Consider the following 460421-nt stretch of genomic DNA (forward strand, 5'->3'; position numbering starts at 1 on the left):
GTCCTTGTGCATGTTGTACAAGTTCTCTGTATTTCAGTTTCCTCATCTGTACAGTGGGAATTATAATAGAACCTACCTTATATGTTTTTTGAGAAGATTAAATTAACACGTTAAGTGCCAAGTAAAGTACCTGAGACATAGTAAAGACTCAAAAAGTTAGCTATTACTATTGGGCCATTTTCAAGTAACCAACATTGTCTTTGGACAGCTGTGTTAACAGTGACTGGTATGTAAACATTTGTACAACCACATACCTCCTCTGGAAGCACTTTTCAGGCTCTTTTTTTTTTTTCAAGGGCAGGCACCGGGAATCGAACCTGGGTCCTCTGGCATGGCAGGCAAGCATTCTTGCCTGCTGAGCCACTGTGGCCTGCCCGTTTTTCAGGCTTTTTACGTCTCTGAGTTCCAAATGTTTTTGTACTTTGGACACCTTATAATTGTTAATGAATTTTGGTATTTCTTTTTCTTCAAAAAAAGAAACTAGGTGATAGCTCTTTTTCATCAAAGTGAATTAAATTAATTTGGTTTTAACAATGTTGTGACACTGGTTAAAGTAACTGCTAAATATATAGGGTGTTGTGTAGTCAAGGAAGGACATGGTATCAAAAGAACCTGTCAGGGTAGATACTCTGAAAAATAAAGTGAATGAATGTTTCAGTCATTAAAAAAAATCCTCCTGACCTTTTCCATTTCTTCCTTTTTTTATCTTTTCTGATGAAATTTTGTTCATTAGTGGGTTACCTCATATCACCTAATAAAAATTAAAATTAAGCAGACACTCAAACATCTCTTTAGTCAGAAAATGGTCATTTTAAAAAGAAAACGTTATTAGTCCAACTTGGTTGAACTTTAGCTTCATTCTTGTGGCCATAGTCTGGCTAAGTCTGCTGGGGAAGTGCGTGGATTAACATGTCCTTAATATTCTCAACTCTTTGAGGGGTATGTATTCCACTTTTTTCTTTATTCTATCCACATTGTAGTTTACTAACCCAGTTTGTCTCTAAATTTCCACAACTTTATAAAGCTGTACCAAAAAAAAATTGTCATAAAAACATAGAATGACAGGGCTCTGTCCTCCCACAGATGCTTTTAACAACCAGCAAGAACTGGTAGAAACATCTTTTTCAAAGCTCCAGAAAACTGTTCAAGGACTTCAGTAAAAGGCTGAGTGCTGAATAAAGAGACCACTTAAAAGCAGTAGGCTTCTCATGGCACTTTGGCTGGCTTCTCCCTCACCCCTCACCAATTGAATGTGGTGCAGCCTGGGCCCCCAGTTGGATCTCTGGGCCCAGTTCTGCAAGGGGCAGAGTAAACCAGGTACACATACTGAAAGCCTGTAAATATTGGGCTCAATCTGATTGGTGATAGCCTGAAGGACTCACTATCCCAGTCCTTACCCTGCTATAGAAGGTAACTCACTGAGCTCTCTTATAGAAGCTATGGGAGAGCAATCAGTTGGCTGCCTGGGGCAAGGGGTTGCTAGATGTAAAATATACAGTGTAGTGTCCAGACCATGAGGAAACAGTTTCCTAGGAAAGAGAGTAGAAAACTTTTGTATCCACATAAGTAGGAATATTCCAGGGCTACCTGTGTGTGCCTAAAATAAGCATGTGCAGAAAGAAACAAGATGGCCCCTATGCTGTGCCCTGGAGCTATTCTCTATTCTCTACTCTCTGAACTCATTGTATGGATAAATCCTGATGAAGAGCACTCACACAGGTCAGTCTGCCAAGACTGGCATGTATTCTCTTTCTCTTTTTTTTGTTAGCTCCTGGAAAGCTCCATCATAACTCTAGCTAGATAAAAGCAGTTGGAACATATGCCTCAGAATTTAAATTACAGTAATAACACAGTAAAATATTAAAATATCCAGGTTTCTGTAAATTACAAATCATGCAAAGAAAATGAAATGATGACCCAGGGAAAGGTGAAAACTAAAGCATTAGAAACCATTGATGAAGAGAAAACAAAGCTAGGATGTACTAGGCGAAGACTTGAAAAAATGGCACTAAATATGCTTAAAGAATTAAGATCAGGACAATGACAGATGAACATAGAGATTATCAGTAGAAAAACAAAAATTTTGAGAAGGAATCAAGCAGAGCTGAAGACCACAGTAACAAATTAAAAATTCCCAAAGGAATTCAACAGCAGATTGTAGCTGGCAGAGGAAAGATTCAGTGAACTTGATCAGACAATTGAGATCAACCAGTCTGAAGAGCAGAAAGACAAAGATGAAAGTGAGCAGACCCCCTGAGGAACCTGTGGGACGACATCAGGCATACCAGTATACATATTGTGGGAGTCCCAGAAAGAGAAGGGCAGAGAGAATACTCAAAGAAATAATGACTGAAAACTTCCCAAATTTAATGAAAGACATGAATATACACACCTAAGAAACTCAATGAACTGTCAAGCAGGATAAACCCAAATAGACCCAGTCATAGCATATTATAATCAACGTGTCAAATTCCAAAGATAAAAAGAGACTTCTGAAATCTGCAAGAGAAAAGCAACATGTCACATACAAGGGAGCCTCAAAAAGGTTGTCCCAATTTACATCAGAAACCATGGAAGCAAGAAGGCAGTGGAATGATGTTCTAGTTTGCTAGCTGCTGGAATGCAACATACCAGAAACAGAATGGCTTTTAAAAAGGGGAATTTAATAAGTTGCTAGTTTACAGTTCTAAGGCTGAGAAAATGTCCCAATTAAAACAAGTCTATAATATGTCCAGTCAAAGGCATCCAGGGAAAGATACCTTGGTTCAAGAAGGCTGATGAAGTTCAGGGTTTCTCTGTCAAGTGGAAGGGCACATGGTAAACACAGAGTTTCTCTCTCACCTGGAAAGACACATGGTGAACACAGTCAGGGTTCCTCTCTCATCTGGAAGGGCACATGGCGAACGTGGCTTCATCTGCTAGCTTCTCCTGGCTTCCTGTTTCGTGAAGCTCCCCAGGAGGCATTTTCCTTCTTCATCTCCAAAGGTCACTGGCTCATGGACTTTGTTTCTCGTGGCTATGCCATTCTGTTCTGCTGTCTGAATCTCCTATTCTCCAAAGTGTTTCCTCTTTTATAGGACTTCAGAAACTAACCAAGACCCACCCAAATGGGTGGAGACACATCTCTCCTAATCCAGCTTAACAACCACTCTTGATTGGGATTCATCTCCAGGGAGATGGTCTAATTACAGTTTCAAACATACAGTATTAAATAGGGATTATTCTGCCTTTATGAAATGGGATTTAGATTAAAACATGGCTTTTCTAGGACATACATCCTTTCAAACCAGCACAGATGAAATAAAGTGCTGAAAGCAGAAAAAAAACTACCAACCAAGAATTCTATATCCTCACCAAGAATGAGAGAAAGACTTAAGACATTCCGAGATAAACAAATGTTAAGGGGTTCATCACCAGTATACCAGCCTGTTTCAGTTTGCTAAAGCTGCCAGAATGCAATATACCAGCAATGGATTGGCTTTTATAAAGGCGATTTATTAAGTTACAAATTGCAATTATAAGGCCATGAAAATCTCCAAATTAAGGCACCAACAAGAGGATACTTTGTCTCAAGAAAGGCTGATGATGTCTGGGGTTTCTCTGTCACATGGGAAGGTACATGGCAACATCTGTCCTCTCCCAGCTTCTGTGCTCAAACTGTTCTCTCTGCTCCTGCATCTCCATATGTCTGTGTCTTGGTTTCATCTCCCTGCCTTCAGTGTTGGCTCCAAGTTCTCTCTCATGAAGGATTCTAGGAAAGGATTAAGACCCACTGTTCTAGTTTGCTAGCTGCCAGAATGCAATATACCAGAAACTAAATGGCTTTTAAAAAGAGGAATTTTGTAAATTGCAAGTTAACACTCTTTAGGCTGTGGAAATGTCCCAATTAAACCAAGTCTATAGAAATGTCCAATCTAAGGCATCCATGGTGTGCTGGTTTGAAAGGATATATGTCCCCTAGAAAAGCCTTGTTTTAATCTAAATCCCATTTCGTAAAGGCAGAATAATCCCTATTCAATACTGTATGTTTGACACTGTAATTAGATCATCTCCCTGGAGATGTGATTTAATCAAGAGTGATTGTTAAACTGGATTGGTTGACATGTCTCCACCCATTCAGGTGAGTCTTGATTAGTTACTGGAGTTCTATAAAAGAGGAAACATTTTGGAGAATGAGAGATTCAGAGAAAGCAGAGAATGCTGCAGCACCACGAAGCAGATAGTCCACTAGCCAGCACTTTGGAGATGAAGAAGGAAAATGCCTCCCAGGGCGCCTCATGAAACAGGAAGCCAGGAGAGAAAGCTAGAAGATAACGCCATGCTCACCATGTGCCCTTCCAGCTGAGAGAGAAACTGACTGTGTTTGCCATGTGCCTTCTCATTTGAGACAGAAACCCTGACCTTCATCAGCCTTCTTGAACCAAAGTATCTTTCCCTGGATGGATGCCTTTGATTGGACATTTCTATAGACTTGTTTTAATTGGGACATTTTCTCGGCCTTAGAACTGTAAACTAGCAACTTATTAAATTCCCCTTTTTAAAAGCCATTCCATTTCTGGTATATTTCATTCCAGCAGCTAGCTAACTAGAACACAGATAAAGATATCTTGATTCAAGAAGGCCGATGAAATTCAGGGTTTCTCTCTCTAGTGGAAAGGCACATGGCAAACATGGTCAGGGTTTCTCTCTCATCTGGAAAGGCACATGGTGAACATGACATCATCTGCTAGCTTCCTCTCCAACTCCCCAGGAGTCATGTTTCTTCATCTCCAAAAGTTGCTGGCTGGTCAATTCTCTGCTTTGTGGTTCTGCAGCATTTTGCTCTCTCAGAATCTCATGGCTTTCTCTCTTGTCATTCTCTAGTTTTTTCCAAAGTGCTTCTTTTAAAGGACTCCAGTAAAACCAATCAAGACCCACCTGGAATGGCTAGAGACACATCTCTGTCTAATCAGGTTAATACCCACACTGATTGAGTCACATCTCCATAGAGATAATCTAATTAAAGTTTCCAGCGTACACTACTAAATAGGGATTAGAAGAAATGGCTGCCTTTACAAAACAGAATTAGGATTAAAACATGGCTTTTCTAGGGTGCATGCATCCTTTCAAACCAGCTTGAATACAATACATCCATACATCCTTTCAAACCGTTCACCCGCCTTGAATGGGCAGGGTCAGATCTCCATGGAACCAATCCAATTTAAAGTTCCCACCCAATAATAGGTCTGCCCCCGCAAGATTAGATTAAAATAACATGACTTTTCTGGGGTACATAACAGCTTCAAACCAGCATACAGCTTTACAAGAAATGCTAAAGAGAGAGTTCTACAAGTTGAGAGGAAAGGACAGTAGATCTCAGCTGCATGAAGAACTAAGGATAATAACAGGTAAATATAAATACAAGTACTATTAATTATATTTTGGTTTGTAACTCCACTTTTTACTTCCTACGGCATCTAAAAAGGCAGGTGTATAAAATGTAGTGATAAATCAGTGGTTTGCTATTCAATATATAAATATGTAATTTGTGACCACTGCATAGAGGTGGGGGGAGAGAGGGGTATAGAACATAGTTCATTTATACTATTGTAGTTAAATTTAAATGTCAGCAAATGAGATTGTTAGAGATTTAGGATATGAAATACAAGCCCTATGGTAAAAATTACTGGAGAATACACAAGTTCACAGAGATAGAAATTAGAATACAAATTGCCAGGGGTGAGGGTGTCAGGAAAACTAGTTAATTCAAAGTGGGTATAGTTTCTGGTTTGGGAAATAGTGAAATTTCGGTAATGGAGAGTGGTAAGGTTACCACAATATTGTGAATGTGACACATTGAATGGTATGCCTGGGTGTGGTTGAGATGGAAAATTTCTATATATGTTTCTACAATTAAAAAAAAAAAAGGCAATGAGAAAGTGGATGACAAAGGCAATACATAATCCAGGGCAGGGTCTAACAGAGGAGGACATTATTGAGATATATGAAAACATTGGAATATAGACTAAGCTTTATATCAATGTTAAAATTTTTTAACTTGATAATTGCACTTAACTTGATAAATGTATACGTAAGTGTGTATCCTTGTTCTTAGGAAATGTATATGGCAATATTAAGAGTTCAGGGAACATTATGTGTACAACCTACACTCAAAGTTTTCAGAAAATGGATTAAGAGATAGATGGATAGATAGAATGACACGGCAAATATGTCAAAATATTAAAATTGGTGGATCTGGGTATCTGGGGTATAGCAGCATGTTGGAATTCTCTGTACAGGGTTTTGTACCTGTTTGAATCTGTCATGGACCCCAGAAAAGCCATGTCCTTTAATCCTCATTCAGTATTGCTGGGTGGGAGTTTTTTTGTTTTTTTTTTAGTTAAACATAGCATACAAACACAAACATTCTTACCATATGATCATTCCATTCTTTTTTAAATTATTTTTTAAATTTTTATTAATAAAACCAATCAACATACAATATAAACACTTTTTTTCATCACATAATTGTATACTCATCCTGATCATTTCTTAGAACATTTGCATCAATTCATAAAAAGAAATTGGAAAAAAAATTCATACATACCCTACCACTTACCCCTTCCTTTCACTGATCACTAGCATTTCAATCTACTAAATTTATTTTAACATTTGTTCCCTCTATTCTTTACTTTTAATCCATATGTTTAACTCATCTGTCAATAAGGTAGATAAAAGAAGCATCAGACACAAGGTTTTCACAATCACACAGTCACATTGCGAAAGCTGTATCATTATACAAACATCTTCAAGAAACATGGCTACTGGAACACAGCTCTACATTTTCAGGCAGTTCCCTCCAGCCTCTCCATCACACTTTAACTAAAAAGGTGATAGCTATATAATGCATATGAATAACCTCCAGGATAACCTCTCCACTCTGTTTGGAATCTCTCAGCCATTGACACTTTATTTTGTCTCATTTCACTCTTCCCCCTTTTGGTCGAGAAGGTTTTCTCAATCCCTTGATGCTGAGTACCAGCTCATTCTAGGATTTCTGTGGGTTGAGAGCTTTTTGATTCTTCCCATGGACATGTGTTTCTACTCAGTCAAGGTAGGGTTGCTTACTGGTGGACATGTGTTTCTACTCAGTCAAGGTAGGGTTGCTTACTGGTGGACATGTGTTTCTACCCAGTCAAGGTAGGGTTGCTTACTGGAGCCCTTTAAGAGGGACCCATTTTGAAAAGAGCTTTAGAGCCCATGCAGCCAGAGACCTTTGGAGATGAAGAAGGAAAACATCCCTGGGAGCTTCATGAAACAAGAAGCCTAGAGAGAAGGCGAGCAGATGTCACCATGTTTGCCATAAGCCTTTCCAGTGAAGGTAACCACTTACGGTGCTGTGAATTTTTACTGCTTTTTTTGTCTATATGTTATTTTTCACTAAAAAAGAAAAAAGTCAATTGCAATGATGAATGCACAGCTATATGATGATATTGTGAACCGTTGATTGTACACTTTGGATGATTACATGGTACCTGAGTATATAATATATTTCAATTAAAATAAATAATTTCAACAAAGATCAATGGGGAAGGTGGAGTTATAAAAGAGAAGATTTGATTTAACAAATGTGTATGACTTCTGAATCATTATATTGATATTTCTTTTAGTCTCCAGTGTCTTGGAGCAGCCAGAAGGAAAAACTTAAAATCATGGAATGATAAACCAAATCAAATTCTGAAATCTGTTCTATAATTAATTGTCATGGTGTGCTTTGAAATTTATTGCTTTTTTGTATCTATGTTATTTTTCACAATAAAAAAGTTTATAAATTAATACAATGAATGCACAGCTATATAATGATACTTTGAACCACTGATTTTACACTTTGGATGATTATATGGTATGTGAATATATTGTATATATATATGTATATATCTCAATAAAATTACATTTAAAAAATCCTGTCAGACTCACCAATATAACACCACTTACAGCACTTTAGGTAAATGAGTTTATACCTGCATTTACCTATTTAAAAAATAAAACAAAAGCTTTCCCTGTCTACAACTAGAAACACAATTAAGAGTTGGGAAATCCTTCAGAGATCACCAAAAGCAGTTTCCTCATTTTGAAAGTGAGGAAATATATTGGGGGGGGGGGGGTATTTTTCTGCATTAACTAACATAACTAGTTTATTACAGAAAAAGAGTACTAGTCTCTTGAGTGCTTTTCTGGTATGTCTTGCTGTCTGCTCTAGCCCTTGCTGATCTCCCTTTTCCACTAATTCATTGATTTCTTACATTGTTGCTGATTATTTTGTGTATCTTAATTCCTTCTCATAAGTTTTTGCATTTTCAAAGGCATTCCTCTATATTTTCGATAGCACTTCACACAGTATTTGGTGCAAAACTGCTTTGTTCATTCATTCAACAATATATTGAGTGTTCTCTAAGTGCCAGGCACACTGGAATAATGGACGTAGAAATACAAATTTTTATCCTTGTCCTAAACATAGCTCAAAAAGACAATAAAGCCTCTAATTCATTTGTCTACCTAATTTGAAGCCATATTTAGATTTCCTTTCCTATTATTGCTGTTTCTTGGAGCATAGCCTCAGCAGTGGGTGATCTATGCCCTCCTGCTCAGGTATAAGTAGGACTGTCATATCTTCAAGCCCTGTGTTAGATAAACTGAGAGATCCTTTTTGCTTGCCTTCTGTTGATGACAGATTCTGCTACATCTGACATCTATGGTTGGGATTGCTCTGAGTTTTGGGGGATCTTTTAGAAAAGATGTTCTGCCCTGGCATTCTCTCTCCTATTCCTGTCAACAGAGTCCCATGCCAAACTGTCAGTGTCTTGAAAGCATAGGCCATTTGTTTTTTCATATCACTAGTAACTGCTACAGTGCCTGGCACACTTAATGTTAGTTGAACCGAATTGAACTTGTCCAGGGACCTGAATACACTTTTCTTAAAATCCAAATGTGTTGCCGCCAGTGTATTTCCCATTAGAATGAGTTCAATTTAATTTCCTATCTATTTTAATATTTGTGATGTCCAGCTATAAATCCATGTAACTTCCATTCCTTCTTCCAACAACCATTAGTACTATCTATCCTCTATCCTTTCCAGAAACATTCCCTAACCCTAACCCCATTGGAAGGCAGGTGTTTCCCTGGTGCTCAAGAGAAAACGCATCAGGATGATTTGTGTTAATCAAGGATTTCCTTATTACAAAGTCTGATGCAAACCAGACCCCTGGTACTGATAGACTATACTCCCCTTGGTTCAAGGATTTCCTTCATTTATCCAGAAACATGAGTATATTGCATGATGAAGCAGAAGAGAGCTTATGCTTGAGAGTTACAAATACCTGCTTTCAAATCCTAATTCTGTCCCCCACCAGCTATGTGATATTAACTAAGTCACTTAAACACCCTGGCCCTCATTTTCCTTATTGGTAAATTTAGAATAATAATGTTTATCTCTAAATCCTCACAACACTGTGAAAATCCTTAGCATATTATAACTGCTCTAAGAGCATCCACAAAGTGGTTTATAAATGAATGAACAGCTTTCCAAAGCAGCAATACTTATTTATAGAAACTTGTGCTACCAGTTTCTGAAGACGAAAGAAAACTAGGTTTCTTAGTGGCTTGCCTTGGCCTGTCCCTAGCACTTTAGCTTTGGAACATTGTACTCTTGAGGTGTGTCATAGAATGTCCTGATCAAAGGCCAAGTCTATTCCAATTATGTAGTTATGTAAGGATCTCTCTTACTAGACTCCATGAGATCTCAGAGATGACAAGGTAGTCTCTGGCCTTTAGGTGATAATGCCTATTTTAGTTTCCCAGCTAAAGCAAATACCTTACAATGGGTTAGTTTAACAACAGGAATTCATTGGCTCATAACTTCAGAGGCTAGAAGTCTGGATCTTCTGGCTGAAAGTACACATAGTGGGGGCTTCTTTCCCATCTGGGTTCTGTTAACTCCCAGCTTCTTGCTCTGCCCATGGATTATCTTTCTGTGTGCAATTTCCTTTGATTATAAGGACTTCAGCCTTACTGGGTTAAGGCCCACCCTCACTCAGTTTGGGTACAGCTTAACTGGTAAATATCTTGAAAATTTTTATTTGACCCATAGACCAGGGATTGGGACCTGAAGATGTTTTAGGTGGGGGACATGATCCACTCTCCAATGCCACCTATCAGGAAATAGAAGACACTTACATAAATAACAATTATGTATGGTTAAAAACAGTATTACATGAGAAATGTATAGAGAAAATGGCATAGCAATTTGGTAAAGAAAAATTTGCAACTGGAGAAGATCAAAACTGGGTTCACACAGTCAGTCAATAGCAATTTATTATAGATGTTTTATTGTGAATTATGAGGATTATGAGAATATAAAAAGGGCTACGTAAGAAGTAATGGGGGGAAGAGCCAAGATGACAGCTTAGTGAGGCTTGGGATTTAGTTAGTCCTCTAGAGCAGCTAGTAAATAGCCAGGAACAGTACAGAGCAACTGCTGGGGCCACATCAGTAACCAGACACACAGTGTACACCAGTGTGGACAAGCTGGACCAGCTGCAAACCCACCTAGAACTCTGAGTCACCAAAGGTACAGAGGCCAGTGCCCCTTCCCCACAGGCTGGTTCCCAGAGGGGAAAAGAAAGGGACTTCACTAGCACCAAGGGGCTAATCTCTACCAAGCTCCAATTTGTGCAATTAATTAACAAATTCTGACTACTAAAAATAGGCCCCCAGTTCAGCTGAAACTGGAGTAAAAGCTGAGGTTTCTGGTTTCTGACCCAGCACAGAGGGGGCAGGGCTGATGGAAAAAACAAACAAACAGGTATTTTTGGATCAGACAGCACAAAATACTTAAAAACAGGCTGGGCCCTGACGAAAAGGAGGAGTCAAATAGGAGATACACAGAACAAGGTAAAAACTTAAGCTCTTGCTTGGCAAACTTGAGGAATGGGGATCCTGCTCTGAAAAGGAATTCTTTTTTTCTTCTCTTTTTTGTGGCTGTGTTTCTAAAGCTTCAGTGCTCTTTGGAAACAACTGCAAGGCTTCTCAGGCAGAATTAAGCTTATATGAAAGCTTGTCTGGATGCTGTGCCTTCCCCAGGAGAGGGGTGGGGCCCAACTCAGGTGGTATCCCTCCCTCAAAGAATTCAGACCTCAGGGTCTGGAAAACTGAAGCAATTAAAGCCAGCCTACAACCTCTCCTCTCTCTCAACCACAGCCCAAGCAGGGAGAGTCTGCTGAAGTTAAAGGTACCACCTCACCTTATGTTGGTGGGACCCACAGTTGGATTAGCACCACATACTGGGCAGGATAGTAAAAACACAGAGTCTAGAGGCTTCATAGGAAAATCTTTCAACCTGCTGGGTCTCAACCTTGGGGAAAACTGACACAGGTGACTCTTTCCTCCTGAGAGAAGGCAAATTTGGTCTGGGAAAATCTGACTGGGGTCTATAATACTTAAGTCACCCTCCTGGGGGGAGGGGGGGGAAGCACCATACAGGCAGGGCAAGAAACAAGGAAACAAGAACTGAAAAATTCTGATCTGTTAAACAAAACCTAAGCTAGAGGTCTAGAATAAGCTGACTGAACATCAAAGAACAGATAAACAACAAAGTCATTGAGAAAGAAAATCCTACATAAAAAAAAAAGGTGAAAACAAATTCCAGAATAAACTAATTAAGGAAATTAAATGCCTAGATGTCAGCAAAATATAATGAATCAAACTAGGAAAATTGAAGATATGGTCCAGTCAAAGGTACAAACTAACAATTCAAATGAGATACAGGAGTTGAAACAATTAGTTCAGAATGTTTGAACTGACATGGAAAACCTCATCAAAAATCAAATCAATGAAATGAGAGAGGATATAAAGAAGGCAAGGGATAAACAAAAAGAAGAAATCAAAAGTCTGAAAAAGCAAACCACAGAAGTTATGGGAATGAAAGGTACAGAAGAAGAAATGAAAAAAAAAAAAAAAGAATGGAAACCTACAATGTTAGATTTCAAGAGGCAGAAGATAGGATTAGTAAACTGGAGGTCAGGACATCTGAAATCCAACAAGCAAAAGAAAATATAGGAAAAAGAATGGAAAAATGTGAGCAGGGACTCAGGGAATTGAATGACAACATGAAGTGCATGAATATACATATTGTGGGTGTCCCAGGAGCAGAAGAGAAGGGAAAATGAGGAGAAAAACTAATGGAGGAAATTATCACTACAAATTTCCCAACTCTTATGAAAGACTTAAAATTACAGATCCAAGAAGTGCAGCATACCCCAAACAGAATAGACCCAAATAGACATACTCCAAGACACTTGCTAATCAGGATGTTAGATGTCAAAGAGAAAGGGAAATTTTGAAAGCAACAAGAGAAAAGCAATCCATCGCATACAAGGGAAGCCCAATAAGACTGTGCATAGATTTCTCAGCAGAAACCATGGAGGTAAGAAGACAGTGGTATGATGTATTTAAGATTCTAAAAGAGAAAAACTGCCAACCAAGAATTATTTATCCAACAAAATTGTCCTTCAAAAATGAGGGGGAAATTAAAACATTTTCAGACAAAAAAAAAAATCACTGAGAGAATTGGTGACCAAGAGACCGGCTCTGCAAGAAATACTAAAAGGAGCACTAGAGCCAGACAGGAAAAGACAGGAGAGAGAGGTGTGGAGAAGAGTGTAGAAGTGAAGACTTTCAGTAAAGGTAAAAAGAAAGAAAATTAAATATGACATATAAAATCCAAAAGGCAAAATGGCAGAAGAATGCACTGCCCTTACAGTAATAACACTAAATGTTAAAGGATTAAACTCCCCAATCAAAAGACATAGACTGGCAGAATGGATTAAAAAACAGGACCCATCTATATGTTTTCTACAGGAGACACAGTTTAGACCCAAGGATAAATATAGGTTGAAAGTGAAAGGTTGGGAAAAGATATTTCATGCAAACAACAATCAAAAAAGATCAGGGATAGCTATATTAATATCCAACAAGTTAGACTTCAAATATAAAACAATTAAAAGAGACAAAAAGAATACTATGCATTAATAAAAGGAACAATTCAACAAGAAGACATAACAATCATAAATATTTATGCACTGAGCCAGAGTACTGGAAAATGCACGAGGCAAACACTGAAAAGAGAAATAGACACATCTACCATAGTAGTTGGAGACTTCAATTCCCTGCTCTCATCAATGGACAGAACATTTAGACAGAGGATCAATAAAAGAAAAAGGAATTTGAATAATAGAATAAACAAACTAGACTTAACAGATATTTGTAGAACATCACACTTCACAACAGCAGGAAACACCTTTTTCTCAAGTGCTCATGGATCATTCTCAAGGTTAGACCATATGTTGGGTCATAAAGCAAGCCTCAATAAATTTGAAAAGATTGAAATCATACAAAACACTTTCTCAGATCATAAAGAGTAAAGTTAGAAATCAATAAAAGGCAGAGGGCCAGAAAATTCACAGATACATGGAAGCTCAACAACATATTTTTAAACAAGCAGTGGGTCAAGGAAGGAGTTACAAGGGAAATTAGTAAATATCTTGAGGCAAATAAAAATGAAAACACAACATGTCAAAATTAATGGGATGCAGCAAAGGCAATGCTGAGAAGGAAGTTTATTGCCCTAAATGCCTATATCAGAAAAGAGGAAAGAGGAAAAATGGAGGAATTAACTGTTCACTTGGAAGAACTAGAGAAAGAACAGCAAACGAACCCCAAAGCAACCAAAAGGAAAGAAATGATGAAGATTAGAGCAGAAATAAATGAAATTGTGAGCATGAGAACAATCAGGAAAATCAACAAAACCAGAAGTTGGTTCTATGAGAAATCAATAAGATTGGTGTACCCTTAGTAATATTGACAAAATGAAGAAGAGAGAGGATGCAAATAAAATCAGAAATGGAAGAGGAGATGTAACCACTGACGCCACAGAAATAAAGGAATTAATGAGAGGATACTATGGACAATGGTATGCTAATAAACTAGACAATGTAGATGAAATGGACAACTTCCTATAAAGGCATGAACAACCAACATTGACTCAAGAAGAAATAGACGACCTCAACAAACCAATCACAAGTAAAGAAATTGAATTAGTCATTAAGAAGCTCCCCAAAAAGAAAAGTCCAGGACCAGATGGCTTCACATGTGAATTCTATCAAACATTCAAGAAAGAATTAGTACTACCTGCTCAAACTCTTCAAAAAAATTGAAGAGAAGGGAAGGCTACCTAACTCATTCTATGAAGCCAACATCACCCTCATAAAAGCCACACAAAGATACTACAAGAAAGGAAAACTACAGACCAGTCTCTCTAATGAATAAGGATGCAAAAATCCTCAACAAAATTCTTGCAAATTGAATCCAGCAGCACATTAAAGGACTTAATATTATGACCAAGTAGGGTTCATCCCAGGTATGCAAGGATGTTTCAGCATAAGAAAATCAGTTAATGTAATACACCATAACAACAAATCAAGGCACAAAAATCACATGATCATCTCAAGTGATGCAGAAAAGGCATTTGACAAAATTCAACATCCTTTCTTTTTGGAAATACTTCAAAGAATAGGAATAGGAGGGAGCTTCCTCAACATGATAAAGGGAATATATGAAAAACCCTCAGCTAACATCATTGTCAATGGGGAAAAACAGAAAACTTTTCCCCCCTAAAATTAAGAACAAGACAAGGGTGTTTACTATCACCATTGTTATTCAACATTGTGTTGGAAATTCTAGCCAGAGGAATTAGACAAGAAAAAGAAATACAAGGCATCAAAATTGGAAAGGAAGAAGTGAAACTCTCACTGCAGATGATATGATACTATATGTCAAAATCCAAAAAAATCCACAGCAAAACTACTAGAGCTAATAAATGAGTAGAGCAAAGTGGCAGATTAGAAGATAAATGCTCAAAAATCTGTGGTGTTCCTATATACTTCCAATGAACAATCTGAGGGGGAAAACAAGAAAAAAATTCCATTTACACTTGCAACCAAAAGAATAAAATATTTAGGAATAAATTTAACTAAGGATACAAAAGGCCTATACTAGAAAACAACAAGAAATGGCTCAAAGAAATCACAGAAGACCTAAATAAATGGAAGGGCATACCGTGTTCATGGATTGGAAGACTAAAGATAGTTAAGATGTCAATGCTACCTAAATTGATTTATAGATTCAATGCAATACCAATTCAAATCCCAAAAACTTACTTTTCAGAAATAGAAAACCAATAACCAAATTTATCTGAAAGGGCAGGGTGCCCTGAATAGCTAAAAATATCCTGAGAAAGAAAAATGAAGTTGGAAGTCTCACACTACCTGACTTTAAGGCATATTACGAAGCTATAGTGGTCAAAACAAAATGTTACTGGCATAAAAATAGATATACTGACCAATCGAATAGAATAGAGTGTTCAGATGTAGACCCTCTCATCTGTGGACAATTAATCTTTGATAAGGCGTCAAGCCAACTCACCTGGGACAGAACAGTCTCTTCAATAAATAGTGCCTAGAGAACTGGATATCCACATGCAGGAGAATGAAAGAAGATCTATATCTCATACCCTATACAAAAATTAACCCAAAATGGATCAAAGACCTAAACATTAGATCTAAGACCATAAAAAGTTTAGAAGGAAATATCTTTAAAATTTTATAATAGTAGGCAGTTTCTTAGATCTTACACCCAAAGCATGAGCATTGAAGAAAGAAATAGGTAAATGGGAACGTCTCAGAATCAAACACTTTTATGCATCAGAACATTTTGTCAAGAAAGTAAAAAGACAGGGGGCCAAGATGGTGGCTTAGTAAGGTACGTGCATCTTAATTCCTCCTCCAGAACAACTACTAGGTGAACAGAAACAGTGCAGAACAGCTCCCGGGGCCACGGCAGGGAATGGACACACAGCGTACCCCAGTCTGGACTGGCTAGTCTGACTGCGAGACTCGGCTGCGGTGAGATCCCCGAGCGGCGTGCGATTTCCCAAGCAGCGGCAGCTGTGGCGGCCGGAGCTCCTCCCTCCCTCCTTCCCGGGCCAGCTGAGAGTCTCGGAGAGGCAAGTTTCCCAAGCCGCGGCGGCCGGTGCCCCTCTTTTGCGGGCAGCTTCCTGGACCAGCTACGAGTCTCGGATCAGAGGGCTACCCAAGCCGCAGTGGCCCTCCCCCGTGGGTGGCTTCCTTGTCCGGTGGTGAATTTCCCAGGCCGCGGCAGCCGGTGACCGACGTCCCTCCCCCACGGGCGACTTCCTGGTCCAGTGGCGAATTCCCCGGGCCCGCTGCGGCCTGCGACTGGCACCCCTCCAGGGAGAGGAGGGAATTTCCGACAGTGGCAGGGACTGGGTCCAACCAAACACCAATAGGGGAATTAATAAAGGAGCCACAGGGTCCCCTCAAGCCACGGCGGCTGATGCCCCCACCACACGTGCCCCCCGAACCAACTGAGAGAATTGGATCAGAAATCCCCAGGCCGCGGAGATTGGTGACCGGGGGGATCCCTTCCAAACACGTGAGACAAACATGTGCCACGAGCGCCACCTACTGGGCAGGATAAGAAAAACAGATCCCAGAGATTTCACACAAAACTCTTCCAAATTGTTGGGTCCAGCACCCAGGGAAATCTGACTAAATGCCCAGACGCCAGCAGCAGAAGATAACGGTCCACGCTCAGAAGATTGAGAATATGGCCCAGTCAAAGGAACAAACCAATAGTTCAAATGAGATACAAGAGCTGAGACAACTAATGCTGAATATACGAACAGAAATGGAAAACCTCTTCAAAAATGAAATCGATAAATTGAGGGAGGACATGAAGAAGACATGGGCTGAACAAAAAGAAGAAATAGAAAAACTGAAAAAACAAATCACAGAACTTATGGAAGTGAAGGATAAAGTAGAAAAGATGGAAAAAAACAATGGATACCTACAATGATAGATTTAAAGAGACAGAAGATAGAATTAGCGATTTGGAGGATGGAACATCTGAATTCCAAAAAGAAACAGAAACTATTGGGAAAAGAATGGAAAAATTTGAACAGGGTATCAGGGAACTCAAGGACAATATGAACCGCACAAATATACGAGTTGTGGGTGTCCCAGAAGAAGAAGAGAAGGGAAAAGGAGGAGAAAAACTAATGGAAGAAATTATCACTGAAAATTTCCCAACTCTTTGGAAAGACCTAAAATTACAGATCCAAGAAGTGCAGCGCACCCCAAAGAGATTAGACCGAAATAGGCATTCTCCAAGACACTTACTAGTTAGAATGCCAGAGGTCAAAGAGAAAGAGAGGATCTTGAAAGCAGCAAGAGAAAAACAATCCATCACATACAAGGGAAACCCAATAAGACTATGTGTAGATTTCTCAGCAGAAACCATGGAAGCTAGAAGTCAGTGGGATGATATATTTAAATTACTAAAAGAGAAAAACTGCCAACCAAGACTCCTATATCCAGCAAAATTATCCTTCAAAACTGAGGGAGAAATTAAAACATTCTCAGACAAAAAGTCACTGAGAGAATTTGTGACCAAGAGACCAGCTCTGCAAGATATACTAAAGGGAGCACTAGAGTCAGATACGAAAAGACAGAAGAGAGAGGTATGGAGAAGAGTGTAGAAAGAAGGAAAATCAGATATGATATATATAATACAAAAGGCAAAATGGTAGAGGAAAATATTATCCAAACAGTAATAACACTAAATGTTAATGGACTGAATTCCCCAATCAAAAGACATAGATTGGCAGAATGGATTAAAAAACAGCATCCTTCTATATGCTGTCTACAGGAAACACATCTTAGACCCAACGATAAACATAGGTTGAAAGTGAAAGGTTGGGAAAAGATATTTCATGCAAATAACAACCAGAAAAGAGCAGGAGTAGCTATACTAATATCCAACAAATTAGACTTCAAATGTAAAACAGTTAAAAGAGACAAAGAAGGAACAATTTCTAATTTATCTACTAATAAAAGGAACAATTAAACAAGAAGACATAACAATCATAAATATTTACGCACCGAACCAGAATGCCCCAAAATACGTGAGGAATACACTGCAAACACTGAAAAGGGAAATAGACTCATATACCATAATAGTTGGAGACTTCAATTCCCCACTCTCATCAATGGACAGAACATCTAGACAGAGGATCAATAAAGAAATAGAGAATCTGAATATTACTATAAATGAGCTAGACTTAACAGACATTTATAGGACATTACATCCCACAACAGCAGGATACACCTTTTTCTCAAGTGCTCATGGATCATTCTCAAAGATAGACCATATGCTGGGTCACAAAGCAAGTCTTAACAAATTTAAAAAGATTGAAATCATACACAACACTTTCTCGGATCATAAAGGAATGAAGTTGGAAATCAATAATAGGCGGAGTGCCAGAAAATTCACAAATACGTGGAGGCTCAACAACACACTCTTAAACAACGAGTGGGTCAAAGAAGAAATTGCTAGAGAAATTAGCAAATACCTCGAGGCGAATGAAAACGAAAACACAACATATCAAAACTTATGGGATGCAGCAAAGGCAGTGCTAAGAGGGAAATTTATTGCCCTAAATGCCTATATCAGAAAAGAAGAAAAGGCAAAAATGCAGGAATTAACTGTTCACTTGGAAGAACTGGAGAAAGAACAGCAAACTAATCCCAAAGCAAGCAAAAGGAAAGAAATAACAAAGATCACAGCAGAAATAAATGAAATTGAAAACATGAAAACAATAGAGAAAATCAATATGACCAGAAGTTGGTTCTATGAGAAAATCAATAAGATTGATGGGCCCTTATCAAGATTGACAAAAAGAAGAAGAGAGAGGATGCAAATAAATAAGATCAGAAATGGAAGAGGAGACGTAACTACTGACCTCACAGAAATAAAGGAGGTAATAACAGGATACTATGAACAACTTTACGCTAATAAATACAACAATTTAGATGAAATGGACGGGTTCCTGGAAAGACATGAACAACCAACTTTGACTCAAGAAGACATAGATGACCTCAACAAACCAATCACAAGTAAAGAAATTGAATTAGTCATTCAAAAGCTTCCTAAAAAGAAAAGTCCAGGACCAGACGGCTTCGCATGTGAATTCTATCAAACATTCCAGAAAGAATTAGTACCAACTCTCCTCAAACTCTTCAAAAAAATTGAAGCGGAGGGAAAACTACCTAATTCATTCTATGAAGCCAACATCACCCTCATACCAAAACCAGGCAAAGATATTACAAAAAAAGAAAACTACAGGCCAATCTCTCTAATGAATATAGATGCAAAAATCCTCAATAAAATTCTAGCAAATCATATCCAACAACACATTAAAAGAATTATACATCATGACCAAGTAGGATTCATCCCAGGTATGCAAGGATGGTTCAACATAAGAAAATCAATTAATGTAATACACCATATCAACAAATCAAAGCAGAAAAATCACATGATCATCTCAATTGATGCAGAGAAGGCATTTGACAAGATTCAACATCCTTTCCTGTTGAAAACACTTCAAAAGATAGGAATACAAGGGAACTTCCTTAAAATGATAGAGGGAATATATGAAAAATCCACAGCTAATATCATCCTCAATGGGGAAAAATTGAAAACTTTCCCCCTAAGATCAGGAACAAGACAAGGATGTCCACTATCACCACTATTATTCAACATTGTGTTGGAGGTTCTAGCCAGTGCAATTAGACAAGAAAAAGAAATACAAGGCATCAAAATTGGAAAGGAAGAAGTAAAACTATCACTGTTTGCAGACGATATGATACTATACGTCGAAAACCCGGAAAAATCCACAACAAAACTACTAGAGCTAATAAATGAGTACAGCAAAGTAGCAGGTTACAAGATCAACATTCAAAAATCTGTAGCATTTCTATACACTAGCAATGAACAAGCGGAGGGGGAAATCAAGAAACGAATCCCATTTACAATTGCAACTAAAAGAATAAAATACCTAGGAATAAATTTAACTAAAGAGACAAAAAACCTATATAAAGAAAACTACAAAAAACTGTTAAAAGAAATCACAGAAGACCTAAATAGATAGAAAGGCATACCGTGTTCATGGATTGGAAGACTAAATATAGTTAAGATGTCAATCCTACCTAAATTGATTTACAGATGCAACGCAATACCAATCAAAATCCCAACTACTTATTTTTCAGAAATAGAAAAACCAATAAGCAAATTTATCTGGAAGGGCAGGGTGTCCCGAATTGCTAAAAACATCTTGAGGAAAAAAAACGAAGCTGGAGGTCTTGCACTGCCTGACTTTAAGGCATATTATGAAGCCACAGTGGTCAAAACAGCATGGTATTGGCATAAAGATAGATATATCGACCAATGGAATCGAATAGAGTGCTCAGATATAGACCCTCTCATCTGTGGACATTTGATCTTTGATAAGGCAGTCAAGCCAACTCACCTGGGACAGAACAGTCTCTTCAATAAATGGTGCCTAGAGAACTGGATATCCATATGCAAAAGAATGAAAGAAGACCCATATCTCACACCCTACACAAAAGTTAACTCAAAATGGATCAAAGATCTAAACATTAGGTCTAAGACCATAAAACAGTTAGAGGATATGTAGGGAGATATCTTATGAATCTTACAATTGTAGGCAGTTTTATGGACCTTAAACCTAAAGCAAGAGCACTGAAGAAGGAAATAAATAAATGGGAACTCCTCAAAATTAAACACTTTTGTGCATCAAAGAACTTCATCAAGAAAGTAGAAAGACAGCCTACACAATGGGAAACAATATTTGGAAATGTCATATCAGATAAAGGTCTAGTATCCAGAATTTATAAAGAGATTGTTCAACTCAACAACAAAAGACAGCCAACCCAATTACAAAATGGGAAAAAGACTTGAATAGACACCTCTCAGAGGAGGAAATACAAATGGACAAAAGGCACATGAAGAGATGCTAAATGTCCCTGGCCATTAGAGAAATGCAAATCAAAACCATAATGAGATATCATCTCACACCCACCAGAATGGCCATTATCAACAAAACAGAAAATGACAAGTGCTGGAGAGGATGCGGTGAAAGAGGCACACTTATCCACTATTGGTGGGAATGTCAAATGGTGCAACCACTGTGGAAGGCAGCTTGGCGGTTCCTCAAAAAGCTGAATATAGATTTGCCATAGGACCCAGCAATACCATTGCTGGGAATCTACTCAAAGGAATGAAGGGCAAAAACTCAAACGGACATTTGCACACCAATGTTTATAGCAGCGTTATTTACAATTGCAAAGAGATGGAAACAGCCAAAATGTCCATCAACAGACGAGTGGCTAAACAAACTGTGGTATATACATACGATGGAATATTATGCAGCTTTAAGACAGGATAAACTTATGAAGCATGTAATAACATGGATGGACCTAGAGAACATTATGCTGAGTGAGTCTAGCCAAAAACTAAAAGACAAATACTGTATGGTCCCAACGATGTGAATCGACATTCGAGAATAAACTTGGAATATGTCATTGGTAACAGAGACCATCAGGAGTTAGAAATAGGGTAAAATAATGGGTAATTGGAGCTGAAGGGATACAGACTGTGCAACAGGACTAGATACAAAAACTCAAAAATGGACAGCACAATAATACCTAATTGTAAAGTAATCATGTTAAAACGCTGAATGAAGCTGCATCCGAGCTATAGGTTATTGTTTTGTTTTGTTTTGTTTTTACTTTTATTACTTTTATTTTTTTCTCTATATTAACATTCTATATCTTTTTCGGTTGTGTTGCTAGTTCTTCTAAACCGATGCAAATGTACTAAGAAAGGATGATCATGCATCTACGTGATGATGTTAAGAATTACTGATTGCATATGTAGAATGGTATGACTTCTAAATGTTGGGTTAATTTCTTTTTTTCTGTTAATTAATAATAAAAAAAAAGAAAGTAAAAAGACAGTCTACACAATGGGAGACAATATTTGGAAATGATATTTCAGATAAGGATCTAGTATCCAGAATGTATAAAGAGATTGTTCAACTCAGCAACTAAAAGACAACCCAGTTACAGAATGGGTAAAAGACATGAACAGACATTGCTCAGAAGAGGAAGTACAAATGGCCAAAAGGCACATGAATAGATGCTCAACATCACTGGCTATTAGGGAAGTGCAAATCAAAACCACAATGAGATATCATCTCACACCCACCAGAATGGCCATTATCAATAAACATAAAATTATAAGTGCTGGACAGGATGTGGAGAAAGAGGCACACTTATCCAGTTTTAGTGGAAATGTAAAATGATACAACTGCCGTCGAAGGCAGCTTGGTGGTTCCTCAGAAAGCTAAGTATATAGAATTGCCATATAATCCGGCAATACCATTGCTAGGTATATACTCAGAGGACATGAGGGCAAGGGCACAAATGGACATTTGCTCACCAATGTTTATAGCTGCATTATTTACAATTGCCAAGAAATGGAAACAGCCCAAATGTCCATCAACAGATAAGTGGCTAAACAAGCTGTGGTATATACATACAATGTAATATTATGGAGCTGTAAGACAAACTAAAGTGATGAAGTATATAACAACATGGATGGACCTTGAGGACATTATGCTGAGTGAGATTAGCCAGAAACAAAAGGACAAATACTGTATGGTCACAATGATATGAACTAGCATTAGTGAATGAACTTGGAGAATTTCAGTGAAGAACAAAGACCATCAGGAGATAGAAATAGGGCAAATTTTGGGTAATTGTAGCTGAAGGGATACGGATTGTGCAAGGATTGATTGTAAAAATTCAGAAATGGATAGCACAATACTGCCTAACTGTAAGACAATAGTATTAGTACACTGAATGAAGCTGAATGTGAGAATGATAGAGGGAAGAGGGCGGTGGGCACAAATGAAATCAGAAAGAAAGATAGACGATAAAGACTGAGATGGTGTCATCTAGGAATACCTAGAGTGTACAAAGATAGTGACTAAATGTACAAATTTAAAAATGTTTTTGTATGAGGAAGAACAAAGGAAAGTCAATATTGCAGGGCATTGAAAATAGAGGTAATTCATATTTTAACACTTTAACTTGTGTGTGAGACTAAAGCAAAAAATGTTTATCTGGTACAAAATTTATTTTTTGAATAGTGCATCTCCTAATATAACTTATATGGACAGTTTAATTGAACACCATAACTACGTGGAACCTTGAGTAGGGCATGAGATTTTATAAGTTTTTCCAAAGTGATGCCCTGATGAATCCCAGAGTGATTTGAACAGTGAATAAAAGAAGTATTTGCAAAGTCCCCTTGGGAGAATGGTAAGAAAGAGGGAAAATTCAACTTCCCCAAATGGAGAAAGCCTGATATTCTCACGAGTAGTGAAGACAAAAAAATCAGTAGGCTGTACCCTCAATCTTGGGTTTTTTTCATATGAAACATATTCCTGCAAAAAATAGGCTAAGCCTACTTAAAATTAGGCCTCAGAGTCACCCCCAGAGAACCTCTTGTGTTGCTCACATGTGGCCTATCACTCAGCCAACCCAGCAAGCAAACTCACTGCCCTCCCCCTCCCTACTTGAGACATGACTCCAAGGATGTAAACCTCCCTGACAGTGTGGGACGGAAGTCCTACAACGAGCTGGGACTCAGCACCAAGGGATAGAGAAAACCTTCTTGACTGAAAGGGGGAAGAAAGGAATGAGACAAAATAAAGTGTCAGTGGCTGAGAATTTCAAATTTTCAAATTTCAAATTTCAAAATTTCAGAGCTTATCCTGGAAGTTATTATACATTATATGGATAACCCCTTTTTAGTTTAAGGTATATTAGAGAGGTAGAGGGAAGTGCCTGAAACTGTAGAGCTGAGTTCCAGTAGCCATGTTTCTTTAAGATGATTGTATAATGATATAGCTTTCACAAGTAACTGTGTGATTATGAAAATGTTGTTCTGATGCTCCTTTTATCTATGGTAAGGACAGATGAGTAAAAAATATGGATCAAAAATAAATAAATAATGGGGGAACAAGTGTTAAAATAAGTTGGTTAGAGGGAAATACTAGTAGTCAATGAGAGGGAGGGGTAAGGGGTATGGTATGTATGAGGTTTTGCTTCTTTTTTTTAATTTCTTTTTCTTGAGTGATGTAAATGTTCTGAGAAATGACCATGGTAATGAATTTTCAACTATGTGAAGATATTGTGAGCCACTGATTGCACACCAAATATGGAATGTTCATACATGAAGAATGTTCAAATTGTATGTTGATGATTTATAAAAATTTTAAAAATAAAAAAGGTAATGGGATCATGTCAAATATGGTAGGAAGAATAGAAGGGGGAGGCCAAGTGGAAGAAGTGTTGCTGACATGGATATACTGTTATTGACAACCAGAGTGTCTAGAGGATGGTGTACCATTAACAGAAGTGAGAAACTTAAAGATGTAGTTGGGGGGAAGTGAAAAATAAATTCTGATTTGGACATACTATTTTTTTTTCATACATGTCTTTATTTTACTACTCATCTAACCGTGCTCTGGATAAAGGGAATGCCCATCATAAGGTTTATTCAATCACATGGTCACATGATAAAAGCTATATAGTTATACAATCATTATCAAAGATCAAGGCTACTATATTACAGTTCAACAATTTCTGGTTTTCCTTCTGGCTATTCCAAAATACACTAGAAAGTAAAAAGAAACATCAATACAATGTTTCAGTAGTCATAATAATTTGCTAAATCCTAATATCTCAGTTATGCTTCCTCCCTCTCATTTGAATCTCAGTTATGCTTTCTCCCTCTCATTTGATCATTCTCTCAATCTTCATGGATATCTGGATGTGCCAGTTTGAACCTGTTATGTACCCCAAAAAAGTCATGTCTTTTTCCTGATCCATCTTATGGTGGCAGCCATGTTTCTTTTCAATCCTGATTCAATATTGTAGGATGGGAACTCTTTAACTGGATTGATTCCATGGGGATGTAACAACCTAGTTGTAGGTGTGACCTTTTGATTATATGGAGATATGACTCCACCCATTCAAGGTGGGTCTTGATTGGTTTACTGGAATCTTTTGAAAGGGGAAACATTTTTGAGGAAGCAACAGAGCCAACATGAGACTCAGATGTTTGGAGAGGTAGGAAAAAAACACCTCCAGGGAAGCTGTTTAAAACCAGAGGCCAAAGACCCCAGCACATGCCAGCCATGTGAGTTCCAAGCTGGTGTTCTGAGCCCATCAGTCTTTTCTTGAGTCAAGGTATCTTTCCCTGGATTCCTTATTTTGGACATTTTTATGGCCTTAGAACGGTGAAACTTGCCACTTAATAAATTCCCTTTGTAAAAGCCATCCCATTTCTGGTATATTGCATTCTGGCAGCTTTTCACAAGCCAAAACACTAGGCAATAGCCAATTTAAATTCTTCATGCTGGAAAGGGGTGTCAACCTTCTGGGGTAGAGAAATGAACCTGGTTTATGTTCTCGGTAATTCTAGGTTTCAGGGCTTATCTGGCATAGGAACAATCAGGAGGCCTTAAGTTTCTGAAAAAAAAATAAACTTGTTAAGTAAAGCTTTTATAGAGTCTTAGATAGAACCCAGGGTATTCTTTAGGATTTTCAGGCATACTGGTGGTTGGGGCTTGGCATACTGTGGCACTTTGCAATATCTGGCTGAAGCTTGTGTAAGAGTAACCTCCAAAATGACCTCTTGACTTTAATGAAATCTCTTAGCCACTGAAACTTCATTTTGTTTCATTTCTATTCCCTCTTTTGGTGAAGAAGGTGTTCTCAATCCCATGATGCTACAACCAGGCTCATCCCCGTGAATCACGTTCCGTGTTGCCAGGGAGACTTACACCTCTAAGAGTCATGTCCCACATGGACATACAATTTTTGAGAGTCTTAAAGAGAGCAGTTTCTGTACATGGCAGAAATAAACAAAATGGGATAGTAGTTAAGGAGTGAAAAAGTAGAGGCAGCAAATGTAACTATTCCTTTATGAATTCTGGCACTGAAAAACAGGTGTACAAGGATAATAGATTGAGGGTTTCCATTTTAGGATGGATTGGGGAGGTTTGAAATTGCTTGTAGGTTAAAGGGGAAAACACAGAGGAGATGAAAAACTAAAGGTGAAAAAGAAGTGAATAATTGATGGACAAGGTCATGGTATCAGATGTATGGGCTGAGGAGGTAGCCTTGGAAGAGATGAAATATTTCTATGACAAGAACCTCCAGGGATAGGAGATAAGCAATCTCGGATTCTACATCAGATGATTTCACATTCTTATTTTTTTCTTGTTTGGAAAATCACACCCCATTTAATTTTTTTCATTTCCTTGGCAATTAAATCAATTTCTGTCTGCCTTACAGCATTTCCAATAGTAAGAGACATTTTGCTGAAATAGAGTGAAAATTGTATATTGCTTTCCCTGATATTCCTCCTGCAGAGAGCTATTATTTCAAGTATTTCAGGTTTGATATCACAGTTCAATCTGGATAGATGTTGATTTTTACAACTTTCCTAACTCAGATATTTTAAAAGTCAAGAAGAAAACAATAAAACTTCTTGAAGAAAACATAAGAGAACAGCTTCATCACCTTAGAATAGGCAATAATTTTTAAAAATTGAACAGAAAAAGCACTAACCATAAAGAAAAAAATTGGTAATTGGACTACTAAACAATTTAAAATTTTGATCCTCAAAAGATATTAAGTCAGTTAAAAGGAAAGCCACAGAATGAAAGAAGATAGTCTCAATACATAAATTAGAAAAAAAAAAAAAGTCATGCCTACTTGTGCTGGTTTGAAGCTATTATGTACCCCAGAAAAGCATGTTTGTTTCTTTTTTAAATATTTTTATTGAGAAATCTTCACATATATAGTCATCCATAGTATACGATCAATGGCTCACAGTATCATCACATAGTTGTGTATTTATCACCATGATCATTTTTAGAACATTTTCATCACTCCAGAAAAAGAAATAAAAACTCATACATCCCATACCCCTTACCCCTCCCTCTCATTGACCACTAGTATTTCAATCATCCATTTTTTTTACCCTTTGTCCCCCCTATTATTTATATTTTATCCAAATTTTTACTCATCTATTCATACCCTGGAAACAAGGAGCATCAGACACAAGGTTTTCTCAGTCATGCAGTCACATTATAAAAGCCAGCACACGATCATATACAATCATGAACAGCTATGTTTTAGTCCTGATCCAATCATGGGGGGGGGGGGCAGCTGTTTCTTTTAATCCTGATTCAGTACTGTAGGGGAGAAATTTTTATTACATTATCTCAACAGAGAGCTGGCACTCCAATTGTGGGTGTGGCCTTTTGATTAGATGGAGATGTGACCCCACCTATTCGAGGTGGGTCTTGATTAGTTTACTGGAGTCCTTTAAAAGAGGGAAAATTTTTAAAGAAATCACAAAGAAGCTGCAGACCCTTGGAGAACAGTTGCTTCATAGACACAGATGTTTAGAGATTCTTGGAGGGCCTACTGTGGGTGAAGATGCCTAGACATGGGCAGAGCCTAGCAGACATCACCACATGCCTTTCCCATTAGATGCTAAGCAAGGCCAAACCCAGAATTATGTCCTAGAGTTGTGAGTGAAGGCCCAGACAAGCCAAGTGAGGAACTCCCATAGGGAACTGAAGTTGAAAGCAATGAACTGGGAGCAAAGACCATCAGAAGTACTGGAGAAGTGGGGTGCTCCTGTGGTTTGCCATAGCAAACATGTTGGAACAGCTTTTTAAATGGATAAGGTGGCCATTCTGGAAGATTTGTGAGGATTTTGAAAGAGAAGGCCTGAATTGCTTTTAGGAGACTGTTGGCAAAAATGTGGACTCTAAAGATACCTTTGACGAGGCTTTAGACAGAAATGTGGAATGTGTCCTTGAAAACTTGGAGGAAGGCAATCTTTGTTTTCACGTGGTGAAAATTTGGAAAAATTAGGTGCTGGAATTGGATGGAAGGCAGAATGTGAAAGTGATGGACCTGGATATTTACCAGAAGTGGTTTCCAAACTAAATGTGGAAAATTCACTCTGGCTGCTCCTTGACGCTTATAGTAAAATGCAAGAAACAAGAGATAAATTGAGAACTGAACTCTTGCATAAAAGAAAACAAAAATTCGTTTTCTGGAATCCAAATACTGGGCTTCCAGAAAGTGAGACTCCAGTAAATAAGACCCAATGTGAGGATTTACCCAAACATGGAAGCAGTCAGCCATTATAGGACAAGCAAGGATTTGAGATGGAGTTATCTAGAAAGGATCTGTGGAAAGTCCTATTGTCTGATGGGTATTATCCATAGAAATAAATAATATCCATAGAAAACTATGCACTATACTGGGATAATAAGAGTGTTGTAGGGTCTGTATAAATGAAACCACTGCCAGTCTGGAATAAAAGGGACAAAGGGAAGGAAAAATGGCTTCAGAGGCAGAACCATGAAAGCTAAGATATGAAGCCAAGAAACTTCTAGCCAGGAGAGCAGACTCACCCATGTACTTGGAGGGCATGAGTTTGCCCCAAAGACAAAGGGCAGGCCTTCCACCTCGATGATCAGGAAGAGTTGTGCTGCCACAGGCCTCAGAGAGGGTGGAGCACATTCCTTGGAAATTGGGGATAGTCTTGCTGTCACTACATTGTTCTGAGGGCGTTGAGTGTGTGCCCTAGAGATACCCGAGATCCCAGGGGCTACCCTGAAGCTTGATGAGGGTGGAGCCAAGAAAATGTGGTTCCCCACTATCTCTCAAGGTTGCAACTGACATCCCAGCACTTGCAGAGAGCAAAGCCACATAGTCCCTTGGAAAGTTAGCACTGCTGCTTTCTAAAGCCCTGAGGATGAATGACTCTCAGACTTTGGAATCTAATGGAGTTTGCTCTCTAGGTTTTCAGAGCTGTTTGGGTCCAGTGACCCCTATTTACCTTTCACTTTCCCCCTATGGCAATAGAAACATGTATCCTATGACTGTCCTTCCTTTGTTTATAGGAAATAGACAGCAGATAGCACATAATTTGTTCTGAGTTTCACATGTCCAGAGCCAGAGAATTTTTGCCTTAGAACAGACCGTACCAGTTCTGACTTTGAATTGTTCAAAGTCGCTGACTTTGATGAGATTTTGTAATGATTTTTTTAACTTTGTATTGTATTTGTATTGTTCCAGAAATGGCTTAAGGCTTTATGATATTGTAATAGAGTTAATATATTTTGTATATGGAAGCAACATGTCTTTTTTTGCGTACAGAGAGCAGAGTGTGCCAGTTTGAAGGTATTATGTACCCAAGGAAAGCCATGTTTTAATCCTGATCCTCTCTTGTGGGGGGCACTGTTTCTTTTAATCCTGATTCAGTATTGTAGATGGAAACTTTTGATTATATTTATCTGCATGGCGAGGTGACGTGCCCAATTGTGGGTATGACCTATTGAGTAGATGTAGATGGGACTCCACTCATTCCAGGTGGATCTTGATTAGTTTACTAGAGTCCTTTAAAAGAGAAAACATTTTATAGAGAGCCAACAGAGAGAGCAGAGGTAGAGGCTTGGAGAACGGTTGCTTCAGAGAACAGAGACAGGGATGTTGGAGATGCTTAGAGCCCATAAGATGTTGCCATGAGATGTTAAACATGCCAGAACCTGGAGAGAGCTAAGAGAAGCCAAGAGGTGAATGCCAGATCTGGAGAAAGAAAGTGAGGAACCCCCACAGAAATGAAGCTGAAAGCAATGAAACACAGTCACAAGGGACCAGCAGATGCCAGCCATGTACCATCCCAACTCACAGAGGTCTTCTGGATCCATTAGCCTTCCTTGAATTAAGGTACTTTTCCCTGAATGTCTTAGTTTGGACATTTTTATGGACTTAGAACTGTAAATTAGCCACCTATCAAATTTCCTTTTTAAAAGCCCTTCCATTTCTGGTATATTGCATTCTTGCAGCTTACAAACTAAAACAAGTTCAAAGGCCCTGAAAGTGTCCAAATTAAGGTACTCACAAGAGTTTACCTTCACTCAAGAAAGGCTGATGCCATCCAAAACACCTCTGTCAGCTGGAAAGGGATGTGGCTGGCATCTGTTTCTCCCCTGCTCCTGGGCTCCATTGCTTCCAGCTTCTGATGCCAGTAGTTCCCTCTCTAAGCATCTATGGTCATTCACTTAACTCTTCCGGGACACAACTCTGGGTTTGGGCTTGCTGAGCATCTCATGGGAAGGCACATGGCAATGTCTACTGGGCCCTGCATCTGCAAACATCTGAGTCTTGTGTTGGCTCTGTCAGCTCTGAAGCAACTTTTCTCTAAGTCTCTGCATCTGTATTTCCAAATATCTGTGTCTGAATCTGCATCTGAGTCAGCTCTGAGCTCTCTCTAAAATGTTTCCTCTTTTAAAGGACACCAGTAAACTAATCAAGACCCACCTTGAATGGGTAGAGTCATATCTCTATATAACCAAAAGGCCAGACCCACAATTGGGAGTGCCACATTCCTGTGGACATAATCTAACCAAAGAGTTTCCACCCTACAGTATTGAATCAAGATTAAAGGACATGACATTTCTGCTGTACACAACACTTTCAAACCAGCACACCCACAATGTATAATGCTTTTTTTTTTTTTACAAGTATAAAAGAAGACAACAACAAAATCAGAAAATGGGCAAATAAATTGTACAGGCATTTCATAAAAGAGACTATGCAAAGTGTTAATAAACATTTTAAAAGGTACTCAACATCTTTAGTCATTAAGGAGATATGTATTATTACCACAATGAGATGTCACTACATGCTCATCAAGATAACTACAATGAAAAGGACAGAAAAATATCAAGTGTTGACAAGGGTTTGGAGCACTGTAACTCTCATACACAGCTGTTGTAAGAATAAATTGGTACAATCACCTTAGAAACGTCAGTGTTTACTAAAGCTGAACAAATGCATACCCTATGACCCAACAATCCTGGATATCTATCCACCAAAAACAACTAGATTCTATGCAAACATCCAACAGTAGAGTGGATGAACAAATTGTGGTATGTTCATATGACATAGTACCATTTCACAATGAGAATGAATGAACCTCAAGTATGTACAACAATGTGGGTGAATCACACAATATAATAATGAGCAAAAGAAGCCAGAGTAAAAGAGTTGATAATGCATTTTTCCATTTATATGAAGTTCAAAAACAAACAAAGGCAATATATTCTGTTACAAAAGAGAGTAGTAGTTCCCTACATGTAGGAGGAGTGCAATGTAGTGACTGGAAGGGGTACAATTTCACAATGAGAACGAATGAGCCTCAAGTATGTACAACAATGTGGGTGACTTGACTTTTTGACTTTCTATTTCTTGATCTGGTAAATAGGTGAATTCATTTTGTGAAAATTCACAAAATTAATTTATGATTTGTTCATTTTTCTGTATGTGTGCTATACTTAAGGGAAAATTTTTATAAAAAATCAGAGGCCTCAAGTCGTTCAATCTTTTTTTCACAATAGGTTTTAATCAAGACAAGACAATTGTAATTGATCATTTTACTCTGATATATCTATTCATGCTTCTAATTGATGTTTTCCTTCCAAATCTCCTAACTGCCCAATTCTCTACAACTTGAAATTCTTTAATAATTTCCATACAATAGAATAAGTTCTGGGCTTTGTGGTCCCTTCAGTTGTTATAGGATGTGGAGTATCTCCCCTAAAATTCACAACAAATAAACAGATAATATCCATTTAATTTGAAGTCCATAGCCATAAAGAAAGCCTAGCACTACAGCTGTAGATACATATACACTTTGGTCAACGCTTTGTTGCCACCCTTTAGTCTTTTGGTCTTTTTGAAGACATTTGGACATTAACATCAAGTTCACGAGGAAATAATGATGGGTGGGAGAGTCTGGAGATCAGAAATCCCTTGTTTTTTATAGCTTTCTTATTTATAATTTACCCACCATTTGGGAGAGACAACTATACAAAAATACCTTCAGTATGAACATATGGATTGTAGAGAGGAAACAAATGAAAAATAAACTAAGTCTTAAACAGTAAAACTGCCCAGCCTCAGTCTGCTGTTTGGATCCTCTTCTACATTTTCTACGGTTGCTCATCTGACTCCCAGCAGCCAAGATGGTGCAGAAGATCAACAGCAAGGAATATTTTTGGGAAGCCTTGAAAGATGCTGGAGATAAACTTGTAGTAGGTTGATTTCTCAGCCATGTGGTGTGGGCCTTAGAAAATGATGAAGCCTTTCTTCCATTCCCTCTGAAAAGTATAAAAAGGTGATGTTCCTCAAGGTAGATGTGGATAACTGTTAGGATATTGCTGCAGAGTCTGAAGTCAAATGCATGCCAATTTATCAGTTTTATAAAAAAGGGACAAAAGGCAGGTGAATTTTCTGGCACTAATAAGGAAAAGCTTGAAGTCACCATTATTGAATTAAGCTAATCATGTTTTCTGAAAACATAACCAGCCATCAGCTGTTTAAAATTTAACTTCTAATTTTTTTATTTACAAAAAAGAAAGATCATGTATGAAGACTATAAATCCATCTGCCATCTTATTATAAATGACAATAAAAGATTAAATCCATCCTTTAAAAAAATGAGTAAAAGTAAATTAATATCATAATTTATATCATAATTTCCTGATTTCAAAAATAATACATTGAGTGATGTCACAAACATATCCAAGAAAACTTTCCCAGAGATTCAGCAGAACAAAAAAAAAAATACAACCACAAATCTCCCTTGGTTAGAACTCCAGAGGAAGGTAGAGACTGGAGAAGGATTCCACATATGTTGAATCAAAGAAAGAGAAAAATATTAGGTAGGAAACTTGTATCCCAGATTGGCCAGTCCGCTTCCCTCCTCCTCCCAGCCAGTTTGTGAAGCACCAGAGGCAGCAGCCAGGATTGCTCCCACTGTCCACTGGGGACACAAACTAAAAATAAAAAAATTAAAAAGACACAGCAGTGATTTAGATGCTCAAACATATCCAGACAGTGGGATCCAAGTCCACAGAGACCCAGGGCAGTACAAAAGTGCCGAGCAGTGCTGAGTAAAACGGGGCCCTAAGGAGGAGCTTCCAAAATGGAGGAATTATGGAGTGAATGGCAGAATCTACTTCTTTCCCAAAAGCAGTGAGTAGCCAGGCAGAAACTGTCCAAATAACTCTTTGGTGATCCAGGGAACAGGGGAGGACAGTACAACACCCAGGGGAAGTGTGGCATGAAGAGACTGAGAAACCAATGGCAGAGGCTGTATTTTGTAATGTGGCTCCTGGCGCTCATATTACCCTTGAGAGAAGCAGCAGCCGGGTCCCTGACCCTTGCTTGGTGGGCAGCTGTGGACTTGGATGGCTGTGGGAGTCCTCTGCCTCAAGTATAGAGGGAGACACAGCCCAAAACTGAGTCAAATATTGGTGGTGAAATGAGAACACAGGATCCCCATAACTTTAGCCCCTCCAGTCAGACACTGTTGGGCACCAGTGTTCCAATGGCTCCAGTGTGAAATGGTAGCTGAAGAGCACCATCTGCTCAGCAGGCCAGAAAGTGAAAAAGAAGGACTTTTTGAAGACTTTCCACACTCTGTCATAGGGCATATTGGAACTGATCCATGCCCTCTACAATGTTACTCAGTCATGGTTTGGTTGGTGAATACCAATGATCCAAATGTCAAAGAAGTGCCTATATACAACACAAAAAAGAAACTGAAAAATCCTAGACAAGAAAAACTGACCTCCAGAATAAACCTATTAAGATCGCCACATGACCAGATACCAGCAAGAAATCACTAGGTATACTAAAATGGAGGAAGATATGGCCCAAAGGAACAAATTAAAAAGTTAGAGGAGACATAGAATTTGGAACAACTAATCAAAGACATTCAAACAAATTTCCTAAGCAAATTCAAGGAGATGGCTAAAGAGATAAAAGATATTAAGACTCAATGTGAGTAAAGAAGAATTTGAAAGAATAAATAAAAAAATAAAAGATCGAAAGAGACACTGTAGAGGAAATTAAAAATATACTAGAAATGTCTATTTCTAGTCTACTGAACATACTATATACAATATACTAGAAATGTATATTTCTGTCTACTAAAAAACCTTTCACCAGACATTTAGGAAAAAAAGGACAAATCTCACTTGCTCCGAACCCTGGAGGAAGTTAAAGAATGGAGAAGGATCCTACAAATGGAGAATGAAGAAAGAGAAACATATCATGCAGGAAATTTCCTTCCCAGATCAGGTGGTCCTCATCCTTTCCCCTCACAGAAGTCCCATAGAGCTTGGGTGGTACCCAGAGGCAGCAGCCATGATCTCTCCCACCTCCCACCAGGGACACAGACTAGAAAATATCTCACAGCAGTGAAATAGATCACCACATATATCCAGACACAGGGCCCCAAGTCCAGAGAAATCCAGGGCAGGACACAAGCTGCTGAGGAGTGTGGAATACAAAAGGGTACCAAGGAGGGGCTTGCAAATTGTAGGATTAGGGAGAGAATGGCAGCACTTACTTCTTTCCCCAAAGCAGCAAGTAGCCAGGCAGAAAGTGTCTGAATCAATGGTTTGGGGGCTGAGGAGACAGGAGGTGATATTTCAAAGCCCATGTCAGTGCGATACAAGGAACCTGAGAAAACGTGGACAGAGACTGTAACTCCAGCCTGACTCCAGTTGTCCATTCCCCACCCTCAAGGGAAGCAGCAGCCGGTGGCCTGATCCTTGCCTGGAGGACAGCTGAAGATATGGAGCAGCAGGAGCCCTCCAGCCCAAGGAAAGAGGGGGACAAAATCCAACACTGAGGAGGATATTTGCTGGCGAAGTGAGAAGAAAACGGGATCCCTGCAGTTTCAGACCTGCCTGGTCAGATGCTGCTGGGCTCCAAATAGCACCATCTGCTGGGCAGGCTGGAAAGTGCAGTGATGGAAAAAACTGCTTTTTGAAATCTCTCCAGACTCTGTCCCTGGCCCATTGGAGCTTGCCTACACCCCCTGCACGGGTACCTAGCCCTGTTTTGGCTGGGAAATACTGACATTCCAACTCTTGAAACAGTGCCCTAATACAAACCCAAGCAACAACTAGATCCCAGACAAAAAAAAAAAAAGAAACCAATCTTTAGAAAAGACCAATTAAGATAATCAGATGATAAAATACCTGCAAAAAATCACAGGGCGCACTGTTATGGTCAGGTTCATGTGTCAACTTGGCCAAGTAGTGGTACCTGTTTGTCTGGTTGGGCAAGTGCTGGCCTGTCTGTTGCAATGAGGACATTTCATAGAATTAAATCACAAGTATGTCAGCTGTATCCACAGCTGATTCCATTTGTAATTAGCCAAGGGGCATGTCTTCTGCAATGAATGATGCTTAATCTAATCACTGGAAGCCTTTTAAGGAGGATTCAGAGGAGACAGGCTCTCTTCCTGGTTCAGCTGGTGAGCCTCTCCTGTGGAGTTCGTCCAGACCCTCCATCGGAATCATCAGCTTCACAGCCTACCCTGTGGATTTTGGACTCTGCGATCCCACAGTCATGTGAGACACTTCTATAAATTTTATATTTACAAGTGTTTCCTGTTGATTCTGTTTCTTGAGAACCCTAACTAATACATACACTGAAGCACAAGAAGATATGGCGCAGCCAAAGCAACAAATTTAAAAGTAAAAAAAGATCCAGAATTTGGAAATACCAAAGATGTTCAAACATTTATCTTAAGTCAATTCAAGAAGATGAAGGAAAATATGAATAAATAGATAAAGGACATTAGAAAGTGGGTGAGCATAAAGAAGAATTTGAAAGACTATATAGAAAAATAACAGACTTTATGGAAACAATAGACATTATAAATGAAATTTAAAATATGCTAGAAACACACTACAACAGACTTGAAAAGGCAAAAGAAAGGATCAGTGAGTTAGACGACAGAACAACCAAATTTGAACAGCCAAAGGAAAAAATGAGAAAAAAATTGAAAATTTGATCAGGATTTCAGGGAAATGATTGACAACATGAACTGTACAAACATATGCATTATAGGTGGCCCAGAAGGAGAAGAGAAGAGAAAAGGGCCAGGAAGAATATTTGAGGAAATCATGGCTGAAAATTTCCCAACCCTTAAAAAAGACAGAAATATGCAAATCCAAGAAGCCCTCTGCCCTCCAAACAGAATAAATCTGAATAGACCCACTGCAAAACACAGTAATCAGATGCCAAATGCCAAAGAGAATGAGAAACTTCTAAAAGCAGCAAGAGAAAATCAATTCATTGCATACGAGGGAAGTAAAATAAGACTAAGTGCTGATTTCTCATCAGACAACATGAGATAAGAAGACAGTGGAACAATATATTTAAGATATTGAAAGAGAAAAATTGCCAGCAAGAATTCTCTATCCTGGGCGGGCCACGGTGGCTCAGCAGGTAAGAATGCTTGCCTGCCAAGCCCAAGGACCCGGGTTCGATTCCCAGTGCCTGCCCATGTAAAAAAAAAAAAAAGATAGAAAAAAGAATTCTCTATCCAGCAAAGCTATCTTTCAAAAATGAGAGTTTAAAATATTCACGGATAAACAGATATTGAGAGAATGCATTAGTAAGAGACTAGCCCTACAAGACTACTAAAAGGGAGCTCTGCCAGCTGAAAAGAAAACACAGAAGAGAGAGGTTTGGAGTAGGGTTCAGAAATGAAGAGAATTAGTGAGGATACCTAAAAGGATAAAAAGACAGGGAAAAAATAGATCTGACAAATAAAAAGGGAAGATAAAATTGTTGAAGTACTATATTTACAGTAATAACTTTGAATGTTAATGGATTAAGCTCCCCAAGCAAAAGATATGGATTGGCAGAACACAAAAAGAATTATGCTCCATGTATATGCTATTTACAAGAGACTAATTTTAGATGCAGAGCTACAAATAAGTTGAAACTGAAAGGTTGGAAAAAGCATATTCCATGTAATCAGTAACCAAAAAACAGCTGGGGTAACTATACTAATATCAGACAAAATAGACTTTAAAAGCAAAAATTCCATGAGATAAAGAAGGACACTATATATTAATAAAACGACAATTCACCAAGAAAATAACAAATATAACATTTATGCTCCTAATCAAAACTGAAGGGAGTAATACATATTTCTAAAATAACGGTAGAAGACTTCAACACACCACTCTCTTTAATAGATAGAACATTTAAACTCAGGATTGATAAGGAAACAGAGTACTTAAATAATATGATAAATGAGCTAGAACTAATAGACATATATAGAACACCACACCCCAAAACAGCAGGATATACCTTCTTCCCAAGTGCTCATGGAAAATTCTCGAGGATAGATGACATGTTAGGGCCCAAAAGAGGTCTTAAGAAATTTAAAATATTGAAATTATACCAAGCACTTTCTCTCAACATAATGGAATGAGGCTGGAAATCAATAATATTTATTGATGGATAATAAATATTATAAAATATTTATATATTTTATATAAATTCCTTATTGATCTTGAGTTTAAATGTTCTATCTATTGAAGAGAGTGGTGTGCTGAAGTCTTCTACCATTATTTTAGAAATATGTATTACTCCCTTCAGTTTTGATTAGGAGCATAAATGTTATGTTTGTTATTTTCTTGGTGAATTGTTATTTTATTAATATATAGTGTCCTTCTTTATCTCATGGAATTTTTCCTTTTAAAGTCTATTTTGTCTGATATTAGTATAGTTACCCCAGCTGTTTTTTGGTTACTGATTACATGGAATATGCTTTTTCCAACCTTTCAGTTTCAATTTATCTGTATCTCTTCATCTAAAATTTATTATTTATATTTATTATATAAATGTATATATTTATTATAATATTTACTATCTATTTATATATAAATAAATATATTTATATATAAATAATAAATATTATTTATTTATTCCATCAATAACTAGGAATTTTCCAGTTATCAACATAATGGATAACTGGAAAATTCCTAAATATATGGAGGTTAAACATCACACAAATAAACACTGAGTCAAAGAAGAAATTGCAGAAAACATCAGTAAATAATCTAAACAAATGAAAACAAGCACACAACATACCAAAACTTAAGGGTTGCAAGGAAGGTACTGCTGAAAGGGAAGTTTATAGCCCCAAATACACACATTAAAAATGAAGGAAGAACTAAAATGAAAGACCTAAATGAACACTACGGGAAGCTAGAGAAAGAACAGTGAACTAATCACAAAACAAACAGGGAAAAGAATAAATATTAGAGTGGAAACAAATGGAACAGGAAAAAAAATAGGAGAGAATCAATATTAGTCCAACACCATAATCATATGTTATCTTAAATAGGGAGTGATAGCTTGTTGGTTTCTACAGGTTAATATGATGCCCTGATACATCCCAGAGTAATTTGAACAGAGAGTTTGAAAAGTATTTGCAAAGTCTTCTTGGGGTACTGGGGAGGAAGGAAGAACTATTAAACATCCTTCCCCATCTGAGGAATTGCTGATATTCTTGCAAGCAGTGGGGACAACCAATTCAATAGGCTGAGCCCTCCATCTTGAAGCATGCCCCTATGAAATTTCTGCAAAGGATAAGCTAAGCCTACTTATAATCATGCTCAAGAGTCACCTCCACAGAACCTCTTTTATTGCTTAGATGTGAGCAATCTCTAAGCCAATTTGGCAGGTGAACTCACTACCCTCTTCTATGTGGGACATGACTCACAGGGGCATAAATCTCCCTGGCAACATGTGACGTGTCTCCCAGGAATGAACCAGGACCCTGCATCATGGGATTGAGAAAGTTTTCTTGACTAAAAGGGGGAAGAGAAAAATGAGACAAAATAAAGTTTCAGTGGCTGAAAGATTTCTATCAGAGTTGAGAGGCTATCCTGGAGGTTATTTTTACACATTATATAGATACCTCTTGCACTGGTTTGAAAGGATGTATGTACCCTAGAAAAGTCATGTTTTAATCAAAATCCCATTTCATAAAGGTAGAATAATCCCTATTCAATACTGTATGTTTGAAACTATAAACAGATTATCTCCCTGGAGATGTGATTTAATCAAGAATGGGTTAAACTGGATTAGGTGATGACATGTCTCCACCTATTTGGGTGAGTCTTGATAAGTTTCTGGAGTCCTATAAAAGAGAAAACATTTTGGAGAAGGAAGGAGATTCGGAGAGAGCAGAGGATGCTGCAGCACCACGAAGCAGAGAGTCCACAAGCCAGTGACCTTTGAAGACAAAGAAGGAAAATACCTCCTGGGGAGCTTCATGAAACCAGAAGTCAGGAGAGAAAGCTAGCAGATGATGCTGCGTTCACCATGTACCCTTCCAGCTGAGAGAGAAGCCCTGACCGTGCTTGCCATGTGCCATCTCACTTGAGAGAGAAACCTTGAACTTCATCGGCTTTCTTGAACCAAGATATCTCTCCCTGGATGGATACCTTTGATTGGACATTTCTATAGACTTATTTTAATTGGGACATTTTCTTGGCCTTAAAACTGAAAACTAGCAACTTATTAAACTCATCTTTTTAAAAGTTATTCCATTTCTGGTATATTGCATTCTGGTAGCTAGCAAACTAGAACACCCCTTTTTAGTTTACAATGTATTGGAGTGGCTGGTGGGAAGTACCTGAAATGGTTGAACTGTGATCCAGTAGCTTTGATTCTTTTTTAAACAAAAAACAGAAGAAATTTATTTTCTCTGAAGGCTAGAGTCTGAAATCAAGGTGTCCACACAGGACCACACTTCCTTCAGGCCTTCAAGGGCAGTATCCTTCCTTACCTCTTGTAGCTTCTAGTGGCTCCAGGTGTTCCTTGGCTTTTGGCTGCATCCTCTAGTCTCTGCTTCCATTTTCACATGGCCTCCTCTCTGGGTCTTCTCCTCTTCTGTCTCTTATAAGGACATGTCACTGGATTTAGGGCCCACCCTGGTAATCCAGGATGATCTCATCTTAAGATCTATAACTTGATTACATTTGTAAAGACCCTTTTTCCAATAAGGTCACATTCACAGGTTCTGGAGTTTAAGATACAAGCATATCAGTTTTTTTGTTTTTGTTTGTTTTTTTCTTTATCAAAGAAGTTCTGGTTTGCAGAACAATCGTGCATAAAATACAGGATTCTCCTATACCACCCCACCATGGATACCTTGCATTTGTGTGGAATATTTGTTACAATTGATGATAGCACATTTTTATAATTGTACTATTAAAGTCCATGTTTTAACTTAGGTTTCACTGTTGGTGTTATGAAGTTCCATGGATTTAAAAAAAAATTATTCTAACATATACACTCTCTAACATTTCCCCTTTTAATCATATTCCAGATACATATCTCAGTGCTGTTAACTGTGTTCACAATGTTGTGCTACCATCACCAGAACATTTCCATCATTCCAAAAAGGAATACTACACATTTTAAGCCTTAACTTCTCATTCCCTACCTCCATCCCATCCCCTGATAACCTATATTCTAGATTCTGACTCTTTATGAGTTTGTTTATTCTAATTATTTCACATTGGTGAGATCATATAATATTTGTACCTTTTTGTCTTATTTCACTCAACATGATGTCGTCAAGTTTCATCCATGTTGTTGCATGTATCAGGACTTCATTCCTTTTTACAGCTGAATAATATTCCATTGTATATACATATCACATTTTGTTTATCCATTCATAGGTTGATGGACACTTGAGTTTTCTCCATCTTTTGGCTGTTGTGAATAATGCTGCTGGAAGCTTCGATGTGCGAATATCTGTTTGAGTCTCTGTTGTCAATTATTTTGGGTGTATACCTAGAAATAGGTTTGGCTGGTCTTGTGATAACTTCCTGAGTAACTGACAAACTGTCTTCCACAACCACTGCACCATTTTATATTTCCACCAACAATGATTGAGTGTTCCTGTTTCTCCACATCTTCTCCCACACTTGTTATTTTCTGTTTTTTAAATAGGAGCCATTCTAATGGGTATAGAATGGTACCTTGTGGTTTTGATTTGCGTTTCTCTAATGGTTAAAGATGTTGATCATCTTTTCATGTGCTTTATGGATATTTGTTTGTTTTCTTTGGAGTGATGTCTGTTCAAGTCTTATCCCCACTTTTAAATTGGGTTGTGTTCAGTTTGAAAGCTGCCAGAATGTGATATACCCTAACATGTGGTGACAGCTAGGCTCTCTCCAAACCCCAAGGAATGTGCTCCACCCTCTCCAAAGCCTGAGGCAGCAGGACTCTTCCACTGCAAGGAGGTAGAAGGCCCATCTGCTGCCTTCAGGGTAAACTCACCCTCTCCAAGTACTTGGGTGGGTCCGCTGTCTTGGCCCAAGGCTTCTTTCTATTCAGTAGAAACAAAACAAAACAAAACAAAATCCTTTTCAGAGCAGGACTCCTCAGGTTTGTGAATCAAGAGCTTATGTTGGTACCTTGCTCTATGTATCTCCAGGTTCTATGTGTCCCTCCCCCCCTTTTTTTAAGGTCCAGCCCTTTTCAAGAATTTCGTGCTGTTTGTTTTTTTTTCATCAGCCCTGCCCCTCTGTGCTGGTGCAAAAACTTCTAGTACCTTTAGCTCTTATTCGAGCTTTATCTGAGCTGGGGGCCTATTTTCAGTAGTCAGAATTTGTTAATTAATACCACAATTGGAGCTTGGTTGAGCTCAGCCCCTGCTGCTAGTAAAGTCTCTTGCCTATCTTCTCAGGGAAACAGCCTGTGGGGGAGGGGCACCAACCTCTGTGGCTTGGGGGACTCATGGTTCTGGGTGGGATCACAGCTGGTCTACCTTGTCCACTCTGGTGTACGCTTTCTGGTCACTGATGTTCCCCCAGCCATTGTTCTGTACTGTTCCTGGCTTTTTACTAGCTGCTCTGGAGCACAAACTAAATTCCACACCTCATTAAGCCACCGTCTTGGAACCTCTTAGCCCAAGGCTTCTTGACGTCAGACCTCAACCTCCATGGTTCTGCCTCTTTAAAAATAAAGATATTTTACCTTCACATTGACCCTTTTCTGAGTCTTTTAGTCCAGACTGACAGCGGTTCCATTTATACAGGTCCCACAGAACTCTTGTTGGCTTTGAGTCATAAGTAAGGATCATGCCAATCAGACAAAAGGAATTTCCACAAATCCTTCCTATATAACTCCGTCTCCAATCCAGGCCTTTTCTGTAATGGCTGACTGGTTCCACATTTGGTTAAATCTTCACGTGGGGCACTATTCTCTGACCAGAATTTTCCAGAACATCAACTTCAGGTTTCTTTGTACCCAAGAGTTCAGTTCTCAGCTTATCTCTTTCCTGACACATTTCACTATAAGCTGCAAGGTAAAACCAGCTGTACTTTCCAAATTTACTTTGGAAATCTCTTCTAAACATCCAAGTTGATGGCTTTTAAAATCTGCCTTCCAGCCAAACCACTAGTTAATTTTGCCAGATTGCCTTCCTACTAGTTTACAATAACACACACGTCATTTCTGTCTAGAACCTGGTCAGAGATATCTTTAGAATCCATATTCTACCAACAGTCTCTTCAAAGAATTATAGGTCTTCTCCATCAAGCTCCTCACAACTCCCCCAAAATCTTCCCCTTATGCATTTAAAATGCCTTTCCAATGTGTTTGGTATTTGCAAACTGCACCTGCACCCCTCTTCTCCAGTACTAAAATCTGTTCTAGTTTGAAAGCTACTGGAATGTGATATACCAGACACAGAACAGCTTTTAAAAAGAGGAATTTGATACATTGCAAGTTTACAGTTCTAAGGCTGTGAAAACGTTCAAATTAAAGCAAGGCTGTAGAAATGTCCAATCTAAGGCATCCAGGGAAAGATAATTTGGTCAGGAAGGCTGATAAAATTCAGGGTTTCTCTCTCAACTGGAAAGTCACATGGTGAACATATTGACTTCTGCTAGCTTTCTCTCCAGGCTTCTTGTTTCATGAAGCTCCCCCAGCGGCATTTTCCTTCCCAGTAGCCTTGATTCTTGAAGACAACTGTATAGCTTTTACAATGGGACTGTGTGATTGTGAAAATCTTGTTTCTGATACTCCTTTTATCCAGAGTATGAACAGATGAGTGAAAAAAAAAAGTATGTTTTGGGGAAATAAATAAATAATAGGGGGCATAAGGGTTTAAAATCCTGTATTTAGAAAGATATCAACAAACTCTGAGAAAGCCATTAGAGCTAATGACCAAGTTCAGCAAAGTGGCAGGATACAAGATGACACACAAAAAATCAGTAGTGTTTTTATACACTAGTAATGAGCTATCCAAGGAGGTAATAAAGAAAAAAAAATCCATTCCCATTAAGGAACTAAAAGAATCTAATATCTAGGAATAAAACTTCCCAAGGAGGAAAAAGGATCTGTATACAGAAAACTACAAAATATTGCTAAATGAAATCAAAGAGGACCTGAATAAATGGAAAGACACTCCGTGCTTATGGATTGGAAGGCTAAATGTAGTTAAGATATCAATTCTGCATAAATTGTTCTACCAGTTCAATGCAATACCAATCAAAATTCCAATAGCCTACTTTTCAGAAATGGAAAAACTAATTATCAAATTTATTTGGAAAAGAAAGAGGCCTTGAATAGCCAAAAATATCTTGAAAAAAAAAAAAGAAATGGGAGGACTCATGCTTCCTGATTTTAATGCATATTATAAAGCCAAGTGATCAAAATAGCATGGTACTAGCATAAAGATAGACATATTGATCAATGGAATCAAATTGAGAGCTCAGAAGTAGACCCTCAGACTCAGCATCAAGGGATTGAGAAAACCTTCTCGACCAAAAGGGGGAAGAGTGAAATGAGACAAAATAAAGTGTCAATGGCTGAGAGATTCCAAACAGGGTCGAGAAGTTATCCTGGAGGTTATTCTTATGCTTAAATAGATATCACCCTGTTAGTCAAGATGTAATGGAGAGGCTGGAGGGAACTGCCTGAAAATGTAGAGCTGTGTTCCAGTAACCATGTTAATTGAAGATGATTGTATAATGATATACCTTCACAATGTGTCTTTGTGATTGTGAAAACCTTGTGTCTGATGCTCCTTTTATCTACCTTATCAACAGGCGAGTAAAACATACGGAATAAAGATAAATAATAGGGGGAACAAATGTTAAAATAAATTTAGTAGATTGAAATGCTAGTGATCAATGAAAGGGAGGAGTAAGGGGTATGGTATATATGATTTTTTTTTCTGTTGTCTTTTTCTTTCTTTTTCTGAAGTGATGTAAATGTTCTAAGAAATGATCATGATGATGAATACGCAACTATGTGATGATATTGTGAATTACTGATTATATATGTAGAACGGGAAAAAAAAAGTAGACCCTCAGATCTAAGGTTAATTAATTTTTGACAAGGCTCTTAAGTCCATTCAATTGGGTCAGAACAGTCTCTTCAATGTGGTGTTGGGAGAACTGGATCTCCATATCCAAAAGAATGAAAGAGGACCCTATCTCACTCCCCATACAAAAATTGTCTAAAAATTAATCAAACTTAAATATGAGTCCATCCCATAAAACTCCTACAAGAAAATGTAGGGAAACATCTTCAAAATCTGGTGATAGGCTGTAGTTTCCTAGACATTATGCCCAAAGCACAAGCAACAAAACAAAACAAAAAAGATAGACGGGACCTCCTCAAAGAATAAATATTTCTGTACTTCAAAAGACTTTTTGTCAAAAGGATGAAAAGGCAGCTAACTCAATGTGAGATAATATTTGGAAGCCACGTATCTGATAAGACTTTGATATCCAGAATATACAAAGAAATCCGTCAACTCAACAATAAAAAGAAAATCCAAATGAAAATAATGGGCAAAGGCGTGAATTAACATTTTTCCAAAGAGGAAATACAAATGGCTGAAAAGCGCATGAAAACATTATCATTCTAACTAGTTATTAAGGAAATGCAATCAAAATCACAATGATTTATCATTTCACACTTACTAGAATGACCACTATAAAACAAACAGGAAACTATAAGTATTGGAGAAGATGTAGAGAAATATGAACACTTATTCTCCACTGGTGGGAATGTAAAATTGTACAGCTGCTGTAGAAGACAGTTTGGTGGTTCCTCAGACAGCTAAGTAAAGAGTTGTCTTTCAATCCAGCAATCCTTCTATTCAGTGTATACCCAGAAGAACTGAAACCAGGGACGCAAACAGACATATACATTCCGATGCTCATAGTGGCATTATTCACAATTGCCAAAAGATGGAAACAACCCAACTGTCCATCAACTGATGAATGGATAAGCAAAATGTGTCAGTGAAATAAGTCTGACACAAAAGGACAAATATTGTATGTACTTGTTCTAGTTTGCCAAAGCTGCCAGAATGCAACACACCAGAGATGGATTGGCTTTTAATAAAGGGGATTTAATTAGTTAAAAATCTATGTTCTTCGGAGGAAAGGCAGCTAACTTTCATCTAAGGCTCTCTCTTACATGGGAAGGCACAGGGTGATCTCTGCTGGGCTTCTCTCAAGGTTTCTGGGCACCAACAACTTTTCCCGGGTGCTTCCTTTCTGCATCTCCAAAGGGCTGGGTTGAGCTACGAGTTCTGAGATGAGGTATGCTGAGCTGCTTGAGCTGTGCTGCGTTGAGCTCTCATTTAAACATCCAGCCAATTAAATCAAACATCATTCATTGCCTCAGACACTCACCCTAGCTGACTGCAGATGTAATTGATACAGATGAGTTTCACATGCCATTGGCTCATGTCCACAGAACAGAACTAGGCACCTTCACCTAGGCAAGTTGACGCCCAAACCTAACCACCACAGTACTCACTAATATAAACTAATTATAATATGTAAACTTATACACATAGAATGTACAATATCGATTACTAGGAGATAAAGTGAGGCTAGAGGGTGGGCCACAGTGGCTCAGCAGGCAGAGTTCTCACCTGCCATGCTGGGGACCTGGGTTTGATTCCCGGTGCCTGCCCATGCAAAAAATTAAAAATAATAATAAAAAAAAAGAGGCTAGAGAATGGGGAATTATTGCTTAATATGTGCAGAATATTTAACTAGGGTGAATTTAAATGTTTGGAAATGGATAGAAGTGATGTTAACATGTTAATTGTGAGTATGATTAACAATGATGAATTGTGTGTGAATTTGGTTGATTGGGGAAGTTTAGAGTCACGTATGTCTCCAGAAGGAAAGCCAGAGGTTAAAGCATGGGACTGTATAACTCATTAAATCTTGTGGTGGATGATAATTGTGATTAACAGTGCAAATATAAAAAATTTCTTTCATGAACTAGAACAAATACGTGAAACTATACACGGAGTTAATAATAGAGTGTTATGTAGGGAAAAAACTCAATATTACAAACTATGACTATAGTTAACAGTAATATCTTAACATTCTTTCATCAACAGTAACAAATGCACCTCACCAATGCTAGAGATCAATGAGTGGAGGCCGGGGATAAGGGGTAATGGATGTTTTTCATTTTCTGTATTTTTTTTCTTTGAAGTAAAGAATATGTTCTCCAATTAATTGTGGTGATAAAGGCAAAACTATGTGATGATACTGCAATTACATTCTGGGATGATCGTGTAGTGTGTGAATATGTCTCAACAAAATTGCATCAAAAATACATTACTGGTCAGAGGATGTACACATTTTTATTGGAATTGAATTACCCAAAATGGGATTTGGAGAGAATTGATGTTTTATAGTGTTCCATTTTCCCATATAAGAACCTGGTGTTTCTTTCTATTCTTTTTCCTTTAATGTAAACTTTTGATGATTTCTCGTTTAGGTCCTGCCCATTTCTTGTTAGTTTAATTAACTTCTAATTAAGCACAAGGGATGACTTTGTGATTTTTGAGATTCAGTGTTCCCAAAGGACCCAAGTGGGAGGAAAATGGATCCCCTTCAATGTTTAAACTGTGTGTGTCTTGGTACAATTCAACAAGGAACAGATAGCTCTTTACTATTTACATCATCTCAGATAAATCCATCTTTTGATTTTGAGGAAAAGGAAGATGAGAAACATGTGGTTGTGTTTCACTATTTTTATTGTTAACGTGAAAATTCTAAATATATTACTGAATTATATACTTAAAAGTGGTTAAAATGGATTGTATATATGTTACTACAAAATGGTTTTTGAAAATTTTAATATGTATTTCTAATCAGCTAATTTTGTTATTATTATTGTTCCTCTACAATACTACCATTAGTCTGAGGCAGCAGATGCTTTGCCATAGGCTCCATGCTGTAGTAGACACGATACCATCATAATAATGAAGGTATTAATTATTAAATAATGCAGAATGTCTCTGACATTCAGAATCCAGTGAAACCCTAAACAACCACTCCTGTGATTAATCCTATCTAATTCCAGGGAAGAACTTTTCCATGTCTCTTTCCCTAAGTCTTTGAAGCAAAAGGCAACTGTGTTCAAATGCCAAAAAGCAGTTCTTAAATTCTTTAAGATTCCTTTCACTCTTAAAAATTACTGAGTGTAGGGTGGGCCATGGTGGCTCAGCAGGCAGCATTCTTGCCTGCCATGTCAGAGACCTGGGTTTGATTCCCGGTGACTGCCTGTGCAAAAAAAAAAAAAAATTACTGACTGTAACTTTTTTAAAGAGCTATTGTTTATATAGGTTATATCTATTGCCATTCACCATAATTGAACTTAAAGCTTGAAATTTAAAAATATTTATTAAATAATTTAAAATAACAATAAACCCATTACACTTTAATGTAAATAATGTTTTATGAAAAATAATTATATTTTCTGAAACTAAGGAAATTATTGAGGACAGCGATATCGTTTTACATTTTTGCAGATCTCTTTAATGTCTGGCTTAATAGAAGACAGACTTTCATATCTGCTTCTGCATTCAGTCTGTTGTGATATCACACATCAAATCGACTGGAAAACTCCATTATACATTTGTAGGAGAATGAAGGTGAAACAAGTGAATGATGTGTTAGTATTTTGATGAAAATAGTTTCAACTTTGTGGACACCCTAAAGGGAATTGGGGACCCTCTGGGATCCCAGACCACAATATGAGAATCACTGCCATATAGGATTGTAGGTTGTACTGAGGGTAACCAACTTTCCTGATTTTCCTGGAACTTTCCTGGTTTTAGCACTACAAGTCCTGTAGGAAGCCTCTCAGTACCAAGCAATCTGGGACTGTGACTGCTACTGCTACTGATTCCAGTGAGAAAATGTTCTAGAATGCAAGCAGGAATAGTGTAATAGAAATCCTTACGAAAAAGAAGAGAAAAAAATGATTAAAATCATGAAATGAGTTAGGTAGAGTTCTGTACTAGTTTGCTAGCTGCCAGAATGCAATATACCAGAAAGGGGAATGGCTTTTTAAAAAGGGGAATTTAATAAGTTGCTGTGTTACAGTTCTAAGGCCGAGAAAATGTTCCAGTTAAAACAAGTCTATAGAAATGTCCAATCTAAGGCATCTAGGGAAAGATACCTTGGGTCAAGAAGGCCGATGAAGTTCAGGGTTTCTCTCTCAAGTGAGAAGGCACATGGTGAACACGGTCAAGGTTCCTCTCTCATCTGGAAGGGCACATGGTGGACACGGCATCATCTGCTAGCTTGCTCTCCTGGATTCCAGTTTCATGAAGCTCCTCGGGAGGCATTTTCCTTCTTCATCTCCAAAGGTTGCTGGCTTGTGGACTCTCTGCTTCTTAGTGCTGCAGCATTCTCTGTTCTCTCTGAATCTCCATTCTCCAAAATGTTTCCTCTTTTATAGGACTTCAGAAACTAATCAAGACCCACCCAAATAGGTGGAGATATGTCGTCACCTAATCCAGGTTAACAACCACTCTCGATTACATCACATCTCCAGGGAGACGATCTAATTACAGTTTCAAACATACAATGTGAATAGGGATTAGAAGAAACGGCTGCCTTTACAAAATGGGATTAGGATTAAAACATGTCTTTTCTAGGGGGCATACATCCTTTCAAACTAGCACAAGTTCCTTTTTCCTCAATTTTCTGGAAAAGTTTGAGCAGGATTGGTGTTAGTTCTTTCTGGAATGTTTGATAAGATTCCCCTATAAAGCCATCTGGCCCTGGGATTTTCTCTGTAAGAAGATTTTTGGTGACTGATTGAATTTCATTGCTTGTGATTTGTTTGTTGAGATCTTCTATTTCTTCCTAAGCAAGTGCAGTTTGTTTGTATGTTTCCAGGAATTTGTCCATTTCATCTAAGTTGTCTAGTTTGTTGGTGTATAGTTGTTCATAGTATCCTCTTATGATTTCTTTTATTTCTTCCGGGTCTGCAGTAATGCACCCCTACTCATTTCTGATTTTGTTTATTTGCATCTTCTCTCCTTTTTTCTTTGTCTTGCTAGTGGCCCATCAATTTTATTGATTTTCTCAAAGAACCAACTTTTGGTTTTATTGATTCTTTCTATTGTTCTTTTGTTCTTCCATTCAATTAACTCTGCTTTAATCTTTGTTATTTTCCTTCTATTTGCTTTGGGGTTAGTTTGCTGTTCTTTTTCAAATTCCTCCAGGTGAGCAGTTAAGTCCTCGATTTTTGCTCTTTCTTGTTTTTTAATATAGGCATTTAGGGCAATAAATTTCTCTCTCAACACAGCCTTTGCCGCATCCCATAAATTTCGATAAGTTGTATTCTAATTTTCGTTCATCTCCAGATAGCTACTGATTTCTCTAGCAATTTCTTCTTTGACCCACTGGTTGTTTAAGAATGTGTTATTTAATCTCCATATATTTGTGAATGTTCTCATTCTGTGGTGGTTATTGAGATCCAGCTTCATTCCATTGTGATCAGAGAAAGTGCTTTGTTTTTTTTGTTTTTTTTCAGGTCTCCATTTTCTTTTATTTTTAAAAAGTAATTTCTCTCCTTTACAATGTGTTGTCACACACACATATGTGCACGCTTACACACAACACACATGACTTGAGATGGACAGAGAAACAAGGATAACCTACAGTTTTTGTTGTTGTTGTTGTTTTACAAAATTCAATGTAGATTACATTTATGTGCTTTTCAGTCATTATATAACATACAGACATGATCCATTTAATGATTTATGCTCCCCACATGGTTAAACAATGAGGATTTTCTATGAAAGTATACATAAAAGCTTTTTAGAAGCAAAGTCCTGTTTTCTGCAAAAAAACAGAGAGAAAGTGCTTTGAATAATTTCAATTTCAATTTATAAGGACATGTTCTGTGCCCCAGCATATGATCTATCTTGGAGAATATTCCGTGAACACTAGAGAAAAATGTATATCCTGGTGTTTTGGGGTGAAATGACCTATATATGTCTTTTAGGTCTAATTGATTTATCAAGTTGTTTAACTTCTCTATTTCCTTGTTGATCTTCTGTCCGGTTGTTCTATCTGTAGAGGAGAGTGATGTATTGAAGTCTCCTAGTATTATTGTAGCACCACAATTAGTTGTAGAACATATTTCAGAGTTTGGTATGGGTTACAATTCCACTATTTTAAGTTTTTACTTTAGCTGCTCTAAGATACTGGAGACAAAAAGAAATACCAATTTAATGATTCAGTAATCCTATTCATATGTTAAATCCTACCTTCTCTGTATAACTCCACCATCACCTTTGATCTTTCTGTCCTACTCTTTAGGGGTATTTAGGCTATGGCCATTCTAGCTTTTTTCATGTTGGAAGGGACTGTCAATAATATGGGGTGGGGAGATGGAACTAGCTGATGTTCTGTAGAGGCTGCACCCTCTAGGTTTCAGGGCTTATCTGGTCCAGGGATCATCTGGAGGTTATAGGTTTTTGGGAAGTTACCCTAGTGCATAGAATCTTTGTAGAATCTTATATATTGCCCTAGGTGTTCTTTGGGATTGGCTGGAGTGGTTTTGGTTGGGGTTTAGCAAGTTATAATAGTTACCAATGTTTTACTGAAGCTTGTGTAAGAGTGACCTCCAGAGTAGCCTCTCAACTCTATTTGAACTTTCCCAGCTACTGACACTTTATTAGCTACACTTCTTTTCTCCCTTTTGGTTAGGATGGAATTGTTGATCTTACGGTGCCAGAATTGGACTCCTCCCTGGGATCATTGCACTATGTTTTGTGTTTAAGATTTTCTATAATAAAAGTATATTTTTCATACCCTCATGGGTACAGTATTGGAAATAGCCTGCTCTTTCTTGATATATGAATCCCTATCTTTCATCATAACTGGAGCTTCATACTCAAAATCTCTAAAAGACTTAATCCAATACCTGAAAAGTCTCTGCAAGATAAACTTTAAACTATGTAGCAAATACAACGCTTTGCTAATTTAACCTGAAATGTTTAAGCAAGATTAATAGAGACCTTTCAGACTCCAGAAAGTACATCATTTCCTCAAGTACCACTTAAAATCTAAAATATTAAGATTAGTTGTTCTTGGTTGATAGTTATGACCTGCAGCAGGAAAGTATTTCCAAACTAGATACAGAAACACTCTGCTTGCCCTCTTTTTTCTCTCTTCAAATAAATATTTCTTATGTCAATTTGCTGCTTCTTGGACAATTATCAAAAGCTAAATGGGCCCTTTCTGAAAATATTTGCTTGAAATTCAGTTTTTCTAAGCTAATTCCCCCTTGTGCTTCAATCTATAACCACAGGAAAGTTCTTTCCCACTAACCAAATGTAGACTTCGTTGTTGAGGATTTGTTCTGTCATTAACGGAAATTCTCAACTTTACATTAACTGAGAACTTCCCTGTATAACTTAACTCTATGAATTTTTATCTCTAAGTCTCAGACTCATGTATCCAGTTTCAGTAGGCATCTAACTCCAGGGGTCTCCCCATCAGTCAAATCTAACAAATCAAAACTTGAATTGCTGCCGCTTCTCCCCAACCTGATACTCTTCTGAGATTCCCCATCTCAATAAATGGCTCCACCATTCACCTCATGGTTCAAGTTAGAGACTTCAGGGCCACCCTTGTTTTTTCTCTCCCCCTATATCTCCCCTCTCTTTACCTCCTCTCTCTTTTCCTCTACTGTCAGCCTGGCTGAAAGCCACAAACATCTCAACCTGAGTACTGTTTAACATTTTAAGCAGGTAAGTTTTATTTTCCAATTAGTCAAATATTTCTTGCCTACCATGCGGTAGAGATTCAAATAAGATTTTTTTTTAAGGAGAGAAAAAGATTGTTAATCAATAATTCCATAAATATGACTAGTGCGTAAAAGAAACATTTATGTACAAGGTTCAACAGAACCCGGAAAGAGCTGCTTATTTCTGCCTACCTCCTTCAAAGAGCCCAGGTGAAGACTGAACTTTGTTTTGAAGGATGAGACATTTTCTAGGTGGACAGGTAGTATAAAGGCACAGTGGCATAAAACAGTATTCCAAGCTCTTAGAATGATCAGAGTCAGTATAAAGGAGGAGAGGGTGGGTGTATAAAAATGGCAGGCAAGGCTAGCTAAGTTGACAACCGCCAGATCATGAAGATCCTTGTAGATATGCTAAGGGATTTGGCACTGATGTATAGACAATGGGAAAACATATAGATATAGATGACTTGCGGGAACTTTATATATTTATTTATGTGTCTGAAGAATTGGACTGAATAACTTGAAAGCTATCGAGAAATAAACTGTAGTTTAAATTATGAGATGAATGAAATTCCTCAGGGAGAAATAATAGTGTGAGATGGGGAAAGGACTCAGGGTAGAACCATGGGAGACATTAGCATTTTGGGTGTGTGTGAAGGAAGTGATGCCTTTGAAGTAGGCTGCTGAGGAACTGTCCAATAAGAAGGAGATGTACCAAGAAAGCTTGGAGTCATAGAAGTAAAAGGAGGAGAAAGTTAGAGCAGATGCCAGAGAAAGACCAAGAAAGATAAGGACTAAAATGTCTCCATCGAATCTTGCATTTAGGAAGTCCTTGGTGACTTTAGCAATAAGAGTTACTTCTGATAGAGAAGCAAAGAAAGAGACAACCTGAATGTAGGCATTCTTTTAAGAATCATGTATCTCCAAACATCTCTTTTTCCAAAACGGTTCCCTCTGAAAGAACTCCAGTAAGTGGATTAAGACCCACTTTGAATGGGCAGAGATACATCTCCATGGAAAGCACCTAATCAAAAGGGCCCACCCACACTTGGGTGGGTCACATCTCCATGGAAATAACTTAATAAAAAGATCCAACCCAACAATAGGTCTGCCCCTGCAAGATTGGATTACGATAAAGAATATGGCTTTTTGGGGGGGATACATTAACAGTTTCAAACCAGCCAGGTATGTTCAGCAATAAGGTCTCCTCTTTCTAAATAAGATGGCTGTGGCTAAGAGAAGTTCATAGTTTACCTATCCATTGTTCTTTTATTACCCATGGGTTACTGGTAGAGTCTCTTAGGAAATGACAGGATTTGATACCTTAAACCAACAAAATTATTTGAATGGTGGGGATTTTAGATATCCGTGTCACATCAGTTGTGAATATACATTTTAGGTAAAGGAACTTTCTGGAACAGCTCAAATTATACCATATACCCACTCTGCTTACTCAATAACTTAATGCTAACCTTTTTTAAAGTAGACACACATTTGGAAAAACAGCATCAACTGCTGCATGGTGAGAAAAGAGATTCTGAGACATAGTCATTTATGATTAGTAGCCAAAATATAAAATACTTCCCAACAAAATATAAATATTGTTAGTCAGAATCAGAGAGAGTTGACCAATTTTAATTGTAAAATTATTGAAACAATGATTATGAAAGAATAGTTTGAGTCTATAATAAAATAGCCTTCTAAAATTTATTTTTAAATTTCAGTTTGGGAAAAAGAGTCCATCCAAAATAATTATGTATGAACATAGTACTAACAAAGAGTATCAATTTTCTGGATCAGTGGATGGAAAGTTTAAACATGTATGTATAGTATGAATGTGTATTTGTATGTAGGTATAAATAGGTGAATTACAAAAGTCCTTGGGGAGATTGATTCCAATCAAAACAGGGAAGCTTTAACACGTATACCTTCCTTTCTACTCGCTTGTTCCCCTTTGATGGGGAGGGATTCATATATTCATATCGCTTTGTGCTCACTTTCAGCTGCCCAAGGTCTTCCTATGAAATCTTGATTCCTATAACACTCATATCTTTCTTATCCTGACTTTCCAATTCTGTCTAAGATTACTTGTCCTGTGTTTAATTCTCTCTCATTAGTAAAAGGCTGCCTGATTTGGAAAAATAGTTAATGCTAGGACAGAAGGTAGTCACAGAGATGCTACCAGAATGGCATACTGATGGATTTAGAATTTAAAAATTTTCCAGGAATAAGATTTATAAGCTTCCCAGCAACTGTTTAAGGGATCTTGTCATCTAATGAAAATTTCAAAAACTTTACATAAGATGTTTCACAGAGATTAGCCAGAAACAAAAGGACAAATACTGTATGGTCTCACTGATATGAGCTAACATTAGTGAATGAACTTGGAGAATTTCAGTTAAGAACAGAAACCATCCAGAGATAGAAATAGGGTAGATTTTGGATAATTGGAGCTGAAGGGATACAGATTGTGCAACAGGACTGATTGTAAAAATTCAGAAATGGATAGCATGATACTACCTAACTGTAATACAATAATGTTAGTACACTGAGTGAAGCTGAATGTGAGAATGATAGAGGGGAGAGGGCTGGGGGCACAAATGAAATCAGAAGGAAAAATAGACAATAAAGACTTATATAGTATAATCTAGGAATGCCTAGAATATACAATGATAGCGACTGAATGTACAAATTAAAAAATGTTTTTGCATGACGAAGAACAAAGGAATGTCAATATTGCAGGATGTTTAAAACAGATGGTAATTTATGTTTTAAAACTTTAACTTTTGTGGGAGACTAAGCAAAAAATGTTTATTTGGCTCAAAATTTATATTTTGACTAGTGCATTTCTTAATACAATTATGTGGACAATTTAATTGAACACCATAAGTACATAGAACCTTGAATAGGGTATGAGATTTTGTAGGCTTCTCCAGAGTGATGCTGTGATAAATTGCAGAGTGATTTGAACAGTGAATAAAAAAGTATTTCCAAAGTCCCCTTGGGGGAATGGCAAGAAAGGGGGAGAATTCAACTTCTCCATGTGGAGAATTCCTGATATTCTCACAAGCAGTGGGGAAACCAAAGCAAAGGCCGATCCCTCAATCTTGGAAACTTATCCCTGCAAAGGATGGGCTAGGCCTACTTAAAATTAGGCCTAAGAGTCACCCCCAGAGAACCTCTTTTGTTGCTCAGATGTGGCCCCTCTCTCTCTCAGCGAACATGACAAACAAACTCACTGCTCTCCCCCTCTCTATATGGGACTTGACTCCCAGGGGTGTAAATCTTCCTGGCAACATGGGACAGAAATCCTAGAATGAGCTGGGACTCAGCATGAAGGGATTAAGAAAGCCTTCTCAACCAAAAGGGGGAAGAGTAAAATGAGACAAAATAAAGTGTCAATGGCTGAGAGATTTCAGAGTCAAGAGATTATCCTGGAGGTTACTCTTACACATTAAATAGATATCACATTTTTATCCAAGAGGTAATGGAGAGACTGGAGGGAACTGCCTGAAAATGTAGAGCTGTGTTCCAGTAGCCATGTTTCTTGAAGATAATTGAATAATGATATAGCTTTCACAATGTGACTGTGTGATTGTGAAAACCTTGTGTCTGATGCTCCTTTTATCTACGGTATGGACAGATGAGTAAAACATATGGATTAAAAATAAATAAATAATGGGGGAACAAATGTTAAAATTTAGTAGATTGAAATACTAGTGATCAATGAAAGGGTGTTGTAAGGGGTATAGAAAAAATAGGGGAAACAAAGGTTAAAATATATTGGGTAGATGGAAATACTAGCAGTCAATGGGGGGGGTAAGGGGTATGGTTTGTAAGAGTTTTTTTCCTTTTTTCTTTTCTTTTTATTTCTTTTTCTGAATTGATGCAAATGTTCTAAGAAATCATCATGGTGATGAGTATACAACTATGTGATGATATTGTGAGTTATTGATTATATATCAAGAATGGAATGATCATATGGTAAAAGAATGTTTATGTTTGTATGTTTTTATGTTTTAAAAAAAGAAATGACTCACAGATACCTATTTAACATGGAAATTCAGATTGAAGAGAATGTTTTCACATGACTGGATGAAGTAGTTTTTCTTCAGGTGGAGTCCATGATCACCAATATCAGAATCATCCTGGACATTTCTTTCAAATGCAAATTCTTCTCTCCATCTCCTTATCTACTGAATCCTAATCTCAGAGATTGGTTCTTATGAACATTTGATGGGAGATGCACTAATCTGTCTGTTGGGTAAATTCAGCATTCTTGGGTTAACATCAGGCAACCTAGCAACAAGCTGGTTCTGCAGAGAGGCTGTAAAGACTCAGGTCGAAACCAGTGTTGATAAAGAAAACTCCCAAGATGACAGTGTCAAACAGCTTGTTTGTAAAACCAACAAGATTGTGGCCCCTATAGGAATATTGCTTTCCAAATTTGCCAGTGATCCCTGTTCCCTCCCAACTCCTCTATAGATATGTGAGGTGTCAGTGTGCCAGGATCCCTCTTCTGGAAAAGTACCCTGGTGCATCTAGTCATGCCATGCCCAAGCACAGCTATCCATGGTTTGGTTAACAGCAGGAGAATCCTGTGCACTCAGCTGGCCCAGGTCTATGAGTTTCTGTTTTGTGCCTGCACTGTGTGTTCTTGTGTTGTTTATTTAGCATATTCTCATATTGCTTAACAATTCCAATATTTGAAAACTACCAGAGCATGCATTATTTAATACATGCATCAATGATTTGGAAGAAATAAACACATCATCAAAATTTGCACCATAGATGATCTTATACTACTCTAGGTACTAAGGAGTTATATAAATGGGAATAAATTGCAGATGGATTTTTTTTTAGAATTTTGACCTAAAGAAATATCTTCTTTAAATTAGATGCTTCCTTAAGACATCACTATGGCTAAAACAATATTTTTGTAAGTATATAAAAGAGGTGTAAGAATGTATATTGATTCTATGCTCTCAACTCAATACAGTTTTGGCTCAACAGTTCCTGTGGCTATTGAACAGGATTTACTTTTTGCCAGTTAATGTTAGCATGACCAAATTGCAGAAACTCTTTTTAAGAAGTTTAATTAACTCCTTGATGACCTAAGGAGGCGAAAATTTTGTGATAGGGTCAACAAATTAAAAACTTTCTTTCATCTGGGATAAAACTATGTTCATCTTCATTTGTAATATTGTATTCTGAACATTACATCTGCGAGGAAAATCTAAAGTAGAGAATATCCAAAAGAGAAAGCAATAATTGGAATTGGGAACCAGTGAAGGAGAACATAATAATCAGGTTCAAACTCTTTAGAGCAGATGGAAAAAAAAGGCCAGAGAGGATAAAAGACCTAATTCTGTAAAATCATGAAAGAATGAAAACGATAGACACAAAATTGTTCACTAAATCCTAAAGCATAGAGTGAGGGAGCATCCCTAAAAGGTAGGTCAGTTTAGGCCAACTAGATAGAAGTATGACTTCACATAAAAAATAGAACTTGTATTACCCTAAGTGGTGATTTAATTGATTTTTTAAAAGTTAAGATAAACCAATGGCTGATAGAGTCCCTGTGAAGTACAGGAGTGGCAAGGACCTAATCTTTGAGGTTGAAATCCAGGACAACAGCCAAACTTCCCACCCTTTGTCTGTATAACTCTTAGAGATAAAATGCTGTGTCTGACAGGCCATACATCTGACCTAAGTTAGTAATCAGTGTGGCTTTAGGAGATAAAAAACAGATGGCTAGAAAAGAGTGATAAATTAGCAAAGGAACCACAGGGTACTCGTGCTTTAATTAAAACACCATTAGGATGTTTACAGTGTTATTACTTGTATCATATGTATGAAAGGTATTTTTTTCATAAAATATTAGCATGTGATTCACACCTTGTATTATTCTGGGATCAGCATGTCTCAGTGGACTACAAGGCCCTCATAATCTGTTCTCTACCTCCTCTGCTCCACTCTAAGATCATCTTCTGAAATGCTTCCATTACTCACTCTTTGCCAGCCATACTGAACCTCCTTACATTTCCTCTGGCATACTAACTTTTTCCTGCCTTGTCGCCTTTACCTGTTTTGTTCCCCCTGGCTGGGTACTCTTCTCTCACATGTACCCATGGCCAGTTCCCTCTCATCACCAAAGTCTTTGTAGAAATGTCACCTTCTCAGAGAGCCCCTCTCTGACTATTCCATCAAAATTAGCACCCTGTTGTCCCACTAGTACCTTACCCTGTTTTATTTTTCTTCTTATCTCTTAACAACACTTGACATAGCATATATGTACTTGTTTATGATCTGTCTCTTCCACCAGAATAGAAGTAAGCTTTGTGTTGAACAGGGACTTTATATCCCCAAAGTCTATAACAGAACCTGGAATAGAACATGCAGTTAATACACATTTGTTGCTGTATGAAGGATGAGTCAGGTTCCGTAAGTTTTGGACTACTGCTTATGCTGGATAGCACATGGATTGAAACTGTGATCAAATAAAGGCTATGCCTTCTAAACCGCTAGTGACTACTACTTCTTAGATTCTAGGTACCACATATTCTGTACATATATAAGTTGTTACAACACTTATTTGAAAGAGAGCCAGGATCTATGATTCCATTCAATAAGCAGTTTTTATCTAGGTAACCTTGTCCTTTAAAAAACTCTTATTCTACAAATTTTGAAAAGTCTAAAATGTGTTTCCTAAGTACATACTTGTTTCCTGCTTTTTGCGAATGACTTGTGTTTTAGCAAACTTTACTGAAATTTTAGGGAAGAAAAGGAGGTAACCCAACTTACTGGTGGGTATTGGGGCAGTGTTACATCAGAGCGACAAAAATAATTTTTTTTGCTATTTATGGAATTTATGGAATCCTATTTATTAAAATCCTTTTGCCACTCCACCTTCGGAAACTTTTTTCCATTGGCTGATTCACTTCTATGGCTTCTCTCTCTTTCGCATCACATTCTTGCCCTTCTTCTCTCTCTTAGATTGTCTTCAGAGAATTCCAAATTCCTCTCCCTCTGTCTTTCTTTGGTTCCTACTCTCAAACTTTGCTCTGGGCTTTTCTTTTCATTCCCAAAGTCATTAATGTGTTCAGTAGGAGAAAACTATCCTTTCATAGGATCCACTCTCAAAAGACAGTCGCAGTTTTAATATTTTTTTCCTCAGGTATGAAAAATTTACTAAGGCTTCCTGTTTATTTAATAATTTAAGGGATTACAATATATTTCTTATATCAATCAACTCTTTGGGAGAAACAGTGTATAACTTAGGTCTTTATTGAAAGACTAGTATACGTGAAGCATTATGGTAAAAGGGGCTTTCCATTATTAGTTACAAATGTAATGAACACCTATCTTCCATGCACTTAAGACATTTACACTTCACCTTCCAGATTACCCAGCCATGAGACACCTGGACAGTTCCTGTGACCTTAGTGACCATGGCTGACAGCTTCAAGCAAAGCAACTTTTGTTTACACATATTTGGAGCATCTAATCACCTTTCTCTACGAGAGTACAAAGATCGCCAAAAATTTCAGACATCTAGTTTTGTTTTCGTAGGACTGGGCCTTCCACGTTAAATGTGTACATATGATGTGTTGTATGGTTATGTCCGTTCTTTTTTGACCAGAGGCTTGGCTTCAGAGAATGAGTTAAACTTCAAGCCACAAATTCCACGGAATTAAAATCTTTCTTTTAGTTAGTCCTAAATTTCCAATCTGACAAGAAAAATAACGTAGTTATGAGACACAAAAGCAATACTGCTTCCTCCCCCTCAAGGCCCGGGACGCGAAGTAACACCACGGAGGGCCGGGGAACGCGGGGAGCGGCAGGAGACCTGGACCGGGCTAAGCGCACCGTGGAAGAGGCGGAGCCCCCTTCGCCCACCAAAATCTTTCTCCTAGCCTTTTCCTATCCTCGGCTCCGCTCCCACGCAGCCCTCCCAGGTCCGGCCGGGAGTTGGACAGTGGAGGTGGGAGGGGTTAAGGCGAAGCCCCTCCCCCACAGTGACGTCTAGAGACGCGACGCGACGCGACGCAGTGCAAATCGGGAAAAGGGGATGAACTGGGCTGGCTTCCGTCGGTATAGGGAAGGGCTAATTCTTCCTCGGGCTGGTGGGAAATGGGCCTTTGGCGAGGAGGCTGGTGTTAGTGAAGTACCCCCGGCGCCCCGGTGAGTATGGGACTGGGTCCTGACCTGTCGTCCCCGGGAAGTCGTCCTCAGTGAGCCCCCTTTCCTTCCGCCGGCTGCTGGTCACCCCGGAGGTAAGCCCTGTCCACCGAGAGGGGTAGCACAATCCCCAAACAAATAACCGACTATAGAAGCAAGGGCCCAGCCTTGAGTCTTTCCCGCCGTTCACTTAGCGTTGCCTAGCGAGTTTCCTGTGGACTCAGGTTTTCCTCTTTTAGAAGATGCCATGGTCATTCCCTCTGGACGCTCAGACTAGAGTTTGACCTCCTTCCGCTTGCCTCCTTGTTCTGATCTTCTGCTGTCAGTCTGCAGTCACAGGCCTATCAAATGCTCAGTGTTTCCCAATCCTTCCTCTGCCCCAGTCACACTTTATTTTAGTCAAGTTGCATGTATGAGTTTAAAGACTATTAAGTTCATCCAGTTAAAACTGTGACTTCTCCAGCTCCAGAGCGTTCTTTCCTAAACTGTGCCTTTTATCCTAGAGTTGTAGGGTAAGTTAATTTCATCTCCACACCACCTTGGAAATTATTAGAATCCTGAATTGCATTATGTGCATTTATCCATAAAGCTGCAGAGCACACTCCTGGATTCATTTATTGCCTCTAGTTCAGTGACCTTGAAGCAAGTCCCTTAATCACCAACAGAAAATTTACTACATTCACAGAGATGTTGCGGATCCTGAGGGAATTTGATATTTGTAAAGAGCTCTGAATGTTTCAGATGAAAGGAATACCTAAGGATATTACTCTTTTTGAATCTGCGTGCATCCTTAGTTTAGTGTGTATCTTGCTGCAGCCATTAAAAAGGTCAAGTGATATTTGTTAAGGAAGTGTTCCTGTTTTTGGCTTGCTCTGCGGCTTTGCTTTGTAAGCAAATTTTGCATTTCAACAGATTCTGTTTAAGGATCATTTTTTAATATCTCTTTCATGATGGATTTAGATAATTTTTCTGTCTTCACAGTTCTGGGCCAGTTTATCTGAAAGGTGATGTAGGTTGTGCTATGTCTTTACCTTGTGATCCAGCTATCTTGAAATGTGTATTCCTTTCTTGTGACACATTAGTTGCATTTTAAAAATTAAAATACTAAGGATCCTATAAGAGTAAAAAAAATGAAACTACTATTAATGAAATTGTGTCCCATAGGTATACATTTTATTTTTTGAGAAGACAGCGTATGAAAAAAATAAAACCATTTTAAAGATGATTTTAAATTTTAATTTTTTATATATTTTTTGTACTTTATTAATCATTGTGGGCATTTGTTTGTAAGTCTGAATATAATGGAACATAACCAAAGTGGCTTTTGTAGATTTAAAGAGTTGGGAAATAAAGCCAGTACATCAGATTTTTTTTAGACATTTTCACAAAGTATCTATGTTATATTTTATAATGGTATTTTATTTATTATAAATATATTTATTTTGAACTTTCTGCAAGAAAATTCACTTTTGTATAGGTAAAAGGAAGAAAAAAAGTGAGTACTTATAAGAGTAAATATCATTAAAGAAGCATTTTTTTCGTATCTTATTCATTGTCCCACTTACATAATGCTGTGTAACAAATCACCCCAAAACATAGTGTCTTGAAATTGCATTTTTCATTTCCCTCATGTTTCTTTAAGTTGGCTGGATTCAGCTGCATGGGTCTCACTTAAGTGAATCTCATACGTTTGTAATCAGGTCAGCAGCTAGGGTTGGAGTTATCTGAAATCTCAACTAGGCTCAGTATCTAGAATGACTTATTTATATGGATGGTAGTTGATATTAGCTCAGAGCTGGGTTGGGATGTCAACTAAGAGCCTCCATGTGGCCTCTTCATGGGGCTTGGGTCTTCTCATAGTATGGTGACTGGGTTCCAAGAACAAGTGATTGAAGAGACAGGAAGTGGGAGCTGCCAATCTCTTAAAGCCTGAACCTAGAAATTGGTATAGCATTGCTTCTAACATTTGCTCTTGGTCAGAGAGGTCAAAGAGGCCTCCCCACTCTGCGACAGTAGATCCCTGTCTCTTGAAGGGAACAATGTCAAAGAAATTGTGGCCGTCTTTAGCCTACCATAATTATGGTGAAAAATTGTATTGGACCAATGTTTGGATTTATATAGTAGGTGCAGAATATGGTACACTTCTGATTTATTTGAACATAATGCTTTTTATCTTCATGATATATTCAGAGCATTTTTCTGTATATATATTTTTCATCTGTACCTCTTCAGAAGCAGATGTACATGCATACATACATCCCATACCCCATACCCCTCCCTCTCATTGACCACTAGTATTTCAATCTACCCAATTTATTTTACCCCTTACTCCCCCTAATATTTACTTATTTATTTTATCCATATTTTTAAACTCATATGTCCATACCTTGGATAAAAGGAGCATCAGACACAAGGTTTTCACAGTCACACAGTCACATTGTAAAAGCTGTACAGTTAGACAATCTTCTTCAAGAATCAAGGCTACTGGAACACAGTTCAACAGGTTCAGGTACCTCCCTCTAGCCACTCCAATACACCATAAATTAGAAAGGGATATCTATGTAATACGTAAGAATAACCTCCAGGATAAACTCTGAAGTCTGTTTGAAATCCCTCAGCTACTGAAAGTTTATTTTGTCTCATTTCTCTCTTCTCCCTTTTGGTCAAGAAGGCTTTCTCATTCCCATGAAGCCAGGTCCTGGCTCATTCTGGGGAATCAGGTCCCACATTGCCAGGGAGATTTACACACACCCTTGGGAGTCATGTGCTATCCTATGTAGAGGTGGGGGAGAGCAGTGACTTCTGCCAAGTTGGCTTAGAGAGAATGGCCACATCTGAGCAACAAAAGAGCCTCTCTGGGGGTGAGATTATCAGTAGGCTTAGCCTCTGCTTTGCAGAAATAAGCATCATGGGGCAAGCCCCAAGATTGAGGGCTCAGCCTATTGAGTTGGTTGTCCCCATTGCTAACAAGAATATCAGGAATTCCCAAGATGGGGAAGTTCTCCAGTTCCAGTCCTCCAGCTGTTACTGATTTTCACCTTCATTCCATTATGATCAGAGAAAGCTGTTTGTATAATTTCAGTCTTTTAAAATTGATTAAGACCTCTTTTGTGCCTCAGCATGTAGTCTGTCCTGGAGAATGTTCAATGAGCACTTGAGAAGAATGCCTATCTTGCTGTTTTGGGGTGTGGTGTTCTATATTTGTCTGTTAGGTCTAGTTCATTTATGGTTTTATTTAGGTTTTCTGTTTCTTTATTGATCTTCTGTTTAGATGGTCTGTCTATTAAAGAAAGTGGTGTATTCAAGTCTTCCACTGTTATGATAGAAATGTCTATTACTCCCTTCAGATTTTCCAGTGTTGGCCTCATTTACTTTGGGTCACCTTGATTAAGTGCATAAATATTTATGATTGTTAATTCTTTTTGGTGAATTGCTCCTTTTGTTACTGTGTAGTATCCTTTGTTTCTTATAATGTTTTTGCATTTAAAGTCTATTTTGTCTGTTATTAATATAGCTACCACAGCTTTTTTTTTTTTTGGAGACTGCTTGCATGCAGTATCTTTTTCCATCCTTTCACTTCAAGTCTGTGTCTTTGTATATAAAAATGAGTTTCTTGTAAATAGCATATAGATTGATCATATATTTTTCTTATACATTCTGACAATCTATACCTTTTGATTGGGGAATTAATCCATTAACATTCAGTGTTATTGCTGTAAAAGCAGTCCTTTCTTCAACCATTTAACCTTTGGCTTTTATTTATCAGATCTCTTCCTGCCTCCTTGGTGGCTCATGAGAAGTCAGAGCTTAACCTTATGTGGCTTCCCTTGGATGTTGTGAATCACTTTTCTTTTGCTACTTCTAGGATTTTCTCATTGTCTTTGACATTTTACAGTCTGATTAGTATGGTCCTAGAGGGGGTCTATTTGAATTTCTCTGTTTGAAGTATTTTGGGCTTGTTCAGTTTGCATATTATGTCTTTTATGGGAATTGAGAAATTTTCAGCCATTATTTCCTCAGTCTTCCTGGCCTTTCCCCCTTCTCTTCTTTTCCTGGGATACGTATGATGTATATGTTTGTACATTTGTGTTGTCAGTCATTTCCCCAAGACCCTGTTGAAATTTTTCCATTTTTTCTCCATTTGCTCTTTTGTCTGATAGAAATCATTTGCTCTGTCTTCTCACTCACCAATCCTTTCTTCTGCTCTTCAAATCTGCTGTCATGTGTCTCTGGTATATTTTTAATTTCATCTACCTTGTCATTCATTTCCATAAGATCTGTTTTGCTATGCATTCTTTCAAATTCTTCTTTATGCTCTCCTGTCTTTTTAATAGCTTCATCTCCTCAGCCATCTTGTTTAAATTATTTAAGAGATTTGTTTGAACATCTCTGAATAGCTGTTCCAAAATCTGTTTCTCCTCCAACTTTTTAATTTGACTGTTTGGCTTGGCCATATCTTCTTTTTTCATAGTTTATCTTTTAATTTTTTGCTGGTGTCTGAGCATCTGATTATCTTGATACAATTATTTTGAAAGTTGGTTTCCTTATCTGGTCTACAATTTTTTTGTTGCTTGGTGTTTTAGTTTGCTAAAGCTGGCAGAATGCAATATTCCAGAAATGGATCAGCTTTTATAAAGAGAATATATTAAGTTACAGGTTTACAGTTCTGAGGCCATAAGAATGTACAAACTAAGACATCCAGAGAGAGATAACTTGACTTCAAAGAATGGCCGATGTCTGTCACATGGGAAGGCACATGATTGGCATTTGGTGGTCCTTGTTCCTGGTTCCATTGCTTCCAACTTCTAATTCCAATGACTTCCTCTCTGAGCAGCTGTGGGCCCTTACTAACTGCTCCTGAGCAAAACTCTGGGTTTTATCTGTTAGCTTAGCATTTCCCAAGGCTGGAGATTTCTTCTCTTCAGGTTTTGGCTATTTTTGTGAGTCCTTGCTTAGCACCCAGGCCTTTACTATCTTCATCTCCAAATGTCTGTATCTATGTTAGCTCTTTTAAGGATTCCAGTAAACTAATCAAGACCCACTTTGAATGGATAGGGTCACATCTCCATCTAATCAGAAGGTCACATCCACAATTGGGTATGTCACATCTTCATGGAAGCAATCCAATCAGAAGGTACCCCCCCCCCCTTCAGAATTGGATCAGGATTAAAAGAACATGGCTGTCTCCACAAAATATGACTAGGAGCAAAAGAACATGGCTTTTCTGGGGTACGCAATAATTTCAGATCAGCACTGTTGGGTTTGTGTTAAAGGGCTTATTTGGCCCTTGGTTCATTAGTATTTCACAGCCAAAGCAGGGCCAGGTTCCCATGCAAGGAGTGTGACCCAGTTCTAAAGGGCCTTAGGTAAAGGCTTAGGAAAGCAGCTTCCCAAGACCACACTTTCCCAGCCTTCTCTGCAGGTGCTGTTCTTTGGCAGCTTATTCCCCACAGCCATACAAATGCGAGTTATTTTTAGCCCTCATCCCCTTTATTTCTGAGGCAGGTGGAAGTAATGGACCATGATGCTACGAGTGCCTGTACAGAAAGTAACAAGGCTGTGGGACCCCACAGTCAAATTTGGCTGACCAACAAATAAATCAGAACTATGCTGCCTCCCCCTCTGTTTCCAGGTGGGTGGACTTATCTGACTGTCCCAGTCCATAGTAGACAGTCCTGTGAGACTGGGCTGACCAGTAGCTCTTGGCCTTGCAGGTAGGGAATGTGCACTGGGAGCCTCAGTGGTATTGAGTCACTTACTGCAATTTCTCATGACTCCACAGGCTCCCAGTGCTCCTGCCTTGAAAGGGTCAAGTTTTCAGATCCTAGAGGGTCAGCTTCACTGGATAACAATTAGATTAGGTCTGTGCTGTGGCCTCCTCTTTTCCTGGGGAGAAGGCCTCCTTATCTCTCTCAGCCTGCAGCAGCCAGCTGGGCAAGAACCATGCCACCCTGAAGCTGCTGGCCTTGGAAGTGGACGATGGGCACCAGGAGCCATGGCTGAATTCAGTCCCTCACTGCGGTTTCTTTTTTGTGGTTTCTTCATTTCTTCAACTTGCTCTTCATTATATGTTGCAGTGGTCCTCCGTCTCTCAAGCCTGAAACCTGTTGCTTTGGGCAGTTTGCCTGTTCTCTAGATGTTTTTGGTGGAGGAATGAGTTCTGCCTCTTCTTATTCCACCATTTTTCCAGAAGTTGCTCTGAATAGATTTTTACAGCACTGCTCTCAGGCAGTGTTTCTGGTCATAAAATACCAGAAGCTTTAGCAGTGATTAATTCCTCAGAGGGTTGAGCCTTTTTTAACATTTAGGATTATTTCAAAACAGATTATTTCATCAATACTTACTTGACTGTGGCATTTTAACTAGAATGAGAGTACAGTGGATTACATGATGCTTACCTAGTCAGAGGATGTAACGAGTACTGTTGATGCCTACTGGGGAGAGATGGTGGGTGGCCAACAAAGAAGAACTTTGCTTTCTTTTCAGCTTTGCCAAGTGCCTCGACAGTGGCAGGTGTAAAGTCCTAGTGAAAATATCAGGACTCCCCTTCTCACCACCCTGTAAGTCCTCAACCGCCACCCCACCCCGCATTCCCAGAGTGCACTGCACACTGCGTCCCATCCCACCTCCATGCCTGGGCTGTGTGTCAAACTTACTCTCCGTGTTCCTTTCCCCTCAACCTCCCTCTCCTACTGTACTAAAGCAACCTGAAGCTGGCCAGTGGGCACAGCACTAACACAGGCACAGGCACGGGCATGATCACAGGCAGCTGCCTGGAAGAAGAGGTCCAGATGCTTTTTTTTCAGTGGTCTCCCTATGGACGTTGAATCCATAGATCTCTACCTGCTCTCCCGCTCGTTGAAGGGATTTGAAGGATCCCTGATCTAGCTCATGTCAAGACAGCTTCTTGCTTGCAATCTTTGACAGTTGGGCAGGAGTAGAAGTGGCCAAGAATGTATAGAGGAGAAGGGGCCAAGAATGTGTTGAATAGTATTCACTTCAGTCCTGAGAACCTGCAGACTTTGAGGTTGGCGTTTGCTAAAGCCAGGAGCAAGATGGTTAAGAGCAAGCTCATGGCAACACCAAATCCCACCAGTGTTCACTCCATGCTAGAAGCCCACTTCATCATACAGGACCCTTATGACCAGGTGGTAGCTGCTTTGATTCCATCATCCCCATAGACTCGGACTTCCTACCCTCTGTATACCACAGAGCTGGCCCCAGGCATCTCATATGCTACATTCACCTACCCAGATGCCACTGCTGCCGCCACTGCTATCCTTCCTCAGACACCTCCCAGCAAGGATGGAAATACCATCAGTTCTGTTAGTTTTTCAGTCTTGTCATCACAGCTTGAAACCTGTGTCACACAGAGGGGCACTTCCAGGAGTCAGTTTTGGGAATTAAGAGCTCCCATTGACCCCAGGCACCCTTTGGATAACTGCTGCTTCCTTCCAAAGTCTGTGAATTTAAGCCTGACTTGGTAGACTGCTTCCTGTTTCCTTTCTGTCTTCTTCCTCAGCTCTGCCCTCCCCATAGCCTTTCCCTAAGGCCCGCTGGGAAAATTCATGGGCCTTCTTGTCTGGGACACCCAGACCCAGCTCAGAGGCCTCCTGTCCAAAGTTGCTTCTGTAATTCCACCTGAAGAAAATTAGGCATTTAACTTTGTATGTTTTCTGGCATGAATTAAGATGCAAACATATATATGTGCTTGTATAGTTTGTTCTCACATTGGTGTTACTGTAGCAACAGTTGCTGGGCATAAATGGTTTCTCATTCCTGGTCCTTCACTTTTCATTACTTCCCTGTGTAACCACCCAGCCCCAGCAAGGACACCTCTCTCAGCTCTGAGCCTGCTCCGCCCTGACGGCCCAGTGCCTCTACCCCGCGCCCCCCCCCGCCCCCACTTCCAAGCTGAATAGCAAGAGCAAAAACCCAGCAAATACAGTCTGTTAATTTTTCCATTTCAAATCAGGGTCCTCTGCTTCCTTCTCCTCAGATGGGCCAACAACTCTAATGAAATTAATTCTTTCTCTGCCCACCTGGCATACCTCTCCATGGTTCACCCACTTCTACCACTGGTCCTCATTCTTTCCAAACTTCCAAAGCCAACCGTAAAGCAAAAGTATTTTGTACCCTGTGTAACAATATTTATGCATCATAAATGATTTTTCACGTGTGCAATTAAAGAGACCTTGTTTGCTCTATCATATAAGTTTAGTGTTTAGTTTGAGGCATGGAGAATAAAAGGATTTCTGTTCTTTAGCATTGAGCCTTTCTGTCAGATGTTAGTTTAAATAAATGAAGGAAAAATTGTGCAATTTTGTTTTGTGAACATATCAGTGTTTTGCCTTTAGCTGCAGCTATGACTGCCTTGCTGTTTTCTCACTGGGGAAGCTAGATGGCTACTGTTATTGCTGGTCCTGTGAGAGTGTAAAATTGTTTAATATATGAAATGCAAAATAAAAAATATATATGTTGGGCCTAGTTTGAATGACCACACACTTCAGTCTTCACTTTTTTGCTTTTTAGTGTCCTCTCTATGGTTCATGTCTTCTAATTCCTGTTCCTTCTTTTTGAAAGGATCAGAAGATGTCGGAGAAAAAGAGTACATGCACATTGCTCTCTGTGTTCTAGTCTAGAGCGTAAAACTAGAGTTCTTAATTATTACCAGGTTTACACATTTTAAGAAACCTTGTTTTTTTGTACATAGAAGATCTTTTAATTTCCTTGCTTATTTTTTTTACTTACAATCTTTTAAAGCACGATATAGTTTCAATGGATTCTGTGTTATATTTAATTTGTTCTGGATCTAATATGTAAATTCTAATGTGGATTCTAATATGTAAATATGAGTTTGTTGTTATTGTTTCTGCTGCCATTTGCAGACTAGGAAATTACAAATTCATTCAGTTGTTTTGGCTGTGATTTTCTTTGTCAGTCTATTTCCAGACTTCTTTAATGGTAAAATGTAGCAGAATGACTTATTAAAAATTTAATATATTAAACTTCACATAGACTGAGTTGAATATGTATTCTTTGCTCTCTTATTTGTTTAGGGAAAAATACCTTTGCCTTGTGCTTTGACTTCTGCAGAGAGTGTAATTTAAGAAATAGCAATTATATAACAATGCCCAAAATATTTTTAACACCAGGCATCATTTGACAGTGTAATTTAAAATATAGAGATTTGTTAATGGAAATAGAAGCAATTGTGGTCCTTTGACAGACTTAGACATTATCAGTAAAGGTTGTTACTTATTTGAACTATTCTCAGAAATCAAATAACAACAGAAAAGGTAACTTGAAAAATGTACAATCTTTGTCCTAGAAACCCTTATTAGCAAGCTTAGTGTCTCCGTAATCTCATCCTTCTACTCCGTAATCTCATCCTTCTACTTTTCCTTTCTGTGTCTAATTGTTTACCAAATATTGTTATTCTGTTTTTGCAGTGTCTTTTGTATCTGCCTCCTCTTTTCTATCTCCATTGCCCTAGTTCTGACCACCATCATCTTTCCCTAGGATCATTGTGCTAGATAACTAGTTTTTTCCCTGTCTCCAGTCTACTAAAGCCTAGCTTTATATGTTTGTTAGTTTCAATCACCTAACTCCCTTCTTCAGACCCCTACTATGACTTCCCACTACCTTTGGAAATCAAAGTAAATGTTTTAACATGTTCCTAGACTATTTTTTCAGGTTTCACTGCCCAGTAGATCCTTGTTCATTCTGTATACTGCCTACTTTCTGAAGATGTTCTCTACGTTTTGATTCTTTCCTCATACTGTTCCTCATTTCTATGAAAAGTCTTCTCCCGCTAAAATTGACATCAAACTATAATGCCTTCCAAGATCCCTCATCATAATTAATCTTTCCTCTTAATTTCTCTTTTAGTACATGATAACTCATAGTATGAGTTTGATATCATATTCTGTTGTGTTACTACTGCTTACAACTTTCTCTTTCACGTTAGATTATTAAACTTTATGAGGAAAAGGATTACATGTTATCTGAATTCTTGAAGCACAATGTCTTCTATGCTCCAGAACATCAGTGAATGATTGAATTCAATTGAACTTTGAAGTGGCTAATGATTTATTATTTTACATTGCCTTAGTAGCATATGTAGTTTTTATTTTTGTCTTTTGAAGATCTAACCTTCTTAGGTAATAATGAGAAACAAATTATACTGAGAACATATTCTAGACCTTCCTTTTAGATTCCAACTCAAAAGCTTTCTTTCCCCTGCCAAGAAACCTAATTGTCATGGATTATAAACTAGATGCTACTTAATACATTGAATATTAACTCTGTAGTTAGACTACTAGTACTTATGGCCCAGAGATGAGATAAAATTGGAAAAACAAATACCAATGAACTGTTACTTAGTCACTCTGCCCAACTCTACCAACACCTTATCTTAGTATGCTTAGTGTCACGACCAAAAAATGGTTGAACTTTTTAGGAATTTCAGTTCACAAGCTGACCTGTATCAGGGGATCAAACGTCAGCTTTCTATGGATGAGTAAAATTAAGACCCTAGTGATGTAGTTCAGGCCAGAAAAATTGGGCTGCCTCTTGTTATTGTTATCTTTCTGTCCTCTGGCTCTTATTAATAGTCCAGGCTTCAGGGTCTTAGTGATGTCTTATTGATGTCTTTATGGCCTCCCTCAGACATCAGGGTTTCCTTAAGCTCTGTCCTGAAAAGATTGTTTCTAAATCCTACTGTGCTTTCTCTTTGTCAAAAGTTTTATTCCTCAACTTTTGCTTCCTATGTCGCAGTAGAAATCATGTTCCTGTAGCACCATTCTACTTTACCCCATCTTTTTCCATTTTTTGTCATTAAAGTTTTCATTCTCTTTGTTTACAATTTGTTCCCTTTGTTTATGTTCATTTCTTAATGCTTCTGCTCTTGCTTCCGCTTATTCTACTATACAGAAGCTATACTCCCCAAGGATAGGGTCTTTCAGTTTACCAAATTTGTTTTTTGGTATAAAATTTATATTTTGACTAGTGCATTTCCTAATTTAACTTGTATGGTCAGTTTCTTGAACACTGTAAGTACATAGAATCTTGAATAGGGCGTATTTTGTTGGTTTGTCCAGGTTAGTGTGATGCCCTGATAAATCCCAGAGTGATTTGAACAATGAATAAAGAAGTATTTGCCAAGACCCTTTGGGGAATGGCGATAAAGGGGGAAAAATTAAACTTCCCCATTTGGAGAATTCCTGATATTCGCTCAAACAGTGGGGACAACCAAATCAATTGACCAAGCCCTCGATCTTGGGGTTTGCCCCTATGAAGCTTATCCCTGCAAAGTATAGGCTGCTTAAAATTAGGCCTAAGAGTCACCCGTTAGAGAACCGCTTTTGTTGGTCAGATATGACCTCTCTCTCTCTCTAAGCCAGCACAGCGAACAAACTCCCTGCCCTCCCCCTGTACATGGAACATGACTCCCAGGGGTGTAAACCTCCCTGGCAACATGGGGTAGAAATCCTGGGATGAACTGGGGCTCGGCATCAAGAGATTGAGAAAACCTTGACCAAAAGAGGGAAGAGAGAAATGAGACAAAGTAAAGTGTTAGTGGCTGAGAGATTACAAAGAGTTGAGAGGTTATCCTGGAGATTATTCCTATGCATTATGTAAATATCCCCTTTTTAGTTTATGATGTATTAGAGTGGCTAGAGGGAAGTACCTGAAACTGTAGTGCTGTGTTCCAGTAACCATGTTCCTTGAAGTTGACTGTATAATATAGCTTTTACCTTGTGACTGTGTGATTGTGAAAACCTTGTGTCTGATGCTCCTTTTACCTAAAGTATGGACAGATGAGTAAAAAATATGGATAAAAAAATAATAATGGGAAACAAAGGTTAAAATATATTGGGTAGATTGAAATACTAGTGGTCAATGAGAGAAAGAGGTAAGGGATATGGTATGTATGAGTTTTTTTTTTTTTTTCCTTTTTTATTTCTTTTGCTGGAGAGATGCAAATGTTCAAAAAATGATTATGGTGATGAATACACAACTATATGATGATATTGTGAGCCATTGATTGTACACCATGTATAGAATGTTTGTATGTTTAAGATCTACAATAAAAATATTTAAAAAAATAGTACGGTTATAACAATAGTCTTGTATCTGTTGTAACAAAGGTACCATATAAATGCGAAGTGTCAATAATACGGAAAACTGCGTGAGAGAGTTATATGGGAACTCTGTATTTTCTGCATAGTTTTTCGTTAACCTACAAATTCTCTACTAAATAAAATTTAAAGCATTTGTATGTTACAAGACACTACCAAGAAAGTGAAACGATAACCTACAGAATGGAAGAATATTACTGGAAACTATGTAGATCATAAAGGTTTAATATGGTGTTTAAACAACTGTGAGAATGCAACATCAAAAGTTGGATGAAGAACTTTTATCCAATTTAAAAATGGATGAAGAACTTGGATAGGCATTTATCTAATGAATATATATAAATGGGTAATAAGCACATGAAAATATGCTTAACATGATCAGTCATCAGGGAAATACAAATCAAATCCACAATGAAATACCACCTCACACCCATTAGGATGACCATTATTAAAATAAAAGAAAAAAAGTTGTGGTAAATATACAGAGTAATAGGAACAATACTTTGTTAATGGCCCTATACAATGGTGCAGCAACCGGGGGTGTCAGTTTGGGTGGTTACTCAATAAGGGTAAAAATAAAATTACTAAATGACGTGGCAATCCCATTTCTTTGTTGGTACCAAAAAAATTGAAAGCAGGGATTAAAATAAAAGCATTTGTACACCAGTGCTTACTCTGCCATTATTCACAGTAGCCAAAAAGTGAAAGCACCCATACTGTCTATCGGTAGATGAATGGATAAACAAAATGTGGTGTAGTATACACTCAATGGAATATTACTCAGCCATAAAACGGAATGAAGTTCTGATGCATGCTACCATGCCTATCTCCCTTACATTGGAGTTCAACCTCATTAGCTAACAGTTCACCCATCTCTAGCTTTTGTGTATCTCTAAGTCCCTTATATTCTGTATTAGAAGCCTCTTATTATACCTTTATGCTGGTCATAAAAGTGCAATCATACAGTATCTGTCCTTTGTGTCTGGCTGATTTCACTCAGCATTATGTCCTCAAGGCTCATTCATCCATCTTGTCATATGTTTCACTTCAGTTTGTCTTAACTGCTGCATAATAGTCCATCGTATGTATATTTCACATTTTGTTGATCCACTTGTCTGTTGATGGGCATTTGGTTTGTTTCCATCTTTTGGCGATTGTGAATAATGCTGCTGTGAACATGGGTATGCAAATGTCTGTTTGTATCATTGCTTTCATTTTTTCTGGGTATATACCAAGTAGTGCTATTGCTGGGTCATAGGGCAGCTCAATATTTAGTTTCCTAAGGAACCACCAATCAGTCTTCCATAGTGGCTGCACCATTATACATTCCCAGCAGCAGTGCATAAGTGTCCCAGTTTCTCCACATCCTCTCCAACATTTATAGTTTCCTGATTGTTTAATAACAGCCATTCTTATAGGTGTGAGGTGGTATCTCATTGTAGTCTTGATCTGCATTCCCCTTATAGCCAGTGAAAATGAACATCTCTTCATGTGCTTTTCAACTATCTGTATTTGCTCTTCAGAAAAATATCTTTAGCTCATTTTATAATTGGATTGTTTGTTCTTTTGTTGTTGAGTTATATGATTTCTTTGTATATACAGGAAATCAAACCTTTGTCTGATTTGTGATTTCCAAATATTTTCTCTCATTGAGTTGGCTGCCTCTTCACCTTTTTGACAAAGTCTTTTGAGATGCAGAAGCATTTGAGTTTGAGGAGTTCCCATTTTTCTATTTTTTCTTGTGTTGCTTGTGCTTTCAGTATAAAGTTTAGGAAGCTACCTCCTATTACTGGGTCTTGAAGATGTACCCCTACATTTTCTTCTGGAAGATTTATGGTGCTAGTTCTTATATTTAGGTGTTTGATCCACTCTGAGTTAATTTTTGTGTAGAGTTTAAAGATAGAGAGGTCCTCTTTCATTCTCTTGGCTATTGATAGCAAGTTCATCCATGCCCAATTATGAAAAGATCATTTTGTCCCAGTTCAGAGGATTTGGGGACCTTATAAAAAATCAGTTGGTCGTAGAATTCATGGTCTGTTTCTGTACTCTTAATTTGATTCCATTGGACCATGCTTCTATCTTTGTGCCAGTACCATGCTGTTTTGACCACTATGGCTTTATTATAGGTTTTAAAGTCAAGGAGTGTTAATCCTCCCATTTTGTTCTTTTTTAGGATGCTTTTAGCTTTTTGGGTTCTCTTTCCCTTCCAGATGAATTTGATAGTTAGCTTTTCCAAATCTTCAGAGTAGGTTATTGGAATTTTGATTGGTACTTTGTTGAATCTGTAGATCAACTTGAGGAGAATTGACATGTTAACTATATTTAGCCTTCCTATCCATGAGCAGGAAATGTCTTTGAACCTGTTAAGATCTGCTTTGATTTCTTTTAGCAGTGCTTTGTAGTTTTCTGTGTACAAGTCCTTTATGTCCCTAGATAAGTTCTTTCCTAAGTATTTGATTCTTTTAGTAGCTATTTTGAATGAAATTTTTTCCTTAACTGACTCCTCAGCTAGTTCATTGCTAGTGTATAGAGACGTTACTGATTTTTGCAGATTAATTTTATATCCTGCCACCTTGCTGAATTTATTAGCTCACGTAACTTTGCTATAGATTTCTCAGGATCTTCCAAGTATAGTATCATATCATCTGCAAATGATGAGAATTTCACTTCTTCCTTTCTAATTTGGATACCTTTTATTTCTTTGTCCTGCCTGATTGCTGTAGCTAGAACTTCTAGCACAATGTTGAATGGTAGTGATGACAGTGGGCATCCTTGTCTTGTACCTGATCTTAGGGGGAAGACTTTCAGTCTCGCTCCATTGGGTACGGTGCTGGTTATTGGTTTTTCATATATTCCCTTTATCATACTGAGGTAGTTACCTTTGATACCTAACTTTTGGAGTGTTTTTATCAGAAAAGGATGCTGAATTTTGTTTAATGCTTTTTCAGCATCAATCGAGATGATCATGTGATTTTTTCCCCTTTTGATTTGTTAATGTGCTGTATTACATTAATTGATTTTCTTGTCTTGAACCATCCTTGCATTCCTGGTATAAATCCCACTTGGTCATGGTGTATAATTCTTTTGATGTGCTGTTGGATTCGATTTGCTAATATTTTATTGAGAATTTTTGCATCTATGTTCATTAGGGAAATTGGCCTGTAGATTTCCTTTCTTATGGCATCTTTACCCGGTTTTGGTATTAAAATGATGTTAGCTTCCTAAAATGAGTTAGGTAGAGTTCCTTTTTCCTCAATTTTTTTGGAAAAGTTTGAGCAGGACTGGTGTTAGTTCTTTCTGGAATGTTTGATAAAATTTCCCCTGTGAAGACATCTGGCCCTGGGCTTTTCTTTGTAGGAAGATTTTTGATGACTGATTGAATCTCTTTACTTGTGATTGGTTTGTTGAGATCTTCTATTTCTTCCTGAGTCAGTGTAGTTTGTTTGTGTGTCTCCAGGAATTTGTCCATTTCATCCAAGTTGTATAGTTTGTTGGTGTATACTTGTTCATAGTATCCTCTTATGATTTCTTGTATTTCTTCAGGGTCTGTGGTAACACACCCCTTCTTATTTCTGATTTTGTTTATTTGCATCCTCTCTTTTTCTTTGTCAGTCTTGCTAGTGGCCCATCAATTTTACTGATTTTCTCAAAGAACCAACTTTTAGTTTTTTTGATTCTTTCTGTTGTTCTTTTGTTCTCCCATTCATTTAACTCTGCTTTATTCTTTGTTATTTCTCTTCTTCTGTTTGCTTTGGGGTTAGTTTGCTGTTGTTCTTTCTCAAGTTCTTCCAGGTGAGCAGTTAAGTCCTTGATTTTTGCTTTCTTGTTCTTTAATATAAGCATTTAGGGCAGTAAATTTCCTTCTCAGCACAGCCTTTGCCACATCCTATAAATTTTGCTAAGTTGTATTCTCATTTTCATTCATCTCCAGATAGCTACTGATTTCTCTAGCAATTTCTTTGACCCACTGGTTGTTTAAGAGTGCATTATTTAATTTCCATATATTTGTGAGTGTTCTCATTCTGTGGTGGCTGTTGAGATCCAGCTTCATCCCATTGTGACCAGAGAAAGTGCTTTGAATAATTTCAATATTTTTAAGTTCATAAAGACCTGTTTTGTGCTCCAGCATATGATCTATCCTGGAGAAAGTTCCTTGAACTCTAGAGAAGGATGTATAACCTTGTGCTTTGGGGTGCAGTGATTTATATATGTCTGTTAGGTCTAACTCATTTATCAAGTTATTTAATTTCTCTATTTCCTTGATAATCTTCTGTCTGATTATTCTATCTATAGAATAGTGTGGTATATTGAAATCTCCTACTATTATTGTTGAACCATCTATCGCTCCCTTCAGTTTTGCCAGTATTCGATTGATTTGCTTTGGAGCTCATAAAAGCATAAACATTTATGATTGTTATATCTTCTTGGTGAATTGACCCTTTAATTATTATATAGTGTGCTTCTTTGTCTCTGATGATGTCTTTACATTTGAAGTCTATTTTCTCCGATATTAGTATAGTTACTCCTGCTTTCTTTTGGTTACAACTTTTGTAGAAAATGTTTTTCCATCCTTTCACTTTCAATCTGTTTGTATCCTTGTGTCTAAGATGAGTCTCCTGTAAGCAGTATATAGCTGGATTACATTTCTTAATTCAATCTGCCAATCTGTATCTTTTAATTGGTGAGTTTAGTCTATTAACATTCAAAGTTATTACTGAAAAGGCGTTTCTTGGTTCCATTTTCTTATCTTTTTAATTTTATTTGTCAGATATATATATATTCTTTTCCCACTTTCTCTTTACATTCTTTTAATTACCCTTAGTGTTACTCTTCAATTCTGTCCCCTCCTCCAGACTTACCTTTCCTGTCTTTTTTTTTCAGCCAACAGAGCTCCTTTTAGTATTTCTTGTAGGACTGGTCTCTTGTTGACAAGTTCTTTCAGGACTTCTTTGCCTGTGAAAACTTTAGTTTCTCTCTCAGTTTTTTTTTTTCTTAATATTTTTATTGACAAATCTTCACAAACATACAGTCCATACATAGTATACAATCAGTGGCCCACAATATCATGATATAGTTTTATATTCTTCACCATAATCATTTTTTAATGAAACATGACCACATACAAACACAAATATTTTTACCATACGATCATTCCATTCTTGTTATATGATCATATCTCACAAAATCGTCACATAGTTGTATATTCATCATCATGATCATTCTCAGAATATTTGCATCAATTCAGAAAAAAAAACAAAAAGAAAACAGAAAAAAAATTCATACATACCATACCCCTTTCCCCTCCCTTTCATTGATCACCAGCATTTCAATCTACTAAATTTATTTTAACATTTGTTCCCCCTATTTATTTATTTTTAATCCATATGTTCTGCTCGTCTGTCGATAAGGTCAATAAAAGGAGCATGAGACAAAGATTTCACAACCACACAGTCACAATGCGAAAGTTAAATCATTATACAATCATCTTCAAGGAACATGGCTACTGGAACACCGCTCTGTATTTTCAGGCAGTTCCCTCCAGCTTCTCCATTACACCTTAACTAAACACGTGATATCTATTTAATGCATAAGAATAACCTCCGGGATAACCTCTCAACTCTGTTTGGAATCTCTCTGCCATTGACACTTAATTTTGTCTTATTTCACTCTTTCCCTTTTTGGTCAAGAAGGTTTTCTCAATCCCTTGGTACTGAGTCCCAGCTCATTCTAGGATTTCTGTCTCACATTGCCAGGAAGGTCCACACCTTGGGAGTCATGTCCCATGTAGAGAGGGGGATGGTAGTGAGTTTGCTTGTCATGTTGGCTGAGAGAGAGAGGCCACATTTGAACAACAAAAGAGGGTCTCTTGGGGGTGATTTTTAGTACTAACTTTAAGTAGGCTTAGCCTATCCTTTGTGGGGTTAAGTTCATATGAACAAACCCCAAGATTGGGGGCTCAGCCTATTGCTTTGGTTGTCCCCACTGCTTGTGAGAATATCCAGAATTCTCCACTTGGGAGAGCTGAATTTTCCCCCTTTCTCACCATTCCCCCAAGGGTACTTTGCAAATACTTTTTTATTCACTGTTCAAATCCTTCTGGGGTTTATTGAGGCATCAGTATGGACAAACCTACAAAATCTCCTGCCCTACTCAAGGTTGCACGTACTTATGGTGTTCAATTAAGCTGTCCGCATAAGTTATATTAGAAAATGCACTAGTCGAAATATAAATTTTGTACCGAATAAACATTTTTTGCTTTAGTCTCTCACATAAGTTAAAGTTTTAAAATATTACCATTTCAGTCTTTATCTTTTATCTTTCCTTCTGATTTCATTTGTGCCCCCAGTCTTCCTCCCTTTCTCATTCTCACATTCGGCTTTATTCAGTGTTCTAACATTTATTGTATTGCAGTTAGGTAGTATTGTGCTATCCATTTCTGAATTACAATCAGTCCCATAGGTTCCTAATTCTTAAGGTGAAATGATACAAATAATAATCCATTTAGTTAGTGAAAATTTGATACAAAAATAATGTTGTTCATTGATACTCTAAATATCATAATCTCCAAAAATAGATATTCAATATAATTAAAAATTAACCCTGTTAGCAAAAGACAAAATTTAGAAATTTTATTTTCTCAATTGTTCCCTTGTTTTGTTAGTGATGAAAAATTCATGAAATTTTTTTGTGTTTGTTGTTTCAGGAAAACTGCTTCTAATGAAGTAAGCCATCCATTGTGAAAGTGGGAAAGTAAAGATTGTTCATCATGCCTGCTGTCGCTTCAGTTCCTAAAGAACTCTACCTCAGTTCTTCACTAAAAGACCTCAATAAGAAGACCGAAATCAAACCAGAGAAAATAAGCACTAAGAAGTATGTATCTTTTGCTAGTTTGATTGTGGCATATTATTAATTTTTCATATTATTCAGATTAGATGAATAGTCCATTTAACATTTATTTGAAAAACAGTATCATCATATAAATAAAGATCTCCTTGGGGAAGTTATGCATATTATCTGTTTTAAGAGGCAGAGATTGTGAAACTTCTACAAAAATCATTGTCACAAATTTCTGTCTTTTCATAAAACAATATAAAAGTAATTATTAACCATTTTTATTCTTATGCATTATATATATACTTTATAATCCTGGCTTCGTTTTTTTGTTTGTTTGTTTTAAAAAAGGAGAGGTATGTATTTTGCTCAGTATTCAAGAAAGTATTAATTTGTGCCAATTAGACATGAACTTTTAACCCAATGATTTATTTATTTATGTATTCATTTTTTTAACATTTTTTTATTGTGAAAAACAGCATACATGCAAAAAAGTAAAAAATTTCCAAGTACACCCCAGTAAGTAGTCGTATAGTATATTCCAAAGTTTGGCATGGCCCACAGGTCCCCAGTGATTTGTTTTATGCATTTTATTTTTGAAGATGTATACTCTGTGTACATGCTAAGGCAGAGGCTAGAGTTGATATCTTCCCGATAGAGATTACAAAATCTGTACTGAGACAAAGTATACTACTGATGGAAAGGTTCATCTACATAGATATTTACTAAAAGTCTCATCTTGCTAAAAATAGGGTATCATTAAAATTGTTAACCTGTTGATAATTTTATCACTGATAAGGGATAGGAGGCAGTAGGGAACTTTTATATTTTTATTATATACAACGAACCAACATGCCAACATTCTTTTTTTAAATCTTGTTTAAGCAGTTTATCATTATTTTTTCAATGCGTTTTATTGAGATACACTCACACATCATACAAACCATCTGAAGTATACAAGCACTGGCTCACAGTAGTATCATGTAGTTGTGGATACATCCCCATGATCAATTTTGGAACATTTTCATTTCTCCAGAAAGGAAATAAAACTAAAAAGTAAAACTCAAATCCCCCCATGCCCCTTATCCCTCCCCCTACCCAACCACCCATTGACCCATATAGCATTGGTGTGGTACATTTGTTAACAGTTACCGAAAGAATATTAAAATATTACTGTTAACCATAGTCCATATTTTGCAATAGGTACATTTTCCCCCATGTATCCATCTATTATTATAATTTTTTAAACATTTGTTCCCCCTATTATTTATTTATTTTTAGTCCATATGTTTTATGCATCTGTCCATACTGTAGGTAAAAGGAGCATCAGACACAAGGTTTTCACATTCATGCAGTCACATGCGAAGCTGTATCATTATACAATTGTCTTCAAGAAACGTGGCTACTGGAACATAGCTCTGCAGTTTCAGGCACTTCCCTCTAGCCTCTCTAATACACCTTAGACTGAAAAGGGGATATCTGTATAACGTGTAAAAATAACCTTCAGGATAACTTCTCAACTCTATTTGAAATCTTTCAGCCACTGACACTTTATTTTGTCTCCTTTCTCTCTTCCCTTTTTTGGTCTAGAAGGTTTTCTCAATCCCTTGATGCTGAGTCCCAGCTCATTCTAGGATTTCTGTCCCACATTGCCAGGGCTCCCCTTGGAGTCACGTCCCACATAGAGAGGGTGAGGGCTTTGAGTTTGCTTGCTGTGTTGGCTGAGAGAGAGGCCACATCTGAACAACAAAAGAGGTTCTCTGGGGGGTGACTCTTAGGCCTAATTTTAAGTAGGCTTAGCTTATCCTTTGCAGGAATAAGTTTCATATGAACAAACCCCAAGATTGAGAGCTTGGACTCTTGATTTGGTTGTCCCCACTGCTGCGAAAATATCAGGAATTCTCCAAACGGGGAAGGTGAATATTCTCCCTTTCTCACCGTTCCCGCAAGAGGACTTTGCAAATACTTCTTTATTCACTGTTCAAACCACTCTCGTATTCATCCGGGCATCACTCTGGACAAACGAACAAAATCTCATTCCCTACTCAAGGTTCCATGTACTTATGGTGTTCAATTAAGTTGTCCATATAAGTTATATTAGGACGTGCACTAGTCAAAATATAAATTTTGTGCCAAATTAACATTTTTTGCTTTAGTCTCACACATAAGTTAAAACTTTTTTTTAATTAATTAAAAAAAAGATTAACACAACATTTAGAAATCATTCCATTCTACATATGCAATCAGTAATTCTTAACATCATCACATAGATGCATGATCATCATTTCTTAGTACATTTGCATCGGTTTAGAAGAACTAGCAACACAACAGAAAAAAATATAGAATGTTAATATAGAGAAAAGAAATAAAAGTAATAATAATAGTAAAAAAAAAAAAAACCTATAGCTCAGATGCAGCTTCATTCAGTGTTTTAACATGATTACTTTACAATTAGGTATTATTGTGCTGTCCATTTTTGAGTTTTTGTATCTAGTCCTGTTGCACAGTCTGTATCCCTTCAGCTCCAATTACCCATTATCTTACCCTGTTTCTAACTCCTACTGGTCTCTGTTACCAATGACATATTCCAAGTTTATTCTCGAATGTCCGTTCACATCAATGGGACCATACAGTATTTGTCCTTTAGTTTTTGGCTGGACTCACTCAGCATAATGTTCTCTAGGTCCATCCATGTTATTACATGCTTCGTAAGTTTATCCTGTCTTAAAGCTGCATAATATTCCATCGTATGTATATACCACAGTTTGTTTAGCCACTCGTCTGTTGATGGATAAGTTAAAATTTTAAAATATTAATTACCATCTATTTTCAACACCCTGCAGTAATGACATTCCTTTGTTCTTCCTCATGCAAAAGCATTTTTAAAATTTGTACATTTAGTCACTATTTTCTACACTCTAGGCATTCCTAGATTATACCATCTCAGTCTTTATCGTCTCTTTCTTTTTGGTTCCATTTGTGCCCCCAGCCCTCCTCCCTCTATCATTCTCACATTCAATTTCATTCAGTGTTTTAACATAATTTTATTATAGTTAGATGGTATTGTGCTATCCATTTCTGAATTTTTACAGTCAGTCCCATTGCACAATCTGTATCCCTTCAGTTCTAATTCCCCAGTATCTACCCTTTTTCTGTCTCCTGTTTGTCTCTGTTCTTAACTGAAATTCTCCATGTTCATTCATTAATGTTAGTTCATATCATTGTGACCATACAGTATTTGTCCTTTTGTTTCTGGCTACTCTCACTCAGCATAATGTCCTTAAGGTCCATCCATGTTGTTACATACTTCATAACTTTATTGTGTCTTACAGCTGCATAGTATTCCATCGTATGTGTATACCACAGCTTGTTTAGCCACTCATCTGTTGATGAACATTTTGGCTGTTTCCATCTCTTCACAGTTGTAAATAATGCTGTTATAAACATTGGTGTGCAAATATCCATCTGTGTCCTTGCCCTCATGTCCTCTGAGTAGATACCTAGCAATGGTATTGCCAGGTCATATGGCATTTCTATACTTAGCTTCCTGAGGACCTGCCAAACTGCCTTAACAGCAGTCGTGCCTTTGACATTTCCACCAACAGTGGATAAGTGTGCCTCTTTCTCCACATCCTCTCTAGCACTTGTCGTTTTCTGTTTTATTGATAATGGCCATTCTGGTAGGTGTGGGATGATATCTCATTGTGGTTTTGATTTGCATTTCCCTAATAGCCAGGGACATTGAGCATCTTTTCATGTGCCTTTTGGCCATTTGTATTTTCTTTTCTGAGAAGTGTCTGTTCAAATGTTTTGCCCATTTTGTTATTGGGTTGTCTGTGTTTTTGTTGTTGAGTTAAACAATCACTTTATATATTCTTGGTACTTGGCCTTTATCTGATATATCATTTCCAGATATTGTCTCCCATTGTGTAGGCTGTCGTTTTACTTTCTTGTGAACTTCTTTGATGCACAAAGGTGTTTAATTTTGAGGCGTTCCCATTTATTTATTTATTTCTTCAATGCTCGTACTTTGGGTGTAAGGTGTAGGAAACTGCCTACTGTTATAAGATTTATAAGATATTTCCCTCCATTTTCTTCCAACAGTTTTATGGTCTTAGATCTAATGTTTAGGTCTTTGATCCATTTTGAGTTAATTTTTGTATAGGATATGAGATATGGATCCTCTTTCATTCTTTTGCATGTGGATCTCCAGTTCTCTAGTCACTATTTATTGAAGAGACTGTTCTGTCCCAGGTGAGTTGGCTTGACTGCCTTATCAAAGATCAGTTGTCCATAGATGAGAAGGTCTATATCTGAACTCTCTATTCGATATATTGGTCAGTGTATCTATCTTATGCTAGTACCATGCTGCTTTGACCACTGTAGCTGCATAAAATGCCTTAAAGTCATGTAGTGTGAGACATCCAACTTCATTTTTCTTTCTCACGATACTTTTAGCTATTCGGGGCACCCTGCGCTTCCAGATAAATTTGATTCTTGGTTTTTCTATTTCTGAAAAGTAAGTTTTTAGGATTTTAATAGGTATTGCATTGAATCTGTAAATCAGTTTAGGTAGAATTGACATCTTAACTTTATATATGGTTTTCCAATCCATGACCATGGTGTGACCCTCCATTTATTTAGGTCTTCTGTGATTTCTTTTAATAAGTGAGAGTTTTATTTCTACCTTTCCAATTTTGATGCCTATATTTCTTTTTTCTTGTCTAATTGGTCTGGCTAGAACCTCCAACACAATGTTGAATAACAGTGGTGACAGTGGACATCCTTGTCTTGTTCCTGATTTTAGGGGGAAAGTTTTCAGTTTTCCCCATTGAGGATTATGTTAGCTGTGGGTTTTTCATATATTCCCTTTATTATGTTGAAGTTCCCTTCTATTCCTATCCTTTGAAGTGTGTTCAACAAGAAAGGATGTTGAATTTTGTCAAATGCTTTTCTACATCAATCGAGATGATTGTGTCATTTTTTTTCTTTGATTTGTTGATATTGTATATTACATTAATTGATAATCTTTTGTTGAACCATCTTTGCATACCTGGGATAAATTCAACTTGGTCATGGTGTATAATTCTTTTAATGTGCTGCTGGATTCTATTTGCAAGAATTTTGTTCAGGATTTTTGCATCTACATTCATTAGGGAGATTTGTCTGTAATTTTCTTTTCTTGTAGTATCTTTGGTTGGCTTTGGTATGAGGGTGATGTTAATTCATAGGTGAGTTAGGTACACTTCCCTCCTCTTCATTTTTTTGTAGAGTTTGAGCAGGATTGGTACAATTCTTTCTTGAATGCTTGATAGAATCACATGTGAAGCCATCTGCTCATGGACTTTTCTTTTTTTGGTAGCTTCATAATAACTGATTCAGTTTCTCTACTTGTGATTGGTTTGTTGAGGTTGTATTTTTCTTCTCGAGTCATTGTTGGTTGTTCTTGCCTTTCTAGGAAGTTGTCCACTTCATCTATGTTGTCTAGTTTATTAGCATAAAGTTGTTCATGTTCTTTCATGTCCTAGTTTGCTAGGTGCTGAAATGCAAATATACAAGAAACGGAATTAAGGTGAATTTAATCAGTTGCTAGTTTTCAGTTCCAAGGTTGAGAAATCCCAATTAAAACAAGTCTATAGTACTGTCAAATCTAAGACATCCAGGGACAGATACCTTGGTTCAAGAAGGCCGATAAAGTTCAGGATTTCTCTCTCAAGTGAGAAGGCACATGGCAAACGCAGAGTTTCTTTCTCATCTGGAAATGCATATGGTGAACACAGTCAGGGTTCCTCTCTCATTTGGAAGGGTACCTGGTGAACACGGCATCATCTGCTAGCTTCTTCTCCTGGCTTCCTTTTTCATGAAGCTCCCTGGGAGACATTTTCCTTCTTCATCTCCAAAGTTCACTGACTGGTGGACTCTGCTTCTCATGGCTATGTCGTTCTGCTCTGCTCTCTTTGAAGCTCTCATTCTGCAAAATGTTTCCTCTTTTATAGGACTTCAGAAACTAATCAAAACCCGCCCAAATTGGTGGAGACATGTCGCCACCTAACCCAGCCTAACAACCACTCTTGATTAAATCACATCTCTAGAGAGATAATCTAATTATACTTGCAAGCATACAATACTGAGTGCGGATTAGAAGAAATGGCTACCTTTCCAAAATGATATTAGAATTAAAATATGGCTTTTTTACAGTACATGCATCATTTCAAACCAGCACATCTCATTACCTCCTTTATTTCTGTGGGGTCAGTGGTTATGTCTCCTCTTCTATTTCTGATTGTATTTATTTGCAGCCTCTCTTTTTTTATGAACCTTGCTAAGGATCCATCAATTTTATTGATTTTCTTGAAAAACCAACTTCTGATTTTGTTGATTTTCTCAATTGTTTTCTCATTCTCATGTTCTCAATTTCATTTGTTTCTGCTCTAATCTTTTTTTTCCCCCCACATGGGCAGGCACCAGGAATCAAACCCAGTTCTCCAGCATGGCAGGCGAGAACTCTGCCAGTGAGCCACCATGGTCCACTCTGTTTCTGCTCTAATCTTTTTCAGTTCTTCCCTTTTGCTTTGCTTTGGGGTTAGTTTGCTGTTCTTTTGTTAGTTCTCCCAAGTGAACAATTAATTCTTCTATTTTTGCTCTTTCTTCTTTTTTGTGATAGGCATTTAGGGCAGTACATTTCCCTCTTAGCACTGCCTTTGCTGTATCCCATAAATTTTGTCATGTTGTGTTTTCATTTTCATTTGCCTCGAGATATGTGTTCTCTTGTAATTTCTTCTTTGACTCATTGGTTGTTTAAGAGTGTATTGTTGAACCTCCATATATTTGTGTATTTTCTGACCCTTTGCCTGTTATTGATTTCCACCTTCTTTCCTTTATGATCCAAGAAGGTGTTTTGTATAATTTCAGTCTTTTTAAATTTCTTGAGACTTGCTTTGTGACCCAGCATATGGTCTATCCATGTTAATCATCCGTGAGCACTTGAGAAAAATGTGTATCCTGCTGTTGTGGGGTGAAATGTTTTATAAATGTCTGTTAAGTCTAGTTCACTTTTATAGTAATATTTTCTATTGTTTCTTTATTGATCCTCTATCTAGATGTTCTGTCCATTGATGAGAATGGGGAATTGACATCTCCAACTGTTATGGTAGATGTGTCTATTTCTCTTTTCAGTGTTTTCAGTGTTTGCTTCATGCATTTTGGAGCACTCTACCTCGGTGCATAAATATTTATGATTATTATGTCTTCTTGTTGAATTGTTCCTTTAATTAATACATAGTGTCCTTGTTTGTCTCTTTTGTTTTACATTTGAAGTCTAATTTGTTGTATATTGGTATAGCTACCCCTGCACTTTTCTGATTGTTGTTTGCATGAAATATCTTTTTCCAGCTTTTCACTTTGTTCAACCTCAACCTGTGTTTGTCCTTGGGTCTAAAATGTGTAGACAGCATGTAGATGGGTCCTGTTTTTTAATCCATTCTGCCACTCTGTGTCTTTTGATTGGGGAGTTTAATCCATTACCATTTAGTGTTATTACTGTAAGGGCAATATTTTCTTGTATCATTTTGTGTTTTAGATTTTGTATGTCATATCTAATTTTTTCTCTTTTTACCTTTACTAATATTCTTCATTTGTACACTCTTCTCCACACTGCTCTCTCCTGTCTTTTCCTATCTGCCCCTAGTGCTCCCTTTGGTTTTTCTTGCAGATCCAGTCTCTTGGTCACAAATTCTGTTCTGGGATTTTTTTTTTTTCTCAAAATTGTTTTAATTTCCCTTTCTTTTTTTTTTTTCCCTTTTTTTTTTTTTTTTTTTTGTTTTTGTTTTTGTTTTTTCTTGGCATGGGCAGGCTCTGGGAATTGAACCTGGGTCTCTGGCATGGCAGATGAGAATTCTGCCACTGAGCCACTGTTGTACTGCCTACCCCCTCATTTTTGAGTGACGATTTTGCTGGATATAGAATTCCTGGTTGGCAATTCTTCTCTTTTAGAATCTTAAATATATCAGACCACTGTCTTCTCACTCCATGGTTTCTGCTGAGAAATCTACACATCATCTTATTGAGTTTTCATTGTAGGAATTTTGCTGATTTCAAAATTCTGTCTTTTTGACATCTGACATTCTGATTAGTAAGTGTCTTGGAGTGTGTCTATTTGGATCTGTTCTGTTTGGGTTACGCTGCACATCTTGGATCTGTCATTTTAATTCCTTCATAAGAAATGGGAAATTTTCAGTGATAATTTCCTCCATTAATCTTTCTTTTACTTTTCCCTTCTCTACTCCTTCTAGGATACCCACAACATGTGTATTTGTGTGCTTCATGTTGTCATTCAATTTCCTGAATTCCTGCTCATATTTTTCCATTCTTTTTCCTATGTTTTCTTTTGGTTGTTGGATTTCCGAATGTCCCATCCTCCAGTTCACTAATCCTTTCTTCTGCTTCTTGAAATCTAACATTGTAGGTTTCCATTGCTTTTTTTTTTTTTTTAAATCTCTTCTCCTGTGCCTTTCATTCATCCTGAAGTAGCTGTTTCAACTCCTGTATCTCATTTGAATTGTTGGGTTATTCTTTTGACTGGGCCATATCTTCAGTTTTCCTAGGATGGCTTATTTTTTGCTGGCATCTAGACATTTAATTTCCTTAATTAGTTTATTCTGGAGATTGTTTTCACTCTTTTACCTAGGTTTTTCTTGCTGGATAGCTTTGTTCTCTGTCTGTTCTTTGACATTCAGTTCAGCTTATTCTAGCACTCTAGCATAGGTTTTGTTTAACTGTTCAGAATATTTCAGTTCTTTTCTTGTTTCTTGCCCTGCCTGTATGGAGCCTTTTTTTTTTTTTTTCTTAGGAGGGTCTACATAGATATTGTAGACCCAGTCAGATTTTCCCGGACCAGACTGGCCTCCTCTCAGGAGGAAAGAGTCACCTACATCAGTATTCCCTGAGGTTGAGACCCTGCAGGTTGACAGACTTTCCTGTGGAGCCTCTAGACTTTGTGTTTTTTGTATCCTGCCCAGTATGTGGCGCTTGTCTGCCTGTGGGTCCCACCAGCATAAAGTGGTGTGGTACCTTTAACTTTGGTAGACTCTCCCAGCTAGGGGTGTGATTGAGACAGAGGAGAGGTTGTAGGCTGGCTTTAATCGCTTCAGTTTTCCAGTCCCTGGGGTCTGAATTCCTTGAGGGAGGAATTCCACTTGAGCTGGGCCTCACCCCTCTCCTGGGAACCACACAGCCTCCAGGAATTAACTCCTTTCACCTGACCAGCCTCTGTCTCTCAGACAAGCTGAATTCCTCCCTTGCTTGGGGCAGTTGGAGACTGAGAAGTCTTGCAGTTGTATCTAATGAGCAGTTAAGCAGTAGAAACAAAGCAAAAATAAAAAATCCTTTTCAGAGCAAGAGCCCAGTTCCTCCGGTTTGTTAATCAAGAGCTTAAGTTGATACATTGCTCTGTGTATCTCCAGGTCCTATGTACCCCCCCTCTTTTTCTTTCTTTCTTTTTTTTTTTTTAACAGTTCAGACCTTTTCAAGTATTTTGTGCTGACTGATGCAAAAAGCCTCCATTTCTTTTTTCCCCCATCAGCCCTGCCCACTCTGTGCAGGGACAAAAACTAGTACTTTTAGCTCTTATTCGAGGTTTATCTGAACTGAGGGCCTATTTTCAGTAGTCAGAATATGTTAATTAATTCCACAATTGGAGCTTGGTTGAGCTCAACCCCTGCTGCTAGTAAAGTCTCTTTTCTTTCCCCTCTGGGAACCAGCCTGTGTGGGAGGGGCACTGGCCTCTGCAGCTTGGGGGACTCACAGTTCTGGGTGGGATCGCAGCTGGTCAGGACTGTTGTACACTGTGTGTCAGGTCACTGATATGGCCCTAGCAGTTGTTCTATACTGTTTCTTTATATTTCCTAAATGCTCTGGAGGATGAACTAAATTCTGCATCTCACTAAGCCACCGTCTTGGAAGGAGTTCAGTAGGGAACTTTTCTTCTGAATTTATTTTGACCAACAAAGAAGAAGATTTGAAGATAAACAAGTAACCACATTGTTATAAACGTAGAAATAATGTTTACAGAAAGAAAGGTAAGTCTGTCCCAGACTTTGGGAAAGCAGATTTAGAAATCAAGTGAAAAATACATGTTCCATAGTAGAAATAAGAGGCTTGTTCTAGTTTGCTATCTGCTGGAATGTAACACACCAGAGATGGATTGGCTTTTAATAAAAGGGGATTTATTTTGTTAGTTTTTCAGAGGAAAGGTAGCTAACCTTCAGCTGAGGTTCTTTCTTACATGGGAAGGCACAGGGTGATCTCTACTGGCCTTCTCTCCAGACCTCTGGGTTCCAGCAACTTTCCCCAGGGTGATTTCTTTCTGCATCTCCAAAGGCCTGGGCTGAGCTGCGAGTGCTGAGATGAGGTATGCTGAGCCGCTTGGGGTGTACTATGTTGAACGCTCTCATTTAAGCGCCAGCCAATTAAATCAAACATCATCCATTGCAGCAGGCACACCTCCTAGCTGACTGCAGATGTAATGAGCAACAGATGAGGTTCACAGCAACAGAACTAAGCACCTTCACCTGGCCAAGTTGACACCTGACCCTAACTACCACAAAGCTCTAAAAAGTGCTATGGATGATCCCAAATGAACCCATGAAGAGGTCTCCAAAGAAAACTATGATTGCACAGGGGCATCGTTGTAAGTCGTGTTCAAAAGAAAATAGAAGATAGGAGGAAAATAAAACATCAAGGATGAAGACAAGAGAAAGTAGAAACTTTAAATAAGGCCATGAAGGAAAAATCCCAGAATGGGCTCACATTTCTAACCATTACTAAGGATAAAATGGGCTTTTTCAAAAGAAATCTTTTGAAGGACAGGAAGGATTGGTCTACTTTTGGGGCTTATTTGGAAATGTTGATGGAATGACAGAAAAAGCAGTTCTGTTTAACTTCCGTTGACTGATTTTCAAATAGGGGATGTTGTGAAAGATAAAACCTCCTTGAGGCTTTTCTCAAAGAACTTCATTCAACCCTAAAATAGATCAGTCATCTCTTGCAATATCTGGCTTAGCACTAGTACTACCCTGATCCCAGAGGAAGTGGTATCTAGGAAGGGCTTCCTAAATATACCACGACAAACTCATGTTCTTGCTATGTCATAGCTCTACTCTAGAGAATTTTAGCCTCCTTTCAGGGGGCTTGGCTGATTCACTGAACTACCATTGGTATTGTAGCCGTGTCAGCTTGATGAACACCTTGAGGTGTGTATGAATCAGGGTGAAGAAGTTGGAGAAAATCCACTGGCTTTTGTACCCTGTCCTAACTCTTCTAGGAAATCTTACTAGCTTTTGTTTGATTTACTTCTCTTTGAGGACTATGATGCCATCCTGGGCATGGCATACATACTGGCTGATATGATCCTGGTCTAGGACCCTTTTGTCCTACATACCTCTTTGGCTCTGTTGCTTTGTGAGGTGTTTTAGTTCCTTGGCCTGACTAACTTCATCATTTATTCATATCCCAATCGGGAACACAGTATGACAAAGATAGAAAAATAAGATGCACTGCTTTTTGTAATTATGCTGTTGATAAAACATTATACATAAGCATTTACTACTATGACTTTGTCAAAACCTTAGTCTGAATTCCTTTTGCAGAAATGCCTGTTTTATTAATTTGCTTAAATAAACCCAGAAAAATGGCCTTGTTATCAGTGCCACAAGATTTGCAAGTTATTTTAGTTGAGTGAAATTTTTCTTTCTTTCTTTTTTTTTTTCTAATGGGCAGGCACCAGGAATTGAACCTGGGTCTCAGGGATGACAGGCAAGAATTCTTCTACTGAGTCACTATCCCACTGCCCTATTTGACTGAAATTTTAAGATGACATATTTTTAGGTTTTAAATCCCTTTTTTCTCCAGAACCAGTGGAGTTAACCATTTTGTAGAAAACTTATCCAAGTAAAAAGATTGAGCTCATCTCCCCTTTCCTAATCTTAGTTTCTTGGATTTTAGGTACAATTTTGCTTTATGGTTAGAAAGGAATGAGTAGAATTGAAAGGTATTTGTATTTAGCTCTCCTCCATCAGTATAAATGGTATATAGTTATGTTGTTTCATTATAGAGTTTGGCTGTTGTATGAGTGATCAAGTACTATTGCTCAGCATTTTCTGTTATAGGAAATAGAAACTGATTAGGAATACGTTTTTCATAATGTTAACAGTTTGTACATAAATAACTGTTATGAAACAAGTATTTATTTGTAGCATAAGGGAAAATTTCAGGTTGTATTTAAACTTTGTGTCCATCTTTGTAACAGTACTAAAGTAGTACAGTCTAAGTTATGAAATTTATTGTATCAAGGTCCTCTGTGGATTTTGTATATGACTTGTTATTTTTCTTTTTAAATGTCAAGTGTTTTAATTATTTTTTTCCTCTAATTTTAAGCTATGTACAGAGTGCCCTTAAGATCTTCAAAACAGCAGAAGAATGCAGATTGGATCGTGATGAGGAAAAGGCTTATGTTCTATATATGAAATATATGACTGTTTATGATCTTATCAAAAACAGACCTGATTTCAAGCAGCAGCAGGTATCTTTTGTTTCTGCATTTTATTTGCTAAGTTATTTTTGCTCACTGGAGCTACGGATTTCCTCTGGAAGTTTTAACTTCCAGAGAATAAAAGTTAGATCAGATCATGTGGCAAACTCAGGCAGAAAGAAAAATAAAACGAAAAAATTAGTTTCATAATTTGCATATATGTACACACATACACATACATAATAAACTTTTGATTAGTATGGGTTTACAGCAGCATACAGACTCGTAGTCTGTTATCGTTTATTATAAGTCATTGCCATGTCAAGTGGAAGGATTCAGTTTTCTGAGCATTAAATGAGAAAAATATGACCGTATTTGCAATTGTGCCCCCACAAGAGTCAAAGATTAGTCACTTAAGTTTTTTTTTTGCCTCCCAGGTTTCCTGCATGGAGGCAAGCATTCTACCACTGAACCACCCATACACCCAGTCACTTAAGTTTTTGTGACAACTTTTTATATTTGACTGGCAGTGTGACCATACTAGAGATCTAGATCACATACAAGGTCTGTTTGCAAAAGTAATCCTCATTACTTCCAAAATCATTTGTTTCATTATTAATCCTTTGAGCATGTGCCAGTCTTCTCCTTTGCTGAGGTCATGGGTGAAGAGGGTGGGTGGGGGCGGTGTAAATGAGTAAAAAGAGAACTGATGACTAGGGTAAGTGTTGCTAGAGAAAATGGTTGTTTTTTGATTGTATCAGAAACAAGCAAAAGAAGAGCCTAGAGGCCAGGTTAAAGAAATGGAAAGAATATTGTATTGATGATTCCACCTTTATTGAAGAACTATTTTATTACTAGACGGTAGTAGCAAAGTATTGCCTACAGATTTCTTACCTCTAGAGAAGCCATTCTTGAATTAATATTGAGATTTTATTTTGTTCTCTGGTGATTGTCTCATTTACAATAACTTGAACAACCACAACCTCTCATTCTTTGATAAAACTTTTTTTTTTTTCAAAGTAAGTTAATATACAATTTCTTTGTTTGTTAAGGGGTAATTTTAATGAGTTTTACTTAATGGCAATTGAATCATTGCTGGTGTTTTGTCTAACCGGCAAAGTAATGCATGCTAATAATAGTTATTGGATTTTAGATTCACCTTTGAAGAGGTGGTTTCTTGCAGTCAGAGGTTCATCCACCTGTCCAAAAATGGCTGGACTCATTCTGCCTTGGAGAAACATCTTGAACATACACTTACCTGTAGATAAGAGACAATGGTCTGCCTAAATACAAACATGTTTTTGCATTAACTTTGATGGTTTCTACAGTATCTGTTAAAGTGGAATTGCTTAAAAAGAAGCATAGACGTTCTTACCAAAATAAATGTTTTTGAAACACAAATTTGGATAACTTTGGTAGTTTTGGGGTTTGTTGTTTTGTCTACTTTAATAGGGCTATTTTTATATACTTTTTGCTTTTTGCTTGCTTTTTTTAAATTGATAGTTACTATTTTTCTTGGTCAAGATTGGAGTGTTTTTACAAGTGCCTTGTTTTCCTTGAGAAGTTTGGGATATATTTTAATGAAGAAGAAATTTTTTCCATTTCCCCATACCATTGCATTTTCAAAAGGAGTATCTAGTTGGATGCTCTGATTAGAAATTTCCCTGCAAAGCCCCAGGCTGTTGCTTCAAATGCTGCAGTTAAGTTACTGATTTTCATTAGAAGACTTTTTTCATCAGTTCAGGGTATTTCATCTGCTTCTGTCTTAGAATTATTTTTTGTTTTATTTAGTCCAACCTCGCCAGTATAATTCTAGTGCTTGAGAGATTAAACTTACTTTCTATTTTCTGTTTTTTTTGCCCTTTAAATCAAATAGGGACAGAATGTTATGTCACTTATTTTTAAAAATTTGTATCTTTTCTCTTGTTTTATACTAGAGAATTTCACGATTTAGATAAAACTTGTTAACTTCTGTCTAGCTAGAGAGGGCACAGTAAATGTATTTAGTGCTTACTCACTGAAAAAAATCAGTTTATGAACAATTTTTCATGTTCATCTGAGAAAGGGAAGAAGGGGTAACATTGCAAATATTAGTATAGCAAAGTTAAGACAGAATTAGAATTATATTTTAAAATCTCCAAAACATTTTTGATTATTGATCCTTAATATTTGCTAGTAAACCTTTTTTTAGGTGGTCATGAGAGCTATGTGACTTTATATGTTTAGAAGTGGAAAAGTTCTGCCTGGTAAACTAAGGAGCAAAAGTTTTTGTTCTTTAAGAATTGGGTGTTTTTTTTAATGTTGTTAATTGTCATGCTATCAAAAATTTGAAAATGTTTAATTTGACTGTAAACATAATTATTTTCCTTTAAGTACACAGAAAGATATAATCATTGACAAGAAATTTCACCAGTATTAGGGGAGTGTCTCCTGATAGTTTGTAGCAGGCACACTCCAGCAGAGACATTTTTTTTTCAGCATTTATGCAGGGTCAGACTGGGTTTGTAGGCTGGCTTTTTCATGGGTTCAGGTCTAAAATTGAATAAAACAAGCCATAGCATTTTTGTTTTTTGCTTTGTATTTTGTTTTTCTCAGAAACATCTTACAGTAATGATAAATTTTGTTTTGTATTTTAAAAATGTTGCATCAGTAGTCTGGACATTCTGGTAATTGACATACAGTTTCCACAGTAATGTTTTACAGTATTGAACAAACTGTACAATTTTATTAGAATTACATAGTGCAGGACCCATTTTACGTATTTACACATCTTTACTCTGGTGGAATAAGCTCAATCAAAATGTGATCTGATTTTCGACTAGATGGACATAATAGCTTTTATTAGTAGATTTTCTTTTGATGACTATCTCTCGAAGAGCCAAAACCTTTTGACCTCCTAGCCCTTCTTTTTACAAATTTTGATTACTACCATTTGTAGACTGTGCTGGTAGGTTTGTTTTCAGAGTCATATTGACAAGTTTTGGCTTATTATTGAAGCCAGTAATCATTTAGCCAAGTGTCTCTACATTACCACCTTGTTGAACCACCCCTGATTTGAAAATATCTCTGAGAGCAAAATATAATGAGTAACCTCTTGGAGTAGTAATTTTTAAAAAAAATTTATTATGCTTATTAGTGAATATGAGATCAACACTTAAAAAAAAGTGTATTTTTTTATTGAAATATCTTCACACACTATACAGTCCACCCAAAATATACAAGAGCCAAAACTTTTGCCTTTTTATTTTATTTCATTTTTAAGGTAAATGATATTATTGATGATTTATTTTCTATCATTTGATTTTTAGTTATTCAAGTTTTCCTCAAGTGCAAACTTGCTTAGTGTATCAGAAGCCTTTTGAGAGGCTGGTAGCTGTTATGTTTAAAACAAGTAAAACAAATCCCATGCTATGTATCTACACACAGTTTGCTTTAGTGTTTCTGAATCTAGAGAAAAAAGAAAACTAGATAACGTTTGTAATAGGAAAATATATTTTGCTCTTGAAAGCTTTGCTCTTTAGCACTTATTCATTAATAACAATAAAAACAGTATTTACACTTCTTAATGGTGTCTTACAAGTAAGTAAAAGTTATTACCCAGTGGATTTTTTTATCATAATATGGTATGAAGAGATAGTTTTGAAACATTTGGAGATAAATTATACATTTATATAGGTTAATTTTTTTTTTTTTTAACATGGGCAGGCACTGGGAATTGAACCCGGGTCTCTAGCATGGCAGGTGAGAACTGTACCTGCTGAGCCACCGTGACCTGCCCTCGGTTAAAATTTAAAAAGTACTCCATTTAATAATAATTATGTTTTCATTTAAATGACTTTCCATAAAAATCATGATTTTAATGGTTTTAGCATCAGTGCTGTGTTCTCTGGCCAGTACTAACAGTATGGGATGGTTTTCCTATAATTTTAGGACTACTTTCTTATGATGCTTGGACCTGGAAACATCAAAAAAGCTATTGAAGAAGCTGAAAGACTTTCTGAAAGCCTTAAACTCAGGTACAGACATTATTATGAAATATTAAAGAGAATGTAAATTTAGAAGTTAAAAATAATATTTAGGTTTGGTTCATTTATATCTGATTAAATATAATGCCCCAATCCTAGAAGTAAGTCTTAACATTAAGTGGGACACAAAAATTAAAATATTTTACTGTCACCTATATCATAGTCATGTATTACCATTTATATTCTTTATGGAAGTTTAAAAAGTGATTAGAATGATAGATTGGTAAGGTAAGCACTGATAATACTAGATTAGAGCTAAGGTCCAGTGTTCCATTTGTAAGTTTCTGACATGATTCTTCTGAAAAATTTAATTCCTCATATGCCCCTTGTTGTACCGTACTAGTGGGCACTGGTCTTATAATAATGAAGTACTCATTGTTAGTTTTGGTCTTCCTATTTGCAGAAGTTATATATGTCTTAAAAATTTTTGTGTTAGGGCAGTTGCATGTTTACAGACAAATCATTCAGAAAGTACAGAGTTCCTAAATACTCCCCATTCATACACCCAGTTTTCACTGTTATTAACATTTTGCATTACTATGGTACCTTTTTAACAATTGATGAAACAAAATTTTACATAGTTTACATTAGAGTTTGCTCTTTGTGTGGTACAGTATAAATGTTTTTTAAAAACATCTGCTTCTAGTATTTGCCATGACTTGCTTACCAGTCTTATAAAATGATTACAAATTTAAAACAGTGTGTTTCAATTTTTAGTCATTAGTCATTCTGCACATAAGATAAAAAGGGAAATATTTCTAGTTAAGTATTGTCTTCATGGTTTTTCATATTTTGATCGAGTAGCTATTTACTACATCATATTCTCTACTTAGAAATTATCTTATTTCAAATAGTATATTCCCTTTTCTCTTCCATAAATTGTTAATCTTGAGGCTGGAATGTATTAAGGTGGATCATATCATTTAGAGTCACCATTCTCTTCCTTCTTCTGTTGTCTCTTGGATTTGCCTGGTTTTTCCCTGATCATATGACCGCCTACAACAATCATGTTCTTTATTACTCTTAATTATCTTCTAGGCTTTAGGTTCTTTCTCTTGCTTATTTGATGTCTGTACTTGTAATATTCTGAACTACGTTATAAGTAAATCAATCCTCATGGCTAATTATTTTTAAATAAGAGTGTTATTTAAATATGATTCACATTCCATACAGTTCACCCATTTAAGATGTGTGTATGTATATTATTCATTGGTTTTAGTATATTCATAGAGATGTGCAGTCATCACCACAGTTAGTTATAGAGCATTTTTTGTCACCCCAAAAGAAACCCTGCACCATCACTCTCTATTTTCCCCAGCCTCCCTCTCTTCCAGCTCCAGGCAATCATTATATAGGTTCTGTAGAATCTGTATGTTTAACAGATCTATCTATTCTGGATGTTTCATATAAATGGAGTTATATAATATGTCTTTTGTGACTGGCTTCCTTCACTTAGCATAACATTTTCAGGGTTCATCCCTGTTGTAACATGTATCAGTACTTCATTCCATTTTATTGCCAAATAGTGTTCTGTTGCATGGATATAGTTAATTATTTTTTAAAAATAAAATGAAACTTAAAAAATGTAAATCTTTAATATTTGAATAAGTCTGCTTAATAAAATCTAATGTTCTGCTTCGTATGAAAAATTAAGATGTTCTTGTTTCACAATGTGAATTAAACTACTTTATGTATGAGACTTTGTGTAAAAAGTACCTATCTAAATTTTGAATCATTTTCTGTTCAAAAGTTAAGAGAGATTTTCTTTAAGGAAAAAAAAAGGATCAATTCATTACAGAAAATTGTTTTCTCCAAGAGGCATTCCATCTTTTGTCGTTGTAAGCTATATGTATTTAATGTTCTAGTGCTATATACTGCAAAAAATTCTCTTCACACAAACATTGCACATTTTTAAAAGAAGTACACATAAAAATATCTCACAGTAAAGTGTAATGCACTAGAATTTTTTCCTGTGTGCATAGTAATCAATTAGGGTTATAGGAATAAAGCAAGTTATATAAGGAAATTTTTCCAACTGAATAATTTATATGTGAATCATTACATATTTATTAGTTTGCCTTCTGAAGAATTCAGCAACCACAAGATTTTCTTCTCCTCTTTATTACAAAGGCAATAAAATACCAATAGTACATAAACATTTTAAAATAGAAGTCATCAATAATTCCACCACCTGAACACAACCATTTTATTTTTGCATGTGCATCTTTTAAAAACATATTTCAAATTTTTTATTTAAATAATTTTTAAATATAAATAACATATCTGTATATTCTTAGTAAGCATAATTTAAACCAGTACAGAAATATGTCAACCTGGATGAATCTTCTGGATTTCCCCTTCTGCCTGTTATCTGAATTGCAAATCTGTCAGTTTGCTTTTTCCAATAACCGGTCTTTGGCAGTTTATACCACATGGAGTCTGTTCAATTGTTAATATTTCCCCTATATGATATTAGTGGGAATGCTTTTGCTTTATCCATTAATAATTTTCATGCTGTAGATATGGGCAGAGATTCATTTACTAGGATCTTCATTACCGCATTTTGTTGTGCATAATAATAGCAATTTAAAATAATCTAAAAGTCAGGGTTGACTAAATTATGCTCCATCCAGTAATGAAATGCATGTATTGTTTATAAATGAGGATATTATATAATATTAAATGAAAATATTCATAAACTAGTAAGTTAGGGTGTGGGTTAAACAGGTTAAGTAACATAGAAAATGGTTCAATTTCTGTTGAAGAAGTAAATGCCATCTATCTATCTGTAAAATACATGAACACATATACACAATAATATTAAGAATGGTTTGGATTTCAAATAATTTATTTTCTTTGCATTTTCTTATAACCCAATTTTTAAATTATATTTTATTTTTATGATGAGCAAAATTACAGATTTTAAATGTATTCCAGCCTCTTCATCATTATCACATGTAATTGATTGACTTTTTAAGAGTATGAGTGAATATATGAAGATTACCGTGCCAAGTATTAGAAAGTTGGGAACAAACAGCTCTTTAGAAGAGGAAATTTTATCATAGTATTATGTATATGGCAGATTTCTTTGTATTTTTGCAGGGGCTGTCATAAAGAAGAGTCTTTCACATTAGTTCGGAGCTAATGTGTGAAAGTGATAAGAAGCCATATTTTAATTTGCTCATTAAGAAAGCAGCCCGAGTCATAGAATCATAGAATAGTTGTAACGGGATTCCTGTTACTGAGTGGGAAGTTTGCCTGAATGAACTCTGGGTGCTTTGTAATTCCAAGACTTTTTTTTTTTTTTCTTAAATATGCTCTGAATTTTCCCTGCAATGTGGATTACTTTGCAACTAGTTTGGGGGAATCTTTTCACTCTTTGTTATCCTCCTACTATGCCTCCTCCACTGCCCTGTTTGTTAGGTTTCTTTCATTGACATTTAGGGTAGCCCTATATTGACATATCCTCACACCTGTCCAATCCTAATTCCCTAATAGTGAATCAAGCACAGAGGTCTTCTCCTTTTGATTTCTGAAATATACCTGATGAGGATTTCTCTTTTGTGAGGCCAGCAGTCTGAGAAAGGGCATCAGGGATTGTAGGATAGATTTCTAGCTTTAAGGTGAAAGCCTTGGACATCTTGGGGTAATTTTTCTGCTAAACTCTGCTCATTCACCTGGTGGGTAATATATCTCTTCACTCCAAAGGCAGACATAATTTCAGATTCCCATAAACATTTTGTCCGTAGTTGCTGTGCAGAGGCTGACTACAAATACCTTCAACAATGGGAAGCAAAAAAGACCTTATAAGTGACTGAGAAAACAGATTTCTGCATTATTTGCTATTAGGGAATAGTTGTCAAATGTTTATTCACTTACCCATTTCCTTTACTTCCCTAGGGACAGTCTTGGATTTAATTTGGGCCAAATCTGGAGATATGTCAGAATCCTAGAGAAAAGGATTGGATGGTAGGCAGACATAGGAACCAGAAGTCACTGTCAGATGGAGAGCAGACATTTATCTCACTTCAGTTTGCCAACTGAAGTTCCAAAGTGGAAGAGACATCATTTTTATTTAAGTGGATTTATGGAGAATGTAGAAGTGGGATAAATGGCTGGTTATAGGGGGTAAGACGTGGATAAGAGAAGAAACAGAAGGAAAGGCAGCTTTGTTTTTCCCTTCTTTGCCCTTAAATTGGATTCAGCCTCACCATGCTTAGGCAGACAAGTAAGACCGACTAAGAGCAACTCATCTGGAAGCAGATGCTACAGCTCCTTCTGTATTTTTCTGTCTCCTTTCATGGGTCCTATTTGGCTCTACATTACCTTCCTGTTTTGGTGTTAATTAATGCTCAGTCTCTCTTTCTGCTTTGGGGCCTCTCCGTTAAAGAATTCATCTCTCTCTCTTTTTTTTTTCTTTTTCGTTTTAGATAGTGACCTCCATATTTCCATTTCCAGGTCTGATCTCTTAATTGAACATTCCTCTGTCCAGACGTATTAACACTTAGGTGTGCTACCATCATCTCAGCCATGGATGTCTATATTTTCCTCTCTTCCCCCCAAAATACAAAGAATTTAGAAACTGTCTAGATTCTATTTCTGACTTCTCTACCGTGATTGATAATGTCACTGTCTCTCATACAGTCAGTTATATTGAAACATTATTGGATTTTGTTTACCCTCTGTATCTAATCAAGTTAGCATCTATTATTCATTTTACTCTGTGGTGGTAATGGCAAGTTAAATAAAGCATGTTCTTTGCTGTTGAACTCATAATTTAGCTCATACAGGTAAAGAATTAACCAGGATACTATGTCATAAATACCATGGGAAAACATTTAAAAGAGGAATTACTGCTGCTGAACTTTGAAGAATGAGTAGGAGATAGTTATGACAATGGGATCCAAGACAGAATGAACAACATACACCAAGGCATAAATGTATATAATGAATTGGTAGAAAACAGTAAGACATCCAGGGTAGCTTAAACAATAGGTTTTATGTTTGAGCATGATTAGAGATGAGACTCAAAGTATGGACTGAGATTTCAGGTGATAAAGGATCCTTTGTGATATTGTCCATATTGTTGTCTTAAATTTACATCCCTTTCCTTAGAAGTCCCACTGCCACCACTGTAGTCTGTGCTTTTAACACTGTATGTCATCATAACTTCCTGTTCTCCATCTATTCTACCAGTGTACTCTACATTCTTGCCAGGGGATTGTTTTATTACTCCATACATGTCACTCCATTCACCAGAAACATGGCCATCCCCACAGTGCACTTTTGCTTACACCTCCTCTACCTTTCTGAATCGTGTTACTTAAGGCTCACATTCTCCATATAATCTTCATGGAGCATCGTAGTCTACCTTGAATACTCCCCCTGCTGAGCTACTACAACCCTCCTCTAGAACCCTTATTTGAAAATACTCCTACAGATGTCAGCTGACATTATTATTGTTTGACGTCTTGATTATATCGTAAGTTAAAGGATAGGGGTTACCTGTTAATACTTAGTATAGTATCATACTTATTAAAAAACTGTAAGCTCCAGAGGATCCCATGATAAACTAGTTGTGCCTCTCCCTTGTAGGAAGGAAAGTGTCTGGAGAGACCCATCTTTCTGGCTCAGAAAACACTGTGTAGAATTTATAGTCCTTTGGGTTGTTTTGCTTAATGAGGCAGATAATATAATTTAGTTTTTTTAAAATAAATGTACAGATAAACATTTTAAGCAGCATGAGAGGGTATAAATGAAAAGTAAATTTTCATCCCAAATCCCTGATCTCTGACTAAAAGGCAACTGCTATAATTAGGTTCTTAGGTATCTTAACAAAATGATCTATGTACTTATGTGCATGTAAATCACCTTTTTTGGTTCATTCAAATTGAAGACTGCATATGGTGTTCTGTACCTGATTCGTTTAGAGATTCAACCTCCTGTTTTCTTTCTCAGGGCATCTTTCTTCCTTTTAACTGTTTATTTTACTTTTTTGTGAAATATAATACTTGCATAGAAGTGCATAAAATATAACACATACAGGAAAGTACAGCTTAATAAAATACTATAAACACACATGAAAATACCTGTCACTTTGTAAGTAGAACATTGCCAGCACCCTAGAAGTTCCCTGTCTGTCCCATCCCTTTTCCCATTCCTTTTCCTCTGCACGGAGATAACCACTATCCTAACTTTTATAGCAGTTATCTCCTCACTTTGCTATCTAACTATGCATTCTTGGGGATATTTATAAAGGAGTCAGTGAGGCTCAGGAAGGAAGCACCAGGCAGCTCCTACCAAGTTTAAAAAGCAAATGAATGTGCAGTTGATTTAGACCAAACCAAAGTGTCTCTCAGTATATATTCCTGTATACAGGGCTTCCAGATTCTGTGGATTCTGGATGTTCAAACCTAAGATATTTGAAATAGTCCTAGTCTTTGGAGTGAAATGAAATAGGAGGTAAGATCTCCATACAGAATCTCTAAATAGTGTAGGACTAACTGAAAACTCCTGTTTTAAATAAAGTACTGTGCCGCTTAATCAGTTTACCTCTGACCTTTAAATCCTCACTACTTTACCCTGCTTTGTGATTCTGAGCCAGACCTTGTCACCATGTTTCCTTTGCCACTGACATGGTGTTAGACTTTGTCCATAGAGATCCCGGAAAGACACTACAAGGTTCTTCCGTTCTTTCTGGTTCCAGTGTGCTCTTTTTACCATGGGCTTACTCAGTAGCACTTACCATACGAGCTGTCCCATATTAGCATGAGATTTTGAAGGTTTGTCCACAGTGATGCCCCGATAAATCCCAGAGTGATTTGAACAGTGAATAAAAAAGTATTTGCAAAGTCCCCTTGGGGGAATGGCAAGAAAGGGGAAAAATTCAGCTTCCCTATGTGGAGAATTCCTGATATTCTCACAAGCAGTGGGGACAACCAAAGCAATAGGCCAAGCCCTCAATCTTGGGGTTTGTTCATATGAACATTTATCCCTGCAAAGGATAGGCTAAGCCTACTTAAAATTAGGCCGAAGAGTCACCTCCAGACAACCTCTTTTGTTGCTCAGAGGTGGCCTCTCTCTCTCAGCCAACACGACAAGCAAACTCCCCCTCAACATGGGACATAATTCCCAGGGGTGTGGACCTTCCTGGCAACATGGGACAGAAATCCTAGAATGAGCTGGGGCTCAGCATCAAGGGATTAAGAAAACCTTCTCAACCAAAAGGGAGAAGAGTGAAATGAGACAAAATAAAGTGTCAGTGGTCGAGAGATTTCAAACAGAGTCGAGAGGTTATCCTGGAGGTTATTCTTTTTTTTTAAGCTTTAAGATCTTTTTTTTATAAGCATTTTTTATTAATTAAAGAAAAAAAAGAAATTAACACAACATTTAGAAATCATACCATTCTACATATGCAATCAGTAATTCTTAACATCATCACATAGGTGCATGATCATCATTTCTTAGTACATTTGCATCAATTTAGGAAAAGAACTAGCAAAAAGAACAGAAAAAGATATAGAATGTTAATATAGAGAAAAAAATAAAAATAATAATAATAGTAAAAAAAAGACACAAACAAACAAACAAACAGACAAACAAAAAAAAACCTACAGCTCAGATGCAGCTTCATTCAGTGGTTTAACATGATTACTTTACAATTAGGTATTATTGCGCTGTCCATTTTTGAGTTTTTGTATCTAGTCCTGCTGCACAGTCTGTATCCCTTCAGCTTCAATTAACCATTATCTTACCCTGTTTCTAACTCCTGATGGTCTGTTACCAATGACATATTCCAAGTTTATTCTCGAATGTCGGTTCACATCAGTGGGACCATACAGTATTTGTCCTTTAGTTTTTGGCTAGACTCACTCAGCATAATGTTCTCTAGGTCCATCCATGTTATTACATGCTTCATAAGTTTATCCTGTCTTAAAGCTGCATAATATTCCATCGTATGTATATACCACAGTTTGTTTAGCCACTCGTCTGTTGATGGACATTTTGGCTGTTTCCATCTCTTTGCAATTGTAAATAACGCTACTATAAACATTGGTGTGCAAATGTCCGTTTGTGTCTTTGCCCTTAAGTCCTTTGAGTAGATACCTAGCAATGGTATTGCTGGGTCGTATGGCAATTCTATATTCAGTTTTTTGAGGAACCGCCAAACTGCCTTCCACAGTGGTTGCACCATTTGACATTCCCACCAACAGTGGATAAGTGTGCCTCTTTCTCCGCATCCTCTCCAGCACTTGTCATTTTCTGTTTTGTTGATAATGGCCATTCTGGTGGCTGTGAGATGATATCTCATTGTGGTTTTGATTTGTATTTCTCTAATGTCCAGGAACATTGAGCATCTCTTCATGTGCCTTTTGGCCATTTGTATTTCCTCTTCTGATAGGTATCTATTCAAGTCTTTTTCCCATTTTGTAATTGGGTTGGCTGTCTTTTTGTTGTTCAGTTGAACAATCTCTTTATAAATTCTGGATACTAGACCTTTATCTGATGTGTCGTTTCCAAATATTGTCTCTCATTGTGTAGGCTGTCTTTCTACTTTCTTGATGAAGTTCTTTCATGCACAAAAGTGTTTAATTTTGAGGAACTCCCATTTATTTATTTCTTTCTTCAGTGCTGTTGCTTTAGGTTTAAAGTCCATAAAACCGCCTCCAATTTAAGTTTCATAAGATATCTCCCTACATTTTCCTCTAACTGTTTTATGGTCTTAGACCTAATGTTTAGATCTTTGATCCATTTTGAGTTAACTTTTGTATAGGGTGTGAGATACGGGTCTTCTTTCATTCTTTTGCATATGGATATCCAGTTCTCTAGGCACCATTTATTGAAGAGACTGTTCTGTCCCAGGTGAGTTGGCTTGACTGCCTTATCAAAGATCCAATGTCCATAGATGAGAGGGTCTATATCTGAGCACTCTATTCGATTCCATTGGTCGATATATCTATCTTTATGCCATTACCATGCTGTTTTGACCACTGTGGCTTCATAATATGCCTTGAAGTCCCGCAGCGTGAGACCTCCAGCTTCGTTTTTTTTCCTCAAGATACTTTTAGCCATTTGGGGCACCCTGCCCTTCCAGATAAATTTGCTTATTGGTTTTTCTATTTCTGAAAAATAAGTTGTTGGGATTTTGATTGGTATTGCGTTGAATCTGTAAATCAATTTAGGTAGGATTGACATCTTAACTATATTTAGTCTTCCAATCCATGAACACGGTATGCCCTTCTATCTATTTAGGTCTTCTGTGATTTCTTTTAACAGTTTTTGTAGTTTTCTTTGTATAGGTTTTTTGTCTCTTTAGTTAAATTTATTCCTAGGTATTTTATTCTTTTAGTTGCAATTGTAAATGGGATTCGTTTCTTGATTTCCCCCTCAGCTTGTTCATTACTAGTGTATAGAAATGCTACAGATTTTTGAATGTTGATCTTGTAACCTGCTACTTTGCTTGATCATCATTTCTTAGTACATTTGCATCAATTTAGGAAAAGAACTAGCAAAAAGAACAGAAAAAGATATAGAATGTTAATATAGAGAAAAAAATAAAAATAATAATAATAGTAAAAAAAAGACACAAACAAACAAACAAACAGACAAACAAAAAAAAACCTACAGCTCAGATGCAGCTTCATTCAGTGGTTTAACATGATTACTTTACAATTAGGTATTATTGCGCTGTCCATTTTTGAGTTTTAACAGTTTTTGTAGTTTTCTTTGTATAGGTTTTTTGTCTCTTTAGTTAAATTTATTCCTAGGTATTTTATTCTTTTAGTTGCAATTGTAAATGGGATTCGTTTCTTGATTTCCCCCTCAGCTTGTTCATTACTAGTGTATAGAAATGCTACAGATTTTTGAATGTTGATCTTGTAACCTGCTACTTTGCTGTACTCATTTATTAGCTCTAGTAGTTTTGTTGTGGATTTTTCCGGGTTTTCGACGTATAGTATCATATCGTCTGCAAACAGTGATAGTTTTACTTCTTCCTTTCCAATTTTGTTGCCATGTATTTCTTTTTCTTGTCTAATTGCTCTGGCTAGAACCTCCAACACGATGTTGAATAATAGTGGTGATAGTGGACATCCTTGTCTTGTTCCTGATCTTAGGGGGAAAGTTTTCAATTTTTCCCCATTGAGGATGGTATTAGCTGTGGGTTTTTCATATATTCCCTCTATCATTTTAAGGAAGTTCCCTTGTATTCCTATCTTTTGAAGTGTTTTCAACAGGAAAGGATGTTGAATCTTGTCAAATGCCTTCTCTGCATCAATTGAGATGATCATGTGATTTTTCTGCTTTGATTTGTTGATACGGTGTATTACATTAATTGATTTTCTTATGTTGGACCATCCTTGCATACCTGGGATGAATCCTACTTGGTCATGATATATAATTCTTTTAATGTGTTGTTGGATTCGATTTGCTAGAATTTTATTGAGGATTTTTGCATCTATATTCATTAGAGAGATTGGCCTGTAGTATTCTTTTTTTGTAATATCTTTGCCTGGTTTTGGTATGAGGGTGATGTTGGCTTCATAGAATGAATTAGGTAGTTTTCCCTCCACTTTGATTTTTTTTAAGAGTTTGAGGAGAGTTGGTACTAATTCTTTCTGGAATGTTTGGTAGAATTCACATGTAAAGCCGTCTGGTCCTGGACTTTTCTTTTTAGGAAGCTTTTGAATGACTGATTCAATTTCATTACTTGTGATTGGTTTGTTGAGGTCATCTATTTCTTCTTGAATCAAAGTTGGTTGTTCGTGCCTTTCCAGGAACCCGTCCATTTCATCTAAATTGTTGTATTTATTAGCGTAAAGTTGTTCATAGTATCCTGTTATTACCTCCTGTATTTCTGTGAGGTCAGTAGTTATGTCTCCTCTTCCATTTCTGATCTTATTTATTTGCGTCCTCTCTCTTCTTCTTTTTGTCAATCTTGCTAAGGGCCCATCAATCTTATTGATTTTCTCATAGAACCAACTTCTGGTCTTATTGATTTTCTCTATTGTTTTCATGTTTTCAATTTCATTTATTTCTGCTCTGATCTTTGTTATTTCTTTCCTTTTGCTTGCCTTAGGGTTAGTTTGCTGTTCTTTCTCCTGTTCTTCTAAGTGGACAGTTAATTCCTGCATTTTTACCTTTTCTTCTTTTCTGATATAGGCATTTAGGGCAATAAATTTCCCTCTTAGCACTGCCTTTGCTGCGTCCCAAAGGTTTTGATATGTTGTGTTTTCATTTTCATTCGCCTCGAGGTATTTACTAATTTCTCTTGCAATTTCTTCTTTGACCCACTCGTTGTTTAAGAGTGTGTTGTTGAGCCTCCACGTATTTGTGAATTTTCTGGCACTCCGTCTATTATTGATTTCCAACTTCACTCCTTTATGATCCGAGAAAGTGTTGTGTATGATTTCAATCTTTTTAAATTTGTTAAGACTTGCTTTGTGACCCAGCATATGGCCTATCTTTGAGAATGATCCATGAGCACTTGAAAAAAAGGTGTATCCTGCTGTTGTGGGATGTAATGTCCTATAAATGTCTGTTAAGTCTAGCTCATTTATAGTAATATTCAGATTCTCTATTTCTTTTTTGATCCTCTGTCTAGATGTTCTGTCCATTGATGAGAGTGGTGAATTGAAGTCTCCAACTATTATGGTATATGTGTCTATTTCCCTTTTCAGTGTTTTCAGTGTGTTCCTCACATATTTTGGGGCATTCTGGTTCGGTGCATAAATATTTATGATTGTTATGTCTTCTTGTTTAATTGTTCCTTTTATTAGTAGATAGTGTCCTTCTTTGTCTCTTTTAACTGTTTTACATTTGAAGTCTAGTTTGTTGGATATTAGTATAGCCACTCCTGCTCTTTTCTGGTTGTTATTTGCATGAAATATCTTTTCCCAACCTTTCACTTTCAACCTATGTTTATCTTTGGGTCTAAGATGTGTTTCCTGTAGACAGCATATAGAAGGATCCTGTTTTTTAATCCATTCTTCCAGTCTATGTCTTTTGATTGGGGAATTCAGTCCATTAACATTTAGTGTTATTACTGTTTGGGTAATACTTTCCTCTACCATTTTGCCTTTTGTATTATATATATCATATCTGATTTTCCTTCTTTCTACACTCTTCTCCATACCTCTCTCTTCTGTCTTTTCGTATCTGACTCTAGTGCTCCCTTTAGTATTTCTTGCAGAGCTGGTCTCTTGGTCACAAATTCTCTCAGTGACTTTTTGTCTGAGAATGTTTTAATTTCTCCCTCATTTTTGAAGGACAATTTTGCTGGATATAGAAGTCTTGGTTGGCAGTTTTTCTCTTTTAGTAATTTAAATATATCATCCCACTGTCTTCTAGCTTCCATGGTTTCTGCTGAGAAATGTACACATAGTCTTATTGGGTTTCCCTTGTATGTGATGGATTGTTTTTCTCTTGCTGCTTTCAAGATCCTCTCTTTCTCTTTGACCTCTGACATTCTAACTAGTAAGTGTCTTGGAGAATGCCTATTTGGGTCTGTTCTCTTTGGGGTGCGCTGCACTTCTTGAATCTGTAATTTTAGGTCTTTCGTAAGAGTTGGGAAATTTTCAGTGATAATTTCTTCCATTAGTTTTTCTCCTCGTTTTCCCTTCTCTTCTCCTTCTGGGACACCCACAACACGTATATTTGTGCACTTCATATTGTCCTTCAGTTCCCTGTTCCCCTGTTCAAATTTTTCCATTCTTTTCCGTATAGTTTCTGTGTCTTTTTGGAATTCAGATGTTCCATCCTCCAATTCACTAATTCTAACTTCTGTCTCTTTAAATCTACCATTGTAGGTATCCATTGTTTTTTTCCAGCTTTTCTGCTTTGTCCTTCACTCCCATAAGTTCTGTGATTTGTTTTTTCAGTTTTTCTATTTCTTCTTTTTGTTCAGCCCATGTCTTCTTCATGTCCTCCCTCAATTTATCGATTTGGTTTTTGAAGAGGTTTTCCATTTCTGTTCGTATATTCAGCATTAGTTGTCTCAGCTCCTGTATCTCATTTGAACTATTGGTTTGTTCCTTTGACTGGGCCATATTTTCAATTTTCTGAGCGTGATCTGTTATCTTCTGCTGGCGTCTGGGCATTTAATGAGATTTCCTGGGGTGTAAGACCCCGCAGGTTGAAAGATTTTCCTGTGAAATCTCTGGGCTCTGTTTTTCTTATCCTGCACAGTAGGTGGCGCTCATCTGTGTGTGGGTCCCACCAGTAAAAGATGCTGTGGCCCCTTTAACTTTGGAAAACTCTTGCTGTGGGGGGGGTCGCCAGCCGAAGCAGCTTGGGGGAGTGCCAATCCGAATCTCCCAGCCGTCCCGGGGATCCGTGTGCGGGGAGGGTCGCCGGCCTCCACGGTTTGGGGGAACTGCTGTCCAAATTTCCCAGCCGGTCCGGGGCGCCAAGCGTGACGGGGGCGGGCACTAGCCGCCGCGGCTTGGGGAAGTGTCTATCCACCGTTCCCAGCCGGACAGGAAAGCCATGTGTTTGAAAGGGACCCCAGTCGCTGTTCTCCGCGGCTTGGGGATCTCCGATCCAATTCTCCCAGCTGGTCCGGGGGGCCGCGCGTTGTGGGGGGGCGCCAGCCGCCGCGGCTTGAGGGGACCGCCTGTCCAATTCTCCCAGCTGGCCTGGAAAGGAGGAAGGGAGGGACTGCGGCCGCCTGCCGCCCCGGCCCGGGGAAGCCCGCGCCCCTCGGCGATCTCACCAGAGCGGGTTCTCCCAGCCACTCAGCCGATTCAGAATGGGGTACGCTGTCTTCTTGGTCTCTGTCGTGGCCCCGGGAGCTGTTCTGAATCGTTTTTACTTCTCTAGTAGCTGTTCTGGAGGAGGAACTAAGACCCGCGCGTCTTACTAAGCCGCCATCTTCTCTGGAACTTTAAGATCTTTTTAACCAGTGTTGGAGGTTATTCTTAACGCATTATACAGATATCACCTTTTTAGTTAATGTACAAGAGAGGCTGGAGGGAAGTGCTGAAACTGTAGAGCTGTGTACCAGTAGCCATGTTTCTTGAAGGTGATTGTATAATGATATAGCTTTCAGCGATTGTGAAAACCTTGTGTCTGATGCTCCATTTATCTACCTTAATGAACAGATGGGTAAAACATACAGATTAAAAATAAATAATAGGGGGAACAAATGTTAAAATAAATTTAGTAGTTTGAAATCCTGGTGATCGGGAAGTGGGAGAGGGTATGGTATGTATGAATTTTTTTCTTTTTATTTCTTTTTCTGGATTGATGCAAATGTTCTAAGAAGTGATCGTGGTGATGAATATACAAATACGTGATAATATTGTGAGTTATTGATTATATAACAAGAATGGAATGATCATATGGTAACAGTGTTCGTGTTTGTATGTTGTTATGTTTAAAAAATTAAAAAATTAAAAAAATATAACCTTTTTTGTTATAAAAATGAAACTGATACCTAAAACTGTGAAAACACAAATGTATAGCTTAATGAATTATTATAGGGTGAACATCCTTGCAGCCACCCATAGATAAAAAAATCAACTTTACTTACCACTGCAGAAACCTTTTCACTCTCACCCCTTCCTTACCCTCAAAAGTAACTTTTCTTTATGTGTGTTTTTTTTAATGTGTTTGTTTATAGTATTATCACCCAAGTATGTATTCCTGAACCCCATAATTTAATTTTGCCCATTTTTAAAAGGTGAGGGGTCTCTTAAGTATTTTTTAAATCTTTACATGCACCCCCATTTCTATTTTCTTTATAATGTATCTGTTGAAGAATCCAGGGTATTTGATGTATGGATTTTCTTATAGTCTATATTTTCCTGATGCATGGTTCAATTCAGCATGTTCCTTTGTCCTCTCCATTTTGACATGCCCCCCATCTCTATTTTCTTTATAATATATCTGTTGAAGAATCCAGGATATTTGACGTATGGATTTTCTTTTAGTCTATTTTCCTGATGCATGGTTCAATTCAACATGTTCCTTTGTCCTCTCCATTTCCTGCAAATTGGCAGGTAGATTCAGTCTTGATCATAATCATTTTCAATCCTTTGACAAGATGGCAGTCTGCTCTTACATCAGGACACAAATGATAGTCTAGTTGACACTTTTTTGTGATGTTAGCTCAGTGCACAGATCCATTAATTCATTGAACATTGCAAAATGGTGATAGTCTAATTCTATCATCTCTTTTCATTATTAATAATAACTATTATATAAAGAAACATTTTCTCTTATTGACTATTTAGTTATACATTTAGTGCAAATCATAATGGAAAGGCAAGATAAATGTTTTATTCTTTCCTGTTTTTAGGTTTTTAAAAATTCTTATAAATTCATAGATTTAAACATTTCTGATGGGTTTTGATCCATTGCCATGATTCTTTCTTGAAGCTCAAATTATCCCATCTTTGGGCAACAGGATTAGAATCCTGAGTTTTTCTGATCGGATTCTAATAGTCTTTGATAACTTCCTTGCTGTCTTATAAGATGTTCCATGTTTATTTTGAACATTTTTCATCCCAGGCCTGGAATCAGCCATTTCCAAGTATCTATTTTAAAAATAGAATCAAGTATGATATTTTTACATGTCCTCTCTAAGGAACCTTTTCCTAGAAAGCTTTCATTTAAAATGTTATTTTCCTAAGCTGTGAAGTGCTTCGATAATGAAATATCTGTTTCAACATTGTTTCAGTTATTTCTACACTGGTGATAGAACAGGAAAGAGGGAAAACTCATTGGATGGATTAAATGAGGGAGTGAGCATAGAATGGTGAGCATGGAATGCTTCTAAATTTCTAATATGCCAGAGAAATAATAACTTATTTACATACATTTTGTAAGAATGTATCTTATATAGATGTAAGCTTTGTCTAAGTTGATTGCAGACTCTTCTAATTTTCCATTGCTGTTATATGCTTGCTTTTTTACTAAACGACAGATAGAATATTATTTGTGCACTCTTCAAAGATTATTACCATAAACTGTCAGCACAGTAGCATCGCTATTAATGGATTCCTAGAAATCCAAAGGTTTCCAAGGCTCTTATAATCCAGATTGGCAGCAAGAATTACAGTATTTAGGCCTCATCAGTAATGGAGTTACAGATTACTGAACCATATAATGCCACGAGAATATGCAGGCAATGTGAGACTTGTCCTGTATTGAAAGCAGCAGATCAAAACAGGTTGAGAACAGGAGAATATAATATCTTGATTAAAAAAAAAAGTGAGAAATAAAAACTTGGTTTGGACTATATAAAATTTCATGTCAAAGTTTACTACAAACTGAATGTGAATGCATGAATCCTCTACAGTTGGTCACTTAGAAATTGGAAGTGAATCTTGTGTTTAAAAAGAAAGCTAGCGGCGTTCACAATTACATTTCATTTAACATTCCAGCATAAAATACTACTAGAGAAGCAATTTAAATCTGGTAAATATACAGAACCAGACTCCTGGATTTGAATCCCAATTCTTCCACTTACTGTGTGATCTTGGTCAAGTTACTTAGCCTCCCTGTGCCTCAGTTTACCCATTTGTAAAATGAGGATAATAAAACCTACCTTAGGATTGTTGAAAAATTAACACATTAATTAAATCAGTGCTGGGTCCATAGTAACTACTCAGTAAGTGTTTGCATTATTCTTGCTATTGTTAACAGTGGAAACATTTTCTGTAACACCCTTCTTCTTGGCACTGTTATGATTTGTGTTGATGTGTGTGGTAGTTAGATTCGGTTGTCAGCTTGGCCAGGTGGAGGTACCTAGTTCTTTTGCTGTGGACATGAGCCAATGGTACATGAACCTCATCTGTTGCTAATTACATCTGCAGTCGGCTAGTAGGCATGCCTGCTGCAGTGAATGATGTTTGATTTAATTGGCTGGTGCTTAAATGAGAGACTCAGTGTAGCACAGCCCAAGCAGCTCAGCATACCTCATCTCAGCACTTGCAACTCAGCCCAGGCCTTTGGAGATGCAGAAAGAAGAGAGGCCAGCACAGACCATCCTGTTCCTTCCCACCTAAGAAAGAACCTCAGTTGAAAATTAGCTGCATTTCCTCTGAAGAACTAACAAAATAAATCCCCTTTTATTAAAAGCCAGTCTGTCTCTGGTGTGTTGCATTCCAGCAGCTAGCAAACTAGAACAGTGAGCTCAAGTAAAACAATTGCATAATCTTGCATCTTGTTACAAGTCTCTCATTTCTGTTAAAATGGTGAAATTATTGCTGGTATATGACATAGGCAGAAAAATGTGGGGTTGATAATACTGTAGAAATAACAGGTGGTGATACCTGATAGCTATTCTAGCAACATGTTCTCACACAATGCCATAGAGAAATAGGGGCAATGAATACATCAGTAAACATCCCTTTAAATATTTGAAGATCTTTTTATCACAGGTTATTGTCTGAGCAGATATGATAAATAGTGAAACATCTGTTTTTGTCAAATTCTGTATGAAGTTGTCATTCACTTTTTTTTTAACTTTTTTATTATATAAGGTATATACAAAGCAAAGATAGTTAAAAACAATCGTTTTCAAAGCTCTTCACAAAGTAGTTACAGGACAGGTCCAGAGTTTGTGTTTGTAATGGGCTACCATTCCATCATCTCAGATTTTCCTTCTACCTGCTCCAGAACATTGGAGACTAGAAGGAATGTATATAGATTCTTTTTTGAATTTTTAATTGTACAGTATGACATATATACAAAGCAAAGAAATAAAAAAGTAATAGTTTTCAAAACACTCTTCAACAGGTAGTTACAAGTCAGATCCCAGAGTTTGTCATGGGCTACCATACAATCCTCTCACATTTTTCCTTCTAGCTGCTCCAGAATATAGGAGGTTAGAAGGCTTAAATATTTTTTTTATCATCATAGTTGACTTTTTTTCTTTCTTTTTTTTTTTTGTGAAAAATAACATATACAAAAAATCAATAAATTGGAAAGCACAGCACCACAAGTAGTTGTAGAACTTATTTCAGATTTTGACATGGGTTACAGTTCCGCAATTTTAGGTTTTTACTTCTAGTTGCTCTAAGATACTGGAGACTAAAAAGGATATCAATTTAATGATTTTCAGTAGTCATATTCATTTGTTAATCCTTTCTTCTCTGTGTAACTCCATCATCACCTTTGATCTTTCCATCCCTCTCTTTAAGGGTGTTTGGGCTATGACCATTCTAACTTTTTCATAATGGAAGGGTCTGTCACTAATATGGTCTAGGCAGATGGAATCATTTGATGTTCTGGAGAGGCTGGGCCCTCTAGGTTTCAGGACTTATCTGGTCCAGGGACCCATCTGGAGGTTGTAGGTGTCTGGAAAGTTTCTCTAGTGCATGGAACCCTTGTGGAATCTTATATATTGCCCAAGGTGTTCCTTAGGATTGGAATGGTCCTGGTGGGGGTTTGGTAGGTTATGATAGATAGCAATGTCTAACTGAAGCTTATATAAGAGCAACCTCCAGAGTAGCCTTTTGACTTTATTTGAAGTCTCTCTGCCACTGATACTTTATTACTTACACTTCTTTTCCCCCTTTTGGTCAGGATGGAATTGTTGACTCCATGGTGCCAGGGCCGGACTCATCCCTGGGAATTATCTCGTATGCCACCAGAGAGACTTTCTCCCCTGGGTGTCATGTCCCATGTAGCGGGGAGGGCAATGATTACATTTGCAGAGTTGGGCTTCGAGAGAGTGAGGCCACATTTGAGGAACAGAAAAGGTCCTCTTAGACTACCTATAGGTCTAATTTACTCTGCTACCTACATAAGCTTCACAAGAGTGGCTGGCATCCGCAGTGACTAGCACCCTTAAGTAATGGAATCAAAGAAGTAATAAATAGATAATTATTGTCCTCTGTTATTTTTTCTTTTAATTAAAAAAATTTTTTTAAACATGGCAGCATACAAACATGAACATTGTTAGTGTATGATCATTCCATTCTTGGTAACTCACAATATCATCACATAGTTGTATATTCATCACCACAATCACTTCTTAGAACATTTGCATCAATCCAGAAAAATAAATAAAAAGGAAAAAGAAAAAAATTCATTCATACCATACCCTCTCCCCCTCTCCAATCACCAACATTTCAGTCTACCAGATTTATTTTAACATTTGTTTCCCCATTATTTATTTATTTTTAATCCATATGTTTTGCTCATCTGTTCATAGGTAGATAAAAGGAGCATCAGACACAAGTTTTTCACAATCACACAGTAACATTGTGAAAGCTATATCATGATACAGTTTTCTTCAAGAAACGTGGCTACTGGTACACAGCTCTACAGTTTCAGCACTTTCCTCTAGCCTAATACACCTTAATCTAAAAAGGGGATATCTATATAGTGTGTGAGAATAACCCCCAGGATAACCTCTCGATTCTGTTTGAAATCTCTCAGCCACTGATTTTATTTTGTCTCATTTCTCTCTGCCTCCCTTTGGTTGAGAAGGGTTTTCTTAATCCCTTGATGCTGAGTCCCAGCTCATTCTAGGATTTCTGTCCCATGTTGCCAGGAAGGTCCATGCCCGTAGGAGTCATGTCCCACCTAGAGAGGGAGTTTGCTTGTCGTGTTGGCTGAGAGAGAGAGGCCATATCTGAGCAACAAAAGAGATTCTCTGAGGGTGACTCTTAGGTCTGATTTTAAGGCTTTAAAAACCTAAGGCTTTGTCTATCCTTTGTAGGAATAAGTTTCATATGAACAAACCCCAAGATTGAGGACTTGGCCTACTGATTTGATTGCCCCCATTGCTTGTGAGAATATCAGGAGTTCTACAGATTGAAAGTTGAATTTTCCCCATTTTCTCGCCATTCCCCCAAGGGGACTTTGCAAATACTTTTTTATTCACTGTTCAGATCACTTTGGGATTTATTGGGGCTTCACTCTGAGATTTATCGGGCATCACTATGGACAAACCTCCAAAATCTCATGCCCTATTCAAGGTTCCATGTACTTATGGTGCTCAATTAACCTGTCCATATAAGTTATATTAGGAAATGCACTAAACAAAATATAAATTTTGTACCAAATAAACATTTTTTGCTTTAGTCTCACACATAAGTTCAAGTTTCAAAATATGAATTACCATCTGTTATCAACACCCTGCAATAATGACATTTCTTTGTTCTTCCTCATGCAAAAGCATTTTTTAGTTTGTACATTTAGTCACTATCATTGTACACTCTAAGCATTCCTAGATTGTACAATCTCAGTCTTTATTGTCTCTCTTTCCTTCTGGTTTCATTTGTGGCCCTAGCCTTCCTCCCTCTGTCATTCTCTCATTCAGCTTCATTTGGTGTACTAACATTATTGTGCTACAATTAGGAGGTATTGTGCTATCCATTTCTGAATTTTCACAATCATTCCTGTTGCACAGTCTGTATTCCTTCAGTTCCAATTACCCAATATCTACCCTATTTCTAGCTCCTGATGGTCTCTGTTTTTAACTGAAATTCTCCAAGTTCATTCATTAATGTTAGTTCATATCAAGGAGACCATACAGTACTTGTCCTTTTGTTTCTGGCTAATCTCACTCAGCATAATGTCCTCAAGGTCCATCCATGTTGTTACATTCTTCATGACTTTATTCTATCTTACAGCTGCCTAATATTCCATTGTATGTTTATACTGAAATTTGTTTAGCCACTTGTCTGTTGATGGACATTTGGGCCAATTCCATCTCTTGGCAATTATAAATAATGCTGCTATAAACATTGGTGTGCAAATGTCCATTTGAGTCCTTGTCCTCTTATCCTCTGAGTAGATACCTAGCAATCATATTGCTGGATCATGTGGCAATTCTATGCTTAGATTCCTGAGGAACCACCAAACTGCCTTCCACAGCAGTTGTACCATTTTACATTCAAACCTACAGTGAATAAGTGTGCCTCTTTCTCCACATTTGCAGCAATTTTGATGAGGAATTTTGCATTTATATTCGTTAGAGAGATTGGTCTGTAATTTTCTTTTCTTGTAGTATCTTTGTCTGACTTTGGTATGAAGGTGATGTTGGCTTCATAGAATGAGTTAGGTAGTGTGCTGGTTTGAAAGGAAGCATGTCCCCTAAGAAAAGCCATGTTTTAATATAAATCCCATTTCATAAAGGTAGAATAATCTTTATTCAATACTGTATGTTTGAAACTAATGAGATCATCTCCCTGGGTGATGTGATTTAGTTAAGAATGGTTGTTAAACTGGATTAGGGGATGACATATCTCCACCCATTTGAGTGGATCTTGATTAGTTTCTGAAGTCCTATAAAAGAGGAAACATTTTGGAGAATGAGAGATTCAGGGAGATCCAGAGAGATTCAGAGAGAGCAACACTACAAAGCAGAGAGTCCACCAGCCAGCGACCTTTGGAGATGAAGAAGGAAGACACCTCCCGGGGAGCTTCATGAAATAGGAAGCCAGGAGAGAAAGTTAGCAGATGATGCCATGTTCGCCATGTGCCCTACCAGCTGAGAGAGAAGCCCCGACTGTGTTCGCCATGTGCCTTCTCACTTGAGAGAGAAACCCTGAACTTCATCGGCCTTCTTGAACCAAGGTATCTTTCCCTAGATGCCTTAGATTGGACATTTCTGTAGACTTGTTTTAACTGGGACATTTTCTCAGACTTAGAACTGTAATCTAGCAACTCATTAAATTCCCCTTGTTAAAAGCCATTCCGTTTCTGGTATATTGCATTCCAGCAGCTAGCAAACTAGAACAGATAGTCTTCCTTCCTCTTCATTTTTTTTTTTTTTTAAGCTCTTTTTTTTTTTATTAATTAAAAAAGAATTAACAAAACAATTAGAAATCATTCCAATCTACCTGTACAATCAGTAATTCTTAATAACATCACATAGTTGCATATTCATCATTTCTTAGTACATTTGCATCGATTTAGAAAAAGAAATAAAAAGACAACAGAATAAGAATTAAAACAATAATAGAAAGAAAAAGAAAAAACAAACAAACAAACAAAACCTATACGTCACATGCAGCTTCATTCAGTGTTTTAACATAATTGCATTACAATTGGGTAGTATTGTGCTGTCCATTTCTGAGTTTTTATATCCAGTCCCGTTGTACAGTCTGTATCCCTTCAGCTCCAATTATCCCTTCTCTTTTTTTTTTTTTTAATTAACGGAAAAAAAGAAATTAACCCAACATTTAGAGATCATACCATTCTACATATGCAATCATTAATTCTTAACATCATCACATAGATGCATGATCATCATTTCTTAGTACATATGCATTGGTTTAGAAGAACTAGCAACATAACCGAAAAAGATATAGAATGTTAATATAGAGAAAAAAATAAAAGTAACAATAGTAAAATCAAAACAAAACAAAACAAAAACCTATAGCTCAGATGCAGCTTCATTCAGTGTTTTAACATGATTACTTTACAATTAGGTATTATTGTGCTGTCCATTTCTGAGTTTTTGTATCTAGTCCTGTTACACCGTCTGTATCCCTTCAACTCCAATTGGCCATTATCTTACCCTGTTTCTACCTCCTGCTGGACTCTGTTATCAAGGACATATTCCAAATTTATTCTCGAATGTCTGTTCACATCAGTGGGACCATACAGTATTTGTCCTTTAGTTTTTGGCTAGACTCACTCAGCATAATGTTCTCTAGGTCCATCCATGTTATTACATGCTTCATAAGTTTATCCTGTCTTAAAGCTGCATAGTATTCCATCGTATGTATATACCACAGTTTGTTTAGCCACTCTTCTGTTGATGGAGATTTCGGCTGTTTCCATCTCTTTGCAATTGTAAATAACGCTGCTATAAACATTGGTGTGCAAATGTCCGTTTGTGTCTTTGCCCTTAAGTCCTTTGAGTATATTCCCAGCAATGGTATTGCTGGGTCGTATGGCAATTCTATATTCAGCTTTTTGAGGAACCGCCAAACTGCCTTCCACAGTGGTTGCACCATTTGACATTCCCACCAACAGTGGATAAGTGTGCCTCTTTCTCCGCATCCTCTCCAGCACTTGTCATTTTCTGTTTTGTTGATAATGGCCATTCTGGTGGGTGTGAGATGATATCTCATTGTGGTTTTGATTTGCATTTCTCTAATGGCCAGGGACATTGAGCATCTCTTCATGTGCCTTTTGGCCATTTGTATTTCCTCTTCTGATAGGTGTCTGTTCAAGTCTTTTTCCCATTTTGTAATTGAGTCGGCTGTCTTTTTGTTGTTGAGTTGAACAATCTCTTTATAAATTCTGGATACTAGACCTTTATCTGATATATCATTTCCAAATATTGTCTCCCATTGTGAAGGCTGTCTTTCTACTTTCTTGATGAAGTTCTTTGATGCACAAAAGTGTTTAATTTTGAGGAGCTCCCATTTATTTATTTCCTTCTTCAGTGCTCTTGCTTTAGGTTTAAGGTCCATAAAACCGCCTCCAGTTGTAAGATCCATAAGATATCTCCCAACATTTTCCTCTAACTGTTTTATGGTCTTAGACCTAATGTTTAGATCTTTGATCCATTTTGAGTTAACTTTTGTATAGGGTGTGAGAGATGGGTCTTCTTTCATTCTTTTGCATATGGATATCCAGTTCTCTAGGCACCATTTATTGAAGAGACTGCTCTGTCCCAGGTGAGTTGGCTTGACTGCCTTATCAAAGATCAAATGTCCATAGATGAGAGGGTCTATATCTGGGCACTCTATTCGATTCCATTGGTCGATATATCTATCTTTATGCCAATACCATGCTGTTTTGACCACTGTGGCTTCATAATATGCCTTAAAGTCAGGCAGCGCGAGACCTCCAGCTTCGTTTTTTTTCCTCAAGATGTTTTTAGCAATTCGGGGCACCCTGCCCTTCCAGATAAATTTGCTTATTGGTTTTTCTATTTCTGAAAAATAAGTTGTTGGGATTTTGATTGGTATTGCATTGAATCTGTAAATCAATTTAGGTAGGATTGACATCTTACAATCCATGAACACGGTATGCCCTTCCATCTATTTAGGTCTTCTGTGATTTCTTTTAGCAGTTTTTTGTAGTTTTCTTTATATAGGTTTTTTGTCTCTTTAGTTAAATTTATTCCTAGGTATTTTATTCTTTTAGTTGCAATTGTAAATGGGATTCGTTTCTTGATTTCCCCCTCAGCTTGTTCATTACTAGTGTATAGAAATGCTACAGATTTTTGAATGTTGATCTTGTAACCTGCTACTTTGCTGTACTCATTTATTAGCTCTAGTAGTTTTGTTGTGGATTTTTCCGGGTTTTCGACGTATAGTATCATATCGTCTGCAAACAGTGATAGTTTTACTTCTTCCTTTCCAATTTTGATGCCTTGTATTTCTTTTTCTTGTCTAATTGCTCTGGCTAGAACCTCCAACACAATGTTGAATAATAGTGGTGATAGTGGACATCCTTGTCTTGTTCCTGATCTTAGGGGGAAAGTTTTCAATTTTTCCCCATTGAGGATGATATTAGCTGTGGGTTTTTCATATATTCCCTCTATCATTTTAAGGAAGTTCCCTTGTATTCCTATCTTTTGAAGTGTTTTCAACAGGAAAGGATGTTGAATCTTGTCGAATGCCTTCTCTACATCAATTGAGATGATCATGTGATTTTTCTGCTTTGATTTGTTGATATGGTGTATTACATTAATTGATTTTCTTATGTTGAACCATCCTTGCATACCTGGGATGAATCCTACTTGGTCATGATGTATAATTCTTTTAATGTGTTGTTGGATACGATTTGCTAGAATTTTGTTGAGGATTTTTGCATCTGTATTCATGAGAGAGATTGGTCTGTAGTTTTCTTTTTTTGTAATATCTTTGCCTGGTTTTGGTATGAGGGTGATGTTGGCTTCATAGAATGAATTAGGCAGTTTTCCCTCCACTTCGATTTTTTTGAAGAGTTTGCTCTTCATTTTTTTTTTTTGAAGAGTTTGAGCAGAATTGGCACTAATTCTTTCTTGAATGCTTGGTAGAGTTCACATGTGAAGCCATCTGGTCCTGAATGTTTCTTTTTTGGAGAGCTTCTTAATGACTCATTCAATTTCTTTATTTGTGATTGGTTTGTGAGGTCGTCCATTTCTTCTCAAGTTGATGTTGATTGTTTATGTCTTTCTAGGAAGTTGTCCATTTTATCTACGTTGTCTGGTTCATTAACATAAAGTTGTTCATAGTATCCGCTCATTACCTCCTTTATTTCCGTGGGGTGTGTAGTTATGTCTCCTCTTCCAGTTCTGATTTTATGTATTTGCATCCTCTCTCTTTTTGTCAACTTTACTAAGGGTCCATCAATTTTATTAATTTTCTAATAGAACCAACTTCCGGTTTTCTTGATTTTCATGTTTGTTTTCTTGTTCTCAGTTTTATTTATTTCTGCTACAATCTTTGTTACTTCTTTCCTTTCACTTGCTTTGGGGTTAGTTTGCTGTTTTTTCTCTAGTTCTTCCAAGTGAACAGTTAATTCCTCGATTTTTGCTCTTCTTTTTTTTGATATGGACATTTAGGGCAACGCATTTCCCCCTTAGCACTGCCTTTGGTGCATCTCATAAATTTTAATATGTTGTGTTTTCATTTTCATTTTCCTCGAGATATTTACTGATTTCTCTTGTAATTTCTTCCTTGACCCACTGGTTATTTAAGAGTGTCTTGTTGAGCTTCCATATATTTGTGAGTTTTCTGGTCCTCTGCCGGTTATTGATTTCCAACTTCATTCCTTCATGGTCCGAGAAAGTGTTTTGTAAGATTTCAGTCTTTTTAAATTTAGTGAGACTTGCTTTGTGACCCAGGATATAGTCTGTCCTTGAAAATGATCCATGAGCACTTGAGAAAACGGTGTATCCTGTTGTGGGTGTAATGTTCTATAAATTTCTTTTAAGTCTAGTTCATTCATTGTAGTATTCAAATTCTCTTTTTCTTTATGATCCTCCATCTAGATGCTCTATCCATTGATGAGAGTGGGGAATTGAAGTCTCAAACTATTATGGTAGATGTGTCTATTTCTCCTTTCAGTGTTTTCAGTGTTTGCATCACATTTTTGAGCACTCTGGCTTGGTGCATAAATATTTATGATTGCTATGTCTTCTTGTTGAATTGTTCCTGTTATCAATGAATAGTGTCCTTCTTTGTCTCTTTTAATTGTTTTACATTCAAAGTCTAATTTGGGGGATATTAGTATAGCTACTGCTTCCCTTTTCTGATTATTGTTTACATGAAATATCTTTTCCCACCCTTTCACTTTCAACCTTTGTTTATCCTTAGGTCTAAAATGTGTCTCCTGTAGACAGCAGATAGATGAGTCCTCTTGTTTAATCCATCCTGCCAGTCTTTGTCCTTTGATTGGGGAGTTTAATCCATTAACATTTAGTGTTATTACTGTAAGGGCAGTACATTCTTCTACCATTTTGTCTTTTGGATTTTACATGTCATATCTAATTTTTCTTCTTTTTACCTTTACTAATGGTCTTCATTTCTACACTGTTGCCCACAGCTCTCTCTCTCCTGTCTTTTCCTGTCTGTCTCTAGTGCTCCATTTAGTATTTCTTGCAGAACTGGTCTCTTGGTCACAAATTCTCTCAGTAATTTTTTGCCTAAAAATGTTTTATTTTTCCCCTCATTTTTGAAGGACAATTTTGTTAGATATAGAATTCTGTATATAGAATATATCATACCACTGTGTTCCCACCTCCATGGTTTCTGCTGAGAAATCTATGCACAGTCTTATTGGGCTTCCCTATCTATATATGATGGATTGCTGTTCTCTTGCTACTTTCAAGATTCTCTCTTTCTCTTTGACATCTGACATTCTGTTGTACATCTGTTTAAATCTATTCTGTTTGGGGTATGCTGTTCTTCTTGGAACTGTGATTTTAGTCTTTCATAAGAGTTGGGAAATTTTCAGTGATAATTTTCTCCATTAGTTTTTCTCCTCCTTTCCCCTTCTCTTCTCTTTCTGGGACACTCACAGCACATATATTCATGCACTTCATGTTGTCATTCAATTCCCTGAGTCCCTGCACATATTTTTCCATTCTTTTCGCTATATTTTCTTTTGCTTGTCAGATTTCAGATGTCCCGTCCTCCAGGTCACTAATACTAACTTCTGCCTCTAGAAAATCTAGCATTATAGGTTTCCATTTCAATTCCCATCTTTTTTTTCATCTCTTCTACTGTGCCTTTCATTCCCATAACTTCCGTGATTTGTTTCTTCAACCTTTTGATTTCTTCTTTTTGTTTGTCCCTTGAGTTCTTTGTATCCTCCCTCAATTCATTGATTTGATTTTTGATGAGATTTTCCGTGTCCGGTTGAACATCCTGAATTAATTGTCTCAACTCCTGTATCTCATTTGAATTGTTGGTTTGTTCCTTTGACTGGTCTATAGCTTCAATTTTCCTAGTATGATTTGTTATTTTTTGCTGGTGTCCAGACATTTAATTTCCTTAATTAGTTTATTCTGGAGATTGTTTCACTTTTTTACTTAGGAATTTTTTCCTGAATGACTTTGTTGTCTGTTCTTTGACATTCGATTCAGCTTATTCTAGACCTCTAGCTTAGGTTTTGTTTAACAGATCAGAATTTTTCAGTTTGTGTTTTCTTGTTTTTTCTCCTGCATTTGTAATGCCTTTTTTTTTTTTTTTTTTTTTTTTTTACCTTAGGTGAAGGTTAGGTATTATAGACCCCAGTCCGATTTTCCCAGAATAGACTGGCCTCCTCTCAAGAGGAAAGAGTCACTTGCATCAGTTTTCCTTAAGGGTGAGACCCAGCAGGGTAAAAGATTTTCCCTTGAAGCCTTTTGACTCTGTGTTTTTCCTGTCCTGCTCAGTATGTGGCTTTGTCTGCCTATGGGTCCCTCCAGCATATAGTAATGTGATACCTTTAACTGCAGCAGACTCTCCCTCCTGGGTGCATGGTGTAGATAGAGGAGAGGTTGTAGACTGACTTTAATGCTTCAGTTTTCCAAACGGGCCTGAATTCCTTGAAGGAGGGATTCCACCTGAGCTGTGTCCCACCCCTCTCCTGGGGAAGGCACACCCTCCAGGAAATTACTTCCTTTCACCTGACCAGCCTCTTTGCCTCTCAGACAAGCTTAATTCCACCCTTACCTGTGGGCAGTTGGAGCCTGAGAAGCGTTGCAGTTGTATCCAAAGTGTAGTGAAGCCACAGAGATACAGCCACCAAAGAAGAAAAAATCCTTTTCAGAACAAGAGCCCTGTATCTCAGGTTTGCCAATCAAGAGCTTAAGTTGGTACGTTGCTCTTAAGTATCTTCAGGTCCTATGTGCCCCCTCCTTTTCTTCAGGTACCAGACCCTTTCACCTATTTTGTGATGTCCGATCAAAGAAGACTTCTCTTTTGGGGTTTGTTTGTTTTTTTTTCATTTTTCTTTTTTCTGTCAGAAAAAGACCCTCTCTGCACTGGGTCAAAAACCAACAATCTTGGCTTTTTTTTACTCGAGGTTCAGCTGAGTTAGGGATCTGTCTTTAATAGTTAGAATTTGTTATTTAATTCCACAATTGGAGTTTGGTTGAGCTCAGCCCCTTGCTGCTGGTAAAGTTCTTCCCTTTCCCCTTTGGAAATCATCCTGTTGGGAAAGGACGCCAGCCTCCATGGCTTGGGGGACTCATGGTTGTGGGTGGGATTGCAGCTGGTCCAGCTTGTTCAGACTAGCATACGCTGTGTGTCTGGTCACTGATGTGGCCCCAGCAGTTGTTCTGTACTGTTCCTGGCTATTTGTGAACTACTTTGCAGGACGGACGAAATTCCACACCTCACTAAGCCACCATCTTGCTTGCTACCATCAACTTTTGAATTTGTATAATTCTTTTAATGTGTTGTTGGATTTAGTTTGCTGGTATTTTGTTGAGAATTTTTACATCTATGTCCATTAGGGAGATTGCCATGTAGTTTTTCTTTCTTATAGCATCTTTACCTGGTTTTGGTACTAAAATGATATTAGATTCATAAAATGAGTTATTGTAGTGTTCCTTTTTCCTCAGTTTTTTTCTGAAAAGTTTGCTCAGGATTGGTGTTAGTTCTTTTTGGAATGTTTGTTAAAATTCCCCTGTGAAGCCTTCTGGCCCTGGGCATTTCCTTGTAGGAAGATTCTTGATGACTGATTGAATCTCTTTACTTGTGTTGGTTTGTTAAGATCTATTTCTTCCTGAGTCAGTATAGCTTGTGTATTTCCAGGTATTTGTCCATTTCATCTAAGTTGTCTATTTGGTTGGCTTATAGTTGTTCATAGTATCCTCTTATCATTTCTTTTATTTCTTCAGATTCTGTGGAAAATGCACCCCTTCTCATCTCTGACTTTGTTTTTTTGCATGCTGTCTCTGTTTTTTTCTTTGTCAGTCTTGTTAGTGGCCCATCAATTGTATTGATTTTCTCAAAGAACCAACTTTTGATTTTATTGAGCTAATACATTTTTGAACATCCATTTTAATATTTTCACTCTAAATCATAAACATAAGTTTGATATTTGGATTATTTCTTTTGCAGAGAGAATTAGGGGCTTATTAGTCTTTAAAAAATGTAACTGCAACAAATCTGAATCATTAAGAGATTGAAATTAATGGGAGGAAAGAACATTAAACAACTTCAGTTTGAAAACATGGTTTCATTTCTAGATTTCTGGACATTTAAAATGCTTACAGATGGCCTAAGAGGGCAAATTTATAACTTGTCGTTTGTAGTGTAACACTGGCATAGTCCAATTTTAGAATTTCAGTTGAAAGGAGAGAGTATGCTACCGTATAATACCCCTGTGCCGGTCTAACTCTGTGGTGGACCCCAGAAAAGCCATGCCCTTTGATCCTCATTCAATATTGCTAGGTAGGAGCGTTTTGATTCTTTCTATGAAGATGTGACCCCAATTGTGGGTGGTAACTTTTGATTAGATGATTTCCATGGAGGTGTGTCTCCACCCACTGAAGGTGGAGTTGCTTGCTGGAATCCTTTAAAAGAGGAAACATTTTGGAGAGAGTCCCTTTTGGTAGAGCCACATGAAAGCCAGGAGATGCCGCCATGTTCGCCATGTGCCCTTCCAGATGACAGAGAAACCCTGACTGTGTTCACCATGTGACTTCTCACTTGAGAGAGAAACCCTGAACTTCCTCAGCCTTAGAACTGTAAACTAGCAACTTATTAAATTCCTCTTTTAAAAGCCATTCCATTTCTGGTATATTGCATTCCAGCAGCTAGTAAACTAGAACAACCCCAAAGCAGGGTACTAATTTATGGAGCTGGAATTCCTTTTACTTTCTACAATCATACCAATTAAAGACATCTTTTTTTCCAACTAGATATGAAGAAGCTGAAGTTCGGAAAAAACTTGAAGAAAAGGACAGGCAGGAAGAAGAGCAGCTTCAACAGCAGAAAAGGCAGGAAGCAGGAAGAGAGGATGGTGGCATGTTGGCCAAAAGTTCTTTGGAAAATGTATTGGGTGCAAAAGACAAAACCCAAAAGGTATTTGAAATTTATTTTGCCAGGTAAAAGTCTGGTTCTGTTTGTCTTCTAATTTTCTTAAGAAGACTTGAGCTACCACTATGAAGTTCTTTCAGACAATTAGAAAGTAGAAATTGAGTGAAATATTCTAGCTTCAGATGATTCCAGGTTTTTCTGTGAGCAACCACAGAAATCTGTTCTGTGCATTAATTACTTTTTTTTTTTCCTCCAAACTTGATTTGGGCAGTAGAAATAGCAGTTGAACTGGAAGTCAATGTATCTGAGTTTTGGTCCTATGTCTAGTCTTGCTTAACCTTTCTGGTACTCAGTTTCCTCATTTGCCATGAGTGTCCTAAAATAGATGATCTTTGAGGTTTTTTCTTGTCTAATAAGTGTAATTTACAATAAAAGAAAGATTTGATATACTACTTCTTTGATGCCAAACCTCAGTTCTCATTCTCTTCCCTTTGCTTTTTCCTTCTTTTTCTGCCACCGTTTTCCCTTCCTCTTTCTCTCCCTCTGTTTTCATGTTGTTCAGCAACTACTTGTAATATTTTCAGCTATATTTTGTTTGTCAGAAGCCATCCATAACTCAGTCTGTACCTGCCAGGTAACACTGTATCTCCTTTCCTTTATCTCCTCCGAAAGTATTCCTAAAATATAATTGAAGTCCATGGGAAGAGTTCTGCTTTAATTTTTCTTGAGAATGTTCTAGCTTTCAGCTATCATTTATCTATCACAGCTATCATATGTGAATCAGTTTTATTAAGAAATAATGTTGAACTATTTGTGACATTGGGCTAAACACGTTGGGAAAAAAAAACCCGATAGGGACTTATGGGAAGATGGTGGAGCGGGGTGGATTAAGTTCATCTCTGCTCCATAGGACAAGATAGGGGATGGGAAGAGAATGACTAAGATTGCATTCTTGGGTGGGAGCAGGGCAGGAGTGAGTGATCATAGGGGGTCTTCAGTGATTCTTGGGGAGGAGAGAGGCAGGGGGATCAGGATAGGGAGAGTAGAGTGGGTTGGAATGGTAATGATCCATGCCAGGGGAGGATTGGAGGGAACTCTCCTCTTTCTGCTCCAGCCCGCCTGAGCTGCTGGTTTGGGAAACCTCCCCACATGGCTCATGGCCAGAAGTGCCATGAAGAGCCCAGAGGCATGCCAGGTTGTCTACCTGTAAGAACTGGGCCTCCGGGCATTGGGAGCAATTGTCTGACTGGGTGTCACAAATACCCAGCCCATCAGGTGTGGTGTGTGGCAGATTTACCAGGCACTGGGCGTTACAAGTCAGCTGCTATCCCTGGTGCTGTTGTCCCCTCCCATGTCCTTCGTCAGGACTGGGAGCAGTCTCCCCACTGCGTCTGCTTTTGTCAAGGCAGGGTGGCTGCTGTCAAGGAAGGGTGGGCCTGAAAGAGGATATGCCTAGGGGGTGCCACCTGCTGATGAAAAGTGGTAAATGCATGCTGGCAAACTCGCTACCTGCTTAGGGTTTTTTTTTTTCCCATTTCTATTTTTTTTTTAAAGCTGTTCCCAGATTTATTTCCATTTTAAATATCTTTTCTCTGATATAAATTCTCAGATGAAGGGGGCTTTTTGCCCACCAAGGAAGTGCTTGATATGCTAGCAATATTCCCTTTATTTTTTAATTTTAGTGTAATTTACTTTGTATTATCGAACCAAAACAAACATACAAATATGAACATTCTTAACATGCAAACATTCCTTTTATGGTGTACAATCAATGGCTCACAATATCATCACATAGTAGTATATTCATCACCATGACCAATTTTTAGAACATTTGCCTCACTCCAGTAAAAGAAATAAAAAGAAAAAAGAAAAACTCACTCATACCATGCCACTTACCCCCCCCATTGACCACTAGTTTTTCCATCTACTCAATAGATTTAACCTTTGTTCCCCCTATTTTTTTCTATACCCTTACCATTCCCTATCATTGTTCACCAGTATTTCAGTCTACTCAATTTATTTTAACATTTTTCCCCCTATTATTTATTTATTTTTAATCCATACTTTTTACTCATCTGTTAATATCATAGATAAAAGGAGCATCAGACACAGGTTTTCACAATCACATAGTCACATTGCGAAAACTGTATCATTATACATTCATGTAATGTATAATGTATATATTTTTAAATATATTTTTTCTTTCTCTATTTTTTATTTTTAAAATTTTATTAATATTTTGTATATCTTTATTTTTTAATTTTGTCATTATTTTTAACTTTTTTTTAAATTGTGAAATATAACATATATTCAAAAAAGCAGTAAATTTCCAAGTGCATTTTAGCAAGTAATTATAGGACAGATCTTAAAGTTTGATATGGGTTAGAGTTCCACGATTTTTTGTTTTTACTTATAGCTGCTCCAAGACACTGGAGACCAACAGAAATATCAATGTAATGATTCAGCAGTAATACTCATTTGTTAAATCCTGTCTTCTGTGTTATACTCTTCTCTTTAAATAGCATATACATAAAAGCAATAAATTTCAAAGTACATCACAACAATTAGTTGTAGAATAGATTTCAGAATTAGTTATGGGTTACAATTCTACAATTTTAGGTTTCTAATTCTAGCTGTTCTAAGCTACTGGTAGTTAAAAAAAAAAATCAGTATAATGGTTCAGCACTCATACTCATTTAATACACCTGACCTTCTTACTCCCTTCTTTGGGCACCAGTTTGAGTTCATTTGAATGTCTCCTTCTGACTTTGGGAGCCAACTACTGTTGAGATGTGGGTTTTTTGTTTGTTTGTTTTTTTCATATTTTTATTTTATCTTAAGTTAATTTTATTTTGGGGTGCATGGGCCAGGAATCACGCCGGGGTCTTCCATGCAGTAGATGGGTATTCTGCCACCGAAATACCTGTGCACCCTTGCCTAGCCTTTGATAGACCCTCAGTGGAACTGAACTCCTTACATGAGATCCAGGACTTTGTTTGGCAGGGAATTACTGACAAACCAAGTATAAAAGGAACCTTTCAGTGCAAAACCAAGTAAATACAATACTTTAGATGAGTGAAAACCAAGTAAATGCAAAACTTTGGACTAGTGAAAAAAACCAACTTGCAAAATAACATTACTAAGTTAAGCAAATGTCCCGAACACAACAGAAAATCACAAATTATGTGAAGATCCAAGCAGAAATGGCCAAGGCAAACGATTAAATCAAAACTCTAGAGGGGATGTAGAATATGGAACAACTACTCAAGAATATTTATAAAGGAAAAAAACCTGTCAGGAAGATACTAGTAGAGCATAAAGAAGAATTTGAAAGATTAAGTAGAAAAATTGTAGAGCTCACAGAGATGAAAGATACAGTAGACCAAATTAGAAATATGCTATAGACACACAATAGCAGATTCAAAGAAGCAGAAGGAAGAATAAGTGAACTAGAAGACAGAACAATTAAACTAGAATGCACAAAAGAGCAAATGACAACAAAAAAGGAAAAAATGCAACTGAATCTTAGGGAAATGATGGACGACAAGAGGCACACAAATATTAGAATCATTGGTATCCCAAAGGGAGAAGAGAAGAATAAAGTGTTGGGAAAGTTAGTTGAAGCTATAATCATGGAAAACTTCCCAACCTTTATAAAAGATGTAATATGCAAGTCAAAGAGGCCCAACAAACTCCAAATAGAATGACTCCAAATAGGCCAACTCCAAAATACATGCTCATCAAACTGTCAAATGTTGAAGAGAAACAAAGTCCTGAAAGCAGCATGAGAAAAGCAATCTACTACATACATGGGAAAACACATAAAACTGACTTCAGGCTACTCAGTAGGCAGCATGGAAGCAAGAAGACAGTGGTATGATATCATTAAGATCCTGAACAAGGAGGACTTCCAACCAAGAATTCTTTTTATAATTTTTTTTTGGCATGGGCGGGCTCTAGGAATCGAATCCAGGTCTCTGGCATGGTAGGCGAAAATTCTGCCACTGAGACACTGTTGCATTGCCCTAGCCAAGAATTCTTTATCCAGCAAAGTTGTCCTTCAAAATTGCGGGAGAGTTATTTTTCACAAAATGGAAAAAAGCAAATAAACAGAAAGGACTTAAAAAAAAAAGAAAGAAAAATTGAGGGAGAAATTAAAACCTTCAAAGACAAGCAAAGATTGAGAGAACAAGTCAGCAAGTACTTCTACAAGAAGTACTAAAGTGAGTCCAGTTCACTGAAAAAAAAAAAAAAATAGGAGAGGGAGATCTGGAGGAGGGCCCAGAATTGAAGAGTACAGTAATGGTAATTGTAAAGGATAAAAAAGAAAGCGGGGTGGGGGAGGGGGGCAAAGAATATGTAGATCTGACAAATAAAAACTAGAAGATAAGATGTTAGATTCAAGGACTTTTTCTGCAGTAATAACTTTGATTATTAATGAACTAAACTCACCAATTAAAAGATACAGATTGGCAGAATGGGTTAAAAAACTATGACCTATCTGTATGCTGTTTACAAGTGTACCTGGCCCATTCTCCAGGATACATTATATGCTGGGGCATAAAATGAGTCTTAATAAGGTTGAAATTATCCAAAGCACTTTCTCAAATCACAGTGGAATGAAGCTGGAAATTTAATCAGCAGAGAACCCTAGTTTTCACAAATATATGCAGATTAAGTGACACACTCTTAACTAAAATCAGTGGGTCAAAGAAGAAATTGCTAGAGAAATCGGTAAATATCGACACAAATAATGAGAATCTTATACCCAAGGACACAAATAGATTGAAAGTGAGAGAATGGAAAATGGTCTTACATACAAGCTGTAGCCAAAAGAAAACAGAAATAGCTATAGTAATATCAGATAAAATAGACTTTAAATGTAAAGCCATCATAAGAGACAAAGAAGCATGTACATATTAATGAAAGTGCTAATTCACTAAGAGGAAATAACAGTCATAAATAAATAGTTATGCTTCCAGTCAAGGGGCTCCAAAGTATGAGACAAATGACAAAACTGAAGGGAGCTACGGATATTTCAGTAATAATAGTGGGAGACTTCAATATACCACTCTCCGCTATAGATAGAACAACCAGACAGAGGCTCAACAAGGAAATAGAGAACCTAAACAATGTGATAAGTGAATTAGACCTAATAAAATTAGACCTATAATGAATATATAGATTATTACACCCCAGAAATACCAGGATATACATTCTTCTCTAGTGTACCTGGCCCATTCTCCAGGATACATTATATGCTGGGGCATAAAATGAGTCTTAATAAGGTTGAAATTATCCAAAGCACTTTCTCAAATCACAGTGGAATGAAGCTGGAAATTTAATCAGCAGAGAACCCTAGTTTTCACAAATATATGCAGATTAAGTGACACACTCTTAACTAAAATCAGTGGGTCAAAGAAGAAATTGCTAGAGAAATCGGTAAATATCGACACAAATAATGAGAATACAACATATCAGAACTTATGGGATGTGGCAGAGGCAATGTTGAGAGGGTAATTTATTGCCCTAAATGCCTATATTACAAAAGAAGAAAAGCAGAAATCTAGGACTTAACTGCTCACCTGGAGAATTTAGAGAAAAAACAGCAAATTACCCCAAAGCAAATAGAAACAAAGAAATAAAAGATTAAAGCAGAAATAAACAAACTGGAAAACAGTAAAACAGTAGAACGAATCAACAAAATCCAAAATTGGTTCTTTGAGAAAGTCAATAAAATTGATGGACTCCTAGCTAGACTAACAAAGAAAAAAAGAGCTCACAAATAAACAAAATAAGAAATGAGAGTGGATCTTGAAGAAATTTTTTAAATCATAAGAGAATGCTATGAACAACGATATGCCAACAGACTAGACAACTGAGATGAAATGCACACAAACTACCTATACTGACGCGAGAAGAATAGAAGATCTCAACAAAGTAATCACAAATAAAGAGATTTAATCTGTCATGAAAAAGCTTCCTACGAAGAAACGCCTAGGGCCAGATGGCTTCATGGGAATTTTATCAAACATTTCAAAATGAACTAACACTGATCCTGTTCGAAATCTTCAAAAAAAATTGAGTAAAAAGGAACACTACCTAACTCATTTTGTGAAGCTAACATCACTCTAATACCAAAACCAGATAAAGATGCTAAAAGAAAGGAAAACTACAGGCCAGTCTCCCTAATGAGCACAGATGAAAAAAACTCATAACAAAATTCTAGTAAATCAGGGTGGGAAACAGTGGCAGAGTTCTCGCCTGCTGTGCTGGAGACCCGGGTTCGATTCCCAGAGCCTGCCCAGCAAAAAAAAAAAAAAAAAAAATCCTAGTAAATCAAATCCGCCCAAAAGTGCAAGGGTGCGTCAACACAAGAAAATCAATCAAATAATACAGCACATTAACAAATCGGAAGTGAAAAATCACATAACCGTATTGATTGATGCTGAAATAGCATTTGACAAAATTCAGCATCCTTTCCTGATAAAAACACTTCAAAAGGTAGGAATTGAAGGAAACTTCCTCAGATTCATAAAGAACATGTATGAAAAACCAATAGCCCTCATCATACTTAATTTCCTATCCTAAGATAGGAAATGAGACAAGATGCCCACTGTCACCACTATTCAATACTATATTAGAAGTCCTAGCTGGAGCCATTAGACAGGACAAAAAAATAAAAGGCATCCAAATTGGAAAGGAAGAATAAAACTTTCATTATTTGCATATGACATGATCCTATACTTAGAAAACCTGAGAAATCTATGACAAACCTACTTTAATAAATTCAGCAAAGTGGCAGGATAAAGATTAATGTACAAAAATCAGTAATATTTCTATGTGCAAGCAATGACTATCTGATGAGACAATTAAGGAAAAAATTCCATTGAAAATAGCAACCATGAGTCACATTTCTAGTAATAAGCCTAACCCAGGATGCCAAAGACTTGTACATAGAAAACTACAAAACACTGCTAAAAGAAATCAGAAATGACCTAAGTAGAAGGAAAGAGATTCCATGCTCATATAGAAGAAGGTTGAATGCTGTTAAGATGTCATTTCTACCCAAATTGATCTATTGAGTAAACACAATACCAGTCAAAATCCCAACAACTTACTTTGAAAACTTGGAAAAGCTAGTTACCAAATTTATTTGGAGGGGAAGGAGACCCTGAATAGCTAAAGATCTCCCAAAAAAGAAGAGCAAAGTGGGAGGACTATCACAGTAATTCCTGATTTTAAAGCTGTAAAGCCACAGTGGTCAAAGTAGCATAGTACTAACGCGGAGATGGAAGTATTGACCAATGGAATTGAATCGAGAATACGAAGATAGACCACCAAATCTGTGGACAGTTAATCTTCGATAAAGTCCCCAAATCCACTGAACTGGAATAGAATAGTCTTTTTAATAAATGGGCATGGGGGAATTGGATATCAATAGCCAAAATAATGAAAGAGGCATCCTACCTTACACCCTACACAAAAATTAATTCAAAATGGAAATTAAAAACCAAAATGTGAAAGAGCCAGTACCACAAAATTTCTAGAAAAGAATTCAGTGAAACATCTTCAAGATCTAGTAATAGGAGGTAGCTTTTAAAAACTTTACACATAAAGCACAAGCACTGAAAGAAAAAATAGACAAATAGACTCTTTTAAGATTAGAATTTCTGTGCCTCAAAGGACTTTGTCAAAAAAAAAAGCAGCCAACTCAATGGGAGAAAATATTTGGAAACCACATATTGGATAATAGCTTGATATCCTGTGTACATAAAGAAATTAAGACAGCTGAACAACAAAAGAACAAACAACGCAATTATAAAATGGGCAGAGGATATGTATAGACACTTTTCTGAAGACCAAATAGAGATGGTTAAAAAGCTCATTAAGAGTTGTTCATTTTCATTAGCCTTAAGGGAAATGCAAATCAAAATGACAATGAGCTGTCACCTCACACCTAAAAGAATGGCTGCTATTAAAGTGAAAGCTACAGTTGTTAGAGAGGATGTGGAGAAATTGGAACACTTATTCTTTGTTAGTAAGAATGTATGATGATACAGCCACTGTAGAAAACAGTTTGGCAGTTCCTCAGAAAACTAAATATTGAGTTGCCCTATGACCTGGCAGTACCAATACTCGGTATATTACCCAGAAGAGCTGAAAGCAGTGACATGAACAGACATTTGCACATTGATTTTCATAGTGGCACTATTCACAATTGCCAAAAGATGGAAACAGCCTGAGTGTCTATCAACAGATGAGTGGATAAACAAACGGTAGTATATGCATATGAGGAAATGTTATGCAGCAGAAAGATGAAGTGTGGTCCCAACGTATATGACCATGTGGATAAACCTTGAATACATAATGGTGAATGAGATACGTCAGACACTGAAGACGGAACCTATATGACTTTGCTGTTACGACTCTGGTAAAGGTAATCTCAGACGTTATACTGTAAAATATAGTAGACCTAGTAGTACACAAAAGCTCCAGATAGGGGAAGGCTACCCAATAAGGTTGAACCTAGATGCAAGGGAACTTATAGAATTAATGGTAAGAAATTAGCAAGGTTATAAGTAACATTACATACTGAAGGTAAATATGATTGAAAAGAGATGTATAGTGCCATGTGTCCCACTGATTAAATCTGTCATTATAGATAAATTCACACACGAACTATTTCAAAGGTTTGAAAGTGGACAAAGAATCAATAGTAGAGGGGCGTGGGGGAAAACTGAGAATGTATGGTATGGCCTGTAGTTAACAGGAAAACATCAACAGTACCAAAGCAATATGAGGGGCAACTAGTTGGGGGAGAGTGACAAGTGATAAGGGGTAGTTTTGATTTAACAGTTGGTGACACTGTGTTTGTCAGTTCTTTGTTGCCATGCACCAATGAAAATTGTCTAAAATTGAGAGTGCCACTGATTGTAAACTGTGTGAGGAGACTGTACTGTTTATTTTGGACATTATCAATAATGACCAGTAGATTGAGGGAGCCAAAAGGTACAATGACTGAAAAGCAAAATGGCAAATTGTGATACATTTATATGATGGAATATAAATGTATTTATAGGGAAGGATGTTCAGAGTCATGCAGTGAACTAAATGAACCTTGGGGATGGTGTGTTGTGCAAAATAAACCAGAAACAAAAGAACAAATATGCCAAGGTCTCTTTTAGAAAATACTTATAAGAAAATTGGAGCCTAGCTTTGTAAGTCCTTATAGCAGACACACTGAGTCTAATGTAAATGTATTTCTAGATTCTGAGACACTGAGCTTTATGTGCACCAGCTGGTATTTCCCAGCTGGAACTTTGAATAACTCTGTGACATCTAAGACCCAGAAATGGAGTGCTGCAGCCCTGAAAGTTAGCATAGATATATATAATAAACAGTTAAACGAAAAAGAGATCAGGTCACAATTAGAATTGAAAAGGAAGCCATCTATCTGACTGGGTCTAAGGTAAATCAGAATGCAGGGTAAAAGAGGATAGTGTATGTACTCTAGACCTTCAGCTACTGTATGAGACCAAAGCAGAGAGATTTATTGTGTCTAGAACGTAAATTTTTGCTAACATTGGATAGTTCATTTAAACAACCCAGACTCTTGGAGTTCAGAGTGGGAATAAGGTCTTGTAATTCCGTATAGTTTAATGTAATACCTGGATACATTTCAGAATATGGTGGGCAGATAATTTAAGTGTATTGGTAGAGTACTTTGAGGGACCAGGATATAAATATATGTTTATATGAAACTTACTTCTGTAGGGGAGAAGCTAAGACTGCCCATAATGTGGCCTAAGAGTTTCTTCAGGAAACCTGTTTTGTTACTCAGATGTGGCCTCCCTCTAAGCTCACCTCTACTAGGAAAATCATAACCTGCCCCTCCCCCCGAGGTGATAGAATGATAGCCCATGACAAACTCTGGAATCTGTTCTTTAACTACTTGTTGAAGTGTGCTTTGAAAATTATTGTCTTTTCTTTCTTTGCTTTGAATATATGGTATTTTTTTTATATATTAAAAAAAAGAAGTGAAGAAATGTAATCTTTTGATTCTAACAGCTTATTATATAAGATACATAATGCTGCCTTAGGGAGATGCTGATTTATAGGCTGATATAAAGCACAGTAAGATTTGAAAGAATTATATGAAGAAGGCTTTTTAATCTTTTCTTTTTGTTGCCTTTCCAACAGCAGGGCAGACTGCTTTTTGGTTACTCTAATTTTTATTCACACACTTTATTTATTTATTTATTTGGGGGGTGTATGGGCTGGGAATCAAACCCAGGTCTCCTGCATGGCAGGCAAACATTCTACCACTGAACCACTCGTGTACCCCTCATTCGTTTTATTTTGATAAGAGAATACTATGAACCCCTCATCTAGCTTCAGTAATCAACTAAAGTGCTGCCATGTTTTTCATCTGTCCGCTTCCCATTTTCTTTTGCTGGATTATTTTAAAGCAAATTCCAAATAAAGGGATATGCTCTTAATAACTACAGTATTATTTTTCAACTTCACAAAGTTAATAATAATTCTCTATATAATTGAATATCCAGTTGATACTCAGATTTCCCCAGTGGTCTCAAAATGTCTTTTTATAGTTGATTTATTTGACTCGGGCTCTAGTCAAAGTCTGCTCATTGTCTTTTGGTTGTTATGTCTCTTAAGTCTCTAGTAACTTTTGCCTGAATCCCCCTCTCATTTTTCATTTTATACTTTTGATTTTTTAAATTCTGGTTCAGTTCTGTAAAATGAACCACATTATGGATTTGTATGATTTTTTTCCTCCTGGTGTCATTTAACTTGTTTTTCTCCTATATTTCCTATAAGCTGGGAGTTTGATCTGAAGACTTAGATTCAGCTTCAAGTGTTTTTTGGCAATAATGCTTCTTAGATGATACTGTGTACCTCATATTGTATCATATTAGGAGGCACATAATATATTCTTTCATACATTGAAGCGAGGCTAAAATTAATAGGTTCAAGTGGGTTCTTATTTTTCCATCTGTAAAATGGGTTAATACTTTACAGAATTATCTCATGTTATATTGGTTAAAAAGTGTAGATTATGTAAGTTTATTATTTCACATTGCTGAATTTTTCTTTAACTGTGTCGTAGAGGAAACTGGATGGAATAACCAGGATTTTTGTTTTGTTATAAGAGATGCTTATTTACTTTCTAATTAAATTAAATATTAAACTTCTTTAACATCTTGTGCTTTTGCATTATTTTTGCCCTTTGAAGAAAACCTTGAGGAAATGCCATATGATTCTGATACGTAACTTATTATTTTAGCTATTGTCTACACCACAATAACCTGGTTATGCCATTACTATTTATTTGTATTTTATAAAAGGCCAGTATTTTGTCCACTTATTATCCTAGGCTTTCAGTTTCAATTAAATAGTCAGGTTGAACTTTGTGTTTTTATGGAAGTTTTTGTTTCTGTTAAAAGTTGAAACTTTTTATTTCTATCATAGATCAATGGCAAAAAGAATGAAAAAAGTGAAACAACAGAGAAAGGTAAGTATGTGTAGAAAGAGAGAACTTTTGGGTTATTATTGAGATCTTTTAATCAGAATAAGCATCACATTTTGCACAGTGCAGCTCTTATTATGTCTTATCTCTATGTAAGGTTTATCATTTTTCCTACCCTATATGATTATATTGAAAATTTATTGATATGTTCTCTATATATCATGGGGAATATTTTATGAATAATTTTATCGTAACTGACATGATACATTACTATAGTATTCAATTGAAAACATCAAAACCACAGTTTGTACTGTCATTGTTTTTATTCTCGAGATGTAATTTAACTTGATGGTTAAAAGCATGGACTTTTAGGAGTCTGACTGCTGGATTTGAATAATGGCACTTCCTCTGAGTTTGCATGTGATCTGGATCAAGTTATTTAACTTTTCTGTCTTGTTTCTCCCATCTGTAAAATTGAGATAATAATAATAATATTCATAGGGTTATTGTGAGGATTGAAACTCTTAGAGTGCGTAGTTAGTTTTATAAAAGTATTAGCTGTTGTTATTTATGACTCTAAGTTGTAGACTTAATTATTTAAGAGGCTTCTTTACCTGCCTCAAAAAAAACTAAACCAGTAATTTGGATATCATCGGTAAGTAGTGTTGTTGTTCTAGTCACGAATATCTGGCCCATACAGCAAGACTTAGGCAGTTGCTTTTGCCTGGTAGAAAATTTTTCTTCTCTTAAAGAAAATTTAACTTAAATATAATTGTATGTAAACAATAACATAAATTCTCTATTTAAAATACTGCCATATAACTACTTAAAAAATAAACTATGAGTGCGGTAAGGTACCTTCTTAAATCTGTTATCACTTCCTTCTAAGATTAGTTTCAACCCATAAATTTCTTTGTCTCTCATCCTGTTAGACGTTATCCATCTCAGTGGTTTGTTCTCAATTTGTTTAGACTGTTTTGATATCAAAATGACCTTGTTGCTTAGAAAGGGAAGTAGGATGGTTATTAGCAGGTCTGGTTGTTTTAGCTTTGAAATTGCTGTGACTCCATCTCACAATTTACTGCTTAAGCAATACCTTACTTATTTAAGCCATTTCGTAGTGCTTTTTAATCTTTCTGTTGAGGTGGTGAACGCTAAAAGAGAAAAAAGTAAATAAATGAAAGTATTCCACAAGCTTTGTTTTTAGCTTCTTGTTTGTCTTCCTTTAAAAAAATAAAACTTAGATAATCTTTTTTCCTTTGTGGCTGGAAGCTAACTAAAGAAGCATCATTTAGAGCAAGAATCCAAAACCTTTTTTTTTCAATGCTAAATAGTAAATTTTTTAAGTTTGGGGGCCCCATGGGCTCTTTTGCTGATATTCAACTCTACTACTATAGCATAAAAGCAGCCATAGTTAATTTTTAAAATAATTGAGCGTGTCTGTGTTCTAGTAAAAACAGGTGGCCATAGTTTGCAAACCCCTGATGTGAAACACAAATAACACCTTTTGGCTTGTTAGTTTAGGAATATTCATTAATCTAAAAGTTTTTCCAATAGCTCCCATAAAACCCTATCAGAGACTTTTTTGAAAGAATTTAGAACCTTAAGAGCATTTTTGATCCTTACATGTTTTTCTGGTTAACATTTTTCTAATAGCTTATTTTTAAAAATTGTAATAAGAATATTTTCATAAGATATTTACATTAATTTCTTTTTATTTTATGCCAGTAACAGAGCCAGCACTAGATGTAGTTGTAATCTTAATAGCAAGTTTTGATATTTGAGTCCTTATAAGCAGAGCATTGAACTGGTTTCTTGATAAATGTCCAATATATAAGCTTAAACTATAATTAATTTTAGTTAAAAGGTGATAAATGGTTTGATGGAGTAGCATTTAAAAGGCAGTAATGGTCTGATGGAATAGCAATATATGACATCCACTTACCTTGGCACTTTTCTGAACAGGTATGTCTATCCTGTGTTTAGTGATATGATAGCACACAGAACTGGGTGTTTTCTTGTCACTTATACTCTTTCTCTCAATTCCAAGGAGCAATCACAGCAAATGAACTATTTACAATGATGATGGATAAAAACATCAGCTTGATTATAATGGATGCTCGAAAAATGCAGGATTATCAAAATTCCCATATTTCAAATTCTCTCAGTGTTCCTGAAGAAGCTATCAGTCCAGGGTAGGTCATTATATATTTAGAAAAATGGTAAACTGTGAACATTAATTAGTAAATGTTATGACTTAGCATCCAGGCCACATGTGGTAGTCTTTCCTTGTTGACTTTTCATTCTTTGTCCTTAATGGCACACCTTACTCTTTCTGAAAAGGTAGTATAGGAGACATTCCAGTTTGGCCATATGTTCTACTTCTAGCATTTGGAGTCTTATTAGAAGAGAAATGAAGCTGCCTTTGTGTGCCTTCTCTCCTCAAGAATTTGTTGGCTGATTTCTCCTACTGTTTACTATTTGTGAGCGTTTGAAGCAGATACACCAAATTGACTAAAACTGTGAACCTAATTGTTTTATGTCTTGAAATTTTCCACGCTATTTTTACTTAGGTAAAAGAGTCTATACGTTTTTCTTTTTTTTTTAAGAAACGGTGTATATAAGTGTTTTAAGAAGAAAGGCTCTAAAGCCAGGCAGTATTCAGGTCATAATTCTGTCACTTTGTAGCTATATTACTTCTAGCTAGTAATTGGAAATTAGGAAAATTACCTGATTTCCCACAAGCCCATTTTTCTGTCAAATGAGTAAAATAATAGTGCCTATCTTACAGAGTTTTGAGTTAGTTTAAATGAAAAATTATATATGTACTTAGCACTAGTAAGAAGTTACTAAAAAATATTTTCTTTCTTTTTTGGCAAGAAGGCTTTTAACGTATAAAATAATTTTTTTTTTAAACTTTACCTTGCTATGTGGGAAACCTGAATCAATTCCTGGAGCCTGCCAATGCCAAAACAAAAAAAAAGTTTTCTTGCATGGGTGGATAGTATATTAGAAATCATTATGACGTGATGACAGAGCTAAAAATCCAGAACACAATTTCAGGTATTCTTATACAAATCATATAACCTTTCTGGGTCTCAGTTTAAGGGATTGGGTATAATCTGTAGCCCATTCTAAGGATATAAGCAACATTAAAAATATATATATTTAAATCTTGGTAATAAACCTTACATAGTTCTTGGCACATTTAGATGCTTGGTAAATGTTTGATTAGAACCAGAAGAGTGTTTTGTAAATATGCTTTATAAAAATGTGATTAGAGGGCGGGCCGCGGTGGCTCAGCGGGCAAAGTGCTTGCCTGCTATGCCGGAGGACCTCGGTTCGATTCCCGGCCCCAGCCCATGTAACAAAAACAAAAAAACAAAATACAATAAAACAAGAAAATGTTTAAAGATGTTTCCCTTTCTTCCTTCCTTCCTTCCTTCTATCCTTCCTTCCTTCTCTCTGTCTTTCCTTTAAAAAAAAAAAAAAAAAAAAGAAAAAAAAAATGTGATTAGAGTCCTTAGTCTAGTCAAGTAGATATGAATATATAGCTAGGATTCAAAAAGGCAAAAGTTGTAATTAGTCATGGGTGGGTGGTCTGTCCATACTAACCGAAAGATGGGAGGTCTTTATTGAGTTTAGCTCAGTGTTTCCCTAAATGTGAGATTTGACTACTTTGGAACTTGAGTTGATTTTAGATTGACAGTTAATAATGCATTCTTTAGCAAGAAAATTTGTTTGACGCCTTCTGAGTAGTTGAAGAGAGTCTCAGTTTAGTGCTAATATCATTTTAATATTTGGTTATCTTCCTTTCTTAAGAGATAAGACCTCGAGAGTTTTCTGTAGGCAACAGTATCTACAGTTAGCTGGTGTTGATTACTATATATATATATATATTTTTACATGGGCAGGCACCAGGAATCGAACCCGGGTCCTCGGGCATGGCAGGCTAGCACTCTTACCTGCTGAGCCACCATGGCCCGCCCCGATTACTATATATTTTTCATTGTGTATTTATTTTTTTAATTCAATATAGTAGGCATACAAAGCACTCCTATCCTTTCAGCCAAATGAATTTTCGTAAATTGGAATAGTAGTTCATTAACTATCATCTGGACTAAGAAACAGAACATTACCATAACTCCGAAAGCCCTGATATGCCTCCTATATCCCCATCCAAGACAGCCCCCAAATTCTAACAGAATAAATATATTTTGTCTGTGTTTGTATCTTATATAAATGGAAGCAGGCAGTATATAGTAGTTTATGTCTCGCTTCTTTTATTCTTCCTGTGTTTGTGAGAGTCATCCATAGTACCATGCATAGTTGCAGTTCATTGATTCTCATTGTTACAGCACAACTTTTCTATTTTATTCTGTTTCTTTGCTTTTCTATCTTGTTTTCTTCTGGGTAACTTTTTTTTTTTTGCATACAATGTTTTTTTTTTCCATGGATAGGGAAAAACAGTTTTTTAGGAAAAACGTTATGGGGATATACAGTTTCTTCTTAAAGTGCACTCAAGTAGAAGATCATTTTCAACAAATATTAAATAATAGGACAGGTAGAACAGAGTTGCAGCAAATTGTGAGGTGATAAATGAATGGCTGATGTTTGAGAAACATTGGTTGATACTCTTTTTTCCCCAGTGTTTTCTTTTGAATTCTTTATAATCAAAACAGTATTTAGGCAAATATATCCCTAGGGCCAAAAGTATTCCTTAAGAATATTATAACATTTCATATTTCCTCATTCTTTGTTGATCAAACATCCTTCTATTGTCTAATTATGTATCAATAGAGACTATTAAAAGACTATTAATCTTAAAAGAATGTTAATCTTCTCTTCACTCCTGCTCTTCTTTTCCTTCCCCTCCTCTTTTTTTTCTCCTCCTCCTGCTGCTTTTTATTTCTTAGAAGATACAGTATTCAGCATTATGATATACAGGAATGGAATTGGGAGGATAGGGGTGTAGGCTAAACTATTTTGCTTTACTTGTGGATAAAAGTTTCACCAATACTGTTGAACTTGGTCATATCAGCAGCTAAATATTGAAATGCCTACTATTGCTAAAAATACAATGGAGTTCTTTACCTGGAGAAGCAAATCTCTGTTATTCTTTTGTTTGATAGTTACTGAAAATTTACTGTGCTTCTTAGTGCTGTGGCTAAACCACTGAAGAGGCAAAAATCTTTGCTTTCATGGAGCTTGTATTTTAAAGGGGAGTAGGGAGAGGTGGGACAGACAATAGATATGTAAAATATATATGTTTTATGTTGAGAAGTGCTATGGAGATGGGAGTATCCAATGTGTGTAATTGGATGGGTATTAAAATGTTAATCCAGGAGGGCCTCATGGAGAACTTGAGCAAGCCTTGAGGAAGTAAGGAATGAGTGTTACAGATAACTGGGGGGATCAGGGTTCCAGACAGAGTTGACAGTAAGAGCAGAGACTCTTAGACAGGACTAGAACTGTAAGAGCATGTAATTACAGTGTAGTCAGTGGCTGGAGTAGAGTGACTCAGAGAGCAGGTTTTGGAGCTGAGGGAATGGAAGTAATAGGATTTGATGGTGGGGGATCACAGATTCTATAGGACCATTAGGCCAGTGTAAGAACTTTCACTTTTAAGAGCAAAAGAGGAAATGAACAGCATGCTTTAATGTAGAGTTGTTATTTTTCAATGTAGTTGATAATTTAAGAGGCAGCCAAAGAAGGGGATAAGAACATGGACATTAGCCAGATTACCTGAGTTTGAATTCTGGCTCAATTTATCAAGTTAACTTGGGCGAATTACTTAAACTCTGTCTCAGTTTCCCCATTTGTAAAATGAAGATAATATCTACTGTACAGTATTGTTGTGAGAATTCAGTGAAATACTTATAAAGCATTTAGAATAAACAGTACCTGGCATGTAGTAAGTGCTCTCTGTGTTTGATAAATGAATAAACATTTTGGTATTTGGTTAACTATTAACTATCTGTACAGACATAGGAAAACTGAAATATGAATTAACCTAGGTGATCCCCCATTTGTTTATTTTTAGCTGAGCGATGTGCTTAAATAACTTCCTCTGTTTCAGCTTTCGCCCTCCTTTTATTGGAATTGTCTACTTCTTTTATTCTCTAATATTTACTGAAATATATTCCAGTATTATACTGTAGTGGTTAAACATTTTAGACTGTTTAATATCTTAATGTGTAGTCTGACCTTAGAAAAGAATCTGTCTTAAAGTTTATTATGGTGTGCTACAATCTGTAGAACAAAACTCAGTGTCATATATTAGTATATTAAGACTTCTCATCTACTTTTGCCCCAAATCAAATGTTAATACATTTCAGAGTCACTGCTAGTAGAATTGAAGCAAATCTCCCAGATGATTCTAAAGACCTGTGGAAGAAGAGGGGGAATGTGGATTATGTGGTACTTCTTGACTGGTTTAGTTCTACAAAAGATTTGGAGCTTGGAACAACTTTACGGAGTCTGAAAGATGCACTTTTCAAGGTTAGCAAGTTTCCTTGTTAGTTTACTGTAATTGCAAGCCTACTCTTATTATTAGAAAGAAATGTTGACCAATTTTTTTCTTAAGGACAAGAAGACTTAAGCTTAGGTTGTAGAATTTTTTTTAAATTCATATTTAAAAGACCTGTTTTGAATTACCAAGTAACAGTAAGATGAACTAATCTATATAAACAGGATAAGAGAATTTTCAGAAATATAAACTGTCTGAAAAAAATGTGTTGTTTTTTGTTTTGTTTTGTTTTAAGGATTAGATTTTAAAATATGGAAATATTAAGTTTTTCCACCAGAGAAACCCCTGATACTGTCTCAAATATTAGGGACTCCCAGCTCAGTAGGCCAAGCCCTTGATTTTGAGGCTTGCTCTTGTGAAGCCTATATCTGTAATGGATATATCCATTTATCTGTAAGCTAAATCTTCCTGTAGTTATATCTGAAAGTTACTTTCAGAAAACCTCTTTCGTTGCTCTTTTGTTTATTTATTCTGCAAATGAAATCATTACCCTCCCCTCTACATGGGACATGACATCCAGGGGTTAAAGTCTTCCTGGTGACATGGGATATGACCCCCAGGAATGAGCCTGGCCCATGGGATCGACATCATCTTCCTGATCAAAAGGAGGAAAATAAATGTAACAACATAAGGTATCAGTGGCCGAGAGATCAAGTGCAGTCAAGACGCTATTCTGGAGGCTACTCTTATGCTAGGGTTAGGTAGATATTCCTAATTACCAGGGTTTTCCAGACCCCAAACCAAACCATTCCTGTCAACCCTAAAGAACACCTAGAATGTTATATGAGATTCTACAAAAGTTTCATGCAATAAGATTACTTTCCAGAAACCTACAACCTCCAATTGGGTTCCTAGGCCAGATAAGTCCTGAAATCCAGAGGGGCCAGCTTCTCCAAGAACATCACGTAGTTCCATCTTCCCATCCCATATCATCAACACCCCTTTCCAAAATGAAAAGGTTAGAATTGGCATAACCCAAATACACTTAAAGATTGGGAGAAGAATCATAGTAGAAGGGGGAGTTATAACAGAGAAGATAGGATTTAACAAATGAGTATGACTGCTGAATCATTATATTGATTTTTTTTTGGTTTCCAGTGTCTAGGAACAGCTAGAAGCGAAGACCTAAAGTTGTGAAACTGTATCCCATACAAAACTCTGAAATCTGTTCTGTATCTACTTGGTACAGTGTACTTTGAAATTTATTGCTTTTTTGCATGTATATGTTATATATCATAATTAAAAATGTTAAAAACAAACTATATAGTAAAGCATAAAGGCGAAGAAAAAGTCACAAAGCAAAATAAGTGATATATTTGACTTCATAAAATAAAAACTTAAATGTGAAAAGTTATTAGAAATAAAAACTATTTGCAAAAATATGACAGGGTTTAGAGCACCTAAAAGTCAAAGGGCTTTTACAAATAAATTAAAAAATTACTTAAGATGAAAGAGTAAAACAAGCAGTAGGCATAGCAGACATGAACAGAAGACAGAGTGAACATAAACATAAAAATGGTCAGCTTTGCTATTAATCAGACTCTGCACTTGGCTGGTAGGGTTGATTGATGTGACATTGCTCTCAGAGCAATTTGGTATTACATCTTAAAAGCCTTAAAACAGTTTGTGCTTTAAAGTAGGTAATCTTTTTTTTTTTTTAATATTTTTATTGACATATCTTCACACATATACTGTGTGTACATGGTGTACAATCAGTGGCTCACAGTATCATCACATAGTTGTATATTCATCACCAGAATCATTTTTAGAACATTTGCATTACTCCAGAAAAAGAAATAAAAAGAAAAAAAAAAACTCATACATCCCATACCCCTTACCCCTCCTTCTCGTTGACCACCAGTATTCCCATCTATCCAATTTATTTTACCCTTTTCCACCCCCTATTATTCATTTATTTTTTATCCATATTTTTTTACTCATCTGTCCATACCTGGATAAAAGGAGCATCAGACACAAGGTTTTCACAATCACATAGTCACATTGTAAAAGTTAAATCTTTATACACTCATCTTCAAGATGTACTGGAACACACCTCGAGAGGTACTGGAACATAGCTCATCAGTTTCAGGTAGCTCCCTCCAGTCACTCCAGTACACCCTAAGCAAAAAAGGGAAATTTACATAATGCATAAGAATAACCTCCAGGATAACCTCTTGACTGTTTGAAGTCTCTCAACCACTGAAACTTCATTTTGTCTCATTTCGCTCTTCCCCCTTTTGGTCAAGAAGGCTTTCTCAGTCCCATGGTACCAGGTCTTAGCTTATCCCAGGATTTCTGTCCCATGATGCCAGGGAGATTTATACACCTGGGAGTCATGTCCCATGTAGGTCGGAGGGCAATGAGTTCATCTATTGAATTGGCTTAGAGAGGCCACATCTGAGCAACCAAAGAGGTTCTCTGGAAGTGACTCTTAGACCTAATTTTAAGTATGCTTAGCCTATCCTTTGCAGAAATAAATTTCAGAGGAACAGATCCCAAGATCAAGGGCTCAGCCTATTGATTTGGTTGTCCCCACTGCTTGTGTGAGAATATGAAAAATCCTCCAAATGGGGAAATTGAAAATTCGTTTCCTCCTTTTTTCCCTATTTCCGCAAGGGGACTTTGCAAATACTTCTTTATTCACTGTCCACATTACTCTGGGATATATTGGGGCATCACAGTAACCTGGACAAACCAACAAGATCCCATGCCCTGTTCAAGATTCCATGTACTTATGGTGTTCAACTGAACTGATCATACACATTAAATTAGGTAATGAACTACCCAAAATATAAATTTTGCACCAAATAAACATCTCTCTGTCTTTGGTTTCACATAGAAGTTGAAGTTTTAAAATATGGATAATATCATCCTTTACCCTGTATTCTGATCTAAAATAGGGAATCTTAAATGTACCCCAGAATAGATTGATTATATGAAACTGCCGATATTCAACTGTTTTTGACTTATAAAGGTAGCAGTTTCATAAAGTTTGACCTAAGATACATGAAAGTTTCATTTTTTGATAAGGATAACATAACATAAATCAGTGAAGAGAAGAAGGTTTGAAATGAATGGTTTGAGGACAAATAGCTAGCCAGAAAGTCAAAGTGGATCCCAGTCTTATCCCTTAGAACAATATAAATTCCAAATGGATCAAAGATATAATTGTGTAGATTGAAATAGTGTGAAAAACCAGAAGAAAACATGGTAGATATTTTTCTTATCTTGATTCTAAACCAAGAAGCCCTACAAGAAAATTAATGCATTTGTCTGTGTACAAAACACCATGAAGTAAAAATCAACCAGGAAAATATTTGTAACATATATGACAAAGGTCTTTTTCCTCTAAAATTCAAAGAACATTCATTTTTCACTAAGAATATAGAAAACAATTCTATAGATAAATGGACAAAGGATAAGATTAGTTAAGCCTAGATAGAAAAATATATATGGTTAAAAAGCATGAAAAAATGCTCAACGGTACTAATAAAGAAATGCTAACTAAAACAAGATACCACTTTTAGTCCATCAGTTTGGTAAAAATTATAAAGATTTGTAATGGATATTCTCATACACATTTGGTTAGTGTGTACATTGGGTTAGTTTTTTTGAAGGGCGATTTAACACCATCTCCCAAAGTTTTAATTGCAAACACCCTTTAAACCAGTATTTCTCCTAGGGATTTATCCTAAAGAAATACACTTTATTTTTTTAAAGATCATTTCCAAGATTGGCAGTATATATATTAAAAGCTTTGAAATGTTCATGTGCTTTGACTCAGCAAGTCCCCCTCTGGGCATTTATTCTAAGAGCATTATTTGGATGTGTGCAGGTGTAAGGGTCTTTTTTTTTTTTTTTAATCTAAGCATTGTTAATAATAAAATGGGAAGAAAAAGCTCTAAATATACAAATGATGGATTAGATTAGGGTGTGTGTGTGTATAAGATAGGCTATTATCTAGTCATTACAAATGATGATACAAACCTTTATTAGTAAAAGATGTCCAAATAAGAAAGAAAAGCAGCATTATAAAAATTTGATTGTTTTGTAAAAAGAAAAAGAAATGTGTGTATTTACAGAGAAAAATATCTGAGAATAATCTCCACAGTTATAGTGGTGTCTGTAGGTGGTGAAGTAATGGGTAATTTTTATTTTATATTTGCTTATTTATTTTCTAATTTTTCTTCTAAGACTATGGGTTATTTAGAGGTGTGGTTATTTTGAAGTTACCCTTATTTTATTGTGAAAAAATTTAAAAGTACAGATAAGCAAAAATAAAATAATTATGTCTTTCAAACCACATGAGATCTCAGAGAAACAATAATATTTTATTTATAATATATATAAAATATATATTATATATAATAATATGTATGTAAAATATTTATAATATTTTTGGGTATACAAAGCCCAGGTATTTTCATAATGATACATGACTGTATCATCTTTTTTTAATAAAAGTGAGAACTTATTTTGTGTGTGTGTTTTGTTTTTGTTTTTGTTTTTTTAATTTTTATTTTTTTTACATGGGCAGGCACTGGGAATCATACCCGAGTCCTCTGGCATGGCAGGCAAGCATTCTTACCTGCTGAGCCACCATGGCCCACCCTATTTTGTGTGTATTTTTTAAAACGTCATCTATATATATATAGGTCATTTAATGCTGATGTTTGAAAGCAGTTCCCAGTTTTTTCATCATTTAGATAATGTAAAAAATAAATCTCATCTTTAAGGGAGTAATTTTAAAATTCAGTCTTACGTTTTTAGCTATGAAGAAACTGCTGCCATATTAAAAATAGTATTTCCTTATCTTATAGTGGGAAAGTAAAACTGTCCTGCGAAATGAGCCTTTGGTTTTAGAGGGAGGCTATGAAAACTGGCTCCTTTATTATCCACAGTTCACAACAAATGCTAAAGTCGTTCCACCTACACGAGGCAAGAATGAAGAGGTGTTTATCTCATGTATGTATGTGAAAATTTTTGTTTAAAGTTGCTTTGGTAAAATACCCTTTAGAATAAGTTACTTTTATTTTCAAAGTAAAAGTCTTGGTTGTGTGTGCATTTGTCCTATTAGATAGCCATTTGTTTTCAGAAACTAGAAACAGAAGGTAGTCAACTTAGAAGTTAATGTTTTCTTTAAGACTGTTATGGTTGTTACTTCATTTAGTTTACATATAACTATTACATATAATATGCATGAGATATGTGAATTCTATTTATGGGGTTTGCTAATCTTAAAAAACTACTATTATTCTTTTGCAAATTTTAGTGGACTTTACTTATCCCACACTGGAAGAAACAGTTCCTTCTAAGCCTGCCACCCAGATACAGCCTTCTCCTTTAGAAGTGGATGAAAATATAAAATTGATAAATGATCAAGTTGAGCATATGGGACCACTTAATATATCAACTCTAAATGAACCAGTTGCTGATTCTAAATCTGATGCTTCACCTGTAATTCAACCAGTGCTTATCCTAAAGAATATTCCACAGGTGTGTTTTTTTTAATATTCTTTTAACTTTGTTGCCTTTTTTGTTTTATTATATTAAATGTATAGTACAGAATTGAATTTTTTGAAGAAAGAAAAATACCAGTGAGAAAAAGCTGTATCTTTTTGTTGTAATAATTTTTTCATTACAGTTAAGTCCTATTGCTACAGCTAATATTAACATATATATATATATGTATATATATAGGCAGTATCAATAAAAAGATTGTATTTCCACAGTGAACTTGCACAAACCTTTCAAGTTTTTTGTGCTGTGATTTCACCCATAGCATTTTAACTTTATTTCCACTTCCTTAGAATTAACACATAAATAACTGGCATTATTTAATAATCGTTTTCTAAATGGTTTTGTGTAACTAAAATGTTACAATAAAAAAATAGCGACTGTTTCCTTTTCACTGGATTTTATTTAAAGGAAAGCTTAATTTAATTCTCCCATATACATTCTCCATTAATATCTTTTTTTAACATTCCTTAAAGAAATTTTTTTCAAATATATTTAAATAGTAGTCCACAATTTGTTGATACATTTGATGTGTGGAGGAAGCTGGGAATAAGAAATTTGATAATTTTTGCTTTTAAAATGAGCTGGTTCACTTCATTTTTAAAAGGTCTTCTGCTTTTTTTTAAAATTTTTTATTAATTAAAAAAAATTACAAGACAGAAACACAAACATTCTTAATATTGCTCATTCTGTTCTACATATATAATCAGTAATTCACAATATCATCATCACATAGTTGCATATTCATCATCATGATCATTTCTTAGAACATTTGCATCAATTCAGAAAAAGAAAAAGACAACAGAAAAATAAAATGAAATCAGAAGAAAGAAAAAATTTTGTATACCATACCCCTTACCCCTCCCTTTCATTGATCACTAGCATTTCAAACTGAATTTATTTTAACATTTGTTCCCCCTATTATTTATTTTTATTCCATATGTTCTACTCATCTGTTGACAAGGTAGATAAAAGGAGCATCAGACACAAGGTTTTCACAATCACACAGTCACATTGTGAAAGCTATATCATATAATCATCTTCAAGAAACACGGCTACTGGAACACAGCTCTACATTTTCAGGCAGTTCCCTCTAGCCTCTCCATTACATCTTGGATAACAAGGTGATATCTACTTAATGCGTAAGAATAACTTCCAGGATAACCTCTCGACTCTGTTTGGAATCTATCAGCCATTGACACTTTGTCTCATTTTTCTCTTCCCCCTTTTGGTCGAGAAGGTTTTCTCAATCCCTTGATGCTGGGTCTCAGCTCATTCTAGAGTTTTTCTCAATCCCTTGATGCTGAATCTCAGCTCATTCTAGGATTTCTGTCCCACGTTGCCAGGAAGGTCCACACCCCTGGTAGTCATGTTCCACGTAGACAGAGGGAGGGTGGTGAATTTGCCTGTTGTGTTGGCTGGAGAGAGAGGCCACATCTGAGCAACAAAAGAGGCTCTCTTGGGGATGACTCTTAGGCCTAATTTTAAGTAGGCTTGATCTATCCTTTGTGGGGTTAAGTTTCTTATGAACAAACTCCAAGACTGGGGGCTCAGCCTATAGCTTTGGTTGTTCACACTGCTTGTGAGAATATCAAGAATTCAACTTGGGGAAGTTGAATTTTCCCCCGTTCTCACCATTCCCCAAAGGGGACTTTGCAAATACTTTTCCACTCACTGATCAAATCTCTGTGGGATTCATCGGGGCATCACCTGGACAAACCAGTAAAATTTCATGCCCTACCCAAGGCTCCATGTACTTATGGTGTTCAATCAACTATCTACTTGAGTTATATCAGGAGATGCACTAGTCAAAATATAAATTTTGTACCAAATAAACATTTTTTGCTTTACTCTCACACATACATTGGAATTTAAAAATATTAATTACCATCTGTTTTCAACACCCTACAGTAATGACATTCTTTTGTTCTTCCTCATGCAAAAACATTTTTTAAATTTCTACATTTAGTCACTATCATTATACACTCTAGGCATTCCTAGATTGTACCATCTCAGTCTTAATCGTCTATCTTTCTTTGTGATTTCATTTATGCCCCCAGCCCTCCTCCCTCTATCGTTCTCACATTCAGCTTCATTCAGTGTTTTAACATAATTGTATTACAGTTAGGTAATATTGTGCTGTCCATTTCTGAGTTTTTATATTCAGTCCTGTTGCACAATCTGTATCCCTTCAGCTCCAGTTACCCAATATCTTACCCTATTTCTATCTCCTGATGTTCTCTGTTATCAACGAAATATTCCAAGTTTATTCACTAATGTCAGTTCATATCAGTGAGAAGGTCTTCTGCTTTTAATATTGCAGATTAAAATCTTAAGACTACATAGAATTTGATTAAACTGCTTTTCTTAAATTACAAATTTAAGAGCTTCTAAAGAGAAAGTAAATTATTACATGTAATTTCTACTTAGCGTGATATATGAACCCTAATCCTTGATTTTCTGAGATATGTGCAATTTGTCAAACATATCTTGAGGATCTTCTTTATGACAGACGTCATGAAAGATTACAAGTATGAATAAGATGGATTCTGTATGATCTTTAGAAGAGGCCTGTACAAAATCAGTCGTAGCATGCAATGGAATAACATAAATGCTCTTTGTCACTGGATCACAGAGCAGGGGGAGAAATTGTAGCTCATTTGTTCACTTTCTTCATTGTATTCTAATGGGAAAATATAAAATACACTTTGTAAGAATACTGCAGATTACTGACAATTGTTTTCATAAGTTCTCATTCGTGTTTCAGTAAACTGTATTCTCAAGAGATGATGTTAGTGTCTCTCCTAGCAAAAGTGCAGAATTAAATTAAGGCAATAAACATTTAACTCATATCATAGGAATTTAGGTAATTATTACTCAGAGGATACCAATTAAATCTCAGTAAGTATTATAAGGGAAAGGAATTAGCAGAGCATGTATCAGGTTTTGGCTAGTTTTGGATTCAAGGAGGTTTTTTTTCAGAAGAGCAAAGGAGAATGGTATCTTTGAAGAGTTTTCTTTAAAATGCAAGTGATTGGTTTAAGAATAATATGAGATGAGACTGGAGAGGTAGCAGAGATAAGACCACACACAGGGTCTTCCAAGCCATGGTAAGGATTTTTGATGTAATCTGAGTACAGAGTGTATACATGATAGTGGGATTGCCAAGTATTTTTTTTTCATTGCTTGTGCTTTCAGTGTGAGGTTTAAGAAACCACTACCTGTGACAAGATCATCTTGAAGATGCTTTCCTACATTGTTTTTTGTAAGTTTTGTGGTTCTGGTTCTTATATTTAGGTCTTTGATTATTTTGAGTTAATTTTTGTATAAGGTGTGAGGTAGGGATACTCTGTCATTCTTTTGGATATGTTTATCAAGTTCTCCCAGCACAGTTATTGAAGAGACTGTTCTGTCTCAGTTGGGTGGACTCAGCAGCCTTGTCAAAAATTAGTTGACTTTGATTCCCGGACCCTGCACTTGCCCCCCCACACACACAAAAAGAAAGAATCAATTGACTGTAAAGGTGCAGGTCTATTTCCAAACTTTCAGTTTGATTCCATTGATCAGTATATCTCTCTTTACACCAGTACCATGCTACTGTTGTTTTTTTTAATTAATTAAACACTTTATTCACACACTATATATTCCATCCAAAGTGTATAATCAGTGGCACTGGGTATAATCAGAAAATTGTGTATTCACCACCACAGTCAATTTGAGAACATGCTCATTGCTCAAAAAAAAAAAAATTAGGGGTGTATAAGTGATTTTTTTTCCCTTTCTTGTGCTGTTTTGACCACTGTCGCTTTGCGATATGCTTTAAAGTCAGGAAGTTTGAATCCTCCTACTTTATTTTTCTTTTTCAATATGTTTTGGCTATTCAGGACCCTTCCAAATACATTGATAATTGGCTTTTCCATTTCCTCAAAGTAGGCCATTAGAGTTTTCATTGGGATTGTGTGATTCAGGAAAACATTTTTGGCAGAAAAAAAGGATCCTTTTTGATGGCTCTCCAAAAGGTGTGCTTTCCTGGCCTACCCAGCAGATGGTGCTCTTCAGCAGTCTCTTCCCTGCAACCCTAAGAAGACAGGCTAACCCTTTAGCTCTCTGGCAGTTCCATTTCTGATACAGGTCAAAACAGTGGTGCAGGCGGTACCTGTCTGGGACTGGCTAAAGCAGTGGGACCCTGGTCTAAATTCACCAGTCAGTGGTTGAATCCGTACCGGACTGTGTGTGTCTCTGTTCTTGAAGAGGAGCTTCTGCCTGTTCTACTTTTGTTAATATGCAGCAGCTGCCAGGCAGGGACCAGGCCTACATCAGATTTGTGTTTTAAAATGATTACTCTGGTTACAGTGTGGAGAATAGATTTGTATGGAGGGGCAAAAGAAGACAGAGGATAATTAGAATGTAGGCTGTAGTTTTGGGGAGGGAGAATGTTGTCATTAACTTGGCTGGTGGTACTAGACTTGGAGGGACAGATAATAGGAAAATCACTACTGTAGCAGAATGGGGGAGAATATATAATGGAAGACTGTAAGGTTTCTGGTTTAAACAACTATGTAGATAGTGTTTATGTCCAAGAGATAAGGAACAAGTAAAGGGTGACAGTGTTTGTGGGGGAAAAGAAATTCATTTTTGGTCATATAATTTATTTTATTTTTTATTAGAGAAATTGCAGGTTTATAGAGACATTATGCATAAAATACAGAGTTCCCATAAATCACCTTATTATTAACTCTTTGCATTAGTGTGGTACATTTATTGCAATTCATGAAAGAACATTTTTATAATTGTAATATTAACTATATTCCATCATTGACGTACATGCGTGACACTTACATGGCAGTATTGAGTAGGCAGTTGGATATGTGGAATGCCCAGATCCAGGTTTTAAAATTTAGAATGAAAACATTCTTAATGCTTCCATATACAAAATACATGGTAAATTGAAGGTGTTGAATCAAGAGGAAGTGACAGTGATGTTTGACTATCTCTCATTCAAGTTCTTCCTTATGAGAAATCTTGACATTGAATTTAAAAATAGATGTTATCACCATGAAGTGATGATTATTTTATCACATCATGATTACAAGAACTGAGGTTACATTCTTGAATTTTGACAAAAGTCTGTCTGTGTTCTATTTTTGTTTCTCCAGATTGATCGTACTAAAAAACCAGCCGTCAAATTGCCTGAAGACCATAGAATAAAATCTGAAAGTCCAGACCATGAGCAACAGTCTCCTCAGGATGGAAAGGTTGTTCCTGATCGTTCTGCAAAGCCAGTATTTGCCCCAACAACTGCCATGTTAACAGATGAAGAAAAGGTTCGTATTCATGTAGAAACTGCTCTTCTAATGGAAAAAAACAGACAAGAAAAAGAACTTCGGGAAAGGCAACTAGAGGAGCAGAAAGAGAAAGTGAGAAGGGAAGAACAAGAACAAAAAGCCAGAAAGGAACAAGACACAGAAGAAAATGAAATCTCAGAAAAGCAAAAAAATACAAAAGAATTAGAAAAAAGAGAAAATGAACAGGCCAAGAAAGAAGATAAAGAATCTTCAGCAAAGAGGGGCAAAGAAACAACAGGCATAAAAAGACAGAGTAAAAGTGAACATGAAACTAGTGATGCCAAGAAATCTGTGGAAGATAGGGGGAAAAGGTGTTCAACGCCAGATATGCAGAAGAAGTCAACAGGAGATGTGCCTCATGCATCTGTAACAGGAGATTCAAGTTCAGGCAGGGTAAGCTGAAATAAGCAGTACAAATTGCCAACCTAGTGAGATAAATATACAGAGAAACATATTAACACTGGTGCCATTTGTTAAACTGGGCAGTTTCTAGGGGCTGATACATTTGTATCAATCTGTACACATTAGTTCACATTCCCTCCTTTTGAGGGCCGTAACATGCATTTATGAAATGATTGGGAATAGAATTGCTTTTTGTGTCTATAGAATATAGCTTTTTTTTTTCCAAATGCAAAATACATTCATTCCATAACAACATCAGAAAGCCTTAATTCATTTCAGTTACAATACAAATGCAATACAAAGTCAGAAAGAGTACAAAATCTTATCAAAGTCAGCTACAGCCGTGATCTGTCCTAGGGCAAAAAGCTCCTCTGGTTCTAGGAATATAGCTTATTTTTAATAATTGAGATAAAGAGTACATTTTTTTTTTTACATGGGCAAGCACCAGGAATCGAACCCGGGTCCTCGGGCATGGCAGGCAAGCATTCTTACCTGCTGAGCCACTGTGGTCCGCCCTCATTTTTCATTTTTATGTTTGGTGAATGATCATCAAAAGATCTAGAATGAAACATAATCTTCCTCTCAGTATAGAGGAGTTAGGTGCCAAATATTATAGGATAGAATTTATATTTACTTAGATATGTTCAAAATCAATAGTATCTATATGGCCCAACATGTATCTGTGAAATGATGAGTTTTTGTCAGGTCTTTGTCATTTTGTCTTATTTCACCTGCTGAAATAATATTGGCAATAACCCAGTTAATGTTTCATTTTTCTATCCTTGGTTACACACCCAAAATCAATTCCCATAATTTTGAGAGACATTTTTGTGTTGTTCTTTTTTAATCTAATAATACAGTGCTTCTCATTTTTTCCCCTTCTTTATGTAGCTAATAATGTTTTTTTTCCTTTTGAACTCTAAATAAGTTTTTTTGTTTGTTTGTTTGTTTGATTTTTGCATGGGCAGGCACTGGGAATTGAACCCGGGTCTCCAGCATAGCAAGCAAGAACTCTGCCTGCTGAGCCACCATGGCCTACCCTAAATAAGTTTTTATAATAGCAGGAACAGGTGTATATTTCTCAAGCAGCAGTTCAGACATATTACAAAATTAACCATTCAGTAATACTACACTTATCTAGGAAGGCTGTCCAAAATGTAGCTCCCATGCAAAAATCTTTCTAAACACTCAAAATTGGGGACATGAAGTCCATAGGTGAAAACTCATCTAACTTTATTCATCAGAGAGTCAGAGTGTGAGCTCTTATTTAAGATACAGTTTAAATATTGTTCATTGATTAGTTATTGTTTGCCAACTATTTTTCCTCCATTGTCTTATTTATTCTTAATTGTAACCTCATGAGGTCTTCATTTTACACATGCAGCTGAAACTGAGCAGTTATTTGCCTAAGATCATGATATAGGCAGTGAAATTCCAAAGCCACATCCTTTCTGTCTTGCTGTATTAATTTAAAGCACTCATATTTCTGGAGTCATTTTGTATAGTTGCCAAATATCCCTACAAATCTAAATAGTCCTGAGATTATCACAGATAGTTACTGATGTTATAAAATAGATTAAAAAAAACTGTTTACATTGTATACATTGCATTCTGCTTTTTAAAAATAGTTGAAATATGTAATTTATTAAAATTCTAATTTTTGAAAATTTTTCTTCACTATAATTATTTTTTTAAAAATATATAAAATTAAAGTAGTTTTAAAGAACCTATGATATGTTCCAAGAAGATATAAAATGGAATTTTGAATATTGCTCTGTATAAAGTTCTGTAATCTCTTCATTCTTTTTAGTACTTTAATTATTTGACAAATGACTCCTTTTGTCAACCAAAATCATATGGGACTTAAAAGGATAGGGTCAGATGAGACCATGGTGAGTCTACCAGTTTGAAAATATTATGTACCCCGGAAAAGCCATGTTTTAAACCTGATTCAGTCTTATGGAAGTAGCCATTTCTTTTAATTAGATTATCTCCATGGAGATGTGACACACCCAACTGTGGGTATTAACTTTTGATTAGATGCAGGTGTGACTCTACCCATTCCAGGTAGGTCTTGTTTTAGATTATTAGTGTCTTTAAAGGGCGAGATGTTTTGGAGAAAAGATAGAAACAACAGAACCTAGAGAAATGACAGACGCCTTAGAGCTGACAGAAAGAAACTTCACAGCAGAGCTGACACAGATGTGGACACGTGGAGAACAGAAACATGGACGTTTGGAGATGCTTGGAGCCCAGCAGACGTTGCCATGAGATGTTAAGCAAGCCAGAGCCTGGAGAGAGCCAAGCAAAGCCCAGAGATGAAAGCCAGCCCCAGAGAAGCAAAGTGAGGAGCCCCCATAGAAACAGATGCTGAAAGCAGGGGAGCCCAGGAATGAGGGACCAACAGATGCCAGCCACGTGACTTCCCAGCTTCTAGGGGTGTTCTAGACCCATGGGCCTTTCTTGAGTGAAGGTAACCTCTCATCAGTGCCTTAATTTGAACATTTTCACTTCCTCAGAACTGTAAATTTGTACCTTATTAAATTCCCCTTTTTAAAAGCCATTCCAGTTCTGGTATATCACACATAGCTTGCAAACTAACACAGATTTGGTACTAGAGAAGTTGGGTGCTGCAGTTTGCAAATAACAAACATGTTGGAACGGCTTTTTTAAATGGATAAGGGGAAGATTTTGGCAGAGTAAGGAGCTTGATAGAGAAGGCCTAGAACGCTTTGAAGAGACTGTTGGTAGAAGTGTGGGTTCTAAAGATACCTCTGATGAGGCTTTAAACAAATGTCTTTGAAAACTGGAAGGAAGGAATTCTTTGTAGATGGAAGTCAGAATTTGAAAGCAAATTGGATATTTAACAGAAGAAATTTCAAAACTGAATGTGGGAAATGCAGACTGGCTGCTCCTTAAAGCATGTAGTAAAAATATGAGAGGAAAGAGATTAGCTAAGAACTGAACTTTTTTGGGTACAAAGAAAACAGAAATTGGTGTTCTAGAAAATTCTGGGTTTCCAGAACGTGAGACACCAGTGAATAGGGCCCCACATGAGGATTTGTCCAAGCATGGAAGCAGTCAGCCATTATAGGATGTATTAATTAGGGTTCTCTAGAGAAATAGAATCAACAGGGAATACTCGCAAATATAAAATTTATAAGTGTCTCACATGACTGTGGTAACGCAGAGTCCAAAATCCGCAGGGCAGGCTGTGAAGCTGATGATTCCAATGGAGGGTCTGGACGAACTCCACAGGAGAGGCTCTCCAGGAAGCAGGAAGAGAGCCTGTCTCTTCTGAATCCTCCTTAAAAGGCTTCCAGTGATTAGATTAAGCACCACTCATTTCAGGAGACACTCCTCTTGGCTGATTACAGATGGAGTCAGTTGTGGCTGCAGCTGATGTGATCATGATTTAATTCTATGAAATGTCTTCATTGCAACAGACAGGCCAGCACTTGCCTAACCAGACAACAGGTACCACCACTTGGCCAAGTTGACACATGAACCTGACCATGATACAGGACAAGCAAAAATTTGAGATGGAGTTATCCAGAAAGGATTTGTTGAATTTGTCTGATGGGCATGACCCCAGCATATTGCATAGAAAGCCAACACGAGTGTTGTGGGATCTGTATAAACGGAACCACCGCCAGTCTGTACAAAAAGGAGCAGAAAAGGGACAAATTGGAAGAAAATTAACTCAGAGGTAGAACCATGGAAGCTAAGGTCTGAAGCCAACCTCGTGCCAGGAGAAAGGACCCACCCATCCATGTGAAAAGGAAGCGATTGCCCAGAAGGCACAGAGTGAGCCTTCTACTTTTGCTCAGGAAGAGTTTTGCCACCTTAGCCTTGGAGAGGGTGGAGCAAATTCCCTGGGATTTGGGGGGAGCCTGGCTATTACCCGGTTGTTTTGAAGGGGTTAAGCATGTACCCTGGAGATGGCAGAGAGTCTGGGCACTGCCCTGACACTTGGAAAGGGTGGAGCCAAGAAAAAGTTGGTCCCCCCAATGTTCCCCAGTATTGCAATCTTCACCCCAGCATTTGGAGAAAGCAAGACCGCTGCATAGGCCCGTGGAAAGGGTGTAACTGCTCCTTTCTAAAGCCCCAAGAATAAATACTATCAGGCTTTGAAATCGATTGGAGTTTGCCCAACAGGTTTTTGGAACTGTATGGGTTTAGTGACCTGTTTCCAGTTTTTCCCTATGGAAATGGGAACATGTATCCTACTACTGTCCCTCCTTTTTATGTTGGCAGCAGATAACTTATTCTGTTTTAATGTCCACAGCCAGAAGAGAATTTATTTTTGCCTTAGAACAGACCATGCCTGTAACAGACTTTGACATTTTACACTGTTCTAACTTTGTGTTTTTAATGAAATGTTTTAATGCTCCGTGACATTGTGATGGAGTGAATGTATTTTGTATGTGGAAAAAACATGTCTTTTTTGGGGTCCAGAAGGTGGAATGTGCTGTTTTGAAAATATTATGTACCCCAGAAAAGCCATGTTTTAATCCTGATTCAATCTTATGGGGGCAGCTGTTTCTTTTAATCCTGATTTAATAATGTAGGTTGGAATCTTTTGATTAGATTATCCATGGAGGTGCGCCACACCCAATTGTGGGTATTAACTTTTGATTAGATGCAGATGTGACTTCACCCATTCCAGGTGGGTCTTGTTTAGATTACTAGAGTCTTTAAAGGGGGAGACCTTTTGGAGAAAAGACAGGAAAACCACAGAACCTAGAGAAATGACAGACACTTCAGAGCTGACAGAAACTTCACAGCAGAGCTGACACAGATGTGGACACATGGAGAACAGAAACATGGACGTTTGGAGGTGCTTAGGGGAGCCCAGCAGACGTTGCCATGAGATGTTAAGCAAGCCAGAGCCTGGAGAGAGCCAAGCGAAGCCCAGAGATGAAAGCCAGCCCCAGAGAAGCAAAGTGAGGAGCCCCCACAGGAACAGAAGCAGAAAGCAGGGGAGCCCAGGAGTGAGGGACCAACAGATGCCAGCCACGTGACTTCCCAGCTTCTAGGGGTGTTCTAGACCCATGGGCCTTTCTTGAGTGAAGGTAACCTCTCATCAGTGCCTTAATTTGAACATTTTCACTTCCTCAGAACTGTAAACTTGTACCTTATTAAATTCCCCTTTTAAGAAGCCATTCCAGTTCTGGTATGTTGTATTCCAGCAGCTTGCAAACTAACACAGTGAGTATATCCTAATGACTAGAATCATCTCCCACCCCCTCACCCCCAAATGTAGTTGAAGTGTTCTTCATGCTTCATCTTAGTGTGTTCAGAAATTCCAAATGAACCATCTTTGATTAAAAGTATCTATTTTGAAATTTTTTCATTAGAGAAGTTGTGCATTTACAGAACAGTTGTGCCTATCTATTTTGAATTAGACAATAAAATGGAATAAAATTTTCAGGGGCCTTTTGCATTTGAATTTGTTTGAATTAGCTAGCAATAGATCTATATTGTGGGAAAGTTAATGCTTTCTTTTGCTTATGAAGCTTTGATAATTTTACAGCCTGTTAAAATTAAAGGACATCCAGAAAGTGGAATTCTAAAGACAGGAACTTTCAAAGAGAATACAGAGGATGCTGAAAGAAATAAAGTAAGTAGTTCATTTGGGAGGGGGTGCAGGGGGGACAAACTGAGAAAAAACATGGATTATAACCGTATGGTTATCTTTACTGTATTGACGCTCTCCATCTTGAGATCTGTTCTCTGAAGGGGATCTTTGCAAAAATGTCTCCCCTTCTGGCTTGTCTTTTCATTTTCTTAAATGGTGTCTTTTGAAGGACAGAAGTTTTTGTTGAAATCCAGCATATCAATTTTTTCTTACATGAATCCTGCTTTCAGTATTATATCTGGTGAACTCTGTGCCAAACTCAAAATCATGAAGCCATCAAGATTTTTTCCTATGCTTTCTCCTAAAAGTTTTACAGTTTTAGCTCTTATAATTGGGTCTGTAAGTCATTTTGAGTTAATTTTGTGTATGGTGTGATCTAAATTTTTATCTTTGCATATGGCTATCCAGATGTCCTACTTGTCAGAATTTTTTTCCCAGCATAGAGTCTGTACTACATGTTTGTATTCAGCAGAATGTATATATTTTAAGACTGAAGAATATAAAGGTAGAAATTGGGTGGTTTACTATGAGGCTTTTTATTTCTGATAGAATTTTCATCAAGGAGTGGAAGTATCTTGTGTTGTTATTATTGGTGCCTCGTCATATTGATCTGTATTACAGAACATTTCATAAATATTTTCTGGAATGAATAAATGTAGAAAATTTGATAGGAGGTCAAGATAACTAGTAGAAAATGCCATGGTATGTATTTTTTAGCCTTTCTGGTTTAATCTTGGATCCAATTGTCCTCTTCCCTATCACCTCCCACCTGAGACCGTCTACTTCCACTATGTATATATAGAGTTGTGAATACGGGCAACTATTCTGTCTGCAAAGAATGATCAATACATTCATTACAATTCCCCAAACAATATTTTGTTCAGATGTATTCCAGTTTCATTCCCCATCCCTTTTTTAAATGTTTTTTTTAATAGTTGAATGCATAATCAAATGGTGGCATTTCTATACAATGAATTTTTATCTTTTTTTGGTTCTTTAATCAAGGTGATATAAAAGTTCTTTTTGGTGTAGCAGTCATTGAACTTTGAGTAAAACAAATACAGACCTTCATCTTTAAACCTGTTGTAAAAGAATATATTACAGGCAGCCTAGGCCTTTGACTCTTTTGAAATAAGTAGCATAAGTAGTTAGTGTGTGGCAAAACTTAATTAACAAGTCCTATTTTTTCTTTCAACTAGGCTCAACGAGAGCCTTTGACAAGAGCACGAAGTGAAGAAATGGGGAGGATTATACCAGGGCTGCCTACAGGATGGGTCAAGGTAAAAGTCAGAATTAGCCCATAAATAAATAAAATGGTCACTGTCTTCTAAAGAAGAATCTTTGTTTAGTCTACATATTTCTTAATGCAGAGTCAATCCTATTTCTTAACTATAGAGGACATAGCTCCTTACCCTAATTACAGCAAGGTTAGATTTCTCAATACCCAGCCTGGAATGATGGCTAGAATATCTTAGCATTTCTGGAACTTATCATTTAGAAATTGTGCATTCTTAAAAACCTAAATTTCTTTCAAAATTTAATTATAGAAGTGATTACTATTATATTAATTTATTTTTTATCTAAAAGTAAATTCAGCAGTGAAATAATTTTGAGTGATTTTCTCTTTATCTAATGGTCATTTGGGTTTCGACCTGTTTGCTTTTTTCCTTTTCCATGGAAGTTTCTTGACTCAACCACCGGAACCTTTCGTTATTATCATTCACCCACCAATACTGTTCACGTGTATCCACCGGAAATGGCTCCTTCATCTGCACCGCCTTCCACTCTTCCAACTCATAAAGCTAAACCACAGATTCCCACTGAGCGGGACAGGGAACCTGCTAAACTGAAGCGCTCCTACTCCTCCCCAGATATAGCCCAGGCTGTTCAAGAGGAAGAGAAGAGAAAGCCAACAGCAACTCCAGCAGTCAATCGGGAAAACAAGTAAGTTTATCTTAACTCCTTGGACTAGAATAACCTATGTTTTTAACGTCAATTCAGATTATATTAGCATATTAATGTCAGGAAATCAGAAATTTCTGTGGATGGCTATACCAGTCATTGTCATACCACATGAGAAAAAACACAGAAAACGTTCTTGGTTTTTCCCTCAGGTGCTCACTTAAATACATGAAAGGATTATCATAAGTATTAATGTTCCTATAAAAATGCACACATCGTTAGGGTGTGCAGGTGGTTCAGTGGTAGAATGCTCGCCTTCCATGCAGGAGACTTGGGCTCAATTCCCAGACCATGCACCCCCCAAAAAAGAAGTATACACATTGTTATACTTTGAGGCAGCAACCATGGTGTACCTACAAGTTTTTCATAGACTTCCTGTGGTCCCTAAATCTCCCTTTGAAGATAATAATTTAGAGGATTATTACATTTGCCTTGTTGCAGTACTCATACTCTCAGGTTTTTCCCCAGCCCATAATGTCGGAACAAAGTTACCATATAGTATTAAAATAACAAGCATTGTAGTGTATCAGCCCCTAATCCTTGTTCTGTTCTTTTTTCTTTCATTGCACTTCTGCTATTCTATTTGCAAAGAATGATCAATACATTCATTTACATTTCCCCAAGCAATATTTTGTTCACATGTATTCCAGTTTCATTCCCCATCCCTTTAAAAAATAATGTTGTTTTTTAAAATAGTTGAATGCATAATCAAATGGTGGCATATCCATGCAATGAATTTTTTTGGAGGGGTCTTTATTTAATCAGGGTGACATAAAGTAGAAGAGTTAACATGATTTTAAAAAGACAGTTTTTTTTTTAAAGTGAGGAGGCCTTATCTAAAACAGGAAGAAGATGGTCATCATACATATCAGTAAGTATATTGGTCTGATAAGACATAGAATCTTTGTCATCTAGGCAGATTACCCCATCCCTTTTTAAATCTTCTAATGGTCCTGGTTTATGACTTAGAATTATATCATCTTCAAGTTTACCTATCACTTCTAATGTTTACTTAGGAGTGGGGGAAGGAGATAAAAAGCATAGATAAATGGGTTTGTTTTTTCATTCATAATACACACTCTCAATTGCTAAAGAATTCCAATGAAGCTTTTTAGCCCCTTTGGTAAAACACATCCTGGGAAAGTACCTGCTGTTTTTTCTCCCTGAGAACTTACCCCGCCAGGTATGAAATTATTTGGTGTAGCTTTTTTAGAATTCTTTAAATCTAGCTACAGATTGTGAGATTTAATTCCTTCTTGAGTCATCGTTTTTATTAACCGTTAATTTGACAGTATTTTAAAGACTATCTCATTCGTAGTTCATACATTTTTATATGTATTGGACAGAGAAAGTGCCTGAGTACATGTACTTAAGCATGTGTAAAGAAAAGCTGATTGAAATTTAGTGTGTTCTCAGTATTCCCTTTCAGGGGGAAGGAATGGTTGGGACAAATAATAAAAGAAAAATACCTTTCAGTTAAGTCCTTTATGCCATGACACTTTTAGAATGTATAAATAAACTAAATATCTTAAGGCATTCTGTCCAGTGCTGTCCAGAAGATCTTTCTGTGCTGATGGAAATGTTCTCAATCCATGCTATCCATATGGTATATGGCTATTTTGAAATGTAGCTGGTACAATTGAAATACTGAGTTTTAAATTTTAGTTTAAATTCAGATAGCTAATGGCTAACATGTTTGTCAGCACAGCTCTATTATCTAGGTAACAGTACCCGATTAGCCCCTTCCTCCTTTGATATCTATTCCATAGGAATACATAGTTTTTATACCTTGCTTTTATCCTGGTTAAGTTCAAACATTTGGTAGTGGTAAATTTGCTGAGACCAGTTAGGAGATTTTGAAAGAGTCTTATAGAATTCTCAGTTCATGAGAAACCAGAGTCCATTTCAGGGGGGTCTGTAAGAACCATGGCCCCACATAAGAGCTTAGAAGTATTTGTTCCTTTGGAGGCTCAGAATACGATCAATGTTACGTGTATACTCACTAGATATTCCCCTTTGAGATCCAGTATCTTGTGAGTTATTAACTGTACAGGTGCTAAAGTGGATTGTCCATTTGTAGTCTGAACCTTAATTTCAGATGCTCTGCATTTTAAGACATAGTGTACATTTTTTCCTCCTCAGGCCAATGTGCTACCCTAAAGCCGAAATCTCAAGGCTTTCTGCTTCTCAGATTCGGAATCTCAATCCTGTTTTTGGAGGATCTGGACCAGCTCTCACCGGACTTCGTAATTTAGGAAATACTTGTTATATGAACTCAGTATTGCAGTGCCTTTGCAATGCTCCACATTTGGCTGATTATTTCAACCGAAACTGTTATCAGGATGATATTAACAGGTAAAGAAATGTCATACTATTGCAACAATATTTAAAGGATTATCTAACCATACTAACTTAACCACCCAGCTCTAGAGATATCATATTAGGAAAGGAGGAAATATCTTTACTCTTAAGAAAAATGGAGAGAAAAGTCTTCTGTGATTACTAAAAGAAAGATGGGAAAGGAGCAATGCAAGAAGGCAAAGCCTCAGTTATAAATTATAACCTATTAACAATTAGAAGGAGACAGTGCAAGGCCGGCAGCTAGAAGAGGAGGTTGGAGGGGTGTCATATCAAAGTATGGTTCAGATGATGGCCATTTTGTAATAAAACTGCGAATAAATAAGTCTTTTAGAATAGAGTTAATTTTGATATCAAGAACCCACTGTACCTTTAACTTTTGGGGGGAGGGGTAACTTACTTTTTATAAATTTCCTTTATTGCTTTTTTTTGTTACTAATTTTATTTACAAAGGTCAAATTTATTGGGGCATAAAGGAGAAGTGGCAGAAGAATTTGGTATAATCATGAAAGCCCTCTGGACAGGACAGTACAGGTATATCAGTCCGAAAGACTTTAAAATCACCATTGGGAAGATCAATGACCAGTTTGCAGGATATAGCCAGCAAGATTCACAAGAACTGCTTCTGTTCCTTATGGATGGTCTCCATGAAGATCTAAATAAAGTAAGACGTTTGGCTTATCTAAGTGCCGAAGGCTCTTTAGGGTTCCTCAATATCACTGTAATCTTTTTTAATAACAATATAAAATTATAGTGATTGTTCAGTGCTAATTTATTCAAATCTAGTGACTTTGTACTGAGACATGAATTTAAAACAAATGTATTTCCTAGGAATAATATTTGAAAAGAAGTATATGTAGTTTGTAGTTACTTACTAAAATGTAGCAGGTTTAATTACCTTATTGCTGAGAAATTTGCCAAGTGTTAACATAGTCATTGGAGATTTTCTGTTTGTGACCTAATATGTATGTAAAAATAAAATTATAAACACATGACTTTTTTATTTTTTGCATGGGCAGGCACTGGGAATCAAACCCAGGTCTTCAGCACGGCAGGCGAGAACTCTGCCTGTTGAGCCATCGTGGCCTGCCCTAAACACATGACTTTTTAAAAACAAATCATGAGTTATAAACATCCTGGACATCTTTATTATTATATATTGTATTAAATCTTTATTCTTACACTGATTTTCTAAACTTATAATTATTCCACATAGCCAAATGATGTATGTGAAGAGTTGTTACTGAGGCATGTATCTACATAAATGACACTCTCCATCTGTATACTACAGCTTCTTTTTAGCACTAAGTGGTTATTTCTCAGATACGTTTGGGAATACCATTTTATTACTGAACATGTGTGAGTGTGTTTATCTGAGTGTGCAAAAGCATAGCTCTATCTGTGAGGCAAGAACAAAGATATTACATCTGTCTAGATGTTTAGGGCTAAACACCTAGTTATATGTGAGATGTCTTCTGTTTTCAAACTGGACTTTTCAACTTTTTAAATAAAGATTTATAGAGAAATCTCAACAAGTCATACTTTTAGGATAAAGTGGTAGGACCTGTGTTGTTTTATCTTTTGGGGGGCTAGACTGTTTTCTCATAGCATTTAAATAAGATCAGAACTCCTTTATGAGAACTAGAATTGTTTCTAAAAATGCAAAGTATTTTTATTTAATTTCATTCTTTCAATTTCACATGTAAATGTTGTCTTTGAGATATTAATATGGACTTTAAATAATCTTATTTCCCAGGCTGATAATCGAAAGAGACATAGAGAAGAAAATAATGATCATCTTGATGACTTTAAAGCAGCAGAACATGCTTGGCAAAAACACAAGCAGCTCAACGAATCTATTATTGTTGCACTTTTTCAGGGTCAATTCAAATCCACAGTACAGTGCCTCACGTGTCACAAAAAGTCTAGGACATTTGAGGCCTTCATGTATTTGTCTCTACCACTAGCATCGACAAGTAAATGTACATTACAAGTAAGTTTAAGATGGAGAGAAAATTATTTGTTGGATAAAAATGCTATTATACTCATGTAGAAATGTACACTTTGTTCAACAATTTCTCTGTAAACATAGGTAAAACAACGTGTTAATTGTTTTAGTTAGACCTCTAGAGATTAGAAAGAATTTGATTTCTTTTCAGATATGTTTCTAATAAATATTCTTTAATGTTTTTTAAATTTTATTGAGATATATTCACTGATCACATAAACCATCCAAAGTATACAATCTTTTGTTCACAGATCATCACATAGTTGTGTATACATCCCCCTGATGAATTTTAGAACATTTTCATTACTCTGGAACAGAAATAAGAATAAACAATAAAACCCAGATCCTCCCATACCCCTTTTCTCCCTTGCTATTGCTGACCAATACTATTGGTATAGTAAATTTGTTACTGTTGATGAAAGACTATTAATATGTTTTTAAAAGTTTTTATTTTTAAGAAGTTTTATAAGTTCATTTGGTAAGTCGTGTGCTGAATTTTACATTGGCCTCCTTTTTACAAGAGCTTGTTTTACATGAAATGTCAGATAAGCATCCTGTTTCCCACACAGTAGCAACATAATTTGCATAGCTTGCTGATATGTTTAGTTTCAGCTTCTTCTTGATATCATTTCCTCCAGGAAGTCTTGCCTGATTCTTCAAGTCCAGATTCGAGGTCTTTCCCACATGCTCTCATGACACAGTACTTCTTCCCACTACCACAACACATAAAATGATCTGTTTTGTCTGTTCACTTGACTGTATTCCTCATGAGACCCTAAACTGTGTGACAGCAGGAGCTGTTCTGTTTTAGTTTTCTGTTGTATCAATAGAGCCTGGCAAAGTGGTTTTATTGAATAGGTGATATTAAGTTGAAGAAAGGAATTAATAACTATCTGCTACTTGTTCCCCACCCCCAGGATTGCCTTAGATTATTTTCCAAAGAAGAAAAACTGACAGATAACAACAGATTTTACTGCAGTCATTGCAGAACTCGACGGGATTCTCTAAAAAAGATAGAAATTTGGAAGTTACCACCTGTGCTTTTAGTACATCTGAAACGGTAAAAGGGACAAATATTTCTCACTGTTAAATTGAGATGAAAAAATTCTAATACACTGCTCTAATTCTGAGTCTTTGTGTTTGAAATGGATTTTATTGTTTTGGCTAAAAATCCTGATTGTTAATGAATACATAAAGGTTCATTCTTGTGTCTTTGGTCTGTCATTATAAATTCTCTAATATTTCTCTCTGCAGTTTTTCCTATGATGGAAGGTGGAAGCAAAAATTACAGACCTCTGTGGACTTCCCATTAGAAAATCTTGACTTGTCGCAGTATGTTATTGGTCCAAAGAACAATTTGAAAAAGTACAACTTATTTTCTGTTTCAGTAAGTATCTCATTGGACTAAGTACTTTTTTCAAAGCAAACTATAAAATCAAGAGTTTTAAGTGGTTTCTTACCCTTAATAGAGTCAGAACAGCATAAAACTTTGAAATTATTGAATAAAAATTTAGTTTATATTGATTTTCTATCTGTTTGATACAGAATCACTACGGTGGGCTAGATGGAGGTCACTACACTGCCTATTGTAAAAATGCAGCAAGACAGCGGTGGTTTAAGTTTGATGATCACGAAGTTTCTGATATCTCCGTTTCTTCTGTGAAATCATCAGCTGCTTATATCCTCTTTTATACTTCATTGGGACCACGAGCAACTGATGCAGCCACATAAGGAGAAGTAGGTAGTAAGCTTGTTGTCTTTGAAGAGGTATAGCAGCACAGCTCTTGAATTGCTTATAGATTGGATAAAATGGATAGTGATAACTGGCCATTTAGAGGAATTCCAGGAAAGTGGGAGCTGTGTTACAGCATATATTTTAGATCAGTATTCTTATCAAAATCTGACTAATAACATCTCACAAGTATTGCAGTAAGACTCTCTTACAGGTACCATTTATTTCAAAAGAATTTTTTTAGTCGCTCCAAAGTCAAAATAATTACCTAGTTAAACATCATTATTCTACTGATCTAAAAACCACTGTATCCTTTATTCTCCTTTTCACTATTATGACCTTTTCACATTTTTAATCCTAGCTTGACTGACTCTGAGTACTCTAGAATGATGTAAAGCGGATAGGAATGTATGTGTATATATTTATTGCACACTTGCACATCAATTCAATGTATATAGATAGAATAATATGTGGTCCTTTTGTGAAGCTTAGAACTCAGAGGATTGCTTTTCCTTTGCCTATTCTGAGTAACTGCCATGCTTTCTTAGGGAAATGACAGGGCAAAGCTATTTTTCTGTTGGCTTTGGGCTGTTTTTGTGCACTAAATCTTTATTTTAAAAAAATAAAAATGGAAATTTTTCTTTAATTTTTTAAATGAGAATTTCATTTACACCTACTTTAAAATCTTAATGATAAAAACAATTTAAAACCCTGTAAGTGTTCTGTCTTTAATGCTACATTGTTTTTTAATGCTTACATTAAACGTTATATTTAATGTTACACTAAAGCCGTAGGTTTTATACACATACACATATTACATTGCTGCACTGGACTTAAAATTTAGTTTATTTTATCCTATTGCATCAGGACTCAATTCCATTCTTCTTGCAAGTTGACACTGGAACTGGAACTGAATGTGGCACTTAGGAGTCTCAGAGTTGGAAGATCAAGTAAGATATAACAACTTAGCACTCAGACTCATTCTTTCAGGAGTAGTGGAATCCTTAGTAACAAAGTGGTGTATTAAATTGGATAAAGGAGCTTAGAATTTATGACATACCTCAGGGAATTCTGTTCCTATAGATGAAGTCAATAAAAAACACTCCATATGAAAATAAGATTCTAATAGTGCTTCTGAAAGACATCACCATTAATGGACTCTCAAAGAAAAAAAAAAGGATGGGTTTTGAATTGTACAGTTGACAACTTCTCTATTCTGTTATTGGTCTAAGAGTCTTGTAGCTCCTTGGCTAAACTATTTTCTGGATTAAATATTTTCAAATCATATTACTGAGCTCAGAGAGTCATTTGAGAAAAAATTGTTTTAGTTTAACTCCATGAACAATTATTTATATATATATATATAAATATAATATAATATATATAAACATATATAAATACATAATCATGAGATTTTATGAAATAAATCCACCCTAATATAAACATTGGATTTTGAAACCTGAACCCAGTGCATAATTTGCAGTACTTTGAAAGCTCCCTTCCATTAGTATTGCATTATTTTCACTCGAAGTTTGTCAGTGGGCCAGGAACAGTTTTTCTGGTAAGACCTACCCTGTTATAAAAGGCTGCATAATATATTAAAAAGACTTAAAAATGTTAGTGAGGCAAGAGTTTAATGACAAAGCAAAACTTAATTGCCAATTTCTGATTGCCTGTTCTGAAATTTTCAGGAAACATTATTTTCGTAGCACTTGCATTTTTGTATAGGTATAGAAAAGGGCTGGTAGCTATAGAATAGGAGATATGCTGTCGGAGTTTGAACTGAAGTATCTGGAATCTCACTGACTCGAGTATCATCAAAGCTATACCAGGCCTGGGGAACTGAGTTCTTGCAGAAAGCAGTGTAGTGGCCACCATCCAGATCACCAAAGTGGTTCTATGGGAAGAAGGAACATAAAGCTTAGTATTCACATGCAAATGCTCTAACTACTGGAACAAAAAAGGTAGGCCAAGACATACATTTATAGTTGTGCCCAGAAATACTTTTATAATTGTGCCTTATACTAAATTAAAAGGAAAGTATAGTTTTGTTAATCTAACTCATAGGCTGGCTACTATGTTTTTCATTTCATTGCAATTGCTTATATTATGCCCACTGTCTATTTTACAGAATCTGAATGAACTAAGACAGTATTTGGGAGCATGCTAACTAATATTTATCAGTTAATACTTACTGAGTACCTATTGAACACAGATATACTAAGCATTAAAGGAAATTTTTAAAAAGTTAATAATCTTATCTAAATGAACTTATAGTCTAATTCTGAGGTCAGGCAAAGATACAGAAAGACATTTAACATTGGTAAAAGACAGGCAACTGCATTTTGCTACAACACAATTTGGTCTAAGAGTCTTGTAGCTCCTTGGCTAAACTATTTTCTGGATTAAATGTTCTGCAACAACAGTCCCCTCAGTTACCCTGTGTCCATAAAAGAACTTATCCAATTCTCCCCTTTATACGTCTTTCATAAACCAGTAAAGGATTATATGAAACAAAGGTATTGGAGAACCTCACTTCCAGGGAAGCAGAATGGCACAGAGCATGGGTTAACAAACCATGGCCCACAGGCCAAATTCAGCCCACCACTTGTTTTTGTATGGTCTGTGAGTTAAGAATCATTTTAATATTTTTATAAGGTTTAAAAAAAAACACAAAATAAATTTTGACCTATAAATTCAAATTTCAATGTCCATAATAATTTAACTGAGAAGGCACACTTACTCATTTATATTTTTTCATTGGTGACCTTCACTACAGTGACAGAGTTAAATAGTTGCACCAAGACCATACGGTCTGCAAAGCCTAAAACATTTACTATTTGGTCTTTTGCAGAATAAATTTGCCAACCCCTGGTACAGAAGGAGGAAAATGGATATGTATAGTCAATTTTTTTAACTCAGTTAATACACAGTGACCTTAGGGAGATTATTTAACCTCTCTTAGCTTTAATTCCCCATTTATTAAAAATGGGATAATAAGGAGATCTTCCACGGAAGATGGTGGAGTAGGGAACTACAATATATACTCCTCCAAAATCAGGTAGTTGACAGAAACTGAGACAATGGTTCTGGAGTGCTGGAGACCAGTGGAGCACTGTACAACACACTATACATCATCCAGGAAAGAGCGGGGTGGGGAGACTAAAAAGTGATGGCAAAAAAGCCATAGGTGGACAGTGCTATGACAATGGCTAGTACCCATTCCCCACTCTTGAGGCACGCTGGCTACTGCAGATGGAGAGGGACACGGAGGCCTTCCTCTGTAGGAACAGGAAAAGGCACAGCCCGTGCCAAGCATGGCTTCTGATCAGCAAGTTTGGAATGCTGGGTCTTGGCTTTGAATTGCAGTTCCGGCTGCCCCAGACAGGGTCCATCCTGGGCATTGTTTCAACACTGTCCCCATCAATGGTGGAGTCTGTGCAGGCTGAAAAAACACACTCCCTCCTTAGGGTTGCAGGGAAGAGTTTCCTGAAGAGCATCATCTGATGGGCTGTCAGGGAGCTGACAAAAAGGCTTTCTGGTAGCTTTCCAAACCTTCTCCCCAGGCTCCACTGGAACTGATCTGCACCCCATTTCTATACCTCCAGCCCTGTTCTGGTCAATTAAACATGCACAGTTCTAAAGATCTAGCATAAGTTAAAAGTGTCAAAGCAGAGCCTTACTCAAAACCAATCAGCAATAAAACCTTAGGCAAGAGAGAGAAACTGACAATCAGAGTAAACTCATCAAGATAATCAGATGCCTAGGCCATCGTAGTACAAGCCATCCTAAGAAACAGGAAGCTATGGCCCAAAAGAACAAATTAAAAAGTCAGTGAAGACAGAATTTGGAACAATGAATCAAAGATGTTCAAACAAATTGCCTAAATCAATTCAAGGAGATAAAATATGGCTAAAGAGATAAAAGATTTTAAGACATTGGAATTCCTGGGATCTAGGTGTTGCCTTCAGAGGAAGGACCAATGTCCACATCCCTTGGGACCTATGCAGGCAGCTTCCATGGCTCTGGGACTACTCAGGATGTATTCTTGGAGACCCTGACTGGAAAAGCTAAGAAAATGAGACACAGAGAACTGAAGACCAGACGACCAGAGCAAAGAACCTAATGCGTCCCTCTCCAAATGGAGGCCCGAAGCCCCTTAGGAGTGCACAGACAGGGAAATGGGGGCTAGGAAGTAAGCCAAGCCATGTTCCTTGAACCCACCATACCCACGTGTGCCACCCAACCCCCATGACACATGACCCCACATCCAACACACCCAAGCATAGCCCACCCCTGCAACCTGCTGCTCCTTGTGCCCCATGCACCCAAACCCCACTCCCGGCATCCCAAGCCACCAACCCCCACCCCAGGACCTAAGTATCCTTGCCCCGGCTCTGCCCCCAGTACATGTGCACATGCTTGCCCCACTCCTCCCCAACCCTGCAGGCATTTTACCATGTATCCATACCACACACACCTCCACCCCAAATGCACACACCTGCGCTCCACCTAACCCCACCCTTCCACCCAGGTGCATATCTGCACCCCCAACCCTTCCACAACTGCACACACATTCCAGGCCTCCCCCACCTCTCCGATGATCTGAATATGTATGCTGAAACCCCTCCATGCATTGCGCACCTGTGCCCCATCCTTGTGCATCCACTTCCTGGGTTCCTCCCTCCTCCCCCCACACAGGTGCTCATGTGTACACCAGCACCTGTACACCTGTGCCAGGCTTGTCCCCCACCCCACCCCATATCCATGCCCACTCACCCCACTCCAATACCCTCATCCCCTGTACAGGCACACACCCATCTTCCTGTTTATGCCCCAACCTCCACGCCCTGATACCCAAAACCTCGATCTCCATGTGCACAACCACACCCTGTCCACACACCTGTCAGCACACAGCCACACAGCCACCCTGACCCACCTCCTGCCTCACCCTGCCTCCGTGTCCCCCATGCCATGCCCTGCCCAAGCCCAAGGCCTGCTCAAGCTAAAACCTGCCTCCACAGGTCCCCTGCTCCACATCTTGCCATATGCCCATCATGCACGCACCAAACTTTAGACTACTGAAGGAAATCAACTTCCAAACTAACCCCATCAAGATAATTTCATGCCTTGAAGGCAAGAGAAAATCACAAAGCATATGCTGATGCAGACAGTTATAACCCAGCCTAATGACCAAATTAAAATGTGGGGGAGATGCAGGCTTTGGAACAACTAATCAAAGATGTTCAGACAACTCTACTAAATAAATTGAACGGGTTGGCTGATGACATAAAGGAAATCAAGAAGACACTACAAAAGCATAAAGAAAAATTTGAAAGAAATAGAAAAAAATAGACATCACAGAGATTGAAGATGCTGTACACTGAAGCAAAAATATACTAGAAACACACAACAGCAAATTTGAAGAGACAGAAGAAAGAATAAGCAAACGAGAGGACAGGACAATTGATTGTGAATGCACAAAAGAACAAATAGCAAAAAAAAAAAAAAAAAAGATGGAAGTTTTTGAATTGGATCTCAGGAAGTGATGAATAAAACGAAGTGTACAAATATAAGAATCATTAGTGTCCCAGAAGGAGAAAAGAAGAGTAAAGGGCTAGGAAGATGAGGAGATAAAGGGGGAAACTTCCCAATCCACATAAAAAACATACATATTGCCAGAGGACCCAGGTTTCAATTCCCAGTGCCTGCCCATATTAAAAAAATAAAAATAATAAAAATCAAAGAAGCACAATGAACCCCAAATAGAATAAATCCAGATATGCCTACTCCAAGACTCATACTCATCATCTGTCAAATGTAGAAGAGAAGGAGAAAATCCCGTAAGTGGCAAGAGAAAAAGCGATCTCCATACAACAAGGGAAACAACATAAGACTGAGCTGGTAGTATTCAACAGGCACGTGAAGGTGAGAGGCAGTGGCATGATATTTTTAAGATCCTTAAGGAAAAAGACTTCCAACCAAGAATTCTGTACCCAAATTATCCTTCAAAACCGAGGAAGACATTAAAACTTTCATAGACAAACAAATGCTGTGATAATTTGTTAACAAGAGACCAACCCTACAAGAAATACCAAAGGGAGTTTTGTTGGTTGAAAAAAAAAAAAGTCAGGAGAGGGGGGTCTGGAGGAGGGCACAAAATTGAGGAGTACCAGTAAGGGTAATTTAAAGGATAAAAAGAGAAAGGAAGGAAAAGAATATATAGGTCTGGCAAATAAAATCTAAAGGATAAGATGGTAGATTAAAGAAATGCCTTTACAGTAATAACTTTGAACGTTAATGGACTAAACTCACCAATTAAAAGATGCAGATTGGCAGAATGGATTAAAAGTATGATCCATCTATATGCTGCTTACAAGAGACTCATCTTATACCCAAGGATACAAACAGATTGAAAGTGAAAGGATGGAGATAACTGTGACATGCAAGCTGTAACCAAAAGAAAGCAGGACAAACTATACTAATACCAGACAAAATAGACTTTAAATGTAAAGACATTATAAGAGACAAGGAAGGATACTACATATTAATAAAAGGGACAATTCACCAAGAAGAAATAACAATCATAAATGTTTATGTTCTGAATCAAGGTATGGGATGAACATAGGCAAAACTGAAGGAAGTGACAGATGTTTCAACAACAATAGTAGGAGACTTCATTAAAGCAGCCTCCTCTATAGATAGAATAGCCAAGCAGAGGATCAACAAGGAAGTAGAGAACTTAAACAATTTGATAAATGAATTAGACCTAACAGACATATATAGATTGTTAAACCACAAAACACCAGGCTATACATTCTTCTGTAGTGCTCATGGAATGTTTCCCAGGATAGAACATATGCTGTGGCATAAAACAGGTCTTTAAAGATGGCTTCATAGGGGAATTTTATCAAACATTCCAAAAAGAACTAACACAAATCCTGCTCAAATTTTTCCAAAAAAAAACTGAGGAAACAGGAACACTACCTAACTCATTTATGAAGCTAACTTCACTCTAATATCAAAACTGGATAAAGACACTATAAGAAAGGAAAACTAAAGGCCAATCTCCCTAATGAATATAGATGCAAAAATTCTCAACAACATACTAGAAAATCAAATCCAACGATATTAAAAGAATTATACACTATGAATTATACACTAGTATAAAGTGGGATTTATACCAGGAATGCAAGGGTGGTTCAACACAAGAGAATCAATTAACATAATGAAGTATATTAACAAATCAAAAGGGAAAGATCACATGATTATTATGATTGATGGTGAAAAAGCATTTGAAAAAATTCAGCATCCTTTCCTAATAAAAATATTTCAAAAAGTAGGAATTGAAGGAAACTTCCTCTGTATCAAAAAGGGCATACATGAAAAACCCACAACCAGCATCATACTCAGTGGTGAGAGACTGAAAGCTTTCCCTCTAAGCTGGGAATGAGACAAGGATGCCATCTGTCAGCACTATTATTCAACATTCTACTAAAAGTTCTAGCTAAAGTAATCAGGCAGGAAAAAGAAAGAAAACTCTTCCAAATTGGAAAGGAAGAAGTAACACTTTCATTATTTGCAGATGACATGATACTCTACTTGGAAAATCCTGGGAAATCTACAACAAAACTACTTAAGGGTAATAAAATTCAGCAATGTGGTGGGGATAGATTAATGTATAAAAATCAAGTAATGTTTTATACACAAGCAATGACCTATGTGTCAATGCTTAATGAGTCAACTGAGGAAAAAATAGCAACTAAAAGAATCAAGTATCTAGGAATAAACTTAACTTGGGATATAAAAGACCTGTACACAGAAAACTATATAACATTGTTGAAAGAAATCAATGAAGAACTAAATAGGTGGGAAGACAATCCCTACTCATGGACAACAAGGTTAAATGTAGTTAAGATGTGAGTGCTACCCAAATTGATCTACAGATTCAACACAATAACAATCAAAATTCCAACAACCTACTTTGAAGACTTGGAAAAGCTAGTTATCAAATTCATGTGGAAGGGAAAGAGACCTTGAATAGCTAAAAGCATCCTACAAAAGAATAATAAAGTGGGAGTATTAACGCTTCCTGATTTCAAAGCTTATTATAAATCCACAGTGGTCAAAACAGCATAGTACTGGTACAAAGACAGAATTGACCAATGGAATCAAATCGGGAGTGTGGAAATAGATAACAAAATCTATGGTCAACTGATCTTTGACAAGGCCCCCAAATCCACTGAACTGGGACAAGATAATTTTTTCATTAAAAGGGCACAGGAGATCTGGAGATCAATACCCAAAAGAATGAAAGAGGACCCTTACCTTACACCCTATACAAGAATTAACTCAAAAAGGATCAAAGACCTATAAAGGAAATGCAGACCAATACTACAGTGAGATGCCACCTCACAACTTAAGAACAGCTGCTTATATTATACCAACAGGAAACTACAAGTGTTGGAGAGAATGTGGAGAAATTGGGATAGTTATGCACTGCTGGTGGGAATGTATAATGATACAGTTGCTATGGAGGACAGTCTGGCAGTTCCTTAGAAAAGTAAACACCAAGTTGCCCTATGACCCAGAAGACCACTACTTGGTATATACCCACAAACAGACACTTACACACCAATGTTCACAGCTGCATTATTCCCTCTAAGATTAGGAACAAGACCAGGATGCCCACTGTCACAACATTTATTCAACATTATGCTAGAACTGCTAGCCAGAGCAATTAGGCAAAAGAAAGAAAGGCATTCACATTGGAAAGAAAGGAGTAAAACTTTCACTATTTGTAGATGATATGATCCCATATTTACAAGATCCTGAAAAATCTATGACAAAGGTACTGGAGCTTATAAATGAGTTTGATTATTTCCATGGAGATGTAACCCACCCGGTTGCAGGTGGTAACTTGATTAGATGGTTTTCATGGAGATGTGTCTCTACCCATTCAAGGTGGGGTTGCTTATTGGAGCCCTTTAAGAGGGAACCATTTTGGAAAAAGCTTTAGAGCTACCAGAACTCACAAAGCCAACAGAACAGACAGAGCCCCAGGGAAGCCATTGAACAAGCCTTGAGAGAAAGCTAGGAGAAGTTGTCATGTTTCTTTCCAGCTGAGAAAGAAACCCCAAACATCATATCTGAGAAAGTTATTCTCAGATAAACAAAAACTAAGGGATTGCATCACCTATAGGTCTTGCCCTACAAGCAATTGTAAAGGGAATTTTCAGACTGAAATGAAAGGACACTAGACAGTGGTTCAAAGCAGGATAAAGAAGTAAAGATCTGTGATAAAGGTAACTATTAGGTAATTATAAATGCCATTATTATGGTATTGTGTGGTATGTAACTCCACTTCTTACTTCCTACAGGTGCCAAATGCAAATGCATAAAAAGTAATGATAAATCTAGGTTTATGGACATAAAATGTACAAAGATATAAGTGATAACTAATAAAAAGAAATGATGGGAGGAGACTATAGAAAAGTATATGTGCATGCTATTCAAGTTAAGTTTGTATCAAACCAAATATAATTGTTACATATTTAGGGTGTAAACATTTTAACCCGATAGTAACCACAAAGAAAACATGAAAAATATACCCAAGATAGAAATGAGAAGGCACTCAATATAATGGAGCACAAGAAAGCAAATAAATATAAAGTAGGGAGGGACAGAAAAGATATTAGACTTACAATGGCTAACTTGCAAAATGACAGAAGAAAGACCTGTTTCATGAGCAGTGACCTTAAATGTAAGTAGATTAAACTCTCCAGTCAAAAGGCTGAGATTGGAAGAATGGATAGAAACATGACCCAACTATATGCTGTCTTTAAGAGACTTACCTTGAAATCAAAGATACAAGTAAGCTGACAGAGAAAGGACAGGAAAAAATATACCATGCAAGTAGTAACCAAGAGTTCTGGGGTACTCATAGTAATATCAGATAAAATAGACCTTAAATCAAAAACAGTCATGAGGGACAAAGATGGTCATTACACACTGAAAAAGTGAACAGTTCAACAGGAAGGTTATATAACAATTATATATTTATAACAATTATAAATACATATGTACACCTAACAGCATAGCCCTAAAATGTATGAAGCAAAAGGTCCATTGGTGGTTCCAAGGTAGAATGCTTGCCTTCCATGCAGAAGCCCTCGCAGAAAAATTTTTTTTGTATTATACTAAAATATATGAAGCAAATACTGACAGATTTAAAGGGAGAAAGTGACGGTTATATGTTAATAGTAGGAGATTTTAACACATCACTCTCAGTAAGGATAGAACGTCTAGTTAGGAGATCAATAAGGAAGTACAGGACTTGAATGTAACACTAAAATTACTAGACCTCACAGATATATATAGAACACTGCACTCAATGAAAATGGGATACACATTCTTCTCAAATGCACACAGATCATTCTCCAGGATAGAACCAAATGTTGGGCCACAAAACAAGCCTCAATAAATTTAGAAATATTAAAATTGTACAATGTATGTTCTCCAACTACAACAGATTGAAGCTAGAAATCATTAAGAGGGAGAAAAGGAAAATTCACTATGTGGAAATTAAACAACATACTCTTATACAACCAATGGATTAAGGAGGTGCTCAGATGTGTAATTAGGGAATAACTTGACAAAAATGAAAATGAAACTACAACTATCAAAACTCATGAGATGCAGTAAAGGCAGTACTAAGAAAGAAATTTATAGCTCTAAATGCTTATATAACAAAAGAAGAGAGGGCAGTGCAATGATGGCTCAGTGGCAGAATTCTTACCTGCCATGCTGGAGACCTGGGTTCAATTCCCAGAGACCACTCATGCAAAAAATAAAAACAGCTCTCAAATCAGACACTTAAATTCAAAACTGGAAGAACTAGAAAAAGCGCAAACTAACCCAAAACAAGCAGAAGGAGGGAATTAAAGATTAGAGTGGAGATAAATGAAACAGAAAACAAGAACAAAAAAAACCAATAGAATCAACAAAACAAAATTCTGGTTCTTTGAAAGATCAACAAAACTGATAAACCTTAGGCTAGCTGGACAAAAAGAGGATACAAATAATTAGAAATGAAAAAGAAAATACTAATTCTAACCTCGCAGAAATAAAAAGGATTGTAAGTGAGAGCTATGAATAACTGTATGCCAATAATTTAGATAAATAGATGAAATGGAAAAATACTTAGGAACACACTATCTACATGATTTAAGAAGAAACAGAAGAGACTTCCAGGCCAAGATGGAGGCTTAGCAATGTGCGCGTTTTAGTTTGTCCTCCAGAACAACTACTAAATAACCAAAAACAGTACAAAACAGCTCCTGGGGCCACATCAGTGATCAGACACACAGCATACACAGTCTGGACCAGCTGGACCGACTGCAAGCCCCCCCAGAACCATGAGTTCCCCAAGCTGATGTGGCCGGCGCCCCTCCCCCATAGGCTGCTTCCCAGAGGGGAAAGGAAAGAGACTTTACCAGCAGCAGGGGCTGAGCCCAACCAAACTGTGGGCTGTTGTGGAATTAATTAACAAATTCTGACAACTTAAAATAGGCCCCCAGCTCAGGTGAACCTGGTCAAAGCAGAGGTCGCTGATTTTTGCCCCGGCGCCAAGGGGGCAGAGCTGATGGAAAAAGGAAACAGGTTTTTGTGGCTGTGTTTCTACAAAGGCTTGACTGCCTTTGGATACAGCTGCAGGGCTTCTCAGGCTGCAACTGCTCCAGGCATAGGCAAAAACAAGCTCGTTTGAGGGCTTCTCCGGAGCCTGTGCCTTCCCCAGGGGAAGGGTGAAGCCCAACTCAGGTGGAATCCCTCCCTCAAGGAATTCAGACGCCAGGGCTTGGTAATTTGAAGCCATTAAAACCAACCTACAACTTCTTCTCTGTCTCCACCACTTCCCCAGCAGGGAGAGTCTGACAAAGTTAAAGGTGCCACATCATTTTATGCTGGTGGGACCTGCAGGCAGACAGGCACCACATACTGGGCAGGATAAGAAAAACAGAGCCCAGAGACTTCATAGGAAAGTCTTTCAACCTGCTGGGTCTCACCCTCAGGGAAAATCGATGCAGGTGACTCTTTCCTCCTGATAGGAGGCCAGTTTGGCCTGGGAAAATCAGGCTGGGGTTTATAATACCTAAGTAGACCCTCCTAAGGGGTGGGGGTGGGGGTGGGGGGGCGGAAAGGCACCATAGAAGCAGGGCAAGAAAACAAGAACTGAAAAACAAAACTGTTAAACAAAACCTGTTAAACAAAACCTAAGCTAGAGGCCCAGAGAAAGCTGAACTGAATGTCAAAGAACAGATAGACAAAAAATTCATCCAGCAAGAAAACCCTAGGTAAAAGAAGTGAAAGCAATCTCCAGAATAAACTAGGTAATTAAATGCCTAGACGCCAGCAAAAAATAACAAATCACACTAAGAAAATTGAAGATATGGCCCAGTGAAAGGAACAAATCAACAATTCAAATGATATACAGGAGCTGAAACAATTAATTCAGAATATAAGAACAGACATGGAAAACTTCATCAAAAACCAAATCAATGAATTGAGGGAGGATTTAAAGAAGGCATGGAATGAACAAAAACAAGAAATCTGAAGTCTGAAAAATCAAATCACAGAACTTATGAGAATGGAAGGCACAGTAGATGAGATGAAAAAAACAATGGAAACCTACAATGGTACAGAGGCAGAACATAGAATTAATGAACTGGAGGACGGAACATCTGAAATCCAACAAGAAAATATAGGGAAAAAAATGGAAAAATATGAGCACAGACTCAGGGAACTGAATGACAGTATGAACCACACAAATATACATGTTGTGGTTGTCCCAGAAGGAGAAGAGAAGGGAAAAGGAGGAGAAAAACTAATGGAGGAAATTATCACTGAAAATTTCCCAACTCTTATGAAAGACTTAAAATTACAGATCCAAGAAGTGCAGCATACCCCAAAGAGAATAGATCCAAATAACGTACTCCAAGACATTTACCCTAATCAGAATGTCAGAGGTCAAAGAGAAAGAGAATCTTGAAAGCAGCAAGAGAAAAGCAATCCATCACATGCAAGGGAAGCCCAGTAAGACTATGCATAGATTTCTCAGCAGAAACCATGGAGGTGAGAAGACAGCAGGATAATATATTTAAATTATTAAAAGAGAAAAACTGCCAACCAAGAATTCTATACCCAGCAAAATCATCCTTCAAAAATGAGGGAGAAATGAAAACATTTTCAGACAAAAAATCACTGAGAGAATTTGTGACCAAGAGACCAGCTCTGCAAGAAATACTAAAGGGAGCACTAGAGACAGATATGAAAAGACAGAAGAGAGAGGTGTGGAGAAGAGTGTAGAAAGCAAGACTATGAGTAAAGGTAAAAAGAAGGAAAATTAGACATGACATATAAAATCCAAAAGGCAAAATGGTAGAAGAAAGTACTACCCATGCAGTAATAACACTAAATATTAAATAACACTAAATAAACACTCCCTAATCAAAAGACATGGACTGGCAGAATGGATTAAAAAAACAGGACCCATCTATATGCTCTCTCTACTCAAAGGACATCAGGGCAAGGACACAAACGGACATTTGCACACCAATGTTTATAGCAGCATTATTTACAGTTACCAAGAGATGGAAACAGCCAAAAAGTCCATCAACAGACGGGTGGCTAAACAAACTGTGGCATACACATAAGATGGAATATTATGCAGCTCTAAGACAGAATAAAGTTATCAAGTATGTAACAACATGGATGGACCTTAAGGACATTATGCTGAGTGTGATTAGCCAGAAACAAAAGGACAAAAAACTGTATGGTCTCATTGATATGAACTGACATTAGTGAATGAACTTGGAATATTTTGTTGGTAACAGAGACCATCAGGAAATAGAAATAGGGTAAGATGTTGGGTAATTGGAGCTGAAGGGATACAGATTGTGCAACAGGACTGAATATAAAAACTCAGAAATGGACAGCACAATATTACCTAACTGTAATACAATTATGTTAAAACACTAAATGAAGCTGAATGTGAGAATGATAGAGGGAGGAGGACTGGGGACATAAATGAAATCAGAAAGAAAGATAGATGATAAAGATTGAGATGGTATAATCTAGGAATGCCTAGAGTGCATAATGATAGTGACTACATGTAGAAATTTAAAAAATGTTTTTCATGAGGAAGAACAAAGGAATGTCATTACTGCAGGGTGCTGAAAATAGATGGTAATTAATATTTTAAAGTGTCATCTTATGTGTGAGACTAAAGCAAAAAATGTTTGTTACAAAATTTATATTTTGACTAGTGCATTTCCTAATATAACTTATGTAGATAGTTGGTTGAACACCATAAGTACATGGAATCTCAGGTAGGACATGAGATTTTCCTGGTTTGTCCAGAGGGATGCCCTGATGAATCCCAGAGTGATTTGATCAGTGAGTGGAAAATTATCTGCAAAGCCCCCTTCAGGGAATGGTGAGAACGGGGGAAAATTCAACCCCTCCCCCCCAAGTTGAATTCTTGATATTCTCACAAGCAGTGTGGACAACCAAAGCTATAGGCTGAGCCCCCAGTCTTGGAGTTTGTTCATATGAAACTTAACCCCACAAGGATAAGTCAAGCTTACTTAAAATTAGGCCTAAGAGTCAACACCCCCAAGAGAGCCTCTTTTGTTGCTCAGATGTGGCCTCTCTCTCCAGCCAACACAACAGGCAAACTCACCACCCTCCCCCTGTCTACATGGGACCTGACTTCCAGGGGTGTGAACCTTCCTGGGAACGTAGGACAGAAATCCTAGAATGAGCTGAGACTGAGCATCAAGGGATTGAGAAAAACCCTAGAATGAGCTGAGACCCAGCATCAAGGGATTTAGAAAACCTCGACCAAAAGGGGCAAGAGTGAAATGAGACAAAGTGTCAATGGCTGAGAGATTCCAAACAGAGTTGAGAGGTTATCCTGGAGGTTATTCTTATGCATTAAGTAGATATCACCTTGTTATCCAAGATGTAATGGAGAGGTTGGAGGGAACTGCCTGAAAATGTAGAGCTGTGTTCCAGTAGCCATGTTTCTTGATGATGACTGTATAATGATATAGCTTTCACAGTGTGACTGTGTGATTGTGAAAACCTTGTGTCTGATGCTCCTTTTAGCTACCTTGTCAACAGACGAGTAGAACATATGGAATAAAAATAAATAATAGGGGGAACAAATGTTAAATTTAGTTTGAAATGCTAGTGATCAATGAAAGGAAGGGGTAAGGGGTATGGTTTGTATAATTTTTTTTCTGTTTTCATTTTATTTTTCTGTTGTCTTTTTATTTCTTTTTCTGAATTGATGCAAGTGTTCTAAGAAATGATCATGATGATGAATATGCAACTAAGTGATGATATTGTGAATTACTGATTATATATGTAGAACAGAATGATCATATGTTAAGAATATTTGTGTTTCTTTCTTGTAAGATTTTTTTAATTTAAAAATTAATTTTAAAAAAGAAGAATAAGAAACAGAAGATCTCAACAAGGAATCAGTTATAAAAACCTTCCTCCAAAATATTTGGAAATCACTCATCGGATAAAGGTTTGATACCCTGTATACATAAAGAAATCATACAACTCAGCAACAAAAGAACAAACAATCCAATTATAAAATGCTCTAAAGAAATGAATAGGCATTTTACTGAAGAGCAAATACAGATGGCTAAAAAGCACATGAAGAGATGCTCATTTTCATTAGCTGTAAGAGAAATGCTGATCAAGACTACAATGAGATACCACCTCACACCTATAAGAATGGCTGCTATTAAACAAACAGGAATCTACAAATCCTGGAAAGGATGTGGAGAAATTGGGACACTTATGCACTGCTGGTGAATGGTACAGCTGCTATAGAAGACTGTTTGGCAGTTCCTTAGCAAACTAAATATTAAGTTGCCCTGTAACCCAGCAATACCATCACTGAATATATACCCAGAAGAGCTAAAAGCAGTGACACAGACAGACATTTTGCACACTGATGTTCATAGCCGCTCTATTCACAATTGCCAAAAGATGGAAACAATCCAAGTGCCCATCAACAGACAAGTGGATTAAAATGTGGTATATACATACAATGGCATATTATGCAGCAGTAAGAAGAAATAATGTCCTGAAGCACATGACAAGATGGATAACCCCTGAGGACATAATGCTGAGTGAAATAAGTCAGACACAAAAGGATAGATACTGTATGATTCCACTTTTATGTCCATGGTAAAGGTAAAATCAGAGGCTTATCTATAGAACATAGAGGACATACAGATACACGGATGTATTAGGGTTCTCTAGACAAACAGAATCAACAGGGAACACTTGCAAATATAAAATTTATAAAAGTGTCTCACGTGACTGCAGGAATGCAGAGTCCAAATCCACAGGGCAGGCTGCAAAGCCGACGACTCCAATGGAAGGTCTGGATGAACTCCGCAGGAGAGGCTCACCAGCGAAGCAGGAATGGGGCCTGTTTCCTCTGAGTCCTCCTTAAAAGGCTTCCCGTGATTAGATTTAGCATCACTAATTGTAGAAGACACACCCCTTTGGCTGATTACAAATGGAATCAGCTGTGGATGCAGCTGACGTGATCATGACCTAATCCTATGAAATGTCCTCATTGCAACAGACAGGCCAGTACTTGCCCAGCTACCACAACTTGGCCAAGTTGACATACGTCCCTAACCATGACAACGGATGTTAGAGATGGGTGAATGGTTAGCTAATGAGGTTGAACTCAAACGTAAGGGAATAGATAGAAGTGAGGGTGGTTCATTGGTGGGGTCTCTAAGTAATATTGCCATATTGAAAGTAAACATGATTGAAATGGATTGTATAGACCTGTGTCCCACTGATTAACACTAGAAATATAAATAAGTTTTTGCAAGAAGTACTTCAAAGGTATGATTCGTGTCCAAAAGTGCTTTAAGTTCACAGTACAGGAGGAAAACTGCTATTGCATGCTATGGGCTATGTTTAACAGGAAAACAGCAGCAATACCACAGCAACAGCAGGGGTTAATAAGGGGGGAAGGGACAAGAGTTAAGGGGAGGTTTTGATTTCCTATTTGGTGAAAATAAATTAGTTTTTAAAAAGAATGAACAAGGGGTACTAGTTCAGTGGTAGAATTCTTGCCTGCCATGTGGGAGACCCGGGTTCGATTCCCAGCCCATGCACTTCCACCAAAAAACAAGCAAACAAGCAAAACAATTCAACAAATGGTGCTGCAATAACGGGATACTCACATGGAAAAATAATGAAATGTGATCCTGTCATACAGCATACCAAATAAATAAATAAATAAAAATAAAAGAATGAACAAAGAAAAAACAAAGAATACAATAGATTCTTTAAATATTAAGAAAAATGTGAGCAACTTTATGCTGGTGAATTTGAAAGATAAAAAAATGGACCATTTTCTAGAAAAAATATGATTTAAAAAGCCATGTAAAGGTAAAACAATAAAGCTTAAAGAATAAAACATAGGTGAATGTCTTCATCTTTGGGTACAGGAAAATTGCTTAGATAAAACGCATGCAAAAAAAGTAAATCATAAATGAAAAATTTTGCTAAAGTAGACTACATTAAAATTAGGAGCTTTGATTCATTAAAAGGCACCATAAAGACAGTGAAAAACAAGCTACAAACTGAGAGTAAGACAATTAAAATATTCTTTCAGAAACACAAATATCTAGGATTTATAACTACAAGTCAATAAGAGAAAGGCAGGCAGCATAATAGGAAAATGAGCGAAAGACTTTGATAGGCATTTAACAAAAGAAGATATCCAAATGTCAACAAAAATATGGAAAAGTGCTCAACTTACTTTGTTTTCAAAGAAATGCTAATTTAAAACATGGTATCATAGTACTATGTAACCAACCAGAATGGCTTAACAAAACAAAACAAACAAAAAAGAAACAAATATATACTCAGGGTTGGAGCAAAGATTCAGAGTGAAACTTTCATTCACTAATGAAGACAGTGTAAATTGGTAATAATAATCTTGGAAAACTATTGGGCCATATTTACTAAAGCCAAACATATGTATATCCATGAATCAGCAGGACGATTCACAGGTATAGTCTCAAAAGAATTCTGTACATATGTACTAGAACATTAGTAATGACGCTATTCCTAATACCCAAAGGCTGGTAACTTCCCAAATGCCCATCAAAAGTAGAATAAGTAAATTGTGGTATTTTCACATAATAGAATACTATACTGAATGAGAATCAGTGTACTACAGCATATGCAGCAACAAGGATGAAGACTGCATAATTTTGAGTAGAAGTGAGACAGAAGTCTACATTACATTTCTACAAATTACAAAAACAGGCAAATCTATTCCGTTAGAAGTCAGTGGTTTCCCACACTAAAAGGGTGCACACAAGATAGTGGGGTGCTGGTAGAATTCTGCTTGAAATGAATTCTGACTACATGGACGTGTTCCCTTTTTGAAAATTTATGGTGTGGAACACTCATGGTTTGTACATTTTGTGTATGAGTTACTTCAATAAAAAGTTTATTTAAAAAAAATGAAGAAATAGAAATTCCAAATAGTTCTATAATGATTAAAGCAAACTGAATCAGAGTTCTGGGAAGATGGCAGAAGAGGATAAGTCAAGTTCACCCCTGCTCCAAGAAAAACTAGAGAAGTGATGGGAAGGTGACTGGGATGGTGACTCCAGGGTGTAGGTGACCTGGAAAGATCTACACCACATAGGGAAGCCATGGTTGCAAATGCTGAAGAATTAAGATGCAGAGAACCAGAGACCATCCAGCTAATGCAAACACCTAGCATGCCCATTTCCAAACCAAGGCCATGAGCCCTTAGGAGTGCACGGATAGGGAGATGGGGACTAGGAAGTAAGCCAAGCCGTGATCCTTGAACATGCTACCCCCCTGCGCACCGCCCCTGCCCTGCAACCAGCAACTCCCCTACATTCCACACACCTGAACCCCATCACCTGCCCCCCTACCACGCTCCAAGTGCTCCCGCCCTGCCTCTCAACCCCATGCGTGTCTCCACCCTGCGTGCAAACACACACCTGACCCAGCCCGACCCACCTCTCCTGCAAGCTCAGTCTCACCCCGCTCCCCCCCGGAAACCCGTGCACCTGTGCCCAGCCACTGGACCCCACCTCCCCTTCCCTGCCCCCCAGAGGCGGTTGCCTGTACATCCAGGCCATGGCCGCTCACCTTCATACCCGGGCTGCCCCCCCCAGCCCATATAGTCATGCAGCCCCGACCTGACACCCCCTGAGCTCTGTGCATGTGTACATCAGTATAAGGACCTCCCAGATATGCATACATGCATGCACACACCCAAGCCACACACCCCAGTTCTGGTCAAGGGCTTACCTGCACATGCGGACCACACCTGCTCCCCAGCCCAAGCAGGCACAACCTCAGCTGGCTGTCCCTGATCCCTACGCATGCGCACACCAGGGTTCTGCCCCCTACACATACGTATACCATGGTCCTGCCCCACAGACCCACCCATGATCACAGCCACATACTCCCCATCAGGTGCCCACACATCCACACACCAACCTCTTGACCCCTGCATCCCAACCCCCTGCACTGCACACATGCACATCCTTGCCCCACCTCCAGCACAAGTGCCCTGCTCCCACACCTGGCAGGTGCTCACATAGGCATCTGTGCTACATGGCCCCACTACACACACATGCCACCCTGTTTCAAACCCTCCCCCACAAAAGCACACCTGCACCAGGGCCCCACTCACCTGACATCTCCTGCACCTGCCCCATGTCCTGTAACCCCTGCAACCTGTGCCCCGCCCCTACATATTCGTGCCTCCACATCCTGGGCTCCCTGAGCCCCTTCACCTATGCAAGGACATACCTCTGCCCTGCCCTCCCTGTGTCCTGCCCTCTGTGACACCTACCCCACACCCTGATACCAGTGCCACCACATTCCATGCACCCACCCACATCTGCCTGCTCATCAACCCCCGTGCATCCTCTCAGTGCCCCCATGTGCCACCCGCTGTGCCCTAACTCTGTTTCCTCTACACTGCCCCCTGCTTCTGCAATCCAAGGCCTGTCTGAGCTGCACCCCGCCTCCATGAGCTTCACACCATAACTCCACAACCTCACGCCCCACACCACACACTTACAGGCACCAGCATAGCATCTCGAACCCCTGCCTATACCTGTGCTGCAACCCATCACTGCACTGTTGTCCCCCATAATCTGCTTCACATCCATCCCGCAAATACAAAGCTTTAGCCTACTGAAGGAAATCAACTTCCAAAGTAACCCTATCAAGATACTTACATGTCTTGAGGACAACAGAAGATCACTAAGCATATCATGATGCAGACAGATATAGCCCAGCCTAAGGACCAAATTAAAACACCAGAGTAGACACAGACTTTGGAACAACTAATCAAGGATGCTCATATAAGTATACTAAATAAAATCAATGGGATGGCTAATGACATAAAGGAGATCAAAAAGACACTAGAAACTGTAATACAATTATGTTAAAACACTGAATGAAGCTGCATGTGAGAATGATAGAGGGAGGAGGGCTGGGGACATAAATGAAATCAGAAGGAAAGACAGATGTTAAAGACTGAGATGGTATAATCTAGGAATGCCTAGAGTGTATAATAATAGTGAAATGTACAAGGTACAATTTAAAAAATGTTTTTGCATGAGGAAGAACAAAGGAATGTCATTATTGCAGGGTGCTGAAAATAGATGGTAATTAATATTTTAAAATGTCACCTTATGTATGAGACTAAAGCAAAAAATGTTTATTTGTTACAAAATTTATATTTTGACTACTGCATTTCCTAATATAATTTATGTAGATAGTTTGATTGAATGCCATAAGTACTTGGAATCTCAGGTAGGACATGAGATTTTGTTGGTTTGTCCAGAGTGATGCCGTGATGAATCCCAGAGTGATTCGATCAGTGAGTGGAAAAGTATGTGCAAAGCCCCCTCCGGGGAATGGTGAGAATGGGGAGAAATTCAACTTCCCCAAGTTGAATTCTTGATATTCTCACAAGCAGTGTGGACAACCAAAGCTATAGGCTGAGCCCCCAGTCTTGGGGGTTGTTCATATGAAACTTAACCCCACAAAGGATAGGTCAAGTCTACTTAAAATTTAGGCCTAAGAGTCACCCCAAAGAGAGCCTCTTTTGTTGCTCAGATGTGGCCTCTCTCTCCAGCCAACACAACGAGCAGTCTCACCACCCTCCCCCTCTCTACGTGGGACATGACTCCCAGGGGTGTGGACCTTCCTGGCAACGTGGGACAGAGATCTTGGAATGAGCTGAGACTCAGCATCAAGGGATTGAGAAAAACCCTAGAATGAGCTGAGACTTAGCATCAAGGGATTTAGAAAACCTCGACCAAAAGGGGCAAGAGTGAAATGAGACAAAGTGTCAATGGCTGAGAGATTCCAAACAGAGTTGAAAGGTTATCCTGGAGGTTATCCTTATGCATTAAGTAGATATCACCTTGTTATCCAAGATGTAATGGAGAGGTTGGAGGGAACTGCCTGAAAATGTAGAGCTGTGTTTCAGTAGCCATGTTTCTTAATGATGATTGTATAATGATATAGCTTTCACAGTGTGACTGTGTGATTGTGAAAACCTTGTGTCTGATGCTCCTTTTAGCTACCTTGTCAACAGATGAGTAGAACATATGGGATAAAAATAAATAATAGGGGGAACAAATGTTAAAATAAATTTAGTTTGAAATGCTAGTCATCAATGAAAGGGAAGGGTAAGGGGTATTGTAGGTATAATCTTTTTTTTTTCTTTCCTGTGTTCATTTTATTTCTTTTTCTATTGTCTTTTTATTTCTTTTTCTGAATTAATGCAAATGTTCTAAGAAATGATGAATATGCAACTAAGTGATGATATTGTGAATTACTGATTATGTATGTTGATGTTTTATTTGGTTTCTTTATTTTTAATTAATAAATAATTTTTTAAAAAAAGACACTAGAAGAGCAGAAGGAGGAATCTGAAAGAATAAATAGAAAAATAGCAGATATCACAAAGATTAAAGATGCAGGAGATCAAATAAACCATATACTAGATGGGAGACCTGGTTCAATTCCAGGTCCATGCATTTCCCAAAAAACAAACAAACAAGCAAAACAAACAAAAATTCAACAAATGGTGCTGTAATAATGGGATACTCACATGGAAAACAATAAAATGTGACCTTACTATATAGCTTACAAACATATACAGATATATACTAGAGATACACCATAGCAGATTTGAAAAGGAAGAAGAAAGAATAAGTGAACCAGAGGACAGGGCAATTGATTTCGAATACACAAAAGAGCAAATGGCAAAAAAGATGGAATAATTTTATTTGGATCTCACAGAAATGATGGACAAAACAAAGCATGCAAATATTAGAATCATCAGTGTCCCAGAAGGAGGAGAAGAGTAAAGGGCTAGGAAGATTAGCTGTGGATACAACTACCTTCAAACCCTTATAAAGGACATAAACATGCAAATCTAAGAAGTCCAATGAACTCCAAATAGGATAAATTCAAACAGGCCTTCCCCAAGGCACATGCTAATCAAGAAATTGCTAAAAGAAGTCACAGAAGACCTAAATAAATGGGAGGGCATACCATGTACATGGATTGGAAGACTAAATTTAGTTAAGATGTCAATTCTACCTAAATTGACTTATAGATTCAATGTGATACCAATTAAAATCCCCAAAACTTACTTTGGAGAAACAGAAAACCAATAACCAAATTTATCTGGAAGGGCAGGGTGTCCCAAATAGCTAAAAATATCCTGAGAAAGAAAAATGAAGTCAGAGATCTCACACTACCTGACTTTAAGGCGTACTGTGAAGCTACAGTGGTCAAAACAGCATGGTACTGGCATAAAGATGGATATACTGACCAATGGAATTGAATAGAGTGTTCAGATATAAACCCTCTCATCTATGGACAGTTGATCTTTGATAAGGCAGTCAAGCCAACTCACCTGGGACAGAACAGTCTCTTCAATAAATAGTACTTGGAGAATATCCACATGCAAAAGAATGAAAGAGGATCCATATCTCACACACCATACAAAAATTAACTCAAAATGGATCAAAGACCTAAACATTACATCTGAGGCTATAAAGCTTTTAGAAGAAAATGTAGGGAAATGTCTTATAAAATTTGTGATAGGAGACAGTTTTCGAGATCTTACACCCAAAGCACGAACACTGAAGAAAGAAATAGATAAATGAGAACTCCTCAAAATTAAACACTTTTGTGCATCAAAGAAGTTCGTCAAGAAAGTAAAAAGACAGCCTACAGAATGGGAGACAATATTTGGAAATGACATATCGGATAAGGGTCTAGTATCCAGAATATATAAAGAGATTGTTCAACTCAACAACAAAAAGACATACAACCCAATTATAAAATGGGCAAAAGACATGAAGAGACACTTCTCAGAAGAGGAAAAACAAATGGCTAAAAGGCACATGAAAATATGCTCAACCTCCTGGGCTATTAGGGAAATGCAAATCAAAACCATAATGAGATATCATCTCACACCCACCAGAATGGTCATTATCAATCAAACAGAAAATGGCAAGTGCTGGAGAGGATGTAGAGAAAGAGGCACACTGATCCACTGTTGGTGGGAATGTCAAATGGTACAACCACTGTGGAAGGCAGTTTGGCGGTTCCTCAGGAAGCTAAGTATAGAATTGTCATATGATCTGGCAATACCATTGCTTAGTATCTATTCAGAGGACACAAGGTTGAACACAAATGGACATTTGTGTTCAACAAATGTTGAACATTTGTTGAATTATTAGCAGCATTATTTATAACTGCCAAGAGATGGAAACAGCCCAAATGTCCATCAACCGATGAGTGGCTAAACTAGCTGTGTTATGTATATGATGGGATATTATGCAACTATATGACAGAATAAAGTCATAAAGCATATGACAACATGGATGGACCTGAAGGACATTATGGTGAGTGAGATTAGCCAGAAACAAAAGGACAAATACTGTATAGTCTCACTGATATGAAATAACATAAATGAATGAACTTGGAGAATTTCAGTTAAGAACAGAGGCCAACAGGAGATAGAAATAAGGTAGATTTCGTGTAACTGGCGCTGAAGGGATACAGATTGTGCAACAGGACTGACTGTAAAAATTCAGAAATTGATAAAAAAAAATACTACCTAATTGTAGCACAATAATGTAAGTACACTGAATGAAGATGAATGTGAGAATGATAGAGGGAGGAGGGGGTGCACATATGAAACCAGAAGGAAAGACAGATGATAAAGACTGAGATGGTATAATCTAGGAATGCCTAGAGTGTACAATGACAGTGACTAAACGTACAAATTGAAAAGTGTTTTGCATGAGGAAGAACAAAGGAATGTCAATATTGCAGGATGTTGAAAATAGATGGTAATTCACATTTTAAAACTTCAACTTCTTTGTGAGACTAAAGCAAAAAATGTTTACTTGGTACAAAATTTATATTTTGACTAGCACATTTCCTAATATAACTTAAATGAACAGGTTAATTGAGCACCATAAGTACATGGAACCTTGAATAGGGCATGAGATTTTGGTAGTTTGTCCACAGTGATGCCCCGATAAATCCCTGAGTGATTTGAACAGTGAATAAAAAAGTATTTGCAAAGTCCCCTTGGGGGAATGGAGAAAGGGGGAAAATTCAACTTCTCCATTTGGAGAATTCCTGATATTCTCGCAACCAGTGGGGACAACCAAATCAATAGGCTGAGTCCTCAATCTTTGGTCTGTTCATATGAAACTTATCCCCACAAAGGCTAGGTTAAGCCTACTTAAAATTAGTCCTAAGAGACACCCCCAGAGAACCTCTTTTGTTGCACAGATGTGACCTATCTTTCTCTCAGTCAAAACAGCAAATGAACTCACTGCCCTCCCCCTCCCTATGTGGAACGTGACTCCTAGGGCTATAAACCTCCCTGGCAATGTTGGACAGAAATCCTAAGAATGAGCTAGGATTCAGCATCAAAGGATTGAGAAAACCTTCTTGACCAAAAGGGGGGAGAGACAAATGAGACAAAATATAAAGTGTCAGTGGCTGAGAGATTTCAAACAGAGTAAAGAGGTTATCCTGGAGGTTATTCTTAAGCATGTTATAGATATCTCCTTTTTAGTTTAAGATGTGTTTGATTGGCTAGAGGGAAGTGTCTGAAACTGCAGAGCTGTGTTCCAGTAGCCATATTTCTTGAACATGAATGTATAATGATATAGCTTTAGCAATGTAACTATGTGATTGAGAAAACTTCATGTCTGATGCTCCTTTTATTTACGGTATGGACAGATGAGTAAAAAATATGGATTAAAAATAAATAAATAATAGGTGGAACAAATGTTAAAATAAATTTAGTAGATTAAAATGCCAGTAATCAAAAAAAAAAATGCCAGTAATCAATGAAAGGGAGAGGTAAGGTGTATGGTATATATGAATTTTCTTCTGTTTTAATTTCTTGTTCTGAATTGATGCAAATGTTCTAAAAAATGATCATGATGATGAATATATAACTATGTGATGATATTGTGAGTTATATATCAAGAATGGAATGATCATATGGTAAGAATGTTTGTGTTTGTATGTGGTTAAGTTTAATACACACATTTTTAAAAATTGAAAACAAAACAAAACCAGATTGGTCCTGGCACACAGATAAAAGTATTGGCCAATGGAATTCAATCAAGAGCGCAGAAATAGACCACCAAATCTATGGCAAACTGATCTTTGACAAGGCCCCCAAATCTACTGACTCGGGAAAAACAGTCCTTTCAATAAATAGGCATGGGAGAACTAGATGATCAATAGCAGAAGAATGAAAGAGGACCCTTACCTTACAAGCTATACAGAAATTAACTCAAAGTGGATCAAACAAATAAATGTAAGAACCAGTTTCATAAAGCTTGTAGAAGAAAATGTAGGGAAACATCCTCAAGACCTAGTAATAGGAGGTAGCTCCTTAAACTTTACACCCAAAGCACAAGCAACAAAAGAAAACATAGATAAATGGCAACTCACCAAAATCAAATACTTTTGTGCCTCAAAAGATTTTGTCAGGGTGCACAGGTGGTTCTATGGAAGAATGCTTGCTTCTACCTGGGCTCAATTTCCAAACTATGCACCCCCTCAAAAAAAAAAAAAAGATTTTGTCAAAAAAAGTGAAGAGGCAGCCAACTCAACGGGAGAAAATATTTGGAAATCAAACATCAGATAAAGGTTTGATAACATGTATACATAATAAAATCATACAACTCAAAAATAAGAGAATAAGCAACCAAATTATAAAGTGGACTAAAGGGATGAATACACATTTTTCTGAAGAGCAAATACAGCTGGCTAAAAAGCACATATAAGATGATCATTCTCATTAGCTATAAGGGAAATGCAGATCAAGACTACATGGGATACCACCTCACACCTATAAGAATAGCTGCTATTAAACAAACAGGAACCTACAATTGTTGGAGAGGATGTGGAGAAAATGGGACAGTTATGTGCTACTGGTGGGAATGTATAATGGTACACCTGGTATGGAAGACAGTTTGGCAGTTCCTTAGGAAACTAAATATCAAGTTTCCCTATGACTTGGCAATACCACTACTCAGTATATACCTAGAAGAGCTGAAAGTGCCACAAACAGACATTTGCATACCAATGTTCACAGCAGCTCTATTCACAATTGCCAAAAGATGGAAACAATCCAAGTGCCAATCAACAGACAAGTGAATTAAGAAAATGTGGTATATACATATGATGGAATATTATGCAGCAGTAAGATGAAATGATGTCCTGAGGCACGTGACAAGATGGATGAACCTTGAGGACATAATGCTGAATGAATTAAGTCAGACACAAAAGAATAGATACTGTATGATTCCACTTTTATGACCATGGTAAAGGTAAAATCAGAGGCTTATAATACAAAATATAGGGGGCCTAGAGATACACAGAAGCTTGAGCTAGGTGAACAATTAGCTAATGAGGTTGAACTTAATTGTAAGTGAACAGATAGAAGTGAAGGCAGTTCACTAGTGGGTCTATAAGTAATATTACCGCATTGCAGATGAACATGATTGAAAGAGGTTGTATAGACTCATGCATCCCACTGATTACCACGGCAAATATAAATAAGTTCTTGCATAAACTACTGCAAAGGAATGGATCTTGAATGTAATTTACGTGGTATATATGGTAATAGAATAAAATTTTTTTTAAATCCATGGAATTGTATTACACAAACAATAAACCCTAAATTAAACCATAGACTATAGTTACTAATATAATCATAAAATGTGGTTTTATCAATTACAATAAATGTACCACACTAATGCATAGTGTGGTTTGTGGGTAATAATAGGGTGTTATATGAGAATCCTGTTATTTTATGCATGATTGTTCTGTAAAATTGCAACTTCTCTAGTAAAAAAAAAAAGCACTATGTATCAATGTGAATTAATATCATAAAAATAACACTGAGCCATAAATAAAGCAATTATACGATACATATACACAATATATATTTTCTGTGAATCCAGATATATAAAACATGCAAAACAATACTACGTAGCATATATAGATACATAAATATGTAGGAAAACTATAAAAGAATGCATGGTAATAATACACACCAAATTCAGAATATTAAGGAACAGAGAAGAATAGATCATTAAAGATATATAGGGACCTTCAATTTTATCTACAATAATTTATTTCTTAACATACATGGAGGGTAATGCTTAACTACATTCTGCTCTGCTTTCTGTGCCTGGAATATTTCATAATTTTTACAATTAGTCTTTCTAGAAGTCAATCATTTGATGGGGCTGTAAGGAACAAAATAACATTAGCCTATAATTGCTATTTTCAAATATTTGAAGCAACATCATGTATTAGTAGAGAGTAGGGCTTTCTAGAACCATACTGCCTGGATTCAGGTTTCTGCTCAGCTGTTGTAGGCTGTATGATTTGGGGCAAATTATTTAACTTATATGTGCCTATCTCCCCATCTGCAAAATGGGGATAATAGTGCCTACCTTTTAGGTTTACAATAAGGATTAAATGAATATTTGTAAATAACTTAGAACAGTGCCTGGTACATAAACATTATATAAGTTTTGTAAAATAAACAAAAATTCTGGCAAAGAGCCTGCTGTGCAAAGCAGCAAGTTCTTCAAAGACTCATGGAAAGGGTGGATAAATTTCTTTTAAGGATGTTGTAAAAGGTTTAGTTTAGATGAGTACTTCTCAAACTTCAATGCGCGTAAGAATCATAAGGGAATAAAATGCATATTTTCAATCAGGAAGTCTGAGATAATCCTGAGATTCTGCATTTCTATCAGGTGGTCCCTATGCCACTGGTCATCTGGGGACAACATAGTAAGGAGCAAAGTTCTAGATAGGCTCTTCCTATGTATACACATTGTAATTTTAAAGATGCTTAGCTCTTATTTCTGGTGAAACATCAATTTGCAGTAAACTCTACGTGTATTTCTCTTTCTGAACCATCTCAGCTTCTCAATTAACCAATAATAATTTAAATACTAAAAGGATTAAGAATTTATAGGAAGCTTGGGGTGATTTTTTTAATACAAACGTATATATATTTTTCAAAATGCAGCTTATTGCCATATGATTTTTTTTATAAATTCAGGTTTTCATCTTTTGGATTTTCTTAAAGCAGAAACACCTATATTGAGACATTAGGGCAGTAAAATATAGAGGAGGCAGTTTCTGCAGTATTTTGGAATTTACTTTAGAGTCTTTATTTGATGTGACAGAGGAGGTCACTCTAGATTTCCAAATAGGGGGAGTGGAAGAAGAAAAGCCATATTTGGGGGCAGGATAAATTGGAAAGGAGAATGTCAAAGCTTGAGGTGAAAAGAAAAAGAAGTGATTATTTTTTAAAGTTTCAAAGTATGGCTCTGAGAGACACTAAAAAAGGAAGATCAGTAGGATTAAAATATTAATTCAATAATAAGCTGAAAAGGAAAATTAGACTTCAATATATCAGAGTACTTTGTGAATCATATTGAGCTCTGGTGCAAGTCCCACATATCTGATATAGACACAACTGAACCTTCAAGACCAATCTGAAATATAAGTGTGGTTCTGAAGCAAATCCTAAATGCCATGAACCTGACTAGAAACCAAGAAAATGGTTTGGTATTTGGAGATGTAGGAAGTTCTGACTGGCTTGGTCTAAATTATACTCCATGCTTTCTTTCCTTCAGGGAATCCTGACTGATCACCACTGGCTTAGAGACAAAGAGGAACCCCAGAGTGTTCCTAGGACTGGAAGTATATAGGCATTGAGTCTTGTGACCAGTATATACCTAGTGTTTTAAGGGCTTTGGCCACCAAGTTCATAACTTAAAACTATTTGTACAGATTTCTGCTGCCTCCAGGAACATAATTTGCAATATCCCTAGATCTGAAATAGCTCATGAATGGCGGGAAAGTGAGGAGGCAGTAAACAGGGAAACAGGGAATTTTATTTGTTCACTGCTCTCGTGTTCCAGATCAAAGCAGAGAGTTTACACACTCTATATTTTGTTTTGATTTTTTAAAAGGAAGATATAGGAGAAGTCAGGGAGAGATGGAAGGAATAGAGATTTAAAAAGATAAGTCTAGTTTTCTTTAAAAATGTGTTAATTTTAATAATGTTAGTATTTTACTCACCACTACTGCACAGAGGTTGTATTTAGGATGTTTCCGGAAAATTGGACAGATATAAGGAGTAAGATCCAAGTTGGTGAGTGGGTAATGAATATCTGTTCTCAGTTTCTTTTTCATTGTACCCTGAATGTCAAACCTGGGGGAATAATAAATTGTGGTAAATAAAATAAATGTGTGTACTACTCATGAATGAAGTCCACATTCCTTGACAAATTCCAAGTACAGTTAAGAGTATTTTCTTGGGAAGATTTTTTGGTATAGACCTGTACATACATTACTTTTTTTCTTGTTGGGTTTATTAAGAAACTGCACCACATGCCTCACCAAAACTGATATTGGAGTAGGACAGGAAATTGAGTAAGGCTGTGATAAAATGTAGATTCAAGCTAAACTGATAACTGGGAAGTGGGGGGACAAAAGTAAAGGACTAACCAGGAAAAAGCAAATCTCAGCACTTAGGGAAGTGGGAATCACACTGCCTGAGAACTTTGCTCCAGCTGACACTATTCATTCTAACCAAGCCGTCTCAGCTTTTGCCTTATCTTGATTTCAGCACAAGTTGTCTTGGCAGTGTCTTGCTTTCGAGCTCTGAGATTTTAATACAATGTTTTAACAAGATAAAATGCTATGAAAATCTTGTCACATTCTGTATTTATTATATATATATATCAACAGTCCTCAAATCACCTGAGGAACTGGGGTGGTATAACCTAGCAATACCTGAGTGGATAATGATGGTGATTAAATACACAAATACAAGAATATATTTGCATGAGGGAGAGCAAATGAATGTCAACATTGCAAGGTGATGAAAATAGGATGGTATGGGGGGGGAATACAATCAATGTAAACTAGAGTCTATGGTTAACAGTAACACAGTAATATACTTCCATTGAATGTAACAAAGGCAATATGCCAAAGCTAAATGTCAGTAAGTGGGGATAAGGTGGAGGGATTCTTTGCAGAGATTGTGGTGGTGAAGGCATGGCTATGTGATTACATGGAGAACCACTGATTTTTTTACTTAGGTTAGATTGTAGGGTATGTGAGTAAAATTGTTTAGAAATGAACAGAAAGAGGGCAAGGGAAGATAGCAGCATAGTGCGGTATGGAATTTAGTTTGTCCTTCAGAGCAGCTAGTAAATAGCCAGTAACTGTACAGAATAACTACTGGAGGGACATTGGTGACCAGATACACATCAAACATCTGCCTGGAATGGGTGGAACAGCTAATATCCCACAGAGAACTGTAAATTTCCCAAGTGGCAAATGTTAGCGCTTCTTCCCCACGGGAATGACAGGTTGGTTCACCAAAGGGGAAGGAATCAGACTTTACTAGTAGCAAGAACTTAGCTTGACCAGGCTCCAATTAAAGAATTAATTAACAAATTCTGACTACTGAATACAGGCCCAAGTACAAATAAACCTGGAGTAAGCACTAAAGAAACTAGAAGTTTTCACCCTGGCAGAGGGTGAGTGGGGCTGACAGGAAAAAAACAAAAACAAACAAGAAAAACCCCAGAAGCTTTTTCACTTGGACAGCACAAAATAATGGAAAAAGGCTGGACCTCAAGAAAGAGAGGCATATAAAGCCTGAGGTCACACAGAGCTGCATACCAACTCTAGCTCTTGATTGGCAAAGCCAAGGAGCAGGGGTCTGGCTCTGAATAGGCTTTTTAAAAAAAAAAAAAAAAAAACTTCTTAACAACTCATTAGATAGAACTGCAAGCACTCTCAGGCCCTGGCACTGGCCCAGGCAAGGGGGGAATTAAGGCATATATGAGAGACAAAGTAAATAGGCAGGTGGATGGGGCAATTCCCTAAAGGGTATATCTTCCCCCCCCAAAAGGGTGGGAAGGGCCTAGCTTAAGTGAGGCCCTTCTTCAGGGAATTCAGACCCCAGGGGCTGGAAAACAGAAGCAAAGAAAGTCACCTACCACCTCAGCCTGGGTCTCCACCATGCCCCTGGCAGGGAGAGGCTGCTAAATTAAAGGCGTCACATAACTTAACACTGGTGGAAGCTAAGGGCAGACAAGCACCACATGCTGGGCAGGACAGGAAAAGCACAGAGTCTAGAGGCTTCATAGGAAAGTCTGATAACCTGCTGGGTTTCACCCTCGAGGAAACTTGATACTGGCTACTCTCTCTCCTGAGATGACAGCCTTCCTGACTGGGAAAATCTGACTGAGGTTGATAGTATGTGAAGAGACCTTCCTCAAACAAAACAAAAAAACGGCTCCATATAGGCAGGGTAAGAAATAGAAAAACAAGAACTGAAAAATTCAGTTAAACAGAACCTATGCTAGAGGCCTAGAATAAGTTTAACTGAATGCCAAAGAGCAGATAGAGAACAAAGCCATACAACAAGAAAACCCTAGGTAAAAGAGTAAAAACAACCTCCAAATGAACTAATTAAGGAAATCAAACGTCTAAATGCAAGTAAAAAATAACAAGTCCTACAAGAAAAGCAAAAATATGGCCCAGTCAAAGGAATAATCAAACATTTCAAATGGGATAAAATAGTTGAAACAACTAGTTCAGGATGTTTGAACAGACTTGCAAAAATTCATCAAAAGTCAACAAGTTGAGGGAGGATATAAAGAAGACATTGGGTGAACATAAAGAAGAACATAAGGGGAGGTCCATGGTGGCTCAGTGGCAGAGTTCTCACCTGCCATGCCGGAGACCCAGGTTCGATTCCCAGTGCCTGCCCATGCAAAATAATAATAATAATAATAATAATAATAATAATAATAATAATAATAAAGCTAGAAATCACCCTAATTAAAAACAAAGAATTTTTTTAAAAAAAGAAGAACATAAAAGTTTGAGAAAACAAATTGCAAACTGTATGGGAATGAAAGGCATAATAGAAGAGCTGAAAAGAACAATGATACCTACAATAGATCTGAAGAGGCAGAAGAAAGAATTGGTGAACTAGAGGACTGGACATCTGAAATCTGACACACAAAAGAAAATATAGGGAAAAGAATGGAAAAATATGAGCAGGTCTCAGGGAACTGAATGACAACATTAAGTGAATGAATATATGTGTTATGGGTGTCTCGAAAGGAAAAGGAGCAGAAAGACTAATGGAGGAAATAATCATTGAAAATTTCCCATTTATTATGAAAGACATAAAATTATAGACCCAAGAAGTGCAGTGTACTCCAAACAGAATAGATCCACATACACCTACTCCAAGACACATACTCATCAGATTGTCAAATGTCAAAAACAAAGAGAGAATACTGAAAGCAGTAAGAGAAAAACAATCCATCACATACAAGGGAAGCTTGAGAAGACTATGTGTAGATTTCTTGGCAGAAACCATGGAGTGAGAAGGCAGTGCTATGATATATTTAAGATTCTGTAAGAGAAAAACTGCCAGCCAAGAATTCTATAACAAGCAAAACTGTCCTTCAAAAACAAGAGAAGGATCAAAATATTTTCAGACAGAGAGTCACTGTGAGAATTATGACTAAAAGATTGGCTTTACAAGAAATATTAAAAGGAGCACTATAGGCAGATAGGAAAAGACAGGAGAGAGAGATCAGGAGAAGAGTGCAGAAATTAAGATTATCAGTAAGGGTAACTAAAAGGGTAAAAAGAGAGAAAGAAAAATAAAATATGACATATAAAATCCAAAACACAAAATGGAAGAAGAAACTATTGTCTTTACAGTAATAACATTGAATGTTAATGGGTTATACTCCCCAATTGAAAGAAATAGAATAGCAGAATGGATTAAAAAAAACCCACCCATATGTTGTCTACAGGACACTCATTTTAGACTCAAGGACAAACATAGGTTGAAAGTGAAAGGTTGGGAAAAGATATTTCATGCAAACAACAATCAGAAAGGAACAAAGGTATACCAATTAACAGCGACAAATAAAAACACCATGTATTACTAAAAGAAACAATTCATTAAGAAAACATAACAATCATGAATATTTATGCACTGAGCCAAATGCTCCAAAATACATGAGGCAAACACTGATAACACTGAATGGAGAAGTAGACACCACCACTGTAATAGTTGCAGACTTCAGTTACCTGCTCTTGTCAGTGGATAAAACATATAGACAGAGGATCAATAAGGAAGCAGATTTTGAATAATACCATAAATGAACGGGAGTTCACAGACATTTAGAGAACATTACACCCCACAGCAGCAGGACACACATTTTCCTCAAGTGCTCATGGATCAACAGACCATATGCTGGATCACAAAGAAAGTCTCAATAAATTTAAAAGATTGAAATTAAACAAAATGCTTTCTCAGATAATAACGGGATGAAGGTGGAAATCAACAAGAGACCAAGGGCTAGGAAATCCACAAAATATATGGAGGCTAAACAACACACTCTTAACGAGTCAGTGGGTGAAGGAAGAAATTACAAGAGAAATCAGTAAGTATCTCAAGGCAAATGAAAATTAAAATACGACATATCAAAATTTATGGGATGCAGCAAAGGTGGTGCTGAGAGGAAAATTTATTGCCCTAAACACCCATATTAAAAAAGAATAAAGAGCAAAAATCAAGGAATCAATTGTTCACTTGGAAGAACTGGAGAAACAACAGCAAAGTAGCCCAAAGAAAACAAAAGGAAAGAAATAACAAGGGTTAGAGTAAAATTAAATGAAATTGAGAATATAAACACATAGAGAAAATCAACAACACCAGAAGTTGGTTCTTTGAGAAAATCAATAAGATCGATGGACCCTTTGCTAGGTTGACCATAATAATAATAATAAGAGACAGGGAGAGAGAAAAGATGCAAATAAATAAAATCAGAAGTGAAAGACGAGACATAACCACAGCCTGCAGAAATAAAGGAGGAAATGAGAGGATACAATGAGCAACCATATGATAATAAACTACACAAGGTAGATGAAATGGACAACTTCCTAGAAAGGCACGAATAACAACATTTACTCGAGAAGAAATAAACCGCCTAATAAACCCAGTCATAAGAGACTGAAGCAGTCATCAAGAAGCTCCAAAAAAAGAAAAGTCCAGGATCAGATAGCTTCATATGTGAATTCTACCAAGCATCCAAAAAAGAATTAGTATCAATCTGACTCAAACTCTTCAAAAAAAAAAAAAACTGAAGAGGAGGGAAAGCTACCTAACTCATTAAACTCAGTATATGAACCCTACCATAATACCAAAGCCAGACAAAGATACTAAAAGAAAAGAAAATTACATGCCAGTCTCTTTAATGAATATAGATTAAAAAATCCTCAACAAAATACTTGTAAATCGAATCTAGCAACACATTAAAAGAATTACACACCATGACCAAGTAGTTTCTATTCCAGGTATACATGGCTGGTTCAACACAAGAAAATCAATTAATACAATACACCATATCAATAAATCAAAGTGGAAAAACCACATGGTCATCTTGATTGATGCAGAAAAAGCATTTGATGAAATTCATCATTCTTTCCATCTTTCTTTCTTTCTTTTATTTGCATGGGTAGGCACTGGGAATTGAACCCGGGTCGCTGGCATGGCAGGTGAGAACTCTGCCTGCTGAGCCACCAAGGCCCACTCTCATCATCCTTTTTTGATGAAAACAGTTCAAAGGATAGAAATAGAAGGGAACTTACACAACATAAAAAAGAGAATACATGAAAAACCCACAGCTAACATCATCTTCAATGGGGAAACACTGAAAGCTTTCCTTTTAAGATCAGGGACAAGACAAGGATGCCCACTGTCACCACTGTTATTTAACATTGAGCGGGAAGTTCTAGCCAGAGCAATTAGACAAGAAAAGGAGGCAAAAAGCATCCAAATTGGAAAGGAAGAAGTAAAACTCTCATTGTTTTCAGATGATATGATACTACATGCCAAAAATCCTGAAAAATCTACAACAAAGCTACTAAAGATAATCAGTGAGGCAGGGTACAAGACTAACACCCCCAAATCAGTCATGTTTCTATCCACTAGTAATAAGCAATCCAGGGAGGAAATTAAGAAAAAAAATTCCATTTGCAGTAGCAACTAAAAGAATAAAATATTTAGGAATAAATTTAACTAAGGATACAAAAGATATAAATTAAGAAAAGTACAAGAAATTGCTAAAAGAAATCATGGAAGACCTGAATAAATAGAAGGGCATACCATGCTCATGGACTGGAAGACTAAATATAGTTAAGAATTATTCTACCCAAATTCATTCGTAGATTCAAAGCAATACCAATTAAAATCTCAACAATTTACTTTTCAGAAATAGAAAAACCAATAATCAAATTTATTTAGAAGGGCAGGGCTACCCAAATAGCTAAAAATATCTTGAGAAAGAACAATGGAGTGGGAGTCTTACACTACCTGACTTCAATACACATTATAAAGCTACAGAGGTAAAAAAAAGCTACAGAGGTACTGGCATAAAGATAGATATATTGACCAATAGAATCAAACTTACTGTTCAGAAATAGACCCTCTCATCTATAGACAATTGCACCTTTGATAACGTGGTCAAGCCAACCCAACTGGGACAGAGCAGCCTCTTCAATAAATAATTTTGGAGAACTGGATATCCATATGCAAAAGAATGAAAGATGGTCCATATCTCACACCCTATACAAAAATTAACTCAAAATGGATCAAAGACCTAAACATTAGAGTTTAGACCATAAAATTATTAGAAGAAAATGTGGAGAAAAATCATATAAATATTGCCTTAGGAGGTGGTTTCCTAGACCTTACAACCAAAGCATGAGATATGAAAGAAGAAATCGATAAATGGGATCTCCTCAAAATTAAACACTTTTTGTACATTAAAGAACTTTGTCAGGAGAGTAAAAAGGTAGCCTATGCAATTGGAGACAATATTTGGAAACCACATATCAGATAACGGTTTAATATCCAGAATATATAAAGAGATTCTACAACTCAACAACAAAAAGATGAACAACACAATTTTAAAAATAGACATGTATAGACACTTTTCAGAACAGGAAATACAAATGGCTAAAAGGCACATGAAAAGATGCTCAACTTCACTTGACTATAAGGGAAATGGCAAATCAAAACCACATTGGGATATCTCACACCCACTAGAATGGCCATTATCAAAAAAATAGAAAAATAGTTCAGAGGAACTGAAGGCAAGGACACAAATGGACATTTGCACACCAATGTTATAGCAGCATTATTTATGAGTGCCAAGAGATGGAAACAGCCCAAATGTCCATCAGTGGACCAGTGGCTAGACAAGCTGTGGTATATACATATACAATAGAATATTATGCAGCTGTAAGACAGAATAAAGTCCTGAAGTATGTAACAGCATGGACGAACCTTGTAGACATTATGCTGCAAGAAATTCACCAGAAACAAAGGACAAATATTGTATGGTCTCAATAATATGAAGTAATATTAAGTGAACTTTGAGAATTAAAGTTAAGAACACAGGTTATCAAGGAGATAGAAGGAGAGTTGAGATTGGGCATCCGGTGTTGAAGAAATACAGAATCTGCAACAGGACTGATTGTAAAAATTCAGAAATGGACAGCAAAATACTATCTGATGGTAACACAATAATATAACTGAATGGAGCTGAATGTGAATATGATTGAAGGAGAAGGGCTGGGGGCATGTACAACACCAGAAGGAAAGACAGAGGATAAAGACTGAGACAGTATAACTTAGGAGTGCCTAGAGTGGACAGTGATGTCGACAATGTACAAATAAAAAAACGTTTTTACATGGGGGAAAACAAATAAATGCCAACATTGTAAGGTGCTGAAAATGGGATGGTATACAGGAAAAAAAATACAATCAATGCAAACTAGGGTCTATAGCCAACAATAACACTGTATTATGCTTCCATTAATGTAATAAAGGCATTATGCCAAAACTAGATGACCACAAGTGGGGGTATGGTGGAACGGTATGGATTCTTTGTGGAAGAAAAGGAAATGTTTTCACAGGCATTATGTTGGTGAAGGTGTGTCTATTTTGTGTGAATAAAACTGTTTAAAAATGAATAGAGGGGAAGATGGTCGAATAGAGTAGCTAGAGATTAGCCCTGCTCCACGGAAAAGTTAGAGAAGGGACAGGAGGATGACTGAGGCAGTGACTTGGGAGTGTGACTGACCTGGGAGAGCCTTCTGCACCACATGGGACAGCCCTGGTGGCAGAGGCTGAGGAACTGAGAGGCAGAGGGCTGGAGCCTGGCGTGGAGGCACAGAGCCTGCAGGAGTACACAAACGGGAGCCCAGGACTAGGAAGTAAGTCAGGCAGCATTTCTTGGTCATGCTAGCCTCACCTGCACAGCCCAGTGACCAGTGACTCACCACATACTCCACACACCCGAACCCCGTCATCTGTTCCCATTCCTCACACTTCAGGTGCCCCCACCCCATCAGCCTCCAGCACACGTACCTGATACCCCCACCCCCACCCCAAGTGCAGCCCAACTCACATCTCCTGCACCCATCCCAAGCACTACTCCCCCTGCCCCCCATGTTCCCTGCAGGCTGTTGTTAGCACATAAAGGCTAAAGGCACTAACCTCCAGACCTAGGCTACCCTTGCCCCCATGCCTATAGTGTTGCAAGCCTCACCCACCCCCCTAAGCTCTGCACATCTGTTTTCAGCACTCCTAAGCCCACGCATGTGCACGGGCCCCCAATCACATCACTCAGCTCTGGGAACCACACTTAACAGCAGTCCTAGAACCACGCATATGCATGGCTCTCAGCCACACTCTCAGATTTAAAAAAGTGCCAACCTGTGCAGCTGGGTCACATCTGCCCCCAATCCACAAAGGCATAATGCTACCTGCTGCCGCAGCTCTATGCACACAAAGGGCCCCATGCCTTAAACCAGCACGCACCAGGGTTATGCCCCCCAACCAGTGCACCCGCACAGCTACATCGTCCCTGGCCGCTGAGGGCCCACGTTCACAAACATCATCATAACATCTCCAACCTGTTCCTATACCTTCCCTGAAACAAATCACCACACTAAGTGCTCTACCCCATACCCTAATCCCTGCTGTACAACCATCCTACAAACATAAGGCCTTAGACTACCGAAAGAAATCAACTCCCAAAGTAAATCAATCAAGATATTTACATGTCATGAAGACAGAAGATCACTAAGCATATCACAATGCAGATAGATATAGCCCTGCCTAATGACAAACTTAAAATACCAGAGGAGACACAGACATTGGAACAACTAATCAAAGATGTTCATACAACTCTACTTAATTAAATAAGTAGGACAGTGAATGACATAAAGGAGATCAAGAAGACTGAAGAAGAGCACAAAGAGGAATCTGAAAGAATAGAAAAATAGCAGGTATCTCAGAGATTAAAGACTCTGTGGGACAAATAAAAAACATACTATAGGCACATAAAACCAGATTTGAAGAGACAGAAGAAAGAATAGTGATACAGAGGACAGGATAACTGACTTTGAAGACTCAAAAAATGGCAAAAAAGATGGAAAAAATTGAATTGGATCTCAGGGAAATGATAGACAAAACAAAGCATACAAATATAAGAATCACTGGTGACCCAGAAGGAGAAGAGAGGAGTACAGGGCTAGGAAGAGTAGTTAAGGATATAATGGGGGAAAACTTCCCAACCCTCATAAAGGACATAAATATACAAGTCAAAGAAGCCTAATGAACTCTAAACAGAATAAATCCAAATAGGCCTTTCCCAAGGCACATACTAATCAGTCTGTCAAATGTTTAATAGAAGCAGAAAATCCTGAAAGCGGCAAGAGAAAAACAAACTACTACATACAAGGGAAGTCAAATAAGACTGAGTTCAGACTACTCAACTAGCACCCTGGAGGCAAGAAGGCAAGAAGGCAGTGGTATGATATATTCAAGATCCTGAAAGAGAAAGACTTCCAGCCAAGAATTCTGTACCCAACCAAATTGTCCTTCAAAACTGAGGGAGAAATTGAAGTTTTCACAGACAAAGAAATCCTGAAAGAATTTGTCAATAAGAAACCAACCCTACCAAAAATACTAAAAGAGTTCTGCCAGCTGAAAAAAATAGACGGGAGAGGGAGGTCTGGAGGAGGGGACAGAATTGAAGAGTACCACTAAGGGTAATTTAAAAATACAAAGAGAAAGAGGGAAAAGAATATATGGATCTGACAAATAAAATAAAAAAGATAAGATGGTGGAATCAAGAAATGCCTTTTCAGTAATAACGTTGAATGTTAATAGACTGAACTTACCAATTAAAAGATGCTGATTGGGGGCGGGCCGCGGTGGCTCAGCGGGCAAAGTGCTTGCCTGCTATGCCGGAGGACCTCGGTTCGATTCCCGGCCCCAGCCCATGTAACAAAAACCGGAAAAACAAAGTACAATAAAACAAGAAAATGTTTAAAAGATGTTTCCCTTTCTTCCTTCCTTCCTTCCTTCTATCCTTCCTTCCTTCTCTCTGTCTTTCCTTAAAAAAAAAAAAAAAAAAGATGCTGATTGGCAGAATGGATGAAGAAACATAATACAGCTATATGCCACTTAAAAGAGACGCATCTTAGACACAGGATACAAATAGATTGAAAGTGAAAGGATGGAAAAAGATTTTCCAAACAAGTTGTAATCAAGAGAAAGCAGGAGTAGCTATACTAATATCGGACAAAATAGACTTTAAATGTAAAGACATCAAACAAAAGACAAAGAAGGACAATACATACTAATTAAAGGGTCAAGTCACCGAGAAGATATAACAATCATAAATGTTTATGCTCCCAATCAAGAAGCTCCAAAGTACATGAGACAAACATCAAAACTGAAGGGAGTGATAGATGTTTCAACAATAACAGTAGGAGACTTCAATATACCACACTCCTCTATAGCTAGAACAACCAGACAGAAGATCAAGAAAGAAAGAGAGAAGTTAAATAACTTGATAAATGAATTGGACCTAACAGATATATATAGGTCACTGTACCCCTAAGCACAAGGATATACATTTTCTCTAGAGCTCATGGAACATTCTCCAGGATAGATCATATGCTGGGGGACAAAACAGGTGTTTATAAATTTTAAAACATTGAAATTATTCAAAGCACGTTCTCTGATCACAATGAGATGAAGCTAGATCTCAATAACCACCAAAGAACGAGAACATTCACAAATATATAGAAATTAAATAACACTCTTAAACAACCAGTGGTTCAAAGAAGAAATTGTTAGAGAAATCAGTAGCTATCTGGAGATAAATGAAAATGAGAATACAACTTATCAGAACTTATGGGATGCAGCAAAGGCTGTGCTGAGAGGGAAATTTACTGCTCTAAATGCCTATATTAAAAAACAAGAAAGATGGAAAATTGAGGACTTAACAGCACACCTGGAAGAACTTGAGAAACAACAGCGAACTAATCCCAAAGCAAACAGAAGAGAAATAACAATGATTAAAGCAGAGATAAATGAATGGGAGAACAAAAGAACAATAGAAAGAATCAATAAAACCAAAAGTCCGTTCTTTCAGAAAATCAATAAAATTGATGGGCCACTAGCAAGACTGACAAAGAAAAAAAGAGAGAGAATGCAAACAAACAAAATCAGAAATAAGAAGGGGTGCATTACCACAGACCCTGGAGAAATAAAAGAAGTCATAAGAGGATACTATCAACAACAATACACCAACAAATTAGACAAACTGAGATGAAATGGACAAATTCCTGGAGACACACAAACAAACTTACACGGACTCAGGAAGAAATAGAAGATCTCAACAAACCAATCACAAGTAAAGAGATTCAATCATCAAAAATCTTCCTACAAAGAAAAGCCCAGGGCCAGATGGCTTCACAGGGGAATTTTATCAAACATTCCAAAAAGAACTAACATCAATCATGCTCAAACTCTTTCAAAAAATTGAGAAAAAAGGAATTCTACCTAATTCATTTTATGAAGCTAACATAATTTTAATACCAAAACCGGATAAAGACTATAGGAAAGGAAAACTACAGGCCTATCTTCCTAATGAACACAGATGCAAAAATTCTCAATAAAATTTTAGCAAATCTAATCCAATAAAACATTAAAAAAATGGTACACCACGACCAAGTGGGATTTATACCAGGATTGCAAGGATGGTTCAACACAAGAAAATCCATTAATGTAATACAGCACATTGACAAATCAAAAGGGAAAAAAATCACATGATCAACTCGATTGATGCTGAAAAAGCATTAGACAAAATTCAGTATCCTTTTCTGATAAAAACACTCCAAAAGATAGGAATCAAAGGTAACTATCTCAATATGATAAAGAGAATATATGAAAAACTGATAGTCAGCATCATACTCAATGAAGTGAGACTGAAAGCTTTACCCCTAAGATCAGGAAGAAGACAAGGATGCCCACTGTCACCACTATTATTCAACATTGTGCTAGAAGTTCTAGCTAGAGCAATCAGGCACAGCAAAGATATAAAAGGCATCCAAATTGGAAAGGAAGAAGAAAAACTCTCATTATTTGCAGATGATATGATACTATACTTGGAGGATCCTGAAAAATCTAGAGCAAATTTACTTGAGGTAATAAACAAATTCAGCAATGTGGCAGGATATAAAATTAATGTGCAAAAATCATTTCTATACACATTTCTATACACAAGCAGTGACTTAGCTGAGGAGTCAGTTAAGGTAAAAATTTCATTCAAAAATAGCAACTAAAAGAATCAAGTACTCAGGAATGAACTTAACTAGGGACATAAAGGACTAGTACATGGAAAACTACATAACATTGCTAAAAGAAATCAAAGGAGATCTAAATAGGTGGAAAGACATTCCCTGCTCATGAACAGGAAAGCTAAATATGTCAATTTTCCCCAAATTCATCTACAGATTCAACACAGCAACAATCAAAATTCCAAAAACCTTACTTTGAAGATTTGGAAAAGCTAACTACCAAATTCATCTGGAAGGGAAAGAGACCCTGAATAGCTAAGAACATCCTAAAAAAGAAGAATCAAGTGGGAGGATTAAAACTCGCTGACTTTAAAATCTATTATAAAGCCACAGTAGTCAAAACAGCATGGTACTGGCACAAAGACAGAAGCACTGACCAGTGGAATCAAATTGAGAGTGTAGAAATAGACCACCAAATTTGGTCAACTGATTTTTGACAAGGACTCCTAAATCCTCTGAACCAGGACAAAATAGTCTTTTCAATAATTGGGCATGGAAAAACTGGATAGCAATAGCCAACAGAATGAAAGAGGACCTTTATCTTATACTCTGCACAAAAATTAACTCAAAGTGGATCAAACACCTAAATATAAGAACTACCACCATAAAGCTTCTAGAAGAAAATGTAGGGAAACATCTTCAAGACCTAGTAATAGGAGGTAGCTTCCTAAACTTTACACCCAAAGTACAAACACTGAATAAATAAATAAATGGGAACTCCTCAAAATTAAACACTTTTGTGCATGCATCAAAGAACTTTGTCAAGAAAGTAAAAAGACAGCCTACACGATGGGAGACAATATTTGGAAACAATATATCAGATAAAGGTCTAGTATTCAGAATATATAAAAAGACTGTTCAACTTAACAACAAAAAGACAAACAACCCAATTACAAAATGGGCAGAAGGCATGAAGAGAAACTTCTCAGAAGAGGAAATACAAATGGCCAAAAGGCACATGAAAAGATGCTCAACTTCCCTGGCTATTATGGAAATGCAAATCAAAACCACAATGCAATATCATCTCACACCTACCAGAATGGCCATTATCAATAAAACAGAAAACAACAAGTACTGGAGAGGATGTGGAAAAAAAGGCATACTTATCCACTGTTGGTGGGAATGTCAAATGGTACAAGTGCTGTGGAAGGCAGTTCCTCAGGAAACTAAGTATAGAATTGCTATATGGTCCGGCAATGCCATTGCTCAGTATCTACTCAGAGGACATGAGGGCAAGGACAGAAACGGAAATTTGCACACCAATGTTTACAGCAGCATTATTTACAATTGCCTAGAAATGGAAACAGCCAAAATGTCCATCAATGGACGAGTGGCTAAATAAGCAGTGGTATACACATATGATGGAATATTATGCAGCTGTAAGACAGAACAAAGTTATGAAGTATGTAACAACATGGGTGGACCTTGAGGACATTATGTTAAGTGAGATTTGCCAGAAACAAAAGGACAAATACTGTATGGTCTCACTGATATGAACTCACATTAGTGAATGAACTTGGAGAATTTCAGTTAAGAACAAAGACCATCAGGAGATATAAATAGGGTAGATATTGGGTAATTCGAGCTGAAGGGATACAGATTGTGCAACTGGATTGTAAAAATTCAGAAATGGATAGCACAATACTACCTAACTGAAATACAATGATGTTAGTACACTGAATGAAGCTGAATGTGAGAATGATAGAGGGAGGAGGGCTGGGGGCACAAATGAAATCAGATGGAAAGATGGACAATAAAGACTGAGATGGTATAATCTAGGAATGCCTAGAGTGTATAATGATAATGACCAAATGTACAAATTAAAAAATATTTTTGCATGAGGAAGAACAAAAGAATGTCAATATTGCAGGGTGTTGAAAATAGAGGGTAATCCATATTTTAAAATTTTAACTTATATGTGAGATTAAAGCAAAAACGTTTATTTGGTTCAAAATTTATATTTTGACTAGGGCATTTCCTAATATACCTTATGTGGACAGTTTAATTGAACACCATAAGTACATTGAACCTTGAGTAGGGCATGAGATTTTGTAGGTTTGTCCAGAGTGATACCCCAATAAATCCCAGAGTGATTTGAGCAGTGAATAAAAAAGTATTTGCAAAGTCCCCTTGGGGGTATGGTGAGAAAGGGGGAAAATTCAGCTTCCCCATTTGGACAATTCCTGATATTCTCAGAAGCAGTAGACCGAGCCCTCACTAGGCTGAGCCCTCAATCTTGGAAACTTACTCCCTCAAAGAACAGGCTAAGCCTACTTAAAATTAGGCCTAAGAGTCACCCCCAGAGAACCACTTTTGTTGCTCAGATGTGGCCTCTCTCTCGCCAACACAACAAGCAAACTCACTGCCCTCCACCTCTCTATGTGTGACATGACTTCTAGGGGTATAAACCTTCCTGGCAACGTGGGACAGAAATCCGAGAATGAGCTGGGACTTAGCACCAAGGGATTGAGAAAACCTCAACCAAAAGGGGAAGAGAGAAATGAGTCAAAATAAAGTGTCAATGGCTGAGAGATTCCAGAGTCAACAGTTATCCTGGAGGTTATTCTTACGCATTATATACATATCACCTTTCTAGTCAAGGTATATTGGAGAGGGAGTAGGGAAGTGCCTGAAAATGTAGAACTGTGTTCAAGTAGCCATGTTTCTTGAAGATGATTGTATAATGATAAAGCTTTTGCAATGTGACTGTGTGATTGTTAAAACCTTGTGTCTGAAGCTCCTTTTGTCTACGGTACAGACAGATGAGTAAAAAACATAGGTTAAAAATAAATAAATAATAGGGGGAACAAATGTTAAAATAAATTTGGTAGATTGAAATGCTAGTGATCAATGAAAGGGAGTGGTAAGGGGAATAGAAAAAAATAGAGAGAACAAAGGCTAAAATATATGGGGTAGATGGAAATACTAACAGTCATGAGAGGGAGGGAAAGGGGTATGGTATGTATGAGTCTTTTTATTTCTTTTTCTGAATTGATGCAAATGTTCTAAGAAATGATCATGGTGATGAATATACAACTCTGGATGATACTGTGAATTAATGATTATATACCAAGAAAGGAATGATCATATGGTAAGAATGTTCATGTTCGTATTTGTTATATTTAAAAAATTAAAAATAAAAAATAAACAGATAAAAAAATTGATTGTGATAATGATTATGCAACTATATGATACTGTGAACCAATGATTGTACACTTTGCATGATTATATGGTATGTGAATATATAACATATCTCAATAAAATTGCATTTTGTATGAAAGAATCTGGGCAGTTCAGTGGTAGAATGCTTGCCTTCCATGTGGGACACCTGGGCTTGATTCCCAGACGATGTTCCCCACACCCCACACCCCCCAAAAAAGAATTATTTGAGGAGCTCTTTTTAAAATAATTATGCTTATTTTGGGGGACATGGCTGGTTTAGGTTTGGGACAGGGAAATAATTAGTGAACCAGAAAGCAAGAAAACTTGTTTTCAAAAACTAATGGAATACCATATGACCCAGCAATCCCAAGCCTAAGTATTCTCCCCAAGAAAGAAAAAGACTTAATGTTCACATAAAAATTTCATGTTAATGTTTATAGCAGTTGTGTTCATAATTGCCAAAATTAGAAACAACTCAAATTTCTATCAGTTGGCGAATATCAATAAATTTGGTATATTTATTTAAAAAGAAATACTACACAGCAGTAAAAAGAAAGAGACAAATAATACATGCAACAGCATTATGGTAATTAAAGATGCCAAATTCAAAAGTCTACATATGGTATGATTACACTTATAGGATATTCGAGAAATGCAAAACTATAGGGATGAAAATCAGATTAACAATTTCCAGGATTTGGGGATGGGGTGAGGGGACTGGTTTTTAATGAGACACAAGCTTTTGGGGTGATGGAAATATTGTATACTTGACTTTTTGGATTTTGCATTTGACAAAATTCACAGAATGGTACACCTAAAAAGAATGGTATTTACTGTATGTAATTATATCTTAATACAAACTAAGTAATGGGGGTCACAGGAACTGATTTGAAGTGGCTCCCACTGGCCAATCTTGAGCAATTTGAACAAGAAAACGAATAATGACAGTAATGGATAATATCACACTAAAAAACAGCCATGAGTCCAAAGGGGAAAATATAGCTTTAAGTGATGAAATCTTATGAGCACTGTCTTAACCAAATGATCAAACTTGTCATCATCAGAAGTAGGACAAACTGATATTATGTTCCTTCTGATGCAATGCAATGAAAAAGTAAACAATATCACCTATATCTGATTCTTGCTTAAAAAAAAAAGAGTTTACCTTAAATCTAAATATGAGAAAACAATTAGACAAAATCCAGAATGGGGGACATTTTCTAAACAATGGACTCTTCAAAAACAAAAATAAAAGGGAGAGGAGACGTTCTATGTTAAGAGACTAAAGAGACAACTGAAAGCTATTTTTGGCTGTTGAGTAGATCCTAGATTGAGAAGAAAAAACTAAGGCAGACATTTTTGAGATAGAGGGGATATATGAGTCATATCTTAGATGATATGAAATTATTGCTAAATGTCTTAGCTGAGGTAATGGTGTCATTACGTAAAAGAACGTCCTTATTGTCAGGTGATGCATGAAGTGCTTAAACATGACATGCCAGGGTGTATGCATTTTAATTCAAATCATTCAGCTGAAAAAAGGGAGAGAGGAAGGAAAGGTGAGAGGGAATATGGGATAGAGAAACGGAGGGATGGAGGATACTAGCAGAGACAGAAAGAAAGGAAATGTGGCAAACTGTTGCCAAATGATGAAGATTCTAGATGAAGGGTATATGGATATTCATTATATGGTCTTTCAACTTTTCTATAGGCTTGAAACTTTTAAAAATAAAAAGCGAGGAAAAGCTTTTTAAAATGTAATTTAGAACCCATATCAGACCTTTGGAATCAGAAGTCAAAAGGGCGGGGGGTGGGGGGGAGACAAGGAATCTACTTTTTAAAAAAAATTTATTTATTAATTTAAAAAATCAACAAATGAAATAAAAATTAATATAGATAATCAGTAATTCACAATATCATCACGTAGTTGCATATTCATCATTTCTTAGAACATTTGCATCCATTCAGAAAAAGAAATAAAAAGACAATAGAAAAATAAATAAAACAAAAACAGAAAAAAAACAAAATTATACCTACCATACCCCTTACCCCTCGCTTTCACTGATCACTAGCATTTCAAACTAAATTTATTTTAACATTTGTTCCCCCTATTATTTATTTTTATTTTATATATTCTACTCATCTGCTGACAAGGTAGATAAAAGGAGCATCAGACACAAGGTTTTCACAATCACACAGTTACATTGTGAAAGCTATATCATTATTCAATCATCTTCAAGAAACATGGCTACTGGAACACAGCTCCATTTTCAGGCAGTTCCCTCCCACCTCTCCCTTACATCTTGAATAACAAGGTGATATCTACTCAATGCATAAGAATAACCTCCATGATAACCTTCGACTCTGTTTGGAAACTCTCAGCCACTGACGTCTCATTTCACTCTTCCCCCTTTTGGTCAAGAAGGTTTTCTCAATCCCTTGATGCTCAGTTTCAGCTCATTCTAGAGTTTTTCTCAATCCCTTGATGCTGAGTCTCAGCTCATTCTAGGATTTCTGTCCCACATTGCCAAGAAGGTCCACACCCCTGGTAGTCATGTCCCACGTAGACAGGGGGAGGGGGGTGAGATTGCTTGCTGTGTTGGCTGGAGAGAGAGGCCACATCTGAGCAACAAAAGAGGCTCTCTTGGGGGTGATTCTTAGGCCTGAATTTTAAGTAGACTTGACCTATCCTTTGTGGGGTTAAGTTTCATATGAACAAACCCCAAGACTGGGGGCTCAGCCTATAGCTTTGGTTGTCCACACTGCTTGTGAGAATATCAAGAGTTCAACTTGGGGAAGTTGATTTTCTCCCCGTTCTCACCATTCCCCGAAGGGGGCTTTGCAGATAATTTTCCACACTGATCGAAACACCCCGGGATTCATCAGGGCATCCCTCTGAACAAACCAGCAAAATCTCATGTCCTACCTGAGATTCCAAGTACTTATGGTGTTCAATCAAACTATCTACATAAGTTATATTAGGAAATGCAGTAGTCAAAATATAAATTTTGTAACAAATAAACATTTTTAGATTTAGTCTCACACATAAGATGACATTTTACATAATTAATTACCATCTATTTTCAGCACCCTGCAGTAATGACATTCCTTTGTTCTTCCTCATGCAAAAACATTTTTAAAATTGTACCTTGTACATTTCACTATTATTATACACTCTAGGCATTCCTAGATTATACCATCTCAATCTTTTAACATCTTTCTTTCTGATTTCATTTATGCCCCCAGCCCTCCTCCCTCTATCATTCTCACATTCAGCTTCATTCAGTGTTTTAACATAATTGTATTACAGTTAAGTAGTATTGTGCTGTCCATTTCTGGGTTTTTGCATTCAGTCCTGTTGCATAGTCTGTATCCCTTCAGCTCCAATTACCCAATGTCTTACCCTATTTCTATCTCCTGATGGTCTCTGTTACCAACGAAATAGTCCAAATTTATTCACAAATGTCAGTTCATATCAGTGAGACCATACAGTATTTGTCCTTTAGTTTTTGGCTAGTCTCACTCAGCATAATGTTCTCAAGGTTCATCCATGTTGTTACATACTTCATAAGTTTATTCTGTCTTAGAGCTGCATAATATTCCATCGTATGTGTATACCAACAAACTGTGGTTTGTTTAGCCACAGTTTGTTTAGCCACTTGTTTGTTGATGAACATTTTGGCTGTTTCCATCTCTTTGCAATTATAAATAATGCTGCTATAAACATTGGTGTGCAAATGTCTGTTTGTGTCTTTGCCCTTATGTCCTTTGAGTAGACACCTAGCAATGGTATTGCCGGGTCATATGTCAATTCCATATTCAGCTTTTTGAGGAACCGCCAAACTGTCTTCCACAGCGGTTGCACCATTTGACATTCCCACCAACAGTGGTTAAATGTGCCTCTTTCTCCGCATCCTCTCCAGCACTTGTCTTTGTTTTGTTGATAATGGCCATTCTGGTGGGTGTGAGATATCTCATTGTGGTTTTGATTTGCATTTCTCTAATGGCCAGGGACATTGAGCATCTCTTCATGTGCCTTTTGGCCATTTGTATTTCCTCTTCTGAGAGGTGTCTGTTCAAGTCTTTTTCCCATTTTGTAATTGGGTTGGCTGTCTTTTTGTTGTTAGGTTTGAACAATCTCTTTATAAATTCTGGATACTAGAACTTTATCTGATATGTCATTTCCAAATATTATCTCCGATTGTGTAGGCTGTCTTTCTACTTTCTTGATGAAGTTCTTTGATGCACAAAAGTGTTTAATTTTGAGGAGTTCCCATTTATTTATTTATTTCTTCAGTGCTCTTCCTTTGGGTGTAAGGTCTATAAAACCGCCTCCAATTATAAGATTTATAAGAATTTCCCTACATTTTCCTCTAACTGTTTTATGGTCTTAGACCTAATGTTTAGATCTTTGATCCATTTTGAGTTAACTTTTGTATAGGGTGTGAGATATGGGTCCTCGTTCATTCTTTTGTATATGGATATCCAGTTCTCTAGGCACCATTTATTGAAGAGACTGTTCTGTCCCAGGTGAGTTGGTTTGACTGCCTTATCAAAGATCAAATGTCCACAGATGAGAGGGTCTATATCTGAACACTCTATTCTATTCTATTGGTCAATATATCTATCTTTATGCCAGTACCATGCTGTTTTGACCACTGTGGCTTCATAATATGCCTTAAAGTCAGGCAGCATGAGACCTCCAGCTTCGTTTTTTTTTCCTCAAGATACTTTTAGCAGTTCGGGGACCCTGCCCTTCCAGATAAATTTGCTTATTGGTTTTTCTATTTCTGAAAAGTAAGTTGTTGGGATTTTGATTGGTATTGCGTTGAATCTGTAAATCAATTTAGGTAGAATTGACATCTTAACTATATTTAGTCTTCCAATCCATGAACACGGTATGCCCTTTCATCTAATTAGGTCTTCTGTGATTTCTTTTAACAATTTCTCATACTTTTCTTTGTATAGGTCTTTTGTCTCTTTAGTTACACTTATTCCTAAGTATTTTATTCTTTTAGTTGCAATTGTAAATGGAATTCATTTCTTGATTCCCCCTCAGATTGTTCATTACTAGTGTATAGAAACACTACAGATTTTTGAATGTTGATCTTGCAACCTGCCACTTTGCTGTACTCATTTATTAGCTCTAGTAGTTTTGCTGTGGATTTTTCAGGGTTTTCGACATATAGTATCATATCATCTGCAAACAGCGAGAGTTTTACTTCTTCCTTTCCAATTTTGATGCCTTGTATTTCTTTCTCTTGTCTAATTTCTCTGGCTAGAACTTCCAACACAATGTTGAATAACAGTGGTGATAGTGGACATCCTTGTCTTGTTCCTGATCTTAGGGGGAAAGTTTTCAGTTTTTTCCCTATTGAGGATGATATTAGCTGTGGGTTTTTCATATATTCCCTTTATCATTTTAAGGAAGTTCCCTTGTATTCCTATCCTTTGAAGTGTTTTCAACAGGAAAGGATGTTGAATTTTGTCAAATGCCTTCTCTGCATCAATCGAGATGATCATGTGATTTTTCTGCTTGATTTGTTGATATGGTGTATTACATTAATTGATTTTCTTATGTTGAACTATCCTTGCATACCTGGGATGAATCCTACTTGGTCATGATGTATAATTCTTTTAATGTGTTGCTGGATTCGATTAGCTAGAATTTTGTTGAGGATTTTTTCATCTGTATTCATTAGAGAGATTGGTCTGTACTTTTCCTTTTTTGTAGTATCTTTGCCTGGTTTTGGTATGAGGGTGATGTTGGCTTCATAGAATGAATTAGGTAGCTTTCCTTCCTCTTCAATTTTTTTGAAGAGTTTGAGCAGGATTGGTACTAATTCTTTCTGGAATGTTTGGTAGAATTCACATGTGAAGCCGTCTGGTCCTGGACTTTTCTTTTTAGGAAGCTTTTTAATGACTGATTCAATTTTTTACTTGTGGTTGGTTTGTAGAGCTCATCTATTTCTTCTTGATTCAAAGTTGGTTGTTCATGCCTTTCTAGGAAGTTGTCCATTTCATCTACATTGTTGTATTTATTGGCATAAAGTTGTTCATAGTATCCTGTTATTAATTCCTTTATTTCTGTGGGGTCAGTGGTTATGTCTTTTCTTCCATTTCTGATCTTATTTATTTGCATACTCTCTCTTCTTCTTTTTGTCAGTCTTGCTAAGGGCCCATCAATCTTATTGATTTTTTCAATTGCTTTCATGTTCTCAATTTCATTTACTTCTGCTCTAATCTTTGTTATTTCTTTCCTTTTGCTTGCTTTGGGGTTAGTTTGCTGTTCTTTCTCCAGTTCTTCCAAGTGGACAGTTAATTCCTGAAATTTTGCCCTTTCTTCTTTTTTGATATAGGCATTGAGGGCAATAAATTTCCCTCTTAGCACTGCCTTTGCTGCATCCCATAAGTTTTGACATGTTGTGTTTACATTTTTGTTTGCCTCGAGATATTTACTGATGTCTCTTGTAATTTCTTCCTTGACCCACTGGTTGTTTAAGAGTGTGTTGTTGAGCCTCCACATATTTGTGAATTTTCTGGCGCTCTGCCTGTTATTGATTTTCAACTTTATTCCTTTATGATCTGAGAAAGTGTTTTGTATGATTTCAATCTTTTTAAATTTGTTGAGTGTTGTTTGTGACCCAGCATATGGTCTGTCTTTGAAAATGATCCATGAGCACTTGAGAAAAAGGTGTATCCTGCTGTTGTGGGGTATAATGTCCTATAAATGTCTGTTAAGTCTAGCTCATTTATTGTAATATACAAATTCTCTGTTTTTTATTGATCCTCTGTCTAGATGTTCTGTCCATTGATGAGAGTGGGAATTGAAGTCTCCAACTATTATGGCAGATATATCTATTTCCCTTTTCAGTGCTTGGAGTGTTTGCCTCATGTATTTTGGGGCATCCTGGTGCGGTGCATAAATATTTATGATTGTTATGTCTTCGTGTTGAATTGTTCCTTTTATTAGTACATAGTATCCTTGTCTCTTTTAACTGTTTTACATTTGAAGTCTACTTTGTTGGATATTAGTATAGCTACTCCTGCTCTTTTCTGGTTGTTATTTGCATGAAATGCCTTTTCCCAACCTTTCACTTTCAACCTATGTTTATCTTTGGGTCTAAGATGTGTTTCCCGTAGACAGCATATCGAAGGATCCTGTTTTTTAATCCATTCTGCCAGTCTATGTCTTTTTTTTTTACATGGGAAGGCACCGGGAATCAAACCCGGGTCCACTGGCATGGCAGGCAAGCATTCTTGCCTGCTGAGCCACTCTGGCCCGCCCCAGTCTATGTCTTTTGATTGGGGAGTTTAATCCATTAACATTTAGAGTTATTACTGCACGGGTAGTACTTCTACCATTTTCCCTTTTGTATTTTATATGTCATATCTAATTTTCCTTCTTTCTACACTCTTCTCTATACCTCTCTCCTCAGTTTTTTCGTATCTGTCTCTAGTGCTCCCTTTAGTATTTCTTGCAGAGCTGGTTTCTTGGTCACATATTCTCTCAGTGATTTTTTGTCTGAAAATGTTTTAATTTCTCCCTCATTTTTGAAGGACAATTTTGCTGGGTATAGAATTCTTGGTTGGCAGTCTTTCTATTTTAGTAATTTAAATATATCATGCCACTGTCTTCTTGCCTCCATGGTTTCTACTGAGAAATCTATGCATAGTCTTATTGGGTTTCCCTTGTACGTGATGGATTGCTTTTCTCTTGCTGCATCAAGATCCTCTCTTTCTCTTTGACCTCTGACATTCTGACTAGTAAGTGTCTTGGAGAACGTCTATTTGGATCTATTCTCTTTGTGGTACACTGCACTTCTTAGATCTGTAATTTTAGGTCTTTCATAAGAGTTGGGAAATTTTCAGTGATACTTTCTTCCATTAATTTTTCTCCTCCTTTTCCCTTCTCTTCTCCTTCCAGGTCACCCACAACACGTATATTTGTGCGCTTCATATTGCCATTCAATTCCCTGAGTCCCTGTTCATATTTTTCCATTTTTTCCCCTATAGTTTCTGTTTCTTGTTGGATTTCAGATGTTCTGTCCTCCAGTTCACTAATCCTAACCTCTGTCTCTTGAAACCTACCATTGTAGGTTTCCATTGTTTCTTTCATCTCTTCTACTGTACCTTTCATTCCCATAAGTTCTGTGATTTGTTTTTTCAGACTTTCCATTTCTTCTTTTTGCTCATTCCTTGCCTTCTTCATATCCTCCCTCAATTCACTGATTTGTTTTTTAATGAAATTTTCCATGTCTGTTCGTATATTCTAAATTGTTTCAGCTCTTGTATCTCAGTTGAACTATTTGTTTGTTCCTTTGACTGGGCCATATCTTCAATTTTCCTGGTGTGATTTGTTATTTTTTGCTGGCATCTAGACATTTAATTATCTTAATTAGTTTATTCTGGAGATTGCTTTCAATTCTCTTACCTAGGGTTTTCTTGCTAGATGAATTTGTTGTCTATCTGTTCTTTGACCTTCAGTTCAGCGTTTTCTGGACCTCTAGCTTAGGTTTTGTTTAACACAGGATAATTTTTCAGTTCTTGTTTTCTTGTTTCTTGCCCTGCTTGTATGGTGCCTTTTCCCTCCCCACCCTTAGGAGGGTCTACGTGGGTATTACAGACTCCAGCCGGGTTTTCCTGGACTAAACTGGCCTCCTATCAGGGGGAAGGAGTCATCTGTGTCAGTTTTCCCTGTGGGTGAGACCCAACAGGTTAAAAGACTTTCCTGTGAAGTCTCTGGGCTCTGTTTTTCTTATTCTGCCCAGTATGTAGTGCTTGTCTGCCTGCGGGTTCCACCAGCAAAAGATGTTGTGGCACCTTTAACTTCGGAAGCCTCTCCCTGCTGGGGGTGTGGTGGAGACAGAGAAGAGGTTGTAGGCTGGTTTTAATGGCTTCAAATTGCCAAGCCCTGGGGTCTGAATTCCTTGAGGGAGGGATTCCACCTGAGTTGGTCTTCACCCCTCCCTTGGGGAAGGCACAGGTGGGAGACAGCCCTGAAAGCAGTCCATTTCTGCCTATGCCTGGGGCAGTTGCAGCCTGAGAAGTCCCGCCACTGAATCCAGAGGTAGCCTAGCCTCCATAGAAAGACAGCCACAAAAACCTCCATTTCCTCCCCTTTCCTCTTTTTCTGTTAGCCCAATGAGTGACCTCCACCTTGACCAGGTTTAGAGTCTCTTTCCTTTCCCTCTGGGTAGCCGCCTGTGGGGGAGGGGTGCTGGTTGCCAGCTGCCGCGGCTTGGGGAACTCACCGTTCTGGGGAGGCTCGCAGCCAGTCAGCTGTTCCAGACTGGGGTACGCTGTGTGTCCGGTCACTGACGTGGCTCCGAGAGCTGTTCTGTACTGTTTCTGGTTATTTAGTAGTTGTTCTGGAGGACGAACTAAATCGCGCACATTGCTAAGCTGCCATCTTGGCCCCTCCCCATATCTGTTTCAGTTCTTATAGTTAAGACTTTGATTTATTTTCAGTTAATTCTTGTATATAGTGTGAAGAAGAGGTTTGCTTTAAATCTTGCATCTATATATAAATCTTTTGAGGAACTGCCACACTATTCCAAAATAGCTATACCATGTTACATTCCTACCAGCAGTGTATAAAGGCTCCAATTTCTCCACGTTCTTGCCAACATTTATCTAATTATAGTCACCCTAGTGTGTGTTAAATGTAATCTTATTGTAGTTTTGATAGTCATTTTCCTCATGGCTAATGATATAGAGCGTAATTTCTCATGCCTATTGGCCATTTGCTTTTCTTCTTTGAAGAAATGTCTATTCAGAGCCTTTGCCCATGTTAATTTTTCTTTATATATTCTAGATACAAATCCCTTATCAGATACAACTATTCTTCCATTCTGTTTTTCCCCCACTTTCTTGATGATGTACTTTTAACATAAAAGTTTTAAATTTTGACGAAATTCAGTTTTTCTGTTGTCTTTCTTTTGGTTGTTTGCAATTTTGGTGTCATATCCAATCAACTATTACCTAATCCATGGATCACAAAGATTAACCCCTATGTTTTTTTCTAGGAGTTAGTTTAAGAATCTTAGCTCTTACATTTAATTATTTGGACCATTTTGAGTTCATTTTGTATACGGTGTAAGGGAGCAGTTGAAATTCTTTTACATGTGAATATCCAATTTTTCCCAACTCCATTTGTTGAAGAATACTTTTTTCCTTATTGAATTGTCTAGTAGGTGACCTTTCTGAGAATCAACTGACTGTAAATGTGAGAGGTTAAGTTCTGGACTCTCAATTCTATTTCATTGCTCTGTATGTCTATCATTATGCCAGTTATCATGTTGTCTTGATTAACTAATTGTAGCTTTATGTAAAAAGGATTTATCTAAAATCCTTTTAGATAATTGTGGATATTATTTGAACAATAACAAAATAAGACAAGTGGTAGTTTACTAAAGGTGAGTTGCAGTCTAAAATATATAACTTTTCCTAGTCTGTTATTAATAATATCTTATATTCTGAACAGATCTTTTACTCATGCATGATTTTGTAATACCATGCATGGGTTATATGGAAAATATGAGTTATGTTTATCTTCCAAATGTTGACATATTTCATTATACATTACAAAAACAATCACCACTGTTAATATCAACACTGATTTCATTAGAAAAATATCGGAAAGCTGTCACGTACGTTCCTGGCGTTGAGACATGTGGTCTATGGACCACTCTGAGAACCACCAACCCATAATATCAAAAAGAAAGTCAACCAGATAGGTTTCCTAACTGGAAAAATACACTACCAATGAAGCATTCTTGCCAAAAATTCAATTCTGGACCTGGTCAAGCCTCTAGATCCAATGACTAGTTTATGATTTGTACAGGAAACAGAGAAACATATCAACTCTTAAGGGATACAATCAGCAAAATCTAGAATGTGGGAAACGTTTCAGGACAAAAAGCCAGTTCTTCAGAAAATAAATGTAAAAAAAAAAATTAAAAGATGAAGAGGAAATCTATATACTTTTAAGAGTCTTGAAAGACATCCCAAGCAACTGGTATTATGAATCTTTTCTAGATCTTACTTCAAATAAATTGTACCCTCCTCCCCCAAAAAAACCTTTGAGAACAATGACTATATATTTAATGATATTAAAGAGTTAAGTTTTTAGACTTGATAATAATAATATGTGATTATGGTTCTTACCTTTTAGAAACATACACTAAAATGAAAGAAAAGTTCCATAATGTGGGATTGAATAGGAATTTCAAAGGAAAAATGAGAGCACTGAATGTTGGGTGGGGCAAGGAAAGAAAGTATCCTGTTGATTGGTGCCCTTTGTTTAGTATAAGCTGGAGTGCTTAGCTTTTCTAAAGTGTAACCAGGAATTAACCTCAACCCCCACTCCCACCAAGGTAGAATCATGGACCCTGGATAAAAAGAACTCTGCTTTGAGGAATTTAAAGTACTTGGAAAAGGAAATCATCTCCCAGAAACAAAAAGAACATTGGAGCTTGGGACTTTCCTAAAGAAAAGCTTAAAGATCAGCTAATACTGAAAATCTTCTGTTGTACTTCAACACATATTACTGAATTCCTAACTCTATGCCAAAACCTCCATCAGGTTCTAAGAGAAATACAAAAAAAAAGAATACATTTCTTAGTGGATAACACAATCAAGTTTTGAGGGGAAAATAGTGTTCAAGAAGTTTCATTCATTCATATAATACATAATTACTAAGTACTAGTTGTGCCACTTCTGAGAATCTGGGAGCTACAAATTCAGGTGCCTTTTGGGTAACCCAGTCAGGAAACAACCAGAACATGTGGTAAATAAGAAGAACATGTGATAAAAATCCCTGTACTGTAGAGGTTATTTTTCTGCAAATAATTAACTTGCTCTCTCTACCAAGTGACTGGAGTATTTATTGGATATCCTTGTCTTGATCATCTACTGAAAGACTACATCATCATGATCTAACTTCCTCAAGAGGCAGTTTTGTACAGTGAAACAACACTTTAATATCTCTCAGCTTTTTATTGCATGTGTATCATGCACCATGTGTCATGCAAGGTGCTGGGTGCTGGAGAATTCAGTAATGAAAAATCCTAAAGGTCCCTTCCTCTTTGAAGCTTACAGTCTAGTGGGGTGATAGCCAGATGGTGACTATGAAAGCAATATAATCCAACTTGATGGTAGGAGAGAAGATAGGTTTTGGTTGTTTTTTTCTTTTCCATACATCTTAATACAACAAACATACATAAATCACCAGGTTAGAGAAGATGTCCTATTAAATATTAAAGAATATGTAGGAGTATTTCACACTTTATGAAACATTTTGTTCTCAGTAGGATGAACTGAGAAGAAATGTTAAAGATTAAGGAAATGACAGACTTAGACTACCTATTTCATAAATTATGATAGGATTAAAAAGGTTAATATATGTAAAGTGTCCCCATATATTAAGCACTAAAATGTTAGATATTATCTTGTAAAGATAATCAACATAAAAGTAAACATCAGCAGGCAATTCATATATCCCTTTCTTGCAGAAACAGGGAAAAAAAAAAAGACCCTATACAATAGGCAGCCAGGATCCCTTAAACACAGTACAGGATATATCATTACAAAATTTACATGTACAAAAACTCCATTAAAAAAAATTGATATTATTAAAAACAAGATGAAACTCTGAAAATGTCAGGTAATTTACAGAATGATTAAATTCACTAAACATCTGTAAACAAGAATAAATTTATTTAATTACTTTTAAAGATTTAATGATGTACAAAATGTATACAGTATAATATTTTTAATACACTTTTTCTTTCTTTCCACATTATCAATATTAAACACTATTTAAACAGTTTATCTCTTCTTGCCTTCTCTGTATCTATGAGATACACTACTGAATACAAATGTTTACACAGCTCCTTTCCAAATAAAAATTATAATTAGTATCTAGGAAACAAAAAGAAACAAAGAAAGGAAGAAGGAAAAAAATATTTTAAAAAATCAAAGCATAAAACTTTAAATGAGCTTTTTTTGTTGCGTATTCAAAAATATCTGGGGCAGTTAAATTACAATTTATTGGCATAAAGTGGCATTGCAATCTCCCGACATCACATAATAATAATCCAACTAAATTTCTTAAATAAGTACCACAAACAATATTCATGTTCAAATGTTCCTACACAATTGTAAATATATGCAAGAGTTCATATTTATATTCTGATTTGATATACCAGTCAATAAAATCTTTGGAGAAGTATAGACTTCCAGGTTGTCACTATAGATATAGACAGGAAAAAGTATTCTAATTTTCTCACAAGGTAACTTCTTCTGAACAGTGAATTAAATTTTTCCTTTTATATGTTATTTCAGTCTACAATGGCTTTCTTCTACTTTCACAGTGACTTGATAAAACAATATAAAAAAATCTAACACTTTTGCAAAATTTGGGCTCTACTTAACAAAAAAATGGCTCTATCTTTAAATATGGAGCCTAACCCTGATTCATAAATAAAGTCCCTCTTGGAAAATGATCTTCCTTTTATCCCTGTGACTCTAGAGTTATAACAAGTAATCTCCTTTTCAATGGTCAAAAAGCATCTACCTGGGAACTAGTGATATCATCGCTAGGTTTCCCACTGAAGAACCCCTTTGACTTCCACTTAAGCAAAAGGCTGGATGATTTCTACATTTCTCTAGCTGAATGGTAGTAGACCAGCTGCCAACTAAAACCTGCATTAACACCTAACTTTGGTTAATGGTATTGCACCACATAAGAGGGCATCACCCTTGTCAGAACATAGTCAAATGAAATCTTCTGGTCAAATGAAACCTTCTGCTACAAAGAGCCCTTTAAATAGTTATAAATACTAATTTTCCTTTACCTTTAACTTTTATCAGCTATCATTTGTATTCTATAGGAAGTTTCTGACTGACCAGTTTAATTAGGTCAAAAAAATATTGACCTATTAATCATGTTGGAGTGGGCAAATTCAATTTGCACACACCTTTCTCTATTGCCAAACAATTGCCTCCTGAAGGAAAACTGACAAAATAGCATTTTTATGAGGTGTAGGCAAAACCAATGATTCAATGATATTATAACATCAGTTGAATAGAATTAGTTGGTTCTGATTCTTTGGTGGAATTTCCAGACTGAAGCATCAAATCTGAAGGCTCATCCTGAGGAAATATAATTTTATCAGGCGTATAGTCATTCCTCTTCAGATCTACATTCACCGCCCCCCCACAACAGAAACAGAAAAAAGAAAAAAAAAAGTCAATTATTTCTTAGAAATAAGAGAATTATGAACATTTTCTAAATTAATTTGTCTCTAAAGTATCAAATCTATTTTCTACCAGGTTAAGTTATAAGTTCAGTAATCACAAAATTTATATAAAAATTGAACATTAATTAATTCAGCAAATAATTATTATCACTGACCATGAGCCAATAATTGTTTTGTAGCAATGAACAAGGCATACAAAAATCTTGCTCTGAAGGAGTTTATATTCTAAGAGGATGAAGAGAAAAACAAGCAAATAGAAAAATGTTAGCATTTCAAGTAGTCATAAGTGCTTTAAAGAAAACAGAGTGAGATGAGGGCTAGAGGGGCGATAGTATTGGGTGATTCTTTTAGACGGGGCTGGGCAGAAAAGCCAGGGGAGGAAGTACTTGAGTAGAAATCTGCATACCAAGGAGTAACCTATCTAAGCTCCAGCTAGTGCTTCTAGAAAGAAGGAACATTTACTGCAAAGAAGGAAATGGATTTAGTGTGTTCTAAGAATGAAAAGAAGGCAGCATGGCTTGCATATAGTAAATGAAGGTAAGATGGGTTAAAAAAACAAAGAGTGAGAGATCAAAGAAACAGTTAAGGCCCAAATCTGCCCTGGCACTTGTTGTATAGAGTTTTTATTGGAACACAGGCATGTTCATTTATTTACAGGTTGTCTATGACTACTTCTGCACTACAATGGTAGAGCTACGTAGCTGAAAAGACAGTGTGGTCCATAAAATCTAAAATATTTACTACATTGTTCCTTAAAGAAAAAGTTTGCAAACCCCAATGTAGAGGACGAAGCTATGGCAATGAAAAGCCACCAGAAAGTTTTTAAGCAAGAGAGAACATGATCTATGTTTTAAAAGACTATTCTAATTGCCACATAGAGTCTAGCTAGGGGAAAAATACACGAATTCTAGGGATATTTTAGAATTAGAGCTTGACAGGATTTGACAGATTGGTTATGGAGGGTAAGGGAAAAGAGGAAGCAGAGATAGCTAGGGCCCAAGCACTTGGGTAACCCTTAATTAAATGGAGAAACAACTTGGAGAATAGGAGTGGGAGACTGAAATCAAGAATACTAGAATGGATATGTTACCATAAAGATGCTTTTGGGTATCCAAGTAGAAATGCAAGTCACTGAACATAAGAAACAGGAGTTCATGAAAAAAGTTAAGCCTTCAGATATATTTTGTATTACCTACATTTATAATTATGCAACAGGATGAAATCACTTAGGGAGTTATAGACATAGATGATAATAGTTACAGAATTGGTAAACTTAATGCAGTGACATCAAATTTGTAATTTAAACTAACCATAGTCATGCATATGCCGTTAAACTTTATCTCTTTCTAAAACAAAACTGACATTCAGAATACGAACTAATTTTAATTTGAGAAACAGCCCATATTCAAAAATTGAACTAATTTACTACGGTATGAATTATTTTTGAATAATATTTTATTCAAGCCTATGCAAGTATGGCCTTAGAGGGTACAAACTAATTAGTACAAACTAATTAGTAGCCATAATGTAGAAAGGATAGTGGACAGACATGGAATTATATTTCATATCCTGATCATGCTGTTAACTAATGAGACCACGGGCAAATCATCTATCTCCAATTACATCATTTGTAAAACAAGGGATCTGGGGCTGGACTGCTTCTAACATCCCTTTTGTGAAATCCCCTTTATGATAACGTAAAAAGTGTATTTGCTATTTAAATTGTACTGCCCTTCACGTATGATACCAGAAGGAAAGATAAAGGATAAAGACTGAGATGGTATAACTTAGGAATGCTTAGAGTGGAGAATGATAATGACTAAATTGGCAAATATAAGAATGTTTCTGCATGAGGGAGAACAAATGAATGTCAGTGCAAGGTGTTAAAAATGGGATGGTACTGGGGAAAAAAAAATCAATGCAAGTAGGGTCTATAGTTAACAGTAACATTGTAACATGCTTCCACTGGATGTTACAAAGGCATTATGCCAAAACTAAATGTCAATAAACAGGGGATACGTGGGAGGGTACAGAATTCTTTGTGAAAGAAAAGGAAATATCCTCATATAGATTGTGGTGGCAAGGGCATAGCTATGTGATTATACTGGGAATGACTGATTTTTTACTTAGGTTGGAGTGTATGATGTACGAATAAAACTGTTTAAAAATGAACAGAGAGATACAAGTGCTGGAGAAAATGTGGAGAAAGATGTATCTATTCACTGTTGGTAGGGAAGGAGAGTGGTGCGGTCCCTCTGAAGAAGGGCAGTGTGGTGGCTACAGAGGAGGCTAGAGGTAGGGATGCCATCATGATCCTGCAACCTGGTTGTCAGGTGTATACTTGGAAGAACTGAGAGTGGGGACACAAATGGATATCTGTACACTGGTATTTATGGTGGCAGTGTTCGCGATTTGCAACGGATGGAGGTGGCCTAAGGGTACATTGACTGAGGAATGGAAGGAGGGAACTGTGGTGTGTACATACATTGGACTATTGCATGACTGCAAGAAGGAATGAAGATGTGAGACATAACTAGATGAAAAGACAAATGTTATCATGCCTCACTCATGTAGACTAACTATAATACACAAACTCACAGAACTGAAGTCAAGAGCATGGGTTATCATGCTGAGGCTTATCGTAAAGGTTCTTAGACTGTAAGTTTTTACAGCAGTCACATCTACTCCAGAATTCTGTTACTTCTAAATTCTAAGATGCAGAGCTATTTATATATAAATTAGCTGTTCCCTACAACTTTGGGTTTTTGTGTGGCACCTAAGATTCAAGAGTTAGAGCTCTAGAAGCTATGAAAATCCACATTATCCATATAGCAACTGTTTAAAAAAGTTGAAAAAGTGACCAGACTTCAACTAGAGATATCAATGAAGCTGATCTGGACTTCAAAGTCCAGAGGAAGAGATGTTTATTTGGTACAAAATTAATATTTTCAGTAGCACATTATCTAATTTAACTTGAATGGTAAGTTTATTCAAACACTACTAATTACATGGAATCTTGAATAGGGAGCAAGATCCTGTTGTTTTGAACAGGTTAGTGTGATGCCCCAATATATCATAGAGTAATTCGGGCAGAGAATTAAAAAGTATTTGCAAAGTCCCCTTGTGACAATGAGGAGAAACGAAGAAATATTCAACTTCCCCATTTGGGGTATTCCTGATATTCTTGAAAGCAGTGGTGACAACCAATACAACCTGCCCATTTGGGGTATTTCTGAAATTCTTACAAGCAGTGGTGACAACCAATACAATAGGCTGAGCCCTTATCTTGGGGCTCAACCCTATGAAACTTATTCCTGCAAAGGAAAAGCTAAACCTATTTATAATTATGCCTAACAGTCACCCCCAGAGAACTTCTTTTGTTCCTCAGATGTGGTCCCTCTAAGTCAACTTGGCAAGTAAACTCATTGCCCTCCCCCCTATTTTGGACATGACCCCCCGGGGTGTAAATATCCCTGGCAACGTGCCACAGATTTCCAAGATGAGCCAGGCTCTGGCATCATGGGATTGAGAAAGCCTTTTTGACCAAAGATAGGGAGAGAGAGAGATGAGGCAAAACAAAATTGCAGTGACTGAGAGTTTTCAAACAGGGTCCAGAGGTTATCTTGGAAATTTTTCTATGCATTATACAGATAGCCATTTATCACTTATCATGTATTGGAGTGGCTAGGGGGAAGTATCTGAAACTGTTGAACTGCATTCTAGTAGTCTTCACTATTGAAGAAGATTGTATAACTATAGAGCTTTTACAATGTGACTCTGTGATTGTAAAAATCTTGTCTGATGCTCCTTTTATCGAGGGTATGGACACATGAGTTAAAAATAATGGCAAAACCCAAGTGATTTGAACAGTGAATAAAGAAGTAATTGCAAAGTCCCCTTGGCAGAATGGTGAGAAAGGAGGAAAATTCAACTTACTCATTTGGAGAATTCCTGGTATTCTTGCAAGCAGTGTGGACAACCAAATCAAGAGGCCAAGCCCTCAATCTTGGAGTTTGTTCCTATGAAACTTGTCCCCACAAAGGATAGGCTAAGTCTGCTTAAAATTAGGCCTGAGAGTCACTCCTAGAGAACCTCTTTTGTTACTCAGATGTGGCCTATCTCTCTCTCAGCCAACACGGCAAGCAAAAGCACTGCCCCTCTCTACATGAGACATGATCTTCCTGGAAATGTGGGACAGAAATCCTAAGAATGAGCTGGGACTCAGCATCAATGGATTGAGAAAACCTTCTTGACCGACAGGGGGAAGAGAGAAAGGAGACAAAATAAAGTGTCAGTGGCTGAGAGATTTCAAACAGAGTCAAGGGGTTATCCTGGAGATTATTCTTAATGCATTTTATAGATATCCCTTTTGTAGTTTAAGGTGTATTAGAGAGGCTAGAGGGAAGTGCCTGAAATTGAAGAGCTGTGTTCCAGTAGCCATGTTTCTTGGAGGTGAATGTATAATGATTAGCTTTCACAATGTGACTGTGTTGTTGTGAAAATCTTGTGTCTAATGCTCCCTTTATCTATGGTATGGACAGATGAGTAAAAAAATATGGATCAAAAATAAAAATAATAGAGGGAAGAAATGTTGAAATAAATTGAGTAGACTGAAATACTAGTGATCAATGAAAGGGAGTAAGGGGTATAGAAAAAAAATAGGGGGTACAAAGGTTAAAATATACTGGGTAGATGGAAATTCTAGTGGTCAATGAGATGGGGGTAAGGGGTATGGTACATATGAGTTGTTTTCATTTCTTTTTCTGGAGTGATGCAAATGTTCTAAGAAATGATTATGGTGATGAATATACTGTGTGGTGATATTGTGAGCCACTAACTGCATACCATATATGGAATGTTTGTATGTTAAGAATGTTTGTATTTGTATGTTGTTTTGGTTTGTCAATTAAAAAAACAGCTTTGAGTTAGAAAAAATAAAAATAAAAAAAATAAGGACAAGGATGGTATGGTAGCCCATGACAAACTCTAGGATCTGTCCTGTTGAAGACTGCTTTAAAAACTATTGCTTTTCTCTTTCTTTGCTTTGTATGCCTATTATATTATACAATAAAAAAGTTAACAACAGCAACAAAAATAAGGACAAAAAAATAAATAAGATGGGGGATAACAGGTAAGAAAAATTGGGTAAACTGCAATACTAGTAGTTAATGAGAGGGAATGGCAAGGGTATGAGATGCATAGTTTTGTTTTTTTCTGGTATGTTGGAAATGTTCTAAAAATGATGATGGTATAGATTACAGTATGGCCTGGAAACATCCTAGAGTATATTAAGCAGATAATCAAAAAGTATTGGTAAAGTCCCCTGAGGGAGGGGAGAAAGACTATGAAACTATTAAACCTTATCATCAAGGAATACCTTGATACTGTGTCAACTTTAGGGACACCCAAATCAATAGGCGATGCCCTCGATCATGAGGCTTACTCTTGTGAAGCTTATGTAGGTAGCGGAGAAGCTTAGACTACCCATAGGCATGCCTAAGAGTTACTTCTGAAGGACCTCTGTTGTTGCTCAGATGTGGTTTCAGTCCCTCTAAGGCCAACTCTGCAAGTGAAATCATTGCCCTCCCTGGGTGGGACATGACATCCAGGGGTGAAAGTCTCTCTGGCAACCTGGGAGATGACTCCCTGGGATGAATCCAGACCTGGCATCGTGGGATTAAAAATTCCATCCTGACCAAAAGGGGAAAAAGATGTGTAATTAATAAAATATCAGTGGCAGAGAGAGTTCAAAGAGAGTCGAGATGCTACTCTGGAGGTTGCTCTTATGCAAACTTCAGTTAGACCTTGATACCTGCCAACCCCCAACCAGGACCATTTCAGCCAATCCTAAAGAACACCTAGGACAATATATAAGATGCCACATGGGTTCCAGGCACTAGAGTAACTTTCCAGAAACCTACAACTTCCAGACGGGTCCCTGGTTCAGATTAGTTCTGAAACGTAGCCCAGCCTCGCCAGAACATCAGATAGTTTCATCATCCTACCCCATATTAGTGACAGACCCAGTGACAGACCCATCCAATATCAAATATTTAGCATTGCCATAGCCCAAACAACCCCAAAAAGAGGTGTGGAAAGATCAAAGGTAATTATACACAGAAGATAGGACTTAACAAACGAATATGAATGCTGAATCATTAAATTGATATCTCTTTTAGCCTTCAGTATTTTAGAGCAGCTAGAAGTAAAAACCTAAAATTGGAAATTGTAACCCATGTCAAAGTCTGAAAAATGTTCTACAAGTAATTGTGGTGCTGTGCTTTGTGTTTACATGTTATCAGAATTAAAAAATTTAAAAACTCATCAAACTATACAACACAGAGGAAAGCCTATTGTAAACTATGGGCTACAGTTAATAATATAATTATAATAATACTGGTTCATCAATTGTAACAAAGATACCTCACTAATACAAAATGTTAATAACTGGGAAAACTGTATGTATGAGAGGTTGGGGGGGGGGTAGAATATGGGACTCCGTGCCTTATGCATGGTTTTTCTATAAAAATGCAACTACTCTAATGTTTTTAAAAAGCTCCCTTGGTACTTCTGCTGTAGAAGGTATACCCAACCAAACACTGAGAAACCCTAATAAAAAAAATATTTTTCAAATGGAGTGAGGACACTCCAGCTTATTTCTCCGACTGGTTACAAGTAAAAATCACCACAAGATGCATAAAGCAACTATTCACAACTTCTGAATAGTAAGGAGACAGACTAGGAAAGAAAATCATGAGATGGCAGCAAGTTTTCTGTTTACTATTTCCTCCCATAGTGCCAGGCTTAGCCTTGAAGACAGCCTAATCCCACAAATAAACAGCAAACACTGGCAGAAAACACTCCTAGAGAAGCCCTCTCTTTCTGCCCACAGGATCAGAAAGGGGGGCCTCTATGAAACGGAGAGGGTGAGGGGAATGCTCATTTTTCTCTTTTTTGCTTCTTTGGCAAAAAACCCTGAAGACAAGCCCTGGTCACAAAGAGGCACTCCTGTGGTGGTGGCACCTGTGCAAGCACATAAAACTCTGAGAGAAAATTTTCTCTGACCAGAAGAACTAGGAAAGGATACTTCAGCAGTGCAAAGAATATATCTGTATCTTTTTTTAGCCTTGCCACTGAGCATCAGAGCTGGGTCTAGTTGTAGGAAATGTTTGACAGCTTAGGAAGGCCAAAATCCTGGCTTTCTTGCCAGAAGATCAAAAACAAGAGGCTGTTTGGAGCCACAGAACACGGAGAAAATCATAGAGAACACGATAATGAAGAAAGGGTTTCCTAAATTTTTGGATGATGTCCCATGCTCTTTCCCTGAGCACAGTAAATGCTTTGGGAACTAAGCTATGGGACAGACTATCACTCAGGTCCCAGACCAGCCTCTGGATGGTACACATGTGAAAAGCATTTGAATGCTATTGCAAAGGCTTTAAAAACTTAACTGACATTGGAATCACAGCTACAGACATTAGACTGTAACTTATAAATTGAACATAATCAAGCTGATTGCCTGCTAAAACACAAAAACAACAAAAGCAACATTCTCTTCAAGGATTTTAAACAAAATCCAGAATCTCATAACACAGTATTTAAAATATCAAGGAAGAAGAAGTTGTGAGCGGTCACTTGTTGGTGAACGAGCGAATGAATGCCAGAATGAAGAGGAGGGCCCTGAAGGGCTCTGAATGTCAAGTAAGATAATGTGGCCTGGATCTTACAGGATATGAGCTTAGAGCAGAGGAGTGGGGCTAACTAGCCCGAAGCTCTTGGTTGGAGAGAGAGAGGTAGGCAGGGTAGGTAGAGGAACCAAATCATCAAGGTCAGGAGAGCCAGGCAGGGCTGTCCCCAACCCTTGCAGGTGGTTAATCCAGGGAGGAGATGGTTGCATCATCTGGAATAGAGGTAAAGGAAGATGGGGTGGGTGTGAGGGGGACAAAGGAGGTAAAGGGGTCAGGACATGGCTTGGCTTTTAAAGATGAGGGTGAGGGCCAGGAAAGTGGTGATAGCTGGGGTCACCAGAAGTACCTGCAGGAGGAGCAGATTCAGGGACAGGTGACAAGCTCAGTTAGGGATGCTCTGACTCTCTGTGTTGGAGGTCAGGGTGCCAGGGAACATTCTGGGGGAGTGTATCGGAGACCAGAGAACATAGAGACTAGGGATCAGCAACTTGGGGAGGGAAAATGATATGGTATAAATCAGTGGCTCTCAGCTGGAGCAAACTGTTATGGGGGACAGTTTAGGACTCTGTGAGAGCATTTCTGATTGTCAGAGTGATAGGATTATGGCTGAAATTTAGTGGGTAGGTGTTCATGGGTACCGAACTTACATACAAGTCACTGTCCAGGCTGGAGCTTGGCACTTCACCCTATAAGCCACTTATGCATATGCTAAACCTGTTTATAATCATTGGAATCTAGAACCAAACCTTATTTTATATATAAACAGATTTTTTCTTGGTGGTGGTGGTGACTCTTGCATTTTCCAGGTAAGCTATTACTGTGTCAAGAGAGATTTTAGTTTTGTTCCAGTATCACTGAGAGTTCTTCGACATTCTGAAAACTGCTTATGGTGTCTGAGTGGTAATGTCTTAGTATTGGCTTGCTTTGGGGTTGCCATGCTGACTGAGACACACCTGTGTGCAAGTAGGAGCACTTGGGTGTTGCAGGGCTGCAGGCCCTGGCTCTTCCATAGTGATGTGTGTTTTATCATAAAATGGCATATAAGACCAGTAGATTTTTAAATAATAAAAAAACAAACCTATATGGACCCAAATATATGCTGTCTACAAGAAAGACATTTTAAATATAATTATAAATATATCTACAAAATAAAAGGATGGAAAAAGATAATACCAAGAAAACACTAATCAAAAGACAGCTCAAGTGATTATACTAATATCAGACAAAGGAGACTTCAGAATAAGAAAAATTACCATGGCATTTACATAACGGTAAAACAATCAATTCACCAAGAAGACATAACAATCCTAACCATGGATACACCTACGAATACACTTCTTCAAAGTACATGAAGGAAAATTCATAGAATTGAATGGTAAAACAGACATATCCACAACCAGCAAGGAAACAGAAAAAAACTAATAGAACTAACAAACTTGACTTATTGACATTTAGAGAATACTTCATCCAACAACAGCAGAATATGCATTCTCTTAAAGGAAGCACAAAACATCCAATGGGGAGAAATTATCTTTTAAAATTTATTATTAATTTATTTTTAAATTTCTCTTTTCAAAAATTTTATTTTTATTTTTCTGAGTTTTAAGGTTAGAAAAAATTTTTAATTGAAATAATACGAAGTCTGTTCTCTTATCAATAATACAGGAATTAAACTAGAAATCAATAACAGAACAGTATTTGGGAAATCTACAAATATTTGGAAACTAAACAAGATACTTATCCATAGATCAAAGAGGAAATTTGAAGAGAAATTAGAAAATAATTTAAAGTACATGAAAATGAAAATAAAACATAAAATTTGTAGCATGCAGCTAAACCAGTGCTTAGAAGGAAGCATTAAACATTTATGTTAGAAGGAAGATCTCAAATTAATACTCTAAGCATCTACAATAAGAAACTAGAAAAAGAAAAACAAGCTAAACCCTAAACAAGTAGAAAGATGGAAATAATAAAGAGAAGGTGAATCAAAGAAACTGAAAACAGAAAAGTGGTCCAGTGAAAACAATAAAAACAAGAGCTGGTTCTTTGAAAGGAACAATAAAATTGATAAACCTCTAGCCAGACTAACCAAGAAACAAAGAAAGACAGGCATAAAAATAGTGGTATCAACTCAAACCTCATAACATTAAAAGAATAAGTTTAATAACAGTACAAACAGAAGTATGCCCATAAATCTGACAATTTAAATAATAATAACCAACTTCCTGAAAGATACATATTAACAATCACTCAAAAAGAAACTGATAACCTGAACAGTCCTCTATCTATTAAAGAAATTAAGTTCTTAGGTAAAGGGCAGGCAATGGTGGTGCCGTGGCAGAGTTTTTGCATGCCATGCCAGAGACCAGGTTCAATTTCCTGTGCCTGCAAATGTTTAAAAAAAAAAAAAAAGTCTAATAAAAAAACTTCAGGCCTAGATGATCTCAATGGATAAGTCTACCAAACTTTAAATGCAGACGCAGTATCAATTGTATGCTACATATTCCTGTAGGTCAGAACACTTCCCAACTTATTTTGTAAGGACAGTAGTGTTCTGATACCAAAACAAGACAGAAACAGTACAAGAAAATTCTAGACTGTCATGAACATAGAAAAATCCTCAACAAAATATTAGCAAGTTGAATTTAATAATACATAAAAGAGATAACGTTTCATGGCCAAGTGAAGTTCGTTACAGGAATTAAAGGCTGCTTCAACATTCAAAAACCAATCAAAGTAATCTACTATACTAACAGATTAAAGGAAATAAAAACCACATGATCATATAAATTATTACAGATTAAAGGAAATAAAAACTACATGATCAGAAAAAGTACCTGACAAAATTCAAGTCAATCAGGAAAAAAATTCTCAGGTGGAGAGAAAATTTCCTCAATCTGCTAAAATGAATCTAGAAGAACCTTACAGTTAGTATCATACTTATTAATAAGAGATTGCATATTTTCCCCTTAAGATTGGGAAGAAAAGCAAGGATATCAACTCTCACTAGTTACACTAACCATTGCACTGGAAATCCCTGCTGGTGCAAAAATATAAGAAAAGGAAATAAAAGGTACATAGATTCCAAAGGAAGTAATAATATTCTCTCTAATGACTGAAAAAACCCTCAAGGAATCCACAAAAAAAGCTCCTAGAACTAATTAGTGAGTTTATTAGCAAGATTGCAGAACACCAGGGCAACACACAAAAATCAAAAGTATTTTGCATACTAGCAATGAACCATCAGAATTCCAAATTTAAAACCAGTACTCAAATGGCTTAAAAAGAAATGCTTCAGTTAAACAAAATATGTGATGGGTCTATATGCTGAAAACCATAAAATATTGGTGAAAGAGATCAAAGACAAATAAATGGAGAGAAATATCATGTTTATGGATTGGAAGACTCAATATTGATAAGATGTCAATTCTATACATTTCAGGCAATTCTATCAAAATCTCAACAGGATTTTTTGTGGTTTTTTTGGGCAGATCAACAGCTGATTTTAACAACTCTATGAACTAGCAAAGGAACTGGAAAAGACAACACAATTTTGAAAAAGGAAGAACAAAGTCAAAGGCCATATCTGATTTTAGCTTTATGATACAGCAATCAAGACAGTGTAGGATTGCTAAAGGACTGACACACAGACCAAAAGAAAAGAACTGACAGTTATAAACAGACCCATGCAAACATGATCACTTGATCGTTGATAAAAAAAAGTACAAGAAAATTCAATGAAGGATAGTCTTTCCATCAAACGGTGCTAAAACAATTGCACACGATATGCTACTCACCTCCCAAAATGAATCTCAAACTGTATCTCACATTTTACACAAAATTTAACTTAAAATAGACTATAGATCTAAATGTAAAACATAAAACTTTTGGAAGAAAACACAGGACAAAACAGTCATGACTTTGATTTAGGCAAAAAGTTCTTAGATATGACATTAAAAGCAAAATCCATGAAAGAAAAAACTGATAAGTTGGGTATCAGAACTACAAACTTGTACTGCAAAGCTTACTGTTAAGAAAATAAAAAGACAAGACACATACTAGGAGAAAATACTTGCAAATCATCTGTCAAAGGACTTGTATTCAGAGTACATAAAGTCTCAAAACTCAACAATGAGAAAATAATCCAGTAAAAACTGGGCAAAAGATCTGACAGACATTTTCAAGCAACATATATGGATAGTAAATAAGCACATGAACAGACAGTCAACACCATTAGTTATTAGTAAATTAAAAACTAAAACCAAATAAGGAACCACCACATGCCTACTAGAATGACTAAAAACAATCAACCAGCCAACCAACCAAAAAAAAACAAAAATACAAAATGACCCAGAAAACTGAGAATAGCAAAACCTGGGGAGGATGTGAAGCAAGTGGAATGTTCCTACTTTGCTGGTGGGATGGAAAATGGTACAACCACTTTGGAAAGCAACGTGCAATTTTTTTAATAGGCAAACACACTGACCAGTAATCCCCCTACTGTGCATTTACCCTAGAGAAATGAAAATGTGTGTTCACACAAAAACCTGTATGTGAATATTTATAACATCCTTATACATAAGCACCAAAAGCAGGAAACAATTATTCTTCAATAGGTGAATGGATAAACAAAATGTGGTATATCCATATAATGGAAAAATATTTGACAATAAAAAGGGACAAATCACTGATTTATGCAACATGGAATAAGAATTTCAAATATTTGACATTAAGTGAAAGAAGCCAGACTCAAAAAATGGCATATGATTCCTATATATGATCTTTTTAAAAAGGGTAAAGTATTGAGATGGAGACCAGATCTGCAGTTGCCAGGGGTTAGCAGTAGAAGGAGATACTCACAACAAAGAAAAGGGGGTTAGAGGGAGGGCTATAAGGCAAATGTTCTCTATTCTGACTGTGTTGGTAGTTATATGACTCTATACATCTGCCTAAACTCAAAAAAGTGGATACTTCCAATAATGCATTTACAATATATAAATTAAAAAGCAAAACAAAAGCAGCCATAATTTCTATCACTGCTAATTTTTACTACCACCACAGAATTAAAAACAAAGATTTAAAAATAAGGTCAACAGACATACATCTTACATACTTTACCAGCATAATCCTGACACCACAACACAACTACTTTTTATATTTATGTATTTCTTGTCAACTTTGTTCATAAACGTATTTTATACACTTGGTATCACAGTGTACTTTATCTTCCTTCTTTTCTTCATTCTTCTCTCCCTCATTCTTTTTTTTTTAGCATTTCAATCTAAATTTATTTTAACATTTGTTCCCCCTATTATTTATTTTTATTCCATATGTTTTACTCATCTGTTGATAAGGTAGAGAAAAGGAGCATCAGACACAAGGTCTTCACAATCACACAGTCACATTGGGAAAGCTATACCTGTATACAATCATCTTCAAGAAACATGGTTACTGGAACACAGCTCTACATTTTCAGGCAGTTCCCTCCAGTCTCTCCATTACATCTTCACTAACGAGGTGATATATATTTAATGCATAAGAATAACATCCAGGATAACCTCTCGACTCTGTTTGGAATCTCTCAGCCATTGACACTTTATTTTGCCTCATTTCGCTCTTCCCCCTTTCGGTCAAGGTTTTCTCAATCCCTGGATGCTGAGTCTCAGCTCATTCTAGGGTTTTTCTCCCTCATTATTTATTTATTATCCTCTATGGGTCTTTTTTCATGTTGCCACAGTCTTCAAATGAATGGTTTTTAATGTACAATATTTCATTTAACAGATACACCATTATTTACTTAGCCATGATCATTTCAAAACAACCAAAACAATGCTGACTAAATTAAATACCTGAGATTCCCTTCATAGATTTGTGGTGAAAAAATTCAGTTAAGTCTTAAAATTAATGATTAGCTATAGAGTAAATCTCAGTCTCTTTGTTGTTGATATAAGAGGACAGGTGAAAGGGAGAAACATACTGAGTACTTAAGTCTGTTACATAGATTTACAAAATATTCTTTCACATACTTCATCTTTCAATTCTTACATCATCCGTAGGAAATACAAATTATACTCCCTCTGTATACATGTGAAAAAAAAACGACCCTCAGAGGTTAAATAAATTGCTTAAAGGCATACAGCAAAACAGGGAACAGTTCTCAGGCCTTCTCTACTATTCCATGCTTTCGCCCAAGAGAAGGAATGATGTGTTCATACTATATGTTCTTGGCAATTTTTTTTAGCATTTATGCTGCTAACTAATGCTGCAGAATCTGAAGACCAGAGCTAGCTAGGTTAAACAATAAATTTTCGCGAGAATAAAAGTGAGAACAAGGCTCTGAAGCCCTTTTCCCCATGAATGAATTTTTCTCTTATTCAATGGTTCTCAATTCTGGCTATTTAAAAAACATGATAAATTTCCAAATAATGTTTATCATGTGCCTGGCACTGTTCTAAGTGCTTCACAAATATCAACTCATTAATCTGCAAACAACTCTATGATAATGTTATTCTCTGAAGCTATGCAGTCTGGCTCCAGAGTCTAAACTCATTACTGCTACATTATTGATCATAATTAGAGGAACTTCAAAAAATAAGGCTTGAAATTGTGCCCCAGGCAGCTGTAATGCAGAGGAATCTGATGCATACCAAAGGGTTTGTGTTATAACTTGCAACTCAATAATAACTTGTTGTAATTCTTCAAGTACAAATATGATGTTACTACAATGAGAAAATATATTTGCAATTCTGACTCCTGCATCATGGAGCAGTCTTTTCCCAAATTTTCAGCAGGCTAACTGAAAGACCTTCACTTTCCAGGTCTAGGTCTAGACATTCTTTTGTCAGTTATCCCAAACAGCATCCCCTGAGTTCCAAGTTTGAGTGAAAGGGTCTGCTTACATTTCTATAGCATTCTATTATTTTCTTCCTCTGTCTTGGCATTTACCATGGTCCTGTTACTGCCTGTTAATCCTGTCAATATACAATATCTGATTCAACTTCATTAGGGCGGGGACCATGTCTGTCTTACTCACCATTTTATTTTCAATACCTAGTGCAATTCCTAGCATCCAGAAGACATATAACAAATATTTATTAAATGAACAAACTTCGAATTTTCACAAGTAATGAAAGAAATTACTGATCCATTTCTATTTTCCTGCTAGCTCCATTTATAATCATCAACATGCATTTGTGAAGGAGCTGCTGACACTAACACAATTAGAGGCTATTTAGAAATTAAAGTTTTGTGCTTCTGGCCTTTTAAGGTATTATAATAACCAACTCTGGTAACAATTATATGTTATACTGATTAAGAAAATGTTTACCTGGAAGTTTAAGCTTTCTACAACAAGAATTACAGTGATGTTTTGCTCTGAAGTTTTTTATTGCATCTTCTCCTAAATTTGCTGGGCCAAAAACCATATCACAGGATCTGTAGAAGTGACAGTTAAAAAAGAAAAGGGCAGTTCATACAAGAAGGAATGTACAATTTAAAATTATGAAAATACGTCTTAATGAAATTGTTAAAACTCCAGTATTACCTTTTTTCTTCTGCTTTTATCACAGATGGGTCAGTCAAATTTTCGCCCACACCTTTATATATTATAGATTTAAAAAAGACAAATAACATATTACATAATTGATAAAAACATTGGTATGTGCATAATAAAAATAGTCCTGAGATATTTATCAACCATTATGATGTTAAATTATTTTAAAAAGTGGTTTTTCTCTATTGATATTTTATAACTTGACTTAGGACCTCGGCATTCCAACAAAAACAAATAAAGTTCCTTTAATATAAACAAGTAACAAAGGTCAGACTTAGGAGCTAGGCACGTAAGCTCCTACTGGTACTCAACTTTTGATGCAACAGGGAAATGGTTGCAAACAAACATCTTCTTAGTAAAAGGTGTATACAATATGCCCCTGTTTTGCCTTAGATGGCAAAGGACACTTTAGCACACTAAAGCAAATTCCATGAGCCTTTTAAAAGAAGTGCTTCAGATTTTTTTTTAAGTTTTTAAAAAAAATTTTATTAATAAAACCAATGAACATACAATATAAACATTCTTTTCTTATCACACAATTGTATATTCATCATCATGATCACTTCTTGGAACAATTACATCAATTCAGAAAAAGAAATAAAAAGAAAACAGAAAAATAATTCATCCATAACATACCCCTTACCCCTCCCTTTCACTGATCACTAGCATTCCAATCTACTAAATTTATTTTAACATTTGTTCCTCCTATTATTTATTTATTTTTAATCCATATGTTTTACTTATTTGTCCATAAGGCAGATAAAAGAAGCATAAGACACACAGTTTTCACAGTCACCCAGTCACACTGCAAAAGCTGTATCACTGTACAATCATCTTCAAGAAACATGGCTACTGGAACACAACTCTACACTTTCAGGCACTTCCCTCCAGCCTCTCTGTTATGCCTTAACTAAAAAGGTGGTATCTATTTAACGCGTAAGAATAACCTCCAGGATGACCTCTCGACTCTGTTTGGAATCTCTCAGCCATTGACACTTTATTTTGTCTCATTTCGCTCTTCCCCCTTCTGGTTAAGAATGTTTTCTCAATCCCTTGGTGCTGAGTCCCCGCTAATTCTAGGATTTCTGTCCCATGCTGCCAAGAAGGTCCACACCCCTGGGAGTCAGGTTCCAAGTAGAGAGGGGAAGAACAGTGAGTTTGCTTGTCGTGTTGGCTGAGAGAGAGAGGCCAAATCTCAGCAACAAAAGAGGTGCTCTTGGGGGTGACTCTTAGGCCTAATTTTAAGTAGGTTTAGCCTATCCTTTGAGGGATTAAGTTTCAAATGAACAAACCCCAAGATTGGGGGCTCAGCCTACTGCTTTGGTTGTTCCCACTGCTTGTAAGAATAACAAGAATTCTCCACTTGGGGAAGTTGAATTTTTCCCATTTCTCACCATACCCTCAAGGGGACTCTGCAAATACTTTTTTATTCACTGTTCAAATCCTTCTGGGATTTATCGAGGCATCACTCTGGACAAACCTACAAAATCTCATGTCCTACTTAAGGTTCTATGTACTTATGGTGTTCAATTAAGCTGTCCACATAGTGCTTCACATTGTTAAAATTCATGCAATAACATATGAATACCAATTCCTGTAAAAGATTCAGATTATATAAAGAGTAAAACTATGAAAATCTTCCTTCACCTCCACCCCTCCCTAGAGCTGTTAGAGCATAGTTAAGGTTTAAAAAAAAAAAGTGTAGTTAAGGGCCACAGTGGCTCAACAGGCAAAGTTCTCGCCTGTCATGCCAGAGACCTGGGTTCAATTCCTGCTGCCTGCCCATGCCAAAAAAAACCAAAAGAGTAGTTAACTCTTTTTAATCTCTTATATATTCACTCATGTATATAAATGAATAAAACCTATAGATATCTGCAATAATCACAAAAATTTAACCCTGGAAGAAAATCTAATAAAATCGTTACAAATTCACATAAGGAAAAACTAGAATTAAAACAAGATACCAACTTCCGCCCATCAGACTGGCAAACATTAAAAGATTATGAATATTCAATAACAGAGAGATCATAAAGAAATGGGCACTAGCACACAGTACTGAGAATAAGAATTCCTACAAAGTTTTGCAAAAATAACTAGCAGTATCTATTAAACTTAAAATTATATTAATCTCTTCTTAGTAAGCCAATTTAGGAACTTGGAGATAAAACTATAAGTTTATGAATATGCTTGTTATAACACTGTTTAGAACTAGCAAAAAAATTAAAACAGGATGAATGTCTATCAATAGGGGATTTAAAGCATGCTACACTTCTATACTACAGGCTATCCGTACAGCTGTTCAAAGGAATTCAGATTTATGAGTAATGACCTAGAAGATGTCCATTATAAACTGTTAAGTGAATATATATATAATGGCCCCATTTGGGGAAACATCACAGTGAAACAAAACAAAATGATTAAAAAAGAAAGAAAACATCTTCTTTTGTGTATATACATTTTCACAGAATAGAGAAACAGTAAGGATGGGAAAACAATTTGTTTTCACTACCTATATGACAATCATTTATAAAAAATGATTAACTCTTGAAAAAAAATTATTTTTATACAGATTTTCATTCTTGTGCTCAATCAATATTGTTTGCTTTTCAATAAATCTTTAAATCTGTATACAGAAAGGAGCCAGAGTAATAATCATTCTAGCAATTGTTCTTATATGTTTTGAAGTCTGGTCTATATTAACATTTTAAATTAAGATGTCCTTCGAGGTGAAAAATTATGGAAGCTTTATTGTGAAAGTATACAGGTAGAGCTGGCAACTTGCTCAATTTAATTTTCCTTTGCCCCTGCTGTGAAGGTGATTAGACACCACTCTAGGTAAAGCTGTCCTGTCCCATCCACCTTCATGTATATGACAGAATCTGTCCACAAAGACAGCTATGATTTTTCCCTACCTGTCCACATCCCGCAACACCCATCAAGAGCTAGAACCTACTTTCCTTCCCCTTGAATCTGGGCTGTCTTTGTAACTTGCCTTGACCAATGAATGTGGCAGAAGGGACCTGGGCCAGTTGTGGGTATAGCTTGAAGAGTTTCCACTGACTGTCTGGATGAATCCAGCTATCATGTTAAGTTGCTCAACTATCTGAGACTCCCATGATATGAGAAAACTCAGGCTCTCTGTGTATTGTTCATAAATACATGGACAGGTGAGAAACCTACTGTACAATTTCCTCTAAGCACTTTTTAATTATTTTAAAATATTTTTCTGAAAAATCTTCACATGCATACATTCCATACATGGTGTACAATAAATGGCTCACAACATCGTCACGTAAGTTACATATTCATTACCATGATCATTTTTAGAACATCTGTATCATTCCAGGAAAAAAAAGAATAAGAAAAAAGAAAAAACTCATGCATACTATACACCTTATCCTTCCCTTGCACTGACCAACAGTATTTCCATCAACCCAATTTATTTTACCCTTTGTACCTCTATTATTTATTTATTTTTTAATCCATATTTTCCTTACTCATCTGTCCATACGCTGGATAAAAGGAGGATCAGACACAAGGTTTTCACAATCATACAGCCACACTGAAACTTTATATCTTTATGATCGTCTTCAAGAATTAAGGCTACTGAACACAGTACTTCACTCAATCCAATATACTATAAACTAAAAAGAGATATCTACATAACGTGTAAGAATAACCTCCAGGGTAACCTTTCAACTCTGTTTGAAATCTCTCAGCTACTGAAACTTTATTTTGTCTCATATCTCTCTGCCCACTTTTGGTCAAGAAGGCTTTCTTAATCCCTTGATGCCAGGTCCTGGCTCATCTGGATTTCTGTCCCATGTTGTCAGGGAGATTTATACCCCTAGGAGTCAAGACCCAAGTAGGAGGGAGGACAGTGAGTTCACCCTGCTGAGTTGGCTTAGAGAGAGAGGCCCCAACTGAGCAATAAAAAAGGTTCTCTAGGGATGACTCCCAGGTCTAAATTTTTTTAAACTTTTTTTTTTATTGTGTGATGTAACATATATACAAAGCAAAGAAAGAAAAAAGCAATAGTTTTCAAAGCACTCTTCAACAAGTAGTTACAGGACAGATCCCCAGAGTTTGTCATGAGGTACAATACCATTATCTCAGATTTTTCCTTCTAGCTGCTCCAGAACATTGGAGGCTAGAAGGAATATTTTTTTATCATCAGAATTGCCTTTTTTGTGAAAAATACCATATAATCAAAAAAGCAATAAATCTCAAAGCACAGCACAATTAGCTGTAGAATAGATTTCAGAGTTTGGTATGGGCTACAATTCCACAATTTTAGGTTTTTACTTCTAGTTGCTGTAAAATGCTGGAGATTAAAAGAAACATCAATATAGTGATTCAGCAATCATACTCGTTTGTTATACCCTACCTTCTCTTCACCTTCACTTCTGATCTTTCTCTCACTCATTAGGGGTATTTGGGCTATGCCCATTCTAAGATTTTCATGGTGAAAAGGGCTGTCAATTATATGGGGTAGGGAGATGGAACTAGCTGAGGTTCTGGAGAAGCTGGCCCCCATAGATTTCAAGATTTATCTGGTCCAGGGATCCATCTGGAGGTTGCAGGTTTCTGGAAAGTTACCCTAGCACATAGAATCTTTGTAGAATCTTATCTATTGCCCCATGTGTTCTTTAGAATTGGCTGGAATGGTTTTGGTTGTGGTTTGGTAAGTTATGATAGACTGCAATGTCTAACTGAAGCCTGTATAAGAGTGATCTCCAGAGTAGCCTCTCGACTCCATTTGAACGCTCTCAGACATGAACACCTTATTTGTTACACTTCTTTCCCCCCTTTTGGTTAGGACAGCATTGTTGATCCGATGGTGCCAGGGCCAGACATCCCGGGGAGTCATCTCCCACGCCACCAGGGATACTTTCACCCCTGGATGTTATGTCCCATGCAGCAGGGAGGGCAATAATTTCACCTGTAGAGTTGGGCTTAAAGAAAAGTGAGGCCACATCTGAGCAACAAAAGAGGTCCTCCAGAGTTAACTCTTAGGCATACCTACAGATAGGCTAAGCTGCTCTGCTACATAAGTAAGCTTCACAAGAGCAAGTGTCAAGATCAAGGGCTTGGCCTATTGATTTGGATGTCCCTAATGTTTGACACAGTATCACTGGGGGGTGATAAAGTTTAATAGTTCCATATTTTTTTCTCCTATTCCTCAAAGGAATTTGCCAATACTTTCCTTTACTTTTTTATGTTTTAAAAAAATATATTGAAAATAATTGTACCTGTGTTGGCCTAATTTTAAGTAGGCTTAACCTATCCTTTGCAGGAATAAGTTTCATAGGGGTGAACCCCAAGATCAAGGGCTCAGCCTATTGATTTGGTTGTCCCCACTGTTTGTGAGAATATGGGAAATTCTCCAAATGAGGAAGTGAATATATCCTCCTTTCTCCCCAGTCTCCCAAGGGGACTTCGCAAATACTTTTTTATTCACTGTCCAAACTACTCTGGGATATATCGGGGCATCACACTAACCTGGACAAATCAACAAAATCTCATGCCCTATTCAAGATTCCATGTACTTACGGTGTTTGATTAAACTGACCATACAAGTTAATTAGGAAATGCACTACCCAAAATATAAATTTTAAGCACTAATTTTACAAATTTACCTTGTAAATCAAGCACCAGTAGTTCCCCTCTTGTATATTCATAAGTCCAGTGGCTAAAGGCTAGCATAATCTCTTCCAGTGTATTGGTCGGAATAATCTCATCACCATTATTATTATTGTATTTTCTAAATTCTCCAGTCATACACTCTTCAACAGCAAACCACTGTCCTGCTGAATGGCAATATAGCAGGAAAACTTCAAGGAACCTTATAAAAAACAGTTATATATATTACTAAAAGCTTTTTTAACAAAATTCTCATTGATCTATAAAATGGGTAAATAAACTTTCAGCATCGATCATGAAGGTCAAAACAGACTGCTGTCGAGTGGGCCACGGTGGCTCAGCAGGCAAGAATGCTCGCCTGCCATGCCAGAGGACCCGGATTCGATTCCTGGTGCCTGCCCATGTAAAAAAAAAAAAAAAAAAAAAAAAGAAGACTGCTGTCCATAACATACTAAAAGACTCTACAAAAATTTAAAGATTTACCTTGGAGAATATGGTATGGATTTAGGTTTCATTTGGTTGAAGGCAAACGTGAGCTTTTGTGCTGCTCTCTGTTGCTGAATTTCCTAAAAAAAGGAGCAAAAAACCCTGTACAATATTTAAACTAAGATTTTATTTGGTTTATCATACTTCAGAAGTGAAAATGTTAACTCAAATTATGACTCACTGTTATATTTACTACTACTTACTCTGAGACAGAGATGCAGAACTGTATCTTCTTTATAAATACTTGACCATGTGTTAACTACCTCAGGAAGAAAGGATTTGATGATATAAAGATGCCCTGATTTGAGGATATCATGTTCAGACCAGGTACACTGTACTTTAACAGCTCTTCGTAAACCTCCTCCCATCTCCTCTTTACTTAAAAACTCTATTTTGGCACAAAGGCCTAGCTGTGACCAAGAAGACATGCTGTTATTCAGTATGTTGGGGGAACTCTCTTCTAAGCGATACACAGTGACAGGCTCACCTGCAATATGAAGAGACATTTTAAGCTCAAATTAGTGACAAAGTAGAATAAAAATCTGCAGGTATCACTGCTTAGGATTAAGTAAGGAAAAGAAGTTGTAATTTTATAAAAAGTAATCTAAGAGCAACAAATACTAGGAATCTATTTCCTATGAAGATATCAAGAATCTATTTCCATAACATCTCTGGATTCTTATGTATTTATTAATGATGACCAGTAGGCATTTTTGAAATTCTAAACACTTTCAAGCAAAACGTTAAAAAAGGAGGACTGAGCTATTTGTTCCACTGATATCAATTTAACCTAGGCTTTCCTTACTAGTCAGGGTATCATGGGCTTTTCTAATTTAGAAAATACTGATGTTTCTGGATATCCCAGTAATAGAAATTCAGTACTTAATGATGCTTCCTTCTTCTACTTATACATACTTGACCTTTATAACACTTCAACTAATGAAGAATTTATAAGAAACAGACACTTCTTTAATATGATTCCTTCTCTTTCGTTCTCAAGTCATATTCTATGTCACTGCTAAAAAACAAGTATCAATAAAGGCTTCCCCTCTACCCACTTTTTTTGATTTACCTCTTGGAGGCACAGGTGTGAATGGAATGCTTTGCGATAACCTCATCAAATTATTTCTCTCCACAGCTATATAAAAATGAAAGAGAAATAATGAAATATCTGAAAGTCGAAAACATTACTAAAGTTTGTTTTAAGTATAGCTGACCTGAGTAATAGTAATTTGTATCCATTGCTGGCTTAAATGGAGAAGCAAGACCTAAAATGGCAAGCAAATGAGACATTTAAAAGTATTAGTGCAGAATAAATTTTTGTGCAGACATCTTAAGTTTCATAATAATCCTTTAAGTAGACTTTCCTCAAGATAAAAACAAAAACAAAAACAATAAAATATGACCAATATATGCTATATTACCTTATTGTATTATATCATATTAGTGGTCACTGTGCAAACAACTGGAAAGAAAGAAGTACGATGATGTCTTCTATTCTATCACTACCATAAATGCATTCTTCCCATAGCTCCTTTCCCCCACCCCCAACTCAAAACAAAAACAAACAAGCAAAAACTCTTAGTTTCTGATCTTTGGAGATGGCCATGTAAATGTTTTGGCAGGTCTACAGTGTAAGTAGGCCTACCATGGGTAGATGACATTCTAAATGTGAAATATACAAAAAAAGGCCCTTGCCGATCATTAAACTGTGTTTGAGGCTATTGCTTTTAATTGTAGCAACAACAAAAAAATGGGGGATAAATCAAATCTGCTATGTGCTAAGTTTCCAGAACACAAATAAAAAGGAAATTATCACCTGGCAGAAAACAGCCAACAGTTTTATTTTTTATTTATTTATTTTGTCTTTCAGCCAATAGTTTTAACACTGTGATAATTACAAATATATATGTATATACATACACAAACACAAACATACGCACTATAGGACTATAGAGGAGGGATACCTAATGCCTCCTGGTTCAAGAGAGGTTGAAGGCTGTCACAGAGGAAGAGAAGGGAAAAAACAGTAGTTTGGAAGGTAGTGGTGTGTTCCAGGCAACGTTTACAAAGGCATGGCAGTGTTAAAGTTCATTCTACATTTGGGAAGCTAAAAGTACTTTAGTATGAACAGGACAGTGGTTTTCAACACTAATTACATATTACAATCACTTGTGGAGTTTTTCGAACATGTTACACACTTCAAAATATCCTATTTCTGTAAATATATGTCATTATACAAGTAATTCTCTATAAGTCATTCACATATGAAGCCAAGGTTCAAATTAATAGCAAGAGTATAAGCATACCTACCAGGAGAAGGTGAGGCTCCAAAAACAGTGAATACCAAACTGTTAAGAGTCTAATATGCTATGCTAAGAAAGGGAATTGGATTTTATCCAAAGACAACAGGAAAAATGTAAAGCAGAAGAAATGACATGATCAGATCCGTTAAAGGGGGAATTAATTTGGTGGGAGAATGCTGGACTTGGAGGTGAAACTCCAAGCAGAGAGCCCAAACTGGCAGAACCACTTTGAAAACCTACTTGGTAATAACCACTAAAAGTGAACATATGCATAACCCATAACCGAGCAATTCCACTCCTAGGTACATGCCTAACAATAAACAAACATGTATGTTTATCAAATTAATAGATACAAGAATGTCCATAACAGAATTATTCATAAGAACCAGTCATTGCAAGCTACGAAAATACCTATCAATTCCTGGTGCCTGCCCATGCAAAAAATAAAAAATAAAAAAATAGCTATCAAACACTAGGATAAATAAATACAGTATACCTGAATTGTACAAACTACCACTATGCATAGCAATATTGATGAATCTCATAAGCATATGTTAAGAGGAAGAAGCCAGACACAAAATAGTACATGTTATATGATTCCATAAATAATCCACCATGTCAGTCAGGGGGAGAGTTTATATAAAGAAGAGTACAGAAAGGAGCTGGGATATTGGTAATACTGTCAGTTTTATGATCTGAGTTCTGATTATATGGACATGTTTACTTTGTGAGAATTCACCGAGGTATAGGTTTATCAGTTGAATGCTTTTCTGCATACACATTATATACTTTAATAAAAAGGATAAAAATGATAAATAAAGGCAACAATGGAATGTACCATGAAGAATGGATTCTGGAGATATTTTTAAGAGGAAAATGCAACATGACTTTCTGGGTGAAAAGGCAAGGTAGTCAAAGATAACTCACTCTCAGGTTTCATCCAGCTGAATGAAAGTGTGCCATTCATTAAAACAGGGAATACAAGAGGAACAGATTGAAATTGCACATAAAAGGGAGGGTGAGAAAAAGATAATCATTCTCATGTGAATTCATGAAACCTCAATATTGAAGAGAAATTGTCTGAGGGAAAAACTTTCCAATACTGTGACTTTTTAAAACATTATTTCTAAAATCCCTTACCAAGGAGAATGTGGTAATATTTGCTATCATAGACCATTCATGATTCTCAATTTTTCACATTAAATTTACTACATGAACTCACCATTTAATGCTCCTTCTTCAGGTGGCCTAAAGAAACACCCAAAAATAAAATTTAAGTTGTGCAACAATTTTAATTTTGACCATTAATCAATCATTTAATGTTCTGATTTTATAAAGTTAAGATTACCTAGTGTAATATTATTAAAGGAATTCTGAGATTCACCCTTGTTTGAATATTCATCATTTTCCTTAAGTCAGCCTCAAGTCCTTACACAGAATACCCATGTATCTATCCCATCAACAACTTCTATCTCTAAGATGTTAGCTACAGAAATACTTTCAGGAGTTTGGTGACAAACTGAAGGCTCAGCATTGGAAACCACATTTTGCAAAAGGACGTCTATTTGCTTTCTCTCAATTCATTACTCATCAATTTTGTTGAAATATTTTTAGAATCACGCAGTCTTTTTAAGACATTATTAAACTACTGGAAGGAATCTCCATACATAAAGAAGTCATGGAATATTAGCAATCATAATTGTAATATGACTAGAGCTTTAGAAAATGATATTTACATATTAACTTATAATAAATTATTTCCCCCAATCTCTTCTATATAAAAGGTGCTAGAATAAATACCACCCAAAGATAATCAAGTGAAATGGATAAAATGGCAAGTTTTATGTTATGTGTTACGCCTCACCCCCGCCACACACAAAGGAGCAGTAAAGAGATGATGCAAAGAGCAGAAAAAAGCAACTAGCTATGAATATTATATATGAATATATATATTTTATATATACTATATTTTTAACTATAGTATATATACTTAATATACTTTTCAAGCTAACAAAGCTTACTTACATGTGTCTGTTTGATGGTCTATCTTGTAACCAATCCTTTAGTTAAAACAAACAAACAAAAACTTGAACAAAATGCTCTAGTTTAAGCATAACTAATTCTGTTTTGTTTCCTGTAGTATGTTTTAGAAAATGAAGGGCTGAAAATTAATATGAAATCCTCTTTCAGGCAACTGAACTAATAAAATAACAGATAGTTATAAGTACCATAAGGCTATTTCACAAGGAAGGACTTTATGAACATTATTGTCTAGAACATATTATATAGTCTTGCTGCTCACATGTCAGCACTTTAAACATTTTGCTTCTAAAAAATTTCATTCTCTTAAAATATAGATTTGTTTTTATGATTCAAAAATAATATTTCCTTTATTATAGAAAAAGCCAAGTGCAAAAATGAAAATCAAAATTATGCAAATTGTGAACATTCAAAGACAGTCACTGATAATATTTAGGCATATTTCTATGTGCAGATGCTTTTTTATTCTGCAATTTTAACATGATGTTTCTAGGTGTGAAATTATTTTTACTTCTCTTGTTTGGGACTCATGCTTCTTAAATTTGAATCTTCACATATTTCATCAATTTGTAAAATTCTAAGCTATTCAAATTGTTTCTACCCTCTCAAAACCAATTAGACATATTTTCCATGTTGCCTTACTCATAACACAGTTCCCATCTACTTACAATTCTTTGTTGCATCCTGGCCCAGTTACTAATTCTCTGTTCAGCTGTGTCTAAGCCTAAAATGTTATTTAACTCCCAGTAACTTTTTGTTTTAGTGTCTAAATTTTTTTCCCAAAATTTTCCAGGCTTTCTCAATATTATCTTTTCTATTTCTCATGCTTCAAATATTTTCTGTCACTTTAAACATACTTATTCTATAATCTGCAACCAATAATTTTATTATGTTATGGGATATCCTATCTGTGTAAACTGATTCCCACAAACTTTATAATTTGTTATTGTGAGGTCATCTTCGATAGGGCTTTATATATGGCAAAATTGTGCCATGAAAATCGTTCACGGTGGGCCCCTCCAGAAAGTATTTGTTACTGTGAAACTCTATGTTCAGTAACCTTCTTTACCCACTGAAATAATTATTTTATAACATTATTTTTAATAACACAAAATATCTCCTTATAGGAGAAATAACTATATACTGAATAGAAGTTAACGTTTTCTGGATAATATGGGATCATAATTATGGGCACTGATTTCTATAACTGACCTTAAGTGATCAAATTTTCTGCCTTCTCCACAACTATGTGCCTTGGTTGTAAGTATATGCTATTAAGGGGTGTTTACAAAATAAAAATTAACTCAGTTGGTAGGAATGAGTTCACATAATTGGTCTCAATTCAAACAAAAAGAGATTCCTGCTTTCTCTTACACATATTTTTTTTCTTTAAAAATTTCTGACCATTCACTTTGGGAAGAAACTTCAATAATTACTACTATGCACTAATCTCAGTTTTCTAAAGGTACAATTTTTTTGAAAGCTTGACATAATCTCAAATAAATTATCAACATTTTTTAGCCCTTCTCTAATAAAAATTTACTCTAAAAGGTGCATTGAATTGAAATGTACAAACCGGTAGCAAAGCTGTTTTGGAATCCACTTCATGTGTTTCTTCTATAGATGGTTTTCTACTGTTGATTTCTTTGATAAGGAAAAAAAAAGGTTATAAAACTTCTTCCCTACAGATTTCAGAGATAGCATGGCCTTACCAAAACCCTGATTTTGGACTTCTAATTTCCAAAGTTGTGAGACAATACATTTCTGCTGTTTTAAGCCACACATTTTGTGGTACTTTTTGTTAGAGCAGTCCTGAGACACTAAGACACCAGCATTGTTGAGCATGGGACCTGTGCAGTCTTAAAATATTATTCAATTAATTTTTGTGAAAAGGCAATAAGACACAAAGAATATGAATGAAAAGTCTTCCTTTCATTTCTGTTCCCAAATCACCTATATTAGGGACAGTCAAGATAACTGGTTTCTACGGTATGCTTCAAGAGACATTTTATGTGTATAGAAGCAAGTATATGTGTATCTCCCACTACTTTTTTTTACAACTTAAACATCACCATCACATTTAAATATAATATATCCTATTTTGTTGTGTTTTTTTTTTTTTTTTAACTTTAGGCTTGATGACCTTTCCACATCAGTATACAGAAGACTTACTTATTCTTTTTTGATGCTGGAATGAATTATAATATAGATATGCAATAATTTACCTAACTAAATTCTTATTCATGGACATTTGGTTTGTTTCCAATCTCTCGCTATAATAAACAATGCTGCAGTGAATAATCTTGAATATACATTATTTCATATTAATGGCAAAAAAATTGTCCATCTCCCCCATGCCCCAAGATTTAAGAGACAAGAAGATTGTAAAATCTTGTTGCTTATCTTAAGTGAACTTGAAAATCAAGCCTATCAATCTTTAAGAAAATATATATTCAGTATGTTAAGTAATAAATTAATTTGGAGAGAACTTGCAACTTTATGATTTTAAAAAAAAAAGGCCAGATTGGATGGTGAAAGGAAATGACAACAAAAAAAGGTGCAGTCCATGTGTAGAGGGCAAAAAGAACAGATTAAGGTGTATCAAATTAAGGTTGTGGGTGAAACTTCTTCAAGATTATGAAACTGACAGAAAACATTATTTATCTGAATGCCTTTAAGAAATTTAGTCAAATAGCAGATAATCTAGAATGTTAACCAAAATTACAAGGAATCTATATTGGTGGAAAAGGGCAAAGTGTGTTTGTGCTTTCTTGGAACTCTTTTCCCTGTTCCCAGAGAACAGGTAAACAGGAAAAATAGTTCAATCTTTGCCTTCTTCAGTTGTAATTCAACAGATACTAACTAAAGCTGATATATGAAGATACAGCAATATTTGTATGCTAATTTAGAAACAACTTTCATGGTATTAGAAAAGTGACAATTTTATTTCTTTCTTCCTAATTCTTCTGTTTTTTTCCCTTCTCCTTTCACTCTCTGGCTTTCATCATTTCTTTTTCTTGTCTTATTGCTCTTGGCTAGAAAGTTAAAACGAGCTGCTAACAACAGCCAGAATGTTTGTCTTGTTCCCTTCTTGGGCTTTTACTATTTTACAAAGAAGTATGATGTTAGTGATAGCTTTTGGAACATATTCTTCATAGATTAAGGAATCTCCATTCTACTACTTTGCTAAGAGTTTGAATCATGAATGGATGCTGAATTTTATCAAATGCTTTTCATACAGCTACTAAGAAGATTATATGATTTTCCCTTTGATCTGTTATTATCATGAATTACTAGTAACTCCTTTTTTTAAATGTCCATTTTGCATTTCTGGAATAAACCTAAGTTGGTTACTGTTTATACTGCTGAATTCAATACACTGAAAAATGAAAAAAGAATGGAAAAAAACTGATGTTCAGGGGATCAAGGTAGTGCCGTTTTTTTTTTCTTAAGGAACTTTTATAATTATTCAACTTTTCAATTATGTGCATATGTAACTTTGATTGAAAAGCATAATGATATGGAAACATCCCCAAGATATTTTGTTAAGCGAAAACAAAAAGGTGAAGAACAACATGTATGGTATGCTACCTTTAGTGTAAAAGATGAGAGACAGAAAAGACTATAGTAATATATTATTTCATGTTTATAATGAAGTTCTGAAGAGATAAACAAAATGTAATGATGGACCAGAATCCTCATCTTCTGACCTCTGGACCACTGCTTAGGCATTTGACATTTAAGCTTAAATAAAGAAGCTTGCAAATAATTTATACACTCAAAATACTTACCTTGTTCTGAATGAAGAGGAAAAGAAGATTTGGAACATTCAGTAAATCCAGTATGAGAACTCACATGTTTCAAAGTGTTTTCAGGAGGAATATCACCCTGCATATTGCACATATACATAATTTTAAAACAATTCAACTGAATTTCCAATCATTGTGCTAAGTAATATTAGTAATATCAAAGGTCCCTTGACCCACTTACCTCAGTATACTTTATTCTATCTGGATACAAAGGGATACATTACAGGCTATAATTAATCTCTTCAATGTCAATCTCAAAAACTGCATCAAAACACCCTACTTGCTTATTGTCCATTAATCCACCTTAATGAGTCCTTTTTCATTATATTTTTAAAAATGGGGGAAACAAATAATGGGTAAAAAAATGAAACCATATCAATTTACCAAAAAACAAAAACAAAAACAAAAACCTATAATCTTACATTAAGATCTATGTATTCCATTCCAGGTTTTGATTTCAACAGTTACTATATATATACTGCAATTTGGGGAGAAAGAGGAGTCTTGGTAGCCTTCATGGATATGTTTATATAACAAGGACATCTGATCTGCTCATAATTTGTCAAATTTATTTTTACTTTTTTATGCTTTACACTTCTCTTAATTTTAAAGTGCATCTTCCCTTAATATTTTCTATTGTTTCTACATTTAGAAGGTCCTCTGATTTTATGGCCTAATAAATATTTCTATTTTTTTTTTTGCAATTTTACTATAACATTTAATTGTGGAAGTCATCTGATCCTGTGAAATAAGGTAAGAACATAAACTAACTTTTTCAAATTTTTACCCAATTGTCCAATTTGTATTAAATGACAAACCATTCATTTTCTAATCAATATCTAATTCAACCCTCCTATTAAATTCTTACATATGGGAAAAATCTAGGAGTTTCTCACTATTTTCTCTTCTCAAATGTAAACAGGTCACACTACTATGCAACTTAAAATTTTTTTCAGCTCTTAGGGACAAAGGACTTTAAAATGTCACTACTACAATAAACTAGCACTTTCATTAAATTAACTCATATCTCAAAAAACACAAGCTTTTCTGGCTTTGATGATTCATGCTCTTCACATTACAGCAAAGTTCTTTTTTTTTTTAACATTTTTTATTGTGAAATACAACATATATACAAAAAAAGCAAGAGTTTGGTATGGGGTACAGTTTCACAACTGTAGTTTTTTCCAGCAGCTGTTGTTCCAAGGCATTGGAGATTAAAAGAAATATCAATATAATGATTCAGCAGTCATATTCATTTGTTAACTCCTCTTTCTCCTTTGATCCTTCTTCCAACCTTTAAGAATATTTGGGCTATGCCCATTCTAACTTTTTCACATTACAAAGGGATGTCAACAATATGGGATAGAGGGACAGGGATGTCAACAATATGGGATAGAGGGACAGAACTAGTTGATATTCTTGGAAAGGCTGGCCACTCTGGGTTTCAGGACTTATCTGGTCTAAAAAACATCTGTAGGTTGTAGGTTTCTGGAAAGTAATTTTAGTGCATGAAATGTATGTAGAATATCAGACAGAGCACTAGGTATTCTTTAGGGTTAATAGGAATGGTTTGGATTGAGGTTAGGCAAACCATGGTAATTGGCAGTATCTACCTGAACCTTGTTTCTAAGAGTAACCTCCAAAATAGCCTCTAGACTCTTTGACCTTTTAGCCATTGATACTTTATTTTGTTACATTTGTTTTCCCCCATTATTACAGCTGATTTTACGTAGCCAACCATAAGGATGCTAACCATCTGCCTGGAGTCACAAAGCAGACTCTAATTCCCTTTCAGATTTGAGATGCTTCTCTTGGAACAAGTTCTAATTATTTCTTATTTGCCTTTTTGGTTTTAGTACTATTCTTGATATATACTCTTTGACAGAATGACACAGTTTCAAAGAATCAGCTATGATGGGTATTCTAGCCTGAAGTTGTTAAATTAGCTTCAGGGTATTTGCAAACTTCTGCACCTCAAAAAAATTTTGATTATGTGCATTTTTCCAGGAGGAGAGGGTCTGCAGTTGTCATCACATTTTCAAAGGAGCGTATGAACTTCAAACTGAAGAGCTCAATGTCTCTGATCATCATAACCGATGGCTCAAAACTCATTACTTTATTGTAATTTGATTTTCTTCTAAATGAATTACTCAAACCTTGTTTAATTAAAAACAAAGCCATCACTTTTCTCACAGAAACTTATCATTTACTTCTTTTACTAGGAATTATCCATCCACTTAAAAATTTCCAACACGCTTTTCGGTTAAGTTTGTTTGCAATAATGCTGAAAGGTGAAATCTGGGCAACACCTGATGCCCGCTCCTTCACAGTAAGAAATGTCCATTTTCCTTGAACTTAATTTCCTACGTATATCAAGTGGCTCCCGACAGCAAAACAATGCCACCAGAATGTGATCAGACAATACTTTCAACTTCTGTTATGAAATCTGTTGACATTTTTAAGAATTCAACTAATCAAAAATTAAAGAACAATAGTCTGAACTAGAGCAACTGTTACTAAGGGCTGAGAGAAGTAGAGATAGTAAAAAATATTTAGGAAGCAAAATCAGTTAGACTTAATTGATGACTGGAGAAGAGGAGGAAGAGTTTAGGATTTTTTCTCTCGCAAACTAGAATGGTGATGTTATTAGCAGGTAGGAAATACAGGAGGAGAAATATATTTGCTGAGCATGGAGAAGAGGGTGAATAAGAGATTTTGACATGTTGAGTATGATAAACATAATAATTCCAGCTGGTTAACAGTTCAAACCTTTTCCTATAGTTTCATGCCAATTCTCTAGTCAGAATCAATCTAAAGATTTACCTTCTTCATAATTATACCCAGCCCTCAGAGCGCGAATTTCTGGATAACATCTAAGTGCTGTTATGCCTATAAAAGTTCATGATATTTGAGACTCTGAAGCTGATAAATCTTGTTCTTGATTTTCTCTTGATTTCTTAGTCAGCAATTTCATACAAAAGTTATACCAAGTCTTCTCTATCTCATGTTCTCCATTTCAATTCCAATAAACTTAATGAAAACACAAATGCCTTAAAAGTTATTTTTAATCCCTTTAAAAATTTTTCATATAAATTTCATTCATTAAAACACACAGATATTAAATGTTAAGTTAGAGAAGAGGCTTGGTATTTTGGATTTCTATTTGTCCAACAGTTTAGTCTATCCTAATACTGGACCTCTTTCCAGCACTATCCCAGCCACCAGAGATAATGAACCTATATACTAGTCAAACTAACATTTGTTTTACTGTGTTCTACATATCCTCTATTTCTGCCTCAAGTGTTGTTTATGTTGTTCCTACCTGAAAACTCTCTTTTATCTAACAAACTGCCTACCTTCCTTCTATGGTTTTGTGCAAATGCCACATTTCTTATGAAGCTTTCTCTGAGCTCTTCAGCTAGAAATATTTTTACTTTTCTAAGAACGTCCTTCTCCTAAATGAATATACATAAGCACAAGACCTGTAGTCTTATATACAGTCATTTTTGTGTATAGTTCTGGATTTAGACAAACGTGGAGTCAAACATCATCTCAGATACTGATAACTACATTAGTAAGTTTTATTAATAATTCCTAAAATGAACCCAGTATGTATCTGCTAAATTCTAGGACTCCAAGTCTCCAATTAGAAAATTAAAGTATTTAAAAATTACCTTCACTAAAACAAAAGTGAACAAATACACTACCCACTCATAATAATGTTCCACTTGAAGAGCCAATTAAACTACAAGAAATGACTAAAACAGGAAGCACTGAGTGTTCTTATTGACATAGATGTACTGCATAATTGAGCAAAAACATTATACTGGTCCTGGCTTTTTAATAAAAGGATATCTGTCTACAGGATAAAGGAAATATGATAGGGCAGCAAATTTTATTAATTTAAAATAATTCCAGATTATAAGTAGCTTCAGTTGCCTAGAAAATTCAGTTCAGTTAAAACTTACTCAAAAACAAAAACAAAAAAAAACCCTATGGAATGTAGACATACCATGTTATACATTAAAATAATACCAACTTTGGTAGAGATTTGTCCATTTTTTTTCTAATTCCTATCACTTTTTCTTATTCTTTTCTTCTTCCTATCTTTTTCAAAATCAAGTGTTTTTGAAAAAGAACTTAATAGACTCTACCTTAAAAGACTTAATAGACTCTTAAAAGGCTCTTCCCAGCTCTCTCTTTCCCTCTTAGTCATGATATACAAGGAAAGTTCAGATTTTTATAAGTATGCCACACAATTAAAATGGTATTAAAATGGTTAGAAATACTGTTAGATATATAGTCTTATGACCTGTCCACTGAGCTTATACCTACTTCCTCCATCTAAATGCATGTGTATTTTAAGCTGACTGACGCACATATTACTAGAGACTTTACCTGATATTCAGGCATCTCTCTATCCTCCAAAATCATGCTTCTTACATCATTCTGCTGTTCCTATTTGAGGTAAGAAAATCATGGGATTAGTTACAAACCTAAAGACATATATGGAAAGAAAAACATGACACATGTCAATTTGTCTATGATCATCAATTAAAAATTTCGCATTAATATCTTATTAATAGAAATTAATCTAGGTTATTTAATGTAGCACAACATTTTAGCAGAATATATACTGTAAAAAAATACAGCATTAGTACTTACATAATCCAAACATACTTGAGTTTATCTTCTATATGTAGGGAGAAATAATATATGTCTTGATAATAATTAATTAATTGTGGATAATAGAAAGAATCATTCATAGAAACTCAATGTCATCACTGTTTCCTTGGCTAAAGCCAAGGAAATAATCTTGTTTTCACTGTATTTGTCCCTTGATCACTTCTTCACTTAAGTTCTTTAAGGAACAGAGCTGTTACAAACTTTTTTGGGTCTTCTTAATTATCTTGGTATACCTACATTATTACCCTTAAGGCTCTAACATATAAAAGAGTTATGGATTGTGTGGATTGAATAGTGTCCCCCCCAAATTCCTATCACTTGGAATCTTACTTGGAACAGGATGTGATGAATGAAATGTAATTAAGTTAAGATAAAATCATACTGGATTAAAGTGGGCCCTAAATCCAAAGAATAATGTATTTATAAGAAGACTAGAGTATAAACAGACACACAGGGAAGAAAGCCATGTGAAGACAGAGGAAGAGATAGAGATGCAGCCACAAGCCAAGTAACACTAAGGATTATCAGAAACCACCAGAAGCTGGGAAAAAGCAAGGAAGGAAAACTTCAGAGGCAACACAGTCCTGCCAACACCTTAATTTTAGTTTTCTGGCCTGTTGTTTTAAGCCTCCAAGTTTGTGGAAATTTGTACTAGCACTCTAGGAAACTAATACATGGGTGACTTTTGAAAACAATGGTTAAGAAAAACTACTTTTCAGTCAGAAACCATACCTTTTTCACTAGGTATTCTCAATACATTTAAAAACACATTTAACAAATATTTATTGACTTTTTAGCACTTGCTATTTATTCACTTTATACTAAAATTACTGGTATATACAGCCTTTTAACCACTAGGCTACAGCTTCCTTGAGAGCAAGAGATATATTCTAATAAATTTTTCGTCTGGGAAAGGTTGAGCTTAAGTACTAGTCAACAACAACCACAAAAAACATATAGGGCAGAGCATTTTTAAAAAGAAAAATATGAAAGCGGTGTTATTTTTTATTTTACATACTATAAATTTAGCTCCAAACAGAATTAAACTCTTCCATATAAAATATTAAAATATTTACTATTTTTTTATTTTTATTTTTTCTCTATATTATCATTTTATTTCTTTTTCTGTTGTCTTGCTATTTCTTTTTTTAAATCAATGCAAATGCACTAAGAAATGATGATCATACATTTATGTGATGATATTAAGAATTACTGATTGTATATGTAGAATGGAATGATTTTTAAATGTTGTGTTAATTTTTTTTAATTAATAAAAAAAATAAATAAATAAAATATTAAAATATACCATATTAAATATTAAACTCTTCCATATTAAAATATACCAATACCTAAATATTGGTATATTTTCTCATGTTCTTCAATAATTGCTTTTTTTTTTTTTTTTTTTTACAATTGTAGCTTCAAATATCTGGATCATCATGTTGACCATGGTCTCTGCTAAGATTGTAATTTTACGGCAGGGAGCGGAAGAGTTTAATTCTATTTGGAGCTAAATTCCAAAATAGTGAAAGAAAATTGAAGTGTACTATTACAAAGATTTACTCACAGATAATATTTCTTTTATTTTGTTTGATGACTCTTTAAACCTCGGTAAATCCATGCTATCTCTGTGTCCTTTAAAAGGAAAACAAAGATGATAAAAAAAATTTATTTTTCCTTGTCTATCGAAAATAATGTCATTGCTCAAAGTCTAAGAAGTGATTTATGTTGTTTTTCAAATAGTTTGATGGTTTTTGCACAGTCTCCTACAGTTCTTTTGATAAATAATATTGAAAATATTTGCCCAGAGGCTGGCTAAGTTTAATAGGTCAGTTTACAGTTATGGTAAAAGCCTAATGCCCCCTAAAAGAACCCAACACATAGTAACACTAAATAGATCAAAATTTAAAATGATAATAGTAAAAATGACCTTTCCCCTTAACAAAATATTCAAGTATTATACATATCTTAGTGTCACTAAATTAACAGACTAAAACGGATTCTTAAAAAATAAATTGGGATAGATATTTGTAGGATGTTATACTTCTCTAAATCCAAAATGAACTCCATAGAGTTTAGCAATAGAGATCAGCATGGTCAGTCTCTACATAACTTGTATGGTTGGCCTTAATGCTCTACATGGAAGTTTGATATGGGCTTAATAAATACTTGGAATCTCAAAGCAGGGCCCATAAGTATGAAACTTCTAGGCGAGGAAGGCTACAACAAGTGTCAAAGACAAAGCTAGAAAGTTACCTGTTACAAAATTTCAAACCTGCAGAGGCAAAGGGACTGCTTCACTTGTATCTTAGAACTATTTTGGTTTTGCTCACAGAACTCTTCGCAAAACAAGTTTTTTCCCAAAAATTTATTATTAAATACTTAATCTAGCAAGCAATTGTTAGAAAACCATATTTTCCCAAATACTATGGACCTAGCTAGCTCTATGAAGCATCTCCACTTTCACTTTCCCTCCACATGGCATAGTGTCAGCATTTAAATTATGTTATGTCTCTGTCACTATTTAAAAACAAAACAGAACAACAAAAATAAAAAAAAACAAAAAATAAAAAATAAAAATAAATAAAAAAACCTAAACATATAAACCATAATTTAAGCTATTTCGTGCTTCACTGCCAAGCTTTTAGAAGTGTTGCCACAGTTACCCCTTCACATTCTGTCCTCTCATTACACTTTATTTCACTAAAATCTGGTTTCTCTCCCATCAACTTCCTTAACACAGTTTTCACTAAGATCATTGATATATTATCACTGCCAAAATAAACATATTTTTATTCAGTTCTTATTTTACTTAAGGTATCTGAAGTCTAAGAATGACTCCTTTCTGAAATACTCTCCTCTCTGGGTATGTAAGTAGTAGACCACAAAAACTATTTTCTAGGCAGAGTCCTGGCTTATGCATGCTGTCCTAATGCAGCTATTCAGTGTGCACCCTTTCACTCTCAAAAGTATCCATGTTAGGATAAAAATTTGTTATCTATTTATAAGGCACTGCTCTTCACCAGTTATTTTAGCCCTCACTGTAATTTTCTATTGTTCCCTAAGAACCTAACACTTAAGAATTATTCTCATGTTCTTTCAATAGGAGTTGGTCAAATTCAATTGGAAATCCTCAAATTCAAAGGATAGAGTTCACAAATTTTCCATAACATTGTTATTTTAACAAATTCTATCAAAGAGTATGTGCCAATGTAAGTATTAATCCAATTATCTCCTCCACTTCTGCTTCCTTTTAAAATCTATAAAAATATACTCTATAAAAGGGTAGTCCATTTGTCACAAAAGTAAATAGTTTTATAAATTAGCTAATTATTTCTGTCTGTACAGGGATAATTACAGTAGAAAATTAAATAATACTGATATATGAATACCAGTTTGCCACTTACCTACAAATGCTCCAAATTCTATATTATCTCCTTCTGCAGCTTTAGAGCAAATTATCTCTTGATCTTTGGTTACAGTTTCCAAATGGCTTTTGCAACTTGGCTGTGATGGTGTACTAACAAAAAATTTGGTGGGAAGAGATGGCAGATGTGGTATGCTATTAGATGAACTTCCTAATTTGTTATTTTTACTATAAAGTTTTAGAGCATCTAACCCATGTAGTCTCTGTCGCAATTCTGGAGGAGAAAGGGCACTTGGGAATAAGGCACTACAAGAGGAACCAGCCTCTGGAAAACTGAATTCTTGTCTTCGCGGTAATAAAGGTAAATCCTGCCCAAAAACATTACTTTGGGGATCTTTTCCATCTTTCATAAAATGATTACTAAGAAAAGCACTGTTACTTTCAAGACCCCTTTGAGGAAGAGACGAGCTAAGTGTATTTACAATGCTGTGCTTTTTCCATACAGAAGGTTTTATAGGACCATCTTCAATAAGATTTTGAGCCAAATGTTTAGAAATGCTCAATTCTCGTGTGATTTCATTGTGAACTTTGCTAGCTTCTGATGCTTTCTGAGCAGTAAGTGTTTTTAATGTATCTACAGTCAGCGCTGAGAGATCTTGCAAATGGCCAATTTGAGAATCTAGTGAGTGTAATGATCTTTTAATGTAGTTGACACGATCTCCAACTTCTTTAATCTGAATGCACATCTGTTCCACTCTGTCGGGGGACAGGAAATTAATGTTTTAGAAATTCTTTTAGCAATCTCAAATCTCCATAATGATAATGGTTAAAAGAAGTTTTACATGCACTCAAGTGAGATATAAAACTGGGCATGGTTATTTATTTATACAAGGCACATCTTAAGAATGTCTAAGAAGGCTCCAGTGCTAATCCTATCAAGATTAAACACAAGGGCCAAGACACGTTTTTGCTTCACAGGCTATTTACTCCAATTTCTTCAAAATCAAAGTAACACAAAAATGTATACATAACTACATAATACATAGAACTATCATTATCATTACTGTAATTACACCAAAACCATATGCTTTCAGAATGTAGTAAAGGTGATGGAAAGAAACAAATGCTTTACAATAAAGAAGTTTTACTTTTCTGCCCCAATTAAAAAAGATCATTAACTCCCCTGGCTTTCTTAGTGACAAACACTAAAAAGAGATTATTTATTTGAAGTATTAGATATAAAGAAATGAACTATTTCCCAATATATAATGTAAAACAATGACTAAACTCATTTCTTTGCCAAATATAAATTGTTCGTATGAGAGACATAATCCATTCTGACACATAATCAATTATATCTAAAGAGCTTTTGTACCTTTCAAAAGTGACCCGAATTCTCTCTTCACTCCCAGAATGAAATTTGTCATCTTTTTCATTAAAATACATCTCAACGCACTGCTCTTCAAAATCATGAAGTTTCTTTTGATCTTCTTCTGTTAAGTAAAGTTCTAAGGGGGAAAAAGAAAAACTAATCAACAAAAAACTATTGCACCATGACACTTTAGCTCATAAGTCTTGTGAATTATTCAGAGTTCATAAGACTATATGCATCATCTACAAGTTTTTCTCTTTTTACTGTTGTCCTTCTACATAAATCTTTCTATTTTGATTTAGAGTGTGATGTCAGCAGACTAGTTTAAGGTAACTTCTCCTCTTCTAATTTATTTTTCCTCTACAACACCCCTCTTCCTGGCTCTCACCTTTCCTCTCACATATCCAGGCACAGGAATTTAAGAACTGATTTGGTAAAACAGAATGCCACTGTAAAATCTAGAATACAGTTTGATACAGTGATCACATTCATGTAGTGTTCAGAATGTACTAAAACTATTATGGTTTACAGGGCACCAAAAATATTTACAGAACAGCAAAACTGTAAATTTATATTACCATACTAACAAAACAAACAAATACCATACTCACAGAGAAGTTTAATACTAAATTCAATTTTATAGATACCACTGTACACTTATATTTATTTGATTTTTAGGCCCACTTAAACAAAAGTTAAAATGACATCAACCAATTGAGTCTTCTCAATACCTAGCTTTTAGGGCAATACTGATAAGTTGTGACAGGAAAACATTTGCCTTAATATATTTCTACTTACTTGGTCCATCTGAAGTCTTATCTTTTTTTCTTCTTTTACATATGCAGCAAAACAAAGAAACTATATGGCTAAGAATGATAAGTGGTGGAGGCAGAACAGGTTTCTCATGATAAGCCATAATAAAATGATAACGTTGGTACTTCCATACAACATTGGAAATTGCCTTCACTTGTAAATACACATTGCTTGAATAAAGAATAAAAATATAAAAACTTAGCTAATCACACTTAAATTTTTAAATATTAAAGATTTTATTGTCATTCTGTTACAAATAAGGATTCAAGAATACATAACAGAGATAAAACTAAAAAGGCAAAAGAGAAACAGGAAAAAAAGTATGCAACAAGCAAAAGGTGGAAGGTAGATATTGTTGAGAGTCTTAATCATCACCTTCCAGAAAAAGAGGCAGAAAACATGATTTTTTTCTTGGGGGGGGGGGGGGGCTGCATGGTCTGGGAATTGAACCCAGGTTTTCTGCATGGAAGGTGGGCATTCTAACCATTAAACTACCCATGCACCTGAAAACATGATTTTAAGATTTGAAAATTATAAATAGAAATGGCTAAACATAAAATATTTAACATTAGTAGTAATCAAACAAATGAAAATAAGAACAAAATCTTTTTGTGTATTATCAAAGTGGTAACATTAAAAATAATAATACCCAGTGTTGGCAGGGAATTGGGAACAAGGCCTATTGTGACTTAAATGCAAAATGTCCTAAAATTATATATATATTATATATACAGTTCCACTTTTAGGAAAGTATTCTAAGGAAATTCTTAAGAACTGTTCAAAGATTTAATTATGATTTTTTTTTTGGCATGGGCAGGCTCTGGGAAATGAATATGATATGGTTATTAGAAGCAAAAAAAAAAATTACAATTTTTAATTGAGCAATATAACATGTTGGCCTGAAAACTTATGGTCTATATCCATAAATACCAGGTAGCCATTAAAAATAGATTAGAGGGGGAAAAAAAACCTAGATAGTTTTCCGTTCTTTCAAATAAAAAAAAAAAGATTGGAGAGGTATATTTATTAACATGTAATAATTGTTCATGATGCTTTGCTTACTTAAAAATAGTCTACAAAGTTTAAGAATATTAATTTTGGAATTAGGTATTTTTGAATATTCATAAAAAAGATAGAAAGCTGTATACTAAAATATTGTGTGAGATTACTGATGAATTTTCTATTTGCTCTTCCATTTTCTGTATCGAATGTGTACTTCTTGGCATTCTAACATGAATTCTATATAAGGATTAGATTTCAAAAGGAATAAAAAGTCTCAAATTAAAAATCTTTTCAGCCTTCTTGATCAAAAGGGTAAGAGAGAAATGAGACAAAGTCTCCGTGGGTGAGAGATTTCAAACACAATCAAGAGGCTATCCTGGAGGTTATTCTTATGCATTATACAGATATTCCATTTTAGTAAATGGTGTTCCATTTAGTTTATGGTATAGTTGAAGTGGCTAGAGAGAAGTACCAGAAACTGTTGAACTATATTCCAGGAGCCCTGATCCTTAAAACACTGTATAACTATAGATTTTACAATGTGACTATGTGACTGTGAAAACCTTGTGTCTGGAGCTCCTTTTATCCAGGGTATGGACAGATGAGTTAAAATAATAATAATATTAAGGATTAAAAAATAAATAATGGAGATAAAGGGTTAAATATTAAGTAGATTAAAATATTGTGGGTCAATGAGAGGGGGGAAATGAGTGATGCAAATGTTCTAATAATGATCATGATGAAGAATACACAACTATGTGATGATATTGTGGGTCATGGATTGTATAATATGGTTGGATGGTACATGTGTGTATATTTCTCAATAAAATATTTTTAAAAATCACTTCATTTGAAAACACATGCCTTATCTGTAATTGTCACAGATAACTTTAGTAACTTAAACCTCAATAAAATGTTTAGATTTTATAATTCTGCATATTTCCTCAAAATAAGTAGCGCTATATGTTAAATAATATCATTACAATAAACTGAATAAAATTCTTACTTGAAAAATGCAATAAGGAGATTAACCATAATAATATACTGTACAAAGAGGTAGACCGCTTGAAGAAATGGAGTCAACCATGTCCCAGGACCACAGATATCCTTGATGGTGGAATCGTTTGCACACACTTTGGAAAGAAAAAAGTAATTTTAATTATAGCAATTTAAAAGCAACTGTGTGAAAATAAAAAAAATTAAAAATAAACTAACTGTATGATTGTGACTATCTTTACTTTTACTTTAAGGAAATTTTGTTTCACAGATAACAATAAAAGCAAAATGGCAACAGTTGCAACAACATGAACCTAAAAGTATTCCAACACAGAAAGGTTTTGCGAAAGATGTGGTACTACTATCTGTTCTATTCCTCTATTCCAATAAAGAAGAACATCTCAACATCATGGTTACTCTTCAAGGCAGAGTTTAGCTAGTGGAACATTAAGGAAAGTAAAATATTCGATAAGGACACACCACCATTCCTGTAAGAAAAATATATAAACTACAAAAGAGTATGGCAGACACAGAGCAAATGCCACAAATTTACAAACATAAAGATTATTGAGTTTATCTTATGTCAAAAAAGATGGCTGGACTGATGTCATCAACACAGTGATGTTAAGGCATCCCTGGAAAAAAACACCCCGGAAAGTCAGCGGAAAAAAAGGACAAATCTCACTTGCCTAGAACTCTGAAGGATGGTACAGACTGGAGAAGGACCCAAACACACTGAATTAAAGAAAGAGAAAAATATCAAGTAGGAAACTTCTGTTCCAGACCAGTAGGTTGTCTTCCCTTCCCCTCACTCAATCCCACACAGCTTGGGAAGTGCTCAGAGGCAGTGGCCCAGATCCCTCCTACCTCCCATCATGGAAACAGACTATAAAGATACACACAGTAGTATCTACATCTGCATACCTATCCAGACACAGAGACCCAAGTCCACAGAGTCCCAGGGCAGAACATAACTCGCTGATCAGGACTGAATACAAAAGGGCCCAATTTCAAAATGAAAGATTCAGGAGGGAGCAGCAGAACCTACTTCTTTCCCTAAAGCGACATGCAGAACAGCCAGTTAACTGTCCACATCAACTGTTTGGGCCTCAGGGGAGGTCAGTACTATGCCCAGGAAAGTAGGATGAAGAGACTGAAAAACGTGGTGAGAGACTGTGGGTAATTCTGTCCTGACCTGTGGCACCATCCCCCATCTTAAGAGAAGCAACAACAGGCAGCCAGATCCTAGTTGGGGGGGGGGGGGTAGGAGGCAGGGGGCGGCTGCAGACTAGGATGGCTGCAGAAGTCATCTGCTCCAAGTACAGAGAGGTACATAGTCCAACACTGAACCATATACTGGCCACTAAGTGAGAACACAGGATCCCTGCAGGTTCAGCCCATCCCATTGAGCGGCCACCTGGGCTCTGCTGTAAGTGCTTCAGAGGTGAATGGGGCAAAAAGTCATAAAACCCTGCCTTCCTAAGGCTGAGGGGATTAAGGAGCCGAAAAGTGCTATCTGCTGGTCAGGTCAGAAAGTGCAGGGGCAAAAGGGGGATAGAGTCTATCCCTGCTACAGCCTAGATTTCATTTACCCCTAGATCATGGAACCAGAACTGTTTGGCCTTGGAAATACAGACCATCCAACAGCCAAAAAAGAAAACCCAAGCATCCACAAAATCCCACATCAGAGAGATAATGAACCCATCAAGATAATAAGATGACCAGATAGTAGCAAAAAATCACAAGGCATACTAAAACACAAAAACATATGGCCCAATCAAAGGAACAAATAAAAAAGTCAGAGAAGACACTGAATTTGAAATCAATCAGAGATGTTCAAACAAATCTCCTGAAAAAAATGAATGAGATGGCTAAAGAGATAAAGAATATTAAGAAGACATTTATTTTCAGGTTATGGTTAGAATAATTAACAGTGCTGAATGGTGCATGAATTTGATGGAAGGGGGACATTTAGTCATGTATGTCACCAAAAGGAAAGTTGGAAGGCAAAACATGGAAATGTATAACACAGTGAATCTTGTTGTATACAACGTCTGATTAACTGTACAAATATAAAAAACTTCTTTCATGAACTAGAACAAATGTATGGCAATACTATAAGGAGCTAATAGAGGGTTATATGGGGAAAACGTACATATTGCAAACTATGGACTACAGATAATAGTAATATTTTAATTCACTTGCATCAACAGTACAAACGTACCACACAAAAACTATGGTTCAATAACAGGGGTGATAAGGGATATGGTAGGATCTGAGTTTTCCTTTTTATTTTTTTTCCTTTTGGGAGTAATGAATGAAATTTTCTAAATTAGATCACAGGAACGTATGCATAATGATGTGATGATACTGTGAGCCAGTGATTGCAAACATCAGATGGTATGTGTATATATATCAATAAAACTGCATTTAAGAAAAAAAGACGACACTGGGTGAGCATAAGAATTTGAATTAAAAATAAGTAGGATAAATCCTTTGAAAATGAGTGATACTATAAATGAAATTTAAAATATACTATAGACGCACAACAGCACTTTTCAAGAGGCAGAAGAAAGGATCAGCAGGTAGAAGACAGAGAATCTGAATTCGAACGCACAAAAAAAGAAATGGAGAAATCAAATTGAAATATCTGAAAAAGGTCTCAGGGAAATGACTGATAACACGAAGCGTGCAAACATACACATCATGGGCATCCAAAGAGAAAAGAAGGGAAAATGGCCAGGAAAAATATTTGAGGATATCATGTCTGAAAATTTCCCAACCCTTATAAAAAGACGTAAATAATGGAAATCAAAGAAGACCAACACACCAAACAGAATAAATGCAAATAGACACACTCCAAGACACAGACTAACAAGACTGTCAAATGCAAAGAGAATAGCGAATTCTGAAAGCGGCAAGAGAAAAAAGCAACATACAAAACAAGCCATGTAAGACTAAGTGCTGATTTCTCATCAGAAACCAAGGATGCAAGAAGGCAGAGGTACGACAGATTTAAGATACTGAAAAACCATCATCAAGAATATTTTATCTGGCAAAACTCTCCTTCAAAAATGAGGAAGTTCAAAATATTCACAACTAAACAGAAGCTAAGAAAATTCATTAACAAGAGACCTGCCCTGAAAGAACTACTAAAAGAGGTTCTGCTAGCTGGAAAAAAAAGAAAAAAAGGCTTACAGGACAGTATACAAACAAGGATTATCAGCAGAGGTAATTAAAAGGAAAAAAGGAGAGGGAAAAAAAAAAAAAAAAAAAAAAAACAAGTACGTCAAATAAAAGCCAAAGGATAAAATGGCTGAAGTAAATACTGCTTTTACAGTAATAAAATACATCAACTTGATGCAGATGAGGCATGTGAAAAAATCCAGCATCCTACCTTGATAAAAACACTTCAAAAGGTAGGAATCAAAGGGAACTCACTCCATCAACACGATTAATGGTATAAGTGAAAAACACCAAACTCAATGGTGAGAGACTGAAAGCTTTTCCTCTAAGATCAGAAACAAGGCAAGGATATCCACTGTCACCACTGTTATTCAACTTTGCGCTAGACATTGTACTACAGCAACTAGGCAAGAAGAAATGAAGGGCATCCAAATTGGAAAGTAAAATTTTCACTATCTGCAGATGACATGATCCTATATTTAGAAAGTCAAAAAAAAAAAAAAACTATGAGAGCTAATAAAATCAGCTAAATGGAGGGATACAATATCAATATACAAAAATCAGTTACAGTTTCTATAAACAAGAATGAGCTGTCTAAGGAAATCAAGAAAAAAATCAATTTACATTAGCAAGGAATCAAGTTACTTAGAAACAAACTTGACCAAGGATATAAAGAATTGTATCCAGAAAACTGTAAAATGTTGCTAAAAAAGATCAATGAAGACCTAAAGAAATGGAAGGATATTCAGTGCTCATGGATTGGAAGCTACTTAGGATGTCAATTTTACCCCAAACTGACAAACAGATTCAATGTAGTATCAATCAAAATTCCTAAAGCCTATTTTGCAGACAGAAAAGCTAATTATTAAATTTATTTGGAAGGATAAGGGTACTCCAATAGCCAAAGAAGTCTTGAAAAAGAAAAATAAAGGGGAGGACTCACACTTCCTGACTTTAAAGCACATTATAAAGCCCAGTGGTCAAAACAGCATGGTATGGTATAAAGGGAGCAATATTAATCAATGGAATCAAATTGAGTTAAGAAATAGATCCTCAGATCTATGCTCAATTGATTTTTGACAGGGCTGCCAAGTCCACTCAACTGGGGCAGAACAATCATTTCAATGGGGAGAACTTGATGTTCATACCGAAAAGAATGAAAGAAGAACCCTATCTCAAAACCTATACAAAAATTAACTCAAAATGGATCAAAATCCTAATTATAAGAAACAGGATAAAAAAACTGGAAGAAAGCATAGCAAAGCGTCTTCAAGATCAAGTGACAGTGGTAGTCTCTTAGACCATATACCCAAAGCATAGCAACAAAAGAAAAAATAGATAAATGGGACCTCATGAAAAGTGAACACTTCACTACTTCAAAGGACTTTGTCAAAAGGGTAAAGGCAGGCAATCCAAGAGGAGAAAATATTTGGAAACCACATATTTGATAAGTGTTTAATCTACAGAACACATAAAGAAATCCTGCAACTTAATAATAAAGACAAACAATCCTACACACCTACTAGAATGGCCACTATTATCTGGAAATGACAAGTGTTGGAGATGACATGGAGAGACAAGAATACTTATTCACTGCTGGTAGGAATGTAAAATGGTACTGTCAATGTGGAGAATGTTTTAGCCATTCCTCAGAAGGTTAAGTATAGAGTTGCTTTATGATTTAGCAATCCTGCTACTTGGTGTATACCCAGAAGAACTGAAAGCAGGGAGGCGAACAGACATTTGAATATTGACGTTCACAGAACATTATCAACAATTACCAAAAGATGAACACACTTCTGGGAAAATGATAGGATAAGCCAAGTTCACCCCTGCTCCAAGGAACAGCTAGAGAAATGACAGAAAAACAACTGGGACAGTGATTCCTGGGTGCAAATGACCTGAAAGGGTCTTCCTACATTACATAGGGAGGTCCTGGATGAAAAAGCTGAGGAATTGAGATGCAGAGAACAGGATATCGTCCTGCCAGTGTAAAGAGTATAATACATCCCTTAACGGAGGCCCAGAGATCTCAGGAGTGCACGGATAGGGAGGTAGATTCAAGGAAGTAAGCCAAGCCACACTTCTTGAACACAGCACCCACCTGTCCCACAGGCGCCACTCCCATGACCAGAGAACCGCAACCCCCAGCCCTAAGCACCACTGCCCTGCCTCCTTCGAACTGGCGCATCATTGCTCTGCACCCTCACCCTGGCACAGGGGCACCCACACCCAAGCTGTCCCTGCATGCACCATGTACATCCATTCCCCATGCACTTCCTCTCTGCCCTGCGCACATGCATATATGTGCCACAGCCCCCTGTGCACACATGCACCTGCACCCAGTTCACACCCATGCCCCTCCACCACACTCCAATCTCCCCATGCCCTGTCCCCTTGTGCAACAACATCCTTGGTGGCCCGAAATCCATTCTCCAATTCCCAGTACCCCCACATTCCATACATGCACCAACACCTGCTTGCACACCTGCCCCCATCCCATGCACTGCTGCTCCCAATGCCAAGGACCCTGACACCACACCCTGCACCACCCACACCCACGCAGAACACCCGCCTCCTACCATGCCCTGCCACCATGTCTCCCACACTGTACACTGCCCCTATGCTTCAAGGCCTGCCCAATCTGCACCTGCCTTTCACTGCCCCTGCAATGACTCCCCACACTACCAGACACCAACGTAGCACCTCCACCCCATGCCTAGCCCTGTACTGTGCCTGCCACTACACTGCTGCACCACATCCCATGCCTTGCATCCTACCCCAAGCCTATCTCACATATATGAAACCTTAGACTACTGAGGGAAATCAACTTTCAAAGTAACGGTATCAAGATAATTAAATGCCTCATGGACAACACAAAATCTCAATGTATATGAAGATGCAGAGATATAACCCCAAACCAAATTAAAATACTGGAGGAGACAGACACTTTGGAATAACTAATCAAAAACGTTCATACAACTCTAATACATAAATTCAATGGGTTGGCAAATGACATGAAGGAGACCAAGAATACACTAGAATAGCATAAAGATAAATTAAAAAGAATAAACAGAAAAACAGAAGATATCATACAGATAAAAGGTACTGTATACCAAATAAAAAATACATAGAGATACACAATAGCAGATGTGAAGAGGTGGAAGGAAAAATAAGCAAACTAGAGGACAGGACAATATATTTCAAATTTATAAAAGAACAAATGGCAAAAAAGATGGAAAAGTTTGAACTGGACTTTAGAGAACTGATGACAACATGAAGCTCACAAATATAAGAATTACTAGTGTGCCAGGAGAAGAGGACTAAAGAAGATTAGTTGGGGAGAAGATGGGGAAAACTTCCCGTCCTATATAAAAGACATAAATATGCAAACCAAAGAAGCCTAATGAACCACAAATAGAATAAATCCAAATAAGTCTATCCCAAGACACATAATAATCAGTTAGTCAAATGTTGAACAGAAGCAGAAAATCCTGAAAGAAGCAAAAGAAAAATGATCTATTACATACAAGGAAACCACATAAGACTGAGTTGGGACTATTCAACAGGCACCATGAAGACAAGAACACAGTGTTATGACATATTTAAGATGCTGAAGAGAAAGACTTCCAGCCAAGAATTCTGTACCTAGCCAAACTGTCCTTCAAACATGAGAGAGATATTAAAACAAATGCTGAGAGAATCTGTCAACAAGATCGTGCCCTAAAAGAAATGCTAAAAGGAGTTCTGTATGCTGAAAAATAAAGACAGGAGAGGGAGATCTTGAGGAGCACACAAAATTGAAGAGTACCAGTAAAGGTAATTTAAAGGATAAAAAGAGAAAGGGGGAAGTGAATACATAGATCTGACAAAAAAAATCCAAATGATAAATGGTAGATTAAGGAATGCTTTTATAAGTGTCTGTTTTGCCCTTCAGTGTTCTCACTGTTTGCCTCATGTACTGTGGAGAACTCTGGCTTGGTGCATAAATATTTATAAAATAAATAATCTATGGATAACTGATCTTTGATAAGGTAGTCAAGCCAACCCAACCCGGACAGAACAGCCTCTTCAATAAATGGTGCCTGGAGAACTGGATATCCATATGCAAAACAATGAAAAAGAATCCATATCTCAAACCCCAAGCAAAAATGAACTCAGGGCGGGCCATGGTGGCTCAGCAGGCACAGTTCTTGCCTGCCATGCTGGAGACCTGGATTTGATTCCTGGTGCCTTGCCCATGCAAAAGAAAAAAAAAAAGGATTCAATAAGGATCAAAGACTTAAACATACATTGGTAACAGAGACCAGCAGGAGTTAGAAACAGGGTAAGATAATGGGTAACTGGAGCTGAAGGGATACAGACTGTGCAACAGGACTAGATACAAAAACTCAAAAATGGACAGCACAATAATACCTAATTGTAATGTAATTATGTTAAAACACTGAATGAAGCTGCATCTGAGCTATAGTTTTTTTTGTTTGTTTGTGTCTTTTGTTTTTTTTCTTTTTCCTTTTTATATATATATATTTTTTATTTTTTATTATTATTATTATTTTCTCTATATTAACATTCTATATCTTTTTCTGTTGTTTTGCTAGTTCTTTTCCTAAATCGATGCAAATGTACTAAGAAATGATGATCATACATCTATGTGATGATATTAAGAATTACTGATTGCATATGTAGAATGGAAAAAAAAAAAAGACTTACACATTATAGCTAAGACCATAAAATTTTTAGAAGAAAATGTATGGAAATATCTTATAAATCTTGCAATAAGAGGGGAATTCCTAGACCTTACACCCAAAGCATGAGACTGAAAAAAAGAAATAAGATAAATGGGAACTCCTCAAAATTAAATACTTTGGTACATAAAGACTTTATCGAGAAAGTAAAAAGGCAGCATATGCAATGGGAGAAAATATTTGTAAACCACATATTGGATAAGGGTTTAGTATTCAGAATATATAAAGAGATTCTTTAACTCAACAACTAAAAGACAAACAACTCAATTAAAAAATGGGCAAAAGACAAGTACAGACACTTTTCAGAACAGGAAATACAAATGGCTAAGAGGCGCAGGAAAAGATACTCAACTTCACTGGCTATTAGGGAAATCAAATCAAAACCACCATGAAATATCATCTGACACCCACTACAATGGCCATTATAAAACAAACAAACAAACAAAAAACAGAAAATAACAAGTGCTGGAGAAAATGTGGAGAAAGAGGCACACTTATCCACTGTTGGTAGGAATGTAAAATGGTACAACCACTCTGGAAGGCAGTTTGGTAGTTCCTCAGGAAGCGAAGTATAGAACTGCCATATGATCCAGTTATCCCATTACTAAGTATAATATACAGAGGAACTGAGGGTGAGGATACAAATGGACATTTGTACACCACTGTTCACAGCAGCATTATTTATGACTGCCAAGAGATGGAAACAGCCCAAATGTTCATAAACGAATAAGTGAGTAAACAAGCTGTGGTTAAATACATATGACGGAACATTATACAACCACAGAACAGAATAAAGTCATGAAGCATGTAATAACATGAATGAATCTTGAGGACATGACGTGGAGTGAAATTAGCCAGAAACGAAAGGATAAATACTGTATGGTCTGACTAATATGAACTAACATTAATGAGTAAACTCTGAGAACTGAAGTTAAGAACACAAGATATCAGGAGACAGAAATAGGGTAGAGATTGGGCAATTGGTGCAGACTGCAACAGGATGGATTGTAAAAATTCAGAAATGGCTAGCACAATAGTACCTGACTGCAGCACAATAATATAAGTACAATGATTGAAGCTGAATGTGACTGACTGAGGAAGAAGGACTGGGGGCATGTATGAAACCAGAAGGGAAGATAAAGAATAAAGACTGAGAAGGTATAAATTAGGAATGCCTAGAGTGGACAATGATGGTGATTAAACGTAGAAATACAAATAAGTTTCTGCCTCACGGAGAACAAATGAACAGCAACATTGCAGGGTGTTCAAAATAGATGGTACATGGGAAAAAGTACAATCAATAAAAGCGAGGGTCTATAGTCAACAGTAACACTGTAATATGCTTCCATTGAATGTAACAAAGGCATTATTCCAAAACTAAATGTCAACAAGCAGGGTTGGGGTGGGGATGGGGGGATGGGGGAGGCATATGGATTCTACGTGGAAGAGAAAGAAACGTCTTCATATAGGTTATGGTAGCGAAGGCATGTCTATATACCCAGGTTGGCCTGTATAATGTGTGAATAAAACTTTAAAAATGAACAGAGAGAAACGAGTGCTAGAGAAAATGCAGAGAAAGAAATGTACCTATTCGCTGTTGGTAGGAAAACTGAGAGGTGCAGCCCCTTGAAGGGCAGTGTGGTGGTTCCACAGGAGGCTAGGGGTGGGGTTGCCATATGATCCTGAAAGCCTGTTGCTCAGTGTACACCTGAAGGAACTGAGCATGGGGAAATGAATTGACATTTGCACACTGATGTTTATGGCAACAATGCTCATGATTCACAATGGATGGAAGTGGTCTAAGGATACAATGACTGAGCGATGGAAGGGGGAACTATGGTGCATATATACACAACAGACTACTCAGCAGCCAACAGAAGGAATGAAGTTGGGAAGCATGCAACTAAGTGTATGAACCTTAAGAACTGTATGTTGAATGAAATGTCAAAAATAAAAAGAAAAATGTCATCATGCCTCAATGATATGAACTAACTATAAGATAGAAACTTGATGAACTGAAGTCAAGAACATGGGTTATCAGGTTGGGGCCTATCATAAAGAGTCCTAGATTGAAAGCTCTTACAACAGTCACATCTATTCCAGAACTGTAAAAGTTATTTCTAAATTCTAAACAAGTAAGCTGTTTGTTTATAACCTGGTCATTCTCAGAAACTGCGGGTACTTATGTGACACCTGAGCGCTCTGAAGCTATGAAAGTCAGCAGTACACCATTTAGGAACTGTTTAAAAAATTTAAAAAGTGATCAGATTTTGAGTAGAGATATGAATAAAGCTGACTAGATAGGACTAAGGTATATCAGAATACAGGGTAAAGATGATATCATCCACATTTTAAAATTTCAACTCTGTGAGACCAAAGGGAGAGATGTTTATTCAGTGCAAAATTTACATTTTGGGTAGTGCATTTCCTAATTTAACTTGTTTGTTCTTTAGTTGAACATCAATAAGTACATGGAATCTTGAATAGGGCGTGAGATTTTGTTAGCTTTTCCAGGTTAGTTTGATGTCCAGATACATCAGAAGGTAATTTGGGCAATAATTACCAATAAATAAAGAAGTATTTGTTAATTCTCCTTGATGGACTGGGGAGAAAGGAAATATTCAATTCGTCCATTTGGAGCAATTCTGATACCCTCGTAAACAGTGGGGACAAACAATTCAATAGACTGAGCCCTTGATCTTGGGATTTGCCCCTATGAAACTTATTCCTGTAAAGGATAGGCTAAGCCTACTTAAAATTAGGCCCAAGACTCACCCCCAGAGAACCTCTTTTGTTGCTCAATGTGGCCTCTCTCTCTCTCTAAGCCAACTCAGCAGGTAAACTCATTGCCCTCCCCCTAAATGGGACATGACTCCCAGGGGTGTACATCTCTCTGGCAATGTGGGACAGAAACCCAGGAATGATCTGGGACCCAGCATCAAGGGATTGAGAAAGCTTTCTTGATCAAAAGGAGGAAGAGAGAAATGAGACAAAGTTTTAGTGGTTGAGAGATTTTCTCATGCATTACAGATACTTATTTTTAGTTTATGCTGTGTTGGAGTGGCTGGAGAGAAGTACCTGAAGCTGCTGACTTGTTCCAGTAGCCCTGAAGTTTCTTTCTTTCTTTTTTTTTTTTACATGGGAAGGCTCCAGGAAGCAAACTAGGGTCTCTGGCATGGCAAGCCAGAATTCTGCCACCTAACCACCACTGCACCACCCAGTGGTCTTGATTCTTGAAAATGATTGTATAAAGATGCAACTTTTACAATGTGACTGTGCGAGCATGAAAACCTTGTGTCTGATGCTCTTTTTACCCAGGGTATGGACAGATGAGTAAAAAAAATATGGATAAAAAATAGGGGGTGAACTAAACACAAGGATATACATTTTTTTCTAGTACTCATGGAACATTCTCCAGGATAGATCATATGCTGGGGCACAAAATAGGTCTTTATAAATTTAAAAACACTGAAATTATTCAAAGCCCTTTCTGGGAACACAATGGTATGAAGCTGAATCTCAACAACCACCAAAGAATGAGAACATTGACAAACAGATGGAAATTAAATAACACACTCTTAAACAACCAGTGGGTCAAAGAAGAAATTGCTAGAGAAATCAGTAGCTATCTGGAGACGAATGAAAACGAGAATACAATTTATCAGAACTTATGGGATGTAGCAAAGGCTGTGCTGAGAGGGAAATTTATTGCCATAAATGCCTATATTAAAAAACAAGAGCAAAAATTGAGGACGTAACAGCTCACCTCAAGGAACTTGAGAAAGAACAGCAACCTAACCCCAAACCAAATAGAAAAAGAAAAATAACAAAGATTAAAGCAAAGATAAACAAATGGGAGAAAAAAGAATAGAAAGAATCAATAAAAACAAAAGTTGGTTCTTTGAGAAAATCAATAAAATTGATGGGCCACTAGCAAGACTGATAAAGAGAAAAAGAGAGAGGATGCAAATGTACAAAATCAGAAATGAGAAGGGGTGTAAACCACAGACCCTGAAGAAATCAAAGAATCATAAGAAGATACTGTGAACAGCTATATTTCAACAAACTACACAACTTAGATAAAATAGACAAATTCCTGGAAGCACAAACAAGCTACACTGACTCAGGAACAAACAGAAGATCTCAACAAACCAATCACAAGTAAAGAGATTCAATCAGTCATCAAAAATCTTCCTACAAAGCAAAGCCCAAGGCCAGAAGGCTCACTGTAGAATTTTATCAAACATTCCAAAAAACAACTAACACCAACCCTGCTCAAACTTTTTCAAATAATTGAGGAAAAAGGAACACTTCCTAACTCATTTTATGAGGCTAACATCACGTTAATACCAAAACTGGGTAATAATGCTACAAGAAAGGAAAACTAAAGGCAAATCTCCCGAATGAACATAAATGTCAAAATTCTCAAGAAAATATTAACAAATTGAATCCAATAACACATTAAAAGAATTATACACCACAACCAAGTAGGGTTTATACTAGGAATGCAAAGATGGTTCAATGCAAGAAAATCAATTATGCAATACAGCACATTAACAAATTGAAAGGGAAAAAAATCACATGATCATCTTGATTAATGCTGAAGAAGTATTTGGCAAAATTCAACATCCTCTTTCTAATAAAAACACTCCAAAAGATAGGAATCAATGTGATAAAGGGAATATATGAAAACCGATAGCCAGCATCATACTCAATGGAGAAAGATGAAAGCCTTCCACCTAAGAGCAGGAACGAGACAAAGATACCCACTGTCACAACTATTACTGAACATTGTGCCAGAAGTTTGAGCTAAAGTAATCAGGCAGAACAAAGAAATAAAAGGCATCCAACATGGAAAGGAAGAATAAAACTCTAATTATTTGCAGATGACATAATACTATACTTGGAAGATCTTGAGAAATCTACGGTAAAGTTACTTGAACTAATAAACAAATACAGCAAAGTGGCAGGATATAAAAATTAATGTGCAAAAATCAGTAACATTTCTATACACAAGCAATGACCTAGCTGAGGAATCGGTTAAGGAAAAGCTTCCATTCAAAATAGCAATTAAAAGAATCAAGTACTTAGGAATGAACTTAACTAGGGACATAAAGGAAAACTACATAAAAAACACAGAAAACTACGTAACATTGCTAAAAGAAATGAAAGGAGATCTAAGTAGGCGGAAAGACATTTCCTGCTCATGGATGGGAAAGCAAAATATAGTTAAGATGTTAATTCTACCCAAACTGATCTACAGATTGAACACAGTATCAATCAAAATTTCAACAACCTACATTGAAGACATGGAAAAGCTAACTACCAAATTCAGCTGAAAGGGAAAGAGATCCCAAATAGCTAAAAGCATCCTAAAAAAGAACAAGTGGTGGGATGATAAATACTCCCTCACTTTAAAATCTTCTATAAAGCCACAGTAGTCAAAACAGCATGGTACTGGCACAAAGATAGAAGCATTGACCAAGGAAATCGAATCAAGAGTGCAGATACAGACCACCAAATCTGTGGTCACCTGATTTTTGGCCCCCTAAATCCTCTGAACTGGGACAAAACAGTCTTTTCAAAATTTGGGCATGGAAAAATTGGATATAAATAGTCAAAAGAATGAAACAGGACCCCTATTTTACACCCTATACAAAAATTAACTCAAAATGGCTCAAACACCTAAATAAAAGAATTAGCACCATAAAGCTTCTAGAAGAAAATGTAGGGAAACATCTTTAAGACCTAGTAATAGGAGGTAGCTTCCTAAACTTCACACCCAAAAAATAAAAGGAAAAAAAAAAAGATAAATGGGAACTCCTCAAAATCAAATGCTTTTGCACCTCAAAAGATTTTGTCATAAGGGTGAAGAGGCAGCCAACTGTCTCGTCACAGGGCTGACGGTTTCCTTTTGAACACAGCCTACAGCATGCAATAGCAGTTTTTCCCCTGTACGCTGGACTTAAACACTCTTTGTACACGCATCATACCTTTGAAATAGTTCTTACAAGAAGTAATTTATATCTCTAGTGTTAATCAGGGAGACATGTAGATCTGTACAACGGCTTTCAATCTTATTCATCTTCAATATGGTAATATTACTTACAGATCCACTAGCGAATCGCCTTTACTTCTATTCCCTTACACTGGAGTTCAACCTCATTAGCTAATGGTTCACCCATCTCAAGCTTCTATGTAGCTGTAAGTTCCCTTTATTCTGTATTATAAGCCTCTGATTATACCTTTATACTGATCATAAAAGTGGAATCATACTGTATCTATCCTTTTGTGTCTAGCTTATTTCACTCAGCATTATGCCCTCAAGGCTCATCCATCTTGTCATGCTTCAGGACATCATTTTGTCTTACTGCTGCATAATATTCCAACATTACAAATATACTACATTTTGTTAATCCACTCGTCTGTTGATGGGCATTTGATTTGTTTCCATCTTTTGGCGATTGTGCATAATGCTGCTATGAACATCGGTGTGCAAATGTCTGTTTGTGTCATTGCGTTCATCTCTTCTGGGTATACACCAAGTAGTGCTATTGCTAGCTGTAGGGCAACTCAATATTTAGTTTCCTAAGGAACAGCCAAACAGTCTTCCATAGTGGCTGTACCATTATATATTTCAAGCAGCAGTGCATAAGTGTTCCAGTTTCTCCACATCCTCTCCAACATTTATAGTTTCCTGTTTAATAGCAGCCATTCTTATAGGTGTGAGGTGGTATCTCATTGTAGTCTCGATTATTTCCCTTACAAAATGAGCATCTCTTCAGGTGCTTTGGGGCCACCTGTATTTGCTCTTCAGAAAAATGCCTATTCATATCTTTAGTCCATTTTATAATTGGGGTAGTTTGTTCTTTTGTTGTTTAGTTGTATAATTTCTTTTTATATAAAGGATATCAAACCTAGGTTCAATATGTGATTTCCAAATATTTTCTCCCTTTGAGAGGTAAAAAATGCGGGGAGGCACAAGAGTGAAGAGTAGGTCTAGATTTCCTATTAGGTGAGAGTGTGTTTACTGGTTTCCCTTCTCTTGGGAACAATAAAATTATCTAAAATTGAGAATGTTGATGGACTGTGGAGTTTGGGCACTATACATGATCCATGATGAATGCAGGTGGCTGAAGGATGCATGGACTGAGAAGTACATTGGTGAACGATGGTGTATGGTTATAAATGACGGTTGTGCTGCTACAAAAAGGAACCAAGCCGTGAGGCATGCAATGATGTGAATGAATATGTGGGACATTTGGTGATACAAAAGAAGACAGAAACAAAACACCAACAATGGTATGGTCTCCTTAAAAAATGCTTATAAGAAACAAAGGCCTAGACTGTAGGCTTTTATAGCAGGCACATTAAGTTTGGAGCGTTGATTACTATTTCTGGATTTCGAAAAGCTGTCATATATATATGTTTAAAATATATATATATAATATATATATATATTTAAAAAAACCCTGATATCTAGAGATAAGAAGGAAGCTGATCAGGTTGAGATTAAAGTAATTCAGAACACAGGGGTAAGGAAGACAGTGCCTATATTTTAGAAGCACACATACTCTTTGAGACCAAAAGAAGAAAGGTTTATTTGGCTTGGAACTGAAATTTTCTGAAGCGCATAATCTAACTTGACCTATCTGTAAAGCTCATTTGAACAACTGAAAAATCTGAACAATTGAACAACTGAAACACCAGGAGGAGCTTAATCCTGTATATATTACTGTAAAGCGTGAATACATCTTAGAGTATATTAAGCAGATAATCAAAAATTATTAGCAAAGTCCCTTGAGGGATGGGACAAAGAATATAGAACTATTAAATCTTACAATCAAGGAATCCCATGATACTGTGTCAAACTTTAGGGACACCCAAATCAATAGGCCATGGTCTCAATCCTGAGGCTTACTCTCGTGAAGGTTATGAAGGTAGTGGAGAAGCTTTGATTACCTATAGGTATACCTCAGAGTTATTTCTAGAAGACCTCTTTTGTTGCTCAGATGTGGTCTCAGGCTCTCTAAGCCCAACTCTGCAAGTGAAATCACTGCCCTTCCCTCTATGTGGGACATGATATCCAGGGGTGAAAGTCTCCCTGGCAACGTGGGAAAGGACTCCTAGGGATGAACCCAGCCCTGGCACTATGGGATCAACAATTCCATCCTGACCAAAAGAGAGAAAAGAAGTATAACAAATAAAGTATCAGTGGCAGAGAGAGTTCAAATAGAGCTGAGGCTACTCTGGAGGTTGCTCTTATGCAAGCTTCAGTTAGACCTTGATACCTATCATAACCTGCCAAACCCCAACCAGGATCATTCCAGCCAACTGTAAAGAATACCTAGGACAATATATAAGATTCTGCGAGGATTCCATGCACTAGATTAACTTTCCAGAAACCTACAACCTCCAGATAGGCCCCTGATCCAGAAAAGTCCTGAAACCTAGAGGGCCCAGCCTCTCCAGAACATCAGATAGTTGCATCTCCCTACCCTATAGTAGTGAAAGAACTGTCCAATATGAAAAGTTAGAATGGGCATAGCCCAAACACCCCTAAACAGAGGGATGGAAAGATCAAACGTGATGGTGTAGGTATACAGTGAAGACAGGATTTAACAAATGAATATGAACATTAAATTGATACCTCTTTTAGTCTCCAGTATCTTAAAGCAGTAGCGGTCAAACTTAAAATTGTGGAACTGTAATCTTATCAAACTCTGAAATATGTTCTAAAACTAATGGTGGTGCTGTGCTTTGAAATTTATTGTTTTGTTCACATATCGTTTTTCACAAAAAAGAAATTTAAAAAGTTGATTGTGGTGATAAAAAAAATATTGAAGCCTTCTAGCCTCCTATATTCTCGAGCAGCTGAGAGAATCGTCTGGTAGCCCGTGACAAACTCTGGGCTCGGTCCTGTAACTACTTGTTGAAGAGTACTTTGAAAACTATTGCTTTTTTATTTCGTTGCTTTCTATATATGTTATACTAAATAGGGGGAGCAAGGGTAGTTCAGTGGTAGAATTCTCACCTGGCATGCAGGAGGAGACTCAGGTTCCATTTCTGGTCCTTGCATATCCCAAAAAAACAAACAAGCAAAACAAACAAAAACTCAACAAATGGCACTGCAATAACGGATACTCACACAGAAAAATAATGACGTGTGACCCTGCCATATAACAGACAAAAAAAAATTAAATAAAGTATATTAAAAAAAAGACAAAGGGTAAAATAAATCTGGTAGATGGAAACAGTAGTGGTCAAGGAGATGGACTGGTAAGAAGGTGTATGGAATGTATGAGATTTTCTTTTTTCTCTTTCTGGAATGATGCAAATGTTCTAAAAAATGATCGTGGTGGTGAATACACAATTATAATATGATTTTGTAAGCCACTGATTATACACCACATATAGAATGTACGTGTGTCAGGATTTCTCAATAAAAAAAATAAAAATGATTTTTTTTTTTAATGTTGAAAACACATTTATTTACTAAATCAGTTCGAGGCTGATTTACACAAGATGATTTCAACAAATAAAATGTTTAATGAAAATTGTGGTATACAATGTACTTGTCTCTAGAAAAAAGTTTTATTTACAAGTTGAGAATGAAGATACTTCTTTTAGTTAGATATAGGTCTTAGAACAATATTCATTATGCAGCACAACCATAATAGAAGTGGATTTCCTATGAATAGCTCAAGTACCCAGTGAAGCATTATAGGTGAGTCATAGTTTTCTCTTGTTCAATCATATTCAGAAAATCTAATGTGTTTACTTGCTTGCTGAGTCTTTGCCAGTCTAATCTTTTCAGCTTTGGTGATTAACTTCTCAGTGCCTCTTTTCTTTTCTCGAGGTTGATTAAGCTTGGCCTGCCTATCTACCAAAATCTTCTGCCAATACCTCTGTTCATGATCACCAGAAAGGACCTCGAGTTTCCAGCTGTGTTTCTTTTTGATTTCCGTATATGTATTTATTACTGCTTCAGCATCCTCAGGAGTTTTAAATCTAGCATGGCATTCTGTATCTCCTTCTACCATATCAACATAAACAACTTCTGAGATCGCTGCCAAAGTATCCCGGACTTGTTTTCTGCCAGGTAAGGGCTCAGTGCTGACAATCTTCACAATCACTCCACTCACAAACTGTGGTCCCATGGCATTAACTTTCTCCTGGGGGCCACATTCGTCATTATTTGCTTTTTCATTTTTCATTCCTGAATTATTAGGTATACCACGGTCTATTTCCATTTCAGATTTCAATTTTAGTTGGGATATTGTTTTTTTTTAAAGAAGCCATGCTGGCCTTTTGTAGAGCTAAATATTCTTTTTTCAAATTCATCCATTCACTCTTTGATAGTACTCTTAGTGGTATAACCTCTTCTCCCATTTTGTGTCTCTCTTTGTGCTTTTTCTTATGCTTTCTTTTTGATTTTAAGAGGGATCCATCTTTTATATCTCCAGTTTCCTTTTCCTCTTCTGTAGAGAGTTCTAAATCTTTGTTTTCTTTAACTTCTGAAATTTCTTTTTTTTTTTTTTTTTTTTTTTTTTTTTTTTAAGAGAGAGGGAGGAAGGGAAGGAAAGACAGAGAAGGAAGGAAGGATGGAAGGAAGGAAGGGAGGAAGAAAGGGAAACATTTTTAAACATTTTCTTGTTTTATTATATTTTGTTTGTTTGTTTGTTTTTTACATGGGCTGGGGCCGGGAATCGAACCAGGGTCCTCCGGCACGGCAGGCAAGCACGCTTGCCCGCTGAGCCACCGCGGCCCGCCCAGAAATTTCTTTTTTAATGTTTTCTTTTTGGGCTAGTTTTTTTACTTTTGATCTGGGAGCGAGGCATTTTGCATCTTCAGAGCTACTTTTTTCCCTTTTTGCTGTTCTGACTTCAGGTAAGCTGGATGCTTCAGCTTTTTCATGTTTTTTCTTTTTCTTTGAGGGTGGCTTTTGGGGTTCACTGATATCTACCTCGGAGCCCTCAGATGTGGTCCTGGATCTTTTAAGATTAGAGACGCTCTCATTGCTTGTGTCCAAATTTGCCTCTTTGGCTTGGACATTATTTTCCTTCTTCACTCGGCCTTTCTTCTTCTTTTTCTTTTTCTTTTCTTCAGGTACTCTGAGGACAGGAATGGGCTTATTCTTCACTGTTTTAGGAAATATTCCTGGCTTTCTTGGGGCTTCTTCTGGTGGATTGTTAAGAAACTCAATAGCTTTTGCTGCTTGTTCTTTTGTCTCAAATTCCACAAACGCAAATCCTTTTGGGTCTCCAGTAGATTTATAATGTGGGATGCTTATATAAACAACATTGCCACATTTTCCAAATACTCTTTCAATCCAGATGTGATTAACATTTTTGGGAAGTAATTCCACATACACTGTCCGATCATCCTCATCCTTTGGTCTTTCACCCAGGGGCTTTTTTCTCCTAATCCTGGTGCCTTCTAAATCAAGCTCTACAACAGCTGAGCTTTTCAATGCTCTGGCTATAAGTTTTCCATCAGTGGTCAATTTTTTCATTTTGTTAAATGACACGAGAAGTGATGTATCTACATACCCATCTCTAGATTTTTCTATCTGCTCTCAGAGGAATCTATCCTTGTGAAGATTTGCATCTCCAAACCAGAAGTCCACTTGTTTAGCAATATCAGCAAGCACCTGTTTAACTCGAGATCGTTTCTTTTTTTCTACATCCTTTTTCTTTTCAGTGCTTTCCTCTATTGTCTTGTTTTGATTTCCATTTTCAGTTTCCATTTCGATCCAGTTCGCAAAACAGAGGGTCAGAGACTCCAAAAACGATTTTTAAAAAAGTACATGAGGCAAACATTGGCAAAATGGAAGGGAGCAATAGACTTTCTTTTTTTCATTTGTATGCTGTATGGCAGGGGTCACATTTCATTCTTTTTCAATGTGAGAATCTATTATTGCAGCACTTTTTGTTGAATTTTTTGTTTGTTTTTTCTTTCTTTCTTTGTTTAGTTTTTGGAACATGCATGGGCCAGGAATCAAACCCAGGTCTCCCGCATGGCAGGAGAGAATTCTAGCACTGAACTACGCTCGTACCCCCTGGGAGCAATAGACTTTTGTTTGTTTGTTTATCTTTTTGTTTTAAATTTATTTTTTATTAACAAACCAAAACAACATAAAAACATGAACATTCTTAACATATAAACATTCTGTGCATACATTCTGTGTACAAACAATGGCCCACGATATCATCACATACTCGGCGGGCCACAGTGTCTAGTAGGCAGAGTTCCTGCCTGCCATGCCGGAGACCTGGGTTCGAGTCCCAGTGCCTGCTCACGCAAAAAAAAAAAAAAAAAAAAAAAAAAATCATCACATAGTATAGTCATTGCCATGATCATTTTTCAGAACATCTGCATCACTCCAGAAAAGGAAATAAAAAGAAAAAATTCATACATACCACACCCTTTACCCCTTCCTCTCATTGACCACTAACTAGTATTCCCATCTACCCAATATATTTTAACCTTTGTTTCCCCTATTTTTTTAATATCCCTTACCACTCCCTTTCACTGATCACTAGTATTTCACTCTACTCAATTTATTTTAACATTTGTTTCCTCTATTATTTATTTATTTTTAATCATTTTTTACTCATTTGTCAATATCATAGATAAAAGGAGCATCAGAGAAAAGGTTTTCACAATCACAAAGTCACACTGCAAAAGGTATATCATTATACATTCATCTTCAAGAAACACTGCTACTAGAACATGGCTCTACAGTTTCAGGTACTTCCCTCTAGCTTCTCTAATACACCTTAAACTAAAAAAGGGATATCTATAAAATACATGAGAATAACCTCCAGGATAATCTCTCAATTCTGTTTGAAACCTCTTAGTCATTGACACTTTATTTTGTCTCATTTCTCTCTTTCCCCTTTCGGTCGAAGAGTTTTTCTCAATCCCTTGATGCTGAGTCCTAGTTCATGCTAGGATTTCTGTTCCACACTGCCAGGGAGGCTTACACCCCTGGGAGTCATGTCCCACCTAGAGAGGGAGAGGGCGGTGAGTTTGCTTGCCATGTTGGCTGAGAGAGAGAGGCCACAACTGAGCAACAAAAGAGGTTCTCTGGGGGTAACTCTTAGGCCTAATTTTAAGTAGGCTTAGTCTATGCTTTGCGGGTATAAGTTTCATATGAGTATACTCTAAGATTGAGGGGCTTGGCCTACTGATTTGGTTGTCCCCACTGCTTGTGAGAATAACAGGAATTCTCCAAATGGGGAAGTTAAATTGTCCCCTTCTCACCATTTCCCCAAGGGGACTTGGCAAATTCTTTTTTCTTCACTGTTCAAATCACTCTGGAATTTATCAGGGCATCATTCTGCACAAATCTACAAAATCTCATGCCCTATTCAAGGTTCCATGTACTTACGTTGTCCAATTAAATGTGTATATAAGCTATATTAGGAAATCACTAGTCAAAACATAAATTTTGTACCAAATAAACTTTTGCTTTAGCCTCACACATAAGTCAAAGTTTTAAAATATGCATTACCATCTATTTTCAATATCCTGCAATACAGACATTCCTTTGTTCTTCCTCAAGCAAAAGCATTTTTTATTTGTGCATTTAGTCACTATCATTGTACACCCTAGGCATTCCTAGATTATACCATCTCAGTCTTTATCATCTATCTTTCCTTCTGGTTTCATTTGTGCCCCCAGCCCTCCTCTCTCTATCATTCTCACATTTAGCTTCATTCAGTGTACTAGCATAATTGTGTTACAATTAGGTAGTATTGTGCTATTCATTTCTGAATTTTTACAATCAGTCTTGTTGTGTGGGAGTAATTGAGTTTTTAACAATAATAGTGGGAGATTTCAATACATCACTCTCCTATATAAATAGAACAACCAGACTTAGAATCAACAAAAAAAGAGAAAACTTAATTTGATAAATGAGAAAGACCTAAAAGATATATAATTCATTACACCCCAAAACCAGGTTATACATTCTTCTCTAGTGCTCACGGAACATTCTCCAGGACAGTTCATATACTGGGGCACAAAACAGGTCCACAAACAGGTCCACAGGGGCATAATTTAAAAAGACTGAAATTATTGAAAACATTTGCTCTGATCTCAGTGAAATGAAGCTGGAAATCAATAACCACCAAAGAACTAGAACTTTCACAAATATATGAAAATTGATTACTGCACTCTTGAAGAATCAGTGGATACATGAGTAAATTGCTAGAGAAATTGTTAACTACCTGGAGATGAATGAAAATGAGAATACAGCATATGAGAACTTAAGGGAGGTAGCAAAGGTCGTGCTGAGAGGGAAATTTATTGCCCTAAATGCCTATATATAAAAAAGAGAAAGAGCAAAAATCAAGGACCTAAGTGCTCACCCCTGGAGGAACTAGAGAAAGAACAGCAAACTAACCCCAAAGCAAACAGAAGAAGAGAAATAACAAAGTTTAAAGCAGCAACAAGATAAGCACATATGGACTTCTGGAGAAGATGGCGGCTTAGTAAGACGCGCGGGTCTTAGTTTCTCCTCCAGAACAGCAACTAAAGAAACAGAAACAATACGAAACAGCTCCCGGAGCCACGACAGAGACCAAAAAGACAGCGTACCCCATTCTGGAACGGCTGAACGGGCAGGGAGAATCCGCTGCGGTGAGATACCCCAGGCGCGCGCGTTTTCCTGGCCGGGGCGGCTGGCGACTGGGGTCTCCTCCACGCACGTGGCTCCCCGGTCTGACTGGGAACGCTGGATAGCGGGGCCCTCCCGCCACGCTTGGCGTCTCGGGCCAGCTGGGCAATTTTGACCAGCACTCCCCCAAGCCGCGGCGGCCGGCGAACCCCCCTCCCCGCGCGGTTTCCTGGGCCGACTGCGAGATTCGGACTGGCAAGTTAAAGGAGCCACAGCATCTTTTACTGGTGGGACCCGCAGATAGACGAGCGCCATGAGCGCCACCTACTGGGCAGGAAAAGAAAAACAGAGCCCAGAGATTTCACAGAAAAACCTTTCAACCAGCCGGGTCCCACACCCAGGGAAATCTGATCAAATGCCCAGACACCAGCAGAAAATAATGGATGATGCTCGGAAAATTGAAGATATGGCCCAGTCAAAGGAACAAACCAATAGTTCAAATGAGATACAGGAGCTGAGACAACTAATGCTGATACGAACAGAAATGGAAAAACTCTTCAAAAACCAAATCAATAAATTGAGGGAGGACATGAAGAAGACATGGGCTGAACAAAAAGAAGGAATAGAAAATCTGAAAAAACAAATCACAGAACTTATGGGAGTGAAGGACAAAGAAGAAAAAATGGAAAAAACAGTGGATACCTACAATGGTAGATCTAAAGAGACAGAAGCTACAATTAGTGAACTGGAGGATGGAACATCTGATTTCCAAAAAGAAACAGAAACTATAGGGAAAAGAATGGAAAAACTTGAGCAGGGGATCAGGGAACTGAATGACAATATGAAGCGCACAAATATACGTGTTGTGGGTGTTCCAGAAGGAGAAGAGAAGGGGAAAGGAGAAAAACTAATGGAAGAAATTATCACTGAAAATTTCCCAACTCTTATGAAAGACCTAAATTTACAGATCCAAGAAGTGCAGCGCACCCCAAAGAGAATAGACCCAAACAGGCGTTCTCCAAGACACTTACTAGTTAGAATGTCAGAGGTCAAAATGAAAGAGAGGATCTTGAAAGCAGCAAGAGAAAAACAATCTGTCACATACAAGGGAAACCCAATAAGACTATGTGTAGATTTCTCAGCAGAAACCATGGAAGCTAGAAGACAGTGGGATGATATATTTAAATTACTAAAAGAGAAAAACTGCCAACCAAGACTTCTATATCCATCAAAATTGTCCTTCAAAAATGAAGGAGAAATTAAAACATTTATAGACAAAAAGTCACTGAGAGAATCTGTGACCAAGAGACCAGCTCTGCAAGAAATACTAAAGGGAGCACTAGAGTCAGACACGAAAAGACAGAAGAGAGAGGTATGGAGTAAAGTATAGAAAGAAGGACAATCAGATATGATATATATAATACAAAAGCCAAAATGGTAGAGGAAAATATTATCCAAACAGTAATAACACTAAAAGTTAATGGACAGAATTTCCCAATCAAAAGGCAGACTGGCAGAATGGATTACGACCCAGCAATACCACTGCTAGGTATCTACTCAAAGGACTTAAGGGCAAAGACACAGACGGACATCTGCACACCAGTGTTTATAGCAGCGTTATCTACAATTGCAAAGAGATGGAAACAGCCAAAATGTCCATCAACAGACGAGTGGCTAAACAAACTGTGGCGTATACCTACGATGGAATATTATGCAGCTTTAAGACAGACTAAACTTATGAAGCATGTAATAACATGGATGGACCTAGAGAACATTATGCTGAGTGAGTCTAGCCAAAAACTAAAGGACAAATACTGTATGGTCCCACTGATGTGAACCGACATTCGAGAATCAGCTTGGAATATATCATTGGTAACAGAGACCAGCAGGAGTTAGAAACAGGGTAAGATAACGGGTAATTGGAGCTGAAGGGATACAGACTGTGCGACAGGACTAGATACAAAAACTCAAAAATGGACAGCACAATAATACCTAAGTGTAATGTAACTATGTTGGAACACTGAATGAAGCTGCACCTGAAATATAGTTTTTTGTTTGTTTGTTTGTTTGTTTGTATCTTTTGTTTTTGTTTTTTCTTTTTCCTTTATATATATATATATTTTTTATTAGTATTATTATTTTAATTCTCTTCTCTATATTAACATTCTATATCTTTTTCTGCTGTTTTGCTAGTTCTTTTCCTAAATCGATGCAAATGTACTAAGAAATGATGATCATACATCTATGTGATGATACTAAGAATTACTGAGTACATGTGTAGAATGGAATGATTTCTAAATGTTGTGTTAATTTCTTTTCTTTTTTTTGATTAATAAAAAAAAATTTAAAAAAAAGATAAGCACATATTAGTGAACCTTTCCACACTATCTCTGGCTGAGCCTTCCCACCTTGCTGAACATATTAGATGTACCTGGATGTCTTTTTTAAAAAGCGCCCATCTCCTACTAACTATACTGTTTCCTGGGCATAAAGTTCTACTTCACACACACACAAAAATGAAGATGGCTTATGGGAAAAGATCTCTTCTCCAGGAAGCTAAAATTAGGAATTCCCAAATGTTCTACTTTGCTAGCTGCCGGAATGCAATATTCTATGGACTTGCTTTAAGTGGAACACTTCCACAACCTAAGAACCGTTAACTAGCAACTTATTAAATTCCCTTTTTAAAAAGCCATTCCATTTCTGGTATATCACATTCCAGCAACTAGCAAACAAGAATAGCCCCCTTTCTCAGTATGTTTCAAATGACTTTCAAAACAAAACCTTAATGTGGCAAAGACAAAAAAGAAAAGCTAGAAACAAAACAGCAAATATTATATGATCTCACTTAGAAAATACCTATAAGAACACTGGGGCCTAAATTGTAAGCTCTTAAAGCAGTCACATTTAGTCCAGAGGTGTAATCATTATTTCTGGATTCTGAGAGTCTGTGCTACTAATAACCTGGGGCTTCCCTGGAACTTTGGGTACCTGTGTGATACCTAAGTCTCAGAGTAGGAGTTCTGCAGGTCTCAAAGTCAGCATGACCACATACAACAACTGTTAAAAGAAATTGAAAAAGAGTTCACACGGCAATTAAAGATAAGAATGAGTTAGGTTAGGGCTAAGGTAAATCAGAATACAGGGTAAACAGGACATTGTCTGTTATTTTAGAACTTCACCTACTCTGAGACCAAGGAAGGGAGGTTTATTTTTCTAAAACCTACATTTTCTGTAGCACATAAAATATTTCATTCAACCTATCTCAATAGATCATTTAAACTACCCAAGCACATGAAGCCTAAATGGGAATCAAGGCTTGTAATTCTGTACAGCTTAATGTAATGCCCAGATACATCCTAGAGTGTGTTGACCAGATAATTAAAAAGTATTAGCAAAGTCCTTTCAGGGATGGGTGAAAAAATATGGAACTCTTAAACTTTACCACTAGGGAAACCCTTGGTACTGTTTCAAACATTAGGAACTCCGTAATGTTTAGGCCAAGCCCTTCATCTTGAGGCATGTGCTTGTGAAGCTTATTTATGTAGCTGAGAAGCTAAATTTACCTATAATTATGCCTAAGAGTTACTTACAGAGGAATTCTTTTGTTGCTCAGATATGGCCTCTCTCTAGTCGAAGCCCAACTCTGCAAGGAATATCATTACCCTCCCCTCTACAAGAGACATGACATCCAAGTGTGAGAGTCTCTCTGGCATTGCTGGATAAGACTCCCAGGATGAACCTGGTCCTGGCATCACTGGATCGACAATGTCTTCCTGACCAAAAGGGGGGAAAAGTTGTAACAAATAAGTTATCAGTGGCTAAGAGAGTTTAAAATGTCTAGAAGCTATTGTGGAGGCTACTTTAACACAAGCTTCTGTTAGAAACTGCTATTTATCATGGTTTGCCAGACCCCAAACAAAACCACTCCTGCCTACCCTAAAGAACCCTTAGGGCTTTATCCAAGATTCTACAAAGGTTCCATGTACTGTGATCACTTTTCAGAGACCTACAACCTCCAGATGGGTTTCTAGGCCAGATAACTCTTGAAATCCAAAGGGGCCAGCCTCTCCAGAACATCAACTAGTTCCATTCCCCTATCTGATATTATCGATCCCTTTCTAACATGTAAAGTTAGAACAGGCACAGCCCAAATGTCCCTAAAGAATGGGAGAAAGATCAAAGGAAAAGATGGAGTTATAACAGAGAAGATAGGATTTAACAAATATGACCGCTAAATCATTATACTGGTATTTGTTTTAGTCTCCAGTGTCTTGGAGCAGCTAGAAGGAAAAAAACTAAAATTGTGGAACTATAAACCATACCAAACTCTGAAATCTGTTTTATAACTAACAGTCGTGTGCTTTGAAATTATTTAGTACTTATTTGTACACATCTTATCTTTCACAATTAAAAAAAAAAAAGCAAGGGCCACAAAGGTAGTTCAGTGGTAGAATTCCCGCCTGCCATGCAGGAGATCCAGGTGCAATTCCCAGCCCATGCACTTCCCCCAAACAAACAAGCAAGCAAACAAACAAAAAAACAAACAAAAATTCAAAAATTCAACAGATAGTGTTGCATTAATACTCACATGGAAAAAAAATGCAATGTGACCCCCACTAAACAGCATACAAAGAAAATGAAAAAAAAAGCATAAACATAACCTAAGTGCCCATCAACTGATGAAGAGATAAGCAAAATGTGGTGTATATATATATATATATATATATATATATATATATATATATATATATACACACACAATGTAATATTACTCAGCAGGAAGAAGGAATGAAGTCCCAAAGTACATGATACATGGATGAACTCTGATGACATTATGTTGATTGAAGTAAGTTTGACACAAAAGGACAAATATTGTATGATTTCACAAATATGAACTACTTATAACATATAAACTCACAGACATAAGATTTAGACTACAGGTTATTGAGACATATAATAAGGCTAAAGAATAGGGAGTGGTCCCTTATGTTCAGGATTTTTAACTAGGTTGAATTTAAATGTTTAGAAATGGATAGAGGTGATAGTAGTACATTTTCTTGAGTATGATTTACGTTGTTGAATTGCATGTGAATGGGTTAATAAGAGAAAGTTGAGAGTCATGTATGTCACTAGATAGAAAGCTGGATTTACGTTAAAACATGGGACTGTATAATACTTTGAATGTTGTGATGGACAATCACGTGATGAACAGTACAAATATTAAAAAGTTCTTTCATAAACTAGAACAAGTGTACATTGCTATTAGGAGTTAATAAAAGAGTGGTATATGGGAAAAATGCACTATTGCAAAGTATAGAGTATAATTGTGGTATTTTAATATTCTTTCTAGTGGTGAATAATAGGGGCTATAAGGGTATGAATGTTTTGAGTTTTCCCTTTTTCATTCTTTATTTTTTTGGAGTAATGGAAAGTGCTCTAAAAAGGATCGGGCTGATGAATGCATCACATGTGATGATACTGTGATCCACTGGGTGTATATATTCAATGGATTGTTATGGTGTGTGAATATATCTCAATAAAATTGCACTAAAAAAAAAAGAGATTGTTGAAGAACATAGCTAAATACAAAAAAGTAAGGGAAGAGCTTTTATACCCACCACAGAGTTACAGGCAATAAAGAAAAACCCACTTAGGGAAGGTAAGGATTAGAATTAAATCCTTGATATGGATGAATTAAATGGATGATATGTATCATCCATACAGTAGGTGGGAAGAGAGGAAAAGAAGAGAGAAAGAAAAAAAAACTAAAAAAATAAAGATTCTTTAACTTAGATGTGGAAATCAGTTGAAAGGTAGGTACCCTTGAAAAGTTATTAGCACTGTCTATGCTTGCAAGCTTTTTACCTAAGAATCAAAATACATGTAACAATAAAATTATACAACAGACTTAACAGTCTCTTTGAGTCCTCTTACAAGCAATGCTTTAATGAGGAAAAGGGTTGAATAGGTTTGAGGCAGAGTGGATCTATATTATAGTGGTTATCTCATTTTAGAAAATTGATTCACTGTGGAATTTGATAATTCAAAAGGTGTTTTGAATTTTTTTTTAACAGACTTTGCAGAAACCCTGAAAATGTATTTTCCTCTGTAAAACACAGCATGCTATGAACTTTCCAAGATTCACAGAGGATCATCATTTTTGCATTCAACAGTGTGATTGATTCCTCAATATTCAATCCACTGTGAGTGGTCTAAGCTAATCAGGATAATCCCAACCCTTTAACAGTTAATTATATCTGTCATGGGCAAGGCTGCAGACAATGTGAATCAAGGAGATAGAAAGACAGATTTAAAAGGGGGTTTTCTTGGAAAGGAATCTTTTTCCCTCTTAAGAGAAACATGGAAAGACTATGTTTCTTTCCTCCTACTGACAACTGATAGAATCTTAAAATCCTAAGGGAAATCTATATGATTCAAGACACAGTGACTACAGAGAGTAGATGAAAATGTATAGGGGTTCTTAGCTATGAATTAACCAAGCCCAAAAGACCACTCTATCTCTGAACTTCCTGTTACTTGAGCAAATACATGTCCTTACTTAAGGCAATTTAGACAGATTTCCATGACTTATAGGTGAAAAAATTCTAAAATACTTTTTCATTTAATTTTTTTTTCTTTAACATCTCTTTCTGGGGTTAATTAATATTTTGTGGGAGGTTTAGTATGGTAAATAGTTTGGCTTCTGAAAATATGCAATGTTACTATAATGCAATACTGACAAAGATGAATTTGTAAACAAATCCTTACCGTCAATTTCATATGCATAAACTTCACCAAAAATCATCCAGTATGGATGAAAAACTATATCTTTAGCAAGAGTCCAAGATGGTGGTTCTCGAGGATAAAGTATTGCCTTTCTGGGAACACCAAAACTTAGTAATACAAGAGCCATAATCACTACAATGTAGAACATATTGGCCACCTGTTGAAAAATAAACATTGTTAGAATACATGGCAATTTAAAAACCATAACATAAAAAAAAAATGTTTCTAATGTACTCATAGCTAAGACCATGAGTTTCCTATTATTGTTATTAAAATTGTTCAGGAAAAAAATCACTACATAAACCTTATTATCAATGAGATTATGTAAAAAATGGTCTGTGGGCAAGTTATGGTATCTTTATATATGTAATGAATCACTTGTTCCAATTGGAGCCTGCCTATCTCTAGGGTACACATACTCTCTCAGGAAGTATAGACACATTGTCCTAGAGTATGAAAACCTTCTAGGGGCCAGACAAAGCAACAAACTGAGTTAACAGTATAAGTATTGAAAAAATAAGTAACACCATTGTCTGAAAAAAAATAAGCGAGAACCAACATCCTTTTGCAAATCAAATAGTTTCCAATTCTTTCTTTTAGACAAAATTGAGAGAGCCAAATTAAGAGATCACCTAAGATAACAATGAAAAATGATCAGAAGCTCAAAAGAATTAAGTGGCATGCTATAATGAAATTTTAATTCCTATTTACTTATTAAGGTGTACATGTTCTCAGTATTTATACATAAATAAAGTGAATGCTGTCTCACTCCAGCAATATGCAATATTCATCCACAGATAAACAAATTGGGGGAAGGGGAAATCCATGAAGATCAAGAGACTACATTTCCAATGAATTTGTACCTTGAAGTTGCTACTTTTTATAAATTTTTAATATATTTATGTTGCCCTGATCTAGTGTGAACCAACAGTAAGTCAATCTAAAAGAAAATATTGATTTTTAATATATTTTTTAAATGAATATATATTGAGAATAAAAGTAAAAGGCAGGAATGTGAAAGGTGCTAAAGGGACAGTTAAGTCTAGACTGGATGGAGTTCTTTTGTAGCTACATAAGATTAGAAAATAAAGTTATGGCAGACAGCTGAGAGACTTAAAGTGTTAATTCAAATGAAGAATTTAGATTTGATCCTTAACCTTTAAAATCTTAAGTTGGAAGAGCAAATAAGTTTCCTTTTAAAATTAGTTTGTTCTCTGTGATTTGGAATAAAAAAAGAGACATTCTCTAAGATTCAGCTTTCTTATTTATATAATGGTCAAATAACACCTCTATCGAACATTTAAGGTCATTATTAAGAGAATTTATGTTTTCAGTAAACAAAATATTGGGATGAAAAATTTAAAAGCAAATTACCATTCTTTAAAACATTCTCATGGTATCTGATATACTTTGGAATCCAAGTATCTACCTATAATTAAAGTGAAAGTTTAAGTCAAAATTCTAAAACAAAACCCTAATCTGTACCGATGTTTCTTAAAATTACTCCAGGTCTATGGTTGATAATTCAGGAAGGTCTCTGGATTTCATAACTTTTCCCATAAAGCCTATCTGACAAGCTTCTTTATGGTTAAGCTAAATTAAATTTAAAATATTTAAATATTCACATTTAAAATGAGGATTCTCAGCTTGAATCTTTAAAATGAGGATTCCCAGCTTGAATCTTTAAAATGAGGATTCCTAGTTTGAATGTATAAGGTATATGGAATGAATGGGGGAAGTTTAGAGTTTACTGAGTATTTTCAATAGTTTGATCTCTACTGATGATATAAAATATGAGGAAAGTTTCTTGTTTTTAATCTTTCATACCTTCAGCTTTTTAAAGCTATTTTATTGAATACAAATCCTTTGTTCAGGCCTATATTCTTCCCAAACTCTCTTCAAATGCCACTCTCTTTTTGCAAGACTTCATGCCAAAATTAGCTGCTAGCTCTTCTGTCTTCACATAGAAGTTTATCACATTTCTATCCCCCTCAAAACTTTCATAATAGTTAATATTTTAATTGTCTGATTAAAGTAGATGCCACAGGGTATAAGAAAGCTTTCATTAAAACATAACTAATGAGTAAGTGAGATTTTTAGAAGCTTATCATTTTGTATCTATTATATGCTTAGCATTATACTAAGGTGGGGGCTACAAAGATGAATAAAATCAGACTGCCCAGTTTACAGTACCCTACAATACCGAGGATACCTCCTGCCTACCCAATTTGCCACCTAGCTATCACATATTATAAAAGTTCTACTCAGGCTGTACCTTTTACTCAGGTCTATTTTACCTTTCGATACAGAACTTACATATCACTGCTTTAATAAAGGTTTCACACATTTATCTCTTTCCATGAATCCCTACATCCTCTACTCATTAATTTAATCAATTAACTATACTGACAGTTACATAACATTTTGTAAAATACATTATGTAGGGTGGGCTTCTTGAACAGTTACAGGATTGGCAAAAAGAGAAATACGGCTTCATAAAATTCAGATGCAACAACCTAACATTTCCTACTTTGTCTTGCATAGCAGTGAGAACATAGTAAATATTAAGACCTACTTGGTGAATGAACAATTACAAATTTTGTTAAGTTATAATCTGCTCTAAGGATATATAAATAAGAGAAAAACTCTGAAGAGTCAACCTATTAAAATATAGTAGTGAATGTTCAGTGTTTCATATTGATTTTTCTGCTTATAATTGTTTTATCCATCCTACCCACAAATATTTACTAAGGAAACTTACAGTCTAAGGAGAAGCTAATCAAATTTTTAAAAATGTAACTTAAAATATAGTTAGACATTAAGAGATATTCTGAAGAGAAGCTCATGGGGCCCTCATAAGGGTATATAGCAAGTAGACTTGATATAGCTAGAAGAGACCAAAAAAAGCTTCCCTGGAAAAAAAACATGTTGGAACTGAAATTTTAAGAACAAATCTAACTTAGTATAAAAAGCTAAGGGTATGAGTATAGATAGGATGACCATTCCGGACAGAAGAAAGAATACAAACTATGGTACTCGGGTCAGGGTGGGGGTGGGACATGGAGTATGAGACTGTCAAAGAAATGAAAAAAGGTCTATATGATTAGAGCAGAGACAAGAGATCAAGAATGGTATGAGACGAGGTTCAACAGAAAGCAAGGAAGACTTTACCAGAAGAAGAAACTAGTACTAGATAAAATGAATATTTCTACATTATTTCTTACAATAGCATGTTATATCTCAAAATGAAAGGATGCAAAAACATTAATAAAAGAAAAGCAAGGGCCAAACTGGGTAGGGTCTGTGGGACTAATTAAGGACAAAGATCACTCAGGAACAATGCAAAACCATTCAAGTATTTTTTAAGAAGGGAATGTGACATCTAGCTATAATGTACATAGAAGACTGGCAAGAGTGGTTCTGAAGAAACAGATTACTAGACTACACAGGTGCCAAATGACAATGGATTGGTTTAGGGTAGTAGCATGAAAAGATGGGAAAAAAAAAGTCAACAGACTGGAACTAAGAAGTATGTATTTTTCATTCTGATCCCAAAACTTAAGCCATTTCAAGACAAAATAAATAAAATAAGGTTTCCCTAAACTTAACCCATCAAAATTTTTTCAGTAGTTAATAAAATTTCCTTAAGGAACAGTATCGCTGGATTATGAGGTAAACAAAGATCAAATAACAGACATGTTATTCACTGATTCAAGTAAAACTAGCAATAATGTCTTTAGGATTTTAAGGAAAAAATTTCAATAACACATGATTATCAGACATCTCTCAACTTACCATTTTTCCAATCATCATCACATATGGTCCAGCCTGTTGATTTACAGCTAGAAAATCCAGCAAACGCACATACCAAAATATAATGTTAAGACAGTAAATTAATCTTCCAGCTACAAAAACGTGATTATCATATGCATTCTCAAAGTCCCATTTTGCTCCAAATCTTAGTCCAAATCCAATGAAGAAAGAAATTATGGCAATTGTATCACTGATATTGAAGTAATCACTAAACCACACTTTAATCTTCTGGCTTATTTTCCCAGCTTCAGACATAAAGATCTGGAAGTTTAAATAAAAAAGGTGAAACTCATTTCTTCCTATTAAAACTTTACTAACACTCAATAAAATATCACAGAAGAATTTCATGTATCTTTTAATGTTTCAAATTGCTTATGATTGATTATCTTGGTATATTATGATGCACTTGATCCCCAAAGCAATTCAGTGAGATATCAGAAGTAGATAAACCTTATCCCATTATAAAGACCAAGAAAAAAATAAGATCTACCCTATCAAAGCTGAAAAGCTTGGATCAGAACACAGTTCTATAGACATGAAATGTGAAATACTTTTTTAAGTTGTTTTATTTCTCACTGAAGCAACACTAAGATATCCTGGTAGAACCTTCTAGGTAATTTATTTGCAAAACGTAAATAACTTAGTGGCTCAAATAGCTCTCCTTACCTAACCTTTCTAAAGCAGTTTAATCTTCTCTTGAATAAAACAATTTTTAAAAGCCTTTCAAGATGATAATACATTCATAGGTTCAAAATCAAAGTTTATCCAAGAGTAAATATATTAAGTCCCACTTCACTCTAGTCCTGTCACCAAATAATTCCGCTTCCCACTAGAGGCAAACACTTTCTTATTAAATCCTTGCAGAAGTGTTTAACAAATATAAATATATGTCGAGTATGGTTTTAAATGCTCTGTAAATTGATTTTATCATTCTACAATTTAATTTTTTAAGAAATACTGATAAATAAAAAAGAACAGATTCCATAAGCATAAGCACTATAATCAAAATAATTAGAAATGTATAAGCTATTTAATAAGGCTAATTCCTATTATATGTAAGTGTGAGAAGTATGTCTTCTAATAATTTTTACAAATTCATGTATAATCTAACATACGGGAGACATGAAATAACTCAGAAGTATTTAAGAAAGTGCATTATGAAACATTAAAGTAGCTACAAGTTAACTAGCTTAACTAGAAAGTATAAAAAATTATTTAAAGAATACAATTTTTTTCAGAATCAGGATTTTAGAAAATTTATCATTTAAAGGAAAACACAGACAAAGGGATATAAATCTAAATGACAATGTAATAGGCAATACAATACACTTTGGTGGGCAGTACAAACGAGCAAAATTAGATCTTGTTATGGAAGATGACTGTGGTTAATAGTATAAACATATAATGTTCTTTCATGAATTAAAACAAATGCACATCACTATTACAAGGTGTTGGCCATGATTGCTACAATTAGAAAAATAAACATGTTCTACACTTCTACAATGTCATCACCTACAGAAATTTCCAAAAACTCACACATTTCCATGTACAATCAATCCCCCTCCTGGAAACACAAACACACACACACACACACACACACACACACACACACACACACACCTTCCACAGCTACATCAAGTTACTGGTAGGAAAAATTAAGGGCATACCTCACGGATTTTTTCAACAGCATACGTAAAAATATAAGCAATAACAATCCACTCTTGAACTGAAGGTAACTGCTTCATTTGTACCAGAACTACAAATGTATAAAGCATCAGAAAGCCTAGATATGCCAACTAATGAAAAAAAAAAAGTTATATAAATAAAAAGTTACAAAATAATAGGACTTTAAAACTTTGTAGTATACGTATTTTCAACTATATATAAAAACACAGACTAAATGAACCCCTATGAACCATTCCCCAATTTCAGTAATTAAAACAGTTTTAGAAGTAGCCCTTCTTCAGGGCAGATACTATATTTATCAAAATATAAACAGTCCCTAGCTTATCAATGTACTATCTGAGTAAACTTTGTTGATCTTTTAGAACTTTCCAAAGGAAAGAATTTTCTAAGATTGGGTTTATGTTCTCTGGAAAACCCCACAGTTCTGTTTAACCTGTATTTTAACTGAAGTATAATGTACTAAAGTTCTTACAATCACTAAGGAGCATATTACAACCTGCCCCCTCTATGTCCCAATCACAAACAGTATTCCTAAGAAGACAACTGATATTTTTCTAACTCCCATTTACTGAAGTTGAAGCCAATGGAACAGAATCAAAAGTGAAGAGGATTTGCCCTATGTGCTGGTTTGAATCTGTGGTGGGCCCCAGAAAAGCCAAATCCTTTAATCCCCATTCAATATTGCTGGTTGGGAGCTTTCAGATTGTTCCCATGAAGATGTCACCCACCCAACTGTGGGTGGTAACTTTTGATTAGATGGCTTCCATGGAGTTGTGACTCCACCCATTCCAGGTAGGTCTTGATTAGTTTACTGGAATCCTTTAAAAGAGGAAGCATTTTGGAGAGAACAGAGCCAGGAGAGAGCAAGAGAGCCAGGAGAACCATGAGAGTCCAGGCAGCCAGAGACCTTTGGAGATGAAGAAGGAAAACATCCCTGGGTGAGCTTCATGAAACAAGAAGCCTGGGGAGAGGGCAAGCAGATGTTGCCATGTTCTCCACGTGCCTTTCCAGGAAAGAGAGAAACCTTGAATGTCATCAGCCTTCTTGAACCAATGTATCTTTCCCTAATGCCTTAGATTGGACAATTTTATAACCCTGTTTTAATTTGGACATTGTTGTGGGCTTAGAGTTATAAACTAGCAACTTAATTTCCCTTTTTAAAAGCCACTCTGTTTCTGGTCTATTGTATTCTGTCAGCTTGCAAACTAGAACACCCTAAGGTTAAGGGAAGAGCTCACCTTTAATATGCTTAACAAAAAGGTTATAGGTTGGTTTAACAAAGTTGTGCTGATTTGAAAGTATTACATACCCCAGAAAAGCCATGTTTTACTCCTGATTTAATATTGTGGGGCAGCCACTTCTTTTAGTCCTAATTAAATATTTTAGGACAGAAACTTCTGATTAGATTATTTCAACGAAGATGTGACGTGCCCAGCATGGCCTCTGATTAGATGGAGATGTGACTCTACCATTCCAGGTGGTCTTGATTAGTTTACTGGAATCGTTTAAAAGAGGAAACATTTTGGAGACAGTCAGAAACAACAGAGCTGACTGAAACTTCAAAACCAACAGAGAGAGACCTGACATAGATGCCAACACTTGGAGAACAGAGACGTGGACATCTGGAGTCGTTTGGAGCCCAGCAGATGTTACCATGAGATGTTAAGCAAGCCAGGACCCAGAGAGAGCCAAGGGAAGCCAAGAGATGAAAGCCAGCCCCAGAGAAGCAAAGAGAGGAACCCCCATAGGAACAGAGACTGAAAGCAACAGAGCTCAGGACCAGCCGATGTCAGTCACATAGCAGCTGTTCCAGACCTATCAGACTTCCTTTAATTAAGGGATCTTCTCCTGGATGCCTTAGTTTGGACATTTTTATAGGCTTAGAATTTGAAATTTATTAAATTCCCCCCTTTAAAAGCTGTTCCAGTTCTGGTATATTGCATTTCGGCAGCTTGCAAACTAAGACAAAACAATCTATGTATAATAACATCAGAAAATTCATTTAGTTCCACAGGAAAATGCAGACTCATCAACAACTGTAGCTAAGAGTCCTAATCACTCTGCTTGCCTGTACCAGTCTTAGCAAAAACCACATCCTTTACACTTATAGCATGGTAGTAAAGTGAACAGCAATAATACAGAAAGAAAAGAGTAATTCCTATAGCCATCTGGGTTGGCAATCTTATGTAGCTTTTCACAGGAAGGCAAATATAAGAAACATTTGTTACTTCCTCTATGGAGACAGAACCTGGGGGCTAAATTAGATGATTCAGATTTTGAGTTTCAGCATCTGGACAGGGAACAACAATAAACTTTTCGTACTTAAAAATAAGGAAATGCTATAAATTAGTCTCAGGTTAAAGGGCATATGTATGGGTGAGAAAGCAAGGATTGAAGGAACAATTTCTGAATTACACATCTTACCACATTACTTTGGCAATTCAAAAATGGCTGTTAATGATAAAAATGAAAACAAGATAATGAAAAACACCCAAGAGTTTACCTGGACAGAGGAGTAAAAACTCATTTACTCCACCCTGCTTTTAAGAGCTAAAATCTCACGTGTTTTTTCAGGTGAGGCCATCCCTATACAGATGTAGATACTCTTTGATCTGCTAGTGAAAATGAGATTTCCATAAATTAATTGGATGAAATTAAGCCTAGCAAACTTGTTGCTTTTTAAATAGAAGATAGTTTTCAGTGATCTAAATTATACTGAGATTAGTAAGGACTACAGACCAAAAACTATGCTTAAAAAATATCAGGATCATATAATTTTAAAACTTACCGTGTTAAACCAGAATTTTACAATTGGTGCATGATAAAAGGCATAAAACTTTCGTGTGATTGGAAGCTTTTTTGATTTTATTTGTATCTCCATTTCATTCTTTCCTTCATTACTGTCCAAAATCCTTATTTCTTTAAACAGTTCCTAAAATAAGAAAAATATTCATTATGCATTCATTCACAGCAAACATACTTACTTTAAATTTTATTCCTCCTTACCATGGGGATCTCTTCTGTTATATATTGGAAGTTGTTTTCACTATCTTCCATTGTCATTTGATGGGCATCTTGAGATTGTGGAATATGGGACATTTCCGCTTTTGTTTTATATTCTAGCATTAATATGGCAGGTGGGACTAAAATGCTTAATATGACCTAAAAATTTTAGAAACATAAATGAAAGTTTGCATTTTAAAATTAATGAACTTCAAGAAGAAAATAAAATAAATTTAAAAAGCATTAATTATTAAAGTAAAAAAATCTGTTTATGAAATGTTTATAGCTGCCAAGGTTAAACTGTTTCAAGGAGTAACAAAACATTTTAGTTTTATGTCTTCATTTATGAAAATGAGGCTACAGAAAAGATTTAATAATTATATTTTAAAATAAAGTAGATTGCTCAGAAAATATATTGTTTCAAAAAAATTCAAGCTTTATAATTGTGCTCTGTGTTTAATTTTATCATTAATCTCCTTGTAAATATTGTATGGCTTAATGTGACTACTCATGCTCAAATAAAAAAAATTTATTTCCAAATTTTATGTATTACCTGTATAATAGTAAAGCACAAAGAAATTATAATTGGATATTAGGGTTTCTTTGGTTAATCTTTCATATTATCTTTAGTAGATGATTGGTATTTGTTATCTACCTATACAAATCCATGGTTAAAAACTATTTGCCTGCTTTCTGCTATCTACATTTCTTTACTTTAATTAAAAAGATATCTTAAAAATAATGCCCTAAATAGATGGAAAGATATTCCATGTTCATGGATAGGAAGGTTGAATATTGTCAAGATGTCAATTCTGCCCAAACTGGTCCACAGATTCAATGCAATACCAATAAAAATCTCAATAACCTACTTTGAAGACTTGGAAAACTGATTATCAAATTTATATGGAAGGAAAAGAGACCTTGAACAGCTAAAGAGATTCTAAAAAAGAGGAGTGTACTAGGAGGTCTATTATTTCTGGATTTTAAAGCTTACTATAAAGCTGTAGTGGTTAAAACAGAACAGCACTGGCACAAAGACCGTACTAATCAGTGGAACAGAATCGAGAGTGCAAAGGTTGACTGCCAAATATATGAACATCTGATCTTTGATAAGGCCCCCAAATCCACTGAATTGGGACAGAATACTCTTTTCAATAAATGGGCATGGGAGAACTGGATTTCAGTAGCCAAAAGAATGAAAGCGGACCCCTACCTTACACACTATACAAAAATTAACGCAAAATGGATCAAAGACCTAAATGTAAGAGCCAGTACCATAAAACTTTTAGAAACAAGTGTAGGGAAACATCTTCAAAATCTAGTAATAAGAGGTAGCTTCTTAAACTTTACGCTTAAAGCACAAGCTGTGAAAGAAAAAATAGACAAATGGGAACTCTTTAAAATCAGGAGTGTCTGTGCCTCAAAGGACTTTGTTAAAAAGGTGAAGAGGCAGCTAACTCAATGGGAGAAAACATTTGGAAACCACATATCAGATAAAGGCTTAATATCCTGTGTACATAAACAAATGACACAGCTCAACAACAAAAGAACAAACAACCCAATTATAAAATGGACAGAGGAAATGAACAGGCACTTTCCTGAAGAGCAAACACAGATGGCTAAAGAGCATATGAAGAGCTGCTCATCTTCACTGGCTATAAGAGAAATGCAAATTAAGATGACAATGAGTATTACCTCACACCTATAAGAATAGCTGCTATTAAACAAACAGGAAACTATAAATGTTCAACAGGATGTGGAGAAACTGGGGCACTTATGCACTGCTGGTGGGAATATATAATGTATAATGCACAGCCGCTATGGAAGACAGTTTGGCGGTTCCTTAGGAAACTAAATATGGAGTTGCCCTATGACCCTAACACTACACGGTACATACCCAGAGGAGCTGAAACTAGTGACACAGATATTTGCACACCGCTGTTCACAGCAGCTCTATTCACAATTGTCAAAAGATGGAGTGGCCATCAACAGATGAGTGAGTTATCGAAACGTGCTATATACATACAATAGAATATTATGCAGTAATAAGATGAAATGACGACCTGAAGCACATGACAAAATGAATAAGCCGTGAAGACATAATGTTGACTGAAATAAGCCAGATACAGAAGAATACATACTGTATGACTGCACTTTTATGACCACGATAAAGGTAAAATCAGAAGTTTATAATTTATAATTTAAGGATTTAGAGATACATAGAAGCTAGAGATGGGTGAATGGTTAGCTAATGAGGTTGAACTCAAATGTAAGGGAATAGATAGAAATGAAGGTGGTTCACTAGTGGGCCTATAAACATGTTGAAGGTAAACATGAGGGGATGAATAGACCTACGGGTCCCAGTGATTAATACTACAAGTATAAATAAGTTCTTGGATGAACTACTCCAAAGGTATGATTCTTGTACAAAAAGTGTTTAAGTTCAGGGTGTAGGGGGAAAATTGCTATTGCATGCTATGGGCTATGTTTAACAGGAAAACATCAGTAGTACCACAGCAATACCATGGGTAAATAATGGGGTGAGGGATAAAAGGTAAGGGGAGGTTTACTCGAGATGGGTCCCTGGTCCAGATAAGTCCTGAAACCTAGCCCGGCATCTCCAGAACATCAGATAGTTCCATCTCCCTACCACATAACAGTGACAGATCCTTTCAATATGAAAAAGTTAGAATCACCATAGCCCAAATACCCCTAAAGAGAGGAATGGAAAGATCAAAGACAATGGTGGAGTTATATAGAGAAGATAGAATTTAGCAAATCAATATGAATGCTGAATCATTAAATTGATACCTCTTTTAATCTCCAGTATCTTAGAGCAGCTAGAAGTAAAAACCTAAAATTGTGGAATTGTTACCCATGTCAAACTGAAATATATTCTACAACTAATCATGGTGCTGTGCTTCAAAATTTATTCCTTTTTTGCATATATGTTATTTTTCACAAAAAGAAGAGAAAAAGTCGATCGTGATGACAAAAAAAAAATTTAAGCCTTCTAGCCTCCTATATTCTGGAGCAGGGAGAAGGAAAAATGTGAGAGAATCGTATTGGTAGCTCATGACAAACTCTGGGTCTGTCCTGTAACTACTTGTTGAAGAGGGCTGTGAAAACTATTGCTTTATTTCTTTGCTTTGTATATATGTTATATTATACAATTAAAAAGTTAAAAAAAATGAACACAAAATGGATCAGAGACTTAAATATAAGAACCAAAACTATAAAACTCCTTAAAGAAAACAGAGTAGAACTTCTTCAGGACCTTGCATTAGGTAATGAATATTTAGATTTTACAACAAAGCACAAGCAACAAAGATAAAGTAGATAAGCTGGACTTTATCAAAATTGAAAACGTTTGCACATCAAAGGACATTTTCAAGAAAGTGAAAAGACCACCTAAGAATGGGAGAAAATATTTGGAAACCAAATACCTATTAAGGGTTTACTATCCAGATTATATAAATAACTCCTACAACTCAACAACAAAAAGACAGACAATACAATTACAAAATGGATCAAGGATCTGACCAGACATTTCTCCAACGAAGATATTCAAACAGCTAATAAGTTTGTGAAAAGATGCCCAACTCTATTAGCCACTAGAGAAATGGAAATTAACTACAATGAGATACCACTTTACATTCCCTTATATGGTTAATAATATTTAGAAACCTAAAAATAACAAGTGTTAAGTAAATTACAGAGAAATAGGAATCCTTGTACATTGTTGGCGGCAATGTAAAATGGTTCAACTCTATGGAAAAGAACCTGGCAGTTCTTCAGAAAATTATACGAGAGAATTACTATATGGCCTGGCAATTCCACTCCTAGGTATATCTTCCGAAGATCAGAAAGCAGGATCTCAGACAGGTATTTGTACATCATTGTTCATCACAGCATTATTTACAAATAAGCAAAAGGTAGAAGCAACCCAAGTGACGAACAACAGATAAATTGATACATAAAATGTAGTATATCCATATGATCGAATATTATTTAGCCGTAAAAAGTGCTGATATGTACTACAAACACGGATGAACACTGAAGAAAACATGTTAAGAGAAATAAACCAGACACAAAAGGACAAATACTGTATGATCTGCCTTATACGCTATACTTAGAATAAGCAAATTCATAAAGAGAGAAAGCAGAAAAGTAGTTACCAACAGTGGCAGGAAAGGGAAATGTGGAGTTATTGCTAAATAAGTATGAATTTTGGTTTGGAAAATAGATAGTGGTGAATAGTACACAGTATTTTCTATGTACTTAATACCAAAGAACTATCCACTTAAAATGTTAATATCATTTTTATGTTATGTATATTTTACTACAATTAAACATATATATATTTTTAAAAACAGGTAAATCTGATATACACAAAATAAAAGATTATTGGGCAAATAAATACATTCTGAAACTTAGAATTTGGGAATGATTCTTTCTTAAAGCAACAACAGGGCTGTTATCTGCAATATTCCCATTTGTTTCCCTCATAATTCTGCCTCAGGAGCAATTTTCATTATATACCCATCTAAAAGGCATTCAAAAGTGAAAAACAAGATAAGAAAATTAGTCCATTATATATTTAGGATGAAATACTAACCACAACCTCTATCACTCTTATACATAAAGAATTTTACTATATATCAGTACTTTTTAAATCTAATCATAAACTGTATATAAAATCACTTCTAAGATATACCTTGTACCATGAATTTTTTCTCATATTCAGTCTTCCCATCCACATATCAGATAACAACATTTGTGTACAGGTGTGGGCTACAAAAGGTCGAAGTCTTGAAGAAACTGCTAACTTAAGACAAGTTGAATTACTCCAGTTTTTCAGTTCATAAGTGAGCAATTTCATAGCCATAGTTTCATCCTGTCTGAAGGACTGTTCCAGTAATTCAACTGCCAACTGCCCAAAATCACTATACAAAGATAAAATCCAAAATATATTCAGATGACCAACCATAGCTTTACATTCTTAAATTTATTCGTAACATTAAAAAAAAATTTTCATTTCCACTTACAGAATCATGAGATATTAGAATTACAGTAGCTCTATATTTTTGGACATCTACAGCTATATGGAAAATATAAAATATTAAAATTTGTCACATTAAGAACAGGACTGAAAAGAGAAATCCAATTTGCCAGAAGAGCACTTTCTCCTGGTCCTGGAAAGACGGAATTAATTTCACAAGGAACCCAAACTGACAATGTTACACTGCTTTGTTCAAAAAGTCTCTGTATAGTATTTCAAGCATAAACAGTACCTGGTAAAGAGGAATAATGTGAACAGGGACTAATCTAATCATGGAAAATATATAGGGTCATTAAAGTAGATACAAAAGAATTATGAAGCTATATCCAGAAATTTTGTGTGACTTTCCTATTTTCCAAAGAATGGCGTGCACAACCACAATAATTGGCCTTGGCCTTTCTCACATTTGGGGACCCTTAATGATCCCTCCTTACATCATGATTTATCTCTCCAATTTTTGTCCTGGAGTTCACAGATTCTAGGGGGTAGCTGTAAAGGATCACATCTGAACCACTGTAACCACACAAATGAAAGTTCAATTCCCAGGAAGTGATTCAAAGATCCTTTCTATTTTCGGCAACACCTCTTTATTCTCTTTCCAAGACAGTCCATATGCAGAGACAGGGATCTTATTATCTTTTAGAAAGCTTTCTACAAACTATACCTTTCTGGTTTAATATTTTAATACCCTCTTAAATAAACCCTAAACTTTTTACAAACTGTTTTAATCTTCTACATATATCTTTTACATATGTATCCCACCGTCATATATGCCATCCTATTTGGATTCACTACCATCCCTTAGGACTTAGCTCCTACTTCCTTCCTTTCATTACTGGTCCCAAATGGACCAATAATTTAAAACAAATTATTGAAGTGATTTTTGGCATTTCTTCTTTCTTGCTGAAATACTTCACTCTTGAATTGCAAACATGTATTGACAGAATACCTCCTTTTTGAACTTTCTAAAATACCTCAATATATTGTAAAAAGTCTCTTAATTGTAGAAAAAGTATTTATATATTAAATTAATATATTTTAATATAGATTAAGGTTCCAATTAATTGCATGAAACTATAACTCACTCAAAAACAGTCTATTTTGTTGTTTAAAAATGTTTTCAACCAAACTATAACTTACTTAGAATACTGTTTCAGTTCTTCTGAAGTATCATCTACCAGGTCACTCTGCTTTGCTTCATATGCCATTGAACGATATATCTTACAAGCAACTAATGCTTTAGCCATTGATTCTTCACCATGCTGCCATAAAAATCGGGCCATGACCTGCCTCTTCATAAGGCAAGCCCAAATTAAAAGCTCATTAAGTGGATAAGGGAAGCGCTTAGTTTCAGGATCATCAATATCAACAAATTCATCTTTGGTTCTTTTCTTCTTTCCTTCTTCCACTGCTGTATCAATCTTTGGTGGGGGCGGGTGATGGTAAAAGACCGATTAATAAGGCCATATCACATTCATGTTTATGAAAATTTTTATAAAATAACTTTTATGCTTATTTTTCAACTTGACTTGATATACCTACACATAAAAGTCAGCATAAATTTTAAATACTTGGCTTTTTATTATAACTCATAATTCATTTAATAAAAATGAATACCTTAATTTATTTTACAAATGGCATTTCATCAAAAATGTCTTTGCAACAAGATCTGGATACATATTTGTCTTGCATGTTCTAAATCAAATAAAAAATGAAATAAAAGGAGACTGCTAAAGTAAAATGCTTTGAAAATTTTGTTATTATCATGGCTAGATTTGCAAAAAGCAACAGCATCATTAACTCACAAAGGTTATCTTCGTATACTGGAAAATGAAAGTTCAAAGAGGTGAGATATCCAAAATTAAAATAATTTAACTCTTACTAAAACAAGTAGCTTTTTATTTCATAATATGAAGTAATTTTGTTTTATTATATTAAATGATTTAGAAAGAACAAAATCCCAAATCCAGAAAGGATAATGTTCAAATAAATATACCTTTGGTCGGTAGGGCTGCGCTGTTTTAATGAAATGATTATGTCTCATTTTTTCCTTTTTATCTGCCCTATTGCCAAAAGATTCATGACTTTTTCGCAACTGAGGAGTGCTGCTGGAGGTATTTCGACCAGACCTCTGAAAATAAAAGCTTATTAGTTTTCACAAGACATAAATATGCTGACATGTTACAAAATTCAAGAATCATTTAATTCATTTATATATGTACACATGTATGTATGTGTGCTTATACATGCATGAATGCATATTTCTTGTTATTCTTGGTTGAAAACCTTATATTCTTAAGACAATGTTACTTCACTATTCTAATATAAATAATTCTTAAATTTCAAATTATATGGAGTAATTTTAAAGCATATAAATACACACCGCTCAAAAATCATTACATACCCGAATATTTCCACCAAGATTATTATATATTAATCGAAAACGTTTCCGAGTATAGGTGCATCTATAGGTTCCTCCCATGAGATATTCTATAACAAGTCCTATATCAATTAGAGTGATCTTATATCCTGGAGGAAGATTTCCCTGTGAACAAAACATTAGTTTTAAATAGATAGGTCAGTATTTCTCAATGTTTCCACGCCATACCTAAAAATGGACCTGCCACCCAAAACAACAAATGTTCACTTGTTACAGGAAGCTAGAGTTGTCAGCAACTACCTTACTAGAGATGGGAATGACTAGTTCTGTTTCCTTTTCTAAGAGGAGAGTCTTAAGTTTTGAGATCTGAAAGGTGTGGCTCAAGATAGGAGCATGGCTCACAAGAAGGAAGTATCATCAATATGATCTCTCCAGTGCCCTTAATACTTCACACAGAGGCTTCTGAAGCTCTAAGAGCTAAGTATTTCATTTCCATTGTGATAAGAGCTAAGTATTTCATTTCCATTGTGATACACACCACAAATTGCATTATGCAAAAATAATGCTGCAATGTTAATTATGTTTCCAGACTGATCCATAAATACTTAAAAATATATTTTAATAAAAATATACTGAAAATATTATAGGTTATACAAGTAAAATTTGAGTTTTACTTCATTAAATATCTTAAAGGGGTTTAATCACCTATGTAATTAAATACAAAAAGTTATGTAACTGATAAAGAACTTTTGCTTTTCCCAAATTTGCACCTTTTCTCCTACCAGATGGTTTATATTTATCAATAATTTTGACCTCTTACTAACATCACCACTCTTTTCATTTCTGGGATTATTATTTCATTAATTCAGTACTTTTTAAATGTTTATAATGTTAATGTACTATGAAATTTGATTACCAAATGTATCTATTCTTTAAACTTCCAATTTAGAAAAGAATCAAATAGAAAATACATGCTTCCAAACTTAAATACAAGATTTTCATTTTTTCTTTTTACCTAAAGCAAATTCAAACTCTGCCTTATGACTGAAGATGTCATGGCATGATAGTCTTCAATTTCATTTTTTTTAAATGATAGCTATTATGAGTCCACTTGAATGGGAAATACTTGAATTAAGGAAAATAATATGAAGTATCTAAAAAGTGTCATAATGAGCAATATCTCACTGTACTAATAATTCTTACAAAAATTCAATTTATTAATATGAAATCAGAAAATATATAATTAATGCCTTTATTTTAGGACTATCACTTATGGAAGTAAAAACCACATCCCAGAAAATTGGGCGTATTATAAATGCCAATGATATGACAAAAGTGAGAAAATATCAAGTCTCATATTCATTTCCAGAATTAACTACTATATTTACCTCTGTTGACTCACATAAGAAAACCATAATGCCAAGTGGTTAGAGACTGCTAAATTGAAAGTCTCCCCATTATTCAATTTTTCTTAAAAAAAAAAAAGTCTAATTATTTAAATAAACAAAAACTCAAATTAATGTGAATTATCCAGAATTTGGCAAATTTGCTAAGAAAGATAATAGTAGTTGCAGAAGGCAGGGGTAGAAGAGGAGCAGGGATGGAGAGTAACAACTAATGGAGTCCTTTTATAGGATGCTGAAAATGTTCTAAAATTAAACTTTACTAATACAACTTACTTTGTGAATATGCTGAAACCAAGTAAAATGTATACTTTAAATGGATGAATTTTATGGTATATTAAACACATCTCAATAAAGCTGTAAAAAAGCTACATGGAAAAAAAAAATCAAAGAAAATTATTTTTTCAAGTATAATAAAATCTATATTCTTCTAATGAGAGGTTAGTGTAACAGGCAATTGTATCTTACATTTTTGGTACTTTAATAGTGCAAATCATATTTATAATGACAAGAAAATGTTCAATACATGAATTTGAAAAAAAAGCATTTTAGTACATTTAAAAATATTTTAATTAATCAAATATGTATCTTTTTATCCAGGAAAATGAAACTATAAAATTATTGATATAAACAATCCCAGATAATTGCATTAAACTGGTCTCAACAGAATTGCATTTAGACCATATGACAATGTTACAGATTTAATCATAAAAATACTAGATATAAAAAAAAAATGAGAAGACTGAGGGAAAACAGTAGAATAGGCAGCTCCAAGAATCAGTACTTCCACCCAAATAACGGAAAGGAACTGACTAAATCAGTCACTTTGAAACTCTAGGGCAACACTGTATAGCACCCACAGAGGAGCAGGAGGACAAGGATTGTAAATTGCCGTAAAGACTGCGGATTTTCACCCATCCTACTACTGAGGCTACCGATTCCCTTTCCCAAGGCTCCTGGCCAGCAGCAATGAGTACTGGGGCTTCCACCCTTGGTTCAACATGATTGCACCAGGGTGGGACATAAAGAACTAGTCCTCCAAACTATGGGAAATTGTGGTCTGATCCCAGATACCTATCTTTGATCAGCTAATTCAGATTACTAGCACACACCTAGCCCAGTCCTTTGAGACAAAGGAAGCAGAGAAGTCTTAAAGACAGTAACCTTCCTCAAAACTACAGAGGAAACCCCATAAATGATAGGTCAAGCCTACTTAAAATTAGGCTGAAGAGTCACCCCCTAAGAGAACCTCTTTTGTTGCTCAGATGTGGCCTCTCTCTCCAGCCAACACAACAAACAAACTCACCACCCTCCCCCTGTCTACATGGGGCATGACTCTCAGGGGTGTGGACCTTCCTGGCAACATGGGACAGAAATCCTAGAACGAGCTGAGACTCAGCATCAAGGGACTGAGAAAACCATCTCGACCAAAGGGGGGAAGAGTGAAATGAGACAAAGCCTCAATGGCTGAGAGATTTCCAAACAGAGTCGAGAGGTTATCCTGGAGGTTATTCTCACGCATTAAGTAGATATCACCTTGTTATCCAAGATGTAATGAAGAGGCTGGAGGGAACTGCCTGAAACGTAGAGCTGTGTTCCAGTAGCCATGTTTCCTGATGATGATTGAATAATGATAAAGCTTTCACAATATGACTGTGTGATTGTGAAAACCTTGTGTCTGATGCTCGTTTTATTTACCTTGCCAACAGACGAGTAGAACATATGGAATAAGAATAAATACTAGGGGGAACAAATGTTAAAATAAATTTAGTTTGAAATGCTAGTGATCAATGAAAGGGAAGGGTAAGGGGTATGGTATGTATAAATTTTTTTTTCTGTTTTCATCTTATTTCTTTTTCCGAATAGATGCAAATGTTCCAAGAAATGATCGTGATGATGAATATGCAACTAAGTGATGATATTGTGAATTACTGATTATATATGTAGAATGGAATGATCAAAATCAGAAAGTTTACGTTTGTTATGTGTTTTTGGTATTTAAAAAAAAATTTTTTTTAAATGTTAAAAAAGAAAAAAACTACAGAAGACAGTTAAAGGGCTGCATTTACCTAGCAAGTGCTGAATTAAGAAAAAACAGCTTTAAAAGCCACAAAGAAACTCCTGTTGCTCCCACCTTTTCTACAATACAAGGTAGTGGGAGCATGCACTAACTACCATGGTGGGTCCTTGACCCTGTTCTAGAGGGAGCAGAGTGGCCCCTGTGTGCATGTATGTCAGTGATAATCAATCTGGTGGAACTGTAACAGACTGAGCTCAGGAATACGTCTTAGGCTTGCTCTCTTGAGTTTGTCCTGAGGGCAAAAAAGTCACTTGCAGACAGCTTGGATGGTATAACAAATAAATCAAAACATCCTGATGCAAAGGACTACCTGCATTAAATCTCTCAAAAGAACACTAAAGGGGGGTGGGGGTGGGGGGTGGGGAATGAATCTCTTCCAAAGGGATAGAGGGGGCATTAACTCAAACACCTGAAAACAGGAAAATTCCTAAGGCCTTTGGCAAGTACAAGCTCAGGAAAGACAAGCACACAGGGTCCAGATACACAGGCTCAGACAAGACAGAGGGTATCATGCGCATCCCCTGTGCCTAAGCTGACGTGCTTTACAGGGGAGCTAAGTTCTAAAGGAGACCACCAGCTAAAGCAGAACCCATGTGCAAAGAATATGAAAGGTGCTTTTCTGCCTTGATTTGTTAGTTTTGATTAGCTCCTGGCATTCAAGAAAATATGTCATATCAATATCTGGATACAAACTTAAGAAACAGCCCAGGCATACACATAGGTAAATGAACCTTAAGGACAGTATACTGAATGAAATGGCAGACACAAAAAGACAGCCTCACTCATATGGACTAACTATAATGTACAAACTCAGAGAACCGAAATTAAGAGCATGGTTTATCAGGTTGGGGCCTAGATCGTAAATTCGTATAGCAGGCATATACATTCAGGAGTTGTAACTGTTATTTTCTAAAATCTGGGATACTGAGCTCTTTCAGAAAACAGGGTAAAGGATGATATGACCTATATTTTAAAATTTAAACTTTTGTGTGAGATCAAAAAGAGGGATGTTTATCTGGTGTAAAATCTGTTTTAGGTAGCAACATTATCTAATTTAACTTGAATGATGGGTTTATATGAACACCATAATTACATGGGATCTTGAATAGGGCGTGAGATCCTGTTGATTTGTACAGTCAATGTGATGCCAGATATATCCCAGAGTAACTTAAGCAGAGAATTTAAAAAAGTATTTGCAAAGTCCCCTTGGGAAAGAAAGGAGGAAACATTCAACTCTGAATATTTCCTATCTGGGGAATTCCTAATATTCTCACAAACAGTGGGGACAACCAATTCAATAGGCTGAGCCTTCAATCTTGGGGCTCACCCCTATGCCGCTTATTCCTGCAAAGGAGAAGCTAAGTCTTCTTATAATTATACCTAAGAATCAACCCCAGAGAACCTCTTTTGTTGCTCAGATGTGGCCTCTCTCTCTAAGTGAACTCCACAGGTAAACTCACTGCCCTCCCCGCTACATGGGATATGATTCCCAGGGGTGTAAGTTTCCCTGGCAATGTGGGACAGGACTCCTGGGATAAGCTGGGAGCAAGCATCATGAGATCGAGAAAGTCTTTTTTGACCTAAAGGTAGAAGAGAGAAATGAAACAAAATAAAGTTTCAGTGGCTGAAAGATTTCAAGCAGAGTCAAGAGGTTATGCTGGAAGTTATTTTATGCATTATATAAATTTCCCTTTTTAGTTTATTGTATATTGGCTGGATGGAAGTACCCAAAACTGTTGGGCTGTATTCCAGTATTCTTGGTTCTGGAAGATGATTGTATAACTATATAGTTTTTACAATGTGACCACACGATTGTGAAAACCTTGTATCTGATGCTGCTTTTATCCAGAGTATGGACAGATAAGTAAAAAATATATATATATATGGATAAATGAAAATAAATAAATTTTGCGGGAGGGGGAAAGGGTGAAAAATTGAGTAGATTGAAATACTAGTGGTCAATGAGAGGGAAGGGTAAGGGGTACGTAATATATGGGCTTTTTCTTTTTTCTTTTTGTTTCTTTTTCTGGAGTGATGCAAATGTTCTAAAAATGATCTTGGTGATGAATACACAACAATGTGATGATATTGTAAGCTACTGACTACATACAATGCATGGACTGTATGTGAGTGAAGATTTAGTAAAAATCTTTAGAAAAAAAAAAGAGAGAACCCAGGGATTAAATTCCAAAGTTAACACTTAAAATATTAAGTATAGTGTGCAACAAAAGATTACAATGCAAACAAAGAAAACAGGGAATTATGGCCCATCCAAAGGAACAAGATAAAAACCCAGAAACCATCAATGAAGAGGACCAGATTTTGGACTTACTAGACAGAGGCTTTAAAATAATGATGTTGAATATGCTCAAGGAGATGGAGGAAAATATGGAAAAAGAACTAAAGGAAATAAGGTAAACAATGAACAAACATGAGACTCTTTCTAGAGAAAATACTAGATTTGAAGAACACAATGATAAATAAAAATTTCCTGGATGGTTTCAAAAGATTAGAGATGGCAGAACAAAGGACCAGTGAACTAGAAGACACGACAACTGAAATGATTCAGGCTGAGGAGTAGAAAGATAAAAGAACAAAAAAAGAATGAAAACAACCTGAGACCTGTAGGATACCATCCAGAGAACCAATATATACACATTATGGGAATGCCAGTAAGAGAAAAAAGAGGCAGAAGTTTTATATACATTACTGGTGGCAATGTAAAATAGGGGAGCCGCTGTGGAAACAGTTTGGCAATTCTTCAGAAAGTTACGTATAGAGGTACCATATGACCTGGCAATTTCAATGCTAGGTATATACCCAAAAGAACTGAAAGAAAAGACTTGAACAGATATTCTCATGCTGATGTTAACAGAGTCGTGATTTATAATTACCAAAAGATGGAAGGAGCCCAAGCACCCATCAATGGATGAATGGATAAACAAAATGTGGTATACACATACATTGGAATATTACTCAGCCATGAAAAGTAATGAGGTTCTAATACATATGACAACATGGGTGAACCTTGAAGGCATCACATTGACTGAAACAAGCTAGACACAAAAGAAAAACTATTGTGTGACTTCACTGATCTGAAATAATTAGAATGAGCAAACTAATACAATCAGAATCTAGAATACAGGTCACCAGAGACTAGGTTGTGAGTAGGAAATAGGTAGTTAATGCTTAAAACATATAGTTTCAATTTAGGTTCATCATATAGTTTTGGTAATGGATATTGGTGACAGCAGCAGAACATTGTGAAAGTAATTAACAGTACTGAATTATACACTAGACTACGGTTAAAGGGGGAAATTTTAGGTGTCTCTTTGCTATTGGAATAAAAAGTAAAAATATTCAATTCCTGGTGCCTGCCCATGCAAAAATAAATAAATAACAGCGAGTGTACAACACAGTAAACCCTATTGTAAATGATGGACTATAGTAAATGATACAATTATAAAAATGTTGTTTCATGAATTTTAACAGAGGTGCCACATTAATGCAAGGTGTTAATAGTATGATGGATATGGGAACTGTACATTTTATGCATGATTTTTCTCTAAACTTACAACTTTTCTAATTAAAAAAAATATAGTAAACAAGTTTATTTTTCTGAATGGTCAAAGAAATGTATTTCTTTTCTGTTTTTAAATGAAAACTACAATTTAAAGTAAATGAATAACTTCTTTGTAAAATAAATGTTTCAGCATTTTTAATTAACAAAATCTTTGATAAAGATCACCATCCCACTGTTGCCCTGGATATCTTTTACATAACCAGGGAACAATTCCTTCTGAATGCAGAGAAAGAACAAAGATTCTATGAATAACCTTCCCCTTACAGACCAATGAGAACTATGAAATTTATCACATTCTATTTTAGATGACCAGAAGTTCAGGAAATTTCATAAATTTCCTTTTTCTTGACTACTGATATATTATGCTTTTTTACTTCTCCTTCACCATAAATTTGGCCCTTATTATATTTCATTCTGAAAACTTATTTTACTGCTTCTGTTTTTAAGATATATTTAAATAATTTTCTGCGAACAGATGTATAAATAATTATTATTACATTTTCCAAAAACAAAAATAATCTCTTACCTGTTTGACATCTCGAACAAGATGAAATAGCATTGGATTAGTTGGACCTTGTTTCTTTAGGGATAAAAAATTAAGAGCAAGCTGTAGTATTTTTCTTCTAAAACAATGTAAACATTTTTTCTTTGAAACTTATAGAAATTTTATGAACATTCATACACAAATTATATTGCTTTTGAATTACTTAAGTTATGTTTGTAAAAAAATATATAAAAAAATAACCCTTTCATATTACCATGTTGCCTTCAATAAGTTTATTTCAGAGTATCACTAAACTCAAGCTCTGTTTTCTACCAATCATGCCAACACTGCAAGTTTCACAATTATATTTTAAATTTAAATATACATTTCTTTGATTGATAACAGAAATGTACATTCTCTTTCTTCTGAGAAAATGTTTTCATCTGTTTCAGCCACTAATTACCAAATTGACTTATTTTGGATAACAAACCTTTAACATTTATATATACTCTACTTTTCTATATTGTATTTCCCTTTATGTATTTTATTCAAATAGACTAAATACAAGTATTATTTTTACATAGTCATATTATTTGGTGACATCCTATATTTTGAGAAAATACCCAGAAATTTATCACCTCCACCACGACTGCACTTTTTTTGGGGGGTGGGGGGGGTGGGGTGAATGAATGGTCCAGGAATCAAACCTGGGTCTTCCGCAAAGAAGACAAGCATTCCACCACTGAACCACCTGTGCACCCTAAGACTACATTTTTGGCCTCAAAAATGCACTCTTTTAAATTTTTTAGGTACTGCTCTGACCCATTGAAAAATTTTACTCCAATGAATTCCATGTAGCACAAATCAAGTGACTTATTCTGATTGAAAAGAATCATCAAATGGGGTTTTCTCTCATTGGATTACTGCTAATTTTTTAATGAGATTATTACAGTAATCAATTCAAATTAACTTACTTTCCTTTCTGATCACTTCTAGTAGAAAATTCTGTTTTTCAAATCTAACTGGGTAAATCTACCACTATTTTTCTGAAAGACTTATTACTTTCCTTGATATTCTTGGCTATTAAATTCTATATATTATCTAAAGATGACTAAAAATGTTATTGCGTACCTTACTTTGCTCTGTCTTATGTATTACAATATTAGGTATCCACTTAGGGGGTAGGTTCTCTCTGTCACCATACCCCATAAATTAATTTTTTAAAACAAATGTATTTTCAAAGTTAATGTAAGTATTTAATACTTTTTAGGTATTAGGAACAGTTTCATTGTATTTCTTTAGTCATATATAATCACATAGGAATGCAATTGCAATTTCATACATTCTACTTATCTTAATCCATTAAATATAACTTCTCAGTATAAAATATAATCTAGCACGATTTTCAAAGTGTGATCCAGGGACCCCTGAAGGCCACTCAAGAACCCCTTAGGAGGTACATGAGATTTCTTTTTTTCTTAAGATATTCTCTTATGAGTGTTCGGTAGAGTTTTCCATAGGCTGCTTGATATGCTATATACAACAAGAGATTGAATTCTGAAACAGATAAAAGAATCCAGCTGTCTCCATTAAAGCCAGACATTAAAGAGATTTGCAAAAATGTAAAAAGATACGCTAACATTTTCACTAACATTTTAAAATTTTTTTTAGAAATGTTATTTATGTTAAGATGAAATGAGTTTTAAGTTGTTATTTTTTAATGAAATTAAAAAAAAATTTCTTAGATTTTTCTAATATGGTAAAGAGTAATACACAGAAATAAAAGTTCTTTGCAAAAGCAGTTTGAATCCTTCAATAATTTTCACGTATAAGAGTCCTGATACCAAAAAGTTTAAGAACCCAGCTTTATCATGTCATAAAACCTTAAAAACTTTCTAAAACTTAAACAAGAATTGATGCTGAAAGTAACATTATCTCAACAACTTTGAGCTTTACTATTAAAAATATTACTTTCCTTGCTAACTGGACTATTTTTAATTTTTATTGTTTTATAAATGCTTTACATTTCAAGGATAAACCTTACTTCAGCACAACGAACAATCCTTTTATTTTTTACATCTGTTCCTAAGAGACAGAATATAAACAAACTTCAATATAACTGTTCCAGGCACTACTACAAGAAAAAAATGGGGGATAACTAACAGCTCAAAAGAAATTTACAATCCACAGAGGAAGGTATAATTGTACCTACTTAATTATAATATTGGGTTTCATGGAGGTACTAGTATGGCATTTGAGCAAAGTTCTACAGCATGAATAACATTTCAATATGTCGGGAATAGTTGGAAGAAAAACATAACCAACACTGTGGAAATAGCAAATGGTTAAAACAAAGCTTATATTTTTAGGAAATAGAAAGTAAACCACTGTAACTGGAACACAGTGCATAAGGGAAAGCAACAAGGCCAAGTGAGAAAGGTAGCTTCAGCAAAATGTGGTAGGTTGTGAAAAACAGGCTTAGGCTTTAGATATTATTATATACACAATGGTGAGCCACAAAAAGTTTTTAAACTGTATGTGATTACAAAATATGTAATTACAAAATATGTGATTACAAAAATAATTAAAGAATTAATTTGTGGAAAATCTACAAACAAGAAACGTTTTGTGAAAGAAATAGCAACTTCTCAGGAGTCCATTAAGAAAAATAAAAAACAGAATTGAAGCTAAAAGGTCAAAACCAGGAATGTAAAAAACAAAAAAGAGAAAAGAAAATAGCAATGTATAATTTCTCCATTAGAAAAAGATATCAAAAGAAACAACAACGAGCCCAGAAATTAAGATGTTGAGCCTATAGATTAAAAAAGGGGTGAAGGTGAGAAAAGGAGACAGGGTTATTACTCTTAGAGACAGAGCAGGTTAGAAAATATAAGTCCAGCAAAAGAAATGACTCACGTTACTACAGTGGAAGGGAATGGCTCCAAAACTTGGAGAAAAATGCTTCAGATTGTCATGACCAATCCATACCATCACTCACTATAATTTTTCCATGTAAACACAGCAAGACATTAAAGGATTGGATATATTCAGATAAAAAGATACATCCCCAAGATAACAAAACTTGGTCGACAAACAAACTTAACTTAGACTTACAGTGTTGTAAAGTTCTTCCAGTCTAGGAATGGTAAGGAATTTATGCATGCTGACACCATTTTCAATAAGAAGTTTTACAAATGCAACTCTATCCATTACAAGAGCGTCTAGCATAGCTTGTTCCAAGGATCCAACCTAAAAAGAGTACCAAATTTAGTAAATATATTTTTAAATTTCTAATTGTATAAACACACCTAAATGAAACTCTTGAGGATTAATACCTATTTGTTCCTAAACTGTTTTAGATCACAATCAAAAACATGCACAACAGGGCAGGCCATGGTGGCTTGGTAGGCAAAGGTCTCGTGGTCATGCCAGAGACTCAGGTTCATTTCCTGGTGCCTGCCCATGTGAAAAAAAAAAACAACATGCAAAATAGTAAAAGATTAGAACTTCTGGCCTAAAGGGAACAGGTAGAAAATCCTCTCTACAGCAGCATTTCCCAAAGAGCATACCATAAAAAGTTTATTTCTGTAGAACAATGATTATGTGGGGGGGGAAATCAGGTAAATTTGGGGAAAAAAATACCTTACAGCAAGGGTTCCCAATGTCTAAGAAAGCTTTTTTTTTCCTTGCACAAATAATTTGAAAAAGAAGAGTGTAACTGTCATTTAATGGGTAGCATCCAAGGATACAAAAATCATGGATTAGATAGTCAACTAGACTCAGAAGGAATTGTCCCATATGTACAAATCTACAAACCACCTTGCTAAATGTTTTTTAGTGAAAATACTGTAATTCTGCTCTACATATAAACACAAAGTATTCTGTCACAATTTTGTCATGCACTGAATTTCAAAAAAATACAAATATAATATAAGCTAGGCAAGAGTGAACCTAGTTTTATTGAAACTTTACTAGAAATTAATCACCATTAAAGAAAATCTTTGACAACAACAAAACCTGCATCATTTGAGTTACTAGTCTGTATCAGTAACTTGTAGCTGTTCCTTGCAAATTTTGAGGAGTCTTTCACAGCTTTTTCAATAGACTGCAAATCAAGTTCTGTTAAAATAGTGGAAATACATAAACTATAGGGCTATTATTGACTATCATAAACAAGGGATGTTTTAATACTATCTCAAATTACTATTTCTGTATATTTTTTGGTGCCAAATAATTAAAAAATCTTTAAGATACAAATCAATACCAAAATCACTGTAGCTTTTTTCCCATGGTATTTAAATCTTATTCTGAATCTGTTTTAAGTTTAACATGAAACTGCACAACTTCTCTACACCAGTTCATATTACCATTCCTTTCTCCAATCTACCCTCTATTCACCATCATCTAACAACTGATATATTCTCCAATATCTTAAAAATAAACAGACTAATCAATCAGTTTAATTCCTCTACCCCATAAGGTTAACATCCGTTTCCAGCATAAAGAAGTTAAAATGGTCATTACCCAGATATCCCTGAAGACTGAAAGAATGATCAAATAAGAGGGAGGAAGTGTAAGTGAGAAATTAGGATTTAACAAATGATTTTAACTACTAGCCCATTACACAGATATTTCTTTTTAGTTTCTAGTGTATTAGAATAGCTAGAAGGAAATACCTGAAACTGATGAACCATAATCTAGTTGCCTTGGTCTTTGTATACTTATATAGCTTTAATTGTGACCAAGTGAATGTAAAAACCTTGTGACTGACAGTCCCTTTATCTAGTTTTGGGTAGATGAATAATAAAATAACGAAAAATAATAAAAATAAAATGATGGGAAATAACGGGTATGGTATGTTTTGGGTTTTCTTTTTCTTTTTTTTTTTTTTGGAGTAATGAAAATGTTCTAAAACTGACTGTGGGGAAGAAAGCACAATTATATGATGGTACTATGAGCCACTGATTGTATACTTCAGGTGAATTATACGGTGCGTGAAAATATCTCAACAAAATCGCACTGAAAGATTTTTAAAAAGTAACTGGACTGGCGGGCCGCGGTGGCTCAGCGGGCAAGAGTGCTTGCCTGCCGTGCCGGAGGACCCCGGTTCGATTCCCGGCCCCAGCCCATGTAAAAACAAACAAACAAACAAAATATAATAAAACAAGAAAATGTTTAAAAATGTTTCCCTTCCTTCCTTCTCTGTCTTTCCTTCCTTTCCTCCCTCTCTCTTTAAAAAAAAAAAAAAAAAAAAAAGTAACTGGACTAAATGATTGCCTAATATATGATGGGATTTCAAGATGGGAGATAAGTTCCCTGTGATATTTTCACTACTCTGTTTTATGTCATAACAAGGAAAATATTTTGGTATCACACTTTAAAAAATGTAAATGGATTAAACGTTCCACTCAAAAGGCAGAGACTGACAGAACAGATAAAAAGCAAGACTATATACTGCTTCCAAAACTCATCTTAAATTCAAAGACACATATAGGTTGAAAGTGAAAGCATGGAAAAAATATATAGTATACAAATAGTAGCCAAAAGGGAACTGTAGTAACTATTTAAAAAATCAGGATGTAACAGATTATCAACAGTCAAGTGGGACAAAGAAGGTCACTACATACTGATAAAGGGGTCAAGTAACAAAAAGACATAACAACTACAGATATATATATGCACCTAATGCAAGAGCCCCAAACATTTGAAGCAAATATTGACAGATATGCAAGGAAAAATAGACAGCTTTAGAAAAATAGTAGGTAACTTCAATATATCACTTTCAAGAATGGACATAACATTTAGACAGAAAATCAATAATGAAGACATGAACAGTATTATGTAAGCTAGCTAGTCCTTGCATTTCACCCAAAAGCAGCAGAATATACATTCTTCTCTAGTACACATAGGTTAGTCCCCAGGAGAGACAACATGGTAGGTCACAAAACAAATCTCAACAAATTTTAAATCACTGAATCATAAATAAATATTTTCCACCACAATGGAATGATGCTAGAAATCAGTTAACAGACACAGAAATGGAAAACTCACAAATCTGTGGAAATTAAATGACAAACTCTTAACCAATCAATGGGTCAAAAAAGAAATGTCCAGGGAAATTAGGAAATACTTGAGTTGAATGAAAACAAAAACACAACATACCAAACCTTATGAGATGGAGAAAAAGACAATGCTTAGAGAGAAATTTATAGCTCTAAATGAGTATATTAAAAAGAAAAAATTTCAAATCAGAAACCTAGACTCACAACTGACAGATAAAAAGAAGATGAGCAAACTATACCCAATGTAAGGAGAAGGAAGGAAATAAAAATTAGAGCAGATAGAAACAGAAAATTTCTTAATAAAGAGAATCAATAAAGCCATCAAATGTTTGCTTTTTAGAGCAATAAAATCAACAAACCTTTAGCTAGACTGACAAAGAAAAAAAGAGTACAAATAACTAAAATCAGAACTGAAAGGGCCACAATACTCCTGATCCCACAAAATTAAAAGGATTATAAATAGATACTAAAACCACTGTACACCAACAAATAAGACAACACAGATGAAAAGGACAAATACCTAGAAAAGACAAACTACCGACACCAACACAAGAAGAAATGAAAGATCTTAACAGACCAACAGGTAAACTGAATCTGTAATAAAAAACCTCCCAACAAAAAAAAAAACCAAGGACCAGATGGCTTCACAGGTCAATTTTACCAAACATTCCAAGAAGAATTAAGTCCCATTTTGCTCAAACTCTTCCAAAAAATTAAGAACAGGAAATACTCCCTAACTTATTCTATAAGGCCCTCACTCTCATACCAAAGCCAGATAAATGTACCTCAAGAAAAGAAAATTACAGTCCAATATTCCTCTTGCATACAGATGTAAAATTCTTCAACAAAATATGAGCTGGGTGGGCATGGTGGCACAGTGGTATAGTTCTTGCCTGCAATGCTAGAGACCCAGGTTCAATTCCCAGTGCCCACCCATGCAAAAAAAAAAAAAAAAAAATTACAAAAAATACGACCAAACCAAATCCAAGAGCATACCAGAAGAATTATACAGCATGCCCAAGTAGGCTTTACCCCAGGTATACAAGAGTGGTCCAACATAAGAAATTAATGTAATTCAGTACATTAAAAGAAGGAAAGAACAAAACCATACGATCATCCAAATTGACACGGAAAAGGCCAGTGACAAAATCCAGTAGTCCTTCTTGATAAAAACACTTCGAAAACTAGGACTAGAAGGTAATCTACCAACATGGTAAAGTACATATATAAAAAGCCAACTGCTAGTATCATACTGAATGGTGAAAGACTGAAAGCTTTTCCTTTAAGATCAGGGACCACACAAGGATGGCTAATGTCACCATTGTCACTCAACACTGTATGAAAAGTTCTGGTCAGAGCAATCAGGCAAGAAAAATTAAAAGCATCCAAATCGAAATGGAGAAAGTAAAAATTCTCCTATTTTCAAATGACATGATCCTATATATCGAAAATGCTGAAGAATCCACAACAAAGCTACTAGAGCCAATAAACAAAGTCAACAAAGTGGAAGGATACAAGATCAACATGCAAAAATTGGCAGTTTCTATACACACGCAATGAACAATGTGAAGCAGAAATCAAGAAAAAGATTCCATTTATAATAACAACTAAAAGAATCAAATACCTAGGAATAACTTTAACCAAGGATGCAAAAGACTTGTACGCAGAACACTACAAGACAATGTTAAAAGGAATCAAAGAAAACCTAAATGGAAAATCATTCCATATTCATGGATTGGAAGGTTAGATATTGTTAAGATGTCAATTCTATCCACAGGAATTTACAGATTCAATACAATCCTAATAAAAATTCAAACATCCTTCTTTGCCAAAAACATAAAACCAATCATCAAACTTACATAGGAAGGATAAGACACAAATTGCCAAAATCATCCTGAAATAGAAGAAAGAAACTGGGGACTCACACTTTTCAAATTCAAATTGTATGACAAAGGGACAGTAATCAAAGGAGTAACTGGCACAAGAACAAACAAGTAGACAAAGAGATCTGAATTGAGTGTTCAGAAATAAATCCTCCTATCTATGGTCAACTGATTTTTGACAAAGACACCAAGTCCACTCAATGGGGAGGTAATAGTCTCTTCAACAAATGTTGCTAGGAATATTGCATGTCCATTTGCAAAAGATGTTAGACCCATAACTTACGCCATATCCAAAAATTAACTCAAAATGGATCAAAGACCTAAATACATACTAAAACTATGAAACAGCTACAAAATAACATAGGCAAGCATTTTCAAGACCTTGGGTTAGGCTATGGTTTCTTAGACTTTAAACAGAAATCACAAACAACAACAACAAAACATAGATAAATGGAACTTCATCAAAATTAAAAACTTTTGCACATCAAAGGACTTCATCCCAAAAGTAAAAAGACAACCTACAGAATGTGAAAAAATATTTGGACACATATCCAACATGGTTTAGTATCAAGAATATGTAAAATCTACATTTTATATATTCTTAACACAAGAAAAAGGCAGACAATCCAATTAAAAATTGTTAAAAGACTAGAGTATACATTTTTCCAAAGAAGATACACAAATGGGCAAAAAACACATGAAAAGATGTTCAACATTATTTGCCATTAGGGAACTGCAAATCAAAACCAGAATGAGATACCATTCTATACCCATTAGAATAGCTACTATTCAAAAAACAGAAAATTACAAGTCTTTGGAAGGGATATGGAGAAATAAGAATACTTATTCATTGTTGGTGGGAATACAAAACAATGCAACTGCTATGGAAAACAGTTTGGTGGTTCCTAAGAAAGTTAATAGAATTATCATATGATCCAGCAATCCCACTTCTAGGTACATTCCCTGAAGAACTGAAAGCAGGTACTTGAACATTATTCACAATAGCCAAAAGCAACCTAAGTGTCCATTAATAGTTGACTGGATAAACAAAATGTGGTATATAAATAATAAATGGAGTATTACTCAGCCATAAAAATGATGTTCTGATACATGCAACAATATGGATGAACCTTGAAGACATCATGCTGACTGAAATAAGCCAGATACAAAAAAGCAAAGATCGTATGATTTCAATGATATGAAATAATTAGAATAAGTAAATTCATAGTCAGAAACTGAATATAGTTTACCAGGGGCTGGGGCGGGGCAGGGAATGAGAGTTAATGTTGAATTGGTTCAAAACTTCTGTTTGGTGATAGAAAAATTTTTGTAATGGGTGGTGGTAAAGTAGTACAATATTGTAAATGCAATTAACACCAATGAATTATATATTTGATGTGGTTAAAAGGGAGAAATTTTAGGTAATATATGTTACTAGAATAAAAACTCATAAGAGGGTGGGCCATGTTGGCTCAGCAGGCAGAGTTCTCACCTGCCATGCCAGAGACCCAGGTTCAATTCCCAGTACCTACTCATGTAAACAAACAAACAAACAAACAAAAACAAAAAACTCATACGGATGTATAAGACAAACAATGAACCATAATAGGAACTATAGAGAATAATTAATAGTGCAACTATAGTATTACTATTTCAGCAAATATACCACACAACGCAAGTATTAATAATATGGAAAACTGTATGTAGGCAGAAGATAAATGGGAACTCAGTATTTTCTGCAAGATTTTTCTCCGGACCTAAAACTTCTCTAAAAAAAAAAAAGTTCAAAAATTATGTGCCATTAGTATTTGTGAAATTTCATTTTAGTGGTAGCATAACAAATTTTTTGTCTTAAAAAGGATCTGACTGGATTTATACCCACTGCTATAGAAAAACAACTAAGGATGGCTAAATTTTAATATGAGACAAAATATTTATTAAAATAAAGCCATCTATTTTGTAAGAAGCATTTCTTCATTCATTCCATACACGCAGAACTTCTAGCTGACACTGCAGTAAAAGTGAAACTGTCTTCTGAATTCTAGTTTAGCAGGGGGGCACAAAATCAAACTGATAACATTCTGCAGAACATATCAATGAAATGGACCACAATATTACAAGGTTTTATCAAGAGGCAAATATAATTTACTAAATCTTAAATGGATCTGGTTGTTATGGAAATGTTTAGCTAAACTAATTTTATACTTTTGACAGAGTAAAATGTCAAGTTAGGTCACAATTCTAGCAAATACTCTGTATGACTTAGTTTAATTTAATTATATTTAATTATTTATAGAGATATTTACATACCAGCCACTGCTGTCCATAAACAAATACATGATTTTTGGCAATGTCAACTCTATCCCATGCCAATGTAAGGATAAGCTGGTCAAATGCGGATGCATTAGTGCCTAAACAAATAAAGAAAATAATTAAGTTCAATGAATTATTTTCCATTAAAATGTGACCATTTCCTAATTCTCTCCACTCCTCTTTAATTAACTTATACACCTGATGTCAGTCACCATTTATAAGTAGCATGCCTTAGAAAAATAAGGTTACCCCAGGGTTGAAGACTTTTAGCTTTCCTTAACAGTATATATAGATCTACCTTATATAAATAAATACCTTTTAAAGAGGAACCATAAAACCTACAACCTCCAGATGGATCCCTGGACCACATAAGCCATGAAACCCAGAGGGTCCAGCCTCTCAGAACACCAGCTAGTTCCATCTCCCTACTCCATACTAACAGCCCCTTCTAACATGGAAAAGTTAGAATGGCCATAGCCCAAATACCCCTGTAGAATGGGATGGAAAGATCAAAGGTGATGGTGGAGTTACACAGAGAAAGTAGGGTTTTACAAAAGAATATGACTGCTGAATCATTAAACTGATATTTCTTTTAGTCTCCAGTATCTTAGAGAAGCTAGAAGTAAAAACCTAGCTTGTGGGTGGAACTGTAACACATACGAAACTCTGCATGCAATCTGTTCTACAATTAATTGCTATGCTGTGCTTTGAAATGTATTGCTTTTTTGTATATATCTTATTTTTCACAAAAAAGAAAAAAAAGTTGATTTTGATGATAAAAAAATATTTATTCCTTATAGCCTTCTATATTCTAGAACAGCTAGAAGGAAAAATCTGAGATAATAGTATGGCATCTGAGATCGTTCTGTAACTAAATGCTAAAGAGTACTCTGAAAACTTGCTTTTTTCTTCCTTTGCTTTATATTTACGTTATATTATACAATTAAAAAAAGTTAAAAAAAAATAAAAATAAAGATGAAACATAAGCTATTCAACAAATCCTCTACCTGGTGGATATTCAAGTTATTTAGAATTTTTTGTTGAGTTTTTGTCCACATGTCTGATTAAAGAGTGTGATATTCTAGAAGTCAAATTGCTAGGTAAAAGGATATATACTTTAAGTTTTGACATACTGCCAAAATATATCACAGAAATGTTACACCAAATCACTCATCCACCAGGGGATTTCTCCATATGTAACTAAGGGGAAAAACAGTTTTAATTCTTGTTTTACTTTACTTTTATAATTACAACTTTGGTCAGCTTTCCACATATCCCTTTAGCATTATTATTTGTCTGCAAATATCATTCACATAAATTCTGAATCATCTTTTCTTTATTAATTTATAACAATTCCTTGTGATTCTCCCAACTTATTTAACATTCCTGTTCCTTAGTTTCCTCTTCTATTAAATGGGGGAAATAACAAGAAATATATCTCTTAGGACTGTCGAGGTAAACAATATGAACCACTTGCGCACAGTGCATGAAAGTATATGGCAAATATTAGGTGCTCTCTATTTTATTTTTTACTTTACTGCAATCCCATTTTATTGATCCGTTCCTTTATGGTTTTTTAGATTTCCTACTACTTATAATCTATTGATCCTCAGATAATATATCACCTCACATCTTATTCATAGGAGTTTAAAAACTTTTATCTATTGGCACTTTATTTTGGTCTAATATCTAGGAAATCCTCGTGAATAACAAGAACACAGTGCCCTTTCGCTCTGCTCCAGCCTGCACCACTCTAAATTTTAACTTTCAGGTATCTGAATGAGACACCATCCTAGTTTCTCTATTTTTAAAAAATATTTTTCTGTATTACTCATAACAGTTGAAGTCTTTGGCAAAATGACAGGAAAAGAGTTTAATGTATGCATTTGCATTGACCCCTTAGTCCTAGAAGATACCAATAGTTCTTACTTTTCAAATTTTCCCTACAGATAGATGGAGCAGGTTTAAGGGTCCTATCTATAATTTTTATCAACTAGTATCTTGAATATTTCCTTTTAATTTTTATTTTTCAGCTGACTAAGAATGTCATCAATTCTTAACATGATAATTAAATGGGTTGGGTGGCAAAAACCAAACAATATTCAACAAGGTAAATTCAAAAGCTCAACTTACTGACAAAGAAAGTCAAAATTTTGTCTTTAACAAAGATAAATTATTAAAAACTTCACTTCTCAAGAATTTAGCCAAATTAAAATGTCCTATTTTATATGAATAGGCTATAAATAAATATTTTACCAAAAAGTTTAAAATCTTACCTTTTAGCAGTGCAGTAAGTATTGCTACATCTATATCTTGATGTTCATCTGATCCAATGTGGAAAACAGTGATCTGTTTGAGATTATTTCATAATATCATGCCTTTACATTTTTAAAGGTCAAGTGTCAATGGAAAATAATTTCAAACTACATAGAGGATATAAGATTTGGGGTTTTTTTGGTCAGAAATAACTCTATAATAATAATTATTACAATAAATGAATAATAAGTAATCATACATAATTACCTTAGTTCTGACCAAAAAACTCAGAAAATTAGAAGACATCATATAAAAAGAAAAAAAAGAAATTAAAAAAAAAACACGTCATATTATTTACCAAATAAAAGAGCAGATACAGCCACATATTTGGTTTTATATTATATTCATTTTGTGGACTATGTCCCTTAATAGAGTGAACAACTTATAGGCAAAGACTTTTTGTTGTTACTCAAAGCAAATCCTGCTGCTCCTTTTAAAGTGAATTCCTACTCAAGTTAATACCTGTGTTCGTAACAATTTGTTTTGTTCAATCTTTTCACTAGAAGTTTTTTCAATTATTTGAAAGATAATACCATTTGAGAAGATTTCAATATTTTTCACACAGCAATCCAATACAAAATTTTCAACTCATTGCATTTCAGTATAAAGAAAAAGAAGACAGCAAATCAGTTCATGTTACTTCTGTTTATAGAGCTATTATACAAGTTTTACCTCAGAAAACTTAAGTTGTATCTACATGATTGAAACCAAGCAGTACTAATTTTTAACAGGTTTGCATACCCAGGGTAAAATAACTTGTAAAAAATTTTCCTAATACTTTATCAGAGAAGTCCTTAACAACTCTAGAGGTCTTTAATGCTGGGTATAATCTGTTAAGAACTAATTTTATAAACCTTTTCCTAAAACAGAATGTAAATACACTATCTAAATACCATATAAAAACCATAACTCTGTTTTCATGATACATCTCAGCTTAAACTATAAATCTCTACGTGGCTTAAAAGATATTTAAAATTTTAACATTCAGCTTAAAAACAAAAGCACTTCACTGAGCTCTGAATGAAATAAAAAGACTTTTATGGCTGAAATCTACTTACAAGCTCTTTTTTTTTCATGCACTCCATCAGTGTTTGAAATAAATGAACTGCTTCACTCTGGCCAAAGTTAAAGGTTTTTTTGATTGTTGAAATAATATCAGGCTCTGCTGCATCAGGAAGACTCCTAGAATAAGAGGAAACATAATTTAATTCATTGATTTCATCTTCCATTATGTATAAGATCTAATATGAAGTACAGGTAGAAAACATCTTTACATATATAATATTGATATTAAATATTTGACCCTGAATGAAATTATTTTCCACTTTATGAGATTCCCACATAAGGGTAAAAAACGGAATGGAGTGATTTTTTCTTTCAATTACTTTATAAATGTTTTCACAAGACCTGTATTTCCCTATCAGTACTCATATTTTATAAGATATTGCATCAAGTTAATTTTAAGATATTATGGTGTATAAAGGAGTATGTCCCCAAGTTGTCTTAAACATATTCACATTTTCATTCAGTGTTTTTAAAGGGTAAATCCATTTAAATGGCTCAAAAATACAACAATATAAAAAGTCATAGTGAAGTTTCCCTCCCACTCCTGTATTTCCGTTGCCAAGCTCTCCATTCCAACCCCCTTTAACAATGACTATGATAAATTTGTACATCTTTTCAGAATCTCTTTCGATACATACAAATGATTATACTCTCTCTTCTGTTTCCCCATAAATAAACAATACACTTGTTGACATCTTGCTTTTTCCAGGTACATAGTTTGGTAATCTTTCCAATTCTATACACTGATACCACCTTTACTATTCCTGTCAGCTACAAACTATTCCATTATGCAGATTCACCACAATTTATCTTTATAGTCCCCTTCTGAGAGATGTTTTATTTTGTTCCTATCTTTTACCATTACAAACATGGCAAAGAATATCTTTATACATATATTATTTTGCATGTGTACATCTGTATAATCAATTCTGAAAAGGGGAACTATTGGATCAAAAGACATGTGCTTCAGTAACTTTGACAGGTTTAGCAAAACTGTCCTTCACAAAGATTGTATTTTTTTTTCCAGTAATATATAAAACAGGCTATTTCCTCAAGCCAGATTACCAGAGCACTGTATTATACTTTAAATTTTAATTTTCATAAAACACTGAAATGAATACAATATTTAAAAAACCACAAGTCTTTTTACATAAAGCTATTAAAAATTCTTTATAATCATACACTTACCCGCTATCTTCTGTTTGTTTATGAATATATGCTAATAAATCTGCAGCTCTGCCTGTTCCTTCACATACAACCACTGGAACAGGGGGACTTTCTTGAAGGTATTCTAACACTGTGAGAATAACATTGGGTCCACCTTCAAATATAAGTGCCACCACAGGGACACCTTGGCCAATTCCTAAAGTAAGTAAATTGGGAAATTAATTTAATCTTATTCTCTACTCAATCAAAATAAGAAAGCCAAAGCATAATTTCTTTTAAGACTATGAGTTGACTTCATTTTAAACACTCAATGTGATATCAATCCAACATAAATTAAATACTAAACAAATTACTTTTTCACTGAAAGTCTTATCCTAAATGACAAAATTAGAAAAACCCATATTATAATTTAACACACACACAAGAGAATTTAATTTACTTTTCAGTGTAAAAGTAAAAATCATTTGTATATTTTTACTAATTGAGTTCTTGACAAGGAATTTTATAATACCAGTTGGTTTTTCAGCTTGATTTTGAATATTATATGGCTAACTTCTGAACTATTTCTATTCTTATTCATTTTTAAAATGTGTTTGATTCAAAATGAGTTCAAAAACAAGATACAGAAATGTAGACTCAGAATCACATTAATGGAACTGATCAACAAATATCTCAAGACTTCAAAAGAGTATCTAAAAAAATTTAGTAAAGAATACCAATTTTTATTTGTATAATAATCTGCAATGTAGTGAGACAATACAAAGTATCAGTAACTGTGGGATTATAAAACATTATTTAGCTCAGATACCATGACTCTACCATTATCTGATGTACAATTCTGTATTTGTTTCACTGTCACAGAACTCATATTCTTAATATGCTAGGATACTTCTATATGAAATGACTATATAGATGATGAACCCAAAAGATGAACCATGGCTGAAAAAGAAAACTAGTCTCAAGAACACTAACATTTAAGACACATCTGTCAAAAAGTGATTCCTACTCATTTTATAAAATTTAAGCAGGGTGGTACCTTCATTCTTACGTTATGAAGAAACAAAATGGGATTTTTTTTCTCTTTTACGTTTCAATCTTGAATCTCAAAATCATGTACTAGAATATATCATATTATTAAAAATATCTCCAAATTCCTTTGGCTCCATTGGAGTTACAATGACAACAGAGTTTTCAATGAATGTTTCTGACTTTAGCCTCAATACCTGGGTTATTAACCTATTTAGCCCCAGACCTCCTTTTTCCTAGGTTTTATTCTAAGGTCAGCCATTCTTTGTTGTTTCATTTGTTATTTTACTTTGAAGTGATAAGAACACTTCAAAGTACATTCTACCTTTCTCTAAAATATTGCTGGCAATTAATACAGCCCAGAAAATATTCAACAACTGCAAATTTCCTTACTAGCATGAATTCTTTGCTGATTAATAGTTTTCTCAAGTTCTCGTCTCAGTTTGACTTCTGCTCCATACTTTCCAACAGTGCCATCATCCACCAATATGAAATGGGAATGCAGATTATTCAAAACATTCAATTTGCTGAGGGGGTTCAATAAGGTTTGATAAGGAGCAACCACCTAAACACAGTAGCAGACACAGGAATCAGTGAGCAGGATTGAATAAAACCAACTAAATTTTTTAAATAACCTGCAAAGCAAGTAAGAGGTAAAATTCTATTTTACATAATAGAAATAAACACTATCAAAAGGCACAAGATAATAAGCAGGTGAAGATGTTAATCAGTAATGGGTCCAACTGTACAATATATTTAGTCCCACATAACAACATTTTATCTTTCATCAGCATCAGCATCACTGCAAAGAAAGGAACAATAATAAATACAAAGTGCAAAGAAACTATTACTAACTTATTAAGTGAATACCTGCAATATTTAAAGGAAACTACATAAAAGCAATTGAATTATCATATTGTTATTTTGCAGCTATACTGTGGAGTTTTTAAAATTGATATCAGAAATTTAACAAGGGCCAGGAAAAATGGTGGTATAGGGACGTGTGGAATTTAGTTAGTCCTCTCGAGTAGCTAGTAAATAGTCAAGAACTGTTTGGAACAATTGTAAGAGGACATCCATGACCGACACACATCATACACCAGTTTAGAATGGATGGAAGAGTCTATAATATGGCACAGAACTATAAGTAAAGCCCCCAAATCCCAGAGGCTGGTACCCCATCCCACTGGCAGGGCAGGCTCAGTCAGAGACATTCAGAGTGGGGAGGGAAAGAAGCGATCGCTGCTGAGAACAAGGGAGGGCAACTCAGCCATGCTTCAATTCTGGTTTTAATTAACGAATCTGAACTTCTGAATATAAGCTCCAAGCAAAGGCAAACTCAATGCAAACAGGAAAATAATTCTGAGGTCCTTGCTAGCAGAGAAGAGATGGACCGATTAAAAAAAGGAGAAAAAAAGATTTGGAGTTGGTCAATCTCGGAATACTGGAATAAGGCTGTGCACCAAACAAAAGAGCACATTGAGCCGGCTACCAACTCCAGTTTTTGAAGGCGAACCCTGGGGGCTGGGTAATGACTCTGAAGAGGGATTTCGTTTTTTCATCTTTTTAAAAACAATTCTAAGTCCCTCACTACAGAAAACCTCAGGCATTTTCAATTGTCAGCCCTAATCCAGGAAAGGGTAGAGTTAAGATGGGCCTGAGAGACGAAATAATAAATCAAGTCTAGGAGATAATTCCTTAAAGGACTTATCTTCCCCAAGAAGAGATGGGGGAGGGGCCGGCACAAGTGGTGACCCTCAATCAGAGAATTCAGACTAAAGGGGTTAAGACTTAAATCCGCCTTCCAACTCAGTCTCTGTCTCAATCACGCCCCTAGCAGGTACTGGGTCTATTTAGAATTAAAGGTACCACACCTTTATGCCCATGAAGAGCAGGCTGACAAGCACCACCTTGGGAAGGACAGGGAAAGCACAGAGTCTAGAGGCTTCACAGGAATCTCTGACCACCTGCTAGGTCTCACATTAGGGAAAACTGATACTGACTACACCCTCCTTCTGAGACCTGGGCCTGTCTTATCTGGGAAAATCTGACTGGAATCCATCATACCTAGGGAGGCAATCCTCAAAAAAAAAAAAAAAAAAAAACAATAATAATAGTAAGTACATTTACTTAGGTCAATAAGCAGAAAAACAAGAACTGAAAAATTCTGATCAGTTAAACAGAACCTATGCTAGAAGGCTAGAAAAAATTGAACTGAATGCCAAAGAACAAATAGAGAACAAGCCAAGTGACACGAAAATTGAAGGTAAAAGAGAGAAAACGACCATCCCCAGAACAAACTAATCAAGGAAATCAGATGCCACATTTACAGAAATAGCATTGAATGCTAATGGAGAAACACAGTCACAAAAAAGAAAAAGATAAATCCTTTTCAGAGCAGGATCCTCATTCCTTGGGCTCACCAATCAAGAGCTTAAGTCGGTATGTGCTTTGTGTATTTCCAGATCCTATGTGCTCTCTCCTTTCCTTCAGGGTTCAGACCCTTTCAAGCATCATGCGCTATCCGATTCAAAAAACCCCTCTTTCTTTTTTTTTTTTCTTTTTCCGTCAGCCATTCCCACTCTGCATCGGGGCAAAATCCAGCAATCAGCTTTGACATGAGGTTCAGCTGAGCAGGGGGCCTATTTTTAGTAGTCAGAATTTGTTAATTAATTCCACAATTGGAGCTTGGTTGTGCTCAGCCCTTGCTGTTAGTAAAGTCTCTTTTCTTTCCCCTCTGGGAAGCAGTCTGTGGGGGACAGGCACCAGCTCTGCAGCTTGGGGAACTCACAGTTCTGGGTGGACTCACAGCTGGTCCAGCTTGTCCATACTGGGGTACACTCTGTGTCCAGTCACTGACGTGGCCCCAGCAGTTGTTCTGTACTGTTTCTGCTATTTACTAGCTGTTCTGGAGGACAAACGAAATCCCACACTTCACTAAGCCGCTATCTTGGTTAGGGTGTAATGGAGAGGCTGGAGGGAACTGCCTGAAAATGCAGAGCTGTGTTCCAGTAGCCATGTTTCTTGAAGATGACCATATAATGACATAGCTTTTGCAATGTAACTGTGTGATTGTGAAAACCTTGTGTCTGATGCTTCTTTTATCTACCTTATCGACAAATGAGTAAAACATATGGATTAAAAATAAATAAATAATAGGGGGAACACATGTTAAAATAAATTTATTAGATTGAAATGCTGGTGATCAGTGATGGGGAGGGAGAGGGGTACGGTATGTATGAATTTTCTTCTTTTTTCTCTTTAATTCTTTTTCCTGGATTCATGCAAATGTTCTGAGAGGTGATTGTGGTGATATACAACTATGTGATGATATTGTGAGTTATTGATTATATACCAAGAATGGAATGATAATATGGTAAGAATGTTCGTGTTTCTATGTTATGTTCAAAAAAAAAAAAATGTTAACGGAGTAAACTTCCCAACCTAAAGACATAGAATGGCAGAATGGATTAAAAACAGGACCTGTTTATATATGCTGTCTACAATAGACCCAATGAAAAAAATAGGTTGAAAGTTAACGGTTGGAAAAAGATATTTTATACAATGAACAATCAGGATAGAGCAGGGATAGCTATACTAATACCCAAGAAATTAGACTTCAAGTGTAAAACAATTAAAAGAAGCAAAGAAGGACACTAGGTATTAATAAAAGAACCTATGAATCTATGATTCTAAAGAACCATAAAAGAATCTATGTCATCAAGAAGACATAACAAAAAATATTTATACACCAGGCCAGAGAGTCCCAAAATACATGAGGCACATACTGACAATACTGAAGGGAGTAGACACTTCTTCAGTAATAGCTGAGAGAACACACTGATACTCTCATTAATGGATAGAACGTCTAGACAAAGGATCAGTAAGGAAACAGAGATTTTGAATAATATGATAAATGAACTAGACTTAACAGACATTTACAGAACACAGAAAAATCTATAGCAAAGCTACCACAGCTAATTAATGAGTACAACAAACTGGCAGGATACAAGATCAACACCCAAAAAAAGTACTGTCTCTATATACTAGTAATAAGCAAGCTAAAGAAGAAATCAAGAAAAAAAATTCCATTTACAATAGCAACAAAAGAATCAAATATTTAGAAATAAATTTAACCAAGGCCACAAAAGACCTATACAAAGAAAACTACAAAACACTGCGAAAAGAAATCAAAGAAGACCTAAATAAATGGAAGACTCATGGACTGAAAGACAAAATACAGTCTAAATAAGCGTCAACTTTACCCAAACTGTTTTATAGCATTACCCTATTCAGCAACTATTTAAAAAGCTGAAGAAATTATCAGACTTCATCTAGAGATGTGAATAAAGCTCATCTGGATAGGACTAAGTTAAATCAGAATACTGGGTAAGGATGAGCTGCCCCATACTTTCAAACTTCAAATTGTTTTATAGAGTCAATGAAATACCAATGCAAATGGTAGTTTGTTACAATGCAAAATCTTAGTTTGCTACAATGCAAAGTAAGTAAATCACTTACTTTGCAGAAATAGAAAAATCAATAACCAAATTTACTTGGAAGGGCAAGGTACCCTGAACAGATAAAAATATCTTGAGAAAGAAAAATGAAATGCAAGGACTCACACTACTTGACTTTAAAGCAAATTATAAAGCTACAATACGAGCACACTGATATTGGCATAAAGATAGATATAGTGACCAATGGAAACAAACTGAGTGTTTAGAAATAGATACTCTCATTTACGGACAACTGATCTTTGATAAGGCAGTTAAGCCAACTCAACTGGGACAGAGTAGCATCTTTAAAAAAGGTGCTTGGAGAAATGGATATCCATAGCCTAAAGAATGAAAGAGGACCCATATCTCACACCTTATGTAAAATTATCTCAAAATGGATTAAAGATCTAAATATAGAGTTAAGACCATAAAACTTTTAGAAGAAATTTAGGGAAACAGCTTAAGGATCTTTTGATAGGAGGTGGTTTCCTAGACCTTACATCCAAAGAACGAGCAATGAAAAAAGAAACAGATGGAATATCCTCAAAATTAAACACTTGTACATCAAACAATGTCTGGAAAGTAGAAAGGCAGCCTACACAATGGGAGACAGTATTTGGAAACCACATATCAGATTAGGGTTTAATAATATGCAGAATATATAAAGAGATTCTACAACTCAACAACAGAAAGATAACTCGATTAAAAAAGGGGAAAAACCAGGTGAACAAACCTTAAAAAGTTATGTTGAATAAAATGTCAGAAACAAAATGACAAATATTATCATGCCTCACTCATATGAATTAACTATAACATACAAATTCAGAGAATTGAAGTTGAGAGCATGGATTAGGTTGGGGCCTACTGTAAAGCATACTACATTGTAAACTCTTACAGCAGTCATATATATTCAGGAGTTGTAAACAATATTTCTAAATTCTGAGCTACTCAGCTATTTGTATATAACTTGATTGCTCCCTGAAACTTCAAGTATTTATGTGACACCTGAGACTCAGAGTTAGATCACTGAAGTATGAAAGTCAGCATTACCCTATTCAGCAACTGTTTAAAAAGCTGAAGAAGTGATCAGATTTCATCTAGAGATGTGAATGAAGCTCATCTGGATAGGACTAAGTTAAACCAGAATACTGGGTAAGGATGCGCTGGCCCATATTTTCAAACTTCAACCTCTGTGCAAGACCAAAGGGAGAAACGTTTATTTAGTGCAGAATTTATATTTTGGGTAGCACATTATCTAATTTAACTTGTATGGTCAGTTTACTTACTTGGACATAACTGCACAGAATCTTGAATAGAGCATGAGTTCTTAGTTTGTACAAGTTGGTGTGATACCCCAATAAATCCCAGAGTAATTTGGGCAGAGAATAAAAAAGTATTTGCCAAATTCCCTTGGGAGCATGGGGGAAAAGGAGGAAATATTCAACTTCTCCATCTAGGGAGTTCTTGATATTCTTGCAAACAGTAGGGACAACAAATTCAATAGGCTGAGCTCTCAATCTTGTGGCTCACCCCTATGAAGTTTATTCCTGCAAAGGAGAAGCTAAGTCTACTGATAATTATGCCTAAGAGTAACACCCAGAGAACCTCTTTTGCTGCTCAGATGTGGCCCCTCTCTCTCTCTCCAAGCCAGTTTGGCAGGTGAACTCACTGCCTGCTCCACCCCACCCCCAACATGGGACATGACTCCCAGGTATGTAAATCTCCCCAGCAACATGGGACCTAACTCCAGGGGATGAACCTGGACCCAGAATCATGGGAATGAGAAAGACTTCTTGACCAAAAGGGGGAAGAGAGAAATGAGACAAAATAAAGTCTCAGTGGCTGAGATAGTTCAAGTAGAGTCATGAAGTTATCCTGGAGGTTATTCTTATGCATTATATAGATATCCCTTTTTAGTTTATGGTGTGTTGGAATGGCATCAGAGAAGTATCTAAAACTGTTTAAATGTATTCTACTAGCCTTGATTCTTTTTTTTTTTTTTTTTTTTTTTTTAGCCTTGATTCTTGAAGAAGACTGTATAACTACAAAACCTTTACAATGTGGCCATGTGATTGTGAAAATCTTGTGTTTGATGCCCTTTTCATCCAGGTATGGACAGATGAGGTAAAAAAAAAAGAACGAAAGAAGATAAAAAAATAAATAATAGAGAGAGATAAAGGGTTAATTTAAAATTGGGTATATTGAAATACTGTGGGTCAGTGAGAGGGAGGGGTAAGGGATATGGGATGTACGAGTTTTTTCTTCTTTTTCTTTCTTTATCTGGAATGATGCAAAAGTTCTAAACATAATCATAGTGAAGAATATACAACAATATGAGCATATTGTGAGCCAATAATTGTATATAATACGGTTGGATTGTATATGTATGGATATTTCTCAATAAAAATATTTAAAAAGGAAAAAAAATGGCAAAGACACAGACAGACACTTTTCAAGAGAAGAAATACAAACAGCTCAAAAACATGAAAAGATGCTTAGCCTTAGGGGCTATTAACGAAGTGCAAATCAAAACCATAATGACATATCATCTCACATCTGCTAGAATGGCCATACCGAAAAAAAGAGAAAACTACAAATGCTGGAGAGAATGTGGAGAGAGAAGCATGCCTATTCAGTCAGTAGGGCTGTAGAATGGTTCAACTGTTCTGGAGGAAAGTTTGGCCTTTCCTCAGGAAGAAAAGTACAGAATTGTCATATGATCCAGCAGTCCCATTACTAGGTATATATTCGGAGGAAATGAAAGAAAGGCCATGAATGGACATTTGCGTACCAATGTTTATAGCTGCACTTAAAACAATAGCCAAGAAAAGAAAACAGCCCAAACATCCATGAAAGGATGAATGGATAAACAAATTGTGGTGTATACATACGATGGAATATTATGCAACTGTAAGACAGAAACCAGGCCACACGTAACAACATGAATGAAATCTGAGAATTATGCTGAGTGAAATTAGCCAGAAATGTAAGGAAAATTACTGCATAGTCTCAATAATAAGAACAAACAACATTAATGATTGAACTTTGAGAGTTAAAGCTGAAAACACAGATTATCAAGAAGTAGAAAGTGGGTAGAGATGGGGCATTTGATGCTAAGGGAATACAGAAAGTTCTCGAAGGTTGATTGTAAAGATTCAGAAATGGACAGCACATACTGTGTAAAGGTAACACAACATTGTAAGTACAATGAATAAAGCTGAGTGTGGTATGGTTGAGGGAGGAGGGCTAGGACCATGTATGACACCAGAAGGAAAGACAGAGGATAGAGACTGGGACAGCATAATTTAGTGAAGCCTACAATGGACAATAATGGGAATTAAGTGTTCAAATATAAGAATATTTGTGCATGAGGGAAAAAAATGAATGTCAACACTGCAAGATATTGAAAATGGAATGGTTAATGGAAAAAATACAATCAATGCCAACTAGAGTTTATTAAAAGTAACACTGCAATATGCTTCCTCTGAATGTAACAAAGGTAGTATGCCAAGGCTAAATGTCAATAAAGTGGAGAATATGGTGAGAAGTATGGGATTCTCTGTGGCAGAAATGGAAATGTCCTCATATAGATTACAGTGGTGAAGGCATGACTTTGTGATTATACTGGAAACCATTGATTTTTCACTTAGGTCAGATTGTTGGGTATGTGTATGAAATTGTTTTAAAATGGAAAGAGAGATATAAGTGTTGGAGGATATATGGAGAGAGAGATGTACCTATTCACTGCTAGTAGGGATGTAGAGTGGTGCAGCCTCTCTGGAGCACAATGTGATAGCTCCACAGGACATTAGCTGTGGGTTTGCAGTATGGTCCTGCAACTCTGTTACTAGTGAATACTTGGGAGAACTAAGAGCGAGGATGCAAATAGACATTTGAACACTATGTTTATGGAGGCAGTGCTCGCAACTTGCAATGGATGGAGGTGGCCTAAGATTACATCAACTAAAGAACAGAGGAGCAAATTGTAGAGTATACATACAATGGAATACGAGTAGATGCAGGAAGGAATGAAGTTGTTAGTTAGTCACACAGCTAACTGAACCCTAAAGACAGTAGGTTGACTGAAATAAGCAAAAAACAAAAAAACAAATACTATAATACCTAATATGGACTAACTACAATGTGCAAACTTTGAGAACTGAATGTAAGAAGTGGGTTTACCAGGGAAGGGCCTACTGTAAAGGTTCCTACATTGTAAGCTCTTACTATAGCAGTCAAATTTATTCCAGCGTAGTAACTATTATTTCTAAAATCTGAGATGCTGAGCTCTTTGTGTATGATCTGCTCACTCCCTGGAACTTGTTATCTTTTTGATATCTGAGACTCAGAGCTAGAGTTCTGCAGCTATGAAAGTCAGCATTACCCCATATAGCAACTGTTAAAAACACTGAAAAAGTGATCAGACTTCAATTATGGATATGAATGAAGCTGATCTGGTTAGGAATAAGGTAATTCAGACTAAATGGTAAAGGATGATACTGACTGTACATTAAAACTTCAACTTCAATGCGAGACTAAAAAAAAGAGATGTCTATTTGGAGCAAAATTTATACTTTCAGTGGCACAGTATGTAATTTAACCTGTATGGTCGGTTTATTTGAATACCCCATAATTATATGGAACATTGAATAGGGATTAAGATCTTGTTGGCTTATACAGATTACTGTGATGCCCCAATACATCTCAGAGTAATCTGGGCAGAAGATATAACAAAGTATTTTGAAAGTCCCCTTGAGGTACTGGGGAAAAGGTGGAAATATTAAGCTTTTCCGCCTGGGGAAGACCTGATAATCTCAAAAGCATTGGGAACTGTCAACTTGATAGACCATGCCCACAAACTTGAGGCTTACCCTTATGAAACTTATTCCTGCAAAGGAAAAGTTAAGCCTACTTATGATTATGCCTAAGAGTCAACCCCAGAAAACCCTCTTCTGTTGGTTAGATGTGGCCTCCCTCTCTAAGTGAACTCCGAAGGTGAACTCACTGTGCCCCCCATGTGGGACATGACTCCTAGGAGTGTAAATCTTCCTAGCAACATGGAACATGACTCTCAAGGACAAGCCTGGTCCTGGCATAGTAGAATTTAGAAAACCTTCTTCACCAAAAGGAGGGAGAGAAATCAAACAATGTTTCAGTCACTGAGAGATTTCAGAGTCAAGAGGTCATCTAGCAGTTAATTCTACACAGTATATAGATATCCCTTTTCAGTTTTTTTCTGAATTGGAGAGCTAATAGGAAATACCTAAAACTGTTGAACTATAATTTAAGCACCTTGATTCTTGAAAATGACCGAATAACTATAGAACTTTTAAGGTGTGACTGTGTCATTTTGAAAACTTTGAGACTGACACTCCCTCTATCTAGTGTATGGGCAGATGAGTTACGGAAAAAAAAGAGAGACAAAAATAAATAAATAATAGGAGTCTTGGAGGATATGGAATGATTTGGGTGTTCTTTTTAATTCATTTTTATTTTTTTGTAAGAGTGAAAATGTTCAAAAATAGATTGTGATGAACGCATAGCTATATAATGTTACTGTGAACCACAGACTGCACACTTTTGATGATTATATGGTATGTGAATATATATGACAATAAAATTGCATTAAAAAAAGAAATTAATAGCTCTTAGAAGTGCTAGTGTAATTCAGTAGTTCTTTTTTAATAGTCTCTTGATGAAAATCTATAACCAATTCATGTTTAACCTAATCAGATAAAATACTAGCATATAATTCCAACACTTATTGAAAGTAAAATTATTAACAAAAGTAGTCATTAAAAATGTAATTCCAAAGACCTGCCTGACATGAAAAAGATCTGAAATACTGTTGTGGAAAAAAGGGAGAAACAGAATTGTACAAACAGTATAATGACAATTATAAATAATTATGAATGTGTTCTTCTAAGTACCACAAGAATACCTCAGAAAAATACCTTTTTTTAACTTAATCTGAAAAGTATGGTATGATAGTGAATGTTTTCAGTTCATCTGCACTCTTCTTGCTATAATTCTGCTCATACATAAGTTCAAATAAAAGAAATTTTAAAAAATCATTCTTACATCTTTCCCAACTAGATCATTTCTGTTTTCAATCACTCCCCATGGAGCTATTCCAACAGTGCAAATCTTTCGAGATGATCTGGAGGCATGTTCTTTGAGGGCATCACCAACATGTTTTGCCACACCTGTTTATAACAGAATTTATTCATTTTATTTGAAAGCTTATTCTGCTCAGAATAATACTGCGCTAAATCTGTAACATTGTAATTTGTGATATTTTTCTTTACACATACAAGATATAGGCAACAAAGTCCAAAAGTCAAACTTAGAAAAGAAAATATAAGGACCAAAGACAAAAAAAAAAGCCAAAGTGTCAAATTACAACTACCTGAATACACGTAAAGCTAATTTTTACTATGTTGTTAGGCTTAGTCCTTTGTCAAATTCCTCCTCAAAGTAATTATGGTTTTTCTTATTGCTCTACACATAAGCATAAGCTTATAAGCAAAATACACGATTAACAGTTGCAAAAGTTGTCCAACTGAATCAAAAATAAGGGAGAAGAGTGGAAACCAATTCAAAAAAATATATAACCCTTTATTATAACTCAATTTTATTTTTATAATGCATTTCATCTCATCTCTCACCTAGAATATGTCAATAGCATCAGTCTATTTTCAAAACACCATCCAAATGATTTTTGCTCGTCACTCCTCTGCTTCAAATCTTCACTTCTCATTCAGAGTAAGAGCCAACAGGCCTTATATAATGAACTACCTGTTGCTTCTACTATTCACATGCCCACATATCTCCCACAACCACCACACACTTAGGATTTTCTGACCTCATCACCTAACAATCCTTGCTTATTCCACTCAAGCTATATGGGATCCTTTTACTATTCTTTCAACACACTCGTTATTTTCTCTTCTTTAAGACCTCTGTCCCAAGTTATTCTTGTATCTTGTCTCATCATTTCCTTCCATCTCTACTCATATGTATCAATAAAGCTCTCCTTGATCATATGCAAAACAGGCAACCCCTCCACCACCCTTCACACTCACTCCCTCCTCTATATTTCACGGGCTTCCATAGCACTTATCACCAAATAACATAATTACATTATTGAATTTTGTTTATTATCTGCATCCCTTCTACTAGCATATAAGCTCCATGAAGGTAGATATTTTGTTTTGATATATTTCCAGCAGCCAGAAAAAGGCAAAATATACAAAGAAGCTTAAAAAAACTAAAAAAAAAGGTTGGTAATGTTTGCAGGCTGATGTAAGAAAATAATTATATTTTGCCTTGAGTATTAAAAGTAATATGTCTTCCTTATATCCAACCCATATATATAACAAGGAAGATTTTGAACGAAAGGCAATCATATAATAAAAATTAATTTTTGAAACTGCCTCCTAACCACTGCCTAGGCAGCTTATCATCAGTCTTCAATTTACCATTGAGTAATCAACATTTTTTTTGTAAAGGGTCAAATAGAAAATACTTTAGGCTTTATGGGACAGACGCAAGTACTCACCCATGTTGTTGTAGAGCAAAAGTATTCATAGACAATACATAGACAATTGAACACGGCTGCAGTCCAATGAAACTATATTTACAAAACCAAGGAGAAGGCTGGATTGGGCTCTTGGGCCTTAGTTTGCCAGCTCCCACACTGAAGTACATTATTTGTAAAGGGCTAAATCAAAACGAAGCACTTTTATACTATTTAACATAAGAACCACATGTATATATTTTCAGTATTGGCTAAACATACTGAACAAAACTGATATAATCATCACATTACCAGTGTTTACTCCTCCAGTTAAAATCCAAGCCCCTGTGGTGACTGCAGCTTTAATAAGACCCTTTCCAAGCAACTGCTTGATTCTTGGGTGAAGCTCAAATTTCTGCATGCCCCCATGTACAGAGATAACAAGTTTGGGTAATTCCATTTGCCATTCTTTAAGCAGAAGTTGGAGAATGACTTCAGGTGTGGTGTCATATGACAGCCTCACATACTAAAAAAAAAGATCAAAAGGATAAAATAGTTCACTGTCTTCATAGGATTCATAATACAACATTATTATGACTTTAAAATAAAAGTTTTATATAAAGCAGAATATTTTAAACTAGATTTCATAAGCTACTTTCAATATATTTCAACTCTAGAAATAAGCAACATCAAATGACTTCAGAGTTGGAAAAATCATACTCTGAAGACTATAGAAGATAATGGCATGCTAAAGTTTAAACTTTAAGGTTAAGACTCAAAACTGTTACTCTTTCTGTTTACACTCAACTACCTTAAGTCTAATTCACAAATTTACCTACACTTTTTATTACTTCTTTAACTTAATGTAGCATTAAGACAGGCTACAATGATTAGGAAGGGGAAAAAAGAGAACAATGTTATTAACAGAAGCATATAACTGAATATTGTGTTTGAAACTCTTGTCAATGATCTAGTCCATTTATAATACAGTTGTGAATAGGCAGTAAAATAAAAATTATTTTTTAATATGGATGATTGCTTCCATCAGTGGAAATAACTGGATTTGATCAAACTAAAAAATAATCAGAAAATTTTAATGAAAATTTCATGGCGTTTTGATGACTTCAACAGTTTAATATTAAAAAATCATTTTATGTAAAAAGCATTCTTGAATATGATTGTATAAAGATAAAACTTTTACAATATGACGGGGTGACTGTGAAAACCTTGTGTCTGATGCTCCTTTTATCCATGGTATGGACAGATATGGATAAAAAATAAATAAGGAATAGGGAGGATACGGGGTAAAATAAATTGGATAAATAGAAACACTGGTGGTCAATGAAAGGGAGGGTAAGGGGTATGGGATATATGAGTTTTTTCTTTTTTTATTTTTTTCTGGAGTGATGCAAATGTTCTAAAAGATGACCATGGTGATGAATACACAACTGCATGATGATACTGTGAACCATTCATTGTGCACCATGTATGGACTGTCGGTGAATGAAGACATGTCAATAAAAATATATTTTTAAAAAGCAACAGAATTAATAACTATCAAGTATGTGGAATAACTTCTTCTGATCTGAAAGATTAAAAATAAAACTGTCTTTCTATAAGCAATTACCACAGAATATGCTTGCTGTGACTACTTAAACCACTCTCTTTGTTTAAAGCACATAAATATGAATCATTTAATTCTAAGAAAGTTGAAATATTCAAGATGCTGAAAGAGGAATTTTTAATGACTTTTTTATTGTATAATATATCATATGTACAAAGCAAAGAAATAAAAAAGTAATCGCTCCCAAAGAACCCCTCAACAAGTAGTTACAAAGGGCAGATTCCAGAGTTTGTCATGGGCTACCATATGAACCTCTCAGATTTTTCCTTCTAGCTGCTCCAGAATACAGGAGGTTAGAAGGCATCAATATTTTTTTATCATCACAATCGACTTTTTCTTTTTCTTTGTGAAAAATAACATAAATACAAAAAAAGCAATAAATTTCAAATCACAGCACCACAATTAGTTGTAGAACATATTTCCGAGCTTGACATGGGTTACATTTCTACAACTTTAGGTTTTTACTTCTAGCTGCTCTAAGATACTAGAAACTAAAAGAGATATCAATTTAATAATTCAGCAATCATATTCATTTGTTAAATCCTATCTTCTCTGTATAACTCCATTATCATTTTTGAGCTTTCTATTCCTCTCTTTAGGGGTGTTTGGGCGATGGGCATTCTAATTTTTTCATGTTGGAAGGGCCCGTCAATAATCTGAGGTAGGGAGATGGAACCGTCTGATGTTCTGGAGAGGCTGGGCCTCCAGGTTTCAGGACTCACCTGCTCCAGGGACCCATCTGGAAGTTGCAAGTTTCTGAACAGTTACCCAGGTGCATGGAACCCTTGTGGAATCTTACCTATGCCTTAGGTGTTCTTTAGGATTGGCTGGAATGGTCCTGGTTGGTGTTTGGCAGGTTATGATAGGTAGCAATGTCTAACTGAAGCTTGCATAAGAACAACCTCCAGAGTAGTGTCTTGACTCTACGTGAAGTCTCTCTGCCACTGATATTTTATTAGTTACACTTCTATTCTCCCTTTAAGACAGGATGGAACTGTTAATCCCATGGTACCAGGACCAGGCTCATCCCTGGAAGTCATCTCCCATGCTGCCAGGGAGATGAAAGAGGAATATTTTTATCATCTCTAAGGAAGGTTATTTGTGAATCAATATTTTGCCCATTCCTTTATGTAGAGAGATAAAACACCCCTGAATAGCTCCACAGAGATAAATTAACTCCAAAATACCAGAGTTTTACAAAACTATGTGTAAGACTCCAGAGTCACTTAAGAATGCTTTTCAATAGGATTTATTCTATATCATCTTTCTGTATTAATTGCAACTCATTACACTTGAGTACAAAACACATTGCCCAGAAAACTGCCTAAAAGTTAAAAGGGATTTTAAAAAGAACTGTTAGGAATAAATGAGGAGTTCCATTTCCACAATGATGGTTGTTTGGTACCAACTCTACCCCTGGGAATTTGAGAAGCTAGAAAAAACTATTTTTTAAACAATCAGTTGTAACATCAGAGAACAATGAAAGGAATGACAACTTTAGGAATCAAGATCCAAGAGAACAGGCAAACTCAGAGATAACCACATCATTTGGCATTGCTTTTCCCTTTAAGACAATTGCTGACAATGAAATTCACAGGTCAGAAACTGAGAAGTTGAGACATGCTTTGGGAAGGCATTTATAATGTGGCATAGAGTATGGAGTGGGATGGTAATCCGATGACAAACATTGGAGGGCTGGGATGCAAGAAGGAAGGGCCAATATAAACAATCCACCCTTCTTACTAGAAATGTTTAGATGATACAAAATTTATATTTTGGGTAGCACATTACTTAATTTAACTTCTATGTCAGTTTAACTGAACACTATAAATACATGGAATCTTGAATAGGGTATGAGATCTTGTTGGGTTATCCAGGTTAGTGTGATGCTCCAATATATCCCAGAGTAATCTGCGCAGTGAATAAAGAAGTATCTGCAAAGACCCCTTGGGACACTGGGGAGAAAGGAGGAAATATTCAACTTTTCCAGCTGGAGAATTTCTGATATTCTCGCAAGCAATGGGGACAACCAAATCAATAGGCTGAGCCCTTGATCTTGGGTTCACCCCTATGAAACTTATTCCTGCAAGGGACAGGCTAAGTTTACTTAAAATTATATCTAAGAGTCATAACCAGAGAACTCTTGTTGCTCAGATGTGGCCTCTCTGTCTAAGCCAACTTGTCAGGTGACCTCACTGTCCTCTCCCCCGCTATGTGGGATAGGCATCCCAGGGGTGTAAATCTCCCTGGCAACATGGAACAGAGCTCCCAAGATGAGCTGGAACCTGGCATCATGGGATTGAGAAAGCCTGCTTGACCAAAAGGGGGAAGAGAGAAATGAGATAAAATAAAGTTTCAGTGTATGGTGTATTGGAGTGGTTGGACAGAAGTACTTGAAACTGTTGAACTATATTCCAGTAGCCTTGATTCCTAAAGATGATTGTATAAAGATGTAATTTTTACATGTGACTGTATGACTGTGAAAACCTTGTGTCTGGTGCTCCTTTTACCCAGGATATGGACAGATGAGTAAAACAATATGGACAAAATAAATAAATAATGGGGGGGATAAGGAGAAAAATAAATTGGGTACACTGAAATACTAATGGTCAATGAAAGAGAGAGGTAAGAGGTATGGGACGTATAAGTTTTTTTCTTTTTTCCTTTTGTTTTTTTACTGTAGCGATGTAACTGTTCTAAAAATGATCACGGTGATGATTACACAACTATGTGATAATATTGTGAGTCACTGATTTCTTACCATGTATGGATTGTACACATGTGAAGATTTTTTCAATTAAAAAAAAAACAAAACAAAAACCGGAACAGATCCACGCAGGTAATCAGGTAATGAGATGCAAACTTTAAAATTTTCTTGTCAAGAAATTAAAAGTTGAAGATTTTCAGCATAAAATCCTTTTTGGCTTTAAAAACCAAAATAAGAAATTATTGAGTAAAAACACAATTCTGAAAGTAAAGAAGTAAACAAATTAATTTCACAGCAATTTGCAAAGTTGAAGAGAGAATTAGTGAATTGTCAGTGACTAGGCAAGCAGAAAATATGAAGACTGAAACATGAAGAAATAAAGGGTTAGGAAAAAATAGAAAAGTGGGCAAAAGACATACAAGAAAAGGTAAAAACATTGAACATTAATAGGTAGTTGATATCCCAGAGGAACAGAGAGAATAGAGTAGAAATAGTATTTGAAAAGATAGTGTTCTGAGTTTTCCAAAACTGATTCAAGATATAAAAGTCACAGATGCAAGATGTACTATTAATCACAACAAAGAAAGCCACATTTAACACATCAAAATAATACAGATAAAACCCAAAGACAAAATGGAAATTTAAAAACCGCCAAAGAACAAAACCTTATCTCAAAAAACATAACAAGATCTTAAGCTGATTTCTCAACAGAAATAATGAAATCCAAAACTGGGAGAATATTTTCTAACAAACAACTGACAACCAGAATTCTATCTCCAATGAAAACATCCTTTAAATATGTAGACAAAATAAATTTTCAAAAAAAATTAAAATGGAGAGACTATGTCACCAGCAGACTCTTACTACAGGGTATACATTTAAAGGAAAATCATATTCCAAAACGTGTTACACATGCAGAAAAGGGAAGGGGTTTAGAGGCATGGCTCACAGAAGCTCATATTATCCAGTGTCACGCTCAAGAAGTAACAATTGCTTGAACAGTTGAACTAAAACATGCTCCTGGACTATTGGTGGCACTGGCACAGGAAACAGCCAATTTCTATCATAAAGGTGACCAAATCCAAACCAGAAGAATAAGTAAAACCTGTGAAAGAACCAGATATCAAACCTCAGAGAAGGACACTGTGCTACATCTCCTAAAATACATTGATAAAATGTGCCCTTTGAATTTGTGTACTACTAGGTAAGATAAACCATGGGACTTCAGATTTCTTAAAATGATTTCTCTGAAGACTATAAAATGCTTTATTATATTCAGAGGGAATCTGCTCTCAGTTTATTTGTTCTTGATTTTTAACAGAGTAGAGATTTTTCATGCTTTGTTTCCAGGCTCTCCTTTTTTGATCAGGACAGCATTCTGAAGATTTTATTATGCCCCTAAAGCTGTATTTAGGGGTTGGGTCTTTTTTGAACTCAAGGTAGTTTCAGGTAAATATATTAAATTATAGGTCAGAATCATGTGGTTTCAGATATATTTTTCTATTCTCACCAAAAAAGTTTATTTTCCTTCCACTTCTTTTATACCAAAAGAATAACAGAATCGCTTTTTAACAAAGACAGAGGAACTTCATCATTACATTAATTGTAGCACAGACTTGATTTGCTTTGTGTCATTTACCTTTTCTGTTGGAAAAAAGTCACTTATGTTTAAGGATCAGAAAATCACTCATACCAACTCACTTACATAAAATAGAATGCATAATTTATTGGAAAATCAGTATTCATAGGTATTTTGAGACCATATACAGATTCATTTCTATCCTCGTAGCTCCGTGCTTCATTAAACCTGTGACAATTTTTACAAGTATCTTTTTTTTTTAATGGGGTTTATACGTAGAGGACAGAACTTTGTCATAGATCTTAGTGTTTCTAAAGGAGAGAAGACAGGATAAAAATGTTTGTCAAAGATGTCAAATACTGTATGATGGGAAGAAAAACTTTAAACTTAAATGAGTTACTTTGTTCTGAAGTATAGATAGCTCTCTTTTCTTTTAATTGACAAATGTTCACACACACACAGTCCATACACAGCATACAATCAATTGTTCAGAGTATTGTCGCATGGTTGTGTATTCTTCAGAGTATCATTGCATGGTTGTATGTTCATCACCATGATCATTTTTGGAGCATTTGCATCACTCCAGAAGGGGAAATAAAAAGAAAAGTCTTGTGCAACCCATGCTTCTTGACCCTCCCTCTCATTACCACTAGTATTTCAGTCTACCCAGTTGATTTTACCCTTTGTTCCCCCTATTATTTACTGGTTTTTTGTCCACGTTATTTTTTTTCTCATCTGTACATACCCTGGATAGGGGTAACATCAGACACAAAGTTTTCACAATCACAGAAGTTAGAGTAAAATGCTTGTGTTACGTAATTTCAGCATACATTGCCTTTATATTATTTTCTAATATATATATCCTGTCAGAATTGTATTGCTTTATGTCAAAGACCTTAGCAAATACTTAGAGAACAAATGTAGATACAGTTTCATCTTTAAAATAGATTTTAATGTTTAAAACAGAATTATTTTAGTATATACCCAAACTTAAGAAATAGTAGATACATAGTACTTTAAGAAAAGTCACTTATCTGCAGATATATCTTCTTTGATCTTTGAGGCTTTAGTCAGTTTTCCTATTATAAATGAGGCAATCCACTTAGTAAAAATGATTAAAATAGTGGTATATGTCTATTGAGAGCTTACTGTGTACTAAGCATTGTGCTGAGCCTAGAATCTGCACAGCCACTCTGTGAGAAATAAATAACATTATCCTGAGGAAAATCTGCATAAAGTATTAATATCAGAATCTGCATTTCATTGTAAAGAACAGACTAAATAGATTATGCCTATATGAATCAATTTTGTTTTCAAATAAATAGTTATTGAAACCACATAATCATACTTAACATTTCTCAGACTACACAGAATCAGTGAAGTTTTGTTTTAATATATGGAAATGCTAATTATTCCTTACACTATCACATTTTAAATCTGAAACTGTCTTTTCCAGAATAAGTGGAATAAACTAGAGAGACATTTAATTTTATTCGACTATCTACAGAAAAACATGCCTAACTTATTCACTGTATTTGTGCAGCCCTTATTTCATAAAATCATTGCTCTGTTTGCTGAATGCCAACTACTGACAAAATGTTAAACAATATTTGATGCCTTCCTATTGCTCTGCCTATAGAACATACTTATCTTAGGCACTTTAGTACTTACTAACCTGGTTACCTAATTTTCACAACTGACATTTTTGTGAATTGCATTACCATATGTAAAATGGAAACGATGCATTCAATGCTTCTGTAAAACTCAGTAAATACTGGTATTACTCGGAATCAGTGATTGCAGCTCTCTCATGGGCAGATAATAAATACCCTGTGTGACAGTTTGAAAGTATTATGTACTGCCGCCACCCCCAAATCTAAATGAATAAGTATGTTTTACGGGGTTTAAAATACAAATAGAATTAAAATTCATGACAACAGCACATCTTATGAGGGAAATAAATGTAGTTTTAAGTGTTCTAAAGACTCTTACATTAATCAGGAATTGGTAAAAGTATTATATTATAAATGGTAATAAGTTTAAAATGCATCTATTATAAGATTATTAATAGAAATGGATGCACAAATTTGCTAATGATGAAGGAACTTCAAAACATATAAAGGAATGAAAGACGATTTTTCTACAAAGAGTGTTCTGGAAATTGTCAGAAAATAAATGCATATTATTTAGAGAACAAGATAAATGAAGTAGATGATCAAATTTGTTACATACCTTAGCTCTGTAGGAATGAGAACCCCCTTGAAAATTTATGACTCCATAAGCATCTGTTGGGCTCTGCTCCGTATGCTTTTCCACTGACCACTCTTCTATTGCCTCGTCAAAACGGTCACCCAATTTCACATCTGAGTATTTCATGGAAAGAGTTGCAGTAAAGCAAGCATGCTGCTTGACCAAACGACCACAAAAGCATCTAAAGGGAAAAAATGAGATTTAAAAAAAAATAATAATCAAAATCAATCAATGAAGAGCAGGAAAACAGTTTGACTTTCTGATTTTAGGATATCAATACATCAATACCTTGTCTATAGCATTAAACAGTATAAATTAGTATATGTGCAGGTTTGAAGTTGTTGTGTACCACAGAAGAGCCAAGTTCTTTAATCCTCATTCAACACTGCTGGGTGGCAGAGTGATTTGAACAGTGAATAAAAAGTATTTGCAAAGTCCCCTTCAGGGAATGGTGAGAATGGGGAGAAATTCAACTTCCCGCAAGTTGAATTCTTGATATTCTCACAAGCAGTGTGGACAACCAAACCTATAGGCTGAGCCCCTAGTCTTGGGGTCTGTTCATATGAAACAACACCACAAATGACAGGGCAAGACTACTTAAAATTAGGCCTAAGAGTCACCCCCAAGAGAGTCTATTTTGTTGCTCAGATGTGGCCTATCTCTCCAGCCAACACAACAAGCAAACTCGCCACCCTTCCCGTCTATGTGGGACATGAACCCCAGGGATGTAAACCTCCCCGGCAACATGGGACAGAAATCCTAGAATGAGCTGGGACTCAGCATCAAGGGATTGAGAAAACCTTCTCAACCAAAAGGGGGAAGAGCAAAATGAGACAAAATGAAGTGTCAATGGCTAAGAGATTCCAAACAAAGTCGAGAGGTTATCCTGGAGGCTATTTTTACGCATTAAGTAGATATTACCTTGTTAGTCAAGATGTAATGGAGAGGCTGGAGGGAACTGCCTGAAAATGTAGAGCTGTGTTCCCATAGCCATGTTTCTTGATGATGACTGAATAATGATGTAGCTTTTACAATGTGACTGTGTGATTGTGAAAACCTTGTGTCTGATGTACCTTTTATCTACCTTGTCAACAGATGAGTAGAACATATGGAATAAAAATAAATAATAGGGGGAACAAATGTTAAAATAAATTTAGTTTGAAATGCTAGTGATCAATGAAAGGGAGGGGTTAGGGGTATAGTATGTATAAATTCTTTTTTCTGTTTTTGTTTTATTTGTTTTTCTGTTGTCTTTTTATTTCTTTTTCTGAATTGATGCAAATGTTCTAAGAAATGATCATGATGATGAATATGCAACTATGTGATGACATGGTGAATTACTGATCATATATGTAGAACGGAATGATCATACATTAAGAAAGTTTTTGTTTGTTCGTTGTTAAATTCTTTTTAATTAATAAATAATAATAATAATAAATAAAACAAATAGTACAAATAAGCTCCAACTGTATAAAGCTCCAACATGTATAAATACATGACCATAATGAGAAATAATTACAAAGTATCAAAGAAGACCTAACTGCAAATTGTGATACATTTCTAGGATGGAATATGGTGTGGCTACAAAAAAGGAAGAACGTAAAGAGGCACACAACAAACTAAGTAAACCTTGGGGACAACATGTGGTGCAAAATAAACCAGAAAGAAAAGAACAAATATACTTAGGTCTCTTTCAGAAAATACTTATAAGACAATTGGAGCCTAGATTATTAGCACTCATAGCAGCCACCCTTAGTCTGAAGTTGTAACTGTATTTCTAGCTTCTGAGACACTGAGCTGTTATTTCCTTGGAACTTTGAGTAATTCTGTGACACATAAGACCCAGAAATGGAGTGCTGCAATCCTGAAAGTTAGCACAACTACACACAATAACAGTTAAAGTAATCAAAAAAGATACCAGGCCTCAATTAGAGTTAAAAACAAAGCCAGTCTGGTTCAATTGCCGGTGCCTGCCCTAAAGCAAATCAGATTACAGGGTAAAAGTAGTGTATATACTCTAGAGCTTTACCTACTTGTATTGAGACCAAAGGCAGAGAGGTTTACTGTGTCTAGAACCTCAATTTTCTGAAATACACAATCTAAATCAACCTGTCTGAGGAAATTTGTCCAATGTCATGCCCCGATAAATCCCACAGTGATTTGAACAGTGAATAAAAAAGTATTTGCAAAGAGTCCAGTAGAGACAGACTCTTAGAAGCTTCTCCCTGGATTCTTCCCAACTTCACCTCACAAGCCTTTTCCCTCTGCATATTTAGATTTACATCCTTTCACTATAAGAAAACTTGTTCGTGAGTATCACTACATACTGGCTCCTGTGAGTTATTCTAGTAAAGACTGAGCCTGGGAGTAGTCTGACTGTTTTCAGGCATTAGAAAAAAGGAAGCATGGGACTCTGATCCATGAAATGAAGAAAACACAGTAATAATCACCCATGATAGCAAGGGCTTTCTTTTCAACCAGGGCATACAGAAGTGAGGCACTGGCAGAAAATGAGTGATTGACTGAGTTGAGTGAGGAGATAGAGCAAAGAATTCCAGAGTTGGAATTTGTGGGGCAGCATACCAGAGGAAAGGGAACAATACAGAAGACAAAGAAACCTGCATGGGGATTTACCTACAGCTATCAGCTGAGCTGCAACTGTGTAAGGAAAGATGGTAAGACCTACCAGAAATCACCTACTGTGGAACTGAGAACAGGGTCATAAAAGCCTGGAAGACATTACAATTTTAGTTTCAGAGTAACAAGACATCAATGAGTACCTTGGGGATTCAGCTGAGATTCCAAAAAGGTAAAACCTTAGGAGTTAGGTCACATCCTACAAATAAATTCAAAACAGAAATAGAGCTGCCTCAACAGAATAAAATCAAGCCTGATGTGATAAAATAATTTACCAATAATTTAACTGCCTTTTAGAGCAAAACTCAATACCTTTTTAAACTTTCAAGGGGTGATACAATCCAGAACCCCTAAAATGTATCATTCACAATGTCCATCATACAATAAAAAATTAATAGGGTGCACGGGTGGTTCAGTGGTAGAATGCTCACCTTCCATGTGAGAGACCCAGGTTTGATTCCTGGACCATGTACCCCCCCACCCCCCCAAAAAAGAAAAAAAATTGTCAATAGAAACAGATGCTAGATGAGGCAGATACTAGAATTAAAGACTTTAATGAAGTTATTATAGTCACATTCAAGGACTTTAAGGAATAGTCATAATGAGGATAATAAACATAGGGCAACTCAACAGTGAAATGGAAATGATAATAAAGAATAAATGAAAATTCTAAAACTGAAAAAACATAATGTGACGTAAATAATAAAAATCTGATTGGCTGGGTTTAACAACACATTGGCAATTTAAGAAGAGGGGTTAGGCAAATATGAAGACAGATTAGGTAAGAAATTACCTAATAGAGAAAAATATTAATTTATTTTAAAAAGTCTTACTGATCTATGGAAATTATCAAGCAATCATATACACGGGTAACTATAGTCTCAGAAGGTAGAGAGAATGCAGTAGAAAAATATTTGAAGAAACAATGACTGAAAACATCCTAATTCTAAGAAAAAGTATCCACTTGCAGATATTTATCCAAGCAGAGGATAAATAAGGGAATCACCCTTAGGCATATTAGAGACACACTGCTGAAACCCATACACACAGGAAAAAAATCTTAAAAGCACCCAGAGAAGGAAGATAAATTGTATACAGGGGAACAACTATACTTAGGACAGTTGACTTTTCACTATAAACAATGGGCAGAAGACAATATTTTTAAGGTGCTGAAATAAAAAAACTATCAAACCAGAATTTTTTTCTAGTCAAAATATCCTTCAAAAATGAGATTGAAAAAAAGAAAAATGAGATTGAAAGAAACATATTTTCAGATAAACCAAAAGCTGAGCGAATTCATTTGCAGCATACCTGCAATTTTACAAAATTTTAAAAGGTATTCTTGAGCCCAAAAGGAATGACAGCAGATGGAACCACCCATTTACAGGAAGATGGAGGAAACTGTGCATTCCACTGGAAACAGTAAAAATGGGGGCAACTATTATACAACTATCTTTTCCTTTACTTACTTCCTTGAAAAACAACACAGTACATCTAAAATGACCTCATTCTACCCACCTTTTCTCCTAGCCTACCAACCAGAAGCCAACTTGTCTTTTTCCTCTGTATTTCTTCATCAGACCTTAATGAATAGTATCATTTATTCTGCTGTGCAAGAAAAAAATCTGCAGATCTTTGCTTTGGTACTATAGCCACCAAATCTTATTGAATTTTTCTCATTATATCTTCAAATATGTCTGCCACTCTCCATCATCACAGGTACTACATTAATTCAGATCTCCTTTTTGTGACAGAATTAGTTCAAAACTTTCCTAAACAAATTTCCTTAAAATGCCAACTAGTCTTTTAAAAGTGAAAAAATCTGAGCATGTCACTCTTCTTATTTTAACACGAAATCCAAGATTATCTGTAGGAGCCCAAAATAAACTGCCTTTTACTTAATTCTTCAGGCTCAGACTTCTCCAATCCCAGTCTTAAATCTGACATTCTGCAGTTTCTTGACAAAACCACTACCTTTTTCACTGCAGAGTCATACCACATCCTGTTCTCTGTGCCTAAAACTCTTCATATCCAACCTTTGTCCAACTAACTCATGTTCAACTTATGACATAGCAAAGGTAGCACCACCTAAATTTCAAGAAGCCTTACTGGATCCCTCATCTCTTAAGTCTGGATAAGGTACCCCTCAAGTGTAGAAGTCTGTGAATATTATCCCACTATATTCTAAGAGATGTTCCCAATAGCTTTGTTTTGTTCTTTTCAAAATCTAGTTATTATCTTCAATTCTGGTGATTTTTAAACTTACCTGACAAGTTGTTGACATATCTGACATCCTGGAAGGCATCTGTAAACAACAGACAAAATATATTACTTGAAGGAGGAAAAAAAAATTTAGTTATGTAAATTATATAAAATCTATATAAAAGTACAAAGCATTGCAAAATTATATATTTAGTATAATTTTACAGCAGATATCACAGATCATATATATCCTGACTTATACATTCATGTAATTTATTTTAACTCCCATGGTTTCCATATTTTAATACAATTAGCTATGACGTAAAACCCAGAAAGCATAAAAGAAAAGAATCACAAACTTAACCACGTAAAAATACATTTCTAAGCGGCAAAATACGTCACTAATAAAGTCTAAAGATGAGCTGAAAATAAAATATTTGAAGACGAAGGGATGGTTCTCTAATACAAATAGCTTCTACTTCTTCAAATCAGTAAGGAAAAAATTCTAATATAAATCAAAGAAAACTATTTTAAAAGATAGCTCCCAGAAAGAAAAATCATATGAAAAGATATTTCACAAGAAATATGCAAATTAAAACTGCAATATGATATTTTTCATCTATGTGATTAAAATAGATTTATTTTAACCTTTTAAGTCATTAACTTTATGAGAACATAGAGAACAGTTGTATATCTGCAGGAGGGAATGTAAACTAATACAATCTATATGGAAATTTAATAGGAAAAAAAAAAGCCCTGAAAATACCTAAAATGACCATCAGTGAGGAACTAGTAAAACAAATTCAGTCCCGACATATAATTAAATAGGATATAACTTTTAAGATGAGGTAATTATCTCTTAGATAAGTAATATACACAATGTGTGTTTGTATTAAAAAGAAAAACTGAGGAAATACATAAAACATCTGCTTGTATAGGCAAACGTTTAACTACTTCTGAAGGAATTTCAACTATTGGGTAGTAATGGTGTCTTTAGAAAGGGGAATTTGGTAGCTGAGGCACAGGGACGGGACGGAGACCTTCACTTATAGTTTTAGCACCCTGTAACCAAGTGAATAAGCAGCTGAATGTATTATTTGTACAAAATCAATCTGAAATTTCAAATACTGAGGCACTACTACAATAAAGATGGTGGACTGAGCATCTTCAGGATCTGTTCCCCCACAGAAGCTTTGATCAACTAGCAAGAACTGGCAGAAACATTTTTCCCAAAGTTCCATAAAACAGTTAAAGGATTTGAGTAACAGGTCAAGCACCAAATCAAAAAAAAAAAAAAAAAAAAAAACATTAAAGCAAAAGGATCTCCTGGGCACTGGTGTGCCCCCACTCCCCCCCACCATTTACAAGCTAGGCGAAAAGCCAACCCAAGTTCCCAGTACAGACTCCTGGTCACAGATCCAAAGGGAGCAGATGAAACTTCTTGCACATACTGAGTATATGCGTGTCTGGCCCAATCTGTCTGGTGGTGGTCTAAACAACTCGCTATCCCACATTTTGCCCTTTGTGTAGAAGATGGCTCAGAAACCTCATCTACAAAACATTGTGGGAAAGTAGCCAAGTGACTGCCTAGAGCAAGGGATTGCTGGCTACAGGACACATGGTATGGTGCTCAAAATGATGAGGAAACTGCTTCCTAGGTAGAAGGGGGACACTGGGAACCATGTAAATGGGGGAATTCCCAAGACAGGAAACGTGCAGAAAGGACCAGGAAAACTACTACACTTTGGCTTAGAGCTATTCTCTAAACTCTCTATATAGAAAACTGTGCCAGTCTGGAAGGATTGCGTACCCCACAAAAGTTTTAATCCTAATCCATCTTGTGGAGACAGCTGTTTCTTTTAATCCCTATTCAGCACTGTAGGCTGGAAACTTGACTAGATTATCTCCACAGAGATGTGGCTCACCCAATTGTGACTATTAACCTTTGATTAGAGGGAGATGTGACTCCATCCATTCCAGGTGGGTCTTGATTAGTTTATTTGAATCCTTAAAAGAGGAAACATTTTTTAAAGTGCCACAAGAACCACAAGTGCCCACACAGCCAGAGACCTTAGGAGATGAAAAAGGAAAATACCTTAAGAGAGTTTCATGAAACAAGAAGCCTGGAGAGAAAGATAGCAGATGTCACTATGTTCACCATGTGCCTTTCCAGTTGAGAGAGAAACCCTGAACTTCACCTGTCTTTCTTGAGTGAAGGTAACCTCTTGTAGGTGCCTTAATTTGGACATTTTTATAAATTTGCTTTAATTGGGACATTTTCACAGTATGTAAACTTGAAACTTAATAAATTCCCCCCTTTAAAAGCCATTTGTTTCTGGTATATTCCATTCTGGCAGTTACCAAATCAGAACAGTAAGTTCTGATAAGGAGTACTCACAAGGGTCAATCTGTAAAGATAGGAAAAGGTTTACTTTTTTCCCTTTTTTCTTTTTTTTTGTTAGCTTCTGGCATTCAAGGAAAATGTGGTCATAACCCTAGTTAAATACAAGCTTAAGCGACAGAAGCCTCAGAGTATAAATTCCAGCGATAACATGTTAAAACACCACAATGTCGACGTTTCCACAAAAGGTTACAAAACACACAAAGAAACAGGAATGATGGCCCAGACACAGGGGAAAATTGAAGCATTAGAAACCATCAATGAGAAAGATCAGACCTGAAATATTCCAGACAACGGCTTTCAAAGTTTGATCCTAAACATGCTAAAAGAGATAAAAGAAAACATGGACAAAGAACTAAAGGAAATCAGAAAAAATGACAGATGAACAAAAATGAAATCTCCATGGTGGCTCAACAGGCAGAGTTCTTGAGCCTGCTATGCCAGAGACCCAGGTTCCATAACTGGTGCCTGCCCATACCAAAAAAAAAAAAGAAAAGAAAAATTCCCTGGAAAAAACATCAGATAGTTACATCTCCCTACCCCATATTAGTGACAGACCCTTCCAACATGAAAAAGTTAGAATGGCCATAGCCCAAACACCCCTAAAGAGACGGATAGAGAGATCAAAGGTGATGGTGGAGGTACACAGTGAAGACAGGATTTAACAAATGCATATGACTGCTAAATCACTAAATTGATATCTCTTTTCATCTGGAGTATCTTAGAGCAGCTAGAAGTAAAAACCTAAAATTGTGGAATTGTAACCCATGTCAAACTCTGAAATATGTTCTATAACTAATTGTGGTGCTGTGCTTTGAAATTTATTGCTTTTTCTATATGTCGTTTTTTAAAAAAATAAAGAAAATAAGTTGATTGCAGTGATAAGAAAAATATTTAAGCCTTCTAGCCTCCTATATTCTAGAGCAGCTAGAAGGAAAAACCTAAGAGGATCATATGGTAGCCCATGACAACTCTGAGATCTGCCCTGAAACTGTGTTGAAGAGTGCTTTGAAAACTATTGCTTTTTTATTTCTTTGCTTCTTAGTATATATGTTATACTACACAATAAAAAAAGTTAAAAAAAAAAAAAAATTCCCTGGAGGGATTCACCAACAGATTGGAATTGAAGGAAAAAAAAAAAAAATCAGTGAACTTAGAAGATAAGAAAATTGAAATCATCCAGTCTGAGAAGCAGACAGGAAAGAGTAAAGAAAAGCAAACAGAGCCTAAGTAACCTGTGGACACCACCAAGTATACTAATACACACACTGAAAGAGTACCAGATGGTGAAAAAAGAAAGAATGCTTAAAGAAATAATGGCTGAAAACTTATCAAATTTAACAAAAGACATACTGTACACATCTAAGATGCACTATGAACTCTAAACAGGATAGACCCACACCACACAAAGTTATAATCAAACCTTCAAGTACCAAAGACAAAGAGAGAACTGTGAAAGCCACAAGAGAGAAGCAACATATCATATACAAGAGCACCCCATAAGATTTCAGCATCGATTTCTCATCGGAAACTATGGAGGCGAAAAGGCAGTGGAATGACATTTAAACTGCAAAAAGCAAAAACACGCCAACCAAGATTTCTATATCTGACAAAACTGTCTTTCAAAAACGAGGGACGAATTAAGACATTCTTTGATTAAAAAAAAGCTGAAGGACTTCATCACCACTAGATAGGTCCTCAGGAAATGTTAAAGGGAGTTCTGCAGGTTGAAAGGAAAAGACAGTGGACAACTGATTGAAGTCCCATGAAAAAAATAGAGACCTCCAGTAAAGATAATGACATGGGCAGATATAAACACCACTACTATTACATTTTCGATTTGTAATTCCACCTTTTACTATAGTATTCAAAAGACAAATACACAATAAGTAATGAAAAATTAACGGCTTTGGACACATACTGTAAAAATATGTAAATTGTGACAAGAACTACACAAAGGTTTGAGGACAGAGGGGTACAGGAATACAGTTTAGGTATCCTACTGAAGTTGGTATCAAAGCAAATGAGATTGTTATAGATTTAGGATATTAAACTTAAGTCCCATGGTAGACACAAAAAAATAAAGGGAATATGCAAATTCATAGAAAGTATAGATTACAGGGGCAATAGGGAGTAAATGCAAAATGAGAGCAAGGTTTCTGCTTGGGGTGAAGGGAAAGTTCTAGTAATGGATGGTGGTAAGGCTACTGCAACATTGCAAATGTGATTAATATCACTAAATGGTACTGCTTGGCAGAGGTTGGACTAGGAAGAGTTCATGTTTTATGTATGTTTCTAAAATTACCAAAAATAAAAAAAGAAAGAAAGAGAAACTAATGCTATAATGACAATTAAATGCACTATCTGATACTGGCTAGGAAAAGGCTCAAAGGAACATTATTGGGGCCTAAGGAAAATATAGGAATTTAGACTATAAGCTAGATATCAATGTTAAATTTCTTGAACTTGATAACTGCACTTAAAATGATTACATAAAGGAATATCGTTATTTGTAAGAAATGTACATGAATTATTATGTGTTCAAGGAGTATGACGTGCAACCACCTGTCAAATGTTCAGAAAACAGATGGAGGACAGAAAAGTAAGAGATGGGAGGGTGGGAAGGAAGGAAAGGAAAGAGAGAGAGAAGACCTGCACGGGTGGGCAAAATGTTAAAAACTGTGGTTCTGGGTATGGGGAGTGGGGTGGATATTGGAATTTTCCCTAAGGGGTGTTATTTTTTACAAATGTCCTATACATACGAAATTATTTCCACTAGAATAAAAACACTAACCAGCTGTGTTAGAAAATCACACTTTTCTCTCATTGAAAGAAAAAATATCTTACAGATGAATTAAGGAGGACTAAATTCTAATCCTAGTTTTATGAATTACTAGCTACGTGACCTTGGAAATGTCATTTATCCTCTCTGGTTAAGAAAAGTGATATGGAATTGTAACAAAACGTACATTTAAAATAGAAAATAACTTTTCAAAGAAAAAAAAATCACAGAATCTAAAAATTGAAAGGCACATTAAAGTTATCTAAACTTAATGATCAGTTCAGCAAAAGAAAGAATTAACAAATAAAAGTTGAGGGAGGGAAACTAGACACTAGATAATAGACTAAAGGCAAATGAAGAAAAAAGAACTCCATTCAAGGTAATCACATGAATAAAAATAAACACAACTAGTTTCTTCAACATAAACCAAAGAGTTAAGCACCCAGCAAAATGCTGAATAAACAGATATGCATACATCTTGAACTTTTCAATTCAAGTTACGTTAGAGAGCCCCTCTTATTTTATAATATATTAGCCTGATTTAAGAGAATATAAGGATAGAGGGATACTTAGAAGTTTCATGCTGTAAATGTCAGTAGGAGCTTCAAAATGCTGTTATCTTGCTAACAATATCTCTCTTTCTCCAAATCCCAAAAGAAGAAAAATTAACACAGTAACTACAAATAATTTACTGATTTTTTAAATATATAAATTGCATGATTTAAATATAAATATTTAGAAGAGCCTCAAGGAAATAAAAGGTATTCTTACCTGTGAGGGTCCTTGGAACTTGGGATAATATATACACATTCCCTCTTGGTCAAAGTACTTTCTATCCAGGATTTCTGGGACTAAAATAAAACAAAGAATGGTTTATAAAGTAACCCACTATTATAAGAAGGAAATAATTTATAATGATTAGAATAAAGAAATACTTCTATACACATTCACTTTTTTCAAATCCCTAAATAATTGCTATATACTACACACTTACTTATTACAGCACACTTAAAACACTGGAATCAAGGCAGGGCAAAACGATAGCATAGGGAAGTGTGGAATTCAGTTAGTCCTATGAGCAACTAGTAAACAGCCTTGAACTGTCTGGACCAACTGTTTGGGGGACATATGTGACCGGACACAATGTAAACCAGTCTGGAATGGGTGGCAGGGCCAAAACGATAGCACAGAACTGTAAGTAAAGCCCCCAAATATCAGAGGCTGATGTCCCTCCAAACTAGTCTAGCACAGCAGGTGAAGTCTGGAGACACTTCCCTGTGGGAAAATGAAGCACTGTCTACTAGGAGTAAGGGAATGCAGCTCAACCAAATTCTAATTGCATTTTCAATTAACAAATTTGTACTGCTGACTACAAGCTCCAAGAACATATAAACTCAGAAAAAGCAGGGAAGTAACTGTGGGAGAGAAAAGATGGGTATGATGAAGGGGGAGAAAAAAAAACAGAGGCAGCCAATCTCAGAATATTAGAAAACGGCTGTGACCCAAGATAAAGAGCACAAAGAGCCAGGTACCAATTCCAGCTCTTGACTAGCAAATGCTGGTGGCTGGGGATTGGTTCTGAAAAGTTATTTTATTTTATATTTTCTTTCTCTACATATTTTTTCTTTCTTTTGTTAAGGTATTCTAAGTTGCTCCTTAGAGAAAGCCTCAGGCAGTTTCAATTGTCAGCCCTGACCCACCAAGGGCAGACTTAAACATAGGTCCAAGAGACAAAACAAGTCAAGTGAAGGAGATAATTCCCTAAAGAGCTTCTTTTCCCTAGAAAAACTCCGGGGAGAGCCCAGCTGAAGTGGCAGCCCTCCTCAAGAGCATTCAGACCCCAGGGGCTGTGAATCAGAAACACCTGAGCTTGCCTTCCAACTCGGCCATGCCCCTGGCAAGCTGAGAATTAAAGGCTGTGCACCACTCTTCACCACTTAAAACTGTGGGAGAACAGCGCCACCTGCCGGACAGGACAGGACAGGAAAAGCACAGAGTCTAGAGGCTCCATAGGAAAGAGAAACTGCTGGGTCTCACGTACAGGGAAACTTGATGCTGATTAGACCCTCATCCTGAGAACTGGGACTGTATTGTCTGAGAAAATCTTATTGGGGTCGAGCACATCTGGGGAGACCCTGCACACATGAAAAAAAGGTTCAATACCTTGCTACCTTGAGCAAGAATGACAAAAACAAAAGCTGAAAAATTCTAAACCAGATAAACATTAGCTATGTTAGTGGTCTAGAATAACTGGAAATGAATGCCCAAGAACAGATACAGAGGAAAGCCAAACAAGAAAACCCTAAGTAAAAGAGTGACAACAACCTCCAGAATACACTAATTAAGGAAACTGGACGCCAAGACATCACTAAAAAATTACAAGTCACACTAGGAAGAAAGAAGATATGGCTCAGTAAAAGGAACAAACTAACAATTTAAAAGAGATACAATAGTTGACGTTTCAACAAACATGCTAAATCAATTAAAAAATCAAATCAATAAGTTGAGGGAAGATATGGTAAAAGATATGAATATGACATTGGAGAAGTGTAACTAATAAAGAATCAGTGGCAGAGAGAGTTCAAATAGAGTTGAGAGGCTACTCTGTGAATTGCTCTTACCCAAGCTTCAGTTGTTTGCGTAATAGCTACGTATTATAATCTGCCACTGACATCGCTACCTATTATAATCTGTCAACCCCCAACCAGGACTATTCTGGCCAATCCTAAAGAACACCGAGGGCAATATATAACATTCCACAAGTGTTCCATGCATTACGGTAACTTTCCAGAAACTAGAACCTCCAGATGGGTCCCTGGACCAGATAAGTCCTGAAACCTTGAGAGTCCAGCCTCTCCAGAACATCAGATAGTTCCATCTTCCTACTTCACATTAGTGAAAGACTCTTTCCAACACGAAAAAGTCAGAATAGCCATAGCCCAAATACACCTAAAAAGTAGGAAAAAGACCAAAGGTGATGGTGAAGTTATACAGAGAAGTATGACTGCTGAAACATTATACTGATATTTCTTTTAGTCTCTAGTATCTTAGAGCAGCTAGATGTAAAAACATCAAATTGTGAAACTGTAACCCATGTCAAACTCTGCTTTTTTGTTTATATGTTATTTTTCACAAAAAAGAAAGAAAGGAAGTCAATTGTGGTGATAAAAAAATATTTAAGCTTTCTAACCTCCTATAATCTGGAGAAGCTAGAAGAAAAAATATGAGGATCGTATGGTTGCCCATGACAAACTCTGGGATCTGTCCTGTAACTATGTGTTGAAGAGTTCTTTGAAAACTTGCTTTTTCATTTCTTGGCTTTGTATATCTGTTACACTATACAATAAAAAAGCTTTATTATAAAATGGGCAGAGGAAATGTATAGGCACTTTCCCGAAGAACAAATACAGATGGCTAAAAAGCACATGGGGTGCTTTTAAAAAAAAACCAAATGGCTAAAAACTCTGAAGAGCTGCTCATCTTCACTGGCTATCAGGGAAATGCAAATTAAGATGACAATGAGATAATGAGATATCTCACACCCATAAGAATGGCTGCTATTAAACAAACAGGAAACTATAAATGTTGGAGAGGATGCAGAGAAATTGGCACACTTATTCACAGTGGTGGTAATGTAAAATAGTTCAGCGGCTGTGGAAATCAATTTGGTGATTCCTCAGAAAACTAACTACTGAGTTGCCCTATGACCTGGCAATACCAATACCTGGTGGTCTCGTTTGCTAGCTGCCAGAATGCAACACACCAGAAATGGACTGGCTTTTAATAAAAGGGGATTTACTTAGTTCAAAATATATACTTCTTCAGAGGAAAGGTAGCTAACTTTCAACTGAGGTTCTTGCTTACGCAGGAAGACACAGGGTGATCTCTGCTGGACTTCTCTCCAGGCCTCTGAGCTCCAACAACTTTCCCCGAGGTGATTCCTTTCTGCATCTCCAAAGGCCTGGGCTGAGCTGCGAGTGCTGACATGAGGTATGTTGAGCTGCCTGGGCTGTGCTATGTTGACCTCTCTAATTTAAACTTCCAGTCAATTAAATCAAACATCATTCTTTGCAGCAGGCAAGCCTCCTAGCTGACTGCAGATGTAATCAGCAACAGATGAGGTTCACATGCCATTGGCTCATGTCCACAGCAACAGAACTAGGTACCTTCATCTGGCCAAGTTGACACCTGAACGTAACTACCACATTTGGTATATGCCCAGAAGAGTTGAGGGCAGTGACACAAACAGACATGTGCACACTGATGATCATAGTGACGCTACTCACAATTGTCAAGAGATAGAAACAATTTAGGTGCCCATGAATAGACAAGTGGAAAAACAAAATGTGGTATATACATACAATGGAATATTAAGCAGCACTTAGACAAAATGATGTCCTGAAACATAGGATAACATGGGTGAATCGTGAGGATATAATGCTAACACAAAAGGACAGATACTGTATGATTCCGTTATGACAACTCTGATAAAGCCACCAGTGTTTTGGAGCAGCTAGAAGGAAAAATCTGAGATAAAGGCATGGTAGCCCACGACAAACTCTGGACACCATTCTGTAGCTGCTTGTTGAAGTGTGCTTTGAAAATTAATGCTTTTTTCCTTTCTTTCCTTTGTATACATATGTCATATTTTACAACAAAAAAGGTTAAAAAAAAAGACTAAAGGCACTTGTAGTAATATTAGATAAACTCCTGAAATAAGAAAAAAAATTTTTTTGAAAATATTTAGTAACACAGCTCACTACTAAAGCAAAGTTGATATATGTAATAACTTTTTACTGGATATGTTGAGAACACACAGTGCTGATAGTTAAACAAATGGTATCTAAGATAGTGTTTAATGTTTAGAATTTAAGAAATTCTGATACCTGTATCTATACATATTTTTTCCTTCCTTTAATTTTGAATTGGTTTATGAAACACACTGTATAAACAGGCTTTACGATGATTACTTAGATTTTTTTTCTAAGTATGCCTATGGATAAGCTTTAACTAAGATACCCATTTCGGGTGGTTATGATTTTCATGTTAATTGTAAAACTACCTGTATCTTCATATTTTCCTGAAATTAGGAAAATATTCAGCAACATAGGTGATCACTATAGTAATGCAGATATGTGCTGGTTTGAAATGATGTATGAACCCTAGAAAAGCCATGTTTTAATCCTAATCCCATTTTGTAAAGGTACCATTTCTTCTAATCCCTATTCAGTATTGTATGTTTGAAACTGTAATCAGATCATCTTCCTGGAGATGTGATTTAATCAAGAGTGGTTGTTAAGCTGGGTTAGGTGATGACATGTCTCCACCCACTTGGGTGGGTCTTGATAAGTTTCTGGAGTCCTATAAAAGAGGAAACATGTTGGAGAACGAAGGAGATTCGGAGAGAGCAGAAAATGCTGCAACACCACAAAGCAGAGAGTCCATCAGCCAGTGCTTTGAAGATGAAGAAGGAAAATGTCTCCCAGGAAGTTTCATGAAACAGGAAGCCAGGAGAAGAAGCCAGTAGATGATGCCATGTTCGTCATGCGCCCTTCCAGATGTTCTAGTTTGCTAGCTGCAGGAATGCAACACACGAGAGACAGACTGGCTTTTAATAAAAGGGGATTTACTTTGCTAGTTCTTCAGAGGAAAGGCAGCTAACTTTCCACTGAGGCTCTTTCTTATGTGGAAGGCACAGGATGGTCTCTGCTGGTCTTCTCTCCAGGCCCTTGGGTTCCAACAACTTTCCCTGGGGTGATTTCTTTCTCCATCTCCAAAGGCCTGGGCTGAGCTGCAAGTGCTGAGATGAGGAATGCCGAGTTGCTTAGGCTGTGCTACGTTGCAATTTCTCATTTAAGCACCAGCCAATTAAGTCAAACGTCACTCACTGCAGCAGACACGCCTCCTAGCCGACTGCAGATGTAATTAGCAACAAATGAGGTTTACATATCATTGGCTTATGTCCACGGCAACAAGACTAGGTATGCTTACCTGGCCAAGTTGACAACTGAATCTAACTAACACATGTCCACCCCTTGTCAACTTGGCAACTTCAAGCATCACCTTAAACAGGTGCAAAAAATTCTCTTCTTGCTGTGGACCTGTGAATCTCAAAACAAGTTGTCTGGTGCCAAGATGCAAAGGAGGATATTCACAGGATATAGACTGTCATTTCCATAGGGAGAAATTGGAAGAAACACAGATGTAAAACCTGCAGGGCAAGCGCCATGGGATCTCAAAGTCTGAAAGTCATTTATCCTTTGGCTTTAGAAAGTGGCAGACCCACCCCTTCCAAGGGCCTATGCAGTGGCCCACCTCTTTCCAAATCAACCTCGGGGAACATCAAGGAGACCACCTCTGGGCTCCACTCTCTCCAGGCATCAGGGCCACCCCTGGGCTCTCTGCCATTTCTGGGGCACACGCTCAACCCCTCCACATGGTGGCAGCCAGGCTCTCCTAGTTCCCCAAGGAGTGTACTCTACCTTCTCCAAGGCCTGAGGCTGCACAGCTCTTCCACTGCAACAAGGCTTATCCTCACCCTTCAGGGTAAACTCACCCTCTCCACATATATGGGTAGGTCCACTCTCCTGGCCGAGGTTCTTGGCTTCAGACCTGAGCTTCCATGGTCCTCATGCTGCAAACTCCAATCTCTCACTTTGTGTCCTCCTTTGTCAAGATTGGCTGTGGTTCCACTTACACAGTCTCTTCAAGCACTTTAGGACTTCTCCATCATTCTCTTCACAGTTCCTCCAAAATCTTCCCCTTAGCCATCCAAAACACCGTTCAAACATATCTGGCATTTGCAAACTGCAGCAGCACCCCACTCCTGGTACCAAATCTGTTCTAATTTGCTAGCTGCGGGAATGCAACACACCAGAGACAGATTGGCTTTTAATAAAAGGGGATTTATTTTGCTAGTTCTTCAGAGGAAAGGCAGCTAACTTTTCACTGAGGCTCTTTCTTATGTGGAAGGCACAGGATGGTCTCTGCTGGTCTTCTCTCCAGGCCCTTGGGTTCCAACAACTTTCCCTGGGGTGACTTCTCTCTCCATCTCCAAAGGCCTGGGCTGAGCTGCCAGTGCTGAGATGAGGAATGCCAAGCTGCTTAGGCTGTGCTACATTGCAATTTCTCATTTAAGTACCAGCCAATTAAGTCAAACGTCACTCATTGCAGCAGACGCCTCCTAGCCGACTGCAAATGTAATTAGCAACAAATGAGGTTCACATACCATTGGCTTATGTCCGGAGCAACAAGACTAGGTATACTCACCGGGCCAAGTTGACAACTGAATCTAACTAACACACCGGAGAGAGAAACTCTTGACTGTGTTTGCCATGTGCCTTCTCACTTGAGAGAGAAACCCTAAACTTCATTGGCCTTCTTGAACCAAGGTATCTTTACCTGGATGGATCCCTTTGATTGGACATTTCTATAGACTTGTTCTAATTGGGACATTTTCTTGGGCTTAGAACTGTAAACTACCAAATTATTATATTTCCCTTTTTAAAAGCCACTCTGCTTCTGGTACATTGCATTCTGGCAGCTAGCAAACTAGAACACAGATATTTATAAGAATTTTCTACTTGATATTTTGAGAATATTAACAGTTTTGACAGCTGATCAAACGGTATCTAACTAAGTTAGTGTTTAATACTTAGAACTTAGAGATCTGGATTTGTAGATGTTTTTCCTTGTTGCCTTAATTTTAAATTGGTTTATGAAATTTACCGGGCAAATACAGGCTTTACAATGATTATATGGATAGTTTAAACATATTTATGGTTAAGCTAACTAAGACATCCATTTTTGGTCAATCTAAGTGTATTGTTTGTTTTCTTAAATAAAATTTTTTTTTTTAATAAAAGTAAGCATTGAAGGAAATGTCCTCAATATGATAAACGGCATATATGAAAAACGTACAGTCAACATCATACTCAACAGGGAAAGATTAAAAGCATTCCCCTAAGATCAAGACAAAACAAGACGACGACACCCACTGTCACTGTTGTTATTTAACATTGTACTAGAAGTTTTAGCTAGAGTGAACAGGCAGGAGAAAGGAATGAAAGAATCCAAATAGGAAAGGAAGAAGTAAAACATGCATTATTTGCAGATGACATGATCCTATATTTGGAAAATTCTGAGAAATCTAGGACAAAGCTACCTGAGCTAATAAAACAAATTCAGCAAAGTGCTGGGATACAAGATCAATGTAGAAAAATCTGTAATGTTTCCATATAAGTAACGACCTAACTGAGGAAAAAATCCAATCAAAACAGCAACTAAAAGAATCAAATATCTAGGAAAAAGCTTAATGAGAGGTATAAGTGACTTGTACACAGAAAATTACAAAGCTATGTTAAAAGAAATCAAAGAAGATTTAAATAGATGGGAAGACATTACTGCTCATAGATAAGAATCTATAGATGCAATGCACTACCAATCAAAATTCAAAAAACAAACTTTAAAACCTTGGAAAAGTTTGTTATTAAATTTATTTAGAAGGAAAAGAGACCCTGAAGAGTTAAAGAGAGCCTAAAAAAGAGCAAAGTGGGAGGACTAACACTTTCAGACTTTAAAGCTTACTATTAAAGCCACAGTGGTCAAAACAGCATGGTACTGGCAGAAAGATAAAAGTACTGGCAAATGGAACTGAATCAGAGCATGGAGACTGATCAACGAATCTATGGTCATTTAATCTCTGACTAGGACCGAAAATTAAGAGAACTGGGAAAGAATAGACTTTTCAGTAAACGGGCACTGGAGAACTAGATAACTATAGCCAAAAGAATGAAACAGGACCCTTACCTTACACCCTACACAAAAAATAATTTCAAATGGATCAAAGACCCAAATATAAGAGCCAGTAGTACCATAAAACTCACAGAAGAAAATACAGGCAAACATCTCCAAGACCTAGTAATAGGAGGTAGGTTCTTAAACTTTACACTCAAGGCACAAGCAACAAAAGAAAAATAGATAAATGGGAATGCCTCAAAATCAAAAGCTTCTGTGCCTCAAAGAACTTATCAAAAAGGTGAAGAGACAGTTAACTCTATGGGAGTAAATATCTGGGAACCACATATCAGATAAAGTTTTGATATTCTGTGTACATAAAGAAATTATATAACACAATAACAAAAGAACAAACAACCCAGTTATAAAATGGGCAAAGGATATGATTAGACAATTCTCCAAAGAGCAAATACAAATAGTTAAAAAGCACATGAAGAGAATCTCATCTTCATTACCTATAACGGTAATGCAAATCAAGACTCAAATGACATATCACCTCACACTGGTTAAGAACGGCTGCTATTAAACAGAAAACTACAAATGTTGGAGAGGATGTGAAGAAACTAGAAGACTTATTCGCTACTGCTGGGTATGTATAATGGTACAGCTGTTGTGGAAGACACTGTGGCAGTTCCTCAGAAAACTAAATATCCACTTGCCCTATGACTCAGTAATACCAATACTCGGTATATACCCAGAAGAGCTGAAAACAGTGACATGAACAGACAATAGCACACCGATGTTCAGAGTGGCACTATTTACAATTGCCAAAAGATGGAAACAATCCAAGTGCCTATCAACAGACAAATGGATAAACAAAATGAGGTAGATAAATATGATGGAATATTATGCAGCATAAGATGAAATGAGGTCCCGAAACATATAACATGGATGAACCTTGAGGACATAATACTGAGTGAAATAAGCAAGACACAGAAAGGACAGATATTATATGAAATGTGCTGTACAGCCACTTTTAAAATGCACTTATTGAGTCCTTTTTTTGTATATATGTTATATTTCACAATTTTAAAATGTTAAAAAAAAATTTTGGTTTTTTGCAATGGGGTTACCACCAGAACACAGGTGTCCTAAAAACCATCACTACATCTTTAGCCAAAATGGGAAAGGAAAAGACTCATATCCACATTGTTGTTATTGGATACATAGATTTGCGCAAGTCCACCAAAACAGGTCATCTGATCTACAAATGCGGCAGAATTGACAAAAGAACCACTGAAAAATTTGAGAAGGAGGCTGCTGAGATGGGAAAGGGGTCCTTCAGGTATGCCTGGGTCTTGGGTAAACGAAAAGCTAAACGTGAGTGTGGTATCACTAGTTATACCTCCCTGTGGAAATGTGAGACCACCAAGTATTATGTGACCATTATTGATGCCCCAGGACACAGAGAGTTTATTAAAAACATGATTACAGCTCCTTCTCCCCTCTCTTTCTCCGCCGGCCCGCCACACGGCGCCCACGCCCCGCGGCAGCCAACCCGCCTGCCCTCCTTCTCCCCTCTCTTTCTCCGCCGGCTTGCCGCGCGGCGCCCACGCCCCGCAGCAGCCGACCCACCCGCCCTCCTTCTCCCCTCTCTTTCTCCGCCGGCCCGCCGCGCGGTGCCCACGCCCGGCAGCAGCCGACCCGCCAGCCCTCCTTCTCCCCTCTCTTTCTCCGCCGTCTTTCTCCACCCTCCCCTCTTCCCCCTCCTGCTCCGGCGGCTCTCCAACCACCACGGTGCCCTCTTCCCCCGCCTTCACTGGCTCCTCCGCCACCAGCCTCGACAGCCTTGCCGCCCTCACCTTTCCCCCTCCAGAACAGCTACTGGGGGAGTGGAGACAATACACAGCAGCTCCCGGAGCCACGAAGGAGATCAAAGGGACAGCGTACCCCATCCTGGAACGGCTGATTGTCTGGGAGAACCAGCTCCGGTGAGAACACCGAGGGACGCGGGCTTTCCTGGGCGGGATGGCAAGCGGCCGGAGTCCCTCCCTTCCTCCTTCCCAGGCCAGCTGGCAGAATTGGGCAGGCGGTCCCCTTAGGCTGCGGCGGCTGGTATCCCCACCACGCGAGGCCCCCCGGACCAACTGAAAGAGTTGGGTCAGAAATCCCCAGACTTTGGAGAACGGTGATCAGGAGGTCCCTTCCAAACACGTGACTCCCCGGTCCATCTGGGAACAGTGCACTATCCCGGGCTGTGACAGCTGGCGCCCTTCCGCCACGCTTGGCGCCCCGGGCCGACTAGGAAATTTGATCGGGCACTCTCACGTGCTGCGGCGGCCGACGACCCTCCCCACGTTGGGACCCCCGGGCCGGCTGGCACTCTTTCAAGACGCTTGGGTTGTCAAACCTCCCCTACGGCGAGAGTTTTCCAGAGTTAAAGGACCCACAGCAACTTTCACTGGTGGAACCCGTAGACAAACGTGTGCAACAAGTGCCACCTACTGGGCAGGATAAGAAAAACAGAACCCAGAGATTTCACAGAAAAATCTTACAACCTGTGGGGTCCAACACTCAGGGAAATCTGACTAAATGCCCAGACGCCAGCAGAAGATAACGGATCACGCTCAGAAAATTGAAAATATGGCCCAGTCAAAGGAACAAACCAATAGTTCAAATGAGATACAGGAGCTGAAACAACTAATGCTGAATATACGAACAGAAATGGAAAATCTCTTCAAAAACGAAATTGATAAATTGAGGGAGGACATGAAGAAGACATGGGCTGAACATAAAGAAGAAATAGAAAAACTGAAAAAACAAATCACAGAGCTTATGGAAGTGAAGGATCAAGTAGAAAAGATGGAAAAAACAATGGATACCTACAATGATAGATTTAAAGAGAAAGAAGATAGAATTAGTGATTTGGAGGATACAACATCTGAATTCGAAAAAGAAACAGAAACTATCCGGAAAAGAATGGAAAAATTCGAAATATCAGGGAACTCAAGCACAATATGAACCGCACAAATATACGTGTTGTGGGTGTCCCAGAAGGAGAAGAGAAGGGAAAACGAGGAGAAAAACTAATGGAAGAAATTATCACTGAAAATTTCCCAACTCTTATGAAAGACCTAAAATTACAGATCCAAGAAGTGCAGCGCACCCCAAAGAGATTAGACCCAAATAGGTGTTCCCCAAGACACTTATTAGTTAGAATGTCAGAGGTCAAAGAGAAAGAGAGGATCTTGAAAGCAGCGAGAGAGAAGCAATCCATCACATACAAGGGAAACCCAATAAGACTATGTGTAGATTTCTCAGCAGAAACCATGGAAGCTAGAAGACAGTGGGATGATATATTTAAGTTACTAAAAGAGAAAAACTGCCAACCAAGACTCCTATATCCAGCAAAATTGTCCTTCAAAAATGAGGGAGAAATTAAAACATTCTCAGACAAAAAGTCACTGAGAGAATTTGTGACCAAGAGACCAGCTCTGCAAGAAATACTAAAGGGAGCACTAGAGTCAGATACAAAAAGACAGAAGAGAGAGGTATGGAGAAGAGTGTAGAAAGAAGGAAAGTCAGATATGATATATACAATACAAAAGACAAAATGGTAGAGGAAAATATTATCCAAACAGTAATAACTCTAAATGTTAATGGACTGAATTCCCCAATCAAAAGACATAGACTGGAAGAATGGATTAAAAAACAGGATCCTTCTATATGCTGTCTACAGGAAACGCATCTTAGACCCAAAGATAAATATAGGTTGAAAGTGAGAGGTTGGCAAAAGATATTTCATGCAAATAACAACCAGAAAAGAGCAGGAGTGGCTACACTAATATCCAACAAATTAGACTTCAAATGTAAAACAGTTAAAAGAGACAAAGAAGGACACTATATACTAATAAAAGGAACAATTAAACAAGAAGACATAACAATCATAAACATTTATGCACCAAACCAGAATGCCCCAAAATACGTGAGGAATACACCGCAAACACTGAAAAGGGAAATAGACACATATACCATAATAGTTGGAGACTTCAATTCACCACTCTCATCAACAGACAGAACATCTACACAGAGGATCAATAAAGAAATAGAGAATCTGAATATTACTATAAATGAGCTAGACTTAACAGACATCTATAGGACATTACATCCCACAACAGCAGGATACACCTTTTTTTCAAGTGCTCATGGATCATTCTCAAAGATAGACCATATGCTGGGTCACAAAGCAAGTCTTAACAAATTTAAAAAGATTGAAATCATACACAACACTTTCTCGGATCATAAAGGAATGAAGTTGGAAATCAATAATAGGCCGAGTGCCAGAAAATTCACAAATACATGGAGGCTCAACAACACACTCTTAAACAACAAGTGGGTCAAAGAAGAAATTGTAAGAGAAATTAGTAAATACCTAGAGGCGAATGAAAATGAAAACACAACATATCAAAACTTATGGGATGCAGCAAAGGCAGTGCTAAGAGGGAAATTTATTGCCCTAAATGCCTATATCAGAAAAGAAGAAAAGGCAAAAATGCAGGAATTAACTGTCCACTTGGAAGAACTGGAGAAAGAACAGCAAACTAATCCCAAAGCAAGCAAAAGGAAAGAAATAACAAAGATTAGAGCAGAAATAAATGAAATTGAAAACATGAAAACAATAGAGAAAATCAATAAGACCAGAAGTTGGTTCTATGAGAAAATCAATAAGATTGATGGGCCCTTAGCAAGACTGACAAAAAGAAAAAGAGAGAGGATGCAAATAAATAAGATCAGAAATGGAAGAGGAGACATAACTACTGACCTCACAGAAATAAAGGAGGTAATAACAGGATACTATGAACAACTTTACGCTAATAAATACAACAATTTAGAGGAAATGGACGGGTTCCTGGAAAGACATGAACAACCAACTTTGACTCAAGAAGACATAGATGACCTCAACAAACCAATCACAAGTAAAGAGATTGAATCAGTCATTCAAAAGCTCCCTAAAAAGAAAACTCCAGGACCAGACGGCTTCACATGTGAATTCTATCAAACATTCCAGAAGGAATTAGTACCAACTTTCCTCAAACTCTTCAAAATAATCGAAGTGGAGGGAAAACTACCTAATTCATTCTATGAAGCCAACATCACCCTCATACCAAAACCAGGCAAAGATATTACAAAAAAAGAAAACTACAGACTAATCTCTCTAATGAATATAGATGCAAAAATCCTCAATAAAATTCTAGCAAATCGTATCCAACAACACATTAAAAGAATTATACATCATGACCAAGTAGGATTCATACCAGGCATGCAAGGATGGTTCAACATAAGAAAATCAATTAATGTAATACACCACATCAACAAATCAAAGCAGAAAAATCACATGATCATCTCAATTGATGCAGAGAAGGCATTTGACAAGATTCAACATCCTTTCCTGTTGAAAACACTTCAAAAGATAGGAATACAAGGGAACTTCCTTAAAATGATAGAGGGAATATATGAAAAACCCACAGCTAATATCATCCTCAATGGGGAAAAATTGAAAACTTTCCCCCTAAGATCAGGAACAAGACAAGGATGTCCACTATCACCACTATTATTCAACATTGTGTTAGAAGTTCTAAGCCAAAGCAATTAGACAAGAAAAAGAAATACAAGGCATCAAAATTGGAAAGGAAGAAGTAAAACTATCACTGTTTGCAGACGATATGATACTATACGTCGAAAATCCGGAAAAATCCACAACAAAACTACTAGAGCTAATAAATGAGTACAGCAAAGTAGCAGGCTACAAGATCAACATTCAAAAATCTGTAGCTTTTCTATACACTACTAATGAACAAGCTGAGGGGGAAATCAAGAAACGAATCCCATTTACAATCGCAACTAAAAGAATAAAATACCTAGGAATAAATTTAACCAAAGAGACAAAAAACATATATAAAGAAAACTACAAAAAACTGCTAAAAGAAATCACAGAAGACCTAAATAGATGGAAGGGCATACCGTGTTCATGGATTGGAAGACTAAATATAATTAAGATGTCAATCCTACCTAAACTGATCTACAGATTCAATGCAATACCAATCAAAATCCCAACAACTTATTTTTCAGAATTAGAAAAACCAATAAGCAAATTTATCTGGAAGGGCAGGGTGCCCCGAATTGCTAAAAACATCTTGAGGAAAAAAAACGAAGCTGGAGGTCTCGCGATGCCGGACTTTAAGGCATATTATGAAGCCACAGTGGTCAAAACAGCATGGTATTGGCATAAACACAGATATATCAACCAATGGAATCGAATAGAGTGCTCAGATATAGACCCTCTCATCTATGGACATTTGATCTTTGATAAGGCAGTCAAGCCAACTCACCTGGGACAGAACAGTCTCTTCAATAAATGGTGCCTAGAGAACTGGATATCCATATGTAAAAGAATGAAAGGAGACCCGCATCTCACACCTTATACAAAAGTTAACTCAAAATGGATCAAAGATCTAAACATTAGGTCTAAGACCATAAAACAGAGGAAAATGTAGGGAGATATCTTATGAATCTTACAACTGGAGGTGGTTTTATGGACCTTAAACCTAAAGCAAGAGCACTGAAGAAAGAAATAAATAAATGGGAACTCCTCAAAATTAAACACTTTTGTGCATCAAAGAACTTCATCAAGAAAGTACAAAGACAGCCTACACAATGGGAGACGATATTTGGAAATGACATATCAGATAAAGGTCTAGTATCCAGAATATATAAAGAGATCATTCAACTCAACAACAAAAAGACAGCCAACCCAATTACAAAATGGGAAAAAGACTTGAACAGACACCTACCAGAAGAAGAAATACAAATGGCCAAAAGGCACATGAAGAGATGCTCAATGTCCCTGGCCATTAGAGAAATGCAAATCAAAACCACAATGAGATATCATCTCACACCCACCAGAATGGCCATTATCAACAAAACAGAAAATGGCAAGTGCTGGAGAGGATGTGGAGAAAGAGGCACACTTATCCACTGTTGGTGGGAATGTGAAATGGTGCAACCACTGTGGAAGGCAGTTTGGCGGTTCCTCAAAAAGCTGAATACAGAATTGCCATACGACCCAGCAATACCATTGCTAGGTATCTACTCAAAGGAATTAAGGGCAACGACACAAACGGACATTTGCACACCAATGTTTATAGCAGCGTTATTTACAATTGCAAAGAGATGGAAACAGCCAAAATGTCCATCAACAGAAGAATGGCTAAATAAACTGTGGTATATACATACGATGGAATATTATGCAGCTTTAAGACAAGATAAACTTATGAGGCATGTAATAACATGGATGGACCTAGAGAATATGATGCTGAGTGAGTCCAGCCAAAAACTAAAGGACAAATACTGTATGGTCCCACTGATGTGAACGGACATTCGAGAATAAACTTGAAATATGTCATTGGTAACAGAGTCCAGCAGGAGTTAGAAACAGGGTAAGATAATGGGTAATTGGAGCGGAAGGGATACAGACTGTGCAACAGGACTAGATACAAAAACTCAAAAATGGACAGCACAATAATACCTAATTGTAAAGTAATCATGTTAAAACACTGAATGAAGCTACATCTGAGGTATAGGGTTTTTTTGTTGCTGTTTTTTACTATCATTACTACTTTTATTTCTTTTCTCTATATTAACATTTTATATCTTTTTCTGTTGTGTTGCTAGTTCCTCTAAACCGATGCAAATGTACTAAGAAACGATGATCATGCATCTATGTGATGATGTTAAGAATTACTGAGTGCATATGTAGAACGGTATGATTTTTAAATGTTGTGTTAATTTCTTTTTTTTTTCTTTTTTCTTTCTTTCCGTTAATAAAAAAATGAAAAAAATAAAAAAAAAACAACACGATTACAGGCACATCTCAGGCTGACTGTGCAGTCCAGATTGTTGCTGCTGATGTTGATGAATTTGAAGTTGGTAAGATCAAAGAATGGGCAGACCCAAGAGCATGTCCTTTTGTCTTACACACTGGGTGTGAAATAACTAATAGTTGGTGTTAACAAAATGTATTCCACCGAACCACCTTACAGTCAGAAGAGATATGAGGAAATCGTTAAGGAAGTCAGCACCTACATTAAAAAAACTGGCTACAACTCTGACAGTAGCATTTGTGCCAATTTCTGGCTGGAATGGCGACAACATGCTGGAGCCACGTGCTAATACGCCTTGGTTCAAGGGATGGAAAGTCACTCGTAAGGATGGCAGTGCCAGTGAAACCACACCGCTTGAAGCTCTGGATTGCATTCTGCCACCTACTCATCCAACTGACAAGCCCTTGCGTCTGCCTCTTCAGGATGTTTATAAAATTGGTGATATTGGTCTTATGCCTGTGGGCCGAGTAGAGACTGGTGTTCTCAAACCGGGCAAGGTAGTCACCTTTGCTCCAGTGAACATTACAACTGAAGTCAAGTCTGTTGAAATGCCCATAAAGCTTTGAATGAAGCTCTTCCTGGGGACAATGTGGGCTTCAACATCAAGAACATGTCTGTAAAAGAGGTTAGTCATGGCAATGTGGCTGGTGACAGCAAAAATTACCCATCAATGGGAGCATCTGGCTTCACTGCTGAGGTAATTATCCTGAACCATGCAGGCCAAATTAGTGCTGCATTGCTTCCAAGTTTGCTGAGCTGAAGGAGAAGACTGATCACCACTCTGGCAAGAAGTTGGAAAATCTCCCCAAATTCCTGAAATCTGGCAATGCTGCCATCGTTGATATAGCTCCTGACAAGCCCATGTGTGTTGAGAGTTTCTCTGATTATCCTCCTCTGGGTCGTTTTGCTGTTCGTGATATGAGACAGATAGTTGCTGTGGGTGTCATCAAGGCAGTGGACAAGAAGGCTGTTGGAGCTGGCAAGGTCACCAAGTTCGCACAGAAAGCTAAATGAATATTACCCATTACATCTATGACCCCAGTCAATCAGTGCTGGAAGAACGGTCTCAGAACCGTTTGTCTCAGTTGGCCATTTAGGTTTAATAGTAAAACACTGGTTAATGATAACAATGCATCATAAAACCTTCAGAAGGAAAGGAATGTTTTGTGGACCATTGCTTTCATGTGGCAGTTTTAAGTTATTAGTTTCTAAACTTAGTACTTTAGGAGGAGCCAAGATAGTGGCTTAGTGAGATATGGGATTTAGTTCATCCACGAGAGCAGCTAGTAAATAGCCAGGAAGAGTACAGAACAACTGCTGGAGCCACATCAGTGACCGGACAGCAGGGTACCCCTGTCTGGACAAGGTAGACCACCTGTGAGCCCACCCAGAACTGTGAGTCCCCCAGCACCCTTCACCCACAGGCTGCTTCCCAGAGGGGAAAAGAAAGGGACTTTACCAACAGCAGAGTCTGAGCGCAACCAAGCTCCAATTGTGGGATTAATTAACAAATTCTGACTACTAAAAATAGGCCCCAAGCTCAGATGAGCCTCAAGTAAAACCTGAGGTTGCTGGCTTTTATCCCGGTGCAGAGGCAGCAGGGCTGATGGGAAAAAAAAAAAAAAAAAACACGGGTTTTTTAGGGCAGACCACACAAAATACTTGAAAGGGTCTGGGCCCTGAAGGAAAGGAGGGGACACACAGGACCTGGAGATAAACAGAGCAAGGTACCAACTTAGGCTCTTGACTGGCAAACCCGAGGAACGAGGATCCTACTCTGTAAAGGATTTTTTTTTCTTCTCTTTTTTGTGGTTCTGTTTCTACAGCTTGATTGCTCTCTGGATACAACTGCAGAGCTTCTCAGGCTCCAACTGCTCAGAATTAAGCTTCTTTGAGAGTTTCTCTGGAGGCTGTGCCTTACCTAATAGAGGGGTGGGGCCCAGCTCAAGTGGAATCCTTCCCTCAAGCACTTCAGACACCAAGGTCTGGAAAACGGAAGCAATTAAAGCCAGCTTACAACCTCTCCTCTGTCTCAACAACACCTCCAGCAGGGAGAGTCTTCTGAACTTAAAGATACCGCATCACCTTATGCTGGTGGGACCCACAGTCAGACAAATGCCACATACCAGGCAGGATAGGAAAAACACAGAGTCCAGAAGCGTCATAGGAAAGTCTGTCAACCTGCTGGGTCTCACCCTCAGGGAAAACTAACAAGATGACTCTTTCCTCCTGAGAAGAGATCAGTTTGGTCTGGGAAAATCTGACTGGGGTCTAGAATACCTAAGTCGACCTCCTAAGATGGGGAAAAAAAAGCATGATACAGGTAGAGCAAGAAACAAGAAAATAAGGCCAGAAAAATTCTGATCTGTTAAACAAAACGTAAGCTGGAGGTCTAGAATAAGCTGAACTGAATGTCAAAGAACAGACAGACAACAAAATCATCCAGCAAGAAAATCCCAGGGAGAAACAGTGAAAATAATACCCAGAATCAACTAATTAAGGTAATTAAATACCTAGATGCCAACAAATAATAATGAATCATACTAAGAAAACAGAAAATATGGCCCAGACAAAGGAACAAACCAACAATTCAAGTGAGATACAGCAGTTGAAACAATTAATTCAGAATGGTCGAACAGACATGGAAAACTTCATCAAAAATCAAATCAATGAATTGAGGGAGGATATAAAAAAGGCAAGGAAAGAACAAAAAGAAGAAATCGAAAGTGAAAAAATAAATCACAAAACTTATAGGAATGAAAAGCACAGTAGAAGAGATGAAGAAAACAATGGAAACCTACAATGTTATATTTCAAGAGGTAGAAGGGCAGGTGAACTGGAAGACTAGACAAGTGAAATTCGACAGGCAAGAGAAAATATAGGTAAAAGAATGGAAAAATATGAGCAGGGACTCAGGGAATTAAATGACAATGTGAAGCACTCAAATATATGTGTTATGGGTGTCCAAGAAGGAGAAGAGAAGGAAAAAGGAGGAGCAAAACTAATGGAGGAAATTATCACTGAAAATTTTCCAACTCTTAGGAAAGACTTAAAATTACAGATCCAAGAATTGCAGCGTACTAAAAACAGAATAGATGTACTTCAAGACGCTTACTAATCAGAGTGTCAGATGTCAAAGAGAAAGAATCTTCAAAGCAGCAAGAGAAAAATATTCTATCATATACAAGGGAAGCTCAGGAAGACTATGAGTAGATTTCTCATCAGAAACCACAAAAGTGAGAAGACAGTGCGATGTTATAATTAAGATAGTAAAAGAGAAAACTGCAAACCAAGAATTCTAAATACAGCAAAATTGTCCTTCAAAAATAAGGGGGAAATTAAAACATTTTCAGACAAAAAAATCACTGACAGAATCTGTGACTAAGAGACCAGCTCTGCAAGAAATACTAAAGGGAGCACTAGAGACAGGAAAAAAACGGGAGAGAGAGGTGTGGGGAAGAGCGTAGAAATGAAGTAAGGTAAAAAGAAGAAAAATTAAATATGACATAAAATCCAAAAGGCAAAATGGTAGAAGAAAGTACTGCCCTTACAGTAATAACACTAAATGTTAATGGATTAAACTCCCCAATCAAAAGACAAAGACTGGCAGAATGTGTTAAAAAACAGGACCCATCATATGCTGTCTACAGGAGACACATCTTAGACCCAAGGATAAACACAGGTTGAAAGTGAAAGGTTGGGAAAAGATATCTCATGAAAACAACAATCAGAAAGGAGCAGGAGTAGCTAAATTAATATCCAAAAAATTAGACTTCAAATGTAAAAAAATTAAAATAGACAAAGGATACTATACATTAATAAGAGGAACAATTCAATAACACATAACAATCATACATATTTATGCACCAAGCCAGTTACTCCAAAATACATGAGGCAAACACTGAAAAGAGAAATAGACACATCTACCATACTAGTTGGAGAATTCAATTCCTCATTCTCATCAATGGACAGAACATCTAACACAGAGGATCAATAAAGAAACAGAATTTCAATAACACAGTAAATGAGCTATACTTAACAGACATTTATAGAACATTACATACCACAACAGCAGGATATACCTTCTTCTCAAGTGCTCATGGATCATTCTCAAGGATAGACTATATACTGGGTCACAAAACAAGTCTCAATAAATTTAAAAAGATTGAAATCATACAAAACACAATCTCAGTTCATAAAAGAATGAAGCTGGAAACCAATAATAGGTAAAGAGACAGAAAATTCACAAATATATGGAGGCTGAAAAACACACTCTTAAACAACCAGCAGGTCAAGGAAGAAATTACAAGAGAAATCAGTAAATATCTCGAGGCAAATGAAAATGAAAACACAACATATTAAAATTTATGGGATGCAGCAAAGGCAGCGAGAAGAGGGAAATTTATTGCCCTAAATACCTATATCAAAAAATAAGAAAGTGCAAAAATCGAGGAATTACCTGTCCACTTGGAAGAAACAAAGAACAGCAAACCAACCTCGAAGCAAGCAAAATGAAAGAAATAATGAAGATTAGAGCAGAAATAAATGAAACTGAGAAAATCAGCAAAACCAGAAGTTGGTTCTATGAGAAAATGAGTAAGACTGATGGACCTTTAGCAAGGTTGGCAAAAAGGAGAGAGAGGATGCAAATAAATAAGATCAGAAATGGAAGAGGAGACAGAACCACTGACCCCACAGAAATAAAGCAGGTAATGAAAGGATACTATGAACAATTTTATGCCAATAAACTGAACAATGTAGAAGAAATGGACAACTTGTTAGAAAAGCATGAACAACCAACACTGACTCAAGAAGAAATAGATGACCTCAACAAACCAATCACAAGTAAACAAACTGAATTAGTCATTAAGATGCTCCCAAAAAAGAAAAGTCCAGGACCAGATGGCTTCACATGCGAATTCTACCAAACATTCAAGAAAGAATTAGTACCAATCCTGCTCAAACTCTTCAAAAAAATTGAAGAGGAGGGAAGGCTACCTAACTCATTCTATGAAGCCAACATCACCCTCATACCAAAACCAGAATAAGATATTACAAGAAGAGAAAAATACAGACCAATCTCTCCAACAAATACAGATGCAAAAAATCCTCAACACAATTCTCTCAAAACAAATCCAGCACCACATTAAAAGAATTATACACCATGACCAAGTAAGATTCATCCCAGTTATGAAAGGATAGTTCCACATAAGAAAATCACTTAACGTAATACACTATATCAATAAAATCAAAACAGAAAAACCACATGATCATCTTGATTGATGCAGAAAAGGCATTTGAAAAAATTCAACACCCTTTCTTGCTGAAAACACTTCAAAAGATAGGAATAGAAGGGAACTTCCTCAACATGATAAAGGGAATATATGAAAAACCCACAGCTAACATCATCCTCAACAGGAGAAAACTGAAAACTTTCCCCCTAAGATCAGGAACAAGACAGGGATGTCCACTATCACCACTGTTCTTCAACACTGTGCTGGAAGTTCTAGCCAGAGCAATTACAGAAGAAAAAGAAATACAAGGCATCAAAATTGGAAAGAAAGAAGTAAAACTCTGTTTGCGATGATATGGTACTATATGTCGAAAACCCCAAAAAATCCACAGCAAAACTAAAAGAGCTAAGAAATGAGTACAGAAACATGGCAGGATACAAGAGCAACACTCAAAAATCTGCACGTTTTCATACACTAACAATGAACAATCTGAGGGGGAAATAAAAAAAAAATTCCATTTACAATTGCAACCAAAAGAGTAAAATATTTAGGAATAAATTTAACTATGGATATAAAAGACCTATACAAAGAAATCACAGAAGACTTAAATAAATGGAAGGCCAAACTATGTTCATGTATTGGAGGACTAAATATAGTTAAGATGTCAATTCTAACTAAATTGATTTATAGACTCAATGCAATACCAATTGAAATCCCAAGAACTTACTTTTCAGACATAGAAAAACCAATAACCAAATTTATCTGGAAGGCTTTTTAAAACTTCTGCTCAAAGCCAGGCAGGCAGGAGTTGATTTGAGTCAACTCTCCATGCTGTCCCTCCGCTAATAAATCTTACTTCCCCTGCAAAAAAAAAAAAGTATATATATATATCTGGAAGGGCAGGGTGCCCTGAATAGCTAAAAACACCCTGAGAAAGAAAAATGAAGTTGGAGGTCTCACACTACCTAACTTTAGGGCGTATTACAATGCTATGTTGCTCAAAACAGCATGGTACTGGTATTAAGACTAATAAACTGACCATGGAATCGGTATTCAGATGTAGACCCCTCTCATCTAAGAACAACTGATCTTTGATGAAGCAGTCAAGCCAACTCACCTGGGACAGAACAGTCTCTTCAATAAATGGTGCCTAGGAAACTGGATATCCACATGCAAAAGAATCAAAGAGGATCCATATCTCACATCGATATTTTAATTTTTCGAGTTACAAAAATTAACTCAAGGCCGGCGGTACTCCCGCCGCCATCTAGCCCTTCTCTTCCACTTCCTCCGCCAGCGGCGCTCCCGCTGCCATCTAGCCTTCCTCTTCCCCTTCTCTGCCGGCGCTCCCACTGCCATCAAGCCCTTCTCTTCCCCCTTCTCCGCCGGCGCTCCTGCCGCCATCCAGCCTTCCTCTTCCTCTTTCTCCGCCGGCGCTCCCGCCACCATCTAGCCCTCCTCTTCCTCTTTCTCCGCCGGCGGCGCTCCCACCGCCATCCAGCCCTCCTCTTCCCCCTTCTCCGCCGGCGCTCCTGCCACCATCTAGCCCTCCTCTTCCTCTTTCTCCGCCGGCGGCGCTCCTGCCGCCAACTAGCCCACCTCTTTCTCTTTCTCCGCCGGCAGTGCTCCCGCCGCCATCTTGCACTTCTCTTTCCCCTTCTGCTCCAGCGGCACTCCCACCGCCATCTAGCCCTTCTCTTTCCCCTTCTGCTCTGGCGGCGCTCCATCCGCCATCTTATCCTTCCCTTTCTCCTCCTACTCCAGCGGCTTTCCAACCACCACCGTGTCCTCTTCCGCCTTCACGGGTTCCTCCGCCACCATCCTCGACAGCCTTGCCATCCTCACCTTTCCTCCTCCAGAACAGCTACTAGGGGAGTAGAAACGATACAGAACAGCTCCCGGAACCACGACAGAGATCAAAAAGACAGCGTACCCCATCCTGGAACGGCTGACTGGCTGTGAGAACCCGCTCCGGTGAGATCGCCGAGGGGCGTGGGCTTCCACGGGTGGGGTGGCAAGCGGCCTGAGTCCCTCCCCACCTCCTTCCCGGGCCAGCTGGCAGAATTGGGCAGGCGGTCCTCTCAAGCCGCGGCGGCTGGCGCCCCCACCACGGACGGCCCCCCGGACCAACTGAGAGAATTGGATCGGAAATCCCCAGACCGCGGAAAACGGTGACCAGGGGGGTCCCTTCCAAACACGAGTCCCCAGTCCGGCTGGGAACAGTGCATTCTCCCAGGCTGCGGCGGCTGGCGCCCTCCCGCCATGCTTGGCGCCCCGGGCTGACTAGGAAATTCGGACGGGTGCTCTCCCGGGCTGCGGCAGCCGGCGACCCTCCCCATGTTCGGACCCCTGGGCCGGGTGGCACTCTTTCAAGCCGCTTCGGCTGGCGAACCTCCCCCACAGCGAGAGTTTTCCAAAGTTAAAGGACCCACAGCACCTTTTACTGGTGGGACCCGCAGACAAACGTGTGCCACGAGCGCCACCTACTGGGCAGGATAAGACAAACAGAACCCAGAGATTTCACAGAAAAATCTTTCAACCTGTTGGGTCCAACACCCAGGGAAATCTGACTAAATGCCCAGACGCCAGCAGAAGATAACAGTCCACGCTCAGAAGATTGAAAATATGGCCCAGTCAAAGGAACAAACCAATAGTTCAAATGAGATACAGGAGCTGAGACAACTAATGCTGAATATACAAACAGAAATGGAAAATCTCTTCAAAAACAAAATCAATAAATTGAGGGAGGACATGAAGAAGACATGGGCTGAACAAAAAGAAGAAATAGAAAAACTGAAAAAATAAATCACAGAACTTATGGAAGTGAAGGATCAAATAGAAAAGATGGAAAAAAACAATGGATACCTACAATGATAGATTTAAAGAGACAGAAGATAGAATTAGTGATTTGGAGGATGGAACATCTGAATTCCAAAAAGAAACAGAAACTATCGGGAAAACAATGGAAAAATTTGAACAGGGTATCAGGGAACTCAAGGACAATATGAACCGCACAAATATACGTGCTGTGGGTGTCCCAGAAGGAGAAGAGAAGGGAAAACGAGGAGAAAAACTAATGGAAGAAATTATCAATGAAAATTTCCCAACTCTTATGAAAGACCTAAAATTACAGATCCAAGAAGTGCAGCGCACCCCAAAGAGATTAGACCCAAATAGGCGTTCTCCAAGACACTTACTAGTTAGAATGTCAGAGGTCAAAGAGAAAGAGAGGATCTTGAAAGCAGCAAGAGAAAAACAATCCATCACATACAAGGGAAACCCAATAAGACTATGTGCAGATTTCTCAGCAGAACCATGGAAGCTAGAAGACAGTGGGATGATATATTTAAATTACTAAAAGAGAAAAACTGCCAGGTCTCACGCTGCCTGACTTTAAGGCATATTATGAAGCCACAGTGGTCAAAACAGCATGGTATTGGCATAAAGATAGATATATCGACCAATGGAATCGAATAGAGTGCTCAGATATAGACCCTCTCATCTATGGACATTTGATCTTTGATAAGGCAGTCAAGCCAACTCACCTGGGACAGAACAGTCTCTTCAATGAATGGTGCCTAGAGAACTGGATATCCATACGCAAAAGAATGAAAGAAGACCCATATCTCACACCCTATACAAAAGTTAACTCAAAATGGATCAAAGATCTAAACATTAGGTCTAAGACCATAAAACAGAGGAAAACGTAGGGAGATATCTTATGAAATTTACAATTGGAGGCGGTTTTATGGACCTTAAACCTAAAGCAAGAGCACTGAAGAAGGAAATAAATAAATGGGAACTCCTCAAAATTAAACACTTTTGTGCATCAAAGAACTTCATCAAGAAAGTACAAAGACAGCCTACACAATGGGAGACAATATTTGGAAACGACATATCAGATAAAGGTCTAGTATCCAGAATATATAAAGAGATTGTTCAACTCAACAACAAAAAGACAGCCAACCCAATTACAAAATGGGAAAAAGACTTGAACAGACACCTACCAGAAGAGGAAATACAAATGGCCAAAAGGCACATGAAGAGATGCTCAATGTCCCTGGCCATTAGAGAAATGCAAATCAAAACCACAATGAGATATCATCTCACACCCACCAGAATGGCCATTATCAACAAAACAGAAAATGACAAGTGCTGGAGAGGATGCGGAGAAAGAGGCACACTTATCCACTGTTGGTGGGAATGTCAAAGGGTGCAACCACTGTGGAAGGCAGTTTGGCGGTTCCTCAAAAAGCTGAATATAGAATTGCCATACGACCCAGCAATACCATTGCTGGGAATCTACTCAAAGGAATTAAGGGCAAAGACACAAACGGACATTTGCACACCAATGTTTATAGCAGCGTTATTTACAATTGCAAAGAGATGGAAACAGCCAAAATGTCCATCAACAGAAGAGTGGCTAAACAAACTGTGGTATATACATACGATGGAATATTATGCAGCTTTAAGACAGGATAAACTTATGAAGCATGTAATAATATGGATGGACCTAGAGAACATTATGCTGAGTGAGTCTAGCCAAAAACTAAAGGACAAATACTGTATGGTCCCACTGATGTGAACCGACATTCGAGAATAAACTTGGAATATGTCATTGGTAACAGAGTCCAGCAGGAGTTAGAAACAGGGTAAGATAATGGGTAACTGGAGCTGAAGGGATACAGACTGTGCAACAGGACTAGATACAAAAACTCAAAAATGGACAGCACAATAATATCTAATTGTAAAGTAATCATGTTAAAACACTGAATGAAGCTGCATCTGAGCTATAGGTTTTTTTTTTTTTTTTTTTACTATTATTATTACTTTTATATATTTTTTCTCTATATTAACATTCTATATCTTTTTCGGTTGTGTTGCTAGTTCTTCTAAACCGATGCAAATGTACCAAGAAACGATGATCATGCATCTATGTGATGATGTTAAAAATTACTGATTGTAGGGCGGGCCGCGGTGGCTCAGCGGGCAAGAGTGCTTGCCTGCCGTGCCGGAGGACCTCGGTTCGATTCCCGGCCCCAGCCCATGTAAAAAACAAACAAACAAACAAAATATAATAAAACAAGAAAATGTTTAAAAATGTTTCCCTTTCTTCCTCCCTTCCTTCCTTCCATCCTTCCTTCCTTCTCTGTCTTTCCTTCCTTTCAAAAAAAAAAAAAAAAAAAAAATTACTGATTGTATATGTAGAATGGTATGATTTCTAAATGTTGGGTTAATTTCTTTATTTCCGTTAATTAATAAAAAAAAATTAACTCGAAATGGATCAAAGACTTAAACGTTAGATTTAAGACCACAAAACTTTTAGAAGGGTGGGCCACGGTGGCTCAGCAAGCAAGGATGCTTGCCTGCCATGCCAGAGGACCCAGGTTCGATTCCTGGTGCCTGCCCATGTGAAAAAAAAAAAAAAAAAACTTTTAGAAGAAAATGTACGGAAATACTTATAAATCTTATAATAGGAGGCGGTTTGCTAGATCTTATATCGAAAGCATGAGCATTGAAGAAAGAAAGAAATGGGAACGCCTCAAAATTAAACACTTTTGTTTATCAAAGAACCCTGTCAAGAAAGTAAAAAGACAGCCTACACAATTGAGACAATATTTGGAAATGACATTATCAGATAAAGGTCTAGTATCCAGAATATATAAAGAGATTGTTCAACTCAATAACAAAAAGACAAACAACCCAATTACAAAACGGTCAAAAGACATGGAAAGACACTTCCTTAGAAGAGGAAAACACAAATAGCCAAAAGGCACATGAAAAGATATTCAACTTTCCTGGCTATCAGGGAAATGCAAATCAAAACCACAATGAGATATCCTCTCACACCCACCTGAATAGCCATTATCAATAAAACAGAAAACAACAAGTACTGGAGAAGATATGGAGAAAGAGGAACACTTATCCACTGATGGTGGGAATGTCAAACAGTACAACCACTGTGGAAGGCAGTTTGGCAGTTCCTCAGGAAGCTAAGTATAGAATTGCCATATGATCCAGCAATACAATTGCTAGGTATCTACTCAGAGAACATGAGGGCAAGGACACAAATGGACATTTGCACACCAATGTTTATAGCAGCATTATTTACAATTGCTACGAAATGGAAACAGCCCAAATGTCCATCAACAGAAAAGTGGCTACACAAGCTGTGGTATATACATATGATGAAATATTAATCAGTTGTAAGACAGAATAAAATTTAAAAATATGTAACAACATAGGTGGACCTTGAGGACATTATGCTGAATGAGATTAGTCAGAAACAAAAGGACAAATACTGTATAGTCTCACTGATATGAACTAATATTAGTAAATGAACTTGGAGTAATTCAGCTAAGAAACAGAGACCATCAGGAGATAGAAGTAGGGCAGATATAGGGTAATTGGAGCTGAAGGGATACAGATTGTGCAACATGACTGAGTGTAAAAACTCGGAAATGGATGGCACGATACTATCTAACTGCAATACAATAATGTTAGTATGCTGAATGTGAGAATGACAGACGGAGGAGGGCTGGGGGCACAAATGAAATTAGAAGGGAAGACACATGATAAAGACAGGATGGTATAATCTAGGAATGCCTAGAATATACAATGATAGTGACTGTGCTGGTTTTAAAGGATGTATGTACCCTTGAAAAGCCAGGTTTTAATCAAAATCCCATTTTGTAAAGGCAGCATAATTCCTACTCAATACTGTATGTAATGAGATCATTTCCCTGGATATGTAACCCAATCAAGAGTGGTTATTATGCTGGATTAGGAGAGGCAGGTTTCCACCCATTTGGGTGGATCTTGATTAGTTTCTGCAGTCCTATAAAAAAGGAAACATTTTGGAGACTGAGAGATTCAGAGAGAGCAGAGCAGAACGACATAGCCATGAGAAGCAGAGTCCACCAGCCAGTGACCTTTGGAAATGAAGAAGGAAAATGCCTCCTGGGGAGCTTCATGAAACAGGAAGCCCAGAGAAGAAGCTGGCAGATTATGCCGTGTTCACAATGTGCATTTTCAGATGACAGAGAAACTCTGACTGTTCACCACGTGCCCTTCCACTTGAGAGAGAAACCCTGAACTTCACTGGCCTTCTTGAACCAAGGTATTTTTCCCTGGATGCCTCAGATTGGACACACGTCTACAGACTTGTTTTAATTGGGACATTTTCTTGGTCTTAGAACTATCAACTAGCAACTTTTTAAACTCCCCCTTTAAAACCCATTCCATTTCTGGTATATTGCATTCTGGCAGCTAGCACACTAGAACAGATTTTGGTACCAGGTAGTGGGGTGCTACCGCAGTTTGCAAATACCAATCATGTTGGAGCGCCTTTTTAAATGGATAAGGGGAAGCTTCTGGAAGAGTTGTGAGATGCTTGAAAGAGAAGACCTAGGATGTTTTGATTCTAAAGACACCTCTGATAAAGCCTTAGACAGAAATGAGATACGTGTTATTATAGACTGGAAGGAAGACGAGTCTTGTTTTAAAATAGCAGATAATTTGGCAAAATTGACAACTGGCTTTCGCTGGAAGGCAGATTTTAAAAGCCATGAACTTGGATATTTAGCAGAAGAGATTTCCAAATTAAATGTGGAAAGTGCAGACTGGTTTCTCCTCGCAGCTAATAGTGAAATGTGACAGGAAAGAGATTAGCTGATTACTGAACTCTTGGATACAAAGAAACCAGAAACCGAAATTTTGGAAAATTCTAGGCCTCCAGAAATGGAGACCCCATAGAAAACTGCCCCATGTGAGGATTTAACCAAACGTGGAACCAGCCAGTCATTTCAGAGAAAGCCAGGATCGGACATGAGTTATCCAGGAAGGATCTGTGGAAACTCCTTATATCTGATGGGCATGATCCAAGGCTATGGGCACAGAAAGCCATATAATAAGAGTGCTGCGGGACCTGTATAAACAGAGCCACTGCCTGTCTGGACTCGGGGGGGTTCAGACAAGGGACACACTGGAGGAAAAATAACTTCAGAGGCAAAACCATGGAGGCCAGGATCTGAAGTCAAGAAGCCTCGGGCAAGGAGAGCGGACCCACCCAAGCCCATGGAGAGGTGAGTTTGTCCCAATGGCACAGGATGGGCCTTCCACCTTGTTGCAGTGGAAGAGTCTGGCCGCCTCAGGCCTTGGAGAAGGTGAAGCAAATTCCTTGGGTTTTGGGGAGAGCCTGGCTGCCATCACATGGAGAAGCTGAGAAAAAGGTAATCTCCTCAATGTTCCCCAAGACTGCATTCAGAGAGAGGCAGGACTCTGTGTAGGCCCTTGGGGAACTGCCGCTTTCAGAAGCCTCAAAGATACATGATTCTCAGACTTTGAAATCTAATGGACTTTGTCATGCAGGTTTTCGAAACAGTATGGGTGCGGTGACCCATGTTCCTTCCTCCCTATGGAAATGCGTACATGTATCCTATGATTGCTCCTCCTTTGTATGTTGGCAGCAAATAATTTGTTCTGGGTTTTACAGGTCCAGAGCCAGAGGATAATTCTGCCTTAGAACACACCATGACTGTAACTAACTTTGATAGGAGTTTGTACTGTTTCTAACTTTGTATTTCATTTGTATTGTTACTGAAATGGTTTAAGGATTTCTAGTATTTAGCGGAATTAATGTATTCTGTATATGGGAAAAACATGTCTTCTTTACGGTCCAGAGGGTAGAATGTGCTGGTTTGAAAGGATGTAGTACCCTTGAAAAGCCATGGTTTAATCAAAATTCCATTTCATAAAGGTAGAATAATCCCTATTCAATACTGTATATAATTAGATCATCTCCCTGGAGAAGTAACCCAATCAAAAGTGGTTGTTAAGCTAGATCGGGGAGGCGTGTCTCCACCCATTTGGGTAGGTCTTAATTAGTTTCTGAAGTCCTATAAAAGAGGAAATATTTTGGAGAATGAAAGATTCAGACAGAGCAGAGCAGAACAACACATCCACTAAAAGCAGAGTCCACCAGCCAGCGACCTTTGGAGATGAAGAAGAAAAATGCTTCCTGGGGAGCTGCATGAAATAGGAAGCTAGGAGAAGAAGCTAGCAGGTGACACCGTGTTCACCATATGCCCTTCCACTTGAGAGAGAAACCCTGAACTTAATTGGCCTTCCTGAACCAAGGTTATCTTTTCCTGGATGCCTCAGAGTGGACATTTCTACAGATTTGTTTTAGTTGGGACATTTTCTTGGCCTTAAACTTGGCCTTAAACTAGCAACTTATTAAACTCCCCTTTTAAAAGCCATTCCATTTCTGGTATATTGCATTCCAGCAGCTAGCAAACTAGAACAGTGACTAAATGTAGAAATTAAAAAACGTTTTTACATGAGGAAGAACCAAAGAACATCAATACTGCAGGGTGTTGAAAATATATGGTAATTCATACTTTAAAATTTTAACTTATGTTTAAGACTAAAATAAAAATGTTTATTGGGTACAAAATTTATATTGTGACTTGTGCATTTCCTAATACAACTGATTTGAATAGTTTAACTGAACACCATAAGTACATGAAACCTTGAGATTTTGTAGGTTTCTCCAGAGTAATGCCCCAATAAATCCCAGAGTGATTTGAACAGTGAATAACTATTTCCAAAGTCCCTTTGAGGGAATGGCGAGAAAGGGGGAAAACTCAACTTCCCCCGTGGAGAATTCCTAATATTCTCACAAGCAGTCAGGACAACCAAAGCAATAGGTTGGGCTCTCAATCTTGGGGTTTGTTCATAAGAAACTTATCCCCACAAAGGATAGGCTAAGCCTACTTAAAATTAGGCCTAAATAAAAGAACCTCTTCTGTTGCTCAGATGTGGCCTCTCTCTCTCAGCCAACACAACAAGCAAACTCACTGCCCTCCCCCTCTCTATGTGGGACATGACTCCCAGGGGTGTGGACCTTCCTGGCAACGGGGGACAGAAATCCTAGAATGAGCTGGGACTCAGCATTAAGGAATCGAGAAAACCTTCTTGACCAAAAGGGGGAAAATGAAATGAGACAAAAAAAAAGTGTCAACGGCTGAGAGATTTCAAACAGAGCTGAGAGGTTATCCTGGAGGTTATTCTTACACATTATACAGATATCACCTTTTTAGTTAAGGTATATTGGAGAGGCTGGAGGGAAGTGCCTGAAAATGTCATGCTGTGTTCCAGTACCCATGTTTCTTGAAGATTACTGCACAATGATATAGTTTTTGCAATGTGACTGTGTGATTGTGAAAACCTTGACACCGACACTCCTTTTATCTACGGTATGGACAGATGAGTAAAACATGTGGATTAAAAATAAATAAATAATATGGAGAATGCGCTGGTTTGAAAGGATGTATGTCCCCTAGAAAAGCCATGTTTTAATCTAAATCCCATTTTGTAAAGGCAGAATAATCCCTATTCAACACTGTATGTTTGAAACTGTAATCAGATCATCTCCCTGGAGATGTGATTTAATCAAGAGTGGATTAGGTGACGACATGTCTCCACCCAGTCGGGTGGGTCTTGATAAGTTTCTGGAGTTCTATAAAAGAGGAAACATTCTGGAGAATGAAAGACATTCAGAAAGAGCAGAGAATGCTGCAGCACCACAAAGCAGAGAGTCCATCAGCCAGCGCTTTGGAGACGAAGAAGGAAAACACCTCCCGGGGAGCTTCATGAAAGGAGAAGCCAAGAGAAGAAGCTAGCAGATGATGCCATGTTTGCCAGGTGCCCTCCCATCTGAGAGAGGAACCCTGATTGCGTTCACCATGTGCCTTTCCACTTGAGAGAAACCCTGAATTTCATCGGCCTTCTTGAACCAAGGTATCTTTCCCTGGATGACTTTGATTGGACATTTCTATACACTTGTTTTAATTGGCATATTTTCTGACCTCAGAACTGTAAACCAGCAATTTATTAAATTCCCCTTTTTAAAAGCCATTCTGTTCCTGCTATATTGCATTCTGGCAGCTAGCAAACTAGAACAGGGAACAAATGTAAAAATAAATGTAGTAGATTGAAATGCTAGTGATCAATGAATGGGAATGGTAAGGGGTATAGAAAAAAAATTGGGGAAACAAAGGCTAAAATATATTGGGTAGATGGAAATACTAGCAGTAAATGAGAACAAGGGGTAGGGGTATGGTATGTACAAGTTTTTTTCTTTTTATTTCTTTTTAGAATTGATGCAAATGTTCTAAGAAATGATCATGGTGATGAATATACAACTAGGTGATGATATTGTGAGTTACTGATTATATACTAAAAATGGAATAATCATATGGTAAGAATGGTCGTGTTTATATGTTGCTATGTTTAAAAAAATTTTTTTAAATAATAATAAAACATCTTTTAAAAAAAAAATCAGTACTTTTTAAATGGAAATAACGACCAAAAATCTGTCACAATTTTTAAGACCCATTAAAACAAAGTATAGGGCAGGCCAGGGGCTCACTGGCAGAGTTCTCACCTGCCATGTCGGAGACCCGGGTTCAATTTCCAGTGCCTGCCCCCGCCAAAAAAAAGAAAGAAAAAAAAAGTTTAATAGGGGAAAAAAATTTTAATGATTAGTTATAAAATAAATAAATAAATAATAGAATAATAGAATACTTCCAGGCATACATTGTTTTTAAATATAAACTCTCTGAAGACAGTTGTTGTTTATAAATTGCTTTGTACAACATACAAAGGTGATGGGAGTATAAAGCCCAAAATACCATAGATCACTCTGGACAGATAGATTAGGAATCACAGATTGCCAAAAAGGCAGCATGAGGTGTTCCTCTTCGGTGGGAGTCTTTGGATCAGCCATGCAGAGACAGCTGAAGTGCAAGGAGACAAGATACACATTGAGTACGTGGCTCATGCCCTTTGGAAAGCAATTATATCTCAAAACAACTTCACAGGCAAAGCCTCCAAGGTCCCTTGTAAGACATATACCCAGATACAAGAACTGCTGTAAGGAAACACAAAGCGATGACTTCTCCATTACTAGATATTTAGTTTCCCAAGCCACATGCAATTAACCAATTCCCTAGAATGCAACTATAATAAGCAATGTTGTCTGAAAACATAACTGACTTTGTTTCTTTACCAGGCTATCAGAGAAAAATAATTTGTAAGTTAAACAAAGGTTAGATACGCATGTGGCCAGGGAAAGAGTTTTGTTAACTATTTGCCCAAAGGGGCCGAAGGCCACATACTGGACAGGATAAGAAAAACAGAGCCCAGAGACTTCACAGAAAATCTTTCAACCTGCTGGGTCTCACCCTCAGGGAAAACCGATGCAGGTGACTCTTTCCTCCTTACAGGAGGCCAGTTTGGTATGGGAAAATTCGGCTGGGGTCTATAATACTTAAGTAGACCCTCCCAAGGGTTGGGGAGAAAGGTACCACATAGGCAGGGCAAGAAACAAGAAAATAAGAACTTAAAAATTCTCCTCTGTTAAACAAAACCTAAGCTAGTGGTCCAGAAAAAGCTGAACTGAATGCCAAAGAACAGACAGACAACAAATTCATCCAGCAAGAAAACCCTAGGTAAAAGAAGTGACAACAATCTCCAGAATAAACTAATTAAGGCAATTAAATGCCTAGACACCAGCAAAAAATAACAAATCACACTAGGAAAATTGAAAATATGGCCCAATCAAAGGAACAAACCAATAATTGAAATGAGATACAGGAGTTGAAACAATTAATTAAGAATGTACAAACAGACATAGAAAACCTCATCAAAAATCAAATCAATGAACTGAGGGAAGATACAAAGAAGGCAAGAAATGAACAAAAAGAAGAAATTGAAAGTTTGAAAAAAATCACAGAACTTATAGGAATGAAAGGCACAGTAGAAGAGATGAAAAAAACAATGGAAACCTACAATTTTAGATTTTGAGAAGCAGAAGGCAATATAGGAAAAAAAGAAAATATAGGGAAAAAAATGAAAAAATATTAGCAGGGACTCAGGGAATTGAATGACAATATGAAGCGCACAAATATACGTGTCGTGGGTGTCCGAGAAGGAGAAGAGAAGGGAAAAGGAGGAGAAAAACTAACGGAGGAAATTATCACTGAAAATTTCCCAACTCTTATGAAAGACTTAAAATTACAGATCCAAGAAGTGCAGCATACCCCAAAGAGAACAGATTCAAATAGATGTATTCCAAGACACCTACTAATCAGAATGTCAGAGGTCAAAGAGAAAGAGAGAATCTTGAACAAAGCAAGAAAAAAGCAATTCATCACATACAAGGGAAGCCCAATAAAACAATGTGCAGATTTCTCAGCAGAAACCATGGAGGCAAGAAGACAGTGAGATGCTATAATTAAGATAGTAAAAGAGAAAACTGCCAATCAAGAATTCTATATCCAGCAAAACTGTCCTTCAAAAATGAGGGAGAAATTAAAACATTCTCAGACAAAAAAATCACTGAGAGAATTTGTGACCAAGAAACCAGCTCTGCAAGAAATACTAAAGGGAACACTAGAGGCAGATACAAAAAGACAGGAAAGAGAGGTGTGTAGAAGAGTGTAGAAAGGAAGACTGTGAGTAAAGGTAAAAAGAAGGGAAATTAGATATGACATATAAAATCCAAACAGCAAAATGGTAGAAGAAAGTACTACCCATACAGTAATAACACTAAATGTTAATAGACTGAATTCCCCAATCAAAAGACATAGACTGGCAGAATGGATTAAAAAACAGGATCCTTCTATATGCCGTCTACAGGAAACACATCTTAGACCCAAAGATAAACATAGGTTGAAAGTGAAAGGTTGGGAAAAGATATTTCATGCAAATAACAACCAGAAAAGAGCAGGAGTAGCCATACTAATATCCAACAAATTAGACTTCAAATGTAAAACAGTTAAAAGAGACAGAAGGATACTGTGTATTAATAAAAGGAACAATTCAACACGAAGACATAACAATCATAAATATTTATGCACCGAGCCAGAATGCTCCAAAATACATGAGGCAAACAGTGAAAACACTGAAAAGAGAAATAGACACATCTACCATAATATTGGAGACTTCAATTCCACACTCTCATCAATGGACAGAACATCTAGACAGATTGATGGACTCTTAGCAAGACTGACAAAAAGAAGAGAGAGGATACAAGTAAATAAGATCAGAAATGGAAGAGGAGACATAACCACTGACCCCACAGAAACAAAGGGTTCTAAGACACCAAGAGATCATTTTAATTAGCAGATGACAATGTGCTTGCCAGGAACTCTTTTAAGCATTTTATATAGATGAACTCATTCTCAAGTCAAAATAGCCCTATGAAATGGGATCTATTAGTATTTCTACATTAGATGCAGAGACTCAGTTATACACAGAAGTTAGAGAACTGTCCAGTCACACAGCTAATAGTTTGCCCATTTGTCCAGAGTGATGCCCAGATAAATCCCAGAGTGAGTTGAACAGTGAATAGGGAAGTATTCGCAGAGTCCCTTAGGAGGAATGGTGAGAAAGGGGGTAAATTCAACTTTCCCAAGTGGAAAATTTTTTATATTCTCACAGGCAGTGGGAATAGCCAAAGCAATAGGCCAAGCCTCCAATCTTGGGGTTTGTTCATATGAAACTTAATACCGCAAAGGATAGGCTAAGCCTACTTAAAATTAGGCCTAAGAGTCACCCCCAAGAGAACCTCTTCTGTTGCTCAGATGTGGCCTCTCTCTCTCTCTCTGCTGACACAACAAGAAAACTCACTGTCCTCCCCCCTCTCTACGTGGGACATGACTCCCAGGGGTGTGGACCTTCTTGAAAACGTGGGACAGAAATCCTAGAATGAGCCGGAATTCAACAAGGGATTGAGAAAATCTTCTCGACCAAAAGAGGGAAGAGTGAAATGAGACAAAATAAAGTGTCAGTGGCTGAGAGATTCCAGAATTGAGAGGTGTTCTGGTTTGCTAGCTGCCAGAATGCAATACACCAGAGATGGATTGGCTTTTAATAAAAGGGGATTTATTTTGTTAATTCTTCAGAGGAAAGGCAGCTAACTTTCCACTGAGGTTCTTTCTTACGTGGAAGGCACAGGATGGTCTCTGCTGGTCTTCTCTCCAGGCCCCTGGGTTCCAACAACTTTCCCCGGGGTGACTTCTTTCTGCATCTCCAAAGGCCTAGGCTGAGCTGCAAGCGCTGAGATGAGGAATGCCGAGCTGCTTAGCTGTGCTATGTTGCGATCTCTCATTTAAGCACCAGCCAATTAAGTCAAACATCACTCACTGCAGCAGACACGCTTCCTAGCCAACTGCAGATGTAATCAGCAACAGATGAGGTTCACATACCATTGGCTCATGTCCACAGCAGCAAGACTAGGTATGCTCACCTGGCCAAGTTGACAACTGAATCTAACTAACACAAGAGGTTATCCTGGAGGTTCTTCTTACGAATTAAACAGATATCACCTGTTTAGCTAATGTGTAATGGGGAGGCTGGAGGGAACTGCCTGAAAATGTGGAGATGTGCTTCAGTGGCCATGTTTCTTGAAGATAATTGTATGATAATATGGCTGTCGCAGTGTGACTGTGTGGTTGTGAGAGCCTTGTGTCTGAAGCTTCTTTTGTCTACCTTATCGATGGACAAGTAAAACATGGATGAAAAATAAATAAATAATAGGGGAACAAATGTTAAAATAAATTTAGTAGATTGAAATGCTGCTGATCGGTGAAGGGAAGGGGTAACGGGTACGGTATGTATGAATTTTTTTCTGTTTTCTTTTTATTGATTTTTCTGAATTGATGCAGATGTTCTAAGAAATGATCACGCTGATCAATATACAAAAAAAAAAAAAAAATAGTTTGCCCCAGCACTAAAGCCCCTAACTTTTTAACAGAAATTTAAGATAAACATTCAAAATCACTTGATATGCTTTAATTAAGCCACCTTTCTTAAATCTATGTTTTAAATCAAAGGTTACAGAAATAATTACTTTCAAAAAGGAAAATTCCTTTATGGTCATTCTGTACATAAATGAACATGGAAAAAAGCAAAAAGAACAGGGCTAACACACCTCTCCTAAAATACACTGTTAATCACTGACTACGGCTAACCAGTATTGGTCTTTCTCCTTTTCTTCATTTCTAAGCCTTTGTAATAGCTTACCTGAGGCAAATCTGACTGTGATTACTCAAAATAGTGTGAGGATAGGGAGATTAAATTAATAGATTTCAAAACGAATGCTCTTCAGGGATGAACCTAGCCTAGTAAATGGTGGCTTCCAAATTTTTTTATATTAACTAAAATATTAAAAAATAAATAAATAAATACTTCTCATGGTTTACTCCTTCCCACAAAATGTAAAATATTTTCACTGACATTTTTATTTAGGAGAAAGTTATATAGGGGGGAAAAATGAATCCAAGTAGAACTAAACGTAAATTATCAGAGCTGCTCCTTAGGAAGATTAATCTGGCAAGAATACAGCAAAAAGTAAACTTGCACTGTGTAAGGATAGTTCAGCTGCAGAATTCTCGCCTGCCATGCAGGAGACCCCAGTTTGATTCCCAGCCCATTCACCTCCCATACAAACAAACAAAATTCAACAAATGTTGCTGCAATAATGGGATACTCACATGGAAAAAGAATGAAATATGACCCCGCTGTACTGCATACAAAAAAAAAAGTAAGCTGGTAAATCTTTTGGGAGGGGGCAATGGGCACATAGACTAATAAAGGAATGGTTGTAACAGAGGATTTCCAAACCCATTAGTTTTGCACAATGCCTTATAAAAATTAAACTCTGTAGACTGATAGTATTAATGCATTCCTCATTTCTCATCTTCTCTTCAAATATACCTCAATAATTCTTTTCTAGCAACACCTGAAATTTATCAATCCCCAAAATAGAACACTTTTCCTCTTAAATGGTGCTTCCTTTAATTTCCCCCACTTCTTAGAAAAGTATGACTACACTCCAAATGGAGAATCCACAAACATTTCCTATAAAGAGTCAGACAATAATTATGTTAGGCTTTGCTGACCACAAACTATGTCACATTTTCTTTATTTTTTATTTTAAAACACTTTAAAAATGTAAAAAACATTCTTAGCTCCAGGGCAATACAAAAACAGGCTTTCAACCATATTTGACCCACATGTAAGTCTGCCAACCCTTGCTCTAAATCCCACGAAAGTATGGTCTTACTTTCCCCCTAAATTAATTCAATCCAACGAGCACATGTCAAGGACCTTCGAATTCTTCCTCTACACTATTTCTTGGACACTGATGTCCCTTTTATGCATTTCTACAATCCCAATAGATCCTTGTATTGAAAGTTGCTTTTCAACAGGAAAGAAAGAGGGAAGGGGGACTAAAGAGTTTTAGATGTATAGTAAATATCACTTTTCCTGCAGGAATTTTAATTGTAAAGGCATCTTAATAATGATATGGATGTAAATACAAAAACCTATATACACTGAGCAAAATCTGGTGTTTGAGTACAAATATCTACTTTCTGACCAAAAAAAAAGCCTTTCCAATCACCACTAACCTAAAAACAGCTCTTCTGACATGCTTTTAATAATCGTTTTGGGAGAATTTTAGATAAAATATAAAGCTACTCAGCATGCTGTTTTGAGTTAAGGACACAGTACAAATTTTGCTCACAGGTTATTTTCATTATATTATTTTTGTTAAAAATAAACAAACTCAGTACTATCCCTTCACATCTTCCACAATAGTTTCTAACTGGCATATTCATCTGAGACAGTTTAGCAAAATTATTTTGCTAAAAGTCACTTAAATCACATCACTCCTATGCTCACAAATTTTTACAAAATTCTGTGCTTACTGGAACATACAATGACATCATCATGTTTCAAGACTAACAGTTTTCCCTGCCTTATTTATTAATTGTTCCTCTTTCATTAAGATCCCTCTACTAGTCCAACCACTAGCACTCTTCAATGTAACCAATTTTGTTTATTTCAAGGGCTTATTGCCTTTCATTTTGTTGGGTAATACCCACCTGTGAATATATTCTCTCCCCACACACAATAATCTCACTGTTGTTTATGGTTTTTACTTGTTAGCAATAGGGACTGGCCTCGCATACCCCAGCTGAGAGTTATAAATCCCACACAATGATAAACAACTTTCTGCAGTTTTTGAAATTCTAAGCATCTTCTCTGCAATTAGCTACACAATTAAATCTGCCCTAGATTATAAATGGGTGTGTGTATTCTTGATTTCACATTTCTCTTGTCCTTCTTCTGCCAGGTATTTATTAAACATACTGTTAGTTCAAGACTGTATTACTGAATGTTACCAAAAGGTGGCAAACTACAAACACAAATCTGAAAATCCCTGAACTTCAATGTTCCAAGTAACAAAAACTATTACTTACAAGACTGTGAGCACAAAAAGGGACTTTAAAGCTCATTTAATGATCTTCAGTGGTTAAAAAGCACAGATTCTGGAGTCAGATTAACCTGACTTGGGATCCCACTTCTGCTGTTTACTTGCTATAGAACTTTGAGTAAGTTTTTTAACTCTCTTCTGTTTTCTTACCTGTTAAACAGAGTAACATTATCTGCCTCACAATGTTGTTCTGAAGATTAAACAAAATGATCCACTCAAGGTGCTTTAGCACAATGCCTGGAACAGTCACATCTTAACAGTATTAATTATCATCACTTCATGTTTCTGTAAAATATAAATTCTTCCCATTAGTCTTCCACCAATAAAGACCACACACTATAAGAAACCTTCTAACCACATTCCATTGTCCAAACAAATTAATAGGGAGCATCCTTCCTATCTAGAAGTGGCTGGCAAAAACTAGGGGAAAGAATTAAAGATTCTTAAAAATTCTCCTTCCAAGTATTTTATGTGTAAAACATTCTATTTTATGGCTTCAATACAACCGATGATTCTATATATCAAACTGCCACCAAAAGAGGAATATATGAATATTATTTTCTCCAAGCAGAACAGGCTAAAACTGTGAATGGTTCTAAAGACACCTCTTCTCACTATAAATAGGTCAATGTTCAGATGAGACATCAAGTGTCTCCCAGTCTACCTTAATCCACGTATCAAGTTTTAAGTATAGCAAAAAAAATTGCAATTTAACATAAAACTTGATATTTGTTACTGTGCATAACATATTTAAGAGACCTTTGTTCTTGGAGAAACATGTTAGCACCACTACTTCCTCCTAAATTAAGATGAAAGTAAGATTAGTAAAATTACAAGATTAAGACCACAGGCCCTTCTTCATCCCTTGAAAAATTCAGTCCCAATGTCAGTAGATGGGGCTAAGCAAGGTAGGCATCTTTTGCAGTGAAGAGACGGATGGTTGCCTGGAGTGTCTGAGCTCAAATGTATGAGAAGAACATCCCCACAAAAAAGCATTACCAAATTCTACCCAGGTCAAGCCCAAGAGGGGTAAAGGAAGAGAGAGCGTAAGAGGTCAACCTAGCATGAGGTATGGAAACCCAAGCAAGAATAACAGGGCACCCACGAAGAGGAAGAGGAGAAGCCTGGCACAAGATGCCAGATACCAGAAGCATAAAGAAGGGCATCCATACAGGCTGGCAGCCTAGGACAGGGTGACCTCTGGGCTCCAAATACAGTCCTCCTCACTCCCACTGTAGGGCAGCAACCCAATTTTCCCTTGTTATGAGGATCAATCACCCTAGCCCGTATAGTCATCCAATTTTGTGCCTGTTGCTACAGAATAGCCAAGGAGCAGTCTTAGCTTCCAATTCCATGACTGAATTTTCAGGTAAAAATATTTCTCTGTAGGGCACTAAGAATTTCAAATCTACCAAAACCAAGGTCCCAAGAACAGGAAGTAAAAACTCTTGAAGCTTAATAGTGAAAAAGAGGCAATTTCCTTGGTTCCCAGATCCATGAATTCCAGCTATGAAGCAGAACGCAGCCTATACCGCTTAGGTTTAAGGCATCCGCCACATTCTACAGGAAAGGTCCTCGAATTTAATGGATGCTGCCTCCTAGAGAACTACTTCTAGCTCCTGTAGTAAGATCAGGGCATTCTATAAACCTGAGCCCACAACACTTCCTTGACCATAAAATGTGTCTCCTAGTCAGAAGACAACATTGTGTGAAATCATGACCAGATACAAAGAGTTCTGAGAGTCCTCAAATGCGATGCTGGCAGCAGAGAAAACAAATCCACACCAGAAAACCTGACCTTATCTTTAACAGGAAGAAGAGCCGTTCCATCCATTATGAGAGATCCAATGAAATCAACCCACCACCAGATAACCATGTGATGCCCCTAAGGAATAGTTACTTAACAGGGATTCAGCTTTGGTTTCTGCTGTTGGCAGGAACGGCACTTAGTAGAGACAGCAGACAGATCAGCCTTAGTGAGGAGAAAACTATGCTAATGAATTTAGGCACTGTCTGCATTCATGGTCATTTTGTGTATGGGTTCACTGGCCAAGCACCAGGATGAATGGGTTAAGCGGGCAACTGACATCCACAGAACAGATCATCTTGTTCACCTAACAGTTGAGAATCTCCTCTAGTGGACAGTTACATGGAATATAATTATCTTAAACACTCAATGCCTGTAGAGGGTTGAACCGTGTCCCCCAAAAAGATACGTCCAAGTCCTAACCTCCAGTACCTATGAACATGATCTTATTTGGTAATAGGGTTATCTGCAGATATAATTAAGATAAGAGATTTTTAGAGTAGACTCTAAATGTGATGTTTGTATAAGAGAAAGAAGACAGAGATTTGACATACACAGAGAGAAAGACCATGTGAAGAACCACAACTAGGAAAAAATAAATGTATGCTGTCTTAAACCACACAATTTGTGGTAATGTGTTATGGTTGCCCTAGGAAACTCTTACAATGTCTATTCCACAACTCTTTCCCAGAGCTTTTCACCACTAATTTTCCAATCTTGTTGGTTTTAAGTCCCTGACTAGCTGTTATAAGTCAGTATGGAAACATACCTCAACTCATCTCTCCTTCCGTATAATCTAAAGAGCCAGGATTGGTTTGGTTTCTCTCCACCACTGTCAAGACTACCTCTGAATTACAGTACAGCATTCATCCACTTCCAACTAATACCAGCATACCATGCAAACTAACCATTATCCAGGCCCATACTTTTTTCTCTTCCACTATTAGTCACAGGAAATTCCCAAGAGGCTATAACTATAGGGTGAGAGGTGGCAGAGGCAGCAGGTACCACAGGAGTACATAACTCTGAAACTAATGACTCTGACTATATATTAAGTTGGTAACTAAACCCCTACTTCCCTGACTCACTCACTAAAAAAAAATTATAGATTTAAAATGAGAAAGGGCTCCCAACTATGGAGTAGCAGCTTCAAACTGTTTAAAATGTTTAAAAAGTGATCAGACTTCGAATAGAGATAGGAAGGAACTCATGTGGATAGGACTAAGGTAGATCAGAATACAGGGTCAAGGATGATATCATCCATATTTTAAAACTTCAACTTCTGTATGAGACCAAAGGAAGAGATGTTTATCTGGTACAAAATTTATATTTTTGGTTAACATATTACTTAATTTAACTTCTACAGTCAGTTTAGTTGAACACCATAAGTACATGGAGTCTTGAATAGGGCCTGAGATCTTGTTGGTCTGTCCAGGTTAGTGTGATGGCCTGATATATCCCAGAGCAATCTGGGCAGTGAATAAAGAAGTATTTGCAAAGTCCCCATTGGGGGACTGGGAAGAAAGGAGGAAATGAAATATTCAACTTCTCCATTTGGAGAATTTCTGATACTCTCACAAACAACAGGGACAACCAAATCAATAGGTTGAGCCTTCAATCTTGGGGTTTGCCCTTACGAACTTATTCCTGCAAAGGATAGGCTAAGCCTACTTACAATTATGCCTAAGAGTCACCCTCAGAGAACCTCTTGTTGTTCAGATGTGGCCTCTCTGCCTAAGCCAACTCAGTAGGTGAACTCACAACTCACTGTCCTCCCCTTTTACATGGGACATGAATCCCAAGGGTATAAATCTCCCTGGCAACGTGGGACAGAACTGCCAGTATTTGTGAGGACCCGGCATCGTGGGATTGAAAAATCTTCTTGACCAAAGGGGGGAAGAAAGAGATAAGACAAAAAAAGTTTCAGTGGCTGAGAGATTTCAAACAGAGTCAAGAGGTTATCCTGGAGGTTGTTCTTATGCATTATATAGATATCCCTTTACAGTTTATGGTGTATTGAAGTGGCTGGACAGAAGTATCTGAAACTATTGAGTTGTGTTCAAGTCCCAAACTTGATTCTTGAAGACAATGTATGAAGATACAACTTCACAACATGATGGTGTGATTGTGAAAATCTTGAGTCTGATGCTCCTTTTCCCCAGGGTATGGACAGATGAGTAAAAAAACATGGAGAATAAATAAATAAACAACAGGGGGGATAAGGGGTAAAATAAATTGGGTAGACTGAAATACTAATGGTCAATGAGAGGGAGGGCTAAGGGGTATGAGATGTATGAGTTTTTCCTTTTTATTTATTTTGCTGGAGTGATGTAAATGTTCTAAAAAATGATCAGGGTAATGAATACACAACTGTGTGATGATATTGTGAGCCACTGATTGTATACCACGTATGGACTGTGAGTGAAGATTTGTCAATAAAAATATTTTTAAAAAATGAAACCTCTCAGAGGTAACTATAAACTGTAAATGCTGTACAAAATATGAAAAACTACCTGAAGGTACTGAAGAACAAGCAAAAACAGTCAAAAACTGATGAGGGTGTTCACTTGGAATAAATGAAGACCCATGGTTTAGTTTCCCTTTTTCCTTATTGCCTCTAGACAGGCTCAAATCAATGCCAAGAAAACAGCTAAAACTCTAGTAGGAATTTCACTGTCATACTGGCTTAAAGAACCAGAATATTAAAGTCAAGGCTACCAGAGCAAAAGGAAAATAATAGTGAAATTCTAATAGAGTAGACAGTCACAGAAAAGGAGCCATAAATTCTGTCTATTAACTTTGATCAGATTTCTGGCTGACCCACAAACTATATACATACTAAGAAATCTCCAATCAGCTCAGCTAAGGATAAAAACTGAACAGAAATTTCTACTAGAAATTTCCAGAACAGAGAGAATTTGGAATTTGAGTTTAGTCAACTGACTCTTAAAAAAAAAAAAAAGCAATACTCTGAAGAGTACCTAACAGGACCAAGAGTCTCTGCAAGGTATCATTCACAATGTCCAAATATAATCCAAAATTACTAGGCATAAGAACAAAGAAGAAAATGTGGCCCATACTTAAAAGAAAAGGCAATAAAATTAAATAGGGATTTTCCTACTAATAAAATGAATATTTTTTTAAAAATTAAATACTACAGAATTAGAAGTTTCCAGTTATGTGATAAATTTGTACATGAATCAACATGCCTGCCACAGATGGCACAAAGACACAGACAAAATTAAGGCTAGTCCAAAGCAATGTTAAAACAGGCTGTTGGTTTCTGGCACTCTCTGACCTCCCTAATCAGAGTCCAATTCATTTGACCTTCAGACACTCTTACAGGCCCTACTTTAGAGCTTCACTCTTGCTCTTAACTGACTAACTACAAAACTAATAATTACGATATTATTCATAATTCAGATACACACTCTTGAAAGGCAAATGTATTTTTTTAAACACACTATTGATAAGCCTCTGTGCAACGGCTAACAGGGATGTCAGCTTTGGTGGGAAAGTTTTATATTATTAAAAAATTAAATTGAATCAAATTAAGACCATGACCATGATTATAAAGATAGTTTCAATATTTTTTCCATCCATTTGCCTTCCTGCTGACCTCCGGGAAAATGCTACCATCTCTGCCAAATATTGCCTATATTCGTGAGATAGAGGATGTCTAACAGAACTGTGAGCAGTTGCCACCATGAGATATCTTGGGGTGCCAGAGATTAAATAACTAAACATTAGGCACACTGAGTCTAAAAAGTGGCAACCTCAAATAATCCCAAACAGTAACTTCTTCCTCAGGTATTTTATAGAATGTCTTACCTAGAATAATTCATTTTAACATGAAAAACTATTAGGAGAATGGAAAGGGATCAAATCTTATCTTTCTGGGAAGATAAATTATAAAGTTGAAAAATATATCGGCAGGGGAAAAAAAACCTTTTTAGGTTCTAATGCTGAGTCGATAAATTATACCTGGACATTTAAGAATACTATAAAATTCACAATAAATACATTAGCATAGGAAAAGAAGTAAGTTATCTGCACCATGGAAAAATTAAACTAGGTTTAAATGGGGATAGAGGATAGCAGCAAATACCCATATATTAAATTTCAGAATGAAGAATTCTACCATTACAGAAATCTATTTAATTTAATGCTTCCAGCCTACTAAGGGTTATCTCAGACTATAAAGTCTCTGTATTTTGTCAAAATTAAACATATACAACTGGTTGTGAATAACATGTCCTATTAGTACTACACAGATATTTAGCCATAAAAAAATTCTATAGTTGGTGCATTTTAGCAGATATTTTGTTAAAGTTAGATTAGAACCTATATTATGGAGGCAAAAAAAAAAATGAGTGTCTTTTATCTTTTTGTTTTATAAATTATTTTAGTAAATTCTGGATTTCCAATGTGTCAAAGAAGTCTACTAGGTTTTATACCACATAAAAGAAAATATAATACAGTAAATTTTTTTCAAAAAGGTAAAACATATTTCTCTAAATGATATTAACTTTTTTACTTAGAATAATTACATGTCATCTGAGGTTTCATAAATATATATGCCCCTAAATATCAAGATCCTTTTCCAAGTTTCTATAATTTGGCTTGTGAACACCTACTCCCCCACTTATTAGCCTCATAACCTTGGGAGTGTTATTCTGCTTCTCTGTTCCTTATGTAAATAATGGAGCTAACAACAGTGGATGCTTCATAGGGTTTTCTTGAGGAATAAAATTTGATATATGTTAAGTACTTAGAACAACGGCTATAGCTAAATGCTAAAAATATGTTAGCTAATATTGTGAAAATTTACCTAGAGTCTATTACACACTTTTTGTCTTAGTCAAGAGAAACTTCTGGGTAACAAATACTGCAAATAATATTCCTTAAAGATTACGAAGACCACTGGTACAGCCCTACCTTTCTTGTTAATGTTTCTCGGGTCTTCTCCTCATAGTTACAGTCTGCTTCTTGTGTAAGTTTCCATTATTTCCAATACACCACCAAACTGTCAGAAGAGAGTAAGGAACTAAATCGGTTAAATTTCACATTTACATAATGCTAGGAAGGACAAATAGTGTGTCACAGACTCTAATCCTAGTATTACTCTTAAGGACAAGTAGAGGAAAGACTATCATCTGTCTTTTACAGGCAGAGAAGATAACGATGATGCTCATAAAAGATTATGACTGGATAAAGAAGCTTAAGTCATGAGCCAAGGCAATTAAATTCAAAGAACTGCTTATCTCCACATACCAAGGTTTCCATAACAGGGTTCTAAAACCTCTAATACTCCCCCAAACCAGGTTTAAAAGATCCAGAATAATTTTCTAAACACAAGAAAAACTGAACCAAAGTGTCAACAAAATATCTAAAAGTACAAGATCCAAACTAGACCCAATCTTTTCTATAAAATTTACTAGAAAAGACCCAATTCTCCAAGTCAACATTTCACTCATATTCAAACTATCTAACAACTGCAGAATGCCTTCTAGAAGTGACACAGATAAAGTTCTTTTTACATCAATTCACATAATGACCCAATTCAAATCCCCATAAATGGCCAAATGAACCTGACACTTATAAACTCCTCTCAACCACTTTGATTTTTGCCTCTACATACTAAACTTAAAACAGGCATTTAAGGAACAGTGCTTCAAAAAAGACTTTAGAAATTTATTCATATTCTGAAGGGTTCTCCAAATGAGGGCTTAAAAAAATTTAAAACATGGACTGAAAGATATTTGTATACTAATGTTCATAGCAGCATTATTCATAATAGCTGAACGGTAAAAGAAACCCAACTGTCTATCAAAAGATGAACAGATAAACAAAATGTACTATATACATTCAGCCATAAAATATAATGAAGTTCTACCTAGCGCAATATATAAGATTGCACAAGGGTTCCATGTACTAGTGCAACTTTCCAGAAACCTACAACCTACGAATAGGTCCCTGTAGCAGACAACACCTGAAACCTAGAGGGCCCAGTCTTTACATCAGTTAGTTCCATCTCTCTACCCCATATTGGTGACAAACCCTTTCAACATGAAAAAGTTAGAATGACCATAGCCCAAACACCCCTAAAGAGGGGGATAGAAGGATCAAAGGTGATGGTGGAGTTATACAGAGAAGAAAGGATGTAACAATGAATATAATTGCTGAATCATTAAACTGATATTGATTTTTGTCTCCAGTACAGCAGCTAGAAATAAAAACCTAAAATTGTGGAATTGAAACCCACATCAAACTCTGAAATATGTTCTACAACTAATTATGGTACTGTGTTTTGAAATTTACTGCTTTTTTTGTATATATGTTCTTTTTCACAAAAAAAGAGAAAAAAGTTGATTGTGGTGATAAAAAATATTTAAGCCTTCTAGCCTCCTATATTCTGGAGCAGCCAGAAGGAAAAATCTGAGAGGACTGTATGATAGTCCATGACAAACTGGGATCTGTCCTGTAACTTTTTGATGAGTGCTTTGAAAACTATTGGTTTTTTTATTTCTTTGCTTTGTATATATGTTATACCATACAATAAAAAAGTCAAACAAATTTAAAAAATGCAATGAAGTTCTGATACATACTACAGTATGGATGAACCCTGAAGCCATCATGTTGAAGAAAAGAAGTCAGACCCAAAAGGACAAAACATTGTATGATTTCACTCATATGAAACATCCAGAATCAAGAAATTCAAAAAGACAAAAAGTAGGTACAGGTTAGCAGGGCTGGGCAGATAGGGAGTTACTGCTTAACGTGTATTGTTTCTGTTTGTGGTGATTAAAAGTTTTGGTAATGGACAGTGGTGATAATACCGCAATATTAGAAATGTAACATCACTGAACTGCACACATGAAATTGGTTACAATGGGAAACTGTGTTTTATAAATGTTACAACAATAGAAGTTTTAAAAGACTAGAAAACATTTAAAAAGAAAAAAAAAGTTTCAAAACAAAAGCCATGATATTATTCAGTAATTTAAAAAAGGAAACTTCTTAGACTTAAAAAAAAGAAAAAAATGGGAAGGAAAGAGAAACCCCAAATGAAATAATGAAGTAATGGCAATAATAATCAACGGCTTCTACTAAACTACTAGGTGAACGGCTAAAAGGGAACTTCACAACTGAGTGTGACTGACAACATGACCCCACCAGTCAATCTTAGTATCATACATATCATACACACAAAAACAAGCTAACAGCATATGCATTTTAATATAATGCAGTGGAAAGTACACAGAGCACCTCCTATGAAGTATTCTTGCCAAAATATCAAACTACCATCTGTTCAAGTCTTTAGGATTAACTACCAGTTCATAGGAAATTCAGAAGAGAATCTGTAACATGATGCTCAACAAAACATATTACATGCTACATTTTGCTCAACAAAACCCAAACCGTAAGATATTCTACAGGGCAAATGACCTGATTTTTCAACAAATAAACAATAAATGACAAGACATAGGAAAAAAAGATGTGTCTAAGAGGCTGAAAGACCTTTCAACTAAATGCTACATTGGATGCTATTTAATAAAGACATTAAGGAATTATTAACTTTCTCAGTGAGCTAAAAATACTGTGGTAAGACGGCGGCTTAGTAAGATACGCGCGTCTTAGTTCCTCCTCCAGAGCAACTACTAGGTGAACAGAAAAAGTGCAGAACAGCTCCCGGGGCCACGGCAGGGAATGGACACACAGCGTACCCCAGTCTGGACTGGTTAGACTGACTGCGAGACTCTGCTGCGGTGAGATCCCCGAGCGGCGCACGATTCCCCGAGCAGCAGCAGCTGGCAGCCAGAGCACCGCCCTCCCTCCTTCCCAGGCCGGCTGAGAGTCTCAGAGAGGCAAGTTTCGCAACCCACGGCGGCCGGCGCCGCTCTTTTGCGGGCGGCTTCCTGGACCGGCTACGAGTCTTGGATCAGAGGGCTACCCAAGCCGCGGTGGCCAGCAACCAGTGCCCCTCCCCCGCGGGCGGCTTTCTGGTCCGGTGGCGAGTTTCCCAGGCCCCGGCGGCCGGCGACCGGCACCCCTATAGGGAGAGGAGGGAATTTCCGACAGTGGCAGGGACTGGGTCCAACCAAACACCAATAGGGGCATTAATAATAGGAGCCACAGGGTCCCCTCAAGCCGCGGCGGCTGACGCTCCCACCACGCGCGGCCCAACGGACCAACTGAGAGAATTGGATCGGAAATCCCTAGGCCGCGGAGAACGGTGACCAAGGGGATCCCTTCCAAACACGTGAGAAAAACGTGTGCCACGAGTGCCACCTACTGGGCAGGATAAGAAAAACAGAACCCAGAGATTTCACAGAAAAATCTTACAACCTGTTGGGTCCGACACCCAGGGAAATCTGACTAAATGCCCAGACGCCAGCAGAAGATAACAGTCCACGCTCAGAAGATTGAGAATATGGCCCAGTCAAAGGAACAAACCAATAGTTCAAATGAGATACAGGAGCTGAGACAACTAATGCTGAATATACAAACAGAAATGGAAAACCACTTCAAAAACGAAATCGATAAATTGAGGGAGGACATGAAGAAGACATGGGCTGAACAAAAAGAAATAGAAAAACTGAAAAAACAAATCACAGAACTTATGGAAGTGAAGGATCAAGTAGAAAAGATGGAAAAAACAATGGATACCTACAATGATAGATTTAAAGAGACAGAAGATAGAATTAGTGATATGGAGGATGGAACATCTAAATTCCAAAAAGAAACAGAAACTATCCGGAAAAGAATGGAAAAATTTGAACAGGGTATCAGGGAACTCAAGGACAATATGAACCGCACAAATATACATGTTGTGGGTGTCCCAGAAGGAGAAGAGAAGGGAAAACGAGGAGAAAAACTAATGGAAGAAATTATCACTGAAAATTTCCCAACTCTTATGAAAGACCTAAAATTACAGATCCAAGAAGTGCAGCGCACCCCAAAGAGATTAGACCCAAATAGGCGTTCTCCAAGACACTTACTAGTTAGAATGTCAGAGGTCAAAGAGAAAGAGAGGATCTTGAAAGAAGCAAGAGAAAAGCAATCCATCACATACAAGGGAAACCCAATAAGACTATGTGTAGATTTCTCAGCAGAACCATGGAAGCTAGAAGACAGTGGGATGATATATTTAAATTACTAAAAGAGAAGAACTGCCAACCAAGACTCCTATATCCAGCAAAATTGTCCTTCAAAAATGAGGGAGAAATTAAAACATTCTCAGACAAAAAGTCACTGAGAGAATTTGTGACCAAGAGACCAGCTCTGCAAGAAATACTAAAGGGAGCACTAGAGTCAGATACAAAAAGACAGAAGAGAGAGATATGGAAAAGAGTGTAGAAAGAAGGAAAATCAGATATGATATATATAATACAAAAGGCAAAATGGTAGAGGAAAATATTATCCAAACAGTAATAACACTAAATGTTCATAGACTGAATTCCCCAATCAAAAGACACAGACTGGCAGAATGGATTAAAAAACAGGATCCTTCTATATGCTGTCTACAGGAAACACATCTTAGACCCAAAGATAAACACAGGTTGAAAGTGAAAGGTTGGGAAAATATATTTCATGCAAATAACAACCAGAAAAGACCAGGAGTGGCTATACTAATATCCAACAAATTAGACTTCAAATGTAAAACAGTTAAAAGAGACAAAGAAGGACACTATCCACTAATAAAAGGAACAATTAAACAAGAAGACATAACAATCATAAGTATTTATGCACCGAACCAGAATGCCCCAAAATATGTGAGGAATACACTGCAAACACTGAAAAGGGAAATAGACTCATATACCATAATAGTTGGAGACTTCAATTCACCACTCTCGTCAATGGACAGAACATCTAGACAGAGGATCAATAAAGAAATAGAGAATCTGAATATTACTATAAATGAGCTAGACTTAACAGACATTTATAGGACATTACATCGCACAACAGCAGGATACACCTTTTTCTCAAGTGCTCATGGATCATTCTCAAAGATAGACCATATGCTGGGTCACAAAGCAAGTCTTAACAAATTTAAAAAGATTGAAATCATACACAACACTTTCTCGGATCATAAAGGAATGAAGTTGGAAATCAATAATAGGCCGAGTGCCAGAAAATTCACAAATACATGGAGGCTCAACAACACACTCTTAAACAACGAGTGGGTCAAAGAAGAAATTGCAAGAGAAATTAGCAAATACGTCGAGGCGAATGAAAATGAAAACACAACATATCAAAACTTATGGGACGCAGCAAAGGCAGTGCTAAGAGGGAAATTTATTGCCCTAAATGCCTATATCAGAAAAGAAGAAAAGGCAAAAATGCAGGAATTAACTGTCCACTTGGAAGAACTGGAGAAAGAACAGCAAACTAATCCCAAAGCAAGCAAAAGGAAAGAAACAACAAAGATTAGAGCAGAAATAAATGAAATTGAAAACACGAAAACAATAGAGAAAATCAGTAAGACCAGAAGTTGGTTCTATGAGAACATCAATAAGATTGATGGGCCCTTAGCAAGATTGACAAAAAGAAGAAGAGAGAGGATGCAAATAAATAAGATCAGAAATGGAAGAGGAGACATAACTACTGACCTCACAGAAATAAAGGAGGTAATAACAGGATACTATGAACAACTTTACGCTAATAAATACAACAATTTAGAGGAAATGGACGGGTTCCTGGAAAGACATGAACAACCAACTTTGACTCAAGAAGACATAGATGACCTCAACAAACCAATCACAAGTAAAGAAATTGAATTAGTCATTCAAAAGCTTCCTAAAAGAAAAGTCCAAGACCAGACGGCTTCACATGTGAATTCTATCAAACATTCCAGAAAGAATTAGTACCAACTTTCCTCAAACTCTTCAAAAAAATCGAAGCGGAGGGAAAACTACCTAATTCATTCTATGAAGCCAACATCACCCTCATACCAAAACCAGGCAAAGATATTACAAAAAAAGAAAACTACAGGCCAATCTCTCTAATGAATATAGATGCAAAAAATCCTCAATAAAATTCTAGCAAATCGTATCCAACAACACATTAAAAGAATTATACATCATGACCAAGTAGGATTCATCCCAGGTATGCAAGGATGGTTCAACATAAGAAAATCAATTAATGTAATACACCATATCAACAAATCAAAGCAGAAAAATCACATGATCATCTCAATTGATGCAGAGAAGGCATTTGACAAGATTCAACATCCTTTCCTGTTGAAAACACTTCAAAAGATAGGAATAAAAGGGAACTTCCTTAAAATGATAGAGGGAATATATGAAAAACCCACTGCTAATATCATCCTCAATGGGGAAAAATTGAAAACATTCCCCCTAAGATCAGAACAAGACAAGGATGTCCACTATCACCACTATTATTCAACATTGTGTTGGAGGTTCTAGCCAGAGCAATTAGACAAGAGAAAGAAATACAAGGCATCAAAATTGGAAAGGAAGAAGTAAAACTATCACTGTTTGCAGACGATATGCTACTATACGTCGAAAATCCGGAAAAATCCACAACAAAACTACTAGAGCTAATAAATGAGTACAGCAAAGTAGCAGGTTACAAGATCAACATTCAAAAATCTGTAGCATTTCTATACACTAGTAATGAACAAGCTGAGGGGGAAATCAAGAAACGAATCCCATTTAGAATTGCAACTAAAAGAATGAAATACCTAGGAATAAATTTAACTAAAGAGACAAAAAACATATATAAAGAAAACTACAAAAAACTGTTAAAAGAAATCACAGAAGACCTAAATAGATGGAAGAGCATACCGTATTCATGGATTGGAGACTAAATATAGTTAAGGTGTCAATCCTACCTAAAGTGATCTACAGATTCAATGCAATACCAATCAAAATCCCAACAACTTATTTTTCAGAAATAGAAAAACCAACAGCAAATTTATCTGGAAAGGGCAGTGTGCCCCGAATTGCTAAAAATATCTTGAGGAATAAAAACGAAGCTGGAGGTCTCGCGCTGCCTGACTTTAAGGCATATTATGAAGCCACAGTGGTCAAAACAGCATGGTATTGGCATAAAGATAGATATATCGACCAATGGAATCGAATAGAGTGCTCAGATATAGACCCTCTCATCTATGGACATTTGATCTTTGATAAGGCAGTCAAGCCAACTCATCTGGGACAGAACACTCTCTTCAATAAATGGTGCCTAGAGAACTGGATATCCATATGCAAAAGAATGAAAGAAGACCCATATCTCACACCCTATACAAAAGTTAACTCAAAATGGATCAAAGATCTAAACATTAGGTATAAGACCATAAAACAGTTAGAGAAAAATGTTGGGAGATATCTTATGAATCTTACAATTGGAGGCGGTTTTATGGACCTTAAACCTAAAGCAAGAGCACTGAAGAAGGAAATAAATAAATGGGAACTCCTCAAAATTAAACACTTTTGTGCATCAAAGAACTTCATCAAGAAAGTACAAAGACAGCCTACACAATGGGAGACAATATTTGGAAATGACATATCAGATAAAGGTCTAGTATCCAGAATTTATTAAGAGATTGTTCAACTCAACAAAAGACAGCCAACCCAATTACAAAATGGGAAAAAGACTTGAACAGACACCTACCAGAAGAGGAAATACAAATGGCCAAAAGGCACATGAAGAGATGCTCAATGTCCCTGGCCATTAGAGAAATGCAAATCAAAACCACGAGATATCATCTCACACCCACCAGAATGGCCATTATCAACAAAACAGAAAATGACAAGTGCTGGAGAGGATGCAGAGAAAGAGGCACACTTATCCACTGTTGGTAGGAATGTGAAATGGTGCAACCACTGTGGAAGGCAGTTTGGCGGTTCCTCAAAAAGCTGAATATAGAATTGCCATACGACCCAGCAATACCATTGCTGGGAATCTACTCAAAGGAATTAAGGGTAAAAACTCAAACAGACATTTGCACACCAATGTTTATAGCAGCGTTATTTACAATTGCAAAGAGATGGAAACAGCCAAAATGTCCATCAACAGACGAGTGGCTAAACAAACTGTGGTATATACATACGACGGAATATTATGCAGCTTTAAGACAGGATAAACTTATGAAGCATGTAATAACATGGATGGACCTAGAGAACATTATGCTGAGTGAGTCTAGCCAAAAACTAAAAGACAAATACTGTATGGTCCCAATGATGTGAATCGACATTCGAGAATAAACTTGGAATATGTCATTGGTAACAGAGTCCAGCAGGAGTCAGAAACAGGGTAAGATAATGGGTAATTGGAGCTGAAGGGATACAGACTGTGCAACAGGACTAGATACAAAAACTCAAAAATGGACAGCATAATAATACCTAATTGTAAAGTAATCATGTTAAAACACTGACTGAAGCTGCATCTTAGCTATAGGTTTTTGTTTTGTTTTACTATTATTACTTTTATTTTTTTCTCTATATTAACATTCTATATCTTTTTCGGTTGTGTTGCTAGTTCTTCTAATCCGATGCAAATGTACTAAGAAACGATGATCATGCATCTATGTGATGATGTTAAGAATTACTGATTGCATATGTAGAATGGTATGATTTCTAAATGTTGGGTTAATTTCTTTTTTTCCGTTAATTAATAAAAAAAAAAATTTCAAATTAGAGAAAGAGAAAAAAAAATACTGTGGTTATGTTAAGAGTTATTATCTTTTCAGAGATATATACACTAAAGTATTTAAAGATGAAAGCATGTGCCCGAGATTCGCTTTAAAATTATCCAGCTGAGGTAGAGTGGAAGGGGTAACAAAAGAAACAAAAGTTCCAGGTCTGAAACTGTTGAAATTGGCCATGGGTATACCGGAGTTCATTTCACTACTCTCTGAATATGTCTGAAGTCTTCCATTCAGAATGCTACAGAGGGCAGGCCACAATGGCTCTGTGGCAGAATTCTTGCCTGCCATACTGGAGCCTCGGGTTCGATTCCTGGTGCCTGCCCAGGTGAAAAAAAAAGAGAGGGAATGTAAAAGAATATCAGAGTATTAGACCAAAATAACCCTGATTGGTAGAACTTAGGTTCTGCAAGTGCTTGCTTCAAAAGACCTTCATTTAAACATTAAATACACACACACACACACATTTTAAGTATTGCCTTCAACTACTACATTTTTATTTGCACGCACACACACACACACACACACACACACACACACAATTAGAGACATTATCCCACACATATATCCCAGTCCTAAAAATTGTAACTCCTAAACATCTAAATCTGGTCATTTTTTCATCTACTACTTCTTTATTTCAGGCCCTCAACATTTTGGTGATAGTCTTAAAAGCTCTCATTAGTGGCTTCTCTCTTTCCAATTTAACCACACACCAATGCATTCTCTATACTGTTTCCTTAACTGGATCCCCAACACTTCCAGAATAAAATCCAAATTCTTTTTTTTGGCATACACTGCCCCCAGAAATCTGGCCCTTGTCTAGCTCTGTTAACACTCCCACCAGCACTCCACATCATCCCATGCATTCCAAACTATGTTCAGGATCCTGCATAGTAGTTTCCAGAACAAGTTTCGGATGTTCTTCTCCTACAATGTTTACAAATTCAAACGCCCCTTCTAGTTCCTGTTAATTCCAATTCCTATTGACTACAATACTATTAGCTCCCTTACAAGTCTATCCAGACACTCCCCTCTCTTCCTAATTATTTAATACTTCCATAATATTCCATGGATTACTATCACATTATCCTTTTGGTTTTTGCCCATTTATACTGCCTTCCAGACAATTAAGTATCATAGCGTCTTACTACAGGAGACACTATTTTGTTTTATAAAGTAGTAGGTGCATCTTCCATTGGATAAAGACAAGTGTGTCTTTTATAAACACTTGGAATGTGAACTCTTTGAAAATAGGAGCCTTGTATAATACATCTTTGCCTCTCCAGTGCCTAGCAGGGTGCTTCAAATACATGATTACCAATGAATAAAACAAGTTTTTCCAATAGCCATGAATAATTATTACAAAATTTTATTCCACTTTTATTTTTTAATGCATATTTCTTGGTATTTTGCTTTTTGTCTTGTTTTTTGGTCAGCTGACTGATGAGTTTTAAAGTTTTGTTTAAATACAGAAACATCAGTATGCTTTGTTTTACTATCAAAATAACACTAATTAAATAATAATTAAATAATAGTTTACAAAAAGAAATAACTATATAGTGCAAATACAACATATCTAGGCGAACAGTGTTGATCTTTCTAAAAGTTGAGCAAGCTCAACAAATTATCATTACTGAATGGAATGGAGGACCTAGTTTTCAGGATACCCAAAAGTTTCACTGTAACTTAATGAGAAATAATTAAAAGAAAAAGAAGAAGAAAAAAAAACCACAACTCAAGAGAATCAGGACTCAAGAAGTAAAAAAATTAAATGAAACAATTTCAATTTTTAAAGTGAAAAACTTCTCACTGAAGAATCAAACAACAGGCTTGTTAACAGCTATATAGTTAACATGTCTACAGAAGTGACAAGTTTCAAAAATCTGTCCAACAATGAATGCATAACATATGGCAAGAAACCTGCATTATTTGTGTAGACAAACATTGTTTAAGGGAGGCACGTCTACTATAAAAAAGAAAACATAAACGGAAGGGCAACAGAATCAGGAGAAACTTAGTCAAAATGTTAAGGTAAGAGGCTGGGTTTGAGAAAGGCACCTGAGGTAAGGCTAAGAAATTAAAGACTTCCATTAGAAACAAAGAAGTGTGGTTGCTCTAATAAAACATTAGGAAGAAAAGGCTTTGAAGAGTAATCTGCATTTCTATTTTCAAACGTATTTGCAAATTTTTTTCAAAATATTAAAGTACGTTCAAAACTATATTATTTACCACCGAAAAATGAACACTAGAAATATCTCTAAATAAATCAGAATTAATGATTTGCTTTTTTAAACACAAAGGCACTTCGTTTCAACTTTTCCCCCAAATTAGTTTCCTTTAAACATTTCATTCAAATGAAAAACTCAAAAATTTCGGGTTGATAGATAGGCTTAACAATCTCCCTCCTTTTAAAAATTAAAAAAAGGTAAAATTACTCCCTTACTGGTGCTACATCACCAAAGAAGATGGAAAACAGCGGAACATATAGTATTTATTCAAAGTATAACTACATTCGTGGCATTAAGTAAGACCTTGGTTTCAGTTTTCTACGCCACTTGAATTAGCTTCCAGGGAAAAATAAACCTGCCAGACTCCTGCAGAGGGAGAGCTGTTTGAATAAATCCTATTAAGTTCAAGTGCAGACCAAAAATAACTATTCTGCTCTAGAACTCCCTGATCTAAATGACTTTATAAGAAATGATTCAAATCTGAGGGTTCCTGGTCTTAACAAAAGCTCTATCCCAACGCTGCGATGCAGTCACCTCTCCTACTCAGCACCTTCGGTTTAAAATACCACCAACCAGGCTGTAGGGCAAGAGTTTTTGACGTACAAATATTCAACACATCGCTTTGGTACATACAGCAGAGTCCCAATAAAATCCTCAATTCTTGTTACAGAAACTTCCAAACAAGACTTACTGTCAATATCGTCAAATCCCTCCCCTTTGGCTACAATTTAAAAACACACCTGTAGTTACCCGCTGCGCAGCACACAAGGCACAGCTCCAAGCCCGTGTCCTCTTCCCCCTTTTTGTTCCCTCCCGGTCATTTCCTTCAATCCAGAACTTGAGCAGAGCATTTGGCTCTCTTATCTGTCTGCATCTGGCGCCAAGAGGACCGCGCTCCCGGGAGATGCGGTGCTCGGTGGCTGAGCACAGAGTCTGGCGTACTACAGCCGCCCAACTCAGCCAGGTATTCACCGGCTCGCGCCGCAGCCGCCTCAAAGGGGCCCACACTGGAGCCCGCGACAAGGTGTCGCGCCAGGTTAGCTACCTGGCTGCTTCGCGCTCCGCACGCCCGAACGAAATGTACACGCGTCTGGCCAGGGCAACTCCGGAAGCCTCAAAGCAATCCTCTACCCAGCGGACGCGGCTCCGCACATATAGTTACCTGCCCGGTCCTCCCTTTCATGCCCGCAACCCCCAAGCCATTTCCCCCGTTGGGGCCTGCCTGGGTCCAGTACCATTCTCCTCACGGGGCGGTATCCGGAAGGGCAGCAACTCCACCTCCTCCTCCTCTGCGGCCTGTAGCCATCTATCGGGAAGCGTCTCCGGAGGCAGCAGCAGAGGCCGCCGGACAAGGATGGCCCAGGTAAACCTTCTCAGAACTAACTCAGCTCCGGCGCTAGCAGCAGAAGCCGAGTCTTTCATAATTGTGCGACCAACTCCTCCGGGTGACTGGCCACAGGGACGCGCCCGCGCCCGCCTCCGCCGGCGACGGGGCTGTAAGGAGACCACGTGAGGGGCGCGCCGTGTGCGTCGGCGCCCGCAGGCCGGGTCACGTGAAGGGCGCGCGCTCCCTCGCTTAGAGGCCGCTTCCCTACGCGCCGCGCGCACGCGCCGGGCGCGAGCGTCTCAATCCTCCACACTCTTCCTCCTCTTCTACTCCCCCCCAACTCCCGCCCCGGGTTTCCCTAGTTGGTCGGAGGGTATTCCCCAGGTCTTCGTGGGGTGTCTAGGCAGAACTACCACGCACATCTCTCTCTGTCTCTTTCGCTCTGTCTTTGCAAACTGAGTGCAACTTGAGGAAGCAAAAGTTCACGGGTAAAGTTCCCGGCCTCGCGGATGCAGCCAGTAGTTGCGGCATGCTAACTGGGACTAACGTCTATGCTGCACGCAGGACCAGCGTTTCCCAACTATTTCTCTGTGCTTTAAGGGTAGAGGTCTTAAATATTACTCCCCTCGTCTAACGTGCGAAATCATCTTCTTAAACTAAATCATGTTTTTCCTCTGGCTTCCCCTGTTTTACCAGTGAAAATCCTGTGGAATTAGATAGCGCCTAGAGACACGCATACACTTCAAACCTTTACCAAAGACTTGAGTTATTCCCGACATCTAATACATACTTCTGCCTTGCCATTTCTTTTGCTACCACACGGATTTGGGTTTAGTAATAATTTACTAAATGTTCCCGATTTCCCTTTCTATTCACTCTGAAATTCACAATTTAATCCACCTAAAACTCTGCTTTTCACACATCACCTACCTGCTCCCAAAAACTTCAAATGTTTCTCGTTCTAACCCTCTACCATCTGACTCGACCTAACCTCTTTTAAAAAAAAAAAAACTTTATTCTGATGCTCCTATTATCCAGGGTATGGACAGATGAGTAAAAAATAAATGGATAAAAAATAAATAATAGAGGGGATAAGGGTTAAAATTAATTGGGTAGATTGAAATACTAGTGGTCAGTGAGAGGGAGGGGTAAGGGATATGGGATGTATACATGTTTTCATTTCTTTTTATTTCTTCTTCTGGAGTGATGTAAATGTTCTAAAAATGATTGTGGTGATGAATACACAACTATGTGATGATATTGTAAGCCAATGATTGTACACCTTGTATGGACTGTATATGTGTGAAGATTTGTCAATAAAAATATTTTTTAAGAAATAGCTTAACTGAGGGGTAATTAACATACTATAAGCTGCACATATGTAAAGTGTACCGTTCGATAAGTTTTGGCATATGTGTACACCCATGAAATCAACATCACAATCAAGGTAGTAAACATAACCATCATATCCTGCCTTTTGTAATCCCGCCATTCTTTTTTTTATTTTCATTTTCATATATTTTATTTTTAAACACATAATAATTTTGCAAGCTAGCAGTAAAATATTTCCCTCAATTATTTTATTAATTAGCACCATATACCTTTTAAAGCTTACTGGAACATTGTTCATGGTAAATGATTGTAAAGTAAAATGGTCATTTCAAATGCCAAATTAAGCTCAAATAACACATGAACCATTATCAATGTGATCATTATGTAATCCCTCCATTCTGACCTTCCCCATCCCCACCCCCTAACAACTACAGATCTCTCACTAAAAATTAGTGAGAGTATTCCAGAGTGTTATATAGTGGATTCACAAAATACAGGCTCTTCTTTGTCTGCTTTCACTCAGCATAATTATAACCTCTTAAACTTTATGACCCACAATTCACAATTGACTGCCCAACAAAACTATTGTTTCCTGAACAAGTTTTAGCCATACTTTGATCAATATTCAGATATTACATATTCCTTCCCCAAATGGCAGGTCCAGCAAGACCAGGATTAAGAAAAAAATGTTATAAACTAGATTGTCAGCCCCTTGGGGCAGGGATCTTGTCTAATTTATGCAAATATTCAATAAATGTTTGATTATTTTCTAGTGTGAGCTAGGCCTACACAGTTGCTGCCCTTAGTTTATAATATAAAGGGTGGCAACAAACAAATCTTTAACAGATTTAAAAACAAAAAAAGTTAAGAGTGCTTTGTTTCCCTGGGCAGTTTGTGACTCTGACCTTTCTGGACCCACAATTAACCCTTTGCTTTGTTGATATAGAAAAGAAATAAGAATGATGTTTGACACTTAGTCTCAGGTCTTTTTTGATAAACAGGAGAATTTAGCTTAGAGTCGGAAATAAGGAATAGGATTATTCCTCAATTGAATGATAAAAATAAATTCCTCATTTTACAGATGTTCAAATAGCCTTGAAATTCACATATGCCAACTTTCAGTGAGCAAACACTTCTGGAGGATGTTATTCATTCAAAAAATATGTACTGATGCAGGGGTATAAGTCTCCCTGGCAATGTGGGACATGAATCTCAGGGACGAGCCTGGCCCTGGCATCAGGGGATTGACAATGCTTTACTGACCGAAAGCAGGAAAACCAGTGTAACAAAATAAGGTATCAGTGGCTAAGAAATTTGAAATAGACTTGAGAGGCTGTTCTGGAGGTTTACTACTATGAAAGCTTCAGCTGGATATTACAAATTACCATAGTATATTAAGCTCCAACCAACAGTATTCCTGAAAACCCTACAGATTACCCAGGGCTCCATCTGTGACTCAAAGTTTCACACATTAAGTTAATTTTTCAGAAATTTAAAACTTGCAGATTGTTCCCATGCCAGATAAGCCCTGAAACCCAGAGGCACCTCTCTCTGAGAACATTAACTACTTGCATCCCCACCCCATATTGTTGACACCCCTTTTCAACATGAATTTAGAACTGTCATTGCCCAAATATTCCTGAAGATTGAGAGAAGAATCAAATAAGCGGGAGGAGCTGTAGCAAAATAGAATTTAACAGATGATGGTGACTACTGAATCATTATATTGATATCTCTTGTTAGTTTCTAGTGTATTTAAACAGCTAAAAGAAAATATATGAAATTGTGGTATTGTAACTTACACCATACTTTGAAACTTGCTCTATAACTACTTGTAAAACTATGCTTTGAAATTTATCACTTTTCGGCACATGTTATATTTCACAATTTTAAAAAAAGTTTAAAAATTTAAATATAAAATATATGTACCTTGAGTGCCTAAATAAATGTCAAGAACAGTCTAATTCAATATTCAGAGATGAACGAAATTGATAAACTTGGCATTTCTGAAAGGTGTTATTAAATACTCTTTCTTTCTCACTTCTTTTCAATAGGAACTCTGTTTCTCTTTTGGTCAATGGCATCTCTATTTTCCCATTCTCACTGTACATATACTCAATCTCCTGTCTGAATCTGCCCAATTACTTACAACAATTTGAGTCAACAAACATTTACTAATATACCCTGTTTAAAGCACCTAGCTAGGTGCTGTGGGGGATATTGGGGAATATGTTCAGATGCCAACCCCTGGTCCATAAATGGGAAGTCATTTGCAAATAGGACCACCAAAGATGTTATTAGAATCATATGCTGATATTGTGAAACCTTGATTGTACACTTTGGATGATTACACGGTATGAGAATATAGAATATATATCAAAAAATAAATAATTTTAACTGAAGATATTGTTAGTTAAGGTGTTTCCAAACAGAATGAGGTGGGGCCTTAATTCAACATGGCTGAAGTCCTTATAAGAAAAGGAAGTTGACCACAAAAGAGAAGTCACAGGAAAGGAAGAAACTAGAAGTCAGTAGAACCCAGAAGAGAAAGGAGAGAGGCCACCATATGCAATACCACATGACAGAAAGCCAAGGAACCCCAAAGGTTGCTGGCGGGCCAAAAGATACCAACCCATGGAGGAAGAATACCTTCCAGCATCTGAAACCATTAGCCAATAAATTCCTGTTGGTTAAGCCAACCCATTGTATGGAAATTGTTTAGCTAGGAAACAAAATGGGATAAAAAGATGAAAAGGAATGATACTATACCAACTCTTTTGGATTTTTAACTCATAGTCTAGTGCAGAAATTCTCAACCTTAAAGAGGGTGACAGTGCCTCCAAGGCAGTGAAAACTGATTCTTAGGGGGGTGAAAAATATTTTTCTCCTTGTGTTTAAAGCACATGTAGATATATACACACAGTAGATAAACAAACTTATAGTATATTTGTGGCATTAAAATTTCATGGGGAAGATTCCTCGTCTGAGGAGGGGCCAAGATGGTGGCTTAGCAATGTGTGTGTTTTAGTTCGTCCTCCACAGAACAATTACTAAATAACCAGAAACAGTACAGAACAGTTCCCGGAGCCATGTCAGTGACCGGACACACAGCGTACCCCAGTCTGGACCAGCTGGACCATCTGCAAGCCTCCCCAAAACCATGAGTTCCCCAAGCCATGGCAGCAGGCGCCCGGCGCCCCTCCCCCACAGGCAGCTTTCCAGAGGGAAAGGACGGAGACTCTAAACCTGGTCAAGGCAGCCTTTATTCATTGGGCTCACGGAAAAAGAGGAAAGGGGAGGAAACGGAGGTTTTAGTGGCTATGTTTCTACGGAGACTTGGCAGCTTCTGGATTCAGCGGTGGGAATTCTCAGGCTGAAACTACCCCAGGCATAGGCAGAAATGGGCTGCTTTCAGGGCTGTCTAGCACCTGTGCCTTCCGCAGGGGAGGGGTGAAGCCCAACTCAGGTAGAATCCCTGTCTCAAGGAATACAGACCCCAGGGCTTGGCAATTTGAAGCCATTAAAACCAGCCTACAACCTTTCCTCTGTCTCCACCACACCCCCAGCAGGGAGAGTCTTCCAAAGTTAAAAGTGCCGCAACATCTTTTGTTGGTGCGACCTGCAGGCAGACGCATCACATACTGGGCAGGATAAGAAAAACAGAGCTCAGAGACTTCTCAGGAAAGTCTTTTAAACTGATGGGTCTCACCCTCAGGGAAAACTGATGCAGGTGACTCCCTCCCCCTGACAGGAGGCCAGTTTAGTCTGGGAAAACCCGGCTGGAGTCTATAATACCTACATAGACCCTCCTAAGGGTGGGGAGGGAAAAGGCACCATATAAGCAGGGCAAGAAACAACAAAACAAGAACTGAAAAATTATCCTCTGTTAAACAAAACCTAAGCTAGCAGTCCAGAAAAAGCTGAACTGAAGGTCAAAGAACAGATAGACAACAAATTTATCCAGCAAGAAAACCCTAGGTAACAGAAGTGAAAGCAATCTCCAGAATAAACTAATTAAGGTAATTAAATGTCTAGACGCCAGCAAAAAATAACAAATCACAGCAGGAAAATGAAGATATGGCCCAGTCAAAGGAACAAACCAACAATTCAAATGAGATACAAGAGCTGAAACAACTAATTCAGAATGTACGAACAGACATGGAAAACCTCTTCAAAAACCAAATCAATGAATTGAGGGAGGACATGAAGAAAGCTAAGAATGAACAAAAAGAAGAAATGGAAAGTCTGAAAAAACAAATCTCAGAACTTATGCGGATGAAAGGTACAGTAGAAGAAATGAAAAAAACAATGGAAACCTACAATGGTAGATTTCAAGAGACAGAGGTTAGGATTAGTGAACTGCAGGATGGAATATCTGAAATCTGACAAGATACAGAAACCATAGGGAAAAAAATGGAAAAATATGAGCAAGGACTCAGGGAACTGAATGATAATATGAAGCACATAAATATACGTGTTGTGGGGCTCCCGGAAGGAGAAGAGAAAGGAAAAGGAGGAGAAAAACTAATGGAAGAAATAATCACTGAAAATTTCCCAACTCTTATGAAAGACCTAAAACTACAGATCCAAGAAGTGCAGCACACCCCAAAGAGAATAGATCCAAATAGGCGTTCTCCAAGACACTTACTAGTTAGAATGACAGAGGTCAAAGAGAAAGAGAGGATCTTGAAAGCAGCAAGAGAAAAGCAATCCATCACATACAAGGGAAACCCAATAACACTATGTGTAGATTTCTCAGCAGAAACCATGGAGGTGAGAAGACAGTGGGATGATATATTTAAATTACTAAAAGAGAAAAACTGCCAACTAAGAATTCTATACCCAGCAAAATTGTCCTTCAAAAATGAGGGAGAAATTTAAAAATTTTCAGACAAAAAACCACTGAGAGAATTTGTGACCAAGAGACCAGCTCTGCAAGAAATACTAAAGGGAGCACTAGAGACAGATACAAAAATACAGAAGAAAGAGGTGTGGAGAAGAGTGTAGAAAGAAGGAAAATTAGATATGACATATACAATACAAAAGGCAAAATGGTAGAGGAAAGTACTACCCAAACAGTAATAACACTAAATGTTAATGGATTGAACTCCCCAATCAAAAGACATAGACTGTCAGAATGGATTAAAAAACAGGATCCTTCTATATGCTTTCTACAGGAAACACATCTTAGACCCAAAGATAAACATAGGTTGAAAGTGAAAGGTTGGGAAAAGTTATTTCATGAAAATAACAACCAGAAAAGAGCAGGAGTAGCTATACTAATATCCAGCAAATTAGACTTCAAATGTAAAACAGTTAAAAGAGACAAAGAAGGATACTATGTACTAATAAAAGGAACAATTCAACATGAAGACATAACAATCATAAATATTTATGCACTGAACCAGAATGCCCCAAAATACATAAGGCAAACACTGAAAAGGCTCATGAAGAGATGCTCAACGTCCCTGGCCATTAGAGAAATGCAAATCAAAGCCACAATGAGATATCATCTCACACCCACCAGAATGCCCATTATCAACAAGACAGAAAATGACAAGTGCTGGAGAGGATGTGGAGAAAGAGGCACACTTATTCACTGTTGGTGGGAATGTCAAATGGTGCAACCGCTGTGGAAGGCCGTTTGGCGTTTCCTAAAAAAGCTGAATATAGAATTGTCATATGACCCAGCAATACCATCGCTAGGTATCTACTCAGAGGACATAAGGGCAAAGACACAAATGGACATTTGCACACCAATGTTTATAGCAGCATTATTTACAAGGAGATGGAAAGGAGCCAAAATGTCCATCAACAGACGAGTGGCTAAACAAACTGTGGTATATAAATACGATGGAATACTATGCAGCTGAAAGACAGAATAAACTTATGAAGTATGTAACAACATGGATGGACCTTGAGAACATTATGCTGAGTGAGACTACCCAAAAACTAAAGGAGAAATACTATATGGTCTCATTGATATGAACTGACATTAGTGAATAAACTTGGAATATTTTATTCGTAACAGAGACCATCAGGAGATAGAAATAGGGTAAGATATTGGGTAATTGGAGCTGAAGGGATACAGACTGTGCAACAGGACTGGATACAAAAACTCAGAAATGGACAGCACAAATCTACCTAACTGTAATATAATTATTTAAAACACTGAATGAAGCTGCATGTGAGAATGATAGAAGGAGGAGGGCTGGGGACATAAATGAAATCAGAATGAAAGATAGATGTTAAAGATTGAGATGGTATAATCTGGGAATGCCTAAAGTGTATAATAGTAGTGAAATGTACAAGGTACAATTTTAAAAATGTTTTTGCATGAGAAAGAACAAAGGAATGTCATTATTGCAGGATACTGGAAATAGATGGTAATTAATATTTTAAAATGTCACCTTCTGTGTGAGGCTAATGCAAAAAATGTTTATTAGTTATAAAATTTATATTTTGACTAGTGCATTTCCTAATATAACTTGTGTAGATAGTTTGATTGAATGCCATAAGTACTTGGAATCTCAGGTAGGATGTGAGATTTTCCTGGTTTGTCCAGAGGGATTCCCCGATGAATCCCAGAGTGATTCGATCAGTGAGTGGAAAATTATCTGCAAAGCCCCCTTCGGGGAGTGGTGAGAATGGGGAGAAATTCAACTTCCCCAAGTTGAATTCTTGATATTCTCACAAGCAGTGTGGACAACCAAAGCTATAGGCAGAGCCCCCAGTCTTGGGGTTTGTTCATATGAAACTTAACCCCGCAAAGGATAGGTCAAGTCTACTTAAAATTTAGGCCTAAGAGTCATCCCCAAGAGAGCCTCTTTTGTTGCTCAGATGTGGCCCCTCTCTCCAGCCAACACAATGAGGAGTCTCACCACCCTACCCCTCTCTACGTGGGACATGACTCCCAGGGGTGTGGACCTTCCTGGCAATGTGGGACAGAGATCCTAGAGTGAACGGAGACTCAGCATCAAGGGATTGAGAAAAACCCTAGAATGAGCTGAGACTTCCCCCAAAAGAGGGAAGAGGGAAATGAGACAAAGTGTCAATGGCTGAGAGATTCCAAACAGAGTCGAGAGGTTATCCTGGAGGTTATTCTTATGCATCAAGTAGATATCATCTTGTTATTCAAGATGTAATGGAGAGGCTGGAGGGAACTGCCTGAAAATGTAGAGCTGTGTTCCAGTAAGCCATGTTTCTTGAGGATGATTGAATAATGATATAGCTGTCACAATGTGACTGTGTGATTATGAAAACCTTGTGTCTGATGCTCCTTTTATCTACCTTGTCAACAGAGGAGTAGAACATATGGAATAAAAATAAATAATAGGGGAAACAAATGCTAAAATAAATTTAGTTTAAATGCTAGTGATCAATTAAAGCAAGGGGTAAGGGGTATGGTAGGTATAATCTTTTTTTTTCTTTCCTGTGTTCGTTTTATTTCTTTTTCTATTGTCTTTTTATTTCTTTTTCTGAATTAATGCAAATGTTCTAAGAAATTATGAATATGCAACTAAGTGATGATATCGTGAATTACTGATTATGTATGTTGTTTTATTTTGTTTCTTTATTTTTTTAATTAATAAATAAATTTTAAAAAAGAATGCAAAAAAAAATTTCATGGGGAGAGGGAGAGTTATTGCTTAATGACTACAGAGTTTCTCTTTGAGGTGAGGGGAAACTTGGGGTAATGGATGTTGGTGATGGTAGCACAATATTGTAAATGGAATTAATACCACTGAATTGTACATTTTAAAATGGTTAAAATGGAAAATTTATGACAATAACAAAAATTTTTTAAAGTTTTATGGGCAAAGGCATAATTCAGAGAACATGTCTAAAAAGCCTCTGAGGGGGACCATAATGAGAAAAAAAAAGTGAGAAACATTGGCCTAGTGGAATGGAGATAGTATACATGTCTAACTCATAATGAAGATAAGTTTTATAATTTCTGTGGTAGCCAGCCTCCAATATAACACTCAATGCTCTTCACCTCCTGGTATTTTCACCTTTGTGTAGTCCCCTTCCACACTGAATAGTATTGACCTCTGTATTCAGTGGGGCATTGTAGAAATTAGGCTGTGTGACTTCCAAGGCTTGGTTGTAAAAGACATTTTGGCTTCCACTTTGCTCTTGTGGAGTATTCGCTCTGGGAAAGAGCAGCTTCCATGTCATAAAGACAGTCAAGCAGCCCTTTGGCAAGGTCCATTTGGCAAGGGATGTGAGATCTCCCATAAGCAGCCATTACCAGTTTGCCGGACATTTGACTAAACCATCCTGGAAGCAGGTCTTACAGCTCCAGTCAAGACTTCAAATGACTGCAGCACAGCTGACATCTTGACTGTAACCTCATAAGAAACGCTGAGACAGAATCATCCAGCAAAGGTCTCCCAAGTTCCTATTTACCAACTGGAGATATTTGGAAAGTTGGAGGCTGTAGAATTTGAACTGGTTCTTGTGAGAAGAATTGGAAGTGTACATGTGGAAGATGAGCATTACAGGTACAGAAAACAAAGACAGAGAGGCATAACCGAGTCATATTAATCCTCATAAGTGATAAGAAGCCAGTAATAAACCCGAAAAGCCTTTCCCTAGTATTAATTTAATAAGAGTGAACCTTAAGTCACTCTGTACTTAAAACACTTCAGTGGCTTTTCTTGCTCTTATAACAAATCCAGATACCTTAGAATCTGACCCTATTTTATCTTTCTAGTCATATCTCTAGTCACTTCTCCTGACTTACTTCCTATCCTCATCGAATGTCAATCATCAGAAAACAACTTGTAAGTCCCCTCTTTCAAGAATTGTTTTTACCCCCTTCTCCAACACAAAGACAACCTGGTTTCCGTGTCCCAGCTCGATGTTCCCATTGTGCATTCTATATTCCCTATTACAACACTCATCTCACTGTACTCTACCAATTTACGTGCTCATCTCTCTCACACACACACAAAAAAAACTTCTGCGTTAGGATCGTATCTTTATCCATTTTATTCACTGACATATCCAAGCTCAGTGCTTGATGACATACTTATCAGGCATTCAATAAATTTTTGTTGAACAACCCCCCTAATAAGCCAGAATATAAAGATGTAAGTAACTATGTTCTCTGATTCTGGCATGCTCAGTTTCATGACAGATTAAGGCAAGATGCTAAGCCTACATAGAGGGTTGCATGAAGTGGGGCAGAACAAGGAAGTCTGGAATCCTACATTCTATTGCAGATTGATTAAACAATAGAATGCAGGATTTCAGACTTCCTTGTTCCGCCCCACTTCATGTGGGACAAATAGAATCCATACACTCAACATATTTGTTGAATTAACTGTGGACCACGCAGAATGTCCTAGGTGACACCCTTGCACAGTTCAGGCCTACTAAGCCTCTTTGCTGAAATGTTATGCCTTCTGTTTATACCTTTCCTGAAACATTTTGATCTACATATCAAATTCCCTATAGTTAACTGTATATAAGGACAATTGGGGAACATTCAAGGAAATAGGGAATAAAATTGCACTAACTAAATCAATTCCTTAAACATCAGTTCCATGAATACTACTCATAGCCCTTGGAAAGCCTTTATATATCATCAACGGCACATGGACCCCAGTTTGAAGACTACTGCCCTAGAACAATAACTTTGATCAGTCCTCTTCTAAAATGTTACAATCTACTGGTACATGCATAATTTTGTTGTACAGAAGTCTAACAGTGTGGTCAATTAGAAGATTTTCAGGCAAGTAATATTTTTATTAGGATATAGTCGTAAAATTATAAATCAGTGGTTTTGGAGTCATAATGTATAAACATGTAATTTGTGACAAGAACTACATATGGCCTGAAGGGTACGGCACATAGTTTATGTATGCTATTAAAATTAAGTTGGTGTTAAATGAGATTGTTATAGATTTAGAATTAAAGCCCCATGGTAACCACAAAGAAAATATCAGAGAATATGCAAATGTATAGAGATAGAAAGTTGAGAATATAGGTTATCAAGGGTAGTGTATTACTTAGGGTTCTCTAGAGAAACAGAACCAACAGAGAACACTCGCAAATATAAAATGTATAAAATTGTCTCACGTGCCTGCGGGAATGCAGAGTCCAAAATCCACAGGGCAGGCTGTGAATCCAGCGACTCTGATGGAGGGTCTGGACGAACTCGACAGGAGAGGCTCGCCAGCCAAAGCAGGAAGAGAGCCTGTCTCTTCTGAATCCTCCTTAAAAGGCTTCCTGTGATTAGATTAAGCATCACTCATTGCAGAAGACACTCCCATTTGGCTGATTACGAATGGAACCAGCTGTGGATGGAGCTGACGTGATCATGATCTAATTTTATTAAATGTCCTCATTGCAACCGACAGGCCAGCACTTGCCCAACCAGTCAAACAGGTACCACAACTTGGCCAAGTTGACACACGAACTTGACCATGACAGGTGGGGAAAAGTGGCAATGGGGAGTTAATGCAAAATGAGTGCAGGATTTCTGTTTGGGGTGAAGGGAAAGTTCTATTAATGAATGGTGGCTAGGGTGTTGCAACATTGTGGAATGTGGTTAATTCCACTGAATGGTATGCTTGGGAGGGATTGGGGTGGGAAGATTTATATTGTATGTATGTTTCTACAAGTAAAAAAAAAGAATGAGAAACTAAAATGATATTGGCAATTAAGTGCAATGCATGATACCTAAGAGAAAAACTCAGAAGGACATGACTGGGGCATAAGAAAAAATTGGAATATAGACTGTAAGGTTTATATAAAAAATTAAGTAAATTTTAACTTCGTGAATGTACTTAAGGTGATCATATATGTGAATATACTTTTTCATAGGTACATGGAAATATTATGTGTTCAAGGAGTAATATATGTGCAACCTCCCTTCAAAGGTTCAGAAAATAGATGCATAGGTAGATGGCAGGACAAAGCAGGCAAAATATTAAAATTGGAGTATCTGGGTATATGGTGGGGTATGTTGCAGTTCTCTGTATGGGGTTTTTCTTATTTTGCAACAGTCCTGTAAGTTTGAACTTATTTCAAAATAAATTTTTTAAAAGATATTTGAGTGTTATATAGTAGTTTTTCAACTTTTAAAAAAAATTTTTATTGTGGTAATATATACTACATAACATTTCCCATTTTAACCAGTTTTAAGTATACAACTCAGTGGCTTTATTTACATTCTTAATGTGTGATAACATTGCCACGATAAAAGTTATTTTAGGTGATATGTCAACAAAAAAGTTTGAAGATTATCATTGTAAGGCCCTTTTATTGTCTGGAAAGAAGGTAGAAATAGTGATAATTGTTTAATGTTCCTAGGAACTTAAGGTCTAACCCATGAAGGCTAAGATTAAAAATAGATTATATAACTCCCAAACAGTAGAGAGGAGAAATTAAATTAAAACAAACAAACAAAACTACAAACTTCAGTCAATCTAGCACATATCAGTGATTAGTCCCACAATATCAATAATAAAATTTCTTCTTGTTTTTGTAATTTAAACTTTTTAACAAGTATATATAGTACTTAGTGTTGCGTTTCAAGTTTGGAAACTTTCAGAAGCACAGTTTGTTGATTCAAACTCAAACAGTTGCAGTAGGAATATGGTAATTGTAAAGCAAATGTTTTAAATATTAGACGTATCTCTGAGGTTTTATGTTGTTGAATAATAAAGGGGCTTAATTCTAACCTAGAAAATATATTTTTAAAGAGCAGTAAATTTCTTGTAAGTTATGTAATATCTAAAGTGAACTAGTAGTAGAATTCATCAGTGATTACTGCCTCTTCACTAGCCAGGTTTTATGACTTCCCATAATTATTTAAAACATGCTTTGCAAGCACTGAAATCCACATAAATATAGAGGTTTACATTCAGATAAATAAAATCAGGCTCCGTAGTAAAATAAGTTGAAAATACAGAGTCCTTGTTCCCTTACACTGAATAGCAGTATTTATTGAGTGGTTTCTACATGCCCGGTGCTATTTGAATCATTTGACATGTATTAAATCATTAGGTCCTCTCAACTCTTTGAGTTAGATACAATGATTAGCCCTACTGTACAGAGAAGGAAATAAAGACACAAAGCAGAACCAGAATTTGAAACAAGACAGCCTGATTCCAGGGTTAATGCCTGTGCTGGTTTGAAACTATTATGTACCACCAGAAAAGCCATTTTTAAATCCTTATCCAATCTTATGGGAGCAGCCGTTTCTTTTACTCTTGGTTCAATATTGTAGGGTGGAAACTTTTGATTAGATTATCTCCTCAGAGATGTGGCATGCCAATAGTGGGTGCATCCCCTTTGATTAGATGGAGATGTGACTCCACTCATTCTAGGTGGGTCTTGATTAGTTTCCTGGAGTCCTTTAAAAGGGGGAAAAATTTTGGATAGAACTCAGAGTCTGACACAGATGCAGACACTAGAGAACAGTTGCTTCAGAGCTAGCAGAGACATGGACGTTTGGAGATGCTTGGAGCACTGATAGACAGAGCAGATGTCTAGACACCAGGCAGAACCCAGCAGACATCACCATGTACCTTCCCATGAAATGCTAAGCAAGCCAGAATTCAGAGTTGAGTCCCAGAGTAGCTAAATGAAGGTCTACAGATACTTGGAGAGGAAATCACTGGCATCAGAAGCTGGAAGGAATAAAATTGGGAACAAGGGCCAGCAGACACCAGCCACATGCCTTCTCAGAGCAGCCTTCCTTGAGCCAAGATATCTTTCTCTGAATGCCTTAGTTAGGAAGCTTTTATGGCCTTAGAACTGTGAACTTGTAACTTATTAAATTCCCTTTTTAAAAGCTGTTCCATTTCTGGTATATTGCATTCCAACAGCTTAAAAAAAGTATTAATACAATGTTCTTAACACTCATATTAGTTTTTATGACAGTTAAACACAACTGAGAAATCTGTCACTCATAATGAAGAACAGAATATGTATATTTCAGTCAAAATTAATCTTTTAGGGCCACGGTGGCTTAGCAGGCAGCGTTCTCGCTTGCCATGCCAGAGACCCAGGTTCAATTCCCAGTCCCTGTGCATGCAAAAAAAAAAATAATAATAATCTTTTACAAAATCTCTTCTTCAACCTGTTTAATCAAGGATCTTTACTTTACTAGGACCAAACAGTTGGCTTATATGATTGTTTCCATATTACTCATGCCTCCGACTTCTTCCTGAACAGATTTGCCACTAGCAGGAGTCCCTGGACAAGGAAAAGGAACATTGTATCTCCAAACTGAAAAGGAGCAACTTAGAACATTTCCAACATTAAAACACTTAAAATCGATTAAAGCACCAAAACAATTTAAAAGATAGCCAATATATGAAATGTTCATTTTATGTAGTTTTCCATGTAACTTGAAATTAGACATTATTAAATGTTTGCCAAATCATTACAGAGTCCCATGTTTATATAAGGAGAGTGATTAAGCCAGTTTGAACAACTGTTGCTGTACTTTGGATAGAGGATTAGTGGATTTTCTTTCTTATGCATTCTTTTAAAAGAATTAATCTAATTTGCAAGAAGAAAACTTACAAAATGCCAACTAAAAATACTTGGAATATTTCAAATGTTAATCTCTAACCCCAGTACCTTACTTAAGTGCCTCGCATATAATGGGGATTCAGGATATAGTTCTTGAATAATTGGAAGAATGGATAATTAGGCTTCCTCAATTTTATTGTATGTGAATATGCTAATAAGCCACACTATATACAACTAATACACTTTTTTAAAAATAATCCTTTTCTTTTGCTCTGTTTTTTATTTTTCTATTTTTTATTTTATTTATTTTGCATGGGTAGGGGCACTGGGAATCGAACCCTGGTCTCTGGCACAGCAGGCAAGAACACTGCCAGCTGAGCCATGTGGCCTGCCCTCTGGTTTATTTGTTTATTCTTTTTAACTTTTTTTTATTTTACAGTATAACATATAAACAAAGCAAAGAAATAAAAAAGCAAGTTTTCAAAGCACTCTTCAACAAGTAGTTACAGGACAGATCCCAGAGTTTGTCATGGGCTACCATATGATCCTCTCATATTTTTTCCTCTAGCTGCTCCAGAATATAGGAGGTTAGAGGACTTAAATACTTTCTTTTTTCTGCATGGGCAGGCACCAGGAATCAAATCCAGGTCTCTGGCAATGCAGGCAAGAACTCTGCCACTTATCCACCATGGCCTGCCCAGGGTTAAGTACTTTTTTATCATCACAATCGATTTTTTTTGAACAATAACATATATACAAAAAAGCTATAAATTTCAAAGCACAATTTCCTAATATAACTTATGTAGACAGCTTAATTGAACACCATAAGTACATGGAACCTTGGGTAGGACATGAGATTTTGTTGGTTTGTCCAGAGTGATGCCCCGATGAATTCTAGAGTGATTTGATCAGTGAGTGGAAAAGTATTTGCAAAGTCCCCTTCAGGGAATGGTGAGAATGGGGGAAAATTCAACGGGGGAAAATTCAGCTTCCCCAAGTTAAATTCTTGATATTCTCACAAGCAGTGTGGACAACCAAAGCTATAGGCTGAGTCTCCAGTCTTGGGGTTTATTCATATGAAACTTAACCCCACAAAGGATAGGTCAAGCCTACTTAAAATTAGGCCTAAGAGTCACCCCCAAGAGAGTCTATTTTGTTGCTCAGATGTGGCCTATCTCTCCAGCCAACACAATGAGCAAACTCACCACCCTCCCCCTGTCTACATGACTCCCAGGGGTGTGGACCTTCCTGGCAACGTGGGACAGAAATCCTAGAATGAGCCGAGACACAGCATCAAGGGATTGAGAAAACCTTCTCGACCAAAAGGGGGAAGAGTGAAATGAGACAAAGTGTCAATGGCTGAGAGATTCCAAACAGAGTCAAGAAGTTATCCTGGAGGTTATTCGTACGCATTAAGTAGATATCACCTTGTTATTCAAGATGTAATGGACAGGCTGGAGGGAACTGCCTGAAAATGTAGAGCTGTGTTCCAGTAGCCATGTTTCTTGATGATGATTGAATAATGATATAGCTTTCACAATGTGACTGTGTGATTGTGAAAACTTTGTGTCTGATGCTCCTTTTATCTACCTTGTCAACAGATGAGTAGAACATATGGAATAAAAATAAATAATAGGGGGAACAAATATTAACATAAATTTAGTTTGAAATGCTAGTGATCAATGAAAGGGAGGGGTAAGGAGTATGATATGTATAAATTTTTTTTTCTGTTTTTGTTTTATTTCTTTTTCTGAATAGATGCAAATGTTCCAAGAAATGATCATGATGATGAATATGCAACTATGTGATGATACTGTGAATTACTGATTATATATGTAGAACGGAATGATCAAAAGAGAAATGTTTGCATTCGTTATGTATTTTTTGGTATTTAAAAAAATTTCAAAGCACAGCACCACAATTACTTGTAGAACATATTTCAGACTTTGACATGGGTTACAATTTCCCAATTTTAGATTTTTTTTTTTAATAAAAGGGGATTTATTTTGTTAGTTCTTCAGAGGAAAGGCAGCTAACTTTCAACTGAGGTTCTTTCTTACATGGGAAGGCACAAGGCAATCTCTACTGACCTTCTCCCCAGGCCTCTGGGTTCCAACAACTTTCCCTGGGGTGATTTCTTTCTGCATCTCCAAAGGCCTGGGCTGAGCTGCAAGTGCTGAGCTGCAAGTGCTGAGATGAGGTATGCTGAGCTGCTTGGGCTGTGCTACGTTGAGTCTCTCATTTAAGCACCAGCCAATTAAGTTAAACATCATTCATTGCAGCAGGCACGCCTCCTAGCCGACCGCAGATGTAATCAGCAACAGATGAGGTTCACGTACCATTGGTTCATGTGCACAGCAATAGAACTAGGTGCCTTCACCTGGCCAAGTTGACACTGGAACCTAACTACCACACGACAAAACCTTAAAACCTGGTGACACATGGAAATGCAGCCGCTGGGTTCACCTTTGTTTTGATGTGTTTGTTTTCCTGACTTCCATCCTCACCATTTGCTAGCTGTGTGACTTCAGGAAGTGGCTTAACCTCTCTGTGCTTCAGTTTGCGGATAACATAGGACACATTTTGCAGCAAAATGTTTTCAAAGCTCATTCATGTTGTACCATGAATCTGAGCTCCAATCCTTTTTAAGGCTGAATAATATTCCATTGTATGCATTTACCACATTTTGTTCATCCATTCATGTGCTGACAGACACTTGGGTTGTTTCCACCTTTTGGTGCATTTTCGTCATGACTAATGATGATAAACAACTTTTCATGATTTATTGGCCATTTGTCTATCTTCTCTAAAGAAATGTCTGTTCAAGTCCTGGGTCCATTTTTAATTGAATTATTTGCTTTTTTGAATTGTAGGCATTCTTTATATGGTCTGCATATTACATCCCTAGCAAATAGATTTACCACTATTTTCTCCCAATTTGTGGGATGTCTTTTCACTCTCTTGATAGTGTTGATTAATGCACAAAAGTTTTTAATTTTGATAAAGTCCAATTTATCTTTTTTTGTTCTTGCTGCCTGTGCTTTTGGTGTCATAGCTAAGAGAATTCGAGGTCGTGTAGTTTTGTCTCTGTGTTTTCTTCCCAGAGTCTTACAGCTTCAGCTCTTAAATTTAGGTCTTTAATTCATTTTACAGCAAATATGTATTATTGAGTGGTATTGCTTGAGAGGTGCTGTTCTAGGCATTGAAGATACAACAGAGAACAGAAAAAAATTCCCTGCATTTATGAAACTTACACCCTCGTGGCAGGAGAATGACAACAAATAAGTAAATCATACAGGCAGTTGTGGGAGCTTGGATTTTAACTAGGGTTGTCAGGAAGGCCTAATAGACAGTGTAAGGGTTAAACAAAAACCTGACAGCGGGAAAGGTGGGAGCCAAGGGATTCCCTAGGGGCAGAGCATTCCAAAGGACCAGCAAGGGCAAAGATGGAAGTGGTCCTGGTGTGTTTCAGGCATGGCAGAGGCCACTGTGACTTCAGCGGAACATGTGCGTGTGTGGGGAGGAGAGGTGTTAGAGGGGAAGGGGGCAGGGTGGGTCCCTGTTAGGGGGAAGGGACAGGGTGGGTCCTTGTTAGGGGGAAAGGGCAGGGTGGGCCCCTGTTAGAGGGGGAAGGGGCGGGGGGGGGGGGGCCCTGTTAAGGGGAAGGGGGTAGGGTGGGTCCCCGTTAGGGTGAAGAGGCAGGGTGGGTCCCCGTTAGGGGGGAAGGGACAGGGTGGGCCCCTGTTAGGGGGAAGGGGGCAGGTCAGGTCCCGTGGGTTCTTGTAAGGTCTTGCAGTTTGTAGATTGGAAGCCACCGCACGTTTCCAGGGGAGACTCCAGTTTTAAAGCGCGGCCCTGCGTAGGCCTCGGGGTCCGCTTTGTGTTCGCGCGCCCAGTTTTCGGTCGTTCTGGCCACAGTGCAGAAAGCGGAACGTAAGGAGCAAGGGCCGAGTCCGCGCCCATTCAAGCAGCCGTCATCCAGGTGAACCTGGGGGCCGGGGCCGGGTCGCCCAGGTGAGGCCTCACCTCGTCCCCTCCGGTATCCGCGACCCCACGGCCACTGCTCTGCCGGCGCCAGAGGCCAGACGAGCATCTCCGAGGCAGTGCGGGTGCTAAGGGGCGATCCGCGCCGGATCCTCAGCGTCTGCTGACGGGACCGCGCCGCGGAGGCCCCTTGTCGCCCGGAGCCCACAGGCGACCGCACCGTGACCTCAGCGGACTTCCTCGGCCGCCCCAGCCAGGGCCGGGCCCCAATTTTAGATTTTTAATTCTAGCTGCTCTAAAATATTGGAGACTAAAAGAAATATCAACTTAATGATTCAGCTTTTGTATTCATTTGTTAAGTTCTATCTTCTATGTGTAATTCCACCATCACCTTTGATCTTTCCATACTTCTCTTTGGGGTTGTTTGGGCTATGGCAATTGCAAATTTTTTATATTGGAAGGGTCTGTCACTAATATAGGGTAGGGAGATGGAACTATCTGATGTTTTGGAGAGGCTGGGCTAGGTTTCAGGACTTATCTGGACCAAGGACCCATCTGGGGGTTGTAGGTTTCTGGAAAGTTACTCTAGTGCCTGGAACCCTTGTAGAATTTTATACATTGCTCTAGGTGCAGTTTATTTTTCATATGTGTTTTTTTTTTTTGTATACTGCATGGTGGGGATCACATTTTATTCTTTTTCCATGTGAGTATCCCATTATTGTAGCACCATTTGTTGAATTTTCTTTTATTTGTTTGTTTGCTTTACTTGTTTGCCTGTTTTTTGGGGGGAAGTGCATGGACAGGGAATCAAACCCGGGTCTTCCTCTTGGCAGGTAAGAATTCTACTACTGAACTACCCATGCACCCCCTGGCTCTGGTTTATTTTTAAAGGAAAAAAAATTCTCTTCTTAAAGTTTTAAAACTCTGCCCCACGTGGCTAGATTTGGACAAAAGCTAGAACAAATTACCAGTAACCATAGAGAGAAACTCCCCACTGAATTTAGCAAAGTCTTTGTGTTGAAAAATATTATGGCTGAGACTACATGAACTTTTCTGAGGCATAGGTGAGAGTATAATGAATGGAATTACTTTGACTGGACAGAGGATTTAAAGGGATCTAAAAATAAATGAATAAAATTATTATAAACGATATTTTCCTGAAACTAATTTTGATAGTATATCTATCACTAAATCATTTATTCAGTCATTTTCTGAGAAAATAAAGTAAACCTGATGATGTTTATATAAAAACTTGTTGAAGTTTTTAAATTTGTCTGTGGCAGAAGGACGGTTAGTTTTTATTCCTATTTTTGAGGCTTAATCACGTAGAATTCAGGGATAAACAATCAGGAGATATACATAAGTGACTTTGCATGTTAGGTATCATGAGATGTTGAAGATTTTAATACGCATCATTTGTATGTTCACTTTGTAAATTATTAATTGGTGGTTCTAGTGAATTGCTATTCATTTACAATGGTATACATTAATGCTTTTAAACAAACCCAAGTAGTATGATATATTATAAAAATAAGCATATTGAAACTTGATTATATGGTTTCACAATTAGGTTGTTTGGGTAATTATTGTGGCTTGCTAAAAAGGGTTTTCTCTGTATGAAATATTAGCAAAAAGTTGAAAACAAGGAAAGATCTGATTTTCTGCCACTGGGTACAATTATTTCTACTATATAGTAAACATTGCTAACATATATCCTTTAACTTAAAAGCAATTTATTAAAATTTTAACTTAAGTTTATCTAAGCAAGATCATAAAATGCAAGTTAAAGGGAAATGATACGGAGTTAATATAAGTGTATGTGTGTTTATGTGAATGAGTATGTGTATATTTGCCTCATTATTCTTAAGAGGTTTCATCTTGTTTCATGAAGATCTCAAAGGGATAAAATTCAGGTAACTAATCATAGCCTAATATACTTTGAGATAATAAAAGCCAATTACAATATACAGAAAACTAAGAAAGTCTAAAACATGTAAATGTAAAATAACCAAGGAATCGGCTATTAATTACATTAATTGGCCCTCTGCTTTGAATAATATTTAAATATAATATAGGCACTTAATACCAAATGATTACAAATGTATAGCTGAAATAAACAGTAAAAACATAACGAGAGCTGCAGGTAAAAGATGATGAGTTAAACACACATCTAATTTTACCTCCTCTTGAAACTCCACAAAGCAATTATTTTTCAGAGTTATTTAACGAAAAATGTCATACATATACCAGAGTAAAGACATTACAACAACCACCTAGATTGAATTATTATCAAGAATTTATTGCATTTGATTTATCTGTCCCCACCACACACTTTTCCCATTTTCTTAGCAGAATGATTTAAAAGTAAATCCTAGACATTGTGTCATTTTACCCCTTTATAGTTCAGTATGCATTTGTAAAAACAAAATGAAAAAGGAAAACATATTTTCTTATATAACCATGATATCATTATAACATCTAACAAAATTAATAATTATTTGGTATCATCTTATACCTAGTTCATAATCAAATTTTCCTATTTGGTTCACAAATGTCTTTTTAAGTTTGTTGAACTGGGATGCAAACAAGGTCTATACTAGGGGTTTGGTTGTCATGTCACAGGAGTTTTTTTACCCTTGAGCAACTACTCCCTCCTCACATTTTTTCCCATACACCACTGACTTATTGCAAACACCAGTGCAGGACATCATCATGAATGTAAAAAGACAGTCTAGAGAATGGGAAAAAATATTTGAAAACAATATATCCAATAAAGGTTTACTATCTGAAATATATAAAGAATTCCTATAGCTCAACAACAAAAAGACAAATCACCCAATTAAAAATGATCATAAACTTGAATGGACATTTCTCCAGAGAAAATATACAAGTGGCCAAAAAGCCATGAAAAGATGCTCAACATCAATAGCCATTAGGGAAATGCAAATCAAAACCACAATCAACGCTACTTCACACTCATTAGAATGGCTACTATTTCAAAAATGGAAAATAACAAATATTTTATGATCTCACTGATATGAAATTATTAGTATAGAGTCAGAAACTAGAATACAATTTACCCTGTTGGAGAGTTAATGCTTAATTGGTACAGAATTTCTGTTTGGATGGTGTGGTGGTTTGATGCTGTTATGTACCCCAGAAAAGGCTATGTTCTTACCATGACCCATCATGAATTGTGACCATTTATTTTTCGTATGTTGTATGGCGGGATCACATTTCATTATTTTTCCATGTAAGTATTCAGTTATTGCAGCACCATTTGTTGAATTTTTGTTTGGTTGGCTTTTGTTTGTTTGTTTTGCTTGTTTTTTAAAGAAGTGCATGGACCAGGAATCGAATCCAGGTCTCCTGCATGGCAGGTGAGAATTTTACCACTGAACTACCCTTGCACCCCCAAGTGGGGTCTTTTGATTACAGTATTTCAATTGCGATGTGACCCACCTCATTCAGGGTGGGTCTTGATCCTCTTGTTAGAGTCATTTATAAAAAGATAAAACACATCCAGAGATGAAATTCAGAGAAACACGCAGAGACTGAAGAGGAAAAGCAATAAAACCCTTGAGAGAAGGACCAGCCCACACGAGCCATAACCCTTCCCATGTAACAGAGACATCCCAAGAGCCTGTCTTCAGAGCCCAGTTAGCGTCTTGTTGATACCTTGAGTTGGAAACTTTTCACAGCCTAAGAACTGTAAATTCTAAGTTACTAAACCCACATTGTAAAAGCCCACCCATTTCCAGTATTTCAGGCAGCTTTAGCAAACCAAAACAGTGGGTTGGAAAAATTTTGGTAATGGATGATAGTGATGGTAGTATAACATTGCAGTTAACAGCACTGAATTATATATTTGATTGTGGTCAAAAGGGGGAAATTAGAGGTTTTTTATTTGTTACCAGAATAAAAAATTTTAAGAAACTGTAATATTTTACAAAACAAACAGTCAAGCCCAGTGTAAACTACGGAATATAGTAAAGAGTACACTTATGATAATATTATTTCATCTGTCGTAACAAAGGTATCACACTAATGCAAAGTGTTAATCAGAAGGGAGGTAACTAAACCCCAACCAGCATCATTTCCATTAATCCTAAAGAACACCCAGGGCTCTATCTGAGATCCTACAAGAGTTGCATGCACTAAGTTTACTTTTCAGAAACCTAAAACCTTCAGATTGTTCTTAGGCCAGGTAAGTCCTGAAACCCAGGGGTGACAGTCTCTCCAAGAACATCAACCAGTTCCATCCCTCATCCCATACCGTCAACACCCCTTTTCAACATGAAAAAAGTTAGAATGGGCATAACCTAAATATCCCTAAAGATTGGGAGAAAAATGAATGGAGGAGGAGTTATAACAGAGAAGTTAGGATTTAACAAATGGGTCTGACTACTGAATCACTATATTGATATTTTTTTAGTCTCCAGTGTCTTGGAGCAACTAGAAGGAAAAACTTGAAATTATGGAACTGAAACCCTTACCAAACTTTGAAATCTGTTCTACAAATACTTGAAAAAATGTACTTTGAGGGCAGGACATGGTGGCTCAGTGGCAGAGTTCTCACCAGCCATGCCAGAGACCCAGGTTTGATTCCTGGTGCCTGCCCATGTGAAAAAGAAATGGATCCATAAAATGTACTTTGAAATTTATTGCTTTTCTGTGTGTGTGTGTGTGTGTGTGTGTGTGTGTGTGTGTGTATACATATTTCACAATAAAAATGTTTAAAAAGAAGAAGGGGGCAGGCCATGATGGCTCAGCAGGCAGAGTTCTCATCTGCTGTGTTGGAGACCCGGGTTCGATTCCCGGTGTTTGCCCATGCAGAAAAAATAAGAAAGGAGGTATCTGTATTTTCTGCATGATTTTTCTTTAAAGTTACTTCTCTAATTTAAGAAATTATATATGTACTATATATATATATAATTAAATATATTGGAATGTTGCACATTCTTTATTAATAAGTTTGCTTCCTTGAGTGATACTGATCTTGTTTCTCCATCCTCCGTTATTTGCAACAGTTGTATATTAGTGCTATATACTTAATTAGATTTGGGGTTATTGTTTTTAGCAATGACACTTTACATTTGGTGGTATGTGCTTTGTACTGTATCAGATTGAAAGACCCACAATGTCTAGTTGTCCTACTTTTATGCCAAGATTTATCAATGGCTTTGGATGGTGACAACTGAATCCCTCTTTTCATTTAAATGGTTTTATCCATTGATGATCATTGCCTAAATCAATCTTTTCATTTTGGATTACAAAATGGTTATTTTCTAAAGCTATCATTTCATTAGTCCTTAAATAAGAAATTTCCCTCATCAACTATGGAAATTTTATAGAGGAAACACAAACTGAATATGTGATTCTTTCCTTTTAGTTGCCAGTTTTCAGGCTAAGGAATTTGTGAAATGACTACTTCCAACAGTGTTCAATGACTTGTAGTTTTCTTTGTCATTTGATTTTCTTTCTCTTTCTTGCGTTCATTTTTATAAAATAACTTTTAAATATACTTATCATGTTTCAACCAATTGCATTCAGTACTCTTTTTGATTCCCAAATTGTGTCATATTTGGTCAATGGAAGTCTCTTTATCCTGGTTTCTGTGTCCTTCTGAGGTGACCCCTTTATCTTTGAAAGCTTTCTTTTTTGTGACACAATAAGATGTCCCAAACTGATCTTATATAGATCAGTTTGGGACATGCTTGGAATTAGCCATGCTTGGAATTAGCCATTCAGCTAAGGAATTCCAGTTCTTTTTAACAGGTAATGGTATTTAAAGACCACAATCTGGACACTAGGAGTTCTCAGTACTAGTAAGTTGTCATTTTTTTTGTAGGTCTTTACAAAGCACAGAATGAGGGTTTTTTTTGTTGTTACTTTGTAAAGGAAGAAATTCGTGAGGTATTACTGATAATTTCAATTCTAATGTAATGTTACATGCGTTTTAGTTCTTTAACTTTTACTTGTATCTCTTTTCTCTTATTCCGAATATCTTGATTCCTAACAATATTAAATAATTATTTTACAATATATTTTAAAAGTTTCAAAATAATAATACAAATTTCACTACTTACAATTAGGATGCTGGTCTAGTTTGCTAGCTCCTGGAATGCAATACACCAAAAATGGAAGGTTTTCAAAAAAGGGAATTTAATAAGTTGCAAGTTAACAGTTTTTAGGGCATGGAAATGTCCCATTTAAAGCAAGTCTATAGAAATGTCCAACCTAAAGCATCCAGGGAAAGATACCTTGATTCAGGAAGGCCAATGAAGTTCAGGGTTTCCTTCTCATCTGGAAAGGCACATAGCAAACATGATCAGCGTTTCTTTCTCAGCTGGAACGGCACGTGGTTAACATGGCACCATCCGCTAGCTTCCTCTCTAGCTCCCTGGGAGGCGTTTTCCTTCTTTATCTCCAAACGTCACTGGCTGGTGGACTCTCTGCTTCGTGGTTCTGTGGTGCTCTGTGTTATGGTTCTCTTGTGGCTCTATTGTTCTTCTCTGTTCTCTCTGAATCTCCCATTTATAGGATTCCGGTAAAGTAGTCAAGACCCACCTAGAATGGGCGGAGACATGTCTCCACCTAATCCAGTTTAATAATCACTCTTGATTGAGTCACATCTCCAGGAAGATGATCTAATTAAAGTTTCAAACATACACTACTGAATAGGGATTAGAAGAAATGGCTGCCTTTACAAAATGGAATTAGGATTAAATATGGCTTTTCTAAGGTACATACATCTTTTCAAACTGGCACAGATGCAATTTAAAATTTCTTTCCAGTTGTATTTGAACTTATATTCCACTAAAGATGTACATTTACAATATGGTGTTCGAGATTCATTTGACCTTTTTCTCCCTTGATACAGAGTTAGGTATATCCATTTAATTTGTGTACTACCATTTTTCTCTTTATTTTGGTATATATTATTTATTTCCAAAATAAAGAGTAGATATATTCAGAGATGTTCTATTTAAATCTCTGTCTCTTTTGCCCTGTTCCCTTTCTACTACTATAAGTAATAAATTTTTATTAATTTTTGGTTTATTGTCCCAGCTTCTATTTTTGCAAATAAAACCAATTATCTGTGTATAGAAAGTTGTATCACTCCCCTTGGTAAGATGTTTTGTATGTATATATACACACACATCAATAAAAGTTCTTTTTTGCATTTAAAAATATATATTTTGGGGGCGGTGTGATGGTGGCTCAGTGGCAGAATTCTTACCTGCAGTGCGAAAGACCCGAGTTTGATTCCTGCTGCCTGCCCATGCAAAAAATCCAAAAAAACCCCAAATATATATATATCTTGGAAAGGGAGTTTTTTTTAAAGGCAAGAACCCACAGATACAAGGATATTAGAAGAGGAGTCAACAATAACAAAAGTTTGAAAGTTAGAGAACAAACAGGTGATTTAGTAGCCTTAAGAAAATCAAATCTTAAGCAAGAATGTGAGGAAATATGAGAACTAGTCTGATTTTTACTTCAGAATTTGCAAAAGCCTTAGGCATTAGGGTCCAGTTCCTCTGGAAGCAGAAACGAAGAAGAGTCCTAAAACAAGAATTGGCTGAAAATGTGTTTAAGAACCACTAAAGCCCTTCCCTACTTGACGCAGCTGAGCAAATGTCCCTCCTCCATTCTGACACAAAACTGTTTTTTTTCTCTGGAGAGGATATAATGGGTTCTCTGGCCTGGAGGATACCAGTTATGACTGAGTGCCTGGGTAACAAAATGAAAAAGTTGCTTGAGTGAATCTGTGTATTTTGAAGTTTGAGATCACTAACCTTTTTTCCCCACATGGGAAAAAACTGACTTGGGGTCTCCCTGCAGCAAAGCCAGATCATCCTACAATTTACCTCACATTCAATAAACCCCACTGTGGTGCTCAGAGTGTCCGACTGGTTTTCTTAGTGTCTCATTCTTAAACATAAGCGGAAAACAAAATATTACCTTTCCTTTGAAGAAAGCTTCTATAAGATAAGGCAAAACAAATAAAAATTGAATTAGGAGGAAATAGTGGTTATAAAAAACAGCCAAAACCTTATCATTTATATAGAATATATAGCATCAATAGAACAGCAGTAGGATATTATTAATAAAAATACAGCACCATCCTGGCCACCTCCCAAGCTGTCCAGTGAACTGTTCCTCATAATGCAAAGTCCAACCATGTAAGATTAACAGTGTATGGAGTGTCTGCTGCTCCAAGTTCTGCTGCAACCACCCTCCACACCCTTCCATTCATTGCATCTCCAGGGAGCAAGACAGTGAGAACCTAGGTTTAAACCAATCACTCTCCGCTTCACACCCCCTGCACTCACTTTTTGTTTTTTTAAGCAGACAGAAAATTTGAGTATGCATGCAAGAAGAACTTGCAGGCACTCACAAAGAAAAAGGTGACAGACCCCAACACTGTGGGGCAATCTGCTTTTATACGTTTTTGCTTTTTGTAATTTTTATGAACTATTTTTCTACCCTTCCCATTTTCCTCCTTGATGGATGCTTGATGGTAGATAACTCTTTCAGGCAGGGTCATTAGCTCCACCCTTCTCGGTAGATGACTCACTTAGGTGGGGGGTCATTATCCTCCACCCCCAGGCACTGTTATTGCTTTTCTTCTCAGAGATATCTTTCTCCTTGAGGCCTGACCAACTCCTTGGAATTTGCCCTTTGTTCGTCAACCAGCCACTGCCCTAGTTCTAATCTTGCCTTATTTCTCCCGCAGTTATTTATAGCTCCTTTAATCTTAAGGGAGTTCGGGTCGATACTCCATCTTCTGTAGCTGCTACAAGCTATCAGTGGGTTGCCAGCCCCACTTGTGGGAACATAGAAGTCCCTGGCTATGCTATTGAGGGTGGCTGGTTGGTTGTGGGAAACAGGAGCATCACCTCTGGCAAGCTAGGAGCTTGTTGTGAAAGGCTTCTAATGTGGAAGAAAACAAATTGAATGAGAACTTTTAGTATACAAGGTCTGAACAGAAGCAGGAACAAGATGGAGTGCAGGGTATTCATGAGAGGTTTTAGGAACACTGTTGGCTGGGCCTTGACATACTGTGGCTATTTACAATATCTGTCTGAAACTTGCATAAGAACAACTTCTAGAATGACTTATCAACTCTCTTTGAGTCACCTACTCAATGGTTAACTAATTTTATGATGCAAAGGGCCAGGCTCATTTTGGGAGTCATGCCTCATGTTGCTAGGGAGATTACATACCTGAAAGTCATGTACCACATAGCGGGGGTGGGAGGGGGGTGGGGGGGATAAGATGAAGGTCGTGAGTTTATTTGTAGAGTTTGGCTTAAAGAGACCATGTTTGAGCCTCAAAAGAGGTTTACTGGTGGTGACTCAGACATTAATTATAAGCGGACTTTAGTTTTGCCATTATAGAGATAAGTTTTATAAGGGCAAGCCTCAAAGTCAGGGGCTTGCTTTATTAAATTGGGAGCTTTTGTTGCTTAAGAGAATAGCAATAATTTTCCAGGTGGGTAAGTTTAATAGTTCTAAATTTTTCTCTAGTCTCTTAAGGGACTTTGCAAATATTTCCATTTTCTGATTAAGATTTTATTCTTTATTCTAGGTTCCATGTCAAATAAGCTGAATTAGGTTGTTTAAATAAAGTGACTAGACAGGTCAAATTTAATAGTGTGCTACAGGAAATTCAAAGTTTGGAAGCTTTAGAGCAAAGCAGTATAACTGACAAGAAAATCTAGTTGTTTCTATGTTCTGTAATTTTTCTAAGAATAGCTAAAACATGATTAACAACATCTAACATCATACAGGTTAGTATTAGGCTATAACATGGATAGTGAGAACATTGTTAAATTTTTAGGAATTTTTTATACAGTTTTTAAATATATGACAAATTTAGCTTAACAGAAAGATAGAAATTTTCTTTTAATTATTGTAATATTTCTATGTAATATGTTACATTATTTTAGTACCTAATTCTTAAAAGTGAAAGAACAAATCATTTGTAACAGTTTTCCTTTAAGAGTGAGAAGACCTGTCTTTTGAAATAAAGAATGAGAAGGTTAACAAATATCAACAAGGATATTATTCTGATATGATATAAATTTTGTCTTGTAGACAGAGTACCCAAATGGTTAAGAAAATCTTTTTATAATCTTTCCTTAAAAGGAGACCAACAGTCTCCTTTATTTTAACAATTTACTTTCTCAAACCTTCCACAATTTTCTATATCCATCTAGGGCTTATAATTAGCAATGACAACATATAAAATTCACTTTCTTAAACCCTCTACAACTTTCTACATCCATTTAAGCATAAACCTACAACTTTCTTTATCCATTCTGGGCTTGTAGTAAGCAATGACCACAAACAAACAAAAATTTTTTTTTAATTAATTTATTTTTTAAATTAAAAAAAATTAACAACAAATGAACTAAAACATTAACATGTGATCATTCCATTCTACATATATAATCAGTAATTCACAATATCATCACTTAGTTGCATATTCATCATTTCTCAGAACATTTGTATCAATTCAGAAAAAGAAATAAAAAGACAACAGAAAAAGAAATAAACGAAAACAGAAAAAAAAAGATTATACATACCATACCCCTTACTCCTCCCTTTCATTGATCACTAGCATTTCAAACTAAATTTGTTTTAATATTTGTTCCATCTATTATTTATTTTTATTCCATATGTTCTACTCATCTGTTGACAAGGTAGATAAAAGGAGCATCAGACACAAGGTTTTCACAATCACACAGTCACACTGTGAAAGCTATATCATTAATATATTGAATAGCTTTATATATTCAATATATATTGAATAGCTTTATATATTCAATATATATTGAATAGCTTTTTTATTCAATCATCATCAAGAAACATGGCTACTGGAACACAGCTCTACATTTCCAGGCAATTTCCTCCAGCCTCTCCATTACATCTTGAATGACAAGGTGTTACCTACTTAATGCGTAAGAATAACCTCCAGGATAACCTCCCGACTCGGTTTGGAATCTCTCAGCCATTGACACTTTGTCTCATTTCACTCTTTCCCCTTTTGGTGGAGGTTTTCTCAATCCCTTGATGCTGAGTCTCAGCTCATTCTAGGGTTTTTCTCAATCCCTTGATGCTGAGTCTCAGTTCATTCTAGGATTTCTGTCCCACGTTGCCAGGAAGGTCCACACCCCTGGGAGTCATGTCCCACGGAGACAGGGGGAGGGTGGTGAGTTTGCTTGTTGTATTGGCTGGAGAGAGAGGCCACATCTGAGCAACAAAAGAGGCTCTCTTGGGGGTGACTCTTAGGCCTAAATTTTAAGAGGACTTGACCTATCCTTTTTGGGGTTAAGTTTCATATGAACAAACCCCAAGACTGGGGGCTCGGCTGATACATTTGGTTGTCCACACTGCTTGTGAGAATATCAAGCATTCAACTTGGGGAAGTTGAATTTCTCCCCGTTCTCACCATTTCCCAAGGGGACTTTGCAAATACTTTCCCACTCACTGATCGAATCACTCTGGAATTCATCAGGGCATCACTCTGGACAAACCAACAAAATCTCATGTCCTACCTAAGATTCCAAGTACTTATGGTGTTCAATCAAGCTATCTACATTAGTTATATTAGGAAATGCACTTGTCAAACTATAAATTTTGTACCAAATAAACATTTCTTGCTTTGATCTCACACATAGGGTGACATTTTAAAATATTAATTACCTTCTATTTTCAGCACCCTGCAGTATAGACATTCCTTTGTTCTTCCTCATGCAAAACATTTTTAAAATTTGACCATTTAGTCACTATTATTATACACTCTAGGCATTCCTAGATTATACAATCTCAATCTTTTAACATCTTTCTTTCTGATTTCATTTATGCCCCCAGTCCTCCTCCCTCTATCATTCTCACATGCAGCTTCATTCAGTGTTTTAACATAATTGTATTAAAATTAGGTAGCATTGTGCTATCCATTTCTGAGTTTTTATATTCAGTCCTGTTACACAATCTGTATTCCTCCAGCTTCAGTTACCCAATATCTTACCCATTTCTATCTCCTGATGGTCTCTGTTACCAATGAAATATTCAATTTATTCACTAATATCAGTTCATATCAGTGAGACCATACAGGATTTGTCCTTTTGTTTTTGGCTAGTCTCACTCAGCATAATGTTCTCAAGGTCCATACATGTGGTTACATACTTCATAACTGCCTTACAGCTGCATAGTATTCCATCGTATGTATATACCACAGTTTGTTTAGCCACTTGTCTGTTGACATTTTGGTGTTTCCATCTCTTTGCAATTGTAAATAATGCTGCTATAAACATTGGTGTGCAAATGTCTGTTTGTGTCTTTGCCTTTATGTCCTTTGAGTAGATACCTAGCAATGGTATTGCCAGGTCATATGGCAATTCTATATTCAGCTTTTTGAGGAACCGCCAAACTGCCTTCCACAGTGGTTGCACCATTTGACATTCCCACCAACAGTGGATAAGTGTGCCTCTTTCTCCACATCCTCTCCAGCACTTGTCATTTTCTGTTTTGTTGATAATGGCCATTCTGGTGGGTGTGAGATGATATCTCATTGTGGTTTTGATTTCCATTTCTCTAATGG

General features: G+C 36.7%; 2 protein-coding genes and 2 pseudogenes across 10 annotated transcripts; 2 read left to right on the forward strand and 2 right to left on the reverse strand.

Annotated features, from left to right (window-relative positions):
• The first annotated feature begins 32164 nt into the window (after positions 1-32164).
• Positions 32165-32482, forward strand: LOC143655155 (thioredoxin pseudogene; annotated as a pseudogene).
• Positions 32483-60138: 27656 nt separating this feature from the next.
• Positions 60139-170472, forward strand: USP8 (ubiquitin specific peptidase 8). Of its 4 annotated transcripts, XM_077127868.1 has the most exons (21): positions 60139-60361; positions 79113-79279; positions 91673-91817; positions 95697-95782; positions 126054-126216; positions 137665-137707; positions 139713-139857; positions 144001-144163; positions 149012-149156; positions 149464-149687; positions 154865-155446; positions 160992-161078; positions 162296-162376; positions 162778-163040; positions 165201-165413; positions 165870-166080; positions 167173-167409; positions 168342-168484; positions 168679-168811; positions 168970-169161; positions 170024-170472. In XM_077127868.1, exons 2-20 carry the CDS (start codon positions 79176-79178, stop codon positions 169153-169155), a joined length of 3354 nt encoding a protein of 1117 aa, XP_076983983.1. In that variant the 5' UTR covers positions 60139-60361; positions 79113-79175; the 3' UTR covers positions 169156-169161; positions 170024-170472. The 4 variants fall into 4 exon arrangements, with proteins under 4 accessions (XP_076983983.1, XP_076983982.1, XP_076983986.1 ...); XM_077127867.1 differs by lacking the exon at positions 170024-170472 and having other exon boundaries at positions 168970-169868; XM_077127871.1 differs by lacking the exon at positions 170024-170472 and having other exon boundaries at positions 154865-155032; positions 168970-169868.
• A 170-nt stretch (positions 170473-170642) lies between these two features.
• TRPM7 (transient receptor potential cation channel subfamily M member 7) lies at positions 170643-429011 on the reverse strand. 6 transcript variants are annotated; one of them, XR_013162391.1, is made up of 41 exons: positions 428905-429011; positions 370475-370554; positions 364585-364623; positions 359664-359862; positions 351834-352047; positions 350084-350208; positions 339897-340068; positions 338499-338673; positions 337304-337427; positions 336206-336278; positions 333927-334027; positions 326786-326920; positions 323714-323767; positions 316146-316286; positions 315738-315872; positions 314882-315162; positions 313397-313625; positions 308683-308838; positions 308465-308608; positions 305658-305786; positions 303973-304251; positions 300160-300334; positions 270839-270965; positions 268816-269000; positions 268021-268153; positions 266686-267401; positions 264846-264913; positions 262991-263050; positions 258575-258671; positions 256360-256427; positions 254769-254803; positions 253966-253991; positions 251655-251705; positions 251510-251575; positions 250641-250924; positions 250435-250517; positions 249948-250153; positions 244300-244351; positions 244084-244190; positions 198950-199082; positions 170643-171053 (listed from the first exon to the last, which is right to left on the reverse strand). XR_013162391.1 is itself a non-coding variant. In XM_077127865.1 (40 exons), exons 1-40 carry the CDS (start codon positions 428905-428907, stop codon positions 171040-171042), a joined length of 5541 nt encoding a protein of 1846 aa, XP_076983980.1. In that variant the 5' UTR covers positions 428908-429011; the 3' UTR covers positions 170644-171039. The 6 variants fall into 6 exon arrangements, 4 of the variants coding, with proteins under 4 accessions (XP_076983980.1, XP_076983979.1, XP_076983981.1 ...); XR_013162392.1 differs by lacking the exon at positions 170643-171053 and adding an exon at positions 195293-195396; XM_077127865.1 differs by lacking the exon at positions 198950-199082 and having other exon boundaries at positions 170644-171053.
• On the reverse strand, positions 277181-291076 carry LOC143656099 (la-related protein 7-like; annotated as a pseudogene).
• Positions 429012-460421: the final 31410 nt, after the last annotated feature.

This window comes from Tamandua tetradactyla, chromosome 14 (genome assembly GCF_023851605.1).
Source record: "Tamandua tetradactyla isolate mTamTet1 chromosome 14, mTamTet1.pri, whole genome shotgun sequence".
NCBI classification, from domain to species: Eukaryota; Metazoa; Chordata; class Mammalia; order Pilosa; family Myrmecophagidae; genus Tamandua; species Tamandua tetradactyla.

Excerpts from the sequence above, each read along its gene's own strand:
- USP8 (XM_077127868.1), top strand. The coding sequence starts at position 79,176 with ATGCCTGCTGTCGCTTCAGTTCCTAAAGAACTCTACCTCAGTTCTTCA. Across the intron at positions 95,783-126,053 it reads TCTGAAAGCCTTAAACTCAG|ATATGAAGAAGCTGAAGTTC; the intron begins GTACAGACATTA and ends TTTTCCAACTAG. Across the intron at positions 149,157-149,463 it reads TGAAGAGGTGTTTATCTCAT|TGGACTTTACTTATCCCACA; the intron begins GTATGTATGTGA and ends TGCAAATTTTAG.
- TRPM7 (XM_077127863.1), bottom strand. Across the intron at positions 340,069-350,083 it reads ATGATCTAGTTGGGAAAGAT|GTGGTTGCTCCTTATCAAAC; the intron begins GTAAGAATGATT and ends TACTGTGTTTAG. Across the intron at positions 308,839-313,396 it reads GAAAAAATTCATGGTACAAG|GTCATATTAAGCATTTTAGT; the intron begins GTATATCTTAGA and ends TAAAATTTTTAG.